Source organism: Drosophila virilis, chromosome 2 (assembly GCF_030788295.1).
Source record: "Drosophila virilis strain 15010-1051.87 chromosome 2, Dvir_AGI_RSII-ME, whole genome shotgun sequence".
Classification (NCBI taxonomy): domain Eukaryota; kingdom Metazoa; phylum Arthropoda; class Insecta; order Diptera; family Drosophilidae; genus Drosophila; species Drosophila virilis.
Window position 1 is genome coordinate 4554431 of NC_091544.1, and position 486283 is coordinate 5040713.

General features: G+C 41.0%; 59 protein-coding genes, 2 long non-coding RNA genes and 3 other non-coding genes across 110 annotated transcripts; 29 read left to right on the top strand and 35 right to left on the bottom strand.

Annotated features, from left to right (window-relative positions):
* Positions 1-12138: 12138 nt before the first annotated feature.
* Positions 12139-13335, bottom strand: Art9 (Arginine methyltransferase 9). Its single transcript, XM_002054812.4, has 3 exons — positions 13096-13335; positions 12803-13032; positions 12139-12748 (listed from the first exon to the last, which is right to left on the bottom strand). Exons 1-3 carry the CDS (start codon positions 13198-13200, stop codon positions 12205-12207), a joined length of 879 nt encoding a protein of 292 aa, XP_002054848.1. The 5' UTR covers positions 13201-13335; the 3' UTR covers positions 12139-12204.
* A 4584-nt stretch (positions 13336-17919) lies between these two features.
* On the bottom strand, positions 17920-18538 carry LOC116651876 (hepatoma-derived growth factor). Its single transcript, XM_032439136.2, has one exon. The coding sequence runs from the start codon at positions 18475-18477 to the stop codon at positions 18016-18018; it is 462 nt and encodes a 153-aa protein (XP_032295027.1). The 5' UTR covers positions 18478-18538; the 3' UTR covers positions 17920-18015.
* A 6643-nt stretch (positions 18539-25181) lies between these two features.
* On the top strand, positions 25182-26559 carry Ipp (inositol polyphosphate 1-phosphatase). Its single transcript, XM_032439081.2, has 2 exons — positions 25182-25761; positions 25819-26559. The coding sequence occupies exons 1-2, from the start codon at positions 25281-25283 to the stop codon at positions 26466-26468; spliced, it is 1131 nt and encodes a 376-aa protein (XP_032294972.2). The 5' UTR covers positions 25182-25280; the 3' UTR covers positions 26469-26559.
* A 654-nt stretch (positions 26560-27213) lies between these two features.
* Positions 27214-30918, bottom strand: Kots (Kotsubu). Its single transcript, XM_002054809.4, has 5 exons — positions 30412-30918; positions 28618-30070; positions 27836-28557; positions 27582-27778; positions 27214-27520 (listed from the first exon to the last, which is right to left on the bottom strand). The coding sequence occupies exons 1-5, from the start codon at positions 30555-30557 to the stop codon at positions 27369-27371; spliced, it is 2670 nt and encodes an 889-aa protein (XP_002054845.1). The 5' UTR covers positions 30558-30918; the 3' UTR covers positions 27214-27368.
* A 3055-nt stretch (positions 30919-33973) lies between these two features.
* On the top strand, positions 33974-63265 carry Octbeta1R (Octopamine beta1 receptor). Its single transcript, XM_002054808.4, has 8 exons — positions 33974-34378; positions 51522-52170; positions 55674-55871; positions 55957-56128; positions 58020-58156; positions 58212-58394; positions 59569-59722; positions 61945-63265. Exons 2-8 carry the CDS (start codon positions 51761-51763, stop codon positions 62209-62211), a joined length of 1521 nt encoding a protein of 506 aa, XP_002054844.1. The 5' UTR covers positions 33974-34378; positions 51522-51760; the 3' UTR covers positions 62212-63265.
* A 2710-nt stretch (positions 63266-65975) lies between these two features.
* On the bottom strand, positions 65976-77198 carry LOC6629638 (uncharacterized). 4 transcript variants are annotated; one of them, XM_070206954.1, is made up of 6 exons: positions 77048-77126; positions 74839-75115; positions 67555-67670; positions 66733-67500; positions 66480-66664; positions 65976-66364 (listed from the first exon to the last, which is right to left on the bottom strand). In XM_070206954.1, the coding sequence occupies exons 2-6, from the start codon at positions 74921-74923 to the stop codon at positions 66292-66294; spliced, it is 1227 nt and encodes a 408-aa protein (XP_070063055.1). In that variant the 5' UTR covers positions 74924-75115; positions 77048-77126; the 3' UTR covers positions 65976-66291. The 4 variants fall into 4 exon arrangements, with proteins under 4 accessions (XP_070063055.1, XP_015027782.1, XP_032294973.1 ...); XM_015172296.3 differs by having other exon boundaries at positions 74839-75107; positions 77048-77121; XM_032439082.2 differs by having other exon boundaries at positions 74839-75038; positions 77048-77110.
* Positions 77199-78122: 924 nt separating this feature from the next.
* On the bottom strand, positions 78123-88055 carry LOC6629637 (very long chain fatty acid elongase AAEL008004). Of its 2 annotated transcripts, none has more exons than XM_002054806.4 (5): positions 87768-88055; positions 79397-79488; positions 79077-79334; positions 78719-79018; positions 78123-78657 (listed from the first exon to the last, which is right to left on the bottom strand). In XM_002054806.4, the coding sequence occupies exons 2-5, from the start codon at positions 79478-79480 to the stop codon at positions 78442-78444; spliced, it is 858 nt and encodes a 285-aa protein (XP_002054842.1). In that variant the 5' UTR covers positions 79481-79488; positions 87768-88055; the 3' UTR covers positions 78123-78441. The 2 variants fall into 2 exon arrangements, with proteins under 2 accessions (XP_002054842.1, XP_015027781.1); XM_015172295.3 differs by lacking the exon at positions 87768-88055 and adding an exon at positions 79561-79647.
* A 4537-nt stretch (positions 88056-92592) lies between these two features.
* Positions 92593-96405, bottom strand: AdipoR (adiponectin receptor). Of its 4 annotated transcripts, none has more exons than XM_015172289.3 (7): positions 96249-96405; positions 95249-95600; positions 94256-94354; positions 93653-94005; positions 93283-93584; positions 93143-93222; positions 92593-93075 (listed from the first exon to the last, which is right to left on the bottom strand). In XM_015172289.3, exons 2-7 carry the CDS (start codon positions 95567-95569, stop codon positions 92941-92943), a joined length of 1290 nt encoding a protein of 429 aa, XP_015027775.1. In that variant the 5' UTR covers positions 95570-95600; positions 96249-96405; the 3' UTR covers positions 92593-92940. The 4 variants fall into 4 exon arrangements, with proteins under 4 accessions (XP_015027775.1, XP_002054841.1, XP_015027776.1 ...); XM_002054805.4 differs by lacking the exon at positions 96249-96405 and adding an exon at positions 95987-96173; XM_015172290.3 differs by lacking the exon at positions 94256-94354.
* Positions 96406-97060: 655 nt separating this feature from the next.
* On the top strand, positions 97061-98842 carry dnk (deoxynucleoside kinase). Of its 2 annotated transcripts, none has more exons than XM_015171346.2 (4): positions 97061-97275; positions 97574-97925; positions 97985-98255; positions 98321-98842. In XM_015171346.2, exons 1-4 carry the CDS (start codon positions 97227-97229, stop codon positions 98474-98476), a joined length of 828 nt encoding a protein of 275 aa, XP_015026832.1. In that variant the 5' UTR covers positions 97061-97226; the 3' UTR covers positions 98477-98842. The 2 variants fall into 2 exon arrangements, with proteins under 2 accessions (XP_015026832.1, XP_002054840.2); XM_002054804.4 differs by lacking the exon at positions 97061-97275 and adding an exon at positions 97315-97443.
* A 69-nt stretch (positions 98843-98911) lies between these two features.
* Positions 98912-99936, bottom strand: LOC26531500 (uncharacterized). Its single transcript, XM_015172420.3, has one exon. The coding sequence runs from the start codon at positions 99799-99801 to the stop codon at positions 98920-98922; it is 882 nt and encodes a 293-aa protein (XP_015027906.1). The 5' UTR covers positions 99802-99936; the 3' UTR covers positions 98912-98919.
* A 34-nt stretch (positions 99937-99970) lies between these two features.
* On the bottom strand, positions 99971-101753 carry LOC6631194 (thioredoxin domain-containing protein 9). Its single transcript, XM_002054803.4, has 3 exons — positions 101596-101753; positions 101097-101395; positions 99971-101040 (listed from the first exon to the last, which is right to left on the bottom strand). The coding sequence occupies exons 2-3, from the start codon at positions 101271-101273 to the stop codon at positions 100567-100569; spliced, it is 651 nt and encodes a 216-aa protein (XP_002054839.1). The 5' UTR covers positions 101274-101395; positions 101596-101753; the 3' UTR covers positions 99971-100566.
* Positions 101754-102159: 406 nt separating this feature from the next.
* Positions 102160-103077, bottom strand: Rfk (Riboflavin kinase). 2 transcript variants are annotated; one of them, XM_002054802.4, is made up of 3 exons: positions 102994-103077; positions 102741-102931; positions 102160-102665 (listed from the first exon to the last, which is right to left on the bottom strand). In XM_002054802.4, the coding sequence occupies exons 1-3, from the start codon at positions 103047-103049 to the stop codon at positions 102292-102294; spliced, it is 621 nt and encodes a 206-aa protein (XP_002054838.2). In that variant the 5' UTR covers positions 103050-103077; the 3' UTR covers positions 102160-102291. The 2 variants fall into 2 exon arrangements, with proteins under 2 accessions (XP_002054838.2, XP_015027773.2); XM_015172287.3 differs by having other exon boundaries at positions 102741-102940; positions 102994-103012.
* Positions 103078-104069: 992 nt separating this feature from the next.
* On the bottom strand, positions 104070-108905 carry spas (spastin). 2 transcript variants are annotated; one of them, XM_002054801.4, is made up of 6 exons: positions 107852-108905; positions 107190-107360; positions 106769-106996; positions 106271-106449; positions 105952-106210; positions 104070-105893 (listed from the first exon to the last, which is right to left on the bottom strand). In XM_002054801.4, the coding sequence occupies exons 1-6, from the start codon at positions 108576-108578 to the stop codon at positions 105148-105150; spliced, it is 2310 nt and encodes a 769-aa protein (XP_002054837.1). In that variant the 5' UTR covers positions 108579-108905; the 3' UTR covers positions 104070-105147. The 2 variants fall into 2 exon arrangements, with proteins under 2 accessions (XP_002054837.1, XP_015027772.1); XM_015172286.3 differs by lacking the exon at positions 106769-106996.
* Positions 108906-109011: 106 nt separating this feature from the next.
* On the top strand, positions 109012-113254 carry Miro (mitochondrial Rho GTPase). 3 transcript variants are annotated; one of them, XM_002054800.4, is made up of 4 exons: positions 109012-109950; positions 110592-111793; positions 112082-112144; positions 112391-113254. In XM_002054800.4, the coding sequence occupies exons 1-4, from the start codon at positions 109360-109362 to the stop codon at positions 112524-112526; spliced, it is 1992 nt and encodes a 663-aa protein (XP_002054836.1). In that variant the 5' UTR covers positions 109012-109359; the 3' UTR covers positions 112527-113254. The 3 variants fall into 3 exon arrangements, with proteins under 3 accessions (XP_002054836.1, XP_015026833.1, XP_015026834.1); XM_015171347.3 differs by having other exon boundaries at positions 112082-112120; XM_015171348.3 differs by lacking the exon at positions 112082-112144.
* Positions 113233-115365, bottom strand: Mettl3 (methyltransferase like 3). Of its 2 annotated transcripts, none has more exons than XM_032438982.2 (3): positions 115143-115365; positions 114777-115088; positions 113233-114716 (listed from the first exon to the last, which is right to left on the bottom strand). In XM_032438982.2, the coding sequence occupies exons 1-3, from the start codon at positions 115279-115281 to the stop codon at positions 113320-113322; spliced, it is 1848 nt and encodes a 615-aa protein (XP_032294873.1). In that variant the 5' UTR covers positions 115282-115365; the 3' UTR covers positions 113233-113319. The 2 variants fall into 2 exon arrangements, with proteins under 2 accessions (XP_032294873.1, XP_002054835.1); XM_002054799.4 differs by having other exon boundaries at positions 113233-114713; positions 115143-115363.
* Positions 115366-115663: 298 nt separating this feature from the next.
* On the top strand, positions 115664-156928 carry KrT95D (phosphofurin acidic cluster sorting protein KrT95D). 4 transcript variants are annotated; one of them, XM_015171350.3, is made up of 12 exons: positions 115664-115759; positions 116924-117325; positions 139323-139667; positions 139729-139976; positions 145899-146176; positions 152027-152354; positions 153116-153241; positions 154561-155158; positions 155225-155714; positions 155776-156364; positions 156426-156542; positions 156616-156928. In XM_015171350.3, the coding sequence occupies exons 2-12, from the start codon at positions 117030-117032 to the stop codon at positions 156744-156746; spliced, it is 3546 nt and encodes a 1181-aa protein (XP_015026836.1). In that variant the 5' UTR covers positions 115664-115759; positions 116924-117029; the 3' UTR covers positions 156747-156928. The 4 variants fall into 4 exon arrangements, with proteins under 4 accessions (XP_015026836.1, XP_032294871.1, XP_032294872.1 ...); XM_032438980.2 differs by lacking the exons at positions 115664-115759; positions 153116-153241 and having other exon boundaries at positions 116284-117325; XM_032438981.2 differs by lacking the exons at positions 115664-115759; positions 116924-117325; positions 139323-139667; positions 139729-139976 and adding an exon at positions 145435-145817.
* Positions 156881-159599, bottom strand: LOC6631188 (actin maturation protease). The gene is made up of 4 exons (XM_002054797.4): positions 159366-159599; positions 159058-159305; positions 158241-158337; positions 156881-158179 (listed from the first exon to the last, which is right to left on the bottom strand). Exons 1-4 carry the CDS (start codon positions 159597-159599, stop codon positions 157958-157960), a joined length of 801 nt encoding a protein of 266 aa, XP_002054833.1. The 3' UTR covers positions 156881-157957.
* Positions 158388-158992, bottom strand: LSm3 (U6 snRNA-associated Sm-like protein LSm3). Its single transcript, XM_015172331.3, has 2 exons — positions 158832-158992; positions 158388-158779 (listed from the first exon to the last, which is right to left on the bottom strand). Exons 1-2 carry the CDS (start codon positions 158850-158852, stop codon positions 158489-158491), a joined length of 312 nt encoding a protein of 103 aa, XP_015027817.1. The 5' UTR covers positions 158853-158992; the 3' UTR covers positions 158388-158488.
* A 237-nt stretch (positions 159600-159836) lies between the features above and the next one.
* On the bottom strand, positions 159837-161254 carry LOC6630774 (ras-related protein Rab7). Its single transcript, XM_032438985.2, has 4 exons — positions 161134-161254; positions 160535-160715; positions 160244-160462; positions 159837-160189 (listed from the first exon to the last, which is right to left on the bottom strand). Exons 2-4 carry the CDS (start codon positions 160712-160714, stop codon positions 159971-159973), a joined length of 618 nt encoding a protein of 205 aa, XP_032294876.2. The 5' UTR covers position 160715; positions 161134-161254; the 3' UTR covers positions 159837-159970.
* A 177-nt stretch (positions 161255-161431) lies between these two features.
* Positions 161432-164602, bottom strand: LOC6630773 (ras-related protein Rab7). Its single transcript, XM_002054795.4, has 5 exons — positions 164452-164602; positions 163425-163675; positions 163139-163357; positions 162308-162445; positions 161432-162249 (listed from the first exon to the last, which is right to left on the bottom strand). The coding sequence occupies exons 2-5, from the start codon at positions 163602-163604 to the stop codon at positions 162163-162165; spliced, it is 624 nt and encodes a 207-aa protein (XP_002054831.1). The 5' UTR covers positions 163605-163675; positions 164452-164602; the 3' UTR covers positions 161432-162162.
* On the top strand, positions 162639-163331 carry LOC116651844 (uncharacterized). Its single transcript, XR_004304847.2, has 2 exons — positions 162639-162752; positions 162849-163331. It is a non-coding gene; the product is annotated as an uncharacterized lncRNA (long non-coding RNA).
* Positions 164603-164911: 309 nt separating the features above from the next.
* Epp (Ecdysteroid phosphate phosphatase) lies at positions 164912-168351 on the top strand. Of its 3 annotated transcripts, XM_002054794.4 has the most exons (8): positions 164912-165176; positions 165332-165572; positions 165632-165827; positions 166058-166159; positions 166439-166608; positions 166680-167007; positions 167074-167958; positions 168021-168351. In XM_002054794.4, exons 1-8 carry the CDS (start codon positions 165061-165063, stop codon positions 168257-168259), a joined length of 2277 nt encoding a protein of 758 aa, XP_002054830.3. In that variant the 5' UTR covers positions 164912-165060; the 3' UTR covers positions 168260-168351. The 3 variants fall into 3 exon arrangements, with proteins under 3 accessions (XP_002054830.3, XP_032294879.1, XP_032294880.1); XM_032438988.2 differs by lacking the exon at positions 166058-166159 and having other exon boundaries at positions 164913-165176; XM_032438989.2 differs by lacking the exons at positions 164912-165176; positions 165332-165572; positions 165632-165827 and having other exon boundaries at positions 166064-166159; positions 166492-166608.
* Positions 168352-169230: 879 nt separating this feature from the next.
* Positions 169231-171509, bottom strand: LOC6630771 (uncharacterized protein CG5902). 2 transcript variants are annotated; one of them, XM_032438990.2, is made up of 4 exons: positions 171407-171492; positions 171141-171347; positions 170755-171085; positions 169231-170694 (listed from the first exon to the last, which is right to left on the bottom strand). In XM_032438990.2, the coding sequence occupies exon 4, from the start codon at positions 170473-170475 to the stop codon at positions 169684-169686; it is 792 nt and encodes a 263-aa protein (XP_032294881.1). In that variant the 5' UTR covers positions 170476-170694; positions 170755-171085; positions 171141-171347; positions 171407-171492; the 3' UTR covers positions 169231-169683. The 2 variants fall into 2 exon arrangements, with proteins under 2 accessions (XP_032294881.1, XP_002054829.1); XM_002054793.4 differs by lacking the exon at positions 171141-171347 and having other exon boundaries at positions 171407-171509.
* Positions 171510-172130: 621 nt separating this feature from the next.
* Positions 172131-173189, top strand: LOC6630770 (transmembrane protein 179). Its single transcript, XM_002054792.4, has 4 exons — positions 172131-172334; positions 172397-172540; positions 172602-172845; positions 172909-173189. Exons 1-4 carry the CDS (start codon positions 172225-172227, stop codon positions 173110-173112), a joined length of 702 nt encoding a protein of 233 aa, XP_002054828.1. The 5' UTR covers positions 172131-172224; the 3' UTR covers positions 173113-173189.
* A 1050-nt stretch (positions 173190-174239) lies between these two features.
* LOC6630769 (diacylglycerol kinase theta) lies at positions 174240-199203 on the bottom strand. The gene is made up of 18 exons (XM_070207280.1): positions 198916-199203; positions 195260-196544; positions 187218-187297; positions 187017-187119; positions 186295-186401; positions 186109-186193; positions 185830-186030; positions 183912-185429; positions 183291-183554; positions 182794-183220; positions 182411-182732; positions 182112-182341; positions 181908-182056; positions 181575-181844; positions 180618-180903; positions 180398-180554; positions 180225-180332; positions 174240-178509 (listed from the first exon to the last, which is right to left on the bottom strand). Exons 2-18 carry the CDS (start codon positions 195381-195383, stop codon positions 178228-178230), a joined length of 4713 nt encoding a protein of 1570 aa, XP_070063381.1. The 5' UTR covers positions 195384-196544; positions 198916-199203; the 3' UTR covers positions 174240-178227.
* A 1172-nt stretch (positions 199204-200375) lies between these two features.
* Positions 200376-204240, bottom strand: AP-1sigma (AP-1 complex subunit sigma-2). 5 transcript variants are annotated; one of them, XM_002054790.4, is made up of 5 exons: positions 204093-204239; positions 203736-203914; positions 203561-203669; positions 203362-203499; positions 200376-200541 (listed from the first exon to the last, which is right to left on the bottom strand). In XM_002054790.4, exons 1-5 carry the CDS (start codon positions 204093-204095, stop codon positions 200497-200499), a joined length of 474 nt encoding a protein of 157 aa, XP_002054826.2. In that variant the 5' UTR covers positions 204096-204239; the 3' UTR covers positions 200376-200496. The 5 variants fall into 5 exon arrangements, with proteins under 5 accessions (XP_002054826.2, XP_070063382.1, XP_015027769.1 ...); XM_070207281.1 differs by lacking the exon at positions 204093-204239 and adding an exon at positions 203979-204082; XM_015172283.3 differs by lacking the exon at positions 200376-200541 and adding an exon at positions 201237-201773 and having other exon boundaries at positions 204093-204240.
* Positions 204241-204512: 272 nt separating this feature from the next.
* On the top strand, positions 204513-210847 carry GluProRS (Glutamyl-prolyl-tRNA synthetase). Its single transcript, XM_002054789.4, has 6 exons — positions 204513-204673; positions 204840-205742; positions 205802-205973; positions 206039-207110; positions 208054-209526; positions 209587-210847. The coding sequence occupies exons 1-6, from the start codon at positions 204631-204633 to the stop codon at positions 210673-210675; spliced, it is 4752 nt and encodes a 1583-aa protein (XP_002054825.2). The 5' UTR covers positions 204513-204630; the 3' UTR covers positions 210676-210847.
* Positions 210848-213943: 3096 nt separating this feature from the next.
* Positions 213944-219336, top strand: LOC6630789 (putative fatty acyl-CoA reductase CG5065). Its single transcript, XM_002054787.4, has 6 exons — positions 213944-214085; positions 215537-215801; positions 217717-218111; positions 218171-218280; positions 218350-218803; positions 218866-219336. Exons 2-6 carry the CDS (start codon positions 215574-215576, stop codon positions 219281-219283), a joined length of 1605 nt encoding a protein of 534 aa, XP_002054823.1. The 5' UTR covers positions 213944-214085; positions 215537-215573; the 3' UTR covers positions 219284-219336.
* Positions 219337-219520: 184 nt separating this feature from the next.
* Positions 219521-220806, top strand: Aos1 (activator of SUMO 1). The gene is made up of 3 exons (XM_002054786.4): positions 219521-219701; positions 219786-220214; positions 220273-220806. The coding sequence occupies exons 1-3, from the start codon at positions 219589-219591 to the stop codon at positions 220748-220750; spliced, it is 1020 nt and encodes a 339-aa protein (XP_002054822.2). The 5' UTR covers positions 219521-219588; the 3' UTR covers positions 220751-220806.
* On the bottom strand, positions 220773-222472 carry Rpn9 (regulatory particle non-ATPase 9). Its single transcript, XM_002054785.4, has 4 exons — positions 222248-222472; positions 222074-222187; positions 221483-222013; positions 220773-221409 (listed from the first exon to the last, which is right to left on the bottom strand). Exons 1-4 carry the CDS (start codon positions 222355-222357, stop codon positions 221016-221018), a joined length of 1149 nt encoding a protein of 382 aa, XP_002054821.1. The 5' UTR covers positions 222358-222472; the 3' UTR covers positions 220773-221015.
* Positions 222473-223031: 559 nt separating this feature from the next.
* Hmgcr (HMG coenzyme A reductase) lies at positions 223032-246500 on the top strand. Of its 3 annotated transcripts, none has more exons than XM_015171352.3 (6): positions 223032-223732; positions 242579-243125; positions 243456-243543; positions 243602-244177; positions 244241-245851; positions 245942-246500. In XM_015171352.3, exons 2-6 carry the CDS (start codon positions 242708-242710, stop codon positions 246012-246014), a joined length of 2766 nt encoding a protein of 921 aa, XP_015026838.1. In that variant the 5' UTR covers positions 223032-223732; positions 242579-242707; the 3' UTR covers positions 246015-246500. The 3 variants fall into 3 exon arrangements, with proteins under 3 accessions (XP_015026838.1, XP_070063673.1, XP_070063672.1); XM_070207572.1 differs by lacking the exon at positions 223032-223732 and adding an exon at positions 242242-242260; XM_070207571.1 differs by lacking the exon at positions 223032-223732 and adding an exon at positions 242376-242500.
* A 56-nt stretch (positions 246501-246556) lies between these two features.
* RanBP3 (ran-binding protein 3) lies at positions 246557-248441 on the bottom strand. Its single transcript, XM_002054783.4, has 3 exons — positions 248320-248441; positions 247737-248173; positions 246557-247679 (listed from the first exon to the last, which is right to left on the bottom strand). The coding sequence occupies exons 1-3, from the start codon at positions 248333-248335 to the stop codon at positions 246807-246809; spliced, it is 1326 nt and encodes a 441-aa protein (XP_002054819.1). The 5' UTR covers positions 248336-248441; the 3' UTR covers positions 246557-246806.
* On the top strand, positions 248435-250299 carry Rpt5 (26S proteasome regulatory subunit Rpt5). Of its 2 annotated transcripts, XM_015171354.3 has the most exons (4): positions 248435-248567; positions 248628-248853; positions 248918-249338; positions 249391-250299. In XM_015171354.3, exons 2-4 carry the CDS (start codon positions 248644-248646, stop codon positions 250044-250046), a joined length of 1287 nt encoding a protein of 428 aa, XP_015026840.1. In that variant the 5' UTR covers positions 248435-248567; positions 248628-248643; the 3' UTR covers positions 250047-250299. The 2 variants fall into 2 exon arrangements, with proteins under 2 accessions (XP_015026840.1, XP_002054818.1); XM_002054782.4 differs by having other exon boundaries at positions 248506-248853.
* Hrd3 (HMG-coA reductase degradation 3) lies at positions 250159-253950 on the bottom strand. Of its 4 annotated transcripts, none has more exons than XM_032439312.2 (8): positions 253726-253950; positions 253168-253631; positions 252368-253113; positions 252123-252297; positions 251519-251667; positions 251065-251399; positions 250793-250997; positions 250159-250737 (listed from the first exon to the last, which is right to left on the bottom strand). In XM_032439312.2, exons 2-8 carry the CDS (start codon positions 253616-253618, stop codon positions 250345-250347), a joined length of 2454 nt encoding a protein of 817 aa, XP_032295203.1. In that variant the 5' UTR covers positions 253619-253631; positions 253726-253950; the 3' UTR covers positions 250159-250344. The 4 variants fall into 4 exon arrangements, with proteins under 4 accessions (XP_032295203.1, XP_032295201.1, XP_032295202.1 ...); XM_032439310.2 differs by having other exon boundaries at positions 253168-253635; XM_032439311.2 differs by having other exon boundaries at positions 253168-253667.
* A 52-nt stretch (positions 253951-254002) lies between these two features.
* PTPMT1 (protein tyrosine phosphatase, mitochondrial 1) lies at positions 254003-255615 on the top strand. 2 transcript variants are annotated; one of them, XM_015171355.3, is made up of 4 exons: positions 254003-254069; positions 254719-254862; positions 254953-255270; positions 255340-255615. In XM_015171355.3, exons 1-4 carry the CDS (start codon positions 254004-254006, stop codon positions 255466-255468), a joined length of 657 nt encoding a protein of 218 aa, XP_015026841.1. In that variant the 5' UTR covers position 254003; the 3' UTR covers positions 255469-255615. The 2 variants fall into 2 exon arrangements, with proteins under 2 accessions (XP_015026841.1, XP_002054816.1); XM_002054780.4 differs by lacking the exon at positions 254003-254069 and adding an exon at positions 254296-254476.
* On the bottom strand, positions 255611-256593 carry SdhD (succinate dehydrogenase, subunit D). 2 transcript variants are annotated; one of them, XM_015172280.3, is made up of 4 exons: positions 256434-256593; positions 256238-256347; positions 255982-256172; positions 255611-255918 (listed from the first exon to the last, which is right to left on the bottom strand). In XM_015172280.3, the coding sequence occupies exons 1-4, from the start codon at positions 256474-256476 to the stop codon at positions 255714-255716; spliced, it is 549 nt and encodes a 182-aa protein (XP_015027766.1). In that variant the 5' UTR covers positions 256477-256593; the 3' UTR covers positions 255611-255713. The 2 variants fall into 2 exon arrangements, with proteins under 2 accessions (XP_015027766.1, XP_002054815.1); XM_002054779.4 differs by having other exon boundaries at positions 256232-256347; positions 256434-256592.
* Positions 256594-256704: 111 nt separating this feature from the next.
* Positions 256705-259219, bottom strand: udt (protein undicht). Its single transcript, XM_002054778.4, has 4 exons — positions 259033-259219; positions 258506-258924; positions 257622-258433; positions 256705-257561 (listed from the first exon to the last, which is right to left on the bottom strand). The coding sequence occupies exons 1-4, from the start codon at positions 259079-259081 to the stop codon at positions 256970-256972; spliced, it is 1872 nt and encodes a 623-aa protein (XP_002054814.1). The 5' UTR covers positions 259082-259219; the 3' UTR covers positions 256705-256969.
* Positions 259220-259920: 701 nt separating this feature from the next.
* Positions 259921-262325, top strand: Lsd-1 (lipid storage droplet-1). Of its 6 annotated transcripts, none has more exons than XM_032439315.2 (7): positions 259921-260076; positions 260142-260437; positions 260496-260727; positions 261046-261245; positions 261528-261718; positions 261788-261965; positions 262023-262325. In XM_032439315.2, the coding sequence occupies exons 1-7, from the start codon at positions 260073-260075 to the stop codon at positions 262167-262169; spliced, it is 1248 nt and encodes a 415-aa protein (XP_032295206.1). In that variant the 5' UTR covers positions 259921-260072; the 3' UTR covers positions 262170-262325. The 6 variants fall into 6 exon arrangements, with proteins under 6 accessions (XP_032295206.1, XP_002054813.2, XP_032295205.1 ...); XM_002054777.4 differs by having other exon boundaries at positions 260517-260727; positions 261049-261245; XM_032439314.2 differs by having other exon boundaries at positions 259932-260076; positions 260139-260437.
* LOC6630778 (probable oligoribonuclease) lies at positions 262162-263030 on the bottom strand. Its single transcript, XM_002054776.4, has one exon. It carries the CDS (start codon positions 262953-262955, stop codon positions 262293-262295), a length of 663 nt encoding a protein of 220 aa, XP_002054812.2. The 5' UTR covers positions 262956-263030; the 3' UTR covers positions 262162-262292.
* Positions 262404-264466, top strand: LOC6630777 (dnaJ homolog subfamily C member 8). 3 transcript variants are annotated; one of them, XM_002054775.4, is made up of 4 exons: positions 262404-262546; positions 263259-263449; positions 263593-263913; positions 263972-264466. In XM_002054775.4, exons 2-4 carry the CDS (start codon positions 263381-263383, stop codon positions 264344-264346), a joined length of 765 nt encoding a protein of 254 aa, XP_002054811.1. In that variant the 5' UTR covers positions 262404-262546; positions 263259-263380; the 3' UTR covers positions 264347-264466. The 3 variants fall into 3 exon arrangements, with proteins under 3 accessions (XP_002054811.1, XP_070063675.1, XP_032295210.1); XM_070207574.1 differs by lacking the exon at positions 262404-262546 and having other exon boundaries at positions 263265-263449; positions 263663-263913; XM_032439319.2 differs by lacking the exons at positions 262404-262546; positions 263259-263449 and adding an exon at positions 263578-263592 and having other exon boundaries at positions 263663-263913.
* On the bottom strand, positions 264391-268728 carry tst (superkiller complex helicase subunit twister). Its single transcript, XM_002054774.4, has 3 exons — positions 265900-268728; positions 264775-265842; positions 264391-264716 (listed from the first exon to the last, which is right to left on the bottom strand). Exons 1-3 carry the CDS (start codon positions 268204-268206, stop codon positions 264513-264515), a joined length of 3579 nt encoding a protein of 1192 aa, XP_002054810.1. The 5' UTR covers positions 268207-268728; the 3' UTR covers positions 264391-264512.
* Positions 268729-269120: 392 nt separating this feature from the next.
* On the bottom strand, positions 269121-270174 carry LOC6630775 (uncharacterized). Its single transcript, XM_070207573.1, has 2 exons — positions 269964-270174; positions 269121-269900 (listed from the first exon to the last, which is right to left on the bottom strand). Exons 1-2 carry the CDS (start codon positions 270087-270089, stop codon positions 269217-269219), a joined length of 810 nt encoding a protein of 269 aa, XP_070063674.1. The 5' UTR covers positions 270090-270174; the 3' UTR covers positions 269121-269216.
* Positions 270175-270490: 316 nt separating this feature from the next.
* Nup98-96 (nuclear pore complex protein Nup98-96) lies at positions 270491-278118 on the bottom strand. The gene is made up of 9 exons (XM_002054772.3): positions 277497-278118; positions 274764-277301; positions 274178-274699; positions 273938-274108; positions 273401-273588; positions 273058-273343; positions 271968-272979; positions 271492-271901; positions 270491-271428 (listed from the first exon to the last, which is right to left on the bottom strand). Exons 1-9 carry the CDS (start codon positions 277774-277776, stop codon positions 270926-270928), a joined length of 5910 nt encoding a protein of 1969 aa, XP_002054808.1. The 5' UTR covers positions 277777-278118; the 3' UTR covers positions 270491-270925.
* Positions 278119-278401: 283 nt separating this feature from the next.
* Positions 278402-301409, top strand: mbc (myoblast city). Of its 2 annotated transcripts, XM_015171358.3 has the most exons (17): positions 278402-279011; positions 287502-287613; positions 291041-291197; positions 291257-291526; positions 291591-292890; positions 293003-293291; positions 293356-293706; positions 293769-293943; positions 295902-296015; positions 296661-297504; positions 297568-298893; positions 298962-299193; positions 299259-299345; positions 299574-299655; positions 299714-299890; positions 299962-300106; positions 300167-301409. In XM_015171358.3, the coding sequence occupies exons 1-17, from the start codon at positions 278966-278968 to the stop codon at positions 300487-300489; spliced, it is 6030 nt and encodes a 2009-aa protein (XP_015026844.1). In that variant the 5' UTR covers positions 278402-278965; the 3' UTR covers positions 300490-301409. The 2 variants fall into 2 exon arrangements, with proteins under 2 accessions (XP_015026844.1, XP_002054807.1); XM_002054771.4 differs by lacking the exon at positions 295902-296015.
* A 96-nt stretch (positions 301410-301505) lies between these two features.
* On the bottom strand, positions 301506-321417 carry LOC6630531 (cTAGE family member 2). Of its 5 annotated transcripts, none has more exons than XM_015172277.3 (8): positions 321278-321417; positions 309872-310074; positions 309619-309805; positions 309256-309562; positions 309086-309198; positions 308152-308341; positions 307273-307663; positions 301506-302006 (listed from the first exon to the last, which is right to left on the bottom strand). In XM_015172277.3, the coding sequence occupies exons 2-8, from the start codon at positions 310056-310058 to the stop codon at positions 301837-301839; spliced, it is 1545 nt and encodes a 514-aa protein (XP_015027763.1). In that variant the 5' UTR covers positions 310059-310074; positions 321278-321417; the 3' UTR covers positions 301506-301836. The 5 variants fall into 5 exon arrangements, 4 of the variants coding, with proteins under 4 accessions (XP_015027763.1, XP_002054806.1, XP_015027764.1 ...); XM_002054770.4 differs by lacking the exon at positions 321278-321417 and adding an exon at positions 310158-310421; XR_001450108.3 differs by lacking the exon at positions 307273-307663 and adding an exon at positions 307869-308060 and having other exon boundaries at positions 301867-302006.
* Positions 310549-321418, bottom strand: eIF4G2 (eukaryotic translation initiation factor 4G2). Its single transcript, XM_032439307.2, has 6 exons — positions 321278-321418; positions 317791-319706; positions 316926-317084; positions 315963-316868; positions 314747-315897; positions 310549-314675 (listed from the first exon to the last, which is right to left on the bottom strand). The coding sequence occupies exons 2-6, from the start codon at positions 319685-319687 to the stop codon at positions 312333-312335; spliced, it is 6456 nt and encodes a 2151-aa protein (XP_032295198.1). The 5' UTR covers positions 319688-319706; positions 321278-321418; the 3' UTR covers positions 310549-312332.
* A 3107-nt stretch (positions 321419-324525) lies between these two features.
* On the top strand, positions 324526-353148 carry LOC6630527 (protein Skeletor, isoforms B/C). 2 transcript variants are annotated; one of them, XM_002054768.4, is made up of 14 exons: positions 324526-325763; positions 339813-339889; positions 339949-340100; positions 348024-348135; positions 349383-349516; positions 349568-349652; positions 350199-350399; positions 350559-350579; positions 350666-350990; positions 351048-351262; positions 351328-351599; positions 351659-351789; positions 351851-352014; positions 352077-353148. In XM_002054768.4, the coding sequence occupies exons 1-14, from the start codon at positions 325505-325507 to the stop codon at positions 352245-352247; spliced, it is 2319 nt and encodes a 772-aa protein (XP_002054804.2). In that variant the 5' UTR covers positions 324526-325504; the 3' UTR covers positions 352248-353148. The 2 variants fall into 2 exon arrangements, with proteins under 2 accessions (XP_002054804.2, XP_032295013.1); XM_032439122.2 differs by lacking the exon at positions 350559-350579.
* On the top strand, positions 332968-333133 carry LOC116651957 (U1 spliceosomal RNA). The gene has a single exon (XR_004304978.1). It is a non-coding gene; the product is annotated as a U1 spliceosomal RNA (small nuclear RNA).
* On the top strand, positions 335045-335210 carry LOC6630528 (U1 spliceosomal RNA). Its single transcript, XR_049162.2, has one exon. It is a non-coding gene; the product is annotated as a U1 spliceosomal RNA (small nuclear RNA).
* A 1886-nt stretch (positions 353149-355034) lies between the features above and the next one.
* Positions 355035-357674, top strand: LOC6630526 (larval serum protein 1 beta chain). The gene is made up of 2 exons (XM_002054767.4): positions 355035-355339; positions 355399-357674. Exons 1-2 carry the CDS (start codon positions 355130-355132, stop codon positions 357553-357555), a joined length of 2367 nt encoding a protein of 788 aa, XP_002054803.1. The 5' UTR covers positions 355035-355129; the 3' UTR covers positions 357556-357674.
* Positions 357675-358012: 338 nt separating this feature from the next.
* Positions 358013-358178, top strand: LOC6630525 (U1 spliceosomal RNA). The gene has a single exon (XR_049161.2). It is a non-coding gene; the product is annotated as a U1 spliceosomal RNA (small nuclear RNA).
* LOC26531559 (uncharacterized) lies at positions 358021-358816 on the top strand. The gene is made up of 2 exons (XR_001450107.3): positions 358021-358554; positions 358635-358816. It is a non-coding gene; the product is annotated as an uncharacterized lncRNA (long non-coding RNA).
* A 59-nt stretch (positions 358817-358875) lies between these two features.
* Pli (E3 ubiquitin-protein ligase pellino) lies at positions 358876-390062 on the bottom strand. Its single transcript, XM_002054766.4, has 10 exons — positions 389744-390062; positions 388809-388942; positions 364177-364269; positions 361651-361882; positions 360931-361122; positions 360675-360863; positions 360508-360606; positions 360290-360443; positions 360047-360224; positions 358876-359985 (listed from the first exon to the last, which is right to left on the bottom strand). The coding sequence occupies exons 2-10, from the start codon at positions 388817-388819 to the stop codon at positions 359859-359861; spliced, it is 1275 nt and encodes a 424-aa protein (XP_002054802.1). The 5' UTR covers positions 388820-388942; positions 389744-390062; the 3' UTR covers positions 358876-359858.
* Positions 390063-390598: 536 nt separating this feature from the next.
* TfIIA-S (general transcription factor IIA subunit 2) lies at positions 390599-391355 on the bottom strand. The gene is made up of 2 exons (XM_032439123.2): positions 391193-391355; positions 390599-390978 (listed from the first exon to the last, which is right to left on the bottom strand). Exons 1-2 carry the CDS (start codon positions 391262-391264, stop codon positions 390727-390729), a joined length of 324 nt encoding a protein of 107 aa, XP_032295014.1. The 5' UTR covers positions 391265-391355; the 3' UTR covers positions 390599-390726.
* A 102-nt stretch (positions 391356-391457) lies between these two features.
* Positions 391458-397621, top strand: ro (transcription factor rough). Its single transcript, XM_032439124.2, has 3 exons — positions 391458-392463; positions 396687-396921; positions 397142-397621. Exons 1-3 carry the CDS (start codon positions 392004-392006, stop codon positions 397467-397469), a joined length of 1023 nt encoding a protein of 340 aa, XP_032295015.1. The 5' UTR covers positions 391458-392003; the 3' UTR covers positions 397470-397621.
* LOC6630226 (oxidoreductase-like domain-containing protein 1) lies at positions 393865-397789 on the bottom strand. Its single transcript, XM_002054764.4, has 3 exons — positions 397635-397789; positions 394206-394333; positions 393865-394151 (listed from the first exon to the last, which is right to left on the bottom strand). Exons 2-3 carry the CDS (start codon positions 394320-394322, stop codon positions 393924-393926), a joined length of 345 nt encoding a protein of 114 aa, XP_002054800.1. The 5' UTR covers positions 394323-394333; positions 397635-397789; the 3' UTR covers positions 393865-393923.
* A 62-nt stretch (positions 397790-397851) lies between these two features.
* Positions 397852-401573, top strand: Rb97D (Ribonuclear protein at 97D). Of its 2 annotated transcripts, XM_002054762.4 has the most exons (6): positions 397853-398024; positions 398187-398416; positions 398487-398731; positions 398792-399508; positions 399569-399728; positions 399914-401573. In XM_002054762.4, exons 1-5 carry the CDS (start codon positions 397947-397949, stop codon positions 399721-399723), a joined length of 1425 nt encoding a protein of 474 aa, XP_002054798.1. In that variant the 5' UTR covers positions 397853-397946; the 3' UTR covers positions 399724-399728; positions 399914-401573. The 2 variants fall into 2 exon arrangements, with proteins under 2 accessions (XP_032295018.1, XP_002054798.1); XM_032439127.2 differs by lacking the exon at positions 399914-401573 and having other exon boundaries at positions 397852-398024; positions 399552-399684.
* Positions 401574-402236: 663 nt separating this feature from the next.
* On the top strand, positions 402237-405758 carry SPARC (secreted protein, acidic, cysteine-rich). Its single transcript, XM_032439128.2, has 3 exons — positions 402237-402378; positions 404653-404828; positions 404894-405758. Exons 2-3 carry the CDS (start codon positions 404676-404678, stop codon positions 405644-405646), a joined length of 906 nt encoding a protein of 301 aa, XP_032295019.1. The 5' UTR covers positions 402237-402378; positions 404653-404675; the 3' UTR covers positions 405647-405758.
* Positions 405759-406124: 366 nt separating this feature from the next.
* Positions 406125-407673, bottom strand: His2Av (Histone H2A variant). Its single transcript, XM_002060469.4, has 4 exons — positions 407513-407673; positions 407048-407125; positions 406697-406810; positions 406125-406432 (listed from the first exon to the last, which is right to left on the bottom strand). The coding sequence occupies exons 1-4, from the start codon at positions 407513-407515 to the stop codon at positions 406202-406204; spliced, it is 426 nt and encodes a 141-aa protein (XP_002060505.2). The 5' UTR covers positions 407516-407673; the 3' UTR covers positions 406125-406201.
* Positions 407674-407762: 89 nt separating this feature from the next.
* On the top strand, positions 407763-409864 carry Slu7 (Pre-mRNA-splicing factor Slu7). Its single transcript, XM_032439126.2, has 4 exons — positions 407763-408511; positions 408571-408799; positions 408855-409038; positions 409095-409864. Exons 1-4 carry the CDS (start codon positions 407911-407913, stop codon positions 409821-409823), a joined length of 1743 nt encoding a protein of 580 aa, XP_032295017.1. The 5' UTR covers positions 407763-407910; the 3' UTR covers positions 409824-409864.
* Positions 409861-412290, bottom strand: Cpsf100 (cleavage and polyadenylation specificity factor subunit 2). Its single transcript, XM_032439125.2, has 2 exons — positions 412051-412290; positions 409861-411999 (listed from the first exon to the last, which is right to left on the bottom strand). The coding sequence occupies exons 1-2, from the start codon at positions 412197-412199 to the stop codon at positions 409884-409886; spliced, it is 2265 nt and encodes a 754-aa protein (XP_032295016.1). The 5' UTR covers positions 412200-412290; the 3' UTR covers positions 409861-409883.
* An 863-nt stretch (positions 412291-413153) lies between these two features.
* On the top strand, positions 413154-415238 carry beta4GalNAcTB (beta1,4-N-acetylgalactosaminyltransferase B). The gene is made up of 2 exons (XM_002054760.4): positions 413154-413359; positions 413508-415238. The coding sequence occupies exon 2, from the start codon at positions 414077-414079 to the stop codon at positions 415043-415045; it is 969 nt and encodes a 322-aa protein (XP_002054796.1). The 5' UTR covers positions 413154-413359; positions 413508-414076; the 3' UTR covers positions 415046-415238.
* LOC6630221 (SCY1-like protein 2) lies at positions 415224-418582 on the bottom strand. The gene is made up of 6 exons (XM_002054759.4): positions 418361-418582; positions 417690-418289; positions 416757-417632; positions 416473-416692; positions 416215-416415; positions 415224-416153 (listed from the first exon to the last, which is right to left on the bottom strand). Exons 1-6 carry the CDS (start codon positions 418485-418487, stop codon positions 415613-415615), a joined length of 2565 nt encoding a protein of 854 aa, XP_002054795.1. The 5' UTR covers positions 418488-418582; the 3' UTR covers positions 415224-415612.
* A 26426-nt stretch (positions 418583-445008) lies between these two features.
* wat (waterproof) lies at positions 445009-480067 on the top strand. Of its 2 annotated transcripts, none has more exons than XM_015171359.3 (10): positions 445009-445440; positions 475060-475170; positions 476885-476959; positions 477023-477135; positions 477217-477465; positions 478451-478706; positions 478771-478963; positions 479034-479273; positions 479335-479592; positions 479654-480067. In XM_015171359.3, exons 2-10 carry the CDS (start codon positions 475086-475088, stop codon positions 479742-479744), a joined length of 1560 nt encoding a protein of 519 aa, XP_015026845.1. In that variant the 5' UTR covers positions 445009-445440; positions 475060-475085; the 3' UTR covers positions 479745-480067. The 2 variants fall into 2 exon arrangements, with proteins under 2 accessions (XP_015026845.1, XP_002054793.2); XM_002054757.4 differs by lacking the exon at positions 445009-445440 and adding an exon at positions 474079-474203.
* Positions 480068-486283: the final 6216 nt, after the last annotated feature.

Here is a 486283-nt window from a genome sequence, read left to right on the forward strand (position 1 = left end):
CATTTAGTTTGAGGCCCTGCGGCAAGCCATAAATTTGAAATTCGTGTGCGTCACGATCTGGCCATGGATCTGTCTGTCCGCTGGCGATTTTGGTTTATGTGGATCAGGTTAATTAGTTGGCCAAGCTGCAGCTTTAGCCGGCAATTGACTACGAAAAGAAAACACATTCAATTTGTTAACAATAAATTAGTCGATCGGCGATGATCATTTGGCTTTTGGATATGCGTGTGTTTCAGCTTGCTCTGCGGTTCGTCAGAGATTTGTTATAATTGCTTTATTTAGTTAATCAACTTTATCAAAAGGGTACTCAAGCAGCAACCGCATAAATCACTTCGTTAACCCAGCCCGACCCTGAGACTTCAAGCCATCGGGCGTCATAGAATTGTGATTAGCATTTGTCTGCAATCACAGTTCCGGCGACATTCCCCCTGCAACCCCCGTCGTAGCCGTGCTCGGCACTTCAACGAGCTGGTTACCCACTCCACGGCACTACGCTCACATTTCACCCCAATTACCTTATCGCCAGCGCGCCACTTAATTTAGAATGTTTAACATGAATGCGCCGCAGTATCAGAATCCATCCATACCTGCGCCCGCTGCTGTCCCTGTTTCCCTGCCCCTGCCCCTGCCCCTGTCTCTGCTCTGGATTGGAACCCACCCTGTATGCTTGTGGTTCACAGTCAGCACCACCAACATTACCACCACCAACATCAACGCTGGCCGAGATTAACGGCTAAAGTCGCCGTCTCTACCCCTGCCCTTCACGCGGCTAAAGTCCAACCCAGGCAATTTTTCGGTTGGCGTTTAAGTGTTCCCCAGGGTGAGATACATTTTCGTCGGCAGCAACAACAACAATAACAAACGAGAACGACTTTACATCATTTTCATGGTCGCTTCCATTTTGTTGCTGCGGTTGGGGAGAGACGGCAAGAGCTGGCTGTCTCGGCGCTGTGCTCTGTCAAATATTAAATTACGCTTGTTAAATTGTCTTGTTAAAATCAACTCCGTAAAATAGACGCAATTTATCATATTTTAATGGGGTTCACTTCAGGAAAATTGCTGCTTATCGCCAAGTACTGGCCCCGCCAGATACGTAAGCATCCATGGATTCGGCCAGGGATTGGGGATTGGGCACTGTGTGCTCTTATAGGCAGCTGATAATAATGTTGCCTGGGAACCGCTGCCCCAACTCTGCCCGGCTCCGACTCCGGCACTATGAATGTCGATGAGCAATGAGTTGTTGATTCCATTTGTAATGGACTTTTATTTCACTCGCCTAACGCAGCTCTATAATTTTGGAGAACAGCTCCTCCTCGTCGTCGCCGTCGTCGTCTGCACCTAATAATTGAGCAATTGAGTTGCAACACGAAAAGCGTCTTAACATTTGAACCGCGCCACAGCTCCATTTGGCCCACTCGGCCTGGTCTGAATTTCGGTTCTGGGTTGCGAAAGTTCCGCAGGATATCATCGCATGCTTATTATCACATTACGGCCATATAAATTATTCCTAGACCCGAGTATGCACAGCTGGCGGGGCAGAGCTTCGATTATTGCAGCTTTATGGCCGCACGATAAGCGGCAGCTCCGCCCAAAATTGCCCGAATTATGAGGAGCGAATTGGAGTTGTGCAAAGATAGATAGTTAAACGATTTGTTTATATTGAACCATGTGCTGCATCGCATATTGGCATACTTTCTCTGCCCATTGGCGTGCATCATGCAGAAGGAGTAATTAACTTCGAAAGGCCCTTAGACACAATTTGAAGTCTAAAATGGCCCATGCGGGTGCCATATATTATAAAATGTTTCCGTCTACAATCATCATAAAAACTGATATATATATATCTGACCAGCGTATTCTCAACCTTGTCTGACCATAAATCGAATACCCTCTGCAACCGTATAATTAGGCATAAGTTTTTTACTCTCAATGTCTCCTAAAGAGTTTGTTTTGGGAGCTGCCATGTCAATCATTATTTCCACACTCTCGAGTGACTTTGGTCCAAGTCGAGACTTAAGTATATTTAAATGGTTTGTGATGCAGACGAATGCATAATTTGAAGACCTTCCGCTTATGGCACGCAATGTAAAAGTTGGCTGCTGAAATTTAATGCTTCTCTCGGTTCAAATTTGTGCATTTTTTGTTACTGTTTATTGACGACAAATTATAATTAATTGCATTGATCACGTGATGGAGCTCGAGCAGCCTGCAGATACATTTCAGCAGGCGCAATTTATGCTGTTGGTTTGCAGGTGTGAATAGACCGCGCCATGGCCGCAGGGCGGCCAGTTACAGGATCGAGGCTGGAGCGCAGGCTCCCAAAAGTGCAATAAACGCGCCTAAGAAAAATAAGAATAAAAATGAAATGCCAAATACGCATACACAACATGCAATGGCCCGGTTGGAGTTGGAGTTGGAGCTGGGCATCGCGCGGACGGGTGGACGGGTGGCCGGGGCTGGGCCAGTGTGGACGACATGCCGGTCACAGCAGGACTCTTCGCAATTCAGAGTTTGGCCAGGCAAACGCTGCACAAAATTATTAACACGATTTAAAACACTTTTATGGCATCGCCCGCTGTGAATGAAGTTGTTATGCATTTTATCGCAAGATTTCGCTGAAACGCTACACCAGACTGTGGGTGTGAGGGGAAGAGGCGGGAGCGGGCACAAGTAGCAGTAGCAGAGGGCGGGAGGTGTGGCAACGTAACCAGTTGCCATATATATATATAAATATGCATGTATATACACAACTGGCTCGCATGCAAATCGAAATGAAATTAACGCCCTGTCCGGCAGATTTAGCAGCATTTATTTAGCCATTTCGCAGCCAAGACCAGGGCGTGCAAATCAATTCAACTCTCTATGGATGGGGTGCAGGAGAGCGGATGGAGGGGGGCGGTTGGACAGGCCTATTGACTTTTGTTGACTGCGGCTTGTTATGACTGGCGCATTTGACGCTTTAATTCCATAGAAATCGCACCCCGAGCAGAAAACAGCCGAGTCGAGCCGAACACAAACACAATAAGGATGGGAACAACAGGCTGGCAACAGGATCATTGGCAGGACAATGCCGAGGCATTCAATTCGAAAATTTGTTTTAATTGTTTTGCCATTATGTGAGTGTTTTTCTTTATTCGGTTTTTTGTTGACTCGCCAAACACACAAAATGTGCAAAACTGAAGCCAATCGCTTCCAGCGAACCAAACAAAGAACAGCTCAACAACTCAAAGATGAGCCTGCGAGATTTTTGTCGTCTCGATTTTTCGTGTGAAATCAAAGCAGAAAATAATAATAAAAAAAAAAACAACAAAGTGTCGCTCGGTGGCAATTGAAAGGCAATAATTGAGATATGGCCAGCAGCAGCAGCAGCATCAGGAGTTGACAAAGGGCCGCCTGCCAAAGCACGCGTGAATATTTGTTATAAATTTGTCAAGCGGCGCAGGCAGACAATGACTGCGGCTCCTTGGCCCTGGGCCGGGCTGTGCAGCTGTGCTGCCAGGAGAGACAGCTCGAAGAGATCCCAAACACGGATAGCGCAGAGGGCAAGAAGAAGCAGCAGGAGCAGCAGCAGGAGCAGGGTCGGCAGCCGCATCGAGTCATTGCATTTCCATTAATTAAAGCGAGTCGCACTTTATTGGGCCATAGAGCGTTGCCACGCCCACAGTTGTCGCCTTTTGTTGCGCCTTTGTTGGACGCCATTGTTGGGCTAAGTGGACATCGTTTATTGCACTTTTGTTGGGCCTCCTTTGAAAATTAGTTGCGCTATTCAATCGAAAACTCGAGCCGTTTACTGCGACTGCAACTGCGACTGCGACTGCGCAACGCTGTAAATTACCCGGCCGCGTACCCATTTTCAGATGTTGATTGCACCCACACGCTCCATTGTCCATTGTCGTGCCCAGAGCTGGCCTGGCCGGGCCATGCCATGCCATGTGTGTTCCCTCGAAACTCTGGCTCTATGGGATCGGGATTGCCTCCGCGTTTGCATGTGGCACATGCGTCGTGTCTGTCCCCTCGTTTAGCAGCTGTTGCCATCGACTTTTGCTCTGGTAGCGAAATTATGTTAAATGACTTAATTTATTATGTTTGGTTTTTCGCCAACGAGAGGGGAATCCAATTGTAATACGATTGTGCGGCAGCATTCGTGGGACACTTTCGCAATATGTCATTTGGGGTGTGCGTGTGTGCATGCGAATATATGTGTGTGTGTGTGTGTGTGTGTGCAAGAGTGTGTGCGATAAGGTATATATGTAAATGTAGACACAGCTGATAACATGAGCCTGCGACCCCTGTGCCCAAGGTTTATCATTTCAAGAACTTACATGTTTTTTTTTATCGCGGCAATCGCTACTCTAGCGACTAACCTTATATATTATGGCACATTTATTGAGTATCTAAAAATTAATGAATAATAAATTGGGCATAGAAGTCGAACTCCCCATTTTGTTTCAAGAACTGCCTACATGAAAGTCGGCCGGATCTGATCCGATCTAATCGTATAAACTTTGTATTACTTTATGATAAAGCCAAACTTGTGATATGCGCGTTTCTATAATTTCCAAACCAATCTGTAAATTCGTATCAAATCGGAACAGTATATTTTATGTATTTTCTATCCATATGCCTAAAAGGATATTCAATTTTCGATATGTCGAAGACAGCTGTTTTATTTGTTTTCAAAATTGTGTACCTTAAATTAAATTTCGCCTTATATTTGCTTCAGATTTTTGTATTTCGTATCGTATGTAGGATCTAATATATATTGTATCCTCTTGTAACCCGTTGCTTTCAATTGATCTAGTCCGATAAAAGTAAACTTAAGTTTGCTTCAGTTCTCAGTTCGAAGGGACACGGAGTTGTTGTGGATCCGGCACGTTAGCTCTGCATCATCATCATGAAAGCGGGAATGCGCCAATTTCCTTACAATGTTTCAGCAAACGGAAAGCACCTGGCGGGCAACCGAAAACAACTGGCGTGTCTTTAAGCAAATCCTCGCCAGATCGCAGTTCATTTCATTTCCCCATTTCGCAGCGGCAATCGAGCGGGGCAGCGGGGCAGAGGGCCAGCTTACAAGTTACAAGTTGTCAGGCCATTAAGCTGATTGAGTTCAGCTAAGTTTTTGAGCACATTTTCCATTACAAGTTGATCAGTTTTGTGCCAAGTCTGTCTGAAGGAAGAGGGCAGCGCCGGTTCGCTTTAATTTTACTGCTTGTTTGCTTTCACACTCTTATTACAACAACAACAACAACAACAACAGGTCCTGAAGACTGAGAGGCAGTTCGAGATTGAGATCGAATGTCTGCTCCACTTTTGAGCGTTGCCCTTGCACTCCTTTACCTTCTCGTTCTACCTGTGTTTATCGGCTGCAGCTCCCCCCGCTCCAAACGCATTTCCCGTTTGCAATTTTCACTCGCTGCCCGTCTGATTATTATATTGTACGCACATGTTCCGCCATTATGGAGTTATTATGATCAATAAGACAACTTAAATGCTGCAATTAAGTCGAGCCAGCGATCTTTTTTTTTCTGTTTTTTGCTCTGCTTCTTTCCGATCGCGTCCCAAATTTGAGAGTTTGCAGCGCCATTGGCAACGGCAACAAATTTTTGCCTTTGCAACGCGTAATTGGCGCTTAATTCTCCTGCGGGATCATTTAATTTTACGAGCCCGGCCAATTGATTATAATGGACGCCATCAGACTTTTACAACATGCTAAATGCGCGCGTAAACAGCGCGAATACGTAGAAGAGACAGGAGGCAGGAGCGAGAGCGGAGGCCTTGGACCAGAGATCGTCTCTCTGTCAATCAGCCAGGCAATATTGAAGATCAAGATGCGTCCCAGGCTCAGTTCGAGACTGAGACCCCAGCTCCAGCTCGAGCAGCCGCTCAGTGTTTGTGTTGAGTGGCCGTCGCCATTAGGCAAATTCAGCGATCGATTGTGGTCTTGGGGCAGCAGCGCGAATGCATCGCGGATGCTGCCACCAATTTGAGTTTTATCGACGGCAGCAATTTGCAGTTACTTGTGAACTACCTGAGAAGCCGTTGTCAGACTTTACCGCAGCAGCGCGATAGCGCAAAGCCCAGACACGCATTCGCAGGCGCAGACGCAGACGCAGTCTCAGTTCCAGTCTCAGTTCCAGTCTCAAGTCTCAAGTCCCAAGACTTAGTCCCAGTTGCCGTTTCAGTGCTCGGCCTCCGTATTAATAACCACAAAAAATAACGATCGATTGCGGTTATTAGAGGCAATTTGGATGAACAAGATTTTGGTCTGCGCCGCGTTTTGGGTTTTTTTTTTTTTTTTTGATAAATTGCACCAAATTTATTGGTTGATTAAATGTTATTGCACTCGCGCCTAAGTGGTTAATGATAGGCACAAGAGTGCATAGCAAAGCTGTACAGCTATAGTCGAGCGTTTGCTCTAAGATGGCATCGAATTTGATTTTAATTGACAAACACGTCAGACGAGTTGCAAACAAATTGGCCCACTCGATCCTCGATCGTTGATCACCGATCGCCGATCGCTGATTGTCGACGATCGTCGCAACAACTTTATCATCCCAACTGCACACACACTCACACACACGGATCTCGAAAAGATCGTCACCTGGCAATCTGGACAATCAGGCGCTATGGGCGGCAGCCCAGCTCCATTTGCCAGCCGAGAGATGGCCTCTCCTACAGTTTCAGCATGGGCCAGTAGCTATTGCCAACTGCCAGCTGCTGTTGTTGTTGTTGCCGATCCTCAATGTCGCTGTCTCTTCTTCTCATGCCATCTCCCTCTGCCTGTCTTAATGACACTTAAATGATCGTTTGCGTATGTCCGCTGAGGGGTTGCATTGTTGCATTTGCAAAACTGGCCAAGTGAGCTGACAATTGAGAGCAGCGGCGAGCACAAGGCTCAGTTTTATTGTGTTGCACTTCACTTTTTGTCGGCTTGTCGCCGCTTGACCGCTGCTCGCCCATTGCTGGGGTGTCAAAAGCAACCTTTTGACATTTATACCCAGCGACAATGGCCAGTCATTTATTAAGCAAACAATGAGAGCCCGAAGTGCCACTCGAAGCCAGCCGCCAGCCGTAGGACTCTTAACAAGTTTTTGTGCAGCAGCTGAGCAACAGTCGCACACGATCACCAGGATCGCCATGTGCCTCGAGCTATTTAAATACAGTTTAGCCTGGAAGTGTGAAATTGGCGGCAATATGCTGAGGATAGCATCGAAATGGAAATACATTTTCAGGTAAATTTGAGTGTTATGCGTACAAGATTAACGTAAGTAGCTCTCGAGATGGCAGTTTTCAGTCAATCAATCTTAATAAACATTTAATGTAATAAGTCTCTTACGGAACTAATCTAAAATTGGTAAGATAGTTGTACAAATGCTTCCTATTTATTGAATAGGATATTTACTTAAGTATTCTTGACATATTAAGTTTATCTCTGAGAATTGCAAAATGCAAAATGAATGGGAAACACAAATATTTGTAAGATTTAAACATAATCGTAAATGTACAACTAAAAGATACAAAAGCTATTTTGAGTTAAGAAAAGTATCTGTAACAAGTTTCCGCAAGACTCGAGTAAACTTTAAGATACAAAAGAACCTGTAGGATTATAAATATGAGCGATATTCAAAAATTTCGGTGCAATACGAGCGAATTTTTGAAATACATCTTTAAAAACAATTTGTAAGATAAGAAAGTATCCGTAGGATACAAAAGTATTTGTAAAATACAAAAATATCTATAAGATACAAAAGTATCTGTAGGATACAAAAGTATCTGTAGGATACAAAAGTATCTTTAAGATACAAAAATATCTTTAAGACACTAAAGTATCTGTAAGATACAAAAGTATTTATGAAATACAAAAGTATCTGTAAGATAAAAAGTATTTGTAAGATACAAAAGTATCTGAATGTTACAATTAATAAGAGCAAAGACTACATTCCATAGGCCTCTCAAGACAGAGTTGTCGAACCTACGACGGGTTCAATGGCAACATGTTGAGCCGAATCCTCATTTGGGCAGACTTTTATGGAGCTTCTGCTGATATTTGCATACGGCTCACGAGTTGCCAAATTACCAGCTTCACGGGGCGATCATTTGGTATCGTGTCGGTAATTGCAGCATAAAAAATGAATATTAAATGCAAGCAGGCGAAGCTTTCCCTTATTGAAGCCAATGAAAAGCTATTGACAGGCCGACGCAATTACAATTACCCCAAAACGCTGATCGGGCCCGTTGGCGAGCACGCACCGAGAAGGTGCTCCGAAAAGGTACTTTAGATTTTGGGTAGCTCATTAAACTGTATTTAACGAGTGAAGCAGCGCGCTGGCAATTGCCAGTTGCCAGTCGCCAGTTGCCAGTTTCCAGTTAGCAATTGGCAATGACTTCGATTTATGGACGCCAAAACGCAGCCCGATAAAAGGGCGGCCAGCGAAGCACAAACTGGGCTAATGAAAGCGTTAATATAACTGAGTTCGGGCAGGCAATGGAGCAGCTGAGTGGCCGAGATGAATACAAAAGTGCAGATATACGTGTGTAGATGGCCTTAAAGATGGTTGGTGAGATGTGGATGACTGGCTGCTATTTGTTTTAAATCATTTGGCCAAATGCCAGACATATTTCATGCTCGAATATAGCGCATACGCCTCCGTGTGCCACGTAACTCACGGACAGTGCCAAGTTTCGTTTTGGGCCACATCTTCTTTCGTTGCAAGGAATTTGAATTTGAACGCCAGACATTTGGGCGTTGCACGGTTGTAAATTCATTTGTTAAACGATGCGCTCATAAAATTTGCGCCCTTTTTACGGCGCTGGCAGAGAGCTGAGTCGACCTGAGCTGAGAGGGCCACGATCTCGACTCGCCTTGAGAACAACCTGGCTGCAATGCACAGGACACAAGGGGGCGTGTCCGACATCGAGTCTCGAGTCCAACTCTGTCAGCTCTTGGCAGTGCCATTCGCTTTGGCTCTGCGATTCTGACCAACCTCCACTCCATCCCGGAGGCACTGAAAGTTCAACAGCAGCGCGATTTATTTGCCAGCCACAGACGGCGCCAGCTGAGGCCCCTTTCAGGTCGGTAGGGGCTTAGCTTACCGCAAAAACTCAACACTAATTATATGTTTTGCACTCGCAAACACACACACACACACACACACACACACATAGTCACCCTGCCCAAATGCAAATTGTGTTGGGCCAAAAGAAATTTCAGCTAATTTGCCAAGCATTTAAATACACACAACGCTGGCTGGCCCATAAGGTTGATGCTGCTGCTGTTAATCCCGAACGCAGCTGCCCCAACTGGCATTCCACTTGCACAACAACTGAGCGTGTTAATTCGACATGTTTTTCGCCAAAAACCATTTAGGGCCAACTATTTGCACTGCGTGCGGCTGCTGTGCCCGCTGCGGCTGCCGCGGCTGCTGCATCCTTGTGAAGCTTATGTGGATTTCATGGAATAAAAACGCGCGTAAAAAACGTCAAATTGCAACACCTCGAGGGCAAAAACAGCGGTCAGCGGACAGCCACAGCTACAGCCACAGCCACAGCCAGAGCTAAAGCCAAGAACCAGAACAGCAGCCCCGGCAGCCAAGTCAGGGCAGAGCAGAGCTGAGCTGGAGAGCCTGGACAGAGTCCATAAGTCAGTCGCAGTTCACGTTTCTCTGTTTCTCTCCCTGTGCCTGGCCCTGTCTACCCTCATAATAATTGCGTATCTGGCAGATGCAATTTATCCGTGAATTTGTTTTTAATTTTCAACACATTCGCTAATTTGATTTTTAACTTCGTTTCGAACACTGCCTCGGTCTCAATCACAGGCAGCCCGTCCAAATTGCTACACCTAATCGTGGACGTGGATGCTGCTGGGATTCTGCTGCGATTCTGCTGCGTCTCAGAGCTGCTCTCCTGTGAACGGCGTCCAACACCCGCTTTCATTTATTATTTTGTGCAACTCACTCTGGCCAGGCAGAGCGCAGCCTGTTCCCAAGTGCCCAGTGCCCAGTGCCCAGTGCCCACTGCTCAGTGCCGAGCCAGACCCAGTGCCGAGCCAGGCCGAGGCTTTGTATCTTTTTTAGCTTTCGGCCAAGTTGGTTGGCATTGGTTGGCTGCACGGGGCGCTGCTTGTTAGTCGCGTAATTTATGTTCCAGCAGATACTCGTTGGCATTGGCTTCAACCATTTCGCCTTCTTGCCCCAGCGTCTGTCGCACTGCCAGCCCCTGTTCCCCTGCCCGTACCCTTTCCCGTTTCTGTCCCTTTGCTGTGTGTCTTTGCTTATTTTCTTATCCGTTCTTATCCATGGGGCCGCGTTGTTTGCGCAGGCGCAACCCAAACAAATCGATTTTCAACGCAATGCGACGTACCTCGTTACCCGTTCCCGCTCCCGCCATTCTTCATGGCTCGTTGCCCGGTCTCTGGCTGTCTGACCGCAAATGCACAGTGAGCGTGAAAGGATTAGGGATTATTAGTGGCAAAGACAAAACTGTGCAATATGTGGCAAATATTGGGCAACCACATCTAAAAATGAACAATACTTAATCCATGAGGCCTGATTAGACCCAAGATCTGCTCCTGCTCCTGCTTCTGATCGACTTGTGTGTGTAGTATATGGCTTTTTGCTAACATTTCGCGCAGGTAACGCTAATCGGTCCACCTCCAGCTCTGGATTCCCAGTGGCAGCACAAGCTACCAGCCAACTATAATCCACACCTTAGCTTTATTGCCAATAATTTTTAGCATCGGCCACAAGAACACGAACCGGAAACATAACAAATCATAAATTAAACCCTCGTTAAGCGAACTTATTGCACTTGCGGGCCAAGCCGGGCCATGTCGGGCGTCTCGCCCATGCGCCATAACCTGGAACCGGGCGCAGATTCAGGCCAGGCGAGGCCAGACCTGGCCAGCTCTCTGGCCCGGCATCATTTGCCTCGTTTTATGCCTTTCAGTGCGTTGCTGTGAGTTTTATTTTATGTTACTACTTGTTTAAATTATATTGCGCTATTAAGCGAATTTAATGAAAACGCTGCGAGGCGAGCGTGCGAAAGGCGGAAAGCTGCAGAAAGAGAGCGAGTCGCCAGAAAGAGACGGCATTAGTGCTGACTGGGTAGGTGTAAAATAAAGTAAAAATTCAGCGGGCTACACAAAAAAAAAGGGAGCTTTCGAGTGGAATGCAGCAAGTGGCGCGGATCAGTGGGCCCGCCAAATGCCGCATGCCCCACTCCGATCTCGGCATACCGCACAAATTGCGCTTAATCCATTGGCATTTCATTATTAAGCAATTTTCTGGGTTTGCCGCGCAAAGCCAAAAAGTTCGCTGGCCAATTTAAATTTTTATGCAATTTGTACAAAAATGCTGTTACTTTTGCGCAAAAGCAGCATAATTATTTCCGAGAACAGCACGAAACCCCAAAAAAAAAAAAAAAAAGAAACATGTCAACCAAAATCATTGTCGACGACACATTATCCTCACGGCAAAATGATGCTAATCCATCACAGACCCACGTCCCGCAAAATGTCACTTAAGCATGCGAGCGAGTGGATCGATTCCCTGCCGCTGACTCGAAAGATATCATTTAAAGAACGAATTTGTGTGCCCAGCACAGGCAGGACGAGAAGACAGCCCATTGTACTGCGCCTTGTATGGAGCGTTAACCAAGTGCCAGCAGCGGGCAGTGAACAGAGAAACAGGGAACAGGGAGCTGTGAGCTGTGATCAGTGATCAGCGATCAGTTATGAGATTTGAACAAAAGAACTTAACTGTAAACGAGGGCAGACAGAGACAGAGCAGAGCTCTGCAGGAAGAGGGAGCCCGAGCACGACGCAAAGTCTGGCGAAACGTGAATCCTCGATCTTGTACTCGATCAGTGAATTATGCGCGACATCATTTTAAATCGTTGTAGCAACGTCAAAGCTAAACACCGATCAGGTCAGCAAAAAACGCAAACCAAGCCCGCGTTGCCCATTGTCTTTTGAGCAGCAGTCGTCGGGCTGCCGCCCTAATTGATGCAGCACGGCCATAAATTTTGATCTTGCAACGATCGCTGCTCACAAGCCTTCAGCCGGAGCGACGTGTTGGCCTTTAAGGCGAACTGCCCAAAGAACGCCTAAATATTGCCATGAATACATCAACCCATCAGCCATCCGTTTCAGCATTCGCATTCGCATTCGCATCAGCATCAGCATTACCCTTTATTAAGTACAGCCAGCTACTGGCCCAGCCATATTCCCAGGGAGAACTCAACGCCGCGCGGTGCAAAGCAGCCGACTGCCATGCTAAAACGTCCAAACAGAAGCTGCTGGTCCACAACCTCGAGGGCATCCTCCTTTAGGAATAAAACCGTTTGCATCATATACGTTTTGGGCGACTCGGGACCTATGGAGAACAGCTTTTGCAGCTGACCCTTGGCATTTGTGGAGCATATGTCAAAGTAGAGCATGCACCCGGACACCTTTCCATTGCGCACAGCCTTCATCTTGAAGTCGGCCTTAAAGAATTCAATCTCATCCTTGGCGCTGTTTAGGTTTATGCTCTTCAATAGATACTTTTCTGTCATAAGCGATTGCCGATTCACATAATCGTCCATCAGCAAGATGGGCGGCAGGCTTTTATCGATGATCTGTTGTCGGCTCTGGCATATGCCCTGTATATAGAGATTGGCCACATTGGGAAAGATTTGGCCACCCTTTGTCAGCCACTTGTCACGTGCGTACAGCACCTGGCAGAATAGTGAATCCGCGAATAGCGCATGCCTAAAAAGAACAAACCGACTTATTGAATGATAGCTGAGAATGAGTATGCCCTACCCCATCCATTCGGACACTATTATGTCCACTTTCTTCAATCCACAAGGCAACTTCAGTTGGCTGATGCAACCGCTTAGCGGCTCGAAAATCTCCGCATTCTCCCCATGGGCCAAAACTTTCGTAACACATTTGGCACTCTGCATGTTGCCCACGGCAAAGACCTTGATGGCGCCTGCCTCAACGGCCAGGATGCTCAGCAGTCCACTGCGACAGCCCACATCGAGTACAATCTACGTGCGACCTTACCAATTAAGAAGTTGGTAAAATTCATAGTATTTGAAGGAAGCCCTTACCTTGTCCTTGAATAGCGATGCGTTCTGGTGGATAAACTGATTGTAGACATTGGAAACGAGCACGTCCAAAAGCATGCTCTCGGCCATATTCCAAGCATCTTCCATTTTGTGCAGTTAGAAAAACTCAATTGCAAGCACACAATTGTGCCTTACATAGGTTTAGAATCCTCACAAAATATTCCGTATTTGAATGCGAATGTTGTTGTGCTTATTAACAGCCAGTGACAGGGTGATTCCTGATGACAGAGAGCTGACAGATTAACAGCCAGTGACAGGGTGATTCCTGATGACAGAGCGCTGACAGATTAACTGCCAGAGACAGGGTGATTCCTGATGACAGATTATCAAGCACCTGTTACAGCTTGTGCTTATGATATATTGTAAATATCTGTTAATTAACATTCGCCTTTACATTGTATATTTGCAGTTTTTTATTTTAAATGTATTTATTTCTTAGTTTCCTTCGTTGTTTTGCGTCATTATAAATTAAAGGGAAAACAAATCTCAAACAATTTGTAGCGATAAATAAACAAGTATTTATTAAGTAGTTGTCGTAGAAGTATCTCTAAAAGTCACAACCACATGTAACATCTTATCGGGCTCCCACAGCTGTCCGTTTGAAGGAGCAACAATTAGTTATGAGCCAATGGATGACTTTGACTTTATCAGCAGAACTTGTTGCTCGTAGTACGCCGGCTATCTAACGAGCCCTTAATTTATGGAAGACTTGCTCCGCTGACAAATGCCGGCAATTTGATACCCAACACATTCCAGGCAACAGGAACAAGAGCGGCAACACATTTGGGGGAAAGACGCGGCACGGTTTCATTATACAAATTGAAATGTTTGTTGCGCCTTCTCTGCATGCTCCTGCTCGCTGATCCGGGCAACTTGGTCTGGCCATTGTTTAGAGTTTTGTTAATGTGCGCCGCAGGGTGCGCGAGGCTGGTGTTGACCAAAATCAAAGATCGGGTCTCGCCAACGACTGGGTCACAGTCTTTGGCTCATTTGTGGCGCTTTTGTGTGCTCGCTAGACACTCAATATATTATAATAATGTCCAATATTGGTGTGCATATTAATATCGTAAACTTATAAAGCAATTTTATGGCATTTTAAAAACGCCCATTAACCAGAGACACACCATGCACAAACACAAAAAGAGCTGACACCAAATCTCGGGCTACGGACAATGTGAATACCCAAAAATTGTAAATAGAGCTATAAACGCATAAAAGGCGCTCTTTGTGGGCAACGCAAGGCGATGGCTTTCACAAATTTACCATGGCTCTATCAATTAATTAGGAAAGCAAACATTTTCACATTTTTAAGCAATCTAATGAACTCGTGTATATCCATCTGTCATGTCAAACTTGGCCAAGCTGAATTGAATTTTCGTTAAGAATGTTGTTAACATTCACGAACATTTTTTAATGTCCACTTTCTAAGACAGCTTTTTTTTTTTTTTTTGATTGCCTCAACACACAATTTGGTCTGCATTTAACGATCCGTTTTATGCTAGTTATGAGTTTTTCATAGCCGCTAAGTATTATTCAAATATTTTTGTATATATTTATATAGAATATGATACCAGGTCAGCCAGGATAATCGGCTTCAAGTAACTCACGACAAGACTGTTAACAACTGTTAAGATTATGAATAGATGTTCTTATAAAAGCATGTATTCAGATTTCCAAAATGAATATACATAATTAAGTTATAATCTTTTATGGGTATTAAAAAGCCTTTTACGACCTTTGAAGCCACATTTTCGGCACGCTCGTAAAAAGTTTTCGATTCGAAAAGAATCCAAAATCTTGCCGCCCCAATACGATGGTGTTAAACAATAATAACGCCTAATCTGCCCGACCCAAATTAAATTTATGGTCAAAATTTAATGACGCCTAAAACCACTTTCACTGCCAGCCCAAAAATGAGAAACACAAATTGTGCAACTTGTGCCGAAAAAACAAGCTCAGACAGATAGTTTACAAATAAAAAAAAATGTATGCCTATAAAAGACAACAATATAATTCGTCATAATTTGAGTGTACCATAAAAATTGTCCATATGCAAACGAAATAAATAAATTGCTTCATTAATCAATTTTGTCACAAAGTAACCATTAAAAAAGAGCACCTCGAATGCCAGTATATGAGCATAATAAAGTGGGTATTATATTATAATTTAATGTTGCAAAGTTTTATGCTAATTTGCCATTCCTGGCATACCTTAATTAGCCCAGGTGATCGCAGGGTGGGCCGGCTCCATAAGCGCCCCCCCCCCCCCCCTTTCCTGTCGAGTGAGTTTTGGCCCAAAAAAAAAGTTAAGCTTTTTGGCACAAATCAATTAATGTTTATTGGCAGTAAAGTATCCAACGGACGAATAATGCCACCCACTGCGCGCACGAGTGCAAATAAAAATCGTAGACGCTTTGCATATTGAATTTGTTTTATTTTCTGTGGCATGCTTTTGTCATCCGTGTATTACCAAATGCCTAACATCCAATTATGAATGATGGCATCGCTTCGTGTCGTTTTCACCTGCTGACCCACAGTCGAAAATTTATGACTTAATTATGCATTGCGATGGCTGTAATGTCGCCCGACTTGGCATCGACTGCGTTTATGACACATTACATGACAGTTGTAAATTGTAACAAATGAACAATGGGTGCTCGAGGGATATATATATATACATTTACATTTATATAACATCGGGGTGGATTCGTGTAATTGTGAACCACTAATAATAACATGTGCGTAACAATGGTCCTCAAAGCGCACAGAATTAAGTGGTTGATTGGCTCAGCAAATTTGATATATATTCAATTGCATGCACCATTACAGGGGGTTACACTAAATTACAATATTGAGGGCTGCAATCAGAAAAAAGTGTAAATTTGATTATACACATAAATCAAAAATGTTTTTTAAATAGTAACGATTAATAGACTTGCGTTGCGATAAGTGTTGTAAGGTACTATTAATATTGCCTATCGTTATCGTTGGCAATTATCGATTATGACAGAGTAGACGACACATTTAAATACCCAAAACTAAATCTATATATACAGTCAATATTTATTGATGTTTTATGTTTCATTTGGTTCTTAGTCGAATTTTTCTTGTGTAGCACAGTGTAGGTAGACAATCAGTCATTCAACTCAACAGACTTCACGCAATAGCCAATCGGATATATTTTTGCTCCCCTTTCGATCCTGGCAAATTCGATTGCCATAAATTTGATTGATACAATTATTTTTGCAAAGAAATAAATATACTTTCCGACACTTGGGAATTTTAATTAGAATGCTTTTGTTGGGCTGCCACTTGTCCGGGCAATAAAGTGATTCGATAATGCAAATGAAAGTGTACGAACATGCACATATACACACACACACACACACACATGCATATCTAGCCAGTGTTGCGCAGCGTTTATTTTGCCAATTAGCGCCCGGCAAACGGTTAGCACGATTTGAATGCGGCTGATAAGCAATTTTTAATTTGATTTCCTTAGCAAATTTCCGCTGAACGGGCCAAGACTTTTAGGCCATGGCTTGTCTTCCGTTTGTTGTGGCTGCCAGAAAAATAAACCTAGCAAATTTATAGCCTCGGGCCGCAAGCACACGTGTGCGACATGCCCACACATTGACACCTTTTGCTGGCCAGATATCGAACCCCAAGCAGCACACTCCTACTCCTACTCCATGCACACCTGCCTATTCAGTTTGCTACAGTTGCAGGTCCCTCGGCGCGCTTTGTTTTTTGTTTATGCTAGGCAGGCACAAGTTGACAATGCTCCATCATGTCCAGCGTACGTGCGGCCAAACAAATTACAGGGGCACTACGTCACCTGCAGGAATTTCCAAGTCTACATTGTCAAATGCCATCAAAAGTTGTTGGACATGTCGTAACATTAATTTGACATTTTACTGCCCTGGACGTGGGCCAAGGGTTGGTAAGCAGTAACAATCGTTCGAGTATAAAATGAATTATGCGTGAATAGTTAACTCCTTAAAAATCTGTCCAGAAGTCAATTGCTGAGGCGGTCAACCGCAACGACACAGGACAACGTTTACCCAGCGACAGCTGTCAGGGATGCTTCATCTGCGAAAGCTACGGCAAGCAGCTGCTCTGCAAGCTGTTGGAGTACCGAAAGTCCCACAAAACATCTCGTGATAAAACCAATTTGATGTGCCTGCCAAATCTCATTGCAGGCCTAGCGAATCTGATTTGCGGTTAACTGCAACAGCAGCATCGGCCGCACCAGCAGCAGCAGCATCCGCCTTGTTAACCCAAATATTTGATGAGGCAGGCAGCCAGTGCAGATGCCAGCGATGCAACAACTGCAGCGATTAATTTGCTGCGGTTCAGATAATTTGCTAATGTAAATCGAACTCTGCCAGATCCATAATCCCCCCAACCATGCGCTCAAAGCTCCGGCGTCTTTAAAAGTAGGGTGGGAAGAAAACAAATATGGACGTGCCGTTGTCTCTCGGGTCAGCCAGTTTCATGGGCAGCGCTCTTTACGATGCCCATTAAGCTAAACTATGCCCGCTTCGCTCTCACCCAGGGGGTGGCTACGGTTTTTGCTGATGGCGCAGCATTTAATGCGCTGCCATTTGTGCGCTGCCATCGAAACGTGTATCGGCAGGTTTTTGATTAACTGAGAAACATTTTTATTCCCTCGACTGGATGCGTCACGCAGTGGACATTACCAGGGCAGACACGCCCACGCGATAAACGCAATCCTTAATTGCCACGTGACGGCTGAGTGTCACAAAATTGCAACTGGAACCAGCTCTCCGGATCAGATAGATGTTACTGAAAAACAATTCTTTATTAAATTCCATTAGGGAAGAAAAACTTTGTTCAACTTAATCTCCAGTAAATGATCAACTTTCATGTGGCTGTGCCCTAATCCGAATCGCCGGTTATGTGTGTAAATGGTACAATTGTTCTGCCCAATCTTTTTTTCATTCTCAATTGTGGAGTTGTCGAAGCTAACGCTACTTTGTCGTCGTCGTCGTCGTCGTCTTCGAGCTCCGCCTCATCGCTGGCCAAGTCGGTCTTTGCCTGAAAATAGCCGTGATCCTCGCCCGGATTGGTCAGCGACTGCTCCACGTGCAGCATCGCCTCTCTAAATAGGCCGTAATGCTTCTGCTTGACCTCGCCCAAACGTGCCTTGCACTTTTCATACTCAAAGAGCTGGGTGGCGCCGACTTTGGCGATGTTGCAAGTGCCGTAGAAATAGACCTGAAACATGTTGCCGTCTTCCCGTAGAACGCGCGCTGGCCAGGCGCGAAATCCACGCACCTTGGCGAACACAAAATCGCCTACACCCAGTTGTTTCGGCTCCTTCTTGCCTTTGCGTCCCATTTCTGTGGAATACGGCACAAACGTGTCTATTTGCAATGCATTTGTAAATTCAATTGCGCATCGCCTGCCGCACAGGCGTTGCCAGATCGCGGTCTTGGGCGTGAGCACACGTGCTGTGCACCAGTGTTGGGCAGCGTGCGCAAATTCAAATTAGCATGCCAACGGAAATTGGGTCAAGCCGAGTTAATGTTTTCTTAATAAGCTGCTGATCAAGCCAAAGTGGCGACATTTGCATTAGCGTCTATTTGCGCAGAAATTCGCAGCCATAGCTTGGACAATTCTGTTTAAGATTTTCGCTCACGTTTACCGTATTATGTGCAAATTGGCTTTTTAAATTGTCGACTTGGCTAGGCTAACCGCAACTACACTTTATGGCCATGTTTCGTGCTGCATTTTAAAGCATGCGAAATTCCGCAAAACTAAAAAAACGAACTTGCCAGCCCTTCGACTCACTGGGCTTGTTAACTCATTTATAATTATTGCTATTGTACAATGCATTATTTAACAGGCGTAATTGCCACTATATTAAATATGTTAATCAATCTGTAGCTGCAACTGCCATTTCGAGAGATTCATGCACTTAGATGATGATTCAAGACGTTTGCGTTAATGAGAACAGTTCGCAGCAAGGTGCAGAAATGTTTTGTATTTATAATCAAAAGATGGCGTTTATTCATTCAGCATTTAAAAACCATTCTTGCACGGTTGATAGAGGCCCACACCCACTTGACTGTCATTCGGCTTGACAGTGCTCAGAATTCAATTAGGAAAAGCAATTTACGACCCGGCCGGCCACGAGACATAATACTAATACCAGCAGCGACGACTGCCTCTAGCCACATGGACACATGGACACATGGGCCCGTAACCCGCCGCAAAGCACATTAAGCAAACAAGCCGAAGGCGGCACGGGGGCATAAGCTACGCATGTAATTTGTAAGTAATTTTTTCAACTATCAACGTCCCAGACGACGACGACGATGGCCACGCACTTTGCCAGCCAAAAGGCATTACCAGCGAGCGGGGCAGGGGAGCGGCAGAGCTGAGGATATGATCAGCAGGCACAAGCCAGTACGTTAAGTTGGAAAAATTAAGTAACGAAAGCATTGAATGGCCAACTGAATGGGTATGGGAATGGCAGTGGGAATGGGAATGTCCATGGCCAGCGACAGGCAAAGAACTAGGCATAAATTATGAATCATTTAGACGCTTCCTTATGACACCAAAACGTAGAAGCCAACACACTCTAACGTGGCCGAGCCAACTCCAGGCCCGATGATACATGGCCAGCCAGGCGAGGAGGTGATTAACAGACGACTAAGACGACGACTTGGACGACGACGATGAGTCCAACTACTCTTCAGCTGTCGTCTCTGTGGACTCGAATGCAAAGTTCTCAAGGGGGACTAACAAGTATTTATGCGCTGGCCTCGTGCCTCGTGTGCTTGTGCCTCAGTTATTGCCATTTCATTAGCTCTATTGCCTGGCATTGGTTAGCATAGAAATTGTCTAAATATGTGACAATTGCATTCCCAATCAGACTTTCAGACTTGTCCTAAAATGTAGAGCAAACATGGGAGGTAGAGATGGGACTTGGTCGAGTCTATGTTAGGAAAGTCTACAAGGGCTACGATCCTGCTGTGAACTGGAGAGCTGTTCAGCTCACGCACTTTTGCGTCACCTTTAAACAAAAGACTTAAGACACGAACTTGGCCGGCAAGACACACATTTCCTGCGCGGCACGCAAACACGGCAAACAGCACACACCTTTTGCATAAATTGCAATAAATTCTAGTAAAGACAATTAAAAAACTCTCTAATTAAGTGATTAAAAACGCGCACAGACATCAAATTGTGGAAATATGCAAGTCAATAAAACAAAAGGCATGCAACGCGCAGCCCGACACAGCTGGCCACCCCACACCCCCCTATACCCTATACGCCTGGCTGTGTGTGTGTGTGTGTGTGTGTGTGTGTGTTTTGTTGGTTTTCCAGGAACAAACACGCTTTCGCATTTTAATGCCGCACAAATGAGGCGACGAGCGGGCCAGCAAACGAGCCGCAGCGTGTTGGCCAAATGTGTCTTGGCCATGCGGAGGTGTCGAGTGTACGAGAGTGTGTGCAGGTGAGTGTAGCTAGCACGCACACACACGCACACACACTCACACATTGGCATTGCCTTGTTTCTGGCTAATAAATGCCTTTTTAATGAATAAATCACTCCGAGATAAGCATCTCTTAATAACGTTCATTTAAAGCAGCGAAAACAAAACACACTCCGACAAATAAACAAGCCAGCACACACACACACACACACACACACACGCACACATATCTGTCGAAAGCAGCGCCCAAACACTTGGCGTTGATTTTGAGCATTTACTTTGAGAAATCTTGAGAGATTGGCGCTAGAAACGCAAGGCCTGTCCATCTTCCATCTTTCAGCGGCCGCCCTGCAGCCCATCTGCCTCTCGCCGATCTGTCGCTGTCTGCAGGTGCCACAAATTTATTTGTATGTCTTCTTCATGTCAGTTGGCTGGCAACTGCTTGCGTATACGACTACAACTAGCAGACTATATGCCTGACATACGCAGCTCAGCTGTCACTCTGGTCCGATATGATTTTTAATAATTTTGTTGCCATTCGCATTCCAATTCCGAGCACGCTGCACGGGTAGCTGCCGTTCTCAGAGTTGTCCGCTGCCGCAATCATCAATGTCAATTAAATGTTAATGCCAAATTGTTGGAGGCCATCTGAGAAATGGACTGCGTGTGTGGGAGTTAAACAGGATATGGCCATTGGAATGCATGCAAGGTGTCTGCGGCAAATGAAGCTATCTACAAGAGTTGGACGGGGTCAGGACCCGGGCTTGTCTGTGGAAAAGCTGCCACAATTCATTGGCCGGCGCGTAAATCTTCAACTAACGCCTCCAATGCGAAAAATCTACATATTAACGCCACGGCAGAGCCGGCTCTCAATGGCAACAATTGGCACAGACTGGCCGGGGCCAGGTCCGCGACCCAAAACGACGATCATTTACTTTATGATCACTTGAAAACCAATCAAGCATAATAAATAATATCTGCAAAGGCGAGCGGGAGGCAGGCAACGATATTGAAAATTGCACACACACACACACACACATTAAATTATATTCACACTCTGGCCCCCAGAAAATGAAATGGTTTTAAATATAGAGGAAAGCCAAACAAGCCAGATCGCACCGAGATCAGCAAACAGAACAGGCAGGATGCGTTCTGGCGGGATCCCATCCACAGGCCATTAAACATGACTCTGCATTGGCAGACACACAGACCCCAAAAGCAGTCACAGTCACCGTCACACTCCCATTCAGAGTACCCAGCTGGCCAGGGTTGAGATCCGAGACCCGAGACCCGAGACCTGAGACCTGATCTTGGTCTCGCTCCGCGGGCAGCCGCAACGCGCAGCACGTTCGACATGGTCGCCGCAACGTTCGCTCGCTTATCATCATAACAATAATGTTAAAGTGGCAAAATGGCAAAAAATTTATATGCACTCGTCCAGCAACAGATTTGTATTTCTATACGATTGTATTTCCGCTGGAGCTGTGTTCGAGTACTAGTGTCCAGGAATACGATCGCAATGGACACACCAGCGGCAGGCGGAACAAACTAATTTGAATTCTCTGCCTGTCAATTATGGTGAATAAGTGAATGCAAACAAATACGCCTCTCAGATATATATATTGACTAGGCATTTGTATAGACCCATAGAAAGCGATAGATCTGCCTTACAAAGCTCGGTGATAATCCAACCCCAGGGCAAAATTAAACATAAATAATAATATATATCACAAATAGAAGTAGAATATAATATTACCATTTAAAAAAGTCTGCATCATATAAAGGGAGACAGTAAGAGCGAATGAAAGTAAATAAGAGTGGAAATCTATTTATATATTATTAAATTTTAATTATAGCATAAAAACGTGTTAGTCCGAAATTATGAGATTCGCAAAGAAGGGCAATATTTAAGAATACGATTTGGTTTTCATTTGAAGTAAACTTGAGTGTATTTGGATTTGCCCGGTAAAAGCTAAAGATAAAAACTTTTTACCTCTATCCTGCCTGTAAAATAATTTAAATGTCAAAAATATTCTAAATATTTGAACATGAATTTAAATCCAATTGCGCTAAGAATTATGGGCTGCACACAATATATTACAAAGCTAAACTTTGTAATGGAGATCCCGTCGGCTCTTAAGAATATCGTCTTATATTTACCACATCTACAAAATTGCCAAATTCAGTGATAAGCAAACTCAAATACACTTTTAGAGCGTAACCTTAGGGCTTGATAAAATGTTCCATTTAAAGACTTTTCCAGCTCGTTTATAAATGATTTATAAATATTGTGCCAAAATGCTTGGAAGACCAACTTAAAATTAGACAAAATAGATTATGAATGCTAAAAGGTTTCCCAAAAAACCTCACTTGAATCGTTGTAATAAACAAAGTCAAGGTCCAAAGTGAAAGACTTAAACTAAGGTTGGGGGCGCAATGAGATGCTGCAAAAAGAAACCTGAAGCAGGGGACGCAGGAAATGCACCGGGAGAAATAGAAGCCGCCGTTGAGCAGCTTTTTCGAGTGGGTGCTGGCTTTTTCGCAGACTGCAATCTGGCGCCCGTTGGGCAATTGCACCAATCGAAAACTGGCAAAGACAAGTTCTATGTTCAATAGGCAGACATTTTGCAACAAGACACAGGCTGCTGTCTCCCTTTCTCGCTCTCGCTTGCAGCTGCTCTCCAACTTTCGCTAACGAACAGCAGAATGTCACCAAGTTTTTGCAGCTCTCGCAGCTACTTAGCTAATTAATAAAGACGTGTACTTTGCTGGCCATTTGGACTTGCCACGCCCCCTAATTACTAAAGCGAGATCTGGGCAATCGAATGAGACGCTTAATTAAAAACGGCTATCAACATTGTTAGCTTTGTTGTGGCAACTTAATAATCAAGTTGACTGCAAGGCAAGAAAATGTTAAACAAAAAAAAAGAAATGATCGAAGCAAACAAATTTGTAGAAGCGCTGAAACTTGTTTAAAGCACCTCAGGGGAGGAGCCGAAGCAACAACAACAACAACAACTACAACAACAACAACAACAACAACAGCCATAACAGAAATCAAGTCACAGAAAATTTAAATATTTATAAACAACGAGAGAATATTTATACAAGCGACTGGCTTACTTTTCGCTTTGGCGATTAATTAAAGACTCATTAGGAATTTGTTTAGCCCAAGCGATTAATTAAAAGGCTGTTAGACTTGAAAAGGGTGCCCAAGACATTCAAGACAAATAAACCAACAAAAAAAAAACATGTGTAGCCATGTGAAGCATATTACAGCCTTAATGAATATATTATGAAGTAAAACAAAAGACTGAGGCGACAAACTTGTTGTTGCGACGTCCACAAACTGAATCATTGTTATTTATTTCATGTGCTCACATATAGGAAGAACATTCCAATTGAAAATGTTTGTTAACCAAGACAAAAGAACATTTTTCGTTGGACTTAATTTAATCTGGAGAGGCCCGCGGAGCTGACGAATACATCAGGCTGAGCTGTTGAAAAATGGGCAGCCGTTGAAAAATCGTTGGGCAAAAAGTTGTTGGCGAGATGAAAATTGAAACGTCAAAAGGTAAAAGGTGGCCAAAACGAAATGCAACATATGTTGCGGCCGTTGCGGCCCGCATGAATATTAACACATTATAAGCGACGCGTGCGTTTGAGTGAAAAATTAGCCCAACGAGAAGCCAACATGTTGCTGCTGCTGCTGCCGCTGCCGCGTAAATTATGCAAAGTCATCAAGTCAACGTTATCCAAACATCAATTGCTTGGCCTGGCTCGGCGTCGCGCTGCCTGGGAAAATTAGCATAAGCCAAGCGATACACGTATAACCTGCAACTGGGATGAACGCTGGCCCATAGGGCAGTCAGAACAAGGGCGGGCTGGGGCAGGGCAGGGGCAGAGCTGGCATTGCAAGAATGCGTAGTCGTTGCCACATTGATGCAGTCACTTTGATAGCGCGACATTAGCAGCAATTTATATGCAAATGCTTGAGAGGCAGGCGCTGGGATGCGGCAGGAGAGCTGCAGCAGCAGCTGATTGATGGTCTCATTTCATAAGATGATGTTGAGGAGTGCGGGAAGCACTGCGAAGCCGAGCATCATTAATGCGAATCATTAGCGCTGCTCGTCGATAAGATCGGGTGCAAATTATGCAGCAGTTCGTCCAATATTATGCTCCTGCCTTGGTTGTGCAATGCCTTACTTTGACATGATTTATAAATTTGTCCGATCACGCTAAATGGGGCGGTGAGTGCGTAATAATTAATTGCCAATTAAAATTGCTTCAATGAAGATGTGAAGGCAAGTCACAAAGCCTTAAAAAAACTAAACATTTCACTTGCACAGGAAAATCAAAAATAAATTAAATCATAAATGCACTCTTTATAAACATATTTTTATTAAATTTTTACCTAGAAATAACCATAAATAATTATTTGCAACTTTTGTTTTGATGTATAAAAATCCAGCGTAAACAAATATTCAAATTGAACGTGTCAGTTATTGTATCGAGTTGGCAGCACCAAACATTGCGTGAGTAACTATCGCATAGCATCGATAAGTACTAAGTGTGGCGGCAGCCGATAGTCGATGACTGGCATATATGAGCAATCTGTCGGCATATAAAATGAAACCTTAAAAGCTAAGTCAAAACGTTAAAAGTATGCAATTTTAATTCGTAGTGTAACTAGCAGACATGGCTGAGCACATAAATTTGCTGCGAGTGCTAATTAACTGTGCAGAGAAGGCGGCAAACATTGCGCGCGTTTGTCGCTCCAATGACGAACTTTTGGCGCTGCTCGTCCAGGAGAAGACTGGCGCCGAGGCCAATCAACGTTTCGAGCACGATTTCAAGACGCTGGCGGATGTTTTAATACAGGAGACCATCAGGCACGAGGTGGGCAAACTGTTCCCAGCGATGCGCGATGCAATATTGGGCGAGGAATCCACGCACTTCACCAACAAACTGGGCCAGGAAATTACCATAGCTGTGGGCGACACGGAAGCCGAAACTGCCGCTTGCCTGGAGTCGGTGCTCGATGGACATAAGCAGGCAGCTGATGCTTTGGCGGCCGAAGTGCATAAGATCGTCGAATATGCAGCAAAGCTTGGCGACATTCCGAAACTTCCAGCCCAGCTGGACTATAGCAATTTGGGCATTTGGATAGATCCAATTGGTGTGTAAAATATCGTATTTATCTTGTTTGTTGCTTAATACACCCGTGCTTTTCCAGATGCGACTGCTGAGTACATTTCGGGTGACAGCATGTTCACCGACTTTCCTGGCATCACATCCACAGGGCTGGACTGTGTCACCGTGCTGATTGGAGTCTATGAGCGCGACAGCGGCACACCTGTAATCGGCATAGTCTCGCAGCCTTTTGGCCATAAGCTGGATGAGCGCGTGTACAGTTCCTCGTTGTATTGGGGCGTCTGTTTGCCCAGTGTACAGGCTCATAACTGCAACTCGGACGCTGGCGGCAGCCATGGGCATTCCAAAATTGGAATATTTTCTAGTTCCGAGCAGTCCGAGATACTTCAGCGTTTTCTCGACCTAAACTATCAGCTGGCATTTTCTGCGGGAGCAGGTCACAAGGCACTTAAGGTTATCTGCAACGAGGCGGACATCTACGTGCTCAGCAAAGGCTCCACATTCAGATGGGATACCTGTGCCCCACAGGCTATTCTGCGCGCACTAGGCGGCAATGTGCTCGACTTTAATGCCAGCATCAAGCAACAGCTGCCCATACCAATAAAGTATGTTCCACCTGAGAACATTCCAACAGAATCTGGCTCCGATTGGAAGCGTAATGCAACAGGCTTGATAGCCGTGCGAGATATCAGCATTTTAAAGGAGATCTTTAGCAAATTCGCTGAGCACTAAATGTTGTTTTTGTTTTATACCCCGTTTATTATTGCTGTTGTCGCTAATCTGTTGTTGTTCTTTGTATCGCATAAAAACTGAAAACCAACTACCCATTTTTAAAATGTTGATCTAACACAACGGACAAGTGCCAGGTAACCGAAACAATCGTGGGCTTGCTAATTAGTACCTTCAGCCCATTAAAAGTAAAAGGTAACCGATATGGAAATATCATTTATAGTAAGATATATATATTTTTCTTATAACATCAATTGCAGTGAAAACTAGAACAGCAGCTGTCGGGCACGATTTCTCCGCTCAAAAGGAGTATCCGGCTAAAGAAGGTAAACGGGTGGGCCTTTTCAAAAATTTGTTGGTATTAATCCAACTCTTGATACGTTTACATATATATATATATATATATATAAAGTCAGCTCCCGGCAAGCTGCATAAAGTATAGAACTATATATAGCCTTTTATATATTTTCTCTTAAGACAATTCCTTAGAAAACAGTCAGCTATAAGCAACTGACAGCTATAAGCAATAAGATTCATTGCAAGGGAGATTGAACAATAATTGATTCACACAGACATATAAAGATATCAATTAACAAGATAATTGCCTATTTCTCTCTTTTCCTATGCTTATCTCACGTCTACTTTCCCGAACGCAATGAAAAGTAAAAATTAAACACTTTTTGAAAGTCGCGACAATAATCTGCCTTCTTGAACAATCCAATTCAAAAAATTTAATACGCATAGTCAATTATGAACATAAAATTTATTCGAAGTTTCAAGTTTCTCAGAAACAAACGTAGCATTATATATTAATTATAAATATATGTATATGTATATGTAAAAACATAACAAAAGGACGTTATCCATATCGTCAAAAATGAGGTTTTTTAAAGTAAATGAAAATTAAATAAGTTCCTGGGACAAAATCTTGTCCAAATGTGGAATGCTAATAAGACGAGAATTGGGCTCAGGTCCTTCGAGCACATTGCAGAGTATTTTATTTTTATCTGCCAGATATTCCTCAAGAATCATGAAATTTTTTGATTTATCAAAACCTGAAATTAGGTAGAATATTTTATATAAGTCCAATGGGAATAAGTTTATTCAAACGCTTACCATCTATAAAGCATTTGGTGGCATATACTCCATGCAGCACCTCGGACGGAATTGGTTTAATCCGCTCCAGGGGGACAACTTCCGAGTTTCCAAAGTCACAATACAAAATGCTAGCTTTCTGCCCGCTAACACGCTGGCAAACGCCACGGTACCAAGAATTGTCCTCGGAAAAAAGTGTCAGGCACAGTTCGCCAACGCTGTTGAAGAGAGACAGGATTTAATAATTACAGGCCTTGCTAAAATATATTATTTACTCAGGTAAATAGCCCGGCTTCAATGTATCGTCTACAATGCCAATGCTGGCCACACGATCGAGCAGCTTCTGGAAATTTACTGCGACCTTCTCGCTGGAGAAGAAGCAAGCTGTTGCGTATCCACATTTATGCAGATCCGTAGAGTTTAGGATCAAAACTATCATATTTTCGCCCAGCGGTAAGAGATGACGCTCCAAATCATTGAAGTAGTGTCGTTCCACAGCTTTAGAAGACTTTTCATTTTCTATCGGAGAATTTGGCGGCGAAGGTGGAAGCGGCGGCACTTCAATGGCTGATATTTGCTCGGCTTGTAGCGCCTTGATGGGCTCCGGCGCAACAACCGGGCATGCAGGTAAGCTCATAGCTGGCTCCAGCTCGACTGCAACTGGCGTAAACATCAGGGGCAGCATGCGGGTCATCAACGATTGCGGCTCGGCCGAAAAGTCAAGCAAATCAACTGTTTTACCATCGGCATCTTCAAAGTCCACCTGCATCTCCGTTTTCTGGGCAAAGAGCTTCATCAATGTCTGCAGAGCAACTGTATTTGGCGGCACTGCCGACGACGGTATGTTGCAGATGGTTTTGATTTTGACGCGGCATTGGCACACGGGCAAGTTCTCAATAAATGGACAAGGCATGCGAAGGTAATTCCGTGCCACATTATGCGTGGAGCCCGTGTCGATGTTACGAACAACAAACTTATTGTTCTCCACTCCAGTAATCTGTGGTCAAACATAAAATGTATTACTAAACGAATCAAATAGACAAATATTGTTGCTAACCTCTGCACGAAAGTTGCCTCGACTGGGACTCACGACAAGCACAAGGCTTCCAACCACGACATCACTGGACTGCCTAAATGGTGGACACTTTGGTTCCACGTATTTAAAGATATCTTCGTACTGCTTGGTCTGCACAGAGCTGATGCAGATCTCCTGGTAGTTGATGACATGCGAGATGTACACCAAGCTACCGTTCTCAATCGACTCCCGCCAGTATTTGTGGCCCAGGTCGCACACGCGGCCCAAGAACGTCATGGCGCGCACAGCGCACACTTGGGTATTGTCGACCAGCAGCGATGCCTGGACCGTGCGCAACTTGTCCTTGCTGTGCAAGTTCTCCATGCAAAACTTGATGCATAGACTGTCACCGGCTTGCATAAGCGCCTGCTGCAAGGATCGCGTGTAGTCCTCTGCTGGAGTGACGGCAAACACGCGCAATGCATGGCCGAGTAGCTCACTGGGAATGCGGCACACCTCGTCGGTCAACGAGACGCGGCCCTCGTCCATTTCGTAGACCAAAAACAGCATGGGCTGCTCTATGAAGTCAAGCAACATGGCACGCCGATAGCCCTGCTTGGTACGGGCCGCCAGAAAGAATGTACGTATCTCTTCGGGAAAGGGCTCAGTGAATTGCAGTCCAGGCTTGTCACTCAGCCTGGCGTTCAAGTCGTCATTTAAATTGCTCATAACCTTAATTTGCAGCAAAGCCACCTGGGGCTCCTTGAGTGCGGCGTCATGTTGCAGAGTTCTTACGAAGCTTACCTCCGGATTAATGGCCAGCATTTGAACCGGTAAGTTGAGGGGAATTGTCATTTTGGGCTTCATTTGCACCTGCTCGATGCCATCAGGCGTCTGGCTGCCTAATAGGCGCAATGTTAGATTCTTGTTGATCTGCACACCCGCATTGGTGGGCAGCTTAACCCTTAAGGCAAACGCATTGTACTCGGCCATGCGCGGCACAGGCAAATACATGTCCTGCAGTTCGCTTCTAACAACTGCACCATAATCAATGAGTCGCACCTCGGCGCTGGCATTCAGTGCGATCACTTCACCGCGATACATTTTATGGTCAACGTTGACGCCAACCAAGTCGCCAACAAGAATATTCTCAAATAAACATGATTTCTGGTACTGCATGCTGCGCGCCATGTTGTTGGTGAGACGCTCCAGGCGCTCAGCATTGGCTATATCCACAACCCAAATGGATCCATCCTTTTCCATGTAAGTGACGCGACACTCGAAGAACAACTTTTCCGACGGCATCACCGGCTCACGCCATGCCTGACTCAATTGCTTCTCAATTGGCTCGCCAATCGTTAAATCCTTTACCATAGGTTCAAGTGCGCTGTGTTCATTTAGAATAGGAGTTGGACTTGATGCTTTGTTACCGACATAGGTAGGAGCTGCTTCATGCCTAGAAGCCGCCGCTGGTATTGAAGCCTTTACCAAGGGTCTAGAAAAATAGAATATAGTTAACAACAAATACAAAGCGAAACATGATACAGAATATACACATAGACGCAGTCGGGCTTTGAGAAATTTTGTTCTACGCGTTACATAGTTCGTCATAAAATCAAAATATTCTTGTAAGGGTATATTCAAACTGCTCGAAAAAAAAATAGCACCAAGGCAGAGACCGATCACCAATACATGCATACATAAGGTTGTATGTGTACCCCTTCTTAGTTAATGTAGTAAAACATTTTTTAATCAATTTTAAAGTGCGCATTCATACACACACATACACATGCACATAAAGTTGCATATGCATGCATTTTACACACTGCTACTTACGGCATTATGGAACAGAAATATTTGTGGCGCTGCCAATCCCTGCGTTGACAGACGTCGTTGCAGTAGGGTTCTCCGCAACGCTGGCACATTAAACTGGCCCAGGTGCCGCAAACTATGCACGTCAGTTTATCAATATCCAAGCTCATGATTGACGCTAAGCAATGATTCACAAGAAATTGTTTTTAGAAAAGCAGAATCACGCGGTCTAGACAGAAACCGAGAAAGATGGCGGACCTAACGGTTGTTCAGTTTACGCAAAGTCGAATGTACACATGTATATGTATGTCTATAAATCCAAAGTATGCGATGCGCTACAATTCCACAATATTAATTTTCACTCTGGTAGCATGCTTATTACTTATATAATGTTAAATAATTTTGAGCAGTAGCAAGTTACTTAATCTCAGCGATTTTTTAATAGCTTTTGCGCATTTAAATGCGGTGCAAACTCGCGAATTATCGATATGTTCTTGCTTCAGCTAATTGTGCGACCGTTTTGATGTACTCAAAATGCACTGTTCCACTCGGCTTGTATTTTTTTCGGATTATGCAATGTTAATGTACGGCGACTGGTATACTCAACTGGTACTGTGCACTGTACTGTACACCAGTTTACAGTGCTGGTAAACAGATTCAGATATTTTATATTTGAAATTGTACTTGATACTTGCTTTCAAATTTTTCAAATGAGACTTCGAGTGCAGCGTCGATATAGTAATGAACGAATAATGTTATGAAGAGTAACTTAAAAATTTGAAAGACAAAATAATTGGGTGTTTTGCTTAGCTAACATATGGAGGGTCCAAACGATACAAATAATGTTTCAATTAAAGCTTTCGGAGTTGGGCTTAAAACATGATGTTATTTCATTGAGCCCATCTGGCAACTCTGTAATTGTGACGGCTAACATACAAGTGCTTTTAAGCAAGCTTTAGATTTGTCGTCCGTAGAAGTCTTTCTCTCTTTTTATAAGCGGACAAACGTGTGTTGGGTGCGAAAGCCAAATTGGCTTGCTTTTATTATCCTGCAGAAAGGGAGATAGGTAAGGTGCGACAGAGACAGGCTGACACTGCATTGTATTACTGGTTGTTTGTGTTGTTTCCAGCAAAGTGTGACGATTCCGTGCAATTAAAGCTGCTTTTGTGGATGTCTCAAGTCCAGACAAATGGTCTCGGATGCAAGCGGAAAACACTCTCTCTCTCACACACACACACACACACACATATGTTAACAGCCACAGATGGTTATTGCAGGCATAACGCCTGCTGCACGCCGAATTAACGGCAGTTGAATGTGCAGTTACATGTATTGCTTGTATTTGTATTATTGTATGTTTGTATGTATGTTAATGTGCAGCATACTTGTGTATGATATTGAATGCAATTCACTGTAAAGATATCTATACATGTGTGGACACATTGTTATTATTAAGTAGCTTTTCATCGGCTACAACTAAAGTTCGCTAATGACCTGTAGGAGCTGCAGACGAGGCAGGCTCGCAAACGTTGATAAAGGCAACGGCTAACTTAAAGCCAACCTGGGCGCAGGCGTCACGCACACAGACACACACACACACACACAACCGCAAACAAAATACACACAGTGTCTTTAATTGCCCTGCTGCCGGGCAGGCAGGCAGGCAGTCAGGCGGGAATCAAGCGGTTAAGACAGCCCGTTTCGCTTGGAGTCGCACGTTTAGTTAACGTTGGGTGGGATTTATGTTTGCCGTACATGCATGTTGTACAAACAATTTAGCTGTAACTGTGACATTCACATACAAGCTCACACACACACAGAGACGCAGACACGCAGACACGTTCGAACATGCACACCCAACTGGCGACCTCCATTTAACACCAAACGTGTCATTTGTGGCCATTTGCTGGTTGGTTTGCCTTGCTCTGCCTCTGCATGTGCTTTATGGAGTTTTCCAGCTTTTGTGGTCTATTAAGTGGCCCGCAACAGTAAATCAAAATACGTACTGCATAATCTTTATGAGGCCTGGCACACACACACACACACACACACACACACAACACGCGGCGTATGAGTTATTTAACGCAAAGTGAGCAACAAGCGGCCGAATTACATTTTGAGTTGTCCCGTTAAAATTACACAAAGTGCCAGCAAACCGTTACCAGGGCTTAGAACTGGCGACTGACAACAAAGCGAAATGAATGTGGATGTAGTATAAACTGAAGTTCATTATAGCTAAAAACAAACGAGCAAAGTCTTAAGCCAGCTAGAAAGAACTTTGCCGCGCATGCAACAGTGGCAGCAACAATTTCCCCTTGGCAGAGACACTGACAAGACAAAGACCAAGACTAGCCAAGTAAATTGCACTTGGAGAATGTTTCTATAATTACCAAAGAATATACAAATCTGTGCAAACAGAAAACTTTTATTTGTGCTGCAGCTTACAGCTGAGTCCGGTATTAAAATCCTTAAAATGTTCCTACATAAACTTGAATAATTTATATTATGACTTGAACAAGGAACATTGATTTTTGATTCAATCATTGTTTACAAACCAAAAATTTGTTTTTTCTTTCTTTAATTTACATATAATGATTAAAATAATTTACATAAATTTAAATAATTTATATAACGACTTGAACTGATTGACTTTTGATTTAATTATTATTTACAAACGTGTTATGAGCCAGAATTAGTTTTTCCTTTTTAAATTAACTTAGTGACAGTTTCATTTATTAGTTAATTTAAGTTGTTTTAGAATTTTTACAGTGCATCCGGTCAGCACACACGCGCAAACCTTTCCCAAAGCAACAGGAAGCCGCACACACACACACACACAAGCACATTCTTGTATGGATGAATAGGTTAGGATGCGTGGCGCAGTGCATAAAGTTGTCTATCTAAGGCCGTTATTGTGTGTATGTGTGTGTGTGTGTGTGTGTGTGTGTGTGTTTCTGCCTGAGTATGTGGAAGGTAAGCTTGTATTAAAAGCATATAAAAAGCAACGTTTAAAAGGCAAACTGGCAGCGGGACAATGAGCAGCGCCGCGCGCAAATAAACAAATTAATAAAAGCCAAATAAAAATACAACAAACAGAAGAAAAACACAAGAAAAACACGAGTCATAAATTAAATAGAAACAACGAAAATTACTTACCCAAAAAGAGAGGCCGCCCGAAACGGCGAATGTGTCCCCTTTGCTGTGGCTGTCAATTTTTTTTTTGTGTAGCATACACACAGGCGCGCGTCAAAAATGAGTGTTTGGGTGCGGGAGCGGGAGCGGGGGTGGGTGCGGGGCAGCAGCATTGGGTCCCAGCACGAATAATCTACTAGCGATTTATTTGTTGCTGTCGCCGCGTTCGCTGCCGTCGCCGACGTCGCTGCCAGCGCAGCCATCGCTGCTATTTTTGTTACTTCTTTTTCATATTTCTACTTACTTTCAACTAATGCCAGCCGACGAGGCTCTGCCAATGGGCCATAAAGTAACTGCTGCTGTTGCTGCTGTTGCTTTTGGTGTTCGGCTTTTCTAGCTCGTCAACATCGGCGTCAGCGTTGGCGTCGTTGTCCTCGCCATCGTCGGAGCTCGTGCGCCGCAGTCGTGCGTTATCCTTTGCTCCAGTCGGTTGTGCACGCGCTTGGCATAAGTCTGGCGCAACATTTTCTCGCCAATTTGCTTACTTGGCTGCGAGACACGTCCAGTGCACACACCTGTGCGCGCCACTAGGCGCTGCCTCTGCCTCTGCGCCAGAAAACATACCAAATTTGCACCTAAATTGCTTTAAATTATCGGCACAACATTTGGCACGCGCGGAGTTTGCACGGCGCGATTTGAGTATTGTTTGCTGCTGCTGCTGCTGCTGCTGCTGCTAATGGGTGTTTGTTTGGCGGTTTAAGCTGGAAAAGCGAAAGGAAAAACACCATCACCGTTAAGTGTTTTCCAACTTGAAGGCATTAAGTCTGGCTCCACTTTGGCCGGAGCTCGTCAAATCTTGGTAAGCAGTTACTTGTTTTTGTTTCTTACCCAAAAGCCTTTTAATTGTTTAAAGTTTACCATTTTGTGACACAATGGCATTGTTTCGATGAAAACAATTAGTTGTTACCAAAAGGTTCGCTTAAAAGCCTTTTTTTTTAATTATTTAAATGAGTTTTCGGGTTATGCCTATGAATGTGATATTTGTTCCTATTGTAACCGAATCTTAAATTCTATTTTGGTGCTTAACTTAACGTGGTTGAGATTTGTTAAATTCATTCCGCACGCATATGAAATATTACTTTTCCGAGACTCCTGAAGCGTGTAAGCAACTGTCCCGAGCCGTCACCTTGTCGCACCTGCCCACAACAGCATTAACATGTTTCTTTTCTAAGCTCCGATGTGCTTTGCGTGTGTGCAGGCCGCGACGGTTTGTCTTTCCACCTTCAAAGTAGCTGTGCTCCTGTTGTGGCGCCTGTTACTCATATTCACGCATAAATTTTAATATTATTTCTATGCTTTAAGTGGCCCTCGAGCCGTGTTTTACCATGTTTGTCTGTCTATTCTGTTGTCTGTCTGCTTGGCTGTGTCGTCTGTTTGGAGTCTCCCTCCCACTTTTGGCTTCCCAAAAATAGCACACGGCATGCACTTATCCTTGAATGTAAATTTAAATATATAACATTTACATTCATGTGCCCAAAATAGATGGGGGTTCTTTTGTTTGTTACCACATTTAGGTCAAAGAGAGACAAACTAACAAAGCGATGCAGCTAAATTCAATTTCATAACTATTTGCATTTTGGGCAAAATTAAATTGTATTAAATATAACGTGTAATATATAAACCATGTAATATATGTAAATATTTACTTAAGAAAGTTAGATAATTATTTTAGTTAAGCGAAGAAAGGAGGAATAAGAGGAGATTGTAAAATAAAGCGCGTGGAAGAGGCAGAAATTAGATTATAGCTAGGGGCAGAGATCCAGCACTACAGTACTCTCTCGCTAAGCACAACTCAACAAAGCTCAATTGCAAAGCTGAGGTATATTTTCTATAAACAAACGGATTTTCTTATAAAGTGACTTGTATTAATTTTTGTATAGAGCAATTATTAAATTTTGAAAATTGAGAACTTTTGGTACCACAAGATTTTGCTTGTATCGAGCGATGCCTTGAGCGAGTTCCTACTGTACTTAAATTCAAGGCATGAAAAACTGCAAAATACAAACATACCTTGTACATTTGCATACTTTGAATTACATACAAATCCGAAAAATTTCACAAACTTATATATATACATATATATTGTCTAAAATGTAAGAAACTGAAAATAGGCCAGCGATATACAATATTGGTTCGAAAAGAACAATATACACGCTTACACGTTTTCTGGGCAATAAAATAAGTTTAAAAATATCTGAAATATATGAGATGCAGTCAATTAAGTATTCTATAAATGTTGCTGATTGGCGGCCCTTAATATAAAGCAGCATGCGCAATTTACATATTCGGGCATTTCAATTATTTTTACACTGAAGTGTGGGCAAACACACGTGGTCATCAGTTTTGCAATTGGCTCTGTGAGTATTTTCCATTAGCACATTTCATTTTAATTAAGCTGGCAAGTGTCACGTACTTCAGTTCAGCTTTATTCTGCATTGAGAGCTGTCCCCCTACCGCACCATCGTTCTCGCTCTCTGCCGCCTTACATGATTGCAATTTACCTTTGCCCGTCGAAGTGTCAAGTGGTAGCCGTGAATGTTACACAAAGTTCACAATGTTCCAAATTGGCCGCCCACCTGTCTGCGCGCTCGCCCGTATCCACAATCAAATTTGTTCAAATTTGTTCAAACTACCCGAGGACGCATGCATTTGACCCAAATCGGTTGTGCTAAAAACACTTGCTTTGAATTGAATTAAATCCAATAATATTTAGTTGAGCCAAATTTGGCGCAATATTCAAAAGTTTTACCGAAAAGTTCCATACAAACAGGCGCCTTAATTGAACGCATTTTAATCGCTGTGCGCCGCCAAACTGATTGCACTCTATTCGCTCTATTGGTCCGAAAATGTTTTCAGACTCCTTGTACACCCTTCCAACAGATTTATCCTATGCGAGCTATTTGATATGGCAGTCCGATATGCAGGTAGATAATGCTCCTGTTAATCAGTTCTTCCTAAGCAGCCATAGAAGTCGTGGGAGGATAAGAGTTTACTTAAGTGTAGGAGGCTTAAGATCTGATTCCAATTGTAAGAGCTGACAACGTAGTATTAGCCGTAATGTGGGGATCATATTGATGATAACTAATTGCAAATTTTGTTTTAATTCTAAGAAATAAAAACATATTTCAATTGGCATTTGCTATATATATATATATACATATATATATATACTAGCTGCAACAAAAAAGAAGACAGACAAACGAACATGTCTATATAGACTTGGTTCTTGATCAAGACGTCTTTTTCTACGAACCTCACATTAATATATTAAAACTGACTCAAAAAGATAAACAAACATGTCTATATCGGTTTGTTTGTGAATCAAGAATATTTATACGACATGGCGCCAAAGACGTCTTTCTACACATTTCGTGGCAGTTGATATTGCCCTCTGGCAGGGCATACAAAGAAGGAGCATTAAAAGTTTGGCGAGTTGGGCAGCGTTTATTTAAGTTGTTGCTGCCAATTGTTGGCTTTGAAGTAGTTAATTAAGTGATTGCCTGATTGACGACCAAGCCAGTCATCCGCCCCCACTCCACACGGCTAACCAAGCGAAAAAATATTTCCAGTTACTGATTTGATTTTTAGTGGGCTGAGTATTGAGTAACAATTTCCAGCTTGGGCCTTTAATTGGCCACAACATGACAGAGAGAGAGAGAGAGAGAGAGGGAGAGGGAGAGAAAAATGTTCCAGCAGCAGAACAACAAAAGTAAATTAAAGCTGTCGATTCCGGGGCGACTTAAGAGCGAAGTGCTCTGTCGACTGCAAGTGCCAGGGTCAATTAGAAGGGCCATAACAGAATTAGCCTTGATAAGTGTGTGCATTGCTGCAATAGCTGGCAATAGCTGTAGCAGGACGCAGCCAGCAGGATGAGTTTGAGGCTCCTTCGTTTGATTGATAGTCGAGCGGAGTGCAAAACATGACAGGAATAACAAGGTTACCCGTACGTAAGGCCAGCAGCAGCAGCACACATATTCGATTTGTGCACAGTTTAATTCAGCATCATATTTGAGTTATAAATAGATAAAAAAAAAAGCAAATATATGAATGCCCAAGTGGTTGACTAGGAAACGGCTTGTATGTAAGTACAAAGTGAACTACCTGTGCGTATATCAAAAGACATTTTATTTGTTATTTATTAAGAGTTGAACGTGTGTCAAGCCAAGTATTTAGTACACAAAAATACATGAATTGCAATTGAATAAAAATCCATTATTTGTTACTCAATTCTTTGGAACTAGCAGATACCCTGTTCCTATCCCAAGCCAAGCTATCGTTGCAAGCATTCTGGCTCTCTTTTATATCAAGACACACACACACACTCCCGCACACCCGAGCATGCACTTTGCATTCTGCGCAATTTACACAAAGGTTGTGCAACCTCTTCACTTTGCATTCTTGAATAGATTCGGTGAATAATGTTTCTGTATCTTATATATATTATAGCTAGCCGATTCCAGTTGCTTGCTTCAAATTTAAGACATCAATTTTGCCGCCCTTGCAAAATCGACATCTGCCCGTTCTAAACTTAAACTTCACAGCTCGAGTCATATTTTAATTATTTTTTTTGAAAATTAATTCGACTTAAAACCAATCAAAGTTTTTCGTTCTGAAAAAAACAAACAATTTTTTAACCTTTCAACTGAGTTTTCACAAAATCTTTAAAAATTGTACTAAACAAAAAGTATTTCTCACATTTGCGTTAAAAATTTCTAAAACGCCAGCACTTGTGCTCATTATGTAGAATTGGGTTCAGAAGGTTTTAAAATTCTGCCACGAAGCTCCATTTATATAAGTAATGCAAATCTTTTGCCTTTTAAGAATCATTAGCATATATTTTTAACTATGCCGTTTTTGACAATTTTATTAATATAAGATGAGATGAAATAAGTTAAGCAAAATGAATCCCTGCCGCATGCCTGTTCCAAAAAAGGTTTGATCTAAGCCCAAAAAATGGCGAAATAAATTCAATGTTTGGGTTTTAAGGTATTTGATGTGGTTCAATTAAAATATTTTTCAAATTTATTTTTTTAATAATGGCTTGGCTTGGCTTTTGATTCGGCTGCGTTTGTTGGACTTAAACTTATGTTCATGGTCAAAAATAAATTGGAATGCCGAGCACGAATAGACCCAAATTTGTAATTAATTTTATTTTTATGCGCTTAGCTGAAGAGCTGAAGGCCTGGACGCTAGCGCTCCTGTGTTAAAATTAATTATAGTGTTATTTTTAATGTGAATGTATTATAGTAAATCAAAGTTAAAAAGAAAAAACGCTCTGCCCCTGTTGTACATATTCAAATGGAACTAAGTGCATCCAATATTATTTCTACTTGAAGTAAGGCTCCAATCCTCAAAGTCTACAATCAAATGAATTTTAAATATTAATATCTAATTAGTATAGCTAACTAGCTAGTGACTCTTTTCCCATTTCCATTAGTCAACTGACAAACTACACACTTAACAGTTCGCCCTGTGCTCCAAACTTGAGTCCAAACTTGTCTCACATTACTCATACGCACCGTTGCCCAAAGCATTTCCGTGTACATTCTTAATGTGTGCGCCACGAAATGTCGCCCTGACTGATTAACAGTCATTCGGGTTGAATAAAGTAGCTAAACAAATGCGATATTCGGGCACAGTTGTAAGTGTATCGCCATGGTGATGTCTATGGCTTCCGATGGCTGTCAGTTGGAATTTGGCTGCTCAAACGTTTGCAGCACTTGCTTTTGTTTTTGATACTGTCTGCTGCTGGCTAAAAATACAGGGCCATGTTTTGTGTATCTAAGAGATACACATCGTCATTGTTGCCAACCTGGCGAATGAATAGCTCACCGGGCTAGCGTGCCCCTTCGCATAGATAACTAGAGCAGAGAACTCCTGCTTAGCTGACTGACTAACTGACTGACTAACTGACTGACTGACTGGGTGACTGACTGCTGCTGCTGCTGCGCTTATCTAATTATAGCTTCATTACGGCAACTGGATGAACTTAACGAGCAAATGGAGCAGAGGTAGCAAGGCTTGGCCATTGAAGGACGACACGCCACCCGACAGACTGTTGCTCCAAGCTCCGACCCTGGCCGGAGACAGTTTATTTATTTTCATCATTATTGCTGGCAATATGACAGCTTGATAGTTCCATGGCATCTGCACACATATGTATTATATGTTATGATGCTGATGACATTGTAATGATATTGTAATCAGCCTGAGCTGTGCACCAATAGTCAAAATAACACTCATTAGGCAATAAGCCCACACTTATTATAGTTGTCAGTCAACAGAAATTGAGTTCGTTAACTACATGTGAGTGTGTGTGTGTGTGCGTGTGTGTGTGAATGTTGTTGCTATTGAAATTGCGATGTCATAAGTATTTGCAGCAAGCCATCAACACCATCAAATTGAAAGCTTTTTCTCACCTTGGCTACATTGGCAAATGGCAGCTAAAATGACGGCTGACAGCACATACATTTACTCACACACGCATACATGCACACACTAATACACACACTCCCACACACACACACACACAGCAAGCAGTGCCATTATTTGCTTTTTTGTATTCGTTTTTTATTTTATTTGATTTGCCTTCACATTTCACAGACGCTGCTCAGCTTTTGGCTTTTGTTGTTAAATCGTTGGTCCATTCCGCTTCTTTTTTTGTTTTTTGTTTTGGCGCCTCGCTTGACGCTGATTGAATACAAATACAAATGCAAATGGGAATACAAATATAAACAAATGTCGCCCACCTGCATGTAAATACAAACAACAGCTTTAATACACCATCACCAAATGATGGCATGTCTGGCAGACAGCTGCCTCTGCTCTGCCCGTCGCCAGGATACTTTTCCAGCGAAATTCGATTTTCAGCATTTGCTGCTACTTTTTTTTTTTTTTTTTGTGCACTTTGCTTTTTCGTTGGGTTGGTGCCATTATGTGATTTTGTTATACTGTGCACCTAAAATTCAAAAACACAAAATACGTAATGGCTCGTCGCCAGTTTATGCTTAACAAGACATCAAGATACCCTGTATGCAGCAGAGGCACAATCAGTTGCTTGGCTGGATAGAAAGGCAAAAAAGCATTGCGAGTACGATTACAATAATCAAGTCGAGCGAAAAATATATTATTAATAATTTATTTTAATTTATTTATTTTAATTTTTTTTTAATTTAATATTTATATTTATCCATGGCAATACTATTCTATCACCCCATCGACTCCTGTTACCCCTTTATCTCATTCTCTAAAATAATATCTACCCTTACTCTCGAAATCTAGCCAACCGTTTTCTGTCAAAATTGTAGGGTATTCATTGTGATAGTTGGGGGATGGGGGCTTGGCCACCTCGACAGTCATTACCTTGGAAATTCCCCATGGAGCATTTGACTTTAATGGCGTTGGGAGTTAAAGTATATTGACATGTTATGATGCGTGGCCCAAGCAGCGGGTGCACACACACGCCCAGCCCCAACCCCCCCGCACACACACACACACACACATACAAACGCGCGCGCTTGTGCAGCTGAAATTTAACAAGCGCTGCGTGCGCTGCTTTTTAACGGCCGCTCAGAAGTCCATTGAGAAGTCCTTTTGTCCAGAAAACTGGCCATTTCAGATTTTTCCAATATTAATTTAATCACTTTTAGTTTCGAGTGGCATTTTATGCCACGCTCGTCTTTAAAGCCGTCGCTCTCTCAATTTGCGAGTTTGATTTATTTGATAAGAGGAAATAGAGACCACAAATCGAATATCAGACAAAAGCCATCAGGCCAGCGGGTTTTTTTTTTTTTTATAGCGAGATGTAGTTTGTGCACGTTTATTGTTTCTTTGCCATCTTGAATAACGTGATTTTTCTTGTTGCCGTCGCCTGTCAGCCAAATAACAAATATGTATTTTCTTGCGAGCATTTTTCACAAAGCGCTGCTTTGTCTGCGCTCAATATGCTTGCCAGACCTTGCAAGGTCGCCGGCCATTATGGCAAGGGTTGGGGGTTGTGCATGACCTTTGCTGGCAATCCGAGACCGAATCGCATTATATGTTATATATAAGTATATACGCAGCGCCAATAAAAGTTAAATTGTGCACCATTTACCGAGCATTCAATATGGGATTTCATATTTGTGCCCTAAATATTTCATTGGGGGCCGTCAAATCGAAATTGCTTTCTCGGCACGAACAATAGATACAAAATTAGATTGTGCTCAGACCTCAATCCGTATTCACTTCACTAAAATTCTATTACTTATTCAATTTACTGAGTCTGAGCCTTTCGAACATTGCAGATAGTTTTATGTTCCTAGAGACTATGTAACGGTAAATGTAAATGTAAAGTGACTGCTGGCACTGCTTGAAATATAAATAGTTTACTAGCGGATATTGCCCGGCTTTGCTCGGCCCATCCAAGGGTCTTCCACCCGTCTGCCGCTACTTGAACATTTAGAGTTCATAGAGGAGTGGGTCATTTTCCCAACCTCAAATCCACTTTTCGTAAACATTAAAAACGTGTAAATCACACATTCATTATTTAATGATATAGGGCCTTGACTCAACCACCTTGTTCCTTCATTTATCAAGGATTGATGGTTTTACCGCAAAGTGTAAAACACTTTTCCAATGAATTCTCAACAAGATTTTTGAAAGTAAGCTCAGATTGTTTTGCCAATTTTCCTTAATTGCGGGCGGAATTTACTTCAAGACCCATCTTGGCGCTTAATCACATTTTCATAGTTCAGAGGGCTTACTATATTCGAGTGGGCTTGGTATGTAGTATAAAAAAAAATCACTATCATAAACACGAATTCTTAACAAAATATTTAACAACAGTCCCAGTTCAAATGCGACAACGTGTAGATTTCAGGTCTTCTGCACCTAATATTTTCAAAAGGAAACAATTCGCGAAAATCTGCGCGTTAAAGCCAAAGAAATAAAGTCAAAGGATTTGCAGCTGCAAGCTGTGGGCTTAACGCCGTGTGTTATGTGCTCGGGTCAGTCAGCCGAGTCGACACGAGTATTTTTTTATTTCTTATAAATATTAGATACTAAAAGCTGAATTCATATTTTATTGTTGCTAACAACTGGTCTGGGTTTTGCAGCTAGCCTTAGAGACTCTTAGCTGCGAGTTTTCATTTGAACAAAATTTTTTTATTGTAAGAGAATTAAAAAAGAATTTAATGCAGATATTTAAAAGGGATACCAGCTAAAAATACTTTTGCCTCTTCACATGAATCACACTTGGAAATATATCATAAATTTAATCGTTTAAATCATAAAAGGCATAACTACTCATATTAAATATACAAAAGAAAACAAATATGGCATTAAATTTGTAATTAATTTAAATTCGTGGATCATATCTTGTTAAACAATTAACAGCATATAAAATGATATTTAATTAAATGAGCTTCTTTTCAAATGTAAAGCAATCAAATTATCTACCTAGTTCATATTTAAAATATTCATTATTCGATTGCCAGCTTTTTTGCTCAGTCAACATTCTTGGCTTATTAAATATGTTATTTACGGCCAAGCTGCGTGGGCTGTGCTTCTGGGTAAGGCCATAAAAACGAAACGGTCTTCGATATAAACATAAATACATTCATACATACAAATATATATGTATATATATATATATATATATGTCTTTATAGGTATGTAAGTACACAAGTCGATAATGTGCTCAATATGTGCACAAATTTAGCCCAAGAGCACGCAGCTCGGACTTAAAAGATGCTTCACTTTAACGAAAATTAAACATTTATTCAAGCGAAGCGCGTATAATCAAATTCTATTCTCTGAAAAGTACTAATGGAGGAATGTAGAAGGCGGGCTTATCGGGGGCGCGGCGTGGCATATATTGGAGGCGAAACAGCTTCCAATCAGATATTCATACTCGGCGTGTGTGTGTGTGTAAATAAAATAAGTACAAAATTGCAGTAATATTAAGCATCAAAATGCCATCAAATGTGCCGCGTTCCGCAGATGCCATAAAAAGCCCACAAAAGGCCGCCCCGGTCGGAATACATGACATACTTTCTTTTTGGGTTGACATTTAGATACGTGTACCATATATATGTATTTTGTGTGCAATGCAAATGGCAATTGACATTCCTTTTGACCGACAAAGGCAAAAATGTCGATATCGAAGGTTGGCTGCTCGTCGCTCGGCATGAAAAGGCCAAAGTCATTGTCTATCGACTTAGTTGATTGACTCGAACGAAATCCGGACCGTGCCGTGTACGTGATTTCATGATAATCATAGTTTCTTGCTTGGCTCAGCTGCATCAACAACTTGGCCAAAGTTTTGCCCGCCAAACCGAACCAGGGCCAACCGCACCCCCCCCCCCCTACACCCGCCGCACCCTTCAGCGGCTGTCTGCAATTTTGCGCTTCGTTTGTCAATGTCGTCGCAGAGACTTTGTCGTCGGTTTTTACTTCTTCGGGCCATGTAATCAATTAACACTAATGAAGCAGCGCATACTGATGCTGTGTGTGTGTGTGTGTGTGTGTGTGTGTGCGTGGCAAAGTTCTTGTTTATATTGCATAGTTTCAGGTACTGCAATCAGGTGCAGACCGGCGACCAAGGTCGTGGTCTTGTGCAAAAACAAAAGCCAAAAAGTGTGTGCGGCTGATAGACGCCAGTCCTTCGAGCCACGTGGTTCAGGTTGGCATTCAGTCTACAGTCAGCAAACCCAACCACTCGTGCCAAGAGCAGCTTCCTCTCTATCCACACACACACACACAGAAGCACACACAGGAGCACACACAGACGCACACTCAAATAATCAGCACAAAAGTAACAACAATTGAGGAAAGTATTTTCCTCGTTGGGCGCTGGCCCGCCCACATAATAAGAGCAACAACAAGAACATGCTAGAGAGTGCCGTGCCTCACCGTTGCAATTGTTTATGTCCTTGATAAGGATGCTTCTTTTCTATTGTTAGCATGGCATTTAAAACAAAATGCTCTCGTTTTGCCTTTCTCTTTCGCTTTCACGCTCAAAGCCAGCGGCTTTTGAAGCACGAATAGCCGTGCCTGCTGCTGCACCAGTGCATTTATAAATATGAAATCATGCGGAAGGCAGACGCACTGCGGCAGACACATGAGCAGGACCATCTGCTATACTGCTATATTGTTGCCATTGTGGCCGTGTCTCTGACATATATACACATAGTATATAGAAAAATCATACAGATGTGTCCGACACACACAGCCAGGCGTGGCTTTTCGCATTTTTGAATTATCCATCAACGTGAAATAAATCTAAAAATTTGTCAAGCACATTGTGATACCTTGCGCATCAATTAAAGCGTTAAGCATACGTTAAAGCAGTTACTTTTGGCCTTGTCAAACGTTTGTCAACAATTTCGAATGCTTAAAAATTCTTAAATGAAGCGTCAAGCGCGCATTGCTAACAAAACATTATCCGCTCGATGGCTGGCAAATAATAAACAAGAATAAACAACTAAGTTAAATATTTGCATATGAAAGAGCAACAGCAACAATGACACGGCACATGTGTGCACACACCTGTGCCTGATGAAGTGTCCTGCGCTGACTTCTTTGCACTTTTACATTCGTCAAATAAATTATGAATGCCAACGCTGGCGGCTAAATATGTATAAAACAAATTATGTAACCAAAAGCAAACAACAAACCGAAAGAACGGCTCTCTACGTTAGGACGAAGATTTTAATACCCTTTCGGATATTTGACATCATAGTGCTTGTATATATACAACTTATCTTGATCGAGAGATCTTTAAAAACCAGATATTTTCTCTCATGTGGCGGCCTTTCTAAAAAATAAGGATATCTGATCTTAAAAAGACTTTGTTATTCACATGTAAGGGGGATGGTTAATCTCGCTAAGTTTAAGTTTTTCACACAAGAAATACATTTTCGAACAATTCTTCTGTTGTCAGTCATATGATATGGCTGTACGATCCAGCAAATCCCCAAATATATATGTATTTACTGCATCAAAGAGAGCTAAGTGCACGACTATAGCCCAAAAGCTGAGCAACTATTTCGCAGATATGAATAATTTCTATATATTATAGAGTCTAGGTCCTTTCCTTCCATAAGCCTAAGCTACCCTCTTGAAGGGTATTTAAAAACACAACTGCCTTGGGAAACGTGTTCACGCTGTCCAGTGTGCCCACACACACACACACTCGGCATAAATACTGCAAATAAGCTGAAATATTCAACAGCTGGCGCGTTGGCACAGAAACCCAGCGCTGGAAAGTATGCTATGGAAAATGGTTTGCCGCGCCGGAAACGGCTGCCAGCGCGACGTATGCGCAATGTTAGGCAGATGAACATGGTATGCGATGGCAAAAATAAGGGAAAATATTAAACGATGTTTAATTTTCTTGGCTTCTCTCATTTATGATATAAACATTTATTTTTAGTGCACGGAAATCGTGCAAAAAATTCATATGAATTCGCGTTCATCTTTCGTAGCAAAGCATGTTGTATAAAAAGCTGGTTAAGGGCTTGCTTGCAACAGGAGAAATTAATTAAAAATTGCACAAGTGGCATTTTTTTGGATTTACGTTTTCACAAAGGGCTGCCAGACACATAAAGCCATGTTGGTGTCGAGCATGCACGACTTAAATTTACCCCAAAATGAATAAAAAACTAATTTTTATTGAATGATGGTTAACAAATGTTTGATAAATAGACGAAAAATACTTTTAGATACACTGTTAAGAAGAAAAAGAGCTCACAATTGATTATCTGAAAAATGTTCAAGCTTGATAGATGCTATGGATGATATTCTAGCATAACTACAAGAACTTGCCCAAAAAATGTTACATTATATTTTGATATAAAATATGTTGAGCCTCTTGAATTCATTCTTTTTTACGGCTGAATTTTGTTCATGTTACCCAGTTGATGGGGATGAAAACTATCCATTGTCATTATTTAGCTCACAATTTGTTATTCATATAAAAAACACAGGCCTCAGGTTGTAATTAGCAATCTGTTGCATTGTTTGAGAGTATGTGTGCATATGCCTTTTCAATCAAACTAACCTTCAAAATGTTCTTGTTGCTTTGTATTGTGCTAAAACATTCGTTTATGTACAGTATATACATAGGTAACACAATATGCTAGATAAAGAAATAAACAGTTGTAGAGAATTTTTTTTTTTTTTTGATTTTAACCGATTTTAAGGTCTGTACGTGGATGAAAGCATGCGAAAGCCTCTTATATTTGCGATTGCTTCTGCGATGCTTGTTAAGCCTCGACACGTGTGCTCGTTCATGCGTATCAAGTTCAAATGTCACAGTCGCAGTCGCAAAGAGTAGCAAATGATTTGAATTTGTTTTCAACCTTCTGCACGAACTTTTACGTTTTTTTTTTTTCTTACCTCAATAAATGTCGAACTTGAAATCAATCATATAAAAGGTTACCTTAAGCCTTAGATGTGTGAGTTGGTTCTACAAAATATTTTCCAATTTTCTGACATCTATGTGAAGTCTTAGATAAACCGACAGATGCTATTCGATTGGCCAGTTGCTGTATATAAATATAATGTATGTATATGTTTTGCTTTCGTACAGAAATCTGGTCAGCCCACAGGCTTTCCATTGCCTCTGACATTTACTATTTACATGTGTAATTGTTACTTGTGCACTTTTATGACATGTCACATTTGTGTTTCGTTTTTTTTTTTTGTTTCTGCCATATTCCAGGAATAATTCAAAAATGCCACCCTTTTCTAGTTGTCATCCACATTGAAACCACAGCACTGGTTGTTGGCGTTGTCAACAGCCATGTGAATGTAAAAAGCCGCTTAAATGCCAGCCTCAAAGGTTCGCTTCTGTTTAGCTCAGGTTGCATGTTGTGTGTGTGTGGGTGTGTGTGTGTGTGTGTGTGTGTGTGTGTGTGTGTGTGTGTGTGTGTGTGTTATGCAAACTAAATTCAAATTGTGTACAAAAAATGCTATTCAGAAATTTGTAACGCGTATTTGAGGCCATTTTGCTGGCAAATGCAAATGCAAATACAAATACATAGCTGCAATTTAAAATGTAAATGCTCGAGGCCAAGGAGATGGCCAATTTGCTGTTGGTCAGCAATCTACATACTTATGCGTGTGCGTGTGTGTGTGTGTGTGTGTGCGTGTGCGTGTGTGTATTGCATGCCGCTCCGTCATAATAATGTAAGGGAAAAGAACGTGTTTGTGGGTAGATGAATAATTGAACTGCGACTTCCGCTCTGCCAGCTGATTGCCCGATACAGTTCGCAGCACTCGCAAGGTCATGGGGCACACACACACACACACACACACACACACATGCGCCATTCGCTTGTGTGCTTCATGTTGGGTAACCGAAAGTTTTCTGGTTTCCTTTTCCATTTGATTTATCAAATGGCCGCTATAAACCAAAAATTTGCCCCTTGCTTTGGTATCCATTCAATGCGGTCCGCACAGATCGCTGCGGCTTTATCTTTGCATATTTCGAGGCGCCCAATTAGTTTCGATTCGTTGGCATTCGATTTGTTTACGCATTCGGTTCGATTTGTTGTTTGGCAAGCAAAAGAATGTTCGCTTGATTTGGTTTGTTGTCCATCGGTTCGTCCTTTTATCTGGCCATCGCATCCGCTTTGTCTTTGCCATTTTTAGCACTCAATTAATTCACATCTGGACAAAGACTCGAGCAATATTTTTCTGACCACGTCCCTGTCGCTGTCGTCCACATTAATACTGCCGTGATAAATGACCCAAGAATGGGCTTGATCGGGTTTTTTTTTTATACTTTCGGTACAAGAACCACCCACTTTGAAAGTAAAATCAATTAGCGTTAAAAATCTGCCTGCCTGCATAAATAAAAAATTAATTAAAATCAGCGAAAAGTGTTTAATGCCCGCACCCAGATGCCAGCACAAAGAAAGTAATTAAAGCCCAAAATCGGCCAACAACTGACCTTAATCCAAACCAACAAGCACTTGGTCTCCTTGTAAGGCGAAAATGTCTTTAGTTAGTGTGTGTGTGTGTGTGTGTATGTGTGTGTTAGCCAAAGCAAATAGCTGACGCCTGGCTTCGCCCAATGCTCAGCTGTAAATAAACACACTGGCAAATTCAAATAAGCAAAAATAAGTACGAATAAATAACTTATAAGGGAACAAGAAAAAGAATATCCGTAGCCTGTATAGTCAGGCAGGTAGCCAGGCCAGCGAATCATTCTCGATTGCACCTCGACAATGGCCAGACGGGCCGCAGTCGGAGCCCAAATGAAATGAATCACATCCCGTCACAATATGAATGGAGCGTCGTGTGAACGACCCGCTGACCCACCAGCCCATAAACTTGTAACGAAGCCTGCACAGTGGGGAAAACAGAAACGACAACAAATATTAAATATTATTTGTCAACTATTTGCTAGAAACTAAGGGCAACAACATTTGTATAAGGCTTTGATATACCTTCAATTATATTGTCACACTACGATAGCTTCCTATTCATCGAAAACTATTATATTAATATACTAACTCAGATTTTAAATATCGCCCCTCTACACAATTCTCATGCATAAACAGTAATATTAATTCTGTTGTTTCTCTCTATCTCTCTCACTCCCTCTTGCACACTCTCTACTTGTTTCGATTGTTCCCTCCCTCTTATATTTATAATTAATATACAGGTAATAGATAATTGCTACTCAAAACATTTCGGTATATTCCAAATTTTCACTTTTGCTTCAACTTGGTCCATTTCTCTCTCTCCCTCTTTTTTTCAATGTTTAATTCACTCGTTTTTCAGTTCGATTTTCATTAACAGATGAAATTGATGTTTCATAGACATAAATATTTATCAGCCTTAGGTATTTTATTGTTTATATATTAAGTATAGATGCGCTCTAGCTAATTCCCATATGCTTTGACCTCCATATAGCTTGTATTGCTGTCAGTTGAAACTGAAATATTCATTTCTGCGCCATTGTATATTGACCTTTTCCTAAGCATGACCTTCCCTTAAGAATGAATGAATCCCAAAAGCAAACAAGCGCTGCCAAATCCCAGATACTTTAACAACAAATAAAAGTCGAAAGGAAAAAAAAAGAAAAAGAAAAGCGTGAAAAGCGCGAGTCAGCCAACAATCTGGACTAGGCGCTGAGGGGGAGAGAGAGTGGAACTGGGACTGGGAAAGTGGGCTGAGAAGGGCTAGCGGCTGTGGTTTGAAATGTCCTTACCTTGAGAGCAGCGATGTTGTGTGTGCCTGTCTGTGTACGGCAACCAATCTCAATCGACTTCATTCCTCTTGGGCTACTCCGCGCGCCCGCTCCAGCGCCCCAACCGAATCCCACAGCCACTGGGCACTTGTGAGGCAGCTGCAGCTATTATGTTCTTCTTGCCGTATTCTGTATTGTTGTGAAGCATTGTCAATGTGGTTGACAAAAGGACTCTTGGCAAGCAGCAGCAGCAACAGCAGCAGAGCACCGCCGCGTGACATATTTCAAGATTTTCATTTCGTGTTTTTCTTTTCGTTCTTGTTATTGATTTAAAGTTCACTTCAGCTGGGCAAATGGGAAATAAAAGCATGCGCGCGCTTTTGTGTGTGCAAGTGTCGCTCTGTGTGTGCGTGTCGACACGAAATTCATTTACCCAAAGGTAGAGCACCCAAGACCCAAAACACAATCCCATCAGCTTTAGACTTTGTTAGCTAACTCCTAACGCCTACGCACACGCACACACGCACACGCACATACATTAGCATCTACTGTTTGTTATATTTAAGAGACTGGCAAGTCAAAGCCGCAAATGTTTGCTTAACCGGAAGCAAATCAAAAGATAACTCCCACACACACACACACACACCCACACACACACACACTCACATTTGTAAATAGCTACATATTTTTCTGGCAACAGCCTTTAGATATTTGTCTATGCGCAACTTGAAGGGCTACTTCCGTTTCCAGTTTTTCGTTTTTAAGGTCCTTAGTTCCGGTAGCGTTAAAATAAGCCAATATCCTTAAAATATATATTTAATCTAAAATTTAGAAAATGATGCCCTAAACATTTATCTTAGCCAGTTTAATATATGTTTTAAGCTTTATTTATGGGTAGCGCAAATATCAGAAAGTAGTTAATTATTTATTTATATAAACATATTAGCAATGGCTGCCAGGGTCTTCAATCGAGAGCAGCCGATTTTTCCGAGAACCTTAAACTAATTCAAAACGTTACAGTTTTTATATTGAGAACTATTTTCCGATCGCAGTAGATATTTAAATATTGGTTTAAAAGCCAAGAACTTCTGTGCAATTTGTTAGTCATGTTTGATTAGAAACCTGCAGTTTGGCAAATTGGAAAAGTTAAAGAAGAAGTGCAAGATAATTTAAAAGTTGATAAGGATAAAATATTGACAGGCAACAGTTGTCGGTAAGCGGAAGGAACTGAATTTTGCCGCTTAAGCTGGCGTCACAGAAAATGTCCCAGCCAGCAGACACATTGGCGCTATTTATGGCAAATTAAGCCAATTGAGTTGAGTGGGATTACGTTAGGCAAGAACACAGACAGACAATTTCATATCCCTGTGTGGGTAGCAATTTCATTGGCAGTTCTCAGTTCTCAGCCAAAGGCTCATCCGAAGCTTTATTTGTGTTTCCACAGTGTGTGTGTGTGTGTGTGTGTGTGTGTGTGTGTGTGGGTATTCGTTAGCCAAGTGCCTGGAGGTGCACAATTTATACAATACCATCAAAGGCAAAAGGTGTTTATGAGGCTGGTTTTACATTTGCATGTTCTACAAATTGTGGGCCCGACCCGCCCCGCCCCGCGCCGCAGGCTGATAAATCGTTGGCACGTTGTGCTTCATTAAGCTGGCACAACAAATGCCAAATTGATACAAATCGAATCGAGTATAGATTTCAATGCGACAATAAATGAAATATGAGCACTAATAAATCGTTCATATCTATTCAATTGCAGACTTGGCCAGCAACTGCTGTCAGCAGTAAAAGCAAAAGTCAATAGAAACAACAAACAGCAAACAACAAATGACAGTTACATTCAGCATGTCCTGCACGGCGAGCGCCCCTAACTATGTGTATGCCATAGGGCAACTAGTCAGCAGTGAGTGGCAAGCCAATAATTGCATTGGATTCAAGGACTAACTTTGCCATCAAAGCGCAACAGCAGCAACAAAATAACAATTTGCTCCATCCACTATGACCCTCATGCGCAGGATAACGGCAACGGCTGCGACTGCGGCGAGGACCCTGCTCGAGGATGGCGGCTCGGGGGCGACAACACAACCCGTTTACATGCCGCTGCTCCTGGAGGCGACGGCCACGGTATCAGCATCGGCACATGCGAGCTATTTGAATTTCGTTGCCGATGGACTCATCGATGTGGACGAAGGTGTTGGCAACGGCGGCAGCCGGTCCGTTCCCTTGGATGATGTTGACGCTGGCCATGTCCAGGACAATGGCAGCACTGCCGCAGCCGCTGCCGAAACAGGCGGCGCGCATTTGACATTTGTCATCGTCAAGTGTTTCATTATTGGTTTCATCATACTGGCCGCCATACTGGGCAACATGCTGGTGATTGTGTCCGTTATGCGCCACCGGAAATTGCGGTGAGTTCTGATCGCGTTACCAGCCGCAACGGCAACAAAAAAATGAGAGAGACGGGCTACTTTCGGCACGCCGAAGATTTAATACCCTTGCAGACCCAACCCTTTCTTAGTATTCCATACAACTTAATATTCGACGGATCGACTCGGCTCTTAATGCTGTTCACGAACATATATACTTTACCTTGAATATATATACTTTGTCTCACGACAAAATAACAATACCCGCTGCAAGAGTATAAAACTGTAATTGAAGCAACGACCAAACGTGTCCCATTTATTCGTTCTTCCATTGGCCCGACTAGCTTGCGGCGCTCTTTTGTATTTATACCCTGTGCGCATTAAAAATAGGTAAAAAGGATAAAAGGTTTAGTAGAAATAGGAAAAGAAGCCATTTCGACCCTATGAAGCATAGATATTGTTGATCAGGTGAGTCGATTTATCCATGTCGAGCTAGACAATTTTTGTATTGCTTGTGCCGTTTTCTATGAAATCGATAAAAATCGATTCGAAATACGCTGACTTTAACAGCTACCAGGCATCAAAGTTATTAGGTACCATAGATAGTATGCGTAGTAAAAGCTGAGTCGATTTATCCATGTTCATCCATATCTATCGATCCCAGAGGCAATAAAATCTAGAGAATTTTCGCGTATCGATTACTTGTTCCGCTTTTATCGATATAAATTAATATTCAAATCCGGTGACTATAATAGCTAGCAGATATCAAATTTATTGTGTAGACAGATTTCAAATATTGAACACTTCGAATTGTAACGACAGCTCAATACTCGGCTGCGGGTATCTCGTGGTCTGGCATACCCCACTCTAGCACTCTTTCTTGCTTATTATTGAATTGTTCGCCACAAAGCACCATTGTCATCATGCGCTGTCAAGGACACTGGCAGGACTTTGTGTCTATGTAGCTTTTTGCGCTGTGGCCGCAGGCGTGTTAATCCCGTTCGCCTTAGCGCCCATTAGCTGGCCATCATTTATCATATTTTTTGGCCAAGTTGCGTGTCAAGATATTTGTCAACTGGTCGGCTCTCAATCGCACCCGGCTACTGTTTGTCGTGTGGGGACGGTATCTGTTTAATAACTTGACCCCGTTGGCATACTTATGTGCGGCACTGTCAAATGTCAAAAACGTGCGTAATTACATCGAATATGTTAATAAGAAGCGCGCATTAAAATATTGTGGCCTTCTTGAAAAGGGCACACACACACGACCGGGCTGGCATTTCATTTACGACAATTCGTATAAATTTTGTGGCAACAACAACAACTGAGATGTGGGGGCTGTCAGCCTGCGGCAGTTCTTCATAATTTTGTACGTGTTTCAGGCACAAATTCATATGTTGTATTTTGCTGGCATTTAAGCAACATAAAGCACACATACACATAGCCGACCACACGGTCTCTCCCCCTGCCTCTCCCCCTGCCTCTCCCCCTCTCCATGCCCGGGGGCGTCCAATGTCAAGGCATAAAAACTCTTAAAGCCGCCCAAGAAAATGTTCACCTTGGCGACAGCCCAAAGGGCCACACAGACACACCTGACATTTGCGGGGCTCATTTAACTTATGGAGCCTGCGTAGCCGGGTAATTTTGTTGTCTTGGCAGAAGGGCATCTAATGGAATGGTGGAATGTTGCCTATTGCCAGGTGCATAAAATTTGTTATCTGGCTGCTGCTTCGTCTGGCCCATTTCTAATGTTTTGCTTAGCTGCGCAGTTTAAATCATTATGGCAAATTAAGCCTAATTATGCTTAACATGCATTCGTACTTAAGTCTCCTGGCCCGTGAGTGCCCTTTCTCTGTGTCTGTGTGTGTGTGTGTGTGTGCGTGTCAAATCACAGGTGTACGTCTAACTCCAGCTTCCCTGCGATAATTTGGGCATCATTTAACCCAACTACATCAAAAGGCTGTGTAAACGTGCAGAAGCCTTTTCCTAGTTCAAGGGGCTAGCCAATTGTACGTGTGCGGCTGGCTGACTTAATATCCGGTCCGCTAATTGAACCAACTTTTGTACAGACCATTAGGGGTAACAAACTAAAAGTCGGTTGTGTGTTGCAGCACGTCTAAATAGAGCTATATAAGTTATATGTACCGCAAAGATGAAATGTTGCTTATTATATTCTAGTTATAATGACAGAAGTTCTTGTGCAATTTTATGCCGAAAACAGCTTGAAATTGTCGGATATGATATAAGCTCTGAGAGTTACAAATAAATGTTAGGTTTATCAGTCTGCCCGTACCTTAACATATTTGAACATAACATAATGTTAAACTTTTTTCGTTAATCTTTGTGTCGCAATAAACTCAATTTTACGATAGGCTCAAGTTGCATCTGGCAACGCCCAACTATGTTAACAGCTAAACATATATCCAAAAGGTATCGAACTGTTTGTAAGCGTTGTCAATTTTCAAAGTGGCGTTGCCACATTTTAAAACTTAATTTAACATATATTGCATATCAAAACAGAATTCGACAGTTAGCAAGGTTTAAACTTTTTAATTTATTTTATAGTATTTGTTAAATAACTTGCCTTATGCGCCATTTGCCTGTCTTTAGTTGCCACTTGCCAGTTTTTAGACAACATAAAAACGAGTTTAGGGTTCTAACTAGTGTTTAATTAATTCCATAAATTTTCAAGAACATTCAAGTAAACATTTATAAAACAATGTTCAACATAGCTCACAAAAGGCTTCCAATAATTTCAAAACTGTGTATCTTACCCCGACAAAGACCCCAAATTTTAATGGTGAAGTTGACAAGTCATAAATCTAATTAAACTTGTCACCTATCAGAATCGAGCTGGCACCGTTCAGGCTGCCAGTCCACAGCTTCATCCTTTAATCGGCTTTAAAGCGACGCCTTTTTACTACTTATATTCTGACGTTGCCTTGTCGTACCTTGTACATTTTCTGCGGTGCTTAAAGCTGGCCATCAACTGGCCGCCTTTGGCCAACCCCTTGCTGTCTGCCCTTTTTTGACGCCTGGCATCTGGCATCTGGTGCCTGGTTCCTGCGGATTGTAATTAAGTTTGTGGGCGTTTGGGCGTAGAATTGTGCGTGGTTCATTGGCCTAGTGTAAATTATGAATTATGAAAATGTAATTGCCTTTTGCTTAAAGTTTCGGCAATTAAAGCTGCAATCACTTTCAGCGTTGCGCATACGCCGTGTGTCCATAATTGAGTTTAACATTCTGCGGTGCTTGTTATTATTGTTACTGCCAGTTGCTGGTGGTTGGTTGCCTCCGTGTGTTGAGCAAATTATCAATTAACTCATTAAACTCCGAAATCCATGCCACGACAAGCTGCTGTCACATGCGGCGTATGTGTAATACACAGACAAGTTATCAAGACGACAAGCTGACGAGGAAACTAGACGCGGGAGTATTATGACATAAATGTGTGTTGCTTAAAACTCAATTTGTACAACTTTTGAACTGCATTTCCGCCGAAAGTTTCTCAAACTTCCTTTTCCATATACATGCTTAATTTACAGCATCATCACAAACTATTTTGTGGTTTCACTGGCTGTGGCCGACATGCTGGTTGCCCTCTGTGCCATGACTTTTAATGCTTCCGTCGAGATATCTGGCAGATGGATGTTCGGCTCACTCATGTGCGACATTTGGAACAGTTTCGACGTCTACTTCTCGACAGCCAGCATTATGCATCTATGCTGCATTTCGGTGGACAGGTAAGTGCCCAACAACAAATGACAGGTACAGGTACCCCAAAAACAAACACACACACACACACACACGCACACACTGCTATTTCAGGTACTATGCGATTGTTCAGCCGCTGGACTATCCGCTTATAATGACGCATCGTCGGGTGTTCATCATGTTGCTGATGGTTTGGCTGTCGCCGGCGCTGCTCTCGTTCCTGCCCATCTGCTCGGGCTGGTATACCACTAACGAGAACTGGAAGTATCTCAAATCCAATCCCCATGTAAGCTGCCTTAATTTGTGCCTGCATTGTTTATTCAATTTCCCAGCGCATCAGAATTCAAAATTCGCAGCTTCCGTTCCGAGATTACGTGTTCGTGTGCGTGTGCCTGTGTGGGTGGGGGTGTGAGTGTGAGTGTGTGTGTGTGCAGGTGTGTGCCAGCTAGACATGCATTTTGCCGGCTGCTGCCCCACATATTGGCCACAAGGTGTGCCATAAATTCTGCCAACACCTGCAAGTGTAGTTGGCACTTGGACTTGCCTTCAGACTAGAGTTGGACGCGTGTCGGAATTTATTATCACGACACAAGCAACATAAACGCACGCTCTTTAAAATTTTGAAAAATAAATGACAAGCAAAAGATTAAACTAATATCCGGATTCAAGGATGTGGGAAACATGCTTCGCGAACCGTTACCTAAAGACAGAAAGTTTTTTATCGAATCCTGAACCATAAATCAATGTAGCTTGTAGATTATATTTAATCCCATTAGTTTATAGCTCCGAAGGGAACAATCGACTGAAAGCTGCAGATATCTTTGGCACTTGGATCCCATAAAATATATATATATATATGTATATATAGAATTAATATATCTTTCATCAAGAGGGTGATTTGGTCTAGCTGTCCACCCGCCTTTATGAATCTCAAAAACTTAAATATCGATTTAAGTTCAAGGTTTTTAGGCATAACTCGAAATGGACTAGAGTCAGATACAAAAAACTTGGCATGGAGCTTTTCATTGGCATATGCACAGATTAGGAATATTTCATTCCTTGGATGCCTCTTTCAGTTCCCTTAAAAACTTAACTAATTTTTAAAGAAGAGCCCTGCGCTTTCCAGAGTCTGTGTGTAAAGTGCATAGTTAGCTTGCCTGTATGTAATTACATACATACTCATTTGTGTGTGTGTGCTTGAAACTTTCTGCGTATCTCCCGAGTAAAGCTTGCTCGTAAAATGCACATATTCAATTCGAGCAGCTCATATTAAGTTCAGGTGTTCACGATAGCGAACACGACACGCGTTCAGCGCTGTTGGCTCAGTCTGAGAGCTGAGGTTGAAAGAAAATTGATTTATGTGTGCAGCGTTTTTATGCTATTTTAGGCGCTCAGCCGACGGCTGGCATATTTATTACTAAGTCTGCTTTATTGGCCAGTTTTCGACATGAGCACGTCCTGGACCATTCCAACATATTTGTTAAGTTGTCAGCGAAAGTGGTTCAATATCTGCTGCCTGCTGCTTTCAGCTGCCTAACAACTGTTGCCAGCTGCTGTCGTAGAGGCTTTGCCATACAAATGCTGATGTATAAATAAATGTAATTATATTTGCGTTTGTGGTGTCTCGTCTTCTGCTTGTGCTTGTGCCGCCTGTGCATAATTTTCGACTTCACACAAAGCGCCGACTCATTGAAAGCCCTTTGCATACATTAGCATTCAACTCGGGCTTTAATTAGTTTAACTTATTGCGGTTGTTCTTGTTGTTGTACTTAGTTAGCTTCAACTCTTGCATAAATCTAATTAGATGGCCTCAGCAGTTGAGGGCGTGGCCACAATATCACATCATTGATTTAATGTATGCGGTAATTGGTTTTTCTATTTATTGCTGCAATAATCGCATTACGCATACGCAACGTTGCGCCCGCGATTATAACAATGGCAATTGTCTGTCCGGGCCGTGCTGCAGTTGCAGTTGCATTTAATTGACTGCATATTGCATTTTATTGGCGCTTCTAATGCTGTTGGCAGGCCATAAAAGTCGCAGCTATTGTTGGCAGTCTTTTGTTTAATGCACTCAACTATGTTATTTATTTTGATTTATGCCATGAATTGACAGCCCTTGCATATCAAGTGCTGCACTCTCGGCGAACATGTTATCTATTTTAATTGAATTGCAGATATGCGAATTCAAAGTGAACAAAGCCTACGCCATTGTTAGCTCATCGATGAGCTTTTGGATACCGGGCATTGTCATGCTGTCCATGTACTATCGCATTTACCAGGAGGCGGACCGTCAGGAGCGTTTGGTCTACAGGTAAACCAATTAATTTGTTTGCCACAATTAACGCTAATTACAAAGTCCGACGTAGATCCAAAGTGGCCGCCCTGCTGCTGGAGAAGCATCTGCAGATTAGCCAGATACCCAAGCCCCGGCCCAGCATACAGGTGGAGCAGTCAACCATAACGACAATGCGGCGCGAGCGGAAGGCAGCCCGCACATTGGGCATCATAATGAGCGCATTTCTGCTCTGCTGGCTGCCCTTCTTCTTATGGTGCGTACAGGCAGCTTGAGGCTGTCCAACATTTGCCATATCTAATATAAGAAAATATACTACGAAATTAATTGAAAGCCGTGAATGCCATTTCTAAACAGCTATTTTTATACCCTGAACCCATTAAAAATGGGTATAAGGGTATATTGTATTTGTGCAAAATCCAAATTTAGGTAACAAGCATAAGGAAGCATCTCCGACCCCATTAACTGTATATATTCTTGATCAGCATCAATAGCCGAGTCGATCTATCCATGTCCGTCTGACTGTCCGTCCGTTTGTCCGTCCGTATCTATGAACGTAAGGATCTCAGAACCTATAAAAGAGCTAGAGACTTGAAATTTTAGATGTAGGTGCTCCTAGTGCCTGCGCAGATCGAGTTTCCGATAATCGATAACTTACTCCGTTTCCAATCAATCGATAGAAATCGGTAAATAATAAGAGCTAGAATTACGAAACATGATATGTTGCTTCTAAAATAGAATATTTATATGCATTTGATGTTGGAAGAAGAGAATTCAGGGTATCCCCTAGTCGGGAGCTCCCGACTAGAACCTCTTACTTGTTTTTATTTTGCTAGAGTTTAACGATAATTAAAAAAAAATTTAAATAACTGTCAAAGGTCACAAAACTAGAAAACTTAAATTTCAAATTGCGCCTAGAAGTATGCTGCGATTTTTTAGTTAAAAGTTGAAACAGGAAAAGTTGAAAAGATAAGCTCAAAGCTGGCAAACATTTGCCATATAATATATTTAAAAAATGTACCACGAAATTAATTGAACTACGTGGAAGCTATTTTTAAAATGCTTTTTATTACTTTGCTAGAATGTTATGAACATTTTAAAATGATTTTAATAACTGTCAAAGATTACAAAAGCCGAAGGCTTGAGTTTCTTGTTGCGCCTAAACGTAGGCAATACTTTTTAGTGAAGCTTGAGATAGGAAAAGTTGAAATGAAAAAGTTCTTTGCTCCGATTTAATGAGTTCAGAGTTGTGAATTAACTAGAAAACAACTGACCTTAGTTATACTAGCCCTGCTTAGTTAATTACTTATAAAACAAAGATATATCTATGAAAATTAAAAGTCTTTTGTGTGTAAATGCAAGAGAAGTTTCTACAATACCTGAATATATATTTTATATTTATATAATATAGTTACTTTCTTCTTTAACAGGTACATCATATTCACGCTCTGCGATAGCTGCAAGACACCTCGACTTGTTGTTGGCATTTTGTTCTGGATTGGTTACTTTAACTCGGCGCTGAATCCAATAATTTATGCATATTTCAATCGCGATTTTAGGGCCGCCTTCAAGAAGACGCTAAAGGTGAGTTCAATGTTCAATGTGGGGGGCTATTTGTCCTATTTACGTAGTGGGCGGGGCCTCATTATACAAATTGCCAAGTAAGACCTTCTATCAATACATATTGCTTTTGAAAACACTTCGATCCCCAAACGCCGTTTGCCTCCCAACTAGACTTAGTTAGAAGCAGCTGCTGCAGCAACGGAAAAACCAAGTACAACAGCAACAACGACAACAACAAGTACAGCAAAAACAACAACAACAACAATAAGAGGGGGAACTGCAACAGAGGCCCATCCTGGTAGCTATATGAGTTTACTTGGCGCTGCATTGGCAACTAGTGCCCCTATTTTAGCTTGAACTTAAAAACTTAGCATATATATTAGCTGACTGAGCAACAGTATTAATCAACTATCAACTGTCAACTGCAACTGCAACTGCTTCAACTGCAGCTTTTCACGACTTTCATTGCGACTGCAAAACTGTTAATTGCCTGTTGACTTCCATGCACGAACTGCTTGCCCTTTCTCTATAACTCTCAAGCAATCTCTTGCAATTTTTCTGTCTCTATTGTAAATTGGTTTGTTTTCCTTTATCTTTATCTCTGCTCTCTCATCTCTTCCACGCACAGCTGGCTTTTGCCCTACTAATATGTTCCGACAAACGCTAAGCCCTGCCAGAGAATGCCACAAAACAAAATGTAATATTCAAATTGAAAAGCTTGCGCTTATATAAGTATACTATCATAATATGTACATATCCATATATGAATGAGTGCACACACACACGCACATACACAAACACACACACACACATATGCTGCTCTCTTTTCGGTTAAGCAACAACAGCACCTGTTACAAAACGGTCGCCAAACAAACAACAACAAACACTTATAAATGCGCATATTTTGATGCCCACAGTTTGTTTGAATAACATTTCTTTTTCTGCCTTTTTTTCTACACATTTCTCATTTGGCACACTAGTCTTTAACAACCACGCACACATTTACACGAACACGCATTGTGAGTCCCTTTTTTTTTTTTAAATGAATGCGGCTTTATGTTTTTTATTTCGCTCGGAATTTCCCTTTTAATACCCTAAGCCTAGTGAAAATATCTGCAATGGGTATAAAAGTTTTATGAGAATGTCAGCCTCAGCAGCCGAGTCGATTTGGCCAAGTCCGTCTGTAATAATCAGAGAATACAAGAGACAAAGATTTTAAACTACAAATTTATTTTCTCCTGGTGCAGGCCTAGATCGATTTTAAATATCGAGAACTCTACCCACTTTTACAAAATCGATGAGTATCGCTCTCATGTAGTAAACACATAGTGAGAATATACCACCTTTAAGAGAAATAAATGCATATATACATATATGTATATGACATACATATGCAATACATACAAGCAGACACATAGTCAAAGGTCAATAATTTGCGCTTTTATCGCAAGCTCGCTCAACTCAACTCTTCCCCTTGTACTCTAATTCTTGCAAGAAGAGCTTCACAAGACCAATTACCTCTTGTCTCACTCTCACATGCATAAACTCCATGTCACTTCTCCTCTCGTCTGTAGGCACAAAGCGAACTCTGATTCAGTCGCGATCGAACGTTCGCATGAAGTAGACGTACCGAGACGATGTTGTGTCTTACTTCGTAAGCGACGTTTGTTTTTCTACAAGAGGTAGAGCCTTCGTCTTTGATTATTATATATATATTATATTATATGTATATATGTACATATAGATATTATACACACTTTTGTATGCGAAAATTAAGCCATGTCATTTAATCAAGATCCAACGAAGAAAAATAGCAGCAGCCTGAGCTGAGCAGCATGTAGCATATGTATATGTATATTTGCAGGTACTTCGCTGAGCTTAGGGTATATTCTAGTCGGACACTTTCGACTAGACCAATTTTACTTGTTTATTTTTATTTTCATTTTTTTTTTTGTCATTTGTTTTTTTTCGTTTATAAAAGAAACTTTGCAGAGACATGTGCTGTCTAGCTCACACCAACACACGCCCACCGCCCACCGCCCATACCCGAATTCTGAGTGTGTGTGTGTGTGTGTCTCTTTTTGTCTCTAATCTATTTATCTCGCTCGCTGTATCTGTCCCCGACGTCGTTTAAATATGCCTAACCTTTGCGTACGTAGTAAGCATTCTCTCTACGCCTATTTGCACTCATTTTGGCTGCGTCTGTTTGTACGTGTGTGTGTGTGTGTGCTCTTCTCTTGCAGAGCTGCTGTCCCTACGCGTTCATCAATTGTCGCGCCAGCTTGCGGGCAGCTGGGCGGGGCAATGGCGCCGGCGGCGGCCATCGAAGAGACAACGGCACCAGAGACGGATCCGCCGAGCTGCCGGCCTACATGAACTCGACGGCCTCATCGGAGATACACATGAATGTGATGCGTGCGCGACAGTATACAGCTGGCACGCCCACGCCGACGCCCACAATGACAGGACAGGAGCAGCAGCAGCAGCTGCATCCGCTGTACACTAACTAAGCCCTTTCAGCTCTTCTTCTATGGCTTATGTGCAGCTGTGTGTGTGTGTGTGTAAAGTTAGATGCAGCACAACCTATGCTAGGAATTCCAAATATATGTATTACCTATATATAGAGCTATATATATGCCCAAAACTATGACCACGCTAAGCAACAGCTAAAAATGGGTTTAAGCCGAACACGACAATCCCACAGAAAAATATTGAAGCCTTCAAAAAAACCAAAAACAAAAAAAAAACAGATAATCCGAAATTGATGTGCAAACAAATACACTCGAAATATGAAATATGAATACGTACAATAAAAAAAAAAAGGAAATTGAAATATTTACAAATTGAATTTAAAGCGAAATTGTTGGGCAAAACAAATGAAAGACAAGAATTCCAAATTCCTAGAATTGCCTGCAACGATTTCAAGCAACATTTGATTGGCATTTAGTGCAGTGTTTATATTAAGTATACTTAACTATTTAATATATATACATATATATATATACAGACACATAAATATATTGTATTGAATGTTTGATATACGTATTGCTATTTGATGTCCCATAAATATTGATACATGCGCGTGAAATGGATTATTTAAGTGAAAATTGTCTTCTAATATAGTACTTGATACTGACTAGATTTGGCCAACTGAAGCTTAAACATATTCAATTGATATATGTATAGCGTATATATGCACACCATGCCATACTATGCCATACTTGTATGACTAACATATCCGCTGGGTCTATTAGCCACACTCGACACACCTGTAGTTTCTAGCTAAAATGTAAAATGTGACTTAAAGTCTCATCAAAACAAAGCTGTTAAAATATGTATGTATATGTATTCGAGCAGGTCGCATTTTTGAGCGCATTATTTAATTGTTGTAGCATAGTTGGCGCTCAAATATGATATATGTTAAATAAATATTTAGTTACTAAGTGTATAAGTTCCACACGACGAACAAATAACTAGTTGAACTTTAGTTAAAACTTATTTAAAAAAAAAAAATGCAATTAGTTAAATTTTAGTTAAAAACTTATCACAAAAAAAATTTAAAAATAAAATTAGTTGCAATTTTAATTAAAAAATTATCAAAAACAAATAAATAAAATCAGTTGCAATTTAGTTGAATATAAGTTAAAAAATTATCAAAAAAAAAAAAAAAAAAAGCTTCAATTAGTTGCAATTTAAAAAAATAAATAAATAAAATCAGTTGCAATTTAGTTAAATTTAAGTTAAAAAATTATCAAAAAATAAAATAAATAAAATTTGTTGAATTTTAGTTAAAAACTTATAAAAAAAAAAACCAAATTAGTTGCAATTTTTCTACATATTTTTCTAAAACAAAATATATTTTGATAATTGCATTTTTTTATATGATTAATATTTTATTTAGTGATTTTGTATTTTAAAATTTAATCAATAATCGGCTTGTATTTATAGCATGAGATTCTATATTTATTTATGATATTTCATATGCCCAGACAATCTTATCCAAGCACATTTTGACTTTGCATCTAGATAACGAACAATCGAAAAAACCAAACAAATTATGAAGATTGCAAACTTGTTTTCTTCTTTTGTTTTCGGTTTTTCGTTCAACTTTCTATTTCAACAAAGCAATTATTTACAGAATGAACGCTTATCAAGCGTTCACAAATTCGCTTTGTTTGGCTTTAATATCTATTATATTTTTGCTAGTATATAATATATATATATATATATCTATATTCCAAATCATAGTCATTATCTAAAGCGCCAGCTTAATGGCTCAGCCCAATAGACAAATGAGCCTGTCTGCCCGCATATACACTTATGCCAATATTTATTTTATTTAACTCGGATACTTTGATTAAACAAAAAGGGGCGCCCATTGCTTGAGCTATTGCGTTGCAAAATTAAATTGAACTCTGGCTATGTTAATTAATTACATTTGCCATCAAACTTAACATATGCCAAATTTAGCAATTGCAATTGGCTAATTTTCATATTCCACGAAACAGTCAGAGTTAAAAGTCTCTGTTTAACTAGCAGCCGGATCTATTCCAATCAGACGTGTAATCGAATTAAATTGTTGCCATACATTTCAAGGAAGTGCAAAAGCTTGACGTTAAGCTCATTCTATTTGAATAGTTTTGTATCTAAAGATAGATGTGCTTCTTATACTCTATGCATACACAAATTAAATTTGATGATTTTAGCTCTTATGAGCCTAAAGAATAAATCAAATTTACAAATCAATACTTATCGATTTTGCGTAAACAGGGCGAGTGATCGATTATTCGAAATGAACAAAATCTGCGGTAGCAATTACATTTCTTAAAGTTTCTGAGATTGATAAGTTGATAGGATCGTTTATACACGAAGCCAATATCTATCTGTAAGATACATTTTCAGAAATGCTTGTTAACCATTTGGAATAGGAGCAGGGCATACAATCAGCTAGTTCGTTCTCTTTTGCCCTCATTGAGCCTTTTTAAATGCTGCTAAAGACTATATTTATATATTTGTGTTTTTTCTGTCCGTCGTATACCTGTGCTTTATTTTTGAATGCAATTTCTTATTCATTTCCACAACTACAGGGTACAATTAGATACATTGATGACTTAAGTGCTGATTTGTGTTGCTATCCCCCTCCCCCCACCCCCCACACCACTGTTCATTATAGACGTGCCATTCTATAAATGGTTATTAACAAATTAAATAACCAGCTGAACAGATATTACGCGCAGATACTTTAAGTACACACTTAGTTACTTGCGAATAACTAACATATAGAATATGCAATTCTCCATAAGTATGTCTAGTCGCAGTTGTGACTGTGCCGATTGCGTGGCATATTGAAAAGACAGTTAAGCATTTGCGACATACTTGGCTATTGATCAAATCAGTTGGCTATAAGCAGCAATAACAACATCAATAACAACAACAAAATTGTTCTTATTGTCAGTTGGCATGTTAGCTGACAGTAGAGCATGTGACTTGCAGTTATAAATAAAATAAATAAAAATATTTTGCGCAAATATAGGGGTAAATAATTAAGTTATGGCAGCTCGCTATAGCACACACACACACACACAACACACACACACACACACACACATATTGACAGTAATGGGCAAAAGTGTGCGAACAGCTCGTCAAATGATAAGCACAGGCAATTTTAAGCTCTAGCTGTTTTTAACTCTTGCCCGCGACTGTATAAACATTTTAATGACTGATTAATTTTGTTTGATTTTCTTCCATTTGTTTTATTTGTCTTTCTACGATTATGTTAGTCTCTAACTAATAAGTAAGTGTATGTAGTTTGTATATACAACTAATATATATGGGAGAGTATGCGGCATTCGTGTCTCAGTGTCAATCAATCAATCAATCAAGCAGCGCCAAATACTCTCGGTGAATGTCCAAAAGTTGAACTACATGTAATGAAATTACCGAAATACAAATGAAAAACAAAATTAATTGTTAAATGTGTTTTTTGTGCATAGTTGAAGAAAAACAAAACAAATATATATATAGTATATATTTATGTATATGTGTATGAGGAATTTAAGCAAAAGCTACTTGAAATAAATATTTCAAGGAATCGTTAAAACTCACCGCAGCCAGATTAAAGATATCTGGTCCATATGGTCTCTGATATCCGATTTAGTCTCGGTCAATTTTGGAATTGCGAAAGGAAATAGTTGCATCTTGTATCTTGTATCTAACTTAAATGTTAATATGTGTGCGTTCTGTCAGTGTATAACTAATATTAATACTCGAATTGTGCAAAACATATATGTATAAGTACATATAGGTATTATATTTGTATGTTGTATGAATTGTATGTATTGTATTTGTATATAAATATTCAGTATGTATATCAAATACATATGATACAAACTAAAGAAATGAAGCAATTACAATCGTATATTATAATAATATTAAAAATAAAAAGTTACAAACAACATGCGTGTTGTTGACTTTTCTCAAATACGACGGAAACTCTCTCTCTCTCTCTCTCTCTCCTCAGTCTGGATGACGGATGGCTGCATGGCCGTATGACCGGATGAACAGGGGTTGTGAAGGGGGGGAGGACGTCATTGAGAGTGATTGTTATTGGTATACGTATCTTTAAACTTTTTCTGTATTAACTGATACGCATTGTAAACGCTTGAGGTGATAACAGCAATTGAATCCAGACAAAGAGAAGCCATAAAAAAGAAATCAAGTTAGTTAAGTTTGGAAAACAATTTTTGTATTTTGTGGCGGGAGGTTAAAAGCTTACCGCTCTTTCGCCGCCTTGAAGGACTTCTTGCGCTGCTTGAGACACGCGGAATTCTGTTCGGCATCGGTTTGAGGCAGATCGTTGGGAGATATCATTGTAATATTGTCTGGATGGCAGAAGAATGCAATTGAGTGTCGGCCACGGGACCGTATGTGCTCCTGTTCGGGTATAACCACACGATGTTGCTATGGAACGGAAAGAGAAGGAGAAGGGATTAGGCTGGGAATCCTTTGCTTGGTATCTTGTTGCCTACCAGTGCGGGATACCGCTCCCTTGTCCAAATGGACAAGATCTCGCCACAGTTGACTAATATGGCACCCGGCAAATGGCCCACACGATGCCACTTTTCGCTGCCCGGCAGCTTCACCTCCAGGCCACCCTCCGAATCCTGCGCCAGCAGCGTAAATGTGCCGTAGTCGACATGTGCGCCACAGCGTATGACGGCCCCATTGGCCAGCTTGTGCTCGGAGAGCTCACCATCCTTGCCATTGCTCTGGACGCCGTCCAGCTCGTTGAGCTCATCGCGGGGATTGTTTTCGGGCCGAAAGTCCGGCTGATCCGATAAGCAGCGCTGGTAGCTATATTGGCAACGGCCCTTGACCACATCGTTCTGACCATGGCCGGGCTCATCGTCCACCACGGGCGGATAGTAGAGCATGCGCAGGGTGGTCATGTTGTCGTGATCGCCGGACAGCATGTGTGAGTGCTTTTCGAGAAAGAACGTGTGCGGAATGTCCAGCGAGACAGCCAGCGCCTGCAATATAAAGCTGGCCAGCGCCTTGAAGTCGTTGGCCAACGTGCTTATGTGATCCGCAAAGCCCGGCAGCGGCTCCTCCGGCAGATTTTGCGCGTTCAGTGTGCATATGTTGAACGCATGTCGCAGCTCCGGTGTCTTGCCATCGAAGCGCTCAATGCCCGGACTCACATAGCCATGATTGTCGCCATCGCTGCGTATATAATGCTGCTTGACATCCGTCGCCAGATCCACAAAGTCATCCAAATGGTCCCAGGCGGTTTTCAGCTAAATCGAAACAGTGTTAATTTAAGTAAGGTAATGAGAGTAAATGTGAGTCACCTTTTCGTCAGATATGCCATGATTGACCAGCAGCGCCATGCCCTTCTCGGATAACGCCTTCTGGAGCTGATGTCCGACACGATTCACCACCGACTTGACGGGCACCTCCTCAATGCCTGCAATTATATAATGATAGCGATCATCAGTTAAGTGCGTGGGCGTGGGAATAGCAAAGGAACTGCCACTTCAATCATTTCCTGGAATAACAAGCTATAAGAAATAATAATAATAATAATAATAATAGCTAAAGCCCCGGCCAGTTGCTGTCAATAACCATAAATAAAATGTTCGCACATCGTGTGCCCATTTTATGGGCCAACAACCGCCAATTAAAGTACAAAAACCCAAAACATATTAGAACTATATGGGCAGCAATAAACGCCTCAAAAGTTCAAAATAAAATGCCACACGCCAATTTGTCGGATATTCTACTAATTGGAATTTGCAATTTACACTAACAACGCGATAATGGCCAAATGATATAAACCCATTTTGAGCACTGAAATTGTCGGTTTAAAGCATCGCAGCTCGGTAAATGCAATGCGAACGAATGCAATAAAGGTAAATGCAATCAATTTCAATGCCATTGCGACGACACGACTTGGTTTTCCCGGGCGGAAAATTATATGAAAAATAAAAAAAAAAGTACCTTCACAAACCGCAACGGAAGTCAAGTCGAGTCAAGTCGAGGCAGGGGTTGGGACTGTCTATCAATAAAGTTGCAAAACGAAGCTCATATAACTGAAGAGCATGCAGCCAAACAATGCGAAACAGCTTAAAGTCCATAGATATAGCTCCCGCTTATCTCACACTGAGATATGACATTGTGCATGTGATGGGGCGTTCTTTTTGTACTTTAAAATTCCTATCAAAATATGAATAAATCTATTTCATTCAGCGCTCGCAATGAATGAATATGAATAGTTAAATAGTTGCAAATATTTCCATGCGTTCGCATTGCCACACACGGGGCGTATGCGCAATCTATAAATAAATAATTGCCAATTTCAGTTGGTCGCACGCCACACACCGCCCCGCTCCGCCCACCTTGCCCACCTGGGCCGCACTCTAATCAGTAGCATGACGCACAGTTTTTCAAACTGATAAACAAGAAAATTCACGGCTAATACTAATTACGTTGTATATGTGTAGTTATCAGTGCGTGTCGCGCTTCGCTTTTGGGCAACCAGAGAACAGATTTCTGTCACCAGGCGGCAAATACATTAAATTCGTTGTGTTTGCACAACACAAAATCTATGGAATTTTTTTTCGGGGGCAACCTTATGAACATGACGACGACGATGAGATACGTTTGCGAGAGGTCAGGCTGGCTTCTGAATGGCATCAATTGAAGCGCAACGCAGCCTTTCGATTTCATTTGATTGAATGCACATGGGCTTACTCATAGCTAGCTGGCATTAACCGGCTTTGCCCGGGCAAGCTGATGTCGATCGAATGAAAAGCAAAAACTCTAAGTGGATTTGCCGAAAAGGGTGAAAGTAAGTTTTAGCTGCATTTTAAAGTTAGGCTCATACAAACTTCGACTCGCACTTTCCAGCGGTTTTGCCCAAAAGTGTGAAACCATTTCGAAAAAACCTTATTTATATAAAAACAAGTAAGAGGTTCTAGTCGGGAGCTTCCGACTAGGGGATACCCTGAACTATCTTCTTCCAACATCAAATGCATATATATTCTATTTTAAAAGATATATGTCAAGTTTGGTGACTCTAGCTCTTATTATTTACCAAAACGGAGTAAGTTATCGATTATCGGAAACAAACTCGATCTGCGCAAGCACTAGGAGCACCTACATCTCCGCGCGGAGGTATGTCGTTTTGGAACATCATATCTCCGCGCGGAGCTCTTACCCGAGATATTAAAAAAAATCATCGAAAAAGTTTCGATGTATACAGTATATCTTATTGTATCATCGAATATTTGTGTATACTGAAAAAGTCTATTGCATTTAAATTTTGGCTTAAATTGGTCGGCAATAAAAGTTGGGCTATTAACTTGATTTATAGCCATAAGGTTAATTAACAATCATTTATTCCATGCTAATCAAACCTAAAGAATTTTCTTATTATTTGTAGCTAGTTTAAAATTAGTTTTATATCGATCAGAGGAATAGAAAAAAAGCTGTTTATTTTTCTGGAAAGTGAGTTTAAATTTACAAAAACGCAAACTTTAAAACCATTTTCTATACACCCTGAGTGGATTTACCAAAAAAAAAGGGTGAAATCATTTTCGAATAGAGCTTCGCAAAGTTCTTTTTCAAATTCCCTCAAAGCCTTCTTGCATCCGTTTACTATACTTTTTTCACAACTGCGACAACCCCTTCTTAGCGTTCACTCACAGTTATATATATATATATAGATATAGCTTTATATACAGATTCGTAGTGCTGTTTGGTTGTGCTTGAGTTAAATTGTGGGCGTGATGCGTTGTGAAGCATGTTTGCATGCACTTCAATTGGTCGGCAAATGTGTTTTGGGTCACTTTTCAATTTGCGGCAACTTGTAATTGGTACAGCTCGCATGCTAGTCGCTAACTTGTCGCTAATTTATCTATATTGAGGCTAATTAATTGAGTCAGCAGCGAGCATAATATACGGAGGCCGCATGTCGCATTCGTTGAAGATCATCGCCTCGAACGCTGCTTGCCACATCGTGGAGAGGGGGCGGGGGTGAGGTGAGGGGGCAACAAATTTGGTTTTTGGCTTTGAATTTCTATTTCTAAATATTTGATTGGCAACACAGTTCGATCTGTTTGCCAAATATTTATATATACATATACACACAATATATTCGATATTTATGGGCTTTGCATTTGCGTTGTGCTGTAAACAGACGTCGATGCGTTTGACGTGGATTTGTATACTCTTCTTTTTTGTGTATGTTATGCGTGGAATTTCTATTGACGCGACGCCTGCTGCTTATACCCTATACCTATATAATCTGGTGTGAAATAAAACTGTGCAATTGTATGCGACAGGAAATTTCAACAAAATATATAAGTATATAAATATTCATTATCAGCTTTGAGAGCCATATCTGTCCATTTGTATTTCGGTATATATTTTTGTTGAAGACCTGTGTATACCCTGCCTAATAACCATGCTCTATATGGTACCCTAATGAGCATTTTCTAGTCGATCACAATGTTAGAAACTGCTTTGCTTTGTTTGTATTGAAAATCGAATTGATTAAATATATATATATATATACAGACGCGAACAGCTTAATAGCATCAATTTAGTTGGGGAATGCCGTACACATAAATGTTCGACCATACTTATAGAATATTTTTATTTATAGGCAAATAAAACGCGCGTAGTTGAATGGGCGTCTGCCCCAACTGGCTGAGTGTGGGTAAAAAAACATTTATATTAATATAGTAAAAAGCTTCGCTGCGATTCAAAACCAATAAAATACTTTTTATTAAATCTATAATTCGAAAACACAAACACTTATAGAAAATAGTCTGTACTTCTTTGATGTTTTGCAATCGCAAGTCCAAGATCGTTGGAATAAATGCCCAAAAGTATTTGAAAAGGGGGAAAATATAATAAAACAATTCTTGCAAGAAAAATCTGCAAAATACATTAAAAACTTTGAGGCCTGGCCAAAAATCGAAATATTGAAATTTGGTCTTGAAGATGAAATAATAAATTTCTCATTAAAATTTGAATGCACAAAAGCGATTCAATAAAGAATATATATGCTTGATCAGTATCAGACGATACAGTCATGTTTGTTTGTTTGATCCGGGAAAATGATGCGGGATGCGGGAAAATATACTAAACATTCTTGGCCGAAAAATCTGCAAAATACATTAAGAACTTTGTGTACTTGAGGCATAGCCAGAAATCGAAATCTTGAATTTTGGACTTATAATAGTAATTTCATTAAAATTTATATATATTCTTGATCTGTATCAGACGATATTGTCTTGCGCGTCTGTTTGATCCTCAGGAAACTTCATATAGGCCCATCTTCCAGATGCAGGCAACACATTGGAGCTGGAGGGATCGGAGCTCTATATCTTATGGCTCTAATATTACATTGATATGATGTCTCCTCCTATAAGCAAAATCTGTACAACATCCAACTACTACATGGGTCAAGAATTGAGTTTTCGTGTGGGTATATCTTAACCGTATTCAAAAGAGTATTTACTGAATGCATAAGAAACGCAATCGGTATCAACCAGGAATTGTCACCAATTATCATTTATCGAAATGACCCTCCCTGCCAGCAGAATTTTAAATTCGGCCATTTGCATGCGTCAGATTCCTCAGAGAGAGAGAGAGAGAGAGAGAGAGAGAGTCCACAACAAAACATAACATGACAAATATTTCGTTTAACACCTGAGCCGTGACAGAGTTAAACTTTGGCTAGATATACGAGGCTGTGCAGGTTAAAGCCGGTTTTAATCGGATTCAGAAAGCGCGTCGTTATTGTTGTTGCTGTTGTTTGTTTAATTCTCAGCCGCATGTTTCAATTAAGTTGACAGTCGGCCAAGTGGGCGCGGGCCCAGTGACGCAGCTGGGGGAATTCACTGGCCAAATGCGTCACGAGCTGCGGGCCTGTTTCCCAGTTTGTTGTGCGGCTTACCCCGAACAAAGCGTAAATATAGATGCTCAAACAACAAATCAAACACTGCACCAAAGAGACGCCCGCACGCCCCCAAACAAGTGCAGCACAAATATGCAAATGTATACCAAAACAGAAATACAAAATAAAAATAAAATCAGAAGGCAAATCAAATCGAATAAATACGCGCTTGTAAATATTGTGCTGCAATATTTGTTTGAATTTCCGCACTCGGCGAATTGACTTGCAATGCCAGGCACAAAACTATGCTGTGGAGCACTTCATATGCCCCAAGTAGTTCAAAAACCTCTCCAGCTGGAAAGCAATTTAGGTTCCGTTGACACAACTGTGCGGCGCACAACTTTCAACCATCAATGCCGTTTGTTTACTTACTTTTTGGGGGTCAATGGCTGAAATGTTTGGAAGCAAAGTCGTCGCACGGAGGTCAAGTGCTCCAGTGAAGGTCAACTGGGCAACGCTTTGGGCATGGCTTGGCTACGACTCGAAGTTGCCTATTGCGCATATTCCCTGGCTGTCATAGTATGGAATACACATTCTGCTAAATACATCAACAATTTGGATACAAATCAGCAATAACAATTTGCAGCCTTATTATCAGGTTATCGATTTACGACTTTGCTTACTAAGTTACCAGGCACTTTAACATTAAGTCTATTATACACTTTTCTGCCTGGCAAATATAAGCCTCAGCTCTTTCATCGCAATGTCAAATATCTCTTTATGTTGCATTTAATTATTGTTATTTGAATTATTGAAATTTAATTTTATTATAATCAATTATGCGGTCTAAGTTACCATTCACTTTAACATTAAGTCTATTATACACTTTTCAGCCTGGCAAATATAAGCCTTAACTCATTTTACACATTTCATCGCAGTGTCAAATATAACTTAATGTTGCATCAACTTATTGTTATTATTAGTTGAATTTTATTATTATCGATTTTGCTGTCTAAGTTAACAGGCACTTTAACGTTAAGAGTATATATTTTTGCTTGGCAAATATAAACCTCAACTTTTTTCACATTTCATCGCACTGTCAAATATAACTTTATATTGCAATTAATTATTGTCAGTTACAGTTGGATTTAAATAGAATCTAATAAGTTCTTCATTAAATATGTATCATGCAGATGGTATGAATATGCATAAAATTACATAATATAGACATACTATCTGCATAAATGCATTCTAAATAATTATAGAATTCAACTAAACAAGTATTTTTATGCCACAGTGCCTAACACGTGTAAATAATATATCAGACCTTTTGCGCTTTACATTTTTGTGCTCGCTAAGTAATTATTCAAAATGCAGTGAAAATATTTTTGGTGTTCAGTAATTGTTCAAATTATAATAATTATCCTGTATGATATGCCATATCATATACAAATTATTCATGCATAGACAATATTTATTTTTGATGGTAATATTATGCCATCAAAATGCACTAAGCATGATATATAATAATTGTGGGCCATTAACTTGTGTGTTTACTTTAGTATCAATAAAAGTTTTATGGCCTACCAAATTATGACTAACTATAAAACATTCGGATAAATATTTGTTAGCTAACAATTAAAATATGTGCAGCATGATCCGGCAAATATTTTGTGACAAATTAATATTGTTTAATTAGCTTTTGATGCAAAATATTAGCTGAAGAATTTGCATTCTCTCAACATTCCAGCTGTGTTAGTCTAGCCTGTTTAACTTTAACATTTGCTTTAACATGCTGAATGTACTTTTTTTTAACTTTTTAAAGCGTTTTAGTTAACAGCGGGCAGGTGTCAGTAGCACAAGTCAATAATTAATATCGATAGTGCAATAGATTGAGAATTCAAAAAAAAAGCAAGAAAGCGGCACGCTGAAGTTTAAATACCCTTACAGAACTATGGTTTATAGTTTGCCGAGATAATTAAGGAAAATTGTGAATATCTTGTAGATTTAGAATACAAGCCCGATGTTGACAAGATATGGCTCATATATGGGGAGAACAATTAAATTAATAAATGCCATATTCGACTGTCATATCTTTATAGGCAAAAAAAGTTTGCAATCTATATGATATAGTGCTCCGATCCGACCTGTTCCAAATATTAAACATCACAAAATTATAATACCCACAAAAAGGGTATAGAAACTGTTGAAGATCTAGGACTAAGCTCAACCCGTCGGCTGCTCTGGCAGTAGCCCTAGCTATATTATCAACTTTGTTGTTATGGTATTGCTGTCTATGTTAATTATAACAGTATGATAAGTAGATAACGATAAGAAGAAAGAGGCTGCCTCTAATAAGTAAAAGAAATGAATATTACATTCTACCACAGTAATTTAGTGTTCCAATCCGGTCTAGGTCTGTTTCTGTGCGTTACACAATGCACGACAAAGTTGTAATGCCAGCAAAAAGGGCATAATTAGGCAACTGCAATTAACAGGCACACAGACACGCAAGAGAAAACCACAACATGAACAACTGTTAATTATCTAGCAATGAGTCAGGGCTGTGGCTAATTAATCAGCGAATGTTGCTCTGGCACTGGCTGTGGCTGTAGCTGAAGGCGTGCTTGGCAACTGGCAGCACACCAAAGTCCAAGCCAGGCACATGTTGAACCCACATGGTAAATTTATGTACATGGATAACTCTGCATGGTTGAGTTGGACTTACCGCAATGAGCCAGATCGATGATGGGCACCGCAGATCGCGAGAGCAGCGTGTCCAGCTTGTCGTCGCTTGATTTTGTTTTCAGCATTTTGACTGTGTGTGTGCTGGTGTGTGTGTGTGTATCTGTGTGTTGTTTCTGGCGCAACTATTTCTGCAGTTCTTTGGTTTGGCAGCACTTGGCGCAGTTGCGGAACGCTTTATCACTGTTCAATATTTATTTGTTTAATGTCTGTTGTCTGTTTCTGTATCTCTTTGGTTATTCAGCTTGACGACTAAGCAACTAAATTGTTATTATTCTTTTAGTTATTGTTGTTGTTGTTGTTGTTGTTGTTGGCTTTCGGTTCGCTTCGAGTGGCTGGTGGCTTGGCACCTAAGCGCAGCCAAGCGTTGTCAAATATATGGGCACATATATAAATAAAAGCCAATATCAAAACAAAAACAAATCCCACAGCAAACGGCTATCAAATCCAATTGAACAGCGTGGCGGGGGAGGGGGCGTTGACGCTTTAGACGCCTCGTAAAAAAATCGCGCGTGGTAATTGAACGTAACCAAACGGAAATCTACGTTGCGATCGCGGCGCGTTTCTCTGTTTAACTGATCAGGTATGAAATCGAGTTGGCGTTTTCTTGAACATTCCTCAAGTTGCCTCTGCCGCCGTCGCTGTCGCCGTCGCTGCCGCCGTCGCTGCTTATCGCACCTTTGGCGTTGCGGCTGAGAGTGGCGCATGTTATGGGAAACTTAAGAGGCTAGGCATGAATTCGCACTTGTGTGCGTCACACGCAAACACACGCAAATCGCAGTGAGCGGGTGTGTGTGTGTGTGTGTGTCCGCACTCTCGGTTGTGCGCCGCAATTAGATAAAAATGTAATCAAATCAAATTTTGTGATAAGTAAATTAGCACTTGTCGTTTGTGCAATGCGAACGGAAGAACGCTGGCAGGAAGGGAGGGCGGGGAGGGTGGAAGCGAGGCACTCTGGGACGGCAGGAAGAGACGGCAGACAGTCTGGCGGGTGAGGAGCACATATGCTAAACACACGATATTTGCACTACAAAGTATCTCAAAAGCTGCTGCCGTGAGGTCTCATCAACAGGTAGCAGCCAGTTCGCTCGCGAGTCGCGATATTCAGGTAACGCGCACAAACACACTTAAATGCTGCTCTACACACACACACACACACACACACACACACGGTCACTTGCATGTACACAGGCACAAGTGTGTGTGAGTTTTTAGCTTCGCTTTGTGTTTTTATTCGCAAGCCAATACAGATACGTTTGTCGTGTTGTATACGTGCGTGTGTGTGTGTGTGTGTTTGTATGCTTGTATGGGTCACACTCGCTGGCGCAAATGTATCTGACAGATCTCGTTTAACGGCACTCGCACACTTGGACTCAGGTGTGCCCTGCTGCTGCCGCAGCTTCACCCCTTGGCGACCAGCTGAGCTCTAAAGCCGCAGCGTCGTGCCTTAGCTCTGCCTCTCTGTCTTTGCTTTTGTTTTTCTTTTTGTTTTGATAGCGTCCATATATGTATGTATATTTCTTTATGTACATATATACATATGTATCTCTAGTTGCCGCGGCTGTTGCCAAGCGGCATCACAGGAAACGCCAGATGAACAAGAAGCGGCTATGCAAAGTCTGCAACGTTTGCATCTTCAGGGATGGCAACAGCAGAGGAAAAACCCTAACTGAACGTGTGCGACTGTGTGTGTGTGTGTGTATGTGTGTGCGTTGATCTAGCTGATTGCGCCTGTGTGTGTGTGTGTGTGCGCGCACATGAGTAAGCGTTTCTCCAACATATATTTGCATTTTAAAATCAAATCTATTTTTAGACAACTTTTTTCTGTATTCACATTCGGAGTTGGTCGAGTTTTCGAGCTATCGGCGAAAAATCGCTTTCTTTTTTCGCACAGATTTCCCTTAACAGGTTTCAACGTCACCAAAAAAAAGTTGCCAAGCAATTCTTTAGCTTTTTGTTTTTGTTTTTATTTTTATTTTTTTATTTTACTTTTCGCACACTTTCCAACATTTTGTAACACACACGCGAACGCGAATTTAACCTAAATACAATATAAAAATGCGCACGCCAACAGTTGAGCCAACCGTATATATGTACCTATATACCTGGCAACGGCAACCAGACCAACAACAACAACAACAACTGCAATAGTGTAATTATAGCAACAACAACAACAACAAGGCGACACTTACAACAAACAATACGCAAACGACAACGCGCCAACGAGCGGAAGGGACGCGTCTGCACTTCACCACATTTTCGCCAACACTGCGAGGCGAGTTTTAGTTTCAAATTCAATTTGCCTGCAACTTCAACATACACACACATCGTCACATACAAGCAAACATACATACGCATATGTATCGAATAGTGACATATATACATATGTCACTTTTATAGCATACTTTTAGACAGCTCATTAATTTGTTGAGCTACGAATTGGGTCAAAAGACAGAATGTTATGCATCAGGCAGTATGACAAATGTGCTTATACAGATATGTACATATATATCATATATTAATCATTCAAAGGAGTACACAATTTGGTAAATATTCCCTGAATCACGTTACTTCTCTGGAAATCGTTTATCTCAAGTTCGGGCTAACAGTTCTTTAACGAATTTCCGCAGTATTCTGATAAAGATCTGTCAATATCAAAAATTAATAAAAAAAAATACGATAATTAATAATAAAATCTTCAAGATCTATGAATAAAATGATATTTTTATATACACATATTTAACAATATATTATATATCATATATAACAAAATTCCAAATTAAGGAACAATTCGTGCATTTGCCAAGCCCATTTTCTGCAGCTCCTTTGTGTTATTTTTGCTGGATATAAATCCCAAATTAGTCAGCTTCTTTGCTGCACTTTAATAAAAAATGAATACGTATTCAAATTACAAGTTCCACGAAATTAACTGGGAAATCAATTCTCCGAGTCTGACTCAGCGGCACATGCGCGCCATCTAGCGGAAATAATTAGTACCTTTCGAGTTAAGTTTCTGCAATTTGTAAAGCATACTTCTAGGCAAACAAATATACAATTCATTTCGTATTATTTATTTGTGATTTTCAAAATATATTTTACAATTTACATATTATTGTTTATTTTTTTAACGAGTTTTGGAATTTAGAAAAGAAAATGGCAAATAAAATTGCTGCTAATGACAATTTGGTGTATTGCCATCTGCTTTATGTCTTAGAATTTTATTGCACGCCAATCAATAAAATAAAAACTACACACGTATCGAACAACTAAACTAAAATATTTGGTTCTATTTATACTTTGCCATCGCGTCAAGTGCAATGTTTGGGGGCACTGCGCAACGGCGACTTTTTTCCTTTGCGGCCACATTCTCATACCTGACTTCAAATACTACGCAACGAACCTAGAAACCTAGCTAGAAAATGTAATATCCAATGTACATACACCCAGCTTCATCTATGTATATACCTAAATGGGTTAAGAAAGTGTATCTTCACAGTAGACGTGTACAGGCTATAAACCTAACTAAAAAAAACGCCGCATTCGCATTTGGCTATCGATCTTAAGGCAATATATGAAACGTCGGCTCCTACTCCTGCTTAACCGCCAACTTGGCCTGTGCCGCCAGCTTGGCTTGCGCCGCCTGCTTGGCCTCCCGCTTGTAGTTGTGCACATAGAAGGAGCTGAACATGTAGGTGAAGAGGCCGGCATTGAAGGTCAGCAGCGCCGCAATCGATTTGGGGAAATTGCAGTTGGGCTGGAACTGAATCTGCAGCGTGTGCACAAAGATGATAAGGAATTGCACCTGTTCGGAAGATAAAATATAGTTGAGCAGGTGCATCAATAGCAAGCCCGTTCTGACTTACAATCTGGAGAATGGTGATGTACTTCTTCCACCAGAGATACTTCTGCACCTTGGGTCCCATAGCCGAGAGCAGATAGTAAGCGTACATAATGATGTGGATGAAGGAGTTGATGAAGCCCAACAATGTGCCATGGCCGCCGGCGAAGTACTTGACGCCAATGAAGGCGCAAACGGGCATCAGTGTGTGATGGTACAGATGCAGGAACGAGATCTGGCGATCCTTTTTGCGCAGCACAAAGAACACCGTGTCCAGCAGCTCCGTTATCTTGGCAATGTAGTACAGCCAGACAGCGCGCGCCATCTGAATAGAAACCGCAGCATTATAAATGCTAGTTAGAGTATATTATGGTGCGGCTTACTCTCATGGAGATGGGATCTGTGGCATAGGTCACGGGCTGGCATTTGAAGTTGTAATGACCGCCCCAGCCGCCCTTGTAGCCCTCATAGAAGAGCACCCAGCTGAGCAGCACCTGCACCGCATTGTAGATCAGGAGCGTGTTCTTCAACTCGAACGGCTTCCGGTCGCGCATGTAGCGCGGTCCGGCATACAGGCAGAAGTACAGATAGGCGCCGAGTATCATGAACAGCGGTCCGGGTGCATTCGAGAGGAACCAACTCTGTGGAACGAAAGCGAATGCATGAGTCTAAGCACCTGTGCCAATCGATTTATTGAACTTACCTTTGTGCGCAAATCCTCGTGCTCCACAAAAAAGTTGACCATCTTGTCAACAATGTTCTGTGTTTCGTTCAGTTTGACCGACATTTTGCCAACTGCAAGTAATTTAAACAAATATATGATTAGCAGCAAATCTTTGGTATTAGCAAATGCTGTATTTTTAGCACCTGGGCCACCTTTGATGCAGTGCGTCAACAGCTATTTGATCTACTGTTGGTCGACGAGCATGTTAATCACAAAGGCACACAAAATTGCAAAAGCCAAGGCGAAGCCGCGCCCACGCGCGACCCATGCGACATTATTAATGGGATATTTGTTGTAAATAAGCTCTAATGCAAATACGGCCCAGCTCGCTAAACTATCTTAATATATAGAAATATCAGGGCTGCATCGAAACCTCAAACCAAAGCAATTGCCCAGATGAACCAAAACTCAAGCTGAAGCACAACTTTTTAGTTTTTCAACAAAAAGCTTTTAAGCAATAATACACACAATTTTACCAGATATAGCTAGCTGCCACTTTTAAAAGCGCTGGCCCCTCTCTAACCCTTTTAAGTATATATATTCTCGATCAGGGCGACGATCTAGCCATGTCCGTTTATCTATCTATATGTTCCTTGACACTACAATTAGCTAAATATCAATTTGTAAATCTCCTCTCATTTTCATGATATCGATTAAAATAGATATTGGGACATCATATATGAAGCATAATTAAAAAGAATTTAAAGGATATATTTAAGCTCCCGTATAAATTTATATATTATTATAATAGTATTTAGTTTTTTAGGCAAAGCTTTCGTATTGGCATTTGGCTCTCACAATTATGTCCTGATAAAATATAGAACGACTACAAGGATGCAGGGTATCTCCTAGTCAGGCTCTTCTGAGCAGAGCACGCCCTTTGGCTTATTCATGGCCGCATTTGCCGAACCTCAAGGCAGACCGACTCAAAAGAGTAGGTTCTTATTATAAGCCGAAGCTACAAATAATTTGTTCTTATTATATTTTTAAATTTATTTTTGCAGCCCTGATACTGCAGTTGGGTGCAAGTTATCTAACTAATATGTATATGAACATGTAAATTAGTCGAAGCGTCGCAGGCGCGTCGTCCGTGGCAATAACCCTGCTGAATTTGTGCTTAATCAGTTCCTTTTTTTAAAAGCAGCTCATAACTTTGCCTTGGCTCAGCACAAAAAACAATTTCTGTTTTCATGTACATTTTTGTTAAAATTGTTTTACAGCTTTTTTTTTGTTGTTGTTTTGTTTTAGCCACTAGGCTTGAATTACTGGCAGCCAGGGATGCGAGATACAAAAAATAAATGGATTGTGTATTTGTTGTAAATTACAGGCAGCAAGATTGGACACGGAACTGGTTTGATTTCTGTAGCCAAATTATGGTCGACGTTGATTTTTATTGTCATCTAGTTTTTGTATAAGCGGGAATAACCCAGCCGGCAGTCAGCAGCAGCAGCAGCAGCTGAAGCAGGAGCAGGATAGTTCAAGGACAGACAAGTCGAGGGCATTGCGGCCAAGAAGGAACCTGTTTGCCTGCCACAGCTGGCTGTGGCTGTTCGATCACAATAATTGGCCAGCTAGATAAATGATATGATGCGAATCAAGTCCTTTGTGCAGATGACTAAGCAACTTTCGATTGCCTGCAATACATGATTAACTCCCTTGCAGCTTGGCCTTGAATTGGCTTTGGCTTTGAAGGCGCGCTTCGTGTGCCAGTTGAATGCATTCCATGGCGCAATTCCACTTCAACAAACTGGCATAAATTTAAGTGCAAACATCAGTTGCGACAAGTCTCGCTGAGAAATTTAGATTTTGTTGCCGTTCTAATTATGACGCTTGCCACTCGCCGGCGGGCGTTGCATGCAAATTTTGCGCGTCATTCACGAATTGTATCAGACCGTAACCAAAAACCGAAACGAGCCCAAATGCCGCCCATTTTTTGGCCAGTCATCGTTTTATTTTTGTATATTTTTATTTTTTTGGTAGCAAGCCGCGAGAACTTTGTTTTTATTTGCCTTGGTTAACATGCACTTAACCCAATCCGACACGTGCATCTTGCCCGAGCAGAATTAACAGCCTATCTGCGATGCATTTCGTCTGTTCAAAATCACATAATATTAGGCAAGCGTTAATAAACATATCCAGATTTGGCTTGAATGTTACGCAACCTATTAATATTTACATATATACTATATATATAGTAGCTAGTATATATGCCTGCCTCTAGCTAGGCGCATGTTCATGTTAATCAGGAAGTTGTCTTCATGTTTAATTTAATCTGAAAACCAGAATCAAACTTGTCTCGAATTTCATCAACTTTCGATTTAGTGTTTTTTGTTTTTTTTTTTTTAAGAACAAGTATTCTTTTTAAGATGCCCAAGTGACCTATTCATTTCAAAACTTCAGGGGCTTCAGGGTTTGCCTAGGCACAGCATAAAAGGGTTTTAAAGTATTTAAATTATTCTCATTTGAAATTGTACTCGAAGCTACATACTGGGAGATATCGAACATATGTGAACGGACAGACATGGCAGCTCGACTCGACTCGATTCAGCTCGTCGTGTTGATCAAGAATACATAAACCCTCTGGGGCCGTAGATGTTATCTTCCGGCTGTTAGATACACAAGGAAAACTCCGAGTTAAGTGTGGAAACAAATAACTGTTGTAAATCTTTACGAACACCGTTTCCTATGACAGTTGTATGATATTAAGCTTCGGTACCCAGTTGTATATATAACTGAGAGATTAGTTGACTTTAAGCTGAGATGCAAATAAACAAGGCTAGAGATTGTCTGCCTAAATTAAATATGTTAGTTTTGTAATATCTAAAAGAAAAGTTTCCCAGACGAAAATAATGCTTTTGTAGAGTAGAAATACTATACCTTGAAGAGAATAAGAAAATAGATTATATTCCTCAGGGAAAGTTGCCCAAATGGACATGTCTAGACGTCGGCACTTCGATGACTAATATGTAATATCATAATCGAGCAGATTATACAAATTTTACATTCCTGTATATTTTAATTTTTTTTATATTATTTTTGCCTTCTTGGCTATGATTAACTGGCAGTGGCATTTACTTCTAAGCCCGCCTCAACAACTTCACAAATTCTAAAAATTTCTTGATTCGGGACTGGACTTTGCCTCTCCGCCGATGACAACCGGCAATTAATATATATATGTATACATAGACTCCCGTCTCTTTTTATATATGCATATAATATATTCTAGATGCTGCGTACATTCAACGGCATATATATATGTACAGACAATAGCACGGCTCGTTCTAAGCAAACAGCGCTTGGACCTTATGCTGTAAATTTTGCATATTTATTTACTTGGCTATTAATTTCCTAAACATGAGCAACGTTCACATGCAAATCAGCTAGAAGTTGTCGATGTGTGTGCTGTTCCCGAATACTTGAAAGCTTAAAAATGCTGAACGTATGATTTCTATAAGTTGTTCATCCCGAAAACGAGCTCGCAGCACGATGCTCTATAAATATTTGCGTCCACAAGGCGAACGTGGCCGAAGGTTTTTCTTTTGAAGGTAGCTTAATAGAGATTGGTCTATCAATTAGCGTGGCAATTGCAAAATTGCGTACACTTTGTTGAAAAAAAAAATAAAACAAAAAATAGAAAAAATAGTGTAAATAACTAGAAGTTTTATCCGCACGTAACCGCGCCCCTGCCGCTGACGTCAACATCCAGTTTCTCATTATGCGATAATCGGGCCGGCTATGGATCGGACGATCAATTCTAGACACGCTTCGGCCATAGCACAAAAGAAGCACACGTTTAATTATTATTCACCTTTTGCTACTTTTTTTTTCTTTCAACTTGTATCCACAGTCATATCATTCTTCCAGTTTTGGACGTGGCGCACATGTCGTATACGCGTTTTGAGTCTCGATTGAGACTTAAAGTTTTGTGCCGTTCAATTGATAAGAGCCGAAAACCGAAGGCTGAATATCTCTTACATGCGTAGTTATCTTCTATTGATATCTAAAAGCGCCAAGTCATTTGGGCTTTCAAAAACTTGAGTACGATCAGTCAATCGAAGAACCCACCGAAGACGAAATACCTTTGCAGAATTGCTTTGATGCAAATAAATATTATTGTTATTGTTATTTTGATTACCATTTATTATTATTATTATTATTATTATTATTATTATTATTATTAAGTATTTTTATTGTTAATATTATTATTACATATAATTCTAATATTTACGACTGATTGTTTCTATAGAGGGAGGCTATAAACTGAGCTTTGCTTGGATTATTTAGGACTATAGAAAAAAAATGTTACAACCTAACCTATCTGTAGAGAAATATATATATATATGCATAAGATCTGAAGAGCTCAAGCTTAATCAAGATATTTTAAAAAGCAGAGAACTAACTGAGCTTTTCAGGAAAATTTTTCCCGTGAGCTAATATTTGATATATTTGTTAGTTGTTCGTGTCTGGAAAACTTGTTTTCACAAGACAGAGTATGTTCGTCTTGTTGTGTGCGTTACAAATTTCGTGACAAATTGTAAATACCCTCTGGGAGAGTATAGGAAATGAGCAAGTGAGGTGCATAATTAATCGGCAGCGACAATGTCAGTGTCGGCAGCATCTGACCAGGCCAGAGAGACATTGCTGCTGTTGCTGTTGCTGGTGCCCAATGGACTCGAGGCAACAGCAACAACAACAACCACAAATCGCTGGCAAGGTCGTACGCTTTTGAGGAAACGAAGCACAATCGAAACAAATTGATCTCTTGCACCTCCGGATAGGCGCATGCGTCCCTGGAACCGCCTCGCTATCTATTTAGCTAATACACAAAACTAAACATTTAAATATGTTATTTACAACGTGATTTCGTTTCATATTAGACGGCAGCAGCAGCAGCAGCAGCACCAGACCACAAATAGCGTGAATTCGTATGCAGATTTTCGTCGTTATTGAAACTCGATTTTTATTGCTTTTACACATATTTTAGCATCAGTTTTTGATCGCAGCCCACAGCAACAATTGCCTTGAGCTAGTGCCAGCTGCTGTTGCCGTTGCCGCATTATAAACCAGTATAACATAATAATATAATAAATAATAATAATAAACAAATCGCATACACGCATATCTTTCACTCATAAATATCAATATCACATAAACTATATCAAGTTTTAGCACTTCCGTGTGCCGTTCGACAAATGCAACAATCTAAACGCATTTGTTTTTGTTCATTTATTGTTGCTAACTATATAACTACATTAGCTCCATATGCGTAGACAAGCTAAGCTGGAAAGTTTCCTAATTGATTCCGAGGTCTTAGTCTGTGGGTTAGTCAGTGCTTAAATATCTAGTTTACTCTTGTTTGACTTTAGTGTTATGTTTTATGAGCATGTTTTATTTGCAGAACCAGGATTTAACATATCTTTGAATTCGGGAGTGTTTTATTGCTTCGTTTACCCATTGAAATGGGCAAAGAGGGTATGATAGATTTGTGGTAAATGTATGCAAGAGACATATCTATTATTTGTCAGATCCGACTCCATCTCAGAGACTATACGTGCTAGAGACCTACAATTTGAAATGTAGCTGCTTCTGTTGCCAAAAAATCGATAACTTTCGATTTACAGATATTTATGTGCCCATAACTGGCAGCTTATGCGAGCTAGACACACCAATTTTAAGCAGAAAAATATTTCAAACGGTTTTCTTACAAATTTACCATCTTTTGAATAAATGACTGACGCTTTGTTATATTCACACTTTTAATTGCCATATTTAATCCCTGAAAAAAGATCGGACCATACGCACCGATCGGACCATAAGTATTTGTGGGGCAAGAGAAGAAAAAGATCAGCATAAGGGCCCTCCACGCTTCGTACAGGGTATCTACCATGTGTTGCCATCTTACATTTGTAATTCTTTTGGGCTTGTTACTTTCTGCCCTGGCTGCGCGTTTTATTTCCATTATATAAAAGCAATCTCTTAATTCTCACTTTTTGTTTGTCAGCTTGAAAACAATTTAATTGTAAAATTTGCATTAATTGTTTGTAAAATGAATGCCATTAAATATTAATTATTAATTATTATGGTTATAACCAGGTGTATTTGCGTTTTCGATATTATTATCAGTTGAAAAATGTAAAAAATTAAAGTTAAAATTATATTAAAGTGTTTTTAATATGCACAGAAATTTTCTTGAAAATTTTATTTAAATACATTTTTAAAAAATTTCGAAACTTTTTAACTGCTGCATTTTATTTTGTTAAAACGTAGAAGCCTTTTTTTAGGCAAAAAATTTTTGACAATTTATTCACAATATTCAATTAAGTTGACTAATTTTTGTTGTTGTTGTTAATTTTTAACTTGGCGCCCAAACAATAAGTTCAGAGTTCGTTGCCAGAGTCTTTCGTTTAAATTGTTTAGCTAGAAATTGGCATAAATTAAAAGTGAATAGCTTATTATTGCGCCACAAGCAAATGCAAATAAATGCTCATCGTATTGCTAGGGAAAATTCTATGATTCGTTTCGCAAAATGCAGAGAAAAATCACAGCCCTAATCAATTGGAGACTTTTGCTTAGGCTGCGAACCTATTTGTTGAACAGTCATCAGTTGGATCATCATCATCAATTCTGCTATTAATATTACTATTATTATTATTTAATATTATTGCTGTTGCATTTTGACAAATCATTTACTCAATACCAAGGCTGCTCAGTTAGACCAAGTCATTCGTAGCACGTAGTTAAATTATAAAACAAAAAAAAAGGCACACTTGTCCCGCGAAAACTTCTGGCCTCCAAGATTTGCAGCCGTCATCATTGAGGCATGAGGTTCTGTCCCATCGGGTTCCCTTGCTCTTTTTTGGGCGTGTTTACCTTGCCATTATTATCAAATTTTGAGCGTCGACCGTGGCTTGTTAGCCAAACGAAGTTATTTGAAAATCACCAGGCCAAGAAAATAGCGAAACTCAAACAAAGATGAAACGAGATGGTTTTTTTTTTTGGTTTTATTTTTATTTTTGTTGTGCCTGAGAAGGTGTGACCGGCCACGCATGTGACCCCAATTGGACTCAAAATACAAATGCTATTTCACCTGGCATTAGGTGTCACCAAAAAGGCCACAAGCTACACATAAACAATCCGCCCGCGCCCCGAGCATACCCCTCGCCCCCCTGTCGTTGCCTTGTGAGGCACTTGCTCAACGTGCGAACGGATGTGCAGCACAAATCTTGGGTGGCAGCTGGTTTTTTTTTTTTTTTTAATTTTTTCTTTTTTTTTACTTTGATATTAAGTTAATTTGAGTAGCCCGTCGGGCTCTGCGATCGTGCTGTTTACGCGAAGACAACAACTATAAAATCATAAGTAAACAAATTGCGCGCATGCGTTGCGAGCGCCTTTTTTTGAAGGGCAAACGGCCGATTTACGAATATGAGAAATTCGTTACAGTCCGGCCAAAAAGTTTCGATTTCTCACACACACACACACACACGCACATACACCTATGTACTAGACAGGTATGCACATATATATATGTGGAGAGATATATGGAGTGTATCTTGCCGTTTAGCACATTGCTGGCAGCTTTTTTCCCGAACTTGTCCCAGGTTTTCACATTGCTTCAAAAGTGATTTCTTTTCTTGCTATTTTAAGATGATATAATATCACATAATTGTAACAAATTGGCCAGCTCTTCAACTATTTATGTGTATATAGTAGGTATTAACAGCAACTTGTTATCGTTGCGTGGCCTTTTCGGCTAAATAATCAAGCACATCTGCCGCTGATTATGTTAGTTGATCAATCGTCAAATAAACACATATACATATATATATTTATATATATGTATGTCTGTATATATACAGAAAGCATTTACATATGCGTCGCTTTGGTGATTGACTTGGCCGCAGCTCACGATTTTGGGGCCCAAGCGTGGCCCATATGTGCGCATGTATTGGATGTTGTAATCTGGTTTCGGAGATGCCCATCTTGTCTTATATTTATATTTATTTTTTGTTGCTGTTGTTGTTGTTGTTTCTCTTTTGTATACAATACATTTTTCGGAAGGGGGGTCACCTCGGAATTGGTCCACAAACACGCGCGTCTCTTTCGCAATGGGCCGAAAAAATAAATTAATAAACTGGCTCAGCTTGCAGCCAATTATTGATATAAAATTGAAATTTTTAGCGCATTTCCTATTTATATATTTTAAATTGAGCATCTATTTGATATAAATATTATTTTTAATTGAGTTCTGCTTGCACTTGTTATTACGAAATTTTTGAGCGCATTTCTTATTTGATATATATGTATATATTTAATATAAATATTATTTTTAATCAAGTTCTGCTGCACTTGCCTTTTATTTATGTTTTGCTGACAATTAAGTTGAATAACAATTTATTAATTTATTTATATATATATATATCTGTATACACTGCACACAGCACTTTTATCGAGACACACCAAAAATCCTTTCGATTTATAGTAAGCCGCACGTTCGTTATCCTGTCACAAAATATTCAGATTACGCGTTCAATATTTAATATTCTGAATTGTGGAGAACATGCGGTTATTAGCTTTGCCAGTTGGCCAACTTCACGCTTTTGCGCTTACTTTGCGGTTAAAGCGCCGGCAACAAACTAAGCGACATCCGGACGCGACAAGCCGTCTTCTATGCGCCCCGCTGCAGACACACACAGCACACACACACACACACACACAGAGCACACAGCACACACACATGCACACTCAAGCTTTTGATACGGCTCGATCGATCGCACGAGGTAAGGTCCGAAGCCGATCGCGATCGCTAGCCAACTTGTTAATTTAGCCTTAAGAATGTATATGTGTGTGTCGAACGCGCCAGTTCTGTGTAGCTGAACAGGTGATAGTATCTCTGTGTGTGTGTGTGTGTGTGTTGCAATCTAGGTGTGTGTGTGTGTGTGTGTGTTTCTTGTCTGTCTTATTTTATGCTATGGCATTGCATGGTTTTGAGCGCCCGCGTTCTAGGATTTTATAATATTAAAAAACGAAACTATTTAGCTAATTATCCGATCGCTGATTAGCGTCAAATATATGCACATACATAAGTTGTGATTAGAAAGCAATAATTTCTAACTGTCGTGTCCGAGCATTGTAATTATCAGCACCTTCAATGAGTTTTTTTTCCTAGATAATTTGATTGCAATTTTGTTTTCGTATCGGGTGATTGAATGTGAATATTGGCAAAATGCAAAAAAAAACCGGCAACTGGCCTGGGCTGCGCCCAAAGGCGACCCATATGATGCTTTGTGTGTGCAAATCATTGCGCAATTTAATGGCCACAACCACAAGACCAAACCAAAATGACGGACTGCAACTCTGACTGCAACTGCAACTGCAACTGCAAGTGGAATTGCGAGTGGAACCGCAGACAAGGCATACCAAAACTTCAGTGGCCCCTTGTGACTTTAGCCAAGTCATCCAAAGAGCTTGAGCTGGGTGTCATTATGTAGGCGCAGGTACGAATATGAGCACAGCTTGCGAGTACTCAAACTAGAAACATAACAATAAGAAGAAAACGAGTGACTGACATTTGGCAGCCAGCCAGGCCACAGGCTGCAATTTGGCCAACAAATTAAATGGCACTCGAAGCAGTTGCCTTGGTCCCTATTGTTAATTACTCAATTGCTTGCCAGACAAAGGCGAACCAGCGGCTGCCTTAGTCTCCGATTGATGTGTCCGAATAGAAAAGAAAAAAACAAATCTGCATGCATTACTTTTAATTTCGTTTCATTAACGATTCAGTCACAGATTTTCAGCAGCGCCCAAATCCGATTTGGCCACATTTCAGCTTCCGCAGTTTTGAAGGTGAGCCCGCTTTTTAGGCATGCCAGGCGCGTGTTTGCGCCGAGTACGGCGTACGTTTGGCGTCGTACATTTCATTCATTTCAATTGTCGAACAGCTGGCAACAATATGGTAGATATGTGCCGGGTTTAGTTGAACGAATTTTGGCGCGTGCTCGAGCCGTCTTCTGATAAGTGCGCCCAAATTCCTAATCTACAACTTGTAACATCCAGCTGGGCATGTTTTAATTAACGAGCTACCAAATCGTAGACCTAGACCTAAACGGCAATCTTTAATCGACATGCTCTTCAAACTGGTTTCAAATCTAAAATTGTGTACGGTATTTGCATGTCTTGTGCTTGTTCAAATAACAATTAAATCGGTTTTCAAGTCAATGTCACACGGCGGAAACAAAAGACTTAAGACACAAACTTGCTCAAGTTTTTTTATTTTCTACTACAATACTTATAATGACCCATTCGATTAGAGTTTTTTTTTTTTACAAACAACTACACTTAAACCAATTTGTATTTAAGCATCTTTACAAAACACGAAAAAGGGCAAAAAATTTGCAGCTCTCAGCGCGCCTTTTTTGTTTTGTTTTGTTTTGTTTTTGATTTGTTGAACTTGACAAGATGGCATAATTTGCATGAAAATGATTGGGACTCGATGAGGCAGCAGCAAGAACTAGACACAACAGCGTCGGATCATTAGCCTAGGAAAAAACCCAATCTGTACCCTTTATGTTTTACTTGTTTTACTTCTGGTTTTTTTTTATTTTGTTTTTATTTTATTTTTTTCGAGGCAATTGTGTCTACATTAAAACTCAATTTATGAGCAGCATTAAATGCGTGTGGGGCTATGAAAAGAACAAAAAATCAGCACAGGGGAATACTTGAAGCTGATTAGAAATCAATTTGTTTGCTACATTCAAGTTAATATACCCTGCAACGGCTGTTCGGGTAGCCTTGACCATAACACTTATACGCTGGCAGCCTTCAAAGATACGAGTTGATTACCGTTGCCTCTGATCTGTCTGTATTATTGATTTAGACGCATAAAATCGGCTGCAGAGAACCATTAATAAAGGCAAAAACTCAATAAAACTGAGCGGGTCTTGAACTCTATTGAAAAATACTGACATTGAACTACACACACTGACGATTTATGCTGCTTCCGACTTGCTTGAATATACAAAAGAAAGAATGGCAAATGACGCGCATGACGACCATTTAATGCTCTTACATTATATTATTATATTAAGCTCTGAGTGGGAAACTATTTTGAAGGACACCAGGCTGAACCTGGTTTTCCACAAGGCTCATAATTTTCCCGAATTTTCTTTCAACAATTTTCAATAGGGGTTTTCAAATATTCATCAGTTAATCACATGTATTTTGATATCTTAACAAAATTTCAAAAGCATAAAAAATTATAAAATGGCAAAAATGTAAAAAGTATTTTCTGTTTGAGGCTCAAGTTCGATTGTTTTTCATCAAAGTTATCCTGTTTAATATAGTTGCATTTATGTTTGGGTAAATTGTAGGAATTTTAATTTAATTAATTTAATATTTATTTTTAAGATATTTAATTAATTTGAAGCAATATTTGATAATATGCTTGACAACAATTGCATTACGTCTAATTCCAAAATCTGTAGAAGAAAATCCCAATTATCCTGCTCCTAGTCCGTGAAAGACCTACTGAAATTGTGCTCCACTTGAGTGCGTTACGACATGCACAACCTAATTGACATACCCAATGCAAGGGCATAAGGGCAGACCCTCTCATTGTCGAATTAACGCAATTACAGGTTGCGTGAAGCGCTTACAACTTAATTGAAAGTGAAAGCCCCGCTGGCAAATTTGAAAACCTAAAAACAGCAAAAACCTCAAAAGATCAAGTCTACCCACCGCCATTAATGCCTAACCATAAACATTTCAAATATACGGCTGAACTAATGAAGAAGACAGGGTGAAAGAAAGATATAATAAATATATATATATATATATCTAATCATTATTCCAGTTTGAGCTGTACTTTAACCCGAAAAAAGACATAATCTCTTTGGCGACATTTTATAAAAAGCCAAAAACTATTTCGATTGGAACAAATAACTGTTGAGGATTATGGAGCTTAGTCCCAAACTAATTTATATGCACGATGCGTTGGCTCTTTGGCTGGCAAATTTTTGTTTTATGATCAAATAAATTTGTATTTTTGTGAATGAATTTGTCACACAATTTTAAGTTGGAATCTGTAAATTGAAAACTAATACAAGCGCAATTGGGTATTTATGTAGTTATTAAAACACACTACGAAGAACTTTAATATTTGCATAATTAAAATAGGTATTAATAAATATATATATATATATGTGTATGTGTGTGTGTGTACTACATAGCAACTAAATGATCTATCGAAATCTTTGACATATTAGCAACAAAAGACAAAGACTTGAAGTAGAACGAACGAATAAAAAAATCTCAACTCAGACTAAACGTATTTGATCAAGTCAAGACAGCGGGTCAAAGTCAAAGCTTGAGCCAAATTTTGCCGAGTCATTAGCAGGCAGCACGTTGCCCTCGCTGTCGAGTCCAAGACCAAAACAAACAGCAGCTAGTAAGTATATGAACTCAACTCATAAACCCACTGGCAAAGGCGGCTCTCTACAGATTTCGATATGCGCATTAGGCTAAGCCAATGGAGCACAGCAATTAAGAACATGGCAAGATGAGGAAACTCTCCCGTGTTGAGCCACATTATGTTTCTAAAAGTTAATCACCAACTTGGCAAATACATCCAAATGTACTTTCGAAACTTTAAATAGCCTTGAGAGCCTAAGCGATCAATTCAATAGAATGTTCTCTAGAATGCATTCAATTAATGCCAAAGCGAACAAAGCATTGCAACTTGTAGTTTTTTAGCCCCTTTTGATTCGCAATTTGACATTTTATTTGATTTAAAGTTCTGTCTTGATTCGCTTTATATTATAATATACATATATACGTGCTATAATAAAGTCTTGCACCGGTTATATCTTTGAAATATATTTATATTTGAGAAATAATAAAAATCAGATCTATGCTAACGATTTTGTATTTATTATTATTTTGATTCACTGAAATGTACTTCTTTTTTTAATATTTATCAAAACGTTCTCAACTGAAAAGCTTAAAGTATAAAATTGCTTGAGTGGCCTTAGTAAATTGGTTTTAAATTAAGCCCCTGAGCGCAACGATTGTTGAAATGCTTTCATTTGAGTTTTACGATTACGCCACATTTAAACGAGAATGTCATCGGCTAAATATGTACTATTTAAAGATCAATAATCTAAAATAAAATTAGGTAAAAATTAAACTTTTATAAATTATTATATTAATTAAACTACTACAGATTTCATTCGATCATAATAAACGGGTATTGCTAAGTAATTTTTAACGCGAGCTTTTTAATAATCAATCCGAAAACAGATGTCCTTGTATTCATCCTGAATGTAGGTATTTTTCTTATTTTAGCCAAACAACAATGAACGAATGCGGGCCAAACACTAAAATGGCCGCATTGTCAAACTGCGATAGATTTTCCATATAGATAGATGTGTGTGTGTGTGTATGTTGGTGTTTGTGTATGTGTGTGTGTGTGTATGGAGTGTGCATATGATTTGATGTGCCTAATGTAAGATTTGAATTTGCGGGAGCATTTAAAAAGTTATTGGCTCGATTGGCACGGTGCATTCGCCGACGGTGACGCGATACATAGCCATTTCGGAGATGCCGTGGTAATGCACAAACGCAGCCGCTATAACAAGCACATGGAAAAGTTGATGGGACTGGAACTGCAAGAGGCGAAACACATTGGTAAATATAACATTGATTTATAAGACAATCCTAAAATAAACTTACCCAAATGTCAAACTTGCCGGGAAACCAGCGCTCGGGCACGCGTAGAGCATACAATAAAGCACCAAGTATATAGAGTAAGCCTTAAATCAAGTAAAAAAATTGAGTACAAAATATAAGTTAGTGTTATTTGCATTGCTTACCCATCAGTATAAGCCAGCCGAGACTAGCGCGGCTAATTTGACTTAACCAACCCTCCATGATGCTGTAGTGAATGGCCGGAATAACTCCAGAGAGGCCGAAACTCATGAATACGCCGGCACGCAGCGGACGCAGAGCTGGCTCCGAAAACTTATCCCACAGCGAGACGATGATGGAAAGACAGCCAAGCACGCAGACCACAGAAAGATATATCACCTTTGGCTGATAGTGACAATAGAAGCCATAGTAAAGCCAAGGCACAAAGGATCCCATTATGAGTAGTGCAATTCCACAGTAGTCCAGTCTGAAATTAGCATATTATTAAGGTTAATATAACTAGGTAGATATGTAGATTAGAGTATGCAGACTTACTTTGAAAACAGTCTGCCAATCTCAACCGAATGGCAACTTAACGTATGAAAAGCGAAAGAAAATCCTAAACAAATGATGGCGCCCATAAAGAATGCACCAAAAACTAATTTCTCTTGAAATTGTATCTCAACTGTGGGACGGGATACAAAATAGAGGGCCACGCCAATGAAAGCAATGCAGCCAAGCAGATGCGTCCAGATGTTTCCAGTTTCGGTGTGCACACGGAATATCGATTTAAAGCATGCTCGGAACGAAGGCAGCGGCGGGCGATGACCGCGATGCAAAAAATCATTATCCTGCAACCATTTGGGCAAGTTTCTGTAATGGCAAACCTTCCAGCTGGCTTCCCAAACCTGTGAACAAACAAAATTATATTAAACACGAAAATATATATAGCATGTAAATATTTTGGAAGGAATCATGAAACGAAACAGAATGAACAATTTATGATTGAACAAAAAACAGTAAGTGCATTTATTAAACATCAAATGTGAATATGGTTTAAAACGAATGTGTGTTAGTACATGATTGTTAAATATACATTTGAAAGAAATTACAAAAGGGCCCGTCAAAGAAATGTTTTTGCTTGAGCTTTCAGCTTACCTTGCGCACAAATTCCTCGGCCTGCTCGGCGGCATTGTGAGCCAGTGCGCCCAGATCGATCTCATCCGAGAGCACGCCAGCCTTTAAGACTTCTGTCATCTGAAAGAAAAAATAAATACGTTAAGCTTGGGCAGACTTTGGGGCAGACTTAAAGGCATTAAATTAATTTACTATGCGCCAGAGACTAACGTTGATTTCGCTTGATTGAAAATGAATTGGTTCTTCATAGGGTTGATTCTTAAATGTTTCCACAGATTCGGCCACGTTTATAACAGCATCGAACTCAACTCGCGACTCAGCCATTGAGCAGCTCATAAAATTAAATTTAAATACTAAATAAAATATATAAAGTGCACGAAATGGCAAATGGCAAGTTTTGTACTTTGAAGTGATAGTCGATCGCCTACTAAATTCAAATATTGTGTACACATTTGCGGCGGAAGAAAATGCGAACGGAGCCCGCGATAAGATAACGAGTGTAAAAAAATCGACGCCAGACGTAAAACAACTATCTGCGTCACATCTGTTTTTATTTTTTTTTTTTGTTGGTTTTTTTTTTTTTTAATATTTGCTTTGCGCCCAAATCCAGTGCTGAACGCCTAATCCGCACCTGACCCCCCCACAAGGCGTGCTAATTGTCAATGCAGACGCAAATGACAACAATAAGTTATAAATACATGTACATGTATATTTAACTACGCAGACATGCCTACAGCCCAGGTGGTGCGGGTGGTGGGTAGGTTGCTTGGCTGGCTGGTTGTCTTGTCGACATTTTGCACCTGCGCCTAGGCATATCGAACTGACTCCAGCGATATGATAAGCTTGGTCGCGACATTCAAAATGTCAGCGAACGATTGTTTCCATTTATATATGCATTAACCAATACATGTGTACGTATAAATATGTGTCCAACCCAGTTGTACATGCTGATAGCCGCTGACCACTGGGTCAGCTAGCTCGCACAGCTGATTGCGTCTTTGGTTTTGGGCTTACCTCGGCCTCTATGAGCTGGGTGTCCTCTGGCGTTGACGGCAACGGGCAACCGGCATCGTCCTCCTCGACGAGCTCGTCGTCGTCATCCTCGAGCAAGTCACCTGGTCCCCAGCCGCGTCGCTTGCGCAATATCATGGTCACCTGTTCGAAAATGTCCTCGTCTTCATCCTCGCCGGCAGCGCTCTGCGCCGCAGGAGTATCGTTCATTTCGACCGACGAGGGCAAACCAGAATCCTGATCGGTAATGTTGACGCTGGTGCTGGCCAACTCCTTATCGCTGCCAGAGCTGTTGCTTTCCAGCAGTTTCTTTGAGGAATCCATCACAATTTTTTGTAGCCTCTACGCGAATGTGCTGAAAAAAAAATAATAGATTTATTTAAAACAAATTTAAGACAAACTTTTAAATGGAAAATTTTTTATTAAAAGTCTCTATATACACATATATGTACATACAGATGTACAATTTACATTAACATTCCAAATCGAGAGTTTCAGAGTCATGAACACATGGCACTTTACTATTGTTGTGAGCTGGACTCGAACTTTGTACCCTTGATAGTTAACAAATGCATGTGCGTGTGTGTGTGTGTGTGTGTGTATTGTTATTGGTTTTACATTTATCGAGCTGCGCTAACATGGAAACGGAGGGGAGGGCACACGGCAAGGGGAAACAAACAATAAAGCAACAAGCGAGCGAACGGCTATTAAAGTAATTAAACTTTTATATAAGTGACCCACAGGTTTGCGTTGTCAAGTGCAGGAGCAGCAATGGAGACGGAAGAGGCACAAATATAACTGGGCTGCATGTCCAACTGTTTGACTTATGTTTTGTTGGGTCCGGGGCTTACAATCACAGACAAGTACAACTCGTAAGCAGGTTCCACAAACTAAGCTCAGCTTATCTAGGTCATATAATTTGTTTTCACATTTATAATACACTGTGAAATTAGGCCCCAACTATTTCTTATATACTAAAATTAATATACTGAGCCGAGTAAACCTCTTTTTTGTACGCAAGGTTTTCGCTCTAAGCCGTGCGAAAACTGGATTCGCGTTGAGTTTAAACGAAAAGTATTAACAATAAAATTATGCCAATTTACGTTTTCCTCTTTCTACAATATAACAAACAGTGTGCCCACATTTATGGCAGCTTTAACATTTTCAATTTGGTCTCATGCACATATTACGATACTTATCGATAGTTTTGCGGGCTCTATCCACCTAGTTATTCGCTGGAATAAATTATTTGAATCGCATCAATACATAATGTAATTATATGTTTTTGGTTTCACTGCCAACAAATTTGATAGATAGATAGCGCTGACAAAAGAACTTAATTAGAATGATTTCGACATATATTGTAGTTTAGATTAATGAGTATATCCTTAATGCGCAGTTAGATGATTCGAATACCATTTCAATTTTTACTACTGTAAAATTTTACAAAACCTTACAGCATTTGAGAATTTAACATTTGCGACCAGGGCTGGTAACTTTTCAAAGTAAATCTCTTTTTGAAAATGGACTGAAATTTCCAGGACACAAATCTGTTTTCTATCATATTTATTTAGACTTTTACTGTACATTTTCTATAATTATAATCTATAATAAAATAAATTAGCTGACTTTCAAGTAATGGGTTCAACGTCCCGTCATTTTTGATTCTATTTTTTTAACGCTGTAGTACACTATGTTAACTTGCCATTTCCACAAAAGTAGAGATGGCAATCGTACTCTGTACATGCGAGAAATTCTATGTTAAATTCGATGTCAAAATGCTTATCAATGTAAAGTTAATGTTAGACCTGGCCATTTTACATTCTGTTTTTTTGGTGTAAGAAAAGCGGAAAGAAAACAAAAGGCCTTAAACGCCAGAGATTTTGTTGCCAGCTGTTTTCGTGTATTCCCTGCAATTGGACTTAAAAAGAATAAACAAATTTAATAAATATAGACAACAATCCATATTTTGTAACTTGTGATGAATTTACATAAGATGCCGGGTTCACCAAAAATCATCCAGCAAATATGTAAATAATTTCCTAACACTTATCGATTTTAAGTTAACAAGCATTTGTTAATCGAACAGCTGTTAAGAACCTAAACAAGCAATTTTCAGAAATCCCGCCTTTTCAAAGAGGGTTCCCGCTTTTTTGCTGTTCTCGGTACCAAAATCGAGACTATCTCGTAGTTGCTTCGTGAGTCGCGATCTCATCATACAGTTGTATTGATTTGCCTGTCGGCACAATTTCACAATCCATCGTTACATTGATGCAGTATATTTTAGAAGACTTACTTATATAAATATAACACATTCTTAACGAACAGATAAACGCTTAGCTTTAATGATGGCCACGGCAAAAGCATGCACAGGCAATGGCCGAAAGTTCGCCCAGGACACACAGCCCTTCACGGTGCTGATTGAGGGAAACATTGGCAGTGGCAAGACGACATTCTTGAACCACTTTCAGAAATATGACAAGGATGTCTGCCTGATCACAGAACCCGTGGAGAAATGGCGCAACGTCAACGGCGTCAATTTGCTGGAGAAAATGTACAAGGATCCACAAAAGTGGGCTATGCCTTTTCAGTCATACGTCACATTAACGATGCTCCAGGCGCACACGGCACCCACGTCCAAAAAGTTGAAAATAATCGAACGCTCTATTTACAGTTCACGGTGCGCAGCATATTGCTCAGATTGTAGAGTTTATCAAATTAATTATCTTGCCGTTACAGCTATTGTTTTGTGGAGAATATGTTTCGCAATGGCTCCCTGGAGCTGGGCATGTACAACACACTGCAGGAGTGGTACAAGTTCATCGAGGAATCGATACACGTGCAGTCCGATCTAATTATATATCTGCGCACCTCGCCCGAAGTGGCATATGAACGTATACGTCAGCGCGCCCGTTCCGAGGAGAGCTGCGTGCCATTGAAGTATTTACAGGAGTTGCATGAGCTGCACGAGGATTGGCTGATACACCACAGGCGTCCGCAGCAAAGCAAGGTTGCTTGAATTGAACTCGCCTCGTTGTTAAAAGGGTTACTAAATGCATTGTATTGTCATTGCAGGTTCTTGTGTTAAATGCCGATCTTAATCTGGAAAATATTGGCAGTGAATATCAACGTTCCGAGTCGAGCATTTTTGATGCAATCTCTGGTGCGCATCAGCTTCAGCCTACTGCGGTGCTGGTTTCACCCAGTAAACGCCAAAGGTTATCTAGTTAACCAACTTGGCCTCGGGTCGCCAAAATCAAACGATTAATAAACCCGGACAAAGTTTACATATAGAAAAGAAGCAAACACTTTTATAAGCTAAGGGAATTCTGCTTCTGGTTATATTCCCCAAGGACATCATGTAAATGGCTTTAGCTATTGTTCTTTTTAATATAGAAATCGCATTTCACGCATTTCATACATCACACATATTTTACACTTTTCCAATATATGTAAATTTTAATTTCATTGAAAGCAGTGCTCGATAGTGTAATTAGAAATTTTATTTATGACACCTTCAATTCTAACAATCATATTCAATGTTATATCCTATAAAAATAAACCTACATTGTAAGCTAAAATGTTTAATGAAAGCAATTATGTGTTTGTGCTTAAACAACTAATATAATAATCAAGTGTATTTGCCACAAAAGATAAACAATTAGCTCGGCCGTCTAGCAAAAGTCAATTTCTGCGCCGCCGCTTTGTAAGACAGCCTCCACACGCCACGTCATCGACTCGTATAGGTGATCTATCTTGTTCACCAGCTCCTGATCGCTGTGCCAAATGTCGTAGAGCACAGAGCGGAACTCGTAGACATTTTGTGGCGCCTGCGTTTGTATCTTGGGCTGTATGATGGCCATTAGTTGCTCCAGCAGGTTCAAATCAGTGCATTCGCCGCAATCGGGGCCCACCAAGGTGTCCAAGTATATCTCTTTGGGCGTTGAATCTACCATAACTTTCTGGTCGTCCATGTTGAAGATGTTGCGCCAGTCCTGCACCGTCCATTCCTCGTGAGCGCGTGCCCATTCGAGGCGTCTCTGCCGTACAGTCGCACTCAAGCCTCGATTCTTTGGCGGAAATGGGCGCGCCCTTATCTCGCTGATGCGCCTCTGCAGCGTGCGACGGCTCACCTCAATGCCAAACCGTGTGAGTAGCTCGCGCTGCACATCTATGGACGTATAGTGCGGATGATCGCAGAGCATCTGCTCGACCAGCTTGCGATTTTCAAACACTTTCGGTCGTCCAACTTCCCGCCTGCTCTGCAATTCGGGCAGCGGCCTCAGCTTCAATTTAGCAGCCACTTTGCCATCATGCTGCTCAGTTTCGGTAATGCAGCTGGTCACGCTTTCAACATCACACTCCAGCATCTGTGCGATCTCCTCGTGGCTGTAGTTATCCTTTAGTGTATGCACAATATTCCGTATATCGGCTTCAAGCACCATCGCGAAATATGACTTGTTGGCCGTGCCAAAATCAAACACTAAATGTGCAGGGTTCAGATGCAGCGCCGTGTTTATATGCGTGTTGGCAGGTAAACTTGACAGCAGTTGCATCTGCTTGGGTTTATGACGCGCAAGCTGGCGCGGATTAGTGAAACCTTTTGTTACGCGCAGGTAAAATGCTGGCTACGTGTCAATATATGCTTTTTAATTAGTTGTTTGGGACTTGCTGTATACATTTTTACATCTGTTGGCCCCAAACCATAAAGTATCTCAAATAAAATAGATTTGTATCCGTACTTGCCATTTAATGTGAAGTCGATTTCATGTTGATGTATTTGTAGAATTACAAAAATAAATGTAAAAAACTTGTACATGTGAGTTAGTTATTTCTACAGTAGGAAATGCATCACTGCCAAATGTCAGATATTGTTAGAAAATCTATGCCAGTTTTGTCTTTTATATTTACGTAGGTGTTCATTACGAGTTAGAACTAATCATATTGTGCCAAAGGCGCGCAAGGCCTATTTTGAACGAACAACATAGAGGGGCTTTTAGCTGGCCACTAGAGTGTGTAAAAATATAAAGGAGGAAAGGCAACCATATAAGCTCGCAGTGAGCACCCCAATGACATGGAGAGTTAAGGTTAGGGTTAGTAGCATTAGCTCGATTGGAATTATATAATTAAATAAATAACGATAAAGTATGCCTAATTGGTTTCCTACATTCATGTGCTAGGTTTTGATTTGTTTTCATTTCATATGATGTTTTTTGTTTTGTTTGTTTGTTGAGTGTTCCAGGCGCAACAAAGTGCCAAGCAGCTAGTGTTTACTTTGTGGTTGTGTTTTTGTTTATGTTGCGGCTGCCGTAGGCGCCACATTAATCATCCAGATCGATATCTGAATCATCGGAGTCGTAGCCGCCGCGTATAGTCTTCTGTGGGCGATTTATAAATGGTTTGCGTTTCACATCTGGTGGCTGCATAAGATCGCCTTTGTACTCAATGACGCCCGAATGGGCAATACGCCATTCGAGCATCTCTGTGGAGAAGTCATCACAGTTGCCCAAATCGGTAAAGCCCACGATGAAGTCCTTGGTTTTACTGTCCTTCACGAGTGCTATTGTTGGCAGCACCTTGATGCGTAGACGTTGGGTCAAGAACGGTGTCTTTTCAGCATTCACCTTGCAGAATTTGGCCTCAACATGTTTGGCGGCGAGTATTTTCAGATGCATGTCGACAATGCGACTGCGTTCCGAGCTATCCCTATAGAAGTGGCACACAATGTTCGGCGATTTCTTGGATACCTCAAAGAACTCCTTCTCATCGGCCAACTCGGAATACGTGCCGTGACCCTAGAATAAACATTCAATTAAAAGAGACCTGCCTTAAGCAGCCGGATTGTACTCACGTTTCTCAGCCATTCCTGCTTTTTATTGTTTAACTTTTTCATTTCCTGTATGCGCTTCTCTCTCAAGGCCTTCAGATCGTCCGTGTCAAAGTTATCCAAGCGATCGATCTCTTGATCCAACTGCTGCTCAATTGCTTGCGCAGCAGCATATAATTGATTTTCCACTATGTGCGCCATATCTCCGGTGTGGGCTGTGTAGGTGCACTTGCTGCTTGTGGCAACTAATTCGTATCTATTTTGACTCTTGTTATGCCTGTGTGTGCGTGTGTGTGTGTGTGTGTGTGAGAGAGCTGTACGCACTGCGTGTTTGCGTGTGCGTGTGCGTGTTTTACAAATGTTTTGTTTTGTGTGTATGCGTGTCCGGCATAAATGAAAGGCGTATCCAGATGCAGATGCGTCATGTTTTGTGGAAAATTCAATAAAGTAGCCAACGTTAGTATAAAAGGACATTATATTTGACTTAAGACGAGTATAAATCAGCTATTTGGCGACTACTTACGTTAATTTTTCACTGATTTAATAGAATTTTAAGAGATTATTCTTATAGCTTATTTATTAGCAGTGTGGGATGGCGATTGTACAAGTGAATCGATTAACTTCACAATCGGTGTGGCTGCATAGTGAAAGCAATAAAATACCGATTTCGATGTAAATTACACTTGTATTTTTGTAAGGTCGTGCTAAGGATGACAACGTGAGCCGAATATCGATATGATTTTAGAATGAGTATTGTAACTCGATAGCTCGATTAGCTATCGGTTAACATAAATGAGTATAAAAGCTTGGCAGTTAAAAAAAATGGAATCTTGCAATTTAAAACAAGTGCTGTTAATTTTCGAGGGAATATTCTTTGAGTAAACTTCTTTCGGAATAAAAAGGAAGTTCAGGTCTAACACGGCCCATATGCGCATTACTTTTATGTTTAACCTAGTGCCATATAATATAGCAGTAATATTTTTTTTGAATATATTTTAGCATTCGAATTGTTGACGGATATTTACAAGTCGAGCAGTTCCACTTCAGTCTAATGACGTGGCTAAGTTAATCAATTAATCGACTTACGTGATGTAAATAATGATATTTAATTCAAGATCAAGGTCTATCTTAAGTACATTCAATTTTCTATGAAATACGCGGATTTCGATAATTCGAGGCATTAAAGTGCCTGAATGATAACAAAACTATATCAAGATATTCAACATTTTGAAATGTTTGCTGAAAAGAAGGGAGCCTCTCGCAGCTTTCTATTTTCCGGCTGGTCAAGCAACGTTTTCGCCTGTTCTATGTCCGATTTAATAACTTTAATTAAGTCGTCCAGCGAATCGAAATTTTTTTCCGGTCGTAAATATCCGACAATGCAGATTTTCAATGTTTGTCCATACAAATCACAATCGAATTTATGCAGCATATGCGTTTCCACGCTCTTCTCCTTGTTGTTGTAGAATGGATTCCAACCGACGCTTAGCACCATTTTGTACACCTCACCATTATTTACATTGGACCAGCCATAGTAGACTCCGGTGTGCAGGGATTCGGGCAGAGACTTTACCACATCAAGCGATAAGTTTGCTATCAATAGAAATCGAGTGTATTAGAATTCGTTATGTGATCGGGTTACGACAGTCGAGTGCCTGCTATACATACCCGTTGGAATGCCTAGCTCTTTGGAGCCGCGGCCAAAACCGCGAACAATCTCGCCGCTGGCATAGATTGGCAGCTGGTGTAGCATTTTGTTATGCTTCTTGTCTGTTTTGTTGTTGCACTTTGCCGCTGGTTTGTGTATTGATGAAATGCAGTTACGTCTGGTTGACCTGATCACGTTAGTCGCCAATTGTCTGAAACAGCTTGCAAATTAAGCATAATTATTGGCGCGTGTGATAATTACAACACCACTCACAAAACTGTTAGACCCCCCATTGATAATGGTATTATAAGCACAACAGTGAGACCCATTCAGCTGTCAGCACAGCTGCAACTAAATTAATATCGATGAATGTTATCGGAATCGTATACAAGTAACACGAGTTTACACGAGTATGCATAATCACAGTTATTCGTCGATTACTTATCGCTGTTGCGCGGATAAAAGAAAATTATAAATAAATAAAATATTGGCTATTATAAGAAAAAGCAGTGACGATCATAAGTGGGCGGCAGGTTAACAGCCAACAGGAGCTTTAAATGTTAACTGGAAGTTAAAGCGGACCATGTCAGGACTGCCTCTGCCCATGCTGAACTGGATTCTATGGACTGCCTCCCGCCTTTTGCTAAGCTGTCAAATTTTCAAGAGTTTTTCAAGAGTTTTACAGACTAAACACTAAACAACTTAATAATAGCAATAGCTCGCCAGAAGAAATACAATCCACAAATTCCAAGATATGGGCTAACATATTTTGCCGCAGACCTCTCAATATCGAATATCTCCGTTGAATTAGTCGTGCACAATTTCACAGACAAAGTAAACTAAATTTACAATAACAAAAAAACAAATCATTTCATCCACCTGTGCCCAGGCAAAAACATTACAATGGATCTCTAGCTGAGCTATAGTAGAACTGAGACTGGAAAGGTATACGCACACCTGGTATTTGCACATTTTGAATAGAAGATTTTGAAATTTAAGAAAAATCCATTTAACTTTATCTCCAGTCAATTCTATTAAAGATATTCCAATCACTGAAGAACCACTAAATCTAAGAGAAAATTAAATTTTTAGTTAGGAATGAGGATATTTAATTTTTGACTGTCTGAAATTTGATCTTGCCGTTTTTCCAATAAAACAGGAAGCCCCAAATAGTAAATATAGTTTAAAAAATGTACAATAAACAATATCTGTTGAAATGGTTTTTATTTTTCGCATTAGCTTAAGTTTTTTGTTTTTGGGGTTTTTGTGGCGGCGCTGCATAAAGCTATTAATTAGCGTCGTAAGCAAATGTTAATAATTCTAGGTACAATAATTTGGTAACGGTACTATAAATAATATAATTATGTATTTATATGCATAGAAGCACATCTATTATTGGTTGGGCTCGTTGATGTTGAACAAACGACTGCAGCTATTGTACATATTCATAAAGGAACTAAAGTCTAGTTAATGTTTAGAGCCAACTTAGATCAATGAAACGTGGCGCTTTTCTCTTACGGCTATGCTTATGTCTACGATTACGTGTAATTGTATTTGAGTGGAGGTTTTGTTGGATACTAAAAACAATTTTTTATAATTATTATTATTATGGTAGTGTCTATGGCATTAACTGTACAACAGAAACTGCTTGAGGGCTAATATATGTGTTTAATTGGAAGTAGACAGCAAACAACTTATTATTAAGATTTTTTGAAGTATAAACAATGTTTAACTACGCATGGAATTCGTTTAGAAACAATTGAAAATAGAATAAAAATAGTAATTATACATTTTACAAATGTTTACCTAAGCAATTAAGTGAAACTCATTGAACATCTTTCTTGAATAAGTTAAATACAGATATGAGTTTAGTATGTTTCGCTTATTATTTATGTTTCGTATGGATTATGATCACGGCACCGTTTAAACATAGCATTTATAAACATAAAACAACTTACAATGAAGATATTCTTAAACATAGGAAACTGGTACGCTAGAAAAAAGCAAACGAATTGCAATTTCATATACATACATATTAAATCAACAAAACTTGTGAACACAATTAAAGACTACCATGAAGATAAAAGCTAATTGCTTAATGAACGTTCTATAAATGTTAAAAATACAAGTCATAGATGAAAACTAATGCGCTTGGTTGCATGACGCATGTTGCATGTGCAACACAACAGCAAGAACAACAACAAATTGTAAATTCCGTCACTCACATCACATACGTTTGATTGCGCCGGCCTTGCAAGCTGTGTGGCCCGACGTGGACATGGAGGCGTTGTGGCCTTGTTTCTGGTATTGTGGACTGCCCGCTGGACTTATATATGCCAGCAGCTAGCTGCATTTGTTGTGGTTGGGTGGGTGATCACCAAAAACAAACCAAAACCTATTGGAGATTAAATAGAAAATGCGACCAAACTAAATGGTAATGTCGCCATAGTCCTGCGACCATTTCTCGTATGAGTTGAGACTTTGCGGCGCGACCGAACGACGTATGCGCTTTAACGAGTTGTGGAAATCCTTTTCGGTAATTGGGCGCATAGCGCTTATGTCCAGACACTTGACCTGCTCCACATTTAGTTCACGTATGGGCTCCAGTGCTGCATCTTTGGCTAGCGCTGTTAAATCGGAGCCCGAATAGCCGTCGGTTATCTTTGCCAAACGGGCCAAGGCTTCCGTGTCCAGGGGACTTCCCTGCTTCTGCAGCAGACGACTTAAAAGCAGCTCGCGTGTTTGTACGCCGGGCAGTGAGACATAGACGCGCTTGGTGAACCGACGCAGCGCAGCTTCGTCCAGCTCTTGCGGCCGATTGGTAGCTGCCAACACCACAATGCGATCTCCCTCCGGATTACCAGGCAGCCCATCGAATTCGACCAGGAACTCGGTTTTAAGGCGACGCGATGCCTCATGCTCGTTGCTGCTGCGCTCCGAGAGCAGCGAATCGACCTCATCAATAAATATTATCGATGGCTGCATGTGACGAGCCACCGCAAAAAGTGCGCGCACCAGTTTCTCGCCATCGCCCACATACTTGCTGGTCAGCGAGGCGGCCGAGATGTTTAGGAATGTGGCGCTGCACTCGGTGGCCACGGCGCGCGCCAACAATGTTTTGCCATTGCCGGGCGGTCCGAACAGCAGCAGACCCTTGGCCGGTGCGCGCAGGCCTGCAAAAGAACGAGTTGTTGTTAAAGATGTGTTCTGATTGAAGATAATGTAGCCTACCTGTAAAGAGCTCGGGACGCACGGATGGCAATATGACCATCTCTTGTAACGCTTGCTTGGCCACATCCTGGCCGGCAATATCGGACCACTCCACCTTGGCGCCACCCTCAACAATCTCGTCGAGTATCAGCTGCACCAGCTTCTGCTCCACGCCCTTGACACTGATCAATGGCGTGCTGGCCCCGCTGCCACTGCCGCTGGCCGCATTGTTGTTAATGGGCGTGCGTGAGCGCTGCGGCGGCGTATTGCGGCCGGATGACTGCGTGGATTATGTATAGTTAATAGAAGTCTTGCGATGTCTTGTGAAATCGTGACTTACAAATTGGCGACGCACGGCCGGCGGAGTAGCTGCCGTTTTGCCTGGCTGACGCTGCAAAGCGGCGCCCACCGAGGTCGAGGTTGTCTTCGAGCCGAGATTGCGTGGCAGCGTTTGTGACTTGTTGGCTACGGCCAGATTGCCGGGTCGCTTGTTGCCAATGGTGAGTTTGCGCCCAGAAGCTGCATACGAGATGAGAGTTTGATTAATATGCGCTGCAAAGATTGCGGCTAGAGCCTTACAAGCTATAATTTTGTCTAGACCAAATCAAAAGCTAATTAAAAGAACTCAAATTCAAACTAAAAATCATGCGGTGCTTGAAGTGAAAATGCGAGAGTGTGAGGAAAATGTTGCAGTCGTTGATATTACAATTATCATTATTATTATTATTGTTGCTGTTGCTGTTGTTGTTGTTGTTGTTATTGTTGTCGCTCTTACTGGACTGTGTGCTATGGCTTTGATTGTTGCTGTTGCAGTCGTTATAAAGTTTACGGCACTTACCCGCTGGCACGGCTTTGGATGTGGTTGCGCCGCCCGTTTTGGGTCCGTAGCCGCTGCTGCGCAATGTTATTTTCGGTGGCTCAGCGCTTGCTCTGCTGCTGCTGCTGCTGCCGCTGCTGGTGGTGGTTTGACCCACCAGCATGGGTTGTTTAAATTTGTGCGGCAGCTGCTTCTTGGGCTGCTCCTTTAGGGACAAACGTTGCATTTGCAAATCTTCCTCACGCAAAGCTGCAGGGAAATGGCCGCGAATGAAGGGCCGGGGCGGATGGAGGGGGACACAACGAAAAATAAAATGTGCAAAACAAAAAACGACAAACACAGGTGCAAAACAAAACAAAACAAAAGAAAAACCAAAATAATCAAAATAAACAATTACACTAAGCTCGTGGACGGAGCAGTTATGGATGCAGTAGCTACTCACCGAGAAAGTGCAGACGATCGCGGGCCATGGAGAGATTGGTTTGCATTTTCTCATGCAAGCGCTGGGCGCGATCCCAGACATCGCCGCGTCCGCTCCAGCAGTCAACGGCAATGCCATCCTCCAGCTCCTTGATGCCCTTGCGATACAGCTCAATGGCCAGCTCTTTGTGGCCTGCAGGATTAAACAGAAGCAAAAGCAAAATGTAAAACGAAGTATCAATAACAGAGTGCACTTGTGTGCGAGTGTGTGTGTGTGTGTGTGGGCGGCTATTGATTTGCAGCGGAGAGTTGGAGAGGAGAGTTGAACGCGGGTAGAGTTTTCAATCGTGACACGAACATTTAACATAAGACATTGTGCCTCTGTTATTGTGCTCTTTAACGGGACAAATACGGATAAGCATCGATACTAAAGAAATATAGGAAAGGACCCAAACGAAATGTAAATTACATGAACGTCAATTTAATTTTTACAGAGGCTGCAATTGTAAATGTTTGTATAAGTATTCGTGTTCGTGTCGTGTCACGTCGTGTTAGCTAATTGCAACACGAGCCCATCTCTAGCTCGAACAACAGATACGACAACAAAGCGCGCGCTGCGTTCGATGACTCATGAAGCACCACTCCAGCAGCCGCAATCACAAAGCAACCCCATAAAAGGCTTACCTTCGTTCTCCTCGTCAATTTTGAGCGCCTTGGAAATATACTCGAATGCGCGTCGATGATGATGCTTTTGCTTGGCCAGCAACGGATCACCGGGACCAGGTGAATAGCCACCAGCACCAGTACCACCACGACTGGCTGCCATTTCAAGGGTTTGGAGTGCGCGTTGTCGCTGGGGCAGAATCTGTGCCTGTTCGATGTTGACACCGCTGCCCTCCAATGGACAAATGATTGCCTGCTGCTCCTTGGAATTCTGGACAACAATCTCAATGTTGCAGTCGCGTCGATGGGGACTGCGATAGATCACCTTTGTGCTGGCGCCGTATAAATATCGAAAAATGCAGAACAGCTGATAAATCAGAGAGCGCAATACGTTGAACAGAAATATAATGGGAAATGAAACAACGTAGAGATTTTGTTTGTGCACCGATTGTCCGCCTCGCGGCACGTTTCCACTGGTCGGCGTCAAATCCGCATCGGTGGTGTCGTCGTCTGGTGAACTGCCCGGTGTTGTGGTTGTTGTTGTTATCGTTGTTGTGGTGCGTTGACGATTCGACGACAGCTTCGAACTGGACTTGCCGTCATCGATTAAAGCTTCACTGCAGCTGCGACTGCGATTGGTGCTGCTGCTGCTGCCGCCGCCGCCGCCGCCGCCTCCGCTAATCTTGACCGGCGATTTGGTGCTGCTGCTAGCGCTGGACGAGGACGATTGGTTTTTGGTGCGTACCATCGATATTGATTCCGCGCCGCAGCACCCCAAACCTGACTATTTTCTAAGCAATTCTCTTTTCGCAACACCTTCCGCCACCGCCTCCACCCCCATCGACTGAGAATCGAAGTTTTGCCTCACTCTTCTTCTCTGCTTTCACAGCTCAGACACAAAGACGATAAAACCAGAACGCGAACGCGTACGCGATTAAATAATGACTGAAAACAAATAAACTGAAATGGAACACACGACGCGCGCTATTTGTTGTTTAATTGTTGTTGCTCATTTTTCTATATGTATTTATTGAGCGCCGTTTTTTGTGCCGTTTCAACTCGCCAAACAAATTTTCTCCGTCTCCGTCTCCGTCTCCGTCGTTGACGTAGTTGCCAGACGGCTTGAGTTTTACGATTTGAATATTATTGAAACTTCAATAGATCAGCAAACGCTGTTTTTAGATATAATAGCTGTGTAAATTAAATATAGTTTGATTTTAAGGTCAGCAAATGCAACAAACATTAATCACAACTTGATTATTTTCAAATAGGCAATTGGTCCGGCAGCACCACATGGGTTGTTCTAGGGTTGTTGTCGCTTTGAAAATTTCGATGTTTTGAGGTATCGATACGCGTGTCTTTATAAAAACAGCTGCCGTCTCGGCTGTATCTGCGGTTTTTGCATAACAAAATCTTTTAAAATTACCGTACAACCACAAGCGAAAGTAATCAAAATTACAAAAAAGAATAAACGGTTACATAAAGCGATAAGCGTTGTGTACTTACAAAGAGAATAACAAAACAACAAAATGGGACAATACACGGCGTCGCAGCGCAAGAACGTGAGAATTTTACTTGTCGGCGATGCTGGAGTTGGCAAAACATCGTTAATATTGTCCCTGGTCAGCGAGGAGTATCCAGAGGAGGTGCCGCCGCGCGCCGAGGAGATCACAATACCGGCAAACGTAACGCCCGAACAGGTGCCCACCAATATCGTTGACTTTTCAAGTGTGGAGCAATCGGATGACGCACTGGCCGTCGAGATAAACAAAGCGCATGTCGTCTGTATTGTGTATGCCGTTGACGATGACGACTCTCTCGACCGCATCACATCGCACTGGCTGCCTCTGGTCCGCTCCACATGCAACAGCAATAGCTCCAGCACAGACGGCGAGCCCGATGTGGCGCGCAAGCCAATTGTGCTGGTAGGGAATAAAATCGATTTGATCGAGTATTCGACCATTGACAGCGTTCTGGCCATTATGGAGGACTATCCAGAGATCGAGAGCTGTGTGGAATGCTCAGCGAAGACGTTGCACAACATTTCCGAAATGTTTTACTATGCACAAAAGGCGGTGCTGCATCCCACCTCACCGCTGTACATCATGGAGGAGCAAAATGTAAGTGCAATCCGGCTGAATTATTGCTCTGGGGAGGTGCTTTAACATGTTTACGCTTATACCCTTGCAGAGGGTACTATAACTTTGATAGAAAATAGGAAGCAAACGTCTCCAATCCAATCAATGTACGTCCGTATAATCATGCTCTTCCGTCTTTCTGTTATGATGGCATCTAGTCTTTGGCGTAGATTTGCACTTTGTGGGCCAGGCACAGCCGAGACGACTCCTAGGACGATAGTTTGCAAATTGATATCCCTTTAATGGAAAATCTCAAGTTCTCTTAACTTGACAAAGTAGCATCTGCTCCCAAAAAACCCGCATAATCGCCTCAATATCAAGTACTTTGTCACATAGCTCCAACAAATTCAATTTGTTCATGCACAATCTTAAGATCTTAACCCAACTAGCCATACTCATTTCTTTATCGAAATACATAATTCTTCCTCTAATAGATTAATTCTGATTGGTCTTCGGCTATCCGAAGATATCTCAAAAATAACTTTATCAGAGTGCAATATTAAAACGTAGCTGTAGTAACGTTCCATCAGCAACTATATTGTATATGGCCGCTTTCATGACAAGATTATTTAACCTTTAACCCGAAGATAAGTGTTCAATTTTCAAATTCAATTTGTTTTCAGCTAACACCTGCCTGCAAAAAGTCGCTGGTGCGCATATTTAAGATATGCGATATTGATAGTGACAATCTGCTCAATGATTACGAGCTGAACCTGTTCCAAAGGCGCTGCTTCAATACGCCGCTGCAGCCACAGATACTGGACGAGGTGAAGTCCGTGATACAGAAGAATGTGCCGGATGGCATCTATAACGATGCCGTGACGCTTCAGGGCTTCCTCTTTCTGCACTGCCTGTTCATACAGCGTGGCCGGAACGAGACGACGTGGGCGGTGCTCCGACGGTTTGGCTACAACGATCAATTGGAGATGTGCAAGGAGTATTTGCGGCCGCCTTTGAAAATACCGCCGGGCAGCAGCACGGAGCTTTCGCATCGCGGTCAACAGTTTTTGATAGCGGTCTTTGAGCGCTACGATCGCGACGGAGACGGTGCCTTGTCGCCGGAGGAGCACAAAATGTTATTCAGCACTTGCCCAACGCCGCCATGGTCCTACTCGACGGATATACGCAAATCGTGTCCAACCAATGACAACGGCTGGGTGACCCTGCATGGTTGGCTCTGCCGCTGGACACTAATGACACTGACGGACGTGGTCAAGACGCTAGAGTATTTGGCCTATTTGGGCTTCAATGTGCACGAGAACGACAGCCAACTGGTGGCCATACATGTGACACGCGAGCGCCGCATCGATCTGGCCAAGCGGCAGAGCAGTCGCTCCGTGTACAAGTGCCATGTGATCGGACCCAAGGGTTCGGGCAAGACTGGACTGTGTCGCGGTTTTCTTATCGACGACATGAGCAAGCTGCTGGGCAAGGAGTTCAAGACCAATGTTGTTCACTGCATCAACTCGGTGCAGGTTTATGGCCAGGAGAAGCATTTAATATTGCGCGACATTGATGTGCGACATGCGCTCGATCCGCTGCAGCCGCAGGAAGTGAATTGCGATGTCGCCTGCCTGGTGTACGATGCCTCCAATCCGCGCTCCTTTGAGTATGTTGCACGCATTTACATTAAATACTTTGCCGAAAGCAAAATACCCGTCATGATTGTTGGCACCAAGTGTGATCTGGACGAGCGTCGCCAGGACTATCTGATGCAACCGTCGGAATTCTGTGAGAAATACAAGCTGCTGCCGCCGCATCTGTTCAGCCTGAAGACCAACAAAAAGGAGCTCTACACAAAGCTGGCCACAATGGCAGCGTTTCCGTGAGTATTCAAATGCTTTTCTCAGTTGGAATTTACGGTCATTCAATGAGCACGCTCATCGGGCTTGGGCTTGAGTTGTTGTCACACTTTCATCTGCATTTCGCATATATTTGGATTAATGGCTATATTATTATTATCTTCTCTTATTTCCCTCCTCCCCGCCCCCCCCACCTAACCACTACGTCTTTGTGTTGGTGTACTTGTTTGTGTTTTGTTGATGTTTGTGCATCCTTAATACTTATGGACTCTGCTGCTCTGCGCCGTGGACTTGCTGCCTCTCGCCCGTAGGCGCTTTCAAGCCGCCTGGATACTGTTCTACAAGCACAGGTTGGTACAGCTGTGGGAATCGGCGTAAGTGTTACATATTTGACTTAAATATTTACTAATGCTGTCTGGGTTTCTTGTTATACTATTATATTCTACATGCATTGCGACAGTAATTCCATGCCCATCTTCCGCACAAAAACACACCCGAACACACGCTTATTTAAATGTGTTTTTTTTTTGTATGCAACAACATATTCCGAAAACTCCAATTGTATCTTCTGAATTTGTAGCTGAAACTAATCCAACAATTTGTTTACAACATTCTCTTAGATATTTGCGACAATTCGGACTCATGACAGAGGATCCAAAGGTTTGGCTAAAAGCCGGCCTGGGCGTGGCCGCCGCCACGCTGCTGGGCTTCATGGTGCTGAAGGCGATAAGTGCAACTGGAACGCATTCACGTTGAGGATTTGGATAGATGACACCAACTCGTAACTGCCCAGGCAAACAGTGCGCACACACACACACACACACACAAACACACATATATACATATATATATATATAGATATACACACCAAATGTTCAGAAATTGATGTAACCTTCGTGTATTTTCGTTTGACTTTTTTCCCTTCATTTCTGATCTTTATAATATCAAAATTTCTTGTTTAAAATACCACGCGAAACTATTGGCAGATTTTCAAAAGGGACTTTTTCGTGTCCAAATGAAAAACTAAACCGAGTCATGTACATAAGAAGCTACCCACAGGCATAGGAAACACTTGAGTGAGGGTATCACAATGCAGGGGGGGATTGCACAGACACACACACACACACACACACAAACACTTCATACGTTGCATTTCTACAAGCATATACATATATATATATACATGTGTCTAAATATATATGTATGTATGTATATATATGTATAATATAAACCTTAACGCTGTACTCTCCGATAAGTCTTATTAGTTTACGTCCTATTTATGCCCATTATTAGCTATCACGCATTTAATGCCGTGATTATCATCGTATCTAACTAGCTGTTGTTCTATGTACTATATATAAATACATAGATTTAATATATATATATATATATATAGATACCCATTAATCATTTAGCGCGCCGACACCTGTAAATACGCGCAAAGTCCCAATGAGCAATAAAATCTATTTAAATATTTACTTTAATCTTAACGTACTCGTATTTATAAAAACCTTGATAACATATATTAATCCTTGTCCGTGTATTTTGTTTAATTTTTAATTGCATTTACCGCCGCCGCCGTGGGCGACATGCAGTTGCCGTCGGGATAACGCTTTTGGAACTGGGTAATCAGCTCGGGATCGACCAGACGTATGCCATCCAGCTGATTGCCCAGCGTTATCCAGTTGGGCTGTATGTTGTGTGGCCGGCCGAAGAGCTCGATTTTTCGTGTGCCCGGACTGAGGCGTTCGATGATGCCGTAGATCTCGTCGGGCTTGTGACTGGTGGCGCGCACTTCTGCCACAATGACATCGCAGTCGAGGCCGCGATTCAGATTTGTGGGATTGCCCTTCATGCCGACCAAACAATGCTCCTTGCCGTGATTCAGCCAGTGGCCGGTGCGGCCCGTGCGTATAATGCGCTGCAGCTGATTCGTTTTCACCCAGATCAGCTCGTCGACGCGCTCGTAGCCCCACAGTTTGAGGCAATCGCGACCCAGTTCCATGGCGCGCCCAGTTACCCAGAGAAATATGAGACCCTCCTCCTGCAGCGCTGGTATGCCCAAGGCGCGCATCTCATCGTCGGACATGGTGCCATAGGGCAGCTCCATGTGTATGTCCCATGGCGGATCGGCCATAACGACAGCAAATTTGCCCAGCACAGTCATGTCCAGAAATCGCAGATCGCACTGTATCCACTGCGGCGGATACAAAGTGCAGCTGGAGTCAACGCTGCGCTTCAGGCTGAGCTTGGTCTTCACATCCGTCGGCTTATTGGTATTAATGTGCGGCAGCGTGTCCACCTCATAATGGACGTACTTGCAGGTGGCCATGTGGAAGCAGGTATTAAGGAAACTGCAATCGCCCAGAGACTCGTCCGTGTGCGACTGAATGATTTTCTTAAAGTGCAACTTTGTGCATTTGTCCGAGTCGCCGGAAGTTTCGCTGTCATCCGTAGACTCCTGCGATTCACCCTCACAGTTGTTTAGGGTGTCGGCAATGATTTCACCATCTTCGGCATCCTCGGTACCCAGCTTGGTCAGCTTGGTGCTGCTGCCAATGGACACATCAGCGCCGCGCAATTCCTTCTCCTCGCGACGTTCGAGTTTCTTTTTGGCCGCCATCTCGTTGGCCACCTGCTGTGCCTTGAGACACTCGACCTTGGTGCCATGTGAGCAAAACTCCATGACTTGTGCACCGCCATGGGATTTAAACTTTTCAGCTACGGAGCGCTCTTTGGCCGTTGGCTTCGTCAGCAGCTCGAGAATCTCCTCGCCAACCTGTTTGCTCTGTTTCTCGCGCGTTGAGGGCAGGGAGAGCAGCATCATGATGTCGTCTGAGGCATCCAGACTGGTGGACTCCTTGCGGCCGGCAGCTGCATCAACTTTTAGCATTTTACACTGCAAACGCTCAGCATCGCTCAGCTCATCCTGTCCGGACTCTACTGCTGGGTAATTGGTATTAGTTGTAAATAATATATATATGCGACTTTCGGGCTGTTTCTTACACTTTCGCTTGACATCCTTTTCCTCATTCTGCTGGCAACTGTCGTTGACATCGTCATAAATCTCCAAGAGCTCCTTGGTTTGCACGGAAATCACCTCGTAGCCCGCTTCCGTGCCAATCGTGACATTCCTTATGCCGATGGCCCCTTGATTGGCAAGCTTGCCCAATATGAAGTTAACCATTTCCATGGTTGGCGGCTTCTCCATGAGGCCGCCGACTTTATTTACCACCTGTGTAGAGACAATTGGCAGCACCAGAGTGCTGGCACTGAGCGCCTGCAGTACTGCCTTTTGCACCTCAACATCGGCTTCAACTAAAACAGTTATTTAAGATAATTAATTCTATTTGATGCCGGCTTGCCGCTTACCGAGCTCCTTTTTTGGATTGGATTGATCCTCCTGTTTGTCAGATAGTATGTCGAAGCGTTCCTTCTTACGCTTCTCCAGCTTTTCGCGCAACGTATTTCGTTTTGTCTTGAGCGACTTTATGTCCCACGCATCGGCCATTATTTGTTAGTTTTCTGTGCGTCGCCGGAAAATTGTCTTTTGTTTACATCAAAGCTATGATATGAAAGACGAGTGAGGCCCTGGCAGCATCGGCGATTTGTTATCGAATAAATTTAGTGCTGGTAAATGCAGACAATACTCTGTTACGGCTGTGTAAGCTATTGTGATTTGTTGCCAGTAAAACAGTTCTATATTCAAACATTAAGCTATTGTTCGCATAACTAGCTGCAATTTAAGATCATTCATAACTATATTTTGCTATTTTATAAAGACTTGCATTCACAAAAATAAACTTTTCAGCATTTTGCCAAAAGTTGTTTGCAGTCACTGTTAACAACATTTCAGTAACTGTTAAGTTGTTGTTTGTTGTTGCCTGTGTGTGTTAGTATGGTGCTGTTAGTATGGGTTTATCTGAACGCGCAGCGGACGTTGTTGATGGTTCCGCGATTTTTTACTCAATAAAACGTGATAAAATTAGGTAAATAACAAATGAGATGATTGCTGTGTGAAAACATAAACGATGTGCACCCAAATTTAAATTAAAAATTGTGGAAGGTGCGACTGCCGTTGTTGCTGCTAAGGCGCTCTCCTACATTTGTAGGTATATACACACATACACACACACACACACGTACACTCACATACATAAAGTCACTCATTGGGCCTTTTGTTTCCTTTTGTTTATGCGCGCGTAGGAGAGCATAAAATGCGCGAATAAACACACGAACAAGCAGAACACGGACACAAAATTTGCAAAAAGCGCCAACGTTGTGTGAATGTGTGTGCTCGTATGTGTAGTGTGTGTGTGTGTGTGTGTGTGTGTGTGTTTGCTTGTGGGGGAGTGCGCACATTGTTATTGTTGCCGCTTGCGCTCTTGACGCGCCCCAGCAACGGGCTTGTTGCTTACCGAATTTCTCTCTTTCCCACTCTCTCGCTCACTCACTCTGTTTTCAGCATGCGAATTGAGTGACTGTGAGAAATTTATAACGCGACATTCGCACGGCTACTTTGGAGCATGACGGTTGTTTCTGTTTCTCCAACGGCATAGCACACAACGCGTACGTGCGGTTAGAGCTCTGAGCTGCTCCCCTAGACGCTCCAGCGAAATCAGTAAAATTCTGTAACAGATTCAAATTGGGTGCCAGCTAAAAAAGTGGTGTTATTGATTCTCTGTGTGCGTGTTCGTGTTCGTGTGTGTGTGTGTGTTTGAGTGTGAGTTTTGCAGTTGCAGCAGCGCTTAGCGCTTGCTTTGCCTCTGTCTCTTCTCGTTTCGTGTGCACCGCCACTTCCCCCCCGCCTGCACGTTTTCGTTTTGAATGCGTCGTGATTCTGTGTATACTACGAATAACACTTTGTTGACCGTTAAGGGCGAGCAGCACAGCAGGCAGCCAGCAGCTGGCGCGCCCCACAACAGCAGCCGCCCAATCGCTGCAACGGCAAAAATATAAAAAAAAAAAAGTGCAAAAGAAATCTTGCATATACATACACACTGGATGTACGTTAAAAAAAAGAAGCTTGCCACGCTCCAAACGCTACTTTCGAAACAAACAAAAAAAAAATAAATAAATAAATAAGAAATTCAGCTACATAATACGAAATAACGTAAAATCTAATTTAACTGTAACTATATATATTTTGCTAGATTCATAATGTGCCACAGAAATTAACAGCAAACACACAACATACAATAAACAACAATAAAAAAAAACAACAACAAAAATAATAACAGCAATAACAACAAATTCACCATGAAGATGGTGGACAAATCGTCAAAATTGATGGATAAATTTGTCGCCAGTGGCAGCGGCGGCGGCGGCGGCAGCGGCGGCTCAGCTTCAGCGGCAGCAGCGGCCAATGCAGCTGCCGTTAGCGCTGCATCAGCCACAGCGGCGGGCTTAGCCAGCGGCATCGGCAGCGGCGGCGGCGGCACCGGAGGCTACGGCGCTGGCAGCAGCAATATGACAAGCAACGGACAGAAGCCGGTGCCTATGAAACTCTTCGCCGCCTGGGAAGTCGATCGAACGCCGCCCAATTGCATACCAAGGTGAGTGCAAGAACAACATTTACATAAGAGAGCAAAAGAGGGCGAGAGAGAGAGAGAGCGATGGCAAAATATCGTTGCATTAAAAAAGGCAATGCCATAAAATATATCAACTACAGTTGTGTGTGCATAAAACAGGGCTGCAAAAAAACAAAAATTGCCGGTTCACGGACTGAACCAAATAACGGAATTTAGGTTCGGTTCGCGCAACTGATACGATTTTTGGTTCATACTTAAAATAACATTATTTCACTTGCCTTTACATAAAATTGAACTGTTAACAGATAAGTTTTGATGCTTTTGACCTTGGCAGATTTCTAACATAAGAAAATTCTGTAATTTCTTGCACATCTATTTAGGTAGGACCACAAACTGGAAAGCTGTCGGCAAAAGTATTTAATTGTCGGCACTTTGAAGCCAACGATTCTTGTAAACATACATGTTGTTTGCTTTTCTTTCTATTGTTAGCCGCAACAATAATTGCACTGTCTGGCATTTTTGTTACTTTTGTTTGGCTTTTCTTTGACTTGACATTCATGTTAGCAGCATTTTCTTCTTGTTATTATCTTGTTTATTGGGTCCTGTGCTAGTGACCCCAAAGTGAGATTAGTTTTTTGTTTAATACCAATTTGTATTTGCCCAATTCGAGTGAGTCACATGCAGATATAAAATATGAGATACAAAGATGTGGCGCATGTTTACACACAGATAACGCAATTCTATTTTTTGCCTCGTGCCCTTTTTTCTTTTTTTTTAATATCAATGCGCAATTTCGGCGAATCGCAATTTTGCTCGAGAATCAATTTATGTGCCGAACATATTTGTCCTCATCTTGTAAACAATTTGCGTAAGCGTCGTGTACTTTGTCGTAGCATCATCTGGCTGCTAAAATTGGATTTGACAGCTTTGAGTTAATTTATGCACAGACAAGATTCTGCCAGGTTCATCCAAATAAGCTAGAGATACTCTCAGAGACTCTAAGCGTGAACGGCTTAAAGTTTGGATAGGTTCATATTTTGTATAGCAAAAGTATAAATCATTTTATCAGTAATTAAACTTTCTGAGCTTAGGTCTTTTTTATAATATACCTTTTCCGCGCTTATCAAAATTTGCTAGGCTTGAAGATTCACTGACAAACCAATCTGATATTCCAGAGAATTTCAAAAAGAAACCGACTGTAGAAGTAATTCAAGAACAAATTTGATATGTGAATATGCTGTATGCTGGGTATCTGCCAGTCAGGCATTCTTTTTTGTTTTGTTTGCCTCAGCTGAAAAGGTCATGCACGGGTTGAATCTGCTTTATCTGTCGGACCACATTGTTTTGTTTTGTTTTTTTTTTTTTCGACTACGTTGTTTGTTTATAATTATGCGCTCCCTTGAAGCTTGCCTAAAATTAGAATCTGAGGCGCAAGAACACATTTTGATATCAGCTTCGACTGACATTTGTGAAAGTGTGAAAAGCAAAGTTTTCCCTTTAAGGTCGATTTGCTGCTCCAAACGACCTTTATTCCACACAACTACTTCAGCCTGTCTGTTTTTATGCGAATCGGTTGGGTATCTGCCGGCGCGCATCCATATGAATGCGGCACGTACGGGATTACGGCCGGGTATTAGGGCACGCGGCATTAACGCAACAAACAGTTGCTTCAACTTTTGGTTGAGCAAAAGTACGTGCAGCGAACTGGCCCGAAACTCGTTCGATTTGGCGACAGACATTTAATTCAAATCAAATGCTTTGCTAGCACAGATTACCACAAATTTATTTTGGTCAATGGTTTTCCTTTTTTTTTCAAGTAAAAAGCAGCTTGAAATAAAACGTACATGTATTATTCATCAAGTTATGAGTAGCATTCATAGGGCCACAAACATTCGTATTTATCTACATCCAAAAAAAGTGTTTAAAAGGAATATATACACAAGGTAGTCACAATTTGTCCTAAGTAGTGTTATCTAAGATAGTTAAATAGAGCACAAGCTTACTAATTAAGAGATAGAGAAAAAGGAAATATCAATGACAATCTATATCAATATGCACGAAACTTAAATCATGTAGTTGTTGGATACTTAATTTTATGAAAATCGCCTAGAAAGGCGATAGGCGAAGTGGCGCGTGACGGTTAAATGATGATTTGAAGATTATGTTGAAAAGTTTCAATTACATTGTCAATAACAATATGTATTACTTTTAATATAATCTAAAAATTACATTTCTCTGGCCTTTACTTTCTTAGCCACATTCTCAGTGGCTTTCCAGTCAGATAAGATCTCAAATCCAGATTATGTATCTAACAATAGATATATATTTATATCTGATAACTCAGAGGACAGCAAATATTTTAAGCTGTGCCCTCGTTAAGATTGTGGGTCTTTCTTTTATGGCTTGGGCTAGGTTCGATTTTGTTGCATCCTTAATCTTATCTTTAAATGTGCGCCGACAATTATTTCTACGCAATTTATTTACAATTAACGTATGGCTATAAACGAAATTCTTGCGAGCACATGACGGATCATCAAGATTTTAAACGTACGTACGATTACATATATACATGTTTATATTTGTTTTAGCCATCTTTTCATGGGGTTTTTCGGTGTGCGTTTAAAAATAGATCGCCTGGCGACAATTTCTTTTTGATAAACTCTGAGCAACAGCTTTTCCCCAATGTGAATTTTGTAAACAAGCGGCAATGTTTTTACTATAGATTAATTGAAAGCCAACAGCCAAGCAGAATTAGCCAAATGACATACTTTATCTTGCAGATACATTTGATTTTTCTTGAGGTATTTGTAGCTGCAGCAAGAGGGGCGTGGCCCCGCTAGCCTCTACGTAATTGTGTGTGTGTGTGTGAATGTATCTACAAGTAGAATTTAAAAGAAGACATGCGGCAACAGTTGTTTAGCTCAAATACTCTTCACACAGGCGATTACATTAGCTATAAGTTAGAATTCGCAACAAGAAACGATTGCAAGAATTCCTCTCATGACCATGGAAAACGGGTGGAAATCGAGAATTCTTCTCACAAGCATGGAAATCGATTTGTACTTATATAACTTCGATCCTATAGGCTTACTCTGATATTACTTAACTAGTATTCTATATTTTGTAAGCATTTCTAATTCGTTGAGATGCACAGGGAAAAGTATATATTGTAAGGGTATCTTTTATTGGCTATGCCAAACGAAAAAAGACTTTTTCTAAATATTGTTTTTGATGCGCATGTTGCCCACCAAATTTTAGCCTTGAACTTTTTGTTTGTGCTTAGCAACAACAACAACGAGGAGGAGCACAAACTCAACAATAGCAAGATATACACAAGCTTGTGTATATATATATATATATATATATAGATATCTTTGCATCTACAAACTTTTATAGATGCTCAAGTGTGTGTGTGTGTACATTTGACAAATTGCATAGAAATTTCACTGCAGCAATGTCTGCTGCATTAGCGTTGTTTTTGTTATTTTTGTTATTTGCCATTTAGACAAAAACATTTTCAAATGCATTCAATTTGCGCTGCTTTTATGACCTTTGTTGCTGTTGTTGTTGCTGCTTCAATCTGACTGAAAGTCAGCAACTGCAATGCGTTTCAAATTGATTTTGTATGGAATTTACTGACTGATGATTCATCATAAAGGGGCTCGGCATTCAATTTATTGCACCCTACTTATATATATATATAAAAAAGTACGAGTATATTCGCAACGTATATGCCCGACTGTGCGGTATACTAGGTATTCGTGGGCGTGGCAAAAATAATCATCGTTTAATATTAGATTGGTTAACGGCAACGGTAAAGCAGCAGCAGCTGCTGCCCAGATGAATTTCGCCTATTTTCTTATGTCATAAAAAATAAAAATAATGCAATACAACAATTTTAAATACAAGCCTACAAAGTTATTTAATAATGCAAGTTTAGTTAATGTTATAATAAATATTAAATATTATAATTTATTAAAAATAATTCGCAATACAAAGTGTTTCTTTTTTGTTTAAATATGTAGATCTTAATCTAAATATATAAATATATGTATATATATTTGCATTAGTGCAAAGAAATTATTTATATTTTCGTTAAATTTATTCATTCAAAATCTGAGATCTTTCTATTATAAGTTATTTATATTTCTTCATTCAGTAAACCAATTGACTTTATTCTCTCTCAATCGGAAAGAAAGTTACAATTGCGAAATGCCTCTGATGTGATCTTCTAATTGAATTGATTCCAAGCCACGTTTACTAACCGATTGCGTTGTTGACCCAAATACCAAAAGACCGTTGCTGCAGCCGGAATAAATTCGAGCCCGGCTTGGCTCACATTTCTCCGCAGGGGCCAAAGGGTAGGGGAACGGGAGGCATAAGCGCATTTGCCGCTTAAAAGTTGGCGTTAGGTTAATGCTAATGCATTTTCACCGGCCAGCTGGAAAATCTCTGTGGTCATTAGGGCCGACAGCTTGCGATAGAAGAAGGGGAAGAGTCAATTAGAGTGAAAGAACGACAGCTGGCCAGTGTCTGGTTATAGCGAGAGTGAGAGAGAGGGAGGGGGACTACGTTCTAAACAAAACTGAACAAAGCATGAAAATTTGAAATGCAGTAGTTGGTTGCATGTTGAGTGACAGCAGCAGCAACAGGAGCTGCCAACAGCAACAACAGAGATTCGGACTTAGCCAAGGAGCTTTGGCACAGCCCTCGACAAAAGAGGGAGAAAGCGAAAGCGAGACAGACACAGACAGAGAGAGAGAGAGAGAGAGAGATGGTCAATAGACAACAGCAAGTGGCGGGGCAACGTCAACAAAATGCAACGTCAAAGTTAAGTTTGTTGACTTGTTGTCCGCCAACCTGCGCCAAAGTGGAGCTGCCAACAACAACAATGGCAACAACAATGGCAAACACGATTGGGCCTGGTCTAGTCGCAGGAAGCTTCCGCTTCGACGAGCGGCCAAACGAGCAACGGATGTCAGCTGCATAAATCGTTGCCTGTCGCTCACATCTGCATACACTGCACACACACACACACACACACACAAACGCATACAACACAAACACAAGCACACACCCAGAGACATTCGCATAGCCAAGTCCATAAAACTGCAATTTATTAGCATGTAGAGTACGCTCTGGGACTTGGCCAGGCCCAAACAGTTGAATGTGGCGCAGGTTTTTGCTGTGAGGCCCTGACTTTTATGGAGTAGCCCAACGATAAATACGAAACCAAGTGCAAAGTGCACGACTAACAGATACTCTGTAGTCAGCAGCAGATGAGAGAAAATCAAATATGTGAAATGCATTTAAGATGTGTGTACTATACGAAGAAATGATAATTGTTTAAGCAATCGATGGTTGGGAAACGAAAGAAATTATCGATTCATTAACCACATAATAAATTTAATCCAATAATAAAATATTAATATGGGAATGTTTTTATGTGAAGTCTAGCTTTGAAATACAGACAGATAATCTGTGCGTATATTAAGGAACATATTTTTGGTAGATTCTAGCATTTATAGAACAGACGAAAAGCTGACAAACATTTCCTATAATCGATGTTAATATAATCGATTGCTGCGAAACAGAATAAGTTATCGATAATTTAACCTGTTAACCTTTTAAACACAGATAAAAAGAGGACAGACATTTTATATAATCGATTGCTAGGGAAGAGGACAGACATTTTATATAATCGGTTTTTATATGATCGATTGCTGGCAGAACGGATGAAGCTATCGATAATTTAATCGATTTGTGGTTATTTGTGTGAAGCCTAGTCTAGTCTAGGAATGTATTTATGTGAAATATGTCTTTTGAAATGCAGACAGATTGCGTATAAACAGATAAACATTTATCACTCGATACCTTCATAACCATCATACCCGACAATTGCATATATCCAGGGTGTACGAAGTAATAACCAAAAGAAAAGTAAACAAACAAAAACTGAAACAAGTATGCATGAATGTAAGTAGTTGCAGTCGCCAGGTTTTGCAGTGGATGGCCAACGCAAAATGTTTGTACGGATAGATCTGGCCTGCTGCATTGGCCATAAAAATGCAATCAAATTTGGGATGCAACTCTCGTGTGCATTCAATTTGGCATTTAATTTTTTGTCCAAAACTTTGGGGATTTTTGTATCGTTGGCCACTCGGCCTGAAACGGAATGCCTGTTTTCCATCATGCAACATTAATTTCCGTTATCGAAATGAAAAGCAAAGTTTTGTGCTCAACTTGAAAAGAATTCTTGAATTTAATGGCGTCTATTTAAGTAGAAAAATGAAATACTAGCACACATGGTTAAATTCGAAACGATTGATTGATATGCAAAATAAATAGAAAGGGAAATTAAAATATGTTTTATTAAAAGCAATTTTTGTTATTAATTTTTCAATGAAGTGCTAACTGCACATACTCGCAGAAGTGTGCATATTGATTTTGTCTGTTCGGCAGAGAAAAAATTAGACTTTAAATATGTACTCGAGTTAAGGTGCTTACATTAATTAAGTTGTCAAAACTTGCAGGCAATAAATTAAAGGCTAAAAAAATGTGCTTGGGTTAGCGTTTGTTAAGTAATACTCAAGTTATACATTTAGTTGTTTTTGTCTTCATAATTTACTCTAAATGCGGTATTTATCATTTTGCTGCTCAGCTGTAATATAGATCCATATTTGTATGCAAGAGTTAAGTGTTAAATATCAGGCCTACATCTTTAGCGATTATTTTCATAAATTAAAAAAGACGCTTAACAAATTATTCACATCAGCTTAGTAACCTAAGCACCCAATTTAGCTATAAGAAGACCAACTATAGGCACTCTTGGTGTCGTCCCATCAATTAACGTTCAAGTTCAGCATCCACTAAATTTCAATTAAAATTTTGCACATATGACATGATTAATACACTCTTGAAAGTACGTTGTCACAGCTGAAGATGACGTCGTTGATGACACATGGTCACAGATGAGTGTGCCCGAGTTGAATCAACCCGACTGACTGAATGTGCCTCCTTGAGTCGAGTGTTGCCGTAGTTATTCATGTCATTTGATAATCAAATACGTACACAGACACACACACATACATACATAGACAATATATTCATTAAGAATACAAGAAAATAAAACAAGACAGAAGAAGTTTACTTAGAATTGTTGAAGACTTAATGCTCTTCTATTTATATCTAAACTTGATCAAAATCTCATAGTTATATCAGAGATATTTACTAATAAATAGATAAATATAAATAAATAAAAAGAAGCAAGAATATATTGAAGTTTTGGGGTTTAATATGGCGTTGCCAGACTTGTGAAGTTGGCTGCAGAGAAAAGTAAGAATAATAGATAGAGAGATGAATAGACAAAGATATGAGATATGTTGATAGAGAGATAGAAAGATAGATAGATTGAGAGTTAGATAAAGAAAAAAAGAGACTGATAGACAGATAAATAGAGAGATGGTTGGATAGAGTGGCAGACAGATAGAGATAGGTAGATATATGGAGAGATAAATAGAGAGATGGTTAAATGGAGGGATGGAGAGGTAGAGATAGAGATAGAGATAGAAATAGAGATAGAGATAGAGATAGAGATTGAGATTGAGATTGAGATAGAGATTGAGATTGAGATTGAGATAGAGATAGAAATAGAAATAGAGATAGAGATAGAGATAGAGATAGATAGAGATAGAGATAGAGATAGAGATAGAGATAGAGATAGAGATAGAGATAGAGATAGAGATAGAGATAGAGATAGAGATAGAGATAGAGATAGAGATAGAGATTGAGATAGAGATTGAGATTGAGATTGAGATTGAGATTGAGATTGAGATTGAGATTGAGATTGAGATAGAGATAGAGAGGGAGTTAGATAGAGAGATAGATGGATAGAGAGATAAATCTATAAAAAGCTTGCTCAATGGAGACAGATAGACAGAGAGAGTAAGAGATAAATAGATATATGGATACAGAGATAGATAGATAGATGGATAGATTGACAGAGAGATAGATTGTGAAGGAAAGATAAAAAGGATAGATAGATGAATGCATGGAAAGATATACGGATAGATAAGCAAAGGGAGTAATATAGTTGTCTATGCTGTACACGTGCTTTGAAAAAAGGTGGTATACCCTCTGCAGTGAGTGTATCAAAGCTGTAAATTGATTGAATAGCGAGTCGCAAATGAAACTCTCGCTGCTGAATCATTTCGCATCATTTGAATGTATTTTTTTTTTCGTTTTTTGCTGACAGCTTTGGCTGTGTATATTATATATTTTTTTCTTGGTCTCGTGCCGCCGTCATGTGGCAAAAGTTGACCTGAAGCGAGTTCGGCACATGTGAAGGCAACTGTGAGTGCCCGGCAAGTGGCAGCCGGGCCAAAATAATAATCAAATAGAAAGTGAAAGGCGCCAAAATTCGCCAATCTTTTGCATGTGCCCGCAAATCGAAATGAAGCGAACCCAAACTGGGAACCAAATTGAAAGACAGTTCCACTTTATTGGACACAAGAGACAAAAGCGAAGATTAAAATGGACTTAAGCTGTTAACGATTCGTGGCTGCGGCAATTATGAAATGCCAGCCGTCAAGTTGTTGGCCCAGAAAAAGCGCTTTGGCCAAATTGAAAGAAGCTGCTTGACATCAATTCTGGCTACTTGTACACATTTTTCTCATATACTCATAAATATTACGAGCTACAACTATAATAAAAAAGTAGTTTAAATTTTGCATATTAACGAACAACTTTGACAATCTTGAAAACATGAAGAAATAATGATTGGGGAGGGAGGGGAAAGGCTTCAACTTTGCCACAGCCACTTGGCACAATTTCTAAGTGCGTTGCGGGCAGACTTTTCAGGCCAGAGGGGGAAATGTAACCTGAACGGGTTGTAAGGCTAACAATGCTGCCGATTTCCCAGCACAACTTTTCCAGGCTTTTTTTTTTTTATCACAATTCAGTTTTTTGCCTTTATTTTTATTGAATTCCAAAGTTTGTTTTATTAATAGTTTTTTTTTTTTTATGGGCACATTTCTGAAGATTATTAAAAGTTCGCTATTTTTTTTTCTACTTTATCAGAGCAGAGTTTTATGTTCCCAATAAACTGATAAAAGCGAGAATTTGCCATAAGAACTTTCTAGTATTACTCATCAAATTGTAAGGCAAATGCCTTTCATACTTTAACAAGAAACAAATGAAATTCCTTTGGCTAATTTTTTATAAAAAAAGAAAAAAAAAAACATCTCAACACACTTGCGTTGCAAGAACTAAACAAAAGTTGTTTATTGTTTATGCGGTATGCCACAATATATGCTTTTGTATACAACAACGAGGCATTCATATGTCGATCGAAATGCATGATTTAATTTTAGAAAAACTCAAAAAAAAAAGTATAATCGAAAAGCATCTCAAAGACACCACAGCACATAATTTACAAGTTTTTCAAAGTAACATATAAACATTCTTGTTTTTCAAATAGCATACAATATTGAGGAACATTTGTGTATTGCAAACATATCTAGCATAACTTAAGCATTTATAGATTCCACCTAACAAAATTAAAAGCCATTAAATGCTGCTAAACTCATAAAATAACCTAAACCATAAGGTAGGTCATTTCAATGCTTCTTTAAGTCTGGGAAATCTTTTAAGGCCTTAACTCCTGGACTTACGGACTTCCGATCTCTGTATCATATAATATCTAATTTTATTTTATTTTTTGTGATCTCTAGAAGCTTATTATTTGTATTAACAACAAATTTATATGCATTATATACGCATCCAGGAATTATTTAAAATGATGTCTTAAGATTCAAAGAAAGAAGATTCGAGTTATATGTAAACTAAGTAGCTCCATCTAGGATTAAAGACAGGTTGCGTGGTGTTTTCTAGGTTTATTTTGAAAAAAAAAAAAGAAAATTCAAAGTGAGTTTTAATTATAGGACTTCCCAAGAAATCCAATAAAGGCTCCATCTAGGGATGTTTTTTGAATCTATTAAATATGCATATTTTGTACAGAAATGAACGTAAATAAATTGTACTTTATTTAGGTTAGATCTAAGCAAACCAATTCCGGAATTGAAAACCGAGAAAAATGCAAAATGAACCATTCCATCTCCTGCGGCTTCTATTGTACTCATTTGAATAGCGTCATTTGTAAGTCCCCCGAGACGTGGTATTCTCGGATGTGGTCAAACAATTTCAATTAAATTGAAGAATTGGTCGGTGCCCGGCAACATGGTAGGCGTTGGCATCCTGCTGCGCCGACCACCTGCAGAGTTCGGTAGCAACTATTTGTACACACACACACACACACACACACACACATTAAAAGTTGGCCAACAAGCACTTTAAAGGCAAAGTGTCTGGCGCTAGTTAATTTTATGAGACTGTTTTTACACTGTCCTGCAGCGCAGGCAAACAACAAATTTGCATTGGGGCGTGGCTCAATAATACGCGACGTGGCGCCATCGTCATGGAAAGCCGCTTTGGCCCCCGGCCACGCCTGTTTTCTGTGCGCCTTTGCCTTATATATATATATATGTATGTAACAAGGCTTCCTTATGAAAGCATCTGCTATCTGATAAGTATATATATTCTTAAATAGAACATTTATCTGATATATTGTTTGTTTTATTCAAAGTTTTACTCAGATTCCTAATATCGATAAATATCGATTTAGAGTCAAGGTTTCTAGAGAATATCTCAGAGATTATATGCTCTAGAGAATGTAGTTTGAACAAATGTTTGCTAAATCTGCTAAATGCAGGCTACAGGGTATTGTCTAGTCGCGCACGTTCGACTAAAGCACTCTTGTTTTTTAATTTTCCTATTCTCTTAGATTGCTACCAATGGCTTTTCTTCAATATGGCAACACTTGTCGCGCATTTGTTTAGATTTGTGGGCGGCATTCAGATATTCACATAATTCGAATATTTGGGCAGGGTATATACGCACATGCGTATCATATGTACATATATATCTAAGCATGTGTGTATCTATAAACGTGCACGCGTATTTATTTATGTATTTTATTTATGTTGGAAATTCCGTATCCTCTGGCAAAGTGTGATTTTTTGTTATGTGATTTGCGAAAACGTACGTAAAGTGTCAACGTTATCCACAACTGAATTTGCGTCACAAATTGAGCAAAAGGCTAATAAATAAACAATATCTATATCTGATTTTCTCGTATATTTGGTTTATTTCTGCTGCCCCAGACCCAGACGAAAATAATTGCCAAAAACGCTTTACACATAAATTTCTAGGCGCTCTGTTGCCTCATATTTTGTGTAATTTGTTTAATTTACGGCTTTTATAATTTTTGGTGTGTTTTGACACTTGAAACATAATATGCCCATTAGACACACCTAGGCGAGGTGGTCGACCTTTTACTAGATAATTAGCTGCAGCCATTTATTAGATAAGCTTACAGAAATTTATTTTACAAATATTTAGTTTGCAAGTTTTTGTGTTATATTCAATTGCTGCATATTATATTTAATTAATTATATTTTTTTGGCAACTAAACTTACGCTTAAAATATGTTAACTTCTCTAATCTAGCTTAATCTTTCACGCTTACAAAGGACTAAAAAACGAATCGCCTTACTTCCTTATAAAGTAAATATTTACTTTTCATTTTTCAATTCTGCATTTTATTGTTTATCTAAAAAAATCACTGACAAACTATTTTCTCTACAATCATATTTGACTTACGAAATTCTGCCTGCAGAATTTCAAATTTCCATTTTAAGCGCATTAACAATGCACAAAAGACTTTAGATAAGTATTTAAAATGCAGTCAGAGAATATTTAATATGTTATATGGAAAGCCAGGTCTTCCAGGAACAGGATTATTAAGCAAACAGCAACTAGCTCTGGGTTGCGACCTCTGTGCAGTGTGAGTAGTTTTAAATGAGTACTTTATCTTCATTTGTAGTAAATACAAGTAAGTTCTCTAGTTGGGAGTGCCCGACTAGCAGACACTCAGTCCAGCTTTTTTCTTTGCATAAACAAAAAAAAAACACACACACTTGTCTTCTTGTGTACAGCCTCATCTTAATGAAATGTTCAGCGCTTTAATATGTCTTTGATAAATCTGAATTAACTCGTAAGACTTCCTGCACAAACGAGTTTCTCCCAATTTCGATTAAATGTAGGCAATATCCAAGCGATAAAACATTTTTAATTGGCATATACTATACATGATATGATATGACGTTTCAAACCGACATTATATCCGCATGTGGAGCCGCGGATATATGTCGGTAGGCCTGTGACATAGCATAACAGTATGTGATTTGGTATAAGTGTGTGTGTGTTTATATATTTGAGTAATTGTGCCCTGAAAATATCATGAAAATCGGGCAATAAAAATCAAAAGTTATTCAATATAAAATATAGAACATTTGCCGGCACATTAGTTCCTGTATTATTCATGAATACATACTTAAGTATTTGTGGTATTTATATTTTGCTATATTTTATAAACTTAAGAATTGACATAATCGTGCTTTTAGCAACCAGGCAGGGTATTTTGTGGCCGTTCTGGTTTTATTTTGGCAAGCATAATTTTACTTGCAGTCTGTTTATATTTAGCAGCTGCATTGTTAGCAAATTTTTCGTTGCGAACCTTTGTTCTTTTACTGAAAAGTCAGCCAACTGTGTTGGTCGTTTCGTTTCAATTGATTGCCCGCTGCCGCCAGCCCCGGCCGCGCCTGTCGCCCCCGTCCATTCAACAGTTGATGCCCCGCTGGCCCTCGTCAACATGACGTATGAGTAATCGGTTGACAGATTCATTATTAGTTATTGCTTATGAGTGTGTGTGCGAGAAACACACACATACACATGCGATATGTGTTTAATATCCAAGCCGTTGAACAATTTGTTAATGACCCATATATCATATGACCCACTGGCCACGCCCCCTACCTAGCAGCCAGCCAGCCAACCGACCAACCGACCCTCGCTTTTTATGAAGCACTGTTGCGGCTTCTGTCAGTTACGCGTTGCTTATTTTGTTTCTCCGGTTCACTTTTCGCCGATTGTTACAAAATCAATTGGCCAATGCCATTTTATTGATTGCATTTAACATTCAAGCTACTTACATACATTCATACATACATGCAAATGCATACATCACAAGTTGTTAAGTTGTCATCATCGCTCAGCATTGTGCTTAATCCATCAAATTTGTTTTTGCGAGTTAGGAGTCTGCCTTTATATAAATAAAAGTAATTTTTAAAATATACTTACGTTTGCAGGCTAGCGGTAAAATAAATATACTTTTAAACAAAACTAAAAGAAAAAGTGTTAGACTAATTTTTGACTAATTAACGCTTAATACATTATTGGTTAAAGAAAACTTATAATGAATATGTGTATAGTCCTAATATGACACATCCGTTCCTCTAAGGAATATATATTGAAATCAAAGTTACAATCTTTTTACGCAAATGTATGTAAGTGGCAAAAGGAATCATATCCGACCGTATAAAGTATATATTCTTGATCTGCATCAATACCCAAGTTTCTCTAACAATGTCCGTATGAATTAACGCGTCGATCTGAAACCATAAGGGCTAGAAACTAGAGAAGTTTTTAAAGTAGATACACTTAATGTCGACGCAGTAAGAGACAGTTTCAACACATCTATAACATAGTCCGTTCTATTAAAATATCTAATTTATATCTCAGATCTATAAAAAGCTTGAGACTTTCGTATACTAATCACAGATCCAACATATTTTAATCTTTGGCTCGGGTGAACCTCTGGATGTCATTTTTATGTGCTAAAAATGACGAAAGATCGGACAATAAGCACCGAAGCAATGTGTAGGAAGCTTGAGTTCTTGTGCCGGCACAGAGAAGCTTCTGGCTGAGCTTTCATGATATACCTCGATATTCTATCTTCAGTTAGATTGTTTCTAAACCGCAGTAAAAAGTAATATATTAACTAGTTAACTAGTTCTGCTGACCTATGCAATAGTAAACTCTGGAATTTCGAATAGTCTTCTTTTTGGCCTTTTTAACAGACTACTTGCTAAGCAAAAAAGGTGTGAAAATGCATTAAAAAAACTATTTAGCACTTTTGCTGCAATTTTAAATGTCAATTAACGGTTTCCATTTTAATTGGCCCTTGAATATTTATACTGTTGTGGTTATTATTGTCGTTGCCTCACCTGTTGTAAAATGCAGCATGTCGTATAGCATTTTTCAATTATTGATAGCCCCTTCGACTCCAACTGTGCTGTGGGGTCGAAGGGGCGTGAACTTGCCGTGCTGCCAGTGAATGAACTGCAGTGACCTCTGCGACGTCATAAATTCAACACCCTTTTTACCCCATTTTGTAGCCTTACATTTGTTGGCTCTTATTGTTGCCTTCAATTGCAAATTAGTTGCTAATTATTGCAAATTGCAGCCGTAAATGATTGATACTCAATTTGTGTATTACAGTCTAAGGGATAGTCACATTTGAAGTAGACAACATTACAAAAGATGTAATTATATAAATGCATTTAGAAAGAAGACAACTTAAATGATTGTAATACCATTTTGTAGAAAGAGTGAGAGAGAGGGGGAGAGAGTAGTAGTAGTAGAGAGAGAGTAACTATTGAAAAACAGCTTTAGTATATAATAGTATACTGTAGATACCACTAGTATCTGTACTGTATAATACTATTGTACAGAAACTAATACGAACTAATTCTACACCTGAACAAACAAAGCTCTATTGTTTAAAATTACAACATTATTGTACTAATATTACACAAGACTCACAAAACTTTTACAGAAATGCTGTTAATACTATTTGGAAATGAAAAAATAATTATAATACCTTTTGCAAGATCATAAAAAATACTGTTCGTTTAAGTTTAAAATTTAAAAATTATAAAAATACCAAAAAGCTACATATTCCATAATAAGACTAAAAACTAAAGAATATTATGATTGAAATACCTACACATAAGAACAGCCCAAAATACTGTCAATAATAAAATAAAATAATACTAAATACTAAACAAAATAATTTATATAATGCTACTAAAAAAACACCCCCACAAAAATACTAATCAAAATACAAATCTAAAACAAAGCTAAGCTGATATTTTTTCTTAGCATCAAACTACATTATTATTACAGGGTATTTCGTAGGCGCATAGCATGCTCTAATACTGAAATTTGTTGCTATTGAATGTAATTACGTTTACGTTTATTCGGAATATTTGAGCGTTTAGATACTTTAAGCTGAGCTGCCCCTTGTTCAATCAAATACTCAATGTTCAGGCACAGTTGCCAGCGTGTGGCCCATTGCACGGTGCTCGGCTGCCATTTCCGGGCATTTGAGCATTGACGGAGAGGCATGCGTAATTCTCGAATTAATTGAATGGCCCGGCGCACGGGGCGTACAGACGTGGGTCTCGCTCGCGGCATGCATAAGTAAAATGGCATACGAAATGCATTTGATCAATAATGCAATGGCCCAGTATGTACAGGAAGAGGGGAGAGGGCGGGGTATCTGGGGCTGGCCCAGACTGGCGCCGTCGCAGAACTTGTGATTAGACCGAAAGCTTTTGTTTTTTTTGGGGTGGCACCTCCTTATTATACACCCACCTTGCGAGTATGTAAAAACTGGTTTCGTGCCTTAAATTCATTAGGAATTTAAGGCCCGGTCGTTCAATGCCCGGCGACGCTTTAAGCGTTTTATAAATTCATGAGTCATGCCAAGTCAAGTCGGGCAACAAATCCTTTATAAATTACAAAATTCGACACCAACATTTTCAGCAGGTGTGTATTGTTACACCCAAAAATAGTATGCATGTCCATTTGCGGGGATTATGTTTATGTAAATCGATATGTTGTATTTTAGGACACACTCACACACACACACCATGTGGCCATACTTAAATGAAACCCTAAAAATGGCCCATAAGTCGCGACATCACATTAGCCAAGAGTAATATAGGCTGTAGGCTGTTCGGGTCCGGGATAATGACGTCTGGCTTAAATGGGTAGGGCGGACTCTGACATTGATTTCTGCTGGCTCAGTACTCAGTTGTCTGTGTTCTCATCGTTGTTATTGTAATGCGGCGATTTGCTGAGCAATGACACTTGACGTCGTTCTGTTTGTCTGTTTTAAGACCCGTTCTTGTTGTCCTTGAGGTCGCGGAATTAAGCGACTCTTTGTCATATCATCTATGAATGTACAATAAAAATATGCAAATGCATATATGTATTTACGAGGGGCAGCCTGTTAAGTTTTTTATAAATTGTCCCATTCAAGCAACAATTGATAAAATTAATTTTGGAAGTGTGTTAACATTTCGTTCCAAACTGTGCAATATCAGAAAGTTAAATCTGACATATTTTATAAATTTGACCAACTTAACTTTAGTTAAATATGTAGCAGGGTAAACGCACAGCAACATTTACAGACATTAAGTCCATTTAACATTGCCATTCATACGCCTTAACATAAACATTAACATTAACATGCTCTATAACATAATTGAGCATAACATAGAGAGCTAAAAGAAGAAGAGGAGGAACGAAGGAGAGATGAAGAATAATAACTGACTATACCTTCGACTCCAGGCTTACGAATGTCTCAGTCAATCAAAGCGAGAACTTATTACGATTCATAATGCGTCAAGTGACAAGAAAATTCATAGCAAATTAATAAGATATAGTTACTTTTATATATTATTATATATTAAATATATTATTAATTTAACTGAATGCACTCAAGTCTTCGGAACTCGACAAACGGCCCTCGTTTGGTCGGCGCGGAGGCGGCTCTCTGCCATTGTCGCGCTCGGGCACTTGTCATTTCAGGAAATGCAAAATGCTATTTAGGTAGAGCCCCTCCTCGTTTGCGGTTTCTCATGAGTCATGAGTCATGAGTAGGGAAAACATTTGTTATGGCACGCAAATGAAACGCTAACTGCGCGAGTATTTGCCAAGTGAGCGCCAACCAACTGCAAATTAACATGTTAACAAAATTGCCGGCTATCTTGCTGTCTGTGCCACTGTCTGGTCTGTTAACAGCAGCCCACAACGGCAACAACAATTGTGGATCATCATGATAAACCTGTAGCTATACACAAGTCACACGCAACAGAGAAACACATTTTTGAAAATAACTTGTGTATGCTTGTCACTGCCTTGTTCTTTTAATTATGTCAAAAGGTGCTGATAAAATGGGTGTCACAACAAAAAAACAGTCTGGATGCAGAATAGCGATGCTCGCATACGCTAAAAGACTTTTGAACAAAGGCACGACAGCTTATCTAAGAGATACATCTGCTGTTTACATGCCTCTTACAAGCCAGAAACTGTTTGTAACAGCGCGCCATAGCTGTTATCGCAACAGAAATAATGTATGTAAATTGCTCATTGTTAACATTTATTTTAGTTCTTCAACTCAAGAGTACTTTTAGCTAAGAGAGCAGAAACTTTACATATCGGAGAAAAATCTTCATTAATAACTCTTAACGCTCATGTTGAACAGATTAGACAACAACAACTCATGCTTAACAACTTATAGTTAACAGATAATAAATTATGTAAACATTTCTCTGTAAACATTGAACATAGGCTGTTAACCAAATCTGTTGGCGAACGTAACTTAACATAAAGTATTTAAAATATTTTTATATTTCTTCGCAACTTCTTGACTATTTTCGATAATAAGTAGGTGATTCTTCTTCTGCTGCTATATCTTGGCATATTTGCTGATTGTCAAATCCAATAGAAAATTTTTCAGTGCGCCATCAACTTGAGTAGAAATGTGAGCATACCCTCATCTAAAGAGCCGCTCAGAGCATTTTCCATTTGTTGATTGATGCTTATCATGATGGGGGACTGATGGGTCGCGTCCGGGTCTGGCTCTGAGTCCGAGTCCGGGTGCGGGCAACGCGCCACTGACACCGTTTTTAAGCGCAGCTATGGAGCAGTTGATGATGGGCAGAAAGGGGATGGGAGGGGTGGGTTGTTGGGTCTCGCTGTTTGAATTTATTTATGCGCAGCATTTTCATATTTAGCTGTTTGATTTTTTTGTTTCCACATCTCATTTAAAGCTGCAAAAACTTCCACTAATCAGGTTCAATTTGTTGCGCGTAGCTCTTCGCTTTTCGCTTTGACCTTTGCTGAATTTACAAGATAGCAGCTGATACTTAAACCTAATAGTTGCTGATTAAGCAATTAATACTCGGCGTGCGTTTTATTAACTATTCCACTGAGTACAACTAGTTAGTTGGTTGTAATTGGTTGGTTGAGGTGTTGAAAACCAATTAAGATTGTTAGATTACCTGTAATAGCTTTCGCGCTCTATACCTGGCCTTTCAATTAGTGTGTTAATCGTTCAAGGCATTCAGATTTTTCTGATATCAATTTATTTGTTATCTACTTGGCACAGCTCGCTTTTCCGGGTACAATGAACCATTTCATGTCGTAAACCCGAATTTGAATATTTAATGAAAGTAAAATGAAGAAAATTCGTGGGGAAATGCCTGCCGGCACTGTTCGACGTGTGTCATTCATAATAAACCGACAAATTCGCATTGACAATGCTGAGAGCAAAAAAAACACACAAAGCTCCCAAAAGAAAACCCAAAGCAAATCAATAGCAACAAAGACGACAAAAGTCACTTTACATTGACCGAGTCATTCACATTGCCGCAACAAAGACAGCCAAAATGCAATAAAAACAAGTATTCTGTGGCCGACTTGGGGATACCCTAGAATCGGCTTCTTATTGAAACCTTCGGATCTTAAAGATGACATTCCAGATGATATTATTCGCTAGACCATAAAATGTATACTTTAAGTTTTTTGTGTGCGAAGAACTTTTGAAATATTCTCGACATGTGTATACTTTTCTCGTTTTCTCTAGACTTAGAAATATGCTCAAAAAAGATCAAAATTTAACGATTGAGAGAAAATTGTTTGCGAAGAGAAACATATACTTTGCCTCCATTTGCAATATGCATTAATTTTTTGCAAAAAAGAAACTATCATACCTTGCTTTAAGCATTTTAATGGGTATGCGATACGAAAAAGGGGCGTGTGCCTTTTTTGCCAGTTTCAGTTTGCGTGTGTGTGTTTCCAAAAATAAACGCAATCAAAAAAGAGAATACAACAAAACGAAAAGTTGTTTTTATAGGCCAACATGCAAACCAAAATGCCGTCAAGTGCATGCAAAAAATAGTCTCTCACGAAATCATGAACTTTCGCAGTTTAACAAATTGAACAATTAGGCAACGATATAAAAACTACAATATATTAGTCTATCTCATTTGGCAATTTTTGATAAGTTAACCAATGGAAAGTAAAACTAAAAGTTAAATATGTAAATCAAACAATAAAAAGCGCTTTGGGAATATTGATCAATCTTTGCGATATAGTATATATACTATATACATTTCTATATAAATCTTAGTAATTATTCATTCGTATTATAAGCGAGTTCAGTTGAAAAATACATTTAAACTTTTCATTTGGAATGGCTTTGTCCTTTACGGAGACAGATTTTCATTTTGAACTTTATCTGCGTGGCATTCGAGCATATTAAATATGCTTACCAAGAAATGAATATCATTAAAATTCTCATTAAAAATTAATTTGGAATTTTAGATGTACTGAATCAGCATTTAAATGCATTAATTATGAATTGCACAAGCACTGCATTAACATTTTTTTATTATCCTTGAGCATTTAACGTAATCCTTTTCACTTTGCTTAATAACTTTCTGAGTTTTTCTGTATGCGATGTGCGTAAGTTAAATTGCATTTTTCCTAAGCGATTTCTGGGTAAATACAATAAATTAAATTTATGATGCTGCTCTAGAATGAGATAGAATGAGATGGGGTTAAAGATGCCGCCTTCAGGCGTTATAAATAATAAGTAAAGGTATAATAATAAGGCTGAAAAGGTAAAGTGAAGCCATCGATATACCCGTCAAATAGAAAGGTCCGCTCGAGTCTGAAGAATATCGTTTAGAACCGAAGAAGCCAGATAATGTTATTATAAAATATATAGGTTAATATAGTTCTTTTGGCTATAAACTCGATGTTGATGAACACGTGCCGTACTTTATGGTAGTGTGAAAAAATGGTTAGATATGCGCGAATCGCATTCAGCCTTGAAAGGCGCACCCTATACGGCTGGAACTGACCGACTAGCCATATGGCTATGTATATAGATGTGCAGCTGACGCGTCTAGATTGAATTTGAATAGAGTAAGCGGAGAGAGGTGACTGCTTGAATTATTAATTAATTAGTTTATTGTGTGACGACTCCGAACTTGGCCCCAAACGGCATTCCAGGCCAAGCGCTTTCATAAAGGCGCTTAGAAAGAATACAATTGCCATAGCACTACACGAAAAAAAAACAATGGACAGCAACAATTCATCTGTTTATCTGAGCCCAGCTTGGCTACGCTCTCCATTTGCATTTCCAGCCGGAAATGTGTATTATGACGATTGCCTGACCCAAATGACGAGTGCTGCCCCCATGTGAACTCTCTCGTTTGCAGCAAAACACACAACACAAAAGCACAAAGTGCGCAATCTTTAAGCTCTTTGTATATCGCACTATCTCATTTTCTTTGTGCTGCATTGCATTGCGAGGCATAATTAATCAGGAAATAATTTATTTTTATATATGTATCTGAAAGATATTAACGTTCGGTCAAAAAGTGCTGACCAGATACATCTTCGCTAACATCCTCAAAAAAACATTTTCCTGCTCTTGTCTTTGGCTCCGTTTTTAAGTTATTCAGATATATTTTTTTTCTTTTCTTTTTTTCTTTTCTTTTTTTAGCTTATGAAATTTCATTTCCTTTCGTCATATTTTTATGAGCAATTGCGTTGAGTGTTTTATGTGGACTTTATACGTTGCATTTAACTTCTTTTGTATACCCTGTAGCCTAAAGTAGAAATTTTTATTGCTAAAATAAAAAAAAATGAAAATATTTTTCTTCTATTGTTGGGCGCACAAAACCTGTTTACAGTGTATCTCCAAGTCAGGCATGCTCCGAGCTTTCGTCTTTATAAATTTACGTTTTTTAATTGTTATGCAAATGATAATCTTGGCATAAAATTAATTATTTTGTATTTGTTTTTATACGCTGTAAAAATGTTTTAATTGCAACTTCGTTGAATTTCACTTTGTAATTAATTTTCCTTGAATTGAATTGAATTCCTTGCGAACAGCTGTCTCCAGATTGACACCTAATTTGTTGTTTATTAAAGGCAGCAACAAAGTAATAGGAATCGGATTACAGCGGCATATTAAAAAATAGAAAAACAAGCTTGATTCTAAAGTAGATTAAACGTGCACTCTACATGCTTTACATTACACTAATTTCATGTTTAGTTAAATATACATCGAGCTAAATATTTAGCCCACGCAAAGCTGGAAAACAATTTGTAATATTCTCTCGCAATTCCCACTAATGAGTTTGTGCTCAGCACAAATATTTTGCCGGGAAATTGGAAAACGCTCAAGTTACGCATTAAATGGAATGCGAAGTCGTTTGCAGGCCCAAATACATTTAATTACAGAACTCAATACAAATACATTACAGCCTAAACAAATATGAATTCCTATGAATTCAGCTGAAGTTTTCAGTTTGATGTAACCAACTTTTTATGCCATACAACACAATGATGTGTTTATTTTTTTGTCTTTGTTGTGCCACAATTTCTGTAAAAAATATAATTATACTAATCAAAAATATAATAAAATATAATTAATATAAAGCAATGAGCTTAGAAGCTATGATGAATTAAAAGATAAGCTGCATATTTAATTAAATGGAGCTTAGACAAAACTCCTAATATATTTCTCAGTTTATTCTTGTTAAATGGCTTTTAGCTGCGTGTATAAGTCCGATTTCATTTAAATCTAAATTTTAATAATAAAAGCACTTAATTTTCTTCCACTCGAAGCCTGAAAATTATGAAGAAAGCCGTCGAAGTTAACTTCTAATAAACAATTTCTTATTATATATTTGCAGACTCTGCTCGTTGACAATAACGCGTCTCTCCATCCTGACCCCGCTGCCCGGAGACACGACTTCGCTTTCGCTGGCGGTCAAAATGCAGAGCTCAAAGCGAACACTGCGCAGCCACGAGATACCCATCAATGGCACCGCTCTGACATCTATGGCATCCAGCCGGGAGAGCTCCATGCAAGGCAACTCGCCGCTGGCCAATGTGATCGGTGGCTCCGGCCTGATTGGCACGCCGGGCAATGTGGGCAATGCGGGCATTGGTACCGGAGCGCTGCCACTGACCGAGACGGAGCTGGACTTGCACTTCAGTCTACAGTATCCGCACTTTATCAAGAGAGACGGCAATAGGTGAGTTAACGCATTTAACCAATCCAACACGCACTTCATGTCTCTTTCCCACTGATTGCAGACTGGTGATTTTGCTGCAGCGCCGCAAAAAATACAAATCGCGCACGATTCTGGGCTACAAGACGCTGGCCGAGGGCATAATACGCATGGATGCGGTGCTACAGAAATCGATGGACATGATCATTGAGCTGAGTGCATCCGGCAAGAACGGCAGACCCGGCACTGTGGTTGCCTGCCTGCGCGCCGAGCGCGTCTCCTCCATTCCAGTTGACCATGACAATAAGAATAACAACAGCGTGCTGCTGGCAGGTGAGTCACCATCGGCAAATCCCTACAATTATCCATGCGGTCCACTCCATGCTGTCCATCTACGCAGCCAAGCAACTAATTGCCAAATCCATAAAGCACGCATGATCATCAATATGAGCGGGGGCGACGAAGGGGAAGCAGGCCCTGTGAGCTGGATCTCTCTGTTTCTCTCTCTTTCTCTGTTCTGCTGTTGTTATACTTATATATATATATATATATATATATCTATATACATATATATCTATATCTATTGAAGATGATCCCAATTTGAGTTTATGTTTATGGTAATTGCTTGTGAGACGCGACGAGCGATTCATGACGTCAGCCTTACGCGCCGCATACTTCAAATATATTTATGTATATTCTATTTTTTTTTTTGTATTCTACTTACCATTTGCTCCTTTTGTAAACGCAATCTATCCAAGATTTCGCCATGTGCTTATCTGGGTTACAGCAGCCATCTCCATCGCATGGCAACAGCAGCAGACGCGTCCCAGAATTTGTCTTATGAGTGTGTTTCATTAAAAATACTTTCCATACACTTGCTGGCGGTAATATAATTTTGTCGCGAACTGTGCGACAGCGGCAACTCCGACCAGAAATTCGCTATATTTTTGATTAGTATTATTAATTGTAGTATAATTAGTCAGACTTTTAAAAACCCGCTTACTTTATAACTTCATTATTTTTTATAATTTCATTTGCTGGTGGCATCATAAATCAAAATGCAGTACTGAAAATGACTTGTAGCTGTTTCTAGATGTTTGCCACATTTCAGCAAGAGTATTTCATCTGCGGCAGCTGCCCAAAATGTTCTATTTTCGTGCTCAAAGCAGACAAACCAATCGCATTCGCAAGCCGCAAGCATTCTAACCGCAAAACAGAAGAATTTTGCGAAAATCCAATTATGAAAATAGCGCAGCAAAGGAAAATTCCTCATTTAGAGCCTGCGGCGGCATCTCACAGCAGCAACTTGCAACATACGGTCAAATTGTTGAGCTCCGGGCGGAAAGTGGCCAAGGTATGCATTGTGGCGCACTTTGGGGACGTGTTGCAGCAGCAACGTCCTTGCAACCGCATTTGTTGTTACACAGTGTTCGATGTCGCCGGTTGAGGGTCAAAACTTATCGCTCGCCACTTGGCAGCTGGCCCAAAATTATTGCCAATTGGGACTGCCCAGCGCTTAGGGATCAGCCGCGCCGGGCGGGCGGACGGGCGGTTTGGCTGTCGAGTAGTTTTCAGCGACAGCTGTTGAATTACTTCTGGGGCCCGCTTTCTAATTTGCAAAATTAATTTCGGTCGCACGGCATGGGGCGAGCAAAAAAAAAAAACCTTTTTAACCTCCAGCTCATTTTGTCTATTGATTTTTTCCTTTACCTTTTCTGTGCGGCCAACAAAGTGCGGCGGTCGTCAATTGAGCCAAGAACGGTCGAAGGCAATTGCACGGGCAGCCACAACTGGAATCAAGATTCCGATCCAGCAGCAAGGAAAAGCATCCCTTGTAGACAATTTGTCAGGCTAGTTTTCATATTCCACGAATTTTCCATTAATCTCAATGGGCTTTTGTGCCTGTTGCCTGAAAGCCCAAAGCCTGTGAAACCCATCAGCTTGCTAAAGAAAATATTAATTTTGAATATATACAATACAGTTATTTAGCGAAAATTATTACGGGTTTTCCCAGGACAAACAGCTATATGAAAAGTTAAATAATGAAAATAACAGTACTTAAATTCAAATTTTATACGCTTACGTTGCAAATTGTTTATTATATGTTTTCATCTAATTTCGAATGGGATGCCAAAAATCCGAGAAATAAGCTATGAAATATATATATACAAATAGTATTCAGAAATAGGACCAAAAAAAATGCTAAATGCTAAAAATAATTTGTGTTATCAGTTAAACATTTTATTGAACTGGGCAACAATTATACCGCAGCGACAAGCTATAAGAGAAGCAATCAGGTGTGCTTATTTAAAAGGTATAAATAATTGTGTAAGCGCTGCCAAGATAAATGGAAAGAAAGCATCCTTCAGTATGCCGCCGTAGGATTGCCCGAACATTGTCATTTGTAGCTGCTGCTGCTGCTGCTGACAGGAATTAAGTCATTTGTCCTTGTGCGCCAGAGATAAGCAGAAATAAAGGAAAATGTAAAAAAAACGAGAGCAGGGAAGAGGCTGAGCACGAATATGACAGTCAGGCAGGTGGCCGGATGAGGCCGCCGTCGCCCCCCTTCTCTTCGGACTGGGATTGGGCCCGGACCCCGCCTGTGAGCTACATATACATATTTATCGTTGAGTGTTTAATGGCAAAATGCGTAAATTATGTCGAGCGTTGCTAGGGCGCATCATTGTTCACAGCTGCTACCCCCCCCCCCCCCCCCCCCATCCTCTGTCTCTACCCACTGCCCCCCTGTCGCACTGCTCCACTCCCCCTGACATGCCACTCGCTGTTGTGTCGGCTGTCATCTAATGGCAACCTCCGCTGCCGCCGCTGCTGCCGCTTTGGCCAAGGTCAAAGTAATGTAGTACTTTTTGCTGTGTGGCACTTTTTTTTTTTTGAATACCCTGCACAATTTGATGTAAAAACGAATGTTTTGCATTTGTGCAAATGTGTATGTAACAGGCAGAAGGCATTTGCGACCTTCAAGAATAAACTTATGAAATTCCCAAGGTGAGGTGCTGGAATATATGTCTATATAGAATGAAGTTGGCCACCTTAACATTAAGACAGGGTATCTACTAGTCGCATACTCCTGATACCGGCGCTCTGGCGTCTTTTTTCGGTGTTGTTTATCTCTTGGTTGTCAGCCACCGCCGCAGCCATGGCACGTCCAGCCACAAGAACAACAACAGCATCAGCTATATACACCCATATATATATATATATATATCAGCTATGTATATATATATATCAGCTATATATATAAACATTAAATCAATGTCGTTCGTCGCGTTTCAATACGCTTTACATTACGTATACGCCGCGTTGAGCGCGTGGGCGTCCATAAGTGTGGCATCTCATGAGAGAGGGGTATCTTCGTGGGGGGTTGGGGTAATTTTTCCCATGACTCGTCCTCTACATTTTGGCCGCTAATGATAGCCAGCCACTCCTCGCCGGCCCGGCGAAACACTTTGTCTGCCATTTTCAGTTTGTTTGCATTCATATGAACCGCAGTTCGCGGAATTCACGCACCTACAACAAGTTGAGGTGGAATTTTTACGTTTTCATGGAAATTTTATTAATATGCATAATGTAGACCAATGCAGATGGGAATCGGCGTGCAGTATATAGCGCATTAGTCTTCGAATAAACACATAGTCATTTTGTGTATAGGAATACTTTTGTAGATAATTAATATCGTTTTTGATAGCGCATTTTTGTTGCTTTGGTATCTTCATCCGGCAGGAAGTAGCTTATTTGGGGAAAGTATTTCGCCTGAAAGATGAAATCGTTGGGAAAGCTTGGGTTTAGAAGCATTCTACAGGGTATACAATCTTCGGCTTACCGCATAGGTATTGTCTTGGTTGACGCTCCAATTTACAAGATACACTTCAATATGCATATATATATATTTAGTTGAAAGAGCGCAAAAGATGAGCCGAGCGAGATACAAAGGGGCATTATCTTGTCATTACGATATAATGACAAAGGCCATTGCAGATATAAACAAAATAATTACAATGCAGTTGCTGGTGTTGTTGTTGCTGCTGCTGCTGTCTGCAGATGCGGACCCAAATCGCAGCTGCTGCTCTACTTCACCTGGCTGCCGTGGTGATTGTTGTTGTTCACTCGCTGGAGATAAGAATATACCCCAAGTCTGCTCAGCAGCCAAGGAGTATAACAGTCTGGAGTATAACAGTCAGTCAGGGCGCGACGTTCCTGGTCGAGGCCTGCATATGCGCGAGATGCTTGTTTTCTAATCAACTGGTTTTCTAATCAGTTAACTGTTTACTTAATGCTGTTAAAAGTAACACTTATCCACGCGCAAACAAAAACAAAACGCACACACACACACACACTCACACTCGTATACGCTACATTATTTAGGGCCTCAAAGTTTTGTCCGCTTTTTCGCTTTACACGCTTGTTGCTTGGGCACGCGATGGGCTGCTGCCGTTGCCGGCCGGTAAAGGCTCGGAATCGAATAGTGTGCGATTGATAACGGCAGCAAAACATGCAACTTAATAATTAAACAGAAAACAAACGGACAGACGAACAAGCAGACCAAACAAACGAACCGATCAACGAATTACATGCAGACAAAATAACAAGCAATAGGCTGACGACGACGCGACGATGACAACAGCAGAAATGTAATCAGACTTTTTCTTTCGTGCACTTAATCCCACACACTCAAGCCCAAGCTTAAAAGCCCCCACATCAGAGAAGCGTAGAGAGAGGTGAGAGAGAGGGAGTGAGCGGGCACAAAGAGAGTGCAGCGTCAAGTGCTTTTAAGTTGAAATAACAGCGGTACATGTTAGATACATATAGATACGTATCCATATATGTGTGTATACATGTATGTGTGTTTATCAATGACTATTTCGTCAATTAACCGAATCGATGCGTAAAAATAACTTTAATAACCGTTTGCCATGCCCCCCCGCACGGCCGGTAAGCTTTTCTGTACGTATTGTTCATACATGTTCGAGGGCAGTTATTACAGTACTAAGAAAACGAATGATGAAATCATAACAAAAATTATGAAAAACAAATTTTAAAATTCAATTAAATATTTCTACATGCATTTGATGTTCAACAGACAAGTATTAAATTTAAAATGGTTCAAATTCAAAGTTCTATTGTATTTCTTTTAAAAACATCCAATATGGAATTTGTTAGTACAAGATACATATATAAGTAATACAGTTCAAAAACGAAAAGATATTGGAAGATTGATATTTATGTATATTATTCCAAATTGTTTGACTTGCGGGTTATTGGAATTCAAATTCACACTGACAGTATAGTATCAGATAGATAAAGAAATGATTTATATGATAGGTCTTTTGTAAATATATATCCATTACATGAACAAATAACGTTTCAATATTATTGATGATAATCTCTGAAAAGGATATATTTCAATGTAGAAATGAGTAAATAACAGGGTACCTAAATATGAAATTGATGTTAAATATCTTCGCTAAGCCAATAAATTTTTGATAAGCTCTCGTGTGTACTTAGTCTTTTGCCCGGCATTGCTCGACAATTTCTCGCAATGATTTTAAACAATTTCCCCCATTGCGCGGTCAGCTAATCGACCATCTATCTCTCATTGCCCGCTCATTGTACATGTTGCTGCTCGGCGAGTGCTTAGGTGAGAAAGTGGCGCGCTCTTTTCAGTTAACGGTGCTGCTGCTGCTGCTGCTGCTGCCGCTGCTGCTGCTGCTAGCGCTGCCGGCGTCGCAACAAAACGTGCGAAGCGTCAGCACAGCGCATTCATTTGGCTGGCGAGCGTGCAGGAAAGCGCACAGTGAACAAAACGGACTGTTGAATCGAGGCAAAAGGGATGGGCCGATAACTCAACGCTGATATCTTGTGATTAATTTATTTACGTAGTCAGCGGTGGCAAAACAAAAGCAACGCGCGCGTGTGTTTATTTTCCCTTTTTACTTTTCTGCTCTTTGCGACCAAGTACGCAGTACGCGTTCAAGTTAAATAATATACAAATAAATTATAAAGCAGACTCCAAAAGCGGGCTCCAAAACAACAACGCAAAAAGAAGCTGCCGGCCGTGCGACGTCACGTTTGACAAACGGTTAAATACAATTGCCAAAGAGTTAGAGGCGATCCCGCACGCATACATAGAGACCTACGTATATGTGCGTAAGATATGTGTGTATTTGTGTATACGTGACAGCATCATTGCGAAAATCTACTATATCTTTGGGTATATTTGCTTTTGTATCCAAACAGATCGCGTTGCTGAATACTCGGACGAGGACGAGGAGGCTGAATTCAGTTCCGGCGAATTCAACGACGAATCCAACGAGCTGGCCATCACGGGCTACGATCAGAAGCGTGACTATAATCCGGCCAAGCATGATATGCGCAAGTATCGCAACAAGCTGCAAAGATCGGGCATTGCGGATATCGCAATAGTGGGTCATCATCCGCACCAGCATCATCCGGTGGACAGTGACAGCGAGTTCGAAATGAAGGACAAGAGCTCATCCCGTGCCAAGTTCAGTCGGGTGAGTCACAGCCAAACATAACTAGCCACAACAGTTATCTAGTTTTACATACCCTATACATATATATATATTTATATATATGTACATCTGTCATGCTTATATCGTGTAACCCCCAGCAGGTGTTCCCAATTTGAGCAGCTACTTATTTAAAATAATTGTTTTGCCCGTTTGACATGGCCACAGTCAAGGGCGTCCGCCCCCCCTCTCTCACTCTCTCTAAGGCGTGCTTCCAATTTAAATTATTTTACTGTTTTTTTTATCATACAAATATCATTTTTAGTTATCTAAACGCAAGTGACTCAAAAATTGAAAACAATTCACTTGGCAACAAAATGTGCAGGAATTAAATAGTTTATGGAAATTACTTTAAATCTGATATAATTTAAATTAGATGAAAAAAAGGAGCTTCATATCCTGCAAGTGTTGCACATAAAAGAAACTTTAAGTAACAAATTCTTGAAATTCACAAGGCAAGATCAATTTAAATCACGCTTAACTATATTCAAAAATGTCTTAAAACGTGTGTTTTGACAAGATAAATTAATTTCAAATATGAATTCTCATAATATAATAATAATACAATAATTCGCATAATAGAAGACTTCAAGAGTTTGGAATAGTTAATTTTAAATAAGAAAAAACATATATTTATTAGTCAAATATTTGTTACAATATACATAAAATATTTTTTAAATTTTTTTTTGGTATTTTGACAACTTTCCTTATTGGGGAAATACTTAAAAAAAAAATACAATAGCCAACAAATATTCTAAAATATGGAAAAGTCTCCAAAACCATAAAAAAAAATAAAATATAATAAAATACTTAACATTTAATTTTTTTTTTTCTAAAATTAAGTTTTTTTTTTTAAATTAGCTTAGCATGCCGTTTTTCCCTCCCATCTCCTTTTGTTTTTAGCTTTCAGCCTCTTTTTTAATGTAACTAGATTCATGTTTTTTAAGTGTTGCCCAAAGTTTTCTTTTGGTGCACAACATTTTTGTTATGATCGCTCATTTCGCACGGCTGCAATTATCAAAGGCTTTGGGCTGTGACAAGCTGCCAGCCGTACCCCTGCTCTATATTAATGCCACAGCATACATACATACACACGTACATACATACATACGTACACATAAATGTATATATTGTATAGAGGTATGCATATTGTTATTTTGTTTGGTTTGCAGCCATTGTTGTCTCTATGTGCTTTTCGAAATTTTAATTTGGTGACGCAATAATCGGGCCACTGCCTGCAACTATTTCCGTAAAGCCAAAAGCATTTTCATTCGGCATTCACTTGCCCAAATTCCACTTTTGTATTTGTGTTTGGCTAAAACATTGCATATGCCGTCTAGTATGTATATATTTAGTTAAAACTATTGCATGGCTAAGAATTTGCCATCGAGCTTGTTGACAATTGTTGTTTCTGGCCTTGAGCATTCGCACACACATGTATTTATTAAGGCCAAACGGTGTCGTGCAGTGCGAACCTGCAGAAACAGAAGCGGTTTAAACTTGTATTGTATGCTACCCTTGAGACCCCACTCATCCACCCTAGCCTGGTGCTGTTGATGTCGCCTTCGGCTCTGGTCTGAATCCATCAGGTCTAGAGACGGGCGCGGCCCGACACGAGAAACAAACAACAAATATGCGCCTAAAAACACAGACAATTTATTAAAAAGTCCGACGCGACACGGCGCGAAACGCAAACATTTTTGAATTTTTCATCAAATTTTGTCTGGTTTTTTGCGATAAGCAGTTTTCCAACATTGTTTGGCTTTTAGCTTTTGGTTTGAAGCGCTTCTCTAATTTCTATATATAAAACTGGCGACTGACTGATTGATCAAGCTAAAATTTAGACTGTGCGCTAAGGCGGAGTGTTTGCAAGTTCCACTTGCAAGTATGGAAAATACGCGGAAAACGTTTGTGTGAAACTTTTTCGTTTACCATCTGATTGGCCTCAAACTCATGTTCAAAGATGTTTATGCAAAAAATCTTTTGAGAAGTGTTTCATACTTTTTGCATCTTCGGATATTTGCCCAAGTTTAAGCTTAATGAATACGTTACAGCGATTTTGGAAATTCCACCTGTATGCGTGGAAATTTGGCCGAAAATTTGCAAATTTCTTGCTTATCTTTGGTTTCACAGACTTTTGTTTGTATTATTTGATTAAATTTCGAAAAATGCAGCGCTCTTTAATGCGGTTCAAAACTTAAAAGTATATTTTTCGGCTGCTAGATTCTTACGACAAGCCAAAAATGGGCGGAAAACGCTGACTTAGAACACATTTTGAAATAGAAGTGGAATTCAATATGGGCAGATTGTAATTTTGCACAGTTTGTAGCACAAACTGTGCCATGGACAAGGCCCGGCAATACACGGTACTTGATTATATATTCACATATATCCCCTCATGTTACGCATTTATTTCTCATACGCCTTGACGTATGCAATGAATTTGTACGCTCGCCTGCGTCCTCGAACAACATTAACCAGAAATAGCTGCAAGTGCAGACACGTCGAGTGAATAAATAGCTGACTGATTGATTGACTGCATGAGAATTGAATTGCATAAATGTCAAGGAATAGGCGCCAAGTCAAAACAGGCTCCAAACAAATGCCCGACTAGCCTTTACCCTATAACATACCTAATTAAGGGGTATATATGTCTATGAACGTGTTTGAACGATATTTGAAATATCTGTCCAACATCGTATATAAATTCTTGATCAGTTACCGAGTCTATATAGACATGGCCGTCTGTCAGTCTGTCTATTTCAATACGAACTAATCTTAGTTTGAAAAGTGTTGTCATGAATCTGTTGCACTATATCATATAGCTGTCATAGGAAAGATCGGCGGAGTAATAGGATCTTATATAAGAAAATATTCTGTTTTCATAGAACAAGCTCATAAATTTTCAGCTGCACTATTTTCACATATGGTATCTGCAAAAGGGATATTTCCACAAGAGTATTAAATATTCGTCGTGCTTATATCTATCTTATTAAGAATTGACATATATCTGTAATAGTCTGAGTTGCTTCGCTGATATCGCTACTTCACTACCTCGGAGTTGAACTTTGAGTTCAGATTTTTGTTGAATTACAAATTTTATGTTTTTCTGTTTTATAACCCATACTTGGCAAGTTGAGGCTATGTCTATCTTATAGACCCCATAGGAACAATCTGTCAAAAAATTAAACTAAATTTAAATTGCACATCAAAAATACTTATACTTAATTGTTATCAATTTGTTGAGCTATGTGTATTTACATTGAAACTATCTTTTTTACGACTATTTGTGTACACATTTTATTGTTTGTATCTCTTTAAAGCTTAGAGATTAACTCTATGAAGCACATAGTCTCAGAATATACCTGAAATAATCAGAATAGTCTTCTTCGCGTTGTGCATATTTTTAGCTATGGCTTAAAAGGGATTTGTGACGCATGTCAAAATCACAGACATGTTTGCGCTGGCTTAGATATAATTAGAAAATCAATTTCATATTTCTTTGTGCTTATTCTGGAGCAGAGCCAGAGGGAACGAGGGAACAAGTTGCCAGCCACTCGGCATATGCAGGGACAATTTTCTTAAGAACTTAAGAACTCTGATAAATATTTAAATAACAACAAAAGAGCGCAGCCAATTATAAGCTGCAGCGGAACGAATGAACAGACAGGCCGACAAGTCTACAAGGAGGGCATCAGCCGTACCTCCCCCCCCTTCCAGCTAGCAACCAGTTGCTGACACAGTGTGGCATGTTCGAGTGTTACGCCCCCTTTGGTCGCCTGACTGTCAGGTGCACAGGTGTAATATTAGCCTGCGGCTTTTGTTTTCATTGCTGTTGCTATAATGATTATTATTGTTGCTGCTGCTGCTTATTAATGTGTTGGCTTTTATTGCCAGGATCATTTAAATGTCTGTCGTAGATAAAAAGTCGCTTAATGACAAGGCGACAGACGGACAGTCGGACAGGAAGACACGACAGCGACGCAATTAAAATGCTCTTTTTATTGAAGCATCGCAGCTGCATCCATACATTTTATCACCTCAAAAAGTTCCTTGAGATTTTATTTAATGTCCCCCATAAGAGCTTCAGATTTATAATTTTTAATGGCCTGTACCCAAGGCATTTAGGGTTATATTACGACTGCAAAAACTAGTTAGGGAAGCCCATTATAAATAAATAAAGAGCAAGAGCCTGTTAAACTAAACAATATTATCTGTTGTAGCCTTAACTTATCTTGACAATTATTTTATAATTGTTTTTTAAGTTTATCAGACGCTGATAAATCCCATACACTGGGATTCCATAATGTAACCACTGTCTTTTTCGTCAAATTTTCTAAAAATTTAGATTTGAATTTTTTGAATGCCAATCGAATATACTGGTCTTTGCGAGTGCAAAATGGTATAAAATTTAAAAATCGGACATTTTTTGGCCGAGATATTCAATAAAAATCATCAAAAAAGGTTGACATCATTCCCGATCCGGTTTTTGTCAAAAATTTGTATGTAACCATTGGATTATTGAATTGATTAACTGCCAAGATTTTTTTAGAGCGGCGGAGATATGACGTTTCAAAGCGACATAACTTCGCCGTTGATCATGGCGAGATTATGTCGTGAATATCGTGTCCACAACCACTCGATTTTTTTGGGAAAACTTTAAATGGCTATATCTCGGCCAAATAAAGCCCGATAGCGGCCAAAAAGGGAGGGGCTACTCGGGGAGGTCCGTAGAATCCGCCAAGATCGACGGCGAAGTTATGTCGCTTTGAAACGTCATATCTCCAAGATTTTTTTAGAGCGGCGGAGCTATGTCGCTTCAAAACGACATAACTCCATAACCACTCGATTTGTTTGGGAAAACTTTAAATGGCTATATCTCGGCCAAATAAAGCCCGATAGCGGCCAAAAAGGGAGGGGCTACTCGGGGAGGTCCGTAGAATCCGCCAAGATCGACGGCGAAGTTATGTCGCTTTGAAACGTCATATCTCCAAGATTTTTTTAGAGCGGCGGAGCTATGTCGCTTCAAAACGACATAACTCCATAACCACTCGATTTTTTTGGGAAAACTTTAAATGGCCATATCTCGGCCAAATAAAGCCCGATAGCGGCCAAAGGGGAGGGGCTACTCGGGGAGGTCCGTAGAATCCGCCAAGATCGACGGCGAAGTTATGTCGCTTTGAAACGTCATATCTCCAAGATTTTTTTAGAGCGGCGGAGCTATGTCGCTTCAAAACGACATAACTCCATAACCACTCGATTTTTTTGGGAAAACTTTAAATGGCTATATCTCGGCCAAACAAAGCCCGATAGCGGCCAAAAAGGGATGGGCTACTCGGGGTGGTCCGTAGAATCCGCCAAGATCGACGACGAAGTTATGTCGCTTTGAAACGTCATATCTCCAAGATTTTTTTAGAGCGGCGGAGCTATGTCGCTTCAAAACGACATAACTCCATAACCACTCGATTTTTTTGGGAAAACTTTAAATAGCTATATCTCGGCCAAATAAAGCCCGATAGCGGCCAAGGCAGTCAAGCAGGCATTTTATTTAATAGGGAAAGCCATCTAAGATCGGCTATTCTGTTTTAGAAGGTCCCTGTGTGAAGGTCAATCGTCTGTCTGTGCAATAATACTCCCGGAATAATGTCTCCGTGGAGCGTATAGGTCACATTGATACAAAAAATGGCAAGCCCTTTACATTTCGATTTAAAGATGTAAAGTGCCCAGCACCCTTCATTATACAATGTCTAATTACGACTTGGTCCCTATTGTTTATATTATGTTTCCTAATTGTTTGACTAATTTCGAACAAATTATTCAAATTCCTTTTTTCAGACAATTTCGCTGCAGCAGCGCAACTTTAAGCAGAAAATTGTCGCGCTGTTGAAGCGTTTCAAGGCCAGCGAGGAGCTGGAGGATGAGACACATAGTGGTACCGCGGCGCTGCGTGGTGAACGCGATTTGGATGCACTCTTCCAGGAGCTGGAGTCGCTCTCCTGCTGCGAGGGCGATGATTCCGGTCCAGACATGGACAGCATATCGATTGGCTCGACGCCGAAGCCATCGCTGCGTCCGTTCTTCACCAACTCGCGGATAATGCTGCACGACAGTCTCGCGGGCAATGGCAGCGGCGCCCCGGGCAGCGGCATTGGCGGAGCAACGGGTAAGTTCTGCTCCTGGCCAGGGCATTTTATAAGCTACCAATTGATGATATTCTTGTAGCTTTATGAGGTTATATACATAACATATATGAGGCCGGCAAAAATGGCGCCTATTTCCGTTTGTCATTGGGGCACTAAAATGAAATTGTTTCCGCCCAAAAGCAGGCAACACTTTTTGGCCATGTCCAATTCGCCGTACAACTATTTGTCTGTTTTATTTTTATACCCTTCTCTTGAATCTTTTTTTTGCCTGTTTTCGGTCAAGGCTGCGTTTCATACGAATTCGCACGTGTGTGTATACACACGCATACACAGAAACGAACTCACACACATACACACTCACACACAATTGCAAGGTCACATACAGACAGAAAGAGAGGGAGAGAAATTGCAGCAGGACCAGTGAGAGATTCACTTACAGTTACAGTTAATTTAATTGACCATTTGTCCAATTGTGACAGGCCTTTATTATACATACACACACATTCAAACATACATACATGTGTGTATGTGTGTATGTTAAAGTGGAAGGGAGCGTAACTGGAGGCAATGCTACATAATTGCAATTACGATTGATTTTGATTATACTATTTTTTTTTTTTTTTTATTGTATAATATGTATTTTTAATTAACAACCTGACACGTATTCGATTGGAAAGCTTAATCGTTTCCTATATTTATAATTATATTTCTATTTATATTTAATACACATACAAAGAAAAACAGAAACATTTTGCATGGCTTGTACAAATTTCTTTTGCAGGAAACTCTGAGCGCCGATCATCGGATAAGAGCGACCAATTGACCAATTCATCTTACAATATTGAATATAACAAAAACCAAAAATGCATTCATTTAACAAACAATAACAATTCGGCTACAACACCAGGTCTGTGTAAATTGCAGCAACAAAAAAAAAACCAACAAAAACCAACACTTATTATCCACAATTTTTTAGTACACCAATAATAGCCCAAAAACCCCAACTCTACCAGCTAAAAGATATACATACCCAACCCCTCAGACAATAAATGAGTACAGGGCACGTTTGATATATAAACTGATGAATTGATAAATTAATTAAAATCTCAAATCATCGTATCCAATGTGCACTGTACTTACGCAAACAAGCAAAAACACATTAATAATTTATTAGTTGTTATGTTAATTTTGAAAATTAAAAGCCTTGGCCTGCCCCACCATTACGCACGCCCTTACACATACTCGCTCGCTCACAGAAAATGAACTTACACACACACACACACAAGCTCAAATACACCGTTGCACTTGCAATTGCAGCGCTAACATTTGTAGTGTGACCGCACATTGGCTTCTGTTATTGCATGCGTTAGCAGCGCTGTTAATGTTGTGACGTCACACAAAACACTCATTTAGCGCCAGTCGAATGTACAGAAACTGCTATTTAAATACGCTTTGACTTTTTTATTGCATACTATCATTAATCAAAGTGAACCAACTTTTTATTGTCGACAATGCATGTCACGCTTGTTCGCGTTTAGTGCTAATAAACCAACAATCCTTAAAAAGAAATCAGTACATAATTAAATACATTTTTCTTTTCAATTAATAACACCCTTTAAAACTCCACTCACTGCGTCAATGCCGCTTCTTTCGCCTCAACTTATTCTTTGCATGTTGCGCCGTGACCCCCTTTAGATTAATTGCGACATTGCTCAGAAAATTCAAGTGGAGCACGCTACACAAATATAAATAAACACACACACACACACACACACAGTCTAAAGGTGTTTGACGTATGCATGCATATGTGTGTACATATGAGAGCACACACACATATGTACATACACACATGCACATTCGTGCGTAGGGCTTCTACGGGTAGTAAAAAGTCTTAACTCTATTTACGAACAGCGCATTTATTATTTATTTACCAATATAACGTCGTCTCACATACGCACCGTAGCACCTTGGAATGAACTCTCCATTAGGCTCATTAGTTGTTGGAAGCAGGGCAGGAGCGGGGGTAGGGATGTCTGTGCCTGCCTGCATGTATTTTAATAGCATTTCTTTTTTATAATAATTCGAACTCTAGTGCACCACACCCAACTTAAGTATTCCTCTAGTACCCCGTCACGCAATGTGTACCTCGTCTCTTGTTGGGTTTCTTTTTTTTTTTTTTTGGATACGCCTGACTTAATCATTTGTGATCATATATTCCTTTGACAGATCGCGCTGGTAATGATAGTTCCGGTAATGAGGGAAACGCCGGCTACACCGATGGCCAAAACTCCGATCCCCAGAATAGTCCGCCCAGGGACAAGGATTATCTGCGCCAGCAACAGTATCAACAGCTGACACCGGTCAGCTCCATCGCGGGCAACACGTGCAGCGTGAGCCCAGCTCAGGCTCAGGGCCAGACCGAGAAGCGTTCGCGCTTGTTTCGCACCTCCAGCAATACGCCGGCCGTGGGCAGCGCAGGCGGCGCAAGCGCTGGTAATAACAGCAATGCGGCGGCGGGCAAACGGAAGCACACGCTCAGCCTGAGCGCCGAGCCGCGTTCGGCTCTGGAGGCATGCTTGTCGCCCACAAATGTGGAGCCGCGCAAGCTGCTGCTGGATCAGTTGAGCCGCGTCTTTGCGGGCGACGACAACATTATACCCGAGGTGCTGACCATCATAAGTCCGCCCGAGGCGCTGGGCGGCGGCTCGCTGCTGGCCAAGCTCATTACACTGTTTGCCAATTCCCTAAAGCCGGCCTTTGTGCCACAGAACACGGCCGAGGTCAAGGCCGTGCTGCAGGCCCTCATGGCCAAAATTCAAAAGTAGTGAGTACACCTGCCGAATCAGCATTCCATTTGCATCCACTTAAACGTATTCCTTTATCCAACTAGTTGCAATTCGAACGCCAAGCCGCCGCACACGGTGAAGGTGCTGCTCATCGGCGGCGACTGGCTGCAAGGCGCCACGCTGCGACACTACGTGGAGCTGATGGGCGTGCGTCCGCCCGACTGGCTGAATCATTTGCGCTTCTATCTGGTGCCCATCGGCGGCGGCAGCAGCAACGGCAGCGTGGCCCGCCATCTCAGTCAAATGGATCAGGCGTATGCTGCGATGTTCGGCTCCGAGAACTGGTCGCAGCTGTGCGAACGTGCGGCAGCCACCGCGGCGGCAGTCAGCGCCGTGACCACAGTCAATGCCACGGCGCTGACGGCCAATCTGGCCGATGCGGCTGCTGTGGCCAAGTCGGACATTGCGGAGCTGGTGCAGCGCATACAGCGCTATCTGCATGCGGCCGGGCCCTGTACGCAAATACCCATTGCCGAGGCCATGGTCAACTATAAGGACGAAGACTCGCGCCAGATCTTTGTGCCATTTGTCAGCGTAAGGACAGCCGCTTAAAGTATATTACCTGGTCTTTAATTTGCTTTACTTTACCGTTCAGGACGTACGCATTGGCTATCTGGACACGCAGGCCTCGCTGGATCTTGAGGAGAACGCCGCATCCAACATGACCGGCAGCGCTGGCAGCGGCAGTTCAGCAAATGCTTCCAGCTTGCCCATACCTATTGGCGGCAACCAGAGCTCGTCCAGTTTACACAGTGGCGTGTCCGGCTCGCCGCCGCAGCAGCAACAGCAGCAGCAACAACTTGGCCAGGGTATGGGACGCACATCACCACCGCTGCTGACGCCACCAGCTGGGGGCCTGCCGCATCGCGAACGTGGCGTAAATGAAGCGCTGGTAACACCCTCGTCCCTGCAATCGCAGACGTTCAGTGGAGCACTGGCTGCTGCCGAGGCCGTGGAACTGCAGGTGGACTACTGGCCGCTGGTGCGGCACGGCGAGTCGCATGCCAAGGACTCAAAGGGCGGAATGTCGCGCGGCAGCGACTCCGGCGGCGGCAAGAATAGCATTAAGAGTACGTTTAGGAATCTGCAGGTGTGGCGCCTGCCACAGAATGCACAGCAACTGGGTGATATGTCCAATGGACTGACTGTTAGTTTCGCCACCAAGGAGAAGAAGCAGAAGCAAAGTAAGCTGCAAAGAGATACTAAATTATATTAGCCATAACTATAACGTATATGCATCAACAGTTATGCGCCTGGGCAAGAAGAAGGACAAGGAGCGTGATCTCGAAAAGGAGCAGTGCGTCGAAGGTGTTGCCCGTTTAATATGCTCACCCAAGCAGTCGCATCCAGTGCCACTGCGTGGTAAGTTTTCTCGCGATTGATATCCTAAATCCTGAACCAATGCTAATCCTTTACTTTCTTTTAACCGTCACAGTTTACATCGATGGCACCGAGTGGACTGGCGTCAAATTCTTCCAGTTGTCGTCGCAGTGGCAAACGCATGTTAAGAACTTTCCCATTGCGCTGATCGGCTGCACGCCCATGTCGTGTGCCGAACTAACCTAGTCAAACAATATACCCAATGCCCCCATTCTCATGCAGACTCGCACACGCAGACAGATACAGTTAGAGCAGGGTCAGCCGGACAGATGCGCGGCAATTCAATTTATTAACTAAGAAGAATGCTAATTTATTTTATAATTAATATTTGTAAATTTTTAGTTAATAAATTACTTTTAGCTTGTAAATTTTCTTTTAAGTCTACAAAACGCAAATTTGTGAATTTATCTCAAAATTTTCGAGCCACACGCATCACACACACACCCACACATACACACACACACATATATATATATATACACTCTACCAATAAGTAATAGCTATATAGTTAATATACATAATGAAATTATAAAAGCCGAACGTTTACCAATTGTTCAAATTAACGCGTATCAAATATCCTGTACAAGTAAACTAAATAATGTAGTTGCCGTTTCAAGAGTTTATAACCAAGAACAAATTTTCAAATCTAGTTTGGCTAACAAACGGTTTGCCAAATGGTTTCGGTTAGCGTGTTGTTCTCTTTTTTCGTAAATAGGTGCCACGCTGGAGTCAGGAGCATTGCCAGAAGGGCTCCAAATCGAGCCGCATGATCTCAACTCTGCTCTCACACCATGGCAACAGCGTAATATATACATATATATATATATATGCTCTGGCATTATCTAAACCAAACTAAACAAAACTATCGTATCTATATGTTATGCAGCATACTATAACTACAACTGCTTACCAATGTGAATGCATATTTAACCAACCCGTCGTCTATATACTATCTAAATTCAGACATCTGTATGTGCAACTAAATATATACTTAGACAATATATATATATATATATATATACATACTTTAATAAGCATACCTATCTAATCTGCATATTCTAACATATGTACTACTCTAATTGTTGTGATTTTTGAAAATTCATAGTGTGAAGAACAGCCGATGCATAGATTGTATAGGAACATATATGCATGCATGCATTATATAGAAAAGATATGGAATGAATCCGTTTCAAGCAATATACCTACCAATTGGGTGCGAACATTTTGCCGATTTAAGATGAATGTCAGGCGCGTTGCAATTGAGAGCGAAGTTAAAAATCAAATATTCTAAGATGTATAATTTATAATTGTATTATTAAATATACATATATATATATATATGACATTTAAAGACAAACCAAAACCGTTTTTCTTTGGGCATCCGATCTCTTACAGCATCAACGCACTTGGGTCAATTGATGGGGCGGCGCAGTGATGAGAATGGAGCGTTCCTTGAGACCAAGAGCACCGTCTATGCCGCCGGGCGGCAGCAGGAACGTGCAGCCTTCATGGCCCTTGGGCTGCGCGAATTCCACAAGATTTGCATTGCTCTCGCTCAACGAAACCAAAGACCATATCGCCAGGCTACGAGTCTTGCCATGGCGTGCCACCACGAAAAACTGCAAGAAGAGCAAGTTCGTGCTAAGTCTGAACATTTACTATATTTATATGCTCGCTCACCTTATCCTGGTCATCAATGAGGTAGCCCACAATTAGCGCCCAATGGGCTCGATGACCAGACTTTAGGCAGGGTGCATGATTGACATCGGCATCGTAACTGAATAGTTAAAATGATGCCTCGATTTAAGGTCAACCAAAGACGACTAATGAGACACAATTTGTAGCACTTTATTTGAAGCAATCCTAATACAATTTGCAAAAATGCAGCGTTCCTATTTAACAACCAGTTCATTTACTCCCGGCGACACCTAGCCCACCCGCATGGGCGGCGAGACCAATATGACGCCGTCTCCTCGTACGAACAGCATGGGTATGGTGCGCTTTGTGGTCTTGTACACCTCCTCGTAGGTTTCCTCATCGATTTCAACGGTGGTTACCGTTTCCTCGGCATCGCCTAGAACCATATTTAAGTGCTGGTCAAAGGCGTGCAATCGTCCTCTTAGTTCCCGCTCGTTGCGCATTTTTACGTACACCTTCTCGTCCAGGCTGAGGCGAATTAGGTCCAGCGGCTCTTTGACCGGCAATATTACCTGGCTGAGCTGCAAGTACGAATGTTAGTATGCTAATTATTTAGTTTAGGTGTCTACGTACCTGTTCTTCTTCAGTTGCCATTTGATGAACACTTAAAAACTCTTAGTTTACAACAGATTATTAAATTCAAGGGAAAACTTATTTTGTTTTCTTGTGTTCACTTTGTTGCACTAAATAATACCAAAAGTTGGTATATACTTGGCAGCACTACACGCGGCACCAGTGCTGCCCAAAATACATTTTGGATTTAAAGCTAAAAAATGAATTAGTTTTCGAAAAAGGATACGGCACCAATAAACAAGCGCCAGCGATAAGCTGCTCTTCGATCCTGGCACAATCCAAAAGTCCTTCATGCAATAGGCAAGCGTCAGCACTGTCTAAATGCTTCCGAGTCAATTCATATAAATATTGCGCACTAAACATTTCGCCATTTATTGTGTACTTTTGCGCAATGGCATCTGCAAGCAATTCCGTTGCCGTCGGCTGTCCATTAAGCAACATGCTTAGCGCTGTTAGGCCACAGGTGGGTCCTACCTGTAATTATAAGCAGACATTTATTAACTTACATATTTTAAGCATAGAGAGCTCGCTAACTTGTAGAAAACTTGGTATGGCATAGAATTGGCATCTCTTGGGCTGTGCATATTGACACACACGGCTGAGAAAGCAACCCTTTTGCAACTCCGGGTAATCCAATGCCCAGCTACACTCATCGTTGGGTATTCGATTTACTGGAACGGAGATTTGATCTTTTTGAATGTTCGTTAGCGAACTGCTTAAGCTAGGTGGCGGCGGGGGCTGGGGTGGAACGGGCGCAGCTGGTGACATTTGGCACAGAAATTCGGTTATTGAAGTAGTTGGATAGCAAAATAATAATTAAACAGCTGTTTGTGAGTTATGGGCAGCACTTTTTGTCACGGCGTTGCCAACTTGTTGAAGTATTGCCAGCTTTAGTAACCGCCAAATACGTTTAAACGTACATTAAAAACATTATTTGAATTATTTTCAGTTTTTAAGCAATTGAAATTTTAACTTAAGTTATCAATTATGTAAATTGTTATTTTTTATTTGATTTTATTTTTATTTGTTGTATAAATATGTGGCTCAAACTTAATTTACATAAGAAAATTGATTCAGATTCAGGATAAGGGATATTACTTGCAAGGATTATGCTGCGAATTTATATTGTATTTATTATTTTAACAGCAGCAGCATATTTTCTGAGGCGGACCATCGTGCTCTAGGACTATGGCAGGTTCAAAATCGTTTTCGACTTTCTGTTGCTCCTCTACCGCTTCCAATCCCATTTTTGCTATTTCCTCGAACGCTTGTTCCACATTGCTGCCATTTTTTGCCGAGATCTCATAAAAGGGCATGTTGTTCATTTTACACCAATGCAGAGCGACCCGGGTCGGTACCTGAATTTAAATGCGTACTTGTTAGAAATTACACAGTTTACCAATTTGACATACATTTTGTTCATCTAGATCTGCTTTATTGCCGAGCACAACAAAGGGAAAACTATCGGGATCCCGCGGACTGGTCTGTATCAAGAATTCGTCGCGCCACAAGTTCAAATTCTTGAATGACTTCGGAGATGTAACATCGTAAACGAGCACGCAGCAATCCGTGCCGCGATAGAAGGCCACGCCTAGTGTCTGGAAGCGCTCCTGGCCAGCCGTGTCCCAAAACTCGATAAAAGAAAGTCCGCGACAATAAAGCAGCACATATACAAAGATGGGCGAAGCGAAGTTCAGGCTTACATGCATTGTGATCATGCGATTGTTAACAACAACCTCTTTGCTAAAAAAGTCTGTTCCAATCGATGCCTTATACATATTTGTAAAGTGTTTGTTTACATAGCGATTCATCAGTGAGGTTTTCCCAACGCCGCAGTCTCCCAAGACTAGGATCTTAAGCAATGGCTTAGAGTGATCGGACATGCTATTTCGGGTCGAGCATAATATGATTTATAGGGAACATATGAATCAGTATTAAATACATTTGCTCGAAAGCCCGCAATAACCACAAAATTAAAAAAAAAAAGTATTATTAATAATATTGATTTTTTAAGTAGTACTACTAATGCTTGTCGCTATCTGATTGCTATATATAAATAAAGCAATCAGATATATAAATATAGCAATCAGATAGTGACAAGCATTAGTAGTATTATTAGTTGTGTAATCAACTTGTATATATAAAAATTAAATCGAAACTCGAAACCATTCAGAACGACAAAAAGTCTGTCAAGATCCATGCGAGCCAAGATTGTGGCTATTCATCGATGATTATCAACTAATATATATATATACGTACATCCGCGAGTCATATTCTTCGATTTCCCAAGAATTTAACTCACCTGCTTGTTTTTTGTATGCCTTGACTTGTGATCGCGTTGGTAATGCAACAGCAACTGCTTCTGCATGGTTTGTTTCCTTGTGAAGAGAGTGAGTTTTCATAATATATAAAATATGTGAACAAGCTAAAGCTTTGTGGTCGGCTGCAATGAATGTACAAGAGTGCGCGCATTCGAATCGTTTTATGAAAGCTAAATATGTATTTATGATATCGCTATTTATGATATCGCTATCGAAGTTCTTGAGAATTCCGACTTTCTGAAATTTATGGCAGTGTCCAAAAGATTGCAATCAACTTAGTTTTATTTGTTTAAGTTTTGGCTGTATCAATAGTTGTTGATTCTTCAATGTTTATTAAACAAATTAAACCAAAAGTATGAAAATGGTAAATAAAAAAAAAACGTGAAAATTACATAGTATAGAGCATACACAATCGTTGTGCATCTATTACCAAAGTGGAGCAATTATTTATAATACTCTACAACTAACAAAGTGAATTAATCAAAGTTATGCTCAAATTGATTAGTATTGAGTTGGAAACTGAGCTAAGCCAATAAATTGTCAATCGCCAATTGCATGTGCAGAGTAATATATATATATATATGTATATAAAATTAGTTACAATAAAAATGTATATTTTTGTTTTATTAAATTTACAATCACAAGAATTTTTTTTGTTTTCGATTTGTTGTTGGTGATTCTGGTTATTATTATTTTCTGCAACGGCTGCATCTGTTGAGAGCAATAATTTTACTAAAGGCAAAATATTACTAGGAGGGCGCGCACAATATGTAAATGTATTTAATGGATTGATAAACAGAATTTAGCATCCTATCTCATTATATCTATGCTGTTATTGAAATTGTTTTACTTAAACTTATAACCTTGCTGTCGTACATCATATTTGCTTTTTATACTCATATGCTGTTATGTATTATTTATGTTTTTATTTATAATATAGATTGTGTAATTATGCACTTTGCGTTGTATTCTGTTGCCGCAGCTGCTGCCCGTAAAAATATAATATTACATTAGCATTGACAATTGTCAGCGTTGCCTGGACGATTATTTTCAGAGTTCAAGCGTATTTGATCGGGGAAATCGTTTATGAGTTCAGCCTGAAATACCAAAAGATATGAGTTATCAATGCAAGCATTTATAGCTCAAAAAACTTACCTCCGTTTCCTGTTCCAGGGCATTCTTTGCGATGGTCTGAAACGCCATTTCAACGTTAATGCCCTCCTTTGCCGACGTCTCATAATAGGGTATATCGTTTTTCGATTGGCACCATTGCTGCGCACGGCGCGTGGATACCTGGAACGAGCAAGATATTCAATTTAAGCAAACAACTGAAAGATACTGCATTATCTACATTCCGAATGTGAATACAGCTGAATAAATGTACAGCTGTTTTATAAATGTTAAATCATAGCCATAAAAAGGAGAGCAATGAATATAAACAACTTTTATAAAAATTAATAAAATATACCTATAAGTTTTTATTTCATACACTAAACTAAACTGTTTTTGAATTTCCAGTTAAAATTATATACAAGCCAAACAATTTTTCGGTTCAGTAGAGGGCATAAAAAACAAATCAGTCATCTGTTGATTCTCTTCGGTTAGTATTTCGAGTAGCTCATTGTCACAAAAACAAAAAACGATGACTTTGCTTAATCTGCGGGTGCTTTATGCCATAATCAATCTTTTATGGCAGAGTCCCAGCCTCGGAGGTCAACAATGATGTTTGGACGATAAAGAATCTAAGCTCAAATAGCCTGAGATAAGAAGGGCGAGGGCTTCAATTCAATTCAATTCAATTCCTTTTTAGGCTTTGTTTCCCATGCGTTTGAGGACAGGCCCGGGCGATCCTGAAGCCCCTTGGTGCGAGATCATAGAGCCTATTTCATGATATAGGCCGTGTATGAGACGACTGCGCCCATCTCTTATAGGAGCTACCCAACCACTACCCAACTTTATTTCATGCTTATCTGTTTGACTACTTACTTGACGATTATCTAAATCCACTTTATTGCCCAGCACGACAAAGGGGAAATGCTCTGGATCCCGCGGACTGGCCTGTATTAAGAATTCATCGCGCCACGAGTCTAAATTCTTGAATGAGTTTGGCGCCGTCACATCGTAGACGAGCACGCAACAATCGGCGCCCCGGTAGAAGGCCACGCCAAGTGATTGGAAGCGCTCCTGGCCAGCCGTGTCCCAAATCTAGGAAGCAATCAAAACGATCAATAAACAATTTCGAACAATTGCCGAGTTCTGGGTATTTGCTCACCTGCATTGTGACAACGCGATCGTTGACAACAACCTCTTTCGTGCAAAAGTCCGCTCCGATCGTTGCCTTATACTGATTGGAGAAGCGTTTGTTTACATATTGATTCATAAGCGACGTTTTGCCAACGCTGCTGTCGCCAAGTATGATGACTTTCAGCAAAGATTTCTTTCTGCTGGCCATATCGATATTTGTTATTTGTTGCTATTTCTTGCCTATTAGCTTTTGGGTAGCTGCCGTTTAAGCGCTGCTGCCTGCAAAATAGACAAACACATACATATATTGGCATATTGTTGAAAATGTACTTTTGCAGCAACTTATTGGGCATTATTCAATTACACGCTTATCTGAAACGCCTCGGATTACCAGCCCAGCAACATCGAACAAATCTGGTCTCTAATTGGAGCAATGCCACGGGCATGCTTAAATGATAAAATTCTGATTTTACACTACGCACATGACTCATGCTCCGAACAATGACTGACCATTGCACGGAGCACGCGGAGGCAGGCGCGGGGTTGGAACGGGAGCCCGCATCGAAGCGATAATAGAAAGAATGATAGTAAGCGTATGCAAGGGAGAAAGTGACGATGATGACAAAGTCCATGAACAAGGCTGAATCGAACAGGAAGTTATGCTGGTTGCGGCAAAACAACATAAACAATAATTGGCCCAAGGAAAACGCCCATATTTATCACAGCATATAGGCTGAGTAACATTTAAAAAATTAATGTAAACACAAATGCAATCAAAACTGTGCGAAAGCTACAAAAAATTGCCATCTTCGCATCGTTCCGCCCGTCCCGTTGGGGGCCCACAAATGACTTGTTTTTGCGCACCACTACAATAACATTTGTATGCATGTATGTACATCCATTTGTATGTATGTTTTTCTCTGTGTCTGAGCTCCACTGGCATTTTCCATAGTGTTTTTACTGCTGCGTAACACAATTTTTCAGCGTGTCTTTGTCTCGAATAGCGTCGTTTCTTCACTTTACAATATACCACAAACACCTGATATAAAACTTACTTTATTCACGATGTATTTTAATTGTTTGAACGCACTTTATTGCCACTCAACTACGCAGTTAATTTTTTTGTTTTCTACAAATTTTTGGCCAATATCAACTATATTATCGATACTGCATTTAATCGATAGACGATTAGCATATACAATAAGTTAACAGAGCACGGAGCAAGAGAGCGGTTTACATAATTACTCCACTCTTAGCAGAGGAGTGCTACTTTCTGATTAGGAATGTAAAATAACATAAAATCACATAAAAAGAAGCATTGGATATATTTCAAGGCAACCAGATTTGAGAGCTTATAACTCAAATTTAAGTTACGTTTCTAACCAGAAAAATTATTAATAAAAATACAATTATCATAATTTAATAATAATAGAAATTGATTTAGTTGATCTCACCATCGACAAACCCATAAATTTTACCGATAGTGCCAGCTCTATTTACCACCTATTAAAATTAGACTTGGCGTTGGTCACACTGCCATAACGAAAAACAATAAAATTGTAGCAAAACTAGTTAGAACATTAAATATACCAAAATTTGTAGTTGATAAACACAAATCCCGCGTGTGCCGTAGCTATTCGTAAGTTACTGCAATATAAGGAAACATGGCAACGCTGCCGCCGCGTAAAAATCAAACACCAACTCGCATCTGCCAAACGATGAAGCCGCATTTGACTCCTTTACAAACCTTGCTGCAAATGGGCTTCCAGAAGCATAGAGCGTAGGTATCAGCGCCACAAAGCGCCTTGTGTCAGCTGTAACTAGTTGTGCTTAATCATAACTCTAAATCATATACAAAAAAAAAAAAACAACTGAAACCAGTGCAGCGTCATTTATTGATTATTTTTATCACATATCCCCCCAACTCCCCAACAGCGAAAAGGCGCTGGCTTCAACCGGCAACAGGGGCGTGCAAATTGCTTCAGATTGGTTGCTGGCCCACGTAAACGATCCGACGTTGGACGAGTGCGCGCCACGCGAGTACATCATATACGCGTGCCCAACTGGGCCATTCTTGCAGCAGCTGGAGGAGTTCTGGTCAAAGTCGCGCCAGGTGTGCGGCTGGAATGGAGCGCACAACTATGTGCCGCACATAACGCTGGTTTCCTTCTTTAAGGTGAGCCAGTTCTGAAGTTGTATGTTTATCAAATTGTTAATGCCCAATTTCATGGCCAGGCACCCGATGAATGCTCCTTGCAGCTGTCCAAGGCGCTGAAGCAAGTCGTGGACATGACGGGCGCACTGCTAGATCGCCCCATCAAATTGGAGCCATACATGAGCCAAAACTTTATGGGATTTTTTGTGGCCGAAGATGATGCCAACTACTTGAAGCGTCTGGCCTTGCAATATGTTAAGGAGGTGTCCAACTCAAGTATGCCCGCATCGTCCGTTGCAATTTTTGTTTGGTTGCAGTTGCACTGCCTTTCCTTTATTTTCTTCGTTGTTTTGCACTATTTATCTGGTTATCTGTTTAATGCCGCTGGGTTCGGTTCTGTACAGTTTTGGCGTGGCTTACGGTTTCGTTCTCTTCCTATCCCTCTGCCTGCCCTGCCCACACACTAACTGCTGGAAATGGACAACAATATTGGTAACGGAGCACAGTTATAAGCGATACTTACGAGCAGCTGGACGCCATTGTGGCCTGCTTTCCCTGGTGCGGAGCAGTATCCTCGGGTACCCGCTGTATTCCGCGCAGCAGTCGATGTAAGCCTCATTAATTTAGATAAACTAACCGCTATCAGTTATCAGTTCATTATCAATCTCACACTCGTATTCCCTCAAATGATTTGTAGTTTTGATTATCAATCGCATGCGTAGATCATAACACTTTCGGTTTACACTTGTTATCGTAACGTGACCACATTTACGAATGCCTTATCTCAGGAAAATATGCACACTCATGACACACTCATTCGTAGATTAGTGGACTAGCTTGTGGGGTTTTTTCCCAGACATTCGTCTAATACACTCTGTTGCCCGTAGCTATATCACTCGAGCCACACGTAAAGAGCCTGCACCTGACGCTCGCCTATCAGTTCCCGCAGGCACAATTCAATGCACTGAAATCACTTGTGGAAACCCTTGATGCCAGCTGCGCTTCCAATTGGGAACTGCGACTGTATTCCCGCGATCCACGACTCGCCACCAAACAAGTTAGCACAGCAAAGCGCACAGTTTGCACCCGCTGGACCAAGGAAATTAAATGAATATTAATAATTTATAGGTGCAGAAGGTGATATATCCCCATAATCCGCACGAAACGGACGAGCTGGAACTGCGCATTGGCGACTACATCTACTTAAACAGCGAGGGAGTTGATAGCTCTTGCGACGGCTGGGCGGAGGGCATATCGTGGCTCACAGGCAGCACGGGACACTTGCCGGTCAATTACACGGAACGCACTGCTGAGTCAGATGCCTGGACGCTGCATCGTGTTGTTCAGCTTTCCAAGAGTGTAGCATCCTCGCTGAATTCTGCTGAGGATCTAGATATTGTAGACGGGCGCAGCATATCCACGGAGCCCGAGGAGCGTCAACGCGAACTGCAGCAAAGTACGTTAAAACTTATCAAGTTCTCTTTAGTCGTTCTGCCATATATATTTTATTCCCAATGTGTAGGTGCGCAACATCCGGAGATTATAGAGGGTTCTTCGTTTGAGGAATCGGAACAGAGCGTTGAGAAATACTTGCGACAGACACTGCAGCCCTGCCTGGAGCTGCCGTCGGTGCAACTGCTCAACAGTAACAATCTAACACATCCGCACAATCCACACACGCCTACAATTGAGATCACCGCCAATATGTCTTCGAACTCTAATTCGGTATCTAAAAACATTGATGAGATAATGGTGGAGCCACTGGCGGTGCAGCCGCCTAGACCCGATGATACGCTCAGCGTGCACTCGGACCACGAGCACTCCTTGCTGCCCAACACATTGGATGCCATGCACAGCGGTAACCGCAAGGTGTACATTATGCGCCATGGCGAACGGGTGGACTTTACATTTGGCACCTGGATACCCTATTGTTTTGATGAGTTCGGCAATTATATGCGCAAGGATCTAAACATGCCCAAGGTATTGCCGCATCGTAAAAACAGCCCCGATGGCTGGCAGAACGACTCACCGCTGACAAACGTTGGCCTCTACCAGGCGCGTCTCACCGGCGAGGCGCTATTCGAGGCAAAGGTCCAGATCGATCATGTGTACTGCTCGCCCTCATACCGATGCGTGCAAACCTGTACAAGCGCTTTGGAGGGCCTCAAACTGAGTGGAAACCACAAAATCAAGCTGGAGCCGGGACTTTTTGAATGGATGGCCTGGTATCCTAATGGCGTACCCGATTGGTTAAGCATCAGCGAGCTGATCGACTCCAAGTACGACATTGATTTAAACTATGAGCCTGTGCAACAGGCCGCAGAATTAACAGCCCAGTTAAAGGAATCCACGGAGCAGTTCTATATGCGCAATCATAAGGTTCTGCTGCAGCTGCTCGAGCGCACGAGTGAGTCACTTTGAAGCACCGCACCTAGCAGACACATATATAGTCTTTAACTTTGCTTACAGCTGGCAATATTCTCATTGTCGCACATGCCACCACACTGGACACCTGCTCGCGTCAGCTGACGGGCGGCGCGGCACGCAGCACTAGTGAGCTGCGACAGGTTATACACAAAATACCCTACTGTAGCCTGGTCACGGTGGAGCAAATGGATGGTATCTGGAAGCTGGTCGAACCCGATTGCCTTCCCGTCACGCACTCGAAAAATCCGCGATTTGAGTGGAATGTGCTGTCGACCACCTAGTGCCCGTGCTTGGAGCAGTTTCTGTGCACGCATTGAGACTGATAAAGACAATTCAAAAAAAAAAAAAACAACAGACGACCAAACACAGAACCGCACACATATGCAAACATACGTAAATTGTTAAGTTTATGGAATTGGCTGCCAAAGCGTTTGTAAAATTGTTTGCTCTTAATGATATATATATATATATATATTCACTGATGACAATTGTATAACTGCCAATCATATAAATTGAAAGCCCATGTCTAAAATTTAAGCATACAAAAATTTATGTGCATATATTTACGCATTACTACGCTATAAGAGGTGACAGTTGCTGAAATTGAGCCAATCGGCTCAGTGTTTTCGTACGTTTTTTATAAGATGCTGCAATGTATACGCTATCTACAATAATTGTAAACAATACGTAGTTATAAATGGGCACTTTTAGCCTTATCATCAGTAATCCTTTGCTGCTTTGATCTAGCTTTAGCATGGCCCGTTGGCTCAATTATGCTTAATATTGATTAGCTTTAGCGTAGCGCAGTTTTATTTAGCTATATCTGACAAAATCAAGCAAACCCCAGAGAGGCATGTTCTTATATTTGGACAGAGACATATAGATCACCTATACTAGCTTATAGATATTGAATTTGTTTTAGAAGTTAACAGAAAATATATATATGTAATATCGACCAGTAATTAAAACAATAAAAAAAGTATATCATATGAAAACTGTTGTTGCCTTGGGATCCATTTAATGAGCTCTATGATATTGCCTTTCGACCCGCCCGCAAAACAAGATTCCATAGTTCGCTTCACTTTGTGCGGCTCTGCAGAAAATAGCCGACATTGTATTTATTGCGCATAGAATTAGTACGGTAATTTGTTGTAATTGTTAAAACTATGAAATATATAATTGTTGAACTATTTAATTGAATTATTATTTGTATTTGTATTTTTTATATTACATATGCATATGCATATGTATATTTGTTTTTAGTTTTTGTTTGTTTTTTTTTTTTTTTTTGTATTATTGAATTTGTAATAAAAGTCCAGCAATTGAACAAAAATAACGAACTTAAAATAGCTAATAATCTGTAAATGAATTGTGTTTTCTTTTCTTTTGTTCCTCCCCAAAATAGCTAGGTAGATAAGCATTTGTTGTTTGATAAAAAGTACTTTAAAATTCGCGTCGCTTACTGCGACGACACGTCATCCCAGTTAAGGACCAAAAATATATTTGTAAGAAAAACTTAAATCAGTGAATATAGCTGACGCAACAGGACAACTTAAACTTGAACAGTTGCTCAGGAGTAGAGAAATACGCTCGTAAATAGTCCCATTCCTTGAGTCAACTCAATGGCCACCAATAGCAGGAGCAAGACGAAAATGACGCCTGCCCTCAGCCAGGATCATTGTCCCGACGTTTGGTTGTCTAATTGTTAGCATTGCACTTTGCCAAATTGAACACCGCGACGCTCCAAGTGCTCACGATACTCCTTGTAGTGCATCTGGATCTCTTGGGAACGATAGCGTGTCAGCTTGATGGACTTGCGCAGGTCCTGAGTGATGACTGCCCGGTAGCCGCCCTTGCGCAACAACGAGTCTATGGTTTGCACCTGATCCCAGCCCTGCTCGGTAGCCACTTGCGGTAGGTAGGTGGCTGTGCGCTTTAAGCCGCGCTCGGTCAAGAACTCAATCCGTATGCCGTGCACGCCCAGTTGCCAGTCCAGATGACCCTGGGCCTCCTCAAAGTTTTGCAATATGGATACGGACACCGTCAGCCTGGGCAGTTCGTCGCGCGAGATGGGTGCGAACCGCGAGTCCTTGAATGCGCTGGTCAGCGCATATTCACGCAGTCCGTTGTGCAGCTCCATGGCGCTGAAGGTTCCAATACAGCCACGCAAGCGCTTGTCACGTCCAATCTTCCAGGTCACAAACAACGGGTAGGCATCGTTGCTAAACATCGGCACACCTGGACCGTCAATGTTGTTCAACTCGCAGTCGAGCACCTCGAAGCAGAACAGGCACATGTCCGGCACGGCGACACTGTCCAGCGGCTTGATCCTCATGCCATGCCCATTCATATAGTGCTGCGAGTAATGCACTGGCTGCTGCTGGTGATACTCCTCATGTCTATCGTCACCGTTGCTATTGGAATGCTGCGGCTGTTGCTGCTGCTGGTAGTTGTTGTGGTGTTGCTGGTGATGGTTGTAGTGGGAGTTGTTGGACATTTTAGCTGAAGCTGCTGCTGCTGCTGTTAAGTTTAAGTCTACCAATTGCGATATCTATTATGTATATTTGTTGTTTATAGTTAATGGCAGTGCACGTTGATGATCTAGGTTCAATTAACATAAGATAACAACGAAAAGAAGTCTAAAGGATCTTTTGTCTAGCATGTAAATCAAAAGCCAGCCAAGCGTATCTCGTCCAGCGAATGCTGCGTATGCGTACTGCAAAATATTTGTGGCAAATTTATATAGCTTACTCTATGCAATGCTCTCCGTGCTTACCTTGACAATAAAGTCACTGGCCAACCCGGTTTGGTCTGTCCTGTCTGTTAACTGCTTGCACTCTCGTACGCTAACACAGCACGTTCTTTTTCTGCTACAAGGTGTTGCTCCTCGCATTTAACGGCACGCACCTTTGTCGTCTTTGTTGCTTCTGCTGTTCGCTTCCGGACATTTGCTCTTGCTCTTCTTGCTCCACTGCTCGGCTGCCGTTTTGAATGCTACATAGCCATAGCTCATAAACAAAACATTGAATTGCAGCTGTTTTTGCTTCAGCTCCCTATTTCAATTGAACGTGCGTGTGTGGGCGCCGTCGTCGTTCTTTCTGCGTTAGCTGTGGGTGTGAAATGGGTTTCAGTAAATGTTAAATGCACAAATGCGATCTTCACCTTGTTGTCGCGCAATAGCTTAATGCAATCTCATTGCGTTATCTTAGTGAAAGACAGAGGAGAAGAGAAAGCAATGCAATTCTTGTTTTCCAATTCGTTTCATTTTCACTATCTTTTTAATTGCTCTTTGTTCCCACTTCATTTGCATTTGCCACACACAAACATGATTTTCGGGCGAACAATTAGTTACACAAGACCCGTAACCTGCTATTAACGCTGCTTGCACCATTTCGTAAAATTTATTTCAAAATTCTATATACAATTACCTTGCTTTGAGATCCAATTTAATGTAAACAAATTTAACAATTTTTTACGATTTTCGGAGCAGTGTTGCCCAATTCCCGAAGCTGACCTAAAAATGAACTATATTAAAATACTAGCCGTGCAGAGTTTTCAACAATCTTTAAATATAAATGACGTAAAACTTAAAATGGGTTGTGTACAACTGTAATTAATATACGTTTATATCTAATCTAAGGGTTTAAAGGCACACAAAGGCAAATTATTTATTATTAAAAAAGTTTTAAATGATTAAAATTCCCTCATTACCAAATCGGGCACTTTAAATTGGTACTAAAAATGACAGCAGAATTTTCAATACATAACTTAATATTCTTTGTTCAGAGTAGTTGTAGCAGAAAGCGATTTGCTGATTGCAGAATTTACTATATAATAATTAGTATTAGATGTATTATCCAAGCAATTCTCATATATTCTTATTTTTTGTTTTAGATGGTTTTGCCAATGTTATTAAGTGGTATGGCAATTATACCGCGGCCAATCAATCAATGATTATTGAGCATTCTCATTATTTAAATCTGCACTCTAAGAAAAATAATTTTAAAGTGAAGCTTATAATTAAGCACTGAGCCTTTAAAAAGCTTTATATATTAAAAAAGGCGTTTTTGGTATATATTTTAGTTATTTGGTATTTTTTGGTATTTCGTTGAATTTTTCGGACATTTTTGCGTTAGCAGAGCTGTTTAACGTAATAATTGTGTTTTGCTGCCAACCCTGTTTAGAGCCAAACAATAATATACAAGTGTACACATAGATACAAATAATTTGCAAATTATATGCAGAAATGGCTCTGACAAATGTACTTTTGCTTAGCCAAATAGCGGGACATGTTTTGCTATTCATTTTATCGTTGTGCATTGTGCTGCCGCTATCAATAAATCTCGATCAATTTTGGTATGTATTCAACGACGTAGTTTTCATTAGGAAATGACTAACTAACTAAAATATTTAAACAGCGGCCACTGCTTGCTCTTTACAACGGGCAAATGGCGGGAGGAGGACGGCATGTTCGATGTACATTGGGCCTCAAATGGATTCTGCAATTTTCCACTAATCACGGGCATCTTTCTGCTGATCATCTCAGTTGTTCAAATCTACCGGTAGGAATCTACATTGGCAATGCGAGGGGGAACATGCCTAATAATCTGTTGTCCTTTCCAGATATGCGCGTATGAAGGAGGAGGCGTCGTTCATTGCACTCTTTATTGATGTTGTGCTCGGCATTTGGATGCTGGCCATGTCGATTTTCTCCGCCATTTTCATAACGATGGGTTTCATTGTCTGGTGCGATGGCATGACCGAACGTTTTCCATCATGCGAAACCTCAGCTGGACAAAACATTATACGAGGCAACACGGAGAAAATCAATACCTCAGGATTCTACATTGAAATGGGCACAACCCAGGTAAGTGGTACTTGCTTCCGAGCCATCCGTATACAGGTTAATATTGTTTTGATTTACTTGCAGTTTGGCGCCTGGGGAGCATTTGCCATTTCGGTGGGCATTGGTGTCATCGCGCTGCTAAAACTTATCCATAACCATCAGGTGCGCAACATCAAGGTATCCATGTATCTAGAACGGCAACGCTTGGTCAATCAGCAGCAGTTCGATGGACGCTCGACGCCGCCGCTAACTTCGGCTGTTTCATCTGACTCTGATCAAAATAAATAGTTGATGCTTCAGTCGAGTCAGCAATTTGTTATTCTTTATGTATTTGTCATGATGTGCTCGATTATTATTATTTGTCATTTAATCATAATTGCGATTGAAACGCGGCAGCTGGAATTCGCAATCTAGTGCAATTTATATTAGTGCACTGTTATTGGATATAAATATAAATGTATTATAGCTATAAGTTATTCGCGTGATATCAATATTTAAACAATTTACTCAATAAATTTTATATGAAAAATTCGATACAATTCAAACGTAGTATAGATAATAATAAATTATTCCTGGATTGTCGATATAGAAGACTGATGATGAAGTTCTTCATGCTTTCACTCAATTTCTGGGGGATATATATATGGTATAGCGCTCCGATTCCGACAAATTTGTTGCCCACTTTGTTTCATCAATAGAAACAGAGAACTCGTCGGCCTGATAAAGAATTTATATGTATATTTTATGGGATTGTTCTGGATTTTTTGAGCTTTGAGCATAATCGTGATGAATCTTAAGAAATATATGGAGAGCCATTGCGATATTTTAAAGCCTGCTTAAGAACATGAAAATCAGAATGCGATTTAATGAAAGTTATTAGATGAACTTTTTTTCTACTTACCACAGTAACGGTATATCATAAAGAAAATGCAAGTTTTAAATTCTGTTATGTCAGTTACATTTATTTTGCAGTTATTTCCGTTTCATATCTGTTGTTTTGTTGCAAGAATTTGTCGTTCTGTCAAACGGATTTGGGTTTGGATTTTCGCAATATTATTTGCATTACAACAAAATGTTCATTTAAGATTTTAAAGCGACTCCCATTGTACATTATAAATTCCGTATTTGCATATGCGTAGTCTGTTTAACAATTTCCGCTCAAAATTCGATTTGAATTTTGCTTGACAAACTTAGCTGTTCCAATATACATATCATACTTAGTATTTCATCATTCAATCCGTTCGGATCGTCCATTGCCTGCATAAATTTGAATTGAATGTGGAGCAAAAATTGTAGCTTTTTACTTTGGTTTAGAGAAAAATAGTTACTTGTACATTTATGTATGGATTTTGTTCTGTTCTCTTGCGTTTATGAAACAAATTTGTAGTTGGCTTTTAAATGTTATCGGCATTAAGTTTTGGTTTTTTTTTTTTTGGTTTTTTTTTTTTTTTTTTGGTTTTTGGCTTAAAACTAACACTACATCAATGTATGTACTATAATTAGTATTTTTAGTTGTTTGTTTGTTTTTTGGATTTTTTATTTTTTATATTTTTTTTGGATTTTTTTAGTTTTTTATTCGCATGGTAGATATTATGTTTTGGATTTCTTTGAATAGCATATATTTAATTTTTTTTGTTTTTTTTACTTACACTAAGTTTTTGTAATATATATATATATATATATGTGTGTATATATATATATATATATTTTCTTTTTAAAACAACATAAGAGGAAAAAAAAGTTTAAAAAAATTGTGTATTTTTGTCGCAGTGTATTTGTGTTGAAATTAGGCAAAAAAATTCAAATCACCTGCGAACTGGAATTTATGTGCCAGCGGCTAATCGAATTCGAGTTCGAGTTCGATTCGCATCGAGTTTCAGTTTCGAATAGGTTCGCAAGGCGGCGCACGTTACACTATGCAGACGTCTATGCAATATGGGATGGGGTTTTGTTCGAATTGCCTTATCGTAGCCAAACAAAAATAAAATGTTAAAATTGAAAACAAAAACAAATATTCCTCAAATCTCATTCCTTTTTTTTTTTTTTTTTTTTGGTTTTTTAGATTTGTTTTGACGCGCACTTAGTTTTAATTTTGATATCCATTGCATAGTCGACTGCCGGCTGGTTTTGCGAACGTACGCGCTCGCTATATGAGTGTCACGGAAATCAGGTGTTGTCTGATTAACCCCGGGCACTGAGCCCCTTAATTGCAGCTGGTCAAGGTGATTTGCTGAACGCAAGTTGTGTGTGTTAAGCTCTAGGTGTCATTTTTAATGGCGTGTGATAAAACTAAATATGAGTGAATTTGGATTTCGAAATTGGTTGAGGGGAGGGGGGGGGAGGAGGGGGAAGGGGAAGGGGCGGGAGCACTATTATGCGATTTCCGTGGTTGCATAACAGTAAATGGGAAATGCGGTAAAACTGTCTGTTTGTGTGTGGATGCAAGCGTGTTGTGTGCGTGTACGGCCAAGGCGACCGAGAGTGCTCTGCCGTCCACTCCAAGCTGCTAAGGAACCGGATATTCCCACTCCCGATCGCCTTGACACTGTGTATGTGCTAGGGATGAGGCGCTTGCGCATGCGAATACCCGCGTGTGCAGACCATGCGCATTCGCCCCATCCCAACCGGCCGTATAAGTGTGTGCGTGTGTGCGTGTGCGTGTGTGCGTGTGTGCGTGTATGGCGTTTGTCTTGTGTCTAACAAAAGACGTAAGGTAAAATTAGTTATAAAATTTTCAAAAATTGTTTTCTTTATAAGCGTTTTGAAGTTGAAATTGTAGTTTTTCGGGTTGTTATCTTTTCATTCTTTGCCCTTCATTGAAATGAATATATCCTTCTTTCATTATTTTCAGTGGATTTGCTTTTTGTTTTTTTGTTTTCTGTAAGTGGATTCTACACCCAAAAATGTTCAAATGCATGTGGAAATACTTACGTGCCCCAAACTGACTGACTGACTGCCCGATCGACATATCGACTGAGTGGCAATCAGACAGAAGCCGTGTTCAGGCACATTGTTTTTCTTCTTATTTTTGTTTTGTTTTTGTTTTTGTTTTTTTTTTTTTTAAGAAAATGCATTCGTTTACATTTTATAATTTGTTTTGCACAACAGTGGAGAAAATTTATACCAATTGCACAATCCAAATTGATTTGACCCATGCCATATCTCGCCTATATTCTCACGACCTTGTAGTTCCAATCTCTCTCTATTCCTTGTGAATATACGAATTGTTGCGTCCCCATTGGTTTTAGTTCGACAAGCTATGCAATTTGCAGCTATTTTTTTTAACAAATGCTTCGTACAAATTTTCTCGCAGCTGTTGTAACATTTACATTCATATTTAGCTTTTCATTTTGTTCTTTTTGTTTTTTTTTTTAGGTTTACTTTGCCGAGTACTTTGCGCCAGGGCGCTGGGCAGCACTGTTGCGTCCGCTAGCCCTCTAGCTGTGCAGCACTAATGCGCCATCTAGCGGCGAGAGGACGCAGCAGTGCCGCATTTGACAAGTTGGTTAATTTTGGTTAACATATTTTTTTTTCTTTGACTTCATTTGGTTTCAACAAATAAATGATTAACAATTAATTTTGTACTGTTTTGTGTTTTTTTTTTTTGCTCTTTGCGCTGGTTTTGCTTGGGGATTTTATTTTGCTCTAGAACTTCTTTAGAACTCTCGCCTTTGTTAACGGTATCACTAATCTCTTGTGCTGTTTTTTGTTGTTTTTTTTTTTTGTTTGTTTTTTGTTTTTTATTAACATTTTGTTTTTGTTTTACATACATAGGAACAAAACGGTAAGGAACATAATTGAGCTTGAATTTGATATACAACATTTGCCAGACTATTGCTGTGTAAGGTATAAACATTTGGATATCATCATTTTGAATACTTTCTTTCGTCTAATGCTGTCAAAGTTCCGGAGAGCATACGTTACATACATACAATATACTAAGTAGTTTATGCGTAAATTTAAAGTGTACAGTTGTGCACAGCTGCATTAATAGTATAGTAGTAGTAGTAGGTATTGTTGTTGTAGCATTAAATAGTATCAATAGTTGTTGTTGTTGTTGCTGTTGTTGCTGTTGTTGTTGTTGTTGTTGTTGGCTGTTGTTAGTTCGAGCTGTTTGAGTTTAACGTACTTATTTCAGACATGACATGACAAAGACATACTCTATACATATATACGAATAGTAATACACATACATATAGAAAAAGAGTTAATTTTGATTAATGTTTTTGATTTAAGTTCTATCTGCGGCTATCGTTTATGAATTTGTCGTTGGTAATTGTGGTTGTAATTGTGGTTGTGATTGTAATTGTTGTGGCTGGCTTGTGGTTGCTGTAATTAGCACGTTAAATCAGACGCTCGCTATACCATATTCAGAAGTCCGTATTATTTGGGCCGGCATCCGCCTCGGCGGCATCGCCCACCTCCCCAACGCTGGGCGGCAGGGCCAGGGATAGCTGTGCGGTTGTTGAGCCGGCGACCAGCATTGTTGGTTCCGTGTTGCGGCGTTTCATTTTAAGTTTATTCTTTTTTAACATGGTTGCCTATTTAGGTAATGCGATTCATTTAGCAATTAATCAACATTTGTTATTATTTTTGTTTATTTGTAGTGCAGAGTGTGTTTGAAGGAGAATATTTTTGTCGTCCGGTGCATTAATTGTTGTTGTTTTGGTTAGGAGTTGTTGTTGTTGTTGTTGTAGTTATATACATGTTGTTTATATTTATTATATATATATATATATATATATATATATATGTTTAGTAATATATAAAGAGAAATAGAGAAAAAGAGACAGAGATTAAGTAACAGAGCGTTAACATAAATAAAATTATGTTTTTTCATTATTTAGTTAGCTTTTCGAAACTTGAATATACTGCAAAATAAAAGCATGAATTGGGCTTTTAATAAAAAGTAAAAGCAAAATGCATGAAATTCACAGAAATCATAATCGAATCCAAATAATTTACACCTGTTGCTGTGATTTGTTAAGGGTTCAGCAAAAGCAACAAAACTCGAATTAATTAAATAAACATGTTTAAGGGCGTGTGTGCGGTGTGTGTGCGGTGTGTGTGTGTGTGTGTGTGTGTGTGTGCAGCTAGTTTAAGTTTTGTAAGCCGCGTTTACAGCTCTCAATGTTGGCCAACGGCTGGCTAATTAGCCGAAATATATATACTACAAAATGTTTTGTTCTAATTTGTTGCAAGTTTTGCTTAAATGTGGCTGCGTTTGTTTTATGGCTTTTTGCTAATGCATTTGCTTTACTTTCAGTTTCTTTCAGTTGCTTGCTTATCCTGCCGTTTGCTGTCTCTATGTATGTAGTATAGTGTAATTTTGAATGCGGCCTACTATGGAAAAAAACAGGAGAACCAATAACGCAGACCGGACGTATATGCTGAGGCTAGACTCTAGGAGCTGCCCAAATGCAGCGAAGGCGGCACCGAAATATCCTTGTCGCCATTCTCGAGCTGTTGCTGCTGCTGTTGTTGTTGTTGCTGCTGCTGCTGCTGCTGCTGTTGTTGTTGTTGTTGCTGCTGTTGTTGTTGTTGTTGTTGTTGTTGTAGCTGCGACTGCTGCGGCACAGCCTGCATGGCCGAGGTGCTGCCCGCGAGCGAGAGGCTGAGCACCGCCGGCGAGATATGCGGCTCCGTTAGGCGTCGTTTGCTCTTCGTTTTCTTCAGCATGGTGGCCTGGATGTAGCATAAAACACACACAAGGTCAAAGGCGACAAATCTCAACGACAACGGCTCAACAGACATCAAATGTACACACCCATAACATATACAGTAACAAATTGGGTTGCTCAACTCACAGGCTAACATAAAAAAAACGGAGTATCCTTCTATTCAATTCTTATTATATTATGCGTTTAATATTTTGACATCAACATTAAAACGAACAAGAAAGTGGGTTTATCTTCGATATGCCGAAGCTTTCATTTCTCCAGACGGCATGTTTAACATGAAGTTAATGAAAATAGCCGACGGTCAAAGTTTTAACGGCAAGGTTTTCAACTAAACCTCACATTTATAATTTACAGTTTTGTCCGCTTAGTTAAGTTGACCAACACTGGACGCCAGTGTGTCCATATTAAACATGAATCAAATTAATTGTTTTCGGCTTTCATTAATATACCAAAGGTAATTGTGCTGAAACTTTTATTTAGGCGAACTCTACGGGACTAAATAAAAGTCGCGCATATTTTTGTCAGCAATTTTAAGTTAAAATTCAAGACTCATCCAAAACGAATAACGCAGCTATCAAGAGGCTTTATAAAGCCTATAAACTGTTGGATAAGCATTTAGCTCTCAGTCGAGGGCAGTTTATAAACTTAGCCTCAACTAGATATTTAGAAAAGCCACTTTATAGTGAGGGAAAAAAAGTAAAACATTGGGCGAACAGCCATCAGCTTATATGAATATAAAAACTCTTAGTTGCTGGAACAATTTTCAGGCTACAAATTGTAAATATTCTTGGAAATTATTCTAATTATGTAACACACAAAAAAGACCAAACATAACTGCATTAAATATGTATATATACATGGGTTCTGGTGGGGCTTCTGGGACAGCAGGTGCTCTATTTAAACCAATACAAGGGATAACAGTGACAATATTGATGGGCATATAATTTCATTAAATTAAATACCAAATACATTTATCACCATTATTCAGCTAGATTGTATTATTATTGCAATTGGGAACGTGGGGCGTGGCAGTTGGTTGCATGCACAGTTTTACATAAAACAAACACACACACACACACACATTTTCAAATACTGTTTAAAATTATGAAATTGTTGCTCACGATCGTTTCACTACGCTTAACATAAAATTCGTTACAACAAATAACTGCTTAAGCTAAGCTGCCTGCATGTAAGGCTTTAACATGTGGTTACCAGGAGGATTGTGTGTATGTCGAATTTTAGCACGACTAATCGAACGAGTGTAAAAGGAATCTTCGATTGTTATCCAATTCCATTTCTTTTTCTATAACTATTCTTCTTAAGAAATATCGCGTTTAAAGAAAAAACTTGCATCTATTTTTGGTATTTTCTTGGTATTTCCTAAAAACTCTTTTCTTTCTCTTCTAAATGTCATTGTTATCCGGCTTTATATAGTTTGTTAGGTGACTTGTCGAGTATGATCTGTGGGTTCCGGCTCGTTAGGTGTACAATCCGTAATTAAATTGTTGACAAATAATAAAAATAAAGGTAAATCTCTGGTGCTGGGTGCTCATGTTTTGATTTATGATCAGGCCCATAAGAAATGTTATGTACTTATATACAAAAGAAATCAAAGTGGAAAGCTGTCATGCAAATAACAACTGAACATCTTTAACATGCAGCTCTAACCTATATATATATATAGTACATATCGGGGCATATCGCTTGGCTGGGACTCACCTTGAGCGCGGACTTGAGCACGACCACGTCGCCGGGACTCTGAATCCATGGCTCGCCGTCCACCTGCACCGGCATATCGGTGTTTAAATGTATTTTGATGTGGCCACCCTGTAAGCGAGCGGTTATTAAATATATATATCTTTTGGGTCCAACGGGGCGTATGTGTAACGCACCTGTGCAATGCGCATGGCCGTGCGTATGCCCGACTGTATCTGGCCCAGGTGCACGACGCCCGTCACGCCCACAACCTCCAGCATGCCATCGTAGTGATTGGGCGTGCTGAACTGATCATCCTTGTCCGGACCCCAGGGATTCGCGCCGCTGCCCCAGCTACGAAGAGCAACCGAGTGAGTGAAAATCGTCTTGCGAATTCTTTTTCAATTCTCCACTTACCTCAATATATTTAATATGATGATGCCATCGACGGGTGGCAGCTCGACCACCTTGCCGTCGACCTCTAGGCGCAGCTCCTTCTGCAAATCCTTGACCGTTTTGCGTCCCACAATCTTACGTAAGCCCATTTTAACATAGTAGCCCTTGTTGCGCAGCCGGGAATTGAATTGATTGGGATTCTCCTCACGGGCATTGTGAAAGTCCAGACACAGATCGGCATCGATGCCAATGCCAAAATAGTTGTTCATCACAAAGATCTGCGAGTTGTCCTCATTCTGAGCGCCACCTGTGACAATCGAGAGAGCATTCAGTGAGTTCAAATTGGAATTCGAGCCAGCAGCTGGCCAATACATTGACACATGACATCGAACATTGAATTTACAAAACACATCGAGATAGACATATGGGTCGGTTTTACCGATTCAAGTCGCCTCCGGCTAACGCTTGACTCGGACTCACATACATTACCTGAACTCCTTGGGACTAACTACGATGGGACACGTATGCATGCAGCTCTACTGAGTGTATAAATACATCGTTTACACATCAAAACTACAGCATTTATCATCAGCTACCAAACTGGGCGGCAAAAGACTACTCGGATATAAATATATATTGAGGAGGTTGGGGGAGGTAGGTTTGTCTCTCAATAGATATTTCTGCAACCGATTATATTGCTTAGCTGGAAATTCTTAGTTAAAGTTGGATTAATTTAGGATCAGTTGCAGAAATACTCGCATGGGAACTAAGTATCGGTAGCTTTATGGTTATTAATACAGCAATATTTCAAAGCACATGTAAAAATACAAAGTCAAAAAAAAAAAAAAAATAGAACATCTATTGCTCGGTTTTTACAGGGATTTTGGCCTGGGGGGATTATTGGTGGGCGGTTGGCGTTAGATAAATTAGACAGTGAAACGTATAAAAAGAATAAATAATTTTGAAACATCAAATGACCTGATATATCACTCGATGTCAGAGCCGGTAATTGATGATGCTGATTTGTTTGTTGCGATAGATGTGCTTGGTGAGCCTTCTTCTTCTTACCCGTTGTTTGTGAGGGCGCCTTCATGGCCGGCTCTTCGGGCTTGTCTTCCGGATGAAAGACGACAGTCCAACGATCCAAGCGTATCTCCTCGGCCTCGATGACATCGCGCAGCATATTGAGGGGATCCTCGCCACCGGTGTAGCCGGAACCCCAACATAAAACACGAGCCAGATCGTTGCCTGGCAAGACTTGGGCTTAGGAAACGCGCAACAGATTTGACAGAGCAATGGCCAGCTACTTACCTGTACCTAGGGGTACAATAGCGCACGGTGGACTAGAGCATTCCGAGTCCTGGCCAACATTGTCCAGGCACTGCAACACCCAGCCAATGGTGCCATCGCCGCCGCACACCAAGATCTTGTAGTTCGTGATCTGCCGGAACACGTACAGCCTGAGGATGGACAAGAAATGATGAAGGTTCTCAATTGGTTTTCAGGTTAACTCACCCTGGCAGCGGACCTCCGTTATCCAGGTCAAAGACCTGATACGGATTCAGTAGTTTCCTAAAGCTCGATATTAGTTCGAGGCCCTGACAGCCGCCGGACTTAACATTCACAAAGACCAGCAGGGGCCTCACATCCGAGGGCACCATGCTGGGCTCAATGTTCGGCAAGAGCAGCACCAACAGTTTCTTGTCCTCGATGATCGTCTCGCGTAGATTGTAGAATGCACGAACCTGCCCGGCAAAGAGAAAGACAAATATGTCAACCTAGATCGAAGAGAGTTTTGTGTCCGTAGGACCTACCGCCTTTTGAGAATCCTCGAATGTGAGCACTACCGAGCCGTACTCGTAGTAGATGGGTCCAATGCTGATGAACTTATTCTCATCGGTTACATATTTGCTGAGGATCTGCTCGTAGTTGCGCTGCGAGAGTCCTGTGGGCAGGTTGCCCACAAAGAGCGCAATGTTCGGCCCGTGGGGATCCTGCTTGTGCTGCATATAGAAGCGCATCAGTTCCATTTGGCGAATGGAATCCTTGCCCAGCTGCTTCATAATATCCCACGGACGTTCATTCCACGAGAGAATGCGTTCGGTCACGCCGCGATCGAGCAGCACCTCCGAGCATCTGCAAAGGCGATTTGGACTAAGACAATTGCGGGTCACCACGCGGGCTGGATGGATCTTACCTATAGTCCTGTATTTGGTTATCTTGTAGACCGAATTTGTCGAGTGCGTCTCGTATCAAGTCCTTGATAACTGTTGTATTATCGACAGGCACATTGACATAGGGATCTTCCAGTGAGCATTGCAATTTGCCGGGATACACGCGCACATGTCCTCTGTCCTTGTCCTGAAACCTGAGAAACATGGCCGGTCGCTTGCCCTCCAGGTGTGTTAGATTCAACACCGGAGTCGGATCCTGCAGCGCTGCATCCTCCATGCCAGTGGCCGCATACAGATCGGTCAGATAGAACGCCTGCGGATCGCGCGTTATATGAAACGCCCGCAAGGCGGTTGTCAGTAATTGTTCCAGCGTATAGGTACGCTGCACGATGATCGCACGGTACTGTTGGCGCCGGAATGAGTTGTTGCCGTCAAATACCTTGATCATCTCTGCAAGACAATAATTGAATCGATTAGGCAAGGGCAAGGCACTCCTCGTGTGCTCCCTTCTGGCACATACCTATGTCCTTCTCCTCGCGCTCCTTTTCCTTCTTCTCGCGGTCCTTTTCCGACTTTTCGGACTTGTGCCCCGTGGCGTCGGGGCGATAGTATGTGGACGAGCCACCTGTGCCGCCACCACCGCTAGAAGCACCAGTTCCCCCTCCTCCGCTGCTGCCGCCGCCGGCCGTGTTTGCGCCATGCGAGGACTCGGCCTTGCCCAGCGACTCCTCGTCCTTGAAGCGTGGTGCATCCCCGCTGCTAAATTCCTCCGATATACTGCGTGCTGCGTGTGACAAATCCGTTAGTAAACTATGGCTAACAGATATTCAGGCAGAGGGTGGGGTTAGCTTGAGACGATCATGCAATGTGTTTTATGTTAGGGATTAGTTCTGTCTGATGCGATGCGAAATGGTGCGATCGTATGGCATGTGATGGATGGTTAGTTGAGTTAGTAGCTGGTTAACAGAGGGTTAAACAAGGCGGTTGGTTAGCTCAATAACTAGAATAAAACAAATCGAAGAACCGAAAACGAAACTTAAGCCAATCGAGCACTGAGTACTGAGAGTATACGGCAGTCGGTGGCAGTTGCTGTTAGAGAGAGTTTACAAACGAGTACAAAGATTGCGGTACGCTTAATCACCTCTGCGCTTCTGGTAGCGCGGCTTGCGCCAGCCGGCGGACAGGCCGCGGACGCGCCGCAGCAGCCGATCGAGCACATGACCCTGGCCCTGGGCATCCGCGTCGCTGGCGCGGGATCGACTGCTGGTGGCGCCATCGCTGATATCGCCAGCAATGTCATCGCCGGCGCTGTGCGGCCGATCGTCCAGATACAGATCCTCATATTCGACATCGTCGTAGCCATCGGCATCCGTGTCGAGCGGCAGACGTGCCGCGGAGAGCGTATGATAATTGTCATCGTATGGCTGATAATTGCCATCCTCATCCTGTATGGTTATCTCGATATTCTGCGACAGCCTGTCCAGGCTGTAGTTGCTCTTGGCGCCGCCTTTGGGCGAACGCTTCGATCGACGACGCTGGAACAGGCCGCGTCCGTATTTTTTGTAACGGGCAACGCCCGGCTCCTGAAACGATTTGCTGCGTCCCACCGGTGACAGCTGCAGGAGCGCCGTGGCGGGCTCGGCCGCGGGCGCGGGCGATGCCGAGGAGCAGTCGCTGGAATTGGGTGAGCTCGCGGAGCCGCCCTTGTGCTTGGGCGCACTGAGTATGGGCTTGGGCTTGAGCTTGGGCTTGGCTTTCAGGAGAGCACCAGTCTTTGGGTTGCGGCCAGCGAGCGCGCTTAAGGCAGGGATTGGTCCTGGGGCGGGGCCCACACCCCTGGCGGCGGCTGCGGCTGTGGCTGTGGCAGTGGAACGCGCCTGGATCTGGCGCTGCTCGGAGGTGTTGGAGGTGTTACTATTACTACTATTATAGCTAAGGTTGCTGATCAGATTCATGCTGGAGTCGAGATCCTCGGTGTTTGTCAGCTCGCCGCCCGTGTCGGACGTCTCGTAGCAGCTCTCCCGCGGCGCCGTCTCCAGCTCCACGTCGCCATGGTAATCCGTCTCGCTGACATCGCGCGGCGATCGATGCGAGCAGCGCTTCCGTAGCAGCACATCGCAGTGATCGTAATCGTCACTCAAATCGCCGCCACTTATATCACAGACACCGCCATCCACATCCACATCATCTTCCTCCTCCTCCTCCTGTTCGCTGGTAGAGGCGCCGCGCCGGCGACGTCGTCGCCCCTGGCCGTGGCCCAGCTTACGAAACAGGCTCGTGTAGATCAGATGCAGCGAGGAGTTGGCCGAGGGCGACTTCTGCAAGGGCCCTGTGGCCAAATTGCTGGAGGCCGTGGTTAGCTGCAGGGCGCTGTCATGCTCCGTCGTATTGCACTGCTGGTCGTAGTCATCCTCCTCAGCATCTGGCTCTTCCTGATCCTGATCCTGGTAGTTGCTTGACTCGCCCACTGTTAGCGAGGGCGTGGGTGAGACACAGAGTGACATGGAGCCACAGGAGGTGGGCGTGGGCGGCGTTGAAAGTAAAAAATGTTGTTTCGATAGCTCGAGTCGCTGTCTATGGAGCTCCAAGAGCTCCTTGAGACACAAACCGGACGCACCAACTTGACCAGCCGCGGCCTCTGCACCGAGCTCCGGGCTGGCTGCCGAGGCGTCAACGGCCAACAACCAAACCAAAAAAGAAACGTTTAAAATAACACAAGAAAAACTTAATAAATAAATAAATCGAAATGAAAACAAATCGAAGAAACAGCGTGAAAATGTGTAAAGAAAAGAAAAACCGCAGCTGGAAACGAATTTGTTTGCGATCGTGTAACGAGGTGAGAAGAGTAAGATGAGGCTTAAGAACCGGAAGATGATGATGATCCATGGATCTGAGCAAACATACAAATGTGCACAACATCGAGAGCTGATTGAAGAGCAGCTTTTAGGGTGTGAGTTTTGGGTGAGTGAGCTGAGCTGAGCTGCTGACCTCTGACCCTGACCGGGCCAGCTGGCAAGGATCACGGGTAAATGGATGGGGCGGGTCGGATTGGTACTTACGACACGAATAGTCGCGCACGAGCGACGTCTTGGATTTGACTTGGACGCCAATAATCGCCTCAATTGGCACCTCAGTACGTGGTATCGAAACTGAATGCGGAGGTAAGTAGATAGGTTGTAATATACCAAAATTACATTCGGTTGGCAGGTACATGCGACATCCGGCGTGCGTGGTCATGCCACACCACTCGCACCGATAGCCTGCAAGGAGATAGAGATGTGGGAGATGTATAAGTGGAGGATTCTCCAATATTGAAGTGTTTGCCGTGTGACACCCACCTGTTAGGCATTCCGAGGACCAACAGGTCTTTTTGCAGTAAGCGCATTTGGACGTTGATGGAAGATTTCCCTCTCGCCAATGATGCTGTCGAGCATTATTATATGTATATATATATATATATATATGTATATATATGCATAGTGTCTGGCATATTGGATATCGAAAATAAATTGTTTAATACTCACTTGATGCCGCACATTAAGCAATTCCTTGCCAGGCACGTATGTTGCATTCTCGGTGCAATCGGGCACAGCAAAATCTTGGCACTCGGTATGCGCGAAATATTCGCAGACTGTGAAGGGTTAACGAATTGATTAGCTGCCTGCTATGAAACTGCTTTCTATTAATGATAAAGCTTTTTGCTATAAAACTTCGAAATTGTTTTTTTTTTAACTTATGTTAAGAATATAACTCTGATTTTAGGCAAGAAATTGATATATACTAAATTGTTATTTTTATTATTATATTTTTTTTAGAGAACTATTCGTTTATATTTCAATTTCAAATCCATTCTAAACGAATTCCATGTGCATTTCATTTCTAAAATATTAAAAACTACTAACTACAAAATGTTTATATGGGAGACTTTAGTTTGACTTCTAAAAGTATGCAACATTTCACGTGAAACGAGCCTTAAAGTTATATTAATTATATTATTTGAAGTATTTTGTTTGAAATAAAAAAAAAAAACACGCTGAGATATTTGAATGTATTCAATGTAAGTCTTTAACAAATATTAGATAAAATCTACTCGCGTCTATAAATAAATTGAAGCCATGTTTGACATGCACAGGAATTGGTTATGAAATGCATTTCAAATAAGCTGACAGCCCTGAAACTAGTTGGGCGTGGGCTTCAGGCCCTCTACCCCCGCTCGCCCAATGCGCTGGTTGAAATGTTGGCTTACCTAAACAATGCACCGCTGGCGTTTCATCCAATCTCTTACGGCAAACGGTGCAGAATTTTCTCTTGTGATGGGTTGGCTCCGACCAACAATGGGCGACGGGATTCTGTCCAACGACATGACAGATGCCAAGTTATTCAATGTAAAACAGATATCAAGTATATATACATGTGTGTGTGTGTGTGTGTAGGATAGTGTACCCACCTTTATAATGCATGGCGCAATACCGGAACAGGGCGTTACCACGCTGCTGACACATCGCTCGTGTATGATAAAGTTGCAAACTGCAAGAGAAAAGTAAAAGGGTAGGGAAGGGGAGAGGGGGGGGGGGGTGGGTAGGCATGTAAGTGTCATTCAATAGAGAATTGTGAATGGAGACAACATTTTCCCTGACTATATAATGTCAGTTCTTATCTAAATGAAACAGGCAAATATGGCTGCACAATATAACAACCTGAGCTTTGCTACCTCAAGTAAGTTAACAGCTATGCAGGTACAGTGAAAACTCTCTTGTGTGGACGCCCATGTCTTACACAAATATTACAAAATTTATTTCTAACTAAATATTAATAAATTACAATAGATCTTAAAGATATTAATATTTTATATATATATAAATATTCAACAAAAATATTTAATTTATTTTAATCCAAAAACAAAAGTCGCTTATCAAACATTTCTAATAACCTTGACGAATCGCGTTTGCTCAAAAAATAGTCCATGATAAAAGTGACAAAAAATTTTGGAGATTTCCCTTGGAGATAGTCTCAAGCTATGATAAAAGTACCAAAATATTAGGGATATTTGTTTTGGCGAAAGTCTCAAGCTATAATAAAAGTACCAAAAAATTGAGGAAATTTTCTTTGACAATCAGTCTGTAAGATGTTTGGCCAAGGTAGCTGTACGCTAATAGACATTTTACTGTACAGTGTACACTTGTCTGCATGTACATGTGTAAGAGGAACATGTTATGGCTGAGTGTGAGGACAATCGCACGTCATCGTCAGCCACCCATTAGCGCCATTCATAGCAATGGGCCATGCTGGGGCTCTTGAGTTCATGGGCACCATTTTCATTGAAGGCTTACACAGAGCACACTTACACAGTCACACACACACACATATGCATGGACAATAGCACTTGCATGCACATGCACACGCACACGCACACACTCACAATCGACCTGGAGCAAAAAATAAGCAAATCCTAAGTGGCTAACCGTTAAAAGAGTAGCTAAAGCTGCAGAGAGAGTGAAAGAGAGAGAGAGAGAGAGAGCTACGCACAAAAGCGAAAACAAACTCAGCAATAATGCAGGGCAAACAAAGGCCTCGCTCTCTCTCGCTTCCACTTGCACTTCCACTGCCACTCTGCTTGCATGTGTCGGTGTGTGAATGGAAGCAGCAGCCGCAACCTGTGACCAAAGCAGTGCTGCCACTGTCCTGGGCAAAACTACACACACACACACACACACACACACATGCAAGGCATTGAGTGCAGCCCAGCTATATATGTATATATGCACATGAATGTATGTATGCTATGTATTTGTGCAGCTGTGTGTAGCTCAGCATAGAAATTCGAATTTTATTTTTAGAAAATACGGAAAGTTGTACACACTTTGCATGCATATATATGCACATATATATATATATATATATATATTTTTTTTTTTGTACATTTATATGGAGGTATTAATGTGCCAAACTGCGCCTTATGTACTGCTAAATAAATTCATAATTCTTTAGGTACATTTATTTGCATTTTAATATAGATACGTATTTATGTATTTTAGATGCGAGTACATATGTATGTCTGTATGTATTTAGCTAGTTCTCGAACTAGGCCGCTGACCTGACGCTGACGCTCTGACGTCATGAATGAACTCATGAATTGCTTGCTCTTGTTGTTGTTGCTGTTGCTGCTGTTGCTGTAGCTTGTTGTTGTTGTTGTTGTTGTTGTTGTCATTCAGCTATGTATAAAAATAAACGAGTACTCGAAATGTTTACGGCGCATGTTGCATGCTCAAAGTGGATAATCATTTTTGGCCGTGTAAACGTGACGCTGGCACGAAACCAACTGCAGCCTCTCAATGTGTGTGTGTGTGTGTGTGTGTGTATTAATGAAACATTATATTATATTTGGAAAAAACAGAAGAAGCATTGTATAACTGTAACTGTATTTTACAAATATATCTATATAGTATTTGCATATGCGTACATATGTATATACATGTTTATATGTTTGCATTTTCATTGGCATTATGTATACCAAAATGTTAGAGTACGCACATGTATGTGTGTGTGTGTGTGTGTTAACAGAGAAGATAAATGCGACGAGGACGCATGGGAAATTTTCAAATGTTTTTCTTCGCACTAGTTGGGAAATTTACGAAATTCAACACACTTTTACTTTTACATCTTTCTTTTGCTTGGCGAGTTCGCGCTCACGTCGTTGTGTATTGTGTGTGTGTGTGTGTGTGTGTGTTGCTTTAATAACAACAATAACAAAGGAAACATAAAGCAAAGACGTCTAAAAGTACTCAAAGAAGTTGGCAGCAAGTCGCAGTCAAAGCCGAAGCACAAAAATGTGTGTCTAAGGTGGCAAATAATGTTTGCCACGCATACATACACACACTCAGGCGACACTACATGCGTATACATGTGTGTGTGTGTGAGTGTGAGTGGGTGTGTTGTGCTGTGCTGTGGCAATTGAATGGGCACAAGTTGACATGCGTAGTACAATAGCAACAATTAAAATTGATATTTGCATAGAACTCACACCCCGCCCACACTTACACACGCACACGCACACGCACAGCGTGGGCGAGAGAAAGAGAGAGAGATTTTTGCATTGTCAGCTGTGAGTTATGGATTTTGGCTGGGTAGGAAATCAATTTAGAATCAAACTTCCTGACAGCCAGCCAACTCGCTCAAAAATAGATGAAACCATAAATAAATATAGAAATAATTGGATCAATGTGACGCATGAATAATAATACATACACCGCCAGAACGTATTCGATTCGATTCTGTGCGCACTTCAACTCGACCACGAACCGCATGACGTATACGCAATATTCGAACTCGAAATAACATTGGAAATGTCAACTATCAACGTTTGATATAAATGCTGTTTGGCCAGGCTAATGCAGCCGTATGCAATTCAAATTCAAATTCAAATTCAAATTAGAAATTGCATCAAATTGCAGCCGCGTTTTATTTATAGGTCACGCCCCGGTTGAGCATAACATAATTTAGTTTCTCATAAATATAATTTGTAAAGCTGCAAATGAAATCAACTCAATTCAATTCAAGCAAATGCGCGCAGCTACAAATCTTGTTGTGTGCGAGATACACACACACACACACACACACACACACACGCACAACACTTTGGAGCGCTGTGGCAAGTACGTAAGCACACACAAGGCAACAGTCAAGGATATCGTGTGCGTCGTCGCTGCGGCTTGCTGCCTCCCCGCGCAACGTCGACGTCGACATTGCGGCCAGCTGCGCCACTTGATAGAGATTGGATTTGCATACCCTGGGACCAATTCAGATTTCGGCTGGATTATCTTTATGCTCGCTCCAATTATTTGCACTTTTCCATTTGAGTCACAGAGAAACATAATATGTCCATGTAATCGTGTCATAGAAGGGAACACTTTGTAGTTTAATTAAATCAAATTAATTTATCTTTTTTTTATGAATATTTCTTTGTGAATAGCTAACAGTTATTTGTTGTTTAATATTCTTATTGCATATATTAAAAGATATTTATAACTGTTTCAAATTGTGCTTTCTCTTACTTTTTTTGTCCTTCAAGAGTTTTTAGTATTGCAAAATTTCCAGTGTTGCACAACGAACATGATATTTATAGAATGTCAACGCTTTTACAGCATAATAAGTATTTCTCTCAATAAGGCAATGTTCCTTCAGATAATCTTTTCTGGGTAGACTTAACTCACAGGACTCCTAAAGACAACTCCTTGGAGATAAACCCAAAAAAATGCATATTCCTTTGTGCACTTTCTAATACTAAAATGTTTGGATAGATTCTTATACATATGATCTTTCATTTAATATCAAAACAGGATCATAGAAGAATAGCCAAAATATGTGAGCCTTTTTATTGAGGAAGTGGAAAGAGTCTGTAGTTGGCAGACAACAGTATTTCGTATACTTAATATATTATATTAGCGGATATTGCCTGGCCCATGACAAGTTTTGTGTTGAAAATTTGACCAACTGAACAGGAAACCTTTTTGTTGGCGATTTTTCCACAGTTCCGGGTGGACTTTTCCAGCTCCAACCCAACAAGTTAACTACAGTGAAATTGTGGCTTTTTAGCTTTTTACTAATCATTCCGTTAGTCGGGACAAACAGTCTTTTATAGTTATAGATCTGAGAGCTAAATATATATCAAAGTGGAGACGTCAGCAAAAGCCACTTGAAGTCCGGGCCCGGGCTATCGAGCAGCAATCCAATGGCTGTGCCAGCCAAACTGACGACCCAAAAAAAAAAACACAACTTTTTATTCATTTGTTTTTTTTTGTTTGCTATTATTATAGTTTTTTTTGTGGCTGCCTTGGCTTTCAGTTCATGAATGAACAGCAACAAAGTTGTGGAGATGGCAATTAAACGGCATCAGGTCCGCACCTCCGCACCTCAGCCGTTTGCCCATATGGCGCTCAGTTTTCGGCCGCGTTCCGCCACATTCATGGCGGCCATTGATGACGCACTTTTAGCCCTTCGCTGATATCGCCTAGAACAGCAGCTGGCCATCTCTCTGTGTGTGTGTGTGTGCTGCCTTTTTTTCCAGTGTAGGTGTAGCTGACAAGCCCATGCACGGGCAGGGCCGGCTTGTCACAAGCCCACACAGTTATTTTTTTTTTCACATTCAATTTGGTTGTTATGCTCACCTGCTGCTGCTGCTGCTGCTGCGACTGCGGCTGCAATTGCCAGTTGGCAAGCGCCCCCGCAACCCTTGAAAACCAATTGAAACGTTGCCTGCAGCTGTGCGCATCCTGTGTGTGTTGCTGTGTGTGTGTGTGTGTGTGTGTGTAATTGAGAGTGCATCTCGACCTACTTTCAGGCGAGCTTAACAGAGAGTGAGAAGAGTGCAACAGCTGCTGCTGCTGCCTGGCAACTCTGTGTGGGCGACTTGCAGCTCGTTGTCTCTCTCTCTCTCCCACCCTTCTACATCTCGCTCGTTCGCTCGCTCGCTCGCTCGCTCTCTCTCTCTCTCTCTCTCCCTCGTTGCATTGGCTTTGACTTGCATACGCCCGCGCGCACTGTACGCCCCCGCGCGCGCGCTTGCCATCTTAATTTCAATCCCAACCTCAACTCTCATTTACACTCTCCAGCACGGTGCAGCTGAAGCTGAAGCTGAGCCTTGTCCCACACGCAATTAGAGGCTGCAACTCAATTAGAGCTGCGTGCAACGCCTCTGCAAACAGCTTCGCATACGACTTGTGTGCTAATGAGAGCAACGCCTGCGGCTATGCTATGCAAATTTTCCACGAAAAACATATCCAGCTAGATACACACACACATATATACATAAATATATATATGCATATGTATAGGTACATATGGAAAAGTTTTGGCAAATTTATGCAGTCAGCTATATTTATGATTTTTATAATCTATTAGTTATATTTTTCCGCCTTTCTAAAATCTATTAAACATGCCAAATTTGGTATGCAGCTTCACCTGTTGCATACTCGGCTTAAATATATAACTCTATTTAACTAATTTAATTGTTAAAGGCACGGAAAATATTTAAGATACAAATTTATGAAATGCTATTTTTATGAAATCAAATATAGCAAAAACTCTATTAGACGGACATATGCTGATGGAGATTAACTGATTTATAAATTCTTAAAAAAATGAAGCATTTTGAACGATTTTCTCTCGTTCAGGTCTCGAGGAGTGTCTCTTGGAAGAGTTTTCACTGTGAGCGGGTTTTTATTAGGATGTTCCAGACTTTGAAATATCCTGAATCCCGTTACAATCATTAAATCTTCCTTTCACACACACACACACCTGAGTAGGTGCTTATTTTTCCAATTATGACATTTAAATGTCCGTTAATACTAAAGCTAAAGAATATAAATATATATATATATTATATATTATAAGAGTCGGGATATTCTCAAAGAACAGGAACTTGCTATCGATTTATATCGATATCAGTTAGAGAAGTTATCGATGCTTTTAAATAAAAGGAGGAGGACCTATCTGTGAGCTCAACGTTTGAAATTGCCAAGAATATATATATATATATATATATATATATACATATAGTGAGGCTACCCTGTCGCATACATTTGCAGGGTATATGCACAAAGCATAGCCAGCATAGCTGGCTACAGGGTATTTGCTAGTCGCGCACACTTCTAAGACCTATTTTTTGTTTGCAATAAATATGTTGAAAAATATATAAATAAATAATTTGCAATTGAAATATGCCAGAGACAGGCGTTTATTTTTAGCTGAAACTGTCAAAGCGCACAGGTACGAATGTGAGTGTGTGGGTGTGTGTGTGAGTGTGGGTAAGTGTGTGTGGGTATCGATGGCATATAAAAATTTGAAACTGGTTGCCAATTGGTGACTGGGCATGTGAATGGGGCTGGGCAACTATTTGGCAGTGCGCGTGAACGTAAGCCTCGCGATCCTCCAGAAATCAAAGACAATATAAACATTTGCCCAAGAGCCCAAGTAAAACGCGCTGTGCAATAATTATAATAATAGGCAAAGGCGGCGCACATAAACAAATTAGCGTGCGGCGCTTAACACGCTGCCAATTGGGAGAGGCGGCGGCGGCGGCGGCGAAGGTGGCCCCCAGTTTTGATAGATTCTCGTGGCCAGCCGCAGCCCCAACCCCAACCCCAACTGCCAACTGCCTGCCAATGGCCCCAATGGTCGAGATGCTGTCTGATTCTGTGACGTCGTTGGCCGGGCTAACGTCATGGTGCTGGCCGCTGGGTAGCTCAAATGTGCACACTTTTTGGCCGCAAATAGCAAACAGCTTCAGCTGATCACCATAATGATCATCATGATGATGATCATCATCATTATTGATCATTGATCATGTGCGGGCGCGTGCGAATGCAGCTTGTAAAAGTCACAACTTTATGGCCATTTGAAAAATCATTTACGAATCTAGACAAATCTATTTTTATTATATTTTACATTTGGGCCCTCGGATTTGGCCCGTTTCGGCCGTTTAATTCAACTTGGCAGCTGACTAAAAGTCCCAAAGTGCTTGACGTATAACAAAACAATTCCACAACAAATTTTGATTGCCAACTTAATTGATGAATATACGAAATTGTGATCCCGCCTCTCGCAGATCTTCGCTGCTGACAAGAGACTTCCAGGTTCTATCTTGCAAGAGAATACTCTATTCTATTTGGGCTTAGTATAAGAAAAATATATATCTTATAAGAATACGATGCGACGCAATTATTGCGAAGTACAAGAAAGATATAAATATTTAAAAAAAAAAAGAAAAATATTTTAACTTCCCTAATGCCCAAATTTATACAGTATAATATAATTTAGCGCAAGACTAAGATTTTAAAACGAATATTATTTGAACTTTATTCGATAATTAAAAGTCTTATGCAACCCCCAATTTTAGTTAGACATTTCCTTTACCCGGCCAATTATGTTATCCCTTTCTTTCCAACATTATCGAAATTAGATTGGAATTAGTTTTCAGAAAAAACATCTCTTTTTATGCCCTTCTTGAGAGTCTTATAATTTGTTATAGAAAGAGACTTTCCCGACGCCATAAAGTATCGATATTTCTCTACGGTATCAGGATCCTGGTCAATATTCCCAAGTCGGTCTACCCATTTATCTGTTTATATTCTATGCAATTAAATCTCTCAGTGTTCACTTTAACGGTATTAATGATATTTTCTAAAAAACAATGTCTTTCCAGATAAACTAAACTGAACTAGTCTCAGACTACTTTATCATATAGCTCCATAGAGAATCGGTCAGAAAATTAGCTTTCTTATGGTAAAGTTTTCTTTTTTTAAAGCAAAATTCGCCATTATTAATTTACATATAATCAAAAACGTAAGGTCGCCCAAAAACTCCAAACTTTTCACTTAAGAGAGTTTTCATTGAATATAGAATAAAGTTACCTTGGGATTTTTATTTAGGAATTTATTATGCTGCGATCGCTTGGGATATTTAACGGCTTGCTTAACGGTAATTTGTACTCACCCTCGCATATGTAGCCCTGCTGTATGAGGCCCCACAGTAGATCCGAACAATGGTGACAATAAGTTGGCTTATGAAATGTCTTCTTCACAAATGAATGCCCACCATCCGCCATTTTGTTTGTCATCTACTGTTAGAGCTACAGCTGTCGGGCGCCGTTCGAAAAGCTCCGTTTAAAGTTTGTTGGCGTTGTTGTTCTTGTTCTTCTTGTTGTTGTTGTTGGTTTGTTGTTGTTGTTGTTGTGTTGTGGTTTTAATTGGCACGAGACTTTGTGTGCTGTCTATTGTTATTACTATTGTTGTTGTTGTTGTTTGTTATTGTTGTAGTTGTTATTGTAGATGTTGTTGTTGAAGCGTTTGTGCTTTATTTGGTGTTGTTGTTGTTGTTGCTTGTGCGATGGGCTGTGGTGCTTAATTGAGCTCCTTTAGAATGAATTTTGGCAAGCCAACTAACTGTAGAAACTGGTGCGTACTAAGCCGCAGCCAGCTGAGGCAGTGGCAGAGTGCTTGGGCTTCGGCTTGAGCTGGCCAGCGGCAGCGTTTGCGGCAATTTGGGCGTACAAAAGTGGGCGTGTGCTGTATAGAATGCACCTCCTACTCCTTCTCCTCCTTCTGCTGCTGCTGCTGCTGCTGCTGCTGCTGCTGCTGCTACTGTTGCTGCCTGTGTCGCCAACTGCTGCTGAACTGCTGCAACTGCTGCGGCTGCTGCGGCCCTTTGGTGTTTTTGTTGCTCTTGAGGTTGTTGTTGCTGTTGTTGTTGTTGCTGTGGCAGCGGCTGATGCGTATCCGGCTGTTGCTGCTGCTGCTGCTGCTGTTGCTGCTGAGGCTGCTGACAAAAGCGATGACAAATGGACAACGACGACGACGACAAAAATGACGACGACGGCTGCATTTTCATCCATTGGTTAACTGGTTGTTGTTTTTATCCAGACATTTGCTTGCCGGAATTTTGCGCCTCTGCGCCCGCACCTTGTTCTTAATTAGCAGCAATAACTATTTAATTAATATAATATCCTTTATATTATAAATTCTTTTAGGGTTTTTCTTTTCTATTTTTTTTTTTTAAATTTATTTTTAGTTATAGTTTGAAGGCTACGTTGTTATTTACATTTAATAATAGTTATTGGGTTCTAAATATGTAGATCATTTTTGTTGTTGTTGTTTTTGTTGTTGTTGTATATTTATAATTATTTTTGTTTACTATAGGTTTCGAGTTTGGTGGAGTGTTTGTTGTTATACTTTTTGTTACTTATTTACAATTAACGGTGACTTTTGCTTCAAGCGCTGCACTGAAAATCAATTTGCACATTAAAACACTTGACTAAAAATTCAATTGATTTAATTTTGTTGCTGTTGCTGTTTTATTTATAATCTTATATATTTATAGACATTTCAATTGGTCCGTCGCGTTCTATTTGTTTTTCTGTTTGAATTAACGTTCACAACAGCAGCGAATATATTGGCATGTTAGTTCGGCTCGAGACCCGCAGTTGGAGTATGCTTTTTCGTACTTGGTGCTGCCTCCTTTTCGCATACGTGTGGGCGCCGCACCCCCAAACGCAAGGCAATAAAAGTTTCGAGATAACATAATATACACTAGCGGGAGTTTTTGAGCGCCCACCAAACGAGTGAGTGAGCGAGAGAGAGAGAGAGAGAGAGAGGGAGAGCGAGCGTGCGCGAGTGTGGAAGCGAGGCTATGCGTGGTGAGTTTGTGTTTGAGCAGCAATACCCGTTATTTGAGCATGCATATCCCCCACACTCCACGCACATATTGAAAATAGTAGGCATCATATAATAATAAAACTGGCAAAAATATGATATCAACAGCGTGTCAAGAGATAGCCCCGAACATACGAACCTACGAATGTACGAGCGAACGAACGAACGAACGAACGATAGATAGCAACTGCAGGCGACTGGTTAAACGAGTAAGAGCGAGATAGACTGAGAAAGTTATACTCCCCCGTTGGAAATTGCATTCAACATATTATAGTTGCACAAAAGCGAATATTGAATGAAAATTCAGCGAGTTGTCCAACAACTGCCCCAATAAGTATGCAACACCGAATCCCCAATTCTTAGACCATAAACAGGAGCAGCAATGATGACCGCATAGTTGGCATTTCTTGTGGAACACTGAACCGTATGCCTGATTGTGTGCCAGTGTATGAGTGTGTGTGTGTGTGAGACTGTATGTGTAGGGGATTCTATAACGCCCACGCACAGCAAAAGCCAGGGCTACCCGTTCGGCCAAGGACAAACGGTAAAGCTTGACCATTAACTCATACAAATTCTAATAATAGATGGCCACACTTGAAATTTTCAGCTTTATGACAATACGAAAACGGACCAGCAACAGCCACAATCTGTACAGATATACTAATCCATTGTGCACGCACACATGCATACATATGTAATACATGTACATATATGTATATATGTATGAAATTATAATTGTATGAGCCAAATATGACACAAAGACCTGCCGCTGCCGTCGACGTGGGAGGCTTATGTTCATGTCCTGGTCACCAGGTGGCATGCGCAGTGGCCAATTCACCACACAGCATGGCCGAGGCGAAACAGTGTGCAAAAAGTTGCCAAGTTTAAGGATAAATCACTTCGAAAGGCGCCACAAAAGGAAACAAAGAACAATGAAGCACACACACACACACACACACACACACAAATGAAATTTTTTGCAACAAAATGCTGCTGCTTGTGGCATTGATGGGGTTAATGCCGCATAAATTGTGCTTTCATGTTTTTTTCTGGCTTTCGTTTTTTTTGCTGCGAATCGTTATTGAAATAAAATGAAATTATTGATGATGATGCTGAGGCTAGAAATTGGGCAGCTCGAGATGAGCGCACTCGCACATATTTACATACGTGTGCCTGTGTGTGTGTGTGAGTGGAACGCATGTATACATACATATGTACGCAGGCAGCAGCCACAACACTGCCCCACTCTCACTCTCTCTCGCTCACGCTCTCTCGCTCTCGCTCTCTCTCTGCGAACGTTGTGCGCCTCGCTCTTTTCGAGCCGCATGAGCAAATCGCAATAGATAGAGAATTTTTTTCTTGCTGCCTCGGCTGCTCCTGTGCTGCGTTGACTCCTCGCCACACATACACACTCCCACACACACACACACACATAGAACAGCAAAGTCCTTGAATTTTCAAAAAAAAAAAAAAGAAACCAAAAAAAATACATAAAACCAAACAGTCCTCGCTTTGAGTTTTGACAATTGCATTTCGAAAAATCGCTTTGCATTGGCTGCATGAGATGTTCAGCCTACGCTGGCGAACTTTGCACATATGACAACGTAATTTTCACACACACACAGACGCACACACACAGACACAGACAGGCAGGCACACGCGCAGATACAAAATGTATGTACCATATATTTTTGCTGGACAACGTAGACGACGGCAATTCGCAAAACTGAAACTGCTGCTGCCACTGCAAATTTGCACAATTATTTTCCATTTTCCATTTTCAATTTCATTTTCATTTTGGTTAACACATCTCCGCTGCGGGACTTAAAAAATTTTCACTGCTGCTGCGAGTGCGGTTTGCAAATTGTTCGTCATTTTGACAGGCGTTTTTTTTTTTTTTTTTTGGAATTTTAGCACTGGATTTTTCAGATTTTTGGTTACGTTTGTTTTTCGCGTATTCAGATATTCCGTAATTGTGCACTGCGACCAATAAAGAATAAACTTATTGGTTGAATGGAAAATTTTCACACAATTCGAATGTACAAGTTTTCAAGTTTTTCTTTTTTTCTTGTACATTTTTCCTACTTTGGTGTGTATGGTATGTGAAAATGAAAATTCTTCTCTGTGTGTGGCAGTGCCCCCGTAACGTACAAAGAGCACACACCTAGTGGTTGTGTGTGCTTGTGCTTCGCTGAAGACGATGGTGCGCTCTGACTGGGGCCGAAAACTGTTCAACGCTCGCTAGCCTCGACACTCGGCTGCTGCTGCTTTTGCTGCTGCTGCTGCTGCTGCTGGCCGCAAATTCGGCGTGTTGAAATTTTTTTGGCGGCCGCAGCGGAAAGTCCCACCAACAACAGCGGGAAAAATAGCGGGAGTATTGCCCACATTCACTCATTGTCGCGCTCGCGCTCTTTATCTTTGCCTTCATTTCATGCGCTCGCTCTCTCTCTCTCTCTCTCTGTCAGCCGTTAAGGCGCTCGCTTATGGTTTCATCTTTTCGGCAGATGAAAGTTTCAATCTGTCATCGAGTGTATATATCGATATGTATCGACAGGCAACCAGCATCAAACGATTATTCAACAATATATCGTACTAAGTAGAACAGCACGTTATTTCGATAAACATTCATAAATTAAATTACTGCGTAGCTGAAACAGAATAAGAATTTACGCTGTCTTATCTATGTAACTAGCTGTAAGAGTCAGAAACTAAAAGAGTCTATATCAGCAAATAACTATTTTCCCAAATGTATACTTCCTTAACAATAAAAATCCAATTGTAATAATAACGGCAATTGCTTCGTTAAGTATGCAGCGGCACCTTGAGTTAAGTGTGGACAGCAACATTTTCTAGCCAAGACACAAATCACTTTGGGACTTAAGTCGACTTATCGGTACTGTGCAGTGTGACCAGTTTTAAATGGATTATGTAAATAAGAAAACATTTTCTAAATAAATTTAATTTTTATTTAAGTGTAACAAATTTTAGTCAGCAGTTAAAAAATGAAGCTTCATTATTGTGCGCAGCTATGAAATATATAAGTTATTTGTTTTTTTATATATTATATATGTTTTGTATATATATTTGAGCACGCAGGTTTTTAGTACGTTTACATTAACTACATACTTTAGTTCCATCTATATGAAATGTGGGACGTTTTACGATCTATTCAAAATCCAGCGCCTTGAGGCTTGTAGACGGGGCTTTGTTGTTAAATGTGTATTAGTTTTCTTTTTGTTTATGTTAATTTTTAAAGTTTGTGTGTTTTAATGTTGGCAAATTACATTTGCGTTTTTGAATGGGTACATTTGAATAAATATGTGTTTAACAGCATTTGTGTGTGTGTGTAAAAATTTGCAGCTGGTAACGGAATAATCCTTGGAACAAAAAAAATAATAAAATAAGACATTTACGACATATATACTTTTCTCGGTTATGTTGAATACAATTAGTAGAAATACACGCATACATTAAGGCGACTTTTATGGTTAGGGATACGCATTTTGTTGGATTTTAGCCATTTTAGCCAAGGCCATGATCATCAAAGAAACTTTGCGGTGTTTCGTCCTGTAAAATGGGAAATGCGTTCTTCATTATGTATATGTACTTGGAATTTTCAACAGCGTTGTTGGTCCAACCAAATAGGAAAATCAATTGAACACATAAATATATTTCATATGTTAACTAATTAACACTAAGCTATGCGACACCAATTTTCGATAGAGTATATTTAGACAGAGTATTCGTACAGCAAGGCGTAGAGAAAGTGAAAGGGTTCCAAAAGAGAGAAGAGAGGTGTGGCATGGTTAAAGGCAACAGCAAAAGGCATTAAAAAAACAAAAACAAAACAGTTTTAAACTAAAAGATTCGATTAAAATAAATAAAAACGTTCACCGTTCAACCTTACCTCTAAGCATATTAAGTACATAATTTTTACATACAATTTTGGTGTTTTTTTGTTTTTTTTTTGTTTTTTTAAATATTTCATTTGTTTTTTTTATTATTGAATACAAAACACAGGAATTTGGCTAAAATGTACAACACACATATGTATATATATATATATAGACAGTTAAATATGTATAAACTATTGGTTTTTCTTTTAATATATGTATATTATTTACTACTAAGAGTTTTACATTTTCATTTTTCATTTAATTTTCCGCATGTTCTTTTATTTTTTTTTTACGAATTTAAAGCTTACTTTTTCTATGTATTCCCTAGTTATTGCCCATTTAGAAGTTTGCAAAAAACAATATTGCTTTCGTTTTTTTTTTTATGGTCTTGGAATGATTTTCTAAATTGAAATGATGAGAAGTTACTTTAAATGTTGGCTATTTGCGTTTTGCATGAACTTTTCTCAAGACTAGGGGTGAGGGGGGACGACCGCGCCAGATGGTTGTTGTATTAGCTATGCACTTTTGTCTTAACTGTTTTTTTTTGTTTCTTTTCTATTTTTAGCCTCGCTATGTGAAAATACTATAATTGCACTTTGTTGTTTATTTGTGAAATCCAAATTATGTTCTATTTAAGTTTAACTTTACGGCACACACACACACACACACACAAAGTTTTTACTTTACATACGGTGTAAGGTGTGAATGTGTGCACACATATTGCTGCAGCTAAGTACTTATGTATACATGAGTGTGTCTGTGTGTGTGCGTGTGTGTGTGTGTGTGTGTGTGTGTGGGCGTGCGTGCATGTTTGCATTTGTGTGTAATAACAACTACATTCTACGTATTGGCTTTCTTTTAGAGTAGTCCAATGTCTCTTAAAGTGCCCTCAACAGCTTCGTCCTGGAGTACAGAGAATAAGAACAATAAGAACAAGAAGAGTAGATACATAGAAAAAACGTGTACGTGTACGTGTAGCAGCTGTGTGAGTGTATGTGTGTGTGCGTGTGTGTGAATTTAATTTACTTTTAGTTCATGTGTTACATGTTGTTGTAGTTGTTGTTGTTAAAAGAAGAAGAGCACGGCACAGCTTTGTATGTAGCTCGTTGTAACGGTGTGTGAGCAATGTGTTAACAGTTATTTGTACATGGCATGTATGTGTATGCGTATGTATTGCAAGCGCACGGGGCGTGGCGTGGGCAGGGCGTAACGGTACACAAACTACGCATTGCAGCGAACACAATCTCTTATGTATGTATGTGTGCGGCCGGCCAAAACAGAGGGAGAAAAAAAAGCTATGCAATATATATTTACAATCTTGACTTTGTTAAACGAAAACATAAATCCTGACTAAAGCGGGTTCTTTTTAAGGCTCAGCAAACCTACAAACTGTTGTATTGGTAAAAGGAATCTTCTTTATTTTTGATATTATTATTGTTTAATGCATTTTTTTTTGATTAGTTTAAATACTCATTGAAGTCCTGTTGATGGTTGTATTAACATCGATATATGCAGTGGCGGGTGGGGCAAGCGTTAATAATAATAACAAGAGAGAGGGTATTATGGTTACACATTTAGATATAAGTTTTGTGTGTCTGGATTAATTTTAGTTAGTTAGTCGATTAGAGTATTACGAAAAACAAGGCATGGTACCACAAGCTACAAAGATCATGCAAAACAAATAACTTGATAACTGCTCGATAATGTTTAGTTTTGGGTAAAAGACAACAACAATACACAAATTGTACTACAACACATTTGACTACATTTTAATTAATGGCAATACATTTCTAGATATATACGTTAAATGGACGGAACTAAATTGAATAACTTTCTATAGGATTAACAATTATGGCAAGCTAAATACTTGTGATAAAACGCATTCAATTACTTTTCTTATAAATGTTTTTTTTTTTTTCGCTTTTTTCTAGCTGGCAAGTTGTTTCGGAACATTGAATTGAGAGACGCGCCTGTGGCATGCATTGACAAATCATATACGCAAATCATAAAATCTGTTTACAAATTGATTAAACTTAAGCATAATAACAGTTTCACTGAATAATTGTAATATAATTGCGTAAATAGTTGGCTATTGCAGTGAGTAAAAGAACTCTTCTTGCTGTTCATTTTTTGGTGTTCAATATCATAAAATTCAGTTAGATGTATATATATATATATATATGTATATATAGAGAGAAAGAGAGTCGATTAGTTTCGTTTGCACAAATTACAGAAGAGTAGAGAAAGTCAAAACAATAATTAAGTAGTAGAACTTGAAACGAGTGATATATGCATGAAATGGCTTTTTAAAAAGTTGCATGAAAACAAAGATATTAAAAAAAAAAAAAACTAAAGAGAACAAAATTGATAAACCAGCGTATTGCATAGATATGTGGAACAATTAACAATATATCCGGCATATATAAAGATATTCTTATATATATACAGACAACGCTAGGCATTATAGTTCATATATCTCGGGTGTACTGACCTCTTGTAGCAGATCCTGTGAGGCAATCGCTTTCAGGACATTCTTCTTCGATGTCTCCTGAATCTCGCCGCCGATCAACAACTCATCCAATATGAAATACGCTTTCTCAAAATTGAATATGATATCCAGTTCGCAGACCTGCAAGTGACATACACATTACTGAACACACAATATACATGTATATTATTATATAGCTTACGCTGCCAAAATACTTATCCAGCAGCTCGACATAGCGATGGATTATCTCCAGTGTCAGCAGCTCGTTGTCGTTCTGCTCGATGGCGCAGCAGAAATACAAGCTGGCATAGCTGCAATAATAACACAAAATAGTCAACTACAACAGTTGGCTGTGTATGATAACAGTTTATATATACCGCTTGTAGACTATTTTGCAATCCTTCCACTCGAGAAACGAGCACATCTTGGGCTTGCGCGCCAATATCGTTGTGACCAGCTCACGTGTTATCTTCTTTTTGGTCTTGTCCGGATAGGCCATATACCATTTTTGCAGCCGCAATTTGCCCTGACGGCTGAACAGCAGCATGAAAAGCATCTATAACGTATAAGTACACCAATTAGCAGCGGTAAATGGGTGCGAAGACCTCGCCTTCTTCCACCTCAAAAAGGTGACTCAGGTGAGTGCAATTGGCCAGCGTAGCAGGACGGCGGAAGCCCTAACTTCATTTTTACATTTACTTAAGCGAAACTTTTATAAGCCTCAATTGACTAACCATTTTAACTGTTGCAGCTGTGAGTTTTTAGGTTTTTAGCGGCGCAAATATAAGAAATATTAAAAAAGCTTTTAAATTTTCACGCAGTGCATCAAGAAAAAATGCTTCTTCAACCAATTTTGACAGTCACTGTGAAGGCACACGAACAGCTGTAGCACATTTCACTGTGAATGGCAAAAATATCCGAACTATCGATTAACAAAAATAAAAATCGATTAATACCTATACTGCTAAATATTTGGCTCCAAGTGTTACCAATCATTTAAAAAATACCCTATTTAATTATTCCAATAATGTTCAAAATATGTTGGCCGTAAAGGCACTTAAATAAATTTCAAACAGCTGTTCGCAGCATTAAAATCGAAATTGGGAATATCACTATAACTATTCAGTAGCTAACGGATCTAGTTCATTGATTTAGTTCCTCTTTCATCAAAATAAAAGCGACGTTGTGGCAGCTTGCCGTGCACCTGCATATAAGTCGAACAATTTCATAATTTGAGTTTAGTTTGCAAACGTATATACGAATATAGGCAAAATGTCTATTAAGCTAAAGGCAAACGTTAACAATCCACCCATAAGTGAGTACCGTTAGGGCGTAATTCAGTGAATCGAGTGCCTGCAATATTGTGAGGTTATGGTTAAATTCGGTATTGCCTGCGCTTAAATCTATTTATGCACTGAATATATCGGATTGCATCAGTTTTTGATCAATTAAATAACACTTGCTCCCCCCTATACACTCAGGCGGTTTGGCAACGGCGCATTTGATCAACTCATCGGTGCCCGTGGAAATTGTTTGGAGCAAGGAAACCTCGTTGCAGTTCCCGGACAACCGTCTCCTGGTTTGCCACTCGAACAACGATGTGCTGCGCGCGCTGGCGCGTGCTTCGCCCGATCATAAGCTGTATGGCGAGACGGCGATTGAGCGCACACAGATCGATCACTGGCTGTCGTTCTCACTCACCTGCGAGGATGACATATCGTGGGCCATGTCCTTCCTGGACAAGTCCATTGCGCCCGTTACGTATTTGGTTGCCAATAAGCTGACCATTGCCGACTTTGCGCTGTTCAATGAAATGCACTCGCGCTACGAGTTCCTCTCCGCCAAGGGCATACCACAGCACGTGCAGCGCTGGTATGATCTGATCAGTGCCCAGCCCCTGATACAGAAGGTATTGCAGTCCCTGCCGGAGGAGGCGCGCGTCAAGCGTAGCACCAATGAGCCCGCGGCAAAGAGCGGCGAGCGCAAGCAGGAGGGCAAATTCGTAGAGCTGCCCGGCGCTGAGATGGGCAAAGTTGTGGTGCGCTTCCCGCCGGAGGCTTCCGGCTATTTGCACATTGGACACGCGAAGGCGGCGCTGCTCAATCAATACTACGCCCTGGCCTTCCAGGGCAAACTGATAATGCGTTTTGACGACACCAATCCTGCCAAAGAAACAGTAGAATTCGAAAATGTCATACTCGGGGATCTGGAGCTGTTGCAAATCAAGCCGGACGTCTTCACGCACACCTCCAACTACTTTGATCTCATGCTTGAATACTGCGTACAAATGTTGAAGGAGGGCAAGGCCTACGTGGACGATACGCCGCCCGAGCAAATGAAGCTGGAACGCGAACAGCGCGTCGAGTCCGCGAATCGTTCCAACAGTAGGTGTTAAGATCATTGTCAAGTTCTTTGATTTTGTAATCCAAAGCATCTTCTTTAGCTGTTGAAAAGAATCTGTCGCTGTGGCAGCAGATGCTGCAGGGCACTGAGGCTGGCCAAAAGTGCTGTGTGCGCGCCAAGATTGACATGTCCTCGCCCAACGGCTGCATGCGTGATCCGACCATATATCGCTGCAAGAACGAGCCACATCCGCGCACAGGCACCAAATACAAGTGAGGAGATACCCTGTACCCATCTTCTGGTTGTAATTGACCGAGTGCCTGTTTCTAATCCTCAGGGTCTATCCTACTTATGACTTTGCCTGCCCCATTGTGGATGCCATTGAGAATGTGACGCACACGTTGCGCACCATGGAGTACCACGACCGGGATGATCAGTTCTATTGGTTTATCGATGCACTGAAACTGCGCAAGCCTTACATCTGGGAATACAGTCGGCTTAATATGACGAATACGGTGCTGTCAAAACGGAAACTCACGTGGTTTGTGGAATCGGGCCTGGTGGATGGCTGGGACGATCCACGTTTTCCCACGGTGCGCGGCATCATACGACGTGGCATGACGGTCGAGGGACTCAAGGAGTTCATCATTGCCCAGGGAAGCAGCAAATCGGTGGTCTTTATGAACTGGGATAAGATCTGGGCGTTCAACAAGAAGGTCATTGATCCCATTGCGCCGCGTTACACGGCACTCGAGCACGACAAGCGTATCATTGTGAACGTGGCAGGTGCCAAGTTGGAGAAGGTGCAGGTGCCTGTGCATCCCAAGGACGAGAAACTTGGCACAAAGACGGTCACATTGGGTCCGCGCATTTACATAGACTATGCGGACGCTGAGGCGCTCAAAGAGGGCGAGAACGCGACCTTCATCAACTGGGGCAATTTGCTCATCAAGAAGGTGCACAAGGATGCCGCCGGCGCCATCACCTCGGTGGATGCAGCGCTCAATTTGGACAACAAGGACTTTAAGAAGACCTTGAAACTCACCTGGCTCGCTGTAGAGGACGATGCCAGCGCCTATCCGCCCACGTTTTGCGTCTACTTTGATAACATCATCAGCAAAGCGGTCCTGGGCAAGGACGAGGACTTCAAGCAGTACATTGGCCACAAGACGCGCGACGAAGTCCAGATGCTCGGCGATCCCGAGCTCAAGAAATGCAAAAAGGGCGACATCATTCAGCTGCAACGTCGCGGCTTCTTCAAGGTGGACAACGCATATGCCCCGCCCAGTCCCTACACAAATGTCGCCTCGCCCATCATACTCTTCTCCATACCCGATGGCCACACAAAGGACATGCCCTCCTCGGGTCTAAAGATCAACGCTGCTCCGACGCCGGCTGCCAAAACAAACGTAAGTGCAATCTACCAATTCGTATTCAAGTGTAGTGTGGAAGATACCCTGTAAAAGTGTAGAATGCTAGGGATTAAAGAATGCATGAAGTAAGATTCAAATAAGATAATAATCATTATTCAAACTATAAGAAAGTAAGAGAAAGGGTTTAACTAAGAATGAGGGAAGCAGATTAAGGTAAAAGCTAAAGAGAGTGAGAGAGTCGGATAAAAGTTAAAGAGAATGTCAATTTGAGATAAATATAAAGAGGGAAAATTTCACTGAAATCATGAGAATCGCATAGAAGGGTGATTCACAATTAGGCAGTATATAATTTATAATAAGTTGTAAATAACTAATATTATATATTCAAATATTTTTATGGTTATATAAGCTGGAGTTAAACAAATTCAGTTAAATTCCAAAATATAAAAAAAAAATATAAATACTTAGTCAGCGGATTTTCACATAATCTGATCTCACATTATAGATCAGTTAGTATAGTTTAGATCAGTAGAACGAACCATACTTGAAATTATGAGAATCGCATAGAAGGGCATTTCCGTACGGCAAATATTTAAATATTTGGTAAACTGCCTTTTAATTGTGTTAAAGGAATTAATCAATTTCGGAAATATCTAAAAAAAAATATATAAATAGTACACAGTCAGCAGAGTTTTCACAGTTTTCAGTCACGGAATAGTTACTTCTTACTCACCTCGATCACAGTCACAGTTTCGTCTCTGTTGCTCATCTCCAACGTCAAGCGACAAGGGCCAAAAACCAGTTGACTGCAGACGTCGCTGCGATCGGTTCGTTTCTTTCGATAGCTTCTGCTGAACAAACAGAAAAAAGAAGAAGCACGCGAAGTTGAAAGTAAAATTGTTGACACGTACTCAAAAGACTTTCGAGTGCTTCATTTGCATTATTTTAACCTGACTTGGGCTAACTTTCGTGTTTGCAGGCTGCCAGCAATAAGATCACGAATAACACGGCCGAATTGGACAAACAGATTGGCCAGCAGGGCCAACCACCACCTGCCACCACTCCAGCCTCCACAGACGTTGCCACTGTGCTGGCCCAAATAGCTGCCCAGGGCGACAAGGTGCGCGATCTGAAGGCAGCCAAGGCGGACAAGACCGCAATCGATGCCGCCGTCAAGACGCTGCTGAGCTTAAAGGCCGACTACAAGCAGCTCAGCGGCAGCGACTGGAAGCCGGGCACCACAGCGCCTGCCGTCATCAAGGTTAAGCAGGAAAAGTCACCGGAACCCGTTGCGGCCAGTGCCGTGGCCACATTGCTGGACAAGATCGCGCAGCAGGGCGACAAGATCCGGCAGCTGAAGTCGGCGAAGTCGGAAAAGTCGCTGATCGACGCCGAGGTAAAGTTGCTCTTGGCTCTGAAGACGGACTACAAAAGTCTGACTGGTCAGGAGTGGAAGCCAGGCACCGTAGCGCCCACAGCTGCAGCAGCTGCACCAGTTGCGACCATTGACCTGACTGCTGACGAGTCCAGCGTTGGCGGTGGCGACATTGCCAGCATCTTGGCCAAGATTCAAGCGCAGGGCGATAAAATTCGTCAGCTAAAGTCGGCAAAGGCAGCCAAGGCCACAATCGATCCCGAGGTACAAACGCTGCTGGCTCTGAAGGCGGATTACAAAAAGCTAACGGGCAAAGATTGGACACCTGACGCCAAGGTAGAGGCTAAAGTGGAGATGGCTACGTCGGAGAAGGAGCAGCTGACGCTGGACATTAATGCGCAGGGCGAAAAGGTGCGCACTGCCAAGGGCAGCAATGCTGCCAAGGATGTCATCGATGAGGAGGTGCGCAAGCTATTGGCGCTTAAGGCCAAGTACAAGGAGGTCACGGGTACCGATTTTCCCGTTGCTGGTCGAGCTGGAGGCGCCGCCAAGAAGGCGCCCAAGGAGCCACAGCAGAAGGCCCCTAAGCCAGCCAAGAAAGAAGCAGCAGCTGCTGTTGCTGCCAAACCAGATGCCGCCGCTGGCGTGAAAAAACAAACCCGTTTGGGTCTGGAGGCGACGAAAGAGGACAATCTGCCGGATTGGTACTCGCAAGTGATAACCAAGGGTGAACTGATTGAATACTACGATGTGTCCGGCTGCTATATACTGCGCCATTGGTCCTTTGCCATTTGGAAGTGCATCAGGAACTGGTTCGATGCGGAGATCACGCGTATGGGCGTCAAGGAGTGCTACTTCCCCATCTTTGTATCAAAGGCGGCGCTGGAGCGTGAGAAGACCCACATAGCGGACTTTGCCCCGGAAGTTGCCTGGGTTACCAAGTCGGGTGATTCCGACTTGGCCGAGCCAATTGCTGTGCGTCCCACCTCGGAAACTGTTATGTACCCCGCCTATGCCAAGTGGATACAATCCTACAGAGATTTGCCCATCCGCCTCAATCAGTGGAACAATGTTGTGGTAAATATACCGAATGCCATTATCCATAATCCATGATCCTCACCTGGTTATTTTTCACAGCGCTGGGAATTCAAGCATCCGCAACCTTTCCTGCGCACACGCGAGTTCCTCTGGCAGGAGGGCCACACGGCGTTCGCCAGTAAGGCCGAGGCCGACAAGGAAGTTCTAGAGATTTTAGATTTATACGCGCAAGTCTATACGGATCTGCTGGCCATACCTGTCGTGAAGGGCCGCAAAACCGAAAAGGAGAAGTTCGCCGGCGGTGACTATACCACGACAGTGGAGGCATTCATTTCTGCCTCGGGCCGTGCCATCCAGGGTGCGACCAGTCATCACTTGGGCCAAAACTTCTCCAAGATGTTCGAGATTGTGTACGAGGATCCGGAGACGCAGCAGAAGCAGTATGTCTACCAGAACTCGTGGGGTATTACAACGCGCACGATTGGCGTCATGATCATGGTGCATGCGGACAATCAGGGCCTGGTGCTGCCGCCGCATGTGGCCTGTGTGCAGGCTATTGTCGTGCCCTGCGGCATTACGGTGAACACCAAGGACGAGGAGCGCGCCCAGCTGCTGGCGGCTTGTGACAAGCTGGAGAAGCGTCTGAATGGCGCCGGCGTGCGCTGCGAGGGCGATTACCGTGACAATTACTCGCCCGGCTGGAAGTTCAATCACTGGGAGCTCAAGGGTGTGCCCATACGCATCGAGCTGGGCCCCAAGGATATGCAGGCCAAGCAGATTGTCGCTGTGCGCCGTGACACCGGCGAAAAGCTGACCATTGCCCTGGCCGATGTGGAAAAGAAGATTCCCGCTCTGCTCGAAACCATACACGAGAGCATGCTAGCCAAGGCGCAGCTGGATCTGGTGTCGCACACGAAGATTGTCAGCAGCTGGACCGATTTCTGCAATCAGCTGGAAAACAAGAATATGCTGCTCGCCGCCTTCTGCGGCGACACGGCCTGCGAGGACAAAATCAAAGCGGACAGTGCACGCGGCGAGGAGGCCGAACCCGGCGCACCGGCCATGGGCGCCAAGACGCTGTGCATACCCTTCGACCAGCCCGCGAAGATTGTCGACAGCGACAAGTGCATCAATCCCGCCTGCACAAACAAGCCCAAGTTCTACACGCTGTTCGGACGCAGCTACTAAACGATTCCCCGCATTGAATATAACCATCACGACTCTAATTTTCAAAAATAGTTTTAGCTGTTAAAACTTTTAATCTACTTGCATGAATTTTGATTCGATAAAAATGCTCTAATTTAATTCGTTGCGAATTTCTGTTTTGTTTTTAAAATATACATACCATATATCAATCGTATATATAGTGGAGTCTATCTATATATGAGTATGACTAAATTGAATTTCAAGAACGGGTTAAATGCTTTTTTACCATAAGGAAATGCACAAATCGAAAGTGGTTCCCAGTTGTAGTTTAGCTTTCAGCCGGATATTCGATTCAAAAAAAGCACTCAGTAAATTTATCGATTTCTGCATAGAGTAGGCGGCTATCGATAATTTATGTTAATATGATTTCCGCGTGCCGTTGGGGGAACTCACATTTGTGACTCACGGGTTCGATCGAGTACTTATTTACATTTTTTCGTTTTATAGATGGGTGATTCGAATGCAATTGAGTATATCCGAACATATTTTAGATCCTCGCCTAGTTCTTTATCATTTTAATTGATAAATGTCAAACAAAACACTTTTCAATAAAATTGTTGACATAAATTAGTATTAACTCTTTGATAATTGGTATAGATTCAGTTTGTTTTTCCGTATTTGTCTAGCGACATTATGCAAAAATCGAACAAGGATTTTGTAACATTTACAATTGCATTCGAATCTGTCGAGTTGTTGCTTTAGACTCAACCGGTTTTTTGAGCTGAGATATTATTGGATAATATACAATATATTGTGTATTTGTTAAGATTATTAAACGCGGCTGTTTAATAAGCACTCAATGAATACAATTAGCTCGTAAGTTGTTAATAAAGGTGTCTAAAACACATATCACTTAAAACGTAGTTTGGTTCAAAAGTAGTTCGACTCAAATTTTGATGACGAGCTGGCGACAAGCAGCTCGACTCTGAGATACCCCGCAAAGGAGTATTAATAGGGGTTTGTCTTGGGAAAGGAACCAAACATTAGCTGCCGAGAGATCCATAAGACAAAGGGATTTTAAGAATTTAAAAACGAATTTAAGCTAGCTAATGATTTTATTGTCAGCCTTATGAATCCAAGCAATTAAAGGCTCATATATCGAGCCATGGAATTCTGAGACATATCCCAAGTTGTGAATTGAAAACTTGTTTTTACAATGCATTCCATATTTAATTCATTTAGTTAGTTTGTAATTCATACAACGATTTCAACTTGTTTTGAGTGGAAAACAGCTAATTAAAAAGTCGTTTAGGTGTGCGTAAAGTAGGTAAAAAATGGAAACAAAAAATACCAGCAAAGCAGTTAACCATTTACTAGCACATATTTGCCCAAGATCCATAACGCACGTCAGCCCGTCTTGAGTGGAAGAGGAGCACACCTCTATTTAATTACCTAACCCATATTTATATGGATACATCAAAAGTATTTACCAAATGCTGCTTGACCTCAGGTCAAACATTTTAACTACCTTAAATAGTTGGCGATTAATTCGAAAAATTACTTTTCAATTCCAGCAGCTGGCTCGATTTCCTTGCCACACGTGTTTGATTTATGGAACTGGAAACCGACTGAAATTCAATTAAATTAAAGCAATTAGAAAACAAATAAACGAGAAGGAATGGCTCTCTTCGGCAGGCCGAAGATCTAATACCCTTGCAGACCCAACATTGTCATAATGCTAAGCCCGTATCTAGGAAGCACAGGGAAAATAGTTAACGACGTCTGTTCGACCGTTCGTTCCTATGGCAGCTATATTGTATAGTGCTTCGATCCGGCTGGTTTTGACATATGTATGAAAAAGGGACTTCAACGAAGTTTCAAAACTGAGAGACAGATGGACAGACGGACATGCCTATATCGCCTCAACTGTTGATGCTGATCAGGATTATATATACTTTATGCGGGGTCCTTCTGTGCGTTACACATTTCACGACAAAATTATAATACCCTCTGCAAGAGTATAACAATTTATTTAAGCGAGCGGCTGCAAATTAATGTACATTCATTTTCAATATATTGCATTTAAATACATTCAAAATTTAAGCATACAAAAAAAAAAAAAAAATTCAGCCGCTAGCCAATTAAATTCATGACCTAACTATTAAATATAGATATAAAATATAAAAAAAATTTATTACCGCACAAAAATGTTGTTGACCAAACGGTGTGATTTACGTCTAATTAAAATGAGCAACAACCTTTCCGCATCATTTGATTACAAATGAAAATCAAAATACAAATCTTAACGAATTTTGAGCCAACAATTTGCGGGCTGGTGAGAAGTCTATGCCGAAATTCTACAACTTCCTCTGTTTACAGAAGCACTTAGTATGACACCCCCCCCCCCCCCCCCCCACCCTCGCTGGTTGAAAGTAAACAGCTTATGTCATCGCGATCAAAGGAACACTCTATTATTAGCTGCCCAACGGGCCAACAACCAGTGAAAATGAAAACGTAACGGACATCAGGTGAATAATCAGTTGTCAAGGTCGTCATGGTGATTTCTGGTTTTATGGTTGCGAAATACCAAGACCCATCCTGAGCTGGAAGGCGGGACTTTGCTCCGTTCGGGATCTGTTCAAGATTCGGGCTAACTAACCAGTTGCACAGCTTTTTTCTTTGTTATTATCGCAATTTTTGCCATGGAGCAGGTTCCGAATAAAACAAAAAAAAACGGTGTATTTTCCCAAATGCAGATTGTGCGCATGTGTGCAAGCTTATGCATATGCATGCATGCATGCATGTGTATGCATGTATATGCATGCATGCATGCATGTGTATGCATGTATGCTGTGGATGACATGCACTTTTAGGGTCGCATCGAGCCCAACTCGACTCGACTTGCTGGCCTCGGCTGCAGCTGAGGCGGCGGCCTGTCCTTTTTCTGGGCTCTTTCTTATATTTTGTTTTACACATATTTCTCTGTTCACTTTTGAGTGGCTTGACACAAAAAATGCTGCCCTTGCACTTACATATGTAGACATTCGCAAGTGGCCTTTAATTGATTTCATTAAAATACCCTGTAATTGATGTTGAGACGGGCCTCAAAATGCTTTTGGGACTACCCGGAAAGTGGCGTCTAACTAAAATGCATGCATGTGCATTTATTATACAAAACATACTCACACAGACAGACACACACAAACAGAGCTGCTGCGACAGACATACGCGCTGCGCATGAACCGCAAATCATGTCTGTGCATGTGTGTGTGTGTCTGTGTGTGTGTGTGTGTGTGGTGACGCCGTTAAATTTCCTTTACGACGAGTATAACTTCAAGCCAATTGCCCGCTTTGTGCTCAGTCGCTGCTGAGTATTCAACTGATTCAATTCGAACAATTTTTTAGCAGCAGCGGAGCCAAAGTCAAAAACAACAAAAAATACAACTTTAAAAGTGAGTTTCAGTTTCAAAATAAATAAATGTGCGCCTGTGTTTAAGCGTCGGCGTTAATTATTAAAGAAAACAAAGCGGCAAGAGCTTCTGTATATGCTAAGCATGCGCTAATTAGGCGCTAAATAAGTTACTGATTTGGGTCCTTAAACGCAACTATTGTGAACTATGCCATTGTGACTGCCTGTGGCATGCACAACTTTAACAATTTACAAAGCGACAAGACAAAAACCAACAAAACAAAAGCAAACTATCACAGTGCGAAAATGAAAATGAAAAAAAAAAAAAAACAAAATCAAATAAAGTGTCATAATTTCGTGAATATTACGTGAATAACCATTTGTATTGTTGACCCGACCCAAAGACAGAAGCGTGAGAAGCGTGTTGTTGCCCGGAGGCAGGCGCAAAGCCTATTTGCCGAGTCTCTGTGTGTGTGTGTGTGTGTGTGTGTGTGTGTGTGCACGAAAAATCTGCAACGGCATAGATGAGTGGTGGGGTGTAAGTGCGAGGGGGGAGGGGGGAGGAGCGCCAAAATTAATGGCAAATATTGCAATAGATGCATATCGCAGGCCGCGCAGCCAATCAAGTTTGTGTTCCAAGTCTTTTGTTTGGCTAGAAGGCAAATGCAACGTTTTGTGATTGCATCAACCAGCTGGCCAGGCTATTATTTACATTATTTATTTATTTTATTATTATACATTTAAGCTATAAAGTCGCCTGGCGCATAAATTACACAGAATTTTGTTTAATAGCACAAACTTTTTGGTTAATTAACTTTGACCTGTAACCCTTTGCCTTTTGTTGCTGTTGAAATTTTCGGCTCGCATACACATAATTATGCATAAATATTATTATTAAAAAAAATATATATTACAAGCTCTCAAAACTGGGTTTACAGCCGCATTTGGTTAATTGCAGCAATTGTTGTTGGCAATAAAATCTAAAATCTAAACATATTACTTTCTTTCTTTCCAAATAAGCGCGCATGTCTTAATAAACTGAACAAAAAAAAAAAAAAAAAAACTTAAAAACAAACAAATGAGCTGCCTGTTAACGCAGCTCTTTAAACTTAATGCTGTTTATTTAACCACATAAATGTACAACAACAAATACAACAATAATAAAAACAAATCAAGTCTGGCGTTGGCTGGGAAACAAAAGTGTAAACAGAGGTCGAAAATTCCCTTCACGCCAATTACAGCCGAGTTATTATTGTTGTTGTTGTTGTTGTTGCTTTTGGTGTTGGATATGTATTTCGTAAAAGCTGACATTGAAATAGAATATTTGCAGTGTAAGTGGGTTAAGCACACACTCAACAAGTGGGCCTCCGTATTAGATCTTAATTTGCAATGACAACAAAGTGCACACACACACACACACACACACACACACACACACACAAACAGACAGAGCATTGCATATGATCTAATTGAACTCTTCTACTCCTCTTGCAGCACACACCCGATTCGGCAATCCGGCATACCAAACAGCATGGAGCTACTGCACAACGAAACCGATTCGGATTCCGGCGTATCGGATATTGCCAATTTCTATGCCGGCAAAACGATATTGATAACGGGCGCCACGGGCTTCATGGGCAAAGTTCTTGTAGAGAAACTGTTGCGCAGCTGCGCGAATCTGAATGCCATCTATCTGTTGATACGCACCAAGAAGGGCGTCGAGCCGAGCGTGCGCAAGGAGCAGTATTTCCGCTGTGTCGTAAGTTCAATTGCCTAATGCCGGCCAAGTTCAGACCCCTCCATCACATTCACAATCATAATGCAAAAGGTCGCCAATAAAGTGCCGCCCCTCTATGCAATTTTCAACACATGCCATTGGATCAGATGTAATTGAGACTGTGGCTGGGATGATTCATAGAGTTGAAAGAGGCAAAAGTAAACAAGCCATGGCAATTCGGTCAAGGACTCCAACTAGCCAAGATTTCTGCAGAAAAACGTTTTCTTTTTCTTTCTGACCTAAATACAAGACTTCGCATAACAGGTAGTTTTTGTACTTTTTCCAAGCACTCATTTAAAATTGTTCAAAAGGGTATATTGGTTGTGTGGAAATGTATGTAACAAGCAGAAAGAAGCATCTCTGACAACATAAAATCGATATATTCTTGATCAGCATCGATAACCAAGCCATGTCCGTCTGTCCATCCCGCCGTCTACCCTTCGATCCGTCCGTTCGTCCATTCGTCCCTCTGTCTGTCTCTCCTAGCTAGAGACTTGAAATTTCGATTCCGATAACCGATAGCTTGTCCCATACCGAAGCAAGCGATAATAATCGATATCTAAATACTGTTTCTTAAGCAAACTTCTTGGGTTTTAAGAGCTGCAGTCAACACATTTTCCAAGTAGCTTCTGTATTAGTATATACAGATTAATTAACTTTCGTTTTAAAGCTATCTTCTTAAAGAAGTTTATAATTATCCCCAAATCGTACCTCGCCGACTAGGGCATTCTTACTTGATATGCTTTTTTGTAGTTTACTTTTAAGTATAACTATCTATATAACTATTACAAGAATTTGTGAACATTTGTTGAAAATATGCATTTAAAATTGTAAGATGCTTTGCACCGCGTTTTTCTCTCAGTGTAGCTATAAACTGAAAGTTAATAAATCTAATCCAAAAGCTTAAAACCCAGCTCCTGCTCTTAAAACCTAAGAAATTTGCTTTAAAAAACAGTAGATCAATATCGATTATTATCGAGATATCGGTTATCGGAATCAAAATTGACATCTCTAGCTTTTAAAGGCACTGAGAACTTAACTAAAATGTGAATCCCCAACTAATCATAATAACGTAAATATTCCATAGCTAAACTATTTACAAAACTGTTTCTTTCAACTTGAACACATTTCTTTAAATTAATTTAATTTAATTAAATTTAATTTAATTCTGCTGTGTGCCCTTTTACGATGCCTGCCTGAAAAGCTGCTGCGCTGATAATTGACACTCTGTTTTCTTGGCTTGATATTACGTCTATTTGATGCATCACGAATGAGTAATTTTCCAATGCAATCGTTTTCCGGTTGGCTGTAAATCTAATGCCAGACTTAGCACGTGATTACAATTAGTTGGTTTAATTAGCTGTAATCATGGCTGGCCGCTGGCTTATTATTAAGCAGCCATGACGAAAGAAGTGAGAATATTTCCGCAGCGAATATTTCCAAATACAAATACAACTAAAATGTCTGTTAAATACGAGTATATATATGATTTTTAATTATGCGACTTAAGCGCAAATTCAATGCCAGTTTTTAGTTCTGTTAATAGAGCCCGATTATCAGTTAAGATATTTTAATGTTAATCTTATTGTAACGGGCCGAAAAAGTTAGTCGCAAATTACCAAAATTACCGACGAAATAAAATGGCCAAATGAATGCGAGCCATAAAATAGAGACACACGGCAGACATTTATAAGTCAAGGTGGTCATTATGTGTGTCACAAAAAAAAAAAAAAAACCAAAAAATTACAATGACTATTAATTTCTGTCGCGGCCCATTAGGCGATTCTTGAGCAGCTGCTCCAAGACTCCAAGTCTCCAAGACTCCAACTCGAGTTACACACGACAACATAATACGAGTGCGAGTGTTAATTGATGGCCCGCTGTTAAATCTTTGCAGATTTTCAGCAAACTGTTGGAGAAGAATCCCGACATCGTGCATAAGGTGCGCATTGTAAAGGGCGATGTGCTCGAACCGGACCTTGGCCTGAACGCCAATGACATAAACACGCTCGCCTCCACCGTGGAGATTGTGTTCCATTGTGCGGCCAATGTGCGCTTCGATCAGCCGCTGCGTCCGATGGTCAACATGAATGTGCTGGGCACACTGAAGGTGCTCCAGCTGGCCGAGAAGATGAGCCATCTGCTTGCCCTAATACATGTATCCACCTCGTATTGTCAGTGCAATGAGAGCGTGCTGGAGGAGCGCGCCTATCCGGCGCCACAGAATCCCTTTGCCATCATCGAAATGGTCGAGACCATGGACGATGCCGGCCTGGCGGAAATAACACCCAAGTAGGTTGCTGCTGCTGCTGCTGCTGCTGAGAGTCAACTACATAAATTTCCACTTGCAGATTGCTCAACGGTTTGCCCAACACGTACGCTTACAGCAAGGCGCTGTCCGAAGATCTAATTTGCAGATATAACAAAAAGCTGCCCATTATCGTCACAAGGCCTTCCATCGGTATGTAGGTCCCGCTAACTGGTTGGGCTTGACAAGTAACCATATTTATTTTTTTTTTTGTTCGCCCAGTGACGGCGGCCATACACGAGCCCATGCCCGGATGGATTGAGGGCGTGAACGGACCAACCGGTCTAATGATTGGGGCCGCGCGTGGTGTCATCCGTTCGATGCACTGCAATCCGGACTATGCCTCCACGGTGATACCCGTCGACAAGGCCATCAACGGTATGATACTCTGCGGCTATCAGCGCGGCAAGGTCAGCGCCGGCTCGAAGGCTGGCCAACAGAGTCAGGTGGAGTTTTGCAATCTGTGCATCTCCAGCAAGGCGCTGATGTCCTGGGGCGAGAGCATTGAGACGGGTCGCAAGTTTTTCTACGAAACGCCGCTTAGCTTTGCGCTCTGGTATCCGGGTGGTTCCATCAAGAGAAACTATTACCATCATCTATTTTGCGTCATCTTCTTTCATTATTTGCCTGCCTACTTTATTGATTTCTGGTTGTTGATCTTCGGCCAGAAGCCATTGTAAGTGCTGCTCCTATGGAATTATTTGATCTACATTTTGATTTGGAAATCTTTGTTTTCAGCTTGGTGAACGTTCAGCGGAAAATCTCCACCGGGTTAAAGCTATTGCAGTACTATACAACAAAAGACTGGGACTTTAGAAATGAGAAATTTCAGGAGATGAGCAACACACTAAATGCCACGGACCAAGAACTGTTCGACACATCGGTTAGCCAGGTCAACTGGGAGACTTATATTAGCAACTATATACGTGGCATGCGCACCTATATTCTGGGCGAAAGTGATGCCACGTTACCGTACGCTAAAAAAGTGCTGAGACGTCTGTATATCCTGGATTGGGTCAGTAAGATTTTGTTCTTTACTTTAACGTTTTGGTTCTTGTGGACACATTTGGATGGATTTGTGGAGAAAAGCGATGCATTTATACGATCATCACTGTATAGTATCTATAGTGAACACAACTCTACAATACATACATAATTATACTGTTATTATATTATTAAAAGCCTTAAATAAAACAAATTGCCAAACAAGAGCATTTATTTTTTAATTCAAATGCGCGCTCTCTTAGGTTGCAGTGCAGCAATTTATAATATTATCGATTTTTAATAGTCGATAGTATTAGCCGTCGATAGTACAACAAGTGCAGCAATAAATACTGTTATCGACTTTTAATAGTCGCCAATTAGCCATGTTAACAATCGATAGTTTTCAAAGATTTATGCATCTCTAGCATTTTTGGCGTACGTCTTTTTGCAACATTTAGAAACTATTTTTGCTTAAATATGAAAATGGACGTGGATAAAAACACGGAAGAAGCTGGCGTTGAGCTCACCGAAGCCGAAAATGAGCTATATGATAGACAAATACGACTTTGGGGCTTAGAATCACAGAAACGGTTAGTTTGCCGGTTAGCCGGCTGTCTACATATTTATGGCAAAAAAAAAAAAAAAATAACTGTTAATTAAATGCTCTCATTTAGACTGCGCACTGCAAATATATTGATTTCCGGTCTGAATGGACTTGGTGCCGAAATTACCAAGAATATCATTTTGTCTGGTGTGAACTTGGTGAAATTGCACGATGACAAATTGGTTACCGAGGAGGATTTCTGCTCACAATTTCTGGCGCCACGTGAATCGCTGGGCCTCAACCGGGCCGAGGCATCGTTGACACGTGCCCGTGCCCTCAATCCGATGGTGGACATATCCGCCGACACTCAGCCATTGAAGGAGAAGACGGCTGAGTTCTTTGGCCAATTCGATGTGGTCGTCATAAACGGCGCCAGCAACGAGGAGCTATTGCGCATCGACACCATATGCCGAGATTTGGGCGTTAAGTTTTTTGCCACTGACGTTTGGGGCATGTTTGGCTTCCATTATGCCGGCTTGCAGAAGCACAGTTACGTGGAGTAAGTCACTGACGAAGCTATATATAAACCCGTTTTTCTAGCCTTCATTCTTTTTAAGGAACGTTTTCAAGTACAAGGTTGTCTCGAAGCCAAATGAGAAAGTCAAATACGAAACGGTGTCCACTCCGGTGCAACGTGAGGTCGAGTATCCGGCGTACTCCAACTGGCTAGACTTCGATATTAATGCTCCTAGCTACCAGCGCAAGCTGCGTCGCGATGGTCCCGGCATCATCCTGTTGCGCGTTCTACAAACCTTCCGCAGCGAGAACAAGCGTGATCCCCACTACAAGACCAGAACGGCGGATATTGCGCTGCTGGAGCAGATCCGAGACGAGCTGGCACCAAATTCCACTCTCACCAGCGATGCACTTGGCTTGCTCTTCGCACAGATCTCACCAGCAGTCGCTGTCGTTGGCGGCGTTGTGGCACAGGAGATTATCAAGGTGGTGACCAAAATGGAAGCTCCTCATCGAAATTTGTTCATCTTCAATCCAGAAACTTGCGTGGGCTATGTGGAAGCCATTGGCGTCAACTAACCTAACCGAGTTATTGCATGAATAAAGTAACATTACATCATTTATTTCATATCAAATATCAAAACTTTTCTGGTTGTTAGGCTCGACTTCTTTAGACTCGGATTAATCCTGTTGTTGGTTTTATTATTTAGACAGAATCTTTAGTTTGATTCGATCCACAAAAGGAAACTTTGAAGTAAAACCAATTGTGTAGTTGGCATTCGGCATGCGTGTTGGTTTAATACAAAACGGATATACGCAAATGGAAATTAAAGAAAACCTATAATCAGTTTGTGAGAATTTCGGCAGCACGATTTTCCATAAGCTTTTCCATGTTTGTAATCGCGCCCATCCATGTGTCCAGTGTGCTGGCCATGCCAGCGATTTGTGTGCGATTCAGCACGCGTGGCTGCACCCAGGACATGTTGACAACGCCGGCGACCTGATCGATCTCGCCGCGCACCAGATCGAGAGCCAGAGCCTTCATGATCAGAAACTCGACCTCTTTGGGCGGCAGCTTTGTCTCTCGGGCGATGTCGGCAAAGGAAATAGCACGCTCGATGGCCGAACGCTTAAAGGTCATCTCCATGAGGCAGAGCAGTGAAATCTTCTGACGTAATTTAACCTCTTGAGCAGCCAAATCGGGTATTTTAGACCAAATAGTTTTCATCTCATTAAATCTGTGGGCAACACAATTTAGTAGAAGTTAGCAAGTTTTTTTTTTTGCTAGACTTGAAGACTTAGAGCACTCACTTGTTTATGTCGCCCGTGTTGAAGGCCTTCAGTAATTCAACGAGCCATTCGTTTTCCGTATTTTGTAGGGATTCCAAAATGGGATGCGCCAAAAGCTCACCGATGTTGTAGACGCCATCGCCCAACAGAGCGGCCAGACCCAAAAAGAACGCCTGCTGCGCCCATTGATCCCGCGGGTAGTCGTCCAGCGAGCAGCCCAGAAACTGTAGGCCACAGCGATAATATTCGCTGTGCTTGCCCACGCGGCGATAGTACTGTGAGGCCAGCATATAGTATTTGCCATGGACTGGCGTTACGTTGCCTGCTTCCTCCAGGACGTCGCGCAGTTCCTCGATGATCTTCTTGGTGGCATTCAAATCGTTCAGATTGCTCAGATATAGATTGCCCTGCATGACTTGCAGATACCAGACGGCCTCATCGCATATTTTGACTTTATCCTTCATTTTCTCCAGAAAATCAATGGCCTCCTTTTTGTCGCTTATATTGTCCACGACTACCTCAAGTATTTGAATCAGCCCATAGGGATTAATTCTGTAATTATTTAAATTTTCAATGAACAAACTTGTCGATTTAAGTGCGGCTGCGACTTACTTTGTTTCGAAGGTGGAGATAAAGTTTTGATAGAGCTGCAGCAGAGCTGTTTCGTCCTGCAGCGATTCGTGGCGCACGAATGTAACAAGCTTGATTGTCAGCTCGTTCCACAATCTATGAAAAACCAAAATTGTACTAAAACAGAAAAAAACGTAAAACCTAGAAAATGCTTACTTTTCATTGTGCAGCTCCTCGATGAGGGTCCATTCGGCAGCGAGATCTTTGTTTGTGGTCTTCTTTTGTGCTGCCAGGTATGCGGTAACTGTCGCTTGCGTGTTCGACATTGTTGCTATATCGTGAGCTGAGCTATATTCGGATTATATTTAATTTAATTTTGTATAAAAAATATGCACGTATGAAGTAGGCAAAGTGAAATTGCAAATCACAATTAGCGACGCCTAAACTATCGATATAATGCCAGTATCGATCACTTTAAAACGTGATATTTTTGCCAGCGTCAAATATCGGATTGACATCGAAAATTGCTTTAATTTAATATTGATTTAGAAATTATGTTATTTTGAAATTTAACATGCAAACTAGATCTGAAATGTCGTTTCTTACTTTATTAATGTTTCCAAACTAGGAACGATGTATCGAACAGCGTTTACTGCTAGAAATTGGCTGACAATTAGCAAAGACAAGAACCATTTAAGTGGCAACGCTAATAAAGCGGCTGTTGTTCACAGCAGTGGCAACGCTTAACCTTACTTTGTTATAAAAATAAACTGCCATATGTCAGCGGCTGATCAAGCTCAACTTTTAACTCATTAAATCAAATGCGCGCAGCTGATCTTTATATAACTTGCACTTAACTAATTAAAAAAAAATTATAGATCCCCCATTGGCGCAAACTGCACATTTTTAATGAGCGCAATTATTAACACCAAATGTTAATGAAATGCCACTGTTATGCTGGCTGTTAACAGTGAACAGCTGTTGACGACGTCGTGGGGAGTTCAGTTCAACGAGAACAGCTGAGCGTGAAAGTCGTGGTACACGGGAAAAAGATAGTCGCTTGGGCTTGCCAAAAGTTTATAAACGTGAACGAAAAAGGATACAACACGTCAGATTGTTTAAACGCAGCCGAACCGCAAGTTCTTCACACGCAGCTAGAGCAATAGCGTGCAAATCTTACAACAATTAACTATCGTGCGTGCAGCAACAACAACAAAGAGCCCGTATCTACAAAAAAAAAAAAAAGTAACACCCTGATTGTTTAAACAAAATAGAAAACGAAATCGTTCGCACTGGCAATATTGGCATGTTAATGATTGTGTGATTGTTATATAAATGTTAAATAATTTATTAAATAAATTGCACACACACGAACCATTATGTGGATTTGTTTGCAAAGTGGCCAAATAAACAAAACTAATACGCATCATACAACAGCCTTTGTGCTTTAAATACTAAATAGACGTGCTCCACTAAATACACTACAAAAAATTAAAAAAGGAATAAGTAACCAAGTGTGTGTGTGTGTGTGTGTTGCCATCGCCTCATCTGAAAGTGAAGCAAACGGCTTCATTTGCATTTCTTTAGTGCGTGACACCCATCAGATACAACACGCCAAAGCGTCGGCGACTCGTCACAGCAACAATATATATATATATATATATACATATATATATATATATCGAAAATAGCAAAAGCGAGGTTAGTTCTATTTATGTTTAGTTATAGATCGTGCTATGGTGGAACCTTATCAATTGCCTAATCATTGGCATTTCCCTGCTTTGGCTAGCCCGAAAATTATGCAACTGGCCACACTTGGGTCCAATTCAATTCCATCCAATTGGGTTGGGGTCACTCTTTCTCTCTCTTTCCCTCTTATCGGCGGGCTGGCACTTCTGTAAGCGGACGCCACATGTGCAACGCATGTTGCGCCCAACTGTCCCTTTTGGCCAGTGTAAGTGCATTTCCCCTGGGCACACTTGAAACACTCGAGGGCCCATTTCTATTGTGTGCCATTAAAACAAAAATTTTGTTTCGGAATGGCGCCGCGTACGCTGCTCGTATCCTGTTGCGCTGTTAACTTTTCCCATTTCCTGCAACTGTCGATGCTGCTCGAAAGTCGCCTCCGTTTTTCAAAATCAATGTCAGCAGCCGACTTCCTCGGCCTGACCCGTCCCGGCCTGGTCGGCGTTGCGTGTGCCCAACGAAACAAGCGAAATCTGGCGTAAACAGACGCACGGACAGACGGATCTGACTGCCTGACTGCCTGCCTGCATCACATTCAGTTTACAGTTATGTGAAGAGCGGCAATTTTAAAAATTCAAAAAATGAACAACAACAACAAAAAACACATTTTTACAAGTAAGAGTTTTGCTTTCACTCAGAGATCCACTTGAAAATACCCTGCACTGAAATTAAGTGAACTACATTATGATGTGCAATTTAATGTTTATATGTTAAGATGGACTATGTTATTTAAATATTTTTAAAATCATGTAATTAACAGAAATGCAAATTTAAAATTCTTATTGGTTTTTCTTCTGTTCCACCTACGGAACTAAAGTTCCAACTATCATTTGTCAAAAATTCCAAGTCATGGGAATTAACAATACGAATAATAAAGAGTTGAATTTACTGTGAAAGTACTTTTTTCATTACCAACAAAATACATTCCGAAAATATTAGGTGAGAGTTACAATTTCTAAATATAACATAAAACAAAGTAATTGAAAAAAAATCTTATTGTATTGTTCATAACAGGTTATTTTGTGTTAACATGTCAATTTCATGGCACATTAAATTACACCAAATTTTTACTGTTATTATTTTAACAGTTGCAATATGTTAAAGTCGTATGCTGTTTTTTTGAAATTATCAACAATCTATTTTAAATAGGCATACTAAGTGTTAAATTGCAGCTGCTTAGAGCAATTACCAGCATCTGCTTTATGAAAACTTGTCATAACCAATTTATGAATTATATAAGCCACTTGCACTAACTAAAGGGTATAAGAAATGACAAAACATGCCCAACATGCAATTTGCATTTTGTTATCCGTTGTCTGTTGTCTTTTGACTGTTGACTGCTCGCGTTTTTTCTTCTTCTTCTTCTTATGTTACACTGGCTATTAAAAGCAAAAGTGAAAAATTCCATAGAGCGGCAATTGTTGGTGGCATCAACTGGAACGGCAACGGCAGCAACAACAACAACAGCGAATGCAACTGTAACAGCAACAGCAACAACTCTGTCAAGTGCGTTGTCGCTTCCTACTCTTTGGGTGCGTTATGTGGCCAACCAACTGTATATACCTAAGTGCATACACATCTGTCTCTGTGTGTGTGTATGTGTGTGTCTGTCTGTGAGTCTGTGTGCAAGTGTGATTCAATTACAAGCCAATCCAGTCCAAGTTGCCGCATTGCTGAAGAGTTGTCTGTGCCAGGCCCAGGCCTCATTTCGATGCTTGCTGCTCGCCATATTGCCAAAGAGTTTCTCAGCCGCGGAGACTTGGCCAAAGTCAGGCTGCACGCCTCATAACTACACGCATACATGCATGCATGCGTATGCATGTGTGTGTGTGTGTATGTATTTACATTGATTCGAATTCCATCGACAGCGATTTCATAATCGGTTGCGCCGCTTCCCCCCGCTAAACTTATTTCTTGTTGTTGCTTCTTCAGCTGAGTTTTTTTCTTTTCTTTTATATGGCTTGGCATTTTATTTTTTATTTTTTTGTGAGTGTTTAGCTTTTGATTTTTTCGGGGCTTGAGCAACAACAACAATGGCAACACATACAACAACAACAACAACAACAAAAAAAAAGTTGTTTCAATGTTGGAAACTTTCTCCTCAACCACCTGCCAAAACCATGGAGCGCACGCAGCTGAGTGTGTGTGTGTGTGTGTGTGTGTGTGTGTGCGTGCGCTTAGTTGTATCCATTTGTCATGTTGCCGTGTTTGATATGCGCGCTATGCCCGCCAGTTGATTGCGCGATTAGCGAACCGCGCATTCAAAACGTGTGCGCGCGAATTTCAAACCGAACTCCAATTTCATAATATAGCCGCTGCGAATAGCTGCCAGCTGAGTCAAACTATGTGTGTATATGTGCTAATTGAATCGATTTCGAAGACACAACAAATCTCAAACACAATGCAGCTTCCTAGTCGAGCAGCTAGCTGAGACCAAGGCGAAGGCCAGCCTCTGGGCTGTGCCTGGGCCATAAAAACGCAGACAGCGAGCAGGCCTAGGCAAAATACACAGTGACAAAAAGTTGGCTATACATTATTTTGGCATTTGTTATTAAACCTATGGCGCTTATTGTCCGATCCCTATAAGATTTTCACTACATTAAAATTTTTGTAAATTCCAGCAAATAAATTATTTCGTCTATATAAACGCAAGTTCGAAAACATATCGGGTTGATATCGATTCTTATCGATAGATACAGTTTCTTTTATCGATAAATTGAAATGAATAGATTACAAGATTTTAGCTGTTGTCGGTCTCGAGGTTGACGTACCTATAGAAACAGTCAGAACAAAAAGAATATATACTACTTTATACAAATACCAAAAATTGATAAACACTTTTATTTATTTTCATTGGGCTCCAAAAATTGATTGGAATGCACATAAGATTTGTTTGCACTTCATAAATTGAATTTTACACTTTTAATTCAATTTGAATTCAAGCCCAGATTTTGTTTACTGTGCAGACGCATAAATATATGCATGTATGCATCGGCCAAATGGTTGGGTGGCCATAAAAAATATTGCAATTAAATTGATGTTCGATCAAATCAGTTCAATGGCAATGAAGCGCTTGACAGGCAAACCGCGCACTTAAATTGCCTTTGTAATGCAAATATGAAGAAGAGTGCGCCTGGCCTAAACACGTTTTAGCCATAAACATATTAAAGACAACGACGCCTCTGCAGCTTATGCAAATCTCTGATTAAAGCCAGCTTGCGGCCAGATAAGCGCGCGCCTCTTGGCGGCTTTTGCTCCAGCTACCCAAAAAAAAAAAAAAAGAGGTCGATTGCATTGGAAAACCAGTTGCTTCGAATGTTTGAGCGTTTTGACGGTTTTCATGTTCAGGGTTCATCAAGTGGCAATCGTTGTTGTTGTCGTTGTCAGCCATTTTTTATGCCATGCAATTGGCACTCGGAATTGCCGTTGACCGCCATGCATGCTGATGACTGTTAATGGTTTGGCTAACCTGGCCAAAAGCTATGTACCTCTGCCACACGGACGACAACGCAACATTCCGCGCCCAAAAGCAACAACAACAACAACAACAACAGCAAGCAGCAACTAAATGCAACTGAAAACGAGCGCGTTTTGATTTCTGTATTGGCATATGGCATAATCAAGTTTGCAGCTCAAGTGGCTTTTACTTCCTCGCAGCCCCTGGGCCATCCGCTAGACTGGGCCAGCACGCACCACTGAGCAGCAATCAGTGCCTCCCTGTAACCATCCCGCCCCTTGTCTAGTGGCTGCCAAGTTGTCTATGTCACATGCGTTTGGCTTATGTTTTTATTGCCAGCGTCGCGACGTCGCAGCGGCTCGTGTTGTTATTTGCATTGGCCAAACACCATTCGGCAGCGACGTCAGCGTGCACAGTGGGGCACAGTGGGGCAAAGCTGCGGAAAATGTAAATACATGCATACATATTTAATGTGTGTGTTGTTCAAGGCGTGCGCATATTAAATAGGTGCCATCAAATTTGTTATTTCTTTTGGTAATATAATTCTTGATTTAATAGCGAATGTTTTTAATTTAATATCGTAAATGTGTTTCTCTCTCTCTCTTTCTTTCTGTGTTACACAAAAATATATTCTATTATTAAAATAAGTGAGATGTTTTTATTTTTAAACTTAAATAGTGCCATATTAAAATTTCTTTCAAATATGAGCATATTTAAGTTCATAAATTTCATATTTAATTCCATTATTCCACGTATTAAAATTAAAGTGGAAAAATATTAAATGAAATTTTCACTTTTTTTTAATTATAATATTTTAATAAAATTATAATATTCAAATAAAAAAGTACCACAGTTAAAACAGTAAAACAGTTAATTTGAAAGCTTGAAATTCCAATACTTTTTCGAATTAATATTGTTTTCCATATTTTTTTTAAATGAAAGCATTCAACTCCCAGAGATATTACAAATATCAAGGATTAAAGAAACTTTTTTGAGATAAAGAAGTCCGCAAGTTGCCTTTGCTTTGTTTTCTCGATGAACCGATTTCCGTCTTACACTCTCGCTTTCAATTTGCCCTTTCAATTGCCCTTATGATTTTCGCCAGCATAAAATATAGTTATGAATCAGTGTCGTTGTTGAACCTGCCAAGTTAACGCAATGAGCGGCACAAATATTGAAATAGCCGCAAGATGGAAGATGGGAAAGGCTGCCACCGACGCTTGTCTCTTTATATAATTGTGTGCTGCTCTCTTGTAAAGTTCTATGCATAATTCTATCGTGTCTTGTTTTATGCATGTTCAGATTGTTTGTTTATCTATGTATGTGTATGTGTATGTGTATTTGTTTGCCCAGCTCTCAACGGGCGGCCTTTTCCCAAAAGGTCCAGCAAATATTGCACAAACGCATCGTGTTTGAACTACACTCGATGTGGAATTTGTTGTAGATGCGGCTACGGCGGCGGCTGGTGGCTTCTTCCGCCGATGTTGGTCTGGATGGCGAGTATTATGGCATATATATATATATACATATATGTAGTTATGTCTGTGCATAGACTCGCATTTGGTTGACCCTCACACGGGCTTTATAATCAAATTTCAAAGTCAAACAATTGTTGTTAGGCCTTGTCATAATAATGCCAATAAGTTACCAGGCGCATGGCAAAATTAAAAAGTCAATAAATAACAAATATATTTAGCAATCCATTTAGTTCTCTTTGCTTTGATTAAATTTATTTCCTAATGACACCAAGATTTTCCGGCATGCATTCGGCTGCCAACGAATGTTGTACAGATCAAAGTCTAAAAGATACAAAAGTATCTATGCATTGATAGATTACCGTTGGCATAAAAGCATTGAGTAATAAGAAAAAGGTTTTGTTACTCAATGGATTAGAAATAAGGAACTGTAAAAAAACATTCACATTAATGTGTAAAAGATACAAAAGTATCTCAGAGATAAATAAAAAAGGCAAGATAGAAATATATCTACATAGAAGTATAAAGTACATACACGATTAGCTGCCAATGGTTATTATACAGGCGAATCAATTTCGATATATACAAAGGTATCTTTTTGTACACAAAAGTATTTAACGATTGATGCATTAGGTTAAAATATTAGAGGTAATGTAATATAGAAAGCAGTAAACAAAAAATATATATATATGCACATATGTTATACAAAAATAAAAAAAAAAAAACAAATTAGATGCTATTAGATATTGCACAGATAAATCTGTTAAAGATATTCAAGTATCTATGTGGGGTAATGCTACAAAGTATCTATGCCCGAAAAAAATTGTGAGTTTTTTATAGCCCGCAACAAATGACTTAGTATAATATCTGAACACGTGCCAACTCGTGATACGTTTGGGCTGTACAGATGTATCTTAAAGATTTCAAAGAGTCGCTGTCAATTTATTGAAAAGATTTCGCGATTCTGGGAAAGATTCGTAGTTCTCTCAAATTCGCAAGAACTATGAATCACATGAATATATCTCTAGCATGGATCGATTGTTTATGGCTTTGGGAAAACTCTTGCACTTGATTTTGAAATCGTTTCTCGTCTGTTGGTTAACACTTTAAGTGTGTTCTCTGTCATAACCTAATCCTAGCCGGCCTTCAATCCGCCCACACATGCTGCACACACAGCAATCAATTTGTGTTCAGCCGGAGTGCGAGAGGGGTTCCGGATGTAGCCGGGCGTAGCTGAGCTCTGCTCGGGCCGTAATCCAGACGCAGCCATGCAGCCGTGTAATATGAATGTGATTGAAATTTGAAATTGCATCCGGCAAACAACAGAGACTCGATGGCGTTGTCGATGCCTCCCTTTAAATACCCTGCAAAGGCACGCGGAAAGGTCGTCTGGTTTGCTTGTTCTTGGTACACATATTTTACGTTCCGCAATTGTAAACAATTTGTTGAAAATTAATCAATTTGTACATTTTAGCGTGCATCGATTAATTTCGACAAATGTTAACAATTAGTAAATACAAATTATTGCATGCTTCGCTCAAATGCATATTGAAATTATTAATACAATATTTTATGATACGAGCTGCGTAAAAATATATTTAAAGAACAAAACTATGTTAATCAGTTTTTGATGTCATTGGACTTTATTACTATAAAGGCAAATACCTATTTTGTTGATGCTGCAAAACTATGCGAAAATGAGGCATACTTAAATCTATAAAATCTCAGGATTCCTCTTGAATCAATAAAAAACCTTTTTGTCTCACTCTGGAAATCAAGTATTAAATTTAGCAGTAAATATATTACTTTATGTGAATCTATTTTGACTTGTAGAAATTGAAATTTTATAAAAATTTTAATCAGCATATGCAATGCATTACAAAAATATAAAATTTTTATTTTAAGAAGTTTTTTTTTTAATTTTCTACGTATTTTTATATAATTTTTAAAGACGAATGAAAAATGTCTTTTTTAAATATGTTACTTATTCTCTTAAATAATAAATTCAATGAAAACAAATTGTTTTTTTTTTTTCATTAAAATTTGGAGTATAACGTATACGACCCACCTGAACTGATATTATTACAGGGTATCTCAGCAAAGCGCCAGTTGTCAAGTGTATGTTTTTTTTTTTTTTTTGTAGGCAGAATTAAAATTAAAATTTACGAAACTGAGGCTGACAGCAGAGCAGACAACTCGACAACTTTACGAGTCAGCGATGCCAATGATGATAATGTTAATCATAATAATGATGATTACGATGATAGGGCAATGATGATGAGTTTATGCATGACCGTGTGTGTGTGTGTAGGTAGTTAGCTGATGATTGGATGGGTAACCATGTGCGATTAGAAGGATGTTTAAATTGTTAGCAAGCCGAAACCAAACCGAGCTAACCGAGCATGAAGGCAGCTTTGGCTTTACTTGGCGTGATTGCAAAACGGCGCCAGAAGGTAAAGCTGAGCGCATCGCAACGCAACGCAACGCAACGGATCGCAAGCTGGTTCGAGTCCCCAAGGCGTGGCTCGGCTCGGTTGGCCACGCGTGCCGCATAAACCTTGGCAGAGCGCATTTTAATTATGGCTTAGTTAATAATAGCCTCAGATTGCTTAAATTGTTAACAAAGACTTTAAAACACTTGCATGTATCTGTCCCGGCCGTGTTAATGGCCAATTAAGCGGCGTTGCCGGCCAATTAGCAGCAGACCTGTTCAGACTATATAGACGCATAGTCGGAAGCCATTGTGCATGATGAATTCGCATGTTCGATTTGTATGCAACTATTTTACAACATTTCATTAACGAGTTCGATTCACGCGCCAAAAACCAACATTTTATCCACACGATGGGGGAATCGAACTATTTGGACAACTTTCAATACTCTACCCGAAAAAAGTCGTTTCGTCTGATTAATAATTTGAGCTGCGCAAACGAATTTATACATATTATATATCAAGTCTTATAGATCTATGTCAGATAACTGAGATAAAGAAGATATTCTAAACATTTTGTAAAGTGCATTCAAATAGGATATATACGACTTCATCTAGCTTAAATCCATCAAAAGTAGACTACTGAAAGATTTGCTTTGGAATCGAATTACTATATAGATCAATTATGGATCATATATACTTACATCAATTATATATAATAAATATTTGTTAGTTCTTGATAAACTTATCTTATTTGAGCTCCACTTAACCTTTTTGAGGATATTAAGCAAGTTTCTTTATCCTTGACAGATATTGATCCATAAAGAGTATGGATTTTTTGGACTTTCTTCGTAAACTGCATCTAGCTTAAATCCATACAAAATTATAGTATATAGACATTAAACAGGTTACTTTCATATGATTGCAGGCAACAAAATACCAACACGTAGCAATTGTTATTGTTTTTCTGGAAAAATTGCTTTCCATCACGCGCAATTAAAAGAAAATAAATGTTTACGTTTTTCTGATATTTACGCGATCAAAAGTGTTGCAAATCTGCGGCACTTATTTTGAGCAAAAATTTGCGTAATAAATACAATTAAAACATTTTGGTCTTTTTTTTCACATATGGAATTTATGATTTAATTATACGAATTTATTTATTATATCAGACTGGCAGAAAATACCAGACGAAATTTCATATTTTATTTCGTTTTTTTTTCGCTCGTTGCAAATCAGAAACAAGCTAAATTTTGCTATAAAAAATTTTGCCTCTTGCAGTCTATAGCCATTTTCCGAGCTTGAATTGAATTTTTGACAATTTCTTAATTTCTTTTAATTCCACATCGATTTCTGTCTCTTTTGTCAGACTCGATTTAAAACTGTTTCACACATCGTTTTGGCCTGGTTGCGTTTGGCAAGGGTAACAAAAAAAAAACCAAAAACAAAAAACTTTCTATTTCATTGCGATCGAGTTCCGGTTTTCGATATTCGTTAATGGCAGCGCATCTTGAGGCGTTTTTGTTAGCTCTTCGGCGATCTGAATCTGGGCAAATAAAGCCAAATCAATAAATGGTCAACGCATTTGGGTCAATGTCACAAAGCGCTCGTTGGGCCCAGCTTGAATCATAAAGATGACAGCCAAAATGATGATCATCAAGATGTTGATGATAATGATGTTGTGTTGATAATAAAGATATTTCGGTCTACGCCCAAACTGGAAACCATTAACATGATTTTTTTATGCGCTGCGCTTTGTTCTGTTTTGGCCAACATTGAGCTAAGGGCTTAACTTGATGCCTTTTAATTGGAAACGTAAGCCTTGTGGCGACGCACAAATCTTTTGATGTGAGATGAACCATCCACAAAGTTTTAACAATGTGCACAATTTGCATACATGTTCAGTTAAACACGTGTGCGTGTGTGTGTGTGTGTGTGTGTGTTTGGGCCTTGGTCTCTGTCTCGGTCGAGGAGGCTTTCAGTTTCAAAAGTTTTTCCTGGCATGCCGCTTTGATTGCATACAAATTAGCGTTATTCGCATTTTTGGTAGAAAGTAAAACTGTTTTTATTGAATTTATTTATTTGGCCGCTGCCGGCGACAACTTTTACTTTTTTCTGAAACTTGTAAATTACACAGATACTCGTCGCAAAAGAAGATAAAAATACACCCAAAAAAAAAATACCTTTTTTTTGTTGCTCTAAACGAGTCGACTCGACTTTTAGCTACGCTGCTCACATTTCCATCTGTCCACTTGAGCATAAAAAGCAAGTGAGTTAATAGTTTTTGACAGTAGATATATTACTTCTTATATTATCACTTCTCTCTCTCTCTTCAAATTTTACAAAAGATATTGTATTTTCTACTCAATTCTTTCCAATGTTTCTAGCACTCTTCTCTGTTCAGAGCTACATTTTGCAAGACTTCTACATAAAAGAAAGAGTGCCAATTGGGTGATAAGAAAGCGTTTAGCCTGTAAGATAGAATTACGACACAAAAACGAGAGCACATCACAAAAACTATCTATTAAATGCTTTGCTATTTGCGAACTGTGTTCTAAGCTTTATCTTATCTTAAGTATAGCCAAACCATCCGCAGGTTGCAAAAATTAGAAACCCCCAATAAATATAGTCTAAAATTGCCAACCATTAATAATACCTATCCAATATATAATATATATACTATAGCTACATACTATACCAAATAGCTCAAGAACTTTTCTGTGATTTGAGCTAGTTTTCAAGCCTCTTTGTTCAGTTTACTCAATGGACAACACATTAAACCAATTCCACACGCAGTCTATAACAACCTCTTTGCCCATGCAAGCGCTACAGGGTATACAAAAACAGTTTGTTTCGACAATTATTATTATTTGACTTGTTAAATGTCTGCATTAATCTTCTTTTCAATCACGTTTAAAGCGTCCCAAACTGAGCCAGTTGTCGAGACATTTTATTTGATATTATTTTTCAGCTGTAGTCGACCGAGTCGAGTGCCATTAATTAGATAGATATTTTAACTGGCCAAGTGGCTAACTTAGTGGGGGAAAGCTAAAAAGAAGAGTTTCAATAATGCTCGACAAGTTCCAGTTTATACGGTCGATTTGTTGTATTGGACTTATCATGAAAACATGCTCTCTAATTAACATTTTGGTGGCATTGACATTGTTAACTATCTAACAATACGAGCTAACATCAATTTTCCAATTTATCTGAACAAAAGTGGAGCAAACGTACATGAAAATAGAACAACTTTCCTATCGCAATCGCATTTACCGCTATCGCAATGCATTTATTTATATGGGTATATCGATCTTTATATATGGCTATCTATCTATTCACAAACAATTTGATATTGCAACACACCCAAAATGTTTGTCAATTCATTTTTTATTTATCCCTCGTGGCGCTAAAGTCCATCAAAAATAACTGATGTTATTTATATATATGTGTGTGTGTGTGTGTGTGTATATGAATTTTCCCATTGGCCGATGGCAATAAAAATTGCTGCCTTATCAGCTAGCAACAAATAAATTAAACAAAAAACATCTGCATGACTAATGTCTTGATGTCGTCGTGGCCGATTTGAACTTTAGCATCAACGACAAGAATCTCTGTCTTCTATCTGAAAAGATTTTCAGAAATCATTTTGAAATATCTTCGACATCAGCTATAAATTGTCAGAGCGCTGCGTTAAACCTAAATTATTCGGCATTTTTAGATATAAGCCAATAAAACTTTTATTTGTACATTTCGAGAGATCAATCGAAAAGCAAGTTTTGTGCCAGGCTTAATAAAATTATATATGATTCCTGTAATGCTTTCTCAAGATTGTAAGTATGTCCTGCTGATCAACTTTATGTTTTAATTGTCTCTGCTTTTTCGAGAAATTTATGGCATTAACAATGAATTTATATGTATATGTAAAAAGTATTCTAAATTGATTATCATTAAAGGTGAATAGATTTTTGGTTAATTTCTGAATGCGACGTCTTGACTGAGATTGGATCTAGAGGAGATTATTTTATTATTTTGAATCAATTCAAGATAAAAATGTTTATTGTTTTTCTACAAAATATTGTTCAAGCAGTTAACAGTCGGTTTTTTATTAAAGCACTTGTCAATAAAAATTAACATTTTTAAGTGCTTCCCAGTCTTTGGCAAGTGTTTAAAATGCTCAGACACGAAATATTTGGAGCCCGCTTCCTTGAATTATGCGCGCACATAACTGCCACGCCCACTCTGCTTAGATCGAGCTTTTTAATGAAATTTAAACAATATGTGTATAAAACACTTAAGCACATGATTTTCGGCATGGGAAACTAATTTCCTCTATGCAATTTTTTGATTGTTGATTTTTCGGTTTTGCTTGTATTTGGCGCATGATTCGAAATTTCTTGGCAATAAACAAAATTAAAAATTTGACCAGAAACCTGTATAACTATAATTAGCAGCCATAACTCAAACGTTTGGAGAATTCCAGTAAAGTCAACATGATCGAAACTAATGCCAAACAAATTGTGAAATCGAATCAAAACAAAGGCAAAATCAAAACAAATCATTTGAGGCGTTAATTGCTACAAATTTCGTTTGACCTTTGCACTGAATTTGATTTTGATTTTGATGTTGAATTTTCTGGAAAAGTGTCGGCTAAAAATAATTTGCGAAATGCAAACTAAACCACATTTCCCATTAGGGAAATTTCCGGGGAAATACTTTTTATTTGGGCACAAATATTTTGCGTGCTTTTCATTAACTTTGCCAACTGATGAGCCATATTTGAATGCGTTCGAACGCAATTAACAGACTAATGTTAATTGACAATAATCATTTTTGACCAAAAAAACAAAAGAATGGAAAATTTTTGCGAAAGCCAATAAATGCCATCTAGTGGCACGTTCCCAGATGAGTCATCGGATGCTTTCCTGGTAGCTTGACAAACGCAATTTACGATTAATTCGAGAAGCACTTGTTGCATTTTAATTGGACGCAGGGAAAGCCTACAAAAGGCTGTAATTTTCTCAGAATTTTGAGCAACCAAATTGCGGCCATATACATACAGTATGTCAATAAAGTGTTTTTACTAACAAAAAAAAACTAATTTTTTGGGTTTAGTTGAAAATAAATGTACCTAAAAGTGAGAATTTTTTTTCAATTATAATTTATTTCGATTCTATATTTCTCCTAGAACTTAATGGCAAAAAGAATTGTTAAATAACATTACCCAAACATTTTATAAAATTAAAAAACTAAAAACATTCACATTTTATGCTGTCAATAAAGTGTTTTTACAGCTACGGTAAATTGTTTTGCCGTTCTCTTTTGGGTGATCCCGTTAGATTTGGGCCCATGCGTTTTGGCTTCTCTTGTGTCTTCGACTTTTCTTGTCATTTTCTATTGCAATTTATAACGTTTTGCTTTAATTTTATGAAAAATAAAATGCCAGGAAAAAGAACAACTTTTGAAGTCGCTCAGCTGGTGTATTATAACCATCAGATGGGACGTCAAGTCTCGGAACTGGCTGATATGTTTAATTTATCAAAAGCAACGATATACAACATATTAAACAGAGCCAATAAGGAAGATAGGCTAGAGGCAAAGCCAGTATGTGGTCGACCCTGCAAAATTTCTGACAGAGATAAGCGAAAAATTCTGAGAAAAATTGAGAAAAATCCACAAATTTCGCTTAGGGATATTGCTCAGGAGTTCAAGGAAGAAAGTGGTGTTGATGTGTCACATGAAACTGTCCGAAAATTACTGAATTCCAATGACTACACATCACGAGTTGCCAGGAAAAAACCTCTACTATCGGCGGCGAATATTTTGAAGCGGCTATCGTTCGCTCAAGTCCATGTAAATAGTTCGAACGATTTTTGGAGTAACGTCATATTCTGTGACGAAAGCAAGATGATGCTATTCTACAACGATGGGCCATCCAGAGTCTGGAGAAAGCCACTAACAGCGTTGGAAAACCGCAATATTATTCCAACCGTTAAATTCGGAAAACTATCAGTGATGGTGTGGGGGTGTATTTCGAGCAAGGGTGTAGGAGATTTGACCTTCATTGAGAATACCATGGATGCTAGACAATATCTGAGCATTTTACAGACACATCTCGTCAGTAGTGCACAGAAATTTGGATTCTATGAGGACAATAAGCCAATTTTTAAATTTTACCAGGACAATGACCCGAAGCATAAAGCTCATATGGTAAGAGTTTGGCTGTTGTACAACTGTGGAAAGGTGTTAGACACTCCACCACAAAGTCCAGATATGAATCCAATAGAAAATGTGTGGTCATATTTGAAAAAAAAAGTCGCAAAGCGGAGTCCAAAATCAAAAACTGATTTAAAAGCTGCTGTACTGGAAGAATGGCAGAAGATTCCAGAAACATACATACAAAACCTTATTGTTTCAATGAAACGGCGATTGCAGGCTGTATGTGACGCTAATGGCAGCCACACAAAGTATTAAAAAAAAATATTCCTGTTTTTTTAACATTGTTATTTAGTAATAAAGTTTCGTGTAAAAACACTTTATTGACAGCATAAAATTTGAATGTTTTTAGTTTTTTAATTTTATAAAATGTTTGGGTAATGTTATTTAACAATTCTTTTTGCCATTAAGTTCTAGGAAAAATATAGAATCGAAATAAATTAGAATTGAAAAAAAATTCTCACTTTTAGGTACATTTATTTTCAACTAAACCCAAAAAATTAGTTTTTTTTCGTTAGTCAAAACACTTTATTGACATACTGTACATACACATTCGTGTACACATAAACATGCCCAAGCAAAAAGTAAAACAATGGTCCTCCAATTGGACTCTGGTCCGTGGAACTGTTCTTTTTTGGGCGCTTTGTTTCTGTTAAGTATTTTTTTTTTCTTTTGTTTGGCGAGTTTCTCTTTTTTTTGGCTAAATTCTATTGCGCGCACCCTCTGGCCAACAGCCTACTAATCTCTCTCTTGCTCTCCCTCTCTCTTCCCCTCGCACTCGCCTGCCGCGGGCTGCTTTCGTAAGGTTGAGGTCGAGCGCAACATCCGTTTGGCGAGTGCTTTTCAAATGTAAACGAAAAAGCATGCAAAACAATGCAAAGCACACGCACACTAACACACACACACACGCACAGGAGAACGTCAGCACGGCTCACAACACTGTTTTTGATTCTCCATCCAGCTCCCTCCCATTGGGAGCATCGCTAAATTTAACATTTCGCCATTGAATAAGTTTATCTATTTAGCTGTACTTTGTTTTGCAGCAGCCCAGCGGCGCCTTCGGCGAACTATTGTTATTGTTATGGTTATAGCTGTTGCTTCTTTTCGTTTTCTCATTTGCCATACCAAAAATAAACATTTCTTTGAAAATGGGAAATATTTTTGAATAGGCATTTTGCAATGATCATTCGTAATGCCAGGCACTTTACACTTAACACTTAACACCAACTTCATGCACTTTATAGGCAGCAACAACAACATAAACTATACCAAACAATAATTTATAATTTTTGTTTTCATTTGCTTGTCGGTTCCACTATTGCAAATTTTGTATTTTATCAGCATCATCATCATCATCATCATCGTGATCAGCATCATCATCATTCTCATCAGCTCAATTATCTAAAATGAGTTTCAAGGCAGGAAGTTGAAATTGGACAATTTAATTTTATAGTTCCTCTCATTGACTGGCTATTGTAAAAAGAAAGAATAAAGACTTTAGTCGAGTTCATAGGGTCATGATAAGGTTAAGCTCTTATCCTCCAGTTAATTTTGAATTGTGTCCCTAGCCTCATGTTAAGTAAAAGCTGCTACTCGTTTTCACTGAATTGAATATTTAACGGACTTATTAAAAAAAGGAAACAAGAACAAAGACTTTAGTCGAGTTCATAGGGTCATGACAAGGTTAAGCTCTTATCCTCCAGTTAATTTTGAATTGTGTCCCTAACCTCATGTTAAGTAAAAGCTGCTACTCGTTTTCACTGAATTGAATATTGAACGGACTTATCGAAAAAATAAAACAAGAATGATGACTTAAGTCGAGGTTTTAGGGTCATGAATAAATTAAACTCTTATCCTCCAGTTAATTTTGATTTGTGTTCCCATCCTCCTGTTAAGAAATATTTAACGGACTTGCAAATAAAATAAAATATAATTAATATACACGTTATTGGAAGATAAAAACACGCCCATTAAGAGCTTGGCATAAGACAAAATAAATATAGATATATGACATAAAATATATATTATTCAGTTGTTAAGTTTGACATCAGCTCGGTTGGCTGAATATCGACAGCGAGTCGATGGCTTTGAATACAAAACGAAAGATTCCAATCATTTTGACCGTATGTAAATATTTGATCTGTTTGGCGTACGTGCTGTTTTCATAACGAATGCCCAGCCTATTTGTTAAAGCATTGCGAATTCTACTGAAAATGTTGATTAGCCGAAAGAAAAAAAAACCCCAAAGATTTGTCAGTGAAGGGCATGTCCAATATAATTCAAACATACGAAAAATGGGTCTTTCGTAATGCCCATTATTAATGTTAAGTGCAAGAGACTAAAAGGCTTAGATAGTATGTTAACCATTTATCATTCTTCAATTAATTAAAAAAAAAAGGTTAATTTAATTGCATTCATAATTCACAAAAATTGCTTTGCAAATAAAGCCGTACTTGAGAATCCCAAGTTCTCTACACAATTATTTGCCGGAGTGAGAAACGTTTTCTAATTTTAAAACCAATTAATTTCATTTGAATTTTTGTTTCTAGAGCCTTTAGTTCTTGAAACAATTAAGAAATACATAACAATACAGCATTGTTAACTGGCTTCTAATAAGTACTCAGATATTTCTACAAGGTTATGTTATTTGTATTACCTGATTTTTGGTTCAATGAATGAATTACATCAGAGTATTGCTTAACTCCAATGCATTAGCTGATAGAGTTATCTTCTAACTAGATTTATCCTTATTGGATTTATTCCTGACAATATCTCGCCTGTTCAAAGCTCATCTTTACATAACTTTGTATCTGCCCCAAAAAGTTTATTTATTTTTATTTCCTGAACCAGTTAAGGCGCTTATCCAAAATCTTAAGAAATATTTGATGTGGCTCGAGTTAGGATTAAGCGTTCCTTTGGGAACTGATTCGTTTAAAAAGGTCAAATAAAGGAACAGGTGAATCCGGGTGCGAGCCATGCTTGATTCGGTTTGAAGACATGCACTTAACTTATAAGCAGCACCAAGGTTATCCATTAAAATATTTAAGCCCGACAATTGTAATTGGCACCCGGAAACCTTTTGTCTATAATCCTCTGCCCAAGTGATTTAAGCAATAAGTCAATTTATCTGTAGATAAATCGCAATATTTAACGGTTTCCTTTTTCCTTTAATACGATTTATATACGGCTGTCTTTTCAGTGGTAATTCATGCTTTAATGTAATTAAATATGTTTTATTTTGCGATCAGTTCCTTCTGATCTCGGAGCGGTTCACCTTTGTGTTGTCTTGATCTTGATCTACACTTTCATCCCTGGCCTTTGAGGCTGTTTCTGTTTCTGTTTCTGTTTGTTTGCCTGACTTTAGCCATAAAACTGAAATCCATTCAAGTAGCTGAAAATAGCAGCCGACAATTACATTGATTTTCATTTTAGCCGCATAGTAAAAAAAATTACTCAAAAAAAAAAAAAAGAACCGCATGAGCTCATTGTTTATGCCCAGCACTTTTTACGATCGCCCCAGCTTTAGACCCCCCATTCACCCCCCCCCCCCCCCTCCCCCCTGCAATAACGCCCACATGCTGCCATGTCTATATATTTATTACAAATGCATCTGCACAGTTATATATAAACAGCGGATCGAGCCGGCTGCAGCAATGCTTTATGGTCACAGGCTTCGGATTACACAAGCCAGAAACATGGCTTGCTCCTCGGGCGCCGTATTTTATGGAAAGTACAAAACATTTTTTATGCCCGGCATACGATAAGCAACGGCACTTGGAGCAGAATCTCGTCTCGCATAACTCAGACGCAGACGCAGACAGACTTTCAATATTTATGGCGCCTGCCCAGGATGCTTGTCTATGCCGGGCACGTTGCGCGCGATCGTTTACCGAGATTTGTGCCAAGTGCCAAGTGCCAAGTGGCGAGCAAATCGCCTTAGTGGCTTAATTAAGCCGGCCAGCTGCCGCCCAGCCTCAGGCGTAGGCATGCGGATGTGGGCGCCGCCCTGGCTGACGCCATCAATCAGTGGGCAGTCGGTGGGCGAAAGGTAGACGCAAAGGAAAAGGCGTATAAGGCAAAGCTTACGCACAACGCCTGTTCAAGGACGCGATCAAATCCGCTTAATACAATAAACAGAGCAAACGAGTTATACCCTGCTCCTAAGCCATAAAGGGCGTACGAAGGGCGTGGCAACATATATCTCAATTAACTCGCAGTAGCTAGTGTTTAGCCATGTTAAACTGATCATTATGTTACTTAACATGAATGTTAATAAAAGTAGGTAATTCTCTTAAACGTCTGTTAGTATCTAAAGTTGAGTTATGCTAAATTGATATAAATATAACTTAACGTGACTGTTATAAAAAATGGGTAATTCTTTTAAGCGTCTATTAGATAGTGAGTTACTAACAAAGTATAGTAAAATCTGATTGAAAATGTCACTTTTTGCTAAAATTTAAAAACATTTAAATACTATATGCAATGACGAACATATCAACTTTATAAGTCGTCCTGCTTATTGTCCATAACACTTATGTTAACATATGTCGTTAACAGCGCGACATATAGAAAGCAGAAGCTGGGAAAATTCGCTTACTGTCAGGCTCATACCAACTCTAACATTAATCTGTTTAGTTAGAGCACGTCATATTTGCCTATTGTGTCTTTATATAAGTTTTGATATTACCTTCGAATCACAAAGATTGCAATATTGTTGCCCACTTGCTCAAGGACAAGCATTTAACAGTGGTCTGTTAAGGCGTTATAACATTCCTGTTAACAACATGACAACTTTAAAGTGCTGGCAGCCTTTTAAACATTTTTATACTCCGACGCTTGTCCGACAAAAGGTTTGCCAAAAATCCAAACTCCTGCCGCCGTGCACAGCCTGTGCAGGATATCTTATGGTTGTGCGACCTATTTATTATGTGTTTTTTTTTTTTTGTGTTCGTTTTGCAACATTATTCGCTGGGGCCAATCGGCTTTGGGGTCGTTGTTATCGCATTGGGGCGGGAGAAAAAGAGACGAAACGTGTCAACAGCAATCGATGAAATGTTGTTGTTTTAGTTTTGTTTTGTTATAATTTGTTGCTCTCGCTTGATGTCTGGCTGAGAGGCGACTCAAAGCGCAACGCTTATGTGGCGCAGGCAAGTTGATTGGCCTGCGTCCACTTTGCCTTGGCCCAATCCAACTAACTGTCGCTGCGTCTTGTCTTCTCTTTGCAGCGCGTGGACGCAGTTGCTCAATAGTGCCAGCTGCCTGCCGGAGAGTTTGGGCCATTGAGCAGCGTGGTGCTGGGCAAGTCAAGCACAGAGGAGCACTGGACGAGCTTACTGAACCAAGCGGCCGTAAAGATGATTGGACGTTTATTTCGCGCCCACGGCGAGTTCTGTGCCTCGCATCCCTGGGAGGTGATTGTCGCCCTGCTCACCATCACAGCCTGCATGCTGACCATCGACAAGAACACCAGCCTGGACGGATCCAATGGTCTTAGCAGCGCCAGTGCCACAGCAGCTTCAGCAGCTGCTGCTGCTGCTGCAAACAGTGCCGGAGCGTCGTCTGGAGCAGGCGGCGCGCCACCCCCGATCATTGCCAGCGCAACATCGAGCCGCCACCGGCCCTGCCACGGCTGGAGTCAATCCTGCGATGGCCTCGAGGCCGAGTACAATGCCGCCGATGTGATTCTGATGACCATTGTGCGCTGCACCGCGGTGCTCTACTGTTACTATCAGTTCTGCAGCCTGCACAGGCTCGGCTCCAAATATGTGCTAGGTAAGTGCGTGTGTCTAGGCCGGAGATTGCGTCATCCCTGTGAGATTATGCGACGCGTGTGTTGACACAAGCGATTAGCTTCTAGCTGAAGAATATGCTCTTTGTTTGCGCTCGGCCAAAACTATTTGGAGGTGTTTGGCCAACATTTTAGCTGCCTCTTTCGGGCGGGCGGGCTGTCGGGCTGTCGGTCGGTTCGTCCAAATGGCATTTCTCACGCGGTCTCTAAATGAAACGACCTCTGTTGCTAATTGGACTTGGCGAACCCAGCTCCAGCTCGTGCTCAGCTTCAAGTGCGCCGCTCTCCTGACTGTTTGCTTTTTCTGTTTGCAGGCATCGCCGGGCTATTTACGGTCTTCTCCAGCTTCATATTCACCACAGCCATAATTAAGTTTCTCGGCAGCGATATATCGGATCTAAAGTGAGTAAACCCCACTTGAATGTAACTAATTTATTAACCCTATTCCAATTGCTTGTAGGGATGCACTTTTCTTTCTGCTGCTGGTCATTGATCTGTCCAACTCGGGGCGGCTGGCACAGCTGGCGCTTTCGGGCCACAGCCAGGCGGAGGTTACACAGAACATAGCACGTGGCTTGGAGCTGCTGGGTCCGACCATATCGCTGGACACCATTGTCGAGGCTTTGCTGGTGGGCGTGGGCACGCTGTCGGGCGTGCAGCGTCTCGAGGTGCTCTGCATGTTTGCAGTGCTCTCGGTGCTGGTCAACTATGTGGTCTTTATGACCTTCTATCCCGCCTGCCTTTCGCTCATATTCGATCTGTCGCGCAATGGCGTAGACATGTCCATGGTGCGGGAACGCGCCAAGGGCTCGCTGTTGCTCAAATCGCTGACCGAGGAGGAGCAGAAGGCCAATCCAGTGCTGCAGCGCGTCAAGCTGATCATGACCACCGGCCTGATGATTGTGCATATCTACAGTCGAGTCGTCTTCACCAGCAGCGATTACGATGCGGTCGACAAGACGCTCTCGCCCACGCTAAATCTAAATGTGAACAACAATCGCACGGAGTCGGGCGAAATAACCGACATCATAATCAAGTATGTAGTCCGCATGGAAATAGCGTCAAAGCTCTTGGCTGACCTCTACTCAAATTTTTGCAGATGGCTGACGATGAGCGCGGATCACATAGTCATCTCTATTGTCCTGATTGCCCTGGTAGTTAAGTTCATCTGCTTCGACAATCGCGATCCGCTGCAGAATCAGCTGCGGCAGCCAACCACTGCGAAGGCGTCGCAGACCACGCCTCTGGAGGAAGAGCAGCCAAAGCAGCTCCCAACTTACATGCAGCTCGCAGCACCTCGCACGCCGCTGTTCAGCATCGAGGAGCATAACTCGAAAAATGCAGCCACACAGACGGAGCTGGTGACCGTGCGTCAGCGTCTGGCACCGCCAGCACGCCCGCCACGGCCACTGCAGGAATGCCTGAAGGTGCTGAATGCCATCGACGAGGCCGACGGCATTAACGGCGCCAGCCTGTTGACCGACGAGGAAATCATTGCCATTGTCAATGCTGGCGGGGCGCATTGCCCGCTCTACAAGATTGAGTCCGTGCTGGAGGATGCAGAGCGTGGCATACGCATTCGGCGCCAGATAATAGCCGCACGTGCCAAGATGCCGATGTCACGTCTGGAAGTGCTGCCCTATGAGCATTTCGACTATCGCAAAGTGATGAACGCCTGCTGCGAGAATGTCCTAGGCTATGTGCCCATACCCGTGGGCTATGCGGGCCCACTGTTGCTGGATGGCGAGAGCTACTATGTGCCCATGGCAACCACTGAGGGTGCTTTGGTGGCCTCCACGAATCGCGGCTGCAAGGCGCTGTCTGTGCGTGGCGTACGCTCCGTCGTGGAAGATGTGGGCATGACGCGTGCACCTTGTGTACGTTTTCCCAGCGTCGCTCGCGCCTCCGAGGCCAAAAAGTGGATCGAAAGCGAGGAGAACTACAAGCTTGTGAAAACCGAGTTTGACTCGACGTCGAGATTTGGTCGCTTGAAGGAATGCCACATTGCCATGGATGGTCCGCAGCTGTATATACGCTTCGTGGCGCTCACGGGCGATGCCATGGGCATGAACATGGTGTCCAAGGGCGCAGAGATGGCCCTGCGCTGCATCAAGCGTCAATTTCCCGACATGCAAATCATTTCGCTGAGCGGCAACTTCTGTTGCGACAAAAAGCCCGCAGCCATCAACTGGATCAAGGGCCGTGGCAAACGAGTTGTCGCCGAGTGTACCATACCGGCAGCCACACTGCGTTCGGTGCTGAAAACGGACGCCAAAACGCTGGTCGAATGCAACAAGCTGAAGAACATGTCCGGCAGTGCCATGGCCGGCAGCATCGGTGGCAACAATGCACATGCAGCTAATATGGTGACCGCTGTATTTCTGGCTACCGGCCAGGATCCCGCTCAGAATGTCACATCCAGTAATTGCTCCACGGCCATGGAGTGCTGGCCTGAAAACGATGAGGATTTGTATATGACCTGCACCATGCCCTCGCTGGAGGTGGGCACCGTGGGCGGCGGCACTGGTCTGCCCGGCCAGGGTGCTTGCCTTGACATGCTGGGCGTGCGTGGCGCACATGCCACGCAGCCGGGTGACAATGCCAAGAAACTGGCACAAATTGTCTGCGCCACTGTCATGGCCGGTGAGCTGAGCCTGATGGCAGCGCTGGTCAACAGCGATCTAGTCAAGAGTCACATGCGCCATAATCGGTAAGTGCAAGCCAAGCAATGTTCGGCGCTCGTTTTGCACGATATCATCAATTTTTTTTTGTTTTATTTCTGTTGTCATTTCACTTTTAGGTCATCCATTGCCGTGAGCAGCGCCAACAATCCGCTCAACGTGACCGTCTCCAGTTGCAGCACAATCAGCTAGAACTGACGCCGCATTCACCTCCTGTACATAGGCGTTCGCTCGGTTCGATGTAGGCGGCGCTCAAGTTAAAATTCTTTTGTTTAAACGAATGCTTATTGAATTAATTATTGTAATTATAATAATTGTAATTAATCCAATTGGCCAGGCCAAGCAGCAGCAGCAGCAGCAGCAGCAGCATTAAGCAATTGTTCAAAGCCAAAGCCTTTTGTGTGCGTATGCGATTGATTTGTTGTAATTGTTAAAAACTAGTTTCAAGTATAACGCAGCCTGGGATTCGTTGTTGTTGCAATTTCCATTTAGTTTATACGAATGCCTATATATATATATATATATCTATATATCAATTGATGTGTGTGTACGATAATGAGCCTATTTTTTCTACAAACGTATTTCTAGTGCAAGCGCAAAACTTGTAAAAAGTATTCCTTAAGCGAATTAGTTTTAGTGACTAAGATTTAAAAGAAAAAAGGGTGTTGTTTTTTTTTTTAATAGAACAGACAGATTGCGAAGCGGAATGCAAATGAAAGATTAAATACAAAATGTAATCGATAGATGTCATTTATAGACGCTGCGCCCGGGCTTACAAATCGGAACTCCATTTATTTTACTTTAATAATAATTATTAATAAATTATTATAATTAATTTATAATAATTCACAATGCGTTTTATTTAGTTTGTTGTGAAGTGGTTTTTCATTTGTGTGTGTGTGTGTGTGTGTGTGTGTTTTCAAACAAAAACTAAAATAAAATAAAAAGTGGGAAAAAAAAGAACGAAACATACGCCAGCTAATTTTAAGCCCTCTCCTCCTCATCCTCCTCGGGTAGCTCCTTGGGCTCTGCCTCGGCATCACTGTCTGCCGCAGACACCACAACATCCACACTGCTGTCCGCCAGCATGAGCGCCTTTTTTGGGCTGGGCTCGTTGCTGTCCGCCTCAGCAATGGCCGTAGTTGAGCCAGCGGTTGGCACTGGATTGGCCACGCCACCGACGGCCTCATCGTCGTCATCATCGTTGGTTGTAGATTCGGGCTGTACACTGACTGCGCACGGTTCAGATGCAATGCCATTTTTGGCTTCCACCACGGCACACTCGTCGGGATGCGTCAGCTTGCGCTTGGCAATGCGTTCACTTAACGCTTTGTGCACCTGTGCAATGTCTGCGGGTCGGCCCATGGCCAAGAAGATCTTAACGGTGCCCGTGTTATCCATAGCAGTGAGACGTAGTGATTTCTGGCTAGCGCGTTCGGCCACCATTGCTGCCCAGACTTTAGTGTTAACCAGCAGGCGCAAGTTGCCCGATGTGCGGAACACGACGCGCGAACAATCACGTTCATCCTTGGCATCGTTTAGACGCAGACTGCCACGTCCACGCTCCTCCCAGTTGCTGCTGACAAATGCGAACAGCTTGCAGCTAACATCGGCAATATTGATTTCGTTTTCCTCGCCGGTAAAGGTCTCTACCTCCTCGTATTTGCGTTTCTGGGCACGGCTCTCCTCGTACTCCCGCGCCACCTCGTTGAGGCTCTTCGCTTCGGACGTGTCCTTGTTGTTGTCTGTGGATTGGGCAGCCTTCTGAATGACGCTAGAAAACAGAAGCTGCGATGAGGTCGCTTCCGCCGTGCCCGACGATGCAGCTTCTGCATTCGATTCTGTGCTTACGTTTTCCTGCAATAAATTTCGCATATATATTTTTTTTAACAGATTAGACATATCGCAACTTACACCCACGACCCGCTCGTGCACGTTCTGACCGAAAATAAATCCACTTGTCTGAACACGCGGCAAAGTGGTTTTGGCCGCTGCAAATATGTTGGAACGTTCGATGCCATTGTTGCGCAGCATTGACAGCGGATCCGGCCGCTCATCAATCTCATCGTCATCTTTATCAATATTCTCTGTGGACTCCACCACTTGGGCGGCCGCTTCATCTTCCTCTTCCTTCTGCTCACGTAAAAACGGATTGCCCACAATGCCATCCTCATCAGTCTTCTCGTTTCCGCCGGCTAACGCTGTGGAGCTATTGTTGCTGTTGGTATTGCTATGAGCCGTACCCAATACTGAGCTGTCACCCAGCACAGCTGGCCGCAAGACGGCTCCACCTAGCCGCGATGCTTTTAATGTAAAACCGCCTCTGAAGCAATTGGCTTCAAGCGACGCCTCTACAAAATACATGAACAAGGAATATATTGAATTTGACTTTGGCTTTACTTTGGCTGATTTGTGCACAGACAAAGTCACATAGAACATGTGTCAGATAACCAAGTGCACGACTAAAAATGTATTTTGGTTTGGGTAGCGCACTTACCATTATTTTCGGACATGGCAATCGAAATTTATGTTTATGATTTATAGTTTGGCAAAAATTTTTTACAAGAAAAAAGCGTTCTCCTCAAGCCTAAAACAGTCTTGTAAAACGCCTGACTATCGATATACTGATAGCATTGTGCTCATTTTAACACCGATAATATTTGATAATTTTACAGCACACTTATCTGTCAAACTCGGCAAAGGCTGGAAAAAAACACGAAAATTTACAAGTCATCGACTAAAAAGGCAAAGCAAAGAAACCAGCTAGCCACAGCAAAAGTTTTATTTAAGCAAGTTTATTAACAGAGCAAATTGACGAAAAATGGCCCAAACACTTGAGGATAAATCAATATGGGAAGATGGCGAGGAGTCGCTGGGCGAAGAGGTGCTGCGTATGTCCACTGATGAGATTGTGAGCAGGACTCGCCTGATGGACAACGAAATTAAAATAATGAAAAGCGAAGTAATGCGGATCACACACGAGATTCAGGCGCAAAACGAGAAAATCAAAGACAACACGGAAAAGATCAAGGTAAATAATACAAATAAATTAATTTGCAACCAAAAATTGTAGCGTTTACGAATATCTGTTTTAGGTTAACAAAACTCTGCCGTATCTGGTGTCCAATGTCATTGAGTTACTGGATGTTGATCCGCAAGAAGAGGAAGACGATGGCTCTGTTACCGTGCTGGACAATCAGCGCAAGGGAAAATGTGCCGTTATCAAAACATCAACGCGTCAGGCGTATTTCTTGCCAGTCATTGGCCTAGTCGATGCCGAGAAACTCAAACCGGGCGACCTGGTTGGCGTCAACAAGGACTCTTATCTGATTCTGGAAACTCTGCCAGCTGAGTATGATGCTCGTGTTAAAGCTATGGAAGTCGATGAGCGTCCCACAGAGCAGTACTCCGATATTGGTGGCCTGGATAAACAGATCCAGGAGCTCATTGAAGCCGTGGTGTTGCCCATGACACACAAGGAAAAATTCAAGAATCTGGGAATTCATCCACCAAAAGGTTAGTACTAATGCACTACACTAAGAGTGGTCAACTACAACTTTATCCATAGGTGTTCTATTGTACGGCCCACCCGGAACTGGCAAGACCCTGCTCGCCCGTGCTTGCGCCGCCCAAACAAAGTCCACTTTCCTGAAGCTGGCCGGTCCGCAGCTGGTCCAAATGTTTATTGGTGATGGCGCCAAGCTAGTGCGCGATGCCTTTGCGCTGGCCAAGGAGAAAGCACCCGCCATCATTTTCATTGATGAATTGGATGCCATTGGCACAAAACGTTTCGATTCGGAGAAGGCTGGTGATCGTGAGGTGCAGCGTACCATGTTGGAGCTGCTGAATCAATTGGACGGTTTTAGCTCGACTGCGGATATTAAGGTGATTGCTGCTACGAATCGTGTTGATATTCTTGATCCCGCCCTGTTGCGCTCCGGCCGATTGGATCGTAAAATTGAGTTCCCACATCCGAACGAAGAGGCACGTGCGCGCATTATGCAAATCCACTCACGTAAAATGAATGTCAGCAACGATGTTAACTTTGAGGAGCTATCCCGTTCAACAGACGATTTCAATGGCGCCCAGTGCAAGGCAGTGTGCGTAGAGGCGGGCATGATTGCCCTGCGCCGCTCTGCCACATCGGTTACGCATGAGGACTTCATGGACGCCATCATGGAGGTGCAGTCTAAAAAGAAAGCTAATCTTAACTACTATGCCTAGGCCTAAACTTCGCAAATTAAATTTACATGTAATCTTGCAAACGCGTCAACAATAAAACAGATAATATATTAACACATTAACAAGAAAAGAAGAACATTGGTTTCTGGCCAAATTTATCGTTAGGAATCGTATCGCATGGATAAGCAGTTTTATCAGTACAACACATATATATTTTTTTGAGTAAGATATTTCTGACTTTTAAATATCTAAAAATTCAATTCAGAAATAATAAAAAATAGATGATAAATATTTACATGGTCACTAATTAAACTAGGGATGATTAACCAATTCGTTAAGACTAATCAGTGGGATCGAGTGTGTTGCTGCTGCTGCTCGTCCCTGCGGATGAGCTGGCTGTTGTTGGGCTGGACGAGTCGCCGCTAGAAGCCGTTGCAGTCAATGCAGTTGTGGATGCGGATGCTACTTCTGCAGCGGCTGTTGCAGCAGTCGAAGCTGCTGCTGTCGCTGAAGCTCCAACGGACGCTGGTGGAGCCGCTGGAGTTGCATTAACGGCAACAGCTGCTATATCATTAGCTGGCGGCTGTGGGGGCTGTGCAGGCTGCTCGGGCTGTTGGAATGGTCGTCTAGTATACATTATAATGCCCAGTAGTAAGGTCAGTATGGTGATCATATATAAATCCCAATTGGCAGCGATGTTTTCATCCATATAAAAGATGAATCTGTATGGCGACTAAGTACAATAGATTAGAGTGGGCCGCGTTATATGGCAAATTTGAATATCTTACTTGCTTTATTGATTCAATCTTGGCTAGCATCTGAAGCTTGAAGAGCGCAATGGCTACAGGAACTTTGGCATCCGAATTCGTTTCGGCTGCCAAATCATATAATCTCTTGGCCAAATGCCAATCCTTCTTCATGCCCAGGCCCTGCTCGTGCATATAGCCCAAATTAAACATGGCCTGCGCATTGTACTGTTGATCTGAAGCTTTCCTAATCATCAAATTAAAAAACAAAACTATTAAAATCTCCCGCAATGGTTGATTTAAGATTTACGCACCTATAAAGAGCTGCAGCAGTTTCAAAATCCGTCTTTGTTCCCCAGCCATAATAGTAGTAATCGCCCAGCTTAACCTGGGCCGCCGAATAGCCCTGGCCGGCAGCTCGTTTCCAGTAGTAAAATGCGCGTATCAATTCCTCGTGACGATCATTAAACACATGCACCTCCTCGCGATCTAGCAGAAAAGCTGCATTGCTTTGGGCCACCTCGTAGCCCACTTCAGCCATTAGGGAGTATTGCATGTAGGCCTCATCGATGCGATTCTGCTTGTAGTCACTGTAGGCGTGCATTAATCTACTGCTCCAGCGACCACGTTCCGCCACGTTTTTAAAGAACTGTAATATGCAATAAACATTTTACAATTAAAGCAATAGATTATATCGCCAGATCTCCAAGAGAAGTATCTTGACACCTGAATAATTATCGTATGCTATCAATTAGCTGTGGAACCTACCTCAACGGCAGCTGGGCAGGAACGCAGCATGCCCATTCCGTATGCATGCATAATGCCCAAATTGTAGTATGCCAAAACATGGCCCGACTGTGTGGCCAAGTTGAAATACTTAAGCGCCAGTTTGTAGTCCGTCTTGACGCCATTGCCAGCTGGAATTAAATCGTAAATGAATCAATCTTTATAATTTTCAATAATTAACTACGAGGTAAAGTTACAGTGTGGTTGGCAGCAAAAGATATTCATAGAAATGATTAGCAGATGCCTACACAAACATTTTTGCATAGAAAAACTCAACTTCTGGCCGATCTTCAGATATAGTTGCTAGGATTGCTGATAAGATTGCTCGTATGGCTAATAAAGTTTCCTCAAGATAAATTCAAACACAAAACAGCTTTTCATGCAAGAAATATTAATATGAAACATTTGTCCGATCCCGCAGGAACGCAGAAACCAGGTCAAGTCTAATCAAGATAATCTCAAACATAGTCCATAAAAACAGACAGACAGGCGGGCATGGCTACATGCCAACTCAACCGGATTGATGTTTCATTTCATGAAAAAACTATAATGGTGCTTTAGAGTATAAAATTTCTGAATAACTTACTAAAGTACATGGTGCCTAGTTGGAGTTGACCATCAACCCAGCCTTGGTCAGCAGCCTGTGTGAAATACGACAAAGCCTTGATAGAATCTTTGGGCACACCAAGACCCTTTAGATACATGAGTCCCAGACCGCTCTGGCCCACCGGATCACCCATTTCGGATGCCTTGGAGAAGTACTGTCAATCAAAAGGAAAATTACGGTTAATTTACATTTAAAATAGCTTTTAAGATAGTCTTCTGACTCACCTTGAAGGCCGTTTCGTTATCCGCCTTGATTTGCTCACTTCCCTCCAGATAGAGCTTGCCCAGAAAGGCAAAACCGATGGCATTGCCTGCATTGGCAGCAAGCGTAAAATATTCCAATGCCTTCTGATGATCCTGCTGAATAGCCTTGCCGCCCTGGTAGTACAACTGGCCCAAGCCCACCTGGGACTGCACGTCGCCCTTGTCAGCCAGCAGCTGATAGTAGTCAACAATTTCAGTCTCGTGGCTGCCTGGGTTCTCTAACTCATCCAACAGCCGGACTCGATGCACCACCGGTCCATTCGCAAACGTTATTTTGGAAGCTACCTTCTTGGCCACACGCTTATATTGAATCAACGCCTTCTCGCAGCTGGTAGGAACATTGATACCGTACAAATAGCGATATCCCAAGGCCATTTGGGCGAGCGTATTGTCGCCAAGAGCTGCCAGCGTATAGTGCAGTAGAGCTAGCGGTTGGCTGACATTCTTGCCACCCACACCCGCTGAGTACAAAAAGCCAAGACCCATGTGAGCTTCAGCTACGCCTTCGTTTGCCAAGCTCTCGAACTCGTCGGCGGCGTGGTGGAAATCAAATGCCATCCAATGACCCAAGAGAACGGCCCAGGCCAGTTCGGCGCGTGCCTTAAGATGATTGAATGCGGCCGCCTTTCGCAACAGTGTGAATGCAACGCGTTTATCAGTGCGCGGCTTGGACAGCATTTCCATGGCGTTCTCGTAAAGGCTTTGAGCTGTAAGTTAAATATTGCAATAAACTGGAACGCTTGTGCTTTTGAATTACTAACCCTCCATCTGCTCGGGAGTCAGCTCGACAACTTCCGCGGGAGTTTGGCTTGCTTCAATTTTTTCGATTTGAGCCTTCAGTTTTTGCTGTTTCATTAGACTGTCGTTCCATAGGCGCTCGAACAATGCAGCTGGCATTACTTTGGTGCGTGGCGCGAATTCCTTGTCCTTGTCCTTAAGCTTGGCCGCTTTGCGGTCGTTGCTGCCTGGTGCTGTTGCTGACGAGGATAGGTCGACGGGTGGAGCTTTAGCGTCTTTCTCGGCTGTCGTTATCTCGTCGGCTTCAGTTTTGCTCTGACTATGTGGCTCCGTGGAGGTAACGGCCTCGGGCTCTGAAATTGCTGTCGTGCTGGCGCTTTCGGAGAGTGGACCCTGCAGCTCCGCCCGCAAGAGGTGGCTGCACTGAACCAGCAGGAGCATCGAAATGCACATTATGCTTGGCAGTCTCATCATATGGAACGTGTCTCTGTCTTTGCCGCAAAAAAGATAAGCGATAAATATACTAAAAATTTTGGTAGTCTTTTCTTGCCCCTTTAGGTCTGACGTGTTGTGTTATTTACTTTTTCTTTTGTGCACACACTGATTGTTTTTTCACCGTTTGATAGGGCTTAGTGCTTCCAGTCCAGTTTATCGCTGGCACATTTTATACCAGTGCAATTGGTTTAATTGTTGTCCTATTTGCCCCTCGACAGCTTTAGTAATTTTCACACGTAAGATTAAAGAACCTTTCATTTGTTGCAACAATAATTACTGCCCAGTGTTGTGAACGACGCAATGGCAGAGATGAGCAACAATGTGATTTTAAATCGGCAACCTGTCACAGCTGTCATTTGTGTTCATGAGTTTTTATATATTAAATGCAATCAAAATTAATTTTTATCCCAAATTTATAGTTAACCCTTGCGTGAGTAAACAACCCATTAAACTGTAAGCCCAATTCTCACACAAGCTGCGCGTAGAAAATAGTACGCAGTCCCTTTTCATATAAAACAATGTAAGCGTGATTTTAATAGATATGTTAGTATTTGTGCATGTTAATACTTGTGCGCGATAGCTGCTATGTTATCTCTAAGAACAGTGACTGATTAACCGATATGCTCACCTCAGTGAGCCAGTGTTAGGAAACATCGTGAAATAAGCTTTGCGTGTTTTTGTTGTTCCATTTCATAATGCAAATGCCTGAAACAGCAGCGCGAAAATTAGAGTGATAATTCGTGAATATACTAATTAATATACGAGGAAGCATTGTTAGGGTGTGACTCATTGTTCTTTTGAACCGGAGAAGCTCGAAAAAACGGCATGGAGATGAGTGTAAGTTACGACGGCAGTGGCTGCAAGCCAGCCCCTGGCACTGCGCTCAACAACATCAATGAAACCAGTTCCAAGCCGCGCTCCAAGCGACTCAGACAGTCACGCATTAAATTATTCATGCTTAACTTCGTTAGCTGGTGAAAGTTTACAGCTGTTGCAGTCTCCGTACTCTACACCCGAAAACGTAGAGCGTCAATTATTAATCCCACACCTCTCCTTACCCACCTGTGTATCAATTAAAGGCGGCTATGCTTGCTCGTGTGTCCTTTTATCCGACGCTGCTCTACAATGTGCTTATGGAAAAGGCAACGGCAAGGAATTGGTACGATCGCATTGATGAGAATGTTATACTTGGAGCGCTGCCCTTTCGAAGCCAAGCAAATGACGTAAGTTACGCGACTCGCGACCAAACAAACTTTACAAATAAATAAATAAAAATAAATCCAACAACGTAAAAAAATTCTTTGTCTCAACAGTTAATCGAAAAGGAAAACATGAAAGCTGTCGTGTCAATGAACGAAGACTACGAGCTTACCGCGTTTTCGAACGACTCGCCCAAGTGGAAGGCCCTTGGCATTGAGTTCCTACAACTAGCTACCACTGACATATTCGAATCACCCAACCAGGAGAAGCTCTACCATGGCGTCGAGTTTATTAATCGCTTTTTGCCATTGTCCAAGCGCATACCCAAAATAAACTCGTCGCAATATGCCGAAAATGTTGGTTCGGTCTATGTACACTGCAAGGCAGGACGCACACGTAGCGCCACCTTGGTGGGCTGCTATCTTATGCTGGTACGTACAAGATCTCGTGCTTTGTTGCGTCAAAGCTTTTGTTTAATTGTTTGCATTATTTCTTTTTAGAAAAACGGTTGGACCCCAGATCAAGCTGTGGAGCACATGCGTCAATGTCGACCGCATATCTTGCTGCACACCAAACAATGGGACGCGCTTAGAATATTTTATGCAAATAACGTAGAGGCCAAGTCATGACCCAATCCTGATAACAGCCGTTGAAAGTTTATTAAATACGTAACGTTATGGTGCCAGTTTCTGATTTTGATACCATTACCAAAAACTAATTAGTGCTTTTTCAATGTAAAACGATGTTCTTTTAAATACAATTTTGTTAATATACGAGTTACAAGTTACTTTTATTTATTGCTAATGACTATAAAGCAATCGTCGAGTCGCTGTACACAATTTAGTTAACGGGTTGGCCCTACTCCGCTAGGCAATTAAGCTTTGTTTTCGGAATCCTTGCCCTTGATGGCCCAAAAACGTTTAATGCCATTGGCCAGGCCGATATCATTCTTGATGAAGTAAAAGAGGCCGCCCAATGTGGCCACTGAAATTATGATAAGGGCAATGTGAGCTACTTTTGGTAAAACATTGCCCACGACACCTGGACGCAGGTAGTCGACAATCATAGCTTCAACGCCCCTGTAAAATGAATTTTGGCTGTTTTAATTGCATCCCAAACTGGCCTCGAATTGTTCATCTTACCAATGGGTGTGAATAACCACAGAGATGGCCAATAGCGCGTCCAGCACCTGGGAAGGGGCGGCAAAAGCTGCAGGAATAACAGCCAACAGTCCAACAGACACCAAGCGCTCAAGGGTCCACAAGCCTGTGTGGTTACCGGAAGCCGAAGCCATTCGGGGAGCGCTCACTGAAATCTGTCGCATCGCCAGAGGCTGAAATGTGGGATTAACCAATTGAATAAAAACCACATGATTGATTCTCAAATAAATACCGCTACTTGCTTGGCCAGCACAATAGGCTTTGTCAGCGCTTGGCGTTGCGTGTTGGCCACAATTGTCGAGTAGGCCTTCAGCGGCGACAGACGCACGGATTTAATAAGGCTTGCAGCTGTCGGTATGCGAAACGACAAGGTTATATAATAAAAAAAATTGTCGTATAAAATGCGTAAATTTACAGTTAACCATTGTCATTACCATTGCTACGTCCAACGCCACGCAGTAGCACAGAAGACAACATGTTTATTATTTTGTAGAATCGAAAATTTTGAACAAAATATAAAAACACTTATTGGCTTGAACAACCACAGCCGACTTTTACTAAATTTTACAGCACTGGAAATTTCTATGTCTACTATTTATCGATGGGGCGATAGCTATCGGTATATAGATTTATCGGTTCCGCCCAATGTATGTATGTTTGAAACAAAATATTTTGAAATCATATATTAAAATGTATTAATAAAAATAGGGATGGATACAGTAATATTTATTTAGCTGTAGGCGTTTGTACAAAAACATTTGAGATTCTTTTGTGGACGGAATGCAAAATTGATGCATAATAATGAGTTGTAAAAGCTCCAATTATGTGTGCACTTATAAACTAATCATAGATATTTTGAACAAATTCCGTTAATTTCATTGAATTTTTGAGGCACATTATTAGATATTTCTAGAAGGCACTTTTCGGCTCGGATATGATGGATGGTACTGAAAAAATTATTCTAAACTTCTTAAGCGACTAAATACCTGGCTAGTATAAAAATTGCGCTGATGGCACAAACGACCGGCGCACTAATAAGGGAAGCCAAACGATTTGCGCCGGCCTTGTAAAAGTCCCAATCAAACACAATATTCGAAGCATCCGATGGTCTCCAAGGATTCAAACCATCGTCGAAATACATTGGACAGTCGTCGCGCTCACGTTCGTACTCAACGGCATCAATGGCGACTGCAGCGCCTTCGGAATGATTCCATGAGGTCACGTCTTGGTTAAGTTTGCAGAATGCGCCCACGGCCTGGGACATGAGGACACGGTTAAGATCGGCACGTTGATAGACCCAACAACGGTATTTGGATAGCGGATCCAAATCATCGTAGGTAATTAAATATGATTTTAGATTTTCCTTCCAAAAGCCAATACATTTCATGCGGTAATCTGGATCACTGTAGATATCAACGGGTCGGCCCAAATGATCCACGGACAAACAATAGTTCTCATCAACAGCTAATTCCTTTTGGTCTGTATCGCAAACTGATAAATCAGATATGTTTTGCTTGCAGTGGATATCGGGACGCGGACTCAGGGTAACGCCACCAAGAATTCTGAAAATTTATAATTGAATAAGGTACATATTTCTAATAAAAGTAAAGGTAATTGCCAACCTTGTTCTAAAGGGATGCTCGCCTCTTTGTGTGAAATTGAACTTGCCAGCGACTGGACAACGGACAGGAACCGGATTTTTCGCCAAGAACAAATCATATTTCCAAGCCTCTGAATTGGGAAATTGTACCCAAGAGCAGACTGTGCTGAAATCATCCTTGATGACAGCTAAGCCCTTGCGATAGCGTATAATATTGTGATGTCTGGGCATAAAGTCAAAGCAAACGTAATCCTTTTGGCAACCATCGACAGTGAGACGCGCCATCATAACACGATTGCCCCGACGCTCGCGACATACGTAAATTGTCTTACGGTATCGTGCTCTATCCGGATAATATGTCTCATTTATGTGCGTCTCACTGATAGACACATCGGCATCAATGTTAGCCGTGTTCACCCATTCGCCAGAGAAATTCTGCGGTAGCGTACAGCCGGGCTCAACAAATTCCGCCTTAACTGGGGTAAGCTTAAGACGCTCTGGCGAGTTTTCTGGCGTTTTGAGTGTGTTGCACTCGGCAGTGATGGAGACACCCACATAGAGATCATCATCACGATTCTTAAGGAAGCAACGGTATTTTTCATCCTTACGCGATTCCTTTGTATTGGCAACAGCAAAATAATGATTTTTTCCCACAAACCAATCGCCCAAGCAGCTAAACTCAACGGTGCCGCTGAAGGTGCCCTCCATGCCCTCGCACTTCTGATAAGTGATGTTGAACTTTTGATTCTGTATAAGAAACTGTGTTCCAGCCGTTTGACAAGATTGGATTCGAGCATCTGGCTTATTGCACACGCCCGTAAAACGGAATCGATTCTATAAACAGACGTTAATTGTAATTGATTAATTAGAAAATTCAATTACGTGTTAATCACGTGCTAATCTTGCCTGATATGTAAAATGCCAAACGCCCTCGAGCGACGAGCGACAATTGATTGGCACAAAGTTTTCATTGAACAGCGTAATCTGCTGCTGATCATCTTTAATGCCCTTGCAGACGTTTTCAACGGTGGGCTCCTGGCCAGGAGGCAGACCCACACATGGTCCCTCGAATTTCTCGAATATGTTCAATGTGCGTATTATCGTACGCACGCAGTGATAACAGTTAACGGAGCGCTCCTTAAACACAAACGAGTACTCATCGCCGCGGTGTTTCTGGTAGTTGATGCAATAGCCACGCGTGGACATGGAGGTCGCATCGATGATCGTTTGGGTGGGCAAGCCGACCTCCCATGAAAACCACGAGCCCTGCAGAATCTTGGGTATAATGCAGTTGCGCTGCTCGAGCTCATTGTATTGTGCGTGCGCTGTAATTAAAATTTGGGCAGTGCCGAAATTATTCAATTCTCAATGAATCACAATGAAGCCTCGCTTTGAGGCTTGGGTGTGGCATTAGCTCAAGTCACTGTACTAACCCACGCTCGAGACGCCTAAGAGGCAGATGAAATTAAGATATTTGTTCATATTAAAATCGCTTAATGTAGATACTTTTATGTGAACATTTTTTAACAGAACACAACCACTAAGCAATTGAAATTAAAACACAACTTGAGCAAAGAAAACACGCAACAAACAAATTTACCAACTACTACGCACACGTTTTACAGCACTGTAGACGCAACACTGAATTTTACAGCACTGCACGCATGTTCAACTAGTTCTAATCGATTTATTTCATACTTTCAGTTGAAATTCAAATTGCATTGGTTGCATAGTCAGGCTCTGTTCTGAGATCAAAACTCAAATTTTTCCGCAGACACATTATCTGACTATTGATTCGTTCTTAACCGCTTTATGTTGTAATAAAAATGTCTGGCTGATTACAGAAATCACAACTTAACAATACAATTGTGCTAAATTTAATGCCGTCTGGTGCGCCTAATGCGAGCATCGACAGCTCCGACTGCTCCGACAGCTATCTGTAGCATTCCAATTGTCGCACGCTCAACGACCCGAACGCCCCCGCCAATAATGACTAACACACAATCACACACACAAATCTGTTTGAAATGCACTTTAAACTGTTTTCATCATTCCATGAGCATCCAGAATGTTTTCAGATAAAAACGATTTCTGGCTATCAAATGATTCACGCCTGCATCTATGGAGTCCCTAGTTTTATTGGGCTACTATAGGAATCCGTTTCTGATTGCACTTTGGAACTTATTCAACTTTCTACAAATGGCATGTTGTTGATAAGTGTAGTCTAGGTACACACTTTTGTGTGCGGATCGCGTCGTGCTTATCACTGGGCGGTAAAGGTCACTCCGTGCATGACGAGCCCGTCGTCCGGAATGTCTATTAAGCGGTCAGTGCAAATTTGGCGCAGTCTTAATTCGAAGCCCGTTTAAAAGGGACGTGCGCTCTTACAGTCTCTTGAAAACTTAACTTAAACCCATTGCGGGACACTTAGCAATAATCCAATACTCCGGTTTATATTGCCAATCGCAATCAGATGGGTTAGTAGGCAGCGGTTATATCTGATCGAGTGGATGTTTAACGTGGGTCTAATCCTTTAAAGCAGCTGCAACAATGGGCAGTGGCCTGCATATGGAAGCCATTGATCGCATAACATCTATTCCTTTGGTGGAGTCAAGCGTTAAGCGTGTCGAGCACATCTACGACAAAGTCAAGAATAACAATCGCCTCTTCAGCTGGTACTTTGAGACGGCCGAGGCGACAATTAGTGCCGCCTACGATACGGTCCAGCCCGCTGTCAAGCTCTTCGAGATGCCCATCAAGCGACTGGACAATATGATGTGCAAGAGCCTGGATATACTGGAGCAGCGCATACCGTTGGTCTATCTGCCGCCCGAGATGGTAAGTAGAGCTGCGGCCCCATATATACGCCAATGTGGCATTAGATCCGCTTACATAGGCCATCATATTGTGTTTAAAGATGTATTGGAATACCAAGGAGTATATGTCGGATCATCTGGTGCGGCCCGTGCTCAAGCGTGCGGATTCAGTCAAACAAATTGGAAATGCGGTGCTCGAGAGTCCACTGACAACATACGCAGCAGATCGTATTGATGGCGCCTTCACAGCTGGCGACAAATTCGTTGACAAATATCTGGTTCCCATACGCATAGACCAGGATCAGACGGACGGTGAGTGCAAGTCTTAATATATATGTGTTCCTAGCTGACGGCATGCAGCTCGTGGTTTATTTTTAAAATCCGTCGTCAGGCTTCATGTTAAACAAAAAAAAAAAAAAACTGGCGTCCAGCGAGGTTATCAATTTGTGCTCCACATGAGTTTCGAATCTATTTGATTTTCATTTTGTCGCTTGCCTAAGCGGCGGCAAACAAGTCATGCGATAAGCCGCGGCTCAACCTTATGAAAAAGAAATGAAAAAAAAAAAAAAACAACATTTAAAGAAAAACCTAGGTATATCATTTTGAAATTATTTTTAATTTACTGCACAGCAGCGCCCCATGATGATGATAACGAGCCGCCAGCAGGCGCAGCGTCCGACGAAAGGGGCGCCATTAAAGCAATTCATCACGGTCAACGCTTCTCTCGCAAGCTCAAACGCCGCCTCACACAAAGAACCCTCGCCGAGGCGCGGGCCCTCAAGAAACAAAGCAAGGAAGCAATCCATGTGCTCATCTACGCAGCCGAATTGGTAAGTCGATTTCATAAGCAAGTTACAGTTAGTTGAGCGCGTCTCGTGCTTACTTTTGTGATACGGGGGAAATTTCGTGCGTGTCACGACTTGCGCTAAGCACGACTTTAACATAGAACCGAAAGCTTAACATAATAATAACAATAATACCAATAAAATAATAAATATTTGCACAAATTTAATTCCAATATCGAAACTGAAAATGATTATAATAGATTTCAGAATGTAACTTATTTTATTTAGAAACTTTATTTAAATTTAATTGAATTCCCAAATTCCCAGATTGCCACAGATCCAAAGCAGGCGATGCAAAAGGCCAAAGAATTGTGGGGCTACTTGAGTGCGGACGAGCCGGAAAATCAAGCCCGTCCCGTGACCCTGGAACAGTTAATCGTGCTGCTGACGCGCGAGTCGGCCAGAAGAGTTGTCCACCTGGTCAACTTCAGCGCCAATGTTGCCTCAAATATACCCAAGTGAGTGACCAAGGACAATGGGCAGTGAGCCCACACATAAACATATTTAATAAACAATTTCAATAATAGACATTTGGCACACACAACCACGGAGGTTGTGCATCGCATAATATACATAAACAATCGCATAATCACCATATCTCGCCTGGATAAGTTCAAGAGCATATCCAAAGAGGAAGCCGAATCTCTGCTGAAGCGCATGGTCGCCTTCTATGGCAACCTGCAAGGGCTCACCAATGGTTATCTGGTAAATATATTGACTATTCCGACTACGATTGTAATTTGCAATGCAATCTATTTAAAGGAACGTGTCGCGAGCTTTCTGTCCGGACGTATCGAAGCCGAGAAGGTGACGGGCAGCGAGAGCAATACGGTCAGCAGATCCTCGAGGCGACGACAGGAGGCAAACAATTTCTCGCCGGCACATAATAATATAAATGGAGTCTATTGAGAAATCGAGTTTTTTATTGCTGTCGTATTTTTGTTTCTAATCATAGAGTTTTGCTTTTGCTTTCATATTCGTACTAGTTAAACAGTTTTATTTGTTACATAGTGCATAAATCTAAGATTAAATTCATTTAAATAAATGCTCCTTATAGTATTTCAATTCTGCTATGCTGTCCATAATATCGTCCAAGCTGCGGTGAGCGAGTTTCTTCTGTGCAGCTGCTTGAATAACTCTCGGATGCCATCTGGTCGCCAGCTCCTTCACAGTTGAAACATCTATGATACGATAATGTAAATATTCATCGACGGCTGGATAAAATTTTCGTATAAACAAGCGATCCATATAAATTGAGTTGCCGGCCAACGGGCACTTTTTTTCGGGTATGTATTGCTTGAGAAACGACAAGATAATGTTCTCCGCCAGCTCGGGTGTTACGTCCGACTCTTTACATTTGTCGATCAGGCCGGATTCATTGTGATGCTTAATGCACCATTCGTTCATGTTGTTGTAGACTTGTGGCGGATGACGGATGGCGAAACATAGACACTCTGCTTTGATATTTAGTTGCTTGTCTGTTATAATACAAGCAACTTCCAGTATCTGATCTTTATCAATACTTAGTCCGGTCATTTCCAAATCCATCCAAACTATGTCCGATTGATCGCCAACGGTACTTTTGCACGTGCTCATTTTTATCACTTGAGTATGGCCAAGCGCGGGTATATGCCTACTTTGAGAGTGAATAACACTACTGAATAAGGTACACAGGCGATTTAATACAAAAATCATTGATACAAATATGAAATTTATGTTTTCTACTGGCCTTACGACTTATCAATTGAGAAGTGACCAGTTTTCTGAACTTAGGGAAATTTTAACAGCATAGCAACAGCTGTTTGTTGCTCAACACTGGGGGAGTCATTCTGTGAGTTATGTTGCACCTAGTATCTAAATGTAATTAGCTTTGTTTAATTATGATGTTCAATATAATTAATAATATAATATTTTTGCCACAATGAAGTACTTTTGGCAAATATGAGCAACAAAAACTTACATACAAAAACCACTGGCTTAACATAACATTTTTTGCAGCACTGCACAGCACTGCAATTGGAATAGTTGATAACACTGGCTGGACCTTGTGCGTTTTCTCCACATAAAACAAACGATTATAAAAAAAAAGAAAACAAACATAGCTGAAACAAAAACACAAAATGTCCTCCTCAACGTTAAGAGATCAGCCCGGAACTTCAAAAGAATCGTTTGAGGACTTCTACACAGAAGTAAGTTGAGTGGTGGTAACAATGCCGTGCCAGCGCCAAAGCCAAAGCCAGCGCAAACGGCTGCGGCAGAGGCCCTTCCAAAGATAGCAAAAATTGAATTTCATTATACACATAAATAAACGATTTTGTGACTATTTTCGCAGGTGAAAGAAATTGAAAAACGCGATTCAGTACTAACTCCTACTCAACAAATTGATCGTTTACTTCGTCCAGGTTCCACATACTTCAATCTTAATCCTTTCGAGGTGCTGCAGATTGAGCCCGACGTCGAGGTGGCCGACATAAAAAAACGCTATCGCACCCTGTCCATACTGGTACATCCAGACAAGAACCACGATAACCAGGAGCGCGCCCAAATGGCATTCGATATAGTTTCTCGCGCCTGGAAAATATTGGAGAACGACCTAACGCGCAAAAAGTGTTTGGAGGTGTACGAGGAGGCCAAGGGACGTACAGATCATATGGTAAACATACATTAGCCTTGATGTAGTCTTAAAGTCAAGCATATCATTTTGTTTATAGATTGCCGAAAAGCGTAAAAAACTCAAAAAGGAGGGCAGATCCTTTGAGCCCATACCAGAAGACGATCCTGTCAAATATAAACATGCCATATATGTTATGGTTATGAAACTGTTTGCCGACATGGAACGTCGAAGGCAAAAGCTTGATCAGCGCGACCAGGAGGAACGCAAGCGAAAGCGGGAAACGGAAATCGAGGAGGAGGAGCGTGTCAAAGCGGATCGCGAGTGGCAGCAAAACTTTGAGGAATCTCGTCAAAGCCGCGTAAATAGCTGGCACGACTTTCAATCCGGCGCTGGCAAATCAAAGAAAACAAAGAAACAGAAACATATGACGGGCATGATGGTACCGCCAAAGTTTAAGCCGGAGACACGATGAAGTTCGCTTGTGCTTGTCGCCTGCGTCGCGTTATTCTACACATATATTTTTACATTTTTATAAGTATCCTTTGGAATTGTAATTGACATGATTCGTAATTTATAGTTTTAGGAAAAACAATCCTGTGTTTCATCTGTTCACCCAATTTCTTTTTGTGGCCTACATTTTAGAGTTCCGTGTATAAACTGGCTGTGAATACAATATCACGCTTTATGGCCGCGGAGGCCTCTTCCATTTTGGACTGCAGGCCAGGATTGCCTATCCTAATGGCGGCAGTTTTAACATCACGCAGCGTTTCGTCCAGTTGCTGGATGCAGCGCACAATGATGCCCTCCTGCACCTCGGTCAGCTTCATAATCTCAGCAAAAGGCTGCCGAAAACGAAAGCGAGTTGATGAAAAGCTTTTAAGGGATCAAGTTGGCACTCACCTTGTTTTTGGCCCACTCATAGACAACCTCGAGCAGTCCAAAGTTTAAATTATTCTCTGCCTCGATTGCCGCTTGACAGCGCTGCTCCTCGGCCAAGATGGTGTCATTGATTTGCTCGAAGGCGGCGACGCATTTCTTAAGTGGCTCTGGAATAACAGGTTCGCCTTGGATTTTGGCCTGAAACACCAGACCCGACAATAGCGCAGCTATTTCCGCCGGCTCCAGATCGTTGAACATATTGCAGAGTATCAGCTCGGTAATTAACAGCTCATTCTGGCCCATCTCGCAGGCGACCTTGCCCTTGAGCGTCACCTCGTTAAGCTCATCAATATAATTAAGGGCGCGCAAAACCTGCAGCTTGTTGCAGTAATCCGGATACAGGGTTAAATTCTTGGCCGAGTTCTTGAAGCGCAGCTCTTCAATGTGAATCTCCAGCACACGCCGCTCGTACACCTTGGCGAACTCCTGCTCAAAGCCGGCAATGTTGGTGTGTGGCAGCACATCGCCCACCTGGCGTGCCAGATGATCCACATAGTTCAACATGGCCACTTCGCTGTCTGCATTTACATTAATCTCCTTGGACATGTTAACGTATTTGATGCTCTCCGGATTGGCATTGTACGCCTCGTTAAGCTGATGCAGCTCTGTGACGGCTTTGACAACTGTGGCACCAGGTGGCGCATCCTTAAACCGCTCCAATTGCCGCTGTTCCCAGTTGCGTATGATGACATCGGCATCCACTTTGATTGTTGACTTTGTAATGGTTAATATATCGATGGCTCTAATGTCCAGCACGGTGTGTCCGCCAATGCCCTCCGGATGGAAGAACTTGTGCTGTGGCGTCAGCGAGAGAATTTTGTAGTAGAGCTCGCCACGATTGACGTTGTCGCTGTCATTGCTTTTGAATTGATGGTCCAGCACGAGCACCTTGTAGACGGTGTCCTTACCCAGGACGGACTTAACATTCAGCAATATCGCTAGCTTGTTATAGTGCTTACCCTGGGTGATGACAATGACGCGTCCTACTTTCAATTCCTTTTGGATTTTCGGCTGGGTTACAATAAATTTCTGGAAAAAAGGCAAGAGAGTTAACACTTTATTCGATAAGTAGTGTCAGCTACAGACCATTATGCGATGCTTCTCCTTCCAGTACTCCACGGATTTGTCATAGAAATAGATCAGCGGCTGCAAGTGCTCACCCAAGGTGGGCAGCATGGCGAACTTGTCCTCGGCCAGTTGCAGCAGCTTCTGCTGTGTAGGTAGCTGCAGTTTCTGGTTGAATTCCTTAAAGCTGAACTGCATAATGTCCTCCACCTTGATGCTTTCGATGCGTAGGCACGTCAGGATGACGGCGTAACGAAGAATAAATTGTGACTGCAGCTTCTCGGGCAAGCCGAGGATCATGGGACGCAGTTCCATGGAGGGCGGCACACTTGCCTTGCACATCAAGATGACGGTGCCGTTTTCATCGTGACCACGTCGTCCGGCACGTCCGGCCATCTGTATGTACTCGCCCGGCTTAAGATTGCGCATCTCCATGCCATCGAACTTCATGTGCGAGTCGAAGATGACCGTACGGGCCGGCATGTTGACACCCATGGCAAAGGTTTCGGTAGCAAAGAGAAGCTTGACCAGACCGTTCTGGAAGAGCATCTCGACAATCTCCTTAAGTATGGGCAATATGCCGCTGTGATGGACACCAATGCCCCGCTCCAGTGCGTCCTTCAGTGCCAGCACCTGGGGTATAGTGCGATCGGGTGGCTTCAGCTTCGCCAAGCATTGCAGGAAGAACTTTTGCACGGCTCCCTTCTCCACTGCCGTATTGAGATCCACGGATTGCAGCGAAGCCACATTAGCATCGCAACGATTGCGGGACAGGGTGAAGGCCACCACGGGCATTTTGTTGTTGCGCTTAAGAAAATCAATCAGACCAATCCATGTGCACTGATCCTGCTTGCTGCTGACATAGTTTTTGGGACCGCCCGCTTTAGATTTGCTCTGCATCTCCTTCTTGCGCTCCACAGCCTTCTCGTAGTTGCCCTGCAGGAATTTGCCCTGGGCATCGACCAACAAAAAGATGTCATCACGGCTCTTGCCACCGGCGCCAGTGTAGAGGTAATGCATCAATGGGACTGGACGCTTCAGCGTGCTAATCACGTACACCTTTCGCTTCTTGGTGCTACCCACCCAATCGGCCAGCTCCATGGTATTGGGCACCGTAGCGCTAAGCATGATAATATTCACATGATCTGGCAGCAATATGATGACCTCCTCCCAGACGTGGCCGCGCTCGGGATTGTTAATATAGTGCACCTCGTCAAATATGACGTACTCCAGGTCACGGGTTATGTCGCTGCCGCAGTAGAGCATGGAGCGTAATATCTCGGTGGTCATGATCAGGCACGAGGCGGTTGGCTCGATTTGCAGATCGCCCGTGATTAGGCCCACGTCCTTGAAGGTTTTGCGAAAGTCGCGATATTTTTGATTGGACAGCGCCTTAATGGGCGACGTGTATATGGTGCGGGTCAGATCCCGCTTGGACAGAGCGATGGCATACTCGGCGACGACGGTCTTTCCCGCGGATGTGTGCGCCGCGACGAAAACATACTGGCGCTGCTCCAGCTTGAGAATGGCCTGCTTTTGGAATACATCGAGTTCGAAGGGAAACTCCATGGCCGGGCAGGGTATTTGCTCCTTGAAATTGTTAATCGGCTGGCTGATGTCCACCATTTCCGCCCAATCGCTGCTGAAGCTTTTCGTTGTGGTCGATATATTCAGCACCGGCTGCAGATCTGCGTTCATAATCTCGTCATCCACATCCTTGAACTCTGCCGGAAATTGCAGATCTCGCTGTGGTGCCTTTGTGCTGTTGGCTTCGCTGTCGCTGCGCGTCATCTGCAGCCACTGTTGCACGTCCAGGTCGTGCTCCAAATTCTCCAGCAGATCCACATTGCTGGCGGTGGCAACCGGCTCCTCGGGCTTTTTGGCTTCTGAGAAATCGTGACCGCTGACAAAGCCCGGCGGCACCGTTAGCAGTTTGTCACCCAACTCAAAGTTGTCCACGTCCAGCTTGGCAATCTCCGGTGGCGGCTCCTTGGCGTCAAAGCCGCCCGGCCAGAAGGGATAGTTCATGTGCGAGCCTCGCGTCATTTCCTCCAACAGACCTGGCTCACGCTGCATGGACATCGAGTTATTGGCATTGGCGCCCACATCCTCCACATCGACCTCGACAAACTCGAGTATTTCGCCAGTCACAAAATCTCGACGTGGAACCAGCCTTGTGCTTCCCGGGCATTTGGGAATGTGCAACAGGCGCATTTCATTGAACTTGCGCGGCAGCACATCGGGCAGCGGATCATGAATGGATATATCTGGATAAAGTATGTAATTGCGCAGCTTCTCAAGATTGTCCTCGCCGCGAATGGCATCCATTGTGCATCTGCTTGGAATCTAATTTTTAATATTTACACAGAGCGACAAATGAGAGCAAATAAGAGATGTGCATACAAACATACAAACAACTGTTCTGTGCTCAGTGAGACCATGCTATGCGACTAAATTTAATAAAAATACTTTTATAAAAAAAATACCAGCTATGCTGTATAAATATGTGCCTAAACAAAGGATTTCTTGAAACTTCATCGTGGGAACTTTAGACTTGAATTGAGAAGCCAATCGAAAGAGGAATAAATAATAAATAATAATAAGACGTAGCTCTAAGTAACTCGCTTTAATTCACAAATATACATAGATATGTTTGATTCTGTTATGCCTCAAGCACAAACAAATGCCAATAAAATACTAAACAAGCAACGATCATGTTGCAATCATACAGTCATACATGTATGGACTGTCATATCGCATAAGTTCTATGATTTTTGTATGACTGAAATGTTGCATACGCTGCCCACAACTTGTTGCAGCTGCCAAACATATCTTTTTATCAGATTTGCTTTGTATAGAGAAATAAATAACTATCAAAGATAATTTTTTAAGTTGGAGTGATGAAATTGGAATTAATTTATCGATCCTATATTTACGACTGACTGCAATGGCTAAGCATTCCATAAGAGTCAATATTCAATTGTTATACTCTGTTCACAGCGTGAAAATAAACATATTGGTTCTAGGAAATTATTGCCAATTAAATTCTTTGAAGATAAACAATCAGATTATAGCTCTCAGCTTACAGTTTATAAGAAATGCAATACTTATATGAATACTTATACCTATACTTATACGTATACATTTCCTTATACTCATACCTATACTCATACTTATACTCATACATATACTTACACTTATAATTTACTTATAATTTATAAGAAATGAAACACTTATATACATATCAAAATACTATATTTATTTGATTCGTCTTCAAGGATCCACCTTTAATTGCATATATGTATGCTCACACATATTTAGATTAGATATATTTGCCATTATTTGCGGCGAAACACTTCAACCTTTAAGGGATGACACTTCTCATCGGGCACTGCGGCACCCACCGGCATGGAGACATCGCCCTGGGGGCAGGCACTAAGAGCCACCAATAAATTCATATCGGCTATGAACTCAATAAAGTCACCCTTCTGGGCGGGACTGGGCTTGCAGAAGTACTGTTGCGTATCTTTGGTGAAGCCGGTGCACATGAATATGTTCCACACATCGTGCACATCCTGTTCGGTCATGCCGCGCTCCTCCGCCACCGCCTTGACGAGGGAGCTGTGGCAGCTGCCCACGCGCTCCTGCCCGGTTATGAGTTTATATGTGTAGTCATCGCATCGGGTGCCGATCACATCATGCAGTGCGCCGCCATCCTCGTCGATGCCATATTTGGCCAGCGTGTCGAACACGAAGGTGGCCATGGGACGCAGGTAGGGTAGGCAGCTCCAGAGTCTGTCGTACACCTGCAGATGGGCGGCATGCAGCTGGCGCGTCTTGCCCGAATAGAAGCGCTCTTGCCGATTTTCCAAATTCCACAAGTTGACATCACCCACCTGGGCGCCCTCATGTACGGTAATGCGGCACAGATCACCCGTCTGCATGGTCCAGGTGCGCGCCTCGCGCTTCGGCACCACCAATGTCTCCACCAGCTCGCCAGTCAAGGCCTGATAGCGTTTATCCTGCACAATATAAAAGCTGTTTATTATCTGACTAGATCTGACCTAGTTCAAAATTCAACTTACATCGTATTCGTCCTTGGACACGACAGCTGCCGCCGGCTTATCATAGCATATGATGGGCTGGTGCTTGGCAAATTCCCGCGGCTTGTCGCCTCGTCCACACCACGGACTTGGTCTGGATTCCGACATGTGTGCTGCGCAATTCTAAAAAATTTTATGCAAATTACACAAATCTTTTGGGGTAACAATTTTTACAATTATTATGCTTTACTGATAACTGCTCGTCGTCAACTGATCGAAAAGCTGCAGATTTCGCTTATCGGCAACGGCAGCAACCGGCAGGTGTAACCGGGGCTTTGCAAAGCTTTGTCTGAACTATTATCGATAACTAATAAAAGCTTTTAGCGCGGCGCTTAAATTAAATATTTAGTCATATTTGAAAGTTATTAAACAAATATCAGATCCGAGCGATGCACAATTTGTGAGGGCTTTCTTAAGTTTAGTTGAATTACTTTACAAATAATATATATCTCTCTTAATCATGTATCAAAATTGAACATTCAACTATTAATAATAAAAGGCGATATCGATAACTTTTTGGAAGGCGCCTTCATTTAAAACATGCACTTTGTTAGTCGAGGGGATCTTAATAGTTTAACAATTTTTTGAGTCACAAAACAACTATATTAATTTTATTGTTTCTGAAGAATACGTTGCAGATTATTATAAACATTGGATCAATTTTTTAGATGGTAAACAAATTAACAATAATCGCATCATATAATTGAAAGTTTGTCTTTGTAACGAAACGTTGCATATTATACAAGTATTTATAGATTTTTTGTTTGTTTTAAATAATTACTAATGCTTGTTTTTGTGTGCGATAGGACCTAACATCTAAGTGCAATACACATATTTATATATAGATATATTGATAAATCTAAATGAAACTGTTTGCTAAACTACAAATCTTTTGTTTTTCACTTTTTCCCTGCTTAGTTATCTATGGATGTTTTCCTATTTGCTTAAGTTTGCATCATTATGCGCTCGGTGGTGTGCAGTGGCGCGGGTTCTGAGTCTGAGAATGGCCGCTGGTTCTGTATTTTGTGCATCAGCTCGTCGAGCAGATTGCTTAGCTCTTTGGTGGAGAACTCCTGGGGCATGGGCAAGCGTTCCAAAGCCATTTTTAAAACGACACACGGCTCGAGTTCCGGACAAACTATGCACATGCCATTCACCAGGCAGCTCAAGCTCTTGGCTATTTCACTCTGGCATAGACGATGCTTCGATGTGGGGCATGGCAGCAGGCTGATGCGCGAGCATATCTCACTTAGCTGAGGCTTTAGGTTTTCCCAGCGCGCATGTATATCCTCCACGCAGCTGACGTTGTGTATATGCCTGAACTTTTCATTGATGTCAATGTAATCCAGAAATATCTGACCCTGATTTGTCCAATTTGGCACCTTGACATTGCTGCCGTCCGTACACTCAAACTGACTCAGCAAATTGTATAAGTATTCCAGTTTGCCTAAAACAAATTAACAATCGTATAAAAAAACATTCTTTGTACTTAATTGTTTATCATAATTACTGTTAATGACGGCATCTGGTGCGATATACTGATAGATGACTTCATGCGCCAGTACCCAGTGCTTGGCCTTCAGCAGATATTTTGCCTGCAAATGACGCTGGTTCTGGGCACTCGCTTTCAGCGCCTTGGCATAGTCCACCCAAGACTCGGGCACACCCAACTGTTCTATGACGAATTGCTCCTCCTCGTTGAGGGGCACATCGGCGTCTATGCTGACATGCTGCTGCAGTGTGTGCTGCACAGCACGTTCGCGCTGATTCCGATCCTTGATATGCAGCTGCACAAATATGGCCCACTGCCACAGACCCTCATTCTCCAGCTGGCTAGCAAAATCAACGTGTAGCTGCGCCTCTGCCAGCGAGCTGCAGTGACAATAGCCCAGCGCCTCCAAGGTTTGTAGCAGCATCCAGCTGTAAATAAAAAAAAAAAGTATTGTTTAATTTTTTAACAGTTGAACTGCTGTCACAATAGCTTACCTTAGCCGAAAGTCCATGGGATCGGAGGTGTGTGTAATTGGGTTCAATGTTTGCTCCAGGGAATGCTTACGCTTCGAGTAGAGCTGCAGCAGATGGTAACGTAGATCATAGACAGGACTCTTGCTGGAGTAGGGTGCGCCTTTGTAGCTGGGCTTCGGTTCCTCCGCGTAAAGCTCATCGGCCTGGAAAGCCTTGTCATACTCCAGCATGGCATCAGTTATGGTTGAGGTGGGCGCCGTAAAGTACCACAGCTGCAGTGCCAATACGGTTAGCCAGCTACCATCCTCCAACAGGTTGATGGGGCCATGTGAGGATTGCATCAGCGGTACGCCCGCGGCCATCATAAACATTTTAATGCGCTCCAGACTAATGTACTTATCCGATTTGCTCTGCTGCCAGGCAAAGAGTTGCTCTTCTATGAGCAGGCGGACCACAGCGCCAGAGCTAAGTTGTGCCAGAATCAAAGCTAGGTTGGCATCGTCGTATTTGAAGGCCAATTCGCAGGCTTCGGTCACACGATGGCAGCTCAAAAGCTCGAGCATATGCGCCAGATAACTATTGCTGCTGACCTTCTTTGAGAGCAGATCCTTGCTGACCAGCGTGTTTTCCAGCCACTCCGAAAGCAGATTGCGCCGGCACATGACCACATAGTGCGAGCTGACGTCCTGGCCGATTAGCTCCTCATGCTCACCCCACAGTGTGAACAAAAGGGACCACACGGAGACTCCATAGCTGGCCATGCTGCTGGTGTTGTTTAGCTTAATGGCCTCGGCCAGATGCTTGGCTATCAGTTGTGTTCCGTTGCTCGACTTCAGCCAGGGACAGTCGCTACCCTCCACCTGATTCGAGCTGCAGCCCTGCAGCTGCACTTGCAAATGTGGCACAATGCTTTCAGCAAAATCTGCGTACATATCGACTGTATTGAATTTGATGCGCTGCAGCAAATTGGGCGAGAAATCGTTTGAGGCGCGCGGCTCAAAAACAAGCGCTGCGGGCAAGGCCCTAGAACTAACTATAATACAGAAAAATCAAAGTAGGTCAACATGAGAGTGAATTCCTGGCCAAATTAATGAGTAATTTGTGCACTTACGCTCATGCACGCTGCGCAGATTGTTGTATGTGTTGGGCACCATCAGCGTGTTTTGTGGTCCAAAGCTTAGCTTGAAGGCTCGTCCCTTGTAGAAGCCCAGATCCGCAATCCAGTGCTCGTGGAGGCCCCTCGTTATGGAACGCGTCAAAGGCACCGTGGTGGCGAATACTTTAATGGGTGCCACTTTGGGTTTGATAACAAAATTGAATGGCTTTAGGCCACCCAAAGACGCTGCTGGAGCCTTCGTTTCAGCTGGAATAATGCTTTCGGCTGCCAGCGATGAGGCCTGCAAGAAAACCAAATGAGTAACAGGTATAAAAGTGAACAATGTGCCGGCATTTACCTCCTCCGATTGCAATTCGCGGATTATGCTAGTTACAGAAGCTGAAGAGGATACGGCTAAGAGTGGTGATTGTCGTCCATATTCGCTTGAGGTCTCCGAGGCAGCCGCATCCTTCCACAGATTTGTATCCTGTGAGAACAGGTTTTGAGTGCGTTTCAGTTGCGGTCGCTTATGCATCGGCTGTGTATCTGTTGGAATTAACAGAAATACATTGGGATTAAACAATTAACTTGGAAGTTAACAAATTGCAATTAACAAGAACTAGGGCATCAGAAATATAACTACAATTAAAATCTTTGATATACATTTGCCTACAGTTGATTTAAAATCGGATACGAATATATTTGGGCATATCTCGCAGATACAAAACATTTGATTTATAGTTTTTCGTAAAGCTCACACTCTTGATTTTTGAAACATCTTGATTTTTAATATATCTTCATGTTCACAAATACTGACTGAGTATAGGAAACTCTCGACTTGAGCACAATCTTGACATGAAACTTTTACAGATAGAGCTACTTTATAGGTACACACCCATCTCGTCGTCGCTGCCTTGATCCTCTACAAATAGGGACGATTTCATCAGTTGCATTTTGTGCGGCTCTTTGCCGACAACCTCTTGAGCCAGAGCGGCTGTGGGGCTGGTCACAGTACGGGGCGCATCGAACATGGAGAAGTCCGTGCCGCTGCCGGCTTGAAAGAACTCTGCGATGTGGAAAATAAAACAAATAATTAGCACACACTTTTTAATAAGTGTTAGCTAGAGCTACGCACGCGTCTTGTCCATCATCAGAAACTCTGCTGAGTTGTCCATTGGCCGAAAGCCGCTGACCACGCCGGCGGCCAATGATTTGGGATCCATGCTACGTGCCGCCTCCTCGGAGATCTTCTGCGCTTTGCGCAGCGATGTCAAAGTCATTTTATCAGTGGCAGCAGCGCGTTGAGCATCCATTGCCACCATTTTGGCTTTTTTCGGATCGGTGGGTAGCTCCTCATCCTCCTCGTCGCTATCGTTGAGACCGTACTTGGAGAAGTGCTTGACACGGAACACCCAGCTGCCAGTCTCGGGTCGGTATTCAATGAAGCGTGTGGCGTTCTTATCGCAGACGCGACGTAGTTTGCCCTCCCAGTCGATTTCGATCAGACGCTGCGGATCCTTGATGGCCTCGTGTTTGGTCTTGTCCACCGGCCACACCTGGTCCAAAGTAACCTGAGCCTCACGATTCAGGCCGCTTCCAATGGGCGGCTTGTTGTCATCATCCGGGTATATGATGACCTCCTTGTTGCGGAAATGTACTGCGGGAGCAGGGAAAGAAAGATTAAGCACTGGTGGATATTGAACTTCCATCTTCCTACTTACCAATCTCATCCAAATTGAGCCCGGCCACGTCAAGCTCTTTGCCAAAGTAGACGTTGCCGTAGCCCTCGCGACCAACTGTGAAATTGGGCACCACACAGGATCCATCCTCGGCAAGATACGACTTGAGATCGTCCAATGGCGGTATGGTGTAGTAGCCCACGCGGCGCAACACAATGCCCGTTGGATGCGGCTCCGTGTCGGCATCGGCATTGGCATCAGCTTCAGTTGGCGGCTCAATGGCCAAACGTTGCTCCGAGTCATGGGAGCGAATGGAGAGTGTGCTCTCGTTGCCATGCTCCGAGGTGAAAGTGTCGCGTCGCGCAATGCTGCTGGACTGATCTTCGAATGGATTCTCCGGTATGGTTGACACCGAGAGACGTGTGGGCAGCGTGCTCTTATAGGTTTCCAGCGGCTTGCGCGGCACCAGCTCCGTGAGTGTGCTGTTTAGCGGTGCCTGATCCATGCCCGACTGTAGATTGTGCTGACGCACCTTGGCCAAGTTGTTGGGATGCAACCAGGACTCACGTCGGCTACTGTCCTGATCCGCCTTCTGCATTGCCGGCGAGCTGTTGGCACTGCCGCTGGGCATTGGCTCGTTGGGAATAACATTATTGAAGGATTCACGTTGCGGACGCACTACACCCACAATTGCCGAGTTGCTGTTGTTATTGTTCATGGCCATGGTACTGGCCTCGCCTGGATTGGGTGTTGTCTTCACCTTGGGCTTTATCACCAGCCGCTTGACGTTTGGCTTGAGGTTAAAGCCCTCCACGCTGGCATCGAACTCCTCGAGGCCTTCGAACATGGATTTGCGATTCTTAGAGTTGCTCAGCGCCTTGACACGAATGCTGGCCGGACTCTCCTTGTTGGTGATCTTAAACTGGTTGCTGTTCATGTCCAGCACCGCCTGCTGTGCGGCGGGATTTGTGGCCCGCGTGGCGTCCACATCATCGCTGCGCTTCAGATCTTTGAAAATGGGCGTGTCGCCGTACGGCGATGTCACCTTCGAGAGAATCTGTTGATGTATGGGCACCACCACCACGCCCTGAGCCGGCGCCGCGCCCAGTCCGCCCATGCCGGACAACGCCATATTGCCGCCGCCCAGGTTACCGAAACCACCGCCCAGCGACGAACCGAAGGCACCGCCCGTGCCGCTAGTGCCAAAGAGTCCGCCGCCACCACCGATAGCTGTGCCCGTGCCCGTGCCCAGTGTGGAGGTGCCGCCAAATAGACCGCCGGGCTTGGTGGCATTGCTGAAGATGGAGCCGCCCGTGTTGCCGGCATTAAAGTTGAGCGGCGCCGTCGAGGTGCCACCGAAGCCGCCAAACGCCGAGGTGGCCGGCTTGTTAAGCTGGGAGTTGAATAGACCGCCGCCGCTGCCCGCATTGGTATTGCTCAGCGAGAAGTTGCCGAAGCCTGTGTTTGCCGTGGAGCTGGCGCCAAAAGCAGGTGTCGCAAAGCTGGTAGCTGGCTTGGAGCCAAAGAGACCGCCGCCTGCGGTGCTAGTTGCCGGCGCACCAAATCCGCCAAAGCCCGTATTGGCTGCGGAGACAGTCGCGCCCAGACCAAAGGCGGGCTTATTGGGATCCGTAGCATTTGTTTGTCCAAATAGTGGCGTCTGTTGGGTAGTAGTTCCCGCGGTGCTGCCAAAGCCGCCAAAGCCGCTGGTGGTTTGTCCAAAGGCCGGGGCAGCGCTCGTGGCAGCCGCCTGGCTAAACATGCTGCCGCCGCTCTGGCCAAAGCCCACGGGCTTGGCGCCGAACGGATTTGAGGCATCCGCTGTCGTTGTGCCAAATGCACTGGTCGGCGCGGCACCGAACGGCTTCTGCATGAAATTATTCTGCTGGGCTGGTGCACCGAAGGCGCTCGTTGCTGCCGGCTGTCCAAAGGCTGAGCTGCCGAACAGGCTCTTGTTCTCCGTGCCCGCCTGTCCGAAGAGTCCCGTGCTGGGCTGCTGCTGGGCCGGCGAGCCAAACAGACCGCCGGCTGCGGGCTGCGCGCCAGTTGCGGGGCTGCCAAAACCGAAAGCACCCGGAGCACTGCCCGCCTGAGGACCCTTACGCGAACTGAGATAGTCCTCCATGCGCAGCTCCTCCAGTGACTTCATCTCGTACTCCTTCATGGCGGTAATGCAGTGCTGTTTGGTATTCACATTGTTCGGCTGGCCGCCCTTCATCAGCGTGTCCGTGCCAATGGTGGGCTGGTACTTGACCAGCGAGGTGCCCGGATTAACACCACCCGCAGCGCCCACTGCCACCGCCTGCGGCTGTCCGAACGCCGACGCGGCGCCGCTGCCAAACACATTCGTTGTGGTGGGCGCCGCCTGACCAAAGCTGCCAAAGCCCGATGTGCTCGACGCGGCTGCCTGCTGCCCGAATAGCGGCTGCGCTGCCGGCGTCTGTCCAAAGCTGCTCATGCCCATCGTAGCTGGCTTTGCGGCGCCAAAGGCGCTGGTTGCGGCCTGGCCGAACAGCGAGGTGTTCGGCGCCGCCTGCGTCGAGCCGAATATGTTGGAGGTCTGCGGAGCCTGCGAAAATGCTAAAAAGAAATAAAAGCATTAAACAAAGCAGATCACAAGCAAGATGATTAAATACCCTTGCAGACAATACTTATTACTATTTTTTTTTTTTTTTCAAAATTAACATGTTAATGTGCAGTATATACAATAATATATACATATATCTAAATATCGTCTGCAAAGGGTTTTAATACGGCTTGCGGTTCGTCTCTAACCTCCAAATGATGTGGGCGCTGTGGTGGTGCCACCGAATGCGCTGGTTGTGCCTGCGCCACCGAACAGGCCGCCAGTGGGCTGGCTTGTGGCCGTCGCGCTGCCAAACATCGATGGCTGCGTCTGCTGGGCGCCAAAGGCGGGCGTGCCGCCAAACGCGGGCGTCGCTGGCTTCCCAAATGCCGACTGTCCAAAAGGCGTTGCCGCGGCGCTGTTGCTGAACGTGCCGAAGCCCGTGGTGCCGGCACCGGCGCCGAATGTGGGTTTAGCGCCGCCAAACATTTTGATTGATCCACCGGCTAACTGTTCGTACACACAAACATACAACACTTTTCGCTAATCGTCAAATTCTGCTCGCGTTGTCTCACAAACTTTGCAATGATTTCACAAATGGTTGCAACACGAGCTCGCGTTGTGCAAATAAATATACATATATGTGTGTGTGTGTATATATATTTGTTTAGGCGTTGCTTTTGAGTGCGGCAGGCAAGCAAAATGGCTAACCGGTGATCGTTAAACAATGCCGACTATTGCAATTTTGTCTAGTCTGCTAAAAGTTGTTTTGGGAGCACAAACACGGAAATGGCGCGCCGAATATTTTTCACTATGTGACTATGTTGACTGGCGAAAAACAATGCGACCGTTTTCGTTTACTATCGATCGTGATTTAATAGGCGATATTTCTTGTAGCCCTGGTATCGTTATAATAATTAAAATACTAAAAATATTTTATGCATAGCATCTTTAAATGTGTGCATTAAATAAGTTCAACTGCCATTAAAGTATACTAAATATTGATAAAACGATTGCCAAAGTATGGTATTAAACATTTTAAAGATTAATGTTATGCGTTTCAATGAAACTACTACTTTGGTATTTTGGCCGTTGCCATGGCTGGTCACATTGCACAGTAGAAGCCGAGCAACAGTTGAAATGAGTGCTCCGCGCGGTATTCATTCCGCTTAATTAATTAATTGTGAACGAAACAGCGAAGTGGAAATATGCCCGCTCGAGTGTATGTGTGTGCGCGCGCGGGAGCGTAAGTAAAGATAATGTGCGGCCAACTCCCAAAATGAGAACAAATTGACATCAGCGCAGCGACTAATAAAGTGCAAATAACATAAAACTCAAGAAAAATAAAAAGAAAACAGCAATGGAATTGTGCAATAAATGATATTCTATATAATATGCCAGTCGAGGCAACAAGAAAATGTGAACACCAACATCAAATTCAACTACGTGTTGCTTAAATACAAAAGCGGCCTTTTATTGTTGTTATCTTATATATTTCGCGTCGCGGTTTTCTTTAATATTTTGCAAACGAAAGAAAGTGTATGCAAAACTTATATACGTTTTTGTGTGTGTGTGTGTGTGAGTGTGAGTGTGAGTGCTTGCTAGTGTGGTAAAAGTTAACAATATCAACAACAACAACAACAAAAACAACAACAACATCGACCGACAACTATTCAAAATGACTGTGTGGAGCGATTGCAATGCTAAGCAATCATTTGGCATTGGTAAGTCTGATTTTAGCAAAAAAAATATAAATAAAATTAAAAAATCAAAGAGCATTAATATACTCAGATACTTTTAATGTGTCGAAAGAATGCTTAGAACACGCAACATGTACATTATTTCTCAAACATGCTATAGCCGCAACAAAATTGTTTAAACAAAATGTTTAATTTACTGCTACCTCTTCCTAGAACAACAACAAACAATACTTTCTGTGTGGGTGCGCTGCGTGGTACTCATTTCCAAAAAAAAAAAAACCAAAATCTGTAGCAAGGCAACAACAACTTGCGCTCTCAACGCTCTCTTCTTACCTTGCGCTCAAGTGCGAGTGCTACGCTGACTTTGGTTCATGGTTTCTGGTTCCCCTGCTGCGTTGGTACGGTAGTTTGTTGTTATTGTTGCACCTTCCTCTCCCTTGCATTCGCCGGCCATGTGGTCGCTGTGTCAACATGCACAGACACAGACTTGCCTCTTCTTCTTCCTCTGCGTGCACATTAATTTCGTTTTTCTTTCAATCTCATCCTATTTCGTTGCAGCCTCCGCATCTACGCGTCACTTTTCAACACAGGCATATATGTACATACATATATTCAGGCCTGGCTGTCTGTTGAGCACTCGTAAAGCTGTAACCTGTTTTCTATCGCCTGGTTGCACTCACTTACACTTAAATGCGCACACACACACACACTTACTTTTGTGTGCTTGCGAGAAAACAAACATTAATTTTCCATGCACAACAAATTCTAGTCTATTCATTGGCAATGACCATGAAATGGCAATAGTAATATCTTTGAAATGCTCTCATCGACCTGTGTGTACGTGTGAATTTGTTTTATTATTGTCGGCTCTTTTGTTTGTTGACCTTTTCGGTGTTCAATAGATAGGTGGAGTGCACATACATACATATTATGTATGTACATGTATATTGTATGTTATATGCATGTTTGTGTATATATGTATTTGCACATCACTTTCGCGATCGAATTAACTGTTCATTCACAACACTCATAATATGTCGAGTGCTTGCGCTTATTATATGTTCACAAGTTTGTCTGTGTCTCTTTCCCTGCTTTGCTGCCCAACACTGTCGAAATAATTTTGGCATCAGTATGCGCCCGGCAGGGTACATTGATGGGCGTGGCTGCCATAAACGTAATCAAATATGAAAATGATATAATGTTAGATTACAATCGGCATTGAGCTTAGTTTCATTTGTCGCTATTGTAATGAGAAACTCACACATATGTACACATACATATGCATGCAGATAGATATGCATGTATATGTATTTGTGAATGTTACTAGCTTGTAAAGTTTAACTGTAAAACACGTTTTAAGGTTTGCCGCAAGTTATCCTTGCGGCATGTGCTAGCCATTAAAATGTGGCCATAACGCACACAACAAACACAAACCATTTGCTTATCAAGAATAGTTTGTTGTTGTCTTATCGCAAGTTTTTTGTTTTATTTTTATTTTAACGCCTGCGTCTTATAGTTAAGGCACTTAGCAAATACGTGTGTCTGCATTTGTGTGTGTGTATGGCTGAACAACAACAACAACAACAATGCAACGCATTTCGAAATGCGATAAAAATGCGATTCGCTGTCCCACATTTGAGCAAATAATAGAAAAATTTCTTAAGCTTTTGTTTGTATTTATTTATTTATTCTCTTCATTTGTCATTAGATGCTTGAAAAAAGGCTCAATTTGAATGCAAAGCAGAAAGCGCACGCTACCCCCACCCCCGCACTGATCAATGTGTGTGAGCACATGTACACGCACACATTGACATGCACGCACCCACACTCCATTGTACGCTCTCTGCTTTCTCTCCCTCTCTCTCTCTCTCTTACTCTCTTTGGCCGCCTGTCTATTTGTGTTGATTTGTGACATGCAGCAGACGCCGTCAGGCATTTACTCTGCTACTTCAATGTTCATTGGCATTAGTTGAGCGTCTGCTGCACCTGCGACACTTGCCTGTCCCGTGCTCTTTCTGCCCGCCCCTCGCTTACACACTTTTTCTTTTTACTCCTTTTTTCTATTTACACTTGACTCGGCGCTTTATACGATATTTTCTTTAGTAACAGAAAGAGAGAGCGTATGAGAGTAGGCAACCATGCATTCTACTTCTAAATTTGAATAGCAACAACAACTACAACAAGAGCAAAGCAAACGTAAAACTTAATGAGGCCCTGCATTGAAAAGTAAAGATGTGTGGAGAGGGATCGGGTTGAGCTGAGTCGAATTGATGAGTTGCTCTGGCTCTATGGCTTTGGGGTTTGGTTTTTCTATTTAATTAAAATTTTCTTGTTCGTTAATTTTTGTGGCGCATGAAATGCCTTTTCATTTGCATAATTGAAAGTGCTTTCCATTTTGATCCAGCGGCAAATTTTCTAGCATGACAAAGCAACTCCAATGCAGCTGACCCCAACACATACATACACACGTATATATGTATGTATATGTAAAGATGAGAGTTTCTCAATCAAGCTCTGTTGCCAGATTTAGCACTTGTTCAAATTAAATTCCAGTTCCCCCCCCCTTCCCCGACTGTTTGCAGTGGCTTGAAACTATCAACAGCAGCATTCGAAAAACTCACAAAAGTACCTCCTCCCCTCCCACACGCTGCCCTGCCCGCAATCACATTCATGAACACATCCCCCGACAATTGTGCAAACTACTTAAAGCGACATCCACTTACATTTTGATATCTACTTCCACTGCCCCTTCCATTCTCCGCACGCACTCGAAAGTCAATCTGCGCTTTCCATTTTGCAATCCAAATTGAAATTTAATCGCAGCCATTGCCACATCACATCCTACCCCTGACATGGGATTTAATTGCTCTATAAATCGACAATATCAAGAGATTGTCGCATCATTTGTTGTAAATTGTAAATTGGCATTTTCCAATCGCGGAAAGCTGGAAAGCTGGAATATTTAAGCATAAATTGTGTAGAGCGCAATTACTGTTCTCTGTAGAGAATCGAATCTACGTAGAAAGCAATTGGGTTTCACTTGGCATCGACTGAGTCAGTCGGCATGCCGCATAAATGTCTCGTTCAAGGCAGCTGAAATTGGTTTCACTTTATTGAGAACTGCTAATGTTACGATCATGTACTCAAAGTCCACGAACCCTGGGTTAACAGTATTGCATGACTCAGGAGTACAGTCTTTGAACTAATTACACATACATATGTACACATATTCGTATCCTATTAGATACATTAGCGTTGCCAGATGGGTAAAAGCAACAAAATAAATCGAGTAAAAAACTAAGTGTGCCATTTTTTAATTAAATAATTTAATAAAATTACTGTTATGTTTATGCTACAAAAGTTTAACTGTTTTTTGTTGGAAATTAACTGGTTTATAAGGGGAAAATTAATTTGGATGGTTGTTTGGTACCAGGAACGAACGCAAATTGGGTTCAAAATAGAAATTGCTTGCTGTTCGAATACTTTTGTGTGTGTCTGTATAAATCAAAGAAATTGATAGAGTGAGAAGTACAAAATATCTGGACCACCGAAATGTGCTAGATAAGTGCGTTCCTAGAAAGTTAAAACTGACAATAAAAGTTGTATCCTTCCTGCCTATAAATTTAGTATCTTTTATTTTGACCCAAATGGGTCAAGTTTATGTTTACATTTCCACATTGTCGCTCGGCATCGTTGTTTTTATGGCTCGCTTCATAATAATAACTATTATCAACATTTTTTTTTTTTTTAGCGTCTAATTTTTTGAGTAATTTTTGTGAGTTTTACGAGCGCGGCGCCATTAACTGTAACTGTCAACTGCACATAAAATCTTATCTTCAAATTGGGTTTGTTCTTTTTTTCTTTATTTATTTTTGTGTCTTACCGTATAAGTGTCAGAATGTTTTGTTTGTTTAATAACTTTTGCAAAATGAGAAGAAAAAAAAAATGTATAAATACAATGGAATTTCTGTTTCGACATGCCCATAAAAAGCGTTACGCTAAACTCTCGAGAGCTCCCTGAAATATATGTATTTACTTTTGCTTTGTATATAACATATATGTCTTTGTGTACATATATGTTTGTATAGGAGAAGCTTCTATTATTAGCCAGACGAGCTGAGACTTAACCGTTTGAGAACCATTATAATTGACCCTCAAAACTCAGCTCGCGTATACAAATTCACACACATATATACATGTAGCTTAGCTTAGCTTAGCTACCAGCTAAGAGAACCGAGCGCCAAGATCAAATGAGCTTAGAAAACAGGCTGGCTAAATGCGTTACAACAACAAAGACTAAAACAGAATAGAGCTAGAGATGAGCAGCGGTCACTGGAACAGAATAGAATTAGAGATGAGCAGCAGTCACTGGAATAGAATAGAATTAGAGATGAGCGGCAGTCAGGATGATTGCTAATATGCAAACGGTCTTTTAACAGGTCTTTCAACAATATAACAGTAAATGATTTCTTTCCACGAAATACCTTATATATTATTGAGGTTTTGCGGTTACAATTCCTGAATAACTATTATGCAATATGTGTAAAATATAATTGGTTGATCGCGAGCAATATATGAATTGCTCATACGAATTCGCGAATCCGAGTTGCGCACGGAAGTTTAGTATGATTTCAGCGTGCATTTATTATATGTTTTAGGCGCAGACAGCAACCTCTTTATGTTGTGCATATACCGAAAATATTGGTCTAATTAAGTAATTAAAAATAATTTAATGCTTTTCATTTGATTAATAATGTTTCCTTACAATTGAAACATTAATTGTCGCTAATGCGCTGCCAACTTGTAGGTATTTATCAAGTTGCCGTCTCTGTCCACAGTTTTTAGACGCTTTCGTCAAAGAAAATATGTATGGGTATATATTAACTGGGGTTTTCCGGCCTTGCTCGGTCTCTGCTAATATTCCCTCTTATTTTACGAAAGTGGAAAATTTAGATCTGCCCTTGCTATATTGAACTTCATGTCTTGAGTCGGCGTCTTAAAATTTCTCCCAATTAATCGATAGCTTGCATTTTTCACCGTCTTTACTAAATTTTCACAAAGATCGTTGGAATTACAGAAAGCCCGTATTAGCGTGCACCTCTAGCTCATAAGCTCACATAAAACCAATCAGTCAGTCCGGACAAACAGTTTTGTATATAGAAAAGTTAATAATAATCGTACAATACAGCTAGTTATACTAAGAAACGCAAATCGGTGTCTAGGCTCACGGCTTGAATCAATGAAACAAATTGTTTGAACCGGTTCGCATTGCGTCTTGTGAACTACATTAAATAACTTTGTAATGATGCAACCGTACTTAAGATTATCTTATAAGATTGAACTAGAACTGACTCATTTGAAACGGATTGAGCTAGCATAACAAATATATCAATGAACTATATCAAAGGCCTTAATGAACTGGACCACAAATGATTCTCTTGGTTCAATACTAGCGACAACTATCGACACTTTATTAAACACATAAATTCAGTTTTCACGCAGGTCGTAATGATCAGCTATGACGACTTAGAAGTAGTATCAGACTATCACCTGGGATTTACGTGTGCTCCTCAAGCAGCTTATATACATACTTCTTAGTATGTAAACCGCCAAGCCGCGTGCTATTTAAACCTGAAATATCCAAATGAGCCGCTGCCGTTCAGTCACGATTGTTTTTTTTTTTTATGTACACACGTTGCTTGTGCGTGTGTGTGTGTGTGTTTCGTATGCTTGTGTGTGTGAGGTAAGATGACGAAGCGTCGTTTTTTTTTTTTTTTTTTACTTGTTGGCAATTTGTTGTTATTGTTATTATTATGATGATGATTGTTGTGCTTCATTTTCTAGGCAACATTGGCAGCAGCCGCTACAGTAGCTTCGAGCTCTGTTTGCACATTTGCACGTGCTGCCACGCCCTGTTTAAAGAGAGGGGGGGGGGTGGCACATTCAGCTGCATCCGCCAGCCAACAAAGTCGTCTCCCTCACAATTGCGCTCTTTGTTGCACAATTTGTCCACAGCCTGGCTGGTCGTAAAGTGTGCAGAGGAAAAAGGGAACTCGTCTTCGTGTTCGTCGGCGTCGTCGTCTACCTGGCTTTTACCTGGCTTATGCTGGGCCAGTGCCCTTTCTTCCCAGACCATTCAGCCGTGACTTGGCCTGTTGCCACATTTATTTATAACCCTCAACGGTTGCATTTCATTATTCACGATTGTTTCCGTTAGCCCAACGATTTTTCGATATAGTTATAGGTCTGGCTAGAGTTAACAATCGTGCATCAGCAAGGGAAATGAGTTCAATTTAATAATGACCCTCTCATAGCCGATGTTGCCGAGCAAGGTGTGTGCCCCGCCCGATGACTGATTGGTTGACCGTCGTCGTCATCATCATCGTGATGAATCATTCGCCGATTCCCAGAAATTGAGTGCTTTATGCATTGACGTTTAATAATCTTGCATAAGAATATTTTAAGTTTAACTTATGCATAATCGCTTAGCGTATTGAAATTTAATACAAGTAACAGAAAGATAGAGAGAAGAGAGAAAGCCGAGAGCTCAAAGTTCTTGACGAGCGGATACATTTGATTGCACCAAGAACACCCATTAAAAAAAAGCACAGAAATAAAAATGCTATTTTTGATTCAATGCTATAAACAATTATAAAAATAAGAAATACAAAAGAACTGATCTTTAAAGAGAGAAACTGGAAAATTCAAATTAAATAAAAAAAATTAACATCAAATTAAGCGAGATTTGGAGCATCTTGTAATTTTATTTCAATTGACAAGCAGAGCAACCAAATGTTATAAATCTAACCTACTGACAATTTTAACTACCTTTTTTAACGGCAGGTTAAAGCTTGACAGCCTAAACGCATTTCAGATTAGTTGAGAGCTGGCTACAGGGTATCCCATGGTCGGTTACTTCCATATTGTTTTCTTTTAACCGGCACTTAACATCCAATTTCCTCATTTGAAGCGTAGCTGTTAAAAAATGCGCATTAATTCGCATTTGCAGTCGCAATTTTTGCGCATAGACTAAATTTTGCTCGCCAAGCTCGACTGGTTTTTGCAATTGACCCACTCCGTGTCCAACTTTCCATGCAATTGGGCAGATAATGAATAACTAACTTACTCTCCAACAAATGCGAGTGAGAATACTGAAGAGAGCGAATGGAAAATAAGAGTGATCTGGGTAGTGCCCGACTCGGAGATACCCTGTACTGTACAACCACTCTAAGATTTTTTCGATATTAATATGAGAGAATGTTATAGAAATAGAAATAATAGAAAATAATATACGATAATATTTATTAGAACTTTCAAATCCTAGCTTCCATAGTCAAGAGATGTGTCTCTATATAATAAACATTTTGTCCTGATTGACTGACTGACTGACTGATTGATGTACCGATATTTTTACTGTAGTTCTCGTTAGGACGGGATTTTGAAAAATTTCACACGCATTTGTGGAAAAAAGTGAAACGCTAATATCTAAAAACGTGCCGCGGGCAAGGCTGGGCAAAAGCCTCTAGTAATATTTATGCCATTCTTAAACCAATACAATAAACGTTTATATTAAAAAAAAAAAAAGTGTTACATATGCTTGCGCTAAACCATAATACCCGGTTACAACCATTTTCAAAGGGTATCAAGAGATACCTTTGCAAATTGCTGCTGCTGTTGTTGTTGTTCTTCGTTTATGTGCTGTGGAGGTCGTTCTTGCTGGTTATGCTCGTTCATCAGAGCCACAGAGACCGCGTGTCGGTCATTGGACCGAGACGCCGTCACCAGCAGCACCACGAGCAGCACCACCATCGCCACCACCCGGGGCGTGTTACGCGAAGGCGGCAGCGTTTTTATTGTTGTTGTTGTTGGTTTTTTTCTGTTGCGCTGCCTAATTATATCTACATACATGCATATAAAAAATGCATACACATGCATATGCATACATATGTATGTATATGTTGTTATGCTTGTGTGCAGCTTTCGTTATCGGGCGAGGAAGTGATGACGATGTCGCCAGCGACTCGACTTGGTTGACCGTCCCCGCCAGTTCCATGACTGTGGTGACAGCGGCTTTGTCTCGATCCTCATCTGCTGCTGCCCCGCCCCGCAACGCTGATTGCATTTCTTCGTGCTTCGAAAATGCGTCATTTAACTAGAAGTTTATCAGCTTTATGCTGTTGAGGAAGCGTGCAGTCAATGATAAATCTCACGTAGAACGGGGCATTGTTATCAGCCCCATCCGCCGGGCAAAGCGACAACCCTAGTTTCCTATTCCCAGCATCACATATGTATATATATTTTTGCTAACTATGTAATTGATAACCCTCGCCCCAAATTGCGCCCAGTGCCAGATCGGGGCTTTGGCCGAGCTTTAATCCGACTGAGCTTTAATTTGCACGCACATAGCTCAGTTTAGCTTAGCCAACGAGCCGCACAACAGGTGATTCCACTAATAAAATATATATATATATATATATACATTTTTTATTAAATTTAATTTATTTTCGTTTACAGCCAAATGCAATTTTGATCAGGATACGAAGCCACATCGCCTGAACTTGGATGTGGGCGATGCTGTCATAATTCTCAAGGAGACCACACACTGGTTTTACGGCTACAAACAGAAGTACGTATACGGATTATGTAAATCCAACCATAATCTCTTCTCTAATCCAACATTTGCATAACTGCACTTTCACTTTATTTATATTCACACGTGCCCATCGTATGCTTTGCTTGTAAGAGACATAGATAACATTAGATCTCATTAGATCTCATTAGATAAAATTAGTTATACATTGGTAATTGAGGAAGCAATTTGTAGAGTTCTGTTGTTTTGTTAGACATCTTGATAGGGTCCGTGCATACTGTGAAAAGAGTCTAGTTTAATAGTCTGTCTGTCTCAATTACAAGTTTCTTATCTTAAGTTCAATGTTTGTTTGGAATACTACTTAAGATTGCCTCTGAAACGATAAGAACTTGCAGTTTTTGTTTTATTTATCAATAATATAATTAATAGTTATTTGTTTTTGCACTCAATTGAAGTATTTGAATTTGAAATGTTTCTAAAACGAGATAGATCCAGCTGTTACAGAGTGCAAAACATTCTAATCTTTGATAATTTCCCTCAAAATCAACTGAGCTAAATACAATATCTAGTAAATTCCTATATCTACCATATATAATAATATATATAATATATATTCTATGTGCCTGTTCTTTTTTTGTTGTCATAAAAATTGTCTTGTTATTTTTGGCCCAATGCAATACACGTTAAAATCGTTTTGCCTTTTGACCAATGTTGTTTTTTCCCTCTACATTTGTTCACACACTGAGTAAATTTTCCTGTCAAAAGCACTGAAAGGCTCTGGTTTGATTAATGTCTTCATTGAATCTCGTTTCGGTTCTCGTTATGAGCATCCCAGCCCATAGTTGGGCTATTGCTGGCATTGGAACTTGAGGTAAAAATTGTACTAAAAGTATTACGAATTATATGATATAAAAAGAAAATAGTATTTAGAGAAATAGTTGAGTCACCATATAATGTTTATTATAAATGGATTTATATATAAAATTTATAGATTTCTTCACAATATTCAAAATAATTCCTAAAATGAGTGTTTAGATTTTTAGATTATTTTAACATCAGGGCTTTTAAGTCTTGTGCTTGTTTGTGTGCAATTGGTAATTTATTTAACAGAATTGTAAATAAATGTGTGTGTATATATATGGAAGAGGGCGAGGGTTGTGAAAAATCTGTTTCCGTTGCTCTCTCCCACTCCCATCTACCCTCTCTCTCTCTCTCTCTCTCCTTCGCCCTCTTATTATTTCATCTGCCCTCCCTCCTACAACGCGGGTTGTTTCCAAACAACAATAACAAAATCCACATTTCTGGAACAAAGAGAACGGAAACGGTTCCAGAATTGTTCACATGCATAAATCAGGTAACCAGCTGTGGGCCAAGATGTGTTGTTTATTTAATCAATCTCTGTTGGAATCTGTGCCAAGTTGCCCAAGATGCTACAAGATGCACACTCGTCCAGGCTAAACAGATGCGGCCATGTGGCAAAAACTTCCATCGAGTCATTTCAAAAGGGCACAGATAAAATTGACCCTTTTGCTCTGCCGGGTTTTCACAAGTTGCTTTTCTCAGTATCTGTTTTATATGTGTGTTGTATTTGGTGAAAGAGGTTTTTGTTATTTATCTATGTTGTTTGCGCTTGGACACGCACTTGAGGCAGCTCTGGTGTGCCTTATCGTGGACAGAGGGAAAAATAAAACAGCAACAACAACAAGAGAGAGAGATACAGTAGCTACAAAGAACAAGAACTACATCACGATTGGCCAGCTGACCTTTTCCATATTTCTGCTGACCCATAACCCAGACAAACGCAGCCAGACACGGCGAATGCAGAGCACGACATTCAGTACAGAATTCAATGTTGAAAGTACAGTGAAACCAACTGAATGTGCACTATTTTTTTTATAATATAAAAGAATTACTTGAGTTGACTTTAGTCAAACATAATTTGAGCATTGGAAAACTCATACGACTTTGGCTTCGATATGTTTTTTGCGTCGGTTCGTTAGCGCCGGGCTTCACTGTGCTTAGGCATTTATTACTGTGGAGCGATAAAAAGTAAAATGAATGTTGTTGTTGTCAGAGTGTGAGGCGCATTTAAAAAGAAATTCAATGCGTCGTCTTGATAACCTCTTTGGTCCGAAATTCGTATTTGTTGTTGTTTGGCTAGCGCGATTGTTTATTTATAGTAAAATATCAATTTTAATTGTGCATTTTCTCACGATTTTCAAACGATAAGCAATCCGAAAATCCAAGAATTCTCATGCCCAACCAATTGATGCCGTACCCGCCCCAATACCGAAGGTCACACCAAGTCCGGTACCTGTACGAAATTCCATGGAATAATTTGTCACAGTTCAACAAGAAAAACAGAAAGAACGGCTACGAATACCCTTGCAGACCCAGCCTTTTCATAATCCATATCATTTTCGACCCATCGTTCCTATGGCAGCTATATGATATAGTGGTCCGATCCAGCTGGACTGCGTGACTGACAGAAAGAGGGACATCTGCAAAGTCACGACAGACGGACATGGCTAGATCGACTCGGCTATTGATGCTGATCAAGAATATATATACTTTATGGGGTCGGAGATGCTTCCTTCTGCCTGTTGCAGACATTTGCACAAATACATGTTACCCTTTTTTCAGGGTACAACAAAATGGGCTGAAGAGTCGGTTAACTATCGGTTAAATATGTATGTCTGCTGGGAGGCCTACTGATTGATGGTTACCCAGTTTTGTTGTCTCGGGCAATTAAGGCGGCCACCCCGCATGTCAAATGCTGAATTGAGCCAAATTGAAGCATTCCATTTCATTTGCGAGTGTCACACTTTGCGCGCACTTCCTCTGCCCCGAGGGCATCCCGTACAATGTCCACTCGAGGGTTGGATTTGGGCTTGCGTTGGGTAATTCATCAGAATGAATTGTGTCATGCTGCAGCCATAAACATATCTTTTATGTATATATACATATATATACATTCAGATAAAGGCAAAAGCATGCGAGGGCAGCTCTTAAAATAGCTGAATTGAATAATTGGTATATATGAAAAATTAATTATATTATTTTAGTTTTGAACTTGAACTCAACAAACACAAATTCAGAATTGGAAATGCACTATTAAATATGTAAATGTAAAAAGCACTTGGCATATTCAATAGATTTATTTATTTATTTAATTTAGTTTATACAGAATCAAGCTTTAGAATCTCAAGTAATCTAACTTATTTCCTGCAATATTATTGTACATTACAAAACTCCCAAGAATAAAATATCTTCAAGTGGTTTCTCAACCAATCTTAACTTCAACTTTTGCAGTTGCCCCAATTTTGTATTTCACATTTTATATATATTTTTTATAAGCACACATAATTGTCAAAGTATGTCTCTTTGTTGGTTTAGCAGAAGACCATATGCAGGCCACATTTTAATGGTGTTGTCTTCCTTTTTGTTTCTGTTTCCGCTGCAGGGAGAAGCAAACACGCGGCATCTTCCCCAAGAGCTATGTGCATCTGTGCGAGTACATCATTGTCAATGGCGAGTATTGCATACAGCGCACCGATATTGTCGAGGAGATCACCAAAGTGCTGCTGGAGTGGGGTGGCATAGCCAAGAGTTACTTTTTGGTAAGCATTTGTCAGATTTTATTTTTGCAGTTGAATTGACTTTTGCTTCTCTCGCGCAGAGCACAAATCCCGACTTTCAGAAGATAAGACGAAAAATGAATGAGCTGAATAACAACAGAGCTGCCCTGATCTCCGGCAATCTGCCGCTGGACGAGATGCGCAAGGTGAAGCTGCAGGCGACGGCACAGATTGACACCGGCAACAAGCTGCTGGGCCTGGACATGGTCGTGCGCGACGAGAGCGGCGACATACTGGACACGAACGCCATCTGCACCACGGAACTGTACGAGAATCACGTGCATGCGGTGCAGCGCATAGAAAAGGCAAATGTGAGTCAACAGCTTGTTATTCAATTAATTGTGTTACTCAAAGTCTCCATCCGTTCCTCTATAGCGTTTGTCCAGCGAGCGCGAGACGACGCGCGGCCTCAACAAATACTCGCACAACATACTGCTGCACGTGAATGCGTTCGTGTGCAAGTTCCAGGAGGACTCCGATCTGCTGTTTACGCTCTTCAACGGCGACACACACAAGCCCATCAGCGAGAACTATGTGGTGAAGTGGTCGCGCACCGGCATTGCCCGGGACATCGATCAGTTCGATAATAATCGCGTGCTGTTCACCGATCTCAGCCGCAACGATCTGAGCATCTCGAAAATGTATCTGGTGTGCTATGCCATACGCATCGGTTCCATGGAGATGAAGGACTCGACCGACTCGAAGCGCACCAGCATGAACATTGCCAACAGCGTCCTCACAGCGGCCAGCCGGAAGCATTCGCAGCTGTCGGTCAACTCGAACGGCTCCTCGGGCAGCGCCAGTGAGTACATGATGCGTCGGCCGTTTGGTGTTGCCTGCAAGGATTTAACGCCCATCATCAGTAAACCCGAAGATTTTCGGGGCAATCTCGACCTGCCGTTCATCATGTGCGAGAAGGACACGCTGGATGGCACGCTGCGCAAGCTGATCGAAAAGGACGTTGGCAAAATCGAATCCAAAATGGCCGTTACGTTCGAGGTGCTGCGCGGCGACATCAAGCAGATCAAGGAGGACTTTCCACGCCTCGTGCACACCAATGTGCCGGTCGCACGCAAAATGGGCTTCCCGGAAGTCATACTGCCGGGTGACGTGCGCAACGATCTCTATTTGACCGTTTGCAGCGGTGAATTTGCGCGCATTGCCAAAACATCGGAGAAGAACGTGGAGGTGACCATTTGCGTGGCCAATGAGCAGGGCCATCTGGTGCCGGGCGTGATGAGCATTGGCGCCGGGCATCCGCCCATCGATGAGTATAAGTCGGTGGTGTACTACCACGACGACAAGCCCAAGTGGCAGGAGACCTTCAAGATACACGTGCCCATTGAAGAGTTCAAGCAATGCCATTTACGATTCACGCTCAAGCACCGCAGCAGCAACGAGCAAAAGGATCGTTCTGAGAAACCTTTTGGGCTGTCGTATGTGCGGCTAATGCAGGCAAATGGCACCACCATACCACAGGGTCAGCATGTGCTGGCCGTCTACAAGATCGATCACAAGAAGTACGACAAAACGCTGGCCAATAGCTACATGGAGCTGCCGGCCACCACAGCTGAGCTGCTGGGCACCAAGCCATCCATAAGTGGTCTAAGTCTCCTGCCCAAGGATCAGCTGACCATCGATGTCAATCTTTGCAGCACAAAGCTAACGCAGAGCGGTAAGATTTTCCAATTATTATCCACATGATAAGTTAAATGTTGAATATCACACTTAACTTAAACTCCTCTTGTGTGGAAGTCTCTAATTTATCTCTGCTCTCCTTATTCCAGTAAGCCTGTTGGGCTTGTTGCATTGGTCAGCGCACAAGGAGACGTTGGAGCAATCGTTGAATGCTTTGTCTACAGTGCCTGGAGAGGAAGTCGTCAAGTTTCTGCAGGACATATTAGATGCGTTGTTCAACATACTCGTGGAGAACGATAATCCCGAGAAGTACGATCAATTGGTCTTCATGAGCATCATTCATCTGATTGAAACGGTCTCGGATCTGAAGTATCAACACTTTTTATCCGTACTCGATGTGTACATCAACGAGAGTTTCTCCGCCACGTTGGCCTATACGTAAGTGTTCAGCTCAGACTGTTTAAGAACTGTATTTATAATTTGTATTTCGTATTCTATATAGAAAACTAATGGATGTGCTACAGCGCAATATAAGCGATGCGATCACGCCGTGCGAGAAGTCTGCCGATGGCATTGAGCACGAGGAGAGCGCCGCAGTGCGTCGCCTCTACAAGACGACTCGCTATCTGCACTATGTGATGAAATTTGTCATCAGATCGCGCGTTCTATACGCGGCGATGAACTGTAATAATGACTATGTGGACTTTGCTGCGCGTCTGCAGGAGCTGCTAAAAATGTTCATCGATATGATCGGTTGCCCCAGCAATCTGTTGAAGTCGGAGGGAGCGCTGCTAAAGAATCTGCACATCATAGCCACCGATTTGATGGAGGTTTTCGATCAGGTGCATCTCAGGTACGTTAGAGAGAACTCCATGAGAATGTAGAAAAATATACATTCTTTGCGCATACTTGCAGCATTTCCATTGTGGAGATCTTGGAAAAGTTTCCGCCACGTCGGCTTACCCAGTCAAAAATGGGCTGCATCAAGGACTTTGTGGAAACGAAACTGTTCAGCTCGCCCAAATGCCGCGCCATACTGTTGCCCGTGTTCTGCAAGCACATCAAGGATCATCTCGAGAGCAAGGAGGAGGTATGTTCTGTGCCAGCCAGCTAATGCTCTGCTTGTGCCACTAATTAATAATCCATCGGGATTTGCATATTGTTTATAATCTAATGCATCGTTTCAATTTTGTGTTCGATAAATGGTCTTGTGTATGCAACAACAGGATGCAAAATTAATACATAACACGGCACATGTTCAACTCAAATGATCGAAAAGTAACTAATTTCAATTAACTGCCAAATGTCAGCGCTATTTTGTTCAATTTAACTGATCCTACACTAATCATACACTCGATTGCCATTGTCATATTCCTAAAAAAAAAAAAAAGTATTTATAAAAAGCGCTTTGCTAATATATTTTGATATTTTGATAAATCAAAGCGCTTGACATTGAATACCATCTGCTACATCAGATCATTCAGTTTGCCAATTGGACATGTGAGCTGTCTTAATTTTGCTCAGTTTCAATCTAGATATACATATTTAGGTATATATATATGTGTAGTATATATATATATATATACATATATGTGTCTGTAGCCTCTTGAGATGATTTGTTAGTTAGTTTTAAGCATGCTGCATCCATATGTGTTCTTAATACTCTTGCAGAGGGTAATATAATTTGGTCGTGTCCAGGCATAAATAATTGATAAGCATCAGACTTGTTTTATTATATATGTATCTATCTTTAGATGTGCTTATCTTAACATTTTTTATAGATTTCTTTAACAAATCTATCTATCGGTGAACTGTTTTACGGTTCGAGCCAATGCCTCGTCTGGCACTACTTCATTTTACCAGCTCAGATTACTTGAAAATATCGTTGGTTATTTTCTTATTATATTAAAAATATATTTTCATTCCGTATGAAATCGCCTTTAAATATATTTCAGTTTGAAAGATCATATCATCATATTATATATTATATATCATATATGATCGTTATATTGCCTGCCACTGCAAGGGTATTTGATCTTCGGCAGCCCGAAGATAACGAAATTTTTTGGTTTTTTTTTTATGTTGATTAATTTGGACTGCAACTGATTGAATATATATTGTTTTGTGTCTGTTGTTTATTGTCACGTGTCCCCTAGGCTTAAGCACCTTGTAAAGTAGTCGCAAGCACATCAAATATATAAACTATATGTACTATATATGTCTTATCTTAACTGTAAGTGTGTAAGTATTTACACTATGTACCACATACAACAATGCAATGAAAATTCACTTAGCGCTCGAATTGTGTGTTTAGCGAGAAGATCTCACGATCATCAACGTCGTTTAGTTTTGTTTTAGTTTTTTGTTTAGTATGGGCATTATATACATACTATATGTATGTGCTTATATATTTATCTTAATCATGATATTTGTCGGGTTTAGCTGTTTGTTGAGCCCCTTCTCATCTGATGTCATATCTGTCATAGATCCTTCTATGCCAGCTACATATGGCAATTCATTAAAGCACCTCACATACACACCCCACCACCCATCCACCCACCTGTATCTGACCAACACGGTTCTAGTTATCCATACTATATGCATACATACACAATTATATATATCTAAAGATTTCAAGCACCGCACCAACACACACACACACACACGCACACACGCACCGTATATAATGCGAATGTATGTATGTATGCACATCTGGAACGTGCACCTCTTTAATATATATATCTCTCTCTCTCTCTCTCTTCACTTCTCTATATCTTTTTGTCACCCCTATATCATTTGTCTGTAATATTATATCTTTGGCTTTATGATCATAATCGTATTATTATTATTATATATATGCCTTAAATGCCTTGATATCATTATGATCAACCTAATGTTTTCCAATGTTTCTCTTATGTGCCTACCATTTGCGTGTATCGAAATCAAAAACTGATTCGACTCGATGTTGGGTGCGTTAATTATCTCGTTGTTTTTGTTTTTGTTGTTGTTGTTGTTGGTTCACAATCATAACTTGTGTTATACAAATAGGGTGACTCGAAAACCGATATCTGGCAGCAAGAAAAGAATCTTTCGAAAGCCGCTAAAGTGCTCGGACAGAAAAAATCCCACCTGCACACACGAGAAACGACTGCCAATAAAAAGGTAAAAAAAAAAAAAAAAAACAAAACTATAGAAACACAATCAAATTGTGCACCAAACTCAGATCTATGTAACGCACGTCCAAAACTGCGCTTCAGCCGCCTTTCACGTTGTTCCAATCTATAAAGCTCTTATATATATATATAATTTATTAATTTAAATTGTTTTATCATAATTTTAGTTTAAGTTATGTTTAGCTTTTTGCCATTTTGCACAGCCGGTGTTTGGCGCACTTTACGCTCAATGGCTTTTAGTTTGTAAGCGTTTTTTTCTGTGCCAGTGTGCGAGCAATGCGTCAAGCTTTCGCACACGCACACGGCTCACGCACAGCTGCTGTGCTGCTGCTGCTTGGGAGCTTTGAAAGCTCACTAATACTTGTGCACTGCTCGCGTGTTGGTGTGCGCCACGTTTGTTTGTGTCAATGCCAGCCCACGCAATTATCAATGTGTTTTACTTAATTTACAACGTTTTTGTGTTTTTTCTATATTTTTATGCACTAATTTAAATTTAATTTCTTATGCGAAGTACAGCTAGGTCAACAGCTCTCGTGAGTTCGCGTTTTGAATTGTTTTGATTATTTGTAGGATATGTTTTGATTTCTCAATCCATGAAGAAATTCCAAACTAATCTGTTAACTTTTGTCGCTAGATCGCCGAGTGCATCAACATAATGAACAACATCCTGAAGCTGCTCTATCGCCCGGACGTGGGACCCACGCATAACGATGTGCGCGACGTAATGATCATATTGCTGCGCCCGGTCATGAAGGCGGCGCATTCACTGGATCGGGATACTGGCGTCGTCGGTCAATTCTTTGCCATCATGCTGGGCATATTGCAGCGGATGGATGCCCAGCATTACAAGTATTTCGTCAACGATCTGCACCAGCACGGCGAGCTGAAGGACTTTGTCATCGAGATTCTGCTCGTCTTCGAGGAGCTCGTGTCGCCGCATCAGAAGGCGGTATTTCCGCGCGACTGGATGGACATGATCATGCACCAGAATACGGTTATACTCGGCGCTCTGCAGCAGCTCAGCATGGTCATCACGGACTATTTCCTGTGCCCGGTGTTCGACAAACAGATCTGGTCGAATTTCTTTCAGTGCTCGATTGCGTTCCTGGTGCAGTCACCGCTGCAGCTGAACGACTTTAATGACAATAAACGGCAGATAGTCTTTGCCCGGTATCGGGACATACGCAAGGATACGGCCAAGGAGATACGCAAGATGTGGTTCCAGCTGGGCAAGCACAAGCCCAAGTTTGTGCCGCAGCTGGTTGAGCCCATACTGGAGATGAGCATGATACCGGAAACGGAGCTGCGCCGCGAGACGATACCCATTTTCTTTGACATGATGCAGTGCGAATATTATAGCTCGCGTCTGGAGGTGGAGAGCTACGGCGACACCAAGCACAACAATTCCCACCACAAGGGCAACTTTTCCGAGTTCAAGACGGCCATGATCGAGAAGCTGGACATTCTGATTGGCGCCGGTAAGTGCTCTGCTTACAGCCATTCCTCGGCTAGTTATTAATTGTTTTCTCTTTTCCCGTCAGGCAAGGGCGATGCCGAGTACAAGGAGCTGTTCAAGAAGATCATGCTGGAGTACTGTGCCGCGCACAACACGCTCAATGTGGACGGCACCAGTTTTGTGAATATGGTGACAAGGCTGATGGACAAACTGCTCGAGTATCGTTTCATTATCCAGGACGAGAGTAAGGAGAACCGCATGGCGTGCACATTCTCGTTGCTGCAGTTCTACTCGGAAGTGGATCTCAAGGAGATGTACATACGCTACGTTTACAAACTGTGCGCCCTGCACATGGAGTTTGAGAACTATACGGAGGCGGCGTTTACCCTCAAGCTGCACACGGAACTGCTGCGCTGGAACGATACGGAATTGTCTCCCCAGCTGCGCAGTTATCGCCATGGCAGCTGCCGCACCCATCGCGAGCTAAAGGAAGCCCTCTACTTTGAGATCATGGACTACTTTGACAAGGGCAAGCAGTGGGAGTGCGCGATTGATATGTGCAAGGTGCTCGCCCAGCAGTACGAGGAGGAAATCTATGATTACATCAAGCTGGCGGAGTTGCTGAAGCGCATGGCCCAGTTCTTTGAAAAGATACTCAAGGAGCTGCGCCACACATCCGAGTACTTTCGCGTGTGCTTTTATGGACGCGGCTTTCCACGACTGCTACAGAACAGAGTCTACATTTTTCGGGGCAAGGAGTATGAGCGCCACAGCGACTTCTGCTCACGCATGCTTGTCCAGCATCCACAGGCAGAGCTTATGCAAACGCTGGAGGCGCCTGGCGAGGATATAACGAACAGCGATGGCCAATACATACAGGTGAACAAAGTGGAGCCCATTATGGACGCTGCCTTCGCCAAGTTCAATGAGAAGATCATCTCCAATGAGATTGTCAAGTATTTCACCTCCAACAATGTGCACAAGTTTCAATTCTCGCGCCCCTTCCGCGACAGCACCGGCGGCGGCACCATGGACGATGTGCGTAACCTTTGGCTGGAGCGTACCGAGCTCGTTACGCAATTCCCACTGCCTGGCATATTGCGCTGGTTTCCCGTAGTCGATTCGCATACGTTTAAAATTTCACCACTGGAGCGAGCCGTGGAGATCATGAAAGACACCAACAAGGATATCCGACAATTGGTCATACTGCATCAGAGCGATGAGAGTCTGCACATAAATCCGCTCAGCATGAAGCTCAACGGCATTGTGGATCCCGCCGTTATGGGCGGCTTTGCCAAATATGAGGAGGCATTCCTTACCGACGAGTATCTGGAGCAGCATCCCGATGACAAGGAGCTTGTCGAGGAGCTCAAGGAATTGATTGCCCTGCAAATCCCACTACTGCAATGTGGTTCGTTTCATCGGGATTTTCTTTCTTTAATTTTCATGCTTCTAATCATATTTAATCCGCATCTGTAGCCATTCGACTGCATCGCCAGAAGGCGCCGGATAGCCTGAAGGCGCTGCAGGATCATTTGGAGGGCTGCTTTGCGGACATGCAGCAGCACGTAGAATCGCGCTATGGACGCAAATCGTGCGATTTGAAAATCGAACGGGATTCGGTTATCATGCGACGCACCAACTCTTTCCTGCCCGCGATCTTTGATGCCAGCAACAATCGATTGTCCGAGACCAGCATGGGCTCCTCTGAGTAAGTCCCGAATAGTTCAAGTCACATATAGTAAATGGTAATTCTAAAATCCGCTCCAATTGCAGCAGCGGATTATCGAAGTCAACATTTCTGCCGCGACCGCCAACCAGTTCCATCAAGTCCACGCTGGCCAGCTTGAGCTTTAACACTAGGTAAGCTGTAATTAATCATTTAATTAAAAAAAAAACCCTTCTCTAACTAAAAAAAAAACCCAATATCCAATTCTTTTTAACACTTTTATCGCTGCTCGCTGTTTTTAGTTTGAGACTTTAAGTTGTTTTCCATTGGTTTTGTTTGATTTGTTGCATGTGTTTTATTATTGTTTTTTGTTTTACTTTTGTTTACTTGAAATTTGTTGCTTATTGTCTACGCTCACATAGACCTAGCCTGGGCCACTCACCCAGCACGAAAGGCAACAAGCACAAGGACAAGACGCCCGCCAAACGGCGCTCCATGAAGAAGGTATTCAAACTCAGTTGTACGAAAAACCTTGCACTTTATTAACAACTTGTCTTTAAAGGATCGCGAAACATTGAGCTTGCCGGTGGCCAATTGTCAGTGGTATACGCCGCCACTGACCACCATAACGTCAACGCCCGAAAAGGAGATTAACACCTCTGTCAATTCGTTGGCCAGTGCTTCGAATAGCTCTCTAAGTGGACCCAAAACGCCCGATCCACGCGTATTAACCGAAGAGGTCAGTCACACATAAAAGTGCTCCGTTTCAGCTTGAACCCCCACTAATTTGCCCCTGCTTTATCCAAACAGCTGACACCCAAACGGCCGCTGCGCTCCGAAAAGGAAAAAGAACGTCGCCTCTCGCGGCCAGCCAGCATTGCCACGCCCACGGCTAGCATTAAAAACTTTGCGGACACACGCTCCCTATCCGAGAGCAGCAATCGCAACTCAGTTGGTAAGCATCAAGAGAGATTAGCTCGTGAAATTGGTAAACATTTTCTTTTGAATATGACAGAAACGACCGATTCCACGTCGGAGGAGGACATACGACCACCGCCTTTGCCCGCCAAGACGCGCGACTCCACCGATTTTAGCAGTTTGACGCACAGTCTCGACTGGAATCCCAATGGCTATACAATGTTAAATGTGCTGAGCAGCAACAGCAGCACCAGCGGCAGCATTAGCACGACAACCATGACAAAGACCAGTATTACAAACACAACGTACGAGTATTTGGAGGCCACAAATTTCAGCATGCCGGGCATACAAGATGCCAGCAAGCCGCGCCCTCCGACTCCGCCGCCAAAGCCATCGCGGCACAGTAAACACATTCCATGAACGAACGAACGAACAGCAGATGTAACTGCTGCTTCCAGTGCTGCGCCATATATAACATGAAAATGAAACGTTGTCAACGAGCAAGCATCGAGTGCCAAATATTCCTGTTACTACATACATATAGCTTATATCTTTATATAGCACTAATCCCCGAAAGAAACGAGCAACAATCGAGCATGATCAACACACAACATTTGCCTCACATGACCGACTACCAAATAGTGTCTAAACAAGCGATCGCACTAGATTTAAGTGAAATGTTTTTAGAACCTAAATAAGTTTTATGATATATGTTAAATGTTTAATTATGTTGAAATGATATTATGTTGAACATGTCATCATTTTGTTCTATGTTGATAGTTTATTATATATCAAAGCAGTCGCTGTTCGCTTTGAATTTGTTTTCGAACAAAACGCAATACGTAAAAATACGCAAACTACTTGTCTTCCACAAGTTTTGTACTTTGATTAACGATATAATAATGTTATCTAAAGCTTAGTAGCTTAAGCTCTTCTAATCACAATTCAACAACTTTGTACGTATCTTATGCAAACAAGTGCCACAATCTATAACAGGAACTTTATTCAATTTGAAGCACAAACTCAATCAAGTCAATTACAGTGCATGCAATACAAAACCTTTGAAAACTTTGTAAGCAATTAGCCAAATTTTTTAAAATGATAAGCTAAAACTATTTTTATTGTACACCAATTAGCCATAAACTCAAATTTTAATGTGTAATTTAGCTCGTCTACTTTTAAACTGAACAAATAACTTTTTAATGATTGTTACACGATTTACACATATATACTAATATATATATACATAGGGAAGCTTTGTGTAATTTTATGTAATTTGCGATCTGTGCATCGGCCAAAGATTAAGTAATAATAAAATACAGTTAAGCCTGATAAACGTATTATCCATCTATATTTATGTCATAATGCAATACGTATCGCAGGATATGTTTTACAGGATTCAAATACACCCCCACATAAATCAAATTGAATAATAATTAAGTTTATATATTTGGTTATAAAGTTTATTCAAAATATTTCGTTGGGTTTCGATTGTATAATAAAGCATAAATAATAATATTAATGAGTAACATGAACACATTGTTAGAAGTCAAAATCAAATACATGTTAGTTAATTTCACATAGGGATATTATATAAATTAGTTTAAAAATGGCTTGTTTTCTCCTTCAAAAGAAAGGCGCACACAAAGGCAAAATTAGTGTATTAAATAGGAGGGATTACGTATAAATATTAAAATGCACGGAATGTTTCGATGTTGAAGCAGAGAGCATAGGCTTTCGATTTGAGACCAAAGTAGGATAAGAAACTTATATTGTTGTATTCAGATCGACGCATATCTTCGAGTTGCGATTCTGCTTCTGACTTATCTCGAGTACTTGGAACATCTCCTTGAGAGCTTCGCTGGTGCCAGTTTTGCGACGATTCCGACGCAACGTGACGCGTCCAGATTTAAATTCACGCACTATAGCGTCAAGACCTGAAAGATAAACAGAATATTAGTATATATATATATTATTTTGATTATATTCAAAAGAGCTTAAACAGCATGCGGTTAGCTTATAGGAATGATAATAACCTTTGCCCAAATGACAAGAAAGAACCTACCTTTAAGGCAGCTGGCACGCGACATAATCAAGGCAGCCAAGGATTTTAAATTGAGGATTTTGGGCTACATAAATCACGGATGTCTGCCACAGTAAAGGCAACAAAAACAATAACAACAACAATAAGGAAAAGGAGTATGAACTAAGCCCACGCATTCAACAACTGTCAGCGGCAACAAATGAAGTTGCGTATACGACTTGTTGTACCCAAACAAAGTCAATCTTTGGGTATGTGGTGTTTGTGCGTGTGCGTGTGTGTGTGTCTGTTCATAAGAAAAGTGGCGCAATAAAACACGGAAATATAAAACGCACAAATAATAATAATAATAAGCCATAGTATGACAACAACGGAAACAACAATGTGTCTTGAAGGTGGCTGGGTCTGGCTCTGGGGCTGGGCCGGGCCATTTGGTCTGTTGTTTGGTCTACTCGTAAAAATAATAAATGGCATAGTCCTTGCCTTCATCGAACCTGATACGTTGGCGGCCGCCGCCGCCGCCGCCGCCACCGTGCGTTGGGTAACATAAAGCGCAGTAAGCTGCGAGTGAAACATGTAAACGCCTGAATGGCTGTTTAAAGCCAAAGCTGTCGCATAGACGACAGCAACAATGCCAGCGCCCCCCCCTCCCTCCAGCTCACTCTTCCTCTCGGTGCGACTGTTGCCAGGGCAGTAGCCACAGCCTCGAGAGCTCGGCCCCGGAAGCCAGCTAATAGCTTGCAGGTGGAGAGCTCTCCGGCAACTTCTGTGGCTGGGCACAAACTTTAAATCAATTCAAGTGCTCGGCATAATACACACATGCATGATGCGTGTTGTGTATCGTTTGGGATCGGAAATGACAGGGTATATATGTATATGTTGGTCGTGAGGAGCCTTTTTCAAAGTCAATTAATTTACACTGGCGGAAATTGATCCAAGTGCGACCTGCTTGAATATAGATAATGCAATAATGGTCCGAATTTCAAGCATAAACATTGCCATGGTAATCAACGCAAAATGATGCTGGATACACACAACTACAGGTTGGGCTTCGCTGGCAAGCGGCAGGCGACAACAATATTTCGTTTCATTTGTTTTCGAGCCGAGTACGAGGACTGCTGCCGCTGCCGCTGTTGCTGTTGCTGCTGCTGCTGCTGCTGCTGCTGCTGCTCTACTGCTGCTTTTGACGAGGACGAGCGCCAGGACACGAATGCCAGCAGCAGCTCTGTGGCTAGCTGTAAACTTGCTGCTCGTTGGGCTGGCAGCTCAAACGCTTCATGTGCTTCAAGTGGGGCGCGCGCGCTTCGTTCCCATCGCACGGCATTTGTATTGAATAGAGTCTGTGGCACATGCCATATATAAGATTGCTGTCTGTTAATAGCTCGCGTCGCGCACAATACGCGTCCTGATTGATTTCAATGTGCGCTCGTTACGCGTACGCCGCGTGCGACGCTTGGGACGCGCGCCAACAACCGGAAACCGGATGTGCTTAGTGCTACAGTGTGACAGTGCGTGCGGCAGCTTCTTGTAATTGAGTGAGCGCGTAAGTCAGTCAGTCAGTGTGCCCAGGTACACACACATATGTAAACGTATATATATATATAAATAGAGAGAGAGAGAGAGAGAGAGAGGAAGAGGTGTTGCCATTGTTGTGATTGGCATAAGCTTCAGTTGCTTTGATTGCACGGCTCCGGTGTGGCAGCTCGTAAGGCTCTCGAGAAGACTTATGTGTGGATGTTATCATATTTCCGCTGGCTTTACCATAAATCAGCAATAACCAACGGCATGCAAGGATTACAAAAAAAAAAAAGAAAAGCTTACTGCTTTTATTAACTAGTGAGTGACAAAGTGTCTAATTGAATAAAGTATTCAGAATTTGAGCCGTGGACTGAATCTAATTTAGATACATATATAGTAAGTAAAATGTCAACATTTAGATGGGCTCGATACCTCATATTTATAAATGCCTATTGGCTAAAAGTATTTTTAATATGATATACGCAAATATCACTTTACAGTCTGGCAACGCACGCACAGAGACAGACTCACACGCACACGCACACATGCATAGACAGCCTCTCACTGCCAGACATTTGCACATATCCATCGCCATGCTGTTTGGCTGTATTATGTTTTCTATACGTGTGTGTGTGTCTCTGTGTGTGTGTGTGTGCGTAGAGCCCATCCTACAACCAGTTGATTTCATTGTCGTGCTGTTGACATGGTTTGTGCGTTTGCATGTTGTGGTTGGCGCACGTCACCTGAAACCTGATTTCGGGCATAAGGCCAATAAAAATTACAGAAATTGATACAAAATTATATAAATTCTCATAATGCACCTTAAATGTGCCAGGGAAACGTTAAAATTCGAATATATTTTTTTTAATAATTTCATAAAATGCAAAGTATTCTTAATTGATACTTCAGATAATATTTAAATATTCTGAATTAAATTGGTTCATTAACTTGACAAAAACCAGAAAAAAACAGCTTGAATAAAGCAAAATATATTCTTATTGCAAGAATTTGCAATTTTGTTATAAGCGTAAAACGATCTCAAAGGAAACGCAAAATTGCATAGATTGAATAGTTCAGTGTTTGTCCTTGCTTTTAAGGAACTTACAGGATATTTATATTATTATAATTTTGCCATGAAATGTTGAACGCGTAGGAGACATCTCCGAGTCCATAAATTTGATATATTCAAGTTTAAAGAGTTGAGTCAATATGTCCGTCTGTTTGTTTATATGGAAACTAGTCTTAAAGTTATATTGGAACTGTCCGGATCGGGCAACTACTTCATTTAGTTGTCATAGGAACAAGCGCCAAAGAGTAGGTTATTGTATGAACAAAATTTTTGTATTATTAAGATATCTTGACACTATTCCTCCTCCTATATATATATATTTGAAATCGTGTGAACATATATAAGTTTTTGTATGAACAAACTTCTTTGTTAACAAACTTAGCATTCATTAGTTTTCCAATGCACTTCAATAACGTGCGAACCGAATCATAAATATTTTTTTAAAAATATATATATTCAAAAAATTCAAAATATAACAAAAATGGGTGTCAGTATTAAACTACAAATAAACCCTTGCCTTTTTCCCAGCTTGATAGATACAAATTTTGGCTTGAGTATAAAATGTAGCCCGCATCTTGTTATACTTATTTTTCGAAAAACGTTCGATTACAAATTGAAATTTTTTAAAATGTTGTGAAATATTGTCAAAAACCAGCTTCACGAGGGGCTGGTAGTTGTTTTGTGCCGTGAATCGAACCAGAAATAAGTTCTACTCACATTTGGTTGGGGCCAATCGGAGGCTGGCAGTTCACAGAGGCTAAAGCTCAAACTTAAATCAATAACAAACGATTGTTAAAGCGCAATTAAAGCGGAAATTAAACGCCAAAGATGTCCCACAAGTGCAATGGCAAGGCAGCAACAAATACAAATACATATACAATGCCAGCACGTACACACACACACACACACACACACACACACACACACACACACCTTGTAATAAAGTATGTTGGTTTCATATTGATTGCAAAATATATCAAGGCTAAAACGAAATTCAGCCCCCCCAACCCAACCTCCCCTTTTTCAGAAGCGTAAAGCCGACGCTAATTAGATTTTTACTGCCGGGCTACGCCTCTACACACGGATATTATATATATATACACATAAATTTATATACATATATATATTATCCACGTGTGTGTGTGTGTACCTGGTGGCAGCAGCTAGTCTGAGCGCTGCGTCAAAAAGCTTCTGGCAAACTTAATTAAGAAGTTGCCGCTGTTGCAACAAGCCCCAGCACCAAAAGGGGCGTGGCATGGCAGCCTGCAACGTAGCCGTAGCCGTAGCCGTGGCGGACGTGGCAACGTTTAGGAAAAATCAAAAACAAAAACAGCAGCAACAGCAGTAGAAAAAAAAAAGAAAAGAAAAACGCACAAAATCAATTATAAACGCAAATGGGTTGTTGGCGGAGGCGGTGGAGGGGACGGACGTCGGATCGCGTGGAGCGCAACTGACAAGTGACAGCAACAAGTCGAGAACAGACAAAGGAGTCGACTGCGCCCAAGGATTAGAGGCAGCCTCCGACAGCCTATCGATTACACCACAGTCATTTTTTTTGTATGCTTTTGTGGTTTATGGCATTTGCATCGTTCCCAGTTTTTTTTTTAGCTTTTTGCTGCAAAAGCAGTTTAAGAATTCTTTATCGAAAGAAAGACATTATAAACTATTCTCTGGGTTTATTGATGCCAAGGCAATAAATTTTATGCTTACGGTTGGGATGGAATAATTCAAGATTAATTGATATAAAGTCTCTTTATCGGTTCATGTACCCATTGGGAAAGGAAATTGTATAATATACTAAGTATATATAATCTTGATCCATCTACCCCATGTCTATTTATCCGCCTCTCTGTTTCCATGCGATTCGCATAGGAGTCCACGTCTTCCTGCCGGATAGCTCTCTTGACAACTCCTGCTCTTTATATCTAAGATTAACAATTAGCAGCAGCAGACAACTTTTGTGCAACGCCAGCACAGAATGGGTCATCTCTTCTGACTTATTCCAATTGGGGACCGCTTCTTAAGAGATTAGAGGTTAAGGCTCGATTCAAAACTAGTTTGCAGCAGCTTAAATATTGCCCAGGCAAAAAAATGATTATCTGATCAGAATTGCCTAGCTTATTGCAACATTGAACATTAAGTCCATGGCTTTTCAGGCGCAACATGTAGTCTTAAATTTTGTTTTACTTTGCTGCTTAAATATTGCAAATAGTTTAATCACAATTTGTTGCTCAACTAAAATTGAACTATGCCGCGTGCAGAGCGGAAACTTCATAAAATTTCAATCTTGTTACGAAATTGCCTAGAATTCACACACACACACACGCGCAAGTAAATGCGTATACGTGATATGTGCAATGGCTGGCAGATTGCGCATACGCCCAGTATGGCCACGCACACGTACGATTGGAGGCGGGCCCATCAATAGAGAAAGGCACGCAAAAGGTTTTACGACACGACAAATTCCAGTCAAAAAAAAAAAAGTAGACAAAAATGTGAAGCGAAAGTGCTTCTTGGAGCATGTCCTGTCCATGGGCCAATGGCTTGTGGGAATTTTAATAGCTGGATGACATACCTGTTGCCGCCTGCGCCTGTACCTGTTGCTTGACGTTGTCGATTATCTTCTCGCCCAGGCCCTTGTGCAAACTGTGCGCAGCAATGTGCTGGCTAAAGCTGCCCGCGTCTCCATCCCCGCCAGCTGCAACCCTGTAAAGCACCTTGGCAGGCATGGGTGGAGGTGGCGGCGGCGGCGGCGGCGGGGGTGGACGTGACGCTGGCGCCGCTGCAACTGTTGCTGTTGCTGTTGCAGCTGGTTCCGCTTGCTGGTAGCGCACCAATTGCTCCTCGGCGAGATCGGCGCGTGTTAGCGCCTGACGCAGCTGCTCCTCGAGTATTTCCAACTTAAGTTGTAATTTTTTTAGTTCATCGTTAGTAGTTTTTGCAATAGCCGCATCCATAAGACTTTGCTACGTAAACAACAAGAGCGAGCGAGCGGGGGGGTTGGCGGCGGAGCGGGGTCAAAGGTAACGAAAATTAGTAGAACAAACATTAGTTAAAACGCCTTCGATGCGAGTTAGTGCAGAAAGCAATACAAAGTGTATAGAGATTTATTTTAATATAAGCAGCAGCAAAGAAAGGGAGAGAAGCGAACGGCAAGCGAGCTGCGCTTACGTGTTGCTCGGATTCCAGCACCGAAAATGTGTGAGAAAGGATACAACTAAAACCCGTCTGGACACATTCCATGCATATCTATTTCTTATTATTATTAAGTGGCCTTTTTAATTGTGCACCATTTGCCGCCGTTTAGTTGCTCTTAAATATACTCGAAAACGGCTTGAATATGTCAAACACGCTGCGTGTTTGCTTTGAGACGGAAATACAAATGGGATAGATAAATAGGATAGGTAAACCGACACCAAATATATAAAGTGTAACCATATAACCCTTGGCTCACCATTTCCACAATGCGCTCGTTGTGCTCGCGCGCCTGGTGCTGCACCTGATCCGTTATCTCCTCGAACTCCACCTGCGATTGCATCGTCGTCGGCGATGGCGTCGCCTGCGGCTGGCCGTCCGGCTGGTCGCGTATTTTGGCGGTCAGCTCATCGTTCCGCTGCTTCAGCCTTATCAAAGCCGCCTCCATTCTGCAATTAACATATTGCAATTATTTAGTTAACTCTAGAAGGCATTACTTGAGCAAAGTTGATAAACATAAAGGCTAAAGATTAAAATACCCCATATCGATTTCTTTCCGTTCAGGAAGTCATATAATAAAGCAGGTCTGCAAGCCATAAAGACTATTTGTGATTCGGTTCGCAGTACAAACCAACTACATGGATTTATCTTGCTTTGTTGCCAGTTTTCGGTTCACAATCTGGTTTGTTTTATATTTATAAAATTGTACTGCGGCAATTTTCGCTTAAATTTATAGCCTTAAATATTTCCATAATCATTTTAATTTGTGTCTACCAAGCACGTTTAGATGAATGCAATCATTTGCGAAGATGTCAGTTAAACTTTTGGGTGGGTTCTACCCCAAAAAAATTTAGTTCGAAATTTTTTTTGGTTTTTCTTCGCGCTCACAGATTTCGGTTCTTAAATGCCAAGAGAGTTTTGCCTAAATATCTTGCAAAGAAAGTCATATTTCAAATCATTCCTATGGCATCTATATGATACTCCGTATCACTAGTCCGATCCGGCTTATATGGCGTGCAACACAAAGACAGGACCTATGCAAAGCTCCATGCCGATGCCTTTGAAACTGGGAGACTAGTTGTGTGCTTTTTATGAACTCAAAAATGAAATGTCTCATTCCGAATTTTGCCTGAATTAAAATCCTTTCTTTGGGTTTGCTGCAATTTGAATATGCCAATGTAATCTTCGCTTACTTCTGGCTGGTCTCCACGCTTTCCTTCATGTTGTCGGTCAACAGTTTGGCCACCTTGGTTAGATTGCCGTTCTCGGTGCGCAGCGTTTCGTTCTCCTCCTCCAGCAAATGTTGCTACAATAAGAAGCAGAGCGTTAGCTTGATTTAACGAGAGCGTGGACATCAACTTACGTGCTCGACTAGCTCGGCTATTTTCTCATTGGCCTCGTACAGCTGCAGCTCCACGGCGTTGGTGGCATGTTTGAGCGTGAGGAATTCCGAGACGAGACGCTCCACTAGGCTGTTGGTAATGGGCACATCCAGATTGCCATCAACATCGATCAGGCTGTCCAGCTCGTTGCCAACCTCGCCGCTGTCTGTGCTGTCCTGTTGTAGAATCTTGAGCAGATTACGTTTTAGCTCTACGGAGCCGACTAGCGGAGCCCCGCTCGACGGTCCCAGCTGCTTCTCGCGCATGTGCTCCAGCTCACTGGTGAGACTGCAAGGTGGACAAATGTTTAATGCTGTTTATTGCGCTTTTATGATTTAGCTTACTTGTGTATCTGATCGACCTTCATTTTGTGCAGTTTGTCGAGGGCATTGCGCTCGTTGAGCGTTTTATTGAACTTGCCGGTGAGATCCTTGATGTCTGACTCAAATTTGCTCTGCTGCTGCTGCAGCAGCTCCAGCTGAGCGCACAGCTTCTCGTGCTGCGCCTGCTGCTCCTCCTGCGTGGTTTTATCTGCGCGGAGACTTGGACGTTCAGAGCACGAACACATATATCATTAAATGGGCTGGGCTAGCTTACGTGATTCGATCTCCAGTTTTAGCGCCTTGTTCTCCTCCCTTAGCGCTATGTTGTCCTCCAGCAGCGTAAACATATCATGCTCCGGGTCCTGATTATTGTAGTCCGGCTCGCTCACACGACTGCGACTGCGCGTCTTAGCCTCCTGGGTGCGAAACTTGGCCACCGGAATTCGTCCACGTCGTTCCATGCTGCGCGCTTGTTATCTGAGCGAGCGGAAAGAGAAGATAAGGAATAAGATCAGTTGTTGCAATACATATATATATAAATACATATTAAATCTGCTTACGTTTGTATGCGCTTCAAGCCTTAAAGCATTATGCTAAACCTCTTATGCTATATGCGATATGAAACTTAAATGCTGCCAACACCATGAATTGCCTGCGTATGAGTGTGTGTTATGTGTGTGTATGAATTCATGAGCGAGATGTGTGCGTGTGTGTGTTTGCATGAGTTGGATGTCCTTTGGCTGGCCCCATTGAAACGCCTTGCGGTTTTATTTTTTTTTGTTTTGCTTGTTTTTTTTTTCTTTTCTTCTTTTATTATTATTATTATTATTATTTGCTGTTTATAATTGTTAATCAGTTTTCATACCGCCCCATTAATCAGCTTTATGTGGTTTTTGAATGCGCCTGTTTCAGATTCTTGCTTTATGTCTTTTAAATGTGTTTTGAGATTTGTTTTTTATTTTTTAGAATTAAATTTTATTATTTATTATTATTTGCTTCCTTGCCAAAAATGCTTACAGTTAAAATTGTTTTTGTTTTGTTTCAAATTATCCCAGAATTTGGCTACACATTTCAAATGCATGCAAAGAATGCTAGAAGTTATCAGAATTTACTTAGCTTGGCTTTAAACTATTCGCTTTTCAGTGCAGAAGCGTTTTTTTTTCGACAATTGCTTAACTAATATTTTATTTTTGTTTACATTCTTTTTTTGTATTTCATGCTAAATAATTTATATCCTTACCACTTTTTATATATATATATATATTTTTTTATATATTGATTTACTTTATATTTTATTTCTTGCATTTTGCCGCAAAACCATTTTCAATCTTTGCCACTTTCAGTGTTTAAATAAAACCAAAAAGAATGTTACAAAAAAAAAAAAAAAAAAAAAAACATTCGAGCTGTGAAAATCTTTTACTATTGAAATATTAATTTTTGAAATTAATTTCGTTTTCCTCTCTTTTTTTTTTGTATACTTATAAAAATAACTAATTCAAGGCGGCTTAGAGCTCTTGGTTTTTGTTTTCAATTTTTTTTTTTTTTTAGTTTATTTTTTTTTTTTATTTTTTCGTTTTATTTTTTTAATGCTGTGAATATATAAATATAGTTTTTAATTTGGTTTAAATTGCTATGTTTTGTTTTTGTTTTTGTTATTATTTTTTTTTTTTGTTTAAATTAAAGTTTATGTATTTTTTCATTCTTTTTACAGCTAATTTTAAATTGTATTTTTGGATTATTTGTTTTTGTTTTTGTCATGCACTGTATACTAAATACATACATACTTTACATGTCTTTTCTTGCTAAATGTACATTGTTTAATGTATAACATACATACATATATATATATATGTAATTATATAATTTTGTATACATGTATTTGAGTCTAAGCCTCGAAATAATTAAAATAGTCATAGATTCTTTAGAAGGAAATAAACGTTATCTGCTTTTGGGTTTGAGCCTTTTTTGCATGAGGAAATCACATCAATCAAATTTTGTAATAATTAATTTTTTAAAAGTAATTATAAAATAAGAAAAAAAAAACAATGCAAATTCAGAATTTTTTTTTTTTTGTACTGAAAGGTAAACAAAATTTGCCTTTGTTTATGTGTAAAACAAAAGATTGCTAAACTATTCTGATAGAGCCCCCCGTCTTGGGGTCTTTTGACTTTGATTTTGAAGGAAACATAGGAAAATGAAATACTGTCCAGTTGTAGGGGTAAAAAAGTAAAATTCATAGATTGGTATATATATATATATATGAATATACATGTGTATGTGTGTATATATATGTACCCTGCCTTATATATATATATATTTAAATATATATTATGCTTTGTGTTTGATTTTTGAGAATACTTTTTGACGCCGAGATTCGTTTTAGTTTTTTTTTTTGTTATTTAATTTATGCGTTTTTTTGTATATTTTTTATTGCAATAGTTTATAATATTTGCCGTTGTTTGTCGTCTGTTTGTTTGTTTCTCAGTTTGTTTCAATTGCAATGTAAAAGTGGTTTCTGTCTGTTTGTATATAGGTGTATATATAGGTGTGTATGCATATACGACCGCGCGTGGTGTATGATTTAAAGGCCAAATGGCGCTGTTTCAATTGTCATATACATATAAATATGTGTTTTGTTTTTATATATATATATTTTTTTTTTGCCTGCGATTTGCTTCGTTGTGGTTTTTGTTGTAGTTGTAGTTGTTCCTGCATTGGGTGTGGGGGAGCTGTCTTTACATTTCCTCGATAAAAGCACGCAATTTGTCCATAAGGGCCCGAGGGTATCCGGCAGAATGTTCCAATTCCTGCTTGAACCACTTATCAAACGAGTCCCGCGATATTACTTCACAGTCGTACAGTACGCTCCAGGTGCTGCAGATGGTCTCGCCCGCAGCCATCTCATCCTCCATTTCGAGCGCAAAGTGTTCCTGCAGCGCATCGACCGTCTCCTCGATGCATGCAATCTCGTGCGCCTCCTGCGCATCAATGCACAGCCGCAGCAGCGGAGTACAATGTCTCCGGAAGCTCTCCACATTCAGCTGCAGTTGCAGTTTATTCTTGTTAGTACTATGGTTGTTATTGTAGTTCTTGGCTGATGGATTGCTGATCACAGTTAATGCGAAATCACAGCAAAGGAATTTGGTAAGGTGACGCACAAAATTCACAGTAATATGCACATTGGTATTGATATAGTCAATGGCGGTGTCACTGGACAGACGCAGTAAATAACTAATTCGTTCCACATGCTCCGCCTGGGTGCGTGCGATCTTGGGCCGCTGCATACTAGCTATACCTGTGGTGTTCGGCTCCAGAAACTGAAAGCTATTCGATTGCAAAAAGTCACGATACTTGCGGGCATCGCTCCAAAATAACTGGCCTCGATCCAGCTTGCTGTCCACATGCCACAGCTTGTGTGTATATCCGGCGCCGAATTCTTGAACAAAGTAGCTGACAAAGGCGCGTACAAAGCGTTCCGTGAACTGTGGGTCCTCGAGCCAGCGCTGCTGCCACACATCCTTGAACTCGAGACCACCCTCATGCATTATGGGTCCGAGAAACTCAAAGACATAGGTCCAGCCGTTGGGCACATCCACCAGCAGATCGCGAAACTCCTCCCCGAAACGGCCGTACGCCTGAGCAAAGCTCCCTCTGCCGAATGCCTCCTGCTGCATTAGATACGAAAAGACATTGGCGCATGCCAAGCGCTGTTGTCGCTTGACTTCCGCACGATGCACGTAATCCATCAGGACATAGTATATGATGGCCACAGCAGCCTGTTGCTTCGCATTTGAATTACGCCAAATGGCTAGCACTTCGCTTTGCCAGTCTCGGGTGCTGAGCACTTCTTCGACCAGCTTTGTGAGCATCTCTTGACACTGTTTCCCATCGAAATCCACCTCGACGCTACTGGGCTCCGTGTTGTTATTCCTATTGGCTGCCAGGGGCCCGACTGCCGCTGGCGCCGTTTGCTGTTGATACGTCGGATAGTTAAAAGAGCTTGTTGTTGGCGGCATGCGCTTGAGCAAACTGGGCTGTGTCGTTGGTGCTGCACTGACCGGACGATTGCTGGCATTGCGCCACTGATAGTGCGAGGAGTTGCCCAGCTTGGCGGTCACTGCGTCGTCGTTGTTGCTGCTGCTGAAGCGCAGCTTGTTGGGATCTATGCTCAAGGATTGGTTCTCATGCTGTTGCGCCTTGGGCACCTTTTGCATAAAGTAATTGCTGCTCTCATTGTAGCCATGATGATGATGGTGTTGCTTTTGCTGTTGATACTGGTAGTTCGACTGTTGTTGCTGCTGCTGCTGCTGTTGCTGTGGCAGGTGTCCGCCACGTCCGCTGTGCTGCTGCTGCTGTTGTTGTTGCGGCTGTGCCTTGGGCTCGTCGTGCTGTTTGTGACGCTGACGACTGCCAGCGGTCGAGTGCGTTGTCACCGGCTGATCCCAGTTACGCGAGCGTAAATCAAGCACATCCTGCATCATAAAGCGCACACGGCTGCTAATCTTGATGTTAAACTGATGCTGTCGACTATTGTTGCTGTTGCCACGTGAGCGCTGCACAATATCCTGGATGCGGCGAAAGATCTTCTCGATGCGTACACCGCTCTGGTACTGCTCTGGTGGGCCAGCCTCCAGCAGATGGCCAACAGTTGTGAGCAGCTTGCACATGTACTCCAGTTTCTCCTCACAGCCATGCTCCAGCAACGATTCGACGCAGTGAAGCACCCGATCGCTGGTCAGCGACTGCAGCTTGAATAGCTCGCCAATGAATCGCACAGTGCCCCAGGCACGGCGCCTAAACTGATACTCAAGATCCTCCATTTCGGCACGCAGTTCGGCTTTCTTGGCCGCATCCGTGCACGCGTTAATGCGCTCCTGTGTGGGCTGCAATTTCTTGGCCTTGGCATTGGCATCGTTCACATTCGACTCAAACTCGTGCTGAATACGCGTGATAAGCGAGCTGGTGAACAGCGATTTGTTCTCTGCCTTGATCTCGTGGAATAGCACCTTACAAAATCGCGCATAGGTCGGCGCAAAGTTCGGCTCACTGATGGTCTTCTCAAATATGAGCAGCATAACCTGTTGGCAAGAAGAGATGCAATCAGAATTTGGTTAAAACATAGATTTTAGAATAAGAATTTCTTTCTCACATTTGTCATTTTGCCCTGGGTATCCATCTTAATGCTGGACATCTCCTTGAGCAGCACCTCAAAATTGTCCGGGGTCAGCTTGTTGAGTATGCCGCGTACTTTCTTCAGCACCGCTTCCATGTCATCATCCGGGTCTTGTTCCGTTGTGCTGAACATGGACATGCGACGCAGCGTCTCCGGCTGCCAGGCATTCTCGCATTCCGATAGCTTAATCTCCTCTTTGAGCGACAGCTGCACACGTATTATATCCATGTGCCGCTGATTGGAGCTGCCCATGCCGCCGGGCCCGGAGCTGTTGCCACTCGAATTGCCGCCCATCTGTTGATGGCCATCATGATGTTTCTTATTCGGCCCATGGCCATGACCGCGCCCGCGCTTAACAGACCCATAATCCATCGAATCGTGCGCGTGCTGATACTGCTGGCCATGCGGATTATGTGCGTGATGATGCTGTTGCTGCTGCTGCGACTGTCGCGAAACAAAAAGCTGTGCAATGCAGTCGCCCTTCTGACAGGGCACCAGCGGCGGCTTGCGTGAATCACTGAGCTTGGATAATTCGCGCAGCTCATCTATGTTGTACCTTATGAATTTGCTGATAGTGGCGCTCTTGGCGATTGAAGTCGGAGTTTTGACGCCCGCGGCCTTCTGAATTGAGCCAGATATTTTGGCTGGCTGATGCATGGGCGATGCCTTCTTGACGGGCACCTCAATCTTTTGAGTGCTAACCTTTGGTGCACAATCCACATTATCCTCGGACATGGTGGTCTGCGAGCTGGTCACATCGATGGGCTGTGAGCTAGACCAGGTCGAGCTACATATAAAACTGGAACTGTGTGCAGGTGTCTCCTCACTAAAGTCACCAAATTTCAGTTCGCCCACATTGCTCTCAACGCACTTGCTGGCAGTATCAGCGATAAGTTCGCCGCTGCCTGCGTTGCTCTCGGTTAACTTTTCGGCAATGCAAGCGCCGCTTAGTAAGTCTTCGTCCTCGCACATGGAACTGCTGCTGTTTAGGAATTCCAGCTGTGTCTCAGCTGGGCTGGGCGCATCGTCAAAACTCTTTTGCAGAAACTTGGCCACAATATCCTCGTTGGCCATGTGCTTGTCCAGCTGCTGTGTCATATCACACGAGTCTTTATCCTTGTCGTCAACTGAAAAACGCAAGCAGAAGATTAGTTACAGCCCAGTGGGTTGCCAGCTAATTCGGTTTACTTACATCTATGTTCGATGGCAGCCCCATCGTCATTGTTGCTGCTAGAATGCTGCTGCTGCTGCTCTTTGGGTTGCTTGTCTCTTATGCTAGAACTTAAGCTAGAATTATTACTAGTTGCACTAAGCTTATCAGTCATCGAGGACGCCGTTTTGTCCAGCGTTGCGGACGCGACAGCGGCTGTCGCTTTAGTTGTTGTCACATATGTGATGAAGGTTTCGGCGCCACTTGTTGCACTGTTGTTATTGCTGCCGTTGCCGTTTCCATTGCTCTTTGAGCTGCTTGTGGCGCCACTCTTGCTGCTGCTATTATTATTATTATTGTTGTTGCCGGGCACATTGCTGATGCCGCTGCCGCTGGCTGCTGTGCCGCTTGTGATGTTAGCGGAGGCTTTTTGCTTTTTCTTCTCCTGCTCCTTGCGCTTTTGGGCCTTGCGTTGATTCTTTCGGCTCATGTTGTTTGGCGGCAAGGCAGCTGCAGACATAACTGGACTTGGCCCTGCTGTTGGCGCTGGAGTTGGGCTTGGCCCTCGGCCTGTGCCTGTGCCTGGTGGTCCTGCCGCTCCCTTAACATGCTTCGGCTGTTGGAGCTGTTGCGACTTTTGCTGGTGTGTGGGCGTCGAGGCAGCTGACGAAGAACTCGACGGCAAGAGTGGCGCCTGTTGCTGTTGCTGAACAGCTGCTGGTTTTTGTTTCTGGGTCTTTGTCGGACTAGCTGGAACCGTATCAGACCCCAAGCTTGTGCTCATCGCTTTTGTTGGATTCTGCAAGAGCGGCTGCTGCTGCGACAACGACTGCGGTTGTTGTTGTGACGCTGAAGTGTGCTTGATGCTGGTCAAAATGCTGATTCCTTTGTTACTGCTGGTGGCTGCCTCTGCCACAGCATTGGCTATAGATGTTGGCGTTGCGGTGCCTGTAAAAGTTTTCACAATTAAACACGTGCATCAACTTAGACAAAATATACACCAACTTTGCTTGTTAGCCGACTTGGGGCGCTGCTTCTTGCTGGCTAGTGACTCCTCGAACAACACGGGCACGCCCGTGCTCCCACCAGTGGGAGATAAGTCATCGAAATGAGCATCCACGTTGCCGCAGGGTAACTCGGCTGCATTTTCTGAGGCATTGTCCACTTTAGATGGGATGGTGGGATTTAAAAAAAATTGATTAAACTTTTGTGACATATTTTGCAATCGCAATAAACTACCAGTCCATTCTTCGATAATATATAACTATATTATTCTCCAATTATGATGTGATTAACACGTGTAAGCTTTGTTAAAATTAGCAACATTTTTTACAACTTTATTAAGTTAAGCTTATGAACGGAAAGAATACCTGAATTTGACTAAATAGTTTAACAAAAACTGAAAGGGAAACAATGGCAATCAATTGGTAATGATTCAAATAGAAGCAAGTCTTGCTTTGAATGTAGGCATAAATAATTTGGTTTATATTTAAGAAATTAGCTTCACCAGCTATCGCTGGGTTCTAAGTATATTATTTTAATTTTTCTCATGACCCCTTTCCTTTTTAAAAGATTTGATTTCTGAGAAAAATACCATATTCAAGAATATAATACAGTGAAAAATCTCTTGACTGTCGGGCTATTGTTTACTCTTCAAGAGAAGTGTCCTAATTTAAGGTGAATGGGTGTAGCCTTATTTATAACTACGTTGACTGAGCGCGTTATTCGCCTAAAAGAATGCGTTACAAGAGTTTTCCGCGTATTGTTCTTAATCTATCTGGAGCTTGGCTTATAAGATCAGACTCTAACGAAGTCTTAAAGCAATTTGTGTGTGCTGCCATTTAAAGTAATCTTTTCGGTTGAAACTTACCATCATTATATTGCCAAAAGCTGAGGTGTTCGTCTGGATTGCCCGAGTGGGCCAGTATGTCCTTAACAATGACGCTGACCTTGTCCTCGTCGGTCAATGGGGGCGATGATGCAAATGCGGCTGGCTGACAGACGCTGACCGGCTGAGAAGCTTTCTCAGTTTGCATTTGATGATCCACCATGACGCCGGACAGCATCAAGGTAGTTGAGCCTGAATCCGATGATATAGCGGTCGATTGGTATTGGGGAATGCTGCTCTCGCTTCCCGTACTCGATGTGAGTGTGCAGTTCGAGTCTTTTTTAATGAAAACCGATGAATTTGGATCCAGGACATTCTCCTTGGTGTCCGGATGAATGATGGGTATAGCATGCCGGCGCTCTTTGAATTTATCACCCCCAGCCAGCTGGGCGGCTGTGGTCAGTGAGGTGGACGAAAACGATACAGTCACACCAGGAACGGGTCCCACAGCTGTGGCACTGTTGCTCTGCAAATGAGGCGCATATGTGTGCAGTCCGGCCGTTGGAGCCGGCGCCGGCGCACTCATTCCGGCAGCCGCTATCATTGGCGCCGTGCTCAAGCTGGGCGGCGGCATAATCGGTAGGCTGGGACAGAATGTTTGCGGCATGTGAAAGGCTGCCGTACCATTTAGGGGTGTACTCCGTGAATTTATTAGGGGCTGAACAGCCGCCGCCGCTGCTGCGTTATTGACCAAAGTGGGACGCGGCGGCGGCGCAGCTGATGGCACCGCATACGCAAAATAGCTGGGCTGCTGCGGCGGCGTCGAACGTTGCCCGCCACGCATATTGCCACGATGGCCGCCATTGCCGCCAGCGCTGCCTACGGGATTGTTGTTGTTGCTGTTGTTATTTAGCGGCGCCGGCGGCATCGCCGTATGATAGTAGGTAATGGTCTGTTGTTGTGCTGCATTTGCGGCAGGTCCAGGATTAACGCCGTGCTGCTGTCCAGACGGCAACTGTTGTTTCTGTTGGGCTGCAGTCGCATAGAATCCGCCAGCGGGCGCTGCGTTACCACCGTTAGATGCAAAGGCTACGGTCTGTGCGCCAATTAGGCCGGGATGATTGAACGGCATATAGGTTGCCGATATATAGGTGGCCGTGCCAGTTCCACCCCCATTAGCGCCGGCCGGTGCGATCATGCCAGCTGATTGCGAAAAGTGCGGCGGCAGCGTCGGATTGCTGAGGGCGCGCACCAAACTTGTATTGCTGCTGGCTGGCGTAAGGACGCCATTCGCATGCGCGTGACCATGACCATGGCTGTGATGGTTATGGCCATGGGCATGTCCCAGCGAGCTATTGCTGGCGGCGCCACTCAGTTGTAGAGCGGCGCCACCGCTGCTGCCATTACTGCTGCTGCTGGACGAGTGTTGCGCGTGGTTCACGTACGGCAGCGCCGGCGGCGGCTGATTGGGATAAAAGATGATCGGCTGCTGTTGTATATGATGCTGCTGCTGTTGTTGTTGCTGTATATGTTGCTGCTGCTGCTGTTGAAGATGTTGCTGCTGCTGTTGTTGCTGCTGTTGCTGCTGTTGCAGCTGCTGTTGTTGCTGTTGCGGTAGGGGGTGGTGGTGATGATGAAGACTACCGAGACTCGAGACTCCGCTCTGCTGCGGCACGAACACCGCGTGCGCTGCCTGTTGCTGCTGTTGATCCTGTTGCTGGTGCAGATGAGAGATGCGCGACTGTTGCTGCTGCGGCGGCGGCTGTTGTTGTTGTTGCTGCTGCTGCTGCTGCTGCTGTTGCGACTGGTTCTGGTGATGGTGGTGCGAATGCGTGTGACCGTGTGACGTCTGGTGGTGCTGGGTCTGGTGGTTGTGGTTCTGCTGGTGTGTTGATTGTGGCCTGTTTCCCTTCCCACCCCCTCCCGTTGGCATGAACATAGGAGGACCTTCGTAGGATCTAAACACACACGCACACACCCAACGGTGCGTTTAAGTCAGTGTGTGTGTGTGTGTGTGTGTGTGTCATATAGACCGAGAGAGTGAGAGAGATAGAGAGAGAAGAGAGAGAGAGAAAGAAAGAGAGGGAGAAAGGAGCACACGAGCATGTGGAGGCGACCACAAATATCGTTGGCGTCGTGGAACAGAACAAAATGTACAAAATTTTATTGTTAGTAAGATGAAAATGGGGAAAATGAAACGCATTATATATTAAAAGCCATGGGACATCGAATGCGGTGAATGATCGTGCGAGATTTAAGCAAAAAGCGCATGCAAATTATTAAATCTAAAACAACTTACAACAACTTAAAGATATAAGAAGCAGCACAGATTAAATTACTAAACTATTCAGAATTTTGATATCGTATAGGGAAATTAAATTTCTTTAACATTATGTTATTGCTGGGAAATTGTAACAACTGGTCATTAAAAATGCATTTAAATGTATTTTTATTCAATAACAATAATTTTCAATCCATAATGTTACAATTTTCAAGCGAATGCACAGATTAACCAAAGGCCAAAAGACGAACAATTATCCAAGCTTGGCTGTCAATTATTTTCCATTCGAGTGACTTGAGTGTCGAAACTTTTTGGAAGTAGAACCAATAAATTGGAATTTTAACAGCGTCGAATGCATTTGCATTCTTTGCAATGAGAGAAACGAGAGCTACAGAGCGTGAGAGAGAGAGAGCGAGAGAGAGACTCTTTTGTGACAGTTTTGCAGTTAATTGAGCTCATGAATTGGCATGATGTCACGTACGGGGCGTGTGAAATATTCACACACACACATGCATACACACACAGCTGTTGAGGATGGCTCACTTATCGGCTGCTTTTATCAGAAGGTATCACATACTAATGCAAAATATACAGTGTGTACTTCATGTAAAATAAAAATAAAAAGAAGAAGAGAGCATTTAATAAAGATAGCGAACCATTTGGTGACACACAAAACAACAGGTGGCGCTCTTAGTCAGCGACAAGGCGAACAGTGCTGTTAAAGATGACAGCAAAAAGCAAGCAAGTGCCGCTCAGCGTGGGAGCGAGCAGCGGCTGCTGTTTAGACGTTCCACATTCAGTGAATGCCCATCTTCGGCAGAGGATGTGGGCAATATCTGGCACAAGTGGCCACTGAACTGGCATCACAGGCGTTTCTCAAGTGTTTGCTTGCAGAAAAACCTGTTTCCAATGTCTACTCTACAGTTTGTGCAGCATTTGCCACTGTCGGCCAGCAAAGAAAACCGAAACGCAAACCTGTTTCGTGAAATTTTCACACTTTTCGTTGTTTGTAAACAAAAACCAGTTGTGGCCCAACTGGCGTGGGTGAACATGGTCCAATTGGAATGGTTCTGATTGACAATCAAGCTAAAATAAAGCCAGATTCACAGAGCGAGCGAGAGTTAATTTGAAAGCAATAAAATTAACTAAAAAAAAAAAAAAACAAATATATGAAGCGCAATAGCCATATTCTATTTTCTAATTTCACTATTTTCACTTGTATTTATACAGGGTGTGGTGTTAACTTACCGCTTCCTGCGCTTTTTTTACTGTTCCTGTTCTGCACACACGCTTACGTTTACGTTTTTGTGGTCTCCTACCGCAGTGGCTGTTATTCCTTTTTCCTTTATTGTTTTCTATTTTGTTGCTACAGACGCGTTGTTGCCGTTGCTGTTGTTGCAGGGTCCCCACGACGAGTTTCGAAAAAAAAAAAAAAAAAACAAAGCGACGCGCGTTTGTTTTTATTACTTTAATTGCGTTTGTTTCCCCGATATTTAACAATTCTTTGGGCTCTGTGACTTGCAATTTGTCGTAGTACGCAGACTCAAATGATAATTCAACTCTTTCTCGATTTTGTTTCGCTTTGTTTATAATTTTGCGAGCTGCTCAAATGCAGGCTCGGGGGTTTGCGAAAATTTACGCGCTTTTTTTTTTCTTTTTTTTTTTCGTGGCCGCGTTCAATTTTCGTTGAATTATAAACCATTCGCATGTATAATTAACGAAATGCAAATGTTAACGCACATCGACATTTAAGTAGACGAAAAACGAGCACGCACATATATACGTTCAAAATATAGAAATAAGTACTGCTAAAATTTCACGGTAATTTTCTCTATAATTAAAAGAAAAAGATAAACGTTTGCTTTAATTTTGCATGTACAATTTGGTCAATTCAAGGAATTGTAAGGCAAAGCTTGCTATATTGTTTTCGATTGAATTTGTTTTTCTCTTTCACACACACACACGCACACATATATACACTTACATACACAAACACAAACACAAACCCACACACACTGACGCACACGCACACACGGATTTTCGTCGAGGCGTTGGTGTTGTTTTTGCGTTTGTTGCCTCTGCTGCTCGGCTGTCGTCTGTCTCTTTCGGTTGGTGGTACTTACTCGCCGCCCAAAGCTGCTTACACACAGCCACACATCATAAATGAAGAAACGAAAAATTGGGTTCCACGTGGGGAACACGCCTATTAAGTACTCGCGGTGTGTCTTTACATTAGTTCATTGTTTTTTTTTTCTTTTGGTTACAGTTTTGTATAGTCTGTATATATTCCTATTACAAATAATTTTGTAAAATGTAAAAACGCTACAGAAACACGTCCGCTCTTGACAACTTCACTAACAGAATGTTATCGACTAAGTCGATTGTCGTTCGCATAACATATGTTTTTGACAGCCAAAAGCTAACACTTTCCTGAACTGTTATTAACAGTAGATATTCTGTTGAATTGACTTAAAACGCCGTTATTACTTCAAACAAAAATAAACCATATTTTGTTTTGGTTAATGCGCTTTATTTGTTGTTTAGTTTGTTTGTGTTCTTACTGCTATAATTTTAATTTAATAGTTGATATTTCCGTCAAACACTTTGTAAAAAACAATTGACGAACGCGGCTCTAACCTGAGAAGTGCCAATACCGTCTCTAACAGCTGTAAGCAGAGCAATAACAGAGCAGAACGTTATTCGATAATTATTAATGTAATTACAATTATTTTGTTGATCTAAAATTATTGTTAGTTTCGTAAGAAACTGTATTTACAGAACGCATCCCTTGACACGCGCAACTCCTCGATAAAAGCTTCACACGAATTCTATAACTTCTTTAACTTTAATTATCCTTCTATATTTTTTCTATTCTATGTTGATTAAAATTAAATTATTATTCTTAATTCTTTAATCAAATTGTGTATAAAGGAGTCTCAAGCCGCCCAAATGGTCCGATTTTGTACTGTATATGTGTTTGAGTATAGTAATTTACCTATCGGTATGCTATTGGCATATTTATAAATACTGAATGTTATTATACAAACGGTCACACTATGTTATTTTGAAAATGTTAAATGGGCGACTGAGAGCTTGCGGATGTAGCACTCACATACCATTGTTCGTATGCTTGTAGTCCGATAGATGGCGTAAAATATAAGTGTTCATTTCTTTATGTTTAATTTAAAAGAGCAGATATTTTGAGCCAACAACAAATTGCATTATATTTAACATTCAAGCTGGTTACTGGTTACTCGCACTTTATTTATAAAAAGCTACGCCTACTTTAACGTTTAGTTGTCGTCTTGTTGATATGCATAAGCCGGCATATGAGCTGCCTATGTAAACTCTTACATATTTATTTATGCATATATAAAGTTGTCTTTGTAGTTGTATTTTACGGACATGCGCCGTACATCTGCTTCCAATGCGTATTCGTCACCCTGTACGGCCTTGGTGGAGCTTGGAGCTGGAAAACTTGCAGTATTTACGCGCCCAATTCTTGGGGACATAGTAAAAGTTGTTTTCTCCCCATTTTGCCGGATATGCTGTGAAAAGCGCCATCGCTGCGGCTCGGCCCCCGTTTTGTATATGCATCCTACACCCCCCCCTCCCCCTTCCACCAACCCCCTCGCGCTGTCACAAGGCTGTGGCGCATTTCTGGCTGGCTTTTCTTGTTGAAGGTTTTTATCAGTTGAGTTACATTGCGGCTCTTGCTACTGTTATCGGCCAGCCAGAAGTTCTGGGCCTTTTTCTAAAAACTTGCATTGCAATGACGGACCGTTTTTTGTTATAATCAGCTCTTAAAGTCTGATTTGTTAACAATATTCATATACCTATTTATGCATGTTTAAACTGTGTCTAATTGTTCATTTTGGTAGAAACAGTTCTGACTTTAGGTTTGACTCAACCAATTTAACTATCCACAAGACTGACAAAACAAATGGCGAAATAAAAGGCTTGTTTTAGACCAATGGGACAGCAAAGGCAGCTAACCGCAAATGCAAATGTGCAAAATTGAGAAAGTAAACAAGGGAAACACAAACCGCAGAGCACACACAACCACATTGTGGGTAATTTACATTGCACATTTTCCCGCAAGTCGATTTATTTATTGCAACATTCAACATTTTTGTCTGAGACTGGGCTGGGCGAAATGCAGGTTTTTAATGTTAATATATCAAATTTGAATATAACGTCTACTTTGGCAGCGCCATCTATCTTCAATAAAAGACGCATTTTCAAGTGTGACCAGCAGCTACTAATGTTGATTTATTATTTTATTTGTATTTTATTTTCTCTTTTCAGGCTTACATTGAATCAGATGAATCAGAATTAATCACAAAAATAAAACTGAAAATGCAATAGAAAAAACGCGTTAGATGGGCAACTAATTTGTTTGAGTGTAAATAAATACTAAATCCATAAAAGCACTTAAAAATACCGCACGTGCAAGCATAGCATAGCATCGCGAGCGCTTCCTATTGGAATTTGCGCGGCACTCAGTCTGAGGCCGAAGCTTGTTCCTGACGCGCGTTTTACGAGCCGCGGCGTTTAAAACGCTTTTTTCCGTTTTATACTCTTCTGCACACATTTGGCGTTAATAAATATATAAACAGTATCGAAGAAGGATATTTTAAAATTACAACAAACAATAGCAATATTATTATCAGTTAACAAACAAAACTTTGTTTTGTTTATTTCAAAAGTTTACATTAAAAACGAGTGAAATGATAATAACACAATAAAAGTGGGCACGTGTTTTACGAATCTATAAGAATGGGCATAGCCCAATTAACAATAATTTCTTTTATTTTTATATAATTTAAAAGAGAAATAACAAAAAAGAAACAAGAAATAATAATCATAATTTACAATTACGCGACAATAAAGTGTTATTTGTGCAATAATTTAGAACATTTCTATAAGAAATTAATAAGCGAAAACAACAAAACAAAATCAAAAGCAAAATCAATTAAAACCAATGTAGATAGTAAAATAAATAAATAAATAAATAACTCTTAGAGTTGCCAACGAATAAGAAGAACAAATACAAACCTGCGCCATTTTGTAGACCAGCTCGCGAATGTAACTGTAAAAAAAGCTCACACCAACACATTGACACAAAGAAGATTGTGTGTATTGGAGCCTGCATAATGTGATGTGAGACCTTGAAATAAAAAAAGAAAACACGCCAACGATTTGCCGCCAACTTGTCGACAATATCTCAACTAGAAGACACCCACCAAGAGAGAGAGAGAGAGAGAGAAAGAGGGAGAGGGGAGAGAGAGAGAGAGGAAGAGAGGGAGCAGAAGACAGCAGCCCACCTGAAATTCGGGCCTCGTAATACCTACCAATAGATTTAAATCCAAGTACACCGACGCAAGCGCATGTCCGGCAACAACAACAACTGAAGCTGCGTTCGCCTTGGTTTTTGGTCATTTTGTGGAATAAAACGCTAAATTTTTGGTTGGCATGGAAACGCCGTTAGTGCGGAGAAAAACGCGTCGTCAGGGACAAACAAAAGCATCAACAGCAGCAACAACAACAACAACAACAACAATAGAAGCAAAAACTTCAACAATGGCAACTGCAGCCAGGACAAGAGCCAGGATAACAGCACAGGCAACAACCTCAACGGCATCACAAGGATTTATCGGCACATGGTCCCAGCTTGTTGTTGTTGTTGTTTTTGTTGCTGTTGCAATACTGCTAAATTGCCACGTCTGTCAAGGTGAGTATCCGACCAATTGCCAATGTGTGCGTGCGTGTGTGCGTGCGTGAGTACGTATGTGTGTGTGTGTGTGTGTGTGTGGGTGCTAATAGCTGAATGAACACTTTTGCTCTCGCCCGAAAAAGATTTAGACCACATTAAAGTGAGTCTTAGTCTTGTCTGTAAAATATTTGTTATGCTGAGATCAGTCTGGAGACAATATATGACACGACTTTTGACACATTGAAAAAACACCGAAAACAATTAGCAATAGCTCAAGTCAACTTTTTTTTAGAGGCCTCTTGGCAAGGTCTTCGGGCACTTGAAAGTTGCCCAGCTCAAGTGAACGCACGCCGAGTGTGGGATCTACAAAATGACGAGCTCCAAATGTAGATACATTTTTTTACACTTTGCCGCAGTCTGAATAATTTGCACCTCGAAAAAGTGTTGCGTCATTTGCACAGCCAATGATTCTATAGTTTTTTTTCAAATAAATTTAAAAAAAAACTAACTCTTTACTACCCTCCTTATATGTATGCGCATCGCAATTATCAATAACTCATTTGGCAGTCAACAAATAAATGAGCAGCTGCAAAATAGGTTAATAAAATTGATCGACTAATAGACACGCTCAGAGCGAATTGAATATTCCATTTGGTGTTGCCACATCAGTTAAATTCTTAAATTACATGCAGTCTGGCAGCACAAGCTGAAACGTAATGACCATGTTAAGTTGGCTGCGCCTGACAATTTTTTGTAATAAATAAAATTAGTTAGAATATATTTAGAGAGATTTAGAAAATTGACAGCGATGAAATCGTGGCGTAACTTTGGATTACTTGTATGTAAAATTTGTGAAGGGAAAATCATCTGCTAAATTTAATTAATCATTTTTTGTTTTTCCTTCTGTCTGACTTTGATTATTCTTAAATTTAAACACGAATGTGAATGCCTGACTATAAAATTAACTGGCTTTTTTTGTGTATTGTTTCTGACATTCATTATTCTTCAATTTAATCAGGAATGTGAATGCCTGACTATAAAATTAACTGGCTGATTTTTATTATTTGCACTAAAATCAGCTAATTGAAAAGTAAGAAAACAAAGTATTTAGTCGATAGAATTAGAAGTGTCTATTTTAACTTGAATGATATTTAAAATGTGCAATGATAGGCTGTCTATTATGGCAGCTCGACTGTGAGATCATTAACTTGTGTCAGCTACTTAAACATTTAATTATAATGCATTACAGATAACAAATGTAATTAAGAAACGTTAGTTTTGGCCAGGTGAGCAAAAAGATGCCGTCAGTTGTTTTCAACATAGTGAAAGCCATTACGAATTGCTTGTAATTCGCTTTAATGCGCAGAATTCATGCTCACTGATCTCAGGCAAAAACAAAGGCGCTCAAATGAGATTTACTACTTATATACCATATAAACATAGAGAAGATTCCTCATAGCAGCTATTTTTTATTTGCTGACGGATTGGTGTTTCGGCTTTTTGTGTCGAGGTTTCTGTTTTACAAGCATTTAGCCATTTATGAGTACAGCCAGTAAATGTGAGTATTCAAATCAAAGCATAGCCATTGTTTTGCATATTATTGAGTCCCGCAGATAATACATGGCTTTGCCTGCCTAATTATCATAATTAGCCCGGCCAACAGCAAGCGCAGGCCGCTTGGCTTTCAGTTCATTGAACCGTTGACAACTTACGCGCTGGTCACGCAATTGGTCAGCAGCGAAGAAGAAGAAAATAAAACAAAGAGGATTAGGCACACTGTAGTCGCGTGTGCTCGACTACAGAATACCCTGTAATCCGCTGTCAATATAATATTATGCTTCATTGCATCATTCTTTCAATTCTTTGAATTAACCAACTGATTATGCAGGTTATGTAAAGTTATATCATGTTATTTGGGTAATATTTTGGGCGAAGTTCTATATATACTATACGAGTGGCTACATATCAAATTTGGTGTATCAAGCTGTTCTAGTTTTTGAGCTATGTTTAAAAGATCAACTTTTAAAATCCATTTTCATCAATATTTTCGAAGTACAACTGGATATTGACCATTTATGGTAAAGTCGTTTTGCGTAAGGTATAGTAATATAAATATATTTTTCAAATTTCAAGTCATTCACTCTTGTAGTTCCGATATCGACAGACGGACAGACGGACAATCGAAAATCGATTTAATTCCTTGTTTTAATCAATCAAGGCTCAAACATACCTCCACCAATATACCCCATCTTTCTCAACGAGTACAGGTTTAATACAGACTCAGACTCGGCTGTTGGTTATTTTAAGGTTTATGATGTACATGTGTATCGGGCAGAACCAGGAATCTCTAATTGATTACACAAATATTTTGTTTGTCTAGAAATATGACAGTAAAGATATTGTTGCAAGTGGATTCGGCTCGCCAGGTTGACATAGATAATGCACACATTTTTTTAATAGGCATGGGTCGTGCAAATATATCTGGTATAACATATAGAAAGCGCCTACTCCGACCCCATAGAGGATATGTATATTTCTCATCAGCTTTCAATCTGGCTTTGTCTTTCAAAGTGTCCGTTTGTCCTTCGTATGGGAATTAATATTTTGAATGTAGGTAGTCCAAATCCTTTCACGAAAAGATAGTGTTTTTTTGAAATTATTTAATTTTTGACTATGTCTCGTAACTCAGAGATAGAGATACTAAATTCAGCTCTGGTAGTTCTCTGGTAGCTCTGGTATAATAGACCCATAATATTTTATCTAATGTGGAAATATTTCTAAATTTTTCTTATATCAAATTCGCCTTACCCCGCTTCTATAGACAAAACTTTTAAATGTTTCTTTACTTTTATTCAATTTAAAGACTTGCGACCATGATGGGCGTGAAATGACCCTACCCTGGAATGACCCTACTTAAAAATCTAATGTATATTCTAATTCTAAACGCATTTTCCCACGTCCACTGTGCGAAACTCAACAATTGTTACATCTTTTTCTCACACTTTTAAAGCGGAAGTCAGCAAATTTTGTTAAATTACGGATGAGTTGTTGAAAGATGAAACCAAAAATGCTGTTCCAACTCCGTAATCATTTTTTTTTGCCACAACCGACTTGAGATAGGAACATTAACTTTGCAGGTGGTAGATCAGAGCTCTAAATTTGTAAAGTTTTTAATTTTGTTTTTTCTATTATTGATTCCGATTTGTGCCTCTTGACCGAGCTAATTAGCCGCATTTAATCAGGAGAGCATTTGGATACTGTGTGTCTTGGCCATATATCTCTGCTGTGGCATTATTTATGTCCAAGAATATTTCTTCGCATTCGCATTAGACATTAGGCATTAGAGAGGCCAATGAACCGCAAGCAAACTATATCATTCATACTATCTGTGCTGAAAGTGTAAATGCTGGCAGTGTGGAGCGTTTTCTTCGGAGACAACAAAGTGCGAGTACTGCCAAAAAGCGAATGGTGTAATGTGGAAACCGGTTGACGATTGTCCGACAACGGCTGTGGCAATGTCTTCTCATACTTGGCATACAGTTCCCAACACACAAACACACAAACACACAAACACACAAACACACAAACACACAAACACACACACACGCACACACGCAGACTTGGCCCAAAAGTTACACATCAAGAGCTGGCTGCCAAGCTCTGGCTGCGGCTGCGGCAAACAGAAGTGACTCGGCAGCTGGCCCAGCCAGCCCATATGCCGCTTACGTAACACAAGTCTTTTGAGCAAAAAGAAACAACAAAAAAAACAAAAACAACTCAAACTCGAACTTTTAAAATGAAAAGCGCAGTCGCAGTCGCAGTTGAACTCAATTCCATTGGCATGCAGTCGCTCGTCTTGGCGGTTAATTAACATGGCATAAATATGAGCAGCGGGTAGCGCAAAAAAAATAAAATAAAAAAATAAAAAAAAATGAAAGTGCGTGGCAAGCATTACGTATGCTTCTCGGCTACCCAGAAACACTTAAGCCCAAAGCTGTCTCTTAGCCAAAGCCGCAGAATGCATTGACAATATCGAACAGGCTCTCTGATGTGGTTGAAAACATTTCATGCATGCTTATGGATATATCATTTTTTGGAATTTTATTAACAATTTAAAATATTTGAATGACTTAAATGTAACAAAAATGTTGGCAGTACTCGGTAGATTCGTGGCCAAAATCACTTGGCCATTAAGCTAAGTGAGGCTGGCTTTAATGTTGTAAAGGTTTACCTGAAATCCAAATCGTATGGGAGCTAGTCCAATTTGTAAAGTTGGGTCGATTGTCTAGGCCATATTATACAGTTATTATTTTGAAGAAATCGTCTCAATAGTCTTTTTTTATAAAACTGTTTGTCCTGATAGAAAGCTGACCTTCGACCCCGTAAAAACAACTAGGCTGTAATTCTACGGAAGCATTCTCTTGAATTGAAGAACTGCCCTAGGCAGGGTTGTGGAAAATTTGAATTTTTTTATGAAAAATCATCAAAAAGCAGGCAAGCTATAAAAATGTAATTTGCAAACTTAATGTCATGGGTTTTGGCCTGGAACTAGCGAGCAAGAGCTCATTTGGTTCAAATGCGGCAGCAATTGTTTCTTTAAATTTTTATTATTCACAATGAAAAGAACAATAATACATTAAGAAATAACAAAAATGGTTGCTAGTTAATAAAAATAATTGCCATTTTCCTTTTGTTTTGATTATTTTGCCAACCACACGATTTTCTTGGCAGACCCCACTCGAATGATTGGGCAACGTGTTAGGTTAAGAGTTCCAATTCAAGAGGAAATCTAAGACTTTTTACTCTCAATTTAAATTAGTAAATGTTTGTGTGTTTTTTTTAACAAATTGACAAGTTGACTGATGTAAAGAAAAAATGTATAATTTTTAAAGAAAATTAAATAATTTCAATATCATCTTCCAAACTCGAGAAATACGAATGAAACAGCAAATCTTTGATGTGGGTTATCGTATATTTTTATATTTTATATATTTTTGGAGGTGAAAGGAATGACATCTTTAACATTGAGTTTAGTAACTTTAAATAGTAACTATTTTTAGATAAGATCAATATACAGTGAATTTAATATATATGTACACAGGCAGAAGAACCACATAAGTCCGACTTTCTTCAGCTCGTTTGTTCGTGTCTGAGAATCTATAAGATTATCCAATAATCGGTCACTTTCCCTGCTTCTGCGCAATCGATAAGAATCGAAATCGATATCGGTATTTGGGCATATCTTGTAGGTATTGCGAGCAGTTTAAAGATAATTTATTATACCCAGAGACCAATAAGGTTTGTTTTAGAACTATTTTTGTTGCAAGAAAGTTAAGGACATCTTCTAGTCAGGCATTGCTGAATCGACAACTATTACTTGTTTTTTATTAATTGTTGTTAAAATTGAAGGTGACAAGACTATATTTCGTTCAATATTAATTGGTGGTCTTAAGCTCTTCTATTGTTGTAGTCCAATGAAATCCGATTGTGCTTATCATTCAGGCAGCACAATGGTTCAACTTTGAAGCTAGTTGCCTTGATGGGGAGCTCGACGTATGCTGCATTGAGTTTCAATTGTCAAGCAATCAAAATTATCAACTGCTGTGGCGATATTATAATGTGGCTTATTTCCCATACGAATTGTCAGTTTGGGACACAGATGTGGCATTGGGCTGTGGGCTGCGATCGTGGCCATTGCGCGCTGACAAGCTTATCGCGTATTTGCAGTCGACGGCATTTAACAAACGATGGCCATAAAACTAACTTCCAGTTTTCAATGTAATCTAATTCGCACCAGCTACTCAGCAAGTGTCAAGTAGTGGGTGGGGGGGAGGGGTCGGGCGGTCGTATGTATCACTTTTCACGTGTGTAGTTCTAATGCCGCGCAGATTGTCGAGCAATTTGCAGAGATTAAATTAGCTGAAGCGTGCGCTGCCAAGCAAGAAGCAATCCCTGCCGTTTTATTCGAGTTGTTGTTGTTGTCCGTGTTGTTGTTGTTGGTGTTTGGCGTGAAGGCTCCATGCCGATAGCTGTGGTTGCATACGAAACCACCACCGAAACTGGCTGCGTGCGGAACTGAGACGGCGATGTCTGCGCAACTTTTGTGTGGGTGTTAATGCGCCACGCCCCTGCCCTCATCTCACCGCGGGCCCAGCTGTGAGATGCGCCCAACCGCCCCAACCTTTGGTGGGCAAAGCATTTTTCACTCGCTCTCTCTTTCTCACGGTGTGTTGTTGCCGCGCAAAATGTCTAATCTGTACGCTGGATTTACGAATTGTACAGCTTCCCAGTTCCCTGCCGCCAGCTCCCTGTTCCCTGTTCCTTGTTCCCAACTGCTCCCGAATCGACTCCCCGTCGACCGCATTGAAACTTTGTGTACATATTTGAGTTTCATTTCGTTTGTGGTTTGGTTTTTTCGACAACATGGAGTCATAAAATTGAAATAAATATAAATGTGAGCTGCGCTCAATTCCCGCTGAGCGGTACCGCCCACTTTTCCAGAGGGCGAAGGGGTCGGCAGATTAGCGTGTAGCTAACAAATCTCTCACGAGTGTTGGCTTACCAAGGAACAATTGAAGACCAAAGCCGGAAAAAAAAACGAAAACTTATCGTCAGGGTGCAGAAACACTGTTGATTTGTTCGTTGGGATTTCCTTAAGATATATGCATATGCTGTAATCGGATCTAAAATTAAATTTAGCCAGTCAGGTGAGAGAACTTAAACCTCGATAAATAACCTATATCAAAACTGAACTGACTAAAGTCTATATATACGATGCGGCTATATGGAGTAAGTTTATAGTGCATATCTTAAATATTTATTTATGAGGTCGGTTATTCCTTCATATTGTACCCTTTAAATAGCTAGCTGCAAGTGAGGATTAGTTTAATCCAATTTAAATCAGAATTAATCAAGGATTTAAGAACGACACAAGAGCTATGTAATCAAGTAATCCGATTCGCATAGCACCCAGCCCTTAAGGTCTGAAAAAGATCTTAATATAAAAACCCTCTGTTGGTACCTGGTTTAATGGTTATCGATTCAGCTACAGCGCTACATCTTTCGCATATTTTTACCTGAGTTCAATTACAACTTGCCTGCTTTACATTAGATCAATTGTGTTGCCTATTTAAGGGCGTCATAGTTTTACAGCATCATCTGTAATTCCCAAACGGTTTTAACAATGTGTACATGGAAACCTTAGCACAGAGCCGAAAAAAGCATACTTACCTGGCGTAGAGGTTAACCGTGATCACGAAGGCGGTTCCTCCGGAGTGAGGCTTGGCCATTGCACATTCGGTTGAGTTGACCTCTGCGATTATTCCTAATGTGAATAACTCGTGCGTGTAATTTTTGGTAGCCGGGAATGGCGTTCGCGCCGTCCCGACATTAATTAATACATTTGACAAAACTCTATATAAACAGTATGTTGGCTTACAATGATAGTCGGGCATTATTTCAACAGGAACTTGCCGAGGAGTTTACCGAACCCGATTCTTTTCTGCGTTACTGATAAAGGATTATGTATAAGTAAAAAGGGCTCAGTAAAAACCTGTCTTCATAGATGTTCCAAACGAGTATACGAACTTAAACTTAAGTGAGTTGGTTTGAATTCGAATTGCTGAGCTCTACACGTTTATGTAAATGAACATGGCTAAAAAGATTTAGATTGTTGTCTAAATCAATGTATAGTCCAATGAATGTTTGATGTCACAGCTGCCGTTTTTTATGTCTACCTCATTGCAGTATCAGAACTTCATAATGCCTCATTATCCTGCAAGACAGATTGCATTGAATATAATGATAATATCCTTTCTCCCACTTTAATTAATCTAGTAACTTATTAATTAACTTATAGTTTTTGACTTCGTCACTTAGGCAACCTTGCTGTCGAGGATGGCATATATAAGTTACCCAAGAATAATGTTGCCTGACTTGAATGCCAAATAGATAAAAAGGCCATGCCCCCATGACAAGATATCTAACCTGTTGACATTAGGATACCCAGCACCTTGGGGTTATTTAAAACAACATGTAAATACCGTGTGTATAGCTTATAAAATAACTGCAATACCTTGCATCGGTTTAAAATTGGTTAAATAGGACCATTTTATATGCCAGTTTATGCTGAGACGTCGCTTTACACTTAATATCGACGACAGTTCAGCTGATCGATTTATCAATATACATCCCCGAGACCAAGTAAAAGGCAACCCATTCCAATCCAACCGTTTCCATTTGATTCCATTCATTAGCCGCTTTTCTTTATGCTTGTCCAGCCTTCTATTCCGCGTTTCCTTATTTTCCTTATTTATTTATCATCATTTATTTCGACGTCTCGGTCTATGGCGACACGTCTTAAAGCCCGTGCCAAAAGAAAGGAGTCCGAAAATTGTCGCTGTCAGATTACGGTGCAATATTGCTTCCAGTTGCCATATCCGCCAGCCTTTCCGCCAAAACTCACGACCGGGTCGAGGGCGAGGACGACCCCCTTTTTGGCTTTGACACAAGCAACAATTTACTCGGTTTCAGGTTAAAGTCATATCGTTAGCATTAACGCTTTTTGATTTTTATTGAGTCAGCTAAATTTTATTCGATTTGCCATCTATACACATACACACAGAGACCCGGTCACGCTCGGGGTAAAAACAGCAGCACGCATCCCCCGTCCAGGGAAGGGAGGACTACATACAGCATAGACAACAACATTCCTGGGGGAGGAATATTTTCGAGCTTTAATGATGTTGGGCGACCGACCAACCAATGAACCCGCCGGCTTGCCAGGCATTTCGGTTGCGGCTGCGGTGCTGGCTGGGACGCGGGGACGCGGGGGTAACCTGCTTGCAGAGAGTCTATTTGGCAAGTAAATGAAAATTTGATTTGGAATTTCGTGCGTTGTGCTTTGTGAGACGTGCATGCGGCACAAGGACCCCTGTTCACGATAATGTTGATGACGACGTCAAAGTCGAAGATGGGCATGTGATAAAATAAATTACGGGCAGATTAGTGCGAATTTAATTATCATTTGTTCCTTTGATGTAGCCACGGGTAAATAAATAGAATAAATACCCGTCATACAGATTATACTGAGCAGTTCCCGCTGCGGCATTTATAACATCATTATTCTGGCTCCTGGCTTGGCAGCGAGGCAGTTGCAAATTGCAATTAATATGTCACAATCTGTGTAGAGAATCGTCAAAAAGGGTTGCCTACTTTCTAGCTGAGATGTGACTGTATATAATTCCCAAACAGTTTCAGCCGCGCGGCAATGGAAACCCAACCGTTGAGCCGGAGAAAGCATACTTACCTGGCGTAGAGGTGAACCGTGATCACGAAGGCGGTTCCTCCGGAGTGAGGCTTGGCCATTGCACATTCGGTGGAGTTGACCTCTGCGATTATTCCTAATGTGAATAACTCGTGCGTGTAATTTTTGGTAGCCGGGAATGGCGTTCGCGCCGTCCCGACATGTTTTAATAAATCTCAACCAACTTAATACGATATATATTAATAGCATTTGTTTACTTCTTCTTTCTCAGAAGTCGAACAGTTGTTCATTCGGATTTATTTTTCCGCACTAATGCCAGCATTGTATTAAGGCTTCGCATCGGCTTAATTTTCGTCAAATTTTGCCGGTTGCCTGTGGTTACGGCATTTAGCTTTCCCCGTAGTAGAAACTGTTGTCAGCCTTTATTCTCATCCCTTTTTGATGACGATTTCGAGCAGCAGGAGACGCACTTGCATTTTGGGGCGGAGGAGATGATGGGCCTAGGCTTTTCGTGCAGGCCAACCCTTTGACCAACTTTGATTATTGTTCCAGGCAGTTTGATTCTGTGCGTGTTTATCCCCCTTTCAGTGTGGCGAGAGATGCCCATGGTTACCAGTTAATTTAGAGAGCTTATGCTGTCTGCCAAAATGCAAATGCTTTGAGCAGATATGCCCGTGGATACTGTTGCAATTCGGATATTCGGCACTTAAATGTGATTTGCTGGGAGAGCAGTTTATTGCTGCAAGAAGAGGATTTTACTGCTGCTGTGAAACATCCCTTGGCATAAATGTTGTGTGTGCTCCCTTTAAACTTAATTTAAAATGTGGGTCACATCGTTGTCACCTCAATCAAGCAGCCAAATATAAAGGCATTCTTTTTCCGCCTGGCAACGTCTTTGCCAATCTACTTTATCTGCTGTGAGAAATCTTATCATTCTCAATGATGAAATATCAGTAGACACAGACGCAGCCAAACATTCAGCCAGTCAGGCAGAAAGATAGACATGGCCAGTGGGCTATTATTTGCTTGGCATGCAGCCTCCTGACGCTGTCAATGCCCATCCGTTCTCAACAGCCACCAAACATTATTAACAACAACAACAACAACAACATCGACATCAGCCTTAGGCTTGCTTGGCCTCAGGCTCAGTCCCAGCCCTTTATGAGTATTTCATTTGATGCGGCTGCAGACACGGACACGGACACGGGTACAACATCAACATCAACGTCGACGTCGTCGTCAACGTCAACGTGCTCGTCATCACATTGTATAAATATCCTCGAGCACGTATATTTCATGGAGACACGTGCTGCATGTTTGCGGGCCGGTCCAAATCTTCAGAGATTAATGCACGCATTAGTAGATTTAATGCATATTACGTTGAGCGCACGTCCTTGTCGTTCTTCCTTCTCGTCCTTGCCGCTGTTCGAGTTGTTGCTATTGCTATTTGCATTGTTGTTGCTATTGGCGTTGCCTTGGCTTCCATCATCGCCATTGTCGTCGATACAATTGAGACATTCTGGGGAATACCCTGGCATCATTTGTTGAGCCACCCCCGTGCCCACAACAGAGCAGCAGTTGCATGGAATACTGAAACTACGACATACTTGTAGCATAGCAAGCTTACTGTGGCAAATCGAAGATCGTATACCCTATCTATGATTTGCTTGGGGCACAATTTTTTCACATATATATATTCCTTAGGGATTTCTTTAGTTATTACTAAATTTTGCATAAAGGCAGCAAAGGCTACAAGCTGGGTTTGAACTGCACCGTTTCGAATCCAGAATTCTGTTCATTTTTTGATGCTACGAACTAAACCTTAAGCCGAAACAGTTTGACAAATAATTACCGAGCCTAAGCTCAAATCAAGACCAATCTCAGCATTGAAATTTTGTAACAATATATATGCTCAACGTTATATATAGATCTATAGATAGATGTTTATGTACTGTGAAATATTTTGTTTTTTTTTTTTTAATCCAAGTAAAAAAGCTGAAGTTAAATGTTCTAGGCTGTAGATACTCTTTAGCTCATTTTGGTATTCAATATACAATAGAATATTTAACCATATTAAACTATTTCGGGGGGTGTAAAACCCTGAGAGAGACGTATCTGACCCTTTTATTATATTTACATATGGCATTGAGCTGAATCGAGTAAGATGTCTAAGTCGAACGGTTTGAACTTCTACATCATTTTATGTGCTTGGCAAAGATTTTGTTCAAGTGCATTTTATCTCAAAAATATCAAAAACCAACTGATTTTACTTATTATTATTATTATCAATTACATTAATTAATTTGCTAACGCAAGTTTTATTGGTTTTCCATAAGCCGATTATCAAATGCGTTAGACAAATGGTAATTAGTAAATCGGCCAAAAACCTTTTTGGATATCAAATATATAGTTCTTCTCATTTTGTGCATGGAGATAAACAGGAAGATTTAATGTACATCTATTAAACTTTTTTAATTCCTTGCATAGATAAAATCTTCAGACATTGCGACACCAAAGTTTCTAATCGTTTAAGTTGAGCCTTGAGGCACCTGGTCTTATTCAAACATCAATTTCCAACTCCAAAGTTGGATAAGAATCCGCAGGCAGATTTCTGCACCGTATAATTTAGCCTTGCATTTGAATATATTTGATGGTTCTCAATCTATTTCATGGTAAAGTAAATTATTGAAAGTGTTTGAAAACTTTCGTATAACAGATTACGATTGGACACCAAAGTTTCTAATCGATTAAGTTAGGTCTTGGGGCACCTAGACTTATGCAAACATCAAATTGTGAATTTCGAAATGAAGTTCGCTTGCAACTCGAATGTTTCATTTAGAGTCCCCGGGTAGATTTTTGCACCCTTCAGCCGAGCATTGAGTTTCAATATATTTCATGGTTTTCAATCAATTTCATGGCAAAGCCACAGCGGGGTAGCAACAACTCCCCAAGGACCTGTCAAGAGTATTGCAAACAGAGCTGAAAGCTACCATCATCAACATCATCAGCATCATCATAATCGTCATCAGCATCATCAATGTCAGCATCATTTTCATAAGAAGCCGCAGCTCGTCATTATTCAAAGCAAATGATAGTCTGTGGAGCTAAGAAATGCCGAAGGGGGGGGGGGCCGGGTGGGAAGGGGGGTGTTTCTAGCAACTTGGAGATACGAATTGTACTTTCGACTAAAACTGAAACTTTTTGCAACGTGCACTTTTTGTGTGTGGCCAAGTTTTCGGAAGCGGATTAATTTGTAAAGCAGCTGACGGTTTGGTTTTTTTTTTTTTCGAGAGTCTAGGATTGTGAATATGACAACTACAGCTGCATTGCCTTAACAATTTGTATCTGTAACTGTATCTGTATCTGTATCTGTATCTGTATCTGTATCTGTATCTGTATCTGTATCTGTATCTGTATCTGTATCTGTATCTGTATCTGTATCTGTATCTGTATCTGTATCTGTATCTGTATCTGTATCTGTATCTGTATCTGTATCTGTATCTGTATCTGTATCTGTATCTGTATCTGTATCTGTATCTGTATCTGTATCTGTATCTGTATCTGTATCTGTATCTGTATCTGTATCTGTATCTGTATCTGTATCTGTATCTGTATCTGTATCTGTATCTGTATCTGTATCTGTATCTGTATCTGTATCTGTATCTGTATCTGTATCTGTATCTGTATCTGTATCTGTATCTGTATCTGTATCTGTATCTGTATCTGTATCTGTATCTGTATCTGTATCTGTATCTGTATCTGTATCTGTATCTGTATCTGTATCTGTATCTGTATCTGTATCTGTATCTGTATCTGTATCTGTATCTGTATCTGTATCTGTATCTGTATCTGTATCTGTATCTGTATCTGTATCTGTATCTGTATCTGTATCTGTATCTGTATCTGTATCTGTATCTGTATCTGTATCTGTATCTGTATCTGTATCTGTATCTGTATCTGTATCTGTATCTGTATCTGTATCTGTATCTGTATCTGTATCTTATCTGTATCTGTATCTGTATCTGTATCTGTATCTGTATCTGTATCTGTATCTGTATCTGTATCTGTATCTGTATCTGTATCTGTATCTGTATCTGTATCTGTATCTGTATCTGTATCTGTATCTGTATCTGTATCTGTATCTGTATCTGTATCTGTATCTGTATCTGTATCTGTATCTGTATCTGTATCTGTATCTGTATCTGTATCTGTATCTGTATCTGTATCTGTATCTGTATCTGTATCTGTATCTGTATCTGTATCTGTATCTGTATCTGTATCTGTATCTGTATCTGTATCTGTATCTGTATCTGTATCTGTATCTGTATCTGTATCTGTATCTGTATCTGTATCTGTATCTGTATCTGTATCTGTATCTGTATCTGTATCTGTATCTGTATCTGTATCTGTATCTGTATCTGTATCTGTATCTGTATCTGTATCTGTATCTGTATCTGTATCTGTATCTGTATCTGTATCTGTATCTGTATCTGTATCTGTATCTGCCTGTATCTGTAGTTAAGTGCATTACTGTGTATGTGTAAACCAAAGTGCGACTTGCAACTAACTTCATTTTTGGCCAAAGTCTTGGAAGCATCAAAGTAAAATTCAGTCTTTATGGCTGGAGCTCATGTTAAGCTCTTTTACCTTAATGTATCTCCATCTGAGTGGGTGTGTGTCTTAGTAAACAGAAGAAAAAGATAAAAGTTACTTAATTTTGGTACAAAGTTTTGGATCAAAGCGAATTACAAGCCAACTTCTCATTTTTAATCGCATCCACCTGTTCTTCTTTTGCTTTACAGGAGCCGGTCGCGCACCACCGGAACCCTACTTTGGCCGCTACATCGGACAATTCACGAACTTTGCGCACGGCATAAAGGTAGGCGAACTCAAAGGATTTCATTCGAGAAGCTATTAACAATGAATTTATATTCACAGGGCGCCATCTATGCCGTAGACGAGTCGACGCTGTTTGTTAAATCCTTTGCGTACGATGGCACCGGACCGGATGCTTTCTTCTGGGTGGGCAAAACACCGAGACCATCGCCAGAGGGCTATATTATACCCTATCCGGAGGAATATATCGGCTCGTACGTATCGCTGACACATTATCAATGCATTGGAATTGGGCAAATTTTTCGGGGTGCCAGCTTCGGCGGCGACAACTCGAGCGCAACGGGCCATTTCCTAACACTCAGCGTCTGCCTGTGTATGTGTGTGTGTGTGTGTGTGTGTGTGTGTGTGTGTGTGGGAGTGAGTGCGGGTGTGTGTGTGTCCGTGCCATGTATCCTTGCAGATTTTACGTTACGCACGCTTGACAATGAAACCACTTTTAAAAATTAAAAAACATTTTTCATCTTGGCTGCCATTTGCGAAGTCGCCTTCGTTCCGTTCGTTTAATGCTTTCTTCTAGTTGTTGCTTTTGTTGTTGTTGTTGTTGTTGCTGTTGTCGCTTGGTTGCCTCCTAATGCGAAAAACTCATTTATTTCTTTACGTTAGATCTGCGGTCATATGTACATACATTTATGTATTGTGTGCGAGAATGTATGTGTGCTTGTAAGCATGTGGCATTGGCAGCCGCCCGCAACAACAGCAAAGAGTGAAAGCCGCAGACAGCAGGAGAGGGGGCGGGGCCGGCGGGCGATGAAGTGGCTGTGGGGCTAGTAGATTTTTAACCACATTCTGGTTGTATTTACTTAAAGTTGTTGCAGGCGCAAGGTTAAGCCGCACCAATGTGAATATTATTTACCTTGCTTTTCCTCTCACCTGACTTCTTGGCCGCCAAGCTCTGCCTCTACTCCTGCTGCTAAGACCCCTCCTTTACGATTGCCGTCCACTTGAACTGCACTAAGCCGCGCTGAGCCATACAGCGTGCGACGCGTCTCCATGCAACGTGTCGTTGCATGCCTCACGATTGCTTATCAGCGCATGCAACGCGCACAATTTGACGTCATTTGCTGGCTGCTTAGGCATTAGGCACTTGGCTGCGACACATTTTTATCATTATCATTCGTATCAGTATCATACTGATGTTCATTGCCACTTGACAAAGTCGCCGCTGATCCGATGCCAAGGTTAAGGTGAAGTGCCTCCACTTGTCACTGACATTTAGTCATGCTCCTTGACAAATATTTAAAAACTGCCAAGATTTGTGGCATCGCAATGTGCTGCGATTCGCAGCTCGCTGAAAAAATGTCACGTTTTTACTGTCAAATAACAACAAATCGTCGTGCGCAACAAATACTTTCATATGTTGAAAAGCTTCCTTGCAAAGTAAAAAAAAATGGTATGCTACCACATTTTTTGTGCACAATACATTTGTGTGTCCACACTCAGAGAATGCAAACAAGCTTTAACATACACATTAAATATAGGTTATAGGCAAATATAAAGTAATTTATAAATAAGGGCTAAATTGGTCTGCCCTATCATGTGTACGAATATATCAAAGTCAAGCAACATTATAAGTTGCAGATACAAAAATATAAAGCAAGTTTGTAAGCATGAAAATCGAGTAGAAAGGCGATAATTAAAAGAAACAGATACGCAGTATGGCTATAATCGTCAGTACACATTCTATATAGTAAATATAAAATATAATCGCAGCTAGCGTGCTTAAGTTGGCAAGTTTTAAAGTTTGGTTTGGAAACGTCTTTATTCAAGACCTAAGACTTTACTGATTGCACCCAAAGGAACTGTATGATATAGGAGTACGAGGTTAATACGAGTATAGTATAGAGAGTATAGTAAAGAGATCGTAAGGAAAATAAAAAGGATGATTGATCTGCTATGTTATTATAATCTAAAAAGCCTTATTTAGGCAAATGTAATTCAACAAAATGCCAATTTTATTTAAGATAGATTCAAAACTATTAAGAAGACAATATCTTTATGGGGCTGGTTCAATATGGCTCAGAATTCGTGATAAACTTATAATACCCTCTGCAGGGATATCCCTTGTTGTTGAATGTCTATAAAGGTGTCTTCTTGGTAAAGTTCAGCTTTTATTCAAAAATGTTTTTCAACAATTTTTGTTCGTAGCCTGTGTGAAACTCTTTTCACATCCGCTTTTGAATTTTTCATTGCCCTTGCTATTGTCACGTGGTTTTTCGCTTGAAATGCCTTTGACAAAGTTGTTGCTCTTGCTGCTTGATGGTGTGTGTATGCCCCCACATCCCCTCGTCCCCTGCTCCACTCCCTTTCTACTCCCACCACTCTCTCTGTCTGCACTATGCTAACTCAAAATGAAAAACTCTGCGCCCCGCAACCGTCGTCAGCTTCGTATTGTAATCGACTTTAATGCGTTTCATTGTTGATGCCACGTGCCGAGCTTTATTAGTTCAATGTATAACATTGGCATGCCTCATCCTCAGGACACCACCTCAAAGAGCATACTGTGTGTGTGTGTATATCTAAATATGGGGTGCCGGCGTAGTCCCTGGCCGGAACGAGACGCGGCAGCGATTGCACGCTTTTACGCTTTCAGACACACACATTACCCATGCTACATGCCACACGCCAGATGCACCTTTTTCTACGTGTATGTGGGTGTGTGTGTGTGTGTGTCGTCAGGGGTGGGGCTGTGGCAGGTGGGCGCCCAAGTGATTGCTGTATTATGTGGCGCCATTACTAAGTGCTAACCATAGCATACATTTGGGCGCACTAATTGCGCGCATTTATTGTGTGTAATCAGTTAGAAGCTTATTCCTATTTGATGTATACAAAATATACATATATATTTATATAAATTGATAAATGCAATTGATGAACAACCTGCTGCTTGTCAGCTTTTGCTAATATCAGCTGGCCGCCTTAGTTGACTTCTTAGTTGCTCGACTTCGACTTCAACTTGGTCTTGGCCTCCGGCTTGGACGCCTGCCAATCAGCTTTAATTATATAACAGCGTTTAGCTGAAGGGCTGCTGACGTCGCTGCTCACTTCCCTTTATGCTCAAGTGTGCGTGTGTGTGTGTGTGTGTCACAATGGATGCATCGAGCATAAGTAATTAAATTAGAATTTTTTGAAAAGCATGAAAGCGGCCGTGACGCGTCGTTGATTAACGCCCCATTGCCAGTTTGATGCCGCCCGTTGGCTGCTGTTCATTTGCATTTCCAGCAACTTGTACAATGCAATATAGCAAACCCTCCCCCGCCGCCGCCCTTAGCACACCCTGCACGATGCTGTTGCTGCTGACGCCGATACTGATTTATGCTGATCTCATTAAAATGTGTTGCATGCAAAGTGGCAAAACGAAGTTTTTAGTTTTTATGCCCATTGTCAAGCAGCGGGTAGAGAGCGAGAAAAAGAGAGACAGGAGACAGGAAGAGCCGCAGCCACCCAAGTGTACAGGGCCCACGGCCCATCATTCATTCTGTTAATGTTAATCAACGTTGACAACGCAGCCGCAACACGCAAAAATGCTTTTTGCTCTTTCTCTCAGCGCCTTTAAAGCCTTTAACTTAATTAAGCGACAAAAAGTTGTCGAGGCTCGGCAGCAACACGATGGGCGCCAAATGCCTCAAGTAGTTACGCCTGTTGCTGGCAGCTTTTCGGCTTGGCGCGTTCAAAAGTGCTCACTTTTTTTTTTTTTTTCCATTTTGCCATCTGCAGTCGAAATATAAATGCTGTCAATGCACAGAGACCGAACAAGAGGTGTTGAATATCCACCTTTAATCAGATTCCAAAATGTTGTCCTGTATCCTGATTTATTAATACAGCATGACTTTTGATTCAACTGGTTGACAGCTTAACTAATTGAATATCTTAAATCAATGCAATTTAATTCGATATGCAGAAGAGTTCAGTTATAGTTATGTGTCCCATTGTTCCCATAGGATATCTATCTTTCTATCCATTGGCTTATAGTATCATCTGGAATCAAATACTAGCAAACAGCTTATAAAAAAATAATCATTGCAAAAAGTATTTTAAAATTCTATATCCTCAAATTGAGTAAATATCAAAAGATCTTCCACATGGTCTTAACGTGCGTTAATTTTCTCGGACTAATGTCATATTCCGATCAATTTACTTATCATTTCGAATGGTAATGAAACACACGTTAAAATATTTTGAAATTACTTTCTCAGAAAAGGACGACAAACTGTGGTATACGACTTTAATGTTTTTCGATCCTCTTCAAACCCATTGTCAAAAAGCTAAATATGTAAAATTATTAAAATTATAAGCTCTATCGATTTCGAATAGCTCACAAAGCTCTCAGAAATGGGAATTCAAGAAAGTCATATACAAGAAAACTTGCCTGAAAACTAATTTTCCGGTTTTTTTTTTTGTAGCTGTTTCATGTGCTTGACATTGACTCCCTCCTTTTCCGACTACATAGAAAGTGCTCTTGCTCAGCATCAATTTGGGAACAAGAAATAATAGATATTGATATGGGTTGCTTGATCATATCTAAGAGCTTACAACAGTTAGAGATTTCAAATGCTGTCGTATTTCATAAATATTTGTAGAATATTGCAGTTATTTGAGGAACGCATTACCCATATTGGGGGCTAAGGAAATAGGAAGCATAGCTTCTGCTTTTTTTTAAATTTTTGTGAATAAACATACAAATGTAAATATGAAAGTTCGTATCTGTTGAACGGCAGCGCGTCTCTGCTTTGAGGGCATCTGCAAGTCGGGCACTTCCAACAGGAGAACATCTACTTATTTGATTTTAATTATTGTGGAACCTTATAGAGGGTTACTGTTGGCCTAGAAGATATCCACCATGAAATTCCAGCGGCGCGTGACCAACGAAATATGCCGCAAAGCCCGCCCTTGCAAAATATTTCATATTTTCATATAAATTTAATTGAGTGGTCGTTGCCTGAAACTCATCTGGCGCTGTTGCTTCTGCTGGTGATGGGGCAACGCACCACGCCAGCACCCCACGCCCAAAAAATTAAGCATTCATAATAATTTTCAAAATAAATGGCATGAGTCGCTGTTTGAGTCGTTTATTTGGGGGGTGATTGAGCTCTGACTGGCTGGGGCGCTGTTTGTCAAATGCCGTCTGCTGAGTTGGCTCGTTTCATTGCCTAGATTCTGGGCCAGGCGCGATTGTTGTGCGTTTTAGCAAGGCAAGCAAATGTAAAATGCCAGTCAGCCAGCAAAAGGCACGAGCCAAAAAGATTCCAGCGAGCCAAATAGAATAGGAAAAAAACTGGAAACGCAACAAGTTGCTTGCGCCTTGTTGTCATATTCAACGGAAATTGTGAACGCAGCCAAGTCAATAACTAGTGATTGACACACTGAACTTTGGCGCTGGTCTTGCTATCTGCTGCTGGCCGATAGACAAATAAACAAGGCAGCCTGCCTGCCTGCCTGCCTGCGGGATAGGACACTCTAAGGCTTTCAAACTAATTGGGGGAAAGTTGGTGGCTGTGGCAACAACGAGAACAAACAAACAACAGCAGCAGGAAAATCGATAGATGCTTATGGATTTGTTTGCTGAGTGCATCAATGTATCTGAATCTTGAGCCCGCACATAGCAGCAGCAGCAGCAGCAGCAGCAGCCGGAGCAGCACAAGGAGCGAACTCAGTAAATCAAACAAAACACAATACATACAAACATATTTGCCATGTGAAAACCAAAGTCAAAGGCAACCAGCAGCCGCAGGGGAAAATTTGAAGATGCCTGCTGGAAATCAAAATGAATGTATCTCACAGATACAGATACAGCTACAGATACAGCTACAGATAGAGCTACACATTCGTTGCGCTGTTGACACAGAACCATTCAATTTATTTTGCACTCGTTAAAGGTCAAAGCGACATCAAACCTGCAGCTCGGACATTCTTTTGAGGGTGTAAATTAAGTGCTTAGCCGTGTCTAATGCCTAATGTCGTTTGTGGCCTGTCTGACACTTGTTACACAACACACCAACTGGACTGACTGGATGACAGATTGACTGACTAACTGACTGACTGACTGACAGTCGTACCATATACACAATCCAAACACACCCTCACTCACCCCTTTTGCCCACATGCTTTGAGAGAAATCCAGGACATGTGAGTTTAATAATCAGCGGAAAACTCAGCCCTCTTGGGATTGACATTCGCGTACTTCGACTTCAAGTTGGTAATGATTATTGCCATTGGAGTGCGAGAAACTTGAAGAGCTTTAAGCTATTTATGCTCAAAATTCCTATTTTAATATATAAATTATTAAACTCGAACATTAAGCTGAGTCAATCTGCGAGGCTTGGGTTATTCATAGATTATTCATATATACTTATATATATGAATCCTTCAATTAAATAGGCTTAAAATAATAATTAAATGATCATATCAAACCAAGAAGTGATAACTTAAAATTAAATTCAAGTAAAAAAAGCCACCAATTTTAGTTTTAATATAATTTTAATAATTATTTCTGTCGTTTTCAGGAACATTTGTATGCTACTATTTTAAAATAGGAATATCCAAGCTTAGCTGGGCTCGAATTCTCTTCTCTATTGCATTAGAGATTAACTGTGACAAAATAACAATATCCATTGCAAGGGTATAAGCCAGAGGTCAAACTCACAGATGTCCATAATTTCATTTCACGCATTATTCAGGGCTTTCTGCTGAAGTCTGAATGTCCGTTGAAACCCTTTTAAAAGGATTGCAAACGAATAAAATCTTCATTACAAGCTCATTAAATGGCTTCGCATTCAGATTTTCCGTAATAGCAGCTCGTCAAAGAGCTGTGCATATGAATAGAATGCTTGCTCAAAAAAAGATACATATATATATATATATAAAAATTCATGGACATGTGCATGTGTAAGTGTGAACACAACTATATGTGTGTACACATAAAAACTGTGTACAGAAACATGAAACACATATGATTATTCGGATGCGCAGTGGGAGCATGTGACATGGCTCGCATCGTTGCATTGCCCATAAATCTTCCTCATAGTCAACAAAAATTATGCAAGCGTAAAAAAAAACAGTGCGAAAAGCTTAGTCGAGAGTGTGCGACCAGAAGATACCGTGTAAGCAGGCACTGAAAAAAAAATAAAAGGATGCATTTTCAACTCTATAAAGAAAATATGTATGAACGCTTAGAAATATTCTCATATATCCGCAGAACAAGAATACCTTTTATATTTTTCGAGAAAAGATTGAAAAACAGCGATTTTGAGGTGTGATTTTCAATATATTCAATAAACTTAGTATGTTGGCTCTCGTATATACACACTCAGAATACATTTATAAGCCATACTTAATTCCTGAAAGTTCAATAAGAATCGGACAATAAAGACCGAAGCTAATCAGAAGCTAATGGAGAGAAGAAGAGGCACTGCCGAAGCATTATTTAAGGTATCTTCCAGTCGATCATTCCAGACTATAGACTTCTTAGTTCTTTATTTACCCGAATGTATTTGAGTCTTCCCAAGTCATTTTGCAAGAAAAAAAAAACCTTTTTGATAAGACATTTACTTTTGTAAGGCAACTGTTCTGGGAAAACTGGCCAATAATGATTTTGTTCTCAAGCTTCAAAAGAAACGCACTACGATAACTTAAACTGACTAGTGAACAATTTTCGTTAACATATTGTAATTTGTTCTCTCTGTTTATATTTCGATTAATAGGAATTGCCCAGCCCAAGGTTGACATTGCGGCATTTTCTGGTGGGTTTTGCTTTAATTTTAATGGCACTGCAATTACAAGCGCCCGTCAATATTGACAGAGTAAATTGGAGGCGTGCTCTGTTGGCCAGAGCTGGCTGGGTCAGAGTGCCGCCTGTAGGCCATGGCAGTGCATTCTGTGGCAGTGGACATTGTGCTGATAGTCGAGGACTTTTAATAAGCGCTATTTAAGCGCAGTTTACTCTGAATAGATAGTTATATGGTTGGATAGATATACATGTAAGAGTAAATGGCTGGAAGACGGATGAAGTGTTCTTGGTAGACTTTTAAGGGCTTTATTGCTGCACTAGGCACAAGGCAGATGGCACGAGGAACACACAATGTATACTATCTAATATTTGTTGCTTTCATGGTCTCCCGCAGTGATCCGCCCGTTCTGCAGGCGCACAACAATACGGACATCATACTGCGTTTACCCATGGGCAAAAGGATTAAGGACATTCGATGGCTCTCGGTGTGGTGCAGACGCTTTACGGTAAGTTTTTCCATTTTTCCATTTTGCCGCTTTTCTCGGCTGCTCGAAACGGCACGCGCCAACAGATTTATGTGTGTATTTAGTGTGAGGACCCAAAACCATTTTGTAATTACATTTTTGTAATTTAACTGCACTTGCTAAAAAGGTTTTTCTTTTCTTTTCTCCTTCTTTTTTTTTATTTCTTATTTTCTTGCATTATGCTATTTTAGAGAAGCGTTGCAAGCATCGATTTTCTTTTGTTTTTTTTTTTTTTTGTTCTTTTTTCATTCTGCTTCAGCTGGATGTGGGTCAGTTTTGTTAGCCAAGTGGAAAGTTTGTTTTCATTAGACTTTTTAGATTTGTAATTACATTTCTGCATAGACAACTGCGCTTCCGTAACCCAAGAGCCGGCTGACCGCACCCCATTTCGCAGAGACTCTCCCCAGCCCCCGCATTGGGGTACATACACAAAAATGTGAAGTGAGAATTAATTTTCTTTTGAGGCAAACAGAAATGCATTTTAAATGAAAATAAAATAAAACTTTTAATGTTATTGCTACTCTTTCTAAACAACATTCGTTCGCCGAATGATATTGGAGGTGGCGCAGGGGGCTGGAGCTGGGAGGGCTGGGCAGAAGGAGCTGTGAAAGTTAAAGATGGCCGCCATAGTAAAATAAATTACAGCAGACATTTTTGATTAACTCAAGTGGTTGCATATACACAAACACAAGCACGCGCTCTCCCACACAGTCTCCCAAAGTCTCACACACACACACACGTCCGAATAGCAAGGAATTATACAGGGTGTCGAGCTGTTACTGTTTTAAATACGTATACTGTTTCATATGGGTGTATATGTGTGTGTGTGTGTGTGTGTGTGTTTGTCTATGTATTTGTGTTACGCACGCTCTCTGTTTCTCCGCTTCCATTGACTGACAGCCAAAAAAGTTCTTGGGGGCTGACACACACACACACACACACACACGAACACAAGTACAGGCTGTCCAGATTGGGGGTATGTTTGTGTGTGTGTGTGTTGTTTTATGGAGCTCTGCGCGCGCATGCCCATTTTTTGGGGGACCCTCACAGACCAGTTAACATGCATGTATATAAGGCTTATATATATAGAAACGTTTTGGTATACAACAACAGCAAAAACAATGCACGAAATTACCACGAAGCAACTAATACACTACTTTTCATTTAATAGTTAAATTTGACGCGAGTGCAACATGAATATATGAACATATATATTTATTTTGTTTCAGGTCGATTTTGGTGAGGTCTTCATACCGCCTGGCCTAGATGTGCCCAAGCCGCGTGTACTGCCAGAATTTAGGCGTCTGGCCCATGGACTCCGTTCTAGCAACATAAGCGTTCTAGACGCAAAAACATTCTATATGTAAGCACATTTTGATACTCGCAAATTGTATCTACAATATATTTATGACAGTCCCAACCTGCACTATGACGGCGCTGGACCCGATGCCTATTTCTGGGTGGGCAATGGAAGCGAGCCGAATCTCATGGGCATTAAGGTTTGTATAGTTTCTTGTACGTATATATAATCTCAAGACTACGACTTATACGAAATACGAGGGTATTTTTTTGGTTTTTTTTTTTTGTGAACTTTCGTGAACCTGGTTTTGTGCAAAACAAAGTTGGACGCAACTACTTTTGTCTTTGAGCAGTTTTAAACTAAACTTTTTTTGCCAAAATCTTATTGAAGACAGCACATTTAAGTCATATTGTACTTACATTTTGACCGATTTCTTTAACATTCCACAAATCTAACTTGTACAACGCGAACATTTGGAAATTTCTTCTATTTCTTGGATGCATTAAAATTACCCTAGAAAGGGGTTTAACTATGGAAAGTTGAATCTTGATTATTCTTTTTCATTTAAAAGCAAAATTTAAACACCAAGTTTTCATGGGATCAGAGATGCCTCCATCTGCAGACATTTCCACAAGACCATCATACTCTCTATTTTAAGTGGGTTCAGGGTATACAAATGACATCTTATCCAATTGAAATCCAGAGATTGTAAGCATTTTAATTATTTTATTTCATTGTTTTCTAGGTGCCCAATGAGGTTGGATCGTTGGACCCGTTGCGCAGCTATCAGGGCGAGGATATTGAGATTCAGCTGCCCGGCAGCTTGACCGTATACGATATTGACTGGCTGTCGGTGTGGTGTGTGGAGTATAGGCACAACTTTGGACACGTCTTCATACCCAAGGACCTGGATGTGCCGCCAGCATTGGGTCAGACGAAAATCACGGTAGGTGCTAGCAAAGCCAACAAGTGGAATTTGAGACACAAACAATTTAACTACTCGCACACTAGACACACACACATACACACACCTGTATTTAAGCATATGCTCATTCCCACATAACTCACAATTGTATATCTCTTTAACCCATACGCGCCGCATCAGCCTTCATGGTGGTATTCACCCGTAAGTACTAGACCTAGCCTCATGCATGCTGCCTCATTGTTTGTGGAACTTTGTTGAATCTTAGATTTGGACTCTTTTAATTGCAGACTACGACAACGCCGCGGCCCGTCTACTCCAATTGCCGCGAGGTTCTGCCCAACAAGTTGCAGGTCAAGTGGGAGCTGCAGGGTGAATATATACAGATCGAACTGTTTGGACGCATCACTGAGGATCAGTATATGGCCTTTGGCCTATCCGGCGCAAATGGACGCCCCCAAATGGCCCAGTCCGATGTTGTGGTGGCCTTTTACGATACAAACGCTCGAGTGTTCCGTGCCGAGGACTATTTCATCTCGGATTTATCACAGTGCGATGGTCAGCGTGGCGTCTGTCCCGACGAGCGCATCGGAGCACGCAATAATGTGATCGTGGGTACGTAAAAGAGTTCAGATTCCATTGGTCAAGTTTTCCATAAATTACCATCTGCAGTAAGCGGGGATCGCAAGAGCGGCGTCACCAGCATTCGCTACAAGCGCCTGCTGCAAACAAATGAACCCATTTACGACATGCCCATACCCATTGATCGCGAGGTGTCGATCATAGCCGCCGTGGGACCACTCAATGCCCGCAAGGAGGCCAACGCGCACTCGCACACTGCCAGCGATCACAATCCCGACGACATACGCATCAACTTCTCAAAGCGGGTGAGTCCGAAACCAGTCCCACAACAACCTGCACCAACTGAGCCCACTTTGAACTCTGCGTGCAGAACGATCATGCCTGCAAGAACTCGCTGTACGATGTGAAGGATGAGAGTGGACCCAAGCCATGGCCCACGCGCAAGATCGAGGGTGAGCACAAGTTCCGCGCCACCATCGGAGCGACGGGTGGCAAGCGTGGATATACAGCGATTACGAGCGTGCCCTCGTGGGGCATTGCCTGGTATATCAACGATCTGCTGATACCAGAAATAACTGTGGAGCGTGGCCAGAACTATGAGTTCATAATCGAAGGCGGCAACGATCCTGCACAGCCAGCCAGGTAGGTTATCTTTACGAGTGCTATGTGATCGATTGATGTCAAATTATGTCCACCAATAGATATCATCCGCTGTACATCACAGACTCGCCGGAGGGTGGTCTGGGCCAGAAGACGGGCCTGGATGCGCGCAAGCAGAAGGCCTATGCGGGCGTTGAGTATGATGAGGATGGCAATGCCATACCCACGGGCGGTAAGTACATCAATACAAATCCTTCAAAATGCGCCTAACTTGAGACCCATTGCATCCACAGTGGGCCGCTACTGCGAATGGGAACACCGCACTGTCGATCGCTCGGCGGAGTTCGAGAACTTTGAGGACTTCAAGGGATCGCTGGTCTTCAAGTGCGAGGACGGCGAGCCGGGCTATATGAACTGGACAGTGCCCATGGATGCACCTGCCGTATTGTACTACCAGGTTAGTCCGTCAGCTCAAATTACATAGATGCGCTTACTTATGGCAATCTGTCTCCGTTGCAGTGCTTCACCCACAATAATCTGGGCTGGAAGATAAACGTGGTGGACGCAGGCGCAAGTGCCGCTCCGGCCAGCTTGCAGCAGGGCCGCAATCAGCTGCTTTTCTACATGATGCTAACAGTTTTCAGCCTGGTTGTAGGACGTTCCAGACTGGCGAGTCCTTTGCTTGCCTGATAGTCGGAACGCCAGTAAATTGTTGTAAGGGCGTGTTCCAAGGTTTTCAGCAGATAATTCGGTTGCTTTGAGCATATCTTACACTCACACTTTACATATCCTTAACCATATTGAGTCTTTTTAACAAGTTTGCTAAACGAATTTATAATTTCATAAAACATATATTAATATCGACTTCTCAAGCACCGAAGCAACCCTCTGCTGGAGACTTTTGGCACATTTGAACGTATTCTATATAACAACCAGGCTAATATCATCTGAAAAACATATCTTCATAATAATTTATAAGGTGTCAAACTGTTGAAAACTATTGTGTGCGTGTGCAAACGGCAGTGGTGCGTACTTACTGTACCCACTGTAGCTGTAGATACAGATACAAGCAAGGGGATGCAGTAGGGCCAGGATTCGATGGAGGCGCAGCAAGAACTCTTTGTATATTTACGTGTATGGAATTCTACTTTTTTACGTGTATGCACAACATACGAAACTTACTTATACATTTACATTTACAGTAAAATTGTAATTTTTCTAGCAACAACTACTACTTATACACATACATATACACATATAGATATATGAATTTATATATCTACTTAAAAGGCGATTCTATGTAAATGCAAGCCGACAATAAAAACGCGACACGATGACAATAAATGAATGTGCGCAAAACAATATATTGAGCCGAAACTGAAGCTCAAATACGATTGTATAATAAGGAGTTAATAATGTTAAGAGTTTGGTAACGAGAGATATGACAATAAAGCAAGGCATATGCAAATCTCAGTTGAATTGAGCAGAACAATACAATAAATACAATAAATGTACACATTTTAAATGTATGACGTAAAGCGTAAAGAACACATACTTATATATAGTATACATATACATATATTTACTACAATATGGAATGGAGTTTATTTTTATTGCTACTGACTACTGTGGTGCTTCTTGTAATAAAAAATATTCATGAGAATATTCAGGAGTAATAAAGTATAAATATTTAGTGATGTGGCGTCAGTTTTTGTTATCAACTGTTTTTCTTGTAACTTTTTAACTCTTTGCATAATTGATGTTTTTTATAAATAAATGTATACATCACTTTTGTTCTTTGCCGTTTATAATATGCCCTATGTAAAGACAATAAAATGATGCGCATACAAATTGGGACAATAATCGAATGTCGAATAATATGAATACTTATAAAAAGTAAAAAAAAAGAAGAGAAGTCACTTGAGAAGTGTGTTGAATACGTGTTGGAAAATGAAATATTTGACAATATTAATTAATTGAAATTAAGTAATATTTGTACTGTATACCTTTTGGTAGTTGTACGTACGATTTGGGCATGGGTTTGATATATACAAAAAATATGAAGAAAAAAGCAAAAAAAAAAAATAATATAAACTATTCAATATTTAGCATAAACAAAATGTATATACAAAATATGAATACACATTTGAAAGACTATTTCTAGCTCTTGAGAAACACTTGGAACACATATTTAGTAAAGTCTTTAGTACTCATCAATCTGTTAAGTTTCTGTTGTGTGACTTTCTTGATACTCTTTCTAATTTGTTGTTTCTTTTTCTTTTGTAACGCTATAAAAGTAGAATTGATTTCGACTATTTGCATTGATATTTAAGTGACCAGAAAACAGAGCTCAAATCCAGCAAATGGGCATCAAATAGCCATCAAATTATTAGAAATTTTGATAATAACATTTGAGTTTTACGTATATACAGAGGTATAGGCTTACGACCTGGGGCTCGATTGAGTTTGTAAGGCAATTGAATATTTGTATAGATTATTTTGCAGCTAAGCGCACAAGAGTCCAACACAAAGAGGCAAAAACAAACAATAACAAATATTAATAAAAAAAAAAAAGAAAAGAAAACAGAAACAAAAACTCAATTTATAAAAAAACATTTGCGTATAGTATTTAATTAATCTACATGAATATTAAAACAAATTACATATTTACGACTCGAATATCGAATAATCCAAATACATAAATACATTTAACTATATATATATAAATATATTTATATATATATAAAGTATTTTCATGTCGATTATAACACAGCACTTTCTGTACTTAAGTAATATTAGATAGCAACATTTCTCTGCAAAAAAAAAAACGAAAATAACAACTCTCATTGTCTTGCATTGAAATCGAAATCGAAACTAAATGAATTAATTAAGCACTTAAATCCATAAGTATGTATATGCATGCGAAAAACTACTCCATTTTAAAACGTTAATAAGCCTCAGACAATAATATACATATTGTAAATCCATCAAGTGGAAACCGAAACCGAAAAGGACGTTCCAAAGGCGAACCCTTCAAAAACTAAGTGGTAGAAAATTGAAACATTGATGTCAATAAGCAGCTGCAAGAAAACTTAATTCAAAAACTGCTACAAAACATATTCTAGAAATAAACTTGAAAAAGTGAAGAAAACAAAAAAAAAAAAAAATAAAATAAAAACCAAATTCGTATTCAATTCAATTCTCAATCTGGATGGACCCCGGACTTGCTTGGCATTCTAATTGTTGTTGATTTCTTGAATTTAGTGAATTTATTTTAAATACTGCAATTATCACATGGCAACCGGGCGATTGATAAGCTGTGACAGATGCGCACCAAATTGCTGACAACAGATGTTCCGAGCACCTGAGATACACTCAGGTGTCACCCCGTGAACCCCAACCTGCAGCTGCAGCCTGACACCAGATATTGTATACGATTTTGTTTGGGTATATAAGCAAGGCGTTGTCTGCCGAAAAAGCAACAGTCTTTAGGCATTGGATCCCAGTTGTGTGTCTAATCCGGAGCAGTTGAGCAGTTGAGCAGGAGCAGGAGTAACAAGGAGCCTTCAATCATGAAAATCGTCATTGCATTGCTGGCCTGTTTGGGTCTGGCCGCCGCGGCCAGTTTCCATAAGACGCACGAGGTGAAGATCGCGGACAAAGCCTTCCTGGAGAAACAGAAGTTTTTGTTCGAGATCGTCTACCGTGTGGAGGATCCTCTGATGTTCGAGGAGTACATCAAGAAGGGTGACAAATTCTACTTCGATGAGTCCTACTATACTGTAAGTTTTGCCCAGCGCAACTTAATTATCCTTCTAATCCGTTTCGACATCTCTTCCAGCACTATGACATCTACATGAAGAAGTTCTACGAGGCGTACAAGGCACACTCTCTGCTGCCCAAGGGCGAGTTCTTCGGCCAATTGGTCAAGTATCACGCCAAGCAGGCGCGCGGTCTGTTCAACTTCTTCTACTATGCCAAGGACTTCGAGACCTTCTTCCACAACGTGTGCTGGGCCCGTATGCATGTCAACGAGGGCATGTTTGTCTATGCTCTGACTCTGGCCGTGATCCATCGTCACGACTTCCATGGCCTGATGCTGCCCTCCATCTATGAGATCTTCCCACAGTTCTTCTTCAACAGCAAATTCGTGTACGAGGCCGAGAAATTCGACTTTGAGATGTGGACTAAGATGAACATGTACGAAAAGGAGTACATGGATGTGTACTTCAAGGGACACAAGCAAGGCAACATGTATCAGAGCAGCGACTACTTGTACATGAAGGACTGGAAGATGTGGCAGTGGTGGAAACTGATGGGTCTGGGCGAGCACTGGTACAGCGAGAACAAGTTCATACTTCGCGAGAACATCCACGAATTCAACCAGGACACCAAATGGCAGCAAATGATGAAGGACGTGAAGGTCTTGTATATGCCAGTTGATTACAGCCGTGATCTGGATTTCTACAACGAGGAGTCGAAACTGTCCTATTTCACCGAGGATTTGGGCTGGAACGCATACTGGTACTACTTCAACTTGGACTACTCCTTCTTCCTGGATGGCAACACCTTCGGCCTGAAGAACGATCGTCGTGGTGAGCTCTGGCTGTACACCGTTCACCAGCTGCTCTCCCGCTACTACATGGAGCGTCTGTCTCATGGCTATGGCGATATTCCCGAATTCTCATGGTACCACCAGATCGAGATGGGCTATGATCCTCAGCTGATCTACTACAACGGCATTGGCTACAGCTACCGCAAGAACTACTACGAGATGGAGACCTACGGCAACTTTGAGATGCTCGACAAGATCACCGGCTTCTTGAAGCGCATCCACAACATTGTCGAGACGGGCTACTACAAGACCGCCGATGGACACATGGTTGATCTGCGCAAGCCCGAGTCCATCGAGTACATTGGCAACATTCTGCAGGGCAATGTTGACAGCATGGACAAGATGTTCTACCAGTTCTGGTACATGTTCGCCCATATGTACTTCGCCGATACCGACTACTATCAGATGGAGGTCTATCCCAACGTAATGCTCAACTTCGAGACGATGATGCGTGATCCTATGTACTACATGTTCTACAAGTCGATCGCCCAGATCTATTTCAAGTTCATGCACTATCTGCCCAAATACACCAAGGAGCAATTGCTGATGCCCGGCGTAACTCTGAAGCATGTGGAGGTCAGCGAGCTGGTCACCTACTTCGATCTGGTTGACTTTGATGTGACCAATCTGATGAACGACAAGATGGTCTTCCACGAGGGCAAGTTCGTGTGGGATAAGTCGCTGTACGCTCGCCAGATGCGTCTCAACCACAAGCCCTTCACCTACACCTACACCGTTGAGTCCGACAAGCCCGAGAAGGTTGTTGTGCGCGCATTCCTTGGACCCAAATTCGATGAGTTCGGCCGCGTCATTTCACTGGCGGAGAACCGCATGAACTTCATGGAAGTGGATGAGTTCTACTACGAGCTGAAGGCTGGCAGCAACATGATCACCCGCAACTCTAAGGACTTCTTCTGGACCGTCAAGGATCGCACCAGCTACAGCGAACTCTACTACTACACCATGATGGCCTTTGATGGCAAGTACAAATTCCCTCTGGACATCAGTGAGCCTCACTGCGGCTTCCCCGATCGCCTCATCTTGCCCATGGGCTGGAAGAAGGGCATGCCCATGCAAATGTTCTTCATGGTTATGCCATACACCGCACCCAGCACCCACGAACAGTTCTCCAACTTTGACTACACCTACTCTTGCGGCATTGGATCCGGCGCTCGCTTCATCGATGATCTGCCATTTGGATATCCCTTCGATCGCGAGATCGATGAGTACGAATTCTTCGTGCCCAACATGTACTTCAAGGATGTACCCATCTACCACGTTGACACCATGGAGCCATACTACAAGTACAAGGGCTACACCAACTACGGCCACTTCGACTACACTTTCTTCCATGACTACTACACCAAGCATTTCAAGTTTTGAGTGGAACGATAGGCGGGATAGCCGGACACCTTTGATGACGATCGCATATATGGAAATGGTTGCAAAAGTTAGATTCTAAGTTGAGCAAAAAGTGAAATAAACTTTCGAAAAACACAAAACTGCATTTGATTTCTAACATAATTTAACATTCAACTAGCACAATATATTTCTCATAAGAATGTATAAAAGACAAATCAACAAGCATAACAAAATGCTTATGCGTACGCTACATTCAATTAATTAAATAAAACATTATTCGCTATAATAAGCATTTGCTTGTAATCTCTTATAGATTGACTAAAATATTTGCTTGGTGCTCACAAACTCACCACAATTCAGTAATATCATTTTTATGCTGCATACTTTCAGGGGCGTTTTTACATTTGTAGGAGCTTATGATTCTCAAACGGTTCTAGCAGAGTGCCCATGGTATGCCAAGCTCAGTGCCGAGAAACTCATACTTACCTGGCGTAGAGGTTAACCGTGATCACGAAGGCGGTTCCTCCGGAGTGAGGCTTGGCCATTGCACATTCGGTCGAGTTGACCTCTGCGATTATTCCTAATGTGAATAACTCGTGCGTGTAATTTTTGGTAGCCGGGAATGGCGTTCGCGCCGTCCCGACATTTATAATACATATTGGAATACGTAAACTTGATGTGTGCAGTGTGACCAGCTTGCACTAATATCGATATTATAATTTTATCGATACCATGGTATACCGATACCATTTCATTTTATCGATACCATCGGGACATGGTCAACACTGTAACTGCGGCAATCGCTGCAGCCCTGGTTATATTGCGCGCGAATATTCAAAAATCGATGGAGGGCTGAAATACTTATCTGGACAAATTTTGCTACCCTGTGAAAATGATATATGGATGACGTTATTGATGCATTCGGAAATGGCTATTAATAAGGAAAGTACCAATATAGCCATGGATCGAGCTACTATATCATATTGATACAGCTGCCAAAGGAACGGCCGCGAAAAGAAGGTATGAACAACTGTTTTACTTATCAAGATATCTTGGCCAAATGGGGCATTTGTAATTTATATATATGCTATGTCATATAGTTACCATAAGGAACTTTTTAAAAATAAAATAAATTAAGCTCAGAGGATAAAATTCGACGGATGCTTTCCAGCCAAATTGGATCTGCGAGGAAAAGAAGAATCTACTAAACTGAAACACAAGAGAGTTAGTTTTTATGCAATGCACGCTTTAATGAAAATATACTTGCGTTTGTATATTTGTATGTGTACGCTAGATTTTTATTTTACAGTTTATATTTATTTTAATTTGTAATGTTGTAATTGGTAACATTATCGTGTCGCAACATTTTATGAACACAGAGTGTTTTTGTTGAACTTTCCTATTTTTTTTTGTTTTTTTTTTCTTTGCATACAAAATAATAATACGAATAATTTTTTGATGTAATGTAATAGTAATTAACGTAATAATCCATAATGTGTACAGACAGAAATGTAATATGTACGAAAGGCTGAGATAATTTATAGAAATTTGCATATGAATTATATGAATTTTGTGTAAATGCGTAACATTTTCTTAATTGCGACAAACATGTGAAACTAAACATATTTTTAGAATTTGTTTTCATTTTTTGTTTTTGTAGTATTTTGTAGTATTAAAATTAGTTTGTAAGCTCTAGATTTGGTAAAAAAAATACATAAATGTTGATTGATTGTTTGCCAGTACAAATGGGAAAACATAGTTGCTGCTCTTCTTGATATTGTTGTTAATGTTGCTACAGATACGCATTTAATATTTAAATTATGATTCAATCTTATGTTTATACAGAATTACATATACACAGTTTAGGCAGCTGGCAGCTTAAATCAGTGCGATTTAATTAAATCAATCAATTAATTGTTACTGCGTTTTTTTTTGCATGCTTATTGAATTTGTTATGCAATCTTTGCTTTGAAAATAATTTATACAACAGACAAAATGTATAGGAAAGAAAATAACATTAAACTATGTATGACATGCAATTTGGGGTCTGTTGCATGTAATTGATATTGTAAATGTTTGCGTTTGATGAATAATTACTAAACAGTTGTAATATAGCAATTAAAGCAATTAACTTTTACAAAATACATATGTAATTTACTTTCGTTTTAAATAATATTTTTCTTGTATTTCTCCATTAATACATGTATAATTAATTAATTATAATAAATAAAGCCTAGTTTTAATGCCTGCTTCAAACTTCGACATTGTTCAATTACTACAAATACATATCTACTTTAAAGATGTGCACATACATATACATATATTTAATCTAAATTATCCTGGAAAATTAATTTAATGTAGCCAGTCGCGCCATCCAGCGGTGTCGCACAGAAAGGACAAACGGCCTGAAAGCCGTTGGTTCCGTGCGGTATTTCCACATTTGCCCAGTACCTGAACAGAAATTAACAAAATAACTTTAGATGGATTTCTTTAGAATACGAATTAAGCTTACTTGACAGTTTTCTCAGTCGCCATGTGTCCACATGGATTGAATGCGAACGTGGGTGCGCCCACGTCCACATAGAAGGCCGGCTCTAGGCCCATGCACAAGGTAACAACAGGACCCAGTTCTAGGCACATGGGACAACGGCGAGCACCAGTATTCTCATCCTGACCCCAGTCATGATGACCTGTTGGCGGATAACGAAAGCGTTAAATTGAATAGTTCTCTTCATTAAAGATGCTGTCAACTTACCCTGCACATGGCCGCAGTTTAAGTACACATAAGGCTGATTAACCTGATCACTGATATTCACTTTGCGTGGTATAACCAGTGTATTAAGGCCCACCGGGCACTGTGGACGACCAGCGTTAATGGCATCGATAAGCTTTTCCAAATCGTGTTTGGTCTGTGATCGAACAGAAATGTTTAAAATCAAAGAAAATTGATGAATTTAAATTATTTTTAATTACCGGTGAATGTTGCAATCCCTCGGCGGAACGCCAGAGCAACGTTGCGCCGCAGAGATCAATGAGTGTGCCATCCTGCAAGATGTTGCATTCATCGTAGATCTGCAAACATAATATGTGAATATAATAATATAATAATTGCCCTGCTGTTGTATTTGTGTATTACTTACGGGCTGACCCTTTTGTTGTGCCGAACGCGACTCACGCAGGCTGAAAACATCGCCACCCACGGAGCATTCGCGCCAGAGTCCGCACTTGGCATTGCCGCCACAGAACGAGCCTTTGGGATGCATTATTAAAACGCCATTTGTGGTCAGGCCGTCGATTTCCACATTGTCCTGCCATTTGGTGGCCTTTTCCTGCATGAGTATATTGAGAGGCTTATTAGCATGAAAATTGGTTTATTTATTGTTCATTTTGACTTACGCCCAAGAATATATTTCTGCTCGAATCGAAGCCGGCGGCAAAGATTTTCGCCTTGGCGGGCTCACAGCGATTAACCAAAATGCGGCAGGCGAAACGTGAAATCGTGCTCTGCATCACCTTTGCGTCCTTCTTATCACCGGGCAGCGTGTCCATTACAACAAAATCAATGGGCGATTCCGAGGAACGTCCCACCTGAAAAAGGTTGAGCAATGGTCTGATTAGTTGCCCATCGATTGACCCAAAAATATCTCCACACACACACACACACACACACACACACACACACACAGACAGAGGCCCGCATATTTAATGTCGTTTGAGCCATCAATCTATCAATGTTCAAATAAATGCCAAATCATGCGATATTGGTATTTCACTTCAATCCAACAAGGAAGTGCAAATGGAATTGGACGCGTCGACAGGCCGTAATCAATATAACACATATATATATAACAAATGTGAATAGTTTTATTTGCTGTCGAATCGTTGCCGGGCAATGTCAAAGCGAAAGCAAATTATCTGACAATTGACCTTTCCAAAGCGACAGCAACTCTTAAAATACTCTATCAGCAAGGCCTGAAGCATATTTCAAATAAAACCTGACCTTTAATTGGATGCTTAAACTAAGTTAATAAGTGCCTAGTCGCGCGCATTGCCTTCTTTATAGTTTCATGCGCTCCTAGGGAAGGCCGCTCATTCAAAAATGAATAAGAATCTCACCTGAAACATATCCGTTTCTGTGTCCTCCTTGTACTCGACTATGACGGCCTGGTTGCGTGAGAGTGTATACGATATGGAGTGCTGGTTGGCATCCAGTATGGCCTTCGATGTCTGTGGTGATTGTACAATGTAATGCTTGGAGCGCTTGACGCCGCTCGGCTCCGTGCGCTTGTGCAACACGAATTTGGAGCGTCGACGACCGCGATCGCCCTGTGGCAAGTAGCCATTGTAGCTGCAACGAGATGGAGATGGAAACGAAGCGGCAATGTACTCTATGCATATTTGACGTTCTCTGGGCTGATTTATGATAAGAGACCCCATTTTGGGGGGGCAACATTATTACGCAACAGACACACAACACAATTTGTTTTGTACAGTTTATAGGTCAAGTTCTGCTGCGGCAATGTGTTTACACAATTAGCCATGCCCCGCCCTTTAGCCATGGATTAATGAGCACAAATAACCTAAGAGCATTTTCTATTTCTTCGACTGAATTAGTTAATTGCCAGATCATTAGTGGCATTCTATTGGATTCTACGTACCTACATAAGTCTTTTCAGTTGTCAAATGCTGTGCGCCATAAAAGATCTCTTAATGGCATGCGCAGCGCCCATCAAAGGGTTCTTTTTATTATTACTACTTGGAAAAGTTTCGATGGGAGAGACTCGAAAATATTGAATAACCTGTCTGGGAAGTTGGAATGTATCTTATCTTCAAACAAATCATTTTCTTATACAAAATATCATCTGCTTTTATTCCTTTCCATTTTCACTCATTTTACAAAACTATTTTCTTTCAAATGCATCAACTTCGAAGCGCACACAAATGTATCTATACAAGAAATATACACAATTGTGCAAAAGTATCTCAACAAATATTAATATTATTGCATGCGACTTTATTAACAAGTATTTAGAGATAAGTTCATAAAAGCATTTATTGTGCAAAAATTTCTTTAAAGTAACTTATATAACATATAAAGTTCCTGGAACATTAAATAGAGAAAACACTTTAAGAATTGAGCTCGGACAATGCAGTTGGATATGTTGACATTTGAAGTTCGTAATTGTCTGGACGCTAATGTTTTTCAAATTATGATATATTAGTGGGCGCATTGACGAAGTAAATGTAAATGATATTTAACGAGCTGACAGTGGCACGACAAGCAAAGGCAACAAAAACACGAACAATTAGAAGCTGGTTTGGACTCTAAATACCAAATGCCGTCGACATACATATACATACGTATATCATATTTCATATATCGCTGTGCAGCGGGAAGAAGCCATTCAAGTGGGCGGTAAATGGAGAGTAAGCCATTACGCCTGTTGATTGCCCCAGTCCGTGGCAGGGGCAAATAAAGCGCGCTCCAAAAGTGAAAAATTGATTTGCTGACACATGGCGAGACGCACAATAAACCAAAGACGACCCGCCTACGTTGAGCTGCTGCTCCTGCCCTGCCCCAGCCCTGCCCCAGACTTCAGAGCAATTAAACGGAGTTTAACGGAGGAGGATGCAGGAACAAGCAGAAGATATACCACAGACTGCGTTAAGCTCTAATGACAATGAGTCAGGCACTCACGTGTGAGTCAACCGGCGCGCCAGGTAATCGGCGCAATGTCAAGCGTTTTGGCCGGACAGCTGGACCGCCGCCATCAAGATTTACAAGCCGTCCGACGCAGCTGCCGGCCAAAATCATCAATCTTGGCCAGCGGCCGGCTGCAGCGTGTATCTAATTTATGTGGCTAACTGGCGAGGCGAGCAGCTCGCCTGAGCTGGTTGCGGCTTACAACGCAGTCGAACAAGCGTTAAGCCTTTTGTTTCATAGTCGCGGCACTACTGTGGGCTTGCACGGGTCAGGTAACACGCCACGCCACGCCACGCCACGCACACTGGGGCAAGAGCACGTTTGTACGCAACGAAAACTGACAGTGCTTCATTTGAATGTAAATGTCAACATAAGTCTTGAAGCTTGAATTAATACCAGCGACTACTTTTAAAATCATTTAAAATACTTTAAAAGTTGTTGTGTTTTTTTTTTCGGGTAACAATATTCGCCATAACTTTTGTAAATCTCAAACGATTTTTGTTTTTATGTATGGAAAAACAGTGAAACAATTGTGTGTGCATTTATATTCTTGATCAGCATCATTAGCTGAGTCGATCTAGCCATGTTCGTCTCTCTGTCCGTCTATTCGCCTGTCCGTATGTACGCAAGGATCTCAGAACCTATAAGAGCTAGAGAGATAGAGCTAGAGATGTAGGTGCTCCGAGTGCCTGCCTGTTTGTTTCCGACAATCGATAACTTAACCCGTTTCCAAGCAATCGATAAAAATCGATATCGATATCCTGTTTTTTGGGTAATTATGTTAAGTAATAAGAATGAAAGAAAGGTAAATGTTGAAAGAAGAGGGTTCAGGGTATCCGCTAGTCGCGAGCTCCCGACTAGAACCTTTTACTTGTTCTATTATTGTAGCATAAATAAGGTCGGCATTATCTGAATGTTATAATCGAACCGTAACTTACCCAAGTATAACTAATTCTCCATATCGCAAACGGGGTTTATCGTGCCCATCGCCAGCGTCTTCAGCCAGTATGGGAGATTCTGTGCCGTCGGTGCTGCAAATGCAAATGATACAATATTAAGCCCGAAATTAGATCAAGTTGTTTATTGTTAAGAAAAGGTTTAGTCTAAAAAATGACCTTACTTAATACTTGCGAGGTGGGTATGGACACAAAACAAAAACAATGTAATAAAAGAAGGTTCCTGTTTTTTGCTTTACGAAATGCACAAATGCCAAAGAAATTGTTCATTTCAAAGCATTTTCTTGCTGCCTGTCGTAGAATTTCAAATGAGGAAATATCTGAGGCGTCTGTCTCCTCGATGTCTGGCATTGTGCGGAGTGCTATACAATGCCAGTTGTGCAGCTTGTCTCATTGTTCGACTCATTGGCATGTAAATTTGACACTGACTTTGCCAGTGGAAGTCATAGAAATTGCCCTACAGCAACACCTCGAGTTACCTTTCGTATGCGCACTATAAGCTAGAAGATTGCTCCCAATGAGAGCAGGCGATGGGATAGATAACTCCGTGTTTCATTAGCCTGAGAACCGGATAGATTCGTACTTGCAGTAGATGCCTTTTTTATTTTTTGGGGCACGTCATAAACTTATTTACAGCAATCTAATAAAGCAGCACGGCGCCGGTTGACGCCCACACAAACAAGGGGCGCCACAGCCCGCCGACATGGCAACTGGCAACTGGCAACGGGCAACGGGCAAATGGATTTTACCCCAGCCTGGCTGTGGACTGGACTGGGCCAGGGGTTGGCATGGGGGATGGGATGGACTGACTGCTGCTTTGGGGTTGCATTGATTTTTGCTCGTTGCATTTAAACTTGCTCCCCTTTTGGCCTGCTGGCGGCGGGGTGTGGCATGCGGGGCGGGTACTTGAAATTGTGCAGCGCAGACTGAAATTGTGCGCATAAAGAGCGTGAGCGGGTGGAGGTTGGTGGGGCGGGTGAGACTGTGGCGCGTGCAAGGTAAATAGGAATGTGGCATGTCTGTCGCCCTGTCGGTAGGCATCAAATTAGCGCTGCAGCCTTGTTTAGATGCACACAAGTACATGTATAAATGTATATGTATATTATGCATATATACAGTACAGTCTGATTTAAGGCTCAAGCCAAACGAGAAGCTGACGCATAAATCAAATGGAAAAGTCATTAACAGCGCATCAGGCTCTGCTAACAGTTGACTGTTAGCTGTTGACTTGCATGTCTGCGCTGTTAACTGTGAACTGTTAGCCTCTGGTCTGGTCTGGTCTGTTAGTTAACATAGCGGCCTGCTTTTGCCTGAAGAGCTACATCTGTGCACGTCGCCCTCAGACAATGTGGCCAAAATGCATTTGAGCGCATAATTTGCATCTGATTGTCTCAGTTGCAAGACAACAAAGTTATTATGTTAACAGTGGCCGCTCTTTACATAACAATTATGTTAAATACTGCTATGTAGTACAACTTTTAGATATGCCTTGAGGCCTGAGGCCATTCAAATTTTAAATTTAAAATTCAAATGGTAAATTTAAATTGTAAAACAAACCTCGGTCACACTTACACAGTCTGTTGACAAAATAGGCAATTTCTGGGCACATTTTGCTTAATTATCGAGACACTTTTAATTGATTTCTTCAACACAAACCATATTTCAAATGTGCAATAATAATAAAGGCAATACTAATTATAACAAATCGGAAAAGTTGAGCTGCGCTTTTTAGAAACTTCAACATAAACAAGCCCACAAAACAAAGTAAATAAATAATGCCAAAAAAAGTGCTGTAAATTCCAATTTTAGTGAAAACTTTATAAACAACAACAGGCCTCAGCTTTGAATTAGAAATGTTTGCAATCAACTGCAACTGTTGTAAACAGTGCAGCTAAAATAAAACTAGGTTAAATTGATTAGGCATACGCATTACTTCTAATTGTGGCGCTCCAAGTGCCGCTATCTGGCATATACAATATACATTTAATTTAATTAAAGCAAGCGTAAACAATCCGATACACTTTTGCAATAGAGCATATAGTCTATTTAAATTAATGTAAATATTTGGACAACAGCACAAAATAATTGACAGAAATATGCGTGCAGCATAATGTGGGCTATCCAAATGGCGCAATTGTCATATGAAGAGGAAATATGCCGACAAAAGGGCCACACACACACATAAATCTCAATTCTTAAAAGCATTCATAAATTTTCAGCTACAAAAATAACAAATCCGAGTTCTGTAGTCGGCCATGCCCGATCACAAAATACCCTGCACGCTGAGTTGAGCTGCAGTTATCAAAATTTTACAAAAAATTGCGAACTTTTTTGTACTAAAAGCATAATCTAACCAACGATATTTAAGGAATTCGTGGTATCTGAGCAAAGTACATATGATTTATAAGAATCTTGACATTAAGAGGTCCCCAATTTAAAGTGTCTCCAACATTGTCGAGCTAATCCGGACGGAAGAACGAACATGGAATGATATTCTTGCTGGGTTCGAAGTTGGTTGCATTGGCACAAAATCAATATGCCCACCCATTTAGGGTATCAAAGCAAACTACTCGCTGTTGTTGTTCGACAATCAGCTGTTTGTATCGCCGGAGAGCTTATCGATTTTCAAACTAAGAATGAAAGAGTAAAGTCATTTGCATATATTTCAATTTGAAAGCTAAGTATATATAGTATATTGCGATAGAGTTGTATACAAAATTTAGTTTAACACGCACACGAGCGTACGTATCCATGAGATACGGCGCGACACACTGTTAGATACCAACGCGTCGCTTGCGCTTGTATCTGTATCTGTGCCTGTGCCTGTATCCGGCGTATCTTTGTCTGTTTAGTTGCCAGCGCTATTTGTGGGAAATCAATTTTTATACATGTCTGTGTATGGGTATCTGTGTGTGTGTGTGTGTGTGTGTGCTTGAAAGGCTTATAAATGTATATTATTATTTACCTTAGACACACACACACACACACAGTCGAGCACACGCTTAGCCATTGCCTGACAACATGCTGCAATCGATTTTTTTTTTTCTTGTTAGCTGTTTTTGCCGTGTTTGCCACATGCAACCCAAATGGCCCGGCAATCGCATTACAATAAATTCTCCATTTCAGCGCTGAAACAAAACAAAAAAAGCGACCAGTGCATGTGTTAACAAGTGCAGTTGAGCCCCCCCAAGAGCAAACAAATGTCAGGAGCGGGGCGAACAGAAATCAGGCCAGTTTGCAGGGCAGCACACAGAAGCGCGTTCGTGGTTCAGTCGGTCCGCTTTTAATGTCAGGAGTGCAAGTGCACACTATATGTGCATTAATTTGATTATTTTCGCTACATATATTTTATGCATTCATTTGATTACACGCACAGCTGCGTAGGTAGTAGCTAATGACTACCTTTAATTGGCATTGCCAAAGGCTTTTAGCTAATTTAGTTCGGCCTTAGCCCATTGAAAGGCCAAGTCCGGCGAAAGCACCGAAAGGCCAATTCAAATGAGCGATGTGCTGCTGCACATGCTGCTCACTAATACATTAACAGCCTTTGCTAGTATGCGTGAGCTTTTAAAAGCTCATCCATCTAAGCCAGCAACTCGGCTGTCCTTCCATTAGGCCAGAGCCTAACTGTGAGAAGCGTCTGTGTATGCTAATTGTATGTTGATATAATCTAATGACTCATTAAAGCTTTTGCCAATAATTTACAACACTTTCATTAGCTGTTGGTGCTTTTCTAATCAGAGTAGAAAATTTGCTATTTGCAGAGAAAGAAAGTTTTGTTTGATAGAAGCAAGATTCTGCACTTTGAAATATTTACGCTCTTCATTTTGAATCTAACAACACAACAGCTGCAGTTTCTTTTTGACCATTTGCATAGGTAAATGCGCGAATAAATATTTTTGTTTTAAGCCCTGCGCCCTGTACGCCAACCGAGCACAAACTATGGTTTACTTTAAATAAACATAAATATACATGTGCATTTGATGTTTGCTCGGGTAGCTGAAATTTGAGCTGAATGTGAGCATGTCAAATGTCTGAAATATGCAACCTGCAACTTCGTCGGTTGTCAGCAAAAGTGCAAATGAAAGATTAAACAATAAACAAGCCAACAATGGCATGGGGTGCAAAGGGAGAGCGAGAGAGAGACGGAAGACACTCGACGCAGGTGCCCAATGATGCCCTGATGCATGGCAGGTGTTTCGTTACCATATTTTATGGCCAAATTTGTGGCTGTGCTTCGTTTGCTTGGATGGCATTTCCACTATGCTTCATTCATATGCCAAAGGTGTAGCAGCTGAATTTGTATCTGTATCTGTATCTGTATCTGCAACTGTCTGTGTATCTGATGGCCATTATATGTATATCTGGCGGCCTTTGGCACAGCTGTTCGTATTTCAAGAATGAAATTCTCAACGTGCAGATACAAAAGCGAATAACCAGACAGAGCCAAATGGCAAAAAACAAGACACACACACACACACAAACTAAACTCGTTCTTCCAGCGAAATTCGAGCATAAAACGTGCAGGGAGCAACAAATTGCAGAGCATAAAATATGCGCAGCTGAAATCCAAAAATAATTCGCAAGCCACGAGATTGTTTTCAAAGAAACCGCTAGAACTTTGCAGGCAAGCACACAGATTAAGATACAAATGCATGCATATAGATACAGAGACAGATAAAGAGACCAGATACAGCTACAACTACAGATAGAGATACAGATACAAGTCGGTCCGTTAGGTTAGGCTGTCAGTCAGCGTTCGTCTCACGCACACGGTTGACACGCCCTTTGCCCTTAGCTGGCGGGCTTGTTAGCAATGTCTCACTAATTTCATTTATGCAAATCGGCTTGTCAATTTCTAAACAACTTTTCATTTGGCTGGACGGCAAATAACAATATTTGTCTTATAGTTATTTCAGTTTTGTTTCTTGCATAAGCAACACAGGTTTGACTTTATATTTTTGTTTTGTATCTTTTTGCATAACATTTGTTTATGTTTAAACGAGCGGCAACAACAGCAACAACAACAACAACAATGCCAACACAATCGACTCTTTTTTTTTGCCGGTTTGCTCTTCAGAAGCTGTTTGCGTTTCAATTGTTTGTTTTGTTTGGCTATGCAGCAGCACGTTTCGAACTATTTTCTCTGCCATTTTGGGCAAGCAACAAATTTGCAACCACTCCACTAGGTGACAACAACAGCAGCAACAGCAACAGCAGCAACAACAACAGCATTTAAGCCCGGCTAAAATTATACAAAAGAAAAACAAGCAGCAAGAGCAGCTAGCCGAGCATGACTCGCTGCACTCCGCCTGATGGCAGCTCTTGTGCACGCTCTGCTACTTTAATTCTAATACCCTAACGCAACACGGCATGTTGCATTCACGATGCGGTTTGTAATGCCACAAATCAATAGCAACACTTCAGAGGTATTAGCTGCACACACACAGTGAGAGTCTAAGAGAGTGAATCTGTGTTCGAGTTTCAAACTTGAGTATTTATATAGTTGGTAGGACTTTTTCAAAATGTAGTTAATATTTTGTAAATATATGTTGTAACTTAAATAATCATCGAATCACAATATTAGGTACTTTTCAGGACAAGTGCGAAACATGCTTTATAAATTCTTTGAACGGGAAATAAGTTCTGGCTGAAAGCTTAATAAAATTATATTTAAATATCAAAAAATTCTTTTACAAGTAAGTTGGACATATAACGCTGACTTAGATACTCTATCTTTGAGCTATACGCAATCTAAATTTATAAAAATTAAACAAATTATTATTTATTAGCATATTTTTGAAGAATAACAACAACAAAACAATTTTATTTGATGTTCATTTTGCTTTAAGGCTATCTTAAAACTAAAAAAACAGATACTTTCTTTCAGCTGTTATTTTTGTCTGTTTTCTTGTTTACAGAGTATCAAAACTTCGCTGTCACAAAGAAAGCCTCTTCATTTCTATTTATTTATTTTTGTTTTCCTTGGTCTTACCTAGATTTTGGTCTGCACTTATGCATTTTCTTTTGCTGGCTGACTATTTTCGCTTTTGTGTTTGTTGCTCGTTTTCGACTTAAAATAAAGCCACCAAACGCCAATCGAATGGAGCCAGCCGCATAAAGCTTGGCAGCCCAACCATTTTCCGTGGTACTCGTAATAGTTTCGCTTTTCATTGTGGACCGAGCTTAGCCATTTCCAAGTCGGGCAGAAAGGCAGCCAGGCAGCCAGGCAGCCTTTGTAAACGCTTTGCCATTGTCTGGCTGAGCATTTTCGGGCCAATGACTGTCACAATTTCTGGCCGTGTACTTTTGGTTTGTCGTAATGCGGAAGAGTTGAAAGCATACTGAATCGAACTAATGGCCCAATAACTGAAATTGCACGAGCTTTAAAATGCTCTCAACGCCAATCGAGTCGACTGCAGTTTGTCATTTCCATGAAAACATGAATATGCAAATTTCATATTTTATGACCAACGACGTCGCAATTTTAATAAACAAATGCCAGGCAATAGAACTGGGCGGGGCAATAGAACAATGCCAGGCGATGCGCTGCGTGATTACGAACCTAATGGCAAGCTTAGCCCTAGGAAATGTACCATAAGCAAGAATGGGCTAGACAAATATGCTTCGTAATACTGGTATACTTTTTTAATCCCCTTTTAACAAACTATGCCGGCATCATATGTGAATTATTCTGCAAAGAAGCGCACTTAATGCTTCCTCATAGATATGCTTGTCTTTAACAAAATAGCAACAGTATTTCAATTGCCAAAGACTGTAGCGTATTGAAGAGATGAAGAGATGAAGCGATGCCTGAATTTTATATCATGCATGCATACATCAAAAAACGACTAAGTATAGTAATCCAATATCATAAACATTCGATAAGCCAATAAAACTTGATGTTTGTTAAGATGTTTTTATATTATTTATACACTAATACTTAGGCTAATGCTAATGCTAGTTAGTAATGACTTTTATTTAAGAGCTCAAATATCAATAGTAATTGTCAGCTATAATCCATTCGACTGTCAAGAGAAAGATCTAGGCAAATTCCTTAACAGAATTCAAATACCCCAACTGTTAGGGTATAAGAAGCATCGATAAGCGATTGTAATAATTGTGGCATATGTCTCTGCACGAGCATCATTTATTTCATTAATTAACATATGCTGTCATCTAATGGACATGTGCCATTATATAATGCCTCGAAAATCGATGGCATTTTAATTAACAGCCGCACAGATAAGACACATGGAGGTCTAAGTACTATATATATATACATATATATAGATAGATATTGGTGGTATTCGTCGCCCACATGGCAGACAACGCCGTTGACACTGGCTGCTTTCTGTATCTTTCATTCAATTATAACCCATAACAATTCATTAAGTCTGGCGTTGCGGTACGAAATGTTTAATTTAGTTTAAGCAAAGCAAATAGATTATTTGCCGATATCGTTTGTAAATAATGTGATAATGTAGGTAGTAACTGCCAAATTTTGAACTTTGAGCTACAAAATGTACTTCTATGGCGTAAATGTGTAGGCGTATTAAAGTATTCAGACTATGAGAGATTGATAGATTGAGATTGATCAGAAAGTAGCTTTAGACAAATTCCAAGCGCATGTATACGCACATGGCCATAAAGACTTGAATGCTGACCAGGATCAAGAATATAAATAGATTTTATAGGGAATTGGATAATTGAGAAGGGCTTAAATGAAGAGAGAGCAGCCATTTTGTATTGCGCATTGCGGTTAGCTGGAATTGAATTAGTCCAAAAGGCATTAGTCCAAAAGGCATGTTGAGCCATTTTAGCCATTATTTGAATAGTATATAATAACATGATATATTGTAAAATAAATGGCGACAGGTTGTTAAACTCATTACCACAAGAACAACAACAAAAATACCTCAAATAATAACCCCACAGAACAAAATGAGAATACAAGAGTTTTCTAGTGAAGAGTGCCCGACTAGAAGATACCCTAAAATCGATATGCCTCCACAAATATTTCTCTTAACCTTATTTACAAACATTCAGCTCTTGACTTCGTCAAGAAACCTTTCATTCAAAATCTATATTTTTGACAATATCATAATACAAATTCAAAGATTAAATATTTCTAAACTTTGTACATCTAGTTCTTAAAGTTTTTGAGTTATGTTTAGTTAAAAAAAAAATGTGAAAATCGATTTATATCGATATCATGGAAATTTTTACGACAAAAACTATACTCAATTTGGAGATCTACTTGGCCTGTCGTCTAGATCGGGAATATATGTTAAAACATATAAATAATAATAGTTACGATTAACTAAATGTGATCGCATTTGCCGCCTACCGATTGTCACATAGATACGCACATAACCAATATACCCCTAGCTTAACCATTCTCAATGGTTACAGGGTATAAAAAGCCAACAAACTAAGTTGGCTTCATGAGCCATTTGGTAATTTATTGTGTGGGTGTCGTCAGTCACCTTTTTGCATGGCTGTGGCCATAGTTAAAGTGACTTAATTAAGTTGACTCTGCCCCTGGCCCGCATGGCCTAATGAGCGAACGGAAATTGAAACCTATGGCGTTTTTCAAAGTTTTTAAGCAAACATTTAATCAAAGCAGGTGACATAATTTCTGCTCATTAGCTTGAACGGCATGAACGCAAGTGAACGGCAAATATAAATGTTGCACAAGCTGCAGAAGGCAAGCGAAATGTTATAAAAAATTGTCGTCTTCAGATGCGTGACCAAAAACCATTATGATATAATGCCAGCCGAATGCCGGCAAATGTTAATACTTGCGTCTCGTGGAAACGACAAGAATCTGGCCAAAAGTCGCTAAAGGCAGCTCCATGAAAAGCCCCCCACCCCGGGAAACATATTTATAGACTTATGCCGGCTGAGGAAAGTAGAACGGGCATGTCAACATTATCACAGAAACGGCCATTATCAATATATATAGAATCGAGTTGACGCGTCGAGGCATACAGAACCAAGTATTGACCCATATAGGCCCCAATGGGGCACATTGGGCCGGGAAGCGCTTTGTGTGTGTCTCGCTGCTTCTCGCTGGCGACGCGTAGATCAATCACAAGACCTTCTTTTTTTGTTCGTTTTACTTTTATTGATTGCTGTGTGGCAGTTGTTGTTGTTGTTGTTGTTGTATGCAACTATTTTAGGTCTTTATCGGCGGGCGCAGTGCAGTTTCGTGCGAGATGCCCAAAAGCTATGTTGGCTCTATTTTTGGCTGCACTGGAAGATTTATGGCCAAACGTCTGCCACTCCGACAGTCAATTCAGCTTACTCAGCCATGTTTACACACTTTAATTGCTTAGAGTGGAACAGCCCCAGCAGCAGCAGCATGGCACGACAGGAAATGCCCAGGCCGGGCCGGGCCGGGCCGGGCCGGGCCGGGCCGTCTGAAAATTGGTATTTTTTTTTTTTTTCTTCTTTCGTTTTCTTGTATTTTTCGTGCTGAGAGCACACGCCCACCGCCTTGGCCGACGACTGTGATTGCTGACTGGTGTTGCCGCTGCTCTGTTCACGGCCCCTAATCAAGGCAATTTAATAATATGTTACGCTGCACACAATTTCACCTGCAAGCCAACCAGCCAGCCAGCCAGCCAGCCAGCCAGCCGGCCAGGTCGGTCGTCCAGTGTAGGCCACGATTGCTCCTTGTGGGCCAGGAACAGGCCGCAAACCGAACCTTACTGCAGATTGTTGATCTTGTGGCCAAAATTGCGATTTGATTAAAAATTATGCTCGTGTGCTGCGTGCTCAGAGGGAGAGCGAGAGAGAGAGAGAGACCAGCGGGGACAATAACATTTGGCACAAAGCAAAATTTAAAAAAACCGGCAACTGGCGTACGTGACTTTTGGGAACTGGAGACACATCGGCTGAAGACCGACAACGTTTTGAGAATATGCGCATTAGGAACGTATTCGAGTCTCGGCTCTACAAATCAACAGTAGTTCCATAATGAGACCGAACAATTGAATTGCTAACTTTCTAACTGAACTTGACATTAAAATAATTTTGTTAATTATAATTTCTAATTTAATAGATTTTAATAGGCAATTAAATAGCCAAATTCAGCTATAAACGAATATTTCTAATTTTTTTTCAAATATCGAACAAATATTATTACATTAACTATGCAGCTATATAGTGGCCTATCTGGCCGGATCTGATATATGACCTATGAAAAGTTTCAGACAACTTCAGTAGACTTTTGATAATTAATCATCTTTCCTTCTTTAATCATATGCTTGGTGCAATATTTATTCATTCCCTCAACTCTTCTGGATTTTTGTTCTAACTAAACGTCTCTGTCTCTACTAACAAGCATTATAGCATATTCTGTTCGAAGTCTTCTCTTGCTCGACTTGGACGTTAATACTGATCAAATATCTAAATAATTTAAAAATAATGATAACAATAGCAATAATAATAATAAATTATTTTAAATAATAATGTTTTTAACAATTTTTAGAAAATAAATTTAAATAAATTAACGTAAGTTCGAAAAACTTAGAGTTTAAAAGCTTTTCTGCGGAAGAATTTTTGAGATGTATTTTTTAAATTGCACACAATACGGATACAAAAAGGTTTTCAAGCTTTAAATTTGATCTTAATACAACTTTTGTTAAGAGCGCAAAAAACTAAAAGTGAACATTTTACATTTGAAGAATTTTCAAGCAAATACTTTGCTCAACTCCGTTTGGAAACCATTCTTTATTCTTTAAATTTCAAATTTTTGCAAGAAAATAAAAATTATAAAGATTTTTGTTTTCAATTCTTGCAGATTTGAACTGATGCAAAAGGTAAAGCCGAGCCCACTTGACTGCGTTGTTGTTTTTTGTGGTTGGTTTTGCTGTTTTTTTCTCTGCTTTTTTTTTTTTGTATATTTTGTTAGCTAGCAATTTTGCACGTAGTTCGTCACGTAGGAAAATGTTGTTGCTGCTGATTATGCATTGAAAATTGCAGACGGCAATCTGCATAGACCAGAAACAGGCAGCCGCAGTGCTCGTCACTCAAGCATGGCTCTTCCAGCTCTTCCAGCTGGTCTGGAGCTGCATCCACATTCACATTCACATCAACGCGAACGACTCGAACGAACTTCAGTTGCTGTGGCTGATTACGCCCGCGGGCCAGCGAAAGGCATAAATATGCAGCAAGGCAACAAAATATAAAATATATTTTGTGTGCAGCAACAACAAACCAACAAACAGCAGCAACAGCAACAAACAGCAACAACAACAATGAACAACATTCGCAAAATTCGTGCGCCAATTAATGCCAAATTGAAATAAAGCCATAAAACATAAACATGCCCCGCTCTCATTCAGTTAAGCCCCAAGCCCAACTCGCATCTCAAACATTTGATATATCTGTTTGGCATTTAATGCGTTTTGTAACAATTGGCTCAAGTCGCGTCAGAATCATAGTCAATCACAAGTACAATCGCATTTTGTGTGGTTGTCTTTGCTACGAGTGTGTGTCAATCAAATCAAAAGTGGGACGGATTCGCGCTGTCAAGCCAAGCGGGCAAATGTCAAAGGTCGCAACGCTCGATAATTTGAGTCATGGGTCAGCCACGGACTGACCCGCCATTTTTTGTAAGTATGCAGGAGAGTTAACCTTTCCGCAGGAAATCGTAGTATTGACAAATGCCCTCTTATTTATGTAAATACCAATTTTACGACTCAAAAGAATCAATCGAATCGAGGTTCAGTTCACGACTCGAATCAGTTCCAATGAAAAATGTTAAGTTTTATACTATTAAAGAGAGAAAAAAGAGAGAGAAAGAGAAATTATGATGAACTGCTTTTTTAATTTTTATGATTTTGTCATCCTTTGCAGAGACAATATATGACGGAACCGGATCGGAACAGTTTATTAGTCATGTTATATATGTATTTTATTTTGAAGTTCTTGTATGAACATATTTTTACTTTATCAAGATATCTTGACAAAGCTCGTCAGTTCCTAGACATACTTATATACCTTGCAAAACCTTATCGACATCGGAACACTATACTGCTGCTATAGGTATAATCGATCGAAAATTAAATGTGTTTATACTGCTCATGGTAACTTGAGACTTTCGTTTATTAGTTTCTCGGTGCTTTTTATATATAGACCATATCTTATCAACATCGGTCTTTACTATATCATATAGTCTAACAAAAAGTATCGATCAATAAATGAGTTCATGTATAGAAAACGGTTCAGTTTTTCATATAACCTCATCGAACTTGGGAATTACGAGTTGCACTATTCTCCTCACTTAACTTTCTTTCTTAATTTTGAACTTTTTTCTATAGAATGAATCATCTCAAGAACTTTATCAATAAATTCTCGCAATAACTCAACTCATTCGATATTGCAATTCCTCGATCTATAATAGAGGATTGTCTAAATTATGGAATATTATCAAAAATATAGAATATTCTTAAGAAAAGGCTTTATAATAATTCAAGTTATAATAACCAGATCAATTTCCCAATCCAAACGACTCATTCATCCAAGCATAGAATTTCCAATTCTAGAATGCAAATCTTTAAGTATTCACATACTGCTGGGATATTTGACTATCAACTTTTTCGTGTGGGATTACCAGAGTAAAAAGTAATTCGGAAAAATGTGAGCTGTCGCAACGATTCTCGAGCTCTTTTTCTAGGCAAAGTTGACGTCGACTTTAGCGTTAACAGAAACAACAACGCGAAATTGCAAAACATTTGTTGCCAGGCCAACTGTGCCGATTATGTCACAGAGCTGCGCGAGTTACAAGACCCCATTCCCGTTCCCGTCCCCTTCTGTGCACGGTCCATAAAAGCCACAACCAGCCCGGCCGACAACATCCTGTTGTGCCTCTGCCCTTTCTGCTGCATATTATTATCATTACGTGTTTTGTGGCATTTGCGTCGCCTGCATCTTGACAGATATGGGTTGAGCTGGGGTTTGGGGCCAAGCTGAAGTGCCATAAGGTCGGAGGGGTTTGCCAAGCAGCCAAGCAGCAATGTTGCAATGTTGCAATGTTGCAATTTGCTAAAGCATTTCTCGACAACAAAAGAACTCACGTCTTGAGAAATGGAGAACGCGACAAGTGACATATGAGAAATTATTTCATAGGTGTCAAAGCTTAGACCCCAAAAACCGTTAAGTGCTCCAGTATTATAATAGTTGACACTTTCCCAAAAGTGTAACAAACGTCGCCCCCAACTGCAGATTAAGTGCAAATGTCAAAAGGCGGCGCCACAGTATGTATTTAATTGTTGCCAAATGGTTCTTTGAAGTGGCGCCCCCTGGCGACTTGAAACAGCGACTGGCTGGCCGTTGCCTTATTTGAATACCATTGTTATTGCTGTCCTTGTCGCACCTGCTGCAGCAGTTTCAATTTTCTTTTACATTCTGAAAGCTCGACTTCCGTTCCAGTTTCTTCAGAGCGTACTCGTACTGTCCAAGGCTGGGAAACGATTGATTTACGAAATGTCTAGAAATTGTCGATGCGATTACGTTGAGCGAGTGCCAAAGGTTATCGTGACTGTGTGCAAGTTTTATTTATATTTCTGTAGGGTGAACCAGGGCGAACAGTTAACGGTACGGTTGGAAAACCATTAGTTAAATTTACCATAGCGCACTTTCGATTTTGTTTTCTTTTTGTTGCCCGACGCCGAATGTGGAACGGATATTGACGCAAAGCTACAAAAACTTTTGTTTGCCTCAAGTACATAGAAACTACGGGTAATTTCTACGGCTTGCTGTTAAAATCTTTGCTCCAAAATATAGCGGAAGGTGTTTCTTTTCGTACGCTTTTGAATTGCTTGGAATTGCCGCAATAAAAGTATTGTTTTTGGAGCATGTTTCCGCTATGCTAGGCGATTCTTATCAATGGGAATTACCGACCTTTCTTAACATAACTAGGCTTACATATACTCAGAAGTTGATAACAGTGCGGATGTAATTAGTAATAACTGAAATCACTGCCAACTTATCCTGTGATAAGTATTATATAAGGCAGTTATCAAATAGCTATGAAAAATAAAAACAAAATCGGTATTTATTACACTACTTGAGTTTCTTTTGTAGTATTTTTTATATACCATAAGATATCTATAGCTATTGCTCATCTGGTCAACTTCTAACAGATCGCAGGGCATGGAGAAATCATATTCCTCTTTCATAATCAATCGACAGTACTAGAATTTGATCATTTAAGTGCCAATTCTAAGCCATAAATTCTCATATCTTTTCAATTATCAGAGCAAACTCATAACTACAAATATGCCACAAGAATCAATGTCAAGTTTTATAAACTGTTTTTCGTTTCGGTTTATTTCTGGTGCTTACACTCCTTCGACTTCTGGGAACAAATTTAATTAAGCTGATATGACACAACAACAACAGATAAACATCGAACAAACTTCAGCGGCGCATTCCGCCTGTCTATGCCCCATAAAGAAACACAAACACAACAATCCGACCCATTCGACAATCTGTTCGTATCATCATTGTTCAATGAATTCTCAAATCGCCAAAGCGTGCAGATAATTCATATCTAATTGCTATGAGCATTGGAAAAAAAACACAGAAAAAGAAGATAGAGCAAAAAATAAAAAAAATAAATAAATACATTTTCTCGTGTATGGATTTGTAATGCAAATGCTGCAGGCATCCCGCATATGGTCAGCTGCTGCCACACACACACAGAGACACACACAGACACACACACACACAGACGCAGCAGCATCCATGACAAGTAGCCGATCGGCTTTGAAACCGCAAGCTCAGTTGACAAGTGCAGTGCACACAGCGGGCAGAGACGCTGGCAGCGACGCTGGCAGCGACTGCGACTGCACCTTGGCTTGGATGGATTTATGGATATAGCTGGAGGCGCAGCGGAGGCCATGTCAACAACACTTTGGCGACGTCGCTGTTGACGTTGTCAATAATCAGCCGCTGAACTCGCAGAGCAACTGCAGACTCAGACTCAAGGCGACAACAACAATAATAACAACAAGTTGCATTTCTTTTCATTGCTTTTGTTTGGCTTTGCCTATTGCGTCGAGCTTTTCATTTTCGCATTGTTTGGTTTGCAGCGCGCCAATTGCCATAATCAGTGCAAAAGCCAGCCAAAGCAACGGCAACGGCGACAAAAAGGCAAAGACAAAGGCCAAACGACGATTACGGCGGCATCACTTTCATGCACTCAGCTCAGAGAGTGAGAGGCACTGTTTGTATCGAGAGTATGTGAGTGTGCCCGTGTGTGTGTGTGTGTGCGCGCGCATAGTTGAGAGAGTGAATGTGGAGCTGGGCACACCTGAAAGCTTAACACAGCGGCAACATTGGCTCATCGACAGCAAGAAACCAGTTTGTTTCCAACTATGACGCATGCGTAGCTGGCCTTTTATTTTATTTTTCCTTTCTTCTTTCATTTCTATTATTCAATCGAGCTGCACATGAACCTCACATGAACAAATGTTGCCATAATGATCTTGCGCTTGGCACTTCTTTTGGAACCAGTTAGATGAGTTGGAGCCAAAAGTAAATTCAGTTATAGTTATATAATTTCTCAAGTAGGCTTTAATCGTGGTGTATGAATAGAGAAATATATATTCTTTCTCAATAATTTAACTAATTACATATTACATCTTTCTAGAAAACTAACCTCACTAATTTAAAAACCAGTAATTTAACACCATCTTCTATCTAAAAACATTTGCTGAACCCTTCCAAAACTGTTTAGAAATTTTATTGAATTTAGGATTCTCGTAGAGAGCTAATGCATTAATTAGGAAGTTTTTCAATCTCTAATAAAATCAATGAATTTATTTGTTGTCGAGGAAAACTGTATAATATGGGATTAGAAACCCAAGCAACAATTGGAAACTTTACATATTTTCAGCCAATTGTTGAGGTTAATTTATTGATATTGACCCAGCCACAATATTATAAATCAAATGTTATATTTCCATCAGCTCATCCAGCTAATAATATTGATGATGCCAATAAGTGCATAGAGTATATGATATCGATTGTATTTTGTTAGCACATGGCACATTTTGTTGGCATATCAAAGTTAATGACGCTTAGTTTTCGCTCTGCGATTTGTTGTTTTTGTTTGCCTCGAATTTATTATTAAGACTTTTACTCATTGTTCATTGTTGAATGTTTAGTTTGCTCAAAATAAAAGCATTTTCATGTTTTAATCACTGATCTGCCCCAACAATTTGTTAGTTAATTGCGGCAATTTGATGGTGTTTTGTGCCTTAATACGAACTTGGAAAGAATAATGAGTTTCAGGCAGCAAATGGCAGCATCTGAAGCGAGGTTCGAGCTAGAATCGGAGTCATCTTGTTGAGGGTCAACACCTGGCTTGGCTCAATCAATATACGTGAATAGTTGCATATATGTAATTCTCTATTAAGTACTCTTGAACGCGAGGCCAAGCAAGCTGCATACCGACTGACAACTTTATTTACTTTTTACCCTTCACATTGTTCATTGCTGACGTCTCAGATACGCACATTAGAATTTATCTTTCGGATGCACGAGCTCAAAGTCACAACTGCACATGCTCAAAAGATACATGCTTTGACTATGCTTTATCACAAATAAAATATTTTCGCTTGCTATCTCATATCTTAAGCTGCATTTAGATAACAAATGCTAGTTGGGTAGATATTCACGTAATCGAAAATATTTCCCCATTTGTCATTCTAATCTGCATTTTTATGCTAACAAGGCAAAACATATTATGCCGAAATTAATTATTTCTTATGTAGAAATATCATTTAAAAGTCAAAGTGCAAAGTTTAGCCAAAAAACGGCTGAAAATGGCTTCTAGAAGCTGGGGCTGGGCAACAAGATGATGTACAAATTTATAGAAATTTTATACAAATAAAGAAATTTGTGATTTAATTTAATTAGAGTATGCAAATTGAATTTGAAAGTTTGTTAATGATTTATTTAATGATTTTCGCAACTAAAGCGCAAAACTACAATTTGAAAATGAGCAGAAAGACTTGAACAATTTATTTGTGTTTTATTTTGAGAAAATGTATCTATAAGCTTATGAGTTGGGCTAATTAATATTAAAGTACAGCGTATTACACCAGTTGAGCACACTCGACTCTAGAGGAATAGGTCAGATAGGCTTTGAATGCGAACCGCAACAACAACTGCATAATACAATATATTTAAATAAATTAAATGAAATGTGAGTAAATTTGCTGTTCGACTAGGCTGTCTCTTTAGTTTCGTCGGGCTGGCTGCACAATATATTGGCAAAAATGTGGGTCAACAGAGCAACCACAACAATAACGCCCAATAAACGCCACAATAATAGTTATCAAACATTCTATGTGTGTTGGTGTGTGTGTGTGTGTGATTGTGGCTGTCTGCAGTTGCAAGTAAAACCCCCCTTTCGTAGCCCAGGGAGACGCCGTGCCCAGCCAAAAAGCAAGGCACGCCTTTGTTGCTCATCGTCGGCGGTTGTTTCATCAACTTTGTTTGCAATTCGAAAATTGCGCGGAAAGTAACGCGCATTACACACACACACACACACACACACACAGAGAGAGAGAAACACACATATTACACAGAAAATGCCATTACGCACCAAACTAACGTGGAAATTATGCAAGTAAACAGATTAATTGGGTCATAAAATGGGCACAGCCCAAGAGTTGGCGATAATAACCAGAACAAAAATTAGCGCAAGAGCTGAGCGGCGCGTTACGGGTGCCAGGGGGAGGGGCGCTTCCTACGAGCTCACGATTATTAACCGCTTCAAGCAACAAGGAACTACATATATATATATACTTATATATAGGTGACAGCATCCGGTCGACAAAGAATTTAGCATTCGACTACTAAACACTATTTCCGGCCAAATGAATCAAGTTATGTGCACAAACACTTCGCAGTTAGACGCTTTCGCTCAGGTATGCAAACAATTTCCATGAAAAGTTAATAACAGAACAGTTAGTTGATCGGGCGAGTGTTATTCTCGTTTTTAGTACGACTTACAATCCGTTATATATTCACTTTAATAGATATGCGCACTTTATGCTTTTCCTAGTTGACGTAATATATATACCTAATTTCTCATCTAACCGCGTTGCATTAATACAGAGACTATCTTCCAAAAGAGAATTTCTTATAAAATCGGACAATTACCAGAAACTGGTTGGCAAAAAGACGCTCAAGAAGTTCGTGTAATCGTGTAAAGAGTTTCAGCAAATGTAGATGCAAAGGTGAAAAGCTTTCACAATTCAACTTAATAATGATTCAAATACTAATATTATGTCTTGCTTAAAGCACTCGCACATTCAGATACACTAGCCTGGGATTCGGAGCCGGATCTTCGTTGTTTAGTAATAATAATAATTCACAAGATCCAAGCCAAATTAATTGCTGAACAACAATTGATCAAGCATAACAAACGCAGCTAACTATTATTAAAACAATCAACTTTAGTATATACTTTAGTATTTAATAGATACTGAAATAAGCTAAATACCAAAGTAAGTATATAGCATGTACGAAAGCGGAAGGTTTGTAAGAATGGTCTAGATACTAAAGTATAGGGTTTTATTTATGTGGAATCTCTTATTAGATTCAATGAGAAATCCTAATCTTTAACCAAACTGTGTGTATTTCTTATTGTGAATTCTACAAAATAATCTTCCGTTTTTCTTCTACGTTAGATGGCAGCAGCTGAGGTTTTCCCATGAACGCTTGAATTCGGCCAGCTAACTGTACAAGGCGGCCCAACTAGCGCCAACATGCACAAGGCCAATTTGAGCTATACGAGGTGCTCAAACACCCCACACACAAAAACTACACAGAGACTGAGAGACTCAGAGACTCAGAGACTTGGCAGCCCACAACGTCGCGTATTTAAAATTTTGAACATACATATTTATAGCTGACATAGAAAACAATAACAATGTGTGTGTGTGTGTGTGTGTCTCTTGTGGGCTAGGAATTTCCCCATTTAGCTGCTTTGTCATCTCCGCAAATGTTTGTGTGGGAAATTAATTGTTCAAAAATATATGTAAAACTTGCGAAAAAAAAAAAAAAACAAGACATAAAGCACTGTCGCGTTATTATTTTAAATGAGTTTCAAAAACCGCAACTGTAGGAGGAGTAGCAGAAGAAAAAAAGTCAAACCATGTTTTGCGTGGGTTCCAGCTTGGCTAAAACTTCATTTGAAGTTTTCAATTGCTTGCAGAAGTTTTCAGGCGGAACTTACCTGCAAAATAGAAGAAAAATATTTAAGAAAATTTATAGCGTATCATACGAGACAATAACAAACTGCTAGCAGACTAATGAGAGGCCAATGAACCAGAGAGAGAGAGAGAGAGAGAGAGAGAGAGAGAAAGAGCGAGAGAGAGAGCGAGACGCCACACACATGGCAAATCCTGCAGCCTGCCGCCCGCATCGTTCCTTCTGCTCGTCCTTCACTTTCCTGCGGGCACTTTGTCCTGGCCACAAATTTCTCGCAGAGCACAAAAGCGACTTGCTGCACAAGGAAGCGGCAGACTCGGACAGAGTATGCGGCGGCTTCGTTCCGTAACCGGAAACACGTGCAACAAAAGCTGCAAGTTCCTAAAGGGAGCATGCACATTGAAGGCGCAATGTGCCACCAGCGAAATAAGGTCAAATCAGGCACAAAAAAAAACTACCTCCCCTCCCCCCTCCTACCCTGCCACTAACCCACGTCTGACCAAACCCGTTTCCCAGACAGTCCGTCAGCTTCTGTGGCCTGGCGCAGCTCCTCATATTAATGACAAAGTTTATGTTTTTCTTGTTTTTCTTGTTGTTGTTTGTGACTTGACACTTTTTTGTTGTTGTTGTGCTGCGCTGCGCAGGATGTGCGCAAGTTTTTCATTGCAGCTGCGGCCCAGCGTCGCGCACATCCTGCACACAGAGTACATATCCTGCAATAGGACTTGTCGGAGTATGCTCCTTCTATAGCAACCTTCTAGCTGAGCTTTAGCACAAGTTTCACTTGAGCAGTTTCTTGATTATCAACATTTTGCATTTCTATCAAAACACAGATGCACTTGGTTTTGCAGATTTGCAAGCGTTGCAGTGCTGCACAATCAGCTGTTTTTTATACCCTGAACCCATTAAAAATGGGTATAAGGGTATATCTGTCTGTCTGTCCGTCCGCCCGTGTAAATGACCGCAAGGATCTCAGGAGCTAGAGATTTGAAATTTTAGATGTAGGTGCTCCGCCTGAGATAAACTCTTGAAAATAAGTGCAAACGAAACTAATCGTAAAGAAATGAGACCTTTTCAAGTTGTGAAGAATTTGCTGATTTTATTATTTTGCATAATTTCGTATACTATCTGATCATAAATATCATCTATCTATAAAATAGTTGTTACTGTAAGTTTAGCTTTAAAATATCGATTAAAATTATCGAATATTTATCGTGTCTCTTTGCATCTCTAGTCTGTCTATTTTTTTAAAATTAAATTAAATTAAATCTTAAAAAATGTTTAAAAACATAAAACAAAAATGTGTTAAAAATAGGAAGTATAGTCACAGGCCTCTAATGCATTGCTAATGCAAGTTAATGCAAATGTCGATGCTTATTGCTGGCGTTTTTTCAAGCGAGCTTTTTTGCCGAATCAGGAGCCGGGCAAAATTGTTTTCCTTGATCAACTCAAGAATAACAATAATTACAAAAAATGTTTGTTTAATATATATTTTATGTCTGAACTGCTTGGCTTTTGTCTGTAGAACACACACTTTTTCTGTTCCAACAGCTGGATTTCAGTTTGTTCAATTATTCGATTTTAAGAACAACTTTCAAGTTGGCCCAAACAGCTGACAAAAGAGCACAAATTCACTTAACACTTTGATTTTATGGATATTATTGTCAATTTATTAACTATTATTGGTGCATATATGCTTGATTCTCTACTGCTCGGCTGCTTCTATGAAAAACTTGATAAGTTTAAGTACTTATATTAACTTAATTTGACTTTGTTTAAGTCTGTCATACATACTCACACAAACATATTATACATACATACATGCACACACATATACATTCAATTTAAGTTTGTGGCACTTTGGTCAAATCAAAATTTGAATTTAACAAGCCAATCGACTATTAAAATAATTTTTCACTTTCATTTCTCGCACACAAATTACCAGCTCAATGCAAATTTGTCGTAAATTGTTGTAAGTGGCTTAAAATGCCAGCTTACAACAACAACAACAACAACAACAACGGCAACAAAGGTAAAAGCAACAACAAGTAACTGACCAAAACTTTCACTTGACGAGCAGAAGAAGAAGAAGAAGAAGAAAAAAGGCAGCTCCTGCCCTATGTGGGTCAAAAAGCTCGCCCGCAGCAGCTGTGAAAAATCGTTGGGCTTATCTCAAACTCAAACTCTGAGCCGAGCTGCCAGTTGGCAGTTCAAATGCCAATGCACGACACGCAAAAGCCGATTGGCGCCCAGCAGAAGAAGAAGAAGAAGAAGCAGCAGCAGCAGCAGCAACAATCTTTGGCAGAGATGTGCTCTGATAAGAGTTGGACTGCGTGAACTTTGAACTCGAGCTCGGTCAGCGGCAAACATTAGAGCTGCCCTCTCGAACATTTTGGCAATGAACTTTAACCGCAGCGTCTTGGGGGAGGGGAGGGGATGGGGGAGGAGGCGTGGCTTGGCTAAGACGAAGCGTCTGTTAATTCATTTATTCAAATATTGTTTATTTGCCTCGCCGTCGTTTGATATTTGGGTTGTCTTCGCATCAACGCGTCAGCAGCTGAGTTGCTTTCACATTTCTTATCACACTCACACACTCACACACACACACACACGCATACACACTCACGTGTGCATGCCCTGCTCGTAATTAGGGACCGCGTGCATGCAGCCTTAAAATCAGGCCACGCGTTTTCTTTTCAACTTGCATGATTAAGTTTAGTTGTTGCATTTACATTTGCCTGCTCTTTCTCACCTCTGCCTTATCAGCTGTGGAAGCTAGCAATGTCTGCCACGCAAAAAGTTAAAAGCCAAATTTGCTGACGCAGTGCTGTCTGTCAGTTTTTCTCGAGATAAACGTTAGCAGCTGAGCGTCGACTGTGCGCCGACTAGCAGATGCCCTGTAATGTGCATCGAGACCCAAACTAACAGACCCTTAAATAACTGCTAGGCTTCAAAACCGAACGATCTATGTTAAATATTTAAATACATGTTTCTGGAAAATTTCTTTACTGTTCTCAGAAATATGTAATATGTATTTTACCACCTACACAAAATAGTTTTGTGTCATAGTATGTGTGTGTTTTTGGAGAATAAAGTGTGCAAATGTGGTTACATGCACGTATGTATGTGTGCGTTTATTTTCTCATGTATGTATGTTTGTGTGCGTTTATTGTCTCTCCCACGCTTGGGCCGCAAACAGACACAAATGACTAAATGAATCATGAGCATGAATAATAACGGTTAATTATGCGTATGTGTGTGTGTGTGTGTGTGTGTGTGTGAGGGTTATTTCATAAATAAATTTGCACTTAATAAATTAAGAGAATGTTGCTAAGCGCAACAGGCTTACAGCATGGCTGCAGCTGAAGGTTAACAGGAACAAAAGCGGTGGCGGGGGCGCTGGGCAGCAGTGGGGGGGAACTGGCTACCATGAAACAAGGAAGTCATGAAACAAAGAGAGGCGCAGACAAAGCAACAACATCACAACAGCAAAAACAGCCGTCAGACAGCAACTGCGGCATTAAAATTTAATTTTAATCGCCAAAAAGAACAAACAGTAACAGTAACAGCAGCAGCAGCAACAGCAGAGAGAGAGAAAGAGAGAGAGCGAGCGAGCGGGATTGAGGGGGCAGGCAAGCCTATCCATTGACTACACAGACACTCCCCAGCACAGCGTACAATACAAACAAACATATGTATGTACATGCATAAATCCATGCATATGTCTGTACATATGTGCATACATAATGGATATAATAGCGTGCAGACAAATAAATTTTGAAGCAGGCAACGCTGCCTGCCTGCCGTACGGCAACTGCATGCATGCCATGCACATACATACATACATACATATGTATAAAGAAAATTTAATAAACACAAAATACAAAACAGCGCAGGCAGGCAGCAAGATCTGCAGAGGCAGCAACAAAGCAGGCACATACACATTAAAACCTGCATACATGTGCACACATGCTAGGCTGAAGATTTGTAAAGCAAAGGGAGGCGATCGGCAAGCAAGAACAAGCACAGCAACAGCAACGGCCACAACAACAACCAGGCGAACAGGTCGGCATCAGGTAAACATGCAACAGCAACAGTAACAGCAGCAACAGGAAGTCTAAGCAAGAGCAGGACAGCGTGAACGATAAGATTAAATATATGATAAATATCGATAAATGAGCAGCAGGGCAGGCAGGAAAGAAAACTACTACGAAACTAGTCAAAACAAAAGGCGAACAAAAGCAGGTAAAACAACAAAGCGACAAATACAGGCACAGAAACATTGCTGTTGTTATTGATGCTGTCCGTATGTGTGTGTGTGTGTGCGTGTGTGGGGGCGCGACGACCGAAAAAGCAACTGTAAAAAAGCAACTGCAAGAACCTGCTAAAACTGTAGGACCACAACAACAACAACAACAACGCGACAAAGTAATGGTAAATATTGTCAGAGGCAAAGGCAAAGCGCCGCCAACGTTGAAAAATAAAAAGAAGAGATTCATAGAGATAGAACGCGAAGAAGCGAGCGAGAGAGAGAGAGAGAGAGAGAGTGCTACGTATGCAGTTATTTATGCAGGCACAGAAAGAGTTGGAGGCAGAGCGCTGTCAGTGTTGCCAGTGTGTTCTGCTATTTTGGAGTGCCCAACAGATGAGAAAACATAAAACCGTGTAGAAAATCAAAATGCAGACAAAACAGAAACGAAGCTAGTGTGGTTGTTGTTGTTGTTGTGACGTCAGGGCGCATGCGTTAGGCTGATGCCGCGTTGGGCTATTCATCGTTGTTGCTGTTATTGTTGTTTGTGCTTTTACATTTGGATTTTTTGGAAAACGCAGACAAAAATTTATGCGACGCCGCTTGTCAACACTGTTGGTGGTGGCTGCACTCGAGGGGGTGTGTTTTTTCTGTTGTTGTTGTTGTTGTTGTTGTTGTTGTTGTTGTCAGCATTGGGGGTTGTTGTTGGAGCAATAACTGTGCTCACATAAAGCAAAAGGAAACAACGGAAAGTCATGCTAACAATGTGAATGCAGACTGCGACGCAGTTAAAAGCAACCCTACAACCAGCACCCCTCCCCCCCTCACCATACCCCACCACCCGCCTCCTAACTCGTGCTAAGCAATTAACAATAATAAATTGCGTTATAATTCGTCTTTATCAGCGCCAGTCGTAAGTTCAATAGACCCTGGTCAATGAATCAAAAAGAATATTCTAAAAATAAGCATGTCTACGAGAGGCGGTCGCTAATTTCTTAGCCAATTGCAAATGGGTTAATGAACTGCAGCGTGTGCTTGATAAGCAAATGCATCCACATTGTACTTGTACATACATATGTACACATGTATGTTATCATATGTACGTATGTGTGTCTGTACTTACCGTTTGACCATTTTGTTGGTTACCCCAGAGTTGTTTTCCTGCTGCGTTCCAATATCAACGGATTTATTATAATCCAGTTTTGAGGTGAAGATTTTGATGCGACGGAAATCAATTTTGGCGATGTCTGCTTAAACCTTTTTAGATTTTAATAAAATTTTATGATTACAATTATTTACGCTTATTCATTTGGATTTATTTATTTAACGCGAAGGAATTTAGCCAGAAATATTTGTGTGTTTTTTTTTTTTTTTGCTTTCGCAGGAACAGCCCCACTGCGGGAGTCCAATTGGACTCGTATAAGACTTAACGGCAACGCAAAAGCAAAGCGCAAACGAAAACAAGCGTATGCCATAAAATTTATAGCAAAACAAAACGCATTGTAAACAAAAATGAAAATTTGTATAGAATTCAATTCTACAATGCTGCACAGTACACATACACATACATACATATATATTGTTATATTATGTATGTGCACGTTTTATATGGCTTAATCATGCAGTTTGTGGCAATAACAATAAAAACAACGTTTGCGTTTTGCGCTTTGGTTTCCGTTTTCGGCACTTTACGTATGTTTGTTTGTATTTTTCTCTGCAACACTTCAAGGGCTTTGCAGCAAAAGCCACAACAACAATTATTGATTCACTGTTATTTGCAATTGCTTTGGCCAAAATCAAGCACAAAATCAACACGCGCAATTGTTGTAGATGAATGCACTTTTGTATTTTACGCGTTTGGCTTTTCGTTTTCTTTGCGCTCAGTCAGCCCAACAATGGCAACAACAACACCAACAAAAACTAATAATTCCACACACAACACCTACACACACGCACACATGCATACGCAAGCACACACACACACACACATACATGTATGTACGTACGCCTCTAGCAAACTGGTGAATATGATTTTATGAGCACACAGTGTATTTTTACCTTTTTGAAAAACAATTTATTAAGCAACTTGTATTGCAAACCAGCTACGTATTTTCTAAGGTTTTTACACTTTGATTCACTTGTCGCAGTTAAACTTTTGCTGCATTTCGCGAGCTTGCTGTTGACATGCATTCGCGCCTAACTGATGGTATGCCTAGTGCGCACAAATTCAAAATGAATAACATCAATTGAGAATTGCAATTCGAACGTTCAATTAAAATAACTTTGCCCGTTTCAAAAATATCTGAAATTTGTTTGTTATCAAAGCGGTCTCCGTGCGAACGCGACGCGCTGTTGTTGCGTTTTGTACACCGAAACGAGGGATGTTGGCTTTATGTCGATATATCGATTTCTGAGAACATGCTAGATAATTGGGCTGTCCGATACATAAGCTATCGATATTGCCAGCAGCAAATTATAAAGCGTATTTATATCTTTTTTAAATATTGCGCTTAGCATCGAACTTAAATTTAAATATTTTCTATTTTATTATAATTAATAAATCTGTATATATAAGCTTAACGAATCTAAAAGATTTTATCGATGTCGACTGTTGTCGCATTACTCAAATGGTACTTTAACTGGCCATAATACTTATGTTAAATATCGATAAGTCGAACCCTTTTAAACATCGATTTCGAACATGAAGCATTTGAATTTAAATTAGGCATATACCTATGTATACACTATATAATTTTCGTAGAATATACAAAATCTATAAATTGCCTATTTATTAATTCAAATATGAGGCGAATGATGTAGCTACGAAATCTGTCAGTGAAGCTGACCCCAAAATTTGAACGGGATTCGTTGGAAACAATTTACAATTGAAGAGTAATAAAACAACGAATGGCATATTATGTGTTAACAGTTTACTTCCCCCAATTGATGCAGTAGAGACAACAGCCACCAACTCGACCTTATGAATAAGAAACTTAAAAAGTAGAACGCGTTGCAATTTGTGCGCCGGTTTCGCTTAGTTGTTAATTGAAATCGCCGCTTTTGCCGTCGCAGGCCACAATCTTAACCTTGTCGACCTTAACGAATTCGTGCACTTCCCGGAACTCGACATCGTTGAGCATCAGGGTCCAGACGTTGTCGCAGAAGCGATAGGTGTTCAGTTTTCCCGCTTTGAATGTAACGCGAGCTTTAACCCTCTGATTAAGGGCGTTGTTAATGCTCTTGTCAAACTGCAGCAGCACCTTAAATGCCAATGCGGGCGTTATTTGTCCATACTGCAAATATGTTTAAAGTTAATCTGACGTCAAAATCGACATTTTACATAAATAGCAAATGAAGTAACAAAAGGGGGCACAGCAAATGCAAGCCAATTTAACAATTGTTGACGATGTGAAAATGCAAAAATTTGACAAGACTTCGCCTGAGTCTGCGACGCAGCTGCTGCTGCGGCCTGTTGGGAATTCGTTTTGTATCGGGCACGTAGCTTACCTGAATTAGTTCGTCCAGGCTCTCCTGTAGTGTATTGCCAAGCGTAGTGTTGCGATATAATTGATAAGACATGTTTGAGTCGCTAAATTCTGGAAATTAAAAACTTATTTTATTGAGCAGCCAAAATGTATTGTAGCGATGTCAGTAAATGGCTATACTAAAATATTGTATCGATAGCTTAGATATTACGATATGCGATATATGAAACTAGCTCGATATATCGATATATTTTATGCGATGCATTGTCAAATGCTGGCATTAACAATTTCTAACAATTTTAATACGCTTATCAAATTGTATTTTATTTATGTCTATTTTCGAATATACATAAATATACCCATAGATAGGTAATTAAAACGATAAGTTTGGGAACATACAAATTAAAACTCGATAAGAGTAAGTCAAATATGAAGTTACGTATCAATTAGCTTTCAAGCGCGCTGTGCTGCTGGCAACAATAGCTGCCAGCTATAGCTCACACGTACGAAGTGGGCGGCGCTTATCCTTTTTGCTACCCTTGGAGGATACTTTGAAGCGGAAGTTGACTGAGGGTTGCACTGCAGCTGCAACCAATCAGCGCAACGCGTTGTTTGCTTCAGGTGTGGCGCCAATATTTTTTTATTAACCACAATTTTAAGCACCTTCTTGTCGATTTTAATGCGGCACATAATTTGTGACGCGCAAGATAAGCGCAAACGCTTGACCAAGACAAGCGACCGGTCAGTTTCGAAGTCGGAAGTAACGCCAGTTTCAGTCACTCGTCGATTATCCAAGTGTTAAGTTTAGCCGGTGCTCGATCCGTGCGCCCAAAATGCTGCAGCAAAACCCATCATCGCCGCTCCATGCGGAACAGTTTATCAAATCTTCGAATTCCACGCCGACAGCGACACCCGCACCCGCATCCGCAACCGCAACCGCACCCATACACACGGTGCTTGCGACGCCGCAGCGTCCGTCATCTCCGCGCCAATTCTTCGAGCGTCTTTACGGGCATCTCGAGACGCGGACGCACAACAGTGAGAGCGGCGACATTGATGTGGGCACACACGCCGAGACGCCCTACCAGAGCGACGGAGGCAGCGCATCCTCGCCGGACATTTCGATAAGTGATGAGCGCGTCTCATTAGTCAGTTTTCCGTCATATGAATTGCATGCGCCTACGCCGGATTACAGCGCGTACGGCGCCATTGCGAACGCAACTTTACCGCCGGCTCTATCATTTCCGGCCTTTTCGGCTGATCCGCATATTAACGCCGGATTTTCAGCATTTTGTGAGTACATCCGAGCGAGATTAAACACAAAAATCGACCTACAACTCATTTTACAAATATTTAATACGTATCCAACTATTTTAGTTCCAGTAAAGATTGAGAAAGAGTTAGTGAAAAGTTTTTTATAGAATATTTAGAGCGGAATAGAGATATTTGCAGATCTGGAGTGGACATAGCATATATATTAATTATTGTGGGATTCTTTATAATCGCATATAAAAGCACTCTAAGTTCATAATATGAAAGCTTTTGTGTTTTGATCAAAACGTTTTAGGCAAAAGTAAATCTAATGTAAAGAGTTTGGTTGGAATACTTGGAAAGAGTCCTTGTTCCTAGAATCTCATCTATATAGCAGTTATATAATATGAAAGTCTGTATAATGAAAAACCTGATTGCAGCTATATGATAAGCTTGTCCCATGTTCATAGAAATTTCCCTATGAGGATCATAATGGAACTACTAGAACTATCAAGTTACTCTAATATAAAAAAAGGTTTCCAACTTTTCGATCAAACTTTCCTATAGCAGCTATATGATATGGCTAGCCGATGTTGATAAGATTTTGCATACATATAGGGCACGTTCTTAAACTTATAAATGCCAAGTTAAGGTAGGATATCTTCTGCTTTTGGTCCGATAGTTCCTATGGCAACTGTATAATATAGTGGTCCGATCCGCCCAGTTCCGACGGAGAGGCAAGTTCGCATAGAAACAGACGGACCGACTTGGCTGTTGGCACTGATCAGGAATATATATACTTTATGGGGTCGAAGTTATAATACCCTCTATAATACCCTACATAACAAGGAATAAAAAAACTTTCTGAATACGATCCGCTCATCCCAATGAAATGAAAGATGTTAAAAAGATTAACTTGGATCTTAAATGATAGAAAAACAACGGTCGTAGCTTTAAGATTTGGTACATTACCCAAAAGCAGTCAAAAATACTTCTAAGGGTGACCCAGAAAATAAGTTTAATTAAAGAAAAAGGGGGAGACTCCAGTTTAACACTTAACCATTATCTAGCCATATTTTATAAATGAAATTTTGGCTATTTTTAGTAGAATCGAACATTTTCATTCGGATATTATAGGGTATTTAATTATTAAAAAACGGCTTTAGATAGATTTGGGAAATTAATTGCCTTAATTGAACCTGGAATATTTTTTATATACAGCCGATTTTCAACTCACCAACTGTGTTGTATAGTGTATTTATATGGTCGAGCGAAACGTCAAGCATATCAATAGACAAGACACCTTCGATGACATGTCATTAAGCTTGTCTTGCAAGCTGACGCCAGGGCATGGATGGGATTGCCGCCTATTCCCTTAACATGTCCGATTGATTGTTGTCGATATAGATGTTGTTCCTTTCAGATCAGTAAAAGTTAATTGGGTTATGGCATAATCGAATTTTGCTAATGTATTTGAATACAATTTGGTGCTACAGTTTGGATTATTTGGGTTTCTTTTTCGCCTCCTCTGCGCTGTCTCGCAGCTGTTTCAAGTTGCGCAGCTCCATGCTCAAAAACATACGCAAATTGGGATCTTTGATCTTGGCCAGAACAATCTCACGGGCACGCTCATCGTTGTCCCCCAGCAGCTTGGCCACAGTCTGCGCGTACTCCACCCAGACGCAATTGGGGCAACCGGACATGCAGCAGGTGGTGGGTTCCGGGGGCAACTGTCGGTTTGCCAGACATTAGACGAGCTATGTTTCTCCATTTGCAACACTTACCACAATATCCGAGGCGTCTTTGTTCGCCAGATGTCTGGCCTGGAAGGCTGCGGCTAATTGGATTGTCGCCCGGCCAAGCAGGCAGCGCTGGCAGCCGAAGCACAGAGGAGCACGCATTCTGATTGGATCTGTAATATGGTCAGAAATGGGCAAATGTTAAATGCAACGGGATTTTCACACGCTGGCGCATGCAGGTGCAAGAGTTTAACGAAAGTAGGAGCAAAAAAAAAATTAGTTCCGCAGGAACTGCGTAAAAAGTAGCCAGGCTATTAAATATCCTGGCACTTGTCGGCAAATCCTTGATGAAAAAAAAAAAAGTATGCAAAAGCAAAGAAAAGAAATGCTAAAGAAAACCGAAAAGTCGAGAGAGAAAGGGCTTTAAGAAGAAGAAAGCAAAAAAAAAAACAAGAAATTAACAAAATATTAAAACGCATTCAGCCGTAAAAATTTCCATTTACTTGCGGTAATCTCGCTTAAAGGTCGCGCGGGAGAAAAGGTACGCAAATTAAGAATGGACAATGCCAGAAGAAGATTGATAAGGGAGAGATGATATTACAGGGCACATCGCGATTAATTGGCACCCCCAATAAATATGCCACTTTGAGAGTTAGCTAAAAAAAAAGGAAGAAGCAGAAGAGTAGTAGAAAAAAACGCATTGCTAAAAAATTAACATTGTAATTGAGCTTAACAGGAAACCTAAAAAACACACACACACACACACACACAAAGGACACTTGTCGTATCGAATTTCACACGTGATTTAAAAAAAATATATATGTATATGTATATGTATGTGCATATAAGCCGAAAGCAGAGCTTAAGGCTCTTGTGAGTTAGTCAGGCGGCGGGTAATCAGGCGAGAACTAGAGATTAGCAACCCCTACCCCCGCACTACCCCCGCTCTACCACCACACTCACACAAAAAGTCGCGCACTAGCGGAAACTTTACAGCTTCGCAAGAGGCAAGGCAGCAGAGAGTGCGAGTGTCAGAGCGAGAGAGAGAGAGAGAGAGCGTGGAGAGTGGAGAGACGGACTGGAACAATTAAGCGGTAATCAGCGTACGCGAACAGACAATGGGAGTTGAGTACGCATCGTGTGAGCGGGCGTGGCTGAATATTGTTCGCTCGAATGACGTCTACGTCACAGCGCAATGCAAACAAATATTCATTAGGATTGCGCTACAACGAAGTGCACATGCCCTTACAAACGAATTGATCAAACTGTTGTCGATACTCTCTTCGCTTAAAGCGCTGCGATTCTTATTTTCAAAATTTACAAAAAATATTTACAAAATATTTGTAAAATTCCATTAAAATGAATCATTTCGAATACATTTTAATATTTGTACATTATTGTCTTTTGCTGCGGCTCTAATTTTCGAAGTCTACAAGCCACTAAAATCTTTTTTTGTATTCAATTGAATTAATTATATATGTTTAATTATGTTCTTTGGGATCCTCATTTTCGAAAGATACAAAATACTAAAACATTTGTTGTATTAAATCAAAATTCATTGTTTTTTGTTTTTGTAATATGTATTAAATTACCTATTGTTGTGAAAAATTGAAGTACGACTCGACGTTTCGATAGATATTAAAAAATGTTTAGGACAAAATAAAATTAAAAATGTTAATATGAGCATATTGAAAATTCGCTCTAAAGAAACCTTCGACCTAAACAAATGCTTCATTGAAACCAAATATGTTGTAGATTTTTTTTCTAAGTCAACGTAATATATATATTTTTTTTATATGTTTTTATATATTTTGACGAAAGTTTTCAAGCTGAAATTGTCCCGAAATTGAATACAACCAATGGCCTCAAAAAAACATTTATTTTAAAATAGTTTTTATTATTTGAATATATAAAATGTATTCTCCATTTATTTCTTAAGCAAAAAGTGAGGAATAAATTATTAGCAAACTTGTATGCGAAATTAAAAATGGCAAACCGTATGGAAAAACTAATAATACCCTTTCAAGAAGTGTATAGTTATGATGACTGTTCGCCGCATAACAAAAATAACAAAGGGAGGATGGGAGACAGCTGTTGGTATTGTTGAAAGTTTCCCGGCTCAGATTGCCCAAAGTATGAATTGCTGGGACGCAGGATGGGAGTGGAGAGGGGGGTAAAGGGGGCACGGCACTGATGGACAGTCTAGGAACACGTGTAAAATGCATTTTAATGTGCGCCATAAACGCGATCACAAACATCGCTTAGCAGTAGAAAAGGGGCGGGGTGGGCAACAGCCTGGTTAATTATTTGTTTAACTTGTTCGCACGCAAGGACAGTAAGCCGTACGCTGATATATGTGCACGTGCAGGCGGGTCTGAGGGTAATTTGATGGTTTATTAATGTGGCATTTGGTACGCTCTAACATCTCCATTGTGTGTGCGTGATATGCCCAATGATATGCCTAATCTTAAGCCATTGTTGTTGTGGTCTATGCAACAATTTGATGATGTGCTCTCGATTTGGCAGTGGCTCGACGTCGCCGCAAGGAGGGACGCCAGAGACGGCAGCGCACCACGTTCAGCACGGAGCAAACACTGCGACTGGAGGTGGAGTTCCATCGGAACGAGTATATATCGAGAAGTCGTCGCTTTGAGCTGGCCGAGACGCTGCGCTTGTCGGAGACACAAATCAAAATCTGGTTTCAAAATCGTCGCGCCAAGGATAAACGCATCGAGAAGGCGCAAATCGATCAGCATTACAGGTAAGCCAACAGAGTGGAGTAGGAGTAGCAATTCAGGGAAATGTCACAAATATAATTGATGTACTCCCATTAAATTAACACGAAATTAATTTAACGACATTTACGGCCCAATTAGACAAATGTCTGCGCGTCCGGCTTTGGGTTTCGGGCTCGGGCTCGAGCTCGGGCTCGGTTACTGTTCGACATTTTTTATGTAATGCACGATACTATCAATTTGCAGGAACTTTGTCGTGGCCAATGGTTTTATGAGCACAATTATGGGCCAGACGAGTTACGCGACGTCTGCGCCGGCGACCAGCTCTGCGGCAGCGACGGCGGCGGCCATGCTAGGCAGCAGCTACTATGCAGCGACGCCGGCGCTGCTGCCGTCAACGCTCGTAAATAATGCGCGTCGTGCGGATGTTAATTATGTTGACATTGAGGCACAACACCAACAACAACAACAACACCACCACCAAGTGCATCCTGACCAACAGCAGCAGCAGCAGCAGCAGCAGCAGCGACGCAGCCGTTTTGTGCCTCCGCCAACGCTTATTAATTCGTGTTAAGTGAATTCTTGTTTTAAGCTGATTTAAATGCGTCAAATAAACTAAGTTAAATGAAACAAAACGTTTTTAGCTTTTAAATAGTCAAAACTTGCATCACTGACGGCTGCTTATAACTATCTATGACAACAGTTTAATTGGCGGTCTAACGCGCACTGTGACACTTACCTTAGTTCACTGCATTTGTTGTTGCAGCAACTGCTGGGTTTTTTTTGTTTTGGTTTTTGTTTTTAATCCAACTGAGCTCTTAATTTAGTTAAATATTATACAATTTGACTAAACAACGTAATAATAACAATAACAAACCAGGGCTGCCAAAGGTCTGTGCGTCAAAATAATATATCGAAGGCAAGCAACTTATCGATAGTCAGGTAGTACGATGTATATTGCACATCCCTGAAATTTTCTTCGCGTGCGTGTCTGACGAGCTACAGCTCTTTGCATTTTTTTTTTGTAAATTTAATTAAACGTGCGCCAAATATGGCAAACACACCGCAAGTAGTCAAATTAGAGGATAACGCCGAAGAGCCCGAGATATTTGAAATCAAAGACGAAGATGTAAGTATCAATAACAATTGCGGCGTCCGCACTACTCATTCTACTGCGTGCACCTTGTGGTACATAAAAAAAAAAAAAACCTGCGCTGTTTCTGACAAACGAACCCATGCATATGCACATGCACACATGCGAATATATATTTGTGTTTAATTTGGCCTGCAGGACATTTGCGAATTGGAGCACTTGCGCAAGCTGTTTATTGGCGGCCTGGCGCCCTACACCACAGAGGAGGGCCTCAAAGTGTTCTATTCCCAGTGGGGCAAGGTGGTCGATGTTGTTGTGATGCGAGATGCCGCCACTAAGCGTTCACGTGGCTTTGGGTTTATTACCTATACAAAGTCCGCCATGGTAGATACTGCGCAAGAGAACCGACCGCATATCATTGACGGCAAGTATGTATCCAATGTTGTATTTGCATTGACTCAATCTCATAGTTATTATCTGTTTTTCGGTGTCTTCTAGAACTGTGGAGGCAAAACGCGCACTGCCGCGTCCGGAGCGTGAGACACGTGAAACGAACATATCGGTTAAAAAGCTTTTTGTCGGCGGTTTAAAGGACAATCACGATGAGGATTGCCTACGCGAATATTTCCTGCAATTTGGCAATGTGGTGTCCGTGAAATTGCTGACAGACAAAACTACCGGCAAGCGTCGAGGCTTTGCCTTCATCGAATTCGATGACTACGATGCCGTAGACAAGGCAATACGTAAGTCTACCTTAAGCCAATTAATTTAAACAATTTATTGCAATACATTTTTACTAACAGTTCAAAGACAGCACTCGATAAAATACGTGCTCGTCGACGTTAAAAAGTCCATATACAATCTGGAAAAGAAAGACAGAATGGCTCAGGGCGCCACAGCCAACGGCAACAAGATGCCGCAGCAACAGCAGCCGCCGCCTAAAACAAACATGCCCCCAACTGGCTACCGTCCCCAAGTGCCTCCGCCGCAGCAAATGCCGCCGTATCAGCATCAACCGCCGCCGCCACCCATGACCGCTCCGCCACCAAACTACAACTATTGGGGGCCGCCGCCGCCCATGCAGCCTTATTACCAGCAGCCGCCGCCGCCTCAAATGAATGCGTGGAATGCTTATCCGCCCGCACAGAATGGCTGGAATGCACCACCGCCACCACCACCCGGTGCTCAGCAGTGGCATCCCAACCAGTGGGGCGGTCCGCCAGCGGTACAGCCGCCCACACCTGGCGTGCCACCCGCTGGTCATCATCGCAGCGGTCCACCGCCGCAAGTGGTGGGCAACTGGAATATGCCGCCGTCTGGGGCGCCACCAGTACCTGGTTCCATGCCGGTAGCACAGGGCCCACCACCACATCAGCCGCCACCACCACAGCAGCAGCAGCAGCCGCCGCCGCCAAACTTTGGCAGCGGCTATCAACAGAACTATGGCGGCGGCCCAACTAAACACAACAACATGAATGGCAACCGCATGAATCCGTACGCAGCACCACCCAGCAGCTATCGTAAGTAGTAGGACTTCTGCAAAATTCTGTATTTAAGTATCAGACTTAATCTCTTCGTAGACAACGCGCAGCCACCAGCACCCGGCTATGCGCCCTACAATGCCGCAGCTCCGCCGCCCAGTGGCGGTGGCCCACCCTCGGGGCCCGTACCTAAGAATATTTCAAATGGATCGGTGGCCACCGGGGGTAGCGCGAACAGCAAATATCGTCGTTAGTCGGGGTAAGTAAAGCGAGAGACATGCAACTCTGTCCCTCACGCATTGCGCTGTCATTGTTGTGGTACGTTTATGGCTAGTACAATTTAAAGCAAAGTTTAAGGTACCAAATACTGACTCCAATTGTGTCGCTCTCTATAAGTATGTCAAAGTACTAATCCTTTAATCCTTATAATTCTCTTTGATTTAGATGCCTTTTTGTGTGTGCCTTAAGTGCAGCACAAAAGCTCAGAATTCAAGATACAAATACAGATACTGATACTGATAAATAGGCTCGTAGTAAGCTAGGACACACACTCGCTTAGTAACTTAAAAACAGGATAAATATAATATATTAACTGCGTTGTCTCTCTTTCTATATATATATATATATATGTATCTATACGTTTATATCTAACTGAGCGTACGGCAACAACTAACTAAAGTTTTTAACTCCTTAACTTAAGCTCTAATGTTATTTATTGAACGATTGATATCCAACTATGTTTGTATTTAAGCGATACTCGGCCTATTAATAAGACAAATATTTGATACAACTGTGAGTTGTAGCGAAAATCGTTTCATTTCATTTACTGTTAACTTGCCATGCATAATTTTCTCTCTCAAAAAAAAAAAAAAAAAAAACTAAGTTATTTTAATACAAATTGTAAACCCAAATTAGAACTTAATCAACTAGTGCTCTCTCTTATTCTCTCTTCATACTATAATTATTTATGCCTAAAATGTAATTCCTCCAGTCTATAAATACAAATGAAGTACAGTGCCCGTGCCCGTGCCCCGTGCCCGTGCGTAGCTCAGCATTAGAACACCGTAAACGTGTATTTTTGTAAACGAATTAGATCTTAAATAGAACCTTTAGCAGTCGAGCTTATATATAGAGCTAGTTTGCTCTCGTATATACTATAATTAATAGACGCCTTAATACTCGTATAACCAAAAAGAAATCATATTGGCCGACGAGCAAAATACCAAATGAAAAAATTATAAGATACGTCCAGTAATATATAACATTCAATCAAATCGAAAGGCTGTTGAGCAACGCACGGCTGCGCACATCACAAGTAATAATATATGAAATATCAAATAGAAAAGTTTAATACTGTAGCCATATAAATAATTCAATCCAAATTACTGTCAATTTGTATAAACATACATGTATATAAATATATTTATCTATATATATATATGCATATATGACTGTACGCTCTACTTAAATGAATATGATTAAGTTGTAAACGGTTTCCTCACACTCAAAACTCAATTTGCAATTGCTGCTGCAAATCGATCGAATGACCAAATTATTCAAATCTTGCACATTTCGATGTTTATACGTGTAGAGCCAATCTTGAAATTATGATGCTTTGCAGATACGCAAATACGATTCAGATTATTTAAAGAGGAATAGAGATGAACTTGAAAGGAGCGGCTGATTTGTTATTATTGTGTGACAATTATGTATTTAATTGCAAAAATTTCGAAATAATAAAAAAAAAGAAGAAAATTAATGGATTTATGTGCTTGTAATCAACCACGACGTGAACTCCTAAGTTTAGCATTAATTTATAAATATATAGATGTTGCTGCTATATCTTGATATGTATATGGATATGTTTAAGTTTTGTAGCGCACGCCAAAGGCTTTAACGTTTACGATTTCAGTTTATATTTTAACTATATGATATATGTATTAGGTAATGCCAGGCCTAACTAAGAGAGTCCCTAATTTGCCAGTTTAATATAGCTCTACACAATATAACTTACTATATTATTATTATTATATATATATAAATTTATGAAAAACAAGTTTCAATATATTTATTTTTAAATAATAAATAAATTCTTAACAACCCACACTATGTATTATAATATTTACTTGAGCTGTGCCCTAGCTGCAATATTAAGTAAGTCTTCGCAGTTAACTAAGTACTTAAAGTTCTACTTAGCCAACAATCTATTTAATTAACAATTAAATTTAGTTAAACTTATGCCTATGCAGCTCTAGAAACAAGTGCAAGCAATTCTCTCTCTCTCTCTCTCTCTCTCTATCTCTCTAAATATATATTTATATGATTTTTATTGTATGTTTTTGCGGGCTTGCGTCAAGCTTTTTAAGGTAAGTTAGTGGGCACAATTTTAGTTACACAGAACCTTATTAACTAACTAGTTTATATGAATGCTTAAGTACCGCTATCTATACGTATTTAGCATACAAAAACACTTTAATGCAGCATTTCTAAAAGTACCAAATCCCTATTTCTTTCCACACAACATACAAGAAACAAAACCCCCACTAAAGCACTTCCGGATGCACTGAGACAACAAAGTATCTAGCTTACGATCCACGGGTAAGTCTGATATATATCTATATATATTGTTATGCTTGGCTGTTTGCTCGAATAAAATCAAATCGTATTCATGAAAAAATGAAAATGAAAATAAAAATCTGTGTTGTTATTGTACGAACGAACATGTTGGCAGCCAACAAGTTGGCGAGCCCAATGCCATGTTGTGTGCGCCTGTGTTCCAGTTAAGCGATATGTGGACATCCCATGACGACGTTCTATAATCGCTGTGTTGCCCATCGTCCGGCCAACAGTTGTTCGTCTGCCGCCGACGCGTTTGGACATACAGGAATTTAATCATCAAATAAATTATAGTAAGTATTCCAAGGCAGCTGCGAATCATTTGTGGAGTACTTGTTGTAGACTCGATCCAAAGTACTCGTTGTTTAGAATCGAATCAAAGTTTTGAAATTCGAGTGCCTTTAGGCTTTTAGCGTGTCTCAGCTTTTAATTGCATTTCGTTGTTCAAGTTCAATAATCTGCATAAAATTCTTTGCTCAAAGTTAATTGAACTCAATTCTAAAAACAATTTGCCAATTAATTTAATCAAATTTTGCACAACTAACAATCTCTGTTCTGGCTCTATACTAGAATCTGGCAAGGTCAGATCTGGGCACAAGTGCATTTCCGGCAAGTGCCTTGCCTGCATTTTAGTTGATTTTGAATAAAAGTAGAGACTCTTTCAGATATTTCTACTGTGTAAAATCTCAACCCAGTTTGTGCTCAGTGTAGCTCATGATTACAATGAAAATTCTGGTGCATAGAGTGTAGTCTGCCACACACAAACATAACAAGATCTGCGGCTATATGCGATAGATCACGTCATTCTTGGTCGGTTTTCGTTATAATTAAACTGCAGCGGCAACAAAATGCGAAGGAGCGGGAGAGAGCATGCCGAAAGGCATGCAGCATCCATTGATATATTCCGGGAAACTGTTGCATTCAACAGATGCACATGCACATAAAGATATTGTATATAGATATGAAATGCCAGTGTATATGGCAAATGTGCCACATTCGAAAGAAACATTGCGCATTCGCTTTGGCTCAAGTGAAAAAGCGGCGATTGAGCAAATCTCAATTCCCAAAACGGAAGCCCAGCCCAGAGATAAGCTCAGGCCAAGCTAATGCGATAAGCCCACATTTGTGACTATATATTGTATAAGAACATGTTTATATATGTTCTATAACATATATTTGGCTGTGTTACCCCAGCATTCGGGTCAAGCTTTAATCAGAACTATGTGCCATAGAAAATCTAGTACGCATACGCACACACTTGCATATACCCATATATACATATATAAATTTATATATATATACCTGTATATAGAGATGATTTCAGAATTGCGCTTTTTGTGCCAAAGCAACGATCATAAACAATTTTCAAATGCTTTGAACTGGAGAACATGTGTTTAACATGCCGTCAAAATATCTTTTGGTTTTTAGTGTGGACCCAAATGCATTGCAATTCGTACTCAGCCATTTGCAAAGTATCTTAAGAGTTGCCTGAGTATTTACTTATAGAAAATAACATAAAAGATTAGTTGGTTATTTTTGCTTAAACAAAATAAATTGAATTTTCAAAGAAAGTTTCTCTTAAATTATAATATGGAATTTTTGTTATGTATCTGTTTTAAAAGAAAACATTTTTTCATTTTCTCCCATTTTTTTATATTTTATTTGCTTTTGTTTATACGAATAGATCCAAATATCAAAGATTATTAGAGCAGTATCAACCTCCACTGTTATTAAAATTTAGTTTTTTCAGCTATATAAAAATTTAGGTTTTTTTTCTTTTTCTAGCTAGTCTTTCAAAGAATTTAAGGGATTCCTTACCATTCAAATAATTAACCAATCAAATTTGACTTTATAGTTAACTCCATTTGTAAAGTTAAAATATGCTTGAATTTCTTATGTATCTCTGTGCTAAAACGTTTTTTTTTGCTGACCCAAATGCATAGCAAAAACTGTTGCTAAGAATTTAAAGGGTTGCTTGAATATGAAACCCGAAAACACATCGTTAGAGCCTTCTCTTTAACTAATTTTACTCAAATCAATAATTTACAGATACGCATTTCTTTTCTAAAGTAAAATATTCGTTTAATTTCTTTATGAAGCTAAAGATTTGTATGTGTGTTTTGCGAGAATATCAGTGCGTGTAAGCTGGTCCACCCTATTCGATGCGTTCTCCTTTTTGCAATTGGTTCACCGTCAACAATAAGTGCGCATTGTATTCATTGAATTCCGCAACTTTCTGGTAAATGCCCTTCGAAAATGTATGTTGAATTGACATGTAGAGAAATGCGGCGTCTTCAAATGCCGCGCAAAGTCTTTGCAGTGTAAGCCACCCTAAAAAAGGGGTTGATTACCGTTACAGTGCGAACCGTTACAGCGGTACAGTCTCGTGCACTTTAAGAAACTGGAAAACAATGTTTTTTGGCGCTAAATTTGAAAATGAAATTCAGTTTGCCTTGAAGGCCAAACCTAATCGCGCCACCGTTTGACCTCCCGCACTTAATGAAGATTATTTCTTAAATATTTAAGTATATAGTAATAGTATAAGTTATATGCTTGGGCACTTTCAGTTTTGTGGGGAACTCGTAGCGAAATGCGTTCCATTTGGCTGCTGCTCTGTTTGGGGCTGCTGGCGCTGGGTCAGGTGCGCGCCGAGGAGTCTATCGCAGATATCGACTTGGATGACATAGCCGAGTTCGATGAGGACGATGAGGAGTTTCTGGCCGTGCTGGAGGAGAAGTCGAAGGTGTGTATTGTTGAATCGTTTAAATGTGAGCACTCGTGTTTGATTGACTGGCTGGATTCTGGCAGAACAAAGACGTGGACCGTGAGAATGAGCTGGCCCAGAAATTGGCGGAGGTGCAGCATAACATACTGAATCCAGTTGTCGAGGTTGATCCCTGCGAGATCATGCACTGCGGCGCCGGTCGCATTTGCCAACTGAACAAGGGCAAGCCAGAGTGCGTGTGCATACCCGAGTGCCCCGAGGAGTCGGATGTGCGTCGTCATGTGTGCACCAACAAGAACGAGACCTGGCCCTCGGACTGTGCCGTCTACCAGCAGCGTTGCTGGTGCGACATCAAGGATCCGGGCTGCCGTCATCCAGACAATGCGCATCTGCACATCGACTACTATGGCGCCTGTCACGAGTCGCGCGTTTGCGACGGCGAGGATCTGAAGGACTTCCCGCGTCGCATGCGCGACTGGCTGTTCAACGTGATGCGCGATCTGGCCGAGCGCGACGAGCTGACCGAACACTACATGCAAATGGAGCTGGAGGCCGAGACCAACAACTCGCGCCGCTGGGCCAACGCAGCTGTGTGGAAATGGTGTGACCTGGATGGCGACACTGATCGCTCGGTATCCCGCCACGAGCTGTTCCCCATACGCGCACCGTTGGTCAGCTTGGAGCATTGCATTGCGCCCTTCCTGGAGTCGTGCGATTCCAACAAGGACCATCGCATCACATTGATTGAATGGGGCGCCTGCCTGGAGCTGGATGCTGAGGACCTCAAGGAGCGCTGTGACGATGTCCAGAAGGCAGTGCCGCATTTACTGGGCTAAACTGTTCGATGGGATGCCCCAGATATTTTGATTAATATAATTCTTACTATTACTATTTTGTGCACAAAGTTTATTTCAACAATTAATTGTCTAATAAATTGTCCAATAACAATTTGGGATTGTTGTTCTTTTGTTTTGTTTTTTTTATTTAAAGTTTTATTAAATTTATTTGTGTAATTTACTTTGCTCTAAATTAAGTTTGCATTAATCCTCTTTCTCATTTAACATTGCATTTTGCTTGACAATTAAGTTTACATTTGTATGTGTAAGTGCGTGAGTGTGTGTGTGGGTGTGTGTGTGTGTGTGTGTGTGTGTGAGTGCGGGTGTTGAATGTTTATGTTGCCTGTTGGCAATAGAAGGGAGGCTAGGGTCGGGTAGCGGGCAGATGCTGGGAGATGATGGGCTGGATTTAGAAATTGTTGTAAATTAGAATTATGCTGAACGCCTTGGCAGCTTCGCACAGAATTGTTACAACGCGTCATTTAGTTTGTAATATATTTTTAAACATAGATGTAAAATTTGTATTCCGAAATAGTCAAAAAGAAGAGGCAATTATTAATAAGCCTGCGAGAGAATGACATTTCCCTTCCGCTGCGGATCCTGCACGGTATCCTCTTTCTTGCCAATAAGCGACTTGTGTATGTGCGGAATGACGCCGCCTCCGGCGATGGTTGCTTTGATCAGACTGTCCAGTTCCTCGTCTCCGCGAATGGCCAACTGCAAATGGCGCGGCGTGATGCGCTTCACTTTCAGATCTTTCGATGCGTTGCCTGCCAACTCCAGCACCTGCAAAGAGCAGTATATCGGAAAACAATAAGTATTTGAATAAATTGCTTAAAAGCATAAATTTTGCCAATTGGAATATGTTAGTTAACATAGCTATGTATGTTACGGCAGCACATAAGAATTCTGTTAACAGGTTAGCATGTAAACAAATGCCGTTGTCAACATTTACAAATACGCATGCATTCCAATCAACACAAGCAAACACCGTTATATTTGACAATAGAAAAACGGAAAAAGAAATTACGTTAGGCGCGAAAATCTCACCTCAGCAGTTAAGTATTCCAAAATGGCTGCAGAGTAGACGGCAGCGGTGGCACCAACGCGTCCGTGCGATGTGGTGCGGCTTTTGAGATGGCGATGAATACGACCAACGGGAAACTGTTTGGTATAAAAGTACATAAAAATCGCATTAGGAAAAAGTTTCATCTCTTGTTTATGTTTTGCTACCCCCAAGTAGCACAAGCTATTTATTTCCGAGCAAACATACAGACACGGCTGATGCAAACGCACCCTGTTGTGTACATATACATATATATGTATATGTATATGTATGTATGTGAGCTGGTAAAAAAGGCGCCAAAAATTTATTTGGTACAGACAACAACAATAACTCACCTGAAGTCCCGCGCGCGCCGATCGTGAAACCGCTTTCGCCTTGGCTTTACCAGAGTCTTTGCCCGCTTTGCCACCAGCCTGCAGAAGAGAATTTTGTCCAGAATTAGTAAAACACAAACAACACACACATATACAGAGTAGAAAGCAAAAAAGAATACGGAATACGCTACACAAAATGGTGGCGGCAAAATCGACATTAGCACTAAACTTTGAGGTTAAACACGAACGTTTTGCCGCCCCGCCACAATAACACTGGTTAAAATTTGTCCAATTTAAATAGCACCGCGAACTATCAGAGAACGTCAGCGCCAATTGTCAATGTTCGCGCTACGTGGTCCATGGTAGCATTAATATTTCAGGTCGCGAGGCACGCGCAATAAACGACAGTACGTCAAACCGCTTCTGGCAAGCAGATTGCGATGCGCTGCAGAAGCAGCCGCGACAGTTAGTCTTTGTTGAAATTACCATTTTTATTTAATCGATTTTTCCGTTGTGGTTGGTTGTGTATAGAAAATCACAAGGCACGTAATTTGTTTATATATGCGTGGAATGATTGTAACAATTAAATGGAAACTTAGTAGTCTTTGGATTTTAGACGCGTCCGCACTGTAGTATAATTTTTACACGAATGAGACGCCGTCAGTGTTGCCAGTCACCGGACAGTGGGCCATTGCTGTTTTTATGTTAACGTTTTTAGCGAATGGCATGCATTGTTATCGCTCTTGCAATGTTTGTGTTATCGATACATTAGAGTAAATCTCTATCGTTGTACGTTTTGCTCATTTCCATTGTACCACCGATACCAAAACAATTTTAGTTGATTGATTAATTAATAGTTGTTAATATTAAACTAATCTCTCGCTATGAGTTCGGGCGCTGTTCGAACGCCCGTGTCGCAAATAATCCACAATAAGGATGATCAAGATGTTGAGGACGAGCCCAAAAAGAAGTCACGCGAAGATTGGCGCAAGGCCAAGGAGCTGGAAGAGGCCCGAAAAGCGGGTACTGCGCCGGCCGCCGTTGACGAGGAAGGTCGTGACATAAATCCACACATTCCGCAATATATTTCAAATGCGCCCTGGTACTATGGATCCCAGGGGCCCACATTAAAGCATCAGCGGCCACAGCACGAGGATGAACGTGGTCAATTGGACAATAGGGCTCCCAAAGGCCTAGACACCACAAAACTGGTTACCAAGTTTCGTAAGGGCGCCTGTGAAAATTGTGGCGCCATGACCCATAAGAAAAAGGATTGCCTGGAAAGGCCGCGCAAGGTCCAGGCCAAGTACGCCGAATCGATTGTGGTGCACGACGAGCACATTGTGACCGATGCGTCGATTAACTATGATGAAAAACGGGATCGATGGAGCTCCTACGATCCATCCAATCATCGGGAAATCATTGAGGAGTATGAAAAAGTAGAGGAAGCAAAGCGCCAGCTTAAGGCAGAGAAATTAAAGAATGGTAAGCTGTCTCTGCGCATAAAAAAAGCTGTTTCTTTTAGTAATCTGGACATTTCACAGATCCTGATGCTGAAATCTCCGATGAGGAAGGCAACGAGGACAAATACGTGGATGAGGTGGACATGCCGGGCACAAAAGTCGACTCAAAACAGCGTATTACCGTGCGTAATTTACGCATACGTGAGGATACAGCGAAATATTTGCGCAATTTGGATCCAAACTCAGCTTACTATGATCCCAAGACGCGATCTATGCGCGATAATCCCAATCCAGCTGTTCCAGCGGAGGAGTAAGTTGAGTTGTATTTTCTTATTCAGTTTCGCTAACGATTTTAAATTTTCTAGAGCGGAGTTTGCGGGCGAGAACTTTGTACGTTTCTCTGGGGACACAACAGCCCAAGCCACTGCACAATTGTTCGCTTGGGAGGCACACGGCAAGGGCGTTGATGTCCATTTGCTTGCCGAGCCCACAAAGCTGGAGCTGCTGCAGAAGGAATACGAACAGAAAAAGGAACAGTTCAAGTCAAGTGTAGGTTACAGATAAACTTATTGTTCTAAACAGCACTAAAATAGTTTTTCTTGCAGACCAAAACAGACATTGTGGAAAAGTACGGAGGCGAGGATCACTTGCAGGTGCCGCCCAAATCGCTATTGCTTGCTCAAACCGAGGAATATGTCGAATACTCGCGCAGTGGCAAGGTTATCAAAGGCATCGAGAAACCCAAGGCACGCAGCATATACGAGGAGGATGTGTACATAAACAATCACACGACCATTTGGGGCAGCTTTTGGAATGCCGGTCGTTGGGGCTACAAATGCTGCAAATCCTTTATTAAGAACTCCTACTGTGTGGGCATGCAGGAGCCGGAAGGCTATTCCGAGCAACAGCTGCAGCACGCGACAACATCAAGTGCACCTCCAGTCGCCGCTCCACTGGTAGATGCTGTGCCAAGAATACAGACGGAAACATTAGAAAAAGAGGCAGTAGCGGACGAAGTGGATTCTGCGCCTAGTTCGGAAGACTCCTCCGAAACTGAAGAGGAAGTAAAGGAGAGTAAAAAATCAAAGAAAAAATCAAAAAAACGCGAAAAGAAAAAGAAAGCCAAGGAGCAGCGAAAGAACAAAAAGAAACACAAAGAAATTAAGGAAAAGGAGACGCCTGCAGTCCGATCCAAGAACCAGCCCGATGAAATTGATGATAGAAAACGGCCATACAATAGCATGTACGATGTTAAGGCGCCGACCGAGGAGGAAATCGAGGAATGGAAAAAGAAACGCACGCGCACCGACGATCCCATGCTGCAATTTCTATAAACAATTGGATATACCTAATATATTAAACGACTTGACATGTCCATAGCTTAGTTTTATTCCTCATACAATGGCATACTGTTCATAGAGCAGTTCGCGTATCTTGTAATAGTCCTCCGATAAACAACCCTCCATGGCCACCTTGCCGGCATCAACGCGCCGCAGCGCCAGTGTGCCATTGGAGCACCAAAGAACGCCGCCAGAGAATTCAGAGTTAATGTTGTTGCGCATTAGCACCTGTTTGAAGTCGGATAGTTTCAGTTCGTTGATCAACACCGAGTTGTGGACGGGAATTTCATCTTCTTCGAGAGTTTCCAATGTAAGCGTTTTGCCCTCCTGCGCCGCCACGTCCTGCTCCACAGTGACTTCCGATTGATTGGGTGCATCGATGGCCTGTAGGCGCATACCAAGGCGACCATCAATCCAGGCCACCTCCGCATCTTTGCCCTTCTGGAATTGCAGCTGAGAAACGAGACCCTCGGTCAGGCGCACCTGATAAATGTGAATCTCTGTTGTCACATCGATTATTTCGCCTTTTTGCGGCGCAAAGACGCGAGCGCCAACATTCTGCTCACAGTGCTTGGCCACCACCTGGGTGCCCTCGGCTGTGCCGTGTACCACAATGACGCGCCGCGGCCTCAGCTGTGAGAGAATCTTCAGCATTGATTCGCCATCCGAGCGGCCTTCAAAATCAATGCGTTGGATTTGTGCGTTGACTTCAATAGTTTTGCGTTGACTGATCAACTTGGTGGGCTTTTCCAGCATTTGCACATCATTGTCCAGGTTGCCATTGGTCTGCTGCTCCACATGTGGCTCCTCCTTTTTAACATTCTCCTTGTTTTGCTCGTCCATGGGCGCGTAGTCGTAGCCGGCGTCCACAATGCGATAGTCATCCAGATTGATGACTTCACCATAATCGTCATACTTAATCTTTTCTTCGTGGTAGGGAAACATGACATGATGGCGTTTGTTTGACTTGAAGAAGCCTGAATGATGACGGCCCTCGGCCCGCACCACAATATCATGCTTGCCCGTGATCACGCTCATTTCAATATCATCCTCGGATTCAGAGCTACTCTCCTCCTCAACTTCTGGCTTAACAATGAGCGGATTAAGTTTCTCGCCCTGAGTGCGCAAATATTCCTCGAGCTCTGCGCCCTCCAGCTCAACGCGTCGTCGTACATCCAGCTCAATCTGTCTGCCTGGCGTTGAATTTTCCACCAGCTCCATGCTCAGCGAACCAGGACCGGTGCGTGTTGTGAAAATTATGCTATTATTTGGATTGCTAGCCCATTGCACAAATAGATCGCGGGTAAAGCCGCTCTCCATATCCGGTGTGCTGGCAAGCACCACCTTGGGACCTGCGGGCAGCTTGTAGATGTCGGCGAGCGTGTGGCAGAGATGGATGTGCTTGAACTGAAAGGGATTGTTGCGCGCGCCCTCAAAGGCCTTGGTCAGTTTGTCGCTCATCCATTCGATTTGTGATTTGGCAAACTCTATGACATTGTAGCTGACGTTGTTGAGCAGCGCCAAGGAATAGGCCATCAAACCAGATTCCTTGTTCTTCCACAGCTGGTCAAGCATGTGCGCCAGCTCCAGGACGCGACCAGCAGTATCCACAGCGATAAGTACATTGCCATTGTTTCGCACCGTTTGCAGAATGTTGGTCATCAGTTTTTCATCGCGCGCACGCCTTCGGGCCTGTTGATATTGTGCATTGTAGGCGTCCGTTATCAGCAGAGATGGCCTCTGCAGTCTGTCCAACTCACAGCCGCTGAGATGCCGTTCCTTCTTGTGGTTGAAATCAATGGCATATATAATATCCTCCTCGCCAACTTTGACGATCTTCCAAATGGTGCCGCCAATCATGTGACCTGCGCTTAGCGGTGTTATGGAAATGCCGTAGCCTTTTCCTTTCAGGGACACCGTTTGATTGTACTTTAATTGCGTGATCTTTTCAAAGGCTGTGTCCACATCATCCAATGAAAACAGATCGAAATCGTACATGTTAAAGTGCGACATATACAAATCGTACATGAACATCTGGCCCATTTTGAAGACAGGTATCGTCGCGTAGATGGGACAGTTGAGGCCCAACTTGCCCACCAGATACGGAAGCGCGCCGAGATGATATGCATCTGGATGGGATAGCAGCACTGCGTCCAGGGTATGCACTTGCCTAGAACAAGTTCGGTTAACTATTTGTCATTTATCTAAATTGGTTTGTTACCTTTTTAATTCCTTTATAAAATTCGGATCGAATTTCTCGTCCCAGCCGCAGTCAAGCAATATTCGCACATCGTCTATTTGTAAAATGTAGCACGGCGGCGACTCGTCCATGGCCCCGGATATGGTGTGCAGTTTAATAATTGAGGTCATTTTGCCAGTGTTTGCTGCTCGCCTTTATCAAAAAGCATTTGTTATAAATAAAAGGGAAGTGTATCTCAGCCGGTCGTTCGATATTTAATACTGCAAGCTCGATAATTCTATCGATAAAGGTATTTTCGATTCTGGACACATTTTTCGCTCCATAATTATATACCAAAAAATGAACGAATTTTACAATTTAGCACTAAAAATGGCGTAATTATAACATAAAGGACAGGCCAAACACTAACGGAAGAATACCAAAATTAATTTACCTTGGGCAATATAGAAACTTATTTAATAGTTAGAATTTTTATCAGTTGTGTACTTTTTCCACTTTTCGTTTATAATGAGAGAGTATGGTTAAATGTTTACGATAATAGAGAGATATCGTTGATATCTTTAAGTTGATTGTAGTACTGGCTGTGTAGTATATGAAAAACTATTTGGTAATTGCAGTCTTTCACTCGATGCATTATCGTTAACTTTATTCAATCAAGACAATCCGCGGTATGTGTGTCGCGAAATGTCATGTCAATATCATCAAACTCCTGAAGCCGGCGATGATTGGAACGTCTCAATTGCATACGGCGGTAAGCAGCACGAGTGCGGCTAATTGGACGGAGTGCAACGAAACAGTAAAGTACCAGGGTCACAACAATTACCCCAAATAAAACCAGCAGAATAGCGACGGCCAGGTGTTCGCTTTTTGCTGGCAGGCGATTGTGGACGATTACAGTCTTGTTTGCCGGCTCACGGACACAATAATCCCAGTCGGTATTGTCCAGGTCGCTAGCAGACCAGTTGGGATTCAGATGATATCCCTGCCAGCAGATGCAGCCGAAATTGTCTACGACCCTTGTGCATATGGCGTGATCCGGGCATTCTCCCTGCATCGTACAGTTCTTAACTGTTATAAGCGGGCTAATTTAAAAACATTTGTCAGCGATTAACAAGTTTATTCTCTTACTGACGTCGCAGTAGCTGGCCCTCTTCGGCACTCAAGCCCAGAAGGTATACACAGTATACAGCTATGTAAACAGAACATTTAAATGCGGTGCACATTCTGTGGCTAAAATAGACATAAGTGTTCGCAACTAGACGTCTGATGAATAACTGCCTCGAGCTGAAAGTGCATATCTTATCGACTGCTGCGTTATCAACCGAAATGGGTATGTGTTTATATGTTTTAAGATGTTAATATAATTTAGCCTGTCCAGTTTTGGGTTACCTTATAAATATGTTGCATTACTTCGTATTTGCTTATTTACATCAGTTTTAGCAAATATATAACATGTAATTAATAATACATAAAATCAGCTTTCAGGTAGTATGAGAATCTAAACCAAGCGACAGCCCACACAAAAAATCGTATTAAGTACAAAATGTAAGGTGTTGGAAAACGAAAAAAATTGTAGGCGTGCATTGACCTTTGAAAACAGTGAGAAGACAGAATCTAACTGCGATTAACGATCGAAACAGCTGATCTCTGGTTGTGTGCCCACTTGATTGGTGTTAATTATCAAATGTTAAGTCAAATTTGAGAAATTTTCACTTCTTAGCTTACAACCTATAAAATTAATCAATTGAAATTTTTTATTTCCAGCAAACGTTTATTAATATTAAAAAACATATGTGAATATTTAAAAATTTAACAGCTAACTGGAATTTTTTGGGGAAGAAATAAACTGCCGCTGTTAATAACATTTTGCCATGCTATGCTATGTTAATGCCAACATTAAATTGTTTCTGTTACTTGCCGTGTTGGCCAGCTGCATACTGTTGTGCTTGTTTTTCGTGTTTTCACATCCAAATAGTACAAAAATATTTAATAAGCTACAACTATGTACCGTAGCATTCAACTTCCGTTAATACTATAACAGTGAATAATGATATTAAGACTGTGCCAGCACAGTTTTCATATATACGACTTGCTTCTATTCAGCGGCGCGCTAACCATCCTCGTCTACATTCTACTGCCTCATCGATTCGCCCTGCGCTATGACTACATCGATAAGGAGCACATTGAGGAGGCTCTTCTTTCGGCAACCGTTTCGAATATCTCATCGCAGCAGGCAATCGATTGCAGCTACAAGGAGGTGCTAGCTGATAGCACTTTTGTCTACGATGCAGCGCATCGTGCGGCTATTCTGCGCGGGCAGGAAATACGGCTTGGCGGTGAATATCAGCCGGATGAATGCCGTGCACGTTTCAGTACTGCGATTATTGTACCGTATCGGGATCGGCAGGAGCAGCTGGTCGCATTTCTCAACTATATGCACAACTATCTGCGCCTGCAGCAAATCCATTATCGAATTTTTGTGGTGGAGCAAAGCGACCGGAAACCTTTTAATCGGGCCATGCTCTTCAACATAGGCGCCAAAGTGGCGGAAAGCTATGGTTATCCTTGCTTAATACTGCACGACGTGGACCTAATGCCATTGAACTCCGGTCAGATTTACGCATGCACAGTTCAGCCAAGGCACATGAGCTCAGCGCTGGACAGCTGGCGCTTTCATCTGCCATATCGCACACTATTTGGTGGCGTTGTGGCGATAAGTACCTCCCAGTTTACAATGATAAACGGCATGTCGAATCTGTACCATGGTTGGGGCGGCGAGGACGACGATCTGTACGAGCGCCTCAAAGTCGTGGGCATCGAGATCTGCCGCTTTGATCCGGCGTACAGTGAGTACACAATGTTAAAGCACAAACACGCGATACCAAATGAAAATCGAATGGCATTGCTGCGATCCGCTTCACTGCGTATGCACACCGATGGCCTCAACTCGCTTGTCTACAAGGAGGTGGAACGCCGAATGCATAGTCTCTTCACGCACATCCTAGTCGAGACCTAGACTATTGTCGTCTTCAGCTTTGCCATGCTAAATTGTTACTTAGCTTCTAGTTGTAGGAATCTCTGTGAGCCCAGTCCGGCAAATGAATGTATTAATGTAAAAAGAGCGCTTTGTTATACTTTAAATTGTTGTAGATTCATATTACGTAAAGTATAGAGAATGAGAGAATACAAATAAATTACAATAAATTATAGTTGGCTGTTTTTAATTGATAATAAGTATATTTTAACTAGCTTGTGTACACTGAGATACACTAAGGAGCAAATTGCACAATACACATCTAGATGTACTCTATATATAATAGGTTGCTTGACTGTTTGCCTAGACTAACAATAAATTATGCACATTCACTTTTAAAATTGATATTTGTTGAATGATACAACGAGCAAAACTTCAAAACTGCTTAAAAACACTAACTCACACAATCACACGCACATACACAGACACACAATTGCACATACACTCATTTATAATTTAAATATATATATATATATAGTACGGAATAGTTAGTTAAAACATTGGCTATTTGGCAGACATGCTCGGTAGGCTGTCGCGGGAATGATGTGTCTAGTTCAAGAAGTTAAGTATGTCTTGTTGCGACAACGTGTTAAGATTCTTGCTATCCGGTGACTGGGTCATCTGTGGCATCAGCGTGGGCGTGGCCGTGCCAGCTGCACCCATGATCATTGGCTTGTTTAGACCGATGCTCGGCTGCATGCTGCTCATGCTGTTTGATGCATTGTAGCCGGTTGGATATATGTAGTTAACCGTGGGTTGCTGCAGTGTATACATATTGGCACCATTTGCATTATTGGGCTTGGCAGTCTGGCTGGCGGCACCAGAAGAACCAAATGGATCTAAGTCGTCCAGCGAGGAGAAATTGTTGTTGCTGCTGGCCTGCGGTGAGGCTAGCTGATGATTCATGACCAGCGGATTTGCGCTATGCCAATTGTTGCTATTGTTGCTGCTCGCATTGAAGGGCATGGTGAGCTGTGGAACAGCTGCTGCTGGTGTGCTCTGGACAGTGCTTAGGCTGCTCAGGTTGCTTTGCATTAATGAAAACATGTCCGTTTTCGATGTTGTCTCTGTCGTTGTATTGTGCGTTATTCTGAAAATATAAGATATTGACTTAATTTTGTTCGGTTTTCAGCGCAGATTGCATCATCTACTTGAGCTGCTCCCTTGTTTTGACAGGCGCCAGTGCTGTTGGGGTAGCTTTTGGTGTCGCAGCGCTCGCTGGCTGACCCACGCTGAAGCCGGAGAACATATCATCGTCGCTCTTATTACCATTGCTAGCACCATAGCTGCTTGAAGGCGAGAGCGTAGCATTGTCCAACTCATTGGCCAGTATCTCGGAAGCATCCTTGGGTCTATATGTGGCAGTATTGTTTGGAATGAAGTGTTGTACTCAAGTATTCAAAACTTACTTGTTGTCCCGCTGTATTGTAGACAATTGCTGGAGCTTTTCACGTTGCTCCTGCTCCACTCTACCCAGCATTTCTTTGATTAGCGCAACGATGGTATTGAATTGCGCTATGGTCAGTCCATTTTCTACGCTCAGCGGCACCAGGAACGGTATGCATTTGTGCGCCATTACATCCTTTGTGATACCCAGCTTTGTGTTCGTCATGGCGATTTTATAAATGCCTACAAAGAAGATTTAATAGAAATAATAATTTGGAAAAACATAGTTAAGTGTAAAGAATTCCACCTATTATAGCCATTACAATTGCAGGCTCTCGGCTCTGTATCTGCTGCAAAAATGGGAGAATCTCGTCTAGCACCAGCCACTTGTCCAGGTTCTCCAATAGCTTGCCAATCGATATAAGACAGTTCACCTTAACCGAAACATTGTTGCTAAGCAGACAGAGTTTTTTAATACGCGGTATGACGGCGTTCTTCATGGCATTATAATCGATGAGAGTGGAAAAGGTAGGCAGCACGCCCAGGCACAGCTCCTGTATTTGCGGCATATCGCACTCCAGTGAACGGTAGAGCAGGGGCAGCACACTCTGCTTAACTTCCTCTGCCGGCGTTAGCTTGAGAAGCAAATCCATTTTCTGCATAAATATCAGAAGGATCTGAATGGGATCCGTCAGCTTGAAAATGGGCTTCAAGTGTGGCAGTATGTGATCGCAGTATTCGCGCTGGCTGCTCATTTCGGCAATCAGTAGCACATTGGGCAACACGAATGGAATCATAGGCGAGTTGACGAACTCCTTGATCAGATAGGGCAATATCGAGTGCAAATTCACGCGATGCGGCAGCGTGGGTATTATCTGCGGCAGACCCTTGTAGAATTTTGATTTCTGCAGATTGTCCCACTGATAAAGTGAGTCCAAATAGCTGAGAGTCTTGACGCCCACGTCCTGAAAGTAAGCAATCGATTTCAGCTCGTGCAACTTAGGCCGCAAACTGGCGCTGGGATGCAGCAGTGCTTTAAGACTTTCGGTTAGCTCGCTCGGTACTGTGTTCATGGGCGGGTACTTGCGCTGATTTAACTCGTTGGCGTAACGCCGAAATCCACTGTAATCGCTTCCAAACATTTTCAGCGGTTTGCCCGAGTAAATTGTGAAGATGAGCACACCTAATGTTGTAATTGTACAGTCATTGATATTGATAAGAATCAGTAAAGTGCGCTTACCCAGCGAGAAAAGGTCACTGTCCGGCGTATTAACAGTGTTTAAAGCCAGCTCCGGCGCTGTATACTCTAAGCTTGGCTGGGCCAGCACATGCAGGGATGTGCTGTACTCCCTACATGGCCAGTGAGGAGTGCCATTTGTTGATGGCTGATTGGCTATGCAGAAATCGAAGCCAAACAGTTTCCAGCTGCGGTTCTTGTTGATCACAATCGTTTCGGCGCTGATGTTGCGATGCACTATCTTGGCATCGTTGTGCAGGAATTGCAGGCCATCAAACAGCTGGAGCAGACCGTGGCGTATTTCCACATCGTAAAGCTTCTTTTCCGAACGCACCGAGTCCCCAACCACATTGGCGAGCGATGCAAAAACTGGCTCCGTGGCAAAGGCCAGAGAATCGCGACTCTCTTCCAGCGGATGCTGCACGGTTAGGACATGCGGGTGTCGTATTTTTGTTAGCTGCTGAACGCCTCGGCGCAGCGTCTCCAACATTGTTTCCCGGTCGTCTTTTGACCAGCGCTCCAGTACCTTTTTCTCAAACACAAAGACCGAGACTTCCTGCTTGGTGCTCTTTTTGTGGCCATTGTAGACCTTCCACATGAGTCCTAAAGATGTAAAATGGTTTTGTACCGATTAGCTGGATGGGCATATGTCAGTGCATAATTCCTGCCCTTACCCACACCCGCTGTGCAAATCTGGTCCAATACTTCGTATTCCCGTGTTACATTATTGCCAGGCAGCACACCCGACAGCTGCGAGACGGTATGCACGGCGGACGAGTAGAATTTGTTGATGACATCCATGCTTGCTGCTTTTAATGATAACTATAAAATTGTCAAGCAGCTTTGCAGCAATACCAAATGGTTTTGCCAAATTCTTTTTGTTTTAGTAATCAATAGAGTTAGTTCTGCTGTGAACTAGTTCAATTGCACTCTTCGATAAATGCATGTTGCTATCGGCCGTATAATACGATATATCGAACTACTGCAATTAACCGTTTTTCTCCGTTCTGGCGCGCTTTTCAAATGTGTTAAAATTGGATTTGTAGAATTGCATTCCGTTCAATAAACTAAATAATTGTGTAGAACAAAAACGAAGGTTTTTATACTATGCACTATGCATATAGAGATAATTTCCACTTTAAAAAAAGCTGCGTTAGTTACGCTTGAATAGGCATAAACGATTTTTAATCAGCGTATTTATATATAATTACACTGAAAAGTAATAGAACAATCAGTTGTGCAATTTGAAAACCCGTGTCTGAAGTTACAATTTAAAAATTCTCCACAAATGTAAAGTACACATTAGTAAAGAATTGAGTTCTTCCATAAAATTTCCAATTCATTAGTAAAACATATTCACCAGTTGGCAATATAAGGGGTAGCCTATCAGCTCTTGGATAAAAATTTTTTAAGTAGTTTATTCCCTATAAAACAGGAATTATTATCTCTTAATATATTCAAAACGTAAAATATTACTCACGTCATATGGACAGGGATGATTAATTGATGTAAATTCGCCGATTAGAGCAAAAAGTAGGTCGCCAAATTTATCTTTTGGTCTTCGCATATGTCTACATACATCAAATTCTCCGTTAACTACCCAAGGCTTGTAGCCGTTGGCTCTTTTGTTAACTTGATATTCGATTCGGACAGAATTCGATGGATGCAGCAAAGTTAGGAACACATTCAGGACGGTTTTGTTGCGCTGCAAAGCTCGCAGTCGACAGGTGTCGATTAGCACCCAGGATTTATTGTGGCTCTCGCAAACAGCGTTCGTCATCTTGAAGACGATTCCGCTCTGTAAATATATACAAAATTAGATATGACCTTTTGATTCGCACATTTAGTTTTATTGTTAGCAGAATTGGCAGCAATAGCCAAAACATATTCCATCTGCCCGACATCGTGGTAATTTCAGCATCGACTGCATGATTTTCACTTCACTTGCATTCGTTTATTAATATTATTTTAAACGAAAATTAAATACACATTAAGCTACTGTCAATTATTCTGTAATTTTGCCTAACTCTATGGGCTCAACAAAACACATATAATATAAAATATAATTTTATTGGCATTACGTTTAGTTTCATTTTTATACTCATAATATGTTGTCCGTCCAACTTTGCGCATGAATGCCTTTTTTCGAATCTATTGAAATTTTCTATATATATATATAAATATGCTCGTGTATATCCGTACAGTTAAAGTATAAATATTATATGGACTCACACTCTGGGGGCAAGGCAAAACAAATTTGGAAAGAAGACTATTGTGGATGAAAAATGGTTTTTCCCGCTTTCGTGCGACTTCCGTTGAGATACTGCAACATTTAAAGTCTGTTGCAGTTTCAATATGGTTCATTGGAATATCTTACAAATTTAAAGGCATCAACTGTAATAGAATGCCAAGAGAGCTCTGAGATTGTTACAGAGACTCGCTCATAATGAGATCTTGATGTTGAATTAATAGATAATAGGGTATATATTTTTTGTTGCTGTCAATATTTGACTGTCAGCTTAACTTCCATTTGGGAAATTACTTTTTATCTGTAAATACGAAATTTGCGTGAAAAAATTTGATATAATGCAAATAAACAGGCAAAAAACCATTTTGGGGATTAAAAGGGTTTCGACAAATAATTTATTTACAATTTTTTTTAGCTGGCATGGAATTTATCTATATTGAAAATATATATGCACTTTAAATTGAGCGACTTTTAATTAAACGTTGACGAATGCAAATTAAACCTTTAATCAAATATCGGTTGCTTTTTTAGTATATATTCTCGAATTAATAGGTAAACCCTTTCAGATATGGGTTCGCTCTTTAATCTCTGTGCGTGTCTAATATCTTTGTAAATTACGAAATTGGGAAATCGAAAGCCATTATTGATCTTATTTTGATTAACTGTCGCAAAAAAAAACTTAAGCCGCCATGTCATTTTAATAATGCGCAAAGCAAAGCCAAGGCTTGCATTACCCTTTCACACAATCTACATTCTTATTTAATCTATTTGGTTTTTTATTTACATTCAGGTTTTTGTTCAACTCGACCTATCTTAATGGGGTATTTAATTTAATTCTACTTGTTTTTCAATGCAAAAAGAGATTTGTGAACCACTTTTTTTTAAACCCATTAAAAATGGGTATAAGCGTATATTGTATTTATTCAAAATCCAAATGTATGTAACAGGCAGAAGGAAGCATCTCCGACCCCATAAAGTATATATATTCTTCATCAGCATCAATACCCGAGTCGATCTAGCCATGTCCGTCTGTCTGTCCGTCCGTCCGTATGTATGAACGCAAGGATCTCAGAACCTATAAGCTAGAGAATTTTTTTTAAATGTAGGTGCTCCTAGTTCCCGCGCAGATCGAGTTTGTTTCCGATAATCGATAACTTACTCCGTTTCCAAGCAATCGATAAAAATCGATATCGACATCCTGTGTTTTTTAGCAAATTGGGTATATAATAAGAGCTAGAGCTATTATAGATATTTAAAGTATCTTTCATTTCATACCTATCGCCACCTCCCCGCGACCACCCTAAAGCTATAAATCAAGTTAATAACCCAACTTTTATTGCCAACCAATTTAAACCACAATTTAAATGCAATTGACATTTTCAGAATACACAAATATTCTATGGGACTATAAGATATACTGTAGAAAATTTCATAAAGATCGGTTAAAAAAAACCAAAGTTATATGCAACTGCGCAATTGAATAGAGCAGCATCCTTAAGATTTCTGTATACATGTACAAACACACATTCATGCGCGTCTGCTTCGCATTTTAACAGCATGGTTATTGCGACTTTTTTCTGTAATGCTATTTAAGTTCCTTTTTTTATCATAAGTGCTTAATTCAAAATTTTTTTTCGATGATTTTTTTTAATATGTCGGGTAACAGATCCGCGCGGAGATATTACGTTCCAAAACGACGCGCGGAGATATGACGTTCCAAAACGACATAACTCCGCGCGGAGATATGACCTTCCAAATCATCACGATTTTTTTCCAAATCGAGGTCGGTGCGAAAATCGAAACTTTTTCGATGATTTTTTTTAATATCTCGCGTAATAGCTCCGCGGGGAGATATGACGTTCCAAAACGACAAAACTCCGCGCGGGGATATGACCTTCCAAATCATCACGATTTTTTTTTGCGAAAATCGAAACTTTTTCGATGATTTTTTTTTTTAATATCTCGAGTAATAGATCCGCGCGGAGATATGACGTTCCAAAACGACATAACTCCGCGCGGGGATATGACCTTCCAAATCATCACGATTTTTTTTTTAAATCAAGGTCGGTGCGAAAATCGAAACTTTTTCGATGATTTTTTTCTAATATCTCGCGTAATAGCTCCGCGGGGAGATATGACGTTCCAAAACGACATAACTCCGCGCGGAGATATGACCTTCCAAATCATCACGATTTTTTTCAAAATCGAGGTCGGAGCGAAAATCGAAACTTTTTCGATGATATTTTTTTAATATCTCGCCTAATAGCTCCGCGGGGATATATGACGTTCCAAAACGACAAAACTCCGCGCGGAGATATGACCTTCCAAATCATCACGATTTTTTTTTGCGAAAATCGAAACTTTTTCGATGATTTTTTTTTTTAATATCTCGGGTAATAGATCCGCGCGGAGATATGACGTTCAAAAACGACATAACTCCGCGCGGAGATATGACCTTCCAAATCATCACGATTTTTTTCAAAATGAGGTCGGTGAGGAAATCGAAACTTTTTCGATTATTTTTTTTAAATATCTCTCGTAATAGCTCCGCGGGGAGATATGACGTTCCAAAACGACATAACTCCGCGCTGAGATATGACCTTCCAAATCATCACGATTTTTTTCAAAATCGAGGTCGGTGCGAAAATCGAAACTATTTCGATTATTTTTTTTTTTAATATCTCGCGTAATAGCACCGCGGGGAGATATGACGTTCCAAAACGACATAGCTCCACGCTGAGATATGACCTTCCAGATCATCACGATTTTTTTCAAAATCGAGGTGGGTGTGAAAATCGTAACTTTTTCGATGAATTTTTGTAATATCTCGCGTAATAGCTCCGCGTGGAGATATGACGTTCCAAAACGACATAACTCCGCGCGGAGATATGACCTTCCAAATCATCACGATTTTTTTCCAAATCGAGGTCGGTGCGAAAATCGAAACTTTTTCGATGATTTTTTTTAATATCTCGCGTAATAGCTCCGCGGGGAGATATGACGTTCCAAAACGACAAAACTCCGCGCGGGGATATGACCTTCCAAATCATCACGATTTTTTTTTGCGAAAATCGAAACTTTTTCGATGATTTTTTTTTTTAATATCTCGAGTAATAGATCCGCGCGGAGATATGACGTTCCAAAACGACATAACTCCGCGCGGGGATATGACCTTCCAAATCATCACGATTTTTTTTTTAAATCAAGGTCGGTGCGAAAATCGAAACTTTTTCGATGATTTTTTTCTAATATCTCGCGTAATAGCTCCGCGGGGAGATATGACGTTCCAAAACGACATAACTCCGCGCTGAGATATGACCTTCCAAATCATCACGTTTTTTTTCAAAATCGGGGTCGGTGCGAAAATCGAAACTTTTTCGATGATTTTGTTTTAATATCTGGGGTAATAGCTCCACGCGGACATATGACGTTCCAAAACGACATAACTCCGCGCGGAGATATGACCTTCCTAATCATCACGATTTTTTTTCGAAATCGAGGTCGGTGCGAAAATCGAAACTTCTTCGATGATATTATTTTAATATCTGGGGTAATAGCTCCGCGCGGAGATATGACGTTCCAAAACGACATAGCTCCGCGCGGAGATATGACCTTCCAAATCATCACGATTTTGTTCAAAATCGAGGTCGGTGTGAAAATCGAAACTTTTTCGATGATTTCGTTTTAATATCTCGGGTAATAGATCCGCGCGGAGATATGACGTTCCAAAACGACATAACTCCGCGCGGAGATATGACCTTCCAAATAAATCATCACGTTTTTTTTCAAAATCGAGGTCGGTGCGAAAATAGAAACTTTTTCGATGATATTTTTTTAATATCTGGGGTAATAGCTCCACGCGGACATATGATGTTCCAAAACGACATAACTTCGCGCGGAGATATGACCTTCCAAATCATCACGATTTTTTTTCAAAATCGAGGTCGGTGCGAAAATCGAAACTTTTTCGATGATTATTTTGTAATATCTCGGGTAATAGATCCGCGCGGAGATATGACGTTCCAAAACGACATAACTCCGCGCTAAGATATGACCTTCAAAATCATCACGATTTTTTTTTAAAATCGAGGTCGGTGCGAAAATCGAAACTTTTTCGATGATTTTTTTTTTTAAATAGCTCGCGTAATAGATCCGCGGGGAGATATGACGTTCCAAAACGACATAACTCCGCGCGGAGATATGACCTTCCAAATCATCACGATTTTTTTTTGCGAAAATCGAAACTTTTTCGATGATTTTTTTTTTAATATCTCGCGTAATAGCTCCGCGGGGAGATATGACGTTCCAAAACGACATAGCTCCGCGCGGAGATATGACCTTCCAAATCATCACGATTTTTTTCAAAATCGAGATGGGTGTGAAAATCGAAACTTTTTTGATGATTTTCTTTAATATCTTGCGTAATAGCTCCGCGGGGAGATATGACGTTCCAAAACGACATAGCTCCGCGCGGAGATATGACCTTCCAAATCATCACGATTTTTTTCCAAATCGAGGTCGGTGCGAAAATCGAAACTTTTTCGATGATTTTTTTTAATATCTCGCGTAATAGCTCCGCGGGGAGATATGACGTTCCAAAACGACAAAACTCCGCGCGGGGATATGACCTTCCAAATCATCACGATTTTTTTTTGCGAAAATCGAAACTTTTTCGATGATTTTTTTTTTTAATATCTCGAGTAATAGATCCGCGCGGAGATATGACGTTCCAAAACGACATAACTCCGCGCGGGGATATGACCTTCCAAATCATCACGATTTTTTTTTTAAATCAAGGTCGGTGCGAAAATCGAAACTTTTTCGATGATTTTTTTCTAATATCTCGCGTAATAGCTCCGCGGGGAGATATGACGTTCCAAAACGACATAACTCCGCGCTGAGATATGACCTTCCAAATCATCACGTTTTTTTTCAAAATCGGGGTCGGTGCGAAAATCGAAACTTTTTCGATGATTTTGTTTTAATATCTGGGGTAATAGCTCCACGCGGACATATGACGTTCCAAAACGACATAACTCCGCGCGGAGATATGACCTTCCTAATCATCACGATTTTTTTTCGAAATCGAGGTCGGTGCGAAAATCGAAACTTCTTCGATGATATTATTTTAATATCTGGGGTAATAGCTCCGCGCGGAGATATGACGTTCCAAAACGACATAGCTCCGCGCGGAGATATGACCTTCCAAATCATCACGATTTTGTTCAAAATCGAGGTCGGTGTGAAAATCGAAACTTTTTCGATGATTTCGTTTTAATATCTCGGGTAATAGATCCGCGCGGAGATATGACGTTCCAAAACGACATAACTCCGCGCGGAGATATGACCTTCCAAATAAATCATCACGTTTTTTTTCAAAATCGAGGTCGGTGCGAAAATAGAAACTTTTTCGATGATATTTTTTTAATATCTGGGGTAATAGCTCCACGCGGACATATGATGTTCCAAAACGACATAACTTCGCGCGGAGATATGACCTTCCAAATCATCACGATTTTTTTTCAAAATCGAGGTCGGTGCGAAAATCGAAACTTTTTCGATGATTATTTTGTAATATCTCGGGTAATAGATCCGCGCGGAGATATGACGTTCCAAAACGACATAACTCCGCGCTAAGATATGACCTTCAAAATCATCACGATTTTTTTTTAAAATCGAGGTCGGTGCGAAAATCGAAACTTTTTCGATGATTTTTTTTTTTAAATAGCTCGCGTAATAGATCCGCGGGGAGATATGACGTTCCAAAACGACATAACTCCGCGCGGAGATATGACCTTCCAAATCATCACGATTTTTTTTCAAAATCGAGGTCGGTGCGAAAATCGAAACTTTTTCGATGATTATTTTGTAATATCTCGGGTAATAGATCCGCGCGGAGATATGACGTTCCAAAACGACATAACTCCGCGCTAAGATATGACCTTCAAAATCATCACGATTTTTTTTTAAAATCGAGGTCGGTGCGAAAATCGAAACTTTTTCGATGATTTTTTTTTTTAAATAGCTCGCGTAATAGATCCGCGGGGAGATATGACGTTCCAAAACGACATAGCTCCGCGCGGAGATATGACCTTCCAAATCATCACGATTTTTTTCAAAATCGAGGTCGGTGCAAAAAACCGAAACTTTTTCGATGATTTTGTTTTAATATCTCTGGTAATAGATCCGCGCGGAGATATGACGTTCCAAAACGACATAACTCCACGCTGAGATATGACCTACCAAATCATCACGATTTTTTTCAAAATCGAGGTCGGTGCGAAAATCGAAACTTTTTCGATGATTATTTTGTAATATCTCGGGTAATAGATCCGCGCGGAGATATGACGTTCCAAAGCGACATAACTCCGCGCGGAGATATGACCTTCCAAATAAATCATCACGTTTTTTTTCAAAATCGAGGTCGGTGCGAAAATCGAAACTTTTTCGATGATTTTGTTTTAATATCTCGCGTAATAGATCCGCGCGGAGATATGACGTTCCAAAACGATATAACTCCGCGCGGAGATATGACCTTCCAAATCATCACGATTATTTTCAAAATCGAGGTCGGTGTGAAAATCGAAACTTTTTCGATGATTTTGTTTTAATATCTCGGGTAATAGATCCGCGCGGAGATATGACGTTCCAAAAGACATAACTCCGCGCGGAGATATGGCCTTCCAAATCATCACTTTTTTTTTTCAAAATAGAGGTCGGTGCGAAAATTGAAACTTTTTCGATGATTTTTTTTTAATATCTCGGGTAATAGATCCGCGCGGAGATATGACGTTCCAAAACGACATAACTCCGCGCGGAGATATGACTTTCCAAATCATCACGATTTTTTTCAAAATCGAGGTGGGTGTGAAAATCGAAACTTTTTCGATGATATTTTTTAATATCTCGCGTAATAGCTCCGCGGGGAGATATGACGTTCCAAAACGACATAACTCCGCGCGGAGATATGACCTTCCAAACTATCACGATTTTTTTTTTTGCGAAAATCGAAACTTTTTCGATGATTTTTTTTTTAATATCTCGCGTAATAGCTCCGCGGGGAGATATGACGTTCCAAAACGACATAACTCCGCGCGGAGATATGGCCTTCCAAATCATCACTTTTTTTTTTCAAAATAGACGTCGGTGCGAAAATTGAAACTTTTTCGATGATTTTTTTTTAATATCTCGGGTAATAGATCCGCGCGGAGATATGACGTTCCAAAACGACATAACTCCGCGGAGATGTGACCTTCCAAATCATCACGATTTTTTTCAAAATCGAGGTCGGTCCGAAAATCGAAACTATTTCGATTATTTTTTTTTTTTTAATATCTCGCGTAATAGCTGCGCGGGGAGATATGACGTTCCAAAACGACATAACTCCGCGCTGAGATATGACCTTCCAAATCATCACGATTTTTTTCAAAATCGAGGTCGGTGCGAAAATCGAAACTTTTTCGATGATATTTTTTTAATATCTCGCGTAATAGCTCCGCGGGGAGATATGACGTTCCAAAACAACATAGCTCCGCGCGGAGATATGACCTTCCAAATCATCACGATTTTTTTCAAAATCGAGATGGGTGTGAAAATCGAAACTTTTTTGATGATTTTCTTTAATATCTTGCGTAATAGCTCCGCGGGGAGATATGACGTTCTAAAACGACATAACTCCGCGCGGAGATATGACCTTCCAAATCATCACGATTTTTTTCAAAATCGAGGTCGGTGCGAAAATCGAAACTTTTTCGATGATTTTTTTTTAATATCTCGGGTAATAGATCCGAGCGGAGATATGACGTTCCAAAACGACATAATTCCACGCGGAGATATGACCTTCCAAATCATCACGATTTTTTTTTTGCGAAAATCGAAACTTTTTCGATGATTTTTTTTTTAATATCTCGCGTAATAGATCCGCGGGGAGATATGACGTTCTAAAACGACATAGCTCCGCGCGGAGATATGACCTTCCTTCCAAATCATCACGATTTTTTTCAAAATCGAGGTCGGTGCGAAAATCGAAACTTTTTCGATGATTTTTTTTAATATCTCGGGTAATAGATCCGCGCGGAGATATGACGTTCCAAAACGACATAACTGCGCGCGGAGATATGACCTTCCAAATCATCACGTTTTTTTTTCAAAATCGAGGTCGGTGCGAAAATCGAAACTTCTTCGATGATATTTTTTTAATATCTGGGGTAATAGCTCCGCGCGGAGATATGACGTTCCAAAACGACATAACTCCGCGCGGAGCTATTACGCGAGATATTAAAAAAAAAATCATCGAAAAAGTTTCGATTTTCACACCGACCTCGATTTTGAAAATAATCGTGATGATTTGGAAGGTCATATCTCCGCGCGGAGTTATGTCGTTTTGGAACGTCATATCTCCCCGCGGAGCTTCCAAATCATCACGATTATTTTCAAAATCGAGGTCGGTGTGAAAGTCGAAACTTTTTCGACGATTTTTTTTTAATATCTCGGATAATAGATCCGCGCGGAGATATGACCTTCCAAATCATCACGATTTTTTTCAAAATCGAGGTCGGTGTGATAATCGAAACTTTTTCGATGATTTTTTTTTAATATCTCGGGTAATAGATCCGCGCGGAGATATGACGTTCCAAATCGACATAACTCCGCGCGGAGATATGACCTTCCAAATCATCACGTTTTTTTTTCAAAATCGAGGTCGGTGCGAAAATCGAAACTTCTTCGATGATACTTTTTTAATATCTGGGGTAATAGCTCCGCGCGGAGATATGACGTTCCAAAACGACATAACTCCACGCGGAGATATGACCTTCCAAATCATCACGATTATTTTCAAAATCGAGGTCGGTGTGAAAATCGAAACTTTTTCGACGATTTTTTTTAATATCTCGGATAATAGATCCGCGCGGAGATATGACATTCCAAAACGACATAACTCCGCGCGGAGATATGACCTTCCAAATCATCACGATTTTTTTCAAAATCGAGGTCGGTGCGAAAATCGAAACTTTTTCGATGATTTTTTTTTAATATCTCGGGTAATAGATCCGCGCGGAGATATGACGTTCCAAAACGACATAACTCCACGCGGAGATATGACCTTCCAAATCATCACGATTTTTTTCAAAATCGAGGTCGGTCCGAAAATCGAAACTATTTCGATTATTTTTTTTTTTAATATCTCGCGTAATAGCTGCGCGGGGAGATATGACGTTCCAAAACGACATAACTCCGCGCTGAGATATGACCTTCCAAATCATCACGATTTTTTTCAAAATCGAGGTCGGTGCGAAAATCGAAACTTTTTCGATGATATTTTTTTAATATCTCGCGTAATAGCTCCGCGGGGAGATATGACGTTCCAAAATGACATAGCTCCGCGCGGAGATATGACCTTCCAAATCATCACGATTTTTTTCAAAATCGAGGTGGGTGTGAAAATCGAAACTTTTTTGATGATTTTCTTTAATATCTTGCGTAATAGCTCCGCGGGGAGATATGACGTTCTAAAACGACATAACTCCGCGCGGAGATATGACCTTCCAAATCATCACGATTTTTTTCAAAATCGAGGTCGGTGCGAAAATCGAAACTTTTTCGATGATTTTTTTTTAATATCTCGGGTAATAGATCCGAGCGGAGATATGACGTTCCAAAACGACATAATTCCACGCGGAGATATGACCTTCCAAATCATCACGATTTTTTTTTTGCGAAAATCGAAACTTTTTCGATGATTTTTTTTTAATATCTCGCGTAATAGATCCGCGGGGAGATATGACGTTCTAAAACGACATAACTCCGCGCGGAGATATGACCTTCCTTCCAAATCATCACGATTTTTTTCAAAATCGAGGTCGGTGCGAAAATCGAAACTTTTTCGATGATTTTTTTTAATATCTCGGGTAATAGATCCGCGCGGAGATATGACGTTCCAAAACGACATAACTCCGCGCGGAGATATGACCTTCCAAATCATCACGTTTTTTTTTCAAAATCGAGGTCGGTGCGAAAATCGAAACTTCTTCGATGATATTTTTTTAATATCTGGGGTAATAGCTCCCCGCGGAGATATGACGTTCCAAAACGACATAACTCCGCGCGGAGCTATTACGCGAGATATTAAAAAAAAAATCATCGAAAAAGTTTCGATTTTCACACCGACCTCGATTTTGAAAATAATCGTGATGATTTGGAAGGTCATATCTCCGCGCGGAGTTATGTCGTTTTGGAACGTCATATCTCCCCGCGGAGCTTCCAAATCATCACGATTATTTTCACAATCGAGGTCGGTGTGAAAATCGAAACTTTTTCGACGATTTTTTTTTAATATCTCGGATAATAGATCCGCGCGGATATATGACGTTCCAAAACGACATAACTCCGCGCTGAGATATTACCTTCCAAATCATCACGATTATTTTCAAAATCGAGGTGGGTGTGAAAATCGAAACTTTTTTGATGATTTTCTTTAATATCTTGCGTAATAGCTCCGCGGGGAGATATGACGTTCCAAAACGACATAACTCCGCGTGGAGATATGACCTTCCAAATCATCACGATTTTTTTCAAAATCGAGGTCGGTGTGAAAATCGAAACTTTTTCGATGATTTTTTTTTAATATCTCGGGTAATAGATCCGCGCGGAGATATGACGTTCCAAATCGACATAACTCCGCGCGGAGATATGACCTTCCAAATCATCACGTTTTTTTTTTCAAAATCGAGGTCGGTGCGAAAATCGAAACTTCTTCGATGATATTTTTTTAATATCTGGGGTAATAGCTCCGCGCGGAGATATGACGTTCCAAAACGACATAACTCCACGCGGAGATATGACCTTCCAAATCATCACGATTATTTTCAAAATCGAGGTCGGAGTGAAAATCGAAACTTTTTCCACGATTTTTTTTAATATCTCGGATAATAGATCCGCGCGGAGATATGACATTCCAAAACGACATAACTCCGCGCGGAGATATGACCTTCCAAATCATCACGATTTTTTTCAAAATCGAGGTCGGTGCGAAAATCGAAACTTTTTCGATGATTTTTTTTTAATATCTCGGGTAATAGATCCGCGCGGAGATATGACGTTCCAAAACGACATAACTCCACGCGGAGATATGACCTTCCAAATCATCACGATTTTTTTTTTTGCGAAAACCGAAACTTTTTCGATGATTTTTTTTTAGTATCTCGCGTAATAGATCCGCGGGGAGATATGACGTTCTAAAACGACATAACTCCGCGCGGAGATATGACCTTCCTTCCAAATCATCACGATTTTTTTCAAAATCGAGGTCGGTGCGAAAATCGAAACTTTTTCGATGATTTTTTTAATATCTCGGGTAATAGCTCCGCGCGGAGATATGACGTTCCAAAACGACATAACTCCACGCGGAGATATGACCTTCCAAATCATCACGATTATTTTCAAAATCGAGGTCGGTGTGAAAATCGAAACTTTTTCGACGATTTTTTTTTAATATCTCGGATAATAGATCCGCGCGGAGATATGACGTTCCAAAACGACATAACTCCGCGCTGAGATATGACCTTCCAAATCATCACGATTATTTTCAAAATCGAGGTGGGTGTGAAAATCGAAACTTTTTTGATGATTTTCTTTAATATCTTGCGTAATAGCTCCGCGGGGAGATATGACGTTCCAAAACGACATAACTCCGTGCGGAGATATGACCTTCCAAATCATCACGATTATTTTCAAAATCGAGGTCGATGTGAAAATCGAAACTTTTTCGATGATTTTTTTTTTATATCTCGCGTAATAGCTCCGCGGGGAGATATGACGTTCTAAAACGACATAACTCCGCGCTGAGATATGACCTTGCAAATCATCACGATTTTTTTCAAAATCGAGGTCGGTGCGAAAATCGAAACTTCTTCGATGATTATTTTTAATATCTCGGGTAATAGATCCGCGCGGAGATATGACGTTCCAAAACGACATAACTCCGCGCGGAGATTTAACCTTCCAAATCAGCACGTTTTTTTTTCAAAATCGAGGTCGGTGCGAAAATCGAAACTTTTTTGATGATTTTCTTTAATATCTTGCGTAATAGCTCCGCGGGGAGATATGACGTTCCAAAACGACATAATTCCGCGTAGAGATATGACCTTCCAAATCATCACGATTTTTTTCAAAATCGAGGTCGGTGTGAAAATCGAAATTTTTTCGATGATTTTTTTTTAATATCTCGGGTAATAGATCCGCGCGGAGATATGACGTTCCAAAACGACATAACTCCGCGCGGAGATATGACCTTCCAAATCATCACGTTTTTTTTTTCAAAATCGAGGTCGGTGCGAAAATCGAAACTTCTTCGATGATATTTTTTTAATATCTGGGGTAATAGCTCCGCGCGGAGATATGACGTTCCAAAACGACATAACTCCACGCGGAGATATGACCTTCCAAATCATCACGATTATTTTCAAAATCGAGGTCGGTGTGAAAATCGAAACTTTTTCGACGATTTTTTTTAATATCTCGGATAATAGATCCGCGCGGAGATATGACGTTCCAAAACGACATAACTCCGCGCGGAGATATGACCTTCCAAATCATCACGATTTTTTTCAAAATCGAGGTGGGTGTGAAAATCGAAACTTTTTTGATGATTTTCTTTAATATCTTGCGTAATAGCTCCGCGCGGAGATATGACGTTCCAAAACGACATAACTCCGCGCGGAGATATGACCTTCCAAATCATCACGATTTTTTTCAAAATCGAGGTCGGTGCGAAAATCGAAACTTTTTCGATGATTTTTTTTTAATATCTCGGGTAATAGATCTGCGCGGAGATATGACGTTCCAAAACGACATATCTCCGCGCGGAGATATGACGTTCCAAAACGACATATCTCCACGCGGAGATATGACCTTCCAAATCATCACGATTTTTTTTTTTGCGAAAACCGAAACTTTTTCGATGATTTTTTTTTAATATCTCGCGTAATAGATCCGCGGGGAGATATGACGTTCTAAAACGACATAACTCCGCGCGGAGATATGACCTTCCTTCCAAATCATCACAATTTTTTTCAAAATCGAGGTCGGTGCGAAAATCGAAACTTTTTCGATGATTTTTTTAATATCTCGGGTAATAGCTCCGCGCGGAGATATGACGTTCTAAAACGACATAACTCCACGCTGAGATATGACCTTCCAAATCATCACGATTTTTTTCAAAATCGAGGTGGGTGTGAAAATCGAAACTTTTTTGATGATTTTCTTTAATATCTTGCTTAATAGCTCCGCGCGGAGATATGACGTTCCAAAACGACATAACTCCGCGCGGAGATATGACCTTCCAAATCATCACGATTTTTTTCAAAATCGAGGTCGGTGCGAAAATCGAAACTTTTTCGATGATTTTTTTTTAATATCTCGGGTAATAGATCTGCGCGGAGATATGACGTTCCAAAACGACATATCTCCACGCGGAGATATGACCTTCCAAATCATCACGATTTTTTTTTTTGCGAAAACCGAAACTTTTTCGATGATTTTTTTTTAATATCTCGCGTAATAGATCCGCGGGGAGATATGACGTTCTAAAACGACATAACTCCGCGCGGAGATATGACCTTCCTTCCAAATCATCACAATTTTTTTCAAAATCGAGGTCGGTGCGAAAATCGAAACTTTTTCGATGATTTTTTTAATATCTCGGGTAATAGCTCCGCGCGGAGATATGACGTTCTAAAACGACATAACTCCGCGCGGAGATATGACCTTCCTTCCAAATCATCACAATTTTTTTCAAAATCGAGGTCGGTGCGAAAATCGAAACTTTTTCGATGATTTTTTTAATATCTCGGGTAATAGCTCCGCGCGGAGATATGACGTTCTAAAACGACATAACTCCGCGCGGAGATATGACCTTCCTTCCAAATCATCACGATTATTTTCAAAATCGAGGTCGGTGTGAAAATCGAAACTTTTTCGATGATTTTTTTTTTATATCTCGCGTAATAGCTCCGCGGGGAGATATGACGTTCTAAAACGACATAACTCCACGCTGAGATATGACCTTCCAAATCATCACGATTTTTTTCAAAATTGAGGTCGGTGCGAAAATCGAATCTTCTTCGATGATTTTTTTTAATATCTCGGGTAATAGATCCGCGCGGAGATATGACGTTCCAAAACGACATAACTCCGCGCGGAGATATGACCTTCCAAATCATCACGATTATTTTCAAAATCGAGGTCGGTGTGAAAATCGAAACTTTTACGACGATTTTTTTTTAATATCTCGGATAATAGATCCGCGCGGAGATATGACGTTCCAAAACGACATAACTCCGCGCTGAGATATGACCTTCCAAATCATCATGATTATTTTCAAAATCGAGGTGGGTGTGAAAATCGAAACTTTTTTGATGATTTTCTTTAATATCTCGCGTAATAGCTCCGCGGGGAGATATGACGTTCCAAAACGACATAACTCCGCGCGGAGATATGACCTTCCAAATCAGCACGTTTTTTTTTCAAAATCGAGGTCGGTGCGAAAATCGAAACATCTTCGATGATATTTTTTTAATATCTGGGGTAATAGTTCCGCGCGGAGATATGACGTTCCAAAACGACATAACTCCGCGCGGAGATATGACCTTCCAAATCATCACGATTTTTTTCAAAATCGAGGTCGGTGCGAAAATCGAAAATTCTTCGATGATATTTTTTTAATATCTGGGGTAATAGCTCCGCGGGGAGATATGACGTTCCAAAACGACATAACTCCACGCTGAGATATGACCTTCCAAATCATCACGATTTTTTTCAAAATCGAGGTCGGTGCGAAAATCGAAACTTTTTCGATGATTTTTTTTTTAATATCTCGGGTAATAGATCCGCGCGGAGATATGACGTTCCAAAACGACATAACTCCGCGCGGAGATATGACCTTCCAAATCATCACGATTTTTTTTTGCGAAAATCGAAACTTTTTCGATGATTTTCTTTAATATCTCGCGTAATAGATCCGCGCGGAGATATGACGTTCCAAAACGACATAACTCCGCGCGGAGATATGCGAAAATCGAAACTTTTTCGATGATTTTTTTTTAATATCTCGGGTAATAGATCCGCGCGGAGATATGACGTTCCAAAACGACATAACTCCGCGCGGAGATATGACCTTCCAAATCATCACGATTTTTTTTTGCAAAAATCGAAACTTTTTCGATGATATTTTTTTAATATCTGTGGTAATAGCTCCGCGGGGAGATATGACGTTCCAAAACGACATAACTCCGCGCGGAGATATGACCTTCCAAATCATCACGATTTTTTTCAAAATCGAGGTCGGTGCGAAAATCGAAACTTCTTCGATGATATTTTTTTAATATCTGGGGTAATAGCTCCGCGGGGAGATATGACATTCCAAAACGACATAATTCCACGCTGAGATATGACCTTCCAAATCATCACGATTTTTTTCAAAATCGAGGTCGGTGTGAAAATCGAAACTTTTTCGATGATTTTTTTTTAATATCTCGCGTAATAGCTCCGCGGGGAGATATGACGTTCCAAAACGACATAGCTCCACGCTGAGATATGACCTTCCAAATCATCACGATTTTTTTCAAAATCGAGGTCGGTGTGAAAATCGAAACTTTTTCGATGATTTTTTTTTAATATCTCGGGTAATAGATCCGCGCGGAGATATGACGTTCCAAAACGACATAACTCCGCGCGGAGATATGACCTTCCAAATCATCACGATTTTTTTTTGCGAAAATCGAAACTTTTTCGATGATTTTCTTTAATATCTCGGGTAATAGATCCGCGCGGAGATATGACGTTCCAAAACGACATAACTCCGCGCGGAGATATGACCTTCCAAATCATCACGATTTTTTTTTGCGAAAATCGAAACTTTCTCGATGATTTTCTTTAATATCTCGCGTAATAGATCCGCGCGGAGATATGACGTTCCAAAACGACATAACTCCGCGCGGAGATATGACCTTCCAAATCATCACGATTTTTTTCAAAATCGAGGTCGGTGCGAAAATAGAAACTTCTTCGATGATATTTTTTTAATATCTGGGGTAAAAGCTCCGCGGGGAGATATGACGTTCCAAAACGACATAACTCCGCGCTGAGATATGACCTTCCAAATCATCACGATTTTTTTCAAAATCGAGGTCGGTGCGAAAATCGAAACTTTTTCGATGATTTTTTTTTAATATCTCGGGTAATAGATCCGCGCGGAGATATGACGTTCCAAAACGACATAACTCCGCGCGGAGATATGACCTTCCAAATCATCACGATTTTTTTTTGCGAAAATCGAAACTTTTTCGATGATTTTCTTTAATATCTCGGGTAATAGATCCGCGCGGAGATATGACGTTCCAAAACGACATAACTCCGCGCGGAGATATGACCTTCCAAATCATCACGATTATTTTCAAAATCGAGGTCGGTGTGAAAATCGAAACTTTTCCGACGATTTTTTCTTAATATCTCGGATAATAGATCCGCGCGGACATTTGACGTTCCAAAACGACATAACTCCGCGCTGAGATATGACCTTCCAAATCATCATGATTATTTTCAAAATCGAGGTGGGTGTGAAAATCGAAACTTTTTTGATGATTTTCTTTAATATCTCGCGTAATAGCTCCGCGGGGAGATATGACGTTCCAAAACGACATAACTCCGCGCGGAGATATGACCTTCCAAATCAGCACGTTTTTTTTTCAAAATCGAGGTCGGTGCGAAAATCGAAACTTCTTCGATGATATTTTTTTAATATCTGGGGTAATAGTTCCGCGCGGAGATATGACGCTCCAAAACGACATAACTCCGCGCGGAGATATGACCTTCCAAATCATCACGATTTTTTTCAAAATCGAGGTCGGTGCGAAAATCGAAACTTCTTCGATGATATTTTTTTAATATCTGGGGTAATAGCTCCGCGGGGAGATATGACGTTCCAAAACGACATAACTCCACGCTGAGATATGACCTTCCAAATCATCACGATTTTTTTCAAAATCGAGGTCGGTGCGAAAATCGAAACTTTTTCGATGATTTTTTTTTAATATCTCGGGTAATAGATCCGCGCGGAGATATGACGTTCCAAAACGACATAACTCCGCGCGGAGATATGACCTTCCAAATCATCACGATTTTTTTTGCGAAAATCGAAACTTTTTCGATGATTTTCTTTAATATCTCGCGTAATAGATCCGCGCGGAGATATAACCTTCCAAATCATCACGATTTTTTTCAAAATCGAGGTCGGTGCGAAAATCGCAACTTTTTCGATGATTTTGTTATAATATCTCGCGAAATAGATCCGCGCGAAGATATGACGTTCCAAAACGACATAACTTCGCGCGGAGATATGACCTTCCAAATCATCACGATTTTTTTCAAAATCGAGGTCGGTGCGAAAATCGAAACTTTTTCGATGATTTTTTTATAATATCTCGCGTAATTGCTCCGCGCGGATATATGACGTTCCAAAGCGACATAACTCCCCGCGGAGATATGACCTTCCAAATCATCACGATTTTTTTCAAAATCGAGGTGGGTGTGAAAATCAAAACTTTTTCGATGATTTTCTTTTATATCTCGCGTAATAGCTCCGTGGGGAGATATGACGTTCCAAAACGACATAACTCCAGCTGAGATATGACCTTCCAAATCATCACGATTTTGTTCAAAATCGAGGTCGGTGCGAAAATCGAAACTTCTTCGATGATATTTTTTTAATATCTGGGGTAATAGCTCCGCGCGGAGATATGACGCTCCAAAACGACATAACTCCGCGCGGAGATATGACCTTCCAAATCATCACGATTTTTTTCAAAATCGAGGTGGGTGTGAAAATCGAAACTTTTTCGATGATTTTCTTTAATATCTCGGGTAATAGCTCCGCGGGGAGATATGACGTTCCAAAAGACATAACTCCGCGCGGAGATATGACCTTCCAAATCATCACGTTTTTTTTTTCAAAATCGAGGTCGGTGCGAAAATCCAAACTTTTTCGATGATATTTTTTTAATATCTGGGGTACTAGCTCCGCGCGGAGATATGACGTTCCAAAACGACATAACTCCGCGCGGAGATATGACCTTCCAAATCATTACGATTATTTTCAAAATCGAGGTCGGTGTGAAGAGCGAAACTTTTTCGATGATTTTTTTTTAATATCTCGCGTAATAGCTCCGCGGGGAGATATGACGTTCCAAAACGACATAACTCCGCGCGGAGATATGACCTTCCAAATCATCACGATTTTTTTCAAAATCGAGGTCGGTGCGAAAATCGAAACTTCTTCGATGATATTTTTTTAATATCTGGGTTAATAGCTCCGCGCGGAGATATGACGTTCCAAAACGACATAACTCCGCGCGGAGATATGACCTTCCAAATCATCACGATTTTTTTCAAAATCGAGGTCGGTGCGAAAATCGAAACTTTTTCGATGATTTTTTTTTAATATCTCGGGTAATAGATCCGCGCGGAGATATGACGTTCCAAAACGACATAACTCCGCGCGGAGATATGACCTTCCAAATCATCACGTTTTTTTTTTTTCAAAATCGAGGTCGCTGCGAAAATCGAAACTTTTTCGATGATATTTTTTTAATATCTGGGTTAATAGCTCCGCGCGGAGATATGACGTTCCAAAACGACATAACTCCGCGCGGAGATATGACCTTCCAAATCATCACGATTTTTTTCAAAATCGAGGTCGGTGCGAAAATCGAAACTTTTTCGATGATTTTTTTTTAATATCTCGGGTAATAGATCCGCGCGGAGATATGACGTTCCAAAACGACATAACTCCGCGCGGAGATATGACCTTCCAAATCATCACGTTTTTTTTTTTTCAAAATCGAGGTCGGTGCGAAAATCGAAACTTTTTCGATGATATTTTTTTAATAGCTCCGCGCGGAGATATGACGTTCCAAAACGACATAACTCCGCGCGGAGATATGACCTTCCAAATCATCACGTTTTTTTTCAAAATCGAGGTCGGTGCGAAAATCGAAACTTCTTCGATGATATTTTTTTAATATCTGGGGTAATAGCTCCGCGCGGAGATATGGCGTTCCAAAACGAAATAACTCCGCGCGGAGATATGACCTTCCAAATCAACACGTTTTTTTTTCGAAATCGAGGTCGGTGCGAAAATCGAAACTTCTTCGATGATATTTTTTTAATATCTCGCGTAATAGATCCGCGCGGAGATATGACGTTCCAAAACGACATAACTCCGCGCGGAGATATGACCTTCCAAATCATCACGTTTTTTTTTTTTCAAAATCGAGGTCGCTGCGAAAATCGAAACTTTTTCGATGATATTTTTTTAATATCTGGGTTAATAGCTCCGCGCGGAGATATGACGTTCCAAAACGACATAACTCCGCGCGGAGCTATTACGCGAGATATTAAAAAAAAAATCATCGAAAAAGTTTCGATTTTCACACCGACCTCGATTTTGAAAATAATCGTGATGATTTGGAAGGTCATATCTCCGCGCGGAGTTATGTCGTTCTGGAACGTCATATCTCCCCGCGGAGCTTCCAAATCATCACGATTATTTTCAAAATCGAGGTCGGTGTGAAAATCGAAACTTTTTCGATGATTTTTTTTTAATATCTCGCGTAATAGCTGCGCGGGGACATATGACGTTCCAAAACGCATAACTCCGCGCGGAGATATGACCTTCCAAATCATCACGATTTTTTTCAAAATCGAGGTGGGTGTGAAAATCGAAACTTTTTCGATGATTTTCTTTAATATCTCGCGTAATAGCTCCGCGGGGAGATATGACGTTCCAAAACGACATAACTCCACGCGGAGATATGACCCTCCAAATCATCACGATTTTTTTCAAAATCGAGGTCGGTGCGAAAATCGAAACTTTTTCGATGATTTTGTTTTAATATCTCGCGTAATAGCTCCGCGGGGAGATATGACGAAATAAGAACATAAAACTTTTATATTTGTCATCCTGCTGCCGATATCTATGCAATATTGCTGATTCTAGAAAAGACTCACACTTGATGCCAGAAAGTTTCTACGAAAAAACTGGAACTCCGTTTTTAAATAAATTTGGATGGATTCAAGGTTTTTTCAATATCTGTAAAATGCCTATACTAAACATATATATGCTAAGCCTCATCAACATTCGATCACAATATCATATAGTTGCCGTGCAGGGGTATTAAATCTTCGGCGTGCTGAAGATATTCTCACTTTGTGGTCTTGTTTGTCATAATTTTCAATACATAACAAAGCCAACGTTAGTTTTTAAAACAAAATATAAAAAATATAGAAATTAACTAGGTACAGAAGTCATTAGCCAATAAATGAGGCGTAACTTTTCAATAATTCAAAAAATTGCCTTATTATTTTATTTGGTGCATAGCACAACTAGAGCAGTATTGGGATTCTATCAAATCAGATCGCTTCTCTTGAAATGGCATGTAAAATAAAGTATACGATCTTTTGTAACTACTCGCTGCTGTCGGTTGTGCTCTTGCTGATGCTCAACAACAATTTTAATGTAGGAATAGAGTACGTATCTGTAAGAATATTTTAATATATTTAATTTGCAGAATGGGATGATCTTTAAATTGACAAATGCGGTCTGTGAATCCTATAACAAGTCCTGGGTGGAAATAAATCAATGTCGCCTGAAGGCCGTGCAACGAAACAAGGCGATCCTCAACATAAACCTTTATATCCTATATCCTGCGTACGATATCAAGGCCAGAGCGCAGATCCTGACCAAGGCCAATGATTTTTGATAACTTCAAAAATTTTACGACACTTAATCATACGTGTCCCTATTTTGTGAGTACAGCTTCAATTAGATGTGACTCTTGATTTCCTTTTTACAAATTTACAGGGCAATCAAATTGTTAAGGATTATTATCCCACAGTCAACAAGCTTATTAAGTTTCCAACAGCCGACTATTTATTTATTCTAACCTTCATATTTCATAAGCAGAAAACTATTGAAGTAAAGGTTTACTTTTCAATTGTTGAAGATTTATTATAGATACTCTGTTCCTAAACTGGAACTTTCTAAAACAAATGCAAAAATAAAACGATCGACTATATTACACTTTTTTTTAGAAATATTCTGAAATAATTGTTAATTAATTGTTAATCCATGAAATGTGTATAAAATGAGATATTTCCGCCCCTATAAAGCTTAGTCGATATAGCCAAGTTAAACATGTCTATCAGCTTTAAAGCTATCGACAGAAATCGTTTTGTTGCGTGCTCTAGATATGCTTGAATGGGCCAGATCGGACCACTATATCATATGGCATCTTGATCAATCCTTCTAATATATGAGCGACATCTTACAGAAAACTTGCAACGGGCAAGGCCAGTTACTATCCACTAGATCGAAATATATGTCCGGAAATGTTATTTATTTGTGAAGGAGGAAGAAGAATCTTTTTTGTGCTTATGTTCTGAGGTCACACAACAAGAGCAAACAGTTAAGACTATTGTGGTAGGGCGTCTAACTGCCGTTACAATTGTCGAATTTCCTTCTATATAAGTCAAAGTTATGGAAGGTTTCTTTAAAGTAAAATCCCCTCTGTGATTGTTGTATTATGTTCAAAAACATAAGTCATAAGTGATCGATATATATTTAAAATTGTAACTTTTGACTCCGCCTATCGTCCTGATCAATACTGTATGAAATCGTAAATATTATCGTAGCACAGAATATTTTTTTATTGTGCTTATCTTTATTTATGTAGACATATATATATATATATATATATATATATATATATATATATATATATATTATTTATATCTGTAAGATGGATGACGACCCACAGATCAAAGTGCAGCAAGTAAATTTAAATAACGACTCAGCGTGTGTTTCCAAGGCTTTATAGATTTTTAAGTTTATTTTTTTAAAGCAAATAAAAGCGGTGCCGATGCAAATGAGCGTGGAATACACTGTTCGAAATATATTAAGAGAACATAAACATGGGGAATAAGTTTTAAACTGTGACCAGAAAATATTGATTTTTGCGAATTGTGCTGTTGGCAGGTGGGCGATTCTCATAGGAGATCATTTGGACTGTACCTGTTAATATTGATTGTTTATTAATGCTCTAGGACAGTGAAAGACATGATGGGCTTGCAACCAATATACTCTTTTGCGTTTATGCGAACAGCTTAGAGCTATTTTCCAGTTAAATTGCAATGCAAATATGCAATAAAGTAGCAATTTGCGCAATCAAGTATAAGCACAATGTTTACCCATTTCACTAAAAACTAACAAAAATAAACACATTTTTAAAGGCTTACGAAATATGCAAGAAACTGAATATAAACTTAAAACTGGAATTTATTAAATCGCACAAATGCACTTTTATTGGAAGTATTGGAATCTGAGCTGATACCAAAAATATTTTTTTGCAAATTTTATTGTTTGGCGATAAGATTGATTAGTTTGGCGATTATTGTAAATATTTAAACATTTTCATTTGTTATATATTTAACTGAAATTTAATTGATGGTAACCATCTTGCGACCGTTTAACTGCACTTGAAGCACATTTGTTTACCAGCTAAAATGAATAGTTATCACGATATTTACACCTGCCTCGGGCCTCTCGAGCGTGTATGTGAGTGTGTGTGTGTGTGTGTGTGTGTGTGTGTGAGTCGTACACACGCATACTACTTAAAGCAGCTCAATAAATAAAACACTCGAATGCATTTAGAAAAATCGCGTTCGGGACTTTATTGGTGGCTGCCACCCCACACGCGGACACACACACACACAGCAACACACACACGCGGACACAGACACACACATGCACACAGGCATACAGCAGCGTTTCGGGGCTTAGCCTGGCTCTGAGCGCCTGGTGAAAGATGGCGATGCCACGAAATGCAGTCGAGTTGTTTACGCGATTTGTAGCTGTGGCCGATGCTGAACCCGTCCGGAATTTCAATGGATTTTTCGCAGTGTGCGTCTGTGTGTGTGTGTGTGTGTATGTGAACGCTTTGGCCAAGTGCGGGTAATTTTTGCGTTCTATCATGACAGGTATTTTTATATGGAGGGAATTAAAGTCGTACGCCGCGCGGCTGATGTGTTGAGTCATAAAATAAATCAGAGAGCTTGACACAAGCGTCGATGTTAAATCACGCCTGTGGCATATCGAGGGTTCCGCACAATTGAACCATAACCCCCCCATAACCCCCATCCCCGCCGTAAACCCCACCATTTAGAGGCGGCGATAACTATGCAGTGACAAGCAGACTATTTGCCTCCAAATCCGCAATAGCAATTACCTCTGCGAAATTTTGCTAATTCAGACTTTGACTTTAATATGATACTCGATTTGTTTGTTTACGTTTTGCACATTCGGCCGCCTGGGCTAGGCCCCCGGTCTTGGTATTCCAAAGACACCATGACTTGCCGAAAATATATAATATTATTCATCATAATTGCAGATAATAGGCAAGTGTACTCAACTACTCAAGAGCCAACTTGGGTGGCGATGCGTATCCAAATGAGGCTACTTAAATGCAGAGCATCAAACATGCTTCAGCTTCAGCAATCACAGAAATAGTTCAGCATTCGCATGCTCTAAACCTCTAATTGGCCGCAAAGCTAATACATTATTTTAAAATTATTTTAAGATTATGTTTATTTATATATTGTTATTGAAACTACAATTATGTTTTGTTACGTTTAATAATAAAGTGCTTTTGGGCAATAAATGCAGGTAAGAGCGCTGTGAGCTTAGGCTATTGACTGCGCCATACTCTGTTCCCTGACGACGAGTTTGTTGAACCCAAATTTAGTAAATTTAGCTTTTTAATTAATTTGGGTATTCATAACTCTTAAACAGCTTTAAGTGCGTTAAAAACAACAAACGATAACAGATCTTGCGGGGTAATAATATAATGTGTTTGTGTAATATATACTTATAATAAATATTTTATTGTAAAATGTTTTAGTTTCGACAAGTTGTCAATCGTTGTTTGTAAGCAGCTGACGTATTAGCAATGGTTTTTGCTTTCTATAAATGAATACTGCCATTTTGTGAGTACAATAAAATATTGTTCTAAGCAAACATATTACATAGAATACATGCATATTTGTGTATATTTTTTCCATAGACATCATTAAAATAAAACAAGCAGAAATATGCACAAACTGAATTAATGCGTCTTTTGTTTGTTTATGTACATATTGTACATATGTATTTCAGTTAATAGATTTCAGCCTTTTGTTGTGTGTGAAAAGATACAAAAGCAAGATACAGATGCAAACGTCGCAACAAACACGCTGGCAATTACGTGATTGATGGCTGCGTCGCGATTAAAGCTTCAAGAGTGAGTGTACTGTAGAATATACGCTTGACCGTCTAGAGATTGGCAAGAAAATAAGCAAACAGAAAAAAAAAAAGGAAAATTACTGAGCTGCTAAATTTATGGACGAACAACGCCAAACGACGTCTCGGGCGCACAATGCAGGCATACCAATTAGGATCAACTGACGGATGTGAACTGGACAGTGGACGCTGGACGATGATTCAATCGCGCCGCAGGCTCAACTTGGCTTTTTCCTGCACGCGGATAAGCCGTGGTGGAGAAAAAACCAAAACACGTTTAGTTCACGCTCGAGAAAACAAACCTCAAGCCAAGTGCCGAATAACAGACGACGCAGCTAGCTCAGGTAATTAATTAACCGTTTCGTTTGGCGGCAGCTCGCTGCTCTGCCTATCGACAGCGCCACTCAATTTGACTTTTGTCTGTAACAGCGCAACCGCGACGCTGGCGCTGACGCTGACTGCGACAGCGACGGCGACATGCGCTTGCTACCCCAAAGCTTGGCTTGGCTTGGCCGCCTACAATGCTGGCGCGGCAGTTGCCGCCGCACGTCTTAGGCAAGCGCAGCAACCGCGACCGCGACTGAGACGGCGACTGTGACGGCGACTGCGGCCGTTTCAATAGATAGCTAAGCCGCGTTCAGGCCTCCGTTTGGGCCGCTGTCAGGTGTTGTCGTTTTTGCAAGCCGCAGTCGAGCTGAGTCGTTTTTCGTCTGCCTGGCAGCGCGGTTCTGGAACGCGTTCAATTCGCTGGTAAATAAGCTCGGTTTCGGGGCTAAACGCGAAAAACATAGCCAAGTCGTTTTTCCTGAATTACATTTACCGTCAGTCGGAGTTGATTGCCGTTCAGGAATTTGGATTTTTTTTGCCACTGGCCAGCACAATTGTGCAACATCGGGGTGCGCTGCGTGAAAAGCGTGAAAATTTCGAAAGTGCGCAGCCAATTGCAGCGAACACTATTTGGATACACACACACACACACATGCACACACACACACAAAGCAGCCAATACAGACAATTTTGATCGCCGATCTTTGTTTTGAAAACAATTTATTTGGCTAGATCAAAATTTACAGATCCATCGCACAGCTCAAACGTTGCATTCGTGGAATTCGCGCTACTGAGTAAGCCAAATTGTGTATTTCCATTAAATTTTAAAGAGTTGTATGATTCATGATATTTCGTGTGGTGTGTGGCATTATCTAAATTTAAAAAAAAAAAAAGAAAAAGCTAAAACAAGTTTTTGGTGTTTGCAATGCAATTTTTAATTCAAACTTTTTGACACACAAACAATGTAATATTTAAAGATTTTTTGAAAATCAAATGTAATATATATGTTTTGATCTTGATAACTATTTTGAACTTTGAGAAAAATGTGTAATAAACCAATATGTGGAATTTAAAAGTAATTTTTGTTCAAAAAATGCGCATACGACACGTTGAACAATTTTTATTTTTATGCTCTGCTCACAAAGTGTATGCGTGCATATTAGTTTTGAGCAATGTTCGTTGTATAAAGAACATTTCTCTCGCCCGCTTGAAATTTATATTGCCAGCTAAGGCTGCAAAATGCGAAAAGACCCAAAGTTGTGGCGCTAGGGACAACAAATTAAACTGATAGATTACTGATGAACTACTCTAAGGTTGGTGATAAAAAGTCCTTAAAAGTCTTTAGTTAAGGTTTGCATTCTTCGAGCTATTAAAGCAAAGTGTTCTCTATTCTAAGTCTAAGCACTGTAAACAGAGTATAGTGCGGATGGTTTGGCCTTTCTTTGTTTTAAATGAAAAAGGAAATAAAGAATATGCAGTCTACTTTTCTAATTAATAAAATCTGATAGACAAGATCATGCGAATACACTTGCCATATTAAGTATCTTCTGGCGTATTCTCTTTGCCATATAAATATTTAAGTACACCTTTGGCAATCCCTAAGGTGCGACATGTGATTTATATTGTCTGTGCATTTTCTTTATTTACTAGAAAAGCAAAGTCAGGGCACGTGTCGTTACTCTCATCATATTACATATTCCAAACATTTCTCGAGTGCATACAATTTGCATTGACATGAGACAAAAAAATTGTTTTCCTCTAATTATGCGAACTAGATCTTGGCTACAGAGATCATATCTTATCAATGCTTACTTAAAACAATATTTTTTGTTGAACTTTTGATGTTAGTTTTTTTCTTCTCAATAAAAACTATTGTAAGCTATAATATAATTGCCAATTCTTGGAATTGGATTTTATAACACTTTTTAGAAATATTCAAGCTTTTAAAAAAAAATTTAGTGTTAAAAAATTAAGTTTTTTATTAATAATATTTTTTCTTTTTATTAATTTAACCTTGATTATTTTGTTGCCCAACAGCAGAAAATAAAAAAAAAACGATTGTTCATTAAGTATTAAATTAATATGAATAGCTCTACAATATCTATTAAAGACTGCATTCCTAAAACGAAATATTTGTATAAGTATTTGTGCAGTTGCCGTTCACTTGTGATTAATTCAACCATGCTAATATTTTGCGCTGTCGCACGTGAAACTATCAAATGCGTATGTGTGTGAGTGTGTGTGTGCGTGTGTGTGTGTGTACCATTTTGATTTTCAGCTAAGTAAAACCTTGAAAAACTTAATCGATGCAAATATTGAATCAAAGTCAAACAGCATTAAACTTGCCGAACTTTACCCGGGGTCTGAATAAGTTTGTTTTTCCTCGCAAAAGGCGAAAGAAACTGCATAAGCTACGAGACACACAGAGCAAGAGCGTCAGACAGAGAGAGATAGATATAGCGAGAGAGAGAGAGATAGAGAGAGAGAGGGAGAGCAGCAAGTGCAGGAGAGAGACATAGACTGACAAGCTAAGGTTGTGGCTGGTGTTAAGGCTGCGGCGCCTTAGACTAAAGTTGGAGCCAAGGCTTTAGTCGAAGGTCTTTTTTTATGAATGAGCGCAGCGTAGCGCAAATATTTGACAAATCCCGCGAATGCGCTGCTTACTTATGCTGTCGTCACGTCGGGATTCGATGGGTAGCTGGCCAGTCATACTGATGAGGATTGCAGGAAGCTGCGGCTGACAGCTCAAAGCTGAAAGTCTTCTTGTCGCATTAAACTAAGCCCATGCAGGCACACATATGTTGCGCTTGGCATTGGCAGTGCCAAAGGGCGGGTGGGGATGAAAAGAAAAAATAAAAAAGAAACGAAATTTGCATGCAATTTTATCGAGGTGTAATTTATATTTCGCACCTTGTGCACTTTTTGCAGCATTCAATTTGTTTGGCTCGTTTGTAGCCGCTGCTGTTGTTTATGCAATTTGCGAGCTGAGCCGTACACCAAAGGAAAGCAAATGGCCGCAGAATGCCCAGACTGAGACTCGGATTCAGATTCAGATTCAGTAACAGCAACAGCAGCAGCAGCAAAAACAAACACTTATACAGACACACGCATGCACAGACACAGACACTACTAACTACGCTAACGAGTGCAGTCGCGTATCTGTATCTTACGGATAGCTCAGGTAACACACCTCAGCGCTGTGCTGAAATGCGCCAATTTGTATGCAAGTGGCGTTAATCGTGTAATCCGGCAGCAATGCGTTGCACACAGTTGGCAGCACCGGCCCCCAGTCGCACAGTCTCACAGCCCCCATGCCAGCTGCTTGGGCAACGCCAGCATAGTCCAAGTCGAGGTCGCCGCCAAGCAGACCCTGCTACGTGAGATGCGCCATTGTATAAAATTGATTTGTAATCGATAAATGTGCGAATATTGCGCTAACGTTTAAATCAAAAGCCAAAACATTTGCCGTTTGGCCGTTTGGCAATTTGCCGCTTTGCATGCACACTGTACCCAGATACAATTGTATCTGGCAATTGCAAAAATGTTTCTTCGCCAGTTCTTGGCACTTTAATTATATACGTGTTCGCCCGTGCTCGTGCACTACGCCTGGCCAGGCCGCCTTTTGTGCTGAAAAATTGAAAAATCAAACACAAGGAAAACCACTCGACGAACCGCAGCAGCCGCTGTCGCAGTTGCAGTCGACGTTGCAGTCGCAGTCGTTGCAAGTAGCTGCTGCCACTGACAAGGTTAGCGCATGGCGTTTATTTGGGGCCTCTGGTGGTCGCCATTGAATTCTAAACGAACCGTTGATTCATAGTGCAATACCAAGTATTAATCTTGCTGCAAATACACTCACACAGACGCACACACATACACACACACACACACACGTGTATATATAGTTGCAATTTTAGTCAACCGCCAGCTTCTTGTTAGATGTGGTGTTGTTTTTTCATTGTGGCCAACAACAGCTTTGGCATTAACAAATATTTAATTGCAATAAATGCACCGGAATACCTTGACTATGCTTATGCCTGAGCTTGAGCTTGAGCACGGCAATCTACCAAATCTCTGAAGAGCTCTGAATAGTAGCTGGCCTGCTAGACGAGCACAGACACACATCGATAGCTGTGATGGCCACAATTTGCCAGCTATCTTTGTGGCCACTTGTTGGCCAAGGAGCACACTCACAATTAAATTATTTATGCCTCCAGTTGTGGCCCATAGAAAGGTTAAATTCATTCATGCATTTTGCTGCAGCACGTTAAATTGCGAACGTCTCGCTTACGTTAATAATTTATTGTCGTTTTTGTCAACTCATTTGGGCCGCATTTGTGCTTGGCGCGTACCGTTCCGTATTTACCTGCCGTATAATAAGCCAGCTACGAGTACTTACTGCCTGTAATAGCTTCTTAATTATGCATTTGGCCATAAACATTTTGACCAGCTCCAAAAAGCGTCTGCCAGCATAGGCAAATGGGTCATTACCACTCAGCACAGCCGTGCCCGAAATTTTCTTCTTCTGGTCAGCTAATGCCGCTGAAGACCTTGGCTTAACGTGTACATAAAACACAGATTTACAGGTCATCAAATGTGTGTAGCTGTGTACTAAAATAGATATGCTGGTTAGATATGCTGGCAAGAAGTCGTGCTTAACTGCGAGACTAGCCGCAATAATTCAAGGTGAAATTAACTTCATTTTTAATCTCAATATCAAGCAAAAAGTTCTTCAAAACCAAGCTGCAAAATATGCCAATTTTAAAGTGCTTTAGTTTTGCAACAACTTTAATTAATTATGTTGGTATTTCATGTTTACAAAAGTAATTTAAACAATTAATTAAGTAAGCATGTTTAAACAAGTTATTTATAAACATTTCATAAGTATTTATATTTTCAAAATTTGTCAATAGTCCGTTTTAGTGTTTGTTTATGTTGTAATAGTTTGTAATATTTGAATATGAAATTGTACAGTCTGTCAACATTGTATGCGCACTCCTCTTGCATGTCATTGAGTCCATTCTTTCATATAAAACTATTCGTTTAACTTTTTGTGCGCAGACTAGATAAATCCCAGCTGTGCTCCATAAACATGCCTATTACAACTTACATAATAAATTAGCACAGACTTTCTCAATTGTACTCAGCTCTGCAGTTCAGCTTTCCTTTGCTCTATTAATATTAGTTTACCTGACTTTTATTTAAAAAATTTTTATTGTCCGCTCGTGGGCAATATTTAAGGGCACAAAATTATATGTGGTATGTCAAATATCAACGATTTATCTTAAACTACATTATGTTAAACAGATTTATATGCTACTTGAGGTGCGTGAATAAAATTCTTGTGTTGTCAGTTGTAAAACTGGGGTGAACTCTTTTACATACTTAATTTAATAGGTATACCAAATAATCGACTCAGAATTCTATTGATTTCTTACATACTCGAGAATATAATTTCTCTTCTAATACGAATTGTGTGCTGAATGGCTTTAAAATCTTTAAACACATGTCCCCACCAGGCTTTGCCTTTAAACGTCAAGCACAGGCCAACATTATTTGATATGTGGTTTAGGTTTAGATGCTCAAACCTCTTAGAGCCCACTCAAAAGAACTCAGCGTTTAGTCATAATTATGGCAAACGGAAAAATTGAAAAAGATTCCGCCCTTTAAGTGTAGTGCAAAAATCAAATTGACGCAATGATGTTGCTACCTTTAATTAAATTAATAATTATGTACCTTAATGAACGTATAATTGAATAATAAACTACGTGCACACGCCTCCCTCTAGTGAATACGTATGGTATATTTATATATGGGTTGTCAGGGTTATTATTGTTGCTGTTGCGTATTTAATTTGTTAACCTTTTAACTTTTGTACACTTCAGCAGGGAGCCCTCCAGAACCCGCGCGTAATAAAAATGAGTTGGATCTCATTAAGTAATCACATGGAATATTTCCGCAGCCAATTAAACCTGAAAGCCGCACCGTCGGATGAAAACACCAGATAGCCTGACGGATAGATGGACAAGCATGCTGTTACATACGTATATAAATACACATAAAGATACAGATACAGTTACAGTTACAGTCACAGCTATAGATACAGTTACAGATATACTTGCATATGGAGTAACAAATACAATTAAATTCGTTTCAGGAAGCATTTATGCAGTTTGCATACATACATTTTTTTTCATTATGTCGCCAATTTTTTTTGGTTTTTAACCAAGCACCCATTAACGGCTTTAGCCGGGTATAATAGTTTTGTCCCGATATCTATCCCCATTTTAGATTTTGATACGATATTTGCTAATCATAACTTGAAGATTTAAGAGCTAGAAACATTAAACATATACAGATCCGATATTTAACCGATGGATATGACACCGATCATTTTATAGTTAAATGGTTTGCGCCTTGATATATTAAGTGCATTAAGGTGCCATATATCGGCCGTGAAAAAATCATTAAGATCGGTCAATAAGCACCAAAGTTATTAAAGGCTACAAATCATATATATGTGTGGGGCATAAAGAGTTGTTGTTGTGTAAATGAATTAAAAGCATAAAGTTCTCATTTTTATTGCTGCCCAAGGGTATCTGCTAGTCGGGCAGTCTGGACTAGCGCATTCCTGTTATTTCTGGCTTGTGTCAACGATACAAAAGTGCAACTGAGGATCCGTTGATGAACGCAATGAATCCCATAATGGGAATTTAATAAAAGTGTACCTTCAATTTAGCACGAATAGCATTGAGTTAAGCAGTGTATCCTACCCTAATTGAGTATATGAGATATCGATTGAGCCGGTTTTTGGCTGCGGCTTGCCAGTTGGCCATTTAGCGCAGAACCTGAAAATTGAAGGCGATGGCACGACAACTTCCGCAAACAAAAGTTTCCACTGCGCATTATTTACGAGTGCAGTTGAAAAGATAGCCCCAGCCGGCTGGCGGTTACGTTACGTTAGATCGAGCGGTTGCACCACAATAAATACCGCGAGCAAACAATTTCCAGACAAAATTTTAAGTTTCTATCAAATGGCGAGCCAAAATGCAGCCTCTACACTTGCAACTGGTTTGACATAATTTTGCAGCCACGAAAAGTGGCCAAGCCGATAGCCAGCCTGGCCGCCAGTCCGGCTGACTGACAGAGGCGCGTCGTTCGACAGGTTCCAAGCCGTTGATGACTGGCCGTCCACGATTCGACGCGCCATGCACACGCATCGCAGCGCAGCGACGGCGGCGTTTTATTAAGTAAGTACTTTTGGCCGGTTGACTGCTTACTTCAATCTTACTGCCTATTTGTATCTCATGGATACGCGTTGTATAGCATTTCACATTTGTCTGTTTGGCTTTGCTACATCTTTGGCCCACTACCATTTTGGTATTTCGGTTTTTCGGTTTGTTTGCACAATTTATGCGCAACAGTCGCCAATGCTGTCGGTTCACAACCGTTGCCGTTGCCCTGGCCGCACCTCGTACTTCCCCCAAAATGCCGTACGCACAACTGTCCCATGGCCTGTGGACACTGGCTAGCCAAAAACTTTGTATCTTTTTTCGAATTTCCAAGCCAAAACTACGTGCGTGTCTGTGTATGCACACATATTAGCCACAGTAACCACAACCAAAACTGTTCGCATGTGTGTGCATTGGCGGCAGCTCTGATACTAACTAAAAGCCAACACCATAGTGGCTACCAACTTTCAGCTCGTAAATAAATCAAAGCAATGCCAAGCACAGTGGGCAGAAGTCATTCAAATAACAATTAGTATAAGGCTTAATGATTGGCTTAGTAAAATTATTATTTAAAAAGAATTACGTTCGATGTTTAGCTTTTATAACTGCAATTTCCTATTCAGCTTTAATTGTTCAATTCTGACCTTAAGATCTATGACTATATATATATTTATACTATATACTTATAATTTTAATAATACTGTAAACATGTCTAATTATAAATGAATATGAATTTTTAGATCAGTCAGGGCATAGAATGACTTTAACTGTAGCTTACGTTTAATAAGAATCCGAAGTCCTTTGTGGTATGTTATGCAAAAGATCGTGCAGGCAAAGCTTATTTCTGCTTGCCTAAATGCATATCCCTTATTTCTTTACAATTTCCCATCAAGCACTTCAATTTATTCATTTCCCATTTTCCTTCTATTCCTTTCATTTCGGCAATTATTCTTTTTGATTCTTTCTTGATCACAAACTATTTCAGTTAAGAACTTGCTCAAACTTATCTACGAATCGCCAACATTTCTAATAATTTGCATTCAAAATGTATCTTATTTATAGAAACTTCTTCTCCGTTGCCCTTTCGTATGCTTTGCACAATGGAATATCTTAAACTGTCGCTTTGCTGCTGGCGATACATTTTAATGAATTCTATCCACTGTTTATTGCCTGCCCTGCCTACCTCCTTTAGCTTTTTATACATATGCGTGCTTCTTTTGAGCTTTGGTAATTTGTTTTAAATATTTGTTTAAAATATCAAAACGCACGACAACACACGTACACATTTGTACGTGGTATCTAACAGATACATGTGAAAATAAAAGTTGTTTGCAGTGTGGTGCTAGGAGTGGTGCTTCGACTGGGTTCTCAACAAATAAAATAAACCTCTAACTGCACATAACAAACTTCCCACTAAATCTCAAGCCCTTCTGTGTACACCCGAAAAATATATATACAGACACACACACAATCACACAATCACACACACACCTTTTGGAAACATATTGTGTTGTCCAGAATGAGATAACAATACTAAACGAGTATGTGCGTCCATAGGTCATTCTTAACGGTTCCGTAAACGTGCTATGATCGGGCTTTCCATGGATTGCTATGGCTTTTGTTATGCATTACGCAGCTCTGTTATGTTGAAACGTGTGCGCGGGTTTTCTTCCTGTGCTTTGGTTACCAATCACGGCCTAGTCCCAGTTTCGAAATCTTCCGCTGACAATTTTCGTCAGCATACGTGATATAATTTGAGGGCGACTTTCGAAATTTGGCCAGCAACTGGCCTATAGTTCAATATATATATATATATTGATTGATAAACAATTGCTTAAGAATATATAATTTGATTAATTAAAACGTATGTACACAATCAAGCTTATCTAATGCAAACTCTGCTAGCTTTAATCACTTTTTGTATGATCTGAGATTAATTCTCCCTTTGCACTGTAATTAAATATTACATGTAAAACGGACTTGGACATATTATAATTGATAAACTAAATAAGCGTGTACTCGCTGACCCATTAATGTTGGAACCGGTTGCGTGTGTGCTTTTAATTACTTTGTTAGACACAAAGTACTATGTTGATATATATGGTATGCCATAGTTTATGGATAGAACCGTTTAAATAGTTATATCCAATGGCTAAATGCACCAAATCGAAAAGAAAAGCCACAAAAATACCATAAACTAGCCATTTCTCCAACACATCGACGACTACATACCCTTGCCACAGCATATTTTTAAGGCAGCCTTCCAATTTAAGTCCAAAATTTGTAATACATAACATAAGTTTTAAGATATTTTAATTGAAATTTTTTTGACTGGAATCTTTTTCTCACTTAAAATTGATTTCTTCAGAAGGTATGAAAAGACTGTCCATATTCCAACAAATATTGTTGATTGCAATAAATTCATAAGCGAATTGGCATTTCATTTCCAAGTGATTGAAAATGTATAGAATACATGTATTAGAAATATTTTGTATTAAGCTTTTCAATATTCGGCTAATTTGGTTTTCCTTAAAATTACCCATTAGTATACATTAGTATATGTTTATTTGCCCCCGTTGCATGTCCTTCGATTATTCGTTGCGCGCCTGTTATGGCAGTGTATAGAAATGAAAACCGCGACAGCGGATAACACGCTGATCATATCGCAATGCACACTGCTCTGGGCTGAAATATTCAAGCAGAAAATAAAATCAAAAGAAAAAAAAGAAAATGGAAATGAAATAAAACAGAAAGTATTACTATATGTACTATTCCGCTCGATGCCAAATCATAAAATCAAAGAGCGCTCAGCACGTTGGGAGGGGGGTCAGGCGAATGAGTGAGGGGCACGGGCAACGGGAGCAGTCTATATCGGAATCCAAAAGCGTTGCTCGGCATGGGCAAGTTTATTGCACGCACCAAAACCGCATGGAATATGGTCAGTGGCCAGGTGAGCTGGCCGCACGACGGCATTGGCGAGATGTGTGTTGTGTTGTTTTCTGTTGTGCTGTGTTGTGTTATGTTATGTGGTGTTGGCTGATTGAACGTGAACGTTTGGTGCTTAAAGAGTTGTGCAAATAATAAGCTACATAAATAGAAATACATGGCATGGCATACTTGATTTTCAGATGATTTGGGCAAACAATAATGTTAACAAGATTAGTGCTAATTGAGGTTCTCGACACGAACGAAATTTTCGCCGAACCTCAGGCGGAAGCTGTGCGCGGCCTGCGAAAAACCAGCGGGCATATTAAAGTTCCGAGATTTATGCATAAAAAAAAAAAATGGAGTTATACAAAAATCTGTCACAAGCCAGCTGGACATCGGCAAAGCCCGTGGGGGGAGGGGGGTGGCACGGGTAGAGAGAAATGGGCCAACTGAGAGTTGTTGCTGCATTTCAATCGTATTTGCATGCGATTGGATTCATTCATTCCATTTGCCAGAGCCCTTATTCAATTGGCAGAGGCAGACGGTCAGCGAGCAGAGGAGAGGCAGAGCGGGGCGGGCAAGCAATTCAGTTATGAAGCCCGAATGTTGCGTTCTTTATTTATTTTGCGCACAAAGTGTTTTTGTATGTAAGTAATATATACATTTATGTTTGCATTTATGAATATATGCACGTATATGCACAAACATTCAGCCACCCCCTCCAAGCCACCCACAAAACGATTCAGTTATTTTTTATGGTTTCTTGCGCCGTTGTTGTTGTTGTTGTTGTTTTTTTGTTTTTATTTTTTTGTTTGTTGCGTTAAAGCATATAAGTGCAATCGATAAACGTGCGTGGGCGGTGCCTATCTTTGGGCGCAATGCAGTCAAAGGGAAGCAACCAATAGCTACGCACACACACACGCACACACAGGCACACGCACACACAGGCACACGCACACAGTTGCATACACGTTCCTGTATCCGCTGGATTACAAGCAAGACGAGCGTTTGGGCCATCCGGCAAGTATAAAAGTATCGCAAACGCTCCATGAAATCGATTTAATCATAATCCAGCTTTTACTATTTATTGTTTTGAAGCTATAGTATAAATATGGGGATGCATTAATACAAGCACAAAATATTATTCACATGCTTTTGTTGCTGCTACGTTGTTGCCGGACGCCCATTGCTGTAGCATATTTATGGTTATAGTATGCATAACTGGAGGCAACCATAAAGTAATAATATGAAAGCGCCAAAGCAGCACAAGACCAAGCCAAGCCCCCGTCCCAAGCACCCAACCCCAACCCCCAATTCCCACTCCCAACACAGCAGCTACCAATGTTTCAATACATGTCTAGCTTGAGGCAGCACAGTGGGGTGGGCTGCCTTTAAGGAGGCGTGGCAGTTGTAGTTCTCACAAGTAATCCTCGAGCAATCATTGATTTCGGTTCAACTTAGTTTTCTTATGCAAATACGCAAAGCATTTTCCATTTTGACTTGATCCCGTGCGTGCGTGAGTGTGTGTGTGTGGGTGTGTGTGAGTGTGCGAGTGTGAGTGTGTTTGAGTTTTATTTGTGTTAAAGCTAGTGCTTGGGATAAGTGAGTATTTGGATTTTCTTTTTGTATCAAATTGAAAAAATAGCAGAACAAAATATGGTAAACTTGCAGCCGAATGTGTAATTGTCCACGATGATTCTAAATTGTTGTTATTATTGTGTTGATGCAGGGCTATCTAAAATTTTGTTGAACAGTTTTGAAATTAGATTTCACATACTGATGGATACTGCTTTCTAGCTCTACAAGGAACTAAATTATATATATTTATTTTCCTACTCACACCCAAGCTATAACCAATCAGATTCTCAAAGATATCACATGATTATATGTGTATTATTTGTTCTGATTTTCTGTGTTATTCATTTATAAAAAACATTCAATTATAGCTTATTAAATTTACAAATTGCGACATGAAAATCAAAGTAAATATCAATGAACGTTAATGATAGTCCGTTGGGCGCAACATTCTAATTTATTTAATATGCTGCCTGCTTTAAAACAGATAAACAAATGCGCTTTACAATAACTGAAATCAAAAGGCCACAAACAAATTTATTTGCATTTTAAAATGAATGAAGTAATAACTTTTATGCCGCATTTAATATATATATATATATATTTATATATATGTATGGATTTTTATGCGCTGCGCAAACATTGTGCCAAACATTTGATTTTATGGAAATTTTTGATTTGCAACAAGCAAAATAAATTGCATGCAATTTGTGGGGCGCATAAAAATGAGCAACATAAATCCAGTTGCCGGACGAGCCAGACAGCCGGCCAACTAGCTGGCCAAGTGCATGTGGGCCAGGTCCAGCCTGTCTGTCCCAATTCAGCCTGTTCATATTTCGTATCAAGTAACCGAATCCACAAATGCATAATTATATGTTCATAGCAGCAAAATGCTTTTGGCCACAAAACATGCCATACACACAACATTCGAACTTTGCCACGATATAGATATAGTTATGTTTGCTGTTGTTGCTGGTTCCATTAGAGCCATGGTCTATTTGCAGTTCGTTGTTGGCTTAGAGGGTGCAGCAGAAGCAGCGCAATCATAAGAATTAACAATGGTGAAATCAGTGAAACAGCTATAAAAACACAATAGATGCGACCAACAAACAGTCCAAAAAATGAAAGGGGCAACAATTTACTTTGGGGCCAAAGGCCAATGCCTGCCTGCATGGTGGGGTTGTCTTCGGCCGGGGATTGTGATAAAAAATAATGAGCAAATTGTAGCAACAACGTCTGGCAGTAAAGCATCTTTGTGCTACTTTGTCTGGGTCAGTCGGTCGGTTGGTCGGTCTATCGGACGATGGTGTTTTTTTTTTTTTTTTTTGGTATGTGTCCAGATTGGTTGTTGGTCTGCTGCCAAAACTGGGCGGTACAGTCAATGAATTGGGCGTAACAACAACAAATTGTCGTTTAAGCGAGCGTAGCAAATGAATTTCTATGAAATTTTATAGCATACACAGTTGACATGCACTGATACAGTCACAGCGATGCGTCCATAGAGTGCCTAAAGAAAAGCGAGCACATTGATACCAACAAACAACAACAAGAACAAGAACAACAACGTCGAACACTAAATAACATGCACAATGCCAAGATAAACGGCCAGATGAGCAACAACAACAACAACACAAACACTTTGGCCAAACAAAAGCCTTTGTACGTGTCAAGCACTCATTGCTGCCTAACATGCCGCACAGTTGACGTTGACGAAAAGCAATGCGGCAACGTGTGGGAAAACAATCTGTAACACTTGCGCCTCACGGCGGCCAGTTCATGCTGGGGGCAGCCAGGGGGCAGGTCGGTGCAGGCCAGACAAAGTCAAGTCGGCTGCAGAGTAACCTCATCTATTCATCCAGGCGCTAGCTCAGCACGCAACACAGCCTGCCCACAGACACACACACACACACACACACATATAGACAGCTTCCCCACAGTTCACAGTCAGCAGCCACGCCCAGCAGCCTTTTCATCCGTGCGTCGCTGCTGACACTTGAGCCAGCAATCAGGCTCAATCGAAGTGTAGGCGGATTCAGGCCCCAACACACCCCAACACGCCCCGTAGCTTGCAATCTGGTGCTCGCACTCAAACGTTCGCACGTACACACACACACACACGCACACGCACGCACACACATACACACTATTTAGTTGTGTCGTACTTAAGGCTGTCAGCTTTGAAATCTGAGCGTGTTGAGCAGCAACAACAACAACAACAACAGCCACAATAATAACAATAACAAAAATAAATCGCCAACAATAAATAATCGTCGAGAGTAGCGCTCGTTGTTGTAGGCCCTGCTTATTGCATTTGTAGTCGTATTTGTAATACAATTGTTTATGCTTTTGCTTTTGCGGCTTGTTGTTGTTTTGTTTTTATGGTTTGCCGCACACACCAACATCATCACACACACACGCACAAGCACACGCACACGCACACGCACACACATACCTCCTGGCTAGCCAGCAAAGTGTGACATAGTTTATTGTTATTTTATTGGGACCTCTTTTGGGCTTTCGCCTGCTTTGTAAATAATTCGTGCTCGCCACGTTTATGACGTGATTTCTTCTTCAGCCACTCACACAACCACCTATCCCCCTCTCTATGTGCTTAGCTGCATAAATGCTCATATATATATATAAGTTTATATATGTATTTGTGTATGCTTGTAAATTGTAACTGCGGATCGCATTCGTGTCGCCTTGCCTTTGCACATTGCAAAAGAATTTGAAATCCGAGCACCTGGCTGCATCTTATCCCATTGGACTTGGCTATGCTTTATTTTGTTATGTTATATTGTGCATATTTGTCGCAAGTTGAGCTCTTCTATAAGCATGTATTTATATCGCAATTTATGTTTATTAAGCTTATTATATTGTATACTATAAGCTGTGTTTTCTAGACAGATGCGCGCCCGAGAGTCCAGCATAATGTTGTTATATATCATGAATTAGAAATTATATAGCATACATACGCTTTGGGTCGGTTAGTCTTATTGATCTTTGACCTCAGATAATTAGTTTTTCTGTTTTTTTGATTAATTGTTATAACATTTTCTTATTATTACTCCAAAATTTCTTTAAAAGTCAACTGGAACAAATTCAATTGGGTTAATTTAATTACATTTTATAAACGGTCAATGCAAATTGAATCTTGGCAGTTATTCATCCGAAATGTGAAATGTTTACATTTAAGCAAACATATTTGATTGAAATGTTTGTGCGTTTTGGTATTTCAAATTCACGAAAATTACTAACATGTGTATGGTGCAGAAATTTGGTTATTACGATAATACAAATTCATTAAGCCCAAAATGATTTACAGCTAAATTCGCCGTAGATCCTAGCTACATTTTAAAGTGAGTTGCTTATGCAAATACTCATATTTTGCTTTATTATGTAAAAAAAATAGTTTGGTTTCCCTTTTTTACATTGTTTTTTTATATTTTTATACTCGTATTCAAATGTGGCAGGTGTAATTGCGGAATAAAAGTCATAATATTAATTTAAATGCATTATTTTTTTTTTTAGATAAAAGCAATTATTTTAAAATAAACATGTAAAAAAGTCAAATCCTTTTTCATAATTGATAATCTAAAAGCTACTACGTAATTAAATTAATTGCAGAATTATTGTTATATGCATTAATGGAAATAAAATCTATGCTTGATGCGACGCTTCTTCATTCAGTTAAATGAAATCGTTTTTTATACCCTGAACCCATTCAAATACAATATACCATAAGGGTATATTGTATTTATGCAAAATTCAAATGTATGTAACAGGCAGAAGGAAGCATCTCCGACCCCATAAAGTATATATACTCTTGATCCGCATCAATAGCCGAGTCGATCTAGCCATGTCCGTCTCTCTGTCCGTCCGTATGTATGAGCGCAAGGATCTCAGAACATACAAGAGCTAAAAATGCTTCTAAAATATTTTATATTTGTCAAGTATCTTTCATTTTATACCTATCGCCACCTCTCCGCTACCACCCAAGAGCTATAATCAAATCAAAAATTAATATCTCGGGTAATAGCTCCGCGCGGAGATATGACGTTCCAAAACGACATAACTCCACGCTGAGATATGACCTTCCAAATCAGCACGATTTTTTTTTTGCGAAAATCGAAACTTTTTCGATGATTCTTTTTTGATATCTCGGGTAAATAATGTCTGATTTTAAAATGTTATACCTTTTTGAATGCGTACGGATCCCTACCATCAATTGGCATTAAAACAAATTAAACATCGATGGGTTGAAAAATGCCTAAGACAAAAAACCATTAGTTCGTAGTCAACCTTTTTGATGATTTTTTGGAATATTTCCGTCAAACAATGTCCGGTTTTGGAATTTTATACCATTTTTGACTCGTAAGGATCAGTTCTATCGATTGGCATCAAAAAAAAAGAAAATCCAAAATTTTGAACCAAATCGACAAAATGGCAAGGGGTAACATCACTTTTTTTTCAAAATTGAGGTCGGTGCGAGAATCGAAACTTTTTCGATGATTTTGTTGTAATATCTCGAGTAATAGATCCGCGCGGAGATATGACGTTCCAAAACGACATAACTCCGCGCGGAGATATGACCTTCCAAATCATCACGATTTTTTTCAAAATCGAGGTCGGTGTGAAAATCGAAACTTTTTCGATGATTTTTTTTTAATATCTGGGGTAATAGCTCCGCGCGGAGATATGACGTTCCAAAACGACATAACTCCGCGCGGAGATATGACCTTCCAAATCATCACGATTTTTTTCTGCGAAAATCGAAACTTTTTCGATGATTCTTTTTTGATATCTCGGGTAAATAAGGTCTGATTTGAAAATGTTATACCTTTTTGAATGCGTACGGATCCCTACCATCAATCGGCATTCAAACAAATAAAACATCGATGGGTTCAAAAATGCTTAAGACAAAAAACCATTAGTTCGTAGTCAACCTTTTTGATGATTTTTTGGAATATTTCCGTCAAACAATGTCCGGTTTTGGAATTTTATACCATTTTTGACTCGTAAGGATCAGTTCTATCGATTGGCATCAAAAATAAAAGAAAATACAAAATTTTGAACCAAATCGACAAAATGGCAAGGGGTAACATCACTTTTTTTTTCAAAATTGAGGTCGGTGCGAGAATCGAAACTTTTTCGATGATTTTGTTGTAATATCTCGAGTAATAGATCCGCGCGGAGATATGACGTTCCAAAACGACATAACTCCGCGCGGAGATATGACCTTCCAAATCATCACGATTTTTTTCAAAATCAAGGCTTTGCGAAAATCGAAACTTTTTCGATGATTTTTTTAATATCTCGCGTAATAGCTCCGCGGGGAGATATGACGTTCCAAAACGACATAACTCCGCGCGGAGATATGACCTTCCAAATCATCACGATTTTTTTCTGCGAAAATCGAAACTTTTTCGATGATTCTTTTTTGATATCTCGGGTAAATAAGGTCTGATTTGAAAATGTTATACCTTTTTGAATGCGTACGGATCCCTACCATCAATCGGCATTCAAACAAATAAAACATCGATGGGTTCAAAAATGCTTAAGACAAAAAACCATTAGTTCGTAGTCAACCTTTTTGATGATTTTTTGGAATATTTCCGTCAAATAATGTCCGATTTTGGAATTTTATACCATTTTTGACTCGTAAGAATCAGTTCTATCGATTGGCATCAAAAAAACGGAAATCCAAAGTATTGACCCAGATCGACTAAATGGCAAGGGGTTACATCACGCTTTTTTTTCAAAAAAGAGGTCGGTGCGATAATCGAAACTTTTGCGATGATTGTACCCTCAACCCATTAAAAATGGGTATAAGGGTATATTGTATTTGTGCAAAATCCAAATGTATGTAACAGGCAGAAGGAAGCATCTTCGCCCCATAAAGTATATATATTCTTGATCAGCATCAATAGCCGAGTCGATCTAGCTACTTATGTCCGTCTGTCTGTCCGTCCGTCCGTCCGTCCATCCGGCCACCCTCCCGTCCGTTCGTATGTATGAACGCAAGGATCTCAGAACATATAAGAGTCAGAGACTGAAATTTTAGATGTAGGTGCTCCTAGTGCCAGCGAAAGCCCGTTTGTTTCCGATAACCGATAACTTACTCTGTTTCCAAGCACAGTATAAAAATCGATATCTTTCTCCTGTTTTTTAGGCAATTTTGGTAAATAATAAGAGCTAGAGTCCCCAAATTTGACATATAGCTTCTAAAATAGAATATATATATGCATTTGATGTTGGAAGAAGAGGGTTCAGGGTATTCCCTAGTCGGGAGCTCCCGACTAGAACCTCTTACTTGTTTGCTTTTATATTTTTAATGCTTAATATTTGAAATTCAATGTTTGTATCTAGCTTTTGAAAATGCGTTTGATACCGATAATATATATTTGGAAACCGAAAAGTAGTCAAATTAAAATAAAATCGCTTACATACGTATTTTATAAGTTCTTATGTAGGGCTTTGAAATTGCTGATTCGCATTTTTCACCGAGGAAACTTGGTTTCTGCGAAGAGTGCAAAACGACTCTCAAAACAATTTTTGTATAAGAATCTTTGAAAATGAATTTGAACGAGAATGAATTGATTATCTGAAGAATGTGAATACAATTTTTTGAATAAATTTTAAAATATATGAAAATATCGAAATTGTTTTTGAGGCCGATTCCCGAAAGTAAAAATAGTGAAAAGCATCCTAGAGCTCTCGTTGATTATTAATTAGTCAGCCAGGACAAACAGTTTTATATGTAGAGATACAAAGCTGTTTCAGGCCTGTAGAATGATTCTGTTGAATAGCTCTCATAAAATTTATACAAAATATCACGATAATTACAGAACATATATATTTATGAAAATATTGGCTTCTATTGATTGGCTTGTCCATAAGAACAGAAAGATTATATGTTTTATATATTATTATTTGTTTTTATTAGTCAAATAATGCCGACCCTTATAGTTATACAATTCTTCATTCTTCATGCAAACATTGTTATTTGTTCCTAACATTTTTTGACATAACTTTTTCATTGTTTGCCCATTATCCATTCGTTCTTACTAATAATTCACATGTTTGTAAATAAAATCCAAAGAGTTAACTACGGAAAAACAGTGGCAGCCGCTACACAAATCAGCGCAAAGCGGAAAAACATACAATAAAATGTAATTTTAAGTGCCCGACTAGGAGATACCCTGCTGTCACACACACCTCAGCTCCACCCTCAGGCAAATGCTTTCTTCAATAACTTTGGTGTTTATTACTGAGATCCTTATGAAACTTTCAGGGCACATACCACACATAAGCTTATAAGTATCTTATATGATGTATTGCAAGTTCTCATTAGCTCTGCTGTAAAATTAAGAAAAAAGAGCACACCTTTAACCCATTTGCAAAGGATTTAGGGTATAAAAACTGGCAATAAGTCAAATTATGGCCCATGTAACACTCGATGTCATTTAATTATGTACACATAAATAAATATTAACAAAACAAACAGAAGGTATAAAAAAATAAAATTTGTATTAAAAAATAATAATAAACGTTGCAATTCAAATGCCTTCGGGTTACAAGCGCTTGAAAATGTATATGATTTATTTATTTGTTGTATTGTTGCTGTTAGTTTTGTGCGCTTTTTATACCCTGAACCCATTCAAAGTGACTTAAATGGGTATAATATACTTGAGCAAATGAATGTAATAGGCAGAGGAAGCAATAAAGCAAATGGATTATTGATCGGGTTGATGAGCTGTGATGATCATGCCATGAATGCGTGATCGATATCGATATTGATTTGATATCGAATGCTAAGTATTACAAAGATTATAATATGTTCTGTTATACCACAAGAAGAACCAGTTTGTCGTTTTGTCGATATGGCATCCTATTTCCAAAACATTGATATATATCGATTTCAGACTGACTAACTCAAAAACCATAAAAAGTAGATGCACAAAATGTTGTATATAGGCTCTGTTATACAGAGTATACAGAGATTGAGTGAATGCATATGTTATAGTAATATAAAGTAAATACTAATTAAGATTAACATAATGATAGTATTTACACACATGTTTTATATAATCAAGACGACACTGATATCGATGAGTTTTTGAAAAATAATTATGTTAATTTTCATACCCCTTCCCCAAATAGTAATTCAATTTTTCTATACTCAACTCTGTGTTTCATACTTATGCCCTGAACACTTCATAATGATCGGACAATAAGCACCGAATCGGATCTTAGTGCGGGTGTAAGGAAAGAATAGTAAGCCCGCTTGCTTAGGGTATCTTCTAGTTAGGCACTAGAGCACTTTCACTTGTTTTGTATTGCTGAGCCGTCAATTGTTGGCGCTTTGATTTTTGGCCGGCAATCCGTGCGATTAACGCGCTAAAAAACTGATTAATTAATATAAATTACGAGTATAACGGGCCATGTTTATTGTATTTTATTGTTGCATATAGATTTTATAAGGTCTCGTGTTTTGTTATGTCGTGGTTGTAATTATTTTTGTTGTTAATATTTTTTTATTTATTATTTTTTTGGCGTTGTCATTGATAATGCGCGAATTATGTAATTAAAATTTCAGTACGCGACTTTTCTGCATTTTTTTGTTGCTTTAATTTTGTTTTTTGGTGCGGTTTTTTTTATGTTGAAATATTAGCCACAAATAAATCGGTGTAATAATGGCGCAACGAACAATTGAGTGTGATTTAGAAAAAGCTCGCACAAATCAAATAAAAGTTTAATCAGCCCAAGCGTCGGTGAAGCGCTGCGGAATTGATTAAAATGAAATTAAATTATGTGAAATTAATTGCATTGCAAAATGAAATGAAAGCATATAATTCAAATGATATAATGAGCAATAATTAAGTTGCTTTTACGGTTGCACTAGAGTAATTTGGCTAAAAAGAGAACAACAATTTATATTGTAGGAAGATTGAACTAAATTGAGCACAATGTAATACTTGCATAATGATTGCACAATGCGGCGTATGCTTAATATCTGGTTTCAATTGCCATTTAGATATCATTGAACTCTTTCTTAATTACTCACTACATGCAAAACGTGTCAAATTTAAATCATTCAGTTGTATGGAAGCAAAAATGGCAAAATCAAATCAAATCTACGCAGTGCATGAGCATTTCGGGTTTATTTGATTTGATATGATTGTTATTGAGCATGTGGTAATGCGAAAGCGAGGCAAAGCTTATTAATATTTGCCTAACTCAAACATAAATGTTATGGCCAGGCCCATTACCAGCAATGGCAGCGCGACATGCCAGCCAGCCAGCAAAAACAAATGCAACAACAATTTGGTTTCACTCAGGTGCGCACAACAGATGTATCATTCATGTGCGTGTGTGCAGACAGAGGGACGTGGCAGGCTGTCAGGGCAGGCACCGCAACCGCAACGGCATCAATGAGGCATATCAACAATGTGACGTGGATGCCAACGCTCATTAGCTAGCCCCCTTCTCCTGCCCTCTTACCCGTCAACAGTTTACGCATGCGCAACACTTTGGCTTAGCCCCAAAGATGTCATGTTGATAACAGCTTTGGGTTGACATTGGGAATAACCCCCAGCTATCTGAGACACGTAGCATTGTAATTGCAAATGTTAGTCTCTTTGCATGAAACTCATAATTGGATAATAAAATCTTTCACACGTGCCCCACAGATGCGACACTTGGCTGAGTTGATTAGCATGCCAAGAACTTTTGTATTTCAATTTGAGTGCAATGTGCGCCTGCAAGCCGAAACAATATTGTATGCATTCGGAACTGCCGCTGTGAGAATCCGCAGTTGTAATTAACTCAGCACGGCACTTAACAGCGCGGTGCTAACAACGAAGCCAAAGTTGTTTCAGGTAATTAGTGGTAAACATTAACACTTTCGTCGACACTTGATGGTTGTATTGTTTATCCAATGCACTTAGGATAATAAGTGCCTTTATTTTCTTCATAGATTTCCAGAAACTTTTCCCACAACTTTTTAATTTGTTTTTATTAAGCGTTTTGTGGGCTTCCCAATTGAAATGCATACGTTTATTAAATGACCAAAGTCAATGTGTTAGCAAATAATTACGTATACGCATGTGGCTGACTGTATTAATTAAAGCTAAGTACACACACACGCCCACACATAGACATATTAGGGCAGCTAATAATTGAGATTCCCCTGCACTTGGGGCCCATCATGAATATCTTGTTTCCAGCGCGGACCATTATCGCGCTGCCATAAACTAGACGCTGTCACAAGCCACTCAATTTCAATACCATTGTGGCTCATAAAATGACGCATCAATATAATCAAAATGATCATTATCTGAGCAGCGGCAGAGGAAGCAGCGGCAGCGGCAGCGGCAGCGGCAGCTACAGACAGCATCAGCAGCATTTACAGCAGCATAAAAACTATAATCAATATCCATATCCATTAGCGTTATCGTATCAACGAACTCGAAATAATAACAGCGTACATATGTATGTGTGCACCGCAGACAACCGCACGGATAATAGCTGCAGACCCGGACGATGGTACCCTATCCCCGCCTACCCCCAATCCACCGTTCATTTGTCTTCACGTAATTATCTTTTAATAGATTTAACGAACATTTTTCGCACTGACTTCGCCTGTCTCATCTCTGTTAGTGGGCGGCACATCCCAGTCCCGGTCCGAGTCCCCAATATCACCCAATCTCAATCCCTCTGCCGATGCCCCTGCCAGGACCCAGACAGAGAGATACAACAACAAACAAGCTAACGTTGTCCAGCCATACAGCTGTTGGCCACTGCGACCGGGTCGGTCAGCCAGTCGGAAGTCGGAAGTTGTATGGCCATGGCACATGCGGTGGAGCCAATGAAGGATGAAGTATGCAATGGACAGGAGAGAGCGGCGGCGGGTCGACGAAGGGGAAGGCTTTGCCGCCGCTGCTGATGGCAACGGCAACGACAACCATTTTCGCTTTATGGACTTTCAAACTGTTGCTGTTAATTATTTCTTCTTCTTTTAATGTGGCCACTGCTGCTGTCGTAGTTCTTCTTGTTGTTCGTTTTTTCTTCTGCTTCTTGTTGTTGTTATTGTTGTTGTTGTTGTTGTTGTTGTTGTTTGTTGTTACCGTTGATGATGATGTTGTTGATATTATGCAGTGGGACTTCCCCGAGCGCCGCTCCCTGCCCGTCGCATGCTCCCAAAGCTGTTGTTTGCACTTTTTCACCATTTTACACTTTATTACAAAAGCATTAAATAAAATTCAAAGCGAATGAGCCTCGCAAATGCGGGCAACCCAGTGAGTGGTATATATTGGCCGAAGGGTTAGCCGGACGGGCAGGGGAACGTGCAGAAGGCGGCTGTGGCCGGCTCTTCGATTCGCATTTGGGTTCATTGAAATATGCGAGGCGAATTCGTCGACGCTGCAATGTTGTTGCATTGCCTTCACTATTCAGGGCGATTGTTGTTGTTATTGTTGCTGCGGTTCATACTTTTGTGTTTTGGGCCATTGTTTCGAGTTTTGCTGTTGAGGCAACAGCAGCATCAAACTACGAAGAACAGCACCAAGTAGTCTCCAAAAAGGCCAAAAGCAGCGTGACATTGGGTTGGGTAGCTCGAACACTGACACAAAGGTCATGGACTGCATACGATACGCTATCATTGCGTGAAGCACATAAAAATTCATTTAAATCAGTTTAAGCTTATTGAAAGATTGACGGGATTCTAATATGGTCGATATAGTGCTCTAATGTGAAATCTGACTTTCTTAAAACCCCGTCATTATATGTTAGCTGAATTGTTTACCTTAGTTAGCGTACGTGACGAGTACGAGGTTTTGGAAAATTTTATTTGTAAGTTTTGTAAAAATCGCGAAAATCTGCCGTATGCAACTTCTTTGTTTACCATCGATAGAGCATGAAACTGTTTTTCAAAGAATTGCTCAAATTTTTGTGAGAGTAGGAAAATTTCACTCGAAACTGTGGAAAATCAGTCGGTAAACGGTTGACCATGCGATCGACTTCATACTCATTATACCCTGAACCCTTTAAAAATGCGTGTAAGGGTATATTGTATTTGTGCAAAATCCAAATGTATGTAACGGGCAGAAAGAAGCACCTCCGACCCCATCTCCTTTTTTTTAAGTGCTTAATTCAAAATTTTGAACCAAGTCGACAAAATGGTACGTTTTTTTTTTCAAAATCGAGGTCTGTGCGAAAATCGAAACTTCTTCGATGATTTTCTTTAATATCTCGCGTAATAGCTCCGCGGGGAGATATGACGTTCCAAAACGACATAACTCCGCGCGGAGATATGACGTTCCAAAACGACATAACTCCGCGCGGAGATATGACGTTTCAAAACGACATAACTCCGCGCGGAGATATGACGTTCCAAAACGACAAACCTCAGCGCGGAGATATGACGTTCCAAAACGACATAACTCCGCGCAGAGTCAGGCAGAGGTCTGTGCGAAAATCGAAACTTTTTCGATGATTTTCTTTAATATCTCGCGTAATAGCTCCGCGGGGAGATATGACGTTCCAAAACGACACAACTCCGCGCGGAGATATGACGTTCCAAAACGACATAGCTCCGCGCGGAGATATGACGTTTCAAAACGACATAACTCCGCGCGGAGATATGACGTTCCAAAACGACATAACTCCGCGCGGAGTCAGGCAGAGGTCTGTGCGAAAATCGAAACTTTTTCGATGATTTTGTTTTTATAATCGTAATAGCTCCGCGGGGGGATATGACGTTCCAAAACGACATAACTCCGCGCGGAGATATGACGTTCCAAAACGACATAGCTCCGCGCGGAGATATGACGTTTCAAAACGACATAACTCCGCGCGGAGATATGACGTTCCAAAACGACATAACTCCGCGCGGAGTCAGGCAGAGGTCTGTGCGAAAATCGAAACTTTTTCGATGATTTTGTTTTTATAATCGTAATAGCTCCGCGGGGGGATATGACGTTCCAAAACGACATAACTCCGCGCGGAGATATGACGTTCCAAAACGACATAGCTCCGCGCGGAGATATGACGTTTCAAAACGACATAACTCCGCGCGGAGATATGACGTTCCAAAACGACATAACTCCGCGCGGAGTCAGGCAGAGGTCTGTGCGAAAATCGAAACTTTTTCGATGATTTTGTTTTTATAATCGTAATAGCTCCGCGGGGAGATATGACGTTCCAAAACGACATAACTCCGCGCGGAGATATGACGTTCCAAAACGACATAGCTCCGCGCGGAGATATGACGTTTCAAAACGACATAACTCCGCGCGGAGATATGACGTTCCAAAACGACATAACTCCGCGCGGAGTCAGGCAGAGGTCTGTGCGAAAATCGAAACTTTTTCGATGATTTTGTTTTAATAATCGTAATAGCTCCGCGGGGAGATATGACGTTCGAAAACGACATAACTCCGCGCGGAGATATGACGTTCCAAAACGACATAACTCCGCGCGGAGATATGACGTTCCAAAACGACATAACTCCGCGCGGAGATATGACGTTTCAAAACGACATAACTTCGCGCGGAGATATGACGTTCCAAAACGACATAACTCCGCGCGGAGTCAGGCAGAGGTCTGTGTGAAAATCGAAACTTTTTCGATGAATTTGTTTTAATAATCGTAATAGCTCCGCGGGGAGATATGACGTTCCAAAACGACATAACTCCGCGAAAGGGTTCAGGGTATCCCCTAGTCGGGAGCTCCTGACTAGAAGCTATTATTTGTATTGAAATGATCTTGTAAAATGCATTTGATTTGTGCTTAAATTAATTAAATTATATGATAGGCATTGTCTAACAAACCTTATTAAACCTCCAGATTACCTCTGCAGTAAGAAATTCCTAACAGTTACGAGTTACTTATTAAAATCATATTGATAGCTGCTGTTTTTACATGCGGCAATATGTGCATAAATAAAATGTATTTAAGTTATGCTATGTCACATAAATAGTTATAAGCCAAATTATATTGAAATTTTCCACAATGCTAATTGATATTTTTTGCACTCATGCAATTGGAAGCTGAACAAATTGATGAACTTTAATTAAAAATATTGTCAGTAATAATTCCAGTCCAAAATGTTTTCTATTATAGGACATAATAATCATTTTTTAATACTTTTTTTGTAATACATTTTTAATATATTTAATAAATATTTGAAAATATATATGTGCCGATATCGTAGCATATTTTCAGCTATTGCTTTCTCATGATAAATATATATTTATGAGTCTGGATTACTTAGCTTCATTTAGGCACACTGTGCAAAATGTTTCAATTAGCTGCGCTTCGATGTGCATCGCCAATGGAAGTTGGTGTCGACAACAGGCAGTAGCAGTAGCAACAACAGTAGCAGCGGCAGCGGCGGTGGCAGCAACAGACGTTGGCCAAACAACAGCAACAAAACAACAGCAAGGCAAAGGCAGCGCCTGCAGCTGTGGCCTATACTTAAACAATGTATAAATTCGCATACAAAATCAACCGGCTGCCCCCAGCGCCCAGTGCCCAGTGCCCAGCCACGCCCCCAAACGAATATCATAGCTGAAGTAGCCGAGAATTCGTGCAGTGCGTTCTACAGTTTTGATGTTCGCGTTGGTGGCGCTGTGGTCGCCGGTGTGGTGCAATCAGTTGCTGTGGCTTTTTGGCCGACATTGCCAGCTAGTTAGTCAGTCAGTCAGTCAGTCAGTCAGTCAGTCAGTCAGTTGGGCAGGCAGGCAGGCAGGCAGCTAGTCCGCTTGGCAATCTGCCCAGCCACCCGAGCATACAGCATCCACCTGCCGTTGCGCTTCTCCTTGCCGCTCACCTCTCACAGCTTTCGTCATTCATACGATTGAGTGCGCGTCGAGCCAAACGGGGGAAAATCCCCTCAATTGGTGTGAAATGCAACATGCTAGTTGGCAGCCTGACTGACTGACTGACTGACTGAATGACTGACTGACTGACTGACTGACTGCATGGCTGTCCGGTTGGCTGGTTGGCTCGTTGGCTGGCTGGCCAGCTGTCTGGCTCGTTGGCTGGCTTCCATTGCAAATATGGGTTAATTGTGCGAGACTTCGACACTCAAATTATTTAATGTTCAGTTTCATTTCGCCTCCTTTGCCCTGGCGCACGCTTTGATTGCCATTGTTTGTTGTTGTGCCCAGCATGAATACGCTGCGGATCGTTTTCTTAACAATTATTGCGTGTATCTGGCAACGCTGGCATTGTGCCACGCCTATCATTTACATATAATAGATTCACATTGAACTTGCCGCTAGTCGCCAGCAAACAAGTAATTAATTCATTTAGTTGTCATCGAATTTGTAATTTTCATTATTAGTAATTGTTTATTTTTTTTTTCTTTTTTTTTTTGCTACTTGTTTTTTTTTTTTTGGGACTTGACTTTTTGGCTTTTAATTTGTGCGCAATTAAAATTCCACAGCGTCATCGACATGAGCACTTCAATTAAATTTTATTCAAGACTACGACTACCAGCTGTTCATTGCACGAGTATTGTTTGTTTCTGTCTGGCTGATTTTGCAATTTTATTCTATAATTAATCGCACGCACCGACTAATATTAACCGACAAAGTGCATAAAAAACTCGTTGAGAAACGGCAGTATTCATTTTATATTCCTAAAAAAGAGAGAACTTCAAATGTTTGGACTCGCGCACAATTATGATTTTATAAAATTCGAATCGAATGTTTGAAATGGCTTTTAGTTATACACATATATACATATATATATTATATTATATTATTTGCCTATCAGGACGAACATCCTGCTTGGCGAAGTGTGCTCAACACAACCCGCAGCATACGATTACTCTGCCACATATGCCCCTAAGGCATATTGGGTTAAGTTTGGGGTTGACAGCTAATTTTATTAACTACGTGCTCTTTTGCGCTTAAAATCTGCTTAAGAGTCAAATATAACTAGTTATTAGGGCTTTTTAAGCAACGACACCTTGCTGCTTCTTGATTGTCTTTTAGCATAAAAGGAAGTGCTTCACCCCAAAATATCAGACACAAAATAACAATATTATTCAATACTTTTGTCTGATTATTGAGAATGTGCCATTAATTCATTATGAATTTTAAAACAAATTAAAATTGTTTTCATTAATTTGAATCACCTATAAGCAAGTTGGACTTCAAGTTGAATATAAAGCATGTTTCAGTTACGTGCGAGCTGCAGACATAGCAAAATGATATATAAATATACATATATATAAATATATATATAAATATAATTATATATATGAATACATATTTCCATTTGCATCCGTGGCGGATTTGCTGCACGAAAAATTCTATTAAGCATTCGTGCGTTTTCGGGCAAAAGCGATCAAAGGTAATTGAGTTTACAACTTGAGCTCTTAAATTTAATGCTATCACATTAACATTTTCATTTATTTATCCCAACTGCAATTTGTTAAAATTAAAATTATTCAAGTTGTTGCTTCTGGCGACACTTTTATTTGAAATGTCAAGAAATATACGACTTCAAAATGAGCCGTGAAGATCAGAGCAAATATATTGGCAACAGATTAAGACAATTTAATTTATTTCTATTTCAACCTGATCTCGAGCCAGCCAGCATTAAGAAAGCTTGGAAGAAACATTGCTCACTTGGATACCCATTTTCCATCCTGGGGGACCGATTTGCCGAAGAGTGCGAAGCACATTTATAAAACATTTTGGGGGAAGATAGTGTTTGAAACTGCTTGATATGAGTTTCATGCAATTAGTTGGTATTTCCCTGACCTTGAGCCAACTAAACAGACAGTTATTTTGTCTCGTGCTGAGACTTAAGGCCGACAAACAAACTTTCGGGCATACCAACCTTAACCCCAATATATCATCCAAGTGGGCTGGCTCTTGTGAGAGTAAGAAACTGTTAGGATTGCAAATAATAAAGTTGCATACAACCTTTTCCGCCAATTTTCCGCAGTTGCCGGTGGAGTAAGGAAAATCGTTGAAACACGATTTCATAAGGTTCCGTGAATATTATTTAGTAGCCGTCCACACGACCTTCGACCCATGAAGAATGCATTTCAATGTAGATCTCTGAAAATGTGCTTTAACCCGACTTAAAATAATGTGTGCTTAAATACGATTTATTGCAAACTAGAATTTTGTCAAGCTGAGGGTTTATTTTCTACCTCGTAAATGTGTTTAGTCGAATTTAATTGATGTTCTTGAAATTTCGATGGGGTTACTTGCATATTTAAAGCGTTCTTTGACTTGACCCATATAGTTTTGTTTCTGTTTTAAATTAATTTATTTTAGTTAGCATTAATTCAAAAAGATACCAACAGCAAGGCTGGCAGTTCTCGGTTGATTTTGTTTATACCTACTTATATAGAATATCCACTTTCATTTGGGCTTTCACTTAGCCGCTTTATATGAATTTTATTAAAATTGTATTTGAGTTGAATTTTCAATTGGTTTTTTGTCGCTCTGTGTCAACAGGTGCGTCTGGCACTTCATTAGAACTGTTAGTGTAGCGCTTTCCCTGTACAAATCGCCGCAACGCCCGGTGGGTTTCGTGGAACACAAAAGCCCGAGCAAAGTTTTAATTAAATTTTGTAATGAAATTCACTTATATTTGATTTTTAGTTGCGACGAAACAGTCGCATAGAGACCGCCGTCGGTCTTGTAATTGCCTTAACGCATTTCAATTGAATCATTTTCTAATTAGAAAGACATCAATCGTTGTACAGGATTTCAGATTTAAGCCCAAAATGGCGCAACATAAAACTGTCAAAATGCCACACGTTGGCAACTCGGAGTTTATATCGCTGAAAAAATGTATGTACAAATATGTAGCCTTTTTAATAGAGGCAGCCTTAAAGCCTGGCAAAGTATAATATTATGATGTGTTTTATATATTTTGAAGTGGTTTTTCCAGTTTAAACTTTATTCTTCCTGCGTATGTTAAAGTGCCTCGCCTCGAGAGAGTATTACGCTCTGAAACTATGTTCGGGTACCAAGCGAAAACTCAGCATTATTTCGTTTAAAGTTTCACATATTTTGGTTTAAGCTTTAATTAAAAGTCATAATACCAAAGGCGCTTTGTTTTGAGGTTTTCCCATAAGCTCTGTACACTTTTATATTTCATTATTTTTGAGTACTTGCGGACTTGCTTCCACGCAGTTTTGAATGACCTTTGAGATCGTATAGCCACATTTACCGAGTTTAGAATACAGAATTTCGGTTAACATTTTGCGCAAAGATATTCTTGCTTAGCCTCTAAACATTGAAGCAATTTTTATTGAGATAAAGGAAAATCGAGTGGGCAAAAGATACCTAATACAAATATCAAGGAGAATCGAACAGGCAAAAGATACCCTGTACAAATAATTGACCCATTATCTGCTTAATTTAAATATAGTTAGCTGATAATAGTTGCTCGAGGCTGATAAGTATTCTTGGGCATTTTTATTAAATTAAGTATGTGTATGCCTTTCAGTATCAAAGATTATATTTTTTCCGAAGAATATTTGTCATGTTCAAAAATTGAAATTATTTCAGTTCCTTTTTCATTAAATTAATGGAAATGTTGGATGATTTCATCTAAAAATAAAACCATTATTGTCCCTTTGTTTACAAATACTTAAAATAATAATAATAATATTAATAATGTACTTTCATGTACTGCTTGCAGCACGACCACACAACTTTCTGGCCACGATGGAGGATGCGAAATTAATGAACATTCGTAATGGATATACGAAGTCTTTGGACGATCATTGCCAGCTTATTACCGGCACACAGGGTGAGTGACCAGGACCTTTAGAGGTCAATGCCACGGCCAGGGTCAGGTGGCCTAAGCACAACAAAAACAGTGTATATCAAGTTGTGTATATACAAAACTCAAGCAAACAGGCAGCCAGTTCAATGCTGCTTAAAAACAATAAGCATTCATAAAGAATTACGTTCGCCTTCCGGGGCGGGCTGGGCTGCGGGGGAGGGGTTGGCAAACGAAATTGTTGAAATTGACAAATTATGTGACAGACTTTTTGTCTGCGAGAGACAACGACAACAACGGCGGCGCGCAAATCCAAAGAGCCAACACAATTGTTGACAATTCACTCAAAGTGGCAATATTGTTGTTGTTGTTGTTGTTGTTGTTGGTTTTGTTGGTGTTGCTGTTGTTGTTGCTGTTGCTGTTGCTGGCGTTGTCGCTGAACAAATGCCCCAAAGCGCTCAAAAGCTTTAAATGCGCACGCCGCATGCCGCATGCCGCACTCCAAGTGAGGCCACGCGTTGGGTGCTGGAGCTCAATTCCGAAGCGCTCATAAACAATGGCGCAGGAGAAGGGGGGGTGGTGGGTAGCAGTGGGGGGCATTTGGGTTAGATGGCGGCGGCTCAGTTTCGGCTTGGCGCGATGAGAAGTGCGCTTGAGTTGCATTTAAGCCAATTAGCATAGGTAAACAAAACATTTGAGTGAGCGCGCCAAGTGCTTTTGGTTGAGTGCGACCCCTGGGTGCTGCCGTTAAATGGATAGATGACGGAGGGGGTGGGGCTGGTGTGGTAGTCGGGCGATACACGACGAGTGTCAGGTCTAGGTGTCAGCCAGTATTTGTATGAATATGAATGTGTGTAAGCCTGTTATGTTTGACGCCATTGAATGGCCCAACAATGTGACGAGGGCAGCCAATGGGCCAGCTTAAGTCCTTAACAATGTTGCATTTATTATGCAATTATCGAGTGGCCAAAGTGTTTAAGTGTGTATGCATAGCCCGTATAACCCATGCAGTGACAGTGATTTACGTCGTCGATTGGCAATTAGGCCACAGCAGTCGACGGATCCAGCATGGCAGCCACCTTCAAGACACAGGAATGTGCCTACATGTTCTACACATTGATATATGTATGCGAATGTGTGCGTATGTATGTTTGTGTACGTGTGTGTGTCATACCATTGTACGATAGATGAATAGCTCGACGAGCTGCTAACTTGCAAATATTTATGAGTGGCCCACAAGTGGCAGCCAGCCACAGCAGCAGCAGCAACAGCAGCAGCAACAGCAGCAGCAGCAACCGACAACAATGTCAGCATTGGCGTTAACTTTGAGTGTTGTTGTTGCCATTTTGACATATGGCCAAAATGCAGCCACATGCCAAACGCTCTTTACGTGCGACTGCCTGTGACTCTCAGTGTGACTGTGTACGTGCCGTGCGTTCGTGTGCGTGTGCCTGTGTGTGTACGTATTTGTGTGTGTGTGTGTGTGTGTGTGTGTGTGTGGCGGCGTGAATTATGCGCAATTGAAGTGGCTTTTGGGGCGCGCATTTAAATTCGTGACGCGCTTCAAGTGGGTGGCAAACAAGCGTTGAGCACGGTGGCTGGGAAGTGGCATTTCCACAGCTACTGCCCCAGTCCAGGAGGAGGTGAGCTGTTTGACGGGATGGCGGGCGGGGGGGGGCGGCACAATGATGCGCATCAAATTGGCTAATTGTTTAATGGCTGTTTGCATTGATCTTTGCAGATGAGTCGCCCATGCAAATGTTTTACAAGGATAAGGGCGTCTTCCTTACGGGCGGCACCGGCTTCTTTGGCAAAAGTAAGTTGGCAAACGCGAACGTGACTTGAATAATTGAATACTTACGAATTGATTTGTACGCAGTTATTATTGAGAAACTGTTGCGCGTCACGGAGGTGGCCCAAATATATTTGCTGATACGCACCAAAAAGGGCAAGGATGGCCACGCACGCATCGAGGATTTGTTCAACGATCCGGTAAATGATTTGTCCATTCTCCAACAGCCAACATTCCCCAAATGACTAATTATCTATTATTATGTACTTGCTTCCATTTAGGTATTCGCCAAAATGAAACAGATCAATCCAAAGTATCGCTGCCAGATCACAATCATCAGCGGCGATTGCTCGCTTCCTGGCCTCGGCATCTCCCCGGATGAGCGCGAGACCATCAAGGAGAATGTCAACATTGTGCTACACAGCGCGGCCACAGTGCGATTCGATGAGAAGCTCAAAATGGCCATAGCCATCAATGTGCACGGCACAAAGGAGATAATCAAGCTGGCCAAAGAGATTGTCCACCTCAAGGTAATTGTGTAAAAAGCTAGACTGGACGATACCCTGTGAACAGTTCTGGTGGCATTTGCTTGAGGGGTACTCAAATAAATTCTGATTAATTCGAATAATATTTGACAAATTAACATCAATTTTACCTTACACACTGCGTTTATACCCGGCAATGGTTTTTATTGCCATTCGTTTTATAAGGCTCAAATACGATAATTAACTTGCTTGAAGTAAATTAACTCAAAGTTGTTTCACAGCACAGGACAAGAACTTGATGGACTGTCAGATACCCACTAGTGTTAGTCGTGATTATCTTAGATACTCATGATTATGTTCAATTCAATCTTATAAAAGCTGAAGGGATATTGCTAATACATATAGATAAATCCTGCAAATTTTGTAGTGTCTTTTAAAGTTATTAATACGGTTAACTGAATTTTAAAGTAACATTCCGTACCTCAATGTAAATCTTATTGTACAAGTCATTTCCATGTAATGAATACCCTGTATTATGTTCTAATCAACTTGCACTCAATTATTAGAATTATATAGAATCTAAAAGCGAAGTATCTCAGTGCACACTATTTGACATAAGCTAAAAAATATCAAGTAAAATGTATAAAGAAAGCCATAATTCCCCCCAGTGGCATATTTAATGGTTAAATAAATCTCTTGCATGCACTTTAAAGTGCGGAAGATTACCTTTGCAGGCGCATATCAAATGTGCGTTGTATGCATGTCTATACTTGGTTGCCAAATGGTATTTTGTACAATACATTAATTCTTGGCCAATTTTTGCAACAAAGAAGATGCAGTTGGATAAGTTGGTTAATATATCTCACAAAAGAAAAAGGTTGTGCACACAAACGTATGTCAGACAAGGCGAGGTATATCAGTCTTGAATATCGATGTATGACAGATTTACTTTTCACGACCATCATATACCCTGTGAAATGTTAAGATTTCCAGACAATCTGATTCATCTGCTTTTTGTTATTCTGATTAGGCCCTTGTGCATGTCTCGACCGCATTTGCACATTGCAACATGCGCTACATTCAGGAGAAATTCTACAGCGGCATGATGACTGGCGACAACGCCTTCAAGCTGACGGAGTGCCTGGACGAGCACACGCTAAACACGCTGACGCCGACAATTATCAAGGGCTATCCGAACACATATACCTTCACCAAAGTGCTGGCCGAGAATGTGGTGCAGCAGGATGCACAGAAATTACCCGTTACCATATTTAGGCCGGGCATTGGTACGACTCTGCACTTGTTGAATTAACTTGCCCGACTAATTGCCTCATTTTGGGCTCTTTGTAGTGATCACCAGCTATCGAGAGCCGGTTACCGGCTGGATTGACAATATGTATGGACCCTGCGGCGTCATCGTTGGCATCGGCTCGGGCGTGCTGCGCGTTTTCACCGGCAACATGGACAACAAAGCGCACATTGTGCCTGTGGATATGTGCGTTAATGCTCTGCTGGCCAGTGCCTGGGATGTGGCACGAAATACGTATGTGAAGTGGCATCTTTGTCCGCAACAATGAGAATATAATAGTGTTTTTTTTTTTTTCTTATTAAAGCTATGAGACGCCGCCCATATATAACTATGTGCCGGATGTGGACAACATGGTCACCTGGCGAAATTATATGCAGACTGGCTTTAAGTATGTCAACGATATACCCATGCGCAAGTCCATCTGGTATCCATGCTTCACCATTGTGCCGCACATGTGGCAGTATCACATACTCTGCTTTTTATATCACACATTGCCCGCCATGTTCATGGACTTGATAATGGTTCTCATGGGCAAGAAACCCAGGTATTTATTAGACATTCTTCTTTTGCAATGGCATTTGCCTAACATATTTTCTTTTCTGCAGAATGATGAAAATCTATCGCAAAATACACAAGTTCAGCAATGTTCTAAAATTCTTCAGCTCGAATGAGTTTCGCTTTGATAATGACAATGTCCGGCGACTGGTTGATAAATTGGACGAACGGGACAAGCGTCTGTTTGCCTTCGATATGCGCGATCTGGACTGGACAAATCTGTTCCGGGTCAGCTTATATGGGCTGCGCTTATATGTTGTCAAGGACGATCCCAGCAGCTTACCCGAGTCCATAAGACGCATTAAGCGGTACGTATTTAAGTCTTAAAGCATAGATACCTTCTACTAAATGTATTATCTGGCCTTGCAGCATGATGGTCCTGCATTACACCACATTGGCTATCGTCTATTCGTTAGCCGGTTGGGCGCTTTACGGGCTGGTGAAGCTTATTTTCTTCTAATCTCTATAGGATTTCCTTAATGTAGATATATATATATATATATATATGTGTGTGTATATCGTTTAAAATCGAGGTTAACTTTTGTCTTTTCGTATTGGCACTGTAACATTTCAGTCTCGGAGTAGTTCTAGTTTTAGTTTAAGTGCGTCTCTATACATTGATTATGTTTAGTCCTACGGTTAAAGCGTTCTATCCGATATCTGTATAGTCTAGTTTGTAAATGTAATACTATTGCTAAAAATTGATTATGTAACACATACTGTGTATATATTTATGTACGAAGCTAATCGAATTGCAATAAAAATCGCTTCATATTTTTGGGACATGTTCATTGAAGTTTTCTTATTAGATGGATGTGAATTGAATATAAGTATTTATAAATAGGATGCATTTCGTTTAAGTCTGATGTCCTGATATTGGCAAAAAATAAAGTGAAAAGAAGACGGAAAATGTAAAACAATAAGATTCACTGATTTACACATTGGCTTAGTATTGATATTTTTATTGCATACTTTCAGGCGACTGGCATGTCAAAAAGAAATGTCGTAAAAATAATGCCAGAGAGAGCTTATCAAATTGCAAACAGAAGCGGCATTGCCCTCAGCCATCATCCAAATCCTGTAAGGCGCTTTATCGCATCGCGCGCACACATGCATAGAGTGAAATACAAAAACTCACACACACGCAGACACATTTATATGTAAGCACACATGCACACTTACGTACATAAATAAATAAATCCACATGTATCACTTTGCAGTGCTGCACTTGTATGATTTCAAAATTAAAATCAGAGCATAACCCAATCACCCAGCCAGCAATGGCAGCTACACCCAGACCCTCCAGCCCCCAGACCCCCATCCTTGAATGATACAAGCCCCCGCCTGCTTGGAGCTATTCGCTTGCTTCGGCCTGAACGGCTCATTCCCAATACAGCCATAAAACTCTCGCACACTCATCAAACATACACGACGCGTCGAATGGGGTGTGTGTCTGTGTGTGTGTGTGTGTGCGTATGTGTGTGTGTCAGATATGTTGTGGAAGGACGACGCTGTGGCGCTGCCGTTGCACAGCCAGTGAAAAATGTTTGTCAAACCGCAGTGAGCGCTGTGCGCAATGATTGAAGCCATTGCGACGCATCGCATCGCGTCGCATCGTTATCGTTGAGATGCGGATGCTGATGCGAATGCGGATGCGGATGCGAATACTGGGGGCAAGCATGTAGATTTTTCAAAAAATTACGACACCGTAACGCCCGCGCGTCCAATTAAAGTAAGCGGCGAACGGGGCATGTGTGCACAGACAGACAGACAGACAGACAGACCGTGCGGCTTGCTGAGTAATAACTCCCCAATATGTTGCACACATATGTGTGTGTGTGCCTTTGTGGATGTGTGTGTGTGTGTGTGCGTGTGTGTGCGTATATATGTACACACATAAATATAAGAATGGTTTCTGTTGTTGTGGCTGGGGCTAAAATTGCAAGCGTCGCAACACGAACGAGCGAGCAGAACATTGAAAGACCAAACAATCTCAATCTCTCAAATTAGATTTTCAGAAAAATGCACCTCTGGGAAATGCAGAATGAAAAAGCACTGCACACACACACACACTTACACATACACACGCACAAAACACACACATACATACACCAATACCATTGAATACACGCCGTCGGCTTTAAAAGCGAGCCGAACAAACGAAGCAACTTTGTCGTTGTTTGTCTCGCGCTTCGTTCGGCAAATTGAAAGCTTTCCGAGCAGACGCTCTCAGTGCATTCGCTGCTCTCGCATTCGCATTCGCGCTCTCGTTCACGTCGCAAAGCCATAATAACGGCACATGAAGTGTATGGTTATTCAAGGGTTGTTCATTCGTGAAATTAATATTGCGCCAGCCACGATTCGGGGCAGCGGCAGCGGCAGCACGCGCGCCACAATGTTTATGTTTGACGGCTGTTGTTGTTGTCGATGTTGTCGATGTTGTTGCTGTTGTTGTTTGTTGTAGCGTTGGCGCTGCAGCTGCATATTGTAACGGTTGTTTATGTGCCCCAGCGGCAGTCGAGCTCTCCCTGCTTGCATTCTGTTACACTTGCGTTGCCTTTCGCCAGCTTGTTGTGTTCCGATTCCAGTTCGTTTCACTTATGCTCAGTCTCTGTCGCTCTCTCTCTCTCTAGCTCTCTCTCTCTCTCGAAGTCTCTTTGATGGTTTTTAGCCTTTGCATTTCATGCTCTTTTTTTTTGTTGTTTGCCTGTGTGTTCTGTGTGCGTTCGCCGGCATTTGCGCTCTATTGCCAGCGGTGGACCATTATCAGATTTTGTAATAGCTTTACGTTTATTACTTTTTTCAATTTCGTCGTCTTCGGTATTTTTGGCATTTGGCGCACTGTCTGGCGTGTCGGGCTTGCCTGCTGCTTACCCTAACTGTGTGCGTGTGTGTGTGTGTGTGTGTGCAATAATGGACACATGTATGTTGGTATGTTGCTCTGCGTGTGTGTGTGTGTGTTTCGTGCTTGTATTTGTGCCTTGCAGTCAATGCTTGTTGATTTGTTGTCGGTTGTAAGTGCATGTCGGCGTTGTCCTGCTCGAATTTTGCACGTCAATTAAAAAAAATGGCTGGAGCATTTGGTTTAGCGCTTAGCTCCAATAGGTTAGATATATACATACACACATACACATACATGCACACCTTCACACGCTTATACACTTGCCCAGCTGCTTGTAATTCCATACTTGGTTTCGCTTGTTGTTTTGGTTGTTTGTCTGGCGCTTCGTGTGCAGCTCGCGTGGGCTATAATTATTTAGCCCTGCCCTGTCACTGCTGCCACATGCTCTCTGCCCCTCGCTCCGTTCACCCGCCCGCTCTTTTGCACTCTATCCACGGTGTCTCCGCTTCTGAGCTGCTTACACTCCTTTGCCTGTTTCCTTGGCTTAGTTTAGCGCTCGCGTGCGCATATAATAATATTTTAAATTAATTACAACAAACACACGCTTCTCTGTGTCTGCGTCTGTGTGCAGCGCGTGCTTTTGTGCTGCTGCCTTGCCTGCTGCTGCTTCTGCTACTGCTGCTGCTGCTGCTGCTGCTGCTGCTGCTGCTGCTGCTGTTTTGTATGAAAAGTGAATTAAAGCGAATTTAGTGCGCGTCGTCCACGTCCAAAGTGCATTTGTATGTCCTGCACTGCTGCTGCTGTCGCTAACTTTATCCTTGGCTGGCTGGCATTACACACACACACACACACACACACACACACACACAGGGACACTTTCGCTATCGCAGTGTGTTAGTGTGTTTATGTGCTTTTCAATTGCAGTGCATACGTTGCAGGGAACACGCCCCCTCCCGCATGCTTACCGCCCCAGTTAGTTGCCTCCTCCCCCCACTTGGCTTTGCCATTGTCTATTAGTATCTCGTTTGCGCTTCTGTTTTCTGTTCTAGGGCTTCTTTTGAAGTTTTCGCTTGCATTCGCATTTTAATTTGAAGTGCATCATCTCAGTTACCCCCGCCCCCGCCCTTCTTTGCAGCATGCGTCTGCGGCCACAAACAAACGAACAAACAGACAGATAGTGAGACAGGTAGACCGAGCTGAGCGGGCGGGCAGAGAGGCAGGCACACAAACAAAAAAGTCCTTATGCTCATTCATTCATTTCATTTCCCATTACATTTACACAGCCCAGCGCTGGGGATATCCGACATTCATTGCCAACATCTCGAGCTTTGGCTGCGTTTTCACCTGAGCGTCGCGTGTGCGCGCCTAAAGGGAAAACGCAAAGACCAAACAAAATGGTTAAAAAGCAAACCAGCCCAACAACTACAACTCAGCCGCCACTTGCTACTACTTTATGCCACTTCAACGCAACTCAATTGCTGTCTTTGCCCCTAACAAAGCATCTCCTTCTCTCTCACTCTCTCTCTGTGTGTGTGTGTAAGCGCGTGTGTGTGTGTGCGTGTGTGCGGTTTTATTAAAATACTCTCACTCCCCTGTCTCGTCTGCCGCTGCGGCTGCTTTCCACTTTTCTTCGCTGTTTGTTACTGCAAATAAAAATAATGAAAAGCGCCGGCAAATAAAATTTGCACAAATTATTATATTTTTTTGCGCCCATTTTGCTTCTTTATTTGCGCAAAATGCATTGAGAAAATAAATAAAATTATAAATGAAAGCAACGCGTGCAGCTTTTCGCTATACCCTGTATGCTAGCTGTGTCTCTACATAGGGCATATGCAGAATCTAATTGCCTTAGCTCAGTTTTATTGTGTGCGAAAATATCTTCTATGATTAGATAGTCTTACATATCGGAAGTAAGAAAAATATGTTGGATGTGACATAGGCGTAGACAATTAGAGGAAATTGAATAGAAATAGGCCGCATTTAAGCTTTTTAACGTTAGGCCCTAATATTATTCCCTCACTCTTGTAAATCCATCAGGCAATACATGTGCGCATATTCGCTTCAGTAAATCCCATAGGTAACTACATTAAACCCTTATCCTTTTGATTTTGTTATGAAAAGTTATGGCAGCTTTTGCACCTCGTTTTAACACCAACAATTTGTTCCTATTACACTTTGTATACCCTTCTAGAGGGTATGTCAGTTTTAGTATGAAATGTGTAACGCATAAAAAGAGACATCTTCGAGCGATAAATCAAATATATATATATATGTTGGTGACTGGCTTTTCTGACTGTCTCTCTCTCTCTCTCTCTCTTTCTCTCGCTTTCTCGTTTAACACAATTTAATATCCCTCGCATGAATTTATAGTCCAAAACATCAATTTTAAACGACAAGTTTCCCTCTTTTTCGAGAAATCTGCAATAAGCTTATTATTCTCTGCTCACATCTGCTAAATCGTTAGCCTTATTTCCGAAAGAGCATCTCATCTTCGGCGTGCCAAGTTTTGCCATTTTTTCTCTTTTTTATATAGGAAGGTTTTATCCATATTTTACGCTGTTGAACAACTGAACTAATTGTATTTAAAACGTTCACATCACAAAATGGAAAAATTCAATTCCGCGAATGGATGTTTCTACTCCTCTTTTTTGGTTTTTGTTTTGTCTGGAACAATCAGTAAGGATTTTTACAATAGTCGCTCAACGGAATACTCTAACTGGTATTAATGCAAACATCTGAGTTCCATTTTTATTTAGATCAGTTTTTTTGTTACTTATATATTTTAAATTCTCCTATTTTTATTTAAGCTTAATTTTGCTAACGTATTGTGTCCTTCGTATGGATTTATTTTCCTTTCTCTAGTTTCAATAATTTCTACCTTTTTGCCCTGTGGCACTCGCAATTTCCTGGCTCACTTTTGCATTGAATTACAAAAAGAAAAAACTGTTTATAGAGCATTACATAGTCGACCCGTTTGTGTTTTACATTTTTGTTAAACGCTTTATTTTTACTTGATTTTTATTTTGTATATTTTTGGCTTGCTTTTATTTGATAATTTAATACATTTTGGTGCAACTGTTTTCGTTTTCGTCGTTACAAGCCAGAGAACAATAAAAAAGGTGACGCACAGCCAACAACAACAACAACAACAACACCAACAGCAGCAGCAACAACAATGGCAGCAACAATAACAACAATGGCAACACTTGTGCGTATGTCTCCGACTACGACTGCGACTTTGACTGCGAGTTGGGGTGCTACAAATAGTGAAATAGCCCAACGTACATCGTAAATATTTCAACTGCAACAACTGGGGAACAAGAGCAACAAGAACAACACAGGCAACATGGACAGCAGCAGCAATAACGAGCAGCAGTAGCAAGCGAGAAGCTGGAACCGGAGCAGGAGCAGCAGCAGCAGCAGCAGCAGCAGGACGACAAGGATGCTGCTGCGGGGCTAGGCAGAGAATCGATAGATTGCACCTGGTACCTAGTACGTAGAAATGTCCCAAACCAGAACCAGAACCAGAACCTCTACAACCTGCGACACCAACAAAACCAGCAAGCAACAAGACCATCAACAAAAGAAAAAATAATAAAAAAAGCAGCAACAACAAAAAACAACATTCAACAAAAACAATAAAGGAGCAAGTCGAACTGGGTTTTGGTGTAAGTTTCCTCTGCCCGTTTCGCTGCAGTTACGCCGGCTTTTTCTTCTACTTACGGTTCCACGCTTCCAGGCCAACACTGCCACCTCCGCCAGCTCCGCTCCACATCGCCCAGCTCACCCTGCACGCCCAGCTCGTGCCACCTCAGCTCAGTTGAGCGTTGTGCTCAGCAGTTTTGGTCCGTTCCCCTGACTCGCAACCCATGCGAAAATTTGAAGCGATTTATTTACTTTTTGCCATTGCCATTGCCATTTGCCGCTGCCGCTGCCGCTGCCGCCGCTGCTCCTCGTCTTGCTCGCCTCGTCGTTGTATTTTTTTGGCAAATGCTCTGCAGCAACAAATTGTGGCATATGGACATTAAAAGCAATTTTAATCAGGATTTCGTACTTACTATACTACTGGAAGCTTGGCCGAGTGCTCACTGCAGTCGCCTATAAATCGCAATTTTGTGATATTTTATTATCAATTTGTATCAATATTCTTGTATATA

What these genes read in the sequence shown, in the direction of transcription:
- Hmgcr (XM_015171352.3), top strand. Translation starts at nt 242,708, where the DNA reads ATGATTGGACGTTTATTTCGCGCCCACGGCGAGTTCTGTGCCTCGCAT. An exon ending in CGGCTCCAAATATGTGCTAG is followed by an intron (nt 243,126 to 243,455) that starts GTAAGTGCGTGT and finishes TTCTGTTTGCAG; the next exon opens with GCATCGCCGGGCTATTTACG. An exon ending in ATAACCGACATCATAATCAA is followed by an intron (nt 244,178 to 244,240) that starts GTATGTAGTCCG and finishes AAATTTTTGCAG; the next exon opens with ATGGCTGACGATGAGCGCGG.
- LOC6629638 (XM_070206953.1), bottom strand. Translation starts at nt 77,183, where the DNA reads ATGTGTGTGTATGTTGAAGTTGCAGGCAAATTGAATTTGAAACTAAAA. An exon ending in TCGTTTGCGTATTGTTTGTT is followed by an intron (nt 67,671 to 77,047) that starts GTAAGTGTCGCC and finishes ATATAATTGCAG; the next exon opens with GCATTGAGGAGGTGCCCGTC. An exon ending in GGGAGCGGTATCCCGCACTG is followed by an intron (nt 66,665 to 66,732) that starts GTAGGCAACAAG and finishes TCCGTTCCATAG; the next exon opens with CAACATCGTGTGGTTATACC.
- LOC6630778 (XM_002054776.4), bottom strand. Translation starts at nt 262,955, where the DNA reads ATGATTTTTGTATTAAATCGCCTGTGTACCTTATTCAGTAGTGTTATT.
- LSm3 (XM_015172331.3), bottom strand. Translation starts at nt 158,852, where the DNA reads ATGGCAACTGAAGAAGAACAG. An exon ending in TGGCAACTGAAGAAGAACAG is followed by an intron (nt 158,780 to 158,831) that starts GTACGTAGACAC and finishes TCGTACTTGCAG; the next exon opens with CTCAGCCAGGTAATATTGCC.
- LOC116651876 (XM_032439136.2), bottom strand. Translation starts at nt 18,477, where the DNA reads ATGGGACGCAAAGGCAAGAAGGAGCCGAAACAACTGGGTGTAGGCGAT.
- LOC6630531 (XM_015172277.3), bottom strand. Translation starts at nt 310,058, where the DNA reads ATGGAACGACGTGGACGAATTCCGGTGGCCAAGTTTCGCACCCAGGAG. An exon ending in AAGGTCGATCAGATACACAA is followed by an intron (nt 309,563 to 309,618) that starts GTAAGCTAAATC and finishes TCCACCTTGCAG; the next exon opens with TCTCACCAGTGAGCTGGAGC. An exon ending in TAGCCGAGCTAGTCGAGCAC is followed by an intron (nt 309,199 to 309,255) that starts GTAAGTTGATGT and finishes TTCTTATTGTAG; the next exon opens with CAACATTTGCTGGAGGAGGA.
- LOC6631188 (XM_002054797.4), bottom strand. Translation starts at nt 159,599, where the DNA reads ATGTCACCAGCTGCGCCCGTTCCACCCCAGCCCCCGCCGCCACCTAGC. An exon ending in CCATACCAAGTTTTCTACAA is followed by an intron (nt 159,306 to 159,365) that starts GTTAGCGAGCTC and finishes TTATAATTACAG; the next exon opens with GTAGGACCCACCTGTGGCCT. An exon ending in GGCGCTTGTTTATTGGTGCC is followed by an intron (nt 158,338 to 159,057) that starts GTATCCTTTTTC and finishes TTAACTATTCAG; the next exon opens with TTACGATGCCGATGTCAATC.
- LOC6630771 (XM_002054793.4), bottom strand. Translation starts at nt 170,475, where the DNA reads ATGTCCAACAACTCCCACTACAACCATCACCAGCAACACCACAACAAC.
- His2Av (XM_002060469.4), bottom strand. An exon ending in CGGCGCGCGCGGGACTTCAG is followed by an intron (nt 406,811 to 407,047) that starts GTGAGTTATTGT and finishes TATACCAAACAG; the next exon opens with TTTCCCGTTGGTCGTATTCA. An exon ending in TGGAATACTTAACTGCTGAG is followed by an intron (nt 406,433 to 406,696) that starts GTGAGATTTTCG and finishes TGCTCTTTGCAG; the next exon opens with GTGCTGGAGTTGGCAGGCAA.
- SdhD (XM_002054779.4), bottom strand. Translation starts at nt 256,476, where the DNA reads ATGTTGTCTTCTGTGCTACTGCGTGGCGTTGGACGTAGCAATG. An exon ending in TGGCGTTGGACGTAGCAATG is followed by an intron (nt 256,348 to 256,433) that starts GTAATGACAATG and finishes GCATACCGACAG; the next exon opens with CTGCAAGCCTTATTAAATCC. An exon ending in TGCTGGCCAAGCAAGTAGCG is followed by an intron (nt 256,173 to 256,231) that starts GTATTTATTTGA and finishes CCCACATTTCAG; the next exon opens with CCTCTGGCGATGCGACAGAT.
- LOC6630526 (XM_002054767.4), top strand. Translation starts at nt 355,130, where the DNA reads ATGAAAATCGTCATTGCATTGCTGGCCTGTTTGGGTCTGGCCGCCGCG. An exon ending in TCGATGAGTCCTACTATACT is followed by an intron (nt 355,340 to 355,398) that starts GTAAGTTTTGCC and finishes CATCTCTTCCAG; the next exon opens with CACTATGACATCTACATGAA.
- LOC6630773 (XM_002054795.4), bottom strand. Translation starts at nt 163,604, where the DNA reads ATGGCCAGCAGAAAGAAATCTTTGCTGAAAGTCATCATACTTGGCGAC. An exon ending in ATCGCGTTGTCACAATGCAG is followed by an intron (nt 163,358 to 163,424) that starts GTGAGCAAATAC and finishes ATTGCTTCCTAG; the next exon opens with ATTTGGGACACGGCTGGCCA. An exon ending in TGGATTTAGATAATCGTCAA is followed by an intron (nt 162,446 to 163,138) that starts GTAAGTAGTCAA and finishes TGCTCGTTCCAG; the next exon opens with GTATCCACGCGCCGTGCGCA.
- Kots (XM_002054809.4), bottom strand. Translation starts at nt 30,557, where the DNA reads ATGAGCTTGGATATTGATAAACTGACGTGCATAGTTTGCGGCACCTGG. An exon ending in TATTTCTGTTCCATAATGCC is followed by an intron (nt 30,071 to 30,411) that starts GTAAGTAGCAGT and finishes CTATTTTTCTAG; the next exon opens with ACCCTTGGTAAAGGCTTCAA. An exon ending in GAGGCAACTTTCGTGCAGAG is followed by an intron (nt 28,558 to 28,617) that starts GTTAGCAACAAT and finishes GTTTGACCACAG; the next exon opens with ATTACTGGAGTGGAGAACAA.
- LOC6630775 (XM_070207573.1), bottom strand. Translation starts at nt 270,089, where the DNA reads ATGTCGGAATCCAGACCAAGTCCGTGGTGTGGACGAGGCGACAAGCCG. An exon ending in TGTCCAAGGACGAATACGAT is followed by an intron (nt 269,901 to 269,963) that starts GTAAGTTGAATT and finishes TATATTGTGCAG; the next exon opens with GATAAACGCTATCAGGCCTT.
- RanBP3 (XM_002054783.4), bottom strand. An exon ending in TGCACGAGCGGGTCGTGGGT is followed by an intron (nt 247,680 to 247,736) that starts GTAAGTTGCGAT and finishes AATTTATTGCAG; the next exon opens with GAAAACGTAAGCACAGAATC.
- Art9 (XM_002054812.4), bottom strand. Translation starts at nt 13,200, where the DNA reads ATGGAAGATGCTTGGAATATGGCCGAGAGCATGCTTTTGGACGTGCTC. An exon ending in CATCGCTATTCAAGGACAAG is followed by an intron (nt 13,033 to 13,095) that starts GTAAGGGCTTCC and finishes GGTCGCACGTAG; the next exon opens with ATTGTACTCGATGTGGGCTG. An exon ending in ATAGTGTCCGAATGGATGGG is followed by an intron (nt 12,749 to 12,802) that starts GTAGGGCATACT and finishes TGTTCTTTTTAG; the next exon opens with GCATGCGCTATTCGCGGATT.
- AdipoR (XM_015172289.3), bottom strand. Translation starts at nt 95,569, where the DNA reads ATGGATTCCTCAAAGAAACTGCTGGAAAGCAACAGCTCTGGCAGCGAT. An exon ending in ATTGGCAGACTGTTTTCAAA is followed by an intron (nt 93,585 to 93,652) that starts GTAAGTCTGCAT and finishes TGCTAATTTCAG; the next exon opens with ACTGGACTACTGTGGAATTG. An exon ending in CGGCTGGCTTATACTGATGG is followed by an intron (nt 93,223 to 93,282) that starts GTAAGCAATGCA and finishes ACTTGATTTAAG; the next exon opens with GCTTACTCTATATACTTGGT.
- TfIIA-S (XM_032439123.2), bottom strand. Translation starts at nt 391,264, where the DNA reads ATGTCTTATCAATTATATCGCAACACTACGCTTGGCAATACACTACAG. An exon ending in GCCTGGACGAACTAATTCAG is followed by an intron (nt 390,979 to 391,192) that starts GTAAGCTACGTG and finishes ACATATTTGCAG; the next exon opens with TATGGACAAATAACGCCCGC.
- eIF4G2 (XM_032439307.2), bottom strand. Translation starts at nt 319,687, where the DNA reads ATGTTCATGCCAACGGGAGGGGGTGGGAAGGGAAACAGGCCACAATCA. An exon ending in GGCTGCCATCGAACATAGAT is followed by an intron (nt 315,898 to 315,962) that starts GTAAGTAAACCG and finishes TGCGTTTTTCAG; the next exon opens with TTGACGACAAGGATAAAGAC. An exon ending in CCCAGGGCAAAATGACAAAT is followed by an intron (nt 314,676 to 314,746) that starts GTGAGAAAGAAA and finishes TCTTGCCAACAG; the next exon opens with GTTATGCTGCTCATATTTGA.
- Rpt5 (XM_015171354.3), top strand. Translation starts at nt 248,644, where the DNA reads ATGGCCCAAACACTTGAGGATAAATCAATATGGGAAGATGGCGAGGAG. An exon ending in ACAACACGGAAAAGATCAAG is followed by an intron (nt 248,854 to 248,917) that starts GTAAATAATACA and finishes TATCTGTTTTAG; the next exon opens with GTTAACAAAACTCTGCCGTA. An exon ending in GGGAATTCATCCACCAAAAG is followed by an intron (nt 249,339 to 249,390) that starts GTTAGTACTAAT and finishes CTTTATCCATAG; the next exon opens with GTGTTCTATTGTACGGCCCA.
- Hrd3 (XM_032439312.2), bottom strand. Translation starts at nt 253,618, where the DNA reads ATGATGAGACTGCCAAGCATAATGTGCATTTCGATGCTCCTGCTGGTT. An exon ending in ATAACGAAACGGCCTTCAAG is followed by an intron (nt 252,298 to 252,367) that starts GTGAGTCAGAAG and finishes TTTGATTGACAG; the next exon opens with TACTTCTCCAAGGCATCCGA. An exon ending in CCTGCCCAGCTGCCGTTGAG is followed by an intron (nt 251,400 to 251,518) that starts GTAGGTTCCACA and finishes TGCATATTACAG; the next exon opens with TTCTTTAAAAACGTGGCGGA.
- Lsd-1 (XM_032439314.2), top strand. An exon ending in TCTATCTGCCGCCCGAGATG is followed by an intron (nt 260,438 to 260,495) that starts GTAAGTAGAGCT and finishes CCGCTTACATAG; the next exon opens with GCCATCATATTGTGTTTAAA. An exon ending in GGCTCACCAATGGTTATCTG is followed by an intron (nt 261,966 to 262,022) that starts GTAAATATATTG and finishes ATCTATTTAAAG; the next exon opens with GAACGTGTCGCGAGCTTTCT.
- AP-1sigma (XM_002054790.4), bottom strand. An exon ending in TGCAAAATAGTCTACAAGCG is followed by an intron (nt 203,670 to 203,735) that starts GTATATATAAAC and finishes TTATTATTGCAG; the next exon opens with CTATGCCAGCTTGTATTTCT. An exon ending in CACAGGATCTGCTACAAGAG is followed by an intron (nt 200,542 to 203,361) that starts GTCAGTACACCC and finishes CCCATTTTACAG; the next exon opens with GACGAAACACCGCAAAGTTT.
- LOC6630777 (XM_002054775.4), top strand. Translation starts at nt 263,381, where the DNA reads ATGTCCTCCTCAACGTTAAGAGATCAGCCCGGAACTTCAAAAGAATCG. An exon ending in TTGAGGACTTCTACACAGAA is followed by an intron (nt 263,450 to 263,592) that starts GTAAGTTGAGTG and finishes CTATTTTCGCAG; the next exon opens with GTGAAAGAAATTGAAAAACG. An exon ending in AGGGACGTACAGATCATATG is followed by an intron (nt 263,914 to 263,971) that starts GTAAACATACAT and finishes TTTTGTTTATAG; the next exon opens with ATTGCCGAAAAGCGTAAAAA.
- KrT95D (XM_015171350.3), top strand. Translation starts at nt 117,030, where the DNA reads ATGAAGATGGTGGACAAATCGTCAAAATTGATGGATAAATTTGTCGCC. An exon ending in CCCGTGCCAAGTTCAGTCGG is followed by an intron (nt 146,177 to 152,026) that starts GTGAGTCACAGC and finishes TCCTTTTTTCAG; the next exon opens with ACAATTTCGCTGCAGCAGCG. An exon ending in ATGGCCAAAATTCAAAAGTA is followed by an intron (nt 155,159 to 155,224) that starts GTGAGTACACCT and finishes TTATCCAACTAG; the next exon opens with TTGCAATTCGAACGCCAAGC.
- Ipp (XM_032439081.2), top strand. Translation starts at nt 25,281, where the DNA reads ATGGCTGAGCACATAAATTTGCTGCGAGTGCTAATTAACTGTGCAGAG. An exon ending in CATTTGGATAGATCCAATTG is followed by an intron (nt 25,762 to 25,818) that starts GTGTGTAAAATA and finishes GTGCTTTTCCAG; the next exon opens with ATGCGACTGCTGAGTACATT.
- Rpn9 (XM_002054785.4), bottom strand. Translation starts at nt 222,357, where the DNA reads ATGTCGAACACGCAAGCGACAGTTACCGCATACCTGGCAGCACAAAAG. An exon ending in GAGGAGCTGCACAATGAAAA is followed by an intron (nt 222,188 to 222,247) that starts GTAAGCATTTTC and finishes GGTTTTTCATAG; the next exon opens with ATTGTGGAACGAGCTGACAA. An exon ending in ATCTCCACCTTCGAAACAAA is followed by an intron (nt 222,014 to 222,073) that starts GTAAGTCGCAGC and finishes AAATAATTACAG; the next exon opens with AATTAATCCCTATGGGCTGA.
- ro (XM_032439124.2), top strand. Translation starts at nt 392,004, where the DNA reads ATGCTGCAGCAAAACCCATCATCGCCGCTCCATGCGGAACAGTTTATC. An exon ending in CGCCGGATTTTCAGCATTTT is followed by an intron (nt 392,464 to 396,686) that starts GTGAGTACATCC and finishes TCGATTTGGCAG; the next exon opens with TGGCTCGACGTCGCCGCAAG. An exon ending in CAAATCGATCAGCATTACAG is followed by an intron (nt 396,922 to 397,141) that starts GTAAGCCAACAG and finishes ATCAATTTGCAG; the next exon opens with GAACTTTGTCGTGGCCAATG.
- LOC6630769 (XM_070207280.1), bottom strand. Translation starts at nt 195,383, where the DNA reads ATGACAAACAAAATGGCGGATGGTGGGCATTCATTTGTGAAGAAGACA. An exon ending in TGCTTAATGTGCGGCATCAA is followed by an intron (nt 186,194 to 186,294) that starts GTGAGTATTAAA and finishes AATGCTCGACAG; the next exon opens with CATCATTGGCGAGAGGGAAA. An exon ending in AACCAAATACAGGACTATAG is followed by an intron (nt 182,733 to 182,793) that starts GTAAGATCCATC and finishes TCGCCTTTGCAG; the next exon opens with ATGCTCGGAGGTGCTGCTCG.
- LOC6629637 (XM_002054806.4), bottom strand. Translation starts at nt 79,480, where the DNA reads ATGTCGGTCAAACTGAACGAAACACAGAACATTGTTGACAAGATGGTC. An exon ending in ACGAGGATTTGCGCACAAAG is followed by an intron (nt 79,335 to 79,396) that starts GTAAGTTCAATA and finishes TTCGTTCCACAG; the next exon opens with AGTTGGTTCCTCTCGAATGC. An exon ending in ACATCACCATTCTCCAGATT is followed by an intron (nt 78,658 to 78,718) that starts GTAAGTCAGAAC and finishes TCTTCCGAACAG; the next exon opens with GTGCAATTCCTTATCATCTT.
- Pli (XM_002054766.4), bottom strand. An exon ending in GCAGAAATATATTCTTGGGC is followed by an intron (nt 360,864 to 360,930) that starts GTAAGTCAAAAT and finishes ATACTCATGCAG; the next exon opens with GAAAAGGCCACCAAATGGCA. An exon ending in CACAACAAAAGGGTCAGCCC is followed by an intron (nt 360,607 to 360,674) that starts GTAAGTAATACA and finishes TTATGTTTGCAG; the next exon opens with ATCTACGATGAATGCAACAT.
- Rb97D (XM_002054762.4), top strand. Translation starts at nt 397,947, where the DNA reads ATGGCAAACACACCGCAAGTAGTCAAATTAGAGGATAACGCCGAAGAG. An exon ending in CCGCATATCATTGACGGCAA is followed by an intron (nt 398,417 to 398,486) that starts GTATGTATCCAA and finishes GGTGTCTTCTAG; the next exon opens with AACTGTGGAGGCAAAACGCG. An exon ending in TGCCGTAGACAAGGCAATAC is followed by an intron (nt 398,732 to 398,791) that starts GTAAGTCTACCT and finishes TTTTACTAACAG; the next exon opens with TTCAAAGACAGCACTCGATA.
- beta4GalNAcTB (XM_002054760.4), top strand. Translation starts at nt 414,077, where the DNA reads ATGATATTAAGACTGTGCCAGCACAGTTTTCATATATACGACTTGCTT.
- LOC26531500 (XM_015172420.3), bottom strand. Translation starts at nt 99,801, where the DNA reads ATGCAACTGCTGTCAAGTTTACCTGCCAACACGCATATAAACACGGCG.
- Miro (XM_002054800.4), top strand. Translation starts at nt 109,360, where the DNA reads ATGGGACAATACACGGCGTCGCAGCGCAAGAACGTGAGAATTTTACTT. An exon ending in GCCACAATGGCAGCGTTTCC is followed by an intron (nt 111,794 to 112,081) that starts GTGAGTATTCAA and finishes TCTCGCCCGTAG; the next exon opens with GCGCTTTCAAGCCGCCTGGA. An exon ending in GTACAGCTGTGGGAATCGGC is followed by an intron (nt 112,145 to 112,390) that starts GTAAGTGTTACA and finishes ACATTCTCTTAG; the next exon opens with ATATTTGCGACAATTCGGAC.
- LOC6630527 (XM_002054768.4), top strand. Translation starts at nt 325,505, where the DNA reads ATGGAAACGCCGTTAGTGCGGAGAAAAACGCGTCGTCAGGGACAAACA. An exon ending in GACGCAAAAACATTCTATAT is followed by an intron (nt 349,517 to 349,567) that starts GTAAGCACATTT and finishes TATTTATGACAG; the next exon opens with TCCCAACCTGCACTATGACG. An exon ending in TGGGTCAGACGAAAATCACG is followed by an intron (nt 350,400 to 350,558) that starts GTAGGTGCTAGC and finishes GCGCCGCATCAG; the next exon opens with CCTTCATGGTGGTATTCACC.
- LOC6630221 (XM_002054759.4), bottom strand. Translation starts at nt 418,487, where the DNA reads ATGGATGTCATCAACAAATTCTACTCGTCCGCCGTGCATACCGTCTCG. An exon ending in GATTTGCACAGCGGGTGTGG is followed by an intron (nt 418,290 to 418,360) that starts GTAAGGGCAGGA and finishes TTACATCTTTAG; the next exon opens with GACTCATGTGGAAGGTCTAC. An exon ending in AATTGTAATGGCTATAATAG is followed by an intron (nt 416,693 to 416,756) that starts GTGGAATTCTTT and finishes TCTTCTTTGTAG; the next exon opens with GCATTTATAAAATCGCCATG.
- SPARC (XM_032439128.2), top strand. Translation starts at nt 404,676, where the DNA reads ATGCGTTCCATTTGGCTGCTGCTCTGTTTGGGGCTGCTGGCGCTGGGT. An exon ending in TGCTGGAGGAGAAGTCGAAG is followed by an intron (nt 404,829 to 404,893) that starts GTGTGTATTGTT and finishes GGATTCTGGCAG; the next exon opens with AACAAAGACGTGGACCGTGA.
- GluProRS (XM_002054789.4), top strand. Translation starts at nt 204,631, where the DNA reads ATGTCTATTAAGCTAAAGGCAAACGTTAACAATCCACCCATAA. An exon ending in CGCACAGGCACCAAATACAA is followed by an intron (nt 205,974 to 206,038) that starts GTGAGGAGATAC and finishes TCTAATCCTCAG; the next exon opens with GGTCTATCCTACTTATGACT. An exon ending in ATCAGTGGAACAATGTTGTG is followed by an intron (nt 209,527 to 209,586) that starts GTAAATATACCG and finishes TATTTTTCACAG; the next exon opens with CGCTGGGAATTCAAGCATCC.
- Slu7 (XM_032439126.2), top strand. Translation starts at nt 407,911, where the DNA reads ATGAGTTCGGGCGCTGTTCGAACGCCCGTGTCGCAAATAATCCACAAT. An exon ending in GGCAGAGAAATTAAAGAATG is followed by an intron (nt 408,512 to 408,570) that starts GTAAGCTGTCTC and finishes GACATTTCACAG; the next exon opens with ATCCTGATGCTGAAATCTCC. An exon ending in CCAGCTGTTCCAGCGGAGGA is followed by an intron (nt 408,800 to 408,854) that starts GTAAGTTGAGTT and finishes TAAATTTTCTAG; the next exon opens with AGCGGAGTTTGCGGGCGAGA.
- dnk (XM_015171346.2), top strand. Translation starts at nt 97,227, where the DNA reads ATGAATTTACATAAGATGCCGGGTTCACCAAAAATCATCCAGCAAATA. An exon ending in AAAAATCATCCAGCAAATAT is followed by an intron (nt 97,276 to 97,573) that starts GTAAATAATTTC and finishes CTTAACGAACAG; the next exon opens with ATAAACGCTTAGCTTTAATG. An exon ending in CGCTCTATTTACAGTTCACG is followed by an intron (nt 97,926 to 97,984) that starts GTGCGCAGCATA and finishes TTGCCGTTACAG; the next exon opens with CTATTGTTTTGTGGAGAATA.
- mbc (XM_015171358.3), top strand. Translation starts at nt 278,966, where the DNA reads ATGACTGTGTGGAGCGATTGCAATGCTAAGCAATCATTTGGCATTG. An exon ending in TAAGCAATCATTTGGCATTG is followed by an intron (nt 279,012 to 287,501) that starts GTAAGTCTGATT and finishes TTTCGTTTACAG; the next exon opens with CCAAATGCAATTTTGATCAG. An exon ending in TTTTACGGCTACAAACAGAA is followed by an intron (nt 287,614 to 291,040) that starts GTACGTATACGG and finishes TTTCCGCTGCAG; the next exon opens with GGAGAAGCAAACACGCGGCA.
- LOC6631194 (XM_002054803.4), bottom strand. Translation starts at nt 101,273, where the DNA reads ATGGCGCACATAGTGGAAAATCAATTATATGCTGCTGCGCAAGCAATT. An exon ending in AGCAGGAATGGCTGAGAAAC is followed by an intron (nt 101,041 to 101,096) that starts GTGAGTACAATC and finishes TGTTTATTCTAG; the next exon opens with GGTCACGGCACGTATTCCGA.
- wat (XM_002054757.4), top strand. Translation starts at nt 474,137, where the DNA reads ATGGCGCAACATAAAACTGTCAAAATGCCACACGTTGGCAACTCGGAG. An exon ending in GTTTATATCGCTGAAAAAAT is followed by an intron (nt 474,204 to 475,059) that starts GTATGTACAAAT and finishes TACTGCTTGCAG; the next exon opens with CACGACCACACAACTTTCTG. An exon ending in GCTTATTACCGGCACACAGG is followed by an intron (nt 475,171 to 476,884) that starts GTGAGTGACCAG and finishes TGATCTTTGCAG; the next exon opens with ATGAGTCGCCCATGCAAATG.
- Nup98-96 (XM_002054772.3), bottom strand. Translation starts at nt 277,776, where the DNA reads ATGTTTGGCGGCGCTAAACCCACATTCGGCGCCGGTGCCGGCACCACG. An exon ending in AGCGCCCACATCATTTGGAG is followed by an intron (nt 277,302 to 277,496) that starts GTTAGAGACGAA and finishes ATTTCTTTTTAG; the next exon opens with CATTTTCGCAGGCTCCGCAG. An exon ending in GCTCAATTTGGATGAGATTG is followed by an intron (nt 274,700 to 274,763) that starts GTAAGTAGGAAG and finishes CTGCTCCCGCAG; the next exon opens with TACATTTCCGCAACAAGGAG.
- LOC6630226 (XM_002054764.4), bottom strand. Translation starts at nt 394,322, where the DNA reads ATGCGTGCTCCTCTGTGCTTCGGCTGCCAGCGCTGCCTGCTTGGCCGG. An exon ending in AAGACGCCTCGGATATTGTG is followed by an intron (nt 394,152 to 394,205) that starts GTAAGTGTTGCA and finishes GCAAACCGACAG; the next exon opens with TTGCCCCCGGAACCCACCAC.
- Octbeta1R (XM_002054808.4), top strand. Translation starts at nt 51,761, where the DNA reads ATGACCCTCATGCGCAGGATAACGGCAACGGCTGCGACTGCGGCGAGG. An exon ending in ATGCGCCACCGGAAATTGCG is followed by an intron (nt 52,171 to 55,673) that starts GTGAGTTCTGAT and finishes CTTAATTTACAG; the next exon opens with CATCATCACAAACTATTTTG. An exon ending in ATCTCAAATCCAATCCCCAT is followed by an intron (nt 56,129 to 58,019) that starts GTAAGCTGCCTT and finishes ATTGAATTGCAG; the next exon opens with ATATGCGAATTCAAAGTGAA.
- Aos1 (XM_002054786.4), top strand. Translation starts at nt 219,589, where the DNA reads ATGAAAATGGACGTGGATAAAAACACGGAAGAAGCTGGCGTTGAGCTC. An exon ending in GGCTTAGAATCACAGAAACG is followed by an intron (nt 219,702 to 219,785) that starts GTTAGTTTGCCG and finishes GCTCTCATTTAG; the next exon opens with ACTGCGCACTGCAAATATAT. An exon ending in CAGAAGCACAGTTACGTGGA is followed by an intron (nt 220,215 to 220,272) that starts GTAAGTCACTGA and finishes ATTCTTTTTAAG; the next exon opens with GAACGTTTTCAAGTACAAGG.
- Cpsf100 (XM_032439125.2), bottom strand. Translation starts at nt 412,199, where the DNA reads ATGACCTCAATTATTAAACTGCACACCATATCCGGGGCCATGGACGAG. An exon ending in TTTATAAAGGAATTAAAAAG is followed by an intron (nt 412,000 to 412,050) that starts GTAACAAACCAA and finishes AACTTGTTCTAG; the next exon opens with GCAAGTGCATACCCTGGACG.
- Mettl3 (XM_032438982.2), bottom strand. Translation starts at nt 115,281, where the DNA reads ATGGCCGATGCGTGGGACATAAAGTCGCTCAAGACAAAACGAAATACG. An exon ending in CAATCCAAAAAAGGAGCTCG is followed by an intron (nt 115,089 to 115,142) that starts GTAAGCGGCAAG and finishes TAACTGTTTTAG; the next exon opens with TTGAAGCCGATGTTGAGGTG. An exon ending in AAAGGATGTCAAGCGAAAGT is followed by an intron (nt 114,717 to 114,776) that starts GTAAGAAACAGC and finishes CCAATTACCCAG; the next exon opens with CAGTAGAGTCCGGACAGGAT.
- tst (XM_002054774.4), bottom strand. Translation starts at nt 268,206, where the DNA reads ATGGATGCCATTCGCGGCGAGGACAATCTTGAGAAGCTGCGCAATTAC. An exon ending in AGGAGAAGCATCGCATAATG is followed by an intron (nt 265,843 to 265,899) that starts GTCTGTAGCTGA and finishes CCTTTTTTCCAG; the next exon opens with AAATTTATTGTAACCCAGCC. An exon ending in ATGAGTGGGCCAAAAACAAG is followed by an intron (nt 264,717 to 264,774) that starts GTGAGTGCCAAC and finishes CGTTTTCGGCAG; the next exon opens with CCTTTTGCTGAGATTATGAA.
- LOC6630789 (XM_002054787.4), top strand. Translation starts at nt 215,574, where the DNA reads ATGGAGCTACTGCACAACGAAACCGATTCGGATTCCGGCGTATCGGAT. An exon ending in AGCAGTATTTCCGCTGTGTC is followed by an intron (nt 215,802 to 217,716) that starts GTAAGTTCAATT and finishes AAATCTTTGCAG; the next exon opens with ATTTTCAGCAAACTGTTGGA. An exon ending in ATCTTCGGCCAGAAGCCATT is followed by an intron (nt 218,804 to 218,865) that starts GTAAGTGCTGCT and finishes CTTTGTTTTCAG; the next exon opens with CTTGGTGAACGTTCAGCGGA.
- Rfk (XM_002054802.4), bottom strand. Translation starts at nt 103,049, where the DNA reads ATGGGTCTCACTGTTGTGCTTATAATACCATTATCAATGGGGGGTCTA. An exon ending in ATGGGGGGTCTAACAGTTTT is followed by an intron (nt 102,932 to 102,993) that starts GTGAGTGGTGTT and finishes AAGCTGTTTCAG; the next exon opens with ACAATTGGCGACTAACGTGA. An exon ending in AGAGCTAGGCATTCCAACGG is followed by an intron (nt 102,666 to 102,740) that starts GTATGTATAGCA and finishes TTCTATTGATAG; the next exon opens with CAAACTTATCGCTTGATGTG.
- spas (XM_002054801.4), bottom strand. Translation starts at nt 108,578, where the DNA reads ATGGTACGCACCAAAAACCAATCGTCCTCGTCCAGCGCTAGCAGCAGC. An exon ending in CGGCCGTGCGTCGCCAATTT is followed by an intron (nt 106,211 to 106,270) that starts GTAAGTCACGAT and finishes TAATCCACGCAG; the next exon opens with TCATCCGGCCGCAATACGCC. An exon ending in GCGTCCCGAGCTCTTTACAG is followed by an intron (nt 105,894 to 105,951) that starts GTAGGCTACATT and finishes GTTCTTTTGCAG; the next exon opens with GCCTGCGCGCACCGGCCAAG.
- udt (XM_002054778.4), bottom strand. Translation starts at nt 259,081, where the DNA reads ATGAACAAATATCTTAATTTCATCTGCCTCTTAGGCGTCTCGAGCGTG. An exon ending in CTTAGGCGTCTCGAGCGTGG is followed by an intron (nt 258,925 to 259,032) that starts GTTAGTACAGTG and finishes TTTTAATTACAG; the next exon opens with CGCACGCACAATACAATGAG. An exon ending in TTTGGCATTTTACATATCAG is followed by an intron (nt 258,434 to 258,505) that starts GCAAGATTAGCA and finishes GTCTGTTTATAG; the next exon opens with AATCGATTCCGTTTTACGGG.
- LOC6630774 (XM_032438985.2), bottom strand. Translation starts at nt 160,714, where the DNA reads ATGTCCGATCACTCTAAGCCATTGCTTAAGATCCTAGTCTTGGGAGAC. An exon ending in ATCGCATGATCACAATGCAT is followed by an intron (nt 160,463 to 160,534) that starts GTAAGCCTGAAC and finishes TCTTTTATCGAG; the next exon opens with TTTTGGGACACGGCTGGCCA. An exon ending in CAGATCTAGATGAACAAAAT is followed by an intron (nt 160,190 to 160,243) that starts GTATGTCAAATT and finishes ATTTAAATTCAG; the next exon opens with GTACCGACCCGGGTCGCTCT.
- PTPMT1 (XM_015171355.3), top strand. Translation starts at nt 254,004, where the DNA reads ATGAGTTTTTATATATTAAATGCAATCAAAATTAATTTTTATCCCAAA. An exon ending in TTCGAAGCCAAGCAAATGAC is followed by an intron (nt 254,863 to 254,952) that starts GTAAGTTACGCG and finishes TTGTCTCAACAG; the next exon opens with TTAATCGAAAAGGAAAACAT. An exon ending in TGGGCTGCTATCTTATGCTG is followed by an intron (nt 255,271 to 255,339) that starts GTACGTACAAGA and finishes ATTTCTTTTTAG; the next exon opens with AAAAACGGTTGGACCCCAGA.
- LOC6630770 (XM_002054792.4), top strand. Translation starts at nt 172,225, where the DNA reads ATGGCTCTGACAAATGTACTTTTGCTTAGCCAAATAGCGGGACATGTT. An exon ending in ATAAATCTCGATCAATTTTG is followed by an intron (nt 172,335 to 172,396) that starts GTATGTATTCAA and finishes ATATTTAAACAG; the next exon opens with CGGCCACTGCTTGCTCTTTA. An exon ending in TTGAAATGGGCACAACCCAG is followed by an intron (nt 172,846 to 172,908) that starts GTAAGTGGTACT and finishes ATTTACTTGCAG; the next exon opens with TTTGGCGCCTGGGGAGCATT.
- Epp (XM_002054794.4), top strand. Translation starts at nt 165,061, where the DNA reads ATGGCAACGCTGCCGCCGCGTAAAAATCAAACACCAACTCGCATCTGC. An exon ending in CACGACTCGCCACCAAACAA is followed by an intron (nt 166,609 to 166,679) that starts GTTAGCACAGCA and finishes AATAATTTATAG; the next exon opens with GTGCAGAAGGTGATATATCC. An exon ending in TCAACGCGAACTGCAGCAAA is followed by an intron (nt 167,008 to 167,073) that starts GTACGTTAAAAC and finishes CCCAATGTGTAG; the next exon opens with GTGCGCAACATCCGGAGATT.